The sequence below is a fragment of the Schistocerca nitens genome, chromosome 5, assembly GCF_023898315.1.
Source record: "Schistocerca nitens isolate TAMUIC-IGC-003100 chromosome 5, iqSchNite1.1, whole genome shotgun sequence".
Taxonomy (NCBI): Eukaryota; Metazoa; Arthropoda; class Insecta; order Orthoptera; family Acrididae; genus Schistocerca; species Schistocerca nitens.
The window spans coordinates 440,509,060-441,085,775 of record NC_064618.1 but is presented as its reverse complement, the minus strand read 5'-3'; the positions used below and the strand labels follow the sequence as shown (position 1 = coordinate 441,085,775).

Sequence of the window (576,716 nt, the reverse complement as noted above, 5' to 3'; positions counted from 1 at the left end):
GTGTGGGGAGCGATCTCCTACACTGGCCGTACACCACTGGTGATCATCGAGGGGACACTGAATAGTGCACGGTACATCCAAACCGTCATCGAACCCATCGTTCTACCATTCCTAGACCGGCAAGGGAACTTGCTGTTCCAACAGGACAATGCACGTCCGCATGTATCCCGTGCCACCCAACGTGCTCTAGAAGGTGTAAGTCAACTACCCTGGCCAGCAAGATCTCCGGATCTGTTCCCCATTGAGCATGTTTGGGACTGGATGAAGCGTCGTCTCACGCGGTCTGCACGTCCAGCACGAACGCTGGTCCAACTGAGGCGCCAGGTGGAAATGGCATAGCAAGCCGTTCCACAGGACTACATCCAGCATCTCTACGATCGTCTCCATGGGAGAATAGCAGCCTGCATTGCTGCGAAAGGTGGATATACACTGTACTAGTGCTGACATTGTGCATGCTCTGTTGCCTGTGTCTATGTGCCTGTGGTTCTGTCAGTGTGATCATGTGATGTATCTGACCCCAGGAATGTGTCAATAAAGTTTCCCCTTCCTGGGACAATGAATTCATGGTGTTCTTATTTCAATTTCCAGGAGTGTATGTACTGCATGACCTAGAGAACCATCTGCCTTCCTCTTAATTAAAATATCAAGGAAGGGGAGGCATCCATTTTCCTCCATTTCCATTGTAAATTTGATGTTCGGATGGATGCTGTTGAGGTGTTCCAGAAACTCATGTCCCCACACGACAAAAGTGTCGTCGACATAGCAGAAGAAGTGCTTTGGTTTCCTTCTGGCAGTTTGAAGGGCCATCTCCTCTAAATGTTCCATATAGTGTTTATATCGTCAACTGAAAAATACAACTGAATCAAAATACGATAACTCCCGGGAAGCACTTATTTGAAGCTCAGAAAGCAATGCTTAACTCTGTGGTTGCACAAATGCTGAAAGTGATATAATACCAAAATATAGGAGCAGAAAGTACTATGTAGAACACTATAGTCCCTTCAATAGATGTTTATGCAACACCCAGGGCATTCAGTGAAAACATATGGAGATATCTGGTTTTGATCTGACCACTCCGTATCATCGAACTTTGATCCAACCACCCTGGAGTAGTCCAGCAAGGAATACACTACTGAGACCACAAGGCAGGTTTTATTGGTAACGAACAGGTTTTATAATTACATAATGTAACATAGTTATTATATTATCAATTTCAGTTCATCTTCCAAACAATCAACTGCTCATCTGCGAGTACTGTTTCTTCATCTGCATCTTCTTCATGGATTTCACTGTCATTAAGCAGGTTCTTGTACCACAGGAAATGAGCATCCATTGCCCAGTCCCTTCCAAATTGCTTGACCAGCGAATCTCACACATCATGTTTCTTGGCCACTGTCAGACTATGCTGTACATGTACAGTCTCGAATGTCTATGGATGGTTTCTGCAGCCCTTTAAAATTCAGAACTGCTTCATTTCCACAACACTTTCATGCTTGTAATTCCTGTAGCATATTACTTGGAATAATGTTTTTTCCTGTCTGTTCTGTTCTTTTCCCTGAACGAAGTTGTATTTCTTGAAGTTACATCGTTTTATGTCCCTTAATCCAGGATTCTCCAAGGAATTTAATATTTTGTAAGACATAGTCCTGTCCTATGGTTTGTACAATACCATGCTCCTTGTATATTGTTTGGCATTCGTCAATTTGTGTAATAATCGGCTTTGTCCTAAGGTGCTTCTCAATTCAGCTGAACACACGGTCTGCCGGGAGAAAGCTATGGCCTCTTACTGGAAATGTCAAATTTATTTCCTCTAATTGTGCTGGTGATTTGTTGATAAGCCAAAACATGATGTTGTGTATGATGTGGGAATATTTGTTTTGACCCCCACACCCATCACAGAATTGATAGAACGTTGGGTTCCTCGAGTCCATTTCAATGAAACAAAGAGTATAGAAACTGATTTGTCGTGCATAAAGTGATTCTTTGATAGGTGTTTGTGGCAGGGGTTGGACTTGTTGTAAGTCAAAACACAATGACACAGAATCAGGATCACTGGTTTTACACAAGTTATAAAATGCCTTTGCACGTAAGGTATCTACTTGTTTATCCATCATTAAGGCTCTCTTCCTATGAGGATCAGTTGCATCCTTTATTTTTTGTGCTAGTAAAATGCATGTACTGCAAGTATCAGAGGAAGGTGACCAAAAACCAATATTAAACGAGCGCGTAAATACCTCATGAAACATAGACTTCTTGATCTGCAATTGCGGAGGGACTGAATCATTGTATAGTTTCTGTAATTTCCTTTGACTTAGCTCACAGGACAAATAAATACATTTGGATTTATTTCTGTTATAGTGGCTCTCAGTTGCAGGAAGATTACCTAAAAGTTCTCTCAATTTTGCCTTCTTCTCAGCTGATTTTACAGACTTCAGGTCCCTACCTCGTACTTCTTTAGGAATCCGTTCCTAAAACACTGTCTCAGATATTGCATGCACCCTATCCTTTTTGACAGAAAACACCTTCATAAACAATTCCTTACATACAGGTCTATTTTGTCTTTCATCCATTAGGTAATATCTGGTACTAAATACACGTCCCCTCCTTTCCTTTCCTGGTGATACTCTACTTTCTCTTCACCGTTGTGTGCATGTGCTGTAATTAAACGAGTAAGGGACATGTCCTGTGCCACTTTTGAATTATTCTTATAAAACCTATGCCTGTTTTGAAGAAGATATTTCATCGATATCCTTGAACATTGTAACTTTGCTGAATTATGATTGCAAGGCAATGCAATGTCTAATCCTAGAGGATCAGCATCACGATACCTACAAAAAGCAAGCAACCCTTATAACCTATGAAGGCCACATGCCCCAATAATGTAGTACTACAATACATATACCATACATGCCAGTTTGCTCGTTCCACTGCTGTTTTCCTTTCTCGTCTTCTGGGTCGCCGCACACCTATGTTAATATCTTTCACTATGCGTCCTTCATCCACTTTACACCCCACAATACCACAACCTCAACGTGTTATGTGTATGTATGATGGAGCCTTATTACTGTCTGGATGTTTGCCTCACTTGACTGGTAACAAATCGAAACACTCCTATAAGTCACGGTATGATAGTATCAAATTACACTGCCTACACAAAACCCGTTATATCCAATGCTGTCGGAGCACGATACAACAACTCCAATCAGATATCTCCCTTTTGTTGTGTTTAATATCTGGGATATAAAAAAGGAAATATGGTAATCGATTGGACATTCTGAAAAGTATTTCCTGTTACTGCATCATGGTGTGTTTCTTCTTTTCATAGCTAGTGCAACTACTCAGAGATCACTATTCGATAAGCCTAGTTTACACACTTCCATCTCAGGGACGCCAAGGAATTAGGTCACCTGTTGTTTAAAAAGCCATTACGTGTAGAGCTGCACACAGCTGTCATTTTGGAACATCAAATAAATCCAGATTATTCAATGGAGCTTAATGTATGGGAGTTAAATGTAAAAACCTGGTTCGAATGTGAATAATCGCGAATGCAGTGACAGACTAACCTGGTTGCAGCTGTAGCAAATGCGGAAAAGCAGACCAAATATATGTAAAAGTTACATATATGTTCCTTGCATTTTCTGCAGTTTATGTATGATATTGTTCATAATATGTATCAAAATATTCTTTGAATGCTTATTCATTAACTATATTTTCTGATTTTTACCTTTTTCTTTTAGGTTTTATTGCGAGAAGTGCGATAAATACGGTACCTTCAAATATTACGCAAACGTAAATATTAAGCAATGCCATGTCCGTCTGTCAACACAACAATTATTCCGCACTCAGACTTTACAAGTTCCACAACTAACAAAATTATCACCCTTCAACTAATCTAGGCCTCATTATGCTTCAATTTTGGTCATCGTTGTGTAAACAAAGAACTAACCTATATCTCAATGTTATGCATGAACGGCATCTTCCTACACCTTATCTAGCTTTTCAGAATCCCAGCTATGTTCATATGGCATTGTGATAAAGCTGAATGAGGAATTATTAATAGATTAATAGGTCTAGACAATACTCACATCTCCAAATTGTGAGACTGTTATAGATGTAGGTCACTGGTAATCAGAGTCTATCAGTTACAGTGAAATGTGTAACAAAACATTTGAAATAAATGACATAGTTTCAGAGTGATACCGTATGTTTTAATGTATTAGACATTCACTCATAGTTCTTTTCCATGTTCTGTATTACATAGGGCCTAGTCTGCTAGCTACAATACGGTATGTGGTGATGGGTAACTTGTATGACATTTCTCTAAATTTTCTCAATAGTGTTCCATGTAAAGAACATGTTTCTCCAGGGTTTTCTCACTTGACTTCATGAAGCATCTCCATATAATACTTGCATGTCGATTGAGCCTACCAGAAATCTAGAAGCCCACTTCTGAACTGCTTGGTTTCTTTCTTAAACTGACCTGTTGGGGAAACCAAAAATTCAAGTGGTACTCCAGAATGAATTCCATCAGTGTTCAGTACAGGTGGGTTTCTCTCAACCTGTGGTCGAGTGACACTCCCCTCATTCCCAATCTTCCCAAATGTATTCATCTTCCCAGAGGAAGGAATTACAAGTACAGAAAGCTAGAAATAGTTTTTTTACTCAACTGTTGTTTCCTCTAATAGTTCATACAAACCATTTTATAATTTTTAGAGAGCACCATCAGCTGTTCATATAACTGTAAAGTTAAATATCTGTTTAATATGAACATTACTGTTATCCAGTACATGCATCCTTGAGTCCAAACATGATTAATTATAGCAGAGGAGGCTGATGAGATACTCTTTTACTTTATATTTATTTTGGATAATTTACTTTAAATCATTCTCGATCACAATTTGAATTTATTTGTGATGATTGCTTTTGACCACTTATGTGGCCATCTTCAGACACATTGGCAGTGGCTGTCTGTGGAGCAGAATTCCATATGGCAGTAAATCACTGTTTGAAAAGTAATTACATTTATTTAATATCTGGAGTTTCCAGTTTTCTGTCTGATGCCTGCCAGCAACCTGCTAGACTACAGGGTGTAGAATAAGGGAACAGTCATGGATGTCAGCACCATCCATCATGGATGAAATTCTGATTTTGCACCAGAATGTAAATTTCTATTTTGAACCCCAGGCAGAGAAACAGTCTACACAAGAATAATGCCATTTAATTTCACAAATAATCCTAAATTCACACTTCTTATTAGCAGCAAATAAAATTAGGGGGTTAATATATTGACATTTGTAGAACTCAAAGACAATGAGGAGGCTTCTGTAAGATGTCAAACTATCACTTTTACATGATAATCTTATGTGGATAAAAAATTCTCTCATAAGATTCCACATCAAATCTGAATAGAATCCCATGCTTTTGATTACTGCCTCCATCACCATTGTCAGTGGCCAAGTCCCTGGCTAAAATACATCATGGAGAAAGCATATGCTAAAGCAACACCCTCTGCATCCATTGGTCACATTTTTGCAAGCTGTCCAGCATAGCTTGCAGTGCCATCACTTGTAATAGATGGTGAACTATCTGAAGTGTTTCTCCGTATTTTTCTTTCCGAAGTGCATGCTTCCATGCATTGCTTAATTAAACTAATTAATTTGAAATTGTGTGAAAATATTGCGTTATATTCCTATATACTGCCTCATGTGCAATGTGTGGTCTGTTCTTGAATTAGAAAATAGCAAATAAATAAACTGATAATTACATAACCAGTGCATGTATTTTTGTGATCATACAGTCTACTTTCAGTTGCTTCTGTAATTACAGAGACCCAACTGCTAGTAAAATGGGCCAGATTCTCATCTGCTTAAAAGCTATCTTGCATTTACTCACTAAACAGTTCTCGGAAACTGCTGATTTTAATTTTTCATGCATGAGATGATGATGATCATCAACACAGCAATTAGCAGTAGTTTGTATAGGCTGTCCCATATAACTGATACCATACTCACAAGGAATATTATAAATCCCTGGTACACTGAGCCTGAGAGTATGTTTGTCACATCACAACCTTTCTTTAATTTTCCTTGGTGACACAAAGACTCCTCTGATTCCTTGCTGTTTACACACTTAACTTACACATTGCACCACAGAATCTAAGCCATGCTGTGTCTTTGTCCTCATGACTTGGCTCATGATATCTTCAACAGATTTGACCTAGAATGAGATTTTCACTCTGCAGCGGAGTGTGCACTGGTATGAAACTTTCCTGGCAGATTAAAACTGTGTGCCCGACCGAGACTCGAACTCAGGACCTTTGCCTTTCGCAGGAAAGTGCTCTACCACTGAGCTACCGAAGCACGACTCACGACCGGTACTCACAGCTTTACTTCTGCCAGTACCTCGTCTCCTACCTTCCAAACTTTACAGAAGCTCTCCCGCGAAACCTTGCAGAACTAGCTGCAAGGTTTCGCAGGAGAGCTTCTGTAAAGTTTGGAAGGTAGGAGACGAGGTACTGGCAGAAGTAAAGCTGTGAGTACCAGTCGTGAGTCGTGCTTCGGTAGCTCAGTGGTAGAGCACTTGCCCGCGAAAGGCAAAGGTCCTGAGTTCGAATCTCAGTCGGGCACACAGTTTTAATCTGCCAGGAAAGTTTCAGATTTGACCTAATTTCATATACAGAATGATTGTTTGGAGGGAGGGGAGGGGGATGGATTTTGCAAGAGTAATAGGAAGGTGAGGAGGTATGGTCAAGGGTATAAGTAAGATAAATAGTGACTAAATGGTGGTGGCAGGGGGGCTGGGGGTGGTTTGCAATCATAATAAATACAAAACCAGAAGAGATTATGTCACAGCATTATGACAAGACTACGGACTACATGTCATAAGGCATCATCCCAATTTATACAGCAGTGTTCTATCTGAATTAATAGCAAACTCACTTCCAACTGAGAATTTGCATAGATAGCCAGTACATATATTACATACCAAATACTGCAAAGCATGCAAACATTATAAACAATATCATGCTTTGCTGAATATGGAAACACACATACCAATTCAATAATAATCATGAGGATAAAAAAACATTGTTTGTACTATATATATATACACATCAAAAGAAGTGTAGAAGGAAAAAGGCCTGCACCTGATTCCAAAATCCCAGTGCAAACTAGTATCACAAAGACCATCATACGACACCTAATGACTGCCAATACCAATCATTATAAGATGATATCCAAATTTACTTATTAGTGTTGACATTGATAACCATCAAACCATATAGAGGGTATTTTCTAGAGTTTAGTTCCACAATCAAACAAAGGTATTACTCTCTTCTGCTCTTATTTTGTTCACCTCCATGCCCCAACCGTCCTTCCACCAACCCTTTAATCCGTGTTCTGCTTACATCTTTCCTTGATCATGAATGCTCACTTTACCCCCTCTCAATTACCAGTCTCAATGTTGACCCTTTGCCTCAAGCAATGCAAATGTATTACCGACCGCCACTCACCCTATGGTCAGGACAGACCCACCACATGAGATACACTAGAAGGTGTCTCAGCAGCAGAGCCTGTGGTGAAACAAATGATACCTGAGCTGTTCCAAGCAATGCACCAGTTTCTCCACCACCACTACACCTGAATGCAGCAGCCTCAAGACAGCTGACCATACTTAAGCACCTTCAGCCGATCATGGACTGCAGCCAGCTCCTCTTGTGTCCAACACACACCCTATCCACCCTACCATTTCTAACTTAAGAATTAACAAAAAAAGGTAAATATGTGACGTACTACTGTTTGACAGAGACTGATGGGGTCTCCCCACTTGAATAACATTATATTGAATATATTGTGTGTTCTTACCTAAGTGCTGAAATAATTTAATCACCTGTTTATGCAGTTTAAAGAAGTTTCACCTTATTCACTTATTATGTGTATGCGCAATACCTAATAGACTTACAGTAAGCCTCTATTCCCTATTTTAAGTTTATTAATACTAGAGATTGCTGTTTCTCATTTACTTAAGCTGAGATTAATTTGGAACCCTCTCACCACATCCCCCTTGTCCTTTCCCTTTGTCTCTTGCATGCTCGTATTAATACTGTACTTTTGTTCCAATGTATCTTTGCACTCTCAATTGTGATTAGCCTATTAGTTTTCCTAAAGGAATAAAAAATCATTTTGCATGATGCACTGTTCTTATGGTTTTTCAGTTGATTTTTGTTAATTATCTGTCAAAATATTACAAACGAACTCAGCACTTCTACAACCAAGTCAATTAGTGGTATGTTATAATAGCAAATTATGTGATGGCAGAATGCTGTGAGTTGAGAGCTCCAATGTTATGATAGATAACACTTGGCATGATACTCTGAAGTAAAGTTTTTCTCTCTGGTACGTGAACTTATTTGCCTATGAATCGAAGTACACTTAATGTGTCACACATATTTTGTGATGTTTCTGGACTGATATTCTGATGATGGGCAATGCCTGAAACGCATTACTAATTAGTGGTCAAAAGTGGCTAAAACATATACTGTTGTTTGCTTAACATTTTCTGGTGATTTACCCATAATAATTTAATCCTTGCACGCTATTTCCTTTTGCATTTATTTTAAAACATTAAAGTAACTTCCTATACATATATAATGGTACAGTGTACTTGGAAATTCAATCTTTATTTTTTGTTTCATGGCCCTGCTAGTGTTTCAGTTTGTATTTATTTGTAATTGAACTATTACAATTTTTTTTGCTGTTCTCAGTGTGTTCCCTTAAATTATGAATAAAAGTACATAAAACATGAATCATATAACCTGCTGAAATACTAAGAGGCATTTCCAGAATTACTGTAGAATGAGTTAACATCATTATTCCAATCACTTTACAGAAAACTATCGGAACAATTATTTTAACTGTTTCACTTTACAATTCATTACTGTATTTGGTGGGATGAATTTGTATAAGATACATTACTTCTTGAAAAGCTGCTGGCAACCAAAACATTTTTATTGAAAATAGGCTATATGTACAGTGTTATGCAAGTGTTTATTTAGGCAAATAGTAATATTATTCAAATAAACTGAAAGTAAGTTAATTCTGTACACGCTACAAGATTTTGAAATATATTCCAATTAATTCACAAAATTTACTTCCTTTATGCAATTTTCAAGTGGATCTTTACTTCAATGGTACTTATTCTTTACTTTCACTTGCCTCTTTTTTCCATCACCTCAGTTAACGTCCTTCATTTCATTCTTTTACAAATGTCTGCCACGTGATCAGGCATAGCCTATCTAACCCATAACCAGTGTGGTTGGGTCATATGGATGCCAAGGAATTTGGTTTATGTTTAGATTGAATGCTTGTAAAATTTTAGTGCTGTAGGTCTGCTTACTTTGCAGACTTTCCACTCCAAACTGTAGAACCAAGTGGTTGTGTTTAGAGTAGGTAAGTTTGGGGCCAGACTGACCCCACCATACTGTTTGTGGGATTTCTCTAACAAACTGTTTCCTGTTCCTATAGATTGAAACGATGTTATATTCTCTTGAAGAAATGAAAATAAGTGATCAACTCAATGAATGGCTACAGTCTATCCTTGACTAAGTACAGCTACACACACTGATTAACCAGAACATTTTGACCACCTACCTAATAGCCGGTATGTCAGTCTTCAGCATAGATAACAGTGACATGCATTTTTCCATGGAATCCCCTTGATGGTAGCTGGAGGGAGTTGGCAGCACATCTGCACACACAAGTCACCTAATTCTTGTAAATTATGGGGAGTGAGCTCTGATGCCACATTCAAGTTCAATCACATGCCAGTCTGTGTGATGGGCAAAATCAAGTATGTCTATGATCACCCTGTGTGAACGAGTTCTTAAATGCAAAATTTAGGACTTCTGCCTTCCTTTTGCCCTCTTCTACAGAAAATAACCAGCTACAACCCTGAGTCGGGCCTTTATCCGAATTATATAGCAGCCTTGACCGTAATTCAGAGTTAGGTGAAGAAGAAGAAAATGAAAATGAGGTAGAAATTGAAGAGGTGTTGGGAGAGGTCATATTTTGATCTAGCACTTATCAGGCATTGGTCCTGCATAGGTCTCCAAAATTCTTGTTCTGAATGTGGCATATGGCCATTCCATGTATTGGGTAATATTTTCTAAGAAATTCTTAGGGCAATGAATGATTGATTTTTTTCTTCTTTTTTTGAATCCATCAGAGGTGGGATAAAGGACTGCAGCTGGCTTCAAATTCTTAAGAAAAACCTTGTACCACACATCTGTTTTTCTATTTATAAATCCTTTACTATTTGCAACTAGTTTCAGCATCCCATCAATCTTAAGGCTATACGTAAACACCCGATAAATACGTCACATAGTTGGTCTGCATTGTGCAGGTGCCACCAGTTTTTTTACTAGATTCCATGGACTTCTTCAGTCTGACGTGGACACCTCAGTCATAAGTCAACTAGTTATATTTATACAATTATATGCAAGGTATCCATTCATTCAGACATCTGAAAGAACAGTCACCATGCATACAATTTTATATAAACATAGCCTAGCTTGGCGTTGGGGAACTTTCTTAAATTCAGATGCACTCATATACTCAGAGCCATTTGCAGGAATATCTCATGGATACTGTGAGTGAGATGGACTGCTGTAGTGAGGGTACTACTGCAGTATTAGTGACATGGAATTTTGTGTCGGATGGGAGACTTGCTGAGGTAATCCACATTGTCGTTATGGGCACTGTCTCTGGGTAGTGAAGTAATCAGTGCAACTGCCTTGAGAGCAGACATGGGTTCAAATCCCGATCCAGTAAAAATTTTCTTGTTTCGCCATTGATATAGGTCAACAACACAGCAAGACAGCATTTAATAAATTATCATTATACTTTTATGTCAGAGGCATGCACATGGAACTGAAGGAGACAGTCACAGAAACTAATAACAAAACTCCTGGGACCTCCAAAATGCAGACGGACTATGTAGACATGTTTATCTGGTGGTTTGCATACAGTACAGCCTTAAGATGGCTGCTATTGGGTCACCAAAACTACATGCATGTAATAATGGATTGATCATAGAAAAACAGCTCCTTGAAACAAGGTTTTTCACAGGAACAAATGAAAAAATTCTGAAAAACTAGACTATTTCTCCAACACAAAATACCTGATTGGTGATATATGTCATGCAATTGAAGACACTCTTGAGATTATTATCCTATTCAGCTTTCTTTAAGTAAAAATGTATTTACAATGATCGCTACACAAGTTTATCTTGTTGTCCATCTTTTCTATAGCTTTTGCAAGCTTTATAATAAAATTTATACGAAAAGTTTTCTGTACATGTTTACTCATCCTGTAACTACAGCTAATTGATGCATAACATAGTGCTATTGTGATGGGTTTACTCAAATGTTAATCCAACCGACAGGTTTCGATCTTAAGGTTTCAAGAAAATATAACATTTCCATATATTATGCACATGTCAGAACCATTTCAATGTAAACATTTAAATTATGGTGAGGAGTATGTTATTTTTAACATGCTTCACAAGTTTGATTTTAATTGCTTTAACCAAAGAAAACTAGGTTGAACCTCTTGCACAGCCCACTTTTGTATATTATCCCTTAACTGTCACAAAGTTGCCAGCAGCCATGGCAGATGGCTGTGTTGTGGCTGGTGTTGGCCTCACAGCACTTACCATGTTAAGTAATTAGCAGACATTAACTGAATTATTGGGCAAAAACATTCCATTAAAGGAAAATTCCTTAGGCAGACATTAGAATTTTGGCTGCACTTTTTAAACAAGACTTCTAGATGCATTTACTTCATGCTCAGGGTCCCAAAAAGCTGTTAACACATCAACTGCAGTATTGTCACTGCAAGCTATATGCCTGGTGACAAAACATCCATCACCAAGCATGTTGCAACCAACATGTTAAATATAGAAAATTAGACCAAGAAAGTCAGCAAAATAAATTCTCGGGGACTGTTTAAATACAAAAAATAATAATTGGAACCGAATAAACAATTTTCGGTTTGTCCAAGCAAATTTTGCTTTTTGACTTCATTCAGTTGTCAACTGGAAAACATTTGTACTGGAGGATTCTGGTGAATACTCATACTTTACCTGCAAAAAATAGCAAAACCATTTGAAATGACTATGTACATAGTCCTATTAATGTTATAGTTTAGTAGATATTTCAGTTACATTTTGTTAAGTATATGTAATAGGATAGATGAGTCAAAAGAAACACAAACAGCGACATTTTCTTTATTAAGAACACATGGATTTCCACATCACCCTGCGGTACTGAGCATGATGCATTACTCATTGTTTTACATGTCGAGATTCCCCAGTAGGCCTATAAACCATAATACACAAACATGCACACACAACTGCAAAAATTTAATTCTTAGAGTATGTGTGATCAAAGCCAACATGTACACTCAACACTTCACTGTCAGGTTGCAGCAAAGCACTTGCAACATTCGTCTTTTCACCCAGGGTTGGTTTACCAAAGACACTTTTTGGACTGAAGTTCTGTTTATAAGATGTTCGTTGCACTTGCACCTTCTCATTGCTGGCACAGTGTGGACCTTCTTTCTTGGAGTGAGAGTTAACAAGTGTCAGCAAACGGTCAACTACTTTTTCCACTGTCTCTTCCGTTTCAATATCTAATGAATTGACATGGTTTAGCAGGACTTTTAATTTAGCTTTCAACTGTGTTCCCCATGAAGCAGTTGCCTCATCATTTTGCTTTTTCATTGAGGGCAAAATAGCAGATGCCTGTTCTATCGAAGTGGTTTCTTTATCTTTGACTGTTTTACTGAAATGTAAGTCATATGTAATTGATACATCATGAATGTGTTTACAAATGTTCAAATTTATTAAATTGTCTGGACAACAGCAAGAGAAACTGTGAATGCAGGACATTTTTAGTTCATCCACCATGTAGTAATTAGGTGCTGCTGTGATCTGGTAAGTTTTGCCCACCATCTGTTGTACTCTTCACCTGTTACATTATACACAATTGAATACACGCTGTCTGGTTACCTTACCAATATAATCAGAAGTAAAGATACAGTTTAGATCTGTGAAAGGTGTAATTTCTATATACTTGAGTTGTAATGACTGTTTTTGTGACCGTAACATCATAACTTGCAGCAATGATGATGCATTGTGTTAACTGTTTATTTGCAGCAATGATGATGCACTGTGTTAACTGTTTATTTACTGGCAACCAGTATTTGTCCTGACACAATTGCACAAACATTGAAATATTAGGTATAGGTAGTAGTATTTGTTAAATGTTATGGTTGTAGTTTTATTCATAGTAGAAATGTTGCAGGGAAAATAGCTGAGGGTGTGACGTTCCAGAGGATTTTGGATAATGTGAGAGATTCCATACATTGTGAGGAAGTTGAGAGACTGCACCTCCTTACTCGGAAGGATCTTCACAATATCAAAAGGGAATTTGTTATTGAGCCTCACCAGTACCATTCCAGTGATGAAATTAGTGTGAGTATTTTTTTTTTTTAAGAAGAATGAAAGACTGTGTTCTGATGCACAAACAAGCTGTTCAAAACATGGGAAATTTATCAAGTGAAGACACAATGATAGTGTTAATGACACCATTACAAAGTGAATTGCTTAGAAAATTCGGTTCCAATATTGTTTGTGTAGACTCGGAACATTGCACAAACATGTACAAATTATTAGTGACAACATTGTTGGTTATAGATGAATTTGGGAGTGGTATTCCAGTGGCATTTTGCATTTCTAATAAAGAGAATTGTGTCAGGGAGAAAGCAGGAGTGATCAAATCAACTGTGTTTATGTCGGACGACACAAATGTTTTTCGATGTGCTTGGGCAGGAGTAATGGGTCTGACAGGACACAATTGGCTATGTACATGGCATACTGCCTGCAGCTGGAGAAGCAACTTGAGGAAAGTGCATGGTAACCCAAACAAGCAAATGCAAGTTTACAAATCTTTGCGTATGCTGTTAGAAGAAGCAGATATAGAAAAGTTCAGTGGGTTGCTATAGTTGTTTGAGAGGGAGCTTCAAGAGGATGAAGACACAAGAGAATTTGGAATGTATTTCACAAATCATTATGGATTCAGGCCCCAACATTGGGCGCATTGTTGTCCTCGTAATTTAAACATCAACACAAACATGCATCTGGAAGCCATGCATAGAGTATTAAAGTACTGCTACCTTGATGGCAAGACCAATAATAGACTGGACAAGTTGCTGCTGGTACTAATGAAATTAGTAAGAGACAAATGTTTTGAAAGAATTATTAAGCTTTACAAGGGTGGACATACTCATCAAATAGAGTAATTTCAAGAACAGCATAGAGAATCCAAAAAAATTGACTGAGGCCAAATTAAGGCCGATAGTGATGGCAAACGATTTTATGTGAAATCTCAATCGACAAATGGCATCACAGACACTGATACTTTACAAGTGCTAGAATGTAACCTCAGTTGCAGACTTTAGTGTTGCACTTGTAATATTTGCATTCGCAGTTTCTCTTGCTGTTGTCCGGACAATTTAATGAATTTGAACATTAGTAATCACATTCATGATGTATCAATTACATATGACTTACATTTCAGTAAAACAGTCAAAGATAAAGAAACCACTTCGATAGAACAGGCATCTGCTATTTTGCCCTCAATGAAAAAGCAAAATGATGAGGCAACTGCTTCATGGGGAACACAGTTGAAAGCTAAATTAAAAGTCCTGCTAAACCATGTCGATTCATTAGATATTGAAACGGAAGAGACAGTGGAAAAAGTAGTTGACCGTTTGCTGACACTTGTTAACACTCACTCCAAGAAAGAAGGTCCACACTGTGCCAGCAATGAATAGGTGCAAGTTTTTTCTTTCCTTTATTGATTTTCAATTCGCCCTGAAGGGGGCAGGCTGGCAGCAGCTTAGTACACTGCTCTACAGCCTACAGACTTTCATTTTAAAAATGGAAGAAGAAAAGAAACAAGAAAAACAGGCGATAAAATGGTGACGTCAAGTGTAATATGGCGGAAAGATGCGGAAAGTTAAAACAGAAAGCAAAAGGGGTTGGCAATGTTAATAAAAGACACAGGAATCAGACAAGTAACATAGCACACACACAATTAAAAAACATGGCGACAGTCTGGTTTCTGTTCACAAGAGATAAAAGGCACACCCAGCAACAGTATGATGGCCGTTCGCAACACTTCCCAAAAAACACAACACGGAACACTCACTGTAAAACACACACTGTAGAACACTCACTGTAGTAGAACACTGCACGAAAGTGGCGGCACAAGGATGACACTCCCGAGCCAAAGGCAGATGAGGGGGGGAGGAGCTGGAGGAGAGGGAAGAACAAGGAGGGAGGAAGGAAAAAAAGGAAAAAGGGGGGGGACCTGGAGGAGGGGGAAGAACAAGGAGGGAGGAAGGAAAAAACGAAAAAGGGGGGGGGGGAACCAAGGAGGGAGAGAACAAATAAAGGGGGAGAAGGGCAGACGCGAGAGGGAATGAGAGGAGTCAGAGGAGGAAAATGTAAAAGGACTCGGGGGAGAGAAAGGGACAAAGAGAGGGGCGGTGGGGAGGAAAGAGGATGGAAGGGGGGAGAGGGAGCCCGGGAAAAGGACAGAGGAAAGGAGGGGGAGTGAGGTTCAGAGTTGATAGGAGGGATAAATGGAGGGAGAGAGGGCATCATCCGGGAGGGGGAGTTGATGGAAGCCACCTTGGGAAAGGAGATGTAGGGTGTAGAGATGGAGGGTAGGGGGGACACAACAGTGAAGACGTGGCAGGGGCGGGGATGGGAGAGGAGAGGAGCAACCAGAGGGTGAGGGGGTTCAAGGCAGTGGGAGGTGTAGAGGACACGGATATGTTCGAGGAATAGGAGGAGATGGGGGAAAGGAATGAGATCATAGAGGATCCGCGTGGGGGACGGGAGGCGTATACGGAAGGCGGGGCGGAGTGCATGACGCTCAAGGATCTGGAGGGCCACATAGAATTTGGGGGGGGGGGGGCAGAAATCCAGGCAGGACTGGCATAACAGAGGATGGGACGGATTAAGGATTTGTAGGTGTGGAGGATGGTAGAGGGATGCAACCCCCATGTCCAGCCAGAGAGGAGTTTGAGGAGTCGGAGGCGATTGTGGGCTTTGGATGGAGCGGAGATGAGGGATCCAGGTGAGGTGACGGTCAATGGTGAGGCCAAGGTAGGTGAGGGTGGGGGTGAGGCGGACAGGACGGGTGCAGACAGTAAGGGAGAAATCCAGGAGCCGGAAGGAGCGAGTGGTACGACCTACAATGATTGCCTGGGTCTTGGAAGGATTGATTTTCAGGAGCCACTGGTTACACCATACAGCAAAAAGGTCAAGGTGATTCTGGAGAAGGCGTTGGGACCGTTGGAGGGTAGGAGCGAGGGCGAGGAAAGCGGTGTCATCAGCATATTGCAAGAGGTGTACGGGAGGGGGGGGGGGGTTGGGGCATATCTGCGTGTACAGGAGGTAGAGGAGAGGGGAGAGGACAGAGCCCCGGGGCACACCTGCAGAGGGGTAGAAGGTGTGGGAATTGGCGTTATGGATGGTAACATAGGAGGGGCGGTGGGAGAGGAAGGAGGCCATCAGACGGATGTAGTTGATAGGAAGGGCATAGGTTTGGAGTTTAATCAGGAGACCGGGATGCCAGACGCAGAGGAAATGGGCGGCCGCTGACTGCATCTAACACCCTCTCGTGACTTCCTGGCGAACTGCTTGGGATTTTCTCGGCCTGTTACGCATACAGCGCCTTATTTTACGCATACAGCGAGTGTGCAATGGTTGGCTACATTGTTTTCTGTGACAAATGAAGCGCTAAGAGCGCGGAACATCGTCTCTTTGCTGTTTAGTGTTTACCGTTTCGAATTTGTTCAGTGTTGCGCCTGTTGTTGGTAGTATTATATTTCTTGTGTAAAGCGTTGTTCTGGTTACGATGCCACATTTTAGTAACTGTGTATATAAGAAGAGGAAGAACGTAGGGAAAAGAAAATTAACACTAATACCAAGTTGCGATACTACAATTACTGAAACAGTGCGGTCTTCTGCTAAGCAACACATGGCCGGCCATAGCCCTGTGACATCTAGCAAGAAGCTGACTGGTGGAAGTGACAGATTTCGTGAATATGTTAGTGACAGTGATGATATTAACGAAGTACTGAATATTGGATTATTATCTTCTGTGCTGAAAGAAAATGTTCTGTGCAAAATGTGTTCAAGTGTAGGAGAGGGACTAGAGATAACAAAACACTTTGGTTTAGCTTGTGAGATGATGAAAATCTGTGCATGTTGCAAGTATCAAGTGACTTTCTACAATTCACATGCCAGTCTCTTTGGTGAAAATGGACGATCTAGAGTGTTTGATGTGAATGTTCGACTTGTGTATTAGAGGTGGGCCAAACGGTTATTCTGGAGTAACCGTTATCACAGTTCCAGTTATTCTTTGATAACCGTTATCGTTAACGGTTATTAATAACTGCCAAGTTATTTTTCGCTACCGAATACCGATAACTCCGACAGTTAAATAACGACATAGTTGGAATCCATCAGCATCTAGAGGGTTGGATCCCCTCCTTCGAAAGTGTCAGATTGCAAAGCCTGGGCTACTCTCAGGGTGGAATCTCCGTCTTCGAAGCTTGTGTTTGTCTGTCTGTCTGTCTGCCTGCCCGCCGCTTGCTGCTGTCGCTGTTCGTTCGTCCGTCCGTCCGCCTGCCTGCTTGCTGTCCATCGCCGTCGTCGTAACCGCCGCCGCCGCCGCTGCCGCCGCCGCCTGCTGTTCGTCCGTCTGTTCGCCGCCGACCATCGCCGTCGCCGTCTACTGTTCGTCCGTCTGTTCGCCGCTGCCCATCGCCGACGCCGACGCCGCCTGCTGCACGTCCGTCTGTCCGTCGCCGTTCGTCAGCAATGAGTGCTCCCACCTCCACCGTCATCTACACCTCCCCCTCCCCCTCTCCCACAGTCACTTCCTGGAGTGCCGCCCCTGGCCTCCCTCCTTCCCCCTCCCCTTCCCTTCCCCCACTTACCCGTCCCCCTATCTCCTCCCCTGCTGTATACCCACACCTCTACACCCTTCCTACAGCCTCCACACCCTCAACAGCTCCCACTACTACCCCCGCCCTCACGTACGCCTCTGTTGCCGCCTCTGCTGCCGCCCCTCAGGTGGTTGGCTTCCCCTCTCTCACCGACCCCGTCGCTTCGTCTTCTGCATCTCCCGCACGCATCACGTCGCGCCGAGCCACCATCGCCACCACTGAACCAGCTGCTTCTCCCGGTGCCTCCACTACGCCACAGGGATCTGCCACCCGCCACCTCCCTCTCCTCCCCGTCCCTCTCCCCTCCTCCCAGCCTCCAGTCTCCAAAAAACCCCAAAAGCGCGTCCTTACCGACTCTGCTCCCGCCACTTCCCACAAAAAATCAACACCACCTCCCCCTCCCCCTGCCGTCACCATGGACACCACCCCTCCTCCTGCCACCCCTACCTTGGCCCCCACCCTCCACACCTTTGTCCTGTCAACTCCCGATCCTAAGTTCCTCGACGCTCGTACCCTCACCAAGGAAATACGAAAGTACTTACCTGGTGCTCCCATCTCCCAACTCATTCCCCGCAGGGACTCATTCCTTATCAAGTCCCCGTCCCCATCCTTTCACACAGACCTCCTGCAAAAACTCCCACGAGTTATGTTTGGCCCCCACGCCTCTCTGACACCCTTCCTTTCTGCTTCCACTCCTCGTCAGCCCCAGCCTCCCCGTCGCCCCCCCCCCCCCATCTACACCGCTGTGATCACCAAGCTCAGCCCAGTGATCACAGAGGATGAAGTGTTGGTAGAACTGAACTCCCACCCGGACTTGGAAATCCGCTCTGCCCGCCGTATCCACAATGCCTCTGGTCCCACCTACCTCATGCGGGTATTCTCCGAGTCCGCCCCATCCATAGACCATCTCCTCACCCAGGGTGCCCTGATATACCACCGTCGCCACCCTGTTGAATACTCCAAATCCCCTCCCCAATCCTACCGTTGCCAGTGGTGCCTGATGTACAATGACCACCTGACTCCCAACTGCAAAAACCCCCCCACCTGTCCCCATTGCAAGGCCTCCCACTTTCTCAAGAACTGCCCCAACCTCGCTGCTCCTCCTTCCTGTAATACCTGCAATGGCCCCCATCCCACATACTCCCACAAGTGTAAAGCTAAACCCCCTCCAGCCACCCCTGAACTTACAGTCCCAGTTCGTCCCGTCGATCCTCCTGTCCATCCTAACAATTCCCTCCGTCCACCCCCCACGGCCGAGGACATCATCCGGTTCATTACCATTGTACTCCAAAACATTCACCCTTTTCAGCACCCGCACACCTTCCGACAAATATCCCTTGCTGCTCGCTCTGTTTTCCACCTGAACACCTTCGCCACTTACTCCCACAACCAAGCCCACTTCACCTTCACCCGCCTCGACACCCTAGTTTAAGTCTCTTCCCTTCCCTCTCTTCCCCCCCTCCTTCCCGTCATGGCGCGGCACGAGTCTCGCATCCTCTTCCAGAACATTCGCTCCTTCCGCTCCAACAAATACCTCCTCATGCACACCCTCTCCCACCACCAGGTCGACACCTTCCTCTTGAACGAAACCTTTCTCCAGCCCCACCATTCTATCTGCACCTCCCCCTATATCCTCCACTGCACCGATGCTCCTGGTCCTCGTGCGCAGGGTGGAGTCGCGATTGGCCACCTTAAGCATATCCCCGTCCGGCCACAACCTCTCCTCAATGACCCCACTGAACACCTTATCCTTAGCGTCTTCTTCCCCTCCCTCACCATTACCTGTGCCACCATCTATGTCCGCTCCACTGCTCCTCTTCCTTATGACTTTATCTCACACATTGACCACACCTTCTCCACCTATGTGATTGCCGCCGACCTCAACATCCATAGCCGCACTCCTGCTACCCTTCGGCGGTGGCATCAGTTCCTCTCCACAATCCAACGTGACCTTGTTCCCCTTCCCCAGCACACCCGACCCGAAAGTAACACCACCCCCGATGTCATTGCCTCCGCCAACCTCCTTGGGCGTATCACTGTCGCCGTCCTTGACCCCACAGGTAGCGATCACCTCCCTGTCCTTCTCACCATAACGTCTGCAAACCACCCCCCTCTGGCTCTGCAACCTGCACCCCCTCCCAAGGTCGTCCATGACTATCACTGTGCCAACTAGGATGCCTACCGGGACTCCATCTCCACCCAGGTCGAAAGCCACCCTCTTACCTATCACCATCCTGACGACATCATCCACGCCTCGTCCTTCCTTCAGAAGGTAATTACTGACGCCGTGGAGGCCCATGTTCCTACTAAAACCATCCACCCACACCGTCCCACTCTCCCTCCGTGGGCTGTCCTCCTCCTCCGTGAATCCTGCCGCCTCTATCGCTCCTTCCTGCGCACTCGTGACAGGGATACACTCCAACGCCACCGGCAAATACAGCGACACGTACGGAACCTTCTTACAGCAACGAAACGCCGAGACTGGCGCCAGACCTGCACACGACTCAACGACACCCTCCCTATCAACTCCTCCAAGTACTGGTCCGCCTTCCATCGTCTTACTGGTTCCCTTTCCGCTCCCCACTACCCCCTTCTCCATAACGATCGCCCCCTTCCAGACAACCTCAGTAAGGCCAACCACTTCGCTTCCCACCTTTCCGAGGTCTTCTCCATCCCCGATGATCCCCACTTTGATTATTCTCTTTTCCCCACCGTCATGGAACGTGCTGATACCTCGATCGCTCCACTTGCTCCTAGTCTGCAGTACTTGGGGCAGTTGCCCCCCTCCAACATCAACACTCCCATCACAGCACAAGACATTAAACTTATCCTCCAGTCAAAACGCAACACGGCCCCTGGTCACGACTGTGTCACCTACCGTCACCTTCGAGAAAGCCCCTATAACTTCCTGACTGTCCTCGCCCATCTCTATAACGTCATCCTCTCTACTGGCTTCTACCCTGACCTGTGGAAGACCTTTCGCGTCCTCTTATTCCTCAAACCCAACAAACCCCCTTCTGCCGCCTCTTCCTATCGTCCCATCTGCCTCACCTCTGTCTTCAGTAAGGTCTTTGAATCCATCCTCTCCCACCGTATCCACCAGCACCTTGCTCAACACCACCTCCTCCCCCTTACCCAGTGTGGCTTCTGACCCTCCTTCTCTGCTGAAGACCAACTCCTCAATCTTGTTCACCTTCTGTCCCTCCAGCTCAACTCCCATCGCTCTGCCATTTTTGTTTCCCTTGACCTCCAAAATGCCTATGACCGTGTATGGCATCCCGGTCTCCTCTTTAAACTCCAAACCTACGCCCTGCCTATCAATTTTGTCCGTCTAGTCGCTTCCTTCCTCTCGCACCGTCCTTCCTATGTCACCCTCCACAACACCAACTCCCGTATCTTTTATCCCACGGCTGGCGTCCCCCAGGGTTCTGTCCTCTCCCCTCTCCTTTATCTTTTGTATACAGCTGATATGCCCAAGCCACCCCCACCAGTCCACCTTCTCCAGTATGCTGATGACACCGCCTTCCTGGCTCTCTATCCTACCCTTCAACGGTCTCAACGTACCCTCCAAACCCACCTTAACCAGTTCACCACTTGGTGTAACCAGTGGTTCCTCCGTCTCAACCCCTCCAAAACCCAGGCAATCATCATAGGCCGCACCACTCGCTCCTTTCGCCTCCATGATTTCTACCTCACCCTTCATGGTCGTCCTATCCAGCTCACCCCAACCCTGAAATACCTTGGCCTCACCCTCAACCGACACCTCATCTGGAACCCTCATCTCCAGACCATCCAGCAGAAAGCCCATTCCCGCCTCCGCCTTCTGAAAGTCCTGTCTAGCCGGACATGGGGATTGCATCCTTCTACCATCCTCCACACCTACAAATGCCTCATCCGTCCTATCCTCTGTTATGCCAGCGTTGCCTGGACCTCCGCCCCCACCTGCTTTTACAAGGCCCTCCAAATCCTTGAACGCCATGCGCTCCGCCTTGCCTTCCGTATCCGCCTTCCTTCCCCCACACGGCTCCTGTATGAACTGATCCCCTTCCCCCACCTCCTCCTGTTCCTCCAACATCTCCGCATCCTTCACATTGTTCGCAGGCTTGATCCCCCCCACCCTCTGGTTTCCTCCTTCCTCTCCACCCCCCGCCCGTTGCCGCGCCTCTATCGCTGTATCCCTCCCTCTCTCCACCTCCACACCCTCCATCTCCTTCATCAGGGCAATTTCCAACGCCTCCCCCTCCCGGATGACGAACTTCGCCGTGACATCTACCCTTCCTTCCAACTATAACCTGGCCTTGTTCCCCCCCTCCCCAGTGCCCCCTTTTTCCTCTTCCCTCCTTCTCCCAGAGCGGATTTTCCTCCATCCCCCCCCTCTCCTGAGACCCTGCACCCCATACTTGCCTCTTTCCTTCCCACATCCCTCCCTACCTGGCCTTCTTCAGCGCGCCCCCCGCTCATCTCCCCCATCCCTTCCCCTCCCTCCCTTCTTCAGGTCTCCCTCATCTCCTAGCGCCTGGCAGATCCTCTGTATTGATCATCATCAGTGTGCCACATCAGTGTTGTGTCTAGTGCTGTTTCTCCTGTGCGTCAAGAGGTGTGATTTTAATTGTGTACTGCCTTGAGGTTCGCCGTCAGTGTTACGTTATGTGCTGTGCCTTGTGCTCTTTTAATCGTCGCAATGTGTGGCTTTTTGCGTGTGCTACTTTTAAATCACCCCATTTTTTTGTCTATTGCCTTCCATGTTGTTCCCCCTTTTTATATCTATGTTCCCCTTATTCTCTCCTTTGCTGTTTTTAACTGTCTTCTGTTGTTTTGTTCTATGTCTTTCGGCTGAAGAGCAGCGCATGTGCTGCTGCCAGCCCCCCCCCCCCCGATGGGGAATTTAAAAAAAAAAAAAAAATCCATCTGTTTAGTTATCAGTATAACTGCGAGTTGTGTGAAATAGCAGGAATGTCGTATGAATCGTGTCATAACCTTAGCTTATTAACTCCGGGTACATTTTAGTTGATGTTAGAACAATTATTAGTGTTTCATATTATATGTTTGTAGGTTATCGGTCGCTATTAGAAATATTATCTTCGCAGCTGCGACAGAAAGTACGCGGAACTTCGCCAAAGCACTGTTTAAGTAAAATGTTAACAACGTGCGTTTTTAAGTATGAAGTAATATGTAAACTGAGTACTGTAGGTTAAATTCGAAGCTTAATTTCTTGTGCTGCTCACATAATAGAATAAAGTGTACAGCCTTATAATACAACAAAAAATATACGTAATGTGACAGATTCGTTTACTCCTGTGCTGTAAAAGCTAGTCCTATTGTGGAAAGTGTGAGTACGCTAATCCAAGTTTTATGTCAGATTTGCAAACTGCTCGATTTCTCCAGCGACAGCATGTTTATAACATATGAAGACATGCAGATCGAAAAGGTTGACAGTGTTACATTTCTGGGACTACAACTCGATAATAAATTCAGTTGGGAAGGGCATAACACATTTTTTCATTCTATTATTTCATAAGGGAGCATATTCTGTGGTAACTTATCAAACGTAGCAAAAGTTTTTCGCATGTAAAAGCGTGTAATGAAAATTGTTTGTGGTATCAATTCAAGAACATCATGTAGGAACCTGTTCAAGGAACTTTGTATTCTAACCACTGCTTCCTAGTATATTTATTCCTGTATGAAATTTGTTACAAGTATTTCCAGCCAATAGCTTAATACATAATATCAGTACTAGAAATGGGAACAGCAATCTACATAAAGACCTAAAATTACTTACCTTGGTCCAAAAGGGGTCCAATATTCAGGAACATGCATTTTCAATAAACTGCCAGCAAGTCAGCAACCATTAAAAACTTGGTTTCAGATAAGGCACGGTTTACAGTGTGTTTGAAAGACTATTTGATACAGAAGTGTGTAACGGAACATATTAAAGGCTTTACTTTAATGAAGTATGCGATCCCTTCCAAATTCAACCAGTTTAACGAGTATTTATGATTATAGAAAAGTTATTGTGTATGTTAACAATGATTGCACAACATGTCTCCATAAACAGTCAACCCATTAAATTATACTGAATAACTAACCCACACAAAAGTTTATATCACTTGATCACTGATACAGCAAATGTCATCATGAAAAACACTAAGTTTATCTTAAATAATTAATATGAAGTACGAAAAATAGTGGCCAACTTAGGTATTTTGGATCTCCTTAAATAAAAATCACCCAGTGAAACCTATTTGTTCACTAGGAGCGTTTTCACTCAGTATTCACGTAATCAATCCTATTTTAGACGAAAACCAATGTAATTCTTCATAATTCATGTTACTTACTTATTTATGCAAATTAGAGAAGTCAATTGACAAACTTCTAAAAAACAGCCTTTTTGTAACAGAGAATTATTCTGTCAAGTCAACAAATCTGTCTGTCATTTTCATAACATGTTAAATTATGTCACTCGATGCAAATTAATAACTTTTCTGCACAAATTATGATAACAGATGTACATGTGACTCATAAACTATATCTCTTTTTAGTAGTTCTTTGACAATGTTATAAATACAAGCAGCGAGAAGGGCTGAGAGAGCAGTCGGAGGCAGTAGGGCAGTCGGAATGTCACTTTGGTGAAGTGTGTTTCTGTGTTATTGTTTGGCAAAACAAGTCAAAGAACATGTAAAGGAAGTACTACTTTGTGTTGTGTTATGGTCTTTGGTGGACAGTGGAATCAATATGGCCACCAAAGTAATAAATGTTTGATGTTTACATACGTGTTGGTTTCGCTCGTTCTTTATCATCAAAAGCACATGAAAAACACGGAACCTCATGTGTTTACCCTAGACAACCAGATTTAGAGCCAGCATCAGCAACGAGACACAGCAGCGATCCAGCAAGCAGCAGCGATTACTACAATACAATACATTGTAATGGCGCCAACCTAACATCAAGTGCTAACAAGCTCCGTAAATGGGAGTGAAATAGTGCGTTTACAGCAATTAGCAAAAGATATCTACGACGACTTTTGGCGGTCCATTTACAAAAGTGGGGGCTCGTCCAGGATTTTTAAGTGCATCGATGATAATAGTGCAGCGATAAATTTCGTAAGTGCTTAGCACTCCAAAAAAGTTTATTTGTGCAGTGTGGCAACAGTGAAAATATGTCAAAAATAAATAAATAAAGTGTGTTTGTGCGACTACGAAAAAGTATCATCACACCGCTCGGAAGATTAACGTCTGGATTATGTCAATGGAGTTCATCAATCAAGACTTCAGCTTCGATACAACCGAATAGACGTGAAGAAAGCCAACAAGAACACCGATCACGACATCATAGCATAAAGCAAGGTATTTTGTTGTTGTCATTTAAAATAATAAATAGTGAACATGTCTCTACCTGAGAGTGATGATATCGTAGGAAATGTAAAAATTGAACCAGGGGATGGTGAACAATTAAACTTAACAGAGTGGCTAGCAGAGTTTGCAACTCAAATAAGCTCGCAACTTAAACAATCGAGTGAACAAGTAAGTTTGAAACTTAAGGAAAACACAGATAGACTGGATAAGTTAAGTTTGAATTTTGATCTATTAAATACTCATCTCAATGAGAAGTGTGAGGAAATTAAAACTACCCTCAGTAAGAACACTAGCGAACAGTTGATACACTTCAGAAAAGAATTTCAAGTTAAAGTTGAAAGTTTAAATGAAAACATACAAGCTAACACAGACAGCATTGCTGTCATCTACAACAGAGTAGATGCTGAAGCTAAAAGATTAGATCAAAGAATAGACAAAACATCAGAAGACCTTAAACAAGAATACAACCTGTACACCACTAGTGTAGATACAAAAGTAGAAAATATGCACACTAAATATTCACAATTGGAAGATGCATTGATGTCCAAACAAACGATTTACAATCAAAATACAATGTATGGGCACATCCAAGTGAAATGCTTTCCTGGTGAAAATCTGCACCCTATTGACTTTATTCACCAATGTAAGGATATGTTTGTTGTAGGAATGTCAGATAACCTAAAAATTAAGTTAGTAAAACGGTTTCTAGAAGGGGAGGCCCTATCCTGGGCAAATGAGAATAATGATTCTTGGAATACGTTTGAAGAGTTTGAAGCCAAATTTATTTGTAAATTTTGGTCACAGTCCATACAAGCCAGATTAAAGTCAGAATTTCTAAATGGACCAGTGTATAGAGGGAAAGTAGGGGGAATGCAAAAATTTTGCAGAGATCAATTGAAAAAACTTGCTCACTTAAATAACTCTTTTGATATTATGACACAAATTGATGTTTTAAAAAGAAGATTACCAGAGAGACTGCAGTGGGAATTGGTCCATGGACCAGACGATTCAATGGAAGAGTTCCTGAAATTTGTAGATAGATTAGATAGGGCCTTGGAAAGAGAAAGTAACCAAAGTTTTGGCTCTGGCAACAACCAGTATGGGGGGTGGAACAGGAATGTAAATAGAGATTATTATTGGAGGAGAGACTTTGAAAATTCTGGAAATAATGCTCCAAATAGGGGAGATAGGAGATATGAAAATGATTTCAGAAACAATACACAGGAGGGAGGATGGAGGAGAGATAACAGGAATGATAGAAATAGGTATTGGGGAAGAGAACAAGAGAGAAGGGGGTTTCTTGAAACTAGTGAACAAAATGGTAACTACAAGCAGACAGACCAAGGGAACCAGCCGGGAAACGGTGGACAGTCCCACTAGATGTCCGTAGTTTTGGGGCTAGACAATATTATGACAGGACAACACATAACCGAAACTGGAAAAGGAGAGGATACAATGTAAAGAGTAATTACCATGAAAATACTGAAGTTGTTAGAATGAATAAATTAGAATTTAATAAAAGGTTTTGGGATACTATGAGTAAAAGTGATACAGTTAATAAAAACTGTGTTCAAGCACAGGTAGTTAGTGAAAGTGCAGAAGTTGAAGGTATTGCAGAGTTCCATAGTTGGGCTGAAAAGGATACTGGTGTGATTAACAAGTCAGACACACCACAAGTAGAATCTATTTTGGGGGGTTTATTTGATAAGAAGGGGGATGACGATGTGTTTAATGGAGCCAAAGACTCAATTGCTGAGATTCAGATACATAGGGGGGAAACTGAAGATGGGGTTGTTGTGGAGGAGGAGGAAGAAGTAATAGAGGGACATTTAAATAATGATCCTAAATCAAGTGATGTTATTGATGAGAGTGTGAAGGAAGAAATAAAAGTATTTGTAGAATTGAAAAGTGATGTGGTAAAAGTAAGTGATGTGACAAACATGGGTAATAATGAGGTTAATTTAAGTGAAATGCAGACTAGGGAATGTGTATCTGAGGACAAGCTATTGCCTATTGGGAACTATGAAACACTAATCTATGAGAATGGTAATAATAATAATATTAAAGAAAATATAAACGGATGGAATGTAAATGTGTGTTTTCAAGAAAAAGGGGAAAAGTTTTTAGAAGTTTTGTGGAACAACTATGGAAACTGTATAAACAAAGATGTCTTTTGGAAAGAATTAGCAAAGGTAAGTGCAACCTTGTATCCTATATGGTGGATAAAAATCCGTAGTGGACTTTATAAAAAAGGGGGTGAAAACAGTAGGTTGTTAAGTGACAACACAGTGTTAAAAGGAACAGATGAAAACAAAGGTTTATGTTTAAATGTCAATGCTCTGCAAACAGAGAGGGATGTGTCTAAGCGTAGGAAAAAGACATTAGACTTAGGAACTAAAGGAATTGAAAATGATCTATTGTTTGAAAATACTGAAATAGACAAAGATGTTGAGCTAGGTTGTCCATATGTTAAAGTAAACATTGACATTTGTCCATTTGAAATAAAAGAAAGCCCACATCCTAATGCGTATAGACTTATCTTCCCCAGATCAAGAAGGTTGTTTGGATTAAGAAACATCACTGAATTGAAATCATATAAACATGATTAAGCACATTTCCCTGTTTGAATACAGTTACTTACCCATTTTCCATAAAGCATGTGATCAGCAAAGATTTTTACTGGATGTGTCAAGTAGCAACTACCACTCATACTACAGACCCTGGAAAAGTTCCAGATTTCTGAGAGAATGTTTTTATATTTTTATTGTCACCATTGAATATTAAATTTGGAGACATCTTCTTTACTTGCAAGGGGCAAGTTTAACCATGCACCCAAAGAGGTGACAAACATTTATTACTTTCTTTTTGTATTGTTGAATATGGGACATGATTGCACCAAATAAAAGACAATGTAAAAATTGTGGTGCAAGACCCATCATTGTGTTACTATTGTTTTCTTAGACATAAGATTTGTGGACAATTTTCTACAGCTAATCAGATGTTCACCAAGTTTGATGTTTGTGTTATGTTGTGACCAATTTAAGTGTCCAATTTTAGTATTCATATGTTCTTGTACTGTCTTGACTATGTGTCTCAATGGGAGACAAGTTTTTTTAAATATTTCGTTTCTTTTTTAAATGCATATTATATCCATACATGTGACTTCACTAGTGTGTGTATTTATATATCATGTCCATACCTATAATTATGTTCTTGGTTTTCATTTCTTTTATGTGGCTCAAAAGGAACAGACAGTGGCAATATTTTCTTATGGACATATGACCTGTCCATCTATGTAATATATTTATGTTCCTTCTATTATCTTGACTAATCTGTGACTCAATGAGAGCGGACTTTGAAATAATTTACATATATATTTTTTATATATCTTAAAATCGCATGTGATATATTTGTGTCTGTTTTTGATCATTTTCCATGTGGCTCACTGGGAGCAAAGATTAACATTTTTTTTACTTTCATGTATTACTAAATATTTTTATTATGCTGTCATACTGATTGACATAACACAAAGTGCATTTGAAACAACACAACTAAAATATTTTCAGGAAAAAGTCATTTTGAAACGGTGTAACGGTTGTTGTATACATACACATCATGCATAGTAATTGACACATTTGTCCTAGTCGGCTAATATCATTAACATTCTGTAAATGATATTACCCGAGGGGGGTATTGTAACGGAACATATTAAAGGCTTTACTTTAATGAAGTATGCGATCCCTTCCAAATTCAACCAGTTTAACGAGTATTTATGATTATAGAAAAGTTATTGTGTATGTTAACAATGATTGCACAACATGTCTCCATAAACAGTCAACCCATTAAATTATACTGAATAACTAACCCACACAAAAGTTTATATCACTTGATCACTGATACAGCAAATGTCATCATGAAAAACACTAAGTTTATCTTAAATAATTAATATGAAGTACGAAAAATAGTGGCCAACTTAGGTATTTTGGATCTCCTTAAATAAAAATCACCCAGTGAAACCTATTTGTTCACTAGGAGCGTTTTCACTCAGTATTCACGTAATCAATCCTATTTTAGACGAAAACCAATGTAATTCTTCATAATTCATGTTACTTACTTATTTATGCAAATTAGAGAAGTCAATTGACAAACTTCTAAAAAACAGCCTTTTTGTAACAGAGAATTATTCTGTCAAGTCAACAAATCTGTCTGTCATTTTCATAACATGTTAAATTATGTCACTCGATGCAAATTAATAACTTTTCTGCACAAATTATGATAACAGATGTACATGTGACTCATAAACTATATCTCTTTTTAGTAGTTCTTTGACAATGTTATAAATACAAGCAGCGAGAAGGGTTGAGAGAGCAGTCGGAGGCAGTAGGGCAGTCGGAATGTCACTTTGGTGAAGTGTGTTTCTGTGTTATTGTTTGGCAAAACAAGTCAAAGAACATGTAAAGGAAGTACTACTTTGTGTTGTGTTATGGTCTTTGGTGGACAGTGGAATCAATATGGCCACCAAAGTAATAAATGTTTGATGTTTACATACGTGTTGGTTTCGCTCGTTCTTTATCATCAAAAGCACATGAAAAACACGGAACCTCATGTGTTTACCCTAGACAACCAGATTTAGAGCCAGCATCAGCAACGAGACACAGCAGCGATCCAGCAAGCAGCAGCGATTACTACAATACAATACATTGTAATGGCGCCAACCTAACATCAAGTGCTAACAAGCTCCGTAAATGGGAGTGAAATAGTGCGTTTACAGCAATTAGCAAAAGATATCTACGACGACTTTTGGCGGTCCATTTACAAGTGTCTGATTCCACCCGTCATCAATATGCCGGAAATGGCTATTTTAAGCGTGTCTATGACATCACTACATACACATGGCAACAAACACGAAGATACATATAAATGATACAACAACATTCCCCACCAAAAATACAATCAAACCAATGGGACAACTGTGGGAAGTTGGGGGTTTTAGGGTGAGGACAAGCTAGTAAAAAAAACACAACATGATCCCAAAACACAAAATGAAGAACAAAAAGAAAAAAAAATACAGCATTCTGCTACACCAACAAAAGTCTGCAGGAATCAGACACTTCCCTTGAACAATATAGGTCAACTATAGGTGACCATACCAAAACACCAATACCCACAACTAAAAGTACGAACATTGGAATCAGACATTTCCCTTGACCTACATAGGTCAACCTCAGATGACAATACTAAAACATCAACACACACAACTATGAAAATGGGAATCGGTCATTTCCGGTGACCTATATAGGTCCACCACCACTGATGCCAAAAAACCAACACCTACAACTGCGAAAAATAAAACCACAATCCCAAAAGTCCACAAATCAATCATCCCTACATAAATTAAATCACATTCAATACTTCATAAATACACAAAACATCACAGCTAGAAAAAAAAAAAAGAAAAAAAATTAATTACCACCAGCAAATTCCGGCACTGCAACCTAGATCGACAGCCCTCCCCCCCCCCACCCCCCCCACGCACACACACAAAAACCAACTCATAAACACCGTGCCGTAATGACATTCACACACCACAACACCTTTACGTCGAAGCAGACGGGTGGAATCAGACGCTTCCATTGACCCCTCCTTCTACTCTGTAGATGAATATCGTAACAGAGACTGATAGACCAGCTTAGGTAAAAATTCTGCTATATTTCAGTTTTGACAGCACTTGGTTGCAACAGTCAAGATCGGGTATTCTGTGTACGATAAATTTATTAAAAGTACGTAACTGTGTTTTATTCTGTCAGTGTACCAACTCTGTAAATATTAGCAGTTACTGTGATATATTCACATATTTTGACAATCTCCTGAAATGATGAGGATAATAATTATTATATTCCACTGTATTATGTTATACTTTCTGACATGTTATTTGTCATTCGCGATGGCCAGCGGCTATTTCTGTAGCAGTACGAAAATATTTGTTCGCTCCAGTTACTATCCTCTCTGGAAATATCACCTGGAACTACGACCTTTAACTGGAGTCACCGAGTCAGGAACGTCTACACACACAGTTATTCCGTTACCAGCTTCCAGGTTATCTGTGGTGGTAGCCCGATAACTACCAGAGAACTAGAACTATGAGCCAATAACGATAACTGCCAGAGGAGAATACCGGTGTCTGACAGTTATTTCCATAGTCGCTCGAATTCCTAAGTAACTTTCCTTGTACTACCCGTCCAAGCTAAATTAACACGTAAGGCGGTGGCTTAAGGGAACGACCGTACTTGTTAATGCCTGTACTGCAGCTCCTATCAGCCACGGCTCGGACATTAACTTTATTTAATTGTTTATGCTAAAAGTAACGAAGGCCCACGAAATAGTACACAGTTCTTATCAACAGATGGCGCGCAGTCTCACAGTTATTCCCATGGTCTATAGAACGCCTTCCAAATGCGCAGTACGATCTTCGGTCAACAGATGGCGCGAGGCACTGTTGACACTAAACAGTTATTAAAATAACTGCCAGAATCAGAGGAACGGTTATTGCAGTAACTGTTACTTCTCAGTAACCGGTTATTTCTATCAGTTACGTTATTTTTTGCCACCTCTATTGTGTATGGTCTTCGATCCATTGGAAAAGGGTCTGCTGCTGGTAAACTGTTTTGTGGTATTATGAACTTGCCATCGCCTCCAAGCAAATTTGGTTACTACTGTGAACTGGTAGGATCTTCTGTTGAAGATGTGGCTTTGAAAACCATGAAGGAAGCAGTGGAGGAATCTGTAGAAATGAACGGTGGTTCTAGGTATTTGGTAGTGGCATTAGATGGTTGACGCAGAATCCAAATGAGAGCGTAAACAATTTGATTTGGAAAGTGATTCCTAAAAGGGTGTTTGTAAGCATAAAAACACTGCACTTTGGCATTTATGATGCAATGTATAGATGCAATAGCAACCTACAACCAAGGGAACAGTGTGAAGTTCTGAAGGCATTAGGATTTACAGCTGGGGTGAACACTGTACGAGCACTAAGAAATATTGACAGAGAAAGGATAAGAGGAGCAGAAAGAAGGGAAAGGCATATGAAGTATGATGGAACAACAGGCCAGAAAAGAAAACAGAAGAGGAAGCTTTTGGAGGATGAAGAAGAAGACCCTGATAATCCATCCTACAGTGCAGGAATGTATTGAGAAACTTTGATAGCCATTTCCTATAAATTAGAATTTTTCGAATATAAGGAACATTTTCTCAAAATCCACTCAACCTAGAGAGATGAAATTTTTATACGGCACTCCTAGTGGTCAAACTTACATTGTAACACAGCCATTTGGCAATATGTTCAGTAGTTTCATTTCGGTTTAATTATAAAGCAATAATTTGTAAAAAAAATTGGGTCATTAATAAAAAAAAATAATTGGAAGGAAACTAGCAAAGATATTCCAAAATCCCTCTGTCATAACGGCAGTACTAAACCACTCTATATGTAAAAAAAAAATTCAAATTTTTCTATTTGGTAGTTTATTCATAAATGTTCCTCAAACTTAGTGATTTTAACATGGGCAGCATAGGCACCTCCAGCTCCCCTTAACAAAATGTAACTGAAATATCTACTAAACTATAACATTAATAGGACTATGTGCATAGTCATTTAAAATGGTTTTGCTATTTTTCGGAGGTAAAGTATGAGTATTCACCAGAATCCTCCAGTACAAATGTTTTGCAGTTGACAACTGAATGAAGTCAAAAAGCAAAATTTGCTTGGACAAACCGAAACTTGTTTATTCGGTTCCAATTATTATTTTTTGTATTTAAACAGTCCCCGAGAATTTATTTTGCTGACTTTCTTGGTCTAATTTTCTATATTTAACATGTTGGTTACAACATGCTTGGTGATGGATGTTTTGTCACCAGGCATATGGCTTGCAGTGACAATACTGCAGTTGATGTGTTAACAGCTTTTTGGGACCCTGAGCATGAAGTAAATGCATCTAGAAGTCTTGTTTAAAAAGTGCAGCCAAAATTCTAATGTCTGCCTAAGGAATTTTCCTTTAATGGAATGTTTTTGCCCAATAATTCAGTTAATGTCTGCTAATTACTTAACATGGTAAGTGCTGTGAGGCCAACACCAGCCACAACACAGCCATCTGCCATGGCTGCTGGCAACTTTGTGACAGTTAAGGGATAATATACAAAAGTGGGCTGTGCAAGAGGTTCAACCTAGTTTTCTTTGGTTAAAGCAATTAAAATCAAACTTGTGAAGCATGTTAAAAATAACATACTCCTCACCATAATTTAAATGTTTACATTGAAATGGTTCTGACATGTGCATAATATATGGAAATGTTATATTTTCTTGAAACCTTAAGATCGAAACCTGTCGGTTGGATTAACATTTGAGTAAACCCATCACAATAGCACTATGTTATGCATCAATTAGCTGTAGTTACAGGATGAGTAAACATGTACAGAAAACTTTTCGTATAAATTTTATTATAAAGCTTGCAAAAGCTATAGAAAAGATGGACAACAAGATAAACTTGTGTAGCGATCATTGTAAATACATTTTTACTTTAAGAAAGCTGAATAGGATAATAATCTCAAGAGTGTCTTCAATTGCATGACATATATCACCAATCAGGTATTTTGTGTTGGAGAAATAGTCTAGTTTTTCAGAATTTTTTCATTTGTTCCTGTGAAAAACCTTGTTTCAAGGAGCTGTTTTTCTATGATCAATCCATTATTACATGCATGTAGTTTTGGTGACCCAATAGCAGCCATCTTAAGGCTGTACTATATGCAAACCACCAGATAAACATGTCTACATAGTCCGTCTGCATTTTGGAGGTCCCAGGAGTTTTGTTATTAGTTTCTGTGACTGTCTCCTTCAGTTCCATGTGCATGCCTCTGACATAAAAGTATAATGATAATTTATTAAATGCTGTCTTGCTGTGTTGTTGACCTATATCAATGGCGAAACAAGAAAATTTTTACTAGATCGGGATTTGAACCCATGTCTGCTCTCAAGGCAGTTGCACTGATTACTTCACTACCCAGACACAGTGCCCATAACGACAATGTGGATTACCTCAGCAAGTCTCCCATCCGACACAAAATTCCATGTCACTAATACTGCAGTAGTACCCTCACTACAGCAGTCCATCTCACTCACCATATCAATGAGATATTCCTGCAAATGGCTCTGAGTATATGAGTGCATCTGAACTGAAGAAAGTTCCCCAATGCCAAGCTAGGCTATGTTTATATAAAATTGTATGCATGGTGACTGAAAGAATGGATACCATGCATATAATTGTATAAATATAAGTAGTTGTCTTATGACTGAGTTGTCCACGTCAGACTGAAGAGGTCCATGGAATCTAGTAAAAAAACTGGTGGCACCTGCACAATGCAGACGAACTTTGTGATGTATTTATCGGGTGCTTATGTACAGCCTTAAGAATGATGGAATGCTGAAACTAGTTGCATATAGTAAAGGATTTATAAATAGAAAAACAGATGTGTGGTACAAGGTTTTTCTTAAGAATTTGAAGCCAGCTGCAGTCCTTTATCCCACCTCTGATGGATTCAAAAAAAGAAGAAAAAAATCAATCATTCATTGCCCTAAGAATTTCTTAGAAAATATTACCCAATACATGGAATGGCCATATGCCACATTCAGAGCAAGAATTTTGGAGACCTATGCAGGACCAATGCCTGATAAGTGCTAGATCAAAATATGACCTCTCCCAACACCTCTTCAATTTCTACCTCGTTTTCATTTTCTTCTTCTTCACCTAACTCTGAATTATGGTCAAGGCTGCTATATAATTCGGATAAAGGCCCGACTCAGGGTTGCAGCTGGTTATTTTCTGTAGAAGAGGGCAAAAGGAAGGCAGAAGTCCTAAATTTTGCATTTAAGAACTCGTTCACACAGGGTGATCATAGACATACTTGATTTTGCCCATCACACAGACTGGCATGTGATTGAACTTGAATGTGGCATCAGAGCTCACTCCCCATAATTTACAAGAATTAGGTGACTTGTGTGTGCAGATGTGCTGCCAACTCCCTCCAGCTACCATCAAGGGGATTCCATGGAAAAATGCATGTCACTGTTATCTATACTGAAGACTGACATACCGGCTATTAGGTAGATGGTCAAAATGTTCTGGTTAATCAGTGTGTGTAGCTGTACTTAGTCAAGGATAGACTGTAGCCATTCATTGAGTTGATCACTTATTTTCATTTCTTCACGAGAATATAACATCGTTTCAATCTATAGGAACAGGAAACAGTTTGTTAGAGAAATCCCACAAACAGTATGGTGGGGTCAGTCTGGCCCCAAACTTACCTACTCTAAACACAACCACTTGGTTCTACAGTTTGGAGTGGAAAGTCTGCAAAGTAAGCAGACCTACAGCACTACAATTTTACAAGCATTCAATCTAAACATAAACCAAATTCCTTGGCATCCGTATGACCCAACCACACTGGTTATGGGTTAGATAGGCTATGCCTGATCACGTGGCAGACATTTGTAAAAGAATGAAATGAAAGAAGTTAACTGAGATGATGGAAAAAAGAGGCAAGTGAAAGTAAAGAATAAGTACCATTGAAGTAAAGATCCACTTGAAAATTGCATAAAGGAAGTAAATTTTGTGAATTAATTGGAATATATTTCAAAATCTTGCAGCGTGTACAGAATTAACTTACTTTCAGTTTATTTGAATAATATTACTATTTGCCTAAATAAACACTTGCATAACACTGTACATATAGCCTATTTTCAATAAAAATGTTTTGGTTGCCAGCAGCTTTTCAAGAAGTAATGTATCTTATACAAATTCATCCCACCAAATACAGTAATGAATTGTAAAGTGAAACAGTTAAAATAATTGTTCCGATAGTTTTCTGTAAAGTGATTGGAATAATGATGTTAACTCATTCTACAGTAATTCTGGAAATGCCTCTTAGTATTTCAGCAGGTTATACGATTCATGTTTTATGTACTTTTATTCATAATTTAAGGGAACACACTGAGAACAGCAAAAAAAAATTTGTAATAGTTCAATTACAAATAAATTCAAACTGAAACACTAGCAGGGCCATGAAACAAAAAATAAAGATTGAATTTCCAAGTACACTGTACCATTATATATGTATAGGAAGTTACTTTAATGTTTTTAAATAAATGCAAAAGGAAATAGCGCGCAAGGATTAAATTATTATGGGTAAATCACCAGAAAATGTTAAGCAAACAACAGTATATGTTTTAGCCACTTTTGACCACTAATTAGTAATGCGTTTCAGGCATTGCCCATCATCAGAATATCAGTCCAGATACATCACAAAATATGTATGACACATTAAGTGTACTTCGATTCATAGGCAAATAAGTTCACATACCAGAGAGAAAAACTTTACTTCAGAGTATCATGCCAAGTGTTATCTATCATAACATTGGAGCTCTCAACTCACAGCATTCTGTCATCACATAATTTGCTATTATAACATACCACTAATTGACTTGGTTGTAGAAGTGCTGAGTTCGTTTGTAATATTTTGACAGATAATTAACAAAAATCAACTGAAAAACCATAAGAACAGTACATCATGCAAAATGATTTTTTATTCCTTTAGGAAAACTAATAGGCTAATCACAATTGAGAGTGCAAAGATACATTGGAACAAAAGTACAGTATTAATACGAGCATGCAAGAGACAAAGGGAAAGGACAAGGGGGATGTGGTGAGAGGGTTCCAAATTAATCTCAGCTTAAGTAAATGAGAAACAGCAATCTCTGGTATTAATAAACTTAAAATAGGGAATAGAGGCTTACTGTAAGTCTATTAGGTATTGCGCATACACATAATAAGTGAATAAGGTGAAACTTCTTTAAACTGCATAAACAGGTGATTAAATTATTTCAGCACTTAGGTAAGAACACACAATATATTCAATATAATGTTATTCAAGTGGGGAGACCCCATCAGTCTCTGTCAAACAGTAGTACGTCACATATTTACCTTTTTTTGTTAATTCTTAAGTTAGAAATGGTAGGGTGGATAGGGTGTGTGTTGGACACAAGAGGAGCTGGCTGCAGTCCATGATCGGCTGAAGGTGCTTAAGTATGGTCAGCTGTCTTCAGGCTGCTGCATTCAGGTGTAGTGGTGGTGGAGAAACTGGTGCATTGCTTGGAACAGCTCAGGTATCATTTGTTTCACCACAGGCTCTGCTGCTGAGACACCTTCTAGTGTATCTCATGTGGTGGGTCTGTCCTGACCATAGGGTGAGTGGCGGTCGGTAATACATTTGCATTGCTTGAGGCAAAGGGTCAACGTTGAGACAGGTAACTGAGAGGGGGTAAAGTGAGCATTCATGATCAAGGAAAGATGTAAGCAGAACACGGATTAAAGGGTTGGGGCATGAAGGTGTACAAAATAAGAGCAGAAGAGAGTAATATCTTTGTTTGATTGTGGAACTAAACTCCAGAAAATACCCTCTATATGTTTTGATGGTTATCAATGTCAACACTAATAGGTAAATTTGGATATCATCTTATAATGATTGGTATTGGCAGTCATTAGGTGTCGTATGATGGTCTTTGTGGTACTAGTTTGCACTGGGATTTTGGAATCAGCTGAAAGCATTTTTCCTTCTACACTTCTTTTGATATATACACTCCTGGAAATTGAAATAAGAACACCGTGAAGTCATTGTCCCAGGAAGGGGAAACTTTATTGACACATTCCTGGGGTCAGATACATCACATGATCACACAGACAGAACCACAGGCACATAGACACAGGCAACAGAGCATGCACAATGTCGGCACTAGTACAGTGTATATCCACCTTTCGCAGCAATGCAGGCTGCTATTCTCCCATGGAGACAATCGTAGAGATGCTGGATGTAGTCCTGTGGAACGGCTTGCCATGCCATTTCCACCTGGCGCCTCAGTTCGACCAGCGTTCGTGCTGGACGTGCAGACCGCGTGAGACGACGCTTCATCCAGTCCCAAACATGCTCAATGGGGAACAGATCCGGAGATCTTGCTGGCCAGGGTAGTTGACTTACACCTTCTAGAGCACGTTAGGTGGCACGAGATACATGCGGACATGCATTGTCCTGTTGGAACAGCAAGTTCCCTTGCCGGTCTAGGAATGGTAGAACGATGGGTTCGATGACGGTTTGGATGTACCGTGCACTATTCAGTGTCCCCTCGACGATCACCAGTGGTGTACGGCCAGTGTAGGAGATCGCTCCCCACACCATGATGCCGGGTGTTGGCCCTGTGTGCCTCGGTCGTATGCAGTCCTGATTGTGGCGCTCACCTGCACGGCGCCAAACACGCATACGACCATCATTGGCACCAAGGCAGAAGCGACTCTCATCGCTGAAGACGACACATCTCCATTCGTCCCTCCATTCACGCCTGTCGCGACACCACTGGAGGCGGGCTGCACGATGTTGGGGCGTGAGCGGAAGATGGCCTAACGGCGTGCGGGACCGTAGCCCAGCTTCATGGAGACGGTTGCGAATGGTCCTCGCCAATACCCCAGGAGCAACAGTGTCCCTAATTTGCTGGGAAGTGGCGGTGCGGTCCCCTACGGCACTGCGTAGGATCCTACGGTCTTGGCATGCATCCGTGCGTCGCTGCGGTCCGGTCCCAGGTCGACGGGCACGTGCACCTTCCGCCGACCACTGGCGACAACATCGATGTACTGTGGAGACCTCACGCCCCACGTGTTGAGCAATTCGGCGGTACGTCCACCCGGCCTCCCGCATGCCCACTATATGCCCTCGCTCAAAGTCCGTCAACTGCACATACGGTTCACGTCCACTCTGTCGCGGCATGCTACCAGTGTTAAAGACTGCGATGGAGCTCCGTATGCCACGGCAAACTGGCTGACACTGACGGCGGCGGTGCACAAATGCTGCGCAGCTAGCGCCATTCGACGGCCAACACCGCGGTTCCTGGTGTGTCCGCTGTGCCGTGCGTGTGATCATTGCTTGTACAGCCCTCTCACAGTGTCCGGAGCAAGTATGGTGGGTCTGACACACCGGTGTCAATGTGTTCTTTTTTCCATTTCCAGGAGTGTATATATTCAGCAAAGCATGATATTGTTTATAATGTTTGCAGTATTAGGTATGTGATATATGTATTGGCTATTTATGCAAATTCCCAATTGGATGTGAGTTTGCTATTAATTCAGATATGTTGGTTGGTTGGTTTGGGGGATTAAAGGGACCAGACTGCTACGGTCATTGGTCCCAATTCAGATAGAACACTGTTGTATAAATTACGATCTTGCCTTATGATATGTAGTGCGTCGTCTTGTGATAATGCTGTGACATAATCTCTTCTGGTTTTGTATTTATTATGATTGCAAACCACCCCCAGCCCCCTTGCCACCACCATTTAGTCACTATTTATCTTAATTATAAACTTGACCATACCTCCTCACCTTCCTATTGCTCTTGCAAAATCCATCCCCCTCCCCTCCCTCCAAACAATCATTCTGTATATGAAATTAGGTCAAATCTGTTGAAGATATCATGAGCCAAGTCATGAGGACAAAGACACAGCATGGCTTCGATTCTGTGGTGCAATGTGTAAGTTAAGAGTGTAAACAGCAAGGAATCAGAGGAGTCTTTTTGTCACCAAGGAAAATTAAAGAAAGGTTGTGACATGACAAACATACTCTCAGGCTCAGTGTACCATGATTTATAATATTCCTTGTGAGTATAGTATCAGTTATATGGGGCAGCCTATACAAACTACTGCTAATTGCTGTGTTGATGATCATCATCATCTCAATCATGAAAAAATTAAAACGAGCAGTTTCCGAGAACTGTTTAGTGAGTAAATGCATGATAGCCTTTAAGCAGATGAGAATCTGGCCCGTTTTCTCGCTGTTGGGTCTCTGTAATTACCGAAGCAGCTGAAGGTAGACTGTATGATCACAAAAATACATGCACTGGCTATGTAATTATCAGTTAATTTATTTGCTATTTTCTAATTCAAGAACAGACCACATGTTGCACATGAGGCAGTATGTAGGAATATAACGCAATATTTTCACACAGTTTCAAATTAATTAGTATAATTAAGCAATACATGCTTGCAAGCATGCACTTTGGAAAGAAAAATTACGGAGAAAACCTTCACGTAGTTCACCATCTATTACAAGTGATGGCACTGCAAGCTATGCTGGACAGCTTGCAAAAATGTGACCAATGGATGCAGAATTTCATCCATGATGGATGGTGCTGACATCCATGACTGTTCCCTTATTCTACACCCTGTAGTCTAGCAGGTTGCTGGCAGGCATCAGACAGAAAACTGGAAACTCCAGATATTAAATAAATGTAATTACTTTTCAAACAGTGATTTACTGCCATATGGAGTTCTGCTCCACAGACAGCCACTGCCAATGTGTCTGAAGATGGCCACATAAGTGGTCAAAAGCAATCATCACAAATAAATTCAAATTGTGATCGAGAATGATTTAAAGTAAATTATCCAAAATAAATATAAAGTAAAAGAGTATCTCATCAGCCTCCTCTGCTATAATTAATCATGTTTGGACTCAAGGATGCATGTACTGGATATCAGTAATGTTCATATTAAACAGATATTTAACTTTACAGTTATATGAACAGCTGATGGTGCTCTCCAAAAATTATAAAATGGTTTGTATGAACTATTAGAGGAAAAAACAATTGAGTAAAAAAAGACTATTTCTAGCTTTCTGTACTTGTAGTTCATTCCTCTGGGAAGGTGAATACATTTGGGAAGATTGGGAATGAGGGGAGTGTCACTCGACCACAGGTTGAGAGAAACCCACCTGTACTGAACACTGATGGAATTCATTCTGGAGTACCACTTGAATTTTTGGGATGCCCACCAGATCTGTTTAAGGAAGAAACCAAGCAGTTCAGAAGTGGGCTTCTAGATTTCTGGTAGGCTCAATCATCACGCAAGTATTATGGAGATGCTTCATGAACTCAAGTGAGAAAACCTTGGACAAACATGTTCTTTGCATGGACCATTATTGAGAAAATTTAGAGAAATGTCGGGTCGACAGAAGCGTCCGATCCCATGCATCGGCTTTGACCCGTAGCATAAGGGTGTTGTGTGTGACGTCATGACAGCGCGGAGTTTGGTTTGTGAGTGTGGCGTGTTTTGTCGTCGTGTTGTGGTTTGTTGTGCTCTCTGGTGGTATGTTCAAGGTTTTCGTTTGTGTGGTGTAATGGGCTCAGTTTGCTTTTGCTCATTATCCAGAATTGTTCGAGTGTCGGCTGTATTTGTAGTGGAATTCATTTCAGTGAGTTAACAATTTTGTGCAAAGTTTAATTTTGTGTTGTTCGATGTACATCGTGTGGTAATATTAGTAAACTTAATCTGTTGTTGTTTACGTTCAGGAATGGATATGACGGATAAAATTAACAGTGCGCAGGTCAAGGGAAGTGTTCGATCCCAATGTGTGGCTGTGTAAGTTGATATTGGTATCGAGAGATGTTTTTGAGCCATATAGGCCAAGATTAGTTGAAGGGTGATAATTTCGTTAGTTGTGGAACTCGTAAAGTCTGAATGCGGATAATTGTTGTGGTGACAGACGGACATGGCATTGCCTAATATTTACGTTTGCCTTATATTTGAAGGTACCGTATTTATCGCACTTCTCCAATAAAACCTAAAAGAAAAATGTAAAAATCAGAAAATATAATTAATGAATAAGCATTCAAAGAATATTTTGATACATTTTATGAACAATATTGTACATAAACTGCAGAAAATTCAAGGAATATATATGTAACTTTTACATATATTTGGTCCGCTTTTCCGCATTTGCTACAGCTGCAACCGAGCGATTATTTGCATTCGAACCAGGTTTCTATATTTAACTCCCATAAATTAAGCTCCATTGAATAATCTGAACTTATTTGATGTTCCAAAATGACAGTTGTGTGCAGATCTATATGTAATGACTTTTTAAGCAACAGCTGAGCGACGTCGCTAATGTCAATAGAGCTCATTACAGTTCTCGACTTCTCGTCACCAGCCGGCCCTGCTACACATGTTGTGTCTCCCTGATGACGTCATGAGCCTCAACCTATCAGCAGACCCAATTCCTTCGCGTCCCCTAGACGCAAGTAGTTTACGGTTTCCACAGTGATCTCTATACTAACACTGAGTTTACACGACGACATTAAGCCGGGTTCACACACGCAACGAAAGTATCGCCACAAGTCAAGTCATTCTGGAGTGGCGCTGTGAGCTACCGTTCACACAGGACGCCACAAATTCTTCGTAATTGCGCAGTATGCAAAATGGTGTCACCTGTCTCAGCTGATTAAACGGCTGTACATATTACTAAATAAGATGGAAATGCCGTGTGGCTAGGGCCTCCCGTCGGGTAGACCGTTCGCCTGGTGCAAGTCTTTCGAGTTGACGCAACTTCGGCGACTTGCGTGTCGATGGGGATGAAATGATGATGAAAGACACACAACACCCAGTCATCACGAGGCAGAGAAAATCCCTAGCCCCGCCGGAAATCGAACCCGGGACCCCGTGCGCGGGAAGCGAGAACGCTACCGCAAGACCACGGGCTGTGGACAAATAAGATGTTTTGGAAACATAATAAATGTACAATATTACTTACCAAATTGTTTCTCGTCTCTCTTATCTCGACTACATGTTTTAAGAACCGGTCTCAGCTTCAAACCAAACAAGGCTGGGTTTATAAATACCGTCTGTAGACGCACCACTCTTGAGTGATTTCAGCACTTTTTAATGTTCATTCATGTAAGCATTTCGAATGCTTCGAATTTTTAATTTTGTTATAACTACATCAATTCCAGGTACACATTCACGCATACTGTTTACTATTTCAATTAATGGAGCATCTCTCAAATTTCTGTCTTTGTGTGATGCGCTTTTGTGGTTCCAAAGGCATTCGCGTTCTTGATACACCTCCAAGAATGTCATAATTGTCGCTATTGACCACTTTTTCGTCATATTAATAGCAAACGCACAAACAAAAGCACTAGAAAGGTTTGAATCCAGCCGCGAGGTAGCAATCAAATGACGTTATTCGATTGTGGAGAAGGCAAAATGGCGCAACAAAGTAGAACAAAGTTTAACTTTTTGTGGCGTGACAAAAGTTGCGCTTCTTAAATGGCGCCACCGAAAACTAGTTCACACATGCAACTACAAAGCAACTGCAGTTCGCCATTAGCAGTGGCGATACTTTTGTTGCCTGTGTGGTGAACCCGGCTTTACAGGCAACTGCGCTACAGGCTACTGCGTCTACGCGCCGCGCGTTTGCGCAACTCATTGGTGAAACTAAACGCATCAGTCTTCTGGCGTGTTCCAAACTTTGGCGATAGTAGTTGGATGAGTTTTGAGGTTATGTGGGTTGGTAGAGTGTAGCCAAACTGAAATATGAAGTGGGGAACGAAGAATAATGTTCGCTTTTTAGATATCTATAGCAGAACATATACAACTGAATTAATAAAAATACAACCAAGTGTAATTCTAGCTATGGCAATGCTCTCGTCTACAAGACGGACAAGTTGACCAACTCTCTGTTAAGGAATATTGTTGACAGGAGGGAAGGCTATACCAATTCAAGAAGCTGCATTCTTTATTCAATATTCGTTTATTTAAAATGTTGCTGCAGTGCTCCCCATTCACATATGTTAGAATTTTGAAATATTGTCACTCTACAGATCTATCTTCAAGAGAGTAGTCTGCGAACCATTCTCTCCTTAATGCGGCCTGCTTCGAATAATTATTGTTGCTAATGTTATTAATTATTACTGTTAATGTGATAACAATTGGTGTTAATGAAATAGCGTCATCACCAACAAAAACCGTATCTTGTAGCATGCCTAGTGTTCTCGATTGTAATGCACATAATATGATATGTAATGCCAGTTCTGGCGATAGTGCTTCATGCATGACAGTACCTTTATTCCTTATCGCATAATTAACTTTATTTAGAAGAGACTTGAACAGTTCTCGTTACATTCTAATATAATTAAAAGAACTTCTTGGGTCTTCCTTTATAGATTATTTCAGCAAGGATGCTGAGCAACCGAGCTGACGTCTTCTCTTCGTTCAGTCACGAATCGAAACGTTTCTTATTTTTTTTTATGCAGTGATTCCACGCAACAATCTTTACCTCCATCTTAACTCGTGTGACATGCAGCTGCCAACACTTTCATTTCAGACACGACTCAGGGACCCACAAAACGACGAAACTGAAGTGTACACTGGTGTCACCATGTCAACAGTCATATATGAAACCACTTGCGAGCAACTCATTCCACGCAACGCGTGACGCAACCCAATATCGTCGTGTATACTAGGCTTTACTTTCTGTATGAACAACAAATATGGATTTATCGGTTTTTGTTCTGGCGCTCCTCAAATATCATTGTTGATCGCAGAATCCATCCACGACTTTCTGTCAATGCGTCGTTAGTTGATATTTAATTATAAGAAATCCTACCTAGGATAACACTTTTGTGATGAATCTTCAGTGGGCCAAAAACATCTTCAGTAAAAAAACAAATACATACCTGCACGCGGGTGAAACAATGCGCTTTCCGATTCGTCTTCCTGTTCAGACGTCTCTTTGGTCACTTGGTTAGAACTGGAACGATGTGGTGGGAACAGTGTTGCTAGAAATTGCGACTTTTGCCTTCCTCTTGGCAGCAAAAAAGAACTTTTTAGCGACAAAATTTATTTAGCGACTTATCTGGTGACTTTTGGAGTACTGACGACTTTTGAGGTGCAAATCAAAACTATTTTGGGCCAGCATTTTCATTAACAAAACTAAGATTTTCACTATAGAATGGGTACTACACTGACTTTGTTCTAGATTTACTAAGTTAAATTAAGTTCTCAGCAGATCATGTAGCAGTGTTCAGCATTTAGTAAACCTGAATGTGGGAATTGCCTACAGAGTAAGAAAACCTCGACTATAGAACAATTCATTAAGCTGGGTTCACACAGGCAACAAAAGTATCGCCACTGCTAATGGCGAACTGCAGTTGCTTTGTAGTTGCATGTGTGAACTCTTAGTTTTCGGTGGCGCCATTTAAGAAGCGCAACTTTTGTCACACCATAAAGAGTTGAACTTCGTTCATTATCCACTAGCCTCTTATCATCGATAGCGTATCGATCTATAAGTCTTCAACTTTTGAACTCCCTTTATTTTTCTAATTGACAAAACAAACGTAATATTAAGTATAATAAAATACATTTCTGTCCAGCAACTTCTAATTTTTCGAAATGTTAACTAGCAGTCAAATTATCACCACATGCACAGTGGTAACGCAAGAACAATTCAGTGGGGGTATCTCAGACATTATTAAGTTTTAAACAATGAACAATAGGACTGATATCGAGTTACAGAGTGAGTAGATTGTTTCATGACCTATAGTTCACCTGAGTTTTAACGTATTTTCAGTGATTATAAATTGGTGAAACTTATGTTGTTGTGGCTTACATAAGGGATTTACCGCAGAAGAAGAAGCAGTATGTTCAAAAATATCGTGATGCGTGGGAAGCAGAACCTGAATTCAATGTGTGGCTGAAACCAGTCGTTGGAGACTTATCCAAGGCAAGATGTCAAGTATGTGCAACAGAGTTTTATGCTAAATTGTGTGATATTAAAAAGCATTCGAAAACTATTAAGCATAAACAAAAAATTGATTTAAAAAAAACACAAACCACCTTACCTGTGAAAATTGTTCCGAAAACTACAGTTAGAATAGAAAGCAGAGTGGAAGGTGCCCTTTATTTATTGCTGAACGTTGTTCTATTTTAGCTGTAGATCATTTAGGAATACTGTGCAAGAAGGTGTTTTCTGGTGATGAGGGCGTTCAAAACATGCAATTACATCGTACAAAGTGCACTAACATTATAACTGAAGTTTTGGCTCCATATTTTACACAATCATTGGTTGAAGATATAGGTAACCAAAAATACAGTGTACTAATAGATGAATCCACAGATGTATCAATATCTAAAATGCTAGGTATCGTTATACGGTACTATAGTGTAAACAACCAAACCATTAGATCAGCATTTCTCAAACTCGCTGTAGTATAAACTGCAGATGCAAGAAATCTGGCTGCCTGTTCTTGTGAATTCTTTGAAAGATCACGAACTTCCAATCGTTAATATGGTAGGAATTGGCACAGATAATGCTTCTGCAATGGTTGGAATAAACAATGTGCTTTTCGAGCAACTCAAGAGAGAATATGGTTTGAAGCATTTGGTATTGATTAGTTGCATTTATCACTCTCTTCAGCTTGCAGTTTTGCACGCCTCAGTCAATACCATTCCTAAAAACATAGAGTTTCTTGTATGGGAAACTTACAATTGGTTCCCCATTTCACCCAAAAGACAAGAGGAATATAAAAAGGTTTATGAGACAACAAATTGCGGAAAGCAGCCACTAAAAATTTTGTAGGTCTGTGCAACATGTTGGCTTTCAATTGAACCAGCAATACAAAGAATTCTGGATCAGTGGGAAGCACTAAAGCTACATTTTTCACTTCCCATGGTTCAAGACAATTGTTACACTGCCGATCTTTTGTACAAGATGTATTGTGACGACTCAAATCATCTTTACATGTATTACCTTAAATATTCTTTAAAAGACGTACAAATAGCAATAAAAGCTTTTGAAGGAGAAGACAATGACCCCACTAAATTACTAGATACACTTGTATTTCTCATGCAGTCACTCGGACACAATATAGTTTTTTCAACTGTTGATTTGTTGACAACACAGTTCCAAGCGAATGTATGTACACAAATCCGAACCTTGGCTTTATGTTTGAACAGAAATTGTCTAAGTCAAGTTTGTCTGAAGAAAATAAAGTTTATTTGAAGAAGAGATGCATTCAGTTTAGTCTGAAACTCATAAAAGGAATTGCACAAAGACTGCCAAGTAACGTTATGATCCTGGAAAAAATTTCAATGCTGATTAGATTAGATTAGATTAATACTTGTTCCATAGATCATGAATACGACACTTCATAATGATGTGGAACGTGTCAGGTTAATAAAAGAGGTCTGTACAGGATATTACATTACACAAAATATTGCATGACACTTATGTTTAATTTTTTTCCCCTTAATTTATATCTAAAAATTCAGCCAACGAGTAGAAGGAGTTGTCATCTCGAAATTCTTTTAATTTATTTTTAAATGTTAGTTGGCTATCTGTCAGGCTTTTGATGCTGTTTGGTAGGTGACCAAAGACTTTTGTGGCAGCATAATTTACCCCTTTCTGTGGCAAAGTCAGATTTAACTCTGCATACTGAAGATCATCCTTTCTCCTGGTGTTATAGCTATGCACACTGCTATTACTTTTGAACTGTGTTGGATTATTAACAACAAATTTCATAAGTGAAGATATATACTGTGAGGTTACTGTGAGGATCCCTAGATCTTTAAATAGATGTCTGCAAGATGACTGTGGGTGGGCTCCAGCAATTATTCTGATTACACGTTTTTGAGCAATGAATACTTTTCTACTCAACGATGAATTACCCCAGAATATGATGCCATTTGAAAGCAGTGAATGAAAATAGGCATAGTAAGCTAATTTACTGAAATTCTTATCACCAAAATTTGCAATAACCCTAATAGCATACGTAGCTGAACTCATACGTTCCAGTAGACCATCAATGTGTTGCTTCCAGTTTAACCTCTCATCAATGGACACACCTAAAAATTTTCAAAATTCTACCTTAGCTACAGTCTTCTGTTCAAAGTCTATATTTATTACTGGTGTTGTACCATTTACTGTACGGAACTGTATATACTGTGTTTTATCAAAATTTAAAGAGAGTCCGTTTGCTGAGAACCACTTAATAATTTTGTGAAAAAACATCATTTACAATTACATCACTTAGTTCTTGGTTTTTGGATGTTATTACTATACTTGTATCATCAGCAAAAAGAACTAACTTTGCATCTTCATCAATGTAGAATGGTAAGCCATTAATGAATATCAAGAACAGTAAAGGAGCTAAGACCGAACCCTGTGGGAACCTGTACTTGATAGCCCCCCCCCCCTCCCCGCCGTTTGAGGAATCAGCTGTTGTTTTAACATTACATGAACCACTTATTTCAACTTTCTGCATTCTTCCAGTTAAGTATGAATTAAACCATTTTTGCACTGCCCCACTCAAACCACAATGGTTTAGCTTATCTAAATCATTATGGTTTGTGTGGGACAGTACACAAATGGTTGAAGAAACACTAAAAGTGAATAAAAATAATGCTGTAGCGGATGTAGCCAAATAATTGGGTTTTAGTGGCGATTTCATAGACGGTATGCTGCAAGAATGGCATACTATCAACTTCATTAGGTGGAATAACACTGCTAACACTTCGATTTTGGAGTGAGGTTTTGCAGTATAAAAATGCCGCAGGGGAGAATCCTTTTTCTTTGATTTCACAGCTAGCAATGACTGTTTTATGCCCACCGCATTCAAATGCAGAACTGGAAAGAATATCCAGTTCTATGAACATTATAAAAACTAAACAACGTAACAGGTTATCGTTAGAGACAATTAATGCTTTGATCATATTGAGAGACCAGCTGAAGAAACAAAATAAAGATTGTGCATCTTTTGACATACCGTCAGATGTATTGGAGCTTATTGGAGCGAACAAAGGTTACTCTTTTGCGACAAAACCAGTTGAACTGCAACATCACCTTTTGAGCGACGGTCAACCCTCTACATCAGCTACAGTTGTGTCAGAGCATGAAACAGAAGAGTTATTCGATCTTCTGAGTGACGACGATGAATAGCTCACATACCGGTATGTATATATTTTGTAACCAAATTTGAGTTCTTGCTTTCTTTTATTACAAATATAGTTGTATATTTCTAGTATATTTGACTACTGTGATTGAAATTTAATACAATATGGCGCAGAGTAAAAGTGTAACATATTCAAAGCTCACGGACACTGATATAAATACGAGACTATTATGTGCGAAATGTGTAAAAAATGGTGGCGATAAGGACAATCTGTTGTACTCGTGCGGTGTAAAAGTAAATAACTGTAAAGGTATGTTTACACGATCAAAAACGAAGAACTGTGTTCTGGTGCCACATGGCGATCACAAACTCGTAACGGACTCAGCATCGAAAGACGAAATAATTAACGTGTTGCAAGAGGATAGAAACGTTCTGTTAGCGAGAATCAGCAAGTTAGAACATGAACTAAGCAAATATGTAAGCAGTGAAAAGTGGTGTGCCATAAAAAGTGCGTCGAACACACACAATTTAAAATCGCAACAAAAAATGCACTCGTGTTATGATGTATCTGCAACGCCAACGGTATCCAGAAAAAGTGCGTCTAAACAAGTAAGTGCACCTTCAGATAAAGAAACTGTTCTGATGTCAGCTGGTAATGAGCCAACGCAATGTGTAAGTGTAACTGAAGGCAGTGTTTACACGGCAATCAGCGAAAACGAAACTGTAATGGACGATACCAATAGTGTTCCAGAAGATATAGCACATGAACATATGAAACAAAGTTACGATTTAAGGATTGCATTACAGAATCCGAAAGTTTTAATAGTGAGTGACAGCTAAGGCAGGTACTGCAGAAGCATTCTGGAGACAAAACTAGACACAAAATATGACATTTAAAGTTTTATTAAACCAAATACTCCTCTCCGTGAAGTTTTTAATCGAATTGACTAATTAGCAGAAGACTTGAACGCAAGTGATACTCTTATCTTAGTGGCTGGGTCGAACGATACTGAAGACTCCGACAACAACATTGTGGAAAGCATTGATAACGTGTTACCAAGTGTTCTCCATCTCAGTAACAAGACAAGTATCATTTTGCATCCGATTCCCCAAAGATTCGACAAAGAATATATAAACGAAAAAATTTACATGGTTAATCATCATTTAGTGCAAACAGTGAACTGTTCAAAATCTTGCAACAAAATAGAATATCCATAAACTCTGAAAAGGAAAGACTGTCTCATGATAAATTCACACGTCACGGATTTCACTTGAACATACAGGGGAAGGAGCAAGTATGCAATAGACTGTCTGCATTAATTAAAATTAACAATCGTACAAACCAGATGCATGAATCTCTGAATCGACCAGTCTACCTGAAGAAATCAGTGTTTCATCAAAATAAATACAATGTGAAAACCAGTGCAATACAAGTGCCTAAAATGAAACAAATGCTACTTGACAAGTGGATTACCATTAGAAGCACCAAAGCACAAGAAAAGCAGGGCCCAGAATGCAGGGAACCAGCTAGCAAGAAGACACCACCCACACCTCAAATCAAGGAGGATTTTTTACAGCTAACAATACTAGATGTAAAAAAGAGATAAGTGGTCAAGGACGACACAATATAGCCCCTGCTTCATACTTTAAATTGTTCCATCAGAATGCTCAGTCTCTTTCCAATAAACTGAATGAAATACAAATCTTGTTAAATGATATGAGTGATATTTCTGTTTTATGCTTTACTGAGCACTGGCTAAATAAGGACATGATAGAACTAGCACACCTACTTCAGTTTAAATTAGCTGCCACATTTTGTAGGGAAGTACTCAGGCATGGTGGTAGCTGCATATATGTTCGAGAAGATATAGACTTCACTAACATAACCAAATTTGACAGCTTATCTAAAGAAAGAGACATAGAACTCTCAATAGCAGAACTGCCAACTAGCAGTTCTGTAATCATCTGTGTACATAGATCACCAGATGGCGATAAAAAAGTTTTTTATAATCATATGGAAGAGCTGTTAGAGGACTTCAACACCCTTAAAAAATATTATCATATATGGAGATTTCAATGTTGATTTCTCCAAACCCAGTAACTTTAACGGTGAAATCAAAGACTTACTGAAATCTTGTAACCTAAAACCAACTATAACTAACCCAAGCCATATAACCACTGCTTCCATAACAACCATAGATCAGGTGTTTGTAAATACAGATAAATATATCTGCAACACATACTGCAAACACTGGATTTAATGATTACAATGCCCAAATACTAAGAATCGCTATTCCAGGAAACACAAAAGCCCAGAAAACTAGATCTATTGTGAGGAAATTTAATAATGAAAACATAGATTACTTTTGTTTTCTCTTGAGAAGAGAAATATGCAATGATGTTTACAGTTCAAAGAACACAGATGACAAGTTTGATAAATTTATGGCCACATACAAACATTTTTTTGAAATAAATTTCCTAAACAAACGTCACTTATAAATGGATCACAGCAGGAATAAAAATACCATGCCAGAATAAAAGGAATTTATATGAATACTCAAAGCAAACCACAAATCATGTATTTATCAACTACTTTAAACAATATAAACAAATACCTAGATAAGTTATAACACAAGCAAAGAAAATGGAAAATGACAAACAAACAAAAAATTCCAGTAATAAGACTAAAGCAACCTGGAGTATCATAAAAAGACAAACAGGTACTACATCATTAGCCCACAAAAATATAGAACTTCATGAAAACAACAATAAAATAATCAACCCCACAGTAGTGGCTAGTAAATTTAACAACTACTTTTCCAATGTAGCACACCACCTGATTACCAAACATTACAACTCACAACCAGACAGCAATACACTCCAGTCAGATACAATTCTTACAAGAACCCTATTCATGTCTCCAACAATACCTGAGGAATTATCTGTCATTATAAAAAGGTTACCCAATAAGTATTCAGCAAGTACTGATGAAATACCAGATATTATCATCAAAGCAAGTGTAACATCTATCGTAGAACCATTAACGGATATTTTCAGTTCATCATTCGTGAGTGGTATATTCCCGAAAAATCTGAAAATGGCAAAAGTGACACCACTGTACAAGAAAGGGGACAAACATGAAGCTGCAAACTATAGACCTGTATCAGTATTGTCAGGCTTTGGTAAAATTCTTGAAAAACTATTTCTTAGAAGGCTGACGGCCTTTCTAAATAAAGAAAACATAATAAGTGATGCGCAACACGGATTCAGAACTGGCAGATCAACACAGTCAGCTATCAATACCTTCTTAAATGAAATTCTAACTGCAGTAGATAATAAGCAACATGTGTCTGGCATATTTCTTGACCTTAGTAAAGCCTTCGATGTAATTGATCATAATACTCTGTTGCAGAAGCTAGGTAATTATGGAATACGAGGCCTGCCAAACAAGTGGATACATTCCTACCTTCATGACCGTCAACAGATCACTCAAATAAAATACAAGGACATAAAAACACAAAAAATTTGTAATTTTTACAGTAATGCACAAAACATTACGTATGTTGCTCCTCAAGGGTCAGTCCTTGGGCCAATTCTTTTCATTCTTTATGTTAATGATTTGTCAGAAAAAATAACTAAAGGGACAACAGTACTTTTTGCAGATGACACAAATATTCTAATCAAATCACATGATGAAGAAAGCCTACAAAAAACAGCTACAGGTATAATACAAAATTTGACACAATGGTTCAGAACAAACAAGCTAATAATAAATAATGAAAAAACAGTGACAGTCGATTTCCATAATTCACAGAAACTATATCCTGCAAGACCAATTTTTAAAATTGATGGAAAAACTGTCTCATCTGTGAGCGACACATTTTTAGGTATACATATTCAGCAAAACCTAAAATGGGAGACACATCTTAACCAAGTAAATAAAAAGCTAAACACACTTACATACGCAGTAAGAATCCTCGCACAAAATACAAGCCGTGCGTCTATCATCAGAATGTACCATGGCAGTATTCAGTCACTGCTGATGTACGGTATTATCTTTTGGGGAACTCCGTAGGTACAAACAAAACATTTAGGCTACAGAAAAAGATTGTTAGAATAATAAACCATGCTAAGTACAGAGACTCCTGTAGACCAATATTTAAAAATCTCAGTATACTGCCTCTTCCTTGCTTATATATGTATGAAATATTAAGTTTCACAAAAGGAAGTATTTTAAAAGATGGAAATATCTTCAAATATAACTGTGATTACCACCCTCATGATACTAGGCAGAAGCATTACTTGCATGTCAATACAGTAAGTACAAACATTTGTAAGAGAGGAGTGTATCATACTGGCATAATGCTGTAAAATCACATGCCACCCTATTCGAAACAGATGCAAAGTTTACGAAAGTTTAGAATGAAACTGAAAGAGTACTTGCTTGACCATTGCTTCTATTCTGTTTCTGAGTTTTTAGAGTACCAGAGAAGTGTAGTGTAACTGCTCAAATATTCTTAATAAGTCTATCATTTTATTTCATTATATTAAATTTGTCATCAATATTCAACATGTACTGAATAATTTTTAATTAGTTGTTGTTGTCTTCAGTCCTGAGACTGGTTTGATGCAGCTCTCCATGCTACTCTATCCTGTGCAAGCTTCTTCATCTCCCAGTACTTACTGCAACCTACATCCTTCTGAATCTGCGAAATGTATTCATCTCTTGGTCTCCCTCTACGACTTTTACTCTCCACGCTGCCCTCCAATGCTAAATTTGTGATCCCTTGATGCCCCAGAACATGTCCTACCAACCGGTCCCTTATTCTTGTCAAGTTGTGCCACAAACTCCTCTTCTCCCCAATTATATTCAATACCTCGTATCCTATAATCCTTTCAAAATAACAATGCGTATGATGTTGTATATACTGTACCAACCTGACATGTCCTACATCGTTTGTGCAAAATATGTACCTAAACACGTTTTTACAGGACTAATAAAGAAATACAAATACAAACAACAATTTATGTGTTGCGTCAATTATGATAACATGTTTAATTAAACATTAGCGTATTTTATATGTATGTTTTTGCAAGCGCTGCGTCATTTAATTAAGACAATATAGCCATTACGTATGAGGCAATTTTTATTAACACACACACACACACACGCGCGCGCGCGATGGCTTATTGCACCATTCACAACACGAAATTTTCGGTACACCCATAGTAAAATCAGTTTTAGCGACTTTCTAGCGACTTTTGATATTGAATCTAGCGACTCGGGTTTTTTAGAGTTGGCAACACTGGGTGGGAATAGTGCAAACAAATTGCAAAACCTAGGGAGTTGTGTACTGTGTAGTTTAAGGACCTTGGTAGTGTGTACTGTGTACTGTTTCCGTTCGCTTAAACTTAATTGCAGCATGGAGGTGTTCCAATTTTTAGAGAGAAATCAGACAATGTTGTGGCGCTCGCCAGCGTGTCGACTGTGTACTGTTTTGGAACTGTGAGTTCCATGGTTTGTGACAAGTATTTCGCCATCATTTAATAACTGTTTCAGTGTCCTGAAACAGTAGTAGGCTACTTCATATTATCTTTCTCATTCAAAGTTTCGCCTAAGACTGTATTCGTTTATCTTTTTGAACTTGGATAACCTGCTACCTACAACCCCTGCTTCATCCGTAATATACAGTATGCTTTAAAATTGGTTTTGCTATGGCAGACAAATTGTGCACACTTTATACTCTCAGCAGTTTCGTCATGTGAAGATAATTTTTAATTGTTTGTTATTGATTGTAACCACAGCGTCAAGCTTACCAAGAGAACTATTTCATTATTAAGAGCGTAGTGAATGATCTTACCACAGCAAGTGTTGTAATTTTATTCTCAAGGAAAATTTGTAGATTTTAAATGTAGAGAATGCAATCGATGTACTCGATTTAATTACTTGCCGCGGCCAATAAAATATTCCACACGTTATTAAAGCCGAATCAACCGAGCATGACCTTTCTGTCGATGATCGTATTACAAAATTTTGTTAAGTTGAACTATTAATCTGTTTTTCCGCCGGTCGTTGTGTTGTGCCAGCAGTGAAACTTGCATGACATATTGTATTTATTTGTACGATGTGAAGGATTTGTGCGCATTTTAATAATACAGGGAAATATTTGCGTTCTCTGTGTCTTTTTTTTTTCGTCTCCCACGCGCAAATGATCTGCCAGTTATTTTAAACAGCAGAAGTGTCTACTGTGTTGACCACATTACTATAGCTACGTAAAGTAGAAACTTGTTAGGCCTAGAGCCTGTGAATGCAAGTCTCACCGTCTGCCAGTTATTTTAAACAGCAGAAGTGTCTACTGTGTTGACCACATTACTATAGCTACGTAAAGTAGAAACGGGTCAACAGAAACGTCCGATCTTACTCGTCGGCTTTGACCCGTGACGTAAGCGTGTTGTGGTGTGTGACGTCATTACGGCGCGGAGTTTGGTTTGCGATTGTGGCGTGTTTGTAGATGTCTTGTTTTTATTTGTGGTGCTCTTTGGTGGTGTGTTCGGTGGTTTATTTTGTTGTATAGTGTTTGTGTGTTGTATTTTGGAGTTGTGGGGGAGGGGGTTGACGTTTGGGTGGGTTGGGTTTTTATTTTAGTTTAGTATTTTTTCGTTGGTGTGTGTGTGTGTGTGTGTGTGTGTGTGTGTGTGTGTGTGTGTGTGTGTTGGCCAATCTAGTTTGTGGAGCTGGAACTTTTTTGAGGTAAGTTCCGTTTTTTTTTTTTTTGGTTATTTATGTATGTTTTGTGTATTGGGTATAGGTTGGAAACATCCGATCTCACGCGTCGGCTTTGACCCGTGACGTAAGGGACCTACACATTGATCTGTAGCGTAGCCCTGAATACGAGGTTAGGTTGGGAGTTTTTTTTTGGAATGCGGCCGCGGCAGCGGCCGCCTATGATTCGAAAATATTGATTTGACACTAATGAACATGTATACGTAATATGAAGCAATTTGATGAACATATTGATCTGTAGCGTAGCCCACTTGAGGTTAGGTTGGGAGTCTTTTTTTTGGAATGCGGCCGCGGCAGCGGCCGCCTATGATTCGAAAATATTGATTTGACACTAATGAAGCCTGTGGGGGGATGGGGGGGCACTGCAGACTCCCCCCACCGCATAACGACACATGATGATCAAATTTTGAAAAAAAATGAAAAATTTTTTCCGTACCTGCTACACTGCATAAGTGCCGATGTATGTAGGTGTAAGGGAAGCTTTCGTTTCTTAGTTTTCTATTGGGGGATGTGATCGGTAGGTTCTGTTGAGCTATATAGGTTAAGGGAAGTGTCCGATTATGGATACGAATGTGTTTTTTGGTATTTGGTCAGTTTTGTGATGTTGATTTATTTCGTTGTTTTGCGTGGTTTTGAATGGCGGTCGGTGGCTACATTTCTGTATATTTAGTTTCTCCCCACCCAAAAACCCCTAATTTCCCACGCTTGTCCCGTTACAGTCATTAGGCTTTTTGTGAAACTTGTGTATTTCAGTGTTTACAATACGTATGCGATGTTTTTATATCCGCCATATTGGAACTTGTTAGGCCTACAGCCTGTGAATGCAAGTCTCACCGTTAGGACTACTCTGCAAATGAGCGTAAACCTAATTGAACCGCCAGCTGTATCTTCCATCTGGTAAACAAATTGGCTTGATCCTTTTATGCACTGTATTATGCTCATAAATCCAATATCATTGAGAGATGGTCATTGGACCTGTATCAGCAGTATGAACACGTAAAAATCTGCTAGTGAAAAATTCTAAATAACAGTGCATTAACCTACATCCTCATATAGCTGTTCAACCCTTGGTCTCCCTATACAATATTTCCCTAAATACTTAAATTACCAAGTATTTCCTCATACCTGATGCTGTGTCCTATCAACCTATCCAGTTTTCTGTTTTTTGTACCTCATCATTAGTTATCTGACGTACCCACCTAACAGCATTCTCTGGTGACACCACCGTCCAAAATCTTCTATTCTCATCTTGTGTGTACTTTCGTTGCACATCTGCGCTTCAATATAAGGCTAAACTCCAGGTGGGTAATTTAGTACATTCAAGGAAATTTTATATATTATGGGAACAGTCTTTTCTTGCTATTGCCAGTCCACGTTTTATGTCCTCTTTACTTCTCCATTGTCTAATTTGCTGCCTAAATAGCAAATTTTCAGTGTCTTATTTCCTAATCTTAATACTGCAATGCAATTCACACTCCGTCACCCATTATCCTTGTTTTACGTTGAGTGAAATGGCAAAATGGTTAAAACTTGCATTTGGAATTACAACAGTTCAAACCCGCTTCTGGCCATCCTTGATTACGTTTTCTATGATTTCTGAAAGTTGCTTCAGCCAAATGCTGGGATGGTTCCTTTGAAAGGGCATAGCAGATTTCCTTCACCATCCTTCCCACATCCGATGAGACCGATGACCTTGCTTTTTGGTCACCTCCCTTAAATCAACCTACCTTGTTTTACTTTTTTATATTCCTCTTGTAGCTTCTTTTGAAGAATATACATTCTGTTCAACTGAACTTCCTACTCATTACTCTAACAGCACACCTTGAAGTTTTTATTAGTTCTCCCTGAACATTAATTTCATTTCCAGATTTTAGTAGAATTTTACTTCGGCAGTGGTGGTGTAGTTTGATGATGTTAGCAATGACTGGGCATGAAGTAAATAATTAATGCTGTTCCTGCACTGAACAGATATGTAGGAAATCCATTTGTGATGGAATTATATGGGATCTAACGGCAACAAATAGACATGATGACTTTGGGGTGTCCACATCAAAGCCACTATCAGTGACCATGATATTGTTGTGGCAACGATGATTACCAAAACACAAAGAACAACTAAAACAAGCAGAAAGATAAATATGATTAGTAAAAGAGAGAAAATCAGTAGTGCCATATCCAATGAGGAACTTTATGCTTGCAGCACAGGGCAGGAGCATGTAGAGGAACTCTGGTTCACATTTAAAGGAATAGTTGACTATGCACTGGTTAGAGATGTACCCAGTAGAACAGTTCATAATGGGATGGAACGTCCATGGTATACAGCTACTGCAAAGAAACTTCTAAAGAAATAGACGTTAATTCATAATAGGTGTAAAACAAAGATTAGGTCTATGGATAAACATGTTTGGCTGTGAAGAAAGCAGGGCGGGATGCCTTCAGTTACTACCATGGCAGAATATTGTGAAGTGATCTTTCACAAAACTCAAAGAAATTCTGGTCCCCAAAGTTAGTGTCCAGTCCCTAGCGAATGTGCCATGAACTGAATGAGGGTAGCAAAGCAAAAGCAGAAATGCTCAACTCCATTTTCAAATGTTCCTTTACAAAGCAAAACACAGGGGAACTGCCCCAGTTTAATCTTTGTATCACTGAAAAGATGAATGAAGTAAGTATTAATGTCAGTGGTGTTGAGAAACAGCTGAAATCAATAAAACTGAACAAAGCTTTGGGGCCAGATGGAATCCCTGTCTGATTCTATACTGAATTTGTGACTGAGTTATCTCCTCTTCTAACTATAAACTATTGTAGATCCTTCGACCAGAAAACTGCGCAGTTCTTGGAAAAAGGCATGGGTCACTCCTATCTCCAAGAAGGGTTGTAGAATTGATCCAAGAAACTACTATCCAATATCCTTGACAGTGATTTTTTGTAGAATTTTAGAACATATTCTGAGGTCAAACATAATGAGGTATCTTGAACAGAATTACCTCCTCAATGCCAACCAGTCTGGATCCCGAAAACATTGATCATGTGAAACTCAACTCTCACCTCTTATTGTCAAAAGTACAATCATGTGGAACATCAAGTGAAATTTGTGACTGTATTGAGCACTTTTGGGAGGGAGGACACAGCATATTATCTTGGATGGCGAAGTAACTTCAGGCGTGCCCTAGGGGATGTGTTGGAACCCTTGCTGCTCATGCTGTATGTTAATGACCTTTCAGATAATATTATTAGTAAAATCAGACATTTTTCAAATAATCCAAATATCTATAATAGAGTACTGTCTGAAAGAAGCTGCAAAAATATTAAGCCAGATCTTGATAAAATTTCAAGTGGGTGCAGAGATTGACAACTTGTTTTAAATGTTCAGACACGTAAAATTTGCACTTCACACACACAAAAAAAAGGAAAAACGCAGTATCCTGTGACTATAATATCAATGACTCACTGTTTGAATCATCTAACTCGTGCAAATACCTGGGTACCACTTTGTAGGGATAGGAAATGGAATGATCACATAGGTGCAGTTGTGGGTAAAGCAGGTTGGAGACCTCAGTTTACTGATAGAATACTGGGGAAGCGGAAACAGTCTACAAAGGAGATCGCTTACAAATCACTTGTGCTACCGTTTCTAGAATATTGCTCACGTATGCGAGACCCTTACCAGATAGGACTAACAGGGGACAAAAAAATGTCGTGTGGCTAGGGCCTCCCGTCGGGTAGACCATTCGCCAGGTGCAGGTCTTTTGAGTTGATGCCACTTTGGTGACTTGTGCATCGATTAGGATGAAATGATGATGATTAGGACAACATAACACCTAGTACCTGAGCGGAGAAAATCTCCGACCCAACCGGGAATCAAACCCGGGCCCATAGGATCGACATTGTCGCCCTGACCACTCAGCTACCGGGGGCAGACACAGGGGATACTGAACATATACAGAAAAGGGCAGCACAGTGGTCATGGGTTTGTTTAATCTGTGGGAAAGTGTCTGAGATGCAGAAGGTACTGAACTGGGAAGCTCTTGAAGACAGACACAAACTATCTCGCAAGTCTGTTGAAGTTTCAAGAACCACCTTTAAATGCTTACTCCAGGAATATACTACAATCCCCTACATCTTGACCACATATGGATCAAGAGGATAGGATCAGAATAATTACTGCACGCACAGAGGCATTCAATCAATCTGCACTCCATTTGTGAATGGAACAGGAAGAAAGCCTTATAACGGGTAGAATGGGATGTACCATCTGGCGTACACCTCACGGTGGTTTGCAGAGTATAGATGTAGATGAAGGTGGGAGACAGGTTCTTGGTTGTACCTTTATCTGCTCAATAAATTAGTTATGTTTGTGAAGTGAACATTTCATAACAAAATGTTTGCGTTCATATGAATATAATCTAATTCTCAGCATCAGCACACTACGCTTCTGCTGCCATAAGTAAAACTAATCAAATTTCTCATTGGGATGCTTTACAACTTGGCCGAAGCAGAGATTGAATAGGGTCATTCCATGTCAAGTCACCCAGGCCTTGACACCAACCATGTCAGAGTTTGATGAAACTTGGTACAATTACTTCTTTTATCATCCTGAAAGCACTTGTAAAATTTTTTCGCTCTATCTCTTATAGTTTTTTTTTTTTTATAAATTTTTAAAGTTTTTAGATTTGGCGTTGTTTCAGCAGTCGGAAATCCTAACTTAAGCGTGTCCTCACAACTAAAAAAATTTGTATATTAAAGAATACTCAAGATATCAGTATGAAATTTTGGAATAAGTTTGTGTATTATATCTAAATGTTAAAAAAAAAAAATTACCATAAAGATATATTAAAACCTTCCAAATGAATAAAAATTTACAAGTTTTTTTTTAGCTAACGGATGTTTAGTTTTACAAAAACTGCAACATCTAGAGTCTCAGACCTGATAGAAAGTTCAAATTTGTTTTAAAATACTCTTAATTGTATAGGCTATTAGATAAAAGAAAAATTATGTTGGCTTTTTAACCTGTTTAATAGTTATCTAATTTTTAAAATAATATTAATTATATTTTAAAAATAAAAAGCACCAAGTGACTTGGACACCGAAAATAAGTTTTTGTCTTCTTCGAGTAACAATGTACGCTTGGATTTTGTTTTGTTACTCCTGTGTTTTGAAGTAAAAAATTATTACAGTGTTAAATAGTGCTTGGATAGTATTTTATTAAGTTTATTCGAACTTTCAGTAAATACTGTTACTTAGTTTACAGAGATTCTTTTCCAATATCCTATAAAAGTAACCAGAACAGTAATCAGACCAAAAGTGAAATCAGTATGTCAGATATTCAAACCTGTAGCGTAGGGTTATTTAAAAAATCTGACTGTTTCCAAACAACCTACACACCTTCAAAAAAGTTTCAGCCGGTATCTGAATTGAGTGAGGAAGAAAAAGATTTGATCCACTTACGATCTGGAATTAATCTGTGTGAATTTAAGAACAATGTTCACACCACAGCTGCTACTTTTTAAATGTTTTTGAAAAGTATCAAACAACATGTGTAAACCCACTAAAAAAACACAAAAAGCCCATCAAAAAATCATTGAGAAGTGTAGGCTTGGATCTTTCTAAACAATTACTGACAAAAAATATTAGCATAAAACCTGGACAAAAGCTTTGCTCAACATGCCGTAACTTTTGTGAGGAAAAATTAAGAGTTGAAGTCAATGAAAGTGAAACAGATGATGAAGTCATGGTTGAATTAGAATCATTGGAATCCAGAAATGAATCCCTCGTACAAACAAACATTGCTCTTGATAATTTAGGTTTAACACAGATAAAGCTTCATGGCTTGTCAGAACAAAGTAAAGGGTCTTGTTTTAAAAGGAAGGTTAGCAGTATTGAAAAGACTGCAAAAAAGGCTGTTTCAAAAGCATTAAAATAGGATGCACCAAGTTCTGATAATGACGAAGAAGATACAAATGTGGTTGAGAAAGCAAAGGATTTTGATGTAATGATTTCTCTTATGAAAGAGAAGATTTCATCTGTTGGGAGGTCTAGAAAAATCGAGATTCTGACCTTGGCTCCAGATTCTTGGAGTAAAAATAAAGTGATGAAAGAATTTAATGTACGTGAGTACATGGTGCGACAAGCTAGAAAGCTAAAATCTGAAAATGGTATTTTGGAAACTCCTGGTCCAAAAAAAGGTAAAACTTTCTGAAAATACAGTAAGACTTGTAACAGATTTTTATGAAAAGGATGAAAGTTCCAGAGTGCTACCTGGAACAAAAGACAAAGTAAGTGTTCAAAAAAATGTGTACATGCAAAAAAAAAAACTCATTTTGTGTAACTTGAGAGAACTCTATTATTCTTTCAAATGGGAGAATCCCGAGGTAGAAGTAGGATTTTCAAAATTTTGTTTCTTGAGACCTAAATGGTGTATCCTTGCTGGTGCTGCAGGCACACACACTGTATGTGTATGCAGTATCCACCAGAATGTTAAACTATTACTGTATGCTGTGAAAATTGAAGAATCTTATAGAGACCTAATTAAGATGCTTGTGTGCAACATGGAAAACCAAAACTGCATGCTACGTCATTGCGACAGCTGTACTGCAAATACTGCACTAACTGAGTACTTATCTGAAAAACGAAGTGAAGATTATGATTTAGAAGAAGAAATTGTAATCAGTCAGTGGGTTAACACAGACAGGGCAGAAATGATCAAACAGTCTATCAGTGTTGAAGACTACATTTCTTTATTGGTTAGGTCATTGGAAAAGCTCACCCCGCACTAGTTTATAGCAAAATCCCAATCAGCAGCCTTTAAAAGATTGAAAGAAGACCCACCACCCAAAACAGCAATTATTGTGATGGGTTTCAGTGAAAATTATTCCTTTGTTATACAAAATGAGATCCAAAGTTACCACTGGAATAGAGGTGGTTGTACTCTACACCCAGTTGGAGTTTTTTTTTTTAAGAAATGAGGAAAACATTGTTTTTGTTTCCAACCAATGTTTTATTAGTGATGACCAAGAACGTGATACTGGTTTTGTTAACTTTGTACAAAAAGAAATTACAAAGTGGCTGTCATCACATCATACTGACATTGACTCAGTTCACTACTTTACAGATGGTTGTGCTGGGCAGTACAAAAATGGAAAGTTTTAAAAATTTGACTGAACACTTGAGAGACTTTAATTTGAAGGCCCAACACTCTTTCTTTGCAACAAGTCATGGGAAGTCAGTTTGTGATGGCCTAGGAGGAACTATTAAAAGAGTTTTAAGGAAAGCTAGTCTACAGCTTTCAGACAAAGAACAAATAATGACAGCAATCAATGTGTATTCATTTTCACTTTATTGACAAAAAAAGAAGCTGATTTGCTATGGTTAAAACTAGAAAACCGTTTTTCAGCAACCCGAACCATTCCTGGAACAACAAGTTTTCATAACTTCAAACCACTTCCAACAAACAAACTCGAAATTAGGACTACAGATAGTGTAAAACCCTCCTTAGTCTTTTCTTTCCATTCATCTTCTGATTGGGTTCGTGCTGAACCATCCATAAATAGCTATGTGGCTGTAAATGATGATGGTAACTGGTATTTTGGACTGGTAAAAACAATATTCAATGATGAAGAAGATGCAGAAATTCTATTTCTACATCCTTCAGGACAAGCTGCATCATTTTATTGGCCTGAAAGAGAAGATTCTTGCATAGTGCCTTTGGAGCACATAGTCTCTGTAGTAGATGCACCTCAATCAAGCGGCACTGGAAGAATGTATTACTTCAATAAAGACTGTATAAAAGAACTGAAAGCTCTTGGATGAAGTGGAAAAACAAGTTGAATCAGCATTAATGTTTATTAAAAAGACAAAATTACTCAAAAATTTCGATGTTTCAAATCAGTTGGGTTATACATAAGTGTTGTAAGTACACTATCTTTGTACATAATTCTAATGTAATCTACTATAATTAATAAACATGTTAAAAAGCCATCATTATTTTTGTTTTATCAAGTAGCCTATGTGTTTAAGAGTAAATTAAAACAAATTTGAGCATTCTATCAGGTCTGAGACTCTAGATATTGCAATTCTTATAAAACAAAACATCCGTTAAAAAAAAAAAGAAAAAAAATACATACATATATATATTTTTCATAAAAAATATTAATATATTTTAATAGTATCATTTTTATCTTCAAATATGTATAATAAATAAACTTGCTGCAAAAATTCATGATGTTATCTAGAAGAGTTTTTAAGATAAGCAATTTTAAAGTTTTGAATACAAATTAAATTTACCATTTCCGAAGGTTCGGAAAACGCAAAACATAAAAACTTAAAAAATTTATTAAAAAAAACCTATAAGAGATACAGCAAAAAAAAATTGCAGGTGCTGTCAGGATGGTATTAGAACCATTTGAGCCAAATTTCATGAAAATCTGAGGAGGTGGGTGTAAAATTTATTTTTTATTGGGTGATTTGATACGGAATGACCCAATAACCTGTGGGATAGAGTAAAATCTCGTCTCATCCTCTCTTCAACTACCAACTCCCTTTCATGACTTTTCACTCCTCATTTCTGTAAAAGTTGTAGAGAACTTTACGTGCCTGTATTAACATAAGAAATTTACAGGTATCCTTCTTACCACTGGCGGTGAAAAAAAAATTCTGAGTGATGACAAAGAGCGCACTCGCAGTTAAGAAGCCCTGCTTGGTGTTTAATTTGAAATCCTCTGGCTGGCATAATCTATTGTGAAAACTCACAGCATTGCTGTGGGATAGTTGGCCACAAGCAACCATGCACACAAGAAATGACCCTTGTTCCTCCATTTTAAAATTTAATTGCCAAAGTTTGGTACTTTATGCCATGCAATAATAGCCATCAGTGAGACAAATGGGTTAGTAACAATATATTTTATGGAAGTGATATCTTGAAAAATGTCAGCTCAAAGGAATTGTGCTGCCAAGCATCCAAAGGAAGATGGCTGAAAACATGGAGCAGACAAAGGCTGAATTTACAAGTGTTTTTCTGTTGTACTGTTTCACATGTCCAGGTCTGGAAGTCAGTTCAAGGAACAGTTTCTAATGCATAACTCTGAAAGTACATATCAACAGAAAAATCAAGACTGCAGATTATGTAAGCAAAAATTCTCAGCTTTGCGATAATGATAAGTAACAGATAAAGACTAAAGCTAGTAACACATGCTTGATGCAGAGAAGACAGTACAAATTTATAGAAAAGCAGAAGTTCATGCTGCAGCATCCAATGTGTGCAGTGAAAATCACTGTTTCAAACAGTAGTCAGTGTTTCCTTGTTTACCTGATTTAAGTGGTGTTAGTAAACATTTTCCTTGCACTGCGACTTGAGTTGGGACTGCAGGAAATTTGCTGTGGTCTCCATTCTTTCTCTTGTGTAGTTTGCTGAAGCTATTCCCTGTGCGTAGTGTTCCTTGTTTCCATTTATTTTACTTTCTGTGTTAGTTTCTCTGTTTGTCTTGGCAATCAGTGTACTAAGTTTCAGAAGGCTCTTGTGCTTCCTACATACTGGAGTGTAACACTAAGACTACAATGTAAAAATGTCTTCCACTTTTTTGCCATGTGTTTATATTTTTTGATCAGTTATTCCAAGCAGTTGTGCGGTATTACAATATATAATATCTATGAAAGTGAGTCTTCTGTGTTAGCCAGCCAGTGTGGCCGAGTGGTTCTAGGCGCTTCAGTCTGGAACCGCGCGACCGCTATGGTCACAGGTTCGAATCCTGCCTCGGGCGTGGATGTGTGTGATGTCCTTAGGTTAGGTAGGTTTAAGTAGGTCTAAGTTCTAGTGGACTGATGACCTCAGATGTTAAGTCCCATAGTGCTCAGAGCCATCTGAACCATCTTCTGTGTTACAGTGAAGATTCGCTTCGAAGAAACGGTACATCAACCACAGTGAGCAGTCCTGAAATTGAGAACTATATGTTCCAAAGAGCAAGATCACAGGTAAGCAGTATGTAAGTAGATTTAATGTGTAATGCCATTCATTGTTTCAGTTGAAAAGCTACAAATAATGTCTGTGGTACCATTAATATTTTGTGAAGATAATTTTCCTTGACAATATTGCTCACTAATTTTTAGCAGGCTAAAGATACGCCACAGCATACTGTTATTCCACTGATACACTGTCTGATCGAAAGTATCTGGACAGTCACATGTAATGTGAAATTGATCAGCAGATGTCATGAGAGGCAGACTTGCCATTATAAAGGGAGGCAGGGAGTATTGTATTGGCAGTAGGGAAGCAATAACTGCAGACTAAGTAAGTCAGGAGAACTCAGTAATATCGAATATGGACTAGTCATTGAATGTCACCTGAATACTAAATCCATCAGGGAAATTTACAACACAATTAGACTGTGGGCAATGTGTGACTTTGCGGTGGGGACAGGAATAACAGTTGTGAAGTGGGAACATGAAAACAAACACAGCTAAACCAATACAGGCAGACTTTGTGTACTAATGGGCACGGACTAGCAAACTATGCAGAGTGCATTTGCAAAAAAATGCATGAAATTGGTGTAAGGACTCATTTGTCAGTTCCAAAGTACTAAGAGAAGTCCAGCTAACACAGTGACAACTATGGATGGGGATTTAAAAAGAATTGAGTAGAATGGTTGAGCAGCTCTTCATATGTAACAAATTCGTTACCGCTGCTAAGCAAAGCTTGAGGTGGTGTAAAGAGCCATGTGTACTGCTAACGTGAAATGCAGGATGGGTGATGTAATGGGACAAGTATCTATCTTGTTTTGGGTGTGTTCCTCTTTTTGCGCTAAAGAAAATGTTAATGTGGAAGGATATGAACACATTTTACAGCATCGTGTACTGTGTAAACGATGATTGTATCAGCATGGCAATGCACTCTCTCATAGAGCAGCATATGTGAGGCAATGCTCTGTGGACAACAGCATTTCTGAAATGGACTTGCCTGCCTACAGTCCCAACCTAAAGCGTTTGGAATACCTTTGGGATGTGTTAGAATGTTGACTTTGCTCCAGACCCCAGTGTCCAGTATCACTGTCTTCTCTGTTTCTAGCTTTTGAGGAAGAACAGGTTACCATTACACCAGACATTCTGGTGCTTCATTGGAAATGTCTCCAGCAGATTAGAAACTGTTGCAAAGATGAAGAGTGGACACACCCCATCTTAATTTCCACTAATAGGTAGATGTCTGGATACTTTTGATCTGATTGTGTATTCCTTTGGGATGGATTCAGTTGAATAACAACCTGCCTGTGGACACACATTGAATTAACAGCAGAAAGTCTTTGATATATATAGTAGACAAAAGTTGTGAATTTTTCAATATGTTGGTTATCAGAGCAGAAATTTGTGTTTTATCCACCAGAAGAGGAAAAGAATAACTCAAACAAGCCATGCTTTTCATTGAATGATTTAGCGATTATTATTGTTGTTTTTATTATTTCATTTTTTACCAGTTTTGGAAGGTTGTGGAAAGTTGGATTATGAGGAGAGACTTGCAAGCTAGCAAAGGTAATACAAGGCATGAAAATCTTTTGGAAGTGTAACAGGAGCAGTTACATATATAAATATTGTTACAAAGGAAAAACCCAGAACAATTAAAAATGACAAATGAGAAGGTTGTGTGAGAGTTTCCTGAAGACGGATAAATGAATAAAAAAATGTGAGATGTGGGTGAATGAAAGAAATGATATTTAAAAACAGTGGTATGTAGCCACCAAGAGGGCAAAAATCTGTGTATGTTGCGTATGAAACTGCCACATCTTTCCATTTCTTTTTGTGTACAGAACTGTTCCCGATTTCATATACCTTCAGTATGTGACACTGACTTCCTGCCTTACTTTCCATTTCCTACCCGATTCAGTCAGTCACACTCCCCTTTGCAGATAGTTACCGCTAACCTGAAAACTACGTCAGGCTGCTTATGCAACAGATAGGTGTTGAACTTACTTTTAATTGTGTTCGTAATTCCTTCCAAGTGATACCATACCGCATTTCAGATTTTCAGACACTGCTACCAACTGATAAAGAAAAGGACTTAAGTTATGCAAGTGGTTGCTTAAAAAGCTCATAGATGGTGAACTTAGCCAGACATTGTGTTTCATGAGTGAGTAATAAATCTTGGTTTTACTTTTTGCCCATCTGAAGCAAGAGACTAATCACTACTGGTCCTCTGAGAACCCTCATGTTGAGCATCCAATTCCTTTGTGATAAAAAAAAGTCCGAGTTTGCAGTGTTCCTGGTTATTGAGTTATTGTCTCAATATTTTTTGAAACTACTGGCAATAAAGGCATTTAATTCCAAATTTTCAAAAACTGCTCTCATGTAGAACAACATGGCAGGCAGTACTGGTACTGCTGTTTCCAGAAAGATGGAGATGCATGCTAAGAGTCTCATCAAACACTATCTAGCATTTGTGAAACCTCACAATAAACAAAGGTTTGTCACTCCCTTGTTTGTCAGACTTGTCTGTATGTGTTTTTTACCTGTGGCGATACTTAAAAGGAAATATGTATAAAGTAATGCTATAACTGTAATTCACTGGAGGAAAACATACTGTAGAGTACTGAAAGAACTGATATTACAGTTCTGCATTAAGTGAATTTGTAAAAATACAAAACGTGTAGCGGAGAAGGGTGACCATTTTTAGCATACACTATAATTTTTTGAAGTATTTTTCTGATTTTAAATAATTCAGATTTTGCAGTGCTAAATGCAGTTATTATTTATATAGGACAGTTTCTATCTTGAGTGAGCTGTATTTTTATTGATCAGTAAGCACATCATCTCACAATGAGTGATGGTTTCTTGTCATTGGAGCAAATTATTAGTAGTTGATGGCAGTAGGCCCTTGAAACTAGAAAGCTATGAGGGTTGTAACTTAAATAGTGGCAACTATTTATTCAGAACTGATACAAAAGAGTTACATGTTTGCACCTGTTACTGTCCTTCAAAGTAGTCACCAGCGTTTTGTTGAACCCGTTGCGAGCGATTTGGAAGGCGTAGTATACTGTTAGCAGAGCCTGTTCTGTTGATGGTGCGAATGGAGCGGTCTAAAGTTAGGGTGATTCTCATGTATGACTGTGATGCTATTATCCTGACACATTATGTTCCTCCACGGCAGACCGTTGAAGCACAGTATTACTGTTCATTTTTGGAGCATCACCTGCGACCAGTATTGCGAAAGAAGGGGTGGCACTTTCTGCGTAACCCACCCATCATTTTGCATGACAATGCGCAGGCACATACAGTACAAGCTGTTGTGGCTGCTCTGTTTGGTTGATGGGACTGGGAAGTAGTGTACCATCAGCCATACTCCACGGACTTAAGTCCTTGTGACTTTGATTTTATTCCAAAGATGAAGGAACCACTTTGTGGCATTCGCTTCCGAACTGTTGCAGAGATTCGACAGGCAGTAGACAGTTCCATTTGCACCATCAACAACAGAACATGCTCTCATCTACAACAGTGGTCATCAAACTGTGGGCCGCAGGCCGCGTGTAGCCTGAATCAAATATTTGTGTGACTGCAGTTCTCAGCTGTATTTTATAACAATGTACATGTGGCAACTATCATCCATTCCAGAAACATAAAGAGCTTCATAAGAAATTAGTTTTTCTTCTCAGCAACAAATAAAAATACATGATGTGTAACATTAATTGTTGGCCATCGTAGTTAAGTGGCCATTGTAGATGGCTGCCATGCGAGGGATCCAGGTTCGATTTCCAATACTGCGAAGTAATTTTCTGTAGTGGGGGTACTGGTATGGGGTGCACTGAGTCCCGTGGTGCCATTAGAGGGACGTCTTGAGTGAGAAGTCTAAGATCTAGTAAATCGGCAGAGCAACAGGGAGGTTGGTGCGCTAACCACATGACTCTATACCGCAACTGCAAGGTGAGATATCACTGTAAAGATAGAGGGCCTTCAAATTTTCTACATACTTTTATAACATACTTGTATTATTCCAAAATAGGAGAGAGTGTGCCGCAGGCATGGTACGTCTATTGAGTTGGCAATCGTTAAAATAAAGGTATGTTTTGTTGGGGCAGATTTTCTCATGAAATTTCAGTTACCAACTTTCTCTTCAGATTGCACAAATATTCTATTGGTGATCATCTACATTGGGAGAAATGATCATCATTGTAAAATAAGAGAAATTGGAGCTCGCACAGAGAGATTTAAATGCCGGTGTTCCATAGTGGAAAGATAGAGAAATAGCTTGAAAATGATTCAATGAATCCTCTGCCAGGGACTTAATTGTGAATTACAGCGTAATAACTTAGATGTAGATCTAAATATAGTAAGGAATATGAAATTAAATTAAGGTTGTTGTAATACCGTGTAGTAAGTGGAAGAAAAATGATATTCGTAACATTTGTGATCCTGTCTCATATTGCTTAATGTACTTCAGTAGACACTGATGGAAGAAGAAAACTGCAGTGCCAAAAAATAATTAATATAGAGTAATGGAATTTTGGAAATATTGTCTAGGTAACAATTTAAGTGATTAGCATAAGCAAGGTCATAGTTTAACATAAGCATGAGATAAGCCATTGCAAATGTGAAATACGGGTACATTAATAAGTGGTGCAGCCATCAGAATGTTATATGCAAGCACAGCAAACTGCATCCATTATGTTGTACAGGTGCCGGATGTCAGTTTGTGGAATGGATTTCCATGTCTGTTACACTTGGTCAGTCAATACAGGTAGTGAATGGTGTTTGTGGTTGATGTTCGAGTTTTCATCCGATGATGTCCCACATGTGCTCAATTGGAGACAGCTCTGGTGACTGAGCAGGCCAAGGCAACAAACACTCCGTAGAGCATGTTGGGTTACAACAGTGGTATTTGGGTGTGTTATCCTGTCTGAAAACACCCTCTGGAATGGTATTCATGAATGGCAGCACAGCCGGTCAAATCACCAGATTTATATACAAATTTGCAACAAGAGTGCCTCAACAGTCAAATGAAATCACACCCCAGACCATAACTCCAGGTGTAGATCCAGTGTGTCTAGCATGCAGACAGGTTGGTTGCAGGCCCTCAACTGGCCTTCTTGCATTCAACACACTGCCAACACTGGCACCAAGACAAAAACCAACCTCCACCCTGCCCTCCAATGAGGCCTCACTTGACACCAGTGAAATTGCAAATAGTTGTGGTTTGTGGTCAGTGGAATGCATGCTACAGGGTGTCTGGCTGGGAGCTGTCCTTCAAGTAAATGATTTGAAGCTGTAGACACTGTCACTGTGGTGCCAACTGTTGCCTAAATTGCAGCAACAGATGCAATACAAGAGTATATGCTTGGCTACCACAGGGCACCAGCCTTTGCAGCAGTACTTCCCTTTCTCTGCTATAAATACATGGTCTCCATTGTTAGGTTTGATCTGCCACAACTTTTCCAAATTTTTCAGAAGTGCAGATCATGTGGGGATGTTGCCCAATGTGGAGTCTGTTCCACATTTGTGCCTTTCCATCTTAGTACCCTTCATTTCCAAAAAGGTAGAATGCCCAAAATTCAACACAGTAGCCATCCCATTTGGGGGGGGGGGGGGGGCATGTGTGGTGTCAAGTGCCTGCATGGTAATAGGCTGTAGATCATGCAAGTATCGCACTGTTGGTGCCTGAGCTGATACCTCCCCATGTATGCCAAGGAGTATGTGAAAATGATGAATGGGGCAAGGGGAACTTTGAACAATGGATAACCGGCAAGGTAGACCTTGTTGAGGCATGGTGTGCATGGAGAGAACCCCCATTCAGAGTGGGTGGCATCAAGGTGGATGACTTGCAGATGTAGCTTTCTTCCGCTGGTGGTCACGCAGCCCCATCAATCTCTTGAGAAGGAAAGAGCTTGTTTAATGCAGACAGATACAACGCCAAAATGTTTCCTTCCCTGTCTATTCTGTGGGTGGAACGTCAGGCTAAGTGACAAGCAGAGAAATCCACCCCCCTCCCCCCAATACCTGGTTTGTACAAGGATACATGGGAATTCTTTTTTTGGGCACAAAGCCTTTATTCTCTGTAGAGGACATAGAGGATAAATTTGAGAAAGTTGCAGCCACCTCCAAAATGAAGAGTGGGTTATTTTTGATTAAAACCGCATCGCATGTCCTGCCAGGGTCATTTCTTGCAAGCTGGGTAACATTCCGGTCATTATCACTCCCTGTAATAGTCTAAATATGGTGCAAGACATGATTTTCCATCATGACCTCCTCTTGCAGTCTGATGAGCTATGCATCAGGTTGGTGCAACGGGCTGTAAACATTGTCTGCAGTGTCCATAGGGGCCAAAGGATTGTAGGGTTGCTACTGGGGCTTCATCTTGGCATTTTAGAGTGATTTATTGCCTAAAAGGTCAAGGTGATGATTTACTGATGTGACATGGAACTGTATCCCCCCACCCAATGCAGTGCTCCAAATGTATGAAATGCGGGCATGTGTTGTCTTGTTGGAACACCAGGCCAGTCTATAGAGATTGCGGATGACGGTTGCATCCAAATAGAGATTGCGGATGACAGTTGCATCCAAATGTTCCTTGTGCTCTGCTCCTCCCGCCATCCGTGTCAACTGCGGAGAGCACCATTCTTCCAGCTCACCAGATTGAACTGTCTTTCAGAGAGGGACGAAAAAAAGTTAGAATGTAAGCCTCTGGGGAGACTAACATGAGGCCAAGAAAAAGTATGAGCATCTTCATCCTGCTTGCATGACAGTGTCATACACTACAGCTATGACGACATTGTCCTCTCTGGCTACGATACTCTCCTCCTTTATGCTTTGTACAGCGAGCCCTAAGAGCTGCTCAACCATTCCTGCTCCCACCCCCTCCAATACCCCCCTCCAATCCCCCCTCCCCCCACTGATGGTTGGGGGCTCTCCTCGTGTTGCGTCCCCAACACCCGCTTGGGGAGCAACTCCCGATCAACTGGGGATGCCAATTCCCACCCTCAGCTGGAGCCGCATCGCCCTCATCTGGCTGTTCACGTCAGGAAGTAGTCTCTTGGGACACTCCCCTCCAAGGTTTCTCCTGCCACAACTGGACACCAGCCAGTGACTGAAGGAGCCACAGACTGCTGGTTGTAGGGGTTCACGATATTCTTCAATCCTGGAAACTAATTGAGGGAAGCCCTCCCAGTCATCCCAACTCCCTAAAGGAAAGAAAGACAAAACGCAGTCTTCCAAGATGAAGGAAATTCTAGTGGCCCCAACACCAGTGGATCCCACTTGTTCTGCTCCTGTGGCTGCAGCAGCGATCCTGGTGGCCCCTGAGGTTCCATATTGCACCATACAACCTGTCTCTGAACCTCTGTCTCTTGATTCTGCATCCTCTCAACCAATGGCAGCAGGTGACCCTGGGACATAACCTGCTTCCTTGGTCTCTTCACACCCTCACTGTAAACTGACAGCATGATTCTCCAGTGGAGTTGTAGTTGGATGGGCTACAGCACCTCATAAGCTTCTCCCCTGCTTTCTGCATTGTCCTTCATGGCTACCAGGAATGTTTTAAGAATCATGCCAATTATGATAGGGTGGCAGACGGAGTTAGCAGTATGTTTGAATTCAGTGTATAGCAAACTTGTTCCTCTTAATAAAACTCTGGAGCCTGTGGCTGTTCAGGTAAGGGCATTTCAGGATTTTACCATCTGTAATGTATATCTATGTCCCAATGGTGGAGTGATTCTGTGTATTCCTGCATTGGTTTCTCAGCTCCACCCACCTGTCCTAATGTTGGGCGACTTAAGTGCCCAGAACACTTTGTGCAGTGGAACCATTATCACTGGCGGCGGTAAAGACTTCAAAAACTTAGTGGCAGATCTCGACCTTGTCTCTTGAATATTAGTGTCTCCACATGCTTCAGTGTGGCACATTGATCTTTCTATTTGCAGCCCTGGTCTTCTCCCATCCATCCATTGGAAGGTACATGATGACCTATTTGGTAGTGACCAGTTCCCAGTCTTTGTCACTTCCCAGGATGCCCACCTTGATGTGCTCTCCTCAATGTCAACTCAGATGCTTTCACCTCCAATCTTATTCTGAGCTCCCCATTAAATGGAGGCATTGACAAGGCTGTCAAGAACGCAACAGCAGCCATTCTATCAGCAGCTGACATAGCAGTCCCCATTCTTCAGGACCCCCTTCAGAAGGGGTCCACCAAGGACCCCCTTGGTGGACCTCAGAAATCACTAGGGCCATTGGGGATCATTGGAGGGTTCTCCAATGCCATAAGTCGCATCCATCAATTGAGCACCTCATTGCCTTTAAACAGCTCCGTGCCTGGGTATGTCATTTAATAAAATTACGGAAATAAGAACACTGGGAATGGTACGTTTCAACTATTGCACTCCTTCAGAGGTTTGCAGGTATTTCGTTGAATGGTGCCGTTTTCACTGATCCAGATCCCGTGCTCTGTATTACGCTTCAGCCTCTGCATCTAAGAGGTATCAACTTGTCTTTCATGTTGTTAAACATTGGATTGAGTGATTGCACTTATCTTTCACTACACGCTACCTGGATCCCTATAATGCTCTATTCAGTGAGCGGGAATTCTTCAGTGCCCTAGCCCTTTGTCCTGATACAGCCCCAGGACCAGACTGCTTCCACAGCCAAATGCTTAAACAGCTATCACTGGATTGTTGGCGTGATCTCCTTACCATCTTCGACTGTATTCAGAGCGAGGGTGAACTCCCATCTCAGCTATGGTATAGTATCGTCTTCCCGGTACTGGAACCAGGTAAGCATCCCCTAGAGTTGGACAGGTAACACCCAATTAGTTTCGCCAATCTTTTCTGTAAGTTGCTCCACTGCATGTTGAGCCAGTGGCCATGTTGGCTTCATGAGTCTCATGGCCGTCTGGCTCTGTCCCAGGGTAGTTTTCGGCAAGGCCATACCACTGCTGATAATTTGGGTTTCCTTGTAGTCAGCCATCCAGACAGCTTTAGACTGACATTATCACCTTACTGCTGTCTTCTTCAACCTACAAACAGCTTCTGACATCACACTGTGACACCTCATCCTCACTACCTTATACGAGTGGAATCTGCGAGGCCCCCTTCAGATTCTTGTTCAGAACTTCTTGTCATTCTATACATTCCGGGTTTCAGTTGTTGCTTTCCACAGTACCCCCATGTCCAAGAAAATGAGATCCCACAGGGCACTGCAGTAAGTGTCCCTCTCTTTTTAGCGGCCATCGACAGCTTAGAAGCAGCTGTCGTGGTCTTCACTATCATTCTCCTTGTGTGCTGGTGATTTTTGCTTTTACTATTGCTTCTCTAGTGTGGTTGTTGCTGAGAGCCAATTGCAGGGTACCATTCGAAAGGTGCATTCATGGGGCATCATCCACAGCTTTGTTTTCAACTACCAAGACTCATGTTGCGTGCTTCCGTCACTGTTTTACTGTTCATCCATAACCAGAACTTCCTCAATGACCAAATTACTCAATGTGGTGGAGACTAGTGCCACCCTTATGCATCTGGCATGAAATTTTAATAGACATCATCTTTCAGATGTAGAAATATGCTTACCAAGGTTCATTTGTCACAAAATTCCTTTTTGGTGATTTTTGTTTCCTGGAATTGTAGGTAAGTTACTGTTATTGATCAATTAATCATTTGCTCACACAGACAACACAACACTGTCAGGAGATACATGCCACTACTTTGGGCCCACTGAGGGTGTCAGCAATCTGAAACAGAGAACAGCCAATGTGAAGTACTCTGTATGGTGCCAACTTTCAACAGTCAGTACTTGGGAGCTGGCAATAAACTTATCATGCCCTTGATGTAGCTGGTGTATTGGGGGGGTTATGACGTACTACTTTGTGTCGGTTACCAGTTAGTAATAAGACAGGTACATGTGTGGCCTGCAGTGTCTACACACAGTGCAAGTATTGGCTCTCAAACAAAGAAGTTTGATCACCACTGATCTAAAACAATTGCTGTTACGAGTTTCATCAAGCCGGGTGATTCTCTAGCAGAAGTGAGAAAACATAAACTTGTCATAAGTTGGTAAGTTAAAGAAATGTTTGAGTCACTTGATCTATATTGATATTGTGCTTCTAAACATGCCACATTGCTATGGCCTACCACAATAGTCCCACTTATACCAAGAAATAAGTGCAGCAAATAGCTGGTGTGAGTCAATACCTTAAAACTTAAAAAAGAATATAAACATTGTTGGTCACAGATAACACCTGACTTGTTACTTGCATCACAGTGGTCTGGGAAAACGACTGCTAGCAAACAAGACGCTCAGTGAAACAGAAAATGAGCCTTGGAGGGTAAACTCAAACAATAATGTTAAATGAACATCAATAATTTATTTCCAAGACTTTTTACAGTGTTTTTAAGTGTTAAGACTGACTTTATCCAGGATATTATGACAGTCTTTCTTTGACAAGACCGGATTTGATTACCCAGACTTAGATAATGCTTTCCATCTTAATTATAATTCCAGCAAAAGTAAATGTAATAGATCTATGCATGTCAGTTGGATTAAAGTAGAAATGGTCGCAAGTAGGTAATTTTAAGTTGCATTCACCAGAGCTGCATAATGAATCCATGACATTAATCAACATGAATTTACAATCACTAAGGAACAAACTGCCTGAGTTGGAAATATTTTTAGAAATATTCATTGTGAAATACTGTGTCTGAATGAACATTGGCTTAAGGAAGGGGAATATAACTTCACACTCCAGCTGGTTGTACAAGATTAACTGGTTTCTGTAGACCTCAGATGATGTTGATGTAGCAATATTAAAGAACTGATGATGTCTCTTAAAGCCAAGCTGATAGGCATTACACATCTAACCATAGAAGGAAAATTTGAAGCTTGTGAAGTGATTATAATGTCTGTATATTGTACAACCAAAGTAGACTTACGGAGTGAATGGTAAATCTGTTACTATCCTTACTTAAATATAAGACAGATAGAATATTATTTGTTTTTGACATTAATTTAAGTAACAGTGGAAAATTATAAGGCTAGACCCTGTCTCACAACATTTACTGCATTGACTGCCTAGATATCTACATCTATACTCTGCAAACCACCATGAGGTGCATGGCAGAGGGTTCATCCCTTTGTACCGGTTATTAGGCTTTCTTCCTGTTCTATTCACGTATGGAGCACAGGAAGGTGATTGTTTGAATGCCTCTGTGTGTGCAGTAATTATTCTAATGTTATCCTCATTACCCTTAGGTGAGTGATATGTAGGGGGCTGTAATACAGGGTGTATACGACCCGGAACAACTGGGAAATCCGGGAAAAACCCGGGAAGTTTTTCATCCAGGAGAAAACCGGGAAAAACCCGGGAATTTTTCATTGTTTTAGCTTTCAGTTAAATTTTTGTTATTTTGACTGGTAAGAATTGATTCTCTAGCGAAGAATGTTACTGTATCCTGCTACTGGAGAATGATATTGCAGAATAAATTATAAAAGAGAGGGAAAATAATAAAACTTTAGTGGCAAAGGAAATGCGCAATTTACAGCAACAAAACACAGAGCACTCACAAGCGTCTGCAAATAGCGAAAATATGTCAAAGGCCATTGGGCGAAGACCGTGTAATTCTTCGTAACAATAGACTGCTTGCTATGAACATGACGTCACGATTGTTCACATTAGGTTCGTTTGACCACTTGTCAGCAGGCTGATGCGCATGCTCAGTTGACTCGCATATGAGCAGTACCTACTCCCGCTTTCCGCTACTTGAAGTGTGGCTGTTAGCTGTACCAGCAGTATCCTCTGATGCCCTGTTCCTTTTATTGTGTAATGTAAGCCCTCTTAGTGCTTTATACATACGAACATGCGGGCTTCCTACACAACTGCAGCTACGTATGCACAATAATGCCTGTTTTCTGGCACTCTCTGGCAACTGGTAAATCGAATCTTTTTCTAACAGTCTCCGGATATTATTGTGAAAGGTGGTTCGAAAAGCATTACATTCAAAGTAAATTTCTTTTTACGCAAGATGAATTATGTTGCGTGTGAGAAAGTGGGATGAATTTTTAAATCACAGAGCGTTTAAAACTGAACACTTTGAGGACTAGCCACTTACAAGAATTTAGAGCCCAGGCGTTTATGTTATAATTTTAAATTTACTGGCACATTTGTGTGATGTATCTTAAAATATAACACACACAAAAAAAAGATCAATATTACATGTGAAAGCTTAGCTTCTGTTGTAGCTTGTTAGTCTTAGAAACCAATATTATATGTGAAAGCTTAGCTTTTCTTGTAGCTATACTATGTATATTAATGTAAACCATTAACTTTTCCTCTTTGTGTGTTCGCGCTACGTAACCAGTGATCTTGCTATTGGCTAACGATAACAGGTGTCCTATGCTCTGAATATCTGCTGTCATCGGCTGGCGTGAGATATGATTGACTCACAAAAGGACATCGCAAGCTCCGTTTCAACGCTCCGGAAACTGTGTTTCGTGCAATTCGAATTTATACTTTTGTAATACGAAAATATGCAGCATATATGTTGCTGCAAATCGGAGGTCTATCCCATCACTCACCCCCCCCTTCCCCCCCCCCCTTCCCCCCCCCCCCCCCATTAAAAGTCTTTCCAAAACTTCTCTCCCCCGTCTTTACTTTTCTTCCGGGAAGTTCTACGCGAGTGTATAAAATGTTAACCATTCAAAGGATTTATAAGTTTTACAGTTCCGAGGGAAAATCTATGGAAAACCTACTGTCACTTAGCCTGGGAAAAAGGATATTTTTAAACGGGATATCCGGAAATAATTCGGGAATTATTTTTCCTTGTCCCCGTGTACACCCTGTAATATATTTCTAGATTAATCATTTAAAGCTGGTTCTTGAAACTTTACTAGACTTTTTCAGGATAGTTTGTGTCTGTCTTCAAGAGTCTGGCATTTCAGTTCCTTCAACATCTCAGTGACACACTTCTTCAGGTCAAACAAACCTGTGGCTACATGTGCTGCCTTGAGCAATATTTTAGAACTAGTCACACGAGTGATCTGTAAACAATCTCTCTCGTAGATTGGTTATATTCCCCAGTTTTCTACCAATAATCCAAAGTCTACCACCTGCTTTACCTATGGCCGAACCTATGAGATCTTTCCATTTCATATCCCTACTAATTGGGCAGGTAGGTTAGAAAATTTAAAAAGGGAAATGGATAGGTTAAAATTAGATATAGTGGGAATTACTGAAGTTCGGTGGCAGGAGGAACATGACTTTTGGTCAGGTGAATACAGAGTTATAAATACAAAATCAAATAGGGGTAATGCAGGAGTAGGTTTAATAATGAATAAAAAAAATAGGAGTGTGGGTACGCTACTACAAACAGCATAGTGAATGCATTATTGTGGCCAAGATAGACAGGAAGCCCATGCCTAATACAGTAGTAAAAGTTTATATGCCACCTAGCTCTGCAGATGATGAAGAAATTGAAGAAATGTATGATGAGATACAAGAAGTTATTCAGATAGTGAAGGGAGACGAAAATTTAATAGTCATGGGTGATTGGAATTCGATAGTAGGAAGCCGCCTGGTAGAATTTTGCACAGAGCATAACTTAATCATAGCCAACACTTGGTTCAAGAATCATAAAAGAAGGTTGTATACATGGAAGAAGCCTGGAGATACTGACAGGTTTCAGATAGATTATATAATGGTTAGACAGAGATTTAGGAACCAGGTTTTAAATTGTAAGACATTTCCAGGGGCAGATGTGGACTCTGACCACAACCCATTGGTTATGAACTGTAGATTAAAACTGAAGAAACTGCAAAAAGGTGGAAATTTAAGGAGATGGGACCTGGATAAACTGGCTAAACCAGAGGTTGTACAGAGTTTCAGGGAGAGCATAAGGGAACAATTCACAGGAATGGGGGAAAGAAATACAGTAGAAGAAGAATGGGTAGCTCTGAGGGATGAAGTAGTGAAGGCAGCAGACGATCAAGTAGGTAAAAAGATGAGGGCTAATAGAAATCCTTGGGTAACAGAAGAAATATTGAATTTAATTGATGAAAGGAGAAAATATAAAAATGCAGTAAATGAAGCAGGCAAAAAGGAATACAAACGTCTCAAAAATGAGATCGACAGGAAGTGCAAAATGGCGAAGCAGGGATGGCTAGAGGACAAATGTAAGGATGTAGAGGCTTGTCTCACTAGGGGTAAGATAGATACTGCCTACGGGAAAATTAAAGAGACCTATGGAGAGAAGAGAACCACTTGTATGAATATCAAGAGCTCAGATGGCAACCCAGTTCTAAGCAAAGAAGGGAAGGCAGATAGGTGGAAGGAGTATATAGAGGGTTTATACAAGGGCGATGTACTTGAGGACAATATTATGGAAATGGAAGAGGATGTAGATGAAGACGAAATGGGAGATAAGATACTGCGTGAAGAGTTTGACAGAGCACTGAAAGACCTGAGTCGAAACGAGGCCCCGGGAGTAGACAACATTCCATTAGAACTACTGATGGCCTTGGGAGAGCCAGTCATGACAAAACTCTACCATCTGGCGAGCAAGATGTATGAGACAGGCGAAGTACCCTCAGACTTCAAGAAGAATATAATATTTCCAATCCCAAAGAAAGCAGGTGTTGACAGATGTGAAAATTACCGAACTATCAGTTTAATAAGTCACAGCTGCAAAATACTAACGCGAATTCTTTACAGACGAATGGAAAAACTGGTAGAAGCGGACCTCGGGGAAGATCAGTTTGGATTCCGTAGAAATGTTGGAACACGTGAGGCAATACTAACCTTACGACTTATCTTAGAAGCTAGATTAAAGAAAGGCAAACCTACGTTTCTAGCATTTGTAGACATAGAGAAAGCTTTTGACAATGTTGACTGGAATACTCTCTTTCAAATTCTGAAGGTGGCAGGGGTAAAATACAGGGAGCGAAAGGCTGTTTACAATTTGTACAGCAACCAGATGGCAGTTACAAGAGTCGAGGGACATGAAAGGGAAGCAGTGGTTGGGAAGGGTGTGAGACCGGATTGTAGTCTCTCCCTGATGTTATTCAATCTGTATATTGAGCAAGCAATAAAGGAAACAAAAGAAAAATTCGGGGTAGATATTAAAATCCATGGAGAAGAAATAAAAACCTTAAGGTTCGCTGATGACATTGTAATTCTGTCAGAGACAGAAATGGACTTGGAAGGGCAGTTGAACAGAATGGACAGTGTCTTGAAAGGAGGATATAAGATGAACATCAACAAAAGCGAAACGAGGATAATGGAATGTAGTCAAATTAATTCGGGTGATGCTGAGGGAATTAGATTAGAAAATGAGACACTTAAAGTAGTAAAGGAGTTTTGCTATTTGGGGAGCAAAGTAACTGATGATGGTCAAAGTAGAGAGGATATAAAATGTAGACTGTCAATGGCAAGGGAAGCGTTTCTGAAGAAGAGAAATTTCTTAACATCGATTATAGATTTAAGTGCCAGGAGGTCGTTTCTGAGAGTATTTGTATGGAGTGTAACCATGTATGGAAGTGAAACATGGACGATAAATAGTTTGGACAAGAAGAGAATAGAAGCTTTCGAAATGTGGTGCTACAGAAGAATGCTGAAGATTAGATGGGTAGATCACATAACTAATGAGGAGGTACTGAATAGGATTGGGGAGAAGAGGAGTTTGTGGCACAACTTCACCAGAAGAAGGGATCGGTTGGTAGGACATGTTCTGAGGCATCAAGGGATCACCAATTTAGTATTGGAGGGTAAAAATCGTAGAGGGAGACCAAGAGATGAATACACTAAGCAGATTCAGGATGATGTAGGCTGCAGTACATATTGGGAGATGAAGCAGCTGGCACAGGATAGAGTAGCATAGAGAGCTGCATCAAACCAGTCTCAGGACTGAAGATGATGACAACAACAACATTATTGTTGTACAGGTTATGTTATTAACTATCTTCATTTGCACTTGAATTAGCTCTCCTTTTACCATAATCTTACTTAACATATTATGATACAAAATTCCCCTTTGTCTGCATTCACATTGTCTCAAAACTTTCTCACATTAGTTCATACAGCTTTCCTCAGTAGAACAATGAGCTACATATTTATTTTAGACCTCATTCATGCATCATTCACACATGCTAAAAGCATGTAGAAAACTGTACTAACATAAATAAACAAAAAACCTTCAAGAAGTAAACAGAACAATTCACAAAACATTCTCTTGACCTGTTTCTTGAATGTTTGTGTGCACTACTGGACTCTGCTAATCAAAATTCTTAACTACATTATAGTTATTCCTGTTTAGTCCTGTCCGCTACTGTCGTCTAGAAGATGAAAATTAGAACTAAGTACGCGACTGAACCCACTTCAGACCATCTGTCACTGATACACAGGCTCTAGACAGGAGCGATATAAGGTGCTAAACCTCATGCTCAGAGTTGGAAATGGTCACAAACCCAAGGCTGAACAAAGAACAATAAAATTAATGCATGATAGTCATAACAAATCTCAGATATGATCTGCAGGATATTGATGGAGCTCCATTCCAACAGTTATCAATCCTCTTGTGAAGCGTATGAAAACTTCTTACATATGATAGTACCCGCCTTTAATAAATCACCTGCTACAAGTACCAAGAGGCCATGTTCAAAGAAAAATCGGAAAAGATATACAACTGTTACACTCCTTATCTGTATAAACTAAAAGTACTGTTTAAGTCATGCTGTGAAATGTCATATAACAATAGTATATAAAAGCTTGTCTATCTGAAACTGAAGCTATGTTACAGGTGGGGAATATTTAAAGCTAAATAACTAGCAGATGAGAACTCTGTAGATCCCTCAAGTACCAAATGTGAGGCAGCATGGAAGATACTAAAACTGGCTCTGGGATCTCCATAAGAAAGCTGCCTATTCCTGTTAGCAGCCCAGATCAACTTAGTCTCAGCTTTGTTTGTTCAGAGTAATACATTGTACCCAGTGAGGAGACAGTAGCCAAAAATGCCAGTGAAGTGGCAGTAGTTATGCTACCGACTGCAGCATGTGAAGCCCACCACCACAGTAATAATGATTTGGAAGAATATTAGGGCATTTCCAACTTAATTGTAAAATAAATTATGGAAATAATAAGCCACTCCTCTGTGCTGCATTATAAACTGAGTGTTTAGGGTAAGTGCCTTTCCGTGCTGTTTAAAGTTAACTGTAATTGTACCTCTGTGTTGAAAGGAGATAGGGAATTGCAAGAAAATTATGATATTTTTTTTGTGGTTCCAATAAAATCTAAAATCATTGAGGTGATAATGTAAAAGCAAATAAATGAATGTTTTTAGAACAATCACCTCTTAAATTACGCCCAGTAAGGAGTTTGCAAAGGTCAGTGGTCTATTAAAGCAATTTTTTCTGTCTTAAAGGGATCTGAACACATACATCTGCACTTTTGTTAAATTATGGAAGGCTTTTGACACCCTTTTACACAATATTCTTGTAAATAAGCTTAAACATTATGGAATAACTGAGAACATGCAATTATAAAAATCACATTTGCCCAGTAGAAAGGGGGGGGGAGGGAACATTGCTCCTGAGTGAGGTTCATAAGGAGTGCCTCAGGGATCAGTGCTCGGACTGTTTTTTGTCATAGTTTGTTAATGACCTACATAGCCTGCTACCTTTTCAAAACAGTGATGTATGCAGATGATCCATATTCATCACTTACTACAATGACACAAATGCTATGGGCAATGTGTGTGAACTTCTGATGGAGAAAGCATCTTCCTGATTCGAGGCAAATAAATTAACATTAAATAATAGCAACACTGAGAGTGGAGTACTGTCCCTAGAAGCTGCAAGTTGTCCACCTCAACACCAAACTGAACTGGAACACATACACAGGTAATTTATGCAGCAAACTATCACACACATTGTATCTAATCAGAAAATTAAAAAACTCTGCATTAGTGCAAAACAAGTTCACCTTGTGTACTGTGTTCTTTTCCACATGCTCATAAACTATGGTATAATTATGTGTGTTAACTCTGCTTGAGCCAGAAGACTTTTTACTGGGCAGAAAAAGGTATTCATTGCATGTAGTCTAAGAGGTAACACTCATTGCAAAATGCATCTCATTTGAAAAAAGATGACTGTCCCAAGTCTATACATATTTCACACCCTTGTGCACACAAGTTCAGCTTAGGTTAAATGTGATACTAGATCGAATATTCAATCTCATAGAATTAGGAATAAGAACTCTTTGAATATTTGCTGGACTAGATGGACAGAAAGCATTCTGCACGTGGGAGAATCTCATATTAACAAATTACTCAGTAGGATGAGGCACTTAAAAACTAATTAGTTCAGAAAAGCTGTATACTCCTGGCTGAAAGAAAAAGCTTTGTATGCTGTTGGTGAATTTGTAAATAGTTATCTATTAATTTAATTACAAACTAGAAGCTTCTATCCTAATTATGAGTGTGTGACGGCTGTCTATAGTATAACTAAATTTATTCTATGTGCCATACATTTAATTGAAGTGTAACTATACAATTGCAGACTGGCAGTACAACCTGTATTTCAAGAGGGATAGCATATGAATATAGCTGTGGATGGTGCCAAATGCAGCTTGAAAGCTGAATTGTGGGCTAATACATAAATAAAAAATACTTTCCTCTCCCTTTGTTACTATTTCCAACAGTATAATGTACATGGCAATGATTCTAGTGCACATATCCTAATTTGTGAATAATTTAGCTATATTTTCTTTACCGTACAACGGTAGTTTGATAGTTCCAATCACATGTCTGGTTTTGGGATGAGTTGAAATTTCTCGTTTTAAATTTTGTAGAGAAAATGTGTGTGTTTATTTTTTAAAATTTTAACCACAATCTGACTTGCTAATAAATAAACATCATTCTAAATTTAAAGATTTGGTCAGGTTCTTGGTGCCATGCTCTTTGACCCCAAGGTGATGTGAGTATAACACATAAGGGACGTGCAGGTCTGGTTCCTCTAGGTATTGAATGTGCTGAAGTAATTTAGTCACAAACTTTGGAGGGAAGACTGGCATGCCTGCTCCAGTTTTATGAAGTTCATGTGCTGTATTAGCCAGAAAATGAATGCATGTTGTGTGAATAAACAAGGACTAGGGCAAAAAAGTAAAGCCTTCATCAGCTTGATGATACATAATAATGCTGTGCTGTATTAGTGGTTTGTAAAATTTTGTAAGCTTTGCAAACACATGATTCACTGATGAGTGAAAGACAAGCTATTGTTTGCACTGTGGTTTTCTTGCTGCAAGTCCACGAGATTGTTTCACTAATAGTATTAGTTAAGAGTTATGTGAAATCTTTAGCCCAGTGGAGCAAGTGAGACAAATGTTCGCTGCAAAATACCTTGCCTAACAAACTCCCTGAGTGCTCTAAAATGCTATACAATGCATCTGATAAATAAGTCTTTGCTACTGAGGACTCCAGCTTCTTTCAACAAAGATTCTGCACAGGAAATTTATTTCTGCTGTGTATTGGGGCACATGAGACGCCAGTGAAGCAAATTCGCAAATGTGACAGCCAATGAGATGTCCATGGAAAAATCATGTAGGTCACTGTGCTGTCTCCCTCTGAGCTATTTCCTTGCTGTAGAGGTACAGGGTCATGCAGTTGGTTAATTCGGCTCATTTTGTCAACAACTTTCAGGAAACATTCCTCACACACAAAGAAAGAAAATATGTTATGTGGACATGTGTCCGGAAACGCTTACTTTCCATGTTAGAGCTCATTTCATTACTTCTCTTCAAATCACATTAATCATGGAATGGAAACACACAGCAACAGAACATACCAGCGTGACTTCAAACACTTTGTTACAGGAAATGTTCAAAATGTCCTCCGTTAGCGAGGATACATGCATCCACCCTCCATCGCACGGAATCCCTGATGCGCTGATGCGGCCCTGGATAATGGCGTATTGTATCACAGCCGTCCACAATACGAGCACAAAGAGTATCTGCATGTGGTACCGGGGTTGTGTAGACAAGAGCTTTCAAATGCCCCCATAAATGAAAGTCAAGAGGGTTTAGGTCAGGAGAGCGTGGAGGCCATGGAATTGGTCCGCCTCTACCAATCCATCGGTCACCGAATCTGTTGTTGAGAAGCGTACGAACACTTCGACTGAAATGTGCAGGAGCTCCATCGTGCATGAACCACATGTTGTGTCGTACTTGTAAAGGCACATGTTCTAGCAGCACAGGTAGAGTATCCCGTATGAAATCATGGCGGTGAATCGAGGAAGTACAGTACATACTGACGAAACTAAAATGAGCTCTAACATGTAAATTAAGCGTATCCGGACACATGTCCACATAACATCTTTTCTTTATTTGTGTGTGAGGAATGTTTCCTGAAAGTTTGGCCATACCTTTTTGTAACACCCTGTATACTCTGTAAACCATTGTGAGGTGCATAGTACAGGGTACGTCCCATTGATTGAATGAATGCCTCAGTGAGTGCAGTAGTTATTCTAATCTTGCCCTAACCATTTGTATGTTGTGGGCAACATGCAAGGGGTTATAGTATATTCCTAGAGTAAGCATTTTAAGCTGCTTCTTGAAACTTCAGCAGACTTTCTTGGGATTGTTTGCATCTATCTTCAGGAGTCTCCCAGTTCAGTTCCTTAAGTATCTCTGTGACACTTTCCCGCAGAATGAACAAACCCATGACCATTTGTGCTGCCCTTCCATGTATACATTCAATATTGTATGTTAGTCTTATCTGGTACTGGTCCTACACACGTGAGCAACATTCTAGAACCAATCACACAAGTGATTTGTAAGCAATCTCCTTTGTAGACTGATTACACTTCCCCAGTATTCTACCAGTAAACCCAAATCTCCCACCTGCTTTATCCATGATTGTGAACCTATGTGATCATTCCATTTCATATGCCTACGAAGTGCTCAGCCAGGTATTTGTATGAGTTGGCCGATTCCAACTGTGACTCTTTGATATTATAGTCATAAGACAGTCTTTTTTCGTTTAGTGAAGTGCAGATTTTACATTTCTGAACATTTAAAGAAGGTTGCCAATCTTTGCAACAGTTTGAAATCTTATCAAGAGTTGACGTAATATTTATGCAGCTTCTTTCAGATAGTACTTCATTATAGATAAGTGTCATCTGCAGAGAGCCTGATTTTGCTATTAATATTATCTGCAAGGTTATTAATATACAACACATACAGCAAGTGTCCATACACAATTCCCTGGGGCACACCTGAAGTTACTTCTACATCTGTTGATGACTCTTCATTCAAAATAATTTGCTGCTTCCTCAATCCAGTCATAAATTTCCCTTGATACCCCATATAATCATAGGGTGCTACTGAATCAAATGCTTTTCAGAAATACTGCACCTACCTGGTTGCCTTGATCCAGAGCTTTCAGTAGGTCACATGAGAAAAGTGCAAGTTGAGTTTCACATGATCGATGTTTTCGAAATCCATGCTCGTTGGCATTGAGGAGGACATTCTGTTAAAGACACCTCATTATGTTTGAGCTCAGAACATGTTCTAAGACTCTACAACAAATAGATGTCAAGGATTGTATGCATTGTGCTGGCAGAATGCACTATGATAGGACTGCAGCTCTACAACATGACTGGGATGAGAGGTTGTGTTATGGAGTGGCTGAGGGGATAAGGGGGGACGTTGGGGGAAAGTGGCTGATGGCTGGGAGGGAGGCAAGTGTATGGCATAGAAATATGATAGAAAGGTGAGCAGATTACGAATGAAATATGGGACCAGCACCAGTGAGTTTACACAGCCCAAGGGGACGATTATGTGGTGGAGTTGGATTGAAAGGGGGTGATACATCAGAGAAAGAGAAACTAAAGGGAAGGTGGTGTGGGTGCTGGATGAGTGAATTTAGGGTGCTGGGGCAGTGTGGAGGTGCTCGTGAGATGGGGGGACTAGCAGAGATTGAAGCCAGGAGGATTACATGAATTAAAGATGTGTTGTAAGGACAGCTCCCATCTATGTAGTTCAGAGAGGTTGATGTTGAGGAAAACAAATCAGGTGGCATATATTGTGGAGCAGCTACTGAAATCAAGCATGTTGTGCTCAGTAGCATGTTCTGTAAATGGATGGTCAGCCCTGTCCTTGGCCACAGTTTTGCGGTGGCCATTCATTTGGGTAGACAGCTGGGTCATTGTCATACTCACATAAAATACTGTGCAGAAATTGCTACACAGCTGTTATGACAGGACTGCTTTCACAGATGGTCAAGCCCCCTGATGGGGTAGGATGAGAATAGGATGTGCTGGGTGTGAATGTTTTGGACTGGTCTTTCATCTGGATCATCTTCAGGTATATGACCGATGTGGCAAAGAATTGTGGGTTCCTCACATCTGGGCACAATGATGGCCAAAACCCTGGCGAAGGATATGGTTCAGCTGGTCCAGTGAGAAATGATATTAGTTGATGAGTGGGTGCTGCTATGCAGCTGGTTCTTGGGGCAGCTGATTCTTGAGGTGGTAGAAGGATTAAGCATTTGTCAAAATATGGAGTAGTAATTCTGTCCAGTAGCTTAGTTTTGGTGGTTATTACGTGTCTGAAAAGATTGGCAAGACCTTCAGCATATTGAGCAAGGGAATTTTCAACAGTGCGGAAGAACCACATATGGATGTCCATACTATATGAGAGTGATAATTTAGCATGGAAGGGATGACAGTTTTAAAATCCAGGTACAGTTGATGTTTGGTGAGTGGGATATACACGGAAGTGTATATGGAGCCATTATAGAGGTGCAACTTAACATTCAGGAAGGTGGCACATTGGGTTGATGATCATTAAGTGAAGCAAGTGACAGAGGTGGTGTTGAGATTGTGGAGCAATGAAGATAGGATATGTTGACTGTGGGTCCATGTCTTGAAAATCTCATTACTGGAGCTGAACCAGACAAGGGGATTAGAGTATTGGGCAGCTAGGAAGTTTCCTCTAGATGGCTCACAAGCAGATTGCCATTGGAGGGTGCCTTGCATGACCCATGCCTATCCTGTGAGTTTGTATATCATCCAACAGTTAGTTGCATAAGGGTGAGATTCTGAGTTTGGAAGTTGAGAGCGGTACGTATGTTATATTTCTTTCTGTATTTCTTTTTTAAAGGCAGACTTGTTACATTCTAAACTTGTCTCCTATACAACAAGTAAAATAATTAGAAAATTGTATTTTACATATGACAAATGGATCACATTACACGCAGATGTGGAAAGATATAAATGCAGTAGTGCTAAAAGAAATAATTTGCTACAAAGTATAGGAATATGTTTTGAAATGAAAATAAACTTTAAGCAAAATAATGGCGGAGGTATGACTGCAAGTATCTGTGACAGTTTGCTTGGTACACTGATACAGTGTTTCAATTGACAGCCTCTGCTAACATTTTGTATGACATAGTGTTCCAACCCCGAGAACACTGACTTACTGCACACACATAAAAGACAAGGTACAATACAGTAAGATATGCGCAAGTGGCCCAGTGGAGCCTGGCACTCCGGCCTATATATTCATTAGTTCCAACAGCGGGTGCAGCCAGCAGGCTGCACTAGCACCTGCTGACGAGTTAACAGGCCGAGTGGCTTTCAGTGGCGGAATCGAGCACAGGCTTCACATGGGAACTATGAAGCGACAAAATTGATAGTTACAGCACTCTTCCTTTGTAAAGAAGTGAGTTCTCTACTTACGTCTATTCCTTCCATAGGCTGTTGAGTCATGTGACATGCTGCTACCAGTGCATAGGGTCAAAAGTGGTGCGAGTGCAGACAGGTATATCATCTGCACCTCCTGTGAGAGGCTATATAGTAGGACAGATGATGCTGGTACATGGCACAGCATCCATTTCCACTTCAGAGTCCAACCCCACAGAAGGAGATTGCACTGAAGGCGGTAGAAGAGGCGGAAACTGTGATGGAGGCCTCAACTGCAAAAGTGTGAGAACGGGCTCCTGCCGTGGCCCCCAACTGCTGAAAGGGGCACCCACAGCAGAGGAGACGATTGTGTAAATGTTGGCACTGGCTACGGAGAAGGCAAGAGCATCAGCTGCGCTGTAGGAGGTGGCCGGGCAGATGGAGGACACTGGGGTGGCAGAGCTGCCCACTAAGCGCAGCAATCCATGTGGGGTTGTAGCTGGCCTACGTGTTGTAACACCCACCTATCAGTAGTGTGGACGATGCAGAGGCATCAGTCACGGTTATTGCGAGCACCCATTTTGGCCGGTGACCAAACCCATGAGCCCAAACAAGGCAAGAAGTGTTGCAGCACCAGTGCTGTTGGAGCCTGGCTTCGGCCGAAGCAGATGTAGCAGTCCAGGGCTGATGACTGTGCAGCAATTCATCTGGACCCTTTGCCTCCAGCAGAGGTAAACCTATAAGAACTGAGGAACCAGTCAACAATTGAGGTTGAAAAGGAGGAGCTGTGGTGTGATGAACATCACCTTTTTTTACAAAATCTTCAAATTTCTGAGATATGAACTGGGAGCCATTGTCGCTATCTAATGTATATGAAAGATCCATTATTGCAAAAAATTTTGACAAAGTGGAAATTGCTGCTGCCGCAGAGATAGACAGACAACACACCATTTACAGAAACTTAGAATAAGCATCAGTTGCAACAAGCCAGTAGAAACTTCAAGAAGGTCCTGCAAAATCTACTTTCATTTCCAAAGCTGCTGTGAATCCGGCAATGGCAACAAAGAATAGGGAGCCACCTGATAGGTGGCACACTGTGGGCAAGCTCCAACAACCTGTGTTATTTCCCCATCAAGACCTGGCCAATAAACGTGTCTGTCTGGTAATGCTTTTGTATGCGACACGCCCCAATGGTCGTCACGCTGAAGGGTAAACAGGTGGTAGACCCAGGGAGCAGTGTATTCTGTAGCTAACAGCAGCAATCCGTGCCAAACAGAAAGACGATTTTCTAATGCAGAATAATTTCTCAAAGGATGAGAAGCATGGCCCGGAGGTTCATCTAGCCATCTGTGGTGCACAAAAGAAACAACATTGCGTATAATAAGATCCACATCTGCTGTGGTGTAATTTTAGTGCTAGTAATAGGAAACCCATCAACAACATTTTGAGGATGCACGTCCAAATGAAAACAAATTAATCCTTTTTTATTGGACTCTGGACCCAGACCGTTTGACAAACATGATAAGATGTCAGTATTTGCATGTTATGCCATAGATAAAAATGTATCTCATAACTGTATCGTGACAGGAAAAGAACCCATTGCTGTAAGTGATAAGCAGCTTTGTCTGGCAAGGTCGCCAAAGTGTTAGAGACACCAGTGCTTTGTGTGCTGTGATCAGGTGGAACTTAGACCTGTATAGGAAAACATGAAATTTCTTTAGAGCATACACAATCACCAGAGCCTTTTTCTATATCTGAGAATAATGCTGTTGGGCTAAAGTTAAGGATTAGAGGCATATTCACATCCTTCCAAATACTTAAGAGCAAGGATGTGCTCCATCGCTAACACAAGGTGCTGACCCTGCTGAAAAGTGACCAAACAAGAGGCTGACTGCAGCTTAGATTTTAACAATTTGAAAGCCTGGCCACAAGCCAGTGACCACTGGAAAGGAATATCTTTACATAAAATGCATGGAGTAGTTGTGCAACAATAGCAGCATCGGGTATGAATTTGTGGTACTATACAATTTGCCGAAAAATGCTTGTAATTTCTGATGGATATGGGGGTGTGGCAACAGCGTCAATATGCTGGCACAATGGATTAATGCCAGCTTGTGATGCTTCAAAACCCAAATAAATAATGGATGGTTGGAAAATCTGTTTCTTGCCCAAATTGCACTTTAACCCATGCAGGCTGTAAAACAGAAAATAGAGCATGAAGGTTCTGCTAATGTTTCTTTGTATAGGCACCAGGTAAAGAGTTTATGCAGCCTGGAACTGATGCCATAAGTTGTTCTACAAAGCATTGAAAAATAGCTGGTGCACTTGCCACACCAGAAGGTCACATTAGTATTGATAAAGCCCAAATGAGGCATTGATTATTAGAAGGCATTTAGATTCCTTCTCGAAAAATTGTGTCCCCACTCCCCAGTAATTTTGATAACTCGGTCAATATGTGGCAAAGGATAGGTGTCAATGATTGACTGTGCATTAATAGATGTTTAAAAAATCACTGCAGAGTTGTAATTTTTTGAATATCACCAGTGGTGCTGACCATTCATTGGAAGAAAGAGGTCAAATAATGTCGAGGGATTGAAGACAGTCTAATTCTACTTTTACTTAATCCTGTAATGGTCCCAGCACCAGGTGGGCCCAGAAAAAACGGGGACAGGTAGACTGTTTAATTGTAATATAAGCCTGAAATTTTGTTGCACGACCCAGTCCAGGAGAAAATAGTGAGGAAAATTCGGCTCTTGAACTTCCTTACCAGGACCAAAACGTATGATTGCATCACACACCATTTGATCTACATAGGGTCTCTTATGAACATTTGTCACAAAATTACGAAGAGTAAGTCCATATAGTTCTACTGCTCATGTCCTGTATAACTGTTTTGGCCACTTATGGCAGCAGTAAAACTCCACACGAGCAGCAGTGATGTGAATGCATTTACAGTGACAGGTAGAAAACACACATCTGATCGAAAGAAAGACTTAAATGTTCTTGGAAGGGAGCAAGCTGACACAACTGATACGCGTGAGGTGAAATCCATGACACAAAGAACCTTGCGCATCTGTTACCCCAAATTTCTGGAAATATTGCCACAGATATTTTTTTAAGTTTCTTGGTCTTCTGCTGCCCTGTCATATGCAGGGAATGTCAGCAGATATGTTGTTGGCGTGGCTGCCTTTTGTTTCAGTGTCGTCGTCAAACTGGAAATAGCAACTATCAATGCCTGCTGTTGCTCAAGTAGAGATTTCTGCGCTGCCTCCATGGAAATTAAACTCAAGACTAATGTTTGAAGTGGAACTTGAGGAGTCAAAAACAATACTCTTCGCCAAAAAGTGTTCTGATCCAAGAGTACTGTAATTTATTTGCAAACACATAAGGATAGATACAATACAGTAAGCAATGCATAAGTGGCCTGACGGAGCCTGGTGCTTCAACCTACATATTCACCATGTCCGACAGGGCACTGCTGGGATGCTGCGCACACCACTGCTGTCGTATCATTAGGCCATGCGGCCTGTAGTGGCCAAATTGATCACAAACTTCACATGCGAACTATGTTGTGGTGCACACAAAATATTGGTAATTACAGTGGAAAGAAATTAGTTTAAATGATTGTTTTAGAGGGATGTACAACCAGTATCAAAATCTGTAGCAACAGTGGTGAGGACAGTTGCCACTCCCTTTAATATTATCTTGTAATAACTTGTCATCACACAAGATTTGAACAGGCTCTTGCTTAATCGAGTAAGCGGATGCAAAATGTGAGAAGGGGTCATCAATAATTTAAAAATAAGAAATAAAATACATAATATCAATGAAGATCCAGGATACCAATGAAATATGTCACATGTTTTCTTTCTTGGAAACCAACAGGCACTAGACTGTAGCAACACCATGCTTCAATTGCAAAAATATTACAATACATGTCACACACAGTTCAGTGCTTGTACCATACTATTTGGTACCCAGCAGCTTTCCTTAAAACAGTTTCAGCATATCTTGACAGCTCAACCCATTTTTTTAGAAGCCTACTAAAAATGACTACCAATGCAAAAAAAATTATTGACAGTTAAAATTTTCAACTCTTCTGCAGCTCCCAAAACTAGCAAGAAAAACGTTACATTTTACAAGCCGATAAGTGATTTGATCCAAGTTTCATTTGTCGCCAACACAGTGACCTGAGCCAGTGTTTCTAATTACACCCTCACTGCTGATTGGCTGGACAACAAACACATCGAATAAGCCCTAACTGCCCAAGCCAAGTCGTGTGTTAGGAGCACGCAAAATCACAATTTCCTTGATCAGACCTCTCCACGGGGGAATTCTACAGAAGTAGTAACCCAGGTTAATGTGTTTTTCACCCAACCACCGAGGACATGGACATGTACAAGCATAACTCCTTGTGTACCATATGTCAAGGGATAAACAACCATAAGGCATCAGTAACTGCCACATGAAAAGAGCACAACAGCTCAATAACTTAACAAGAAAGCTCAGTCACAATAACAACCTAACCAATTGACACATTTGTGGACAATTTCCGTCCAAGTCACTGCTTCGGCACAACTGACAAGTATCGTAAAGGCTTTACTACTACTTTCAGTGCAGTGCAAGGTTCCGGTTTTCATGCATGTAAAAGCAGAGGTAGCACCCAAAACCAGCGGCAAGAAAGCCCTACATAAGTTCAGAACATTTGAACTACTGCAGCTGACAAGTTCGTCTCTCAGTTCACAAAACCTTCAGCGCATAGGACAAAATGTTCTGACACAGTGAGAAATTTAATACCCAAGGCAGAGTGTTTGCAGAAGACACACTAATCCCAAGAGAGTAGAACACTGTCTGCTGCAAATGATATTGTGCTCTGCACCTAACTCCGTCATTCTGACCTATTCTCTATGCCGACCATTTGCAATCGCATGCCCATAATGCAGACCACCACAGCCAAGGTCTGCACACATCCTCTGTTTGCCCCATGTCGGTGTTCAGGAACAGTTTATTCCTTCTGGACTGTGACCGAAATCCCAATCAGCTCCTCCTTGCCAAGCGCCAAACTGCCTCGTGTCATCCATCACAGAGCCCTCCTTCGCCACTGGCGGACAATCGCTGCTATCTGCTGTTCTCAGCTGCTGGCTGCAGCAGGAAGTTTAAACACTGGTGCTCGGTGTGATGCTGTATCAGCACACCGTTCTTCCCCCACACCCACTTTAAACTGGAAGTCATGACGGGATCCTAGGCAATGCTTGACCTCAAAGATGCTAAATGTATCTTTATCTATGCAAGACTATATCCAGCATAGATCATAGATTTCTCATTTGTGGTGTGTCTGTCTGTAATCATGCAGTGTCAGAAGTCAGTGCAGTAAGAAATAAGATTGAAACCAATGTGTACTCATTGAAGAAATGAGTCTAATAAGCAAAATAGAGCTGTAAACAGAAACAGCAAGACTGTTGGGTACATTTTGTGTCCTTCATTATTCTGTTTCCAGTTGGGAACTAATTGTGTAAAGAAACACAGTTGCAAGAAACCGCACATTGACAGCTTCTCCAGGGATACTGACAGTAATAAGAAAATAGTATTACAACAAAGTATGTTGCAATGTATGCTAAAGATATGAGACCTTTTAATGCTGTTTGTGGCAAAGGTTTCAATGAAATAGGCCAAGAATTAACAGATAAAGGTGCACGTTACAGGAAGTCAGCATTTTAGTTGTTGTGACATGCTTTTATTGTAAATAGATGTCAGAGAACAGACTGATGCAGTTGGAAACAGTGTAATGCCTGCTGCTTTACTGAAGTTATTAATAAAACATGTAGTGCGAAAATCGAAAGTGTATTAATTCGCACAATCAAGTGCATAATTTGATGCTTAGAGCATATCACATAAATACAGATTGATCTCTCATGAATGTTTCATTAACAGCTAAATTCCTGGACGTTAGGGATACAGGAGTAAATGTTAAAGGAGAAATAGAAGGGAGTATGGCTGATTGAAACATATCACCAGACATCTGGTATAATTCTGTTTTTGTGTCTGAACAGGGTGCCAATATAATAAAAGCTTGGAAAATCATGAAAGACTCCCTTGTGCTACTCATTGTATAAATAGAGCATTTACCTACACTTTTGACTAAGGTTTGATGCTTGTTAATTTGTGTGCCAAACATGGCAGCAACAATAAATACTGCAAAATGCATTGTATGACATGACATGTGAGGAAAAGTGGCCTCTGCACATCTCTAAAATTGCCTTTGAAACAAGGAGTCGGCACCCGCTGGAACAGCTTGCACATTATGCTCAGTACAATGAAGTTGTTGCTTTGGTGACAGAAAAGAATTTGCTGTACACTTTAGAGGCATGTTGATGAGCTTGCAGGAATTATAGTGGATTTCCTGAAACCATTCAAAGAGACCACAGATGATCTAGAAGGTAAAAAAGAACCTGCAATCCAGTTAGTTCTTTGTTTTCATAAACTTCAACAAATCTGCAGCATCAGTGACAATGAGTGTGAAGTGAATTTAATTACTGTAGTTACATTGATTCATTATGATACAAGGAAAGTCTAGAGCTGTAATTAACTTGGGTAACTGATGCTCACTAACAGATTTGAATTTTTAACAGGATGCACAGGGGATTAAAAATTGAGCCCTGCCTTTTCTACTTGAGAAGGTTGTAGTTACTTCCAAATGTAAAATTCGTTCCTTTGGCTGTCTTTCTGTAATCTCAGTGTGCTTGACATAAATGAAAAGCAGGACGTCCTCCGCGCAACTGCTACGGTTGCAGGTTCGAATCCTGCCTTGGGCATGGATGTGTGTGATGTCCTTAGCTTAGCTAGGTTTAAGTAGTTCTAAGTTCTAGGGGACTGATGACCTCACAAGTTAAGTCCCATAGTGCTCAGAGCCATTTGCCAGGAAGTCCTAAGCTGTGAGTGACAGATATTTGTAAGTTATTCAGGTACAACATGCAGTTGTTGTAATCATTTTATATAGTTAGTGCATAGTGTGTTATAGCTATACAGAAGTATTATAAATACTATATTTCCTCACATTAAGCACACATTTTCTGGTACACCTTCATGCTTTCGACATCTGTGCTGTATTACTTCTCTCTCTTGTTACTGTAGAGCCTTAGAGTTAAAATGTAACACACCTATTGTTTTTCAGGTATCATATGGAGCTTGACTATATAAAAGATTTTGTGATCTCGATTACTTACCTGTATAACTGTTTGATTGGACTGTGTAGCTATATCTTGAGGCAGCAGACTCCTTTCTCGAAGGTAGCAAATACAAGTCAGCATATGAGTTTAACCAATGTTACAATACATATTAGTGTTTGATGTTTCGCTCTGTATGTTGTCTCTGTTTCCTGTGACAAGTGACATCATGGCCATTGTCTGGCCCGCCGGGTTTATGTGGTCCACAACGAATCTCTTACGTGGGATAGTGTTTTCATGGAATAACTGCACTTATCAGCAGGTGCCTCCATGAGCAGGAATCCAGGTACCAATTGCCACAGGCTTGCAGATAAACTACATCCACTTTCACTTTCATGACATGTGCAAAAGAAACAAAAATTTCATGCACAATGTGGTCCAAAACACACTGACTTGCTAAAACGACAAAATGCTTGCCCAAGGTCACAACTATCTTTTGTCAATTAGAGAGACAGAGGGTGTAACACAGCACTTTCTCCAAATTTTATCCATGCTACCCCACAAAGCAGTGTCTTTGTCACTCTGAAAGAAAGATCTTTCAGGGGCTGGAAAAATAACAAGTCCTACAGACCAGATAAACTAGATCTCTACATTTTAATGCAATCCGACGATAACGAAGACATCTTAAAGTGGTAGAGCAAACCTCAAATTGATCTACCAGAATGCATGAGCGATCTACTGCTAATCAACAATAACTATTAACTGTTTTCGATGCAAGCAAACAAAAAAGTGAAAAGTTAGTACAGTAAATATATAAAGATCTTAGGATGTTTTTGCTAGTCTTCTGAATTTCAGGGATTTTATCCATGTGTACATTGTTTCTATTAGTGACAGACCGAGTAAGTCATGACCCGGTTATTCCCATGTCCAGACAACAGACGTGGAGTGAGTATCTGACTGAGAAGTCATGTGGACCGGCCACTAACGGCTTGGTCCAACTTGAAACAGGTGAGTTGTAACCCATTAAACGTACAGTGTTACACCACTCTAGTGACCGCTAATCAAAATTATGGATCTGCGGCAAAAATATGGTTGCTTACAACTGAGTATTTCTCACAAATGAGTGAGTGTGCAAAGTAAACCAACACACTCTGTCGCCAATATGAGGGATACTTCTAAGGACAAATTGGAAAGAACTGAACTTCTTTATTATAATTTTTCCTTGTTTAAAATTGCATAATGTGAGTTTTTGTGGGATTAAAGCTTAAACTGTTGCTGTGAACTAGTGACAGGCATACCTGTTCAGATATAATATTTTGATCTGAGTCTGGCAAGATTGTTTCGGCCTCTTCCTTACTCCTACCCAGTTGCCTCTCCCACAATACGCTGCTGCTCGCTGTCTGGCTCCAACTGCCGGAGACTGTGGTCTTGTGTGTGTGTGTGTGTGTGTGTGTGTGTGTGTGTGTGTGTTGGTGTTGGTGTTGGTGTTGGTATTGGTGTTTTGTCTAATTTTGACAAAGAACTTGTTGGCCGAAAGCTAAATTTCTGACACACTTTTTGCTGTGCCTTTCTGCAACTCAGCATCTGCACCTTACGGTGAATAGCAGTTTACCTTTTCATAATATTGTTACATTCCATCCTGGATTTTCCATTGTTTGATTTTGTCTGACGGCTTTTCTTCCATTCTAACCCAGTGCTGTTTTCTTTTGTTACAATTTTCTAATGCATTACTGAACTCGTTGTCTGCCCTTCTTTCTCTCCTTTCCTGTGTTTCTTTTGTCAGCTTACAAACAGCACTGCATGCTCCACTTACAAGCCATACAGTATCAACCATCTCAGCCGTACACAACAGATGGCTAAAAGATCATGCTGATTGTTGGTGCAGTATCTCATGTGCCACATTGTTGTTGTTGTTGTTGTTGTTGTTGTTGTTGTTGTTGTGGACTTCAGTCCTGAGACTGGTTTGATGCAGCTCTCCATGCTACTCTATCCTGTGCAAGCTTTTTCATCTCCCAGTACCTACTGCAACCTACATCCTTCTGAATCTGCTTAGTGTATTCATCTCTTGGTCTCCCCCTACGATTTTTACCCTCCACGCTGCCCTCCAATACTAAATTGGTGATCCCTTGATGCCTCAGAACATGTCCTACCAACCGATCCCTTCTTCTGGTCAAGTTGTGCCACAAACTCCTCTTCTCCCCAATCCTATTCAGTACCTCCTCATTAGTTATGTGATCTACCCATCTAATCTTCAGCATTCTTCTGTAGCACCACATTTCGAAAGCTTCTATTCTCTTCTTGTCCAAACTATTTATCGTCCATGTTGCACTTCCATACATGGCTACACTCCATCAAATACTTTCAGAAATGACTTCCTGACACTTAAATCTATACTCGATGTTAACAAATTTCTCTTCTTCAGAAACGCTTTCCTTGCCATTGACAGTCTACATTTTATATCCTCTCTACTTCGACCATCATCAGTTATTTTGCTCCCCAAATAGCAAAACTCCTTTACTACTTTAAGTGTCTCATTTCCTAATCTAATTCCCTCAGCATCACCCGACTTAATTAGACTACATTCCATTATCCTTGTTTTGCTTTTGTTGATGTTCATCTTATATCCTCCTTTCAAGACACTGTCCATTCCATTCAACTGCTCTTCCAAGTCCTTTGCTGTCTCTGACAGAATTACAATGTCATCGGCGAACCTCAAAGTTTTTATTTCCTCTCCATGAATTTTAATACCTACTCCGAATTTTTCTTTTGTTTCCTTTACTGCTTGCTCAATATACAGATTGAACAACATCGGGGAGAGGCTACAACCCTGTCTCACTCCCTTCCCAACCACTGCTTCCCTTTCATGTCCCTCGACTCTTGTAACTGCCATCTGGTTTCTGTATAAATTGTAAATAGCCTTTCGCTCCCTGTATTTTAGCCCTGCCACCTTTAGAATTTGAAAGAGAGTATTCCAGTCAACATTGTCAAAAGCTTTCTCTAAGTCTACAAATGCTAGAAACGTAGGTTTGCCTTTCCTTAATCTTTCTTCTAAGATAAGTCGTAAGGTCAGTATTGCCTCACATGTTCCAGTATTTCTACGGAATCCAAACTGATCTTCCCCGAGGTCGGCTTCTACTAGTTTTTCCATTCGTCTGTAAAGAATTCGTGTTAGTATTTTGCAGCTGTGGCTTATTAAACTGATAGTTCGGTAATTTTCACATCTGTCAACACCTGCTTTCTTTGGTATTGGAATTATTATATTCTTCTTGAAGTCTGAGGGTATTTCGCCTGTTTCATACATCTTGCTCACCAGATGGTAGAGTTTTGTCAGGACTGGCTCTCCCAAGGCCGTCAGTAGTTCCAATGGAATGTTGTCTACTCCGGGGGCCTTGTTTCGACTCAGGTCTTTCAGTGCTCTGTCAAACTCTTCACGCAGTATCATATCTCCCATTTCATCTTAATCTACATCCTCTTCCATTTCCATAATATTGTCCTCAAGTACATCGCCCTTGTATAGACCCTCTATATACTCCTTCCACCTTTCTGCTTTCCCTTCTTTGCTTAGAACTGGGTTTCCATCTGAGCTCTTGATATTCATACAAGTCGTTCTCTTATCTCCAAAGGTCTCCTTAATTTTCCTGTAGGCAGTATCTATCTTACCCCTAGTGAGATAGGCCTCTACATCCTTACATTTGTCCTCTAGCCATCCCTGCTTAGCCATTTTGCACTTCCTGTCGATCTCATTTTTGAGACGTTTGTATTCCTTTTTGCCTGCTTCATTTACTGCATTTATATATTTTCTCCTTTCATCAATTAAATTCAATATTTCTTATGTTATCCAAGGATTTCTACTAGCCCTCTTCTTTTTACCTACTTGATCGTCTGCTGCCTTCACTACTTCATCCCTCAAAGCTACCCATTCTTCTTCTACTGTATTTCTTTCCCCCATTCCTGTCAATTGTTCCATTATGCTCTCCCTGAAACTCTGTACAACCTCTGGTTCTTTCAGTTTATCCAGGTCCCATCTCCTTAAATTCCCACCTTTTTGCAGTTTCTTCAGTTTTAATCTACAGGTCATAACCAATAGATTGTGGTCAGAGTCCACATCTGCTCCTGGAAATGTCTTACAATTTAAAACCTGGTTCCTAAATCTCTGTCTTACCATTATATAATCTATCTGATACCTTTTAGTATCTCCAGGGTTCTTCCATGTATACAACCTTCTTTCATGATTCTTAAACCAAATGTTAGCTATGATTATGTTGTGCTCTGTGCAAAATTCTACCAGGCGGCTTCCTCTTTCATTTCTTAGCCCCAATCCATATTCACCTACTATGTTTCCTTCTCTCTCTTTTCCTACTGACGAATTCCAGTCACCCATGACTAATAAATTTTCGTCTCCCTTCACAATCTGAATAATTTCTTTTATTTCATCATACATTTCTTCAATTTCTTCGTCATCTGCAGAGCTAGTTGGCATATAAACTTGTACTACTGTAGTAGGTGTGGGCTTCATATCTATCTTGGCCACAATAATGCATTCACTATGCTGTTTGTAGTAGCGTACCCGCATTCCTATTTTCCTATTCATTATTAAACCTACTCCTGCATTACCCCTATTTGATTTTGTGTTTATAACCCTGTAGTCACCTGACCAGAAGTCTTGTTCCTCCTGCCACCGAACTTCACTAATTCCCACTATATCTAACTTCAACCTATCCATTTCCCTTTTTAAATTTTCTAACCTACCTGCCCGATTAAGGGATCTGACATTCCACGCTCCGATCCGTAGAACGCCAGTTTTATTTCTCCTGATAACGACATCCTCTTGAGTAGTCCCCGCCCGGAGATCCGAATGGGGGACTATTTTACCTCCGGACTATTTTACCCAAGAGGACGCCATCCTCATTTGATCATACAGTAAAGCTGCATGCCCTCAGGAAAAATTACGGCTGTAGTTTCCCCTTGCTTTCAGCCATTCGCAGTACCAGCACAGCAAGGCCGTTTTGGTTATTGTTACAAGGCCAGATCAGTCAGTCATCCAGACTGTTGCCCTTGCAACTACTGAAAAGGCTGCTGCCCCTCTTCAGGAACCACACGTTTGTCTGGCCTCTCAACAGATACCCCTCCGTTGTGGTTGCACCTACGGTACGGCTATCTGTATCGCTGAGGCACGCAAGCCTCCCCATCAACGGCAAGGTCCATGGTTCATGAGGGGGGAGTGCCAAATTACTCCCGCCAATATCATTAATCCTATACTTTCACATTAATCACTCTCTCTGTGTCACTTTTGCATTTTTTCACGTGTTATTTCCCGCACCTTTCCTGCGCCACACGAATTTGTATCTCATAACCAACCCCTCCCCACCCCACTCCTTCCCCTCTCTTTTCCAGTTTGCACATACTAATTTAATGTAATGCAGTCACATCTGCCACCCGTTTTTCACACGTATCCACCCTCAGACATGCACCCACATTACAAATATTTTTCTTCTTTCTTTTTCTTTAATCTCGCCTGTGACTTCACTTAGTAGGTTTTCACCTTTCACTTTCAGTCCACTCCCTCATATTTCATCTCGTTTCCCCATACTTCATCTGTTTCCATCCTTCTGGTGATTCATTTTTCCCCAGGTGTTCGAGTGTATTTTTGCGAATTCTTTGGACGTAATTCTACGTTATTTACGTATTTTACCCCCCCCCCCCCCCCACACACACACACCCATGGATCCTTGCTCTTCCATATGCATCAATACAAAAAAGTTGCCCTAGGGAGGACCCCGCCCGAGTACTTTCCCTGCATTTTTGTTTGGCTCATAGAATCCCCCCCCCCCCCCCCCAAGATGGCCTTACCATCAAATTGTCCATCTCCAACTGCCACACTCCCTCCCACAATGACCTTCATCTATTCAGATTCTGCCAATACTTAATCCTCACCAACATAGTCCTGCAAAACCATATTGATCAGGTCCAAACCTCTTTGCAATACCTTCTCCATCTGTAAAATTCCTCTGCTATGTAATCCCAAATTCCTGGATCCCATAACACACATTGAAACTCTTGCCCTCCAGGAACTAGAGCAACATACACAATGCCACTTCAAAAAAAACATTCTCCAACCTGCTCACTTCCTACTCCCGCCCTGGATTATCACTGTCCACCACCTCTACAACCACCTCCAGACCTCCCCCAAATTGCCTCATAGCAGGCAAACCCTGTCTCGCAGATCTAAATTTACCCCACCCTCCCAAACATCCTTCCGTGCACCACCATACAGAATTCATAATGTAAAGAGACCTGAAAAACAATCATGAACCTCTCCTCCAATAGCCTTAGCCCTGCAGAAGTATTAGTCCTTTCCAAAGGCCTTTTGCCCCACTCTCAAAATCAATGTTCTAGGACTAGTTAAAAACCTTCTCTCCTTCTTCTGGTCCCTACAGTGGAAACACTTTTTTGCCAGCAACCCTACCAATCAGACTCAAAGACCAGTGTTGAAACTTGCCTGACTCAGTTCACTCGTCCATCCAACCATGATCCGTCCCCACTGCCCCAAATCACCCCCTGTTAACTTTCCAGAATTTCTTAACCTCAAACCTTGCCTCACCATTGTTCCCAAAGTCCCTCAACAAGCAAACTAACCTTACATCTGCAGAGAAACCTGCAATCCACCACCTAAAAATTGGTCTCAGTCATACAATCATACCTATTGATAAAGGTTCCATCTCTGTTGTTTTGAATTGCAAGGATTACCTGGAAGGAGGACTCTGCCAGCTGTTGGATTCACCCACTTGGAAACTATGCCACAATGACCTAGAAATCCAGCGAGATTTCCAGTTTCTCCTCCAGTCATTAGGCCCATCCCAGAATCTCTTGCCAGAGTCCATCTCTCTCATCACCCCTACCACTCCCCACACTCCTACCTTCTAAAGGCCATAAACCAAACCACCCAGGACACCTCATTGTTGCTGGTTATTATGCCCCATTGAGAAAATATCTGCTCTCGTAGATCAGCACCTTCAGCCTATTACCTGTAACCTACCCACCTGTATAAAAGATACCAACCATTTCCTCCACTGACTCTCCACAGTTCCTGTTCCTTTACCACCCCATGCCCTGCTCGTCACTATTGATGCCACCTCCCTTTACATTAACATCTCTAATGCATGTGGCCTTACCACTATTGAACACTGTTTCCCAACACCTGATGTATTCCAAACCAACAGACTCCTTCCTAGTTGCCATGACTAACTATATCCTCACCCATAATTATTTGTCCTTCGAAGGCATTACCTATGCACAATCCGGGATACAGCTGTGGGCACGTGCTTGGCACTATCCTATGTCAACCCAGTCATGGGCCATCTAGAGGAATCCTTCCTAAACTCCCAGAAGCCCAAACCTCTCACCTGGTTCAGATTCATTGATGACATCTTCATGATCTGGATCGAGGCTGAGGACACCTCATCCACATTCCTCCAGAACCTCAACACCACCTCCCTCATTTGCTTCACCTGGTGATACTCAGCCCATCAAGCCACTTTCCTCGATGTTGACCTCCATCTCAAAGATGCCTACATCAGTACCTCTGCCCATATCAAACGTACCAACCACCAGCAATACCTCCATTTAGACAGCTGCCATCCATTCCATACCAAGAAATCCCTTCCATAGAGCCTAGCCACTCATGGCCCTTGCATCTGTAGTGATGAGTGGTTCCTCTTGAAATATACAGTGTGTCTCAGTGAGGCCTTTACAGATTATAATTACCCTCCCAACCTTGTACAAAACAGATCTCCTGTGCCTTATCTTCCCAGTCACCAACCATCTCCCAAAGTCCCACCATCCAGCCACTGGAGAGCATCCCTCCCGTGGCTCAGTACCAGCCAGGACTGAAGAAACTGAATTACATTCTCTACGGGGGTTTTGACTACCTATCATCATGCCCTGAAATGAGATGGTTGTCCGCAGCCCACCAAACCTACACAATATCCTCGTCCATCCGTACACACCCCATGTGGGTCCAGTGATTGGAATAGGCCTGAGGTATTCCTGCCTGTCGTAAGAGGCGCCTAAAAGTAGTCTGTCATGTTTCGGCCTTTGTGTGATGGTCCCCTGTAGGGTTTGACTTCCAGTTTTCAAAATTTTCCCGAAGAGCAAGCCAATTGGGGAAGGACACCTTACATGGTGCATCGTGTCAATCGGGTGCTGAGACCTATCGCATCCTTCGTCGATGTGGATCTGCACTTCTGCTCGTTCTCCAACTGTTGGGCGAGGTCACCCTCCTGGATGCATATGTTCCCGTCAGCTGTGCAGTATTGTTTTCTACGCTGACGATGATAATAGACTTGTTTCTTTGGTTGCACCTTATATCCAGCATGGTAGCCAGTCCGTTGTGGTGGGGCCGCCAAGTACCCTGTTGGTTGTAGCCCCCTGACCAAACAGGGATTGCTCCGCTGATGCCTTCGCCATTAACTCCCCACATATGCCAAGGAGTCGATGCCAGGTGGCCTTTGCTGCGGCTGGGTGGCGCCCATGGGGAGGGCCCCTGATCAGAGTGGGTGGCATCAGGGCGAATGACACGCGATGAAGTGTAGTACATCATCTCTTGCTGGTGGTCAAACACGAGCAGAGTCTAAGCGTTTAAGGGCTCAGTTCGACACACAGAAGTAAGACCCCAAATTGTTCCCCTCCCTGGCCACATCATGGGAGGAACGTCAGGTTAAGGATGGCAGCAGCTCTTATTCGCCCCAGTACGTTGTATGTTAGAGAGCTGATGGGGAATCTTTCATGACGATGAAGCCTCAGTTTTTTGTTGAACATTAAGAGGACAAGTTTGAGGAGGTGGAGAGCTTGGTCCAAAATGAGATCTGTGTCAGTCTTGATCAAAACAGCATCCTATGCCCAGTCATGGGGGTGACTCGCTTGTGACAAGCTGGGGGATGTTTCTGTAACTATCATGCCCCATAAGAGCTTAAATTTGGTCCAATGGTCCAAGGTATCATATTTCACAGGAACCTTCTTTTGCAGTCTGATGATGAGCTGCACACCAGTTTAGAGCGGCGAGGTGGACATTTCTTTCGGCATGTCCACTGGGGTCCGAGAGATTATCAGGTTGTCACCGGTGCCTTCATCTTGGCTTTCGAAGGTGATACATAACCTGAGGAGATCAAGGTGATGGTCTACTGCAGTGATGTAAAGCCCTATATCCCTCCCCTACTGTGGTGCTTTAAATGCTGGAGGTTCTGCCATGTGTCTTCTCACTGTACTTCCAGCGTTGCATGTCGAGATTGTGGACACCCGTCACATCCCAATACTACATGTACCCTGCTTCCCATTTGTGTCAGTTGTGGAGAGCACCATTTGCATTGCTTGCCCGACTGCAGGATTCTTCAGAAAGAAAGGAAAATCATGGAGTAAAAGACCCTGGACCAACTGACCTACACTGAGGCTAAGAGGAAATTTGAGTGCCTACATCCTGTAGGTATGACATCGCCTTATGCCGCTGCTACAACAGTTCTAGCCCCATCAGCTCTGCCAGCCCCCGTCACCTCTCAGAGCTGGAAAACTACACCTGTCCCCTTGATGGTGGGGGGCACTTCCGCACTTCCATCCCTGTTGCTCCTGCACTACCTACTTTGGGAACTACAACCCCCCCCCCCCCCCCCTCTCAACCATCAGGGATATCAGTCTCCACTTCTGCACCAGAGAAGCGTAAGTCTTCTTCGGCTCCTTTTGCTAGGAAGGGGTCCCTTAGGTCAGTCCCTTCCCAGGTTTCTGCTAGTGGGAAAGATGACACCCGCCAGTGGCTGAAGAGCCCACAAGCAGCTGGTTGTAGGGCTTCACGCTCATCCTCAATCCCGGAGACTGAATCAGTGAAGTCTTCCCAGCCAGGGAAACCCACGGAGCAGTGAGAGAAATCCAAAAAGACCTCTAGACCAAGGGAATTGTGGTGGCACCCACACCACCACTCCCTACAAGCTCTGCATCTGCAGATGAGGTGGAGATTCTGGCATCCGCTGAGGACCTAGATCTCGCCAGACCCTCATACACAATGGATAGAGACTGCTCAGCCAATAAGTCGGTGGCAGCAGGTGACCCTGAGGTGTAAACCTCATTGAATGTTCCATGCCTTCCCAGTCCTTCGATGACGTCACCCTCCAGTGGAATAGCGGCGGTTTTTTCCACCACCTGGCTGAGCTACAGCAACTGTTAAGCTTTACACCTGTTTTTTGCATTGACCTCCAGGAAACCTGGTTCCAGGCAGTGCGGACCCCTGCCCTCCATTGCTATAAAAGATATTACAGGAACCGTAGTGACTATAATCGAGTGTCATGTGGAGTTTGCGTTTATGTCCTAAACTCAGTCTGTAGTCAACATGTGCCCCTTCAAACCCCTCCTGTATCTTCCTCCAGATGGTGCAGTACCCTTGAATGTATTAGCTGCACTGATTGATCAACACCATAAACCTTCCTACTTTTGGGAGATTTTAATGCCCATAACCCCTTGTGGAGTGGCGCTGTGCTTACTGGCCGAGGCAAAGATGTCGAAACTTCACTGTCGCACTTCTGCCTCTTTACCGGGGCCGCCACCCATTTCAGTGTGGCTCATGGTAGTTACTCGGCCATTGATTTCTCAATTTGCAGCCCAGGACTTATCCCATCTATGCACTGGAGAGCACATGATGACCTATGTGGTAGTGACCTCTTCCCCATCTTCCTGTCACTGCCCCAGCATCAGGCATATGGACGCCTGCCCGGATGGGCTTTAAACAAGGCAGTCTGGGAAACTTTCACCTCTGCTGTCACTGTTGAATCTCCCGCACACGGGATCATCGATGTGATGGTTGAGCAGTTGACTACAACAATCGTTTCTGTGGCAAAAAACGCGATCCCTCACTCTTTAGGGTCTCCCCAGCGAAAAGCAGTCCCTTGGTTGTCGCTGAAGCAATGGAGCATCGGTGAGCCTTACAGTGGCAAAAGCGGCACCCTTCCCTATAGCAACTCATAGCCTTTAAACAGCTCTGTGCACACATTTGCCGACTTATCAAATGATGGAAGCAGAAGTGTCGGGAGAGATACATCTTGACCATTGGGCGCCACACGTCACCTTCCCAAGTCTGGGCAAGGATCAAACATGTTTTCGGGTACCAGACCCCAACAGGTGTTCCTGGTGTTAACATAAATGCTGTGTTATCTACCACCGATGCAATCGCGATTGCCAAGCACTTTGCTCGAGCCCTCCAGCCTTTCGCACTCTCAAACAGCAGCTGGAAGGGAAAGTCCTCTTGTTCACTACATGCCACAGTGAATCCTATAATGCCCCATTTACAAAGTGGGAGCTCCTCAGTGCCCTTGACATTGTCCTGACACTGCTGCTGGCCATATCGGATCCACAGTCAGATGATTAAACATCTCTCATCTGACTACAAGAGACATGTCCTCGTCATCTTCAACTGGATCTGGTGCGATGGCGTCATTCCATCGCAATGGCGGAGAGCACCATCATTCCGTCGCTCAAATACGCTAAAAACTCACTTGATGTGGATAGCTATTGGCCCATCAGCCTCACCAACGTTCTTTGTAAGCTGCTAGAACATACTGTATGGTGTGTCAGCGTTTGGGTTGGGTCCTGGAGTCCCGTGGCCTACTGGCTCCACGTCAGGGCGGCTTCAGTCAGGGTCACTCTACCACTGATAACCTTGTGTCCCTTGAGTCTGCTATCTGAGCAGCGTTTCCCAGATGCCTACACCTGGTTGCAGTCTTTTCTGATTTACGAAAAGTGTATGACACGACCTGGCGACATCATATCCTTGCCACATTATACGAGTGGGGTCTCCGAGGCTCGCTCCTGATTTTCTATCCTAAATTTCCCGTCGCTTCATACTTTCTGTGCCCAAGTTGCTGCCTCCCTTAGTCCTCCTCCCTCCCATATCCAGGAGAATGGGATCCCGCAGGGCTCTATATTGAGTGTATCTCTATTTTTAGTGGCCATTAACGGTCTAGCAGCAGCTGTAGGGCTGTCTGTCTCACCTTCTCTGCACGCAGACAACTTCTGCATTTCGTACTGCTCCACCAGTTCTGGTGTTGCTGAGCGGTGCCTACAGGGAGCCGTCCACAAGGTGCAGTCATTGGCTCTAGCCTACAGTTCCCAGTTTTCGGCCGCAAAGTCATGTGTTACCATATTTACTCGAATCTAAGCTGCACTTTTTTTCCGGTTTTTGTAATCCAAAAAACCGCCTGCGGCTTAGAATCGAGTGCAAAGCAAGCGGAAGTTCTGAAAAATGTTGGTAGGTGCCGCCACAACCAATTTCTGCCGTTGAATATATGTAGCGCCACACAGGCATGATTTTTAGGCACAAAGATAAATACTGGAGCCAAAACCTCTGCGTCAGTAAATAAATTTAAAAAAAAAGGTGGAAGACGAGCTTTTTTTTCTCTGCCCCGAGTTTCGACCACTGCATTTTCATACATTATCCAACGAAGTAAATACAAATTCCGTATTGTTCATCTTCAAATGTAGCAGCATTTCAATGTACAACGAAAATCCGACTGGCAAGACTGTTTGGGATGTTTTTCAATATGGCCAACTCTACATTCTGAATTTTTTCCTACCTGTGAGAAGAGATGGTTGTTAATTGGAACTTTTATGAATTGTGAATCACATGCAGTATTCTCTTCATCATAAGAATAATATGGATATAAACATTTTGCCATGTATTGTTTCGTGTTTGCTGCTATCTCATTTACATCCTGCCTGCCTAATAAACTACGAAACCAGAGCGCGACAACAGCAAACGCGGAAGAATATACATATCATGTCATGTTTATATCCCTATTATTCTTATGCCTAACAGTGATACAGTCAGAAATAAATTGACTAGATTTTTAAATTTAAGATGACTCTAATTTCTGTGCAGAATGTAATGTACTAAACAGGCACCTGCAAATATTTTCAAACGGAGAAAAATTTTCACTAAACTCTCGTTCAGAACATCTGTCATTCGCAGTCTATTATTTGGTCCTTGTTGATCATTATCAAAGAAAGCAGCAGTGGAAGTAACAACAAATAGCAGTCTCTTGCCATTGTTTTGCTAATGAGACAATTACTCTCTTTTTTAAAAAAAGAAAAAAAAGAAAAAGAAAATTGTAAGTGGCGGTAGCGCGCACAAAAGCAAGCCATGCCGCGAGCGGCAACAGGCCGTAAACACTCGTTATCAGAATGCGATAAACAATGCATGACACAGTACAGTAATGCATTTTCAGCTTAGAGTGATGCAAACATCTACAGCAAAGAGAACGGCACTTATCAGATCAAAGAAAAATAAGCAATCAATTCAAACCAGACGAAGCATGTGAAAAAGGAAGGGTACCCGTATAAATATGGACGGAGCGCCTGACGCATAGCAATGGCTATCTGGTAAAGCTTAACTGCTAAGCTTACGACTCGAAGCAAACTACTGTAGCTGTATCGTCATTCATTCGACCTAAATTGTGTCTATATTACAATGGACCAACTTTGTTTAGATTTGGAGGTGCGACCTAAAACTTTTCTCTCCCCTTGAATTTCGAGTCTCAAATTTCAGGTGCGGTTTAGATTCGGGAAATTTTTTTTTCTGGATTTCAAGTCTCATTTTTCAGGTGCGGCTTAGATTCGAGTAAATACGGTAAGTACTTCTGTCAGTGACATACCGTTCATCTGGAACCAAAACTTCTCCTTGATGATGATCCACTCACTGTAGTGGAGACATATAGATTCTTAGGTCTGGTTTTTGACACCCGATTGACTTGACTTCCTCACCTTCATTAGCTTAAGTGGAAGTGCTGGCAGCAGCACCTCAGTGCCCTGCGCCGCCTGAGCAACACACCTGGGGTGCAGATAGCTCTACACTGCGGCAGCTCTACAGAGCCCTCGTTCAATCCCACCTTGACTGTGGTAGTCTGGTTTATGGTTCAGCGGCGCTCTCAGCGTCGAATTTACTTGACGCAGTGCACCTTTGTGGTGTTCGCCTAGTGACAGGATCTTTTAGGACGAGTCTGGTGACCAGTGTCCTGGTAGAGGCTGGAGTCCCTCCATTGCAGGTCAGGCGTGCACAACTGCTGGCCAGTTATGCTGCACACGTTCGTAGTTCTCCTGCCTATCTGAATTACCATTTCCTTTTCTCACCCACGGCGGTTCATCTCCCGCATCGGCGGCCCAGGTCAGGGCTTCCAATTGCAGTTTGTGTCCGATCCCTTCTTTCCGAACTGGAGTCCTTGCCTTTACCACCTATACTTGAGGTCCATTCATGTACAGCTTCATGGTGTACACCTAGGCTGCAGCTTTGCCTGGACCTTTCACATGGCCCTAAGGACTCGGTTAACCCCGCGATCTCCACTGCCACTCTCTCTCGATTCTTGACATGTAGCGAGGCCATAAAGTGGTTTACACCAATGGCTTGATGGTTGATGATTACATCAGCTTCGTGTACGTCCATGGAGGACATATTGAACATAATTCCTTGCCCGATGGCTGCAGTATTTTCACTGCTGAGCTGGTGGCCATATCTCGTGCTCTTGAGCACATCCGTTCATGCCCTGGGGAGTCATTTCTTCTGTGTACTGACTCCTTGACCAGCCTACAAGCTATCGACTAGTGCTACCCATCTCATCCTTTGGTAGCGACCATCCAGGAGTCCATCTATGCCCTGGAATGGTCCAGTCATTCAGTGGTGTTTGTGTGGACCCCAGGTCATGTCGGAAGCCCAGGCAACGAACTTGCCGACAGGCTGGCCAAACAGGCTACACAGAACCCTCTTATGGAGATTGGCTTCTCTGCAACTGAGCTGTGTTCAGTACTACGCCGCAAGGTTTTGCGGCTTTGGGAGACGGAATGGCATAACCTCAGTAAGCCCAACAAACTGTGTACTATTAAGAAGACTACGAATGTGTGGAAGACCTCCACATGGGCCTCTCGCAGGGACTCTGTGGTTCTCTGTTGGCTCCGCATTGGCCACGCTTGGCTGACACATGGCTACCTCCTGCGCCGTGATGACCCATGGCTACCTCCTGCGCCGTGATTACCCATAACCCACCTCAGTGTCGGTGCAGCGCCTGACTGACAGTGACCCATATCTTGGTGAGCTGTCCTCCTTTGGCTGCCCTGTGACGGACTCTTCAGGTACTGGACTTGTCGCCATTAATTTTAGCCGGCAACGCCTCATCGGCTAATTTAGTTTTACATTTTATATGTGACAATGGGTTTTATCATTCTATATAAGTTTTTGCGCATGTCCTTTGTCCACTTGTGTTCTCCACTCTAATGCTTTTAGGCTGGATGTTTTAATGTGCCGCGGAGTGGCTGGCTTTTCATTTTTATTCTCAGTCTTGGTCAGCCATGGTCATTTGCTCTCTTGTTTTTATCCCTTCTACCTGTTCCTTGCTTATCTCTGTGGTTTTCGTTTCTTGCTTTGTCCATAGCAGTGTTGGTTGTCCTTCTGTCATTCTTCTGGTTCTTCTGCCACTGTTATTGTGCTGTACGTCTCTTTTCTTTTCTTCTTTCCCGAGTGTAATTATTTTACTGCGCACAAGGGACTGATGACCTCACAGTTTGGTCCCTTCCCCCCTTCCTTTAAGCCAACCAACCAACCATCCGTACACAGCCCCTGCTCCCAACCTCTTGTCTCATGGCTCATATCCCTGAATAGACCTAGATGTAAGACCTGTCCCATACATTCTCCCACCACCACCACCACCACCACCACCACCACCACAGCCAAATCTGTCTGGTCACAAACATCACCTATCCCATCAAAGGCAGGGCTACCTGTGAAAGCTAGTTACGTGATCTACAAGCTAAGCTGCAACCACTGTGCTGCATTCTGTGTGGGCATGACAACCAATAAGCTGTCTGTTGGCATGAATGGCCACCAACAAACTGTGACCAAGAAATAACTGGACCACCCTGTTACTGAGCATGCTGCACAACATGACATTCTTCATTTCAATGCCTGCTTCACAGCCTGTGCCATCTGGATCCTTGCCACTAATACCAGCTTTTCTGAACTGTGCAGGTGGAAACTCTCTATGCAATATATACTATGCCCCCATAATCCTCCTGGCCTCAATCTTCATTAGTCATTGTCCTTACGCACCTAACCCCTTCCCTGTTCTGTTCCAGCACTACACAGTCCTCTACTCCACCAACGCATCCAGTTTTTTTACTTCTCTCCATCCCCCCCCCCCCCACCTCTCCCCTGTCATCTGTGTAACCTCTCAATTGCACTTAGCTGCCCTACTCCCTACCTCATCCCTGCATACTCCTAGCAGCACTTTACTGCCCCTCCCCCAACCCTTACCCTGCTCTATCCCTCCCCGCCCTCGCTGCCTCCTTACCCCCCCCCACCTGGTTGCCTCTCCCTGCTGCTCGCAGTCTGGCTCCAGCTACCAGAGACTGATCGAGTGCGCTTGTGTGCTTTTGTTTGCGTGTGTATGTGTTTGTGTGTGTGTGGGGGGGGGGGGGGGTTCAGCAAAGGCCTTGTTGTCCAAAAGTGAACTTTCTGACATCTTTTTGTTTGCGACTTAGTGTCTGCACCATGTGGGGAGTAACAGCTATCCTTTTCATAATATTGTTACATTCCATCCCGGATTTTCTAGTGTTTAGTTGTATAATGTAACCCACTATCTGTGGTAGACGCAAGACTCCATCCAAACAAGAGAGGTGCCATTGTCTTAAAGTTTTGGTTTCACAAATAAAATGTTTTGGTCCACATAAAGACTTTGGCAGGGTCACAGAATACACCAGACTGGATAATTTTTCTTGTTTAGATCTTCTTGGACTTTATGTATGAGGTCTTGTATCATGTGTAGTACAGAGAAGCTTTTTATGAAAGCCAAAAAGAGGGACAGTTAAAATGTTCTGCTGGGGAAAATGTACCTGTATTTTAACATAGATTACCTCCTAAAAATTTCTGGAAAGAGGAGGAATGGATGGTTCTGTAATTACAGGTGTATCCTTATCTGCAGATTCAGTTTTGGGTAATAATTCAATATATCTTAGCCTGTGAGGAAGTATACCCTGGGTCACTGAGTTGTTGCAAATATGATTTAAGTGTAGTATTGTCAAGTCAGCACCAGAATGTAATACTATGATGGAACACCATATTAACCAACAGAATTATTACCTTTTTAATGATGCGATGACTTTTTTAATCTCCTCGTGAGCTGCATTTTTAAAATAATATTTGTTGTTGGCACATTTAGTGTCTTCCTGGCATATTCTTGCTATAAAAAAAGTTGTGGCTAATAACTCATTTTGTTGGAATAAGGAAAAAATCAGCAGAATATAAACATGCAACATAACCAAATACAAGAAGCAAAGAGACCGCACTGAATATGTATATATATTTTCTGAGCGTATGAAAATAAATTCTGAAGTCTGACGAGTGTTCTTTCTGTGTACCGTTTTTTAATAAACATTTTTTACAAGTCATTTAAGCATCTGTATGCTACCTCTGAAAGTCAGTAATAATATTGAAAATGAGCCCCCCCCCCCCTCCCCCACCACCACCACCACCTTGACTTCTGGCAGTGGCCATCAGACTTCTTTGTTAAAGAGCCAGTACTGACAGTGTAGGGTGGCACTTTGGGCTGCATATGTACCGTTCTTATTACTAGTTGGTAACCTACACAAATCCCTCCCAGGGGACACCGCCTTATAGTAGGCACCTTCAGTGCCGGGCGGGAGGGTTTGCGTGCTTCGGTGAAGTCGAGAGCTATGCCGGCGGTAGCATAGCTACTGGCAGGGTCTCCCAAGCCGGACTGGTCTTGACAGAGGAGCCAGACAAAGTGTGTCTCACAACATAGGGCAGGGAGGGCTCTAGAGGCGTAGTGAAGCCAGCTTCCCTAGAGGAGTAAACCTCATACAAATCCTGGTCCTCCAGGTTGGGGGTTGGGCATGGGGCTAATAACCCCATACTGTAAAAAAAGAGTATTACGGAAATTCAACAGAAGCCTCGGAAACTGGATGGAAAGCATGTATCACGACCCCGGCAAAGGAAACGGATAAAGGATCTAACAGTAGCATCGTGGAATGTGAGGACAATGCTTCAGCCTGGAAAAATGAAAGAAATAGCCAATGAAATTTTAAAATTCAAATATGATATTGTAGGGCTACAGGAAATAAGATGGCAGGGGAATGGGCAGATAGATAAACCTGAGTACTCATTGGTATATAGTGGACCAGAAGAAAGAACAGGCCAGCTTGGAACAGGGTTTATAATAACTAGGGAAGTTAGGAAAAGCCTTCTAGAATTTGAACCTATAAATGAAAGGATGTGCAGACTCAGACTAAAAGGTAAATTTAGGAATATATCAATAGTTAATGCACATGCACCAACAGAGGAAAAAGAGGATATAATTAAAGAACAGTTCTACGAAGGCTTGGAAAAAGTATGCTGTGCAGTACCTAAATATGACCTGATGCTAGTAATAGGAGATTTTAATGCAAAAATAGGGAGGAATGAACATCCGTATGGAGTTTCTGGAAAATATTCACTACATGAAGAAAACAATGAGAATGGAGACTTACTATGCCAATTCGCAGCAAGGAATAATATGATTATTAAAAGTACCTGCTTTCCACATAAAAGGATCCATCTGGGTACTTGGAAGTCTGCAGCCAATGGAGTAGTCAATCAGATTGACCATATTTTAGTGATCGCACGCCACTCCACGTCAGTTACGGATGTACGGAGCTGCAGAGGACCAAACTGTGATTCAGACCACTTTTTGATAAAATCAGCCTTGAGAGAGAAACTGTCACTAACGAAGGGCAACAGAATGGGAAAGATGATGAAATGGAATACAGACAAACTGAACATCCCTGATGAAGTAAAAAAATACCAAGTAACACTAAGCAGAAAGTTGAGCAATGAAGAGACCACAGTAGGAGTAGATGAAAGGTGGAACAGGTTTGAAAAAGCCATTAAGGATGCTGCAGAGGAAATAATAGGCATAAGAAGGAACAGAAGAACCCAGGAGTGGTTTGATGAAGATTGCAGGTCAGCAATAGAGGAAAAGAACAGGGCCAGAACAAAAGTGCTACAGAGAGAAACCAGAAATAATGTGGAACAATATAGAGAATTAAGGAGAAGAACTAACAGACTGTGCAAGAGAAAGAAAAGAGAGTGGAATAAGAAGAAATTTCAAGAACTAGAGGAACTAAAGGAACAGAGTGAAATAAGAAAGTTCTATCATGCCATAGGCAAAATGAAGAATAGATTCCAACCAAAAACAACGGCCTGTTCCAGTAAAGATGGGAAAATGATAAGGGAGGAAGAACAGATAGTGGGAAGATAGGCAGAGTATTTCAAAGACACACTAAGCACCAGCCTAGATGATGATGAGACAGCTGCACAGGAGGGAAGAGTGGAGCTGGAAGTAGACAATGAAACCAATGAGGCAAGAAAGCCAACACTACAAGAGGTCGCTCAGGCTGTGTACAAGTCAAAAAACAATCGAGCCCCTGGGGAAGACAGCATAATTGCTGAATTAATAAAAACTGGTGGTGAGGCTGTAATAAAGGAACTGCACACATTAATATCAGATATATGGGAAACAGAAACTATGCCAGATAATTGGAAAATTGGAATAATAGTCCCCATTTATAAGAAAGGGGACAGAACAGCATGTGAAAACTATAGAGGTGTAACACTCCTAAGTACAGCTTATAAGATCTTCACAAGTATATTAAACGAAAGAATACAAAAGTGTGCAGAAGGCATACTAGGGGAATATCAGTGTGGCTTTCGACCAGGCAGAGGAACAACTGATCAAATATTTGTGATAAGGCAAATGATGGAAAAGTTCTATGAATATGATATAGATCTGCATTTCTTATTCATCGATTTCAAACAAGCCTTTGACAGCATAAATCGGCAAGAACTATACAGAGTACTGAAAGAAGTTGGTATATGTGCTAAATTAATAAGACTAATCAGAATGACAATGACAGAGACAAGAGCAAAAGTAAAGGTCCTTAGCAGAACAAGTGATAGCTTTGACTTTAATAAAGGTGTGAAGCAAGGGGATAGTCTCTCCACTGTCCTATTCAACATAGCCCTGCATAGTGCAGTAAATAAAATCAACAAAAGAGGCACCATATCTATGAAAACTAGCCAGATATGTGCATACGCTGATGACATTGCTATAGTAGGAAGAAATACCAATACACTCCTAGAAACATACCGGGCAATGGAAACAGAAGCCTTAAAAATTGGCCTCATAGTAAATGAAAACAAAACAAAATATATGGTAATGTCACAATCTGAGGCCAGAAGAACCCCTAAAAACCTAAACATCAATGGGAAATGCTTCAAAGGAGTGGCCTCTTTTAACTACTTGGGAGCCCTAATAACAAATGATAACAGTATTGGAAAGGCTATAAGGGAAAGAATACAAGCAGGAAACAGAGCTTACTTTGCAAATATGCAGCTTTTCAAAAATAGCCTTGTTACAAGAAAAACTAAACTGCTAATATATAATTCCCTAGTCCGCCCAGTTATCACATACAGCTCAGAGGTATGGACGTTGACAGAACACGATAAAAATGCTCTAAGAAGCATTGAGCGGAAAATACTACGCAAAATCTATGGGCCAATAAGGGAGGAAGAAGGCTGGAGAATACGCTACAATGCCGAATTTCAAGAGTTAATACAAGGCAGGGACATAGTAAAATTTGTGAAATCACAGCGAATACGATGGCTAGGACACTTGGAGAGAATGACAGAGGATCGAATTCCAAAGAAAATGATGAAAGGTATGATCCATTCAGTTAGGCGAAAAGGGAGACCTAGAAGAAGATGGATCGACGAGGTAATAATGGATCTTACCAGTATGGGAGTCCGGGGGTGGAAAAGAGCAGCAAATAACCGAGAAGTGTGGAGGAAGATTGTTGAAGAAGCCAAGGCTCACCATGGGCTGTAGAGCTACTGAAGAAGAAGAACCTACACAAATTAGTATTTTATCAGTAACCCCCTGATTCTTTAAAGAATCGAACTACTGTTAAAAACAGCTTCAAACTTCTGATTACTTTTCAATGTATTAAATGTATGATGTCAACCATGTGAACTAGAAAAAGTGTGGGAAAGGTTTGGAATTATGTTAAAAGTTTGTTGGAAGCCACAAAAGTTCTCATTTTCGGATATTGCACGAATATCGTCTGGGTATTAATGGGATGTGCATTACTGTTCCTGAAGACATATACAGTTTAAAATTATGGAACCTTTTACATAAGACTATATCTCTTAATGAGTAGATTGTCAGCATTTAAAATTTTTAAATTCTGCCAGTATTTGTATGAAATACTGAAAACAGAATTTTTGTTACCTCTGTGTAGCCACTAGATAGGCAGCCTGGAACTGGGTCCAGGTTTTGCCCCTTGGAATATTCGCTTAGCAAAATGGTTGAGTACCCAACAGAACAGCTATTATAAGAATGTGGTAAGTTGGCCACCAGCCTCCAAGTACTGATATTATGTCATCACCATTAGGAACACTTGGTGTCGATTGTTCCCTGGTCGATTGTTGCTTTGCTCAGCAGCCCCTATGTATCCTTATGAATTGTTATGTTGTTGGTGTGACCAAAAGTGTCTCCTCAACAATTATTCAGTGAACATCGCTACATATGGGCTTCTGCAGCAGGCACCTGGCTCGTGCACCCATGCTGACTGCTATTCATTGGCAATAAAGTCTGGAATTTGTACACCAGTACTGCAGTTGGACATTCACTGAGTGATGAGATACAGTCTTCTCAGCTGAATCACATTTTATACTCCTTTGGACAGATGGCTGTTGACATGTATGGTGTGAAACATTTGAAAGCGAACACCCTACAACATCTGTCAGACAGGCACAACCCAGAGGCATTGTTGGATGATCTTGTCATTCTGGGAGCCACATCGGATCAACAAAAGTGTACATCTACCCTTGGTGAATATGTTCGCCCTGACATAAAGTTTGTTTCTCCTCTGCACAATAACATCTAACAGTAATGCATCACATAGTTCGCAGTGTGTGTGTGTGTGTGTGTGTGTGTGTGTGTGTGTGTGTGTGTGTGTGTGTGTGTGTGTGTGTGTGTGTGGTTTGAAGAGCACCAGGATGACTGCCCATGGCAGTGTAGTAGGCAAGACTCCATATCCCTCTTGGTACCTTCCAGAACCTCATTGGCTCTTTCCCTGTACGTTTCACAGCAGTTCACACTGCTGAATGTGGTTACTCAAGCTTTTGTCAGGTGGTCACATTAATATGACTGGTAAGTGTATTTCATTGCATTACGCAGTTATGAGACATAATTACTAATGTTTACTAAATGTTTTTCTGACATTTTCTTCTACTAATTGTATTGTGTACAACAGCCATAATTTAATTTTATATTCCTTGCTACAAATTTTTACTGCATATGAAGATGACTTCTGTATAATGTGCATTCATGAATCTGCGATACTTCTGTTTGAAATTTATACCATAGAAAGCTGATGGGTAAGAGTTGACTATGTCCATGAGTTGTCAGCACTGAAAGACAAATAAGAAAAAATTCTCCCTCTTACATCTAACCTCTCAGTGATTGGACTACTTACCCCTCCGTCTTAGATAAATTGCCAACTACACTTACTCGTTGCTGAATTCACCAACATTAATTAAAATTAAGCACATCTTAAAATATTACTGTTTCTGTAAACATTTGTTTTTATACTGAACAGGAAAACTATGCTCTTGAGATGTTCTTAATTTTAACTGACACTATCGGATTCAGCTATTTCTCAAGCATTTCAATTTTTATGGTGTTATATCTCCCAAACTGTCATTGAGTGATAAAAGTATGCAGTTACATTCAGTGGTACACATGAATACCATCTGTAAAATGTGCTACATAGTTAGTAGTAAAGAAGTGGTAAATTAAAACATAATGCCTGATGCTGAAGTACAGTGAAAGTGTAGTGAGCAATAAACTGTTTTCCTTTGATTATTTTGTCAGCATTGTCAGTGAGAGAAAGTCTCAGAAAGGTTTGAAATTTTGTGTAAAGTCTTTTGGAAGTAACTGAGTGCTTTCATTCTCAGATACTAGATGGTATAGTCTGTATAATTTGTATGCTTTGAGTTACACTGCCCCAAGACACAGTTTCTAACATTAATATTTGTCTTATTCTGTTAAACCTGTAATTTAATATTATACCCTTTAATGAATAGGTTATGACAGCACTTTAAATTTTTAAATTCAGGTGATAATCATATGAAGTGCTGAAAATAGAAGCCATTAAATATGCAACCTCCAACTGGAATTGTGTATCTTTTCAGACATTCAGTAATATAGATAAGTTTCCCCAACTTTATTTTGTCATTCTGTGCTTTACTATTTAGAGAATGAGAGGGAATCACTGACAAAATATAAATTTTTTTCAACACTCTGTTTCAGATTGAATATATGGAGTTACTTGCAAGATTCGTTTTTCATGTCGGAGAATTTTGTAAGTAAAAATATATATGTTGCTAAAAAAGTGTTGTAGTCTTTTTTAGTGTGATACTGATTTGGTCATTTTTCTTTTTAGCTGAAAAGAAAGGACAGGGGATAGCTGGCTCTGATGGAGGAGCAGCACAAACAATACTGGATCCCATAAAACTAATGTTAGAATGGCCAAGGCGAGATTACACTTATTTAAGGCAAGTTGTAATTAATGCTTCAGCAGTTTCAAAAATATTCAGACTTGCAGTTTGTCATTTGAAATTTCAAAACTGTATTAAGTGGAAGAGAAATACACCCCTAAAAAATTTCAAGAAAAGGACCACTGGAACAATGCATAGAGAAAAGTTGATGCTCTTCGATTTTGTAATTGTAAAAGGCATTTTTTATTCTTTGTAATATTAGTTAAAAACCCTCATGTCAAAATAACCGCAATGGAGTGTTGAATGGATTTTTTACATTGTTCTGGGCAAGATGCGTACTAGTCAGAATCACAGAGCAAAAATGATAGTAAGGATGAAAACTTGGTTCTGGAGGGAAAGGCATCTTTTTTGTCTTATATCTCAAAACTGTAAAACACGTTTTATGGGCTCTTGTTTGTTACACACTGTTTAACTGCTAGTTTCAAAACATTCCATGCAAAGATAATTTTGAGCATTCATACTCATTGTAAATTTGTTGCAAATAAGGTTGATGTGTAATAAAGCACTGATTCTGTCAAATAATTAGAAAACATCCATAAAGCTGATAGGCCTGTTGTACTGCGTGCTTGTGGTGACAACTTATCACCAGTAAAATCATTCAGCATTGAGTTGTGCTTATGCAGTACCATACTAACAATTGCTGCACCAGAAATGTAGCAGTGAGAGGCATGAATGATAAGATCTGAAAACTGCAAATGAGGAATAATGAGTGGGGCAGTTAATATGTTAAAACTAGAATAGAAGTGTATTGGAAACACAGGAGGTCAGGGTTGACAGAAGAAATAGTGGAGAGTAAGGTGAAAGAAGCAAGATACCATAAGAGCCAGAAAAATGGGGACAGTAGGAAGACAATGGAAAAAGTAACTTATGATAGAGTGAGAGGAATGATGTAAAAACGAGAGAGAATGCAGAGAAGCTGAGGAAAGAATGTTAGTTTCTTGTTTCATTATTGTGATGATTGTAGTTGGAATATTATCTCAGATTAGAGAACGATGACACAAGCAGTATGCCGTGCTCTTCTTGAGGGCAACCATCTAAATATTTCTTGAAGTTTTAAAGTTGGCTTTGTTTTTAATTATGTTGTAATTTATTATTCAGTTGCTGTTTAAAGTGCTGTAGTTTTGTAACAATCAATCTCTTGAGGAACAATGTCAGATAGACAATTAAGATAAAATTTCCTTCTTTTATGTCTTATGAAGGTTCTCAGTTGTTTATGAAAGCGTGATTCTGTCTTATTATATTTCAGGCCCAGGAATTACCTCTGATGGGACTGGGTTCACAGACTACAGGCACCATCTCATACTCCTGCCGATAATTGTAAGTTGTTCATGGGAAGGTGTCCAATTAGATGAGAATATTGTGTCTTAAGCTCTTTGCCTTATATCATGTCTCCTTATACTCCTCTTCCTCTGATTCTGTACTTCTGTTGGTGTGTTACAATGATGGAAATCCTCCTGCAGGTTCGGAGGCTGGAATATACCCGATGTATTCCTGCCTGTCATAAAAGGTGATTATAAGAAGTCTCCTACTTTTCGGCCTAATAAGTTCTGGTCCCTTTTTTAGTGTTTGACCTACACCTTTCCAAATTCTACAAAAGTGCTGCATCATGTATCCATTGTGCACCAAGACCTTATGCATGTATTATTGTAATGGAAATGTAATTCCTCTGTAATCCAGCCTTTTAGGCAAGGACGTCTTACAGGGCGCATACATTACATTCATTGTGTGCTGTCATCTCCTGCACCCACAATGATGATGGATCTTTCCACACCCAGTATCCAGCGTAGTAACCAGTCTCTTGCGTGGGGGTGTTGTCGGGTGGGGGGGGGGGTTTGTCGTGTACCCTCTTGTTTGTTGTAGCCCCCTGGCAACACAGGGATCACACTGTTGGTGCCTGAGCTGCGAACTTCCCATGCTTGCTAAGGAATAGATGTTCATCTTCGTGGGGCGTCAGGACTCTTGGTAATGACCATCGCACCAGGTGGTCTTTGTTGTGGCTGGGTGGTGCCCATGGGGAGAGCCCATGATCAGAATGGGTGGCATCAAAATGGGTGGCATCAGGATGGATGACCCGCAATGAAGCAGATTGAGTTCTCCTATGCTGGTGGTTGAACAGCCTCAGCAATCTTTAAGAGAGGTAATATGCAATATAATGCCAAAAGATACGAGCCCAAATCGTTCCCTTTCCTGGCTACACCAGGGGAGGAATGCAGGGCTACAGATTAAGGAGAGACTTATGGCCGAGTGCACCAACCCCGGTCAAAGAGCATGATAACCAAGGTCACACAATCATGGTTGAAAGTAAATCATGTTTAAAATGTTTCTGCAGTGCACCAACGTTAATCGCTGATCAGCAAACCGTCATCAGCCAACTATGCATTTGATCGTGGTAAACTCTGTACATTGCAATGGAACGTGCCCTGCCAACGCAAATATGTTAGTAAACATGAAATTGCACATGTAATTGCTGTTGTCACATTCTTTCTTTGCGGTGTTTTCCGTCGACAAACAGAAGTGTGTGTACGTACCTCGGTACCTATTTCTGATCTGTTCGTTTTTTTTTTTTTTGAGAATAATGGAGAATAAAAGAAGAACACCAAATTTCTCGAAGATGTGATAGATGTACTTCTTGAACTGGTGGGTGCAAATGCATCCGTTCTTGAAAATAAGAAAACTGACGGCTGCAGCTTAAAAGAAAAACAGGCAGTGTGGTCCCACGTGGAGGCGCAGTTTAATTCTACTCTTGGTAAGTTTACTCATAAGTTAATAACTTTCCTAGGTTCATCATAGGTGTAGGATACGGCACACTCTGGCTTGTAGTTTGAAATTTGAAAGTGTTGTTGGCGTACCACTGAAATACGTGATAGGACTATGTACATTTATGGTTGGAATTGTTTTGTTAGTTTTATATTTAAAATCCAATGCCGTGCTACTCTTAACTAAATATTATGTGACTAATGGAAGCTTTCTTGTTGAAAATTGTGAACAAACGTTTCTCAGTTAGCCCTGTGCCGTATTCTTCATATATGCTTGTATACCACTTTCTTTTTAATGAACTGGTATGTAAACAACAGCCATATATAGACCTTAGACTTTTATTGCAGTTATAAGTTAAGAGCCTCAGAATGCAAAATGGACTTATGAATGTAAATAATATAAGAATTAATTTATGGTACTACAAACTACAACATTTATTTAATTTCAGGTGTGATGAAAAGATCCTGTGACAGGCTGAAAACCTGTTATGAAAACATGAAAAGAAGACTTCGAAAATACCTTGCAGAAGAAAAGATGGAAGTGTATAAAACAGGTGGGGGGAAGCCTATCCAAAAAACCAAGATCCATGATCGGGAAAAACTGTTAGAAATTGTTGGTTCCTCAATGAAACCGTTAATAAATGCATATGATTCCAATGTACAGTTTAGTATGATTGTGGATGATGTTAACATGGAGTGCAGTGCAGTGCGATGCAGTGAGAACATGCCACCTACTTCAGTTGTCGAGTTAGCAGAGTGCACACAACCTAGCACTTCCCACACACCTGATATAATACAAAGTAGAGATATCAAAGAATGTTCTGGTGGATGTCATCTAGCTGCAGTCTGTTTCGCAGTCTCCTGATCCACCCGCTTTAAAACCAGGGCCATCAGGTTTGGGAACAGTAATTGAAAATGTGTGCAAGAAGAGAGTTCAAGTACTGGAGGCCCAATTACACATGATGAAGGCAGGACATAAGAAGGAGCTGAGGATTAAACATTTAAAGATTCTGTCCCTAAAAGAAAAACTAAAATACTGGAAGAAGAAACACACCCATAGCATTACGGTTGTGCTTTCATATCTTCTGAAGTAGCACACTCCGTAACTAATTATTGCTGTTGCACTGATCCCCAAAGTATTGGACATCACTGACAAAATTCCATTGCCTTTTGTAGCAGTGAGAACTTGTTTTTGGTGGTAATTTCTAAACACAAATTTGTCTTCAATTTCATGTATTTTTTGATACCATACTATTGTATGTAATATTGTGTAAAGTGCTGCTACAGGCATGACTGGCTAGAATTAACAATGTAATTCAATTCTTTGCACAGTTTGTCATTGCATCAACATTTTTCTAGAAATCTACAACCCCAGATCACGCAAGTGATCCGGGCTACAACCTTATAGCTGCACACACTTATGTTTGAAGCAAATCATATTGTAAACAAAGAATAGTGATTAATGTGTAAACAATTTAGCAAATAAACTATCCCAAACTGACATTTTGTGTTATTACACAAATGATTACATTTGTTTTGTGCCTATGTGTTTATTGCATATTCACAAGTTTAAGCTTATCTAGGTGATAAGACTGCATTAATAGTGTGCAGAAGTGCAGTAAAATAATCTCTAATCTGAAAGGTTCTCATAATAAACAATGTGCTCTTTTAATATTGCAAAACTGTTGGACATTCACATATTTGTTGTTACAGTAGAAAATTTAAGAGATGTTTAGGATCTATAGTGAACATAATACAGAACTATCACATTATATTTTATCCCACTCTCTTTTACTATCACTCTCTCTAAATGTAATGTTGTCATTTGTTCCCAAATTTAAGTACATACACAGTAACTGAACATGTATATAAATAACAGAGAACTGCATTGCTTTCACAACCAATATGATACGAGAAATATATCTTTAATAATGAATTATCAACAGTTCCACACTAAAAAAGTTCCTCAGAAAAGCAGCAGCTGGGTAATTGTCTATAGGCAGCACATCCTGTCCCTGGCAAGCCACAACCTCGAATTTCTCATCACACACCCAGTTCAGTGAGTACTTTTATGTTTCCTAGACAACAGAAAAAGAAATAAATTACGTGCTGAAATAATGAGAAAAAGTAAAAATACGGCGAAATCCCGCCACTGTAATCATAATTTTTCATTCTGAACAATGTCTGAATCTGTTACCTTATCAGAAATGTTCATTAATTTAGCACGGCGAACTGCTCTTCCTGGTAAGGTGTCATCACGATATATTTGCTCTCCAGGTAGCACAAGTTCGTTATCTTCAATGTCGGGGCCTCTCTCATTACGTAACTGATTTAAAAGTCAAGAAATTTCTGGATTTTCTGGTGGTTCTTCACTGCTTGTACTCCTCACAATAGTATGCAAGACAGCCGTACCCACAAGTATTGACATTGCTTTCTGTGGATTACATCTTATTCCTACAGATAATATGGGAAATCTTCTCTTCCCTTCTCTTCCACAGGCCACATTTTCTCTGAACAGTGTTTCTAGTTTTAATATGAGACCTTTTATATCGATGCTCTGCTTCATTTTGCGGATTTAAAAGTGCAAGTTAACAAGTAGGATCTACATGCATAACCACTATCTCCCAATAAGTGACGTTGTGGTATTTCTCCGTTTTCAAATTAAGCTCTGCGAGTACAGCCGAGAAATATGGTACTGTCATGCACAGAGCCCAGCCATCGAGCGACAATATGTCTTATTAACAAATTGTGATCACTAATGGTTTGACAGTTAAAGGAAAAATATGATTTCCTATTGCGGTTAAGTTCCGCATTATGTCCTCCAGGAGACTGAATTCTTATATGGGTACAATCCAAGGTACCAAGAATGCCAGGAAATAGGTCCAACTGACTAAAACCAAACATTGCAGAGCGCACTTCTTCTATTGTAGGAAATTTTATAAAGTGAGGAGAATTGATGCTATGATGTCTGATACATCACTGATGATTCGTTGTGCTGTCGTAGGATGTACATTACTGTTGTTCCCAGTAAGAATGTTGAATGCACCTGTTGCATATGCCTTTAAAGCAATCGAAAGTCTGTTCATCAGTGAAATAGGGTTATTCCAATCAGTAGGAAATTCTAACATATCATTAATTTGGTTGAATAACCACCACACCGTTTCTTTTGACAGACGAAATTTCTCTTCAAACTCCCTGTGACCATAATCTTCAAAAGGGTTTCCCCTTTCCACAATCTCTCCAACACAGTTTCGGTCACGATTTAAATCGTCAAAGTATAACAGTTCTTCCTCAATCCCATCCATTAACATCAAAACGCGCCGCCATCTTAATAGTGTATGCTTCTAAAACCGCGGTTATGTCTAGAAAACCGGGAAAGAGCCCTGGTTAAATATAATGTGGTCAATTCCCTCATTTAACTTAGATTGATGTTGATGCACTAGAATTTTGCATCGAACAGGATTATATATCAACTTGACCACGGTTAACTGTTCATCGAGATTGGTGCACTCGGCCATCATTCTCCTAAATACTTAGTTTGTGCAAGGTGTGATCGGAAATCCTGTGTAACAACAAAGCCTCTGTTTTTCATCGAGAACAAGTTTGGGGAACTGCCAGAAATGGCCAAAATGCGGAATGGGTCAGTCCTGATAAAAACAGCATCCCCTGCCCAGTCATGTGTTTTGCTCACCTGTGCCAAGCTGAGTGATGTACCACCCATAAGAGCTTAAACATGGTCCAGGGGATTATATTCCATCAAGATCTCCTCTTGCAGTCTGATGACGAGTTGTACGCCAACCTACAGTGACAAGGTGTACACTTAATCAGGGATGTGTAGTGGCCTAAGGACAACAGGGTTTCAACCAGTGCCTTCATCTTGGCCTTTGTGGGTGATACATTGCCTGAAAAGGTCAAGGTGATGGTCTACCAGTGTGATGTTAAACCCTACATTCCTCCCCCTATGAAGTACTTCAAATGCTGGAAATTTGGGCACATGTCCTCTTCATGCAGTGCCAGCCCCACGAATGTTCCTTGTGTCCCCCCTCCCATTTGTGCTAATGGTGGAGAGTACCATTCCCCCTGTTTGCCGGACTTAACCATTTATCAGAGAGAGGAAGATAAATGAAATATAAGACCCTGGTTGGGCCGACCTACACGGGGGGGGGGGGGGGGGGGGGGGAAGAGAGAAACAAATTCCTCATACGCTATGGCTGAGACGAGATCACCCTTTACGAAAACGGCATTCCCGTTAGCTGTGCCTCCTAAAGTGGACTCCCAGTGCTGCTGACTACACATGCTCCCTTGATGGTTGTGGGCACACCACCTCCTATAGCTCCTCTAACATCTACTTCGGGAGTAAGGCCCACACCCCAGCCATCGGGGACATTGGTCCCCACCCCTCAGCCATAGAAGCAGCAGCCTCCTCTGGCTCCTCTCACATGGAAGTGGTCTATTGGGACCCTGCCTTCCAAGGCTTTTGTTGCTGTGAAGCCAGATACCAGCCATTGGCTGAAGTAGCCACAAGCTGCTGATCATAGGGCTTAACAATCATCATTGGTTCCAGAGACACTCAGAGAAGCCCTCCCAGCCAGAGAAACCAAGAGAGATGCGAGATGAGAAAAAGAATAAGCCTATAAAGAAAAAAGAGATCCTAGTGACCCCCACACCACCAGTTCTGACAGGCTCCAATTATGAGGATGAGGTGGATATTTTATTATCCACTGAGGACCAAGATTTGGTTGAAGCCTCGGAACCAATGGATGCAGAAACCACAAGCTCTCAATAGGTGGCAGCAGGTGACCCCGAGGCGTGCACTGGCTCCTTAGTCACTTCGTGCCTTCCCAAACTACAGAAAGTGTTGTCCTCCAGCGGAATTGTGGCAGTTTGTCCAACACCTGGCTGAGGTATGACAGCTCTTAAGCAATACACCTGCTTTCTGCATTACCCTTCAGGAAGCTCGGTTTCCAGCAATGCGGATCCCGGTCTTTCGTGGCTATCAGGGGTATTACAGAAATCATAATGACAGTAACAGGGTGTCAGGTGGAGTATGTATATATGTATGTACATATGTCAGTACCTCTGTCTGTAGTGAACTTGTGCCCCTTATATGCCCTTAGAAGCTGTGGACATCAGGGTGAGGGCAACGGAGGTAATTACCATCTGCAACGTCTGCGTTCCTCCAGCTGGTGACATACCAAAAAATGTATTGGCAGCACTAATTTCTCAACTCCCCCCCTCCCCCCCCCCTCCCCTCTCACCTCCTCCCCAATTTTCTTACTTTTGGATGATTTCAATGCCCTTAACCATTTCTGGGGTGGAACTAAGATTACTGACCGTGGTAAAGATGTTGAGAATCTGCTAACTCAAGTCGACCTTTGCCTCCTATATACAGGTGCCCCCACTCATTTCAATGTGGCACATGGCACATACTTGGCCATTGATTCTGTTTGCACTCCTGGCCTACTACCATCTATACACTGGAAAGCTCACGATGACTTATGTGGTAGTGACAAGTTTCCACTCTTTTTGTTCCTCCCCCAGCGTCTCTCATCTGGATGCTTGCCCTGATGGGCTCTTACCGAGGGTGACTAGGATGCTTTTGCCTCTGCTACCACCATTGGATCTCCATTGTGTGGCAATATAGACCATGTCTGCTTGTGTCTGTGTATGTGCGGATGGATGGATATGTGTGTGTGCGAGTGTATACCTGTCCTTTTTTCCCCCTAAGGTAAGTCTTTCCGCTCCCGGGATTGGAATGACTCCTTACCCTCTCCCTTAAAACCCACATCCTTTTGTCTTTCCCTCTCCTTCCCTCTTTCCTGATGAAGCAACCTTGGGTTGCGAAAGCTTGAATTTTGTGTGTATGTTAGTGTGTCTATCGACCTGCAAGCACTTTCGTTTGGTAAGTCACATCATCTGTGTGTGTGTGTGTGTGTGTGTGTGTGTGTGTGTGTGTGTGTGTGTGTGTGTGTGAGAGAGAGAGAGAGAGGGGGGGGGGCATGGCGTAGATCATTTGGTTGTTTGTTGTGCTATTGGGTGTGTGCAGGGAATTGAGTCCTATGAATATCTGTGTTTCTTTATATTTTGGATCAAGAAAAGCAAGAGGGGAACTGACACTCTTAAATTGACACTTTCTTCCTGAAACGATTTTAAAGGTGGATAGAGAACATTCCTGAGAGGGCAGCCTTTTCAGGTGGCCATGCTAGGTAGCTGACAGAGGAAAAGATGTCTTACGACAAGGAGAGGTCAGGGATGTATTGGAAAATAGAAAAGAAGCATGCAGATGACTCCCTGGCTGCAGCAGAAAATTGCAGATAATTTCTCTCAGTCACAAAATGAACATTCACCAGTAAATCTGGTTTGTTTGGTTAAAGATTAATTCTACGGTCTTCAGGTATACTTAATGGGAAAGTGGGCATGATTTTTTTTATGGTTTTACTCATTATGTACCTGTAACTTGCCAATTCACACTGGACATTCACAGAGTCTGCCTTCATGCTTGTTAGCATCACTGTCTTGCAGCTGCAAAAAACAAAGGAAACTTCAACTCAATTTAACTACAAGGATTCATTTGAAATGAATTGCAGCATTTACTCAGTGAAAAATAGATAGGCAAATTATTTGCAGATAAATACCACTTCCTTAACCCACTATATAGAAAGAAGTATACTACTCTGTTGATTACGCATTCAGGGGATTTCAGCAATAACAAAAACTGCGAGTAGCCAAACATGGATTATCAAATCTAAGGTTCACCACACGCCTTATATCTTGCACGAAATTTATTGCAGTTTAGCGTGTCTCATTCTGATATCTTACCTTTTTAAATATTGACATTAACTCGGTTTGTAAAAAGTATTTTAATTGTTGATAATATAGTTCTTGATGTTCATAGCAACTCATTCCAGCAACCAAGGAATTTTGGCTTGCATGGTCCCATCTGTGAAATAAATAAATATCTAATGAATCTCAGTTGTCTTCTGTGTGCTAAGCTACTGAGGTTCCTACCTGAATTAATGAATGCTTTCCTAGGTTCTTCCCAAAAAGCAAGACTAATGGGAAAAGTGAAAGTTCTTGACAGTTCCCCTTATTTACTGTTTCACGTAACGGAGTTAATTCCAGTCGATATGTTGTTATTTTCAGAGAATTAATCGAGATAGATGTACAGGACTTAAAGAAGAGAAGGAAGGTTTGGTGAAGAATTCTTCAGCATATTTTAAATTTGAATATAATAAATTTCCACAAATTGGCACAGATTTGTAAAGTATTACCAATGCATGAGAAACTCTGTTTGCTCTTTTCTTGCAGTATATCCTACAAATTATTGATGGAGGGCAGCAGGCAGATTCTACATTCCTACATTTCCAGAAAGCAATAGACAAGTTTCTTAAGTATTAAACCCAGTACATTGTCTGGCATGGCAAGTATTCATGGAGGTAAGGGTATTATCAGAAGTGCCCAAGGGAGGTGTGATAAGACAGCTCTTGTTCTCTATATACATAAATGATCTGATGGCTACGGTAAGCAGCAGTCTGCTTGCTGATGACACTGTAGAGTACTGGAAAGTGTCATTGTTAAGAGACTGTAGAAGGATACCTGAGGACTTAGACAGAATATCTATTTGATTGATGAATGGCAGCTTGCTCTAAATGTAGAAAAAAAATGATAATGCGGATGAATAGGAGAAACAATCCTGTATTGTTCAGATACACTATTAGTGGTGTGCTGCTTGACACAGTTGTGCTAATCAAATATGGAAGCATAATGTTGCAAAATTATATGAAATAGAATGACTGTGTAAGATTGACAGTAGGAAAGATGAATAATTTACTTTGGGTTTTGGGAGAATTATAGGAAAATGTAGTCCATCTGCCGGCTGAACATTAATGAAGGTGACAAACTGGAAATGGAGAAACAAGGTCCTATGAACAAGTGTCTGGAAATGCATCATTGCCATGGTAGATGGCCCTGACAAATGAAAGTTGCTGTGACCATGTGTCATGTGTTACTCGTGTGTTACATGCTGTGTGGTTGGTGCAGCGTACTGTAATCAGCAGAATGGTCTGGTATTCATGTTGGGAACAATCCTAAATTGTGTTTGTGTGCAGCCAAGCTGGTGGAAACTGTTGAGAGCCAGCGTAGCTATAGCAAAACAAGTTCCCCCACAAGACACCAACCACATTACACAACATTTCAAGCCTTTTTTGAATGGTTGTGTGATCAGGGGTTCATACTAAATTTGGAGGACTGGGTTCTACAGGGTACTGAGAAGAACCCAAGTACAAGCTCCAGGCAAGTGGCCCGCCAACATGATGCGAGCCAAATACGATTGTGTGTATCCTGCATGACAGGTATGTGTGAACATGTGCATTGCATCCCGTGGAGGCCACTTCGAACATATGTTGTGATATGGGTGTGATGCATATCTACTGTGTTCCAGGATGATTTGTTGTTGAATGCACACCGACCATTTCAGGATACATGTTCATAGGATCACTTCTCCTCCATTTCCAGTCAGGAACCAGTCCATGCAGTTTTTGGTTTCTTTCATGTTCACCCTGTATAAAGGAGACAGTGTATAGAGCATTTGTACAACCCACTCTACAGTACTGCTAGACTATTTAGGATCCCCACCACATCCTACCAAAGGATGACATCGAAACAATTCAAAGGAATGCTGCTAGATTTGTTACTGGTAGGTTTGATCAACACATGAATATTACAGAGATGCTTTATGTACTCAAATGGGGAAACTTTGGATGGAAGGTAATGATGTTTTCTCGAATCCTGCCTCGGGCATGGACGTGCGTGATGTTCTTAGGTTAGTTAGGTTTAAGTAGTTCTAAGTTCTAGGGGACTGATGACCACAGATGTTAAGTCCCATAGTGCTCAGAGCCATTTGAAACATTTTGATGTTTTCTCAAAACACTATTGAGCAAATTTACAGAAATGGCATTTGTTGCTGACTGGAGAATGATTCTACTGCCACCAACAGACACTTTAAGTACCACCAACACATGATACAGAAATTAGGGCTCATACAGTGGCACATAGACAGTCATCATCCCACCTCTCCATTTGCGAGTGGAACAGGAATCGGAATGACTAGTAGTGGTACGGGTACAATCTCCCACGCACCATATAGTGGCTTGCAGATTACGAATGTAGGAATGTGATTCAAATGAAAACCTTAAAACTGCTATAGTATCTTTAATTGTGACAATGAACAAAAAACTTACCTCTCATTTTTCAATGTAGTGCCCCTGGTGTTGAATGCATGCATTCCACCACTTTGAAAGTGCATAGATACTAAGATGAAAGAATTGTTTTGGTTGTGTATGTGGCCAGCCGTACACCATGGTTTTCACCTCTTCGTATTTCTGGAGCGCCTGCCTCACGCTTCTTCTTTGAGTGCTCTGAACAGATGAGTCAATAGGAGTGAGGTGTGAGAAATGAGGTGGTTGTACCTGATATGCAAATTTAATTTCCTGAATAGTTTCAACTGTCACACAGGCTGTGTGTGGTCTGGCATTGTCGTGCTGTAGCAGTACCCTGAAGTCAGAAGTCCTCGTCTTTTACTCCTGACTGCGGGACGAAATTGATTTTCCAGCTTGCCTGAATGAGAAGTACTCGTTACTTCCACTTCCCTGTCTATGTAATGCTCCAGAATTACTCCATTTGTACTCCTGAAGGAAATGAGAATGACTTTTCCAACAGATGGTTGAGTGTGGAATTTTTTGGGTTTCATCGATGAGCTGTGGCGTTATTCCTTGCTTGACCTTTCAGTTTCTGGTTGGTGGTAATGGACCCAAGTCTCATCGCATGCAACAGTTTTTCCCAGAAATGCATCACCTTCGAAGTGAAAACAGTGCAAAAGTTCTTCACTGGCATTGGCACAATGATTTTTCAATTCGGCAGTCAGCTGACATGGAACCCATCTTGCAGAAACCTTATTGAAATGCAGTACATCGTGAACAGTATTCTGCACCGAACCAATACTGATCTTCACTCTTGTGGCTGTTTCATTCAGAGTTACATGTCTGTTCATCTTTACAGGCTCCTCCATTAATGCTGTGTTCTCATCCGTCACTACGTGGTGAGGCTGTCCTGGTCTTAGGGCATCCTCTGCAAAAGTTACACTGCTTTTAAATTTCCTTCACCACTTGTACACCTGCCACAACAAAAAACAGGAATCACTGTACTGTGCTCTCATTCTGTGATGAATTTCAATTGGTTTGACACCTTCGCTACACAAAAAACGCATTACAGATTGCTGCTCAATCATAGTGCATGTTGACAGCGGCAAAGCCATCTTATTGTGGATGCTGCTGCTTTTCCTGCTTTGTAACACCTTTCTGCCACCTGTCGGGTCACTTTCTGAATCTTAAGGAACACTACTGCCATCTACCAACTCCATTACACAAATTTTCGATATTTTACGGCACTTTTAAGGTATTCATTTGAATCACCCTCATAGGGGATGGAGTGGAAGACGCAGTACTATTTGGAGTCAGTTGTCCAGTGTTGTGTGAATACATAACAGCACTGTTCATCTGCTCTGTCTGGGACAGGTCTGCCCATGTCGAAAAAGTCAACAAGACAGTAAGTGATATGTGCAGGCTTATTACTGGATGTCTTAGGCTATGCATTACTGTACTTCACAAGATACTTCATTGTGTAAGTTTACTGACATGCTTGAATGATACATTAGAAGTTGTCTTCTCTCGTTGTCCAGTTGATTGTTACTAGGTCTTTGAGTGGACTTCAAATAAATTTACATAAAACCATTACAGTAGATTTTCAATTTTATGCATATTTATTATCACTCTTCCAATTTGATAATGATCACCATTTATTTATTGAAGGTCATACTTCTAATAAGATAGATCAGTAAACCACATAGACTTCAGTGAGTTTAAATAACAAAAATAATTGGTGGTAGTACATGGTCCACATAGAATTAATGTCTGCTAAAAAACTTTAAACAAATGACCATATATAACGCTATTGCAGAACTTTAATAAATGTCTGATGAGATACATTTGACTGTGTTCTGTGGTATCTTGGTATGGACTGACTGTGTGACATTTATATAGCGATTGCTTAACACAGATTGCCCGCGGTATTGTCCACAATGCTTATTGAAACATGTGTAAGAAGGTTGTTGCAAAGTGTTAAAAGTGCATAATTATTACATTTTCAGTAGTAAAATAAAATGTTAGTTTATCATTATTGGCACTTGTTGACAGCCAGAATGACAGTTAATACATACATGCATCAGAGGATAACATTATTCTGTTTAATTACAAGTCGTATATTGTTCAAACCGTGTAAGTGATAGGTTCTGCTGTATGTAGTATCTAACAGAGCAAGATGAGCTTAACATACTTATTCTTATTCTGAACTTGATAACACTATTATTTTTTACTTTTCTCATCTCTTTTTCATTAGTGGTATGTATGCAATAGCTACCCAAAGCAACTAATTTGTTTTCAGCCAGTATTTCACTAAAATTCATTATTCACTTTGTAATTTACTGACTGCTGATGAGTTGTTTGTTTAGTTCTTATGGAAAAATTTTGTTTTAAGAAATGTTCATGATTTACTACTCATGAAAACCTTGCGAATGTCAAAATTCAAGTATATTGAAAATTGTTTCTAGATTGAAACAGCTTATTTGAAAGCCCTTTCAAGTAAGCATCCTGTTTTTCCTGGGCACTTAATGTTTCAAGACATTTGTACTCGGATTTAAATTTGTGTTCGTGAATATCCTACGTTAAAATGATACTTAAAAAATTCAGTGTTACAGTTCTGTAGCCCAAATTTTTCTGTTTTCAGGAATATGTGCTTTTACTTAAATGACTGTGTTTTGTTAACTTTTCCAATTAGAAAACTTCATCTCCTTGAAAATTTCTATCAAACATTGAGAATCCCTGTTGACATTAAAGTGTCACTCTCATAAAGTAGTACCTATTATCTTGACACTTTCTAGTTATGCAGCTTTTAGGGAAACAAACTTACTTCATTGCCATTTTTATCTTTCATTATTTCTATCTTTTATGTTAATAACTAAAATGTAGCTACTAATTCTATATTTCAAAAATTTGTAATTTTAGTAATATGCACCCATAACTGCAGTCAGTCCATGCCTGGTAATTGGAATGCTAATTTCAATGTCAGTAAGTCATAGTTGGACATTCATTCAAAGCGTATAATTCATTTGTCAGTCTGTTGGTGAGTGTCCAGCATGTACACTTATTTTGCCAATTAATGCCACTTGTGAAAAAGACCATTGTCCCCAAAAGTGGAGCATGCAAAACAAAAAGGACTGTAAAATATCTCCAGAAAAATCCTCATTGTCAAAAATGTTAGTGGCAGAGACTCAGAAACTGAGACAAAAAATTAATTTCTCAAGTAGAAAAAAAAACCTTGGCCCTAATGAGTTAATGAAATTAGATCAGTCAACTCTCATGGCAGCAATATTCTTTGTTCAACCTTCCATATTATAGATTATCCTCGTTGTATACCTCTACACCCAGTTCTCCCAAATAAATGACTAAACTCTTGCTCCTGTAGTCTGATCCCTGTATTGTTTCCCCCTCATGGGAGACTTTGTGTTTCGATGTTGATTAGATGACTTTACTAGTAACTTGTAACTAAAAAGTTGTGTGTATTATATTGAGGCTACACAGTGTTCTCTTATAAAAATATGTGAAGTAATGTTGATGACAATATGAAGCTATCACTCACCAGCTTTAACAGAACTATTAATCTTCTTGTATTCATTTGGTTGGCTTCTGTATCACCCTCAAGGAAATTCCGTGCCTCTGTACTTGAAAGCGAAATACACCCTCCAGAAAGCAGACAGAAGCAATACTTTCAGAAATACTTCTTCTCCAATAAGTAAACGAGTAAATAAATATTGTATAATGGCTGTATTAATTCTTTACAATATGAAAGAATATAAGGGCTATATTTTATACAAATAGTCAGTAGCTTTTTCATAATGTACATAAAATTTAAAAAATGCATGTGTAAATGCTTTCCAGCATAGAGATTCTAATAGCTGATGGGAATGTAGTTCAAGGCATGGGAGAATGATAGGAAGGCTGTCTGTCAAAATATCAGCTTTTTTTTTATGATTTTACCTGGCTGCAATCTTAAGAGTTAATTGAAAAAAATACATATATATATATTTTAGCAACAGATTGGCAAATTCAATTGCAACATTAAAATTTTTTATGCATTAAGTCATGTAAAAAGAGAAATTTGTGTTGTGAATTACATATTCTATTTTGGTATCCATGTTTTTCTGGTACAGTAGAGTCCTGTTAATCCAAACTAATTGGGAGCAGACCTTGTTCAGATTATCAATTTGTTCAGACTAGCAGGGATTACGGTGACGAGTTTCTAGAATGAAGTATACCAAGCAGATAAGTAGGTACACCATGGTAACTAATGGGAACAAGTTTGGGAACAATGGCCCACTCTCACTCCCTGCCCTTGTTGTTGTGCATTGTTGAAACCTTTTTAGCGTCCTGGGTCAGTGCACTGTCAGTTGGCTTTCAAAGCGCTTGGTTATGTTAGATATCGATTGCTTGCATGCATAACAGTTGTATTGTATTGTATTCGTTCAGGTGTAGTGGTGAATGTATTTTCGTCATGAGTAAACGGAAACGTACAATGTTATTTCTCAAAGAAAAACTGAATGCTTTTAAGCGGATAGACAGTGGTGCGAATGTATCTAAACTGGCAACAGAACTGGGTATTGGTAAAGCAACCATTTCTAATTGATAGAAGAACTGAGTGAAGCTACTACAAATGATAGACAATCCCTGGGTGTGATGAAGCTAATGAAGATGATGTAGATGAGTGGATGGCAGCGGATGGGGCATGTGTGGAAAACCTGACAGACACTGCTGTGACTAAAGACCAGGAAGAAGGGGACTGCTGTGACAGAAGTGACAATGAACCTGAAAGCGACAAAGGAGAGCTGGTGCCACACAGTGATGCAGCAGAAGCCTTTGACTCCGTGCTACATTATTCGGAGCAACAGCCCACTGCTACACCTGCTGATTTGATATTTATGAGACAATGGCACAACTATACGTCATATAGCACACTGTCTTCATTACACTAAAAAACAATGGCTGAGTTTTTGTCATCTAAAAAGTAGGGATAAAATATCCGCTGTATTTTAGTAAGTTTGACAGCTTTTCTTTCATTGTTGTGAATTGTTAAAAACTGTTTTCTTGCCAATTTGTCTAATACATGTTTACTGTACTGTGTAAATTAAAATAGTGTGTATGTACAGTAGTTTACCACACAGTTTTCTGTACTTAGTTTAGATTTACCGAATGTTCGGGTTAACCGAACATGTGGATTATCGGGGTTCGGGTTAGCGGGACTCTGCTGTATTTTAAGGACAATTTGTAGCATTATAGATGGACATTCATGAAATTCTAATATGGGCATGATTTCCAGTTAATATAAAATTATGTAATGTTGTCCATTGACATTGGTAAACACAGATGTTTTAACACTTACCAAACTACTTGTCTACAGGGTATTAAAAGGGAAGTAATATTTGTTACAAGCTGCACATGTAATCCTGTCATACATATAGCATTTACATCCTGGAGAGATCTCCATGCAACGTCTAGTGGTAATTCTGTATTTTATAAATTTCACCATAAAAATTATCTAAAAAGTCCATCAAATCATTTTCATTCTTCAGGAGTAGCTTTTGGTACAGTGTTACTGTCTATTTTTAGCATGTTAATACTTCATTTCATTTCAGGTGTCAGCTTGGAGGCCGACTGGCTACTGGCAGGTAGCCATGACTTCTATATCTGCCCCAATGCAGGGGCAGCAGCCAAGCAGCTAGAATGCATCCCATCAGGTTTGAAGCACAAGATCCCACAAGTAGCAACACCAGTACATTCACAACTGCTGGGCAGCTCAAATCAGGATACCTGTTATATAGATTATCACAATTAATCATGCTGCTTTATATATTTTAATGTAAAATAAAGAACTGGAGACTGGGGGTTTTTGTATTAAAATTGATATCTTTATACAAAAATAAAAGCTGAGTTATAAATCAGATTATGATTTATTACACATTCTGCCATGTTGCAGCTCATGAACAGTTGGCGATATATTACTTACATTTAACATTAATATTTTAATACGTAAATGTGTTTTTTCTGATTTCTTAGAACTGCCATCTTGGCCTCTGTTACCTTGACAACAGTATTGCTTAGCAGTTGTACAGTGATATCTAAATATTTTATTATTTTCATAATTTAATGTAATTATTTGGTAGTTGCACATCTTGTTATGCCAGCATGTATATGAAAATAATTTTTTTTCTTGTTCTTTTGCTTATTGGCCGGAAAGTACTATGAATGTTTTTGTAACTCATACCAGTGCTGCTAGGTGGCATTTCATCATCTTTTAATCTGTAAGCTCAGTAATTCTAACATAAAAAAGACTACTCGTCTGATCTATAACTATTTACATAGTTATAAATATAATAGAGGGAAACATTCCGCGTGGGAAAAATATATCTAAAAACAAAGATGATGTGACTTACCGAACGAAAGTGCTGGCAGGTCGATAGACACACAAACAAACACAAATATACACACGAAATTCAAGCTTTCGCAACAAACTGTTGCTTCATCAGGAAAGAGGGAAGGAGAGGGAAAGACGAAAGGATGTGGGTTTTAAGGGAGAGGCTAAGGAGTAATTCCAATCCCGGGAGCGGAAAGACTTACCTTGGGGGAAAAAAGGACAGGTATACACTCGCGCGCGCGCACACACACACACACACACACACACACACATCCATCCATCCGCACATACACAGACACAAGCAGACATTTGTAAAGGCAAAGAGTTAAACTCTGGGCTGGATGGGAGAGGACAATGACTAAAAAAGGTTGAGGCCAGGAGTGTTAGGGGAACGTAGGATATAATGCAGGGAAAGTTCCCAGCAGCGCAATTCAGAAAAGCTGGTGTTGGTGGGAAGGATCCATATGGCACAGGCTGTGAAGCAGTCATTGAAATGAAGGATGTCATGTTTGACTGCTTGCTCAGCGACAGGGTGGTCCATTCGTTTCTAGGCCACAGTTTGTCGGCGGCCGTTCATGGGGAAAGACAGCTTGTTGGTTGTCATGCCCGCATAGAATGCAGCACAGTGGTTGCAACTTAGTTTGTAGATTACGTGACTCGTTTTCATAGGTAGCCCCGCATTTGATGGAATAGGTGATGTTAGTGACCGGACTGGAGTAGGTGGTGATGGGAGGCTGTATGGGACAGGTCTTGCGTATAGGTCTATACAGGGATATGAGCCATGAGGTAAAAGACTGGGACCAGGGGTTGTGTAGGGATGGACGAGTATATTGTGCAGTTTCGGTGGACGGCAGAATACCACTGTGAGAGGGGTGCGAAGGATAATGGGCAAGACATTCCTCATTTCAGGGCATGATGAGAGCTAGTCAAAACCCTGACAGCGCATGTAATTTAGCAATATGCTGAGGGTCTCACTGAAGCCTTCACAAACTGTAACTACCCTCCAAACCTTGTACAAAAACAAATCTCCTGTGCCATATCTTTCCAGTGTCCCACCAGCTCCCAAAGTCCCACCATGTGGCCACAGAGGAGCATTCCCCTTGTAACTCAATACCATCCAGGATTGGAGTAACTGAATTATATCCTCCACCATGGTTTTGACTATCTCTTGTCCAGCCCTGAAATGAGAAATGTCCTGCCCACTAACCTTCCCACCCCTCCCACAGTGGCATTCTTCCGTCCACCAAACCTGCACAATATACTCATCCATCCTTAGACAACACCTGCTCCCAACCCCTTACCCAATGGCTCACACCCCTGTAATAGACCTAGATGAAAGATCTGTGCTAAACATCCTCCCACCACCACCTACTAGAGTCCAGTCAGAAACATCTCATATCCCATCAAAGGCAGAGCTTCCTGTGAAACCAGTCATGTGATCTACAAGCCAAGATGCTACCACTGTGCTGCATTCTATGTGGGCATGACAACCAACAAGCTGTCTTTCCCTATGAACGGCCGCCGACAAACTGTGGCCAAGAAACAAGTGGACCACCCTGTTGCTGAGCGCGCTGCCAAACATGACATCCTTCATTTCAGTGACTGCTTCACAGCCTGTGCCATATGGATCTTTCCCACAAACTCCAGCTTCTCTGAATTGCGCAGGTGGGAACTTTCCTGCAATATATCCTATGTCCCCATAACCTTCCTGGCCTCAACCTTGGTTAGTCATTGTCCTCTCCCATCCAGCCCCTTCTGTCACCATTCCAGCTCTACACAGCCCTCATTAATCCATCACACCCAGTCTTCTTATTTCTCTCCTTGCCTATTATCACTCTTCCCCCCCCCCCTCCCCACCTCTCAGTTTTCTCTGTCTAAGTACCCAACTGGACATAGCTGCCCTACCCTCTTTCCACCTCGTCCCTCTGTGCTCCCCAACAGCACATCATTGTCCGCCATGCCTACCCTACTATCACTCACCCTCCATGCCCCAGCCTTCTCCTTACCCCCATCCACTCACAGTTCTCATCATGCTGCTGCTTGTGTAGTGTGACCTCAGTTGCCTGACACTGCAGTCGTGTGTGTGAGTTGTATTTGCGCGAGTGTGTATGTGTGTGTTTGCCGTCTAATTCTGATGAAGGCCTTACTGGCTGAAAGCTATTATTTGTGACAGTCTTTTTGTTGTGCCTATCTGCGACTCAGCATCTCCACTATTTGCTGAGTGGCAACTATCCTCTTCACAATATTGTTACATTCTTTCCTGGGTTTTCCATTGTTTGATTTGTGCAATGATTGCAGCAGAGCTGGTAAATGACATGGCTGCTTTCATACGTGGTATGGCCCCTGATGGGGTAGAATATAAACCTGTGACAGGATTGGAATGGGAAGCACTGGGTGGGTGCATGGGTGGATTGGGCATGCTGTGAATCTGGATCTTCCACATTGGTATGATCCTTTGGGTTAGTGGATGGGATTGGGAGTTGCATAGGGATGGACTAGGCTGTTGTGGAAGTTGGGTGGGTGTGAGAACACCATGTTCGAAGGCATGGGAAGGATCTGTGGTAGGATGTCAGTCATTTTAGGGCCTGATGATAGGTAATCAAAGCACTGGTGAAGGACATGGTTTAGTTGTTCCAGTCCAGGGTGGTATTTGGTGATGAGGAGGAACTCCTGTGTCGCTGGTTCTTCAGGGCGGTGAGAGGATTGGGGGTGTAAGGGGAAATAACACGGGAGAATCGTTTGCGGACTAGGTGCAGGGGATAGTGCCTGTCTCTGAAGGCCTTGGTGAGACCGTCGGCATACTGGGTACGGGAACTCTTGTCACGGCAGATATGCTGCCCCAGGATGTAGAGGAGGGATTTTTTGGTGTGAAAGGGATGACCGCTGTCAAAATGCAGGTAGTGTTGGTGGTTGGTGGGTTTAATGTGGACAGAGGTGTGGATGGAGCCATGAGAGAGGAGATAGTCAATATCTAGGAAGGTGGTATGTTGGTTTGAGGAGGACCTAGTGAAGTGGATGGGAGAGAAGATGTTGAGGTTTAAAGGAATAAAGATAGGGTGTCTTGACCCTGAGTCGAGGTTCATTGTTGATATCTTCATGGTCTGGACTCGGGGTTATTGCGGAAGTGTTCTAATTGTGTCTGTCTGCACCTCAATGTGTTATCTTTATGGTAAGTAACAATTTATCAATTCCTACATTGTTTATATCCCTACATGGCGTTTCCATTGTTTGATTAAGTCTACAAGAAATGAGGCAAGTGTCACAATAGTGCTTAAATTTTGTCATCCTCTGTCAAATTCCCATAGTCTGTGTTGGATACCAGATGCAGATAACAGTCTACGGATCAAGTCTCCTTAAATTTCTGTTCGGATTTCCAATGCAGATGGCTTCATGTAACTCATGAGAAAATTCCACCTTGTACATATCACAGAAAACTATGTACTGCTTCTCAAGGTGGCGCCGCTAACATACATACAGACAAATAAAATCACTTTCCAATCGCAAGCATCACTTTGCAAGATCTTGTACAGGCCGAAATATTAATTGGTTCCTTAACTGAAAATATTCAGTTAGGATCGTCTTACTGTCTATGTGATTTTGACCCCAAAGTTGTGAAACACTGTGTGAGTCACACATCTGCGATTGAAATCTCCTTTCAGCTTGTATGTTACTGTCCAGAGATGGTTCGGTGGAAGCTCTTGATTCAATTTTTAATACATAAATCAAAAAAAGGTTTGCGCCACGTTTGTTCCAAGAGTTCCAGAACCTGTACAGAAAATTGGAATAGAGATGAACATTGTTGTAACGGCAACCGGAACAGTTGCGGGGTTGAAGTGACGGAAAGTGTAGCGGGGCCCGCAGAGCAGCCTGCGAACAACAACACAACGGGAGAGGATGGACACGACCAACGAAGGACAGTTCGAACAACAAGACCGAAACAATGGAGTCACAAGAAAACCTAACAACCACGTCCACTCGTACACAGAACAATAAAGTAAATAAGCTGTCTAAGGCGAGGTGATGTGTCCAGAGACATACGCAAGATTAGACTTGCTGGCTGACCAAGAGGCGGGCGCTTAAATACTCCATTGGGGGAACCGCTATTGGCTGCTGGAACTACGCATTCCATTGTGGCGCTCTCACACTAAATATGGGCCAGGAGGCGCACGCCGCCATAACTTACGGCGCGATGGTGCGGAGACCTCTAGGGGTCTTCGACGTCCACGACATCTGGTGGGGATTCGAATTCCATGGCGTGCAGTACCAGAAACATAAACATCATTTCTGCCCTTTTTATTGCTCATGAAAACCACCCATTGCATGTTGTTCCACCATACAGCGAGACCTTCAGAGGTGGTGGTCCAAATTGCTATACTCGGTAGCACGTCCCCTTGCTTGATGCATGCCTGTATTCATCGTGGCATACTATCCACAAGTTCCTCAAGGCACTGTTGGTCCAGATCGTCCCACTCCTCAACGGTAATTTGGCGTAGATTCCTCAGAGTGATTGGAGGGTCACGTCATCCATAAACGGCCGTTTTCAATCTATCCCTGGCATGTTCGATAGGCTTCATGTCTGGAGAACATGCTGGCCACTGTAGCCGAGCAGTGTCGTTAACCTGAAGGAAGTCATTCACAAGATGTGCATGATGGGGGTGCGAATTGTTGCCCATGAAGGTGAATGCCTCAGTTGTTGCCCATGAAGGTGAATGCCTCGCAAATATGCTGCCGATATGGTTGCTCTATTGGTCAGAGGATGGCATTCACATATCGTACAGCCATTACGACGCCTTCCATGAACACCAGCGGCGTACGTCAGCCCCACATAATGCCACCCCCAAAGCAGCAGGGAACCTCCACCTTGCTGCACTCACTGGACAGTGTGTCTAAGGCATTCAACCTGACCGAGTTACCTCCAAACATGTCTCCGAAGATTGTCTGGTTGAAGGCATATGCGACACTCATTGGTGAAGAGAATGTGATGCCAATCCTGAGCGGTCCATTCAGCATGTTGTTGGGGCCATCTGTACTGGGCTGCATGGTGTTGTGGTTGTGAAGATGGACCTTGCCATAGATGTCGGGAGTGAAGTTGCCCATCATGCAGCCTATCGTGCACAGCCCTTCGACAACCTGAGCGAGGCATGTCATTGACAGTTCTTGTCTCTCAGTATCTCCTCCATGTCTGAACAACATCGCTTTGGTTCACTCAGAGATGCCTGGACACTTCCCTTGTTGAGAGCGCTTCCTGGCACTAAGTAACAATGCGGACACGATCGAACTGCGGTGTTGACCGTCTAGGCGTGGTTGAACTACAGACAATACGAGCAATGTACCTCCTTCCTGGTAGAATGACTGGAACTAATTGGCTGTCGGACCCCCTTGGTCTAATAGGCGCTGCTCATACATGGTTGTTTACATCTCTGGGCAGGTTTAGTGACATCTCTGAACTGTCAGAGACTGCGTCTGTGATACAATGTCCACAGTCAACGTCTATCTTCAGGAGTTCTGGGAACCGGGGTGATGCAGAACTTCTTTTGATGTGTGTATATAGCTGTTCAGTTTCATCATATCTTTTTTTTTCTTCTCAGCATTACAATTGCTAGGACATGAATTCTTCTGCAAACGTAAAGATTTCACAGCTGTCACTTACACTCATTAAAATGTGCAAGTGCAAATAGGTTGTAGGTATGTGTCTTCTCAAGTTTCTTTTGTATACCTATGACATATTTTCTGAAAGGTAGTTTATTTCATAAGCAACTAAGAAGTGGAGCCTGTCGCTTGCAAATATGGAAGCTCATACCCAATGTGAGATGGTCTTACCTTTAATCTAATGAATTTTCTTCCATTCTTGGAAATGTAAATCAACACCACATTGCTATTAAATTTCAAGAAATTAAAGTGTTACATGCCATTTAGGCAAACAATGTTTCACACTTCTTGTGTAGTACAAGGAAAGATGATTCTGATGGAATAATATTAAGGAGGGGTGTTTGTGTTCGTGTCTGCAGACATTAAATGGGAGGTTTGAAATTTTAGAAAAGATGTGATAACAGTTAATGGCTTCACCTGCTGTGGGCAGGACTTTTTACATTTGGGCATTGTGACTTGTCAGTGGTTTCACCGTCAAAGAGCAACCACACTCTCAAAGAATGAAAACTAAAGACAAGATGGCTTTGTGACAAATGAAATATATTGTGATCTTGTCATGTTGAACCTTTGAGGCATATATCATATGTAATGTTGTGTTCTATTCAAATTCTCGAGTCATTCTAATGAACTGTACACCTGTTCAAGAAAATGTATGTTTGTAAAAGGGAAGTAGTGGACATGCGTTTTTGTGGTATGGGTAGAAGTTTTCTTCTTTTGTTCCAGTAAGAGTTGCAGAACATGAAGTCAGACCTTTCCTCTGCTACACACAGGTTTTGGAGATACTGATTAGCATGACCTCTACTTCAAGAGAATCAACTATGGAGACCGGATTAAAAAGAAAAGGTAAAAAAGGCAAATGTTACATTGGGTGACAGATCTCAAGAAGTGTTCTGACTCAGCTTCATCTACGAGGAGGGTGCCAGCAACTACATAAAACCCTAAACTAACAAGAAAAACACTTGAAAATTAGTAAGAAAATTAGGAAAAAATCAGTATTATTCTCACGTGTGTTTCAAAAATTCTTATGTACTATGCAAGGTAGGGGTTTAATGTGCCATCGACCATGATGTCATTAAAGATGAAAATTGTGTAAGGGTGGGAAAAGAAATTGACTGTGCCCTTTCAGTGGAACCATCCCGGCTTTCAACTTAAGGAATTTAGGGAAATAAATGAACAGTTAAATCCTGATGACTTTGTAAGGATTTGAACCTCTGCCCTCCCATGTTTGAGTCCTGTGTCTTATCACTGCTCCACCTCACTCAGTACAAGTACATTTACTGAGGTAGTGACAAACCTCCATGTACTACACTGTTAAGTCTCACACTGTAGAAATTTAGCAGTGACTGTCCTATATGTTCAGAGTCATGTTCAACATATTTAATTTAACTTTCTTTACTTTGATGTGTGGAAACTATATCTGTTGATGCTAATGGTGACGGTGGCATCTCAATGGGGAATATTTCCACATTGCTTCCTCAGACTGCACAGCTCAAACATGACACTATTCCTGTATCCTTAGAAGAATGAAAACTGGGCAGTAGTAAACTGCTGATTATTGCTGACCATGTTAAACTTCTATACTGAATTTTTTTAATGTTTACATTCCTTTCTGTTAGTATGTTGCAAAGCTTTCATGACCTCGCAATGTTATGAGAATTATTCAGTTACATATTTTGTATCTGACAGACCATTTAAAAAATGCATCTTCTTCAAATAGTTCCATCAGACCTACTGCATTTTTTCCAGTGTTTGGCTTATTAACAGAAGTAGTTTTTAACTCGTGTGAAGTTATACTGTGTAGTCCCTACGAAAGTTTTGTTTCCCTTCTTTTTATTATAAAAATGTTTCCCATCTAGGTGTCCTTTCTTTCTAAGGAACAGGGAACAGTTACAAGCAACCAGAGCTAGTGAGCAGGTTGGTGTAAAAGTATTGTTATTCAGTTTTTGATTAAAAACTGTCAGGAATTCAACACTCTGTGATTGGAATCATTGTTGTTGTGGAAGAGCCATCCGTCTGATTGCCTCAATGTAATTTTTTTTTTTTCCTGCAGTGCCTCATGCAATTACTTCAGCTATAGAAGGTAGTAATGGTGGTTAACTGTGGTATTTTACAGAACAAACTGATCATAGGTGATTCTCTTCATGTTGCAAAAACAAATGTAGATTAAGTGGTTTTACATTGGTTCAGTTGTTGCTTGATGTGTGTATCATCACCTGTAATGTTTTTGACATGATCAAAATCAGTTTTGAATGTTCTTGCAATTATTGACCCACATGGAGTACACTCTGTTTATTGGAAAGTATGTGCAGAATCAATTCCGTTGCCTTATGTTTCATTTTCTTTCATCTTGGTACAAAATTGACATGAACTTTAGGATATTCCAGTCAGTTATCAATTGGGTTGTGATTATCAAACATGATTGCTCAATAATTATTCATTATTCTCATCTATTCTGGAAGGCAAGAGATACTCTCATAATCAACAGACATTCAAAATTTGTTAACTGAGACTCATTCATAATCTTGTGCTTAGCTCAATGCTTGCTTCTGACAGTTCTGAGGTAACAGAGGAAGGGTTTCTGCAGAGTCCTCAATATAAAGCAGAGTTTTAAGCTAGTGTTAGCATAACCATGTGTGCAATAATTGTTAGCATGGAAAAACTAAAAAGAGAGTTGCTTGTCAAGTGTGTCATGAGAAAAGACTTCTTTTTGTAATGTATGCCAAAGAGTTGCACAATGTTTGCACTCATGTGCAAACTTTATTGTGCATGAAACATAAGTGGAGCCAGAAGCAACAATAAACCATGAAAATTATTGAAACTGATGACCGTTCATAATTTGGTTCGATTAATTCCACAAAATACAGTACATAAAATTGCTTCAGTGTTGCTACTTAGACAATCAAGACGGGAAAAAAATGCATTTTTTACTTTGAGAGCATGAGGACTTTTTGCCCACTAATTTTTTTTTTGTGCACAAAGTAATCTATAATGCTGAACTTGGATCAGGCGTGACATCACATACAAAGCCCATAAAGATTTTGAGAGGAGGTCATAAGGGCAATCACCAATGTATTGTGTATATTCTTTCAGTTTATGAGTTTGGTATGCCAGCCAGAGGTGCATTGGCCTGCTCAGAAACCAAACATACAAATATTTTGTACGTGTGTACTGCTGTGAGAGTGGTACAGCTATGGGAGCCACCTTGCACCTGCCTTATTAAGTTTTTTTGTAGTCTGGTCTGGCCTGGTTGAATGTATACACTAGATGTGTATGCCAGTTCATGTATTTGTCTTGGTCTGTCACAATTACTGAAGATACTAAAGAGTATCCGAGGGCATGCAGCTTTACTGTATGGTTAAAGGATGATGGCGTCCTCTTGGGTAAAATATTCCAGAGGTAAAATAGTCCGGAGGTAAAATAGTCCCCCATTCGGATCTCCGAGCGGGGACTACTCAGGAGGACGTCGTTATCAGGAGAAAGAAAACTGGTGTTCTACGGATCGGAGTGTGGAATGTCTGATCCCTTAATCGAGTAGGTAAGTCAGAAAATTTAAAAAGGGAAATGGATAGGTTAAAGTTAGATATAGTAGGAATTAGTGAAGTTCGCTGGCAGGAGGAATAAGACTTTTGGTCAGGTGAATACAGGGTTATAAATACAAAATCAAATAGGGGTAATGCAGGAGAAGGTTAATAATGAATAGGAAAATAGGAACGCGGGTAAGCTACTACAAACAGCTTAGTGAACGCATTATTGTGGCCAAGATAGATACGAAGCCCACACCTACTACAGTAGTACAAGTTTATGTCCAACTAGCTCTGCAGATGACGAAGAAATTGAAGAAATGTATGATGAAATAAAAGAAATTATTCAGATAGTGAAGGGAGACAAAAATTTAATAGTCATGGGTGACTGGAATTCGGTAGTAGGAAAAGGGAGAGAAGGAAACATGGTAGGTGAATATGGATTGGGGCTAAAAAATGAAAAAGTAAGCCGCCTGATAGAATTTTGCACAGAGCACAACTTAATCATAGCTAACACTTGGTTCAAGAATCATAAAAGAAGGTTGTATACATGGAAGAAGCCTGGAGATACTAGAAGGTTTCAGATAGATTATATAATGGTAAGACAGAGATTTAGGGACCAGGTTTTAAATTGTAAGACATTTCCAGGGGCAGATGTGGATTCTGACCACAATCTATTGGTTATGACCTGTAAATTAAATCTGAAGAAACTGCAAAAAGGTGGGAATTTAAGGAGATGGGACCTGGACAAACTGATTAAACCAGAGGTTGTACAGAGTTTCAGGGAGAGCATAAGGGAACAATGGGGGAAAGAAGTACAGTAGAAGAAGATAGAGTAGCTTTGAGAGAGGAAGTAGTGAAGGCAGCAGAGGATCAAGTAGGTAAAAAGACAAGGGCTAGTAGAAATCCTTGGGTAACAGAAGAAATATTGAATTTAATTGATGAAAGGAGAAAATATAAAAATGCAGTAAATGAAGCAAGCAAATAGGAATACAAACGTCTCAAAAATGAGATCGACAGGAAGTGCAAAATGGCTAAGCAGGGATGGCTAGAGGACAAACGTAAGGATGTAGAGTATTATCTCACTAGGGGTAAGATAGATACTGCCTACGGGAAAATTAGAGAGACCTTTGGAGAAAAGAGAACCACTTGTATGAATATCAAGAGCTCAGATGGAAACCCAGTTCTAAGCAAAGAAGGGAAAGCAGAAAGGTGGAAGGAATATATAGAGGGTCTATACAAGGGCGATTTACTTGAGGACATTATGCAAATGGAAGAGGATGTAGATGAAGATGAAATGGGAGATATGATACTGCGTGAAGAGCTTGACAGAGAACTGAAAGACCTGAGTCGAAACAAGGCCCCAGGAGTAGACAACATTCCATTAGAACTAGTGACGGCCTTGGGAGAGCCAGCCCTGACAAAACTCTACAATCTGGTGAGCAAGATGTATGAGACAGGCGAAGTACCCTCAGACTTCAAGAAGAATATAATAATTCCAATCCCAAAGAAAGCAGGTGTTGACAGATGTGAAAATTACTGAACAATCAGTTTAATAAGCCACGGCTGCAAAATACTAATGCAAATTCTTTACAGACGAATGGAAAAACTGGTAGAAGCCGACCTCGGGGAAGATCAGTTTGGGTTCCGTAGAAATGTTGGAACACGTGAGGCAATACTTACCCTACGACTTATCTTAGAAGCTAGATTAAGGAAAGGCAAACCTACGATTCTAGCATTTGTAGACTTGGAGGAAGCTTTTGACAATGTTGACTGGAAAACTGTCTTTCAAATTCTGAAGGTGGCAGGGGTAAAATACAGGGAGCGAAAGGCTATTTACAGAAATCAGATGGCAGTTATAAGAGTCGAGGGACATGAAAGGGAAGCAGCAGTGAGGAAGGGAGTGAGACAGGGTTGTAGCCTCTCCCCGATGTTATTCAATCTGTATATTGAGTAAGCAGTGAAGGAAACAAAAGAAAAGTTTGGAGTAGGTATTAAAATCCATGGAGAAGAAATAAAAACTTTGAGGTTCGCCGATGACATTGTAATTCTGTCAGAGACAGCAAAGGACTTGGAAGAGCAGTTGAACGGAATGGATGGTGTCTTGAAGGGAGGATATAAGATGAACATCAACAAAAGCAAAACGAGGATAATGGAATGTAGTCGAATTAAGTCGGGTGATGTTGAGGGAATTAGATTAGGAAATGAGACACTTAAAGTAGTAAAGGAGTTTTGCTATTTGGGGAGCAAAATAACTGATGATGGTCGAAGTAGAGAGGATATAAAATGTAGACTGGCAATGGCAAGGAAAGCATTTCTGAAGAAGAGAAATTTCTTGACATCGAGTATAGATTTAAGTGTCAGGAAGTCGTTTCTGAAAGTATTTGTATGGAGTGTAACCATGTATGGAAGTGAAATGTGGACGATAAATAGTTTAGACAAGAAGAGAGTAGAAGCTTTTGAAATGTGGTACTACAGAAGAATGCTGAAGATTAGATGGGTAGATCACATAACTAATGAGGAGGTATTGAATAGGATTGGGGAGAAGTTTGTGGCACAACTTGACTAGAAGAAGGGATCCGTTGGTAGGACATGTTCTGAGGCATCAAGGGTAGGACATGTTCTGAGGCATCAAGGGATCACCAGTTTAGTATTGGAGGGCAGTGTGGAGGGTAAAAATTGTAGAGGGAGACCAAGAGATGAATACACTAAGCAGATTCAGGATGATGTAGGCTGCAGTACGTACTGGGAGATGAAGAAGCTTGGACAGGATAGAGTAGCATGGAGAGCTGCATCAAACCAGTCTCAGGACTGAAAACAACAACACTAAAGAGTATTACACAGTATATGTGTATTTCTATTTACACTTCATATAACTAATAAAATGTGTTGCACAATACAGTGTCAGTAAAAATATAAACATTGTATAATCATATAATTGCTTAATATTCCATACCTAGCTGACATAAGAATCTTGTTTTTTCTTTGACCTTTATCCCATATCGTCACTGGGTGGCTTGTTTATCTGGATTTGGTATTGTTAGTAGTATAAAGTGGTCAGATGCCCTTCCTTGTCACCCTTTCTCCACCACCCTCCCCTGCAGGATGGAAATTGTGTGCCCCACCTGTTTTCATGTAGTGTTATCCATATGAATGTGTCAGAGCATTTTCAAAAGTTTGTAAATCGTGTAAATGAGGCAGGAAGCAAGTACTAGCCCTGTTTTCATCTGGTTGGATGTGGGAAACCATCCAAAAATCACATCTGGGTGGGTCAGTACGACCTTTGACATTAATTCGCTATGTGGATTTGAATGGGATCCCCCCATGCCCCTGGCCCCAAATCATGAAAGCGGTGCTTACATGTGCAGCTATTTGGAGGGGTTAGCTGACTTAAGAATAATCCACTTTCCGTACCTTAGAATGTTTGCCATCTCAGTGTGACATTCACAGCTTGTTGAAAGTGCACTTTCTGGCTCACATTGTGCCCAGTGGAGAAGTATGAGATGCATCATGGATAGGATAGCTGCCACTAAACAGGATAAAGCTGCTTGTATTGCCAGGATAATGCTCACTACCTGAGAACATAACAATTAAATATCTGCTGAAAAAAGGTGTTTACTTCTGTATTATTGATTACTTTTTAACAGTGACAACATTCAGAACAACATATTTCTATGAATATAGTGGAAATTTAAGAATCACACATATGAATATATCCTCTCTACTTAAACGGGGGAGCATTTGTCTTTGAAAAAGTAACAGTATTTGGTAATTGTAGGAAGAGTAAACAAACAGAACCCTAGACAAACTAGTTCACAAGCTTGGATTATATAGCAGATTTACTAGACATATTGTCCAGTTCACTGTTTATTACATAAACATGGCGTTGTGAAAACTTACAGTTCACTTTCTTTATAAATTTGGAAGAAGGTTTCTGATTTCAGAGAATCAGCTTTAGTCTTCTTCATTGTTCAGTTATAATAATGTGCAAAATAGTTACTGAATCACATATTTTACCTTGGTTTTTTTATTATTTCTATTTTCTGTCATGTCAAAATTGTTATATTTATTGACTCACCCTGAAGAACTTTATACATGAACCTGGAAAATCCCCTGGACATCCTGCAAGGGTAAGTCCACAAAGACCAGAAAGAAATAGCTGTAATACAAAACAAAGTATAATTTAGCATAGCCAGAAAATCATACATGAAGAAAACTGCATTTAAGCTTGATAAGTGATTTAAGCTAACTTTTCAGTGCATGGAATAGAGAGAGTGAAATACAAACTTCCAATATTTATTAAGACCACACTTTTCATTTATCCCGTTTAATTATTCTCAAACTGAAATTTTTCTCTACCCGAAATAGGGTTGCAGCGAAGGCTCAGAAATGGGTGGACGGGGAAAAAATTTTAAAATTAATGTGACCCTTTTCTTCTTCAAATGCAATTATGCACAACGATAATATAAAATCTCTTCGGTGTTTGAGATAAGTCATTTTATAGGCGTCAAGAGATGCTCATTTCCTCAACAAGTAAAAATTCTGCATCTGCTATACCAAAGTTATTGCGTAGGATGATTGCTGACATATTCAGATATTTGCTAAAAGGTAGACGTTAATACCAGTTAAGATAATCTACAAATAGTTGCACTCCTTGGAATTAAAACTGAATATCAATTGAAATGATGATTTACTCTTTTCTCAATGGCATTTAAAAGAGATGGTAAAAAATGAAAACAAAGGTGCTTGTACTTAATTTGTGTATCACATCATGAATTTAGCACCCTGTTGAGCTTGTGGCTGAGGTGGAGGAAGAGAAAGCAAAAAGTTGCCTTTGTTCCCAGCCTCACTGTTGAGTGATATGATAATCAGAATTTAGTTTATAACAGAACCTTGAGAAAGACCATTACACTACCAAAAAAATTGTCATGAGAGAGAGTGAAAAGTATATAGTACACTGAAACAAAAATTAATGCTGATACATAAGGTCAAACCAGTATGTTCAAATGAATAACAATTGCTAAATGATCACATAAAATTTTTTGTATTATTATTTTCTATTTGTACATGTTATTGACCTCACTCATATTACAAGTTCATATTATGCATGTAATACTTATGTTTTTGGATGGGGTCTGCACTTAGCAAAAACACAATTTTATTATTTGTCCTAAACATGTTTCACTGCAGTTGCATCATCATCAGTGGTTTTTTTTTTTATTTTATGGTGTCTTATCATATGGTGTGGTTTTCCTGCTGTATTATGTTTTTAGTGTCTGTTTTTCTGTACAGTTTGTCATGTTTCCTTTTTTCCTCATCTTCTTCGCTGTCAAGTTCTGTGTACTGAGTTGTCACAGTCACTGTTTACCAGCTGGTATGCAAGATGTATGCAAAAATATTTACCCATTTTGAAAACATACTTTGTGCATTTGGCTTCATTTTATGGACTAAAATAACTAATTACAAATGACTATCTCTTCCAATAAATAATAAACTGATCATTCAGTAATCACCATGCAAAATAAAAATAACAGTATTCAATTATATGGTGGAATATAGTGAACCAACCACATCCCGTGTATTCTTGTGCTCACGAGCTGCTGCACACTGCTTCATTGACTTGCTGATATTTTCATAGTGTTGCCCAACAGTTGGCAGCACTTGCGCATGAAAAAGATTGAACATTCACAAATACGTACCTCAGGTTCCCACTGGGAAAAAAATTCTTCTGTTGCAGTTACGACACAGTAAAAGTTAATGTACACAGTTGTAGCCAGAGGGTCTGAAAGGGTTGATGGGAAAGCAACACAAGTTTTTGAGTAATAAGTCTTCCCCCCCTCCCCGTTATGTTAGGCGTTATTTAAAATGTCTTATTAATGTTTAGTGCCAGATTCCAGAGAAAATTATGCAAATGTCCCTAAAGTCTTCCTTGAAGATTTAATAAAATAAAGACTAGAAGAGAGGGTCTGAACTACTAAGAAGATAATTTTTCACCCAGCTGTTATCTTCAGGGCAAGTACGGCGTCTGTTCAAAAATCCCGTAAAATTCATAATTTCGTGCCAATGGTGTGTTGTAGCAAAATGGGGTTGGCATCCCTAAACATGCCTGTCCTTAATATGTAACTGCGAGAAGTTTGTGTTATACATCTGTTAGGTATTGTTCATTGCTGTACTGAGTAGAACACTGTGTTGCACGGTTTGTGAATTTCGAGATAGCAGAGTTAGAGGAGTAATGCATCTGCATTAAATTGTGCGTGAAACTCAAAAAAACCTTCTCAGGGTAAGCCTATGGTGATGAGTGCTTAAGCTATACTTGATGTTACAAATGGTTCACATGATTTAGAATACGGCCAGGTGGAAGTTAAAGGATGACTCTCGTTCAGGACACCGTTAGATGTCTACTGGCAATGCACAGGCCAGGAAAGTCGTAATGAATTCATGCCACAGGGACAAACTGTTAATTGATGGTACTATCGAAATGTGGTGTGCTGCCAGTGAGAAAGAAACAGCCTGAAATGAAGCAAGACAGTTCATGGTTCTTGCATTACAATAACGCATCCGCACATTCATCGCTGTTGGTTCGTGACTATGACAGAAAAAACGAAATCGCTGTGCTGTCTCATCCTCTGTACCCTTCAGACATGGTCTCTGTGGACTTTCTTTATTTCCAAAGTTGAGAACCCTATTGGAAAGACCAAGATTTGCAATGATAGACGAGATAAAAGAAAATTCACAGACGGTGCTTCGCACGATCCAGCAAGAGGCATCCTAAGACTGCTTCCAGTAGCAGAAATGGGTGCATTGTGTCAATTGTGGAGGAGAGCATGAATAATAACTGAAACGTGAGCATAGAAAAATTCTGAGGACAATGTTCCAGAATTTTTTAAATGGATTGGAGTGTGGAGTGTCAGATCCCTTAATTGGACAGCTACATTAGAAAATTTAAAAAGGGAAATGGATAGGTTGCAGTTAGATATAGTGGGAATTAGTGAAGCTCGATGGCAGGAGGAACGCGACTTCTGGTCAGGTGATTACAGGGTTATAAATACAAAATCAAATAGGCATAGTGCAGGAGTAGGTTTAATAATGAATAAATAACAGCACAGATAAGCTACTATGAACAGCATAGTGTACCCATTATTGTAGCCAAGATAGACACGAAGTCCACACCTACCGCAGTAGTCCATATTTTATGCCAACTAGTTGAAGAGATTGAAGAAATGAATGATGCGATAAAAGAAATTATTCAGATAGTTCAGGGAGACGAAAATTTAATAGTATGGGGGACTGGAATTTGACAGTAGGAAGAGAAGGAAAAGTAGTAGGTGAATATGGACTGGGGTTAAGGAATGAAAGAGGTAGCTGCCTGGTAGACTTTTGTACAGAGCATAACTTAGTCACAACTAACACTTGGTTTAAGAATCATGAAAGAAGATTGTGTGTGTGGAAGAGGCCTGGAGACACTGGAAGATTTCAGATAGATTATACAGAGATTTTCTCCACTCAGGGACTGGGTGTTTGTTGTCCTAATCATTGTCATTTCATCCCCATCGAAGCGCAAGTCACCGAAGTGGTGTCAGATCGAAAGACTTGCATCTGGCCGACTGTCTACCCGACTGGAGGCCCTAGTCACAGGACATTTACATTTTAATCCTAAATGCAGGGATTTTTTGTATTAAGTTTTTTTTTGTTGACAAGCTTATGTGTCAAATATGTTAGGGGGGCTAATGGGAAGTGCAGTTTTATTTTTTGACAAATATTTTTATTACCAACCTAAACTTGGACTTTCAGTGAACAAAATAGTACTTTTGAGTACAGTTTGGTGCTGGGTGTATTCAGTAATCAACCTGCTGCTGTTGCTCATGCGTAAGCTGCTCATTACCTTCATAGGCGCCATCATTATGACTGTTTTTCGTTATTGGAGCAACCGGTAATCTTTGTCGTCAAATAATGGACAGAGACCATTCAAGGACTAAATGTCCTCCACAAACAGGAGACCCTTTTCTTGAAACCATTCACCGGTCACCTTGGTGAAGTATTCGTGATATTGCAAGTCAGTTCCTGATATTCCAAAGAACAGTTGTTGAACTGTTGCACAGTGAAGAACTGCATCCCTATCATTACACGTTAAAACAACACCAGCACGAGAAGACTGCATTCGACGAGTACAGTTTTCTGAATGGTTTTGCACCAAGTTGAAAGTCATGAACATTTCAACCTCCATAAAACACAGTTAACATGTCACCCAAAAATTTGTCTTTCAGGTACACTTTGGTATAACCTGAGGGTTCGAATTGTGGGACGAATGCTTTTGGGCCCTGACATATTGCAGGACAGGTTACATGGAACCCTTTATCTTACATTTCTTTGTGATACTTTATCGAATACTATAGAAAACGTTGCATTTGATGTGCAGGAGCGGCTATAGTTTTAGCATAAAAGTGCACCGTCACAGTTTGGAATGAATGTGCGTAACTATTTCAATGAAGTGTTTCCAGGGAAATGCACTGGTCATGGAAATCCAGTGTTGTATCCTTAAAGTTCCCTGGAACTTAATCCATTAGACTTTTGTTTGGGATACTTAAAAGCAACATGTTTATAGTACTCCACCCAGTGGCGGCTAGTATGTATACAGGGTGATTATAATTAAAGTTAAACTTTGAAACTGCTGTAGAAATAACACCACCGGTCAGATTGGCGTCAAATTGCAACGGAATATTATGGGAGAAGGGGGAAAACGCATGGAAAAAATAAATAGTTGCAAAATATAGCAATAGAGGCGCTGTAAGCATCATACTTTAATAGTGGTCGACCAAAAATGACAAATGAATCATAAAACAATGCCTAAGGTGTATGTTTGACGTTAAAAAAAAAACTGTACTGCTCAGTGTGCATGGGTGTACAGGTGTGATACTGTTAGTTACATAAGCCCATCCACCAAGGCAATGTCATACCACATCGGATGGGAAAAATCGGTTTTTGATTGTCCTGAGGCCAAAAACCGCTTTAAAGCATCACTCACATCAGTTTTTAATTATCCTGACGCCAAACACCGCATAAAAAGCATCAATCAAATCATATCGAATTATTAATTTCCGTGTGACTGGCGCAAATCATGTTCAATATGCTGTCCACCGTTTTCTGCAACAAGTGCAAATCGAGAAACAGCATGTTGCACAACTGATCGAAGTGTTTCCGGGGTCATATTCAGAACGTGTTGCCTTCACTGCAGCTAAGTTTGCAATCGGAACACTGAACACAACATCTTTCAGGTAGCCCCACAGCCAGAAGTCACACGGATTAAGATCAGGCGATCGGGACGGCCAGGCTGTAGCGAAATGGCAGCTGATAATTCTAGCGTTTCCGAAATGGCGCTTCAGCAGCTGCTTAACTGGATTTTTAATGTGCGGGGGTGCACCATCTTGCATAAAAATGATCCCATCCACGCTGTTGGAGACCTGGAATGACGTGGCTGCGCAAGAAACACTCTAACCAGTGACGGTACAAGAAACTGGACCGGAAGCACCCGTCTCTTCGAAAAAATATGGCCCTATGATAAATGATGCCGCAAACCCGCACCACACAGTGACCTTTTCAGGATGAAGTGGTACTGACTGATTTGCGTGTGGATTTTCCGTTGTCCATATTCGACAATTCTGTGTATTGACATATTCTGCAAAGAAAGATGTTTCGTAGGATTTTACACACTGTGCTCACGACGGGTATGTCCAATGTTCGGGCATTTCTCTGTGCACTATACGTTTGCACACCACCACTCGTCTCCTGCTGCGTTGCTGTGGCCACTGCTTGCACTGACATCGAATCAATTCGTTTGCTCCCTCTACCAGGTTGTACACCAAAAGAGCCCGTCTTTTCGAATTTCCAAACCATTTTCTCCAGAACCACAGCAGTCATCGGACCCTTCAGTGTCCGGAACTTCTGCTGAGCGACGTGTGCATTGTCATCAATCTTGTGATATAGCTTTACAAACAGAGCGCGATCCTGAATTGAGACAATCGTGGCGAACGTCGCATACGTGAAAGGAGCCGGCATGTTTATAACAACTTCAATGGGTCGTGCGCATGACAGATGTTCTCATTTACGTATTCTGACACATACAGCGCCATCTATTGATCAGTTTTCACACCATTTCTGTTTCTTCTGCCCTACGTTTTCCTTCTTCTCCGATAATATTCCGTTGCATTTTGACTTCCTTCTGATCAGTGGTGTTATTTCTACAGCGTTTCGAAAGTTTAGCTTCAATTATACTCACCGTGTACATTGTGGGTGTTCACAAATTTTTAGATTCAAGTAAATTTGAGAGTGTGGAATTAATAGTATCTGCTGTATAATAGTTATGCTTATCAACTAGTTTAGACAACTAAAGCCACAGCCAACGATAATATCAACAGTACTACTACAAATAATAATAGTAATAATAATAACTTATCTGACAGAAGTAAGAATTGTTTTGTGGGATTTCATTTCTTCGGACAACTGTACAAGATCCCTAACAGATGTATAAGTTCACGAAATTACTTCCGGACTGAAAATCAGATATTCTTACGTTGCACCCACACAACTACTTATGTTAACTGTACACCTCTCTGTTAAATGTTCGCCTATAGTCACACGTATTTGATTTCGTCACTCTCTGTGGCAAAGAACCTGTTCTAGGAGGGCCGGCCGGTGTGGCCGTGTGGTTCTAGGCGCTTCAGTTTGGAACCGCGTGACCACTACGGCCGCAGGTTCGAATCCTGCCGCGGGCATAGATGTGTGTGATGTCCTTAGGTTAGTTAGGTTTAAGTAGTTCTAAGTTCTAGGGGACTGATGACCACAGATGTTAAGTCCCATAGTGCTCAGAGCCATTTGAACCATTTTTGTTCTAGGAGGCCCGAGTTCCTTTGCGGCTAACTTCTCCTGGTAATTTACTTTTCTATTCCCAGAATGAGATTTTCACTCTGCAGCGTAGTGTGCGCCGACATGAGAATTCCTGACAGATTAAAGCTGAGTGCTGGATCGAGACTCAAACTAGGGACCTATGCCTTTTGCCGGCAAGTGTTCTACTGACTAAGCTATCCAAGCACGACCCATCCTCACAGCTTTACTTTTCTGTTAGCATTTACAATAGATTCAACATAGTTCATGTTTACACTGCCACGAAAGCCGGTCCATAAGAGCCTTAAGCACACCACCATCGATCCCATATTTAAGTGAATATCAGAGAAGCCAATGATACAGCTGTTAGTGAATTTTCATATATACACTATGTGATCAAAAGTATCCGGACACCCCAAAAAAACATATGTTTTTCATATTAGGTGCATATTAGGTGCATTGTGCTCCATATCAGCAACCTGAGTAGTCATTAGACATAGTGAGAGAAGAGAATGGAGTGACCTGCAGAACTCATGGACTTCGAACGTGGTCAGATGATTTGTATCACTTGTGTCGTACGTCTGCATGCGAGATTTTCACACTCCTAAACATCTCTAGGTCCACTGTTTCCGATGTGATAGAGAAGTGGAAACGTGAAGGGGCACTTACAGCAAAAAATCGTGCAGGCTGACCTCGTCTGTTGACTGATAGAGACCACTGACAGTTGAAGAGGATCGTGACGTGTAATAGGCAGACATCCTTCCAGACCATCACACAGGAATTAGAAACTCCATCAGGATCCACTGCAAGTACTATGACAGTTAGGCTGAAGGTGAGAAAACTTGGATTTCATGGTCGATCAGCTGCTCATAAACCACACATCACGTCGGTAAATGCCAAACAACGTCTCGCTTGGTGTAAGGAGCGTAAAAATTGGACAATTGAGCAGCGGAAAAACGTTGTGTGGAGTGATGAATCACGGTACACTTTGTGGCGATCCAGTGGCAGGGTGTGGGTATGACGAATGCCTGGTGAACGTAATCTGCCAGCATGTATAGTTCCAACAGTAAAATTTGGAGGTGGTGGTGTTATGGTGTGGTCGTGTTTTTCATGTTTTGGAACGCCGACTTCGTGCCAGGCCTCACCGACTTACAGCGATACCTCTCCTCAGTGCAGCACTCTGTGAAGAATGGGCTGCTGTACTAGTAGTAGTAGTAGTAGTAGTAGCAGTAGCTTTATTCCTCTGTAGATCTATTTTTACAAGGATATGGGACATGTCGAAGTATTTACAAATTTAGATCAATTTAAAATAAGCTAATTCGTATACACATATATTTACAGACTTCTAGTTAGAGACAATCATTAGATTTACTCTTGGTATACAATACTTTTTTTACAAATAACTTATTAAATAATGTAATGACACATTGTTCACTCATATCTCACTATCAGCCACTGCTCATACTATACATACATTGTTTCATAAGAATCCACACACACACACACACACACACACACACACACACACACACACTGGTGATCTCTGGGCCATTTTCTGTACCACAACTTCCCATTTGCTATCCTGAAAAACTGAGTCAGCATCCCTCCATAATGAGTGAGATGTTGAGCTGAGGAAGAGGTGTTAGTATTGTGCTATGCATAGCTTGGGGGTGAGTATTTCTAGAAAGGAAAAAAAAAAACATAAAGTGAAGGTGTTATGTGGAATGTTTTATTATTATTATTATTATTATTATTATTATTTATTTGTATAACATTTTTTATCAAAACCCTACTCTGTTTTAGCTAAGTAATCCTTCAATGTATAAAATGTATTGCATAACAGGTACATTTTAGCTGCCTTTTTAAATAAGTGTATTTTGGCAACTTCTTTAATCTCGTTTGGTAATTTATTGTACAGTTTTATTCCTTGGTAGAAAATGCTGTTTTGATTTTTATGTTTATTTTTTCTTGGTAATTGTAAGTTGAGCCTATCTCTTGTTGCATGGTCATGGACAGAGCTGTTTGTGCAGTAATTACCAATGTTATTTTTGATGTGTACAGCTGACTGGTAAATGTATTCACGTGGAGTAGTTAAAATCCCCAGTATTCTGAACCGATCTTTACAATGAGCTCGACTAGTGTTTTTGGTTATTATTCTTCTGGCTCTTTTCTGGAGTTTGAAAATTGTGTGTTCATATTTTGTGCATTTGTTCCCCAAAAAAGAATTCCATAGCTAAGAATTGAGTGTACATTTGAATAATATGTAACTAAAAGACACTGTATGTTACACACTGATGATAGTATTCTAACGGCATAACATGCTGATGACATTCTGTTTGCAAGTTCCTTTGTGTGTTCACACCACTTCAACTGAGTATCAATATTCATTCCTAGAAATTTTGCATTTGTTACACAGTCTACAGAGGTGCCATCTACATTTAATTTAACATTGTCATTTTTCCTCTTCAAACTGAAATTCATGGCATTAGTTTCCTTTATGTTCAATGTCACTTTACTACTTATTGGCCAACCATAAACTTCCTTGAGAGTTTTTTTACTTTTTGGCAAGCAGTTCTCTTGTTTTCTCAGCGACTATAATATTGCTGTCGTGAGCGAAGAGGATTTTTTCACCATGAGTAACATTACTGGGATAGTCATTGATGTATATCAGGAACAGTAATGGTTCTAATATACTACCTTGCGGAACCCCCATGTTAGTGTATTTTGATTCTGGTAAGTGTTTTACTAAATGTTTAGATCTATTTGAAGTATGTGTTATCTCTACTCTTCGTACACTACCTGTTAGGTATGATCGAAACCAGTCATTAGCTACCCCTCTTATTCCTAATGCTTCTAATTTATTTAATGGAATCTTGTGGTCGACTGTATCAAACGCCTTAGAAAGATCCAAAAATATGCCTGTGACACACTCATCTTTATCAAGAGCATCAAGTACAACTTTTGTGAATTCTACTGTGGCTGACTCCGTATTTTTGCCACTTCGAAAACCAAACCATGATTTACTTAAATGATTATATTTATTTAGGTAATTCATTAATCTGTCTTTCATAATTGCTTCTATTATTTTTGAGAAAGCTGACAGCAGGGGAATGGACCTGTAATTTTCTATGTCTTCTGCATTACCTTTCTTAAGTAAAGGTACAACTCTTGCCTGTTTTAACTGCTCTGAAAATGTCCCTGATGTGAAGGATTCATTTATCATATTTGTTAAGGGGCCTTGTATAATCCCTATGCATTGTTTCAGTACACACATTGGTACTTCATCTAAGCCTACTGATTTTTTATTTTTTAGTTTTTGAATTGTTTTACTGACTTCATTCTCTGTGGTTAGAAGTAACATCGTTGTATTTAATGCAACATTATTTACAGATATTATATTTGTTTTGGGGAATTTTTGCTGTAACTTCTCTGCAATACTTGAAAAATGCTCGTTTACATAGTTTGCTAATTTTTTTTTTTCCTTTATTGAATTTCGATTCCCCTCGAAGGGGGCGGGCTGGCAGCAGCTTAGTACGCTGCTCTACAACCTACAGACTTTTTAAAAACGTAAGAAGAAAAGAAACAATAAAAGCAGGCGATAAAACGGTGACTTAAATTGTAAAACGGCGGAAAATTGTGGAAAGTTAAAACATAAAATAAAGAGGTTGGCAATGCTAATAAAATACACAGGAATCAGACAAGTAACACAGTAGACACACAATTAAAAAAACATGGGGACAGTCTGGTTTCTGTTCACAAGAGATAAAAAATCACCCCCAGTGACAGTATGATGGCCGTTCGCAACACTTCCCAAAAGACACACAACACTGAACACTCACTGTAAAACACTGCATGAAAATGTCGGCACAAAGATGACACTCCCTAGCCAAGGGCAGATGAGGGAGGGGGGGGAGGGAGGGAAGGGACCTGGCCAGATGAGGGGGAAAACAAGGAGGGAGGAGAGGAAAAAACGAAAGGGGGGGGAACCAAAGGAGGGAGAGGACTCATAAGGGGGGAGAGGGGCAGGGCAGACGCGAGAGGGAATGGGAAAAGGCAGAGGAGGGAAATGCAAAAGGACTCGGGGGAGAGAAGGGGGGCAGAGAGAGGGTAGGTGGGGGAAAAAGAGGATAGGAGGGGGGGGAGGGAGCCCGGGAAAAGGACAGAGGAAAGGAGGGGGAGTGAGGATCAGAGTTGATAGGAGGGATAAATGGAGGGAGAGAGGGCATCATCTGGGAGGGGGAGTTGATGGAAGCCACCTTGGGAAAGGAGATGAAGGGTGTAGAGATGGAGGGTAGGGGGGACACAACAGTGAAGACGTGGCAGGGGGCGGGGATGGGAGAGGAAAGGAGCAACCAGGGGGTGAGGGGGATCAAGGCGGCGGGAGGTGTAGAGTATGCGGATATGTTCGAGGAATAGGGGCAGATGGGGGAAAGGAATGAGATCATAGAGGATCCGCGTGGGGGATGGGAGGAGTATACGGAAGGCAAGGCGGAGCACATTACGCTCAAGGATCTGGAGGGACTTACAGAATTTGGGGGGGGGGCATATATCCAGGCAGGACTGGCATAACAGAGGATGGGACGGATTATGAATTTGTAGGTGTGGAGGATGGTAGAGGGGTGCAACCCCCATGTCCGGCCAGAGAGGAGTTTGAGGAGTCCGAGGCGGTTGTGGGCTTTGGATTGGATGGAGCGGAGATGAGGGATCCAGGTGAGGTGACGGTCAATGGTGAGGCCAAGGTAGGTGAGGGTGGGGGTGAGGCGGACAGAACGGGCGCAGACGGTAAGGGAGAAATCCAGGAGCCAGAAAGAGCAAGTGGTACGACCTACGATGATTGCCTGGGTCTTGGAAGGACTGATTTTCAGGAGCCACTGGTTACACCATGTAGCAAAAAGGTCAAGGTGATTCTGGAGAAGGCGTTGGGACCGTTGGAGGGTAGGAGCGAGGGCGAGGAATGCAGTGTCATCGGCATATTGCAAGAGGTGTACTGGTGGGGGTGGGGGTTGGGGCATATCTGCCATGTACAGGAGGCAGAGGAGAGGGGAGAGGACAGAGCCCTGGGGCACACTTGCAGAGGGGTAGAAGGTGTGGGAATTGGCATTATGGATGGTAACATCGGAGGGGCGGCGGGAGAGGAAGGAGGCCATCATACGGATGTATTTGACAGGAAGCGCATAGGTTTGGAGTTTAAACAGGAGACCGGGATGCCAGACACGGTCGTAGGCCTTTTTGAGGTCGATGGAGACAAAAATGGCTGAGCGACGGGAATTAAGCTGGAGGGAGAGGAGATGAGTGAGGCGGAGGAGTTGGTCATCGGCAGAGAAGGGAGGTCGAAAGCCACATTGGGTGTCGGGGAGGAGGTGGTTTTGGTGGAGGTGGTGATGGATGCACCGGGAAAGGATGGATTCCAAGAGCTTGCTGAACACCGATGTAAGACAGATAGGACGATAGGAAGAGGCATCAGATGGAGGCTTGTTGGGTTTGGAGAACATCAGGATACGGGAGGTTTTCCACAGGTCGGGATAGAAGCCAGTGGCAAAGATGACATTGTGGAGGGTGGCAAGGACTGAAAGGAAGGAGGGAGGGCAGTGTTTGAGGTGGCGGTAGGTAATGCAGTCGTGTCCAGGAGCAGTGTTGCGTTTAGTGTGGAGTGATGGGAATTTTAAGTTCAGATGGTGGTGTGTGGCCCAAGTACTGGAAGCTAGGAGCATGGGGAGAGAGCTATTCGTACGGTCCATGACATCAGGGAAGAGGGAATAATCAAAGTGGGGATCATCTGGGATGGAAAAAAACATTGGAGAGGTGAGAGGCAAAGTGGTTGGCCTTACTGAGGTTGTCAGGAAAGGGACGGTCATCTAGGAGGAGAGGGTACTGGGGGGTGGGGCAGTTCCCAGTAAGGCAGTGGAAAGCAGACCAATACTTGGAATAGTTGATGGAGAGCGTGGTGTTGAGTTGTGTACATTTCTGGCGCCAGGCACGGCGTTTCTTCGCAGTAAGCAGGTTGCGGATGTGTCGTCGTAATTGCTGGTGGCGGGTAAGTGTATCCTGGTTACGAGTGCGGAGAAAAGAGCGGTAGAGGCGGCGGGACTCTCGAAGGAGAAGGACGGCCTGTGGAGGCAGGGCGGGGTGGTGAGGGTAGATGGCTTTGGTGGGGATATGGTGACGACGGCGTCAGACAAGGTCTGGTACAGGAAGGAAGCAGTGCGAGAGATGTCATCAGGGGTTTGGAGGGTAAGGTCGTGACCGTCAACTTGGGTATGAATGGAGTCGCGGTAGGCATCCCAGTTGGCATGGGAGTGATCATGGACAAGTTTAGGAGGGATGTCGGGGCGAGGAGCGTTGCGGGGATGGCGACCACTAGAGATAGTGAGGAGAACAGGAGCATGGTCACTGCCAATGAGATCGAGGATATCTGCGGTGATGCGCCCAAGGAATAGTTTGCTAAGTGCTGCGGATCATTTATTTACTTTATCCCCCTCCCTTAGCAGTATGTTATTCTGCGTTTGTTTGCCTCTCCCTGCTTCCTTTTTTATAACATCCCAGACTGCTTTGCTTTTATTCTCTGCAGTATATATTATTTTGTCATTAAATGGCTTTTTTGGAGCAATCAGCACTTTCCTATAGATGTTTTTGTATCTATGATATAAATTTAAGAATTCCCCAAGAAACTTTTCAGCATCTGATTGAACGTATGTCTGCGAGAGTGGAAGCTGTCTTCAAAGCTAAGTGTGGGCCAACACTATATTGAATTGCAGCATTATCGATGGAGGGCGCCACGAACTTGTCATTTTCAGCCACGGGTCCGGATACTTTTAATCACACAGTGCACAATGTGGGCCTACAGCACAGGTAAACCTAACTCACTATATTAATAGATTTCAGAAGCATGAATAAGTGCTTTAGTCTCACAATCGATGGTGATGCGTTTTAGGTCCTTATGATTCTGAGCGCCAAAATGAATTACTGTACGATAAAATTCATAGCTACTATAACTCATTTGGAAACTCACGAAATAGGTTTACTGTCAGTACAACTATAACATATGCTGACATCCTATCTAATTTTTCTGCAGTACATAGTGAGTGAATTAGCATATCTGCTGTCATCTAGCAGGATTTAGGCCGAGCAAATGGGGATAAAAGTCTGCCACACTGTGCTATCACCTGGTGGCTCTGACATAAGCTTCTAGTTGTGCACACCGTGAATCGTTAACATTGTTGATCAAATCAGTACGTGGTAGAGCACATGCCCGCGAAAGGCAAAGTTCCCAAGTTCGAATCTCGGTTCGGCACACAGTTTCAATCTGCCAGGGAGTTTCAAATCAGTACGTATTTGGCTCATAAGTTAATTATGTCACGCAAGTTGCGAATGCGCAAAAGCTGCTTTAAACGTGCACAAATGAAGTGCACGCGACCCTGATCTCAAGTTTCTTAGAGTCTAGAATAGCAGTAGCACGGCAGATTTAAGTGCCGTATCTTTCAGATTGCAGCATCTATGTTATGTTTAACAGCATTCAGAGAAAAATAACCAATAAATCTGTAGGGTGTCGAAAGTTAGGATGTTCACGTGCTTTTGTGCTCTTACTCAGCAGCCGCCACTGACTCCACCCGTAGATGTCTACGACCTAATAGCTCATGAGCATGCCACTTTGGCAATGGTGGATAAAGGTGTGTTGCATAGCATCTACCTATTCTGTTTTTAGTACCTCATTGGATACCGTCAATGTTACTGCATCAACAGTTATTTTCTATTGGCTATATTTGTGTCATGGACAAACAAAATTGTCCTTTACGTCTATAAGAAGCTCGTGTTTAAAAAAAAAAAAATGTTCAAATGGCTCTGAGCACTATGCGACTTAACTTCTGAGGTCATCAGTCGCCTAGAACTTAGAACTAATTAAACCTAACTAACCTAAGGACATCACATACATCCATGCCCGAGGCAGGATTCGAATCTGCGACCGTGGCGGTCGCTCGGTTCCAGACTGTAGCGCCTAGAACCGCACGGCCACTCCTGCCGGCTGCTTGTGTTTCGTCTTAATGTTTAAATAAAGGTAACAGTAACAGAAAAAAATAAATGTACAAGATACCACATTGTGAATGTGTAAATCGGGTACAATTTGATGCTTTAACTGAAAAAAAAGTTAGTCGCGAACTCTACTCAAACCTTGGCGATTCTGGATATCCGTTCCCCACGGCATTCTCGTCTCACTGAGCTAATAGGAAAGGTCTGGTACAGCGCAGAGTTCATGCTAGCTGTTCTTGGTCACGTTGCACGCCGTTACAGCATTGCCAGAGCCTCGTATTTTAAGTTTCTATCAAAGCTGTTGGTGGGACTAGTTTTTGCTAGATACACTCTTGGCTCAAACTGAAATGAGGAATCGCATGGCTAATGCCAAGTGTGGCATTGTTTCTACACTCTGTGTTATAAGAAAGTAATTATACACGGACTGAAAATTTTCGTCTGTGTCCCGACTCTTGTGTCATTGTTCTGCCGAAGTTTTAGACCACTAGCCCATAAGTCCAGATTTTCTGAAAATTGGACGTGGCAACTCTAGTATAGACTGCCAGTTCCGCGAGATGGAGGCAGGACTTGTTCCCCCGCACCGATCCTCTCCCGTCGGGTGGCTTCAGTTCTCGTTTGTTTACGCTCGTGGCCGATAATCACGGTATTGTATCCGTCCCATAATGTTTATGTCTGTTTGTGTGAAATGGAGAGAAGAGATTTTGTGCAGATTGTAGGTGGAGGGGGGAGGGGGGGGGGGAGGGAGAAGGAAAGGAAAGGAAAGAGAAGGAGCTACTGATGTCAGCTGCATGGGGACTTTATGCAGAATCAGCGGTTACGAGCGAAAATCTGTGCTGGACCGGGATTAGAACTTGGGATCTCCTGCTTACTAGGCAGTTGCGTTAACCACTGCACCACCCAGACACAGCGATTACTGCAATTGTGCGGACTATCTCGGCACGCCTCTCGGCATATCTGCAGTCCCCGTCCGTGTTCTCTGTGCTCACTACTTGCGCATCCACTCTGGAGGTTGTGGACTCGTGCAGGCGAATCAGTTATATGAATGCATGGTGTCTGTTCTTTCAGGCATTCTCCATGCATTCATATAATTGACTTTCCTCGATGTGCAATTAATCCACCGCCTTCAGTGCGGATGTACATCTACGTTCGACCTCCTGCGGGAATCTCGGAGTAGCGAGCATGGAAGACACCGACGGGGAGTGTGGATAATAGGTGGCGCTAGGTGGGAATGTGGGTCAGCCGAAAGGCATGCCGACATAGTCCGCGCAATTGCGATAAACACTGTGTCCAGGTGGTGCAGAGGTTAATGTAACGGCTAGTAAGCAGGACATCCCAGGTTCGAATCCCGGTCCAGCACAGATTTTCACTCACCTCCGATGATTCCACATAAAGGCCCGACGCAGCTGACATCAATAGTTCCGTCCCTTTCCTTTCGTTTCTCCTCCCTCCACCTTCAACTTATACAGGGTGTTACAAAAAGGTAAGGCCAAACTTTCGGGAAACATTCCTCACACACAAATAAAGAAAAGCGCTTAATTTCCATGTTCGAGCTCATTTTAGTTTCGTCAGTATGTACTGTACTTCCTCGATTCACCGCCAGTTGGCCCAATTGAAGGAAGGTAATGTTGACTTCGGTGCTTGTGTTGACATGCGACTCATTGCTCTACAGTATTAGCATCAAGCACATCAGTACGTAGCATCAACAGGTTAGTGTTCATCACGAACGTGGTTTTGCAGTCAGTGCAATGTTTACAAATGCGGAGTTGGCGTAGCCGGCCGGAGTGGCCGTGCGGTTAAAGGCGCTACAGTCTGGAACCGAGCGACCGCTACGGTTGCAGGTTCGAATCCTGCCTCGGGCATGGATGTGTGTGATGTCCTTAGGTTAGTTAGGTTTAATTAGTTCTAAGTTCTAGGCGACTGATGACCTCAGCAGTTGAGTCGCATAGTGCTCAGAGCCATTTGAACCATTTTTTTGCGGAGTTGGCAGATGCCCATTTGATGTATAGATTAGCACGGGGCAATAGCCGTGGCGCGGTACGTTTGTATCGAGACAGATTTCCAGAACCAAGGTGTCCCGACAGGAAGACGTTCGAAGCAACTGATCGGCGTCTTAGGGAGCACGGAACATTCCAAGCTATGACTCGTGACTGGGGAAGACCTAGAACGACGAGGACATCTGCAATGGACGAGGCAATTCTTCGTGCAGCTGACTATAACCCTAATGTCAGCGTCAGAGAAATTGCTGCTGTACAAGGTAACGTTGACCACGTCACTGTATGGAGAGTGCTACGGGAGAACCAGTTGTTTCCGTACCGTGTACAGCGTGTGCAGGGACTATCAGCAGCTGATTGGCCTCCACGGGTACACTTCTGCGAATGGTTCATCCAACAATGTGTCAATCCTCATTTCAGTGCAAATGTTCTCTTTAAGGATGAGGCTTCATTCCAACGTGAACACGTTGTAAATTTTCACAATCAACATGTGTGGGCTGACGAGAATCCGCACGCAACTGTGCAATCACGTCATCAACACAGATTTTCTGTGAACGTTTTGGCAGGCATTGTTGGTGATGTCTTGATTGGGCCCCATGCTCTTCCACCTACGCTCAATGGAGCACGTTATCATGATTTCATACGGGATACTCTACCTGTGCTGCTAGAACATGTGTCTTTACAAGTACGACACATGCACGATGGAGCTCCTGCACATTTCAGTCGAAGTGTTCGTACGCTTCTCAACAACAGATTCGGTGACCGATGGATTGGTAGAGGCGGACCAATTCCATGGCCTCCACGCTCTCCTGACCTCAACCCTCTTGACTTTCATTTATGGGGGCGTTTGAAAGCTGTTGTCTACGCAACCCCGGTACCAAATGTAGAGACTCTTCGTGCTCGTATTGTGGACGGCTGTGATACAATACGCCATTCTCCAGGGTTGCATCAGCGCATCAGGGATTCCATGCGACGGAGGGTGGATGCATGTATCCTCGCTAACGGACGACATTTTGAACATTTCATGTAACGAAGTGTTTGAAGTCACTCTGGTACGTTCTGTTGCTGTGTGTTTCCATTCCATGATTAATGTGATTTGAAGAGAAGTAATAAAATGAGCTCTAACATGGAAAGTAAGCGTTTCCGGACACATGTCCACATAAAATATTTTCTTTCTTTGTGTGTGAGGAACGTTTCCTGAAACTTTGGCCGTACCTCTTTGTGATACCCTGTATAATATGTGTCACAGCTGCGGATTCGGCGAGGAGTCTGTTCTTATGGGACACAGACAGTACGCGTTCGTGTAAGAGAGGAGACTCTATGTGCGAGAAGCGCGCTCACCGGCGCGCCGCTCCAGTAGGGCACGTCCCGCGTGCGCATGCGCGGCGCCCACAGCAGCAGCCAGAGGGCGAGCATGCAGACCGACAGCCCCAGCAGCAGCTCCAGGCCGGAGAGCGCGCACGCCAGCCGACGCGACCGGTACGCTCGTGGCCGCTGCGGGTCCAGCTCTGAAATGTGTGTTTACCTGTTAGTCGCCGTTTTCTATGTGGCCCGCGCCCTAAAAGTGGCTGCAGGCCGTGTTTCACAGTTACTGTCATTATCGTTACAGTCAACTGTACACTATTAAAATTGCATTGATTGATTGTTCTGTCGGTTCTTGGTAGAATATTTCAAATATTATGAATCAAACACACACAACACTGGTGCAATAATGTTTATTATTTGTTACACGAACTGGTTTTCGGCTGTTACGCCATTGTCCGGTAAAAGGACAAGTATGTGGTGCAGTGAAATTCTGTTGCATGAAAGATTTTAATCTAGTGCATGTACAGAGTTTCTCCGTTTCCACAGACGAAAAATGTTAGTGTTCGAATTAGGAATAAAACAAGAGGGATTATTTCAGTGTAAATGCGAAGCAAGATTATTTAACTAAAATAAAAAATGTGACACATTAACTAATGAACTATAGACAAATTACAACAGCTGTACGTAGAAGAAATTAAGTGAACAATAAACTTTGACGACATATTCCAAAGGTATGGCCGAACAAAATAATCCTCTCTTTAATAGTTCCTATATTACAAAAAAACACATAAGCTAGCAGGTGAGTGAAGCAGCTGTGATTATACGAAGTAAAATTTTTTATCACAGCGAGAGAAACACTGGAATAAAGGAACTGGGGAATGTGAGTAAGATGGGTAATTTACAACATGGCCTGGATGGGATTGTAAGCAGTATCTGCAGTTAGAAGTGGCGAGTAAGGGAACCGTGTCTGGCCATTCGGTACTAAGTTTGGTTTGATGGGCATGTGTTTATTAATTTACATTATTTCAAGATAGTTCATCGCCTTCCTTTATGGATATGATCTAATGTTTCATATTTCATCTTGTAACTATGACCTTTTTTAAGCAAGTGGTCTGCAGAAGTAGTCTTCTCTTCCAAGTTTCCAACTTCTGTGCTGTCCCTTCAAGAGGGTACTTATTGCCCTGCCAGACTGACCCATACAGAATGTGCTACAATTACACGTAATTTTATATACTCCACTCTTACATAAATATATATAAAATTACAGGGTGAGTAGTCAAAAGTTGCAGTACACCCTGTTACGTCAAAAACCCTGAAGGAATGGCGAAACCTGAGTATTCCAGTAACGTATCTTACCGAACATGGACGCCAACTTGAAATCGGCCTTCTTGAATCAGTCAATTCTTTTACGTGGAAAGGGGGTCGTATGATATATCAAATATCAGCAGTTTCTGACAAGTTCATTACTGTAAACACATTCGAAGTAGCAGTTATGGTTCAAAAGTGAAAACACCTTTTTGTTGCAGGCAACAGAAAATTGCTTTGACCAAGGAGGAGAGAACTGTGGTCATTCTAATGTCTGAAAAACGGAGTTTCCGTATCATAGCGGCAGATTTTACTAGGCGGCACTCAGAAAGACCTCCAATTTCACGCAACACTGTCAGGTGCTTAATTTCGAAATTCCGATAAAATGGGACTGTGGCAGACAAGCCATGGAGTGGCCATCCAAAAAGGCGCTACTAACAAAATAACCTCAACATTTGTTCTGGCGTCCTTCGTGAAGAGCCCACACCACAGCACATGACGTTTGTCAGCAGAATTATGATCGGCCAGTCATCGATCTTCCGAATCCTTGATGCTTATCAGTGGCATCCACTCAAGATTCAACTACTCCAGAACCTAGCAGAGGATGAGCCAGACAGATGTATGCAGTTTTGCACGTGGGCCATAGACCAAGTTCAACAAGATCCTTCTTTTGCCCAAAGTATCTTGCTCAGTGATGAGGCAAACTCTTTGTCAGTGGTGAAGTCAACCATCACAACCGCAGGTACTAGAGCAGGGCTTCACAACATACGTTCTCGCGGAGCAAGCTGTGAGCAGCAAGGCGCGAGCACGGAGCAGCGCGAGCACGCTACCCCCACTACCGGACCAGAGCGGAGAGTGGGGAGGGTCATTTGGGGTACACAACAGCTGCCGCCAGTCAATGTAAATCCGCGGCTACCTGCAGGGATATCACTCACGAATTATTACTGTGACAAATGAAACAAATAAAGGAGAATGTACACGTGCCACATAATTTTATTAGCTTAGTGTATGCCTCTACCATCTGTAGACACTGAAACTAAAGAATTCCACGACAATCCTATATTTTCAACACTTTCTTCAACACTACTTAAAATATCACCTCCGGTTGTAGTGTTCTTCATGGCTACTACATCGAGGAGCTCCTCCCTCATCTGAAGATCTGTATTAACACCTCTAATAAATATGGCAAGCTGCGCTGTTCCAGTGATATCAACACTTTCGTCCAGAGCTAGAGAATACGCCATAAAATCTTTACAGATATTTGCAAGCTGGCTCTGGACATCGTCTGCCATGTCCTGTATGCGACGCATAATGGTCATGTTAGATAATGGCAGAATCCGAAACTGTTCAACTTGAGATGGACACAAATGTTCCGCTGCAACTTCCAAACATTATTTTATTAAATCGCCAACAGTGAAGGGGCGCACGGAGTTTCCTAAAAGCTGCCTCAGTTGATTTTTCTTCGTCGTCCAGATCTTCTTCGGATAGCTTCCTTTTAAGTTTAATAACTTCCTGTGCACGATCTGGTCCATCACATTTTCCACGTCCGTAGTCTTTCGCGTGGTACGACATATAATGTCGCTGCAAATTAAATTTCGTAAAAGAATTCAGCGTTTTGTGACATACTAAACATTTTGCAACACCATCTTTTTCTGTAAACAGATAAAATTCCTCCCAATGGGGGTTGAACTGCGAAAGCATGGTTGGGGTTACACAACGGTGACTTGACATGACTCTTAACCAGCGAAGTGACTGTTAGAGCTGATCGTAGTACTTTAAACGTGCGCGCGCATTTCCCCTCCCTCCCCTCCCTCCCTGCGCCGCGACCATACACCTGCTCGCGAGCACGCGCCTGAGCAGACGCGAGTACTCGCGCTCAAAACCGGCCAGTTGTTAAGCCCTGTACTAGAGTGACCAGAAGCCACACTGGATGGAACCTTTTGGTGTTGTAAAGTTGTGGTCTGGCGCAGAATATGAGGTACCCATGTAATTTAACCCATTCTCGTTGAGCGAAACCTAAATGCTCAACGCTATCTGGAAATGTTGCAAGATGTGGTGTTTCCCTTTGTTCTGAATGAAGATAGCAGCTTTCCCTCTTAATTTCAACAGGATGCAACTCCACCACACTACAGAGCAGTTGTCAGTGGTTAGATGATCAGTGTTCTGGTCACTGGATTGGCTGACATGGTACTGTGGAATGGCCACCCAGATCACCTGATCTCACACCATTTGACCTTTATCTGTAGTGTCATTTAAAGCAATTCGTATATTTAGAGAAAATAAGGAACAGACACCATGTCAAGCAACACACTGAAGAAGCGTGTGTCAGAATTTCTGCGGAAATTCTTCTGCTCGTGCATCACGATTGTCATCCAGACAAATAAGAAATCCAGCTTGGTTCTGATAAGAGGTCATGTAGTGTAGTACTATAGTACTATATAGTAGTGTAGTCCAGAATTATAAATTACAAAATTTGTGATATATCAATGTTGCATAGTGTAACATACAAGTATCGTGTGCCTTCTGAATTCCAGATGAACGGATATCTGTGCGCCAGATGGCCAAATGGTAGTAAGCAGAATTTTGTTTCTACTTTTTTTAGTTGTAAATATTCTATGTAGATTTTTCCTCCTTAAACAGCACAATGCTTGTTTATTACAAACACATTTGATATTATGTTAAAATATTATGTGCTGTCCCTGCCAATTCATGCCGCAAAATTCGGTCCATTCTTTTATACAGGGTCAACATAAATAAAATCGGCAAACTGCAGGGACGGATCCTGACTGGAAATGGAGGAAAACAGGTCCTATGAACAAGTGTTCGGAAATGAACCATTGCCACGGTAGATGGCGCTGATGGGTGAAAGTTCCTCTGACCAGGTGCCGTGCGTTCCTTGTATGTTGCAGACTGTGTGATTGCCACAGTATACTGTAAGCAGTAGAATGGTCAGGTGTTCATGTCGGGAATAAACCGATGGTGTTTGGGTACGGAAACCGTCGAGAGGCGCATGGCTACACTAAAACAAGTACCCTCATAGACGCCAACCACATCACGCAACGTTGCAAGCCCTTTCTGGGCGTTTGTGTGATCGTGGGTCCTTTCAGGCAGGTGAACATGCAGGGAAGCGGCGGACTGTGCGTACGCCAGATATGAACAGGGTTTCACAGGATATTCAGACGAACCCAAGTTCAAGCTCCAGGCAAGTGGCCCACCAAAATGGTAAGCCAAAGTACGAATACGTGTATCCTACATAACAACCGCTACTCTCCCTATCACCTGCAACGAGTGCAAGGTTCATCAGCAGCGGGTTTCTCCTTCGCCGAAGGTTTTTGCACCAAACTATCATGATTATGGGATTTCTGTCATCAATCCTCATTAACGACAAAGCAACCTTTACCAGAACTGGAACAATCAATCTGCGTTATCATCATCTGTGGGCTACAGACACTGCAAGCGGTCAGAGGAACTTTTATTCGTCAACGTCATCTACCATGGCAACAGTGCATTTCTGGACACATGTTCGTAGGATATTTTTTCCTCCATTTCCGGTCAGTAATCTGCCTTGCGGTTTTATTAATGTTCACCCTGTATCGATAATAAAGAAAATAGCAAATAAATAAATAAAAAATGTCTGGGACGTGTCTCGCCTCCTCTGGGTAGAGCGTGGACCTATGTAGCTACCTACGGGAGGACACGGCACAGTACCGAGTGAGCATATGACCGGACGGAAGTAAAATAGTGCCCGCCAGGTAGTGGCGAAGTTGGCACCCCCCAGACGCTGCGGCAGCTGCTGGCGGCTAGACTGTATATTATAACGCCTTGCCGCGTCTATTTACTAACAACCGCGAAGGCGAGACAGGGGCCTTACCTGGGCCGCTAAACATAGACGGAACTGTGGTGGCCGAACTATGCAGGGGGCAGCCCTGCAGACACCACATCTAGCCCTGCTCTAGATCATATGAAGCAACATAAACAATGTACGAAAGCGGAATTAATTATTGTTCGAAACAAATGATTCTTTCGTAAAATGGAGCACAGGAATGAGGAGAGTTGTTATCTTACGTACAGTTTCGTACTTCCTTTCATTTTTTACACTCGTGGCTATTACGTGCAATATACACTGCTCTCCATTGAAACTGCGACGCCATGAGAATGGTACCGGTATGTAACATCTGTCAGACTATCAAAGTGTATTGCATACTTGGATGTTTAAATGATTAGCATTTCAGCGAACGCTGTGAAGTATGCGGGAGTGATGACATGCGCATTCCTTATACAGAACGAATCGCCTAAAGCTTGCACTTCAAATATTTCGGAAAAGGGAAGTGCTATTGGTGGGTGGTTTTCACAGAGTGTGTTGGTAATCAGGGGCTCATATTGTTAACCAATCAACAGATTGTAATAATACTTGGAAAGTGTATTTTTTGTGCAAACGTACACTTTTTAAATGAAACAGTACCTATTGACATTAACAGAATAAAAGTAGGATAAATTGGAAAGTCAGTGGTGTTTGTTGCAGGAGTTTAAAAAAATGGTTCAAATGGCTCTGAGCACTATGGGACTTAACTTCTAAGGTCATCAGTCCCCTAGAACTTAGAACTAATTAAACCTAACTAACCTAAGGACATCACACACATGCATGCCCGAGGCAGGATTCGAACCTGCGACCGTAGCGATCGCGCGGTTCCAGACTGTAGCGCCTAGAACCGCTCGGCCAACCCGGCCGGCGCAGGAGTTTAGTGCGAGTCATTTACGAGATATCGTACTTGGAAAAGTTCACACACCGACAGTTGTTTGTCTCATCCAACCTGTGTACATGCTAGGTGCGATGTTGTTACGTTTGCTTACAGTGTGCTTGTGTGTTCCTTGAGTGCTTTGTGACTTTCTAGTCAATTAGTGTGTGGCAGTCCAAGCAGTAGGTGATGAGGGGAAGATGGAGTTCACCAATGTAGAAAAAGCTGACATGCTCTGGTGTATGGAGAGTGTAGGAAGAATGCAGTTCGTTCTTCTACTGTGCATGTGGCAAGATATCCCGACAGACGTCAACCATCTCGGCAGTTATTTATCAACCTCTTCAGTCAGTTACGTTAAAGTGCTATGTAACACATAGACAACATAACAGAAGGAAACTAGTGATGACAGAAGAGGGGGTATCAATGTTCTTGCTGCTGTTGCAGCTGATCCGCTCCTTAGCTCCAGTGCAATTGCACGAGGAAGTGGCATGAGTCTGGAAAGTGCCCTACACATTCTCCATTGACTTATGTTCCATCCCAATCACATCTCTCTCCATCAGGAGCTGCATGGAAACGATTATGAGAATCGTGTTAACTTCTGTATATGGCCCTTAAGGCAAGATACTCCAGGCGTATTACGTATTTTGTTTAGTGATGAAACAAATCATGGCGACGTAAACAGCAAAACATGCACTATTGGTCTGTTGTCAATCCCTGCTGGCGTTTTCAGGTGGAATGTCAGCGTCCATGAAGTGTAAATGTGTGGTGTGGGATAGTGAACCATCAGCTCATGGCCCATTTTTCATAGATGGAACACTGAATGTGACGAAGTAACACAGCCTCAAAACAGACCACCTTCCATGGATGCTAGAAGGCGTCCTCTGCAGACTAGCAGGAACCTGTCATACCAACATGACGGATGTCCAGCTCATAGTGTATGAGGTATTGCAGCATGTATTCATGAATTGTTTCAATACCGTTGGATGTGATGCAGAGCACCTATACCTTGGCCGGACCATTCCCCGGATTTGACCTCGTAGACTTTTGGTATGAGGAAGCTGAAAGATGCAGTCTACAAGGACATACCAGCTACACCCAAGGATTTGCAATGACTTATTACTGCAGCCTGCTCAGACATCTCTGCTGAAATGCTAGAATGTGTGCAGCAGTCGTTCCATACCAGACTAGAAACGTGTATTGCCACTGCCGGTGGTCATCTGGACACAGCCTGTGACAGTCAATTGTCTCGTTACTGTTCAGAACCTACATAACTAGCGTATGCACATGTGTTGGTCTCTATTGTGCGCTACCACAAGTATTCCGATATCTCGTAAACGACTCGCACTAGAATCCTACAACAAACACCAGTGACAGTCTAATTTATCCTACTTTTAGTTTGGTAATCTCAATATGCATTTTTCCATTTAAGAAAGTGTATGTTTGCACTAAAATACACTTTCTAACTATTATTACAATATGTTGATTGGCTAACAGAACGAGCTCCTGGCTACGCATCCATTCTTTGAAAACCACACACCAGTACTTTCCATTTCCATAATATTTGAGGTGCAAGTTTTAGGTGAATCACCCTGCGTAAGGAAATATTAACCAGCGGATTTTTCATTCAGAGCTCTCATTTGAATGTTTTCTTTTGTGTGTGCGAGGTGACCATGTTATGTCTCACGTCAGAAGGAGAAACGACTACCAGAATATTTCAGGATTCGACATTTCTGTATTCGTAGCCTATCATGTCTGTGGTTTATTGTGCCACGACGTTGATGTGAGCGTTGGTTGGGATCCCATGACCATTATGCGTCTATGGAATCGATAGATTCAAGGCCGGCCGCTTGGTCGAGCGGTTCCAGGCGCTTCAGTCCGTAACCACGCGGCTGCTACGGTCGCAAGTTCGAATCCTGCCTCGGGCATGGGTGTGTGTGATGTCCTTAGGTTATTTCGGTTTAACTAGTTCTAAATCTAGGGGACTGATGACTTCAGATGTTAAGTCCCAGTGATGTTAAGTGCACAGAGCCATTTTGATAGGTTCAGGAGTGTCATTCTCAATGCCGCGTGAGACCTCAACAATTCCAAGTGATTAGTGCCAAAGACATGTGGTGCCACAGAAGAATGCTGAAGGTTAGATGGGTAGATCACATAACTAATGAGGAGGTATTGAATAGAATTGGGGAGAAGAGGAGCTTGTGGCACAACTTGACTAGAAGAAGGGATCGGTTGGTAGGACATGTTCTGAGACATCGAGGGATCACCAATTTAGTATTGGAGGGCAGCGTGGAGGGTAAAAATCGTAGAGGGAGCCCAAGAGATGAATACACTAAGCAGATTCAGAAGGATGTAGGCTGCAGTACGTACTGGGAGATGAAGAAGCTTGCACAGGATAGAGTAGCATGGAGAGCTGCATCAAACCAGTCTCAGGACTGAAGACCACAACAACAACAGTGCCAAAGAAGACAGTTATACTGTTTGCTGGATTTTAGAGCTGTTTCACTGGCCTTGTGTCAACAACTAGGCTGGTTTTCATCAAGATGAGTTTCCATACACACAACATCATGATATCTCGAGCTCCACTGACTGTCAGCATGGTGGTCATTGCTGCGGCTTCTCTTGCCACATCAGCAGAGAGAAGTACGCCAACAGTCATGAGCTCAGTGACAACATTGGATTCTTGAGTGGAACCACAGTGTCTCTTCAGACGAGTTGTGCTTTTGCACACACAATAATGATGGATGTATCCATGTGTGGAGGGCCTGAGGAGAACGAACACCGACAGATTCATTGTAGGGGACAGCACCTGGTGTGATAGTATGGGGGTGCTGCTGGGCACCCAATACGATCACCTGTGGTTCGCATAGCTGGCACTTCCGACAGCATCTGTTTCATTTCTGACTTGTTAATGGAGGTGACTGCGCTCTATCTTTGAGGTCTCCATGAATTGTCCTTCAAGAAGATGATACAAAACAGCTTGTTGTCCATGCCGTCTTGACCTAACTTAATACAGAGGAAGTGAGATTGTTACCCTGGCTAGAATATCACCAGATCTCTAGGATAGTGGAATCATCTGGTCCTAGGTTGCGCGAGAATGGCATGCTACCTTTCGCTAACAGCTACGAATGATAATCTCTGCCATACTGTTGCAGCAGCATTTAATGACGTGTCCGTAACTATCATCCAGTTCGATTGGATACCCAACTGAGTTAAAGCCATTGTTGATGCCGGATTTGCTTTCCTTCCTGATGCTACAAATTGTAATTGGAAGCAGCGTATGATGGAGAAAGAGATAACGGTATATGGGGGATCTGAATGTTGTGAGTAAGGCTGTCTTAGCTGTTTCAGTATCCTCCTCTAGGCGAACGATGATGTATGTGAAGTAGTCCAATTCTCTGCTACATCTTGGATGTAAATCGAGTCTTCAGTTTCATATAGATACGAAGCGACTGTTACTATACTTTTAATGTTCATCCTATCCTAAGTGCATGCAAGTGAATCATCGGCGAGAGGGCAAGTCTTAGGATTTTTTAGTGGATTGGTCTACAAGATGCGCAAACATTCTCATATAAAATCAAATAACACATAGGTGTGTCAGAAATATGATCACATACATATTGAAAACTATGGAAAAGTACAGAAAATGACATAAAATCGGAAAAATTCGAGGAAAACCTGGTATAATCATGAGAAATTGATGTGAGTTACGTAAAAATTGAAGGAAATACCACTAAATATGTAAAATCGCGAAAACCCAGTAAAATTACGGAAATTGAGTGAGTACAGATAAAATTAGAGACAAATACCATGAGAATAGTACCGAGCTAAATCAATAAAATTGTGTTTTCTGGAGGAGGAGAGCAGACTGATGCTACGTATCCACACCTTAATAGTGGAGAGAGTAGGTATTCCAGAGACGTGACGTCAAGGCGGAATGGCAATGTTATTCCACACATGAGCAATACAGCCTAACATCGGGGCTATGACTTCTGTGTGCAATACATGTAGCAGCCCTATAGTGGTCAGGAACTCTACAACCGTGATGGTTTATATTTGAAATTTCAATTATCATTTCATACATCAGTGCTTCCAATCGTGACGCCACATAATAATAGATTTGCATTATTTAATAAAATTTCTCGTAAAAAGCATAACACTGTTTTTATGCACGCGAACTAGTGTACAGTGTCAATCTCATTTTTATGTCGAGTAGGTATAAACTGTGTGAAGCAAATTGTTTAAACGCTATAATTAATTTTTCTCGTGGCACATCTTCTGAAGCACTATTTGTGACACCTCCAATATGTGATATTCCGCACGAGATTTAACTCCTGAAGCAGTTCGTGAAATGCGCCACAAGCAAGTGCGCCAGGAAGGCTGGGGCAGTTTAGAGCCCATGGTAGAATGAAATATCTCAAGCTAGTTCGTATTCCAATTCAGCCGGGTACGAGTTTTATGATATCGTCAATTTCTGTGTGTGTGTGTGTGTGTGTGTGTGTGTGTGAAATAGCTACTGCGTCTGCCTTATATTCCCATCATCACGATCATGTGATCGGAAATTAATCATTTATTAACTTCAGCAGTATTTCAGGATCGATTCCCAGTCAGGTATTTGCTTTGGAAGGAAGGCGTCTCCCACGTGTGCTGGTATCCAACAGATTCGTTCAGGCATACAGACCACTTGAGACGGCAGCCAATAGCCAACAGCGGTGTGGCGAGTCCACCAGCGTTTCCAAAACGCGTCCCAACTCCGGGCAGCCTGCGCGCGAGGCTAGACGCAAGAAAGTTTTTCAGATATGTTTAAGCGGTCTGTGACAGTGTAATTACCTGTTTCCTTACGCGATAGGAATGAAAAAGCATCGCAATTTTTTAAATATTCCATCACCTTATATTCCGTTGTGTTTAAACAAAGAATATTCTACACATTGTCTAAATTGTTTAAACGATATTCCATATACAGCAATCAATTTCTCATCAGATTCTTTGCATAAATAAATAAACTATATTCCATACATCGCCTTGTATTCCATAAATTGTTTAAATAAACAATATTCCACACATTATCTTAATTGTTTATACAACATTCCATTCATTACAATCGGTTTCCCTTCAAATGGCCAATCAATTGAATATTTTTCCCGCCAGTTTCCAGATGGTGGAGGAGGGGGACTCGGGTATTTTCCATAAGGGTGAGGGTTAATTAATTGATCCATTTAATTAATTACTCTATCAAAAAATGGCTCTGAGCGCTATGGGACTTAACTTCTGAGGTCACCAGTCCCCTAGAACTTAGAACTACTTAAACCTAACTAACCTAAGGACATCACACACATCCATGCCCGAGGCAGGATTCGAACTTGCGACCGTCGCGGTCGCTCGGTTCCAGACTGTAGCGCCTAGAACCGCTCGGCCACCCCGGCCGACAATTACTCGATCAAATTGATATCAAATGTGTTCTTGTATCGGCGAGGGGAGTTCCCAGAGGGATGGAGGAATAGGAGGGTGAGGGGGAGGACGAGGGAGATGGGGAAAAGTGGGGTTTCTTGAAAAACTACGTAACCAAGCAACAGGTTGAGAACCTGTCAATAAAAAGGATGTATTATCCCCATGGGATCATAATACTCTTAGCAGAACAATAGATTTGCTCCTGAATGTACGCTTGCCCTTAATGTATGCAACCTGCACTAGCAAATTATCCTGATTCAAGCCTTGTTGCTCTACTGATGCTCTTACACTTTTCATTATTTAGAGTCAATTGCCAATTTTTGCACCAAACAGGTAACTTTTCTAAATCGTTTTGCAATTTGTTTTGATCTTCTGGTGACTTTATTAGACGATAAATGACACTATCATCTGCAAACAGCCTTAGGCGGCTGCTCAAGTTGTCTCCTAAATCAGGAACAGTAGAGGCGCTATATCACTACCTTGGCGAATGCCAGAAATCACCTCTGTCTTACTCCACGACTTTCCGCCAGTTACTACGAACTGTGACCTCTCTGACAGGGAATCAGGAATCCAGTCGCATAACAGACGATGATATTCCATAAGCACGCAATTTCACTACAAGTCACTTGCGTCGCACAGTGTCAAAAGCTTTCTGAAAACCTAGAAATACCAAAGCGATTAATCTTTAGCTGTTCGCTATCAGACTTATCCCCCCCCCCTCCCCCCACGGTGATCTCAGATCACGGTCGGCTTGCCTAACTAGCAGACTATGAGCTCGTGGAGGCGGACGAACTTTCTGGATCCTAATTTGATTAATTCTACAATATCATAGATCAGCTGAAGTATTTCTTCTGCTACCCATGGTTTCTTAACAGTTGCCTTCTTTGTACCTAAGTTTTTCTTCCCAGCTCCTGTGATTGCCCTTTTTAGAGATGTCCATTCCTCTCCAATTTTACTGTCTACTGAGCTGTTCCTTATTGCTATATCTGAAGCCCTAGAGAATTGGCATTTTACAAGTATATCTCCTCCTCTTGTGATTCTTGAACAGAGTATTCGATATTACTAGCTGAAATGTATTATAGAACTCAATTAGTCTTCCTCCTCTCTCAGTCCTTGTCCCAAACTCATATTCTCCTGTAACCTTTTCTTCCACTTCTTCCCCTACAACTGCATTCCAGTCCCCCATGACTAATAGATCTTAATCCCCTTTACGTATTGTATTAGCCTTTAAATAGCCTCAAATACGTTCTGTATCTTTTTATCTTCAGCCTGAAACATCGGTATGTATATCTGAAGTATCGTTGTCGGTGCTGGTTTGCTGTCGATTCTGATAAGAACAAACCTATACTGTTCACCGTGACACACTCTTGTCCTACCTCCCTATTCATGACGAATCCAATTCCCGTTATACCATTTTCTGCTTCTGTTGATATTACACTATACTCATCTGACCAGAAATCGTTGTCTTCTTTCCATTTCACTTCTCTGACCCCTACTATATCTCTACTGGGCCTTTGCCTTTCCCTTTTCAGATTTTCTAGTTTCCCTACACGTTCAAGGTACTGGCATTCCACGCACCGAATCGTAAACGTTATCCTTCCGTTAGGTATTCAGTCTTTTTCTCATGGTCACTTCCCCCTTGGCACGAGATCCGAAAGGGGGACTAATCCGGAATCTTTCGCCAATGGAGCGATCATCATGACACTTTTTCTTTCTATTACAGGCCACATGTCCTGTGGATACGTGTTATGTGTCTTTCTTTAATGCAGTGGTTTCTATTGCCTTCTGCATCTTCGTACCGTTGATCATTGATGATTCTTCGGCCTTTCTCACCCCAAGGAAATCACTCCAGGCAAATGACGGGATGGTTCCTTTGAAAGGGCACGGCCGACTTCCTTCCTCGTCCTTCCCTAAACCGATGAGACCGATGACCTCGCTGTTTGGTCTCTTCCCCCAAACAATCCAATCCAATCACCCCAAGAAAAAGAGATTGCCTTAAACCTCCGTCCGCTCCTCTGCCCTCTTTGACAACGCCGTTGACAGAATGAGGGTAGCTTCTTATGTCGGACGTCTTCGGCCGCCATTGCTGATTATTAATCAAAATTTAAGTGGTGGCAAGTTTCGGACCCCGGACTGAGGACGTTTTTGATTACTGATCAAAGACGTTACCCCATTTTCGTTTTTTTTCTTTTTTTTTGCATTTTGTTCGTTATTGTTCGTTGTATTTCCATTGAAGTTCATTGTTGATCCCTTCACTCCATTTTTTATTACAGAGACCAGCCATCTCTCTGACCGAACACGTTGAGCTACTGTGCCGGCTCCCTTGGCCACGGGTACTACCATAGGCGACTAGACAACCGTCGCCTGGTCAAATGAGTGCCAAATTCAGTTGGTAAGAGCTGATGGTAGGGATGGAGTGTGATGCAGACCCTACGAAGCCATGGACCGAATTTGTCGACAAGGCACAGTGCAAGCTGCTGGCGGCTCCGAAATGGTATGGGCTGGAACAGACTGTGTCTTTTGATCCAATTGAACCGATCGTTGACTGGAAATGGTTATGTTCGGCTCCTTGAAGAGCTTTTGAAGCTATTCATGGACTTCATGTTCCCAGACGAAGATGGAAGTGTTATGGATGGCAATGCGCCACGTCTCCGGCCGACAACTGTTCACGACTGGTTTGAAGAACATTCTGGACAATTCGAACAAATTATTTTGACACCCAGATCGCACGATATGAATTCCCTGGAACATTCATGGGACATAATTGAAAGGTCAGTTCACGCACAAAATCCTGTACCGGCAGCATTTTCGTAATTGCGGACGGCTATTGCGGCAGGATGGCTGTTTTCTGCAAGGGATTCCAACGACTTGTTCAGTTCATGTCACGTCGAGTTGCCGGGAAAAAGGAGGTCTAACACGATATTAGTAGGTATCCCATGACTTTTGGCACCTCAATGTATTGTGTCGAGGATTCCTCGGCTCCAAAAGTGGCCAGAGACGCCATGATCGCCCAGTTGTGACTAACTGTCGAGTTGAACGAAGTGAGCAGTTACGATGGTCCTGAATTACGGATCAGCCGCCATATTAGCGTCGGTGAGCATGCTTTGGGCACTGTTTTCCGATATGGACCATTCCGCTAGCGAAGTTGCAGATATTTAAATTCATTTCTGAGTTCACATTCAACAGAGCTCGTAGTTATGCTGCTAATCATTCAGTACACAGTAAACCGTGAGCTGTTTAAGATGACACCGGAACAGTTCTTTGAATTGCCCTGCCCGGGATTCCGTTACTGCTCATGCTAGTGAATAAAGTTCTCCATATTTTCTCTCCTCGTACTCTCTCCTAGTTCAAGGTCATATCGGTTTAATTTAATGCTTTTCATACGGCTGAATGTTTGCATTTTATATTATTGTCACGCAGGAAGTATAAATAGGACCTGGCTTTCACAAACTTACGGTTATACTCGTGTATCAGGCTACATCGCCAGTTTATTACGTGTTATTGATGGAATGATTCAGTAGATTTTACCAGAGCAGACGCATTTTCTCTTCTTGTAGCTTCTCTCTGTTGTGCTATCTGTTACGTTAACTCACCGTCAGCTGAACCCCTGCTAGAAGATAGTTCGGTGCTAACCACAGTCGATGCAGCAGCCGAGGTGTAGGTGAATGACAGACCTCACTACTTGCAAGAAAACTGAGAAATAGCCTGCACAAGATACTATTTTGCCACTTTTCTTCAAATTAAACTTCCTTAGTACTCACACCACCGTCTACAGCAGCCAACAACCGCTACAAGTTCGTGGTGCTGCAGACATCGTCGCTCTACCCGAGTGGATACTAGTCTTCGTTTAGACAAGCCCATTGCTGACTCGAGGATCCTCATGTTGCTATACGAATCTTCGTACCGAGCGAGGTGGCGCAGTGGTTAGCACACTGGACTCGCATTCGGGAGGACGACGGTTCAATCCCGTCTCCAGCCATCCTGATTTAGGTTTTCCGTGATTCCATAAATCGCTTCAGGCAAATGCCGGGATGGTTCCTTTGAAAGGGCACGGCCGATTTCCTTCCCAATCCTTCCCTAACCCGAGCATGAGCTCCGTCTCTAATGACCTCGTTGTCGACGGGACGTTAAACACTAACCACCGCCACCACCACGAATCTTCGCGGCCGAGCGAACAATATGTTTGTCTTCTCTGGTGCTGGTCGTGTGCGGCCATTGAGTTTCTGGCTGGCACAGAACCATCGATTCCATATTTACGTGACAGTCGAGGGATCCCGCCTAAGCCTTGTGACGTATCTTTTGCATTTCTTGCTTTTATGTTTTTGCACCTACCGTCATCTATTTTTGATTTTCAAATGTTAAAAAACATAAGATGCGCTTTTCCTGTTCCTCGGTAAGAGGAAGGACTCGCTCTCTGTTAATGAACGAAGGTAGACGCACGTTATGTTAGAGCGAAATCGGCGGTAGCCATTTTGGTTGTGAGAATAAGTAAAAAGTCTGTATTTTTGATGTGCGTAGAAGAAAGAATATAGTAGTATTTCACTAGTGAAAAATTGAGTTATTATTCCAAGTAGTACTGTAACATATAAAAATCGAAGAAGCCCACCTGTGTACTTCGGAGTTATTACGAAGATCCGATTGCAAAAGGAATGATGGACACGGTCAAGTTTTGTAGGTGGATACGGCGATCGGAAGTAGTATTATTAATTGGTAAGCAGAAATCTACAACAAGAGAGAGACTTTTTCGTTAATGTGGAACTGATATGAAAAGTTTCTTCACCGATTTACAGGCATAGATCAGCTTGTTCTGCTTGTCCTACACGCCGAAAAATTAATCCCATTATTTCCATATATGTTAACAAAATGGTTCAAATGGCTCTGAGTACTATGGGACTTATCTTCTGAGGTCATCAGTCCCCTAGAACTTAGAACTACTTAAACCTAACTAACCTAAGAACATCACACACATCCATGCCCGAGGCAGGATTCGAACCTGCGACGGTAGCGGTCACACGGTTCCAGACTGAAGCGCCTAGAACCGCTTGGCCACTCCGGCCGGCTATGTTAACATATATTTTTTTTTAAATGGTTCAAATGGCTCTGAGCACTATGGGACTAAACATCTATGGTCATCAGTCCCCTAGAACTTAGAACTACTTAAACCTAACTAACCTAAGGACAGCACACAACACCCAGCCATCATATATATATATATATATATATATATATATATATATATATATATATATATATATATATTATATTATATTATAGCCAGCTGGGAGATGAAGAAGCTTGCACTGGATAGAGTAGCATGGAGAGCTGCATCAAACCAGTTTCAGGACTGAAGACAACAACAACAACAACAATAGCCAGCATTAACATCGCAGAATGATAAACCGCATAGGGCACGATCTCGCTGCTGTCGAATTCATATGCGTGTTGCAAGACGTTTCTCCTTCTTACGCGACGCATAACAGGATCTTTTCACAAACAGCATTCAAATGCTATTTCTAAATGAGAAACGGGCTGTACAGAATATTCGTAGATGGCGTCATGCTCGTATCAGATGGTTATAATTAAATTGCAGCAACTCACAGTGGTCCAGTGTGAGCTGTAATTATCCTATTGCAGCGGAACTTGTTAGATATTCCAATGCGTTAATGCGGAACTGATTTGCTGGAAAAAGCATTAGTTCTCATTTTGGCCATCAGGTGCAAATCTGGCTCTCTGAATGCCAGAAAGACGTATAGAAATGTTTGCTATATAATGGATTGTGCATAGCACGCGGGCAGAAAAGGTCAAAAAAGTGAGAAAGGCAAAATTTTGATTTTGTTATTAACTGCAGCTTACACAATTTGTACAGTATGAGCACCGGAGATGTCAACGAGATGCTACATCTGCAAACCGTTGAGTTGCTCGCAACAATTCTAGTCGAACCTGAGCAACGTGTTCCTGTATACTAGCCTTCATATGAGGGGTACAGAACAAACGTATTCATGGTAAACGTGTTCATTCAGATATCCTAAGAGCCAGAAGTCACATGGGTTCAGATCAGGTGATTTTGCAGGCCATGCACCTGGAGCACCTCTGTAGATAACAATTTCTTGGAAGTGTGCACCGAGCAGATCTTTCACTGGGCGAGCGACAGGATGTGTTGACCCATCTTGCACGAGAAAAATGGTTTCCTGACAGTTGCGCTCGTCCAAAGCAGGAATCACAGGCTGTGGGAGGAGATCTTTCAGATGTGCAGACGTTGTGGTTCAACTGAAACGTCCTCTGGGTATATTCTCTTCAAAGAAGAACCTACCGAGAATAAAGGTGCTTCTGAATCCACATCACACCGATACACACACGACGAGTGCATTGGCTCTTCGCGCGCAACATGCGGTTTAACAGTGCCCCATATTCGGCAGTTGTGTGTGTGCTCACTGCACCCTGTAAAGTGTACATCATTACTCCCAAAATATTGCCCGGCCACATGTCATCAACTTCGATCCGTGCCAAAAACCGAAGAGCAAATTCAGAACGTTGTTGCAGATCATAAGGTGTCAGTTACAGCATCATCTGGATCTTGTACGGGTACCGGTATGATATAGACAGCAAGAGGTTCTGGACTTTTGACCAGTGGTTGGTTCGTCGGTTGATTTGGGGCTGGGGACCAAACAGTGTAGTCATCGGTCCCACCGGGTTAGGAAAGGATGGGGAAGGAAGTTGGCCGCACCCTTTCAAAGGAACCATCCTGACATTTGCCTGAAGCCATTTATGGAAATCACGCAAAACCTGAATCAGGATGGCCGGACCGGGTTTGAATCATCGCTCTCGCGAATGCGAGTTCAGTGTGCTAGGCACTGCGCCACCTCGCTCCGTTACTTACGGTCTTGGGAGGGACAATCCTTGAGACACTACACGAGCACTAGCACTACCTAGCGCACGTAATGCATGGTCAGTTATAGCAACGCAATCTCGTCAATAAATTCCATTGGGATAGAACGCCTTCCTCTTCCAGATGCCATACCAAACTTACCCGTGTTTTGGAATTTTACTATCATCTTTTTTAAACAATTTAATGACCTCACACACCTCTTCCGATCTTCCAGTCGGTGATACTCTCTCAATGCAGCACTGTAATTGCTGCTGTTCGCATAAAACTGTTTTACCAACGGCGCACGGTCTCTCTCTCCTCGATAGCCACTGTTCAGTCGCGTTATGTCTTGTCAACTGACAGCGTGGATATCATACTGTTAAAATGGCTCTGAGCACTACGGGACTTGACATCTTAGGTCATCAGTCTCCTAGAACTTAGAACTACTTAAACCTAACCAACCTAAAGACATCACACACGTCCATGCCCGAGGCAGGATTCGAACCTGCGACCGTAGCAGTCCCGCGGTTCCGGACTGCAGCGCCTAGAACCGCACGGCCACCTCGGCCGGCCGATATCATACTGTCTTATAAACAGTGTATGCTATGTTCGAGAGTAGCCGGGTACCGGTGTACTTGAGAGAAAATCCGGAGAGACACGACAACGACGCAACGCGGGAAAATCGATTTGCAGACGGGACTCAAACCAAACACTGGAGTCGACCAACAGGGCTAACTGAAAGGCGGACTCGACACAACTAGGGCAAGTAAATAGCATCAACGAAGTGCAACGAACTTTCATCACAACGCTGTCAGTCAAGTCAAGCACGAGCCATAATCCAAATCGAGACCAAATAGAAAACCAATACCAAAGTGAAGTTGTCGATGAGTAGTCGGTAGTACGATGGATATACACAATTCAAAACAAGTTTTGCATCACCTCGGTTCCGAGAGTTTCGGAACCTGTACAGAAAATTAGATTAGAGATCAACATAAACTCATTTCCGCCCTTCCTATCGCTCATGAAAACCACACATTGCATATTGTACCACCATACAACGAGACCTTCAGAGGTGCGATCCAGATTGCTCTACACACCGCTACCTCTAATACCTAGTACCACGTCTTCTTGCACTGATGCATGCCTGTATTCGCCATGGCATTCTATCCACAAGTTCATCAAGGTACTGTCGGTCCAGATTGTCCCACTCCTCAACGGTGATTCGGCGTAGATCCCTCAGAGTGGTTGGTGGGTGCTTAGTCCATAAACAGCCCTTTTCAATCCATCCCAGGCATGCCCGTGGGGTTCATGTCTGGAGAATATGCTGGCCACTCTAGTCGAGCGATGTCGTTATCCTGAAGGAAGTTATACACAAGATGTGCACGATTGGGGCGCGAATTGTCGTTCATGAAGACGAATGCCTCGCTAATATGCTGCCGATGTGGTTGCACTAGCGGTCGGAGGATGGCATTCACGTATCGTACAGCCGTTACGGCGCCTTCCATGACCACCAACGGAGTACGTCGCCCCAACATAATGCCACCCCAAAACAGCAGGGAACCTCCACCTTGCTGCACTCGTTGGACAGTGTGTCTAAGGCGTTCAGCGTGACCGAGTTGCCTCCAAACATGTCGCCGACGATTGTCAGGTTGAAGATATATGCGACATTCATCGGTGAAGAGAACGTGATGCCAATACTGAGCGGTCCATTCGGTATTTTGTTGGGCCTAACTGTACCGCGTTGCATGGTGTCGTGGTTGCAAAGATGCACCTCGCCAAGGAAGTCGGGAATGAAGTTGCGCATCCTGCAGCCTATTGCGCACAGTTTGAGTCGTAACACGACGTCCTGTCCGCAGCTCGTGGTCGTGCGGTAGCGTTCTCGCTTCCCGCACCCGGATTCCCGGGTTCGATTCCCGGCGGGGTCAGGGATTTTCTCTGCCTCGTGATGACTAGGTGTTGTGTGATGTCCTTAGGGTAGTTAGGTTTAAGTAGTTCTAAGTTCTAGGGGACTGATGACCATAGATGTTAAGTCCCATAGTGCTCAGAGCCAGCCACGACGTCCCGTGGCTGCACGAAAAGCATTATTCAAATTGGTGGCGTTGCTGTCTGGGTTCCTCCTAGCCATAATCCGTGGATAGCGGTTATCCAATGCAGCAGTAGCCCTTGGGCGGCCTGAGCGGAGCATGTCATCGACAGTTCCTGTCTTTCTGTATCTCCTCCATGTCCGAACAACATCGCTCCGAGACGCCTGGACACTTCCCTTGTTGAGATCTCTTCCTGGTACAAAGTAACAATGCGGATGCGATCGAACCGCGGTATTGATCGTCTAGGCATATTTGAACTACAGACAACACAAACCGTGTACCTCCTTCCTGGTGGAATGACTGGCACTGATCGGCTGTCGGACGCTCTCCGTCTAATAGGCTCTGCTCGTGCATGATTGTTTACATCTTTGGGCGGATTTAGTGACATCTCTGAACAGTGAAAGGGACTGAGTCTGCGATACAATGTCCACAGTCAACGTCTATCTTCAGCAGTTCTGGGAACCGGGGTGACGCAAAACTTTTTTTGATGTGTGTTGTAACGAGCGCTATCAGACGAAGTACACAACTGACTGAGCTGTCAAGGAGTAGCGGTATTCATGCCAGCCGCGAAGGACCCTATTGGCCGGTGTACTCATATGGCGAGACGGTGGCGCACTCATTAACCGAGTGCAGCGCTGCGGCGACACTGCCCTCTATCGTCATCGAGGTCCATTTGCTCCGGCAGGCATTCGACTTTCGCGCAGCCCGATACCAGAATGTACATCGCCGGATTTGCACCTGGTAACCACAATTGGAACTTTTTTTTCCAGCGGAGATCGGTTCAGCGTTAACGCATCAATATACGTACCACGTTTCGTTGATATACGATACTTACAGTCCATACAGGACCTCCGGGATTAGCTACACTTAAGTTATAACCACCAGATAGTTTGTGCTGTTGTACTAAAATGCTAATCATATGGGTATCCAAGCATATAGCACAGTTCATGTAAATTTGACGTTTCCTGCAAGCTACCTTCATTTTTACCGCCAGAAGTGTGGTTGTTTCACATTAAACCGCTCAGTACCGTTGCTGCTCGATACCTGATGGTCGTTACTGATTCCAGTGATTGACTGTGAAGTCAATCTATATCGGGATTGTCGTTTTATCTATCTGTTTACGCACATGAAATTATGTTCTTTGTGTTGAGGGTGATCTGCCGGTCTTTCTTCTGAGCACTGATCGTCTGCAAGTCTCTGAATAGAACTACGTCGTGTGTGCACATCCTCTGAGAACTACAAGCGTTCTCTGGTAGGTGACTACAATAGCTTGATTATGAATTCTTACTTGCTCAAGAAATTTTCAGGATATAAACACTGACTAACACACTCCAGATGTCATTGAACGCCAGCTCAGAGTATAAAGAGCACTTCATGTAATGATGTCGCACTCAACAAAACGTTAAACCCTGATCTTCCATCCTTCTTTAGTGTTCTGTAAGATTCCCGAAACCTGTGGACTAATTCAGTTTGCTTCCAGCAACTTAATAATGGCACGTAGAAACAAATGTGGCGAATTTCAGTGGTATGCCATAATGGTATTAATACCAAGAGCAGATCTTTCCAGCCATGTAGTCTTTTCAGCTAATGGGAAACAGCTGCATTAGAACAAGGCACGGATGAGAAATTCAATAAAGGCCTTGCTGCATAAAGCTAAAACTTGTTAAATATGTCTAAAAGGCTGGCTCTGAGCACTATGGGACTCAACTGCTGAGGTCATTAGTCCCCTAGAACTTAGAACTAGTTAAACCTAACTAACCTAAGGACATCACAAACATCCATGCCCGAGGCAGGATTCGAACCTGCGACCGTAGCGGTCTTGCGGTTCCAGACTGCAGCGCCTTTAACCGCACGGCCACTTCGGCCGGCTATGTCTAAAAGTTAATCCATTAATTGACATGCATTAGTGCCAATGCCCGTTGTGTTTGAAACGTACTTTGGAACTCTTACAGTGCCCGTGGAAGACGCCCATGAATTTTACAAAAGTGAACGTAATTCCATCAACGTTTGTGGAAGATTGTCGAAAGAAAATCGAGACTCATGTACAGTGGTGTGATTGCTCTGCCCTTCGGTCTCTTATAAGCGTTCTTTTGTGCGTTGCTGACTAACTGGTACATAAACCACTCATATTTCAGAATTCAGGGCCTTCCACGAAATCTTCCGCGAATGTTTCATATATTTGTTTTTACTGATTGGTTTTGCCGCTGTCCGCGACCACGTACTCTCCAGTGCTAATCTCTCCAGGTCAGTAAGCAGATACACATATACGAGTAGATAATGGGATGCTAATTGGTAGAACAGTGTACAGCGTTGGAACATTAGTGTGAAGAGTAGACACGTCAGTAGTCGATTTATGACGCCATCCAGCCTGCAATAATTCTTAGAGACGTCTTCAGTTAACTGCAGTTCCTTCATGATTTGCAGTTCTCTTGATCAACATATAGTCAAACTGACTGCAATATCGGGTCTAGTCACAGTTACCATTCATATAACTGCAAGTACAGGCAATTTATCCACGAAGTGATTTCGAATGTTTTCACTTGCCAATTCCCCTTACAATGTGTGTGTATCTGTGTGTGTAAGAGAGGGAGACAGAGAGAAATTTTCTTACCAGACTCGTAATTTTATCTACGTAAGGCTACTTTTGACTTTTCCCCCTGTTTTTGAAATGGTGTGAAGGCTTAGCTAGTTTTGTGCCGTGTATAATTCGGTATACTGGAACAACGTTGGTCGCAGGCAGCTCTTAATGTTGCCGTCTCAGGCATCATGCTCGCCGACGGCTGCGTGTCTGTTTTAAATGCATTCTGAGCTTTGCCCGTCACACCCATCCTAATTTACATTTCTCATTGTGCCGCCCATTGTCCAAACGCTACGCCAACGATCGCTTATGCTATGCTCTGCAAACTCAGTCACAGCTTCACAGGTAAAGATTAATATTAACGACGGATGTCTTTCAGGAACAGTTCAAATTATTACTACACGGCAAAGCGTATACGTTAAGGCCCCACGGAATAACGTTTATACTGGTGAGAAATAATCTGTGGCATGTAAAATCTATAAATCTTCAACTTCTCTAATCACAGTTTACGCCTAAATTTGTAGATCCTTTCAGTAGCTCTACGTAGAAAGGGCAACTACAAAACACACATGGACGAAATGGACACATTAGCAGATTGAGAAAAGAGGAAGCTCTGCCAAAGAACAAAGAATAAGTGACAAAGAATAAACAAACGTGGCCAGACGTATTTCACACGATTCACTACTTCCATTCAGCTTCAGTTAAAACTGACAGTCAAACTAGCAGTTAAAATTTCTTTGCTGCCAGCGATTTGCAGGATGAAAACTTCATCTTTTTACTAGGAAATTACATCGTCCATTGTGAGAGGAACATAGAGAACCAATGCCATTGCTTGTAAGTTCATACAGCACAGACTGAATTAGGTCCAGGGTGGTTTTTGAAAGGGTCGTTTCGTGTGATATAAGAGACGTAATACGTCAGAAGTAGATTCCCAACACTTGAAGTTCATACCGGAGCTACGTTTTTTTTTCATAAAATACTCACGAGACTAATTACTTCAAGGTATCTTTTTCTTGTTTATTTGATGACTGAAAGGTCAATGCCCGATTAGTGCCTTATGTAGGCCGATTTCAAATAGATCTTCCTACTTCTTAGGATCCCTTTTCGTCAGTCGGTATAAACAAACCTTATTGGATAACTGTTTTGTCTGTCTGTTGTCGATCTGTTAAACCCCCTTTTCTCGGGAAAGGGTAGATGTATCAAGTCGAAACTTACATAAAATAGTTATCAGTGTAAAAAATTTAAGCTTCTAAGTCAATGCAATCAAAAGATGTCATATTTTTGATACTCGCAAGCTCGTTCATCAAAACGTGTAGGATACTTCGACCTAGAATCACGAAATTTAGCAAGAAGCAAGATTCCGGAATATAAGTAAAAAAATACGAAAATTGTTAATTTATAACTATATCACATAAAAAATATTTTTCCCATTTGTTGCCCCTCTGTTAAGACCTCTTTTTTCAGGAACGGGAGGAGGTATCAAGTTGAAAATTTTGCCATATACTAAGATCTCCGGTCCCTTGGCGGTGGCCGGCCGCGGCGGTCTCGCGGTTCTAGGCGCGCAGTCCGGAACCGTGCGACTGCTACGGTCGCAGGTTCGAATCCTGCCTCGGGCATGGATGTGTGTGATGTCCTTAGATTAGTTAGGTTTAAGTAGTTAAGTTAAGTAGTTAAGTTAAGTTAAGTTCTAGGGGACTGATGACCACAGCAGTTGAGTCCCATAGTGCTCAGAGCCAACCAACCAACCTTGGCGGTGTAAGAAATATAAACTTTTAAGTTAATGCAGTCAAAAGGTACGGCCATTATATCGGACATTTTGATACTCGCAAACTCATTCATTAAAACCTAAAGAAGAATTGTAAACATAATTAAGTTGGTCCTGCTCGCTATTATTCATTTTTCTTTTTTTTCCACTTTACAGTCAGTTATTACCAGTTCCTTTATTTTAACGTCTAAGTAAATAAAAACGTCAATGTTCGTTTGTTGAAAATCGTGTATGTCCGAAGGCTTCACCGACTGCTTTGAAATTTTGACAACGTTGCATTCAAATACACGCGTGTTTTTATATACCTACTGGAGTGCCATATTATTTTTAATACGATACTATGAAAAGGGATAGGTTGCTACTCATCATATAGTGGAAATGTTGAGTGGCAAACAGGCACACCAAAAAAACTGCTAAACAAGTAGGCTTTCGGCCAAAAAGCTTTCTTCTGAATTAGACAACACTGACACACACACACACACACACACACACACACACACACACACACACACACGTGTGTGTGTGTGTGTGTGTGTGTGTGTGTGTGTGTGTGTATGTGTGTGCGCGTGTGTGCGCGTGCGTGCGTACCCGCATGCGTGTGTGTGTGTGTGTGTGTGTGTGTGTGTGTGTGTGTGTGTTATATATATATATATATATATATATATATATATACCTGTCTCGCCTCGGCAACCAGAGACAGGGGTCATGTCTGAGAGTTGCGTTTGAGTGAATGTCATATATAAAAAGAAAAAAAATTATTACCAAAAATCTCGAAAAGTTCTTGGCCGATATAATCTAAATCTTTACACAATGCTATGATGAGAATTCGGACGGACATACGATATATATTTTAATACATGTAGTATATAAATCTATACGTAATATATAAAGGGGAAATAATGTTGCCAAAAATTTCACAAGTACTCGACCGATACTTAGACTTTTACACGTTACAATGTGGACACACATAGCATTCATACATTAAAAATGCAGATTTTCCAGTAGTATTCTAATCGCAAGCCGACGAGCCTTAAATAAAAGTTTCCTGTCATATATACCACTACAAGATCTGCATTTGCAGTAATAAAGAGCAAGGCTCAAGGTGAGGGAGGGGGGAGATAGGAGAGGGACAGTGGGGTGGGAGGAAATGGGCACAGAAAGCGAAAAAGATGAGAGGGACAGAGAAAGGGGGCAGGAGGGGATGGATAGAGAGGGGGAAGAGAAAATGGACACATAAAGGCGGGAAAAGGTGGTGGACAGAGAGAGGGGTCAGGAGGATATGGAGAGAAATGGGGGGAGAAGAAGATGGGCGGAGAAGGTTGGAGGAGGTGATGGACAGAGAGAGGGGGCAGGAGGAGATGGAGAGAGGGGGGGGGGGAGTAGAAGACAGCTCAAATGGTTCAAATGGCTCTGAGCACTATGGGACTTAACTTCTGAGGTCATCAGTCCCCTAGAACTTAGAACTACTTAAACCTAACTCACCTAAGGACATCACACACATCCATGCCCGAGGCAGGATTCGAACCTGCGACCGTAGCGGTCGTGCGGTTCCAGAATGTAGCGCCTAGAACCGCTCGGCCACTCTGCCCGACGCAGTAGAAGATGGATAGAGAGAGGGGGGGAGGAGCTGATGCACAGTGTAGAAGGTGCGTTTACACCTGTGCGTCTTGTGCCTAGTCGCCTTGCGACTGTGTTTGCCCCACACATAAGTATAGGCACGCGTTTAAGTATGTGCCTCTCCCATTCATACTTGTTTTCGCTCTAGGCGCCTCAGCTTCTGTGTGGGCAAGCTACAGATGCACGGCGACTATATGCAAGGCGCACGGGTGTAAACGCACTTTAAGGGGGAAGGAGGTGGATATGGGCAAAGAGAGGTGGAGGAGGAGGAGATGGACAGAGACAGGGGGAGAACGGGATCAGGGCGAGTATCTAATTCCCATATATTTTACATAAATGTGCTTTCTTTCCTTTCCATTAAACCAGAGTGAGCCACAACAAAGTGTGGCTGTGAGCAGCTAGTTATGAAATACACTGAAGGGCCAAAAAAACTTATAGGCACGCATATTAAAATACAGAGTTATGTAAACAGGCAGAATACGGCGGCGCTGCGATCGGCAACGCCTATATAAGGAAACAAGTGTCTGGGGCAGTTGTTAGATCAGTTATTGTTCCTACAATGGCAGGTTATCAACATTTACGTGAGTTGAACGTGGTGTTATAGCTGGTGCACGAGCGATGGGACACACCATCTCCGAGGTAGCGATGAATGGGGTTTTCCTCGTACGACTGTGTCACGAATGTACCAAATGGTTCAAATGGCTCTGATCACTATGGGACTTAACATCCGAGGACATCATTCCCCTAGAACTTAGAATTACTTAAACCTAACTAACCTAAGGACATCACACATATCCATGCCCGAGGCAGACTGAAGCGCCTAGAACCGCTCGACCACACCGGCCGGCACGAATGTACCGTGAATGTCAGGAATCCGGTAAAACATCAAATCTCCGACATCTCCGATGAACTTAGGCAATTCCAGCAAGACAGTGTGACACCACACACGTTCAGAATTGCTACAGAGAAGCTCCAGGAACACTCTTATGAGTTTGAACATTTCCGCTGACCACCAAACTCCCCAGACATGAACATTACTGAGCATATCTGGGTTTCCTTGCAACGTGCTGTTCAGAAGAGATTTCCAACCCCTCATTTTGTTGCGAATTATGGACGGACTTACAGGATTCATGGTGTCAGTTCCCCAGACATTAGTCGAGTATGCCACGTCGTGTTCCGGCACTTCTGCATGCTCGCGGGGGCCCTACACGATATTAGGCAGGTGTACCAGTATTTTGGCTCGTCACTGTAAAACCTCAATAAACACGGTTTTATAAAAATTGCTGCTTCATAGATAGATTTGGACAGCTAGACCAATCTTCGCAAATTGAAACTGATGCCTCTTACACAATGCATGATGTTAGCAACATCTCGCCTGTTACAGTGCTGTGTGGGCGGCAACTGATGACATTTCACAAACCCCAGCAGTATATTATGTTATGGTGCTGTGTGAGCAGCAACAAATGACGGTTCACAAACCCCAGCAGTCTGTTAAAAACATCATGAATTCATTTGAAGATTGCGGTAGCTGTCCGAAACTAGTTATGGCCTGAATTTAGGAGAAATGTTTATAAAATAGCGGCTGTTGGCATTTTCGTCATCATTATAGATAATGAGTGCAGTCTCAGAGTTCGATACCAATAATGTGCTTAATTTCTATTATGTGATGTGAGTTCATAGACTGCAAGTAGTGCAGAAAAAAGAAATATTAGGGTTTAATGGCCGATCTGCATAGGGATTAGAGACGACACAGACACTCGGATTAGAGAAAGATGCGGAAGGCAATAAGTTGTGCACATTTCAAAGGAACCACCTTGGCATTTGCCTTATCAATTTATGGAAATCACGAAAACCTTAAACTGGGATGGCGGATAGGCTTTGAACCCCACTCCTGCTGGATATGACTACTATGTCTCAAGCACTACTCTGTAAGAGATAACGTAGACTTGTGTCATGAATAGTAGTACGTGCATTCGACGACCAGGTATCAGTCAATATATCATAGTAAAGTCAGCTTGTTTCGAAACAGATAATGAAGAACACACCATTCTGTGTTTTTTGGAACACACATGATGTTTTGTTTCAATGGTTCTATCACTATCTGGACAGGTAATCAGGACTACGATACCTTCGAGAGGTTTCAGTCATGACACTGTAGTTGGACAAGGCCTGACCCAACTGTAGCTGCGCTCCCCTGTAATAATTTTGACAGTGTCACGATATTCGTACAGACATGCAAAATATATATTAGTGGCCAGACGCCAGTAAATAACTTCAGAGACATGCGAGAGAAATTTTCCAATTTTGTCCAGGTGACCTCATTCCTTTTTGCGCCACGAATACACAACCTGTCCGTATATTACAACTGCTGTTTGGGTATACTCAGCCCAATATTACAGCGATATTCATGGCCTGACAGTTGCTATGAAATAGCGAGAGTTTATCGTCTGTAGCAGTGCCACATCGTATAATGTAGCTAACGTTATTGTGACAATTTTTATCAGATCTCAATAATCAGGGAACGTCTAACGAAATACACGCTCTCACACATCACACCGTACCCAACTCCCTGCCCAACCCTCTCCACTTCATATCACATTCACAATAGGCTATTAAGATTCACTTCATTTGTTTTCGAAAACTTAAAATAAGGATAATATCGCTGTATGAGATATCCAAATGTATAAATTATGTACTTATCAACAAAAGTAGCAAAACTGTGACGAGTAATTTAAGTCACACAGTACACCTCCATCTAAGATGTTCTGAGACAGATTTTGTTCCTGGACTATAAGTGACGTAAGCGCTGTAACTACGGTGGCAGCTCGAACTACCAACGGTAAACAATTGATGTGCAACCGATCAGTCAGCTGTTAGCAGGCAGTGTTAAGCAGTGGACTTGCAACCGTAGTGCGGAAATCGCAGAGGAACAACGAACTGGACGTCTCCAAATCAAGGGTCAAAAACATTTTCTAGAACGTTTTTGAGAAGAGACAAGTGCTCAAACTTTATCCGCATACCTTGACTCCCGAACAATTGTCTCATCCAATGTTTGATTCGAATTACGTAATCGCGCTCGCTACAGATTTATACTGTCGCGGTATCTCCGTCTAGCCTACACTAGTATCATTCGTGAGCAGCTTCGTGGGGCTTAATCCGCTAGGTCATTTACATTAGGTTGGTGCATAGGTTCGTAGCGTTTTTGTTTTGCCTGTTGGTATTCCGATTGCTATGGGTTTATTTACCGATTCTCACTTTTTATTTGTAGTTCATTGTTGCTATTTGAATTTAACTGTTGCCATACTGTCATTTGGAGATAGTGAGTGGAGCTGTGAACAGCAGAAAATGGGGTGGCAACTGAAGAAATCGGAAAGTTTCGGACGTATTCTGCTGTTCGAGTTCATAGAGAAGTAACAGCTGCGGATGCAGCCAGAATCATTTGTGGCGTGTATGGAGATAATGCCACTGAAGAGAGCACGGCAAGAAAGTGGTTTTCTCGTTTTAAGGAGGATAGTTTTGACATTAGTGACTCTCCACGTTCAGGAAGGCTTTCGGGGTTCGATGAAGAATATTTAAACGAATTAATTCACTATGATCCACGTCAGTATATTCGAGAAATGGTTCAAACGGCCCTGAGCACTATGGGATTTAACTTCTGAGGTCATCAGTCCCCTAGAATTTTGAACTACTTAAAGCTAACTAACCTAAGGACATCACACACATCCATGCCCGAGACAGGATTCGAACCTGCGACCGTAGCAGTCGCGCGGTTCCAGACTGTAGCGCCTAGAACCGCTCGGCCACTTCGGCCGGCTTATATTAGAGAACTGGCAAATTTGATGAACTGCGATCATTCTACCGTCGTGCGACATTTGAATGCAATGGGCAAGGTACAATAATCGGGTGTATGGTTATCGCATGCTCTAAGCCAAAATCACATAAAATCAGCTGGTGGCCATATGTGCATCTGCTTGCTCGGTATCAATTTGATCGTGAACGACACCCACCATTTCTATCCTGTATCGTTACTGGTGACGAGAAATGGTGTATTTATGCTAACATAAGGAAAAGAAAGGAATGGTTAAGCGCAGACAAGGCAGCAAGTCCCCGTACAGAGACCTACGTGAATCCAGAATAGATAACGTTATGTACCTGATGGAACAGCGACTTGCTTTCCCGTGGGGTAAACATCAGTGCCGAAGTTTTCTGCCAACAACTGAGACGTCTTGTGGACCCGATCCGAGAACAACGACCAGTGAGACTGCGAGAAGCGGCCGTTCACATTCTGCTATACTGTCAAAAAACGCTATAAACGAGTTGCGTTAAGAAATCATTCCGCACCCACCTTATTCACCTAATTTTGCACTCTCAGATTTTCACCATTTCCGCTCTCTATTGAACAATGTTCAAGGAACTTCCTTTCCGGACGAAAATGCTCTCCGAACATGTCTCGACGAGTTCCTCGCCTCAAAACCAAATGATTTCTACGCTCGCGGAATCGAAAAGTAACCCAAGCGTTGACAGACTTGTAAATAGTGAGCGATAACATATTATTATTGACTAATGCCTCTGGTAGGTGTATGTGTTGCGTTTGTTAAACTTATGGAAAAACGCTACGAACATGAATAGTAGTTGTCCAATAACACTCCCTTGGTATATGCCCCAATTTACTTTTACGTCAGAAGATTTCTCTCTGTTAAGTTGTATTCCATTTGCTAGAACAGGAATTTCTCAGTCCATGATTGTGCGCATTATTTTCGGCAACGTCGTCCTGATACATCAACAATGCTTGCCAGTCCAGTACGACGATCAGAACAACAGATCACTTCCATTTCTAGTAAAATACATTTTTTTTAATGAGTTCAGCGCTTTCTTGTGAAGCACTACGTTCCAACATCACCTACGACCAAGAGTTTTACATAGTTACCATTACTGCTTTCTACCTAAACTCCATTCGAATGTTGTTGTTTCTGTTGTTGTTGTTAGTGGAGGACTGGTTTGATACTGTTCTCCACGTTAATCTAAGAACTACGGTACTCTACGCACATTTGAAACAGCTTACTATATTCCAGCTTTTGTGGCCCTCTATAATTTTTACCCCGCCCTCCTCCACACTTCCCTCTGTTCTCAAATATGGGGAGAAAAAGTCGTACAATATAGTTGGCAAGCTAAAAAAAAGAAAAAAAAACTTCTTGCAGGCTGAAAAATTTCTGCCGGCCGGAGTGGCCGAGCGGTTCTAGGCGCTACAGTCTGGAACCGCGCGACCGCTACGGTCGCAGGTTCGAATCCTGCATCGGGCATGGGCGTGCGTGATGTCCTTAGGTTATTTAGGTTTAAGTAGTTCTAAGTTCTAGGGGATTGATGACCTATATATATAGAGTTGTGGTCGCGCGGTTCCAGACTGTAGCGCCTAGAACCGCTCGGCCACCTCGGCCGGCTCTTGAAACTAAACACCTACTTTGTGTCCCATCGTGCTCAGAGCCATTTCTGAAAAATTTCTGTCAGTGCGAAACAACTTCTTGCTGTTCTGTAAGAACTTGCAACAACACAAAATTCTGCTCCTAGCTAACAAAAAATTCTGTTTGTAAACTAAAACAATTCTTGAAATTTAAAATCTTTCTAGCAACTGAAAACATTCGCGAAACCTGAAAGCTTTCTTGAAAACTAAAATTGTTTTTAAACGCTAAGAATAATTTCAAAACCTAAAAGTAGTCTGAAAACTAAAAATCCTTTGGAAAACTAATAAACCTCTCAATAACCCCATAATCCACTCCAAAATTAAGAATATTCTTCGAAAATCAAATTTTCTTCACAAAATAAAAATCATCCAGAAAATAAAAACTTTTAAAAAAATTAAAATCCTTCTTCTAAGAATTAGGTCCTGAAATTAAGTATTCTTGACAATAAAAATGTTGTTCAACAAAAAGCCCGCTTTCATTGCGCTAAAAAACTGCTTACGTCATGTATGTAGTCTTCTTGATACCGGAAGTTCTATTGAAACTAAAAGTGTTCTTGAAACTAAAAAATGGTTCAAATGGCTCTGAGCACTATGGGACTTAACTTCCGAGGTCAACAGTTCCCTAGAACTTAGAACTACTTAAACCTAACTAACCTAAGGACATCACACACATCCATGCCGAGGCAGGATTCGAACCTGCGACCGTAGCGGTCGCGCGGTTCCAGACTGTAGCGCCTAGAACCGCTCGGCCACCTCGGCCGGCTCTTGAAACTAAACACCTACTTTGTGTCACGTGTGCAGATGAGGCCTAAGTGTGGTGCAGACATTGCAGTCCTCCGGAAATACTTGAATGTTTCCCACTTTTTTGGCCGAGATGCTCTTTCGATTGTTATTGAAGCAGATAGTAGAGCCACTCCTCAGAGGTGTTCTTGTGTAACGACTTTACAGGTGTCAGTTTTTAATTTTCCAGTAGTAAGCTGCTCCTATAGATGATTTTTTTTCAATTGCAGACATACTGTAAAAACACAATACGTTATACATATTGTACGAAAAATATGTACTTTAGATACAGGAGCAGCAGTAAATGTCGTTTCTGAGAAGTTATTTCAAAGAATACTTCAGAAAGCAAATCCACCGATTTTTCCTGTTCAATGTTGTAGAATTGTAGGTCCTACTGGTCATAAGTCTTCTCAGGTTAAAGTGCAGACTCAACTCCAGTTAGATATAGGAAATGTAGCTATAAATTGCACGTTCCTTGTAATAGAAAAATTGGTTGAGGACTGTATCCTGGGTATAGATGAATTTAGAGAGAGAAATTGGCATATCGATTTTTTCTCTAGGCCGTGCCAGTTTTACAATAATGGATCAGAAACATCAACTGAATCTTCTCAGGGAATATAGTACCCATGGAAAGTATTGTCAGGGACGAAAGCTGCAAATAAAGTGGATACATAGCAAACCTGTACGGTATTACCAAATTAATTACTTGCAACCAGTTTTAAACCCTGAAGATATGGTATATGAAAAGGTGCAAGAACCTGAATTTTTGGAACAACACCAAAGAAAGCAATTATATGAACTTCTACAGGAATATCATGAAGTCTTTCAAGAAAGACCTGGTGTAATCAAGGGATACACATGCCATTTAGATGTGATACCACACCAAGTTTTCTGCCGTATTTTTTATCCAGTACCGTGGCATCAACGAAAGGCAGTTGATAAGGGAAATCCACCAGATGCTTGAATGGGATCTGATCGAACCTTCGACGAGTCCATACTGTAGCCCGCTTCATGTTGTCTCGAAAAAGGGAGGAAAAGTTCGTCTCGTGCTAGACGCACGGCAGATAAATAAGATTATCGTGCCCGTGCGAACTCATCCGGAAAATATCGATGAGCTAATTCAAAAGTTCGAGGGGATGAAATACTTAACAAATATTGATTTGAGAAGTTCATTTTGGCAGGTGGCTCTAGACGAACCATCAAAAAAGTACACCGCATTTGTACATGCGGGTAGAAGCTATCAATTTAAGGTTTTACCTTTCGGGCTAAACGTGAGCTCAGGAGTTTTTATAAGTGCTCTAGATCATGCATTGGGACCTGCACTTCGAAGCAATTTAACTTTATTTGTGGACGACATGCTCATAGCTACGAGCACATGGAAGGAGCACGTTGATTTATTGAGAAGAGTGTTAGAACGTTTCAAGGAAGCAGGCATAACCGCAAATCTGCAAAAGTCCCATTTTGCTCGGGATAAAATCAAATTTTTGGGTCATCTTATAAATGGAAAAGGCTTCTTAACGGACTCCGAGAAACTAATGGCAATCAAAAACTTTGCAGTTCCAACAACAAAAAGGCAGTTAAAGGGCTTCCTCGGAGTTGTCTCTTTTTTCAGGCGTTTCATTCACGACCACTCTATTAATGCAGAACCGTTGTACAGCTTGTTGCGCAAAAATACTCCGTGGGTGTGGACGCAACAATGTCAGAATGCATTTGAAGCAATAAAACATGCCTTAGTCAATTCACAAATATTATATCATCCAGATATGAGCCAAGAATTCGGTTTAATGGCAGATGCTACGGAAATTGGAATAGGTTCATGCCTCTTCCAAGTAAAGATGATAGATAGGAAATCAACTTTCTGTCCAATAGCTTTTGCTAGCCGACTCTTAACTGCTTGTGAGAGAACATATACGACTACCGAAAGGGAAGCATTGGCCGTAGTCTGGTCATTTAAGAAATTTTACTATTACTTATATGGAGCGAAGACAACAGTATACTGTGACCACAAAGCGTTAAGTTTTTTGCAAACATGTAAATTATTACATCCAAGATTAGCAAGATGGATGCTCTCACTCCAAGAGTTTCAATTTGAAATTAAATACCTAAGCGGAGAGGATAATTTCATCGCTGATGCACTGTCTAGAATGCCAGATGGAGATTTGTCAACTATCAACATCACGGGCAATCCGTCCGAATTTAATGTTCTTATACTGACTGATAGAATATATAGGAAACATTTTCTTGACATGTGTAAGAACATGGAAAAACTACAGAATGAAGATCCTCGTTGGCATTCAATAAAGGAAACTTTAGCAAAGCCTGGAACGATGATCTGAAGAGACTGTACAAAGTTGAGGACAACGTCTTATTTTTCAAAGGGCATCTTGATTCAGATAATTGGAAGGTGTGTATTCCCGAGAAGAATGAGAATGACTTAATTTTGCACACGCACATCACTTGGGGACATTTTGGAGTATTAAAGTGTGCTCGGAAGATTCAAGCGTATTGCTATTTCCCAAACATTCGCAGGTAAGTGCACAGACAGTTAAGGAAATGTAAAATTTGTCAGCTAGCCAAACCAGGAAATTTTTGCGTGAAAGATTTCCTACATCCTATTATACCCACTAAACCGCTGTCAATCATTTCGGTCGACGTCTGTGGTCCTCTACCATCATCAAGGGAGGATGCAAATATATTGTAGCTTTTCTTCATATATTCACTAAGTATGTCAAACTTTATCCATTAAAATCAGCTACTGCTGCATCCATAGCCAAGATGCTGGTCAAGGATTATATAGTCAGGGTAGGCAAACCAGAGGCTATTCTTTTTGACAATGGGTCAATGTTCACTGGATTTCGTTGGAGGCGAACATTAGCCAGTTGTGGTATAAAACAAATTCTAACATCAGTGTACCACCCTTCGGCGAATCCCGTGGAACGAATTTTTCGTGAATTAAACCGGTTCATGAGAACATATTGCCACAACCAGCAACCCAAATGGATCGATTATCTTCACGATTTTCAGGAAATTGTAAACAATATGCCACATACTACGACAGAATACACCCCATACGAACTGATGTTTGGAAAATGGGAACAGAATGACTGGATTCGACCAATTCCTAAAGTAGCTATTAACAAAATAGACCTACAAAATAAAGTATGACAATCCTTACTCAATATAATGGACAAGGCAAGAAAAAGGAAAATATATTTTGACAATCGACTTGGAAAAATAAAAACATATAAAGTGAAAGACCAAGTTTTAGTAAAAACTCATCCTAAGGCTTCACTTATACAGAGGAAGAACACAAAATGGCAATTATTGTATCAAGGACCATTTGTGATTACCAAAATACCCCATCCAGGAACTTATGTTTTGAAGGATGTGAAGAATGGAAAGGTGAAAGGAATGTATCCTCATCACTTGTTAAAGCAATTTCATGATGACTGAAGAATCTGAAGATTGAAAATACTATTCTTATCAAATAATATTGATTAGAGAATTTTCATTAAACCTATGAATCATACTTAGGATAGTTTCTTTCTTTTTGCAATTTAGTAGTTAGTTTTTTCTTTTCAGGCATAATGTACGAGAGATATGCAGACATTATGTATTGGTTTTCCACTGTAAAGATAAGTTTTCTTTTCAGTATGCAGAGAATTTAGCTATAGTATGAATGATTTCTTTTAAAAAATTTTTATTTAGTAGATAGTAATTTCAATCAGGTTTCACAATGCATAATGACCATGGGTTAGTGACTCAAATGAATCTGGTCTATGGCAAGATATTTTTCCTTATGTCAATTTAACAATGTCAGTGTATGTTTGTATTTGCTTTTTTTACTTGCTGAGCTGAAGTCATGCTGTTCGGAAGGGGTAACCCGTTCTCAGTTTTAAAAGGACGCCTATTACTTGGTTTCAATCTCTTGTGATGAACATTGTCTTTATAATTGTACTATTGTTGTAACATACCTGTGTATGTAAATTATGTTATGTCAATTGTTGCTCGCGAAGTTACCAACTGAGCGAATGCCTTTCAGTTATAAGCACATCAACAAGTGTTAAAGTCCATCTGAAAGATGACGAGCATAAGTTGACACGGCAGTACCAGTTGAATTTGTGTATAGTGCATTATAGGGTTGTTGATAGAAATGAAGAACACCTTACGACTTCCGAATATTTCGAATTCAGGACAGACAATTAGAAAGAACTTTAGATTAGATTCTATTTCAGCTCAGCATAGATCAAATACCTTTTCCACGGAACTTACACTGACTCTTATTTTCATGTTAACCATATGCGGAAAACCATAATACCCACGAGGAGACGGTGAAATGGGAATAGAATTCCATCAGTTACCCGGAGATGACAGATAGAAGGGAATCGTAGATGGACGTAAACCAACGCGTCGACGGTTCACCTCAAGACACAGAAGATTAACACTGTTGTGTTTCTTTTGTGAACAGTGTTTAAATTCATTTAAAAAAAATCCATATTGTAAATATTTTTTTATTTTCCATTGTAATTCAATTAATTTTCTTTGCAAATGAGAAATACGAGGATGGTAAATCTACCCCGAGATTTTCCTTGGTTTTCCTTTGTGGGGCTTGGCCGAATGGCTAGATTATCAGTTTGAGACATCCCAAGGCGAGTGACAGAAGCTTTGAGTGATGATGAAAAAGGTTTCTGATCACATCTCATGCCATCCTCGACAAATGAATGAAAGCAAGCATGTAAGCTATGCATATATGCTGCATCAGGAATTCAGCACAGGCTTTGTCAGCAGTATATGCACCCAAATCTATAATTTACATTTAGATAGTCATTCACTAATACCAAAATATCATAAGAAATACAGTGGACATTAATACTCCAGTGGACATTAATACAGCGTCATAAACAATCACCGATATAGTGTTGTGTGAACGTTCGTGTTTGTTTTTGCCCAAAAACGTTCGTCCACAAGAGGGGCATATATGATGTATCATGCAGCGTAACTTGCTGTGACAGTGCGAGAGAGAGACAAAGATATTGTTTATTACTCTGTGGCGGTCAGCGCTCACATAATTATTCTTAGGATATAGAGTTCTTTTGTTCTTGTTAAGAGTAATTTTTTGAGGGGGAAGAGAGCCATTCTTGTGATGTAAAAAATCGACGCCATTGCGAGTTTTTTTGATTCACATTGTAAAATATAAGTGCATATGGAAGGAAATCAGTTAATAGAACAATAAAATATTGTTCATTTCAAGAAGGTACGTCTTATTATACACCCAGCGATGTACTGCTATTGTGATTTACTAGTAAACACCAGCGTTCAGTTCTAGTGAAATAGTTCGATGTTTTCTTCGGAAAAGAAGTCACTTCATGGATCATTCAAATCCACAATAGTAACTGGACATTTCTCAGAACTGAAAGCAATCTGATTGTTATGCAACAGAGCCCCGAAGAATATTTCTCCGTACTTTGGTTACCACTTTCAGCTCAACACGGTATCTGCAGCATCTGGAGCAGATTTCTACAACAGCGGAAGCGTGTAATCGCCATCAGTTTCACACACCACCCTGTGTACGCTGTATGTATTTACCCACAACAGTGAACATACAGTTACTCACACACATAGAAAGACAATACTAGGTGGTGTGGGGAAACATTTCAGTATAAAGGCCCTGTAGAGCTAAACAGTAATTAGCCAAGTAAGAAAGGAGTCTTTATATTGCACAGAGGGTTCTTGTCACGTTTCGAATAAAACTGCTGTGCACTGATCAGCCAGAACATTATGACCACTGACCTTTACCAATATAAACCTGCCCAGGCAATAACAACGTCGCCTGGCAAAGAACGATTGCTGTCCACATTACTGTGCTGTCCGTGTGTAGAATGGGGAAGAAGCGTGATCTATCTGAATTTGACCTATGACAATTGTGGTGGCCTGGAGGCTCAGCAGGAGCATTTCGGAAACTGCACGGCTTGTCAGGTGTTTGAGGAGTGCTGTGGTGAGTGTCTTCAACACGTGGCGAAACCAAGGTGAAAACTCATTCAGACGTCGTGTGGTTGGACAGCCACGCCTCTTTACAGATGTTGGACATCAAAGGCTGGGCAGATTGGTAAAAGAAGACATGCGTCAAACTGTGGTGGAACTAACACCAGACTTTAATGCACTGAACACACAGTGCACTGAACACTCTTTACAATGGGGCCCAGCAGCTGATGACCCATGCATGTGCCAATGTTACCTCCATGACTCTGGCAACTACGACTGAAATGGATATGTGGTCATTGGTACTGGACGTTGGCGCAGTGGCAGAGCGTTGCATGGTCCAATGAATCTTGACACCTTCTTCATCATGCCGAAGGGAGGGCGCAAATCCGTCGTCTTCCAGGGGAGCAGCTCCTTGATAACTGTGCTGTGGGATAGAGACAAGCTGGCAGCGGCTCCATTATACTCTGGGGCATCCATTTGTGCAGTGAAGCTCATGCAAGGCATCATGACAGCCAAGGAGTATTGTACACTGGCTGCAGACGACATACTCTCCTTCATTATGGCCATGTTTTCCGACAGCAGTGGCACTTTTCAACAAAATAATGCGCCATGTCACAAGATCAAGAGTGTGATTGATAGGTTGAGGAAGACAGTGGCGAGTTCCAGTTGATGTGCTGACCCCCCAACTCGCCAGATCTGAACCTGATCGACCACATCTTGGATGTGACTGAATCTGGCTTCAGAGTTCATCACCCCCCTACGTGGAATTTACACGAATTAGGTGACTTGTGTGTGCAGATGTGGTGCCAGCTCCCTCCAGGGACCTGCCAAAGCCTCATTGCTTCCATGCCACAACGCCTCGCCGATGTTATCCCTGCCGGAGGATAACGACTGAAATGGGTATGTGACCATTGGGAATGGACGTTGGCGCAGTGGCACAGCATTGCATGACCTGATGAATCCTGACGCCTTCTTCATCATGCCGATAGGAGTGTGCGAATGCGCCGTCTTCCAGGGGAACAGCTCCTTGACACCTATGCTGCAGGATGGAGATAAGCTGGCAGCGGGTTTTAGGCTACTAGGTAGGTGGTTACAATGTTCTGGCTGATCAGCGTACGTGCGTCTGCTCGAAAGCAGCTGCAGCAGTGGAGGCTTACCTTGCTGGTAGGCCTTGGAGACGAGCCGCGAGTGGCGCAAGGAGGACCTAGTGGGCGCGTGCCGCTGTGCCAGGTCGGCGGGCCGCGCCGCCACGTTGACCGGCACCGTCGTGTTGAGCGCCGGCAGCAGCGACGGCGTCTCCGGCGCCGCCGCCAGCAGCGAGCGCGACGCGCGGCTGGCGGGCGTCGACGAGGCCAGCGGCGGAGGCGGCGGGGGCGGCGGCAGGGGGGGCAGCGGCGCCGCGGCGCTCGACGAGTCGCCGTCGGAGGAGGCGTCGGCGGCCGGCAGCGGCGGCGGGGGCGGCGCCGGCAGGTTGTCGTACAGGCTGCTGGGCCGCTCGCGGCTTCTGCCGCCGCCGGCACGGCGGGTCCTGCCGCCTCCGACGCCGCCGCCGGGCGCATGCGCGCGCGGCAGCGTCGACATGCGGGCTCAGCGCGGCCTCGCCGACCGCCGCCTCATCCTGCACGCCACAGCGATCTGGAACACGCGAGGAAAGCCGGTGTAGCGCTCTACCTGCTAGTGTCGGCAGACTTCCTCCTCGGCACTGATACAGATCGATGAAGATGACCGATGTGAGATGCTTTACTACTGGCAACAGGGTGCGATACCTAATTTCCTCGCGGAAGTTCGAGGTTTCCTCGATAATCGCTTCCCACGTCGGTGAATTGGTCGCGAAGGGCCAATCGCATGGCCACGTCGCTCCTCAAACTTGACACCTCTGGATTTTTTTCTCCAGTGTTTCAATAAAGACTGTGCGTGTGTTCCTCCCCTACCAAACAATTTAGCTGACCTGAAAAATCGAATTTACGTTGCCGTTGTCGAGCATGTGCAACGAGGGTGGGGAGAAATTGATAACCGGTGGAATGTTTGCCATATCACAGATGGTGGTCACATCGCACCAAAATGACACTTGACATTTTTATATCATTCCAACGTTGTAAAGTCCTTTTTGGCTCACCCTGTATAATTTGCTATCACTCCCACTTTTAACGTACAATAGTTGCCTAGGATAAAATAATACTAATAATAACATAGAAAAATTTTCTAATATAAGAATAATAATTTGGTTATAACTTGATACATTGTTTTAGGTTAAGGTACACTATCTGATCAAAAGTATCTGGCCACCTGTCAGTGAACATCCTATCTGTCGTGTGGCGGCATGCCGCCTGATGCAAATCATTTTATGTCATTTAGGCGCGTTGCGTGTTGCTCATTATGGAATGATGATGAGAGCCGCACAATAAGTCGTCGAATGGAGAAAATCTCCGACCCTGCCAGAAATCGAATCTGGGCCCCTTCGGTTTGTATTCAGTCGTGCAGATCCCCAAAAGTAGTTCAAATGGTTCAAATGGCTCTGAGCTGTATGGGACTTAACATCTGAGGCCATCAGTCCCCTAGAACTCAGAACTAATTAAACCTAACTAACCTAAGGACATCACACACATCCATGCCCGATGCAGGATTCGAACCTGCGACCGTACCAATCGGGCGGTTTCGGACTGAAGCGCCTAAAACCGCTCGGCCACCGCCGGCGGCCCCAAAAGTAGTTATATTTAACTCGATATCAGAGATAGTATTATTGTTCTCAATGTTTTTGTTCCGCTATGCTACTAAAACATTGCTTCATTTTTACGTAAATCAATCCAAATGCATCTGTATATGACTCAAGAGCACACAGAAATACGACTACGTGCGTAATCAAATAAAATTTGTGACTGCGCTGAAAATTTGATCGTAGGGCGGACGCAGCATTTAAGGAAGTAAAAGTACTTTCAGTCGTGTCCGGGTACGTCAGTTTGGACCTACTTTGTTGATATCCTATATTAATGACCTGATGACGATATATAAATAGTAGCCTTAGACTTTTCGCAGGCGATGCAGGTATTTATGATGAAGTACTATCAGAAAAAAGCTCCACAAATATCTGTTCAAATCTCGCAAAGATTTCAAGGTGTTGCAAATTTTGTAACTCGTTTTAAACGTTCGAAATGTAAAATTGTGTAAATTACAAAAAGCAGAATTGTAGTATTCTGTGACTACAACATTCATGAGTCGCAACTGGAATCATTCGACTTTTACAAATAACATGAAATGGTAAGATCACATATTTTCAGGCGTAAGTAACGCAGATGATAAATTTCGGTTCAATGGCTCAATAACACGAAAATACAGTTTACAAAGGAAACAGCTTACAAATGAAGGAGGTGGTCGAAAATATAGAAAATCCAAAAAAACATTACGATGCTTAATACGGTTTAGGGAAGTCGTTGGCACTCAAATCAGTTTCCAGTCGTCTCGGAATTCGTAAACACTGGTCCTGTATGGTTCTCAAGGGAATCTTTTGGCGATGATGGAGGTGCACAGCGATCACGCACCCCTCTCTCCAAAGAAGACCACGAAGACTCAGTAATTTTGAGATCCGGTGACTGGTGGCCAGGGGAAGATGCGACAATTCATGCTCATGCTCAGGAATCCAGTCGTGGATGATGTAAGCTGTGTGAACAAGGGGCCTGTCGTCTTGGAACAGAGCATTAACATTGGGGAACATGGAACTAATCAGCCAAAATGGACACAGAAACTTACCAGTAAGGTGGCTTTGCACAGTGTTCATGCGGCTCATGACATACTACGATATGGCTGTCCAAATCATCACCAACATGTTTTACGCTTTGGACATAAATTCCGCCAGAAGCTGGAAAGGCTGCGCGGAGTGGCAGCGCGGTTTGAGGTGCCATGTCAAGGACTGCGCGGCCCACTCCCGCCGGAGATTCGAGTCCTCCCTCGGCCATGGGTGCGAGTATAAGTCAGTTTAAGTTAAGTCTTGGGACCGATGACCTCACCAGTTTGGTCTCTTAGGAATTCACAAAAAAAGTTGGAAAGAGTGTGCAACAAGACTCATCCGACCAAATGTTCTTCCCCTGTTGCTCCATGGTCCAGATTTTATGGCTTTAACGCCACATTTTCCGGCTATGGACATTTCCATCACTGATAAATCGTTTTGGGATGCCAGCTCACACTGTAGTTCCTTGCTTATGGAGCTCCCTTCGTATTGTTTCGCTTCTGACGTGGTTCACGAGTACGACACTTAATTCTGCAGTGACATTTGCAGTTGTCGGCCTCTTACTTTTCGTCAAAATCCTCTTCAATGACCGTCTGTCACGAGCGCTCAACACACCCTTATGTCGGCGTTGTGACTTAGTGAACGATGTTTTTTCCGCTTTCCCTGTATGAGGTATAAATCTCCGACATGGTGTCTCTTGAAACACCAAACACTTCGGCTTCCTTGTTACTCAAGCACCAACCACACGAGCACCAACAATTTGCCCACATTTGATTTCCCTTAGCGCTGACACAATGCACTGACAACTGCACACAACACGGTTCTGACCACGACTGACACAACATATGAGGACACTGCACAGATGCCGTTCGTGGTCAAACACAACAGCGCAACCTGCAGGCTTGACAAGCACCTGCATTTATGTTCAAGTATGCATTTCTCGCAGTGTTTCCATGTTTTTGGCCGACTTGTGCGTCCCATCATAGAACATAATATAGCACCCATGCCAAATAGGACCGACAGGGGACATCTAACGTATACAAAGCAGGGCGGCAGCAATGTTCACAGGTTTCTCTGATAAACATGAGAGCGCGAGCTACATGCTCTTGTATCTGAACTGGTAAACTCTTGGAGACAGATATCAGTTAGGCTTAGGAGGCCTACTTACAAAGTTTCAGAATGAGTATTAGGTGAAGAATCTAGAGACATGACTGATGGCTTCTTCACTTGACAAACTTTCAACAAACTTGAAAAGAATCAAATGACAAACATTAGTCTTTTTTTCTCATTCAGTGTAGTGATCAGAAAAAGTGTCCATCAATATGACAACATGGGTTCTTGGGAGTGGTTTGGAGAGAGAGAACTACCAGCAAAAGAAGAATTGTATAATAAACTGAATGACTGTGGAATAAGTGATGAAGGTTATAAAAATGCAAACTTAATTTAGGAAAAATTTAATACCAAAAACCTTGGTGAATATCATGATCTGTATCTTATAACTGGTGTATTGTTACTGGCTGAGGTGTTTGAAAATTTTATGAAAAATTGCACTACTGGCCGTTAAAACTGCTACACCAAGAAGAAATGCAGATGATAAACGGGTATTCATTCGACAAATATATTATACTAGAACTCACATGTAATTACATTTTCACGCAATTTGGGTGCGTAGATCCTGAGAAATCAGTACCCAGAACAACCACCTCTGACTGTAATAACGGCCTTGATACACCTGCGCATTGAGTCAAACAGAACTTGGATGGCGTGTACAGGTACAGCTGCCCATGCAGCTTCAACACGATACCACAGTTCATCAAGAGTAGTGACTGGCGTATTGTGACGAGCCAGTTGCTCGGCCACCATTGGCCAGACGTTTTCAGTTGGTGAGAGATCTGGAGAATGTGCTGGCCAGGGCAGCAGTCGAACATTTTCTGTATCCAGGAAGGTCCGTACAGGACCTGCAACATGCGGTCGTGCATTATCCTGCTGAAATGTAGGGTTTCGCAGGGATCGAATGAAGGGTACAGCCACGGGTCGTAACATATCTGAAATGTAACGTCCACTGTTCAAAGAGCCGTCAATGCGAACAAGAGGTGACCGAGACGTGTAACCGATGGCACCCCATACCATCACGCCGGGTGATAGGCCAGTATGGCGATGACGAATACACGCTTCCAATCTGCGTTCACAGCGATGTCGCCAAACACGGCTGCGACCATCATGATGCTGTAAACAGAACCTGGATTCATCCAAAAAAATGACGTTTTGCCATTCGTGCACCCAGGTTCGTCGTTGAGTACACCATCGCAGGCGCTCCTGTCTGGGATGCAGCGTCAAGGGTAACCGCAGCCATGGTCTCCGAGCTGATAGTCCATGCTGCTGCAAACGTCATCGAACTGTTCGTGCAGACGGTTGTTGTCTTGCAAACGTCCCCATCTGTTGACTCAGGGATCGAGAGGTGGGTGCACGATCCGTTACAGCCATGCGGATAAGATGCCTGTCATCTCAACTGCTAGTGATACGAGGCCGTTGGGAACCAGCACGGCGTTCCGTATTAACCTCCTGAACCCACCGATTCCATATTCTGCTAACAGTCATTGGATCTCGACCAACGCGAGCAGCCATGTCGCGATACGATAAACCGCAATCGCGATAGGCTACAATCCGACCTTTATCAAAGTTGGAAACTTGATGGTACGCATTTCTCCTCCTTACACGAGGCATCACAACAACGTTTCACCAGGCAACGCCAGTCAACTGCTGTTTGTGTATGAGAAATCGATTGGAAACCTTCCTCATATCAGCACGTTGTAGGTGTCGCCACCGGCGCCAACCTTGTGTGAATGCTCTGAAAAGCTAATCATTTGTATATCACAGCATCTTCTTCCTGTCGGTTAAATTTCGCGTCTTTAGCACGTCATCTTCGTTGTGCAGGAATTTTAATGGCCAGTAGTGTATATAAAACCTTATAATTTAGATCCATCTTGGTTAATTAGTGCACCAGTGTTATCTTGGAATGTGATGTTGAAAATCACTAGACAACCACTAGAGTTATTGCATAATTATGATATGATTCTCGTAGTTGAAATAGGAATAAGAGGTGGTACATCACAGTGTTGTAAAAGATATGTAAAAGCAAATAATAAATACATGAAAGACTATTATGTCAAAAAGATATCAAATTATTTACCATATTTAGATGCAAACAGTCTGTATGGTTCGCTATGAGTCAATATTTTCCATATGGTGGATTTGAATGGGATGATTCAGATTATTTTGATCGCACAAAAATAAGTGAAATTGATGATAAATCTGCACATGTGTATACGTTTGAAGTAGATCTAAAAAAGCCAAAAAAGGCATGATTTGCATAAATATTTAGCACTTGCACCAGGGAATAAGTTTGTACCTAATACTAAAGAAGCAAATTGTTGACTACTCTGCCTGAAAAAAATAATTATATTGTTGACTACAAAAATCTAAAACAAAAGTTGTATCCAAGAAAGAAGATAGCAAAAATAAATAGTCTTAAAATGTAACCATTGTGACTGGTTGAAAAAGTACATAGATTTAATACAGAAAAGACGACTACCCAAGAACGATTTTGAAAAAGATTTCTATGAATTGATGAATAATTCAGTATTTGGAAAAACGATAGAAAACATATGAGACAGAGTGGATATAAAATTAGCGGCAGATAAAGAAAAGCATGATAAACTTGTGTCAAAGCCAAGCTTTAAATGGATAACAATATTTAATGAAAATTCTATTGCTATCCTTATGAATAAGGCAAAAATCAAATTTAATAAACCCATTTACATGGGCATGAGTATACTTGATTTATCTAAAGAACTGATGTATGATTTTCACTATAGAATTATGAAACCAAAAAATGGAGAAAATATTGAGTTATGTTATCAAGATATAGATATCTGTGGTTTGATAGCAAAAATGTATGGTTATGAAGTTGGTAACAAGGAGGAGAAAAAATCAAAAGGAGTGAACAAATGTGTTGTTCAAAACGAAACAACCTTAGAAGATTATGAACATTGTTTGTTCAACAATAAAGAGCATTAATATGCTCCGAAGTGAAAAACATGAAACCTGCCCACTGAGATAAACAAGAAAGCACAGAGTCCTCATGATGATGAAAGATATATTTTGGAAAATAAAATATAAACATGAACATTTCTCATTATTGTAATCTTCTTCATAAACAACATTTAAAATTCTAATAAAAAAAATTCCTATGTAAATGGAAGCTCTACTGAAGAATTTCAACAATACTAATTTGGTTAAAAAGATTAGTAAGTTACAAGTAAATGCTTTATATAGTTTTACTCGTAGTGAATATTTACATACCAGATAAGAAGAAAAAATATGTTTGGAACTCAAAAATGAACTTAAAAGTATTTTACCTGATATATATTTAAAAATAATTAGTAATTGCTATCTTCAGTTTTTTGAAGAACAGAATATTAAATTGAGATATAATGGAATGAAGAAACTTAAAAATAATGATAATAATGAATTTCACGATTTGGAACTTAGTTTCTGAATTCGTTAAGTATTTCATGTGAAATACAAATTAGAGTTCACGCCGTGAATTTTTTTGTAAATTTACGTTTTTCCTACTGCAATTTATAATCTTTAAATGGACAACAATCTTCAGCTAAAGTAATGTAGTCCGTGTATGGATAAAAGTTTCACTGTTCCATAAAGATAGGTATCAAAAAAATTCGTATCATAATATATGTAAAGAATGTGCTAAGAGATACCAGAAAATTAAATGTACATTCAAATGTGTTAAAACTGTAGTAAAAACTTATCTAAAAGAAATGAAAAATCAACAGTTCATATCAATCTCTTGAGTGCTAAAGAAGAAATAATTACAAAAATTTTGGGTAAATAGGAGCTGCACATAATAAGAGGGTTTGTTTCCCTTATTTTCTTAAATTCGAATTTTCTTCTTACATTCGCTTTTTTGAGAAAAAAATTAAGATTTTTTTCTTACATTAACAGTTTCAGAAAAAATTGAATTTTTATAAGAAAATAGTGAGCCACAGCTGAAATAATGGATGAAGTATATCCGTTCAGTATGTTCTTCGTAAAATTTTATAATAAAGTGAGTGAGCGAATTTTCTTATAAAAAGGTGAGCCAGAACGTACTGAATGGATCTACTCATTTCACAGTAGCTTACAGGGTATGTTTGTAGATGTAGATGTATGAGCCTTATGGAAGTGAAATTTAAACCGCTGTGCTCACTTAGCGAAAATCGTAAGCAGATGTGGTCTTACTCGACCATGGAGTAAGAGTGTTTTTTTAATCGGGTAAATTTCCGCATTATTGTGAAAATGAGTTAAAGATGTGTGTTATTCATTTAGTCTTATTTGTGTGATATCTAATGTACATTTGTATAATGCACCTTGTTTCTGAGCCTTTGACAGCTGTTGCTAACAGGCCGCGCGGGATTAGCCGAGCGGTCTACCGGCACGGTAGCTCAGCGTGTTCGGTCAGAGGGTTAGCTGCCCTCTGTAATAAAAAAAAACTGAGTTAATCGATCAACAACGAACTTAAACGGATGTCTTACAACGTCCGCCCCGATCAGATGCAACGAACAGAAGCGAACCAAATGAGATTTAGGGAAAAAAAGCGGTCTAAGGCGCTGCAGTCATGGGCTGTGCGGCTGGTCCCGGTGGAGGTTCGAGTCCTCCCTCGGGCATGGGTGTGTGTGTTTGTCCTTAGGATAATTTAGATTAAGTAGCGTGTAAGCTTAGGGACTGATGACCTTAGCAGTTAAGTCCCATAAGATTTCACACACATTTGAACATTTTTGTTGCTAACACAATTTGATTTAAGAAACTCTACTTTAAGGCCTGTGAACAATACAGAATAAAAAACAAAACCACAGCAAAATTTTTCATTCGGAGAAAATAATGTAGCTACATCTTCATAAGAAGAGCATGATTTACACCAGCGCTCCTCGCATTGTCCATCTACCTGTACGTCTGGTAAGAGCCCTTTCTAGCAGGAACGGGTGTATGTATCCAGTGGAATTTTACGTCAAATATTGAGGTCTACGGTCCCTTGGCAGTGTAAACAATTTAAGCATCTAAGTAAAAAAAAAGTTAAAATGTGTGTGAATTCCTAAGGGACCAAACTGCTGAGGTCATCGGTCCCTAGACTTAAACTAACTTAAAGTAAGTTATGTTAAGAACAACACATACACCTATGTCCGAGGGAAAACTCGAACCCTCGGCGGGAGGGGCCGCGCAGTCCGTGACTCAGCGCCTCAAACCTATCACTTATACCTTCTTCACTTTCCTCCGTCTTTAGTCCATCTTTCCTTCTTGCGCCTTTAAGCTTCTAATCGATTTATAACATTCACTTGTAACATTCACAACATTTCCAGCTTCTATCAATGAATAAATTTACAACATTACGCACTATGTTGTTTTACACCGTTTTTGATGCGTAATTTTTCCACGTATTACCCGAGTATAGATTTTGTAAGTGGAAACACTTTATAGAAATGTCGATTAGTTAGTAGTTCACAGGAATGGTGATATACAGGGTGAAGAGAAAAAAAAAAAAAACGTTTACAAGCTGACATGATACATGGGGTACACAAGGCTCAGTAACAAAGTAGGAACCCTGGGGCCGGAAACGCCACTATAGAGCGCTACGGCATGCAGGTTGGCACCATCCGAGACTGTTTAATTGGGCCGTACATTCTCCGGGCTCACTTCATGGTCCCATGTATCTCGTATCCCTGCTATATGTTCTGCTAGACATGCCGAGTGATGTTCCCACGCCTATTCGTCGCCGCATTTGATTTCAGCGTGACGGAGACCCCATGCGTTTCAGCAGACAAGTGAGGGTATATCCACAGGCAACCTTTTCCGGCTGCTGAATTGGTTGCGGTGCGCCAGTTGCGTGGGCACCACGAACAACCGATATTTCCCCAATCGGTTTTTACTGTTGGGGTATCTGAAAGCACTGCATATGAAATACCTGTTACATCACCGGAGGACCTAGTGGGCAGGATTGTTGCGGCAGCAGGGTATGCTAGAGATTACACCAGATATCTTTGAGAAGGTGCGTTGTTCAATGTGGTGCCAATGTCAGGCGTGTCTCGATCCACCTGGACAAAACTTTGAGCATCTCCTGTAGTGAGCGTCCATTTGTTGCACGTGAATAAATAACTGCAACGCCATCTAGTAGCCCCGGATGGCCTTTGCGACCCCCAGATCCCCTTTGATTACTAATCCTTGTTGTACACCCGATATGCCATGTTCACCCCGCATACTATTGCGGCACGGTATAAACTCCGCAAGCTTATTATTGCCTGAGACATAGCTTATGTTCTCGGCATATAGTTTTATATGAAAATATCGTGAAACAGTTCTTCCCTTAGTGAGCAGCATTTGTTACAAGGACAACAACCAAATTATGACAACAAAGTGTCAACCGCAGGAGCTGTACTGTGCCCAGTAGAGTATGATGCTCGTGTAGCCGTTTTTCGGAAACGCCATTTCCAGGTTGTTAGCGTCAGTTCGAACCTCTGTGTATTACAAATATGTTGGCGACATAGGGAAACTGCGGAATCAACACGCTGCAGCTTGTGTTTTCTTTGAAGCTGGAAAATTAGTTTTTTCATAATTATGTGCATAGGAGTTGGCCGTCATAGGAATAAGTGACCTCTTGTTACCATCAGTCTGTTTATGGTACTTCCAGCTACATTGTCATGGAGTGTTGTAAGAGGTCCAGCTGAGGTATACATGTACGTTTTTCAATCATAGCTATTGCAAAAGCACTCGATGTAGCAGTAGAAGAACGTCGCCTCTTTCATTCTGAACTAGCTGGTGTTGTTAAGAATTTATGTTTGTATAGATACCTTTACGGCCACCGACCTCGGCACACTAAGGTAACCGCACGTTCACTGCCTCTTGTTAACACCGCTCATATTAGCATAACGGCGTGTTCTTTACCACCTTTTAAGAAGTTGACCGATAATCCAGTTTGCTGGTTCTAGTATTCTTACATTTCTTGTTACAAAAAGCTATATGCTGTCTACATTAGTTTCCAGACTCTACGTAAGGTCTTTCCCGATTTATAGATTTAGGCACAACAGTTTAACCTTGTACGGAACCTCGTCTCTTTCATATTTTATGCATGGACCATCTTTCCTTTATTTTTATTAATGCGATAAGGCACTGACCGTCCCATAAATTGTTCAAACTGGACTCAATGGTGATGTTTTGCTGGAGTATCGCAGCTATCTTATTTTTCTTTTCCAATGAAAATATTGCCAATTTTGAATGATAACAAGCGTTCACCTACGAGAGGCAAATCGTCTGTCTTTTTTTTCTAGTAACTGTAAAAAGTTTGTTTATATCATTTGAGAGTCTGCTTCGTGTAACCAAGTGCGGGAGAAATGTCTGAAGGAGCAATTGAGGCAAGCTGTGTACAAGTGTTCACAAGGCAAGAAAATAATTCGGACAAGGGGTGTTTGATTTCGAAACCCTATCTGCTTACACTACTGAAAATCATTTGAACAACATATTCTTTTAAAAAAGTACAACGATGACTAGATTTTTTAAAATTGGACTAAGTTTTTCTCCATATAAGCAGATCTGTGTGACACAAATTCAGTGGTATAATTCTTATGTAGGCCTAACAAATAATTATGGTGTAGAGTTACACGGAATATGGGAATTTTCGGGCTGCTATTTCGAGCATGTGAAAGTTGCGCCGTCCGAGAGTTTATGTCGGTCTTCTCTGGAGTAAACTATCGGACGGTGCGCCATTCTAACAGTCGCAAGAAGTAGCAGAAAATCCGCGTACGCAATGTAATTTCACTCTATAAATACCTGTTGAATTTTTTGAAAGGATAGAGCATATACGAACGACAGATGACATTCAAATATCTTGATCTTGTACAACTTAAATGACGTGCATGAACCAAAAGTCCTGGACATTCACAGTTCTAGAGATATTCTGTCGTTCATAAGTGATCGTGTGCCCTTTGTCAAAGGCACTTGTATTCTTTTTGATGATGGGCGATGGCACATACTGTTAGTCACTACCTGAACAACCTGAAATATATTAAATGAATTATTTGTATTGAAAATGGAACTAGAACCGTCGTGCAAAATGAATACATTTCGCACCTGAATGGTAATTCTTTTCCCCGTGTACAATGATTATAACAATTTCACTGGCTTTCTGAGACTCATTACCAAGCTCTGTCATTCTTTATCTTTGTGTATCGTTTCGTGATGATTCTGTTAACCTTAAAGAAAGACAATATAGCGGTGGGCATTGTTGCTGGGAGACACAGAATATAATTTCTGTTTACCCTCTAGTGTTTAAAATGCTTCTTCTTTTTGTTCATTCAAAGCCACTCAACCTACCTCAATTTTTTTTTCCGACGGAAGCAACTGTTAATTACAATCATATAGGGTGTTAGCGGTATAAATGCAGGTATTGCGATCATTGGTACCTTAATGTGTATCCACTTCAGTGTGTTAATTGTTTTTTCTTTGCGTCTAACGGTCTTCCTGCAGGCACGCCACGTTATTATCTGATGTTTTCTGCACAGACGTAAGTGCACCACTAACTGGACTACGGCTTTCAGTATAGACTAAACGTTTCACATCCACGTGTCCGCACTTCAACACTTGAGGGAAAAGTAAGCATTAATGGCTTGATCTTGCCACATGTACTTGAAGGTACTAACCAACCTAAAAACATACTACTCCTAATAGCTATAATAATTAGTCTACAAATGAAGTAAATGCTGATGTAATGTTGTTCAGTACACTGTCCTCAGACACCAATAAAAATATCTGCCCGTATACCCCTAACACATGGCATATCGCTTCCGTGATAAAAAGTGTGATGAGTCTGTATACTGGTATTTTTCTTTCAGGTTTTTGTATAATTTTCTTGTTCGAACAACCTGCATTGTGTTGTAAATGTGACAATAGGAGTAGTGTTTGTACACTTTCGTTTAATAATATCTGACGTTTTTAACCGATAGATTTTAATATACGACTGGAGAACAAGCCACATTATTTGCCATGCAGTCTGTATCTGTGTGTGTATGTGTGTATGTGTGTGTGCGTGCGTGTGCGTAAACGGAACACAGACTTCCTTTTTTTATATTAAGCGTTTAAGAGATGGAGCACTACAGGGATTTTGAATAGTTAAGGGTACATAATACCTCGTACCCTTTTCAAAATACCCCCAGAATTCACTAATAGTTTTTGCTAGGCTACATCACTACAGATAAAATACTATCTCAACTGGAGGAATATGAGAAGCAGGAATTGATTGTAGCCTTTTTAAGTCCTTTCTCCTGGGACTTAGCGGAGACGACTGCTTCATAGAACATCTCGAGAAAGGACTACAGCACTGCCTGCCCAGCCGTGTACTGTACATATCTTCCACCTCTCCTCTCAAGTGATCACAGTAATGTAGTTGGATGCAGTTAGGATGTGGTAGTGCCATATAACTAGAGACAAAGCTGTGTGTTGTAGAACATCAAATATGTCACACCGTCAAGTGGATTAGCTCGACATGATGCGTGAGCGTGATGTCCTCGGATGTTGTACAGATGATCTGAATGATAGCCTCATAAAGAATAGTTAAAACAAGAAATATAACAATTTTAATAAGGATCAGATCGTCAAAGCCATTCGCATAACAAAATACGTTTCCAAAGTTGTGCAGACACTGGATATTTACAGTGTCTAACTTGAGTTTCTTTGTTTTGGGCAGAAACGCAGCCATCAGTGCCACACTGTCTTCTTGCAAGGAGTGCTATTTTCGTCTGGAACTGTAACAGCGGAGAGATGAGCCATAGTGCAGCAGATTTCCTGCCAGTTCAGAGTTGACCTGCTATACGATTCAGAATTATCATCTGTGATCTGTGAGTTCCCACACCAAAGATGTGCACACACAATAACATTGGCCACTAGAAGCATTGTAAACATTCGCCTAGACTGATAAAATCACAGTATATTTTGGCAGATTGCGTGTACAATGATCCTCTTTTCCAGCTGTATGTGGAGAGCTAGCAGCGCTACAATTCCTAACAGACGTACAGTATATACCGGGTGATCAAAAAGTCAGTATAAATTTGAAAACTGAATAAATCACGGAATAATGTAGATAGAGAGGTGCAAATTGACACACATGCTTCGAATGACATGGGGTTTTATTAGAACCAAAAAAATACAAAAGTTCAAAAAATGTCCGACAGATGGCGCTTCATCTGATCAGAATAGCAATAATTAGCATAACAAAGAAAGACAAAGCAAAGATGATTTTCTTTACAGGAAATGCTCAATATGTCCACTATCATTCCTCAACAATAGCTGTAGTCGAGGAATAATGTTGTGAGCAGCACTGTAAAGCATGTCCGGAGTTATGGTGAGGCATTGGCGTCGGATGTTGTCTTTCAGCATCCCTAGAGATGTCGGTCGATCACGATACACTTGCGACTTCAGGTAACCCCAAAGCCAATAATCGCACGGACTGAGGTCTGGGGACCTGGGAGGCCAAGCATGATGAAAGTGGCGGCTGAGCACACGATCATCACCAAACGACGCGCGCAAGAGATCCTTCACGCGTCTAGCAATATGGGGTGGAGCGCCATCCTGCATAAACATCGTACGTTCCAGCAGGTGTTTATCAGCCAGGCTGGGGATGATGCGATTCTGTAACATATCGGCGTACCTCTCACCCGTCACGGTAGCAGTTACAAAACCAGAATCACGCATTTCCTCGAAGAAAAAAGGCCCGATAACGGTAGATGTGGTAAATCCAACCCATACCGTGACTTTCTCGTCGTGCAAAGGAGTTTCCACGACAGTTCTAGGGTTTTCGGTAGCCCAAATTCTGCAGTTGTGGGCGTTGACAGACCCTCGGAGCGTGAAATGAGCTTCGTCGGTCCACAACACGTTACTCAACCAATCGTCATCTTCCGCCATCTTCTGAAACGCCCACACCGCAAATGCCCTCCGCTTCACTAAATCTCCAGGTAACAGTTGATGATGCCGATGGATTTTGCACGGATAGCACCTGAAGGTACGCCTAAGTGCCAACCAAACAGTAGTGGATGGAATGCCGGTGCGACGTGCGACTGCACGAGCGCTGATTCCCCGTGCATAGGCGAACCTGCTAGAGTCTCCAGTTCTTCGTGAACCGTCTCAGCAGCATTACGCCTTGTGCTCGGTCGGCCACTACGGGGTCTATCGTCTAAACAACCCGTGGCTTCCAACTTCGAAATCATTCTCGCCACAGCTGCATTTGTCAACGGACCTTTACCCGTTCGAATCCCCTTCCTATGGCGATAGGATCGTAACGCTGAACTAGCACATTCCACATTCTGATAATACAGCTTCACTAAAAGCGCCTTTTCAGGTAACGTTAACATGCTGCGACTGCTGGCGCATCTGATTCTCATTACAGCTCCTTTTATACACGATTGTCACGCGCAGTCACTAACGTTTTGCTGTCCAGTGCCATCTGTCGGACATTTTGTGAACTTTTTTTTTGTTCTAATAAAACCCCATGTCATTCCAAGCATGTGTGTCAATTTTTATCTCTCTATCTACATTATTCCGTGGTTTATTAAGTTTTCAAATTTATACTGACTTTTTGATCACCCGGTATATGTGGTGTAAAGGATAGCATCTGAAGCTCCGTTAGGCGGTTTTCGGACGGAGATGTTCTCTGTAGGAAAGTTGTAACGTTATTACTATTCGATTGTGCTTTTCGTGATATGCCATTGGGAACAGTAACAACCCTACAAATATCTAGGGGTAACCGTCCACGGGGACCTTGACTGGAATGATCATATGAAAAATGTCTTAGGATAAGCAACTTCCAGGCTGAGATTCTTGGGAAGAGACTTAAGGAAACGTAATTCATTCAGGAAAGAAGTGGATTGCAAAACATTCGTTCGACCGCTTCTTGAATATTGCTTATCAATCTGGGATCCATGCCGGGTTGAATTTACAGAATGGATGAAAGATTGAAGATGTGATGACATTGCTAAGCTACTATCGCGCTCCAGAAAGAATCTTTCGGAATGCAGCAGAATGTGCTGTTAAACTTCTTGACAGGTTAAAACATTTTGGAAATTGAGGAAAGCTTCTAAGCCAGACCCTTTTCATTTGCGGGAAATTCTCTTACCAGCATAGCTTTCAAGGCAGGCCTCACTGCCGGTAGTAGCCTCCATCTACCAGTTTCCATCTCTGGTACACACATTAAATCTTTCGGGACGTTTCTATTACATTGCCCAAACCATTCGTTAGGTGGAATACATTATAGTCGACATACACCAGCGTGATTCTATTATAGTGGTCTTGGGGTTTTAACACGCCTAAGACGATTTTATCCCAGGGATAGAAAAACAAAAGCAATAACTGGGGCTGTATACAAATTTTCGTGAAGCAGAGACACAGCCAAACACTGAGCTATAGAACAAGCACGTGCCTAGAGCGCACAGGATGAAGACTTCTCGGGCGAGACCGGATAACAGCTCGTGAGAATATAGTCCGGTTCCCTTCTTTCCGGTTGATGTTATGATAGCGCACTACTTGGGAAAGTCTAAGTTTCCGGTAATTAAACACTAATTACATCGCGCTCTTGAAGTTACACCAGTGGAAAAGTAACTATGCCCCAGCAGTCAGAACTAAAGGGAGGAACATTATTTCTGCACACCAACTCAGAGTAATCAGACCCACCTCTGATATACACACCCTTTCGTGACACACTCTAATGCTTTGCACGTGTGTAATGTTTCTTACTTCGGTGTACCGACTGAGGATTAATCCACTAGCTGAACGGTGCAGAATAAATACAGTGTGGCCCAGCAGGAACGGTCAGATTTCAGGGATATGCCAGGAACGATCATTCGAAGCATTGTAAACATGGTCTCTAAAATGCAAACCTTCGGAGTTATGAGCACCTCTTCATCTTCGATACTTTGAAGCAGATCTCTTCTACCGCATGTTCTTTGCTTTCCATATTTTGAGAGATGGTAGTACGAATCAAAACAAGAAAAAATTGTCAAGTAAAGGTGGGTTCTAAAATGCACACCACAAAAACTATGACCACTTGTTCAGCGTATGTGGATAAGTACTCGTAGCTCTTGAGGTATTCACTATCGACCCCAAGTTTACTTCACATTTTATTCTTGTTTTGGTCCACACTACCACATCTAGAAGTATGGAAAGCAAGAAGCTTGCAGTAGAAGAGATTTCTTTCAATGTGTTGTAGATGAAGAAGTGCTCATAGCTCTTAAGATGTGCATTTTAGATCTCATTGTTACAAGACTTTTTTGCTTCGAATAATTGTTCCTGTCATAATCCTGAATATTGACCATTGCTCCTGGGACACCCTGTATACTCGTGTGAAAACAAATATTGTACGTATCCATAAAAAGAAAAGTGGAGCGATACAACGACAACATAATAATCGTCAGTATCATTCAGACCAGGTAAGTAACAACCGAATCCTAGATTTACGCCTGTAAAGGCTGTGTCTTCTTGGGAGATGTCACTTTTCAGTACACCTTTAATGCAGGACTGCAGAATCATACAATTTCCTACGGCTTTTAGCCATGCTTTAACTATCAGTCAGAGTCTAGTCTGACTAACTGAACTTCTTAAGTATTTTCTCATTACTTAGCATAACCACAATGTAAGAAAAAGGGAGGTTAGAGTGTTAGGATCCGTCGGCGACGCTTTGAAGATCGAAATCGGAAAGAATATCTGCCATGTTTGTTTCAACGGCATTGTGCTGTTATTTGCCTTCAATGATTTAGTGAAATCACGGAAAATTTAAACAATGAAGAAATTTTATTACAATAGATCGCTTTGGTAGTTATTTATTGCAATACATACATTCGTTTTTTGTCCATCGTCACTTAATGTCTCGTTTCCTGTCACGAATGTAGATACGAATCGTGGTTGGTATCGGCATTTTTTCCATTAGTTTGTATCTGTAATGATTGTTCAAATTTACTATAAAATTTCGAATGAGTTGTTTCTTTCTGTTTGGAATGTATATGGCGTCCAAGCTTCCGAGATTTAAAATCACTTACATGCTTATATTTTTTGTTGCAGTTTGTGGTGATTGTATCCTAAAACAGTATTATTACGCTTTGTACAGAGAGCAGATGTGTTGTTCACTTGGTTCTCAGCAGAGAAATTACTTTTCCTTAGATGTCTATTACTATAAACGAAAAAAATCTAAGTGGTCAAACTGACTTTATGATCACTGTTAATATTCAGCTACAGTAAAGAAAAACGCCAGCACCAAACAAATCCGACGTCCATATGCAAAGAGAATTTGGAACTAAGAAATAAAATATCCCACGGATTATTGTACAATAGTAAACGAAGCATATCAGTTGCAACGAAGATGGAAACTAAAATCACAACATTTATAAGCAGCAGATATTGGTTACGTGAATTTAGTGAGTTTATTTGTTTCTTATTGAATATAAAACTGTGGTTTCGAAAAGTATTATAATAGCTATGTGATTACGTAAGAGGTATGTATTCAGTATAATCATCTATTAATTTTGCGAATATTTCAACATAGTGAAATCCATGTTAACACACAAAAGATAAGCCCACAGATAAATATCAGAGCACAGCTATGTCAGCAACTAGGTAGCGTGTCTGTAAATACACTCTCCCACATATAAAAATGGCGCATCACGAAGGAATTATCTGTATGGGACGGGAATCGGTAGATGTGATGTAAATGTACACAAATAGTGATTTATTAAAGAGAAAGAGCTTCACAAATTGATCGAGTCAATAATGCGTTGGTCCACCTCTGGTCCTTACGCAAGCAGTAATTCGGCTTGGCATTCAATGACAGAGTTTTTGGATGTCGTGCAGAGGAATGTTGTGCAAATTCTGTCAAATTGGCGAGTTAGATCGTCAAAATCCCGAGCTGGTTGGAGGATCCTGTCCTTAATGCTCCAAATGTTCTCAATTGTGGAGAGATCCGGCGACCTTGCTGGCCAAGGCAGAGTTCGAAAAGCACGAAGACAAGCAATGCGGGCGGGTATTATCTTGCTGAAATGTAAGCCCAGGAGGCTTGCCAGAAAGGGCAAGAAAAAGGGGCGTAGAATATCGTCGACGCACCGCTGTGCCGTAAGGTTGCCACGAATGACAACCAAAGGGGTCCTACTATGGCACCCCAGACGGTCACTAATCGTTGTTGGGCAGCATGAGGAGCGAGATTCAACTTGGTACCCCACCGCTGTTGGAGGTGTTTCCAGACTCATCTTCGGTGGTCGTAGGAGCTCAGTTCGAAGTGGGACTCATCACTGGAGGCAATTCTGCTCCAGTAAACGGGATTCAAGGCGGAAGACGTGTCTGAAGACGCCCCAGACAGCGGTAGGATACCAACCTGAATGTCGCTCGCCAGACGGTTCGACAACCAAGAGTGATGGTCTGGGATGCCATTTCTTTTTATAGCAGGATCTCTTTGACTATCATCCGGGCACACTTGCAGCACAGTGGCACGCCAACGATATTCTGCGCCTCGTTTTGTTGCCCTTCATTGTTAGCCATCCGTTGCTTACATTTCAGCACGATAATGTCCGCCCACACACTGTGAGAGTTTCTATTGTTGCCAAGCCGAATAACTACTTGCATAAGAGCCAGAGGTGGACCAACGCGCTATTGACTTGCTCAATTTGTGGAGCCCTCTCTTGTACAACTCATTCAATTTTTGCGAAATTGTTATAATTTTGTTTGTCTGTAGATGTAGATCACATCAACCGATTTCCGTTCCATTCGGACAATCCCTTCGTGATGCGTCGTTGTTTTGTTTAGAATGTTGTGATAACATTATGGTATTCAAAGATTACACAGCTAATGTATCAACATATAGGTTTAATACAACTGCAACTATTGCATACGTCATTGTATCACAGTGGTTAATCTTAAAACTAATATTTGACAAGAGAGTATGACGTCGTGAATTAAGAATTTAATTTTTCCATCTGGCTTCTGTTAAACTATAATCATCATGAATTTATCCTATAACGATTTAGAGGTGTGTCGCGTACGCATATTTTAGCATATAAAATACTTTGTCCAGTGTAGCAAGTCTGATAGAACCGTTACAGTAACCGAACCGTCCAAAGAGTAAAGTGCAGGGAAAGTAGATTTTTAATAAACCTGTGCAGTGATAATGCGATGAGTGGAAAGCAAAGAGTTTTATGGCATTTGAAAATGTTTCCGAATGCATTATTTACGCGCTGAATCAATCGGGACACTGTCTGCCTGTTACAGAGAGACGCGCACGACATAGATTGCAGACTAGTGTCAGGAAAATACAGAGACCGACGTCACCCCACTAGAATAGTTTTGCGTTGCATCATAGTAGCGCCTGACTGCTGCAGTCAACCAGAAGACTCCCTAGAGGTAAACAAATACGTTACTCATTAATCCAGTGCCAAGCGCTGACATTGCACCGTAAATGTACTGAATTAATCGTTGGCTTATTTCTATCTGTTGTACGGCGCTAATGAGGACTACAGTCCACAAATACAAAACATGTATTTATGATAATGCTACCCGATGACTCAATTTCGTTTATCGTAATTAGTCTGAAGTGCCTTTGCAACAGATTTTCTAGTGTTGTCTGACACATTTCTCCTTCGGAGATGAGCGCGTAATCGCAAGTAGGTTCATTAGAGACGGTACTTGATACTGCTACGAAGAGGAGAGACGTCCTTGGCTCGCTAGTTGACGCGTCTGATGTTTTTCAGATCTGAGAAAGTGATGTAACGGCTGTTATGGTTTTAACGAAGGCTGTTTGTCGTTAATGTTAACGAAGTGACTATAAATGTTTCATGTTACATTTCATAATATGAAATCCACATGTGTCAGATTTTACTGTCGTTTTGTTTGGATGTCTTCCAAAAGTTTACGGAGCGCCCCTTATTTCGTCAAAAAACAGCAACAGATCATTTTTGATTAATACATGTTTTGCATCAGTTTTAATACGGAAAGTGGAAACATAAGTTTTGTTTTATCATGGTTTAGCGAACATGGAGAAAGAAATAATTAGAAATGAAACATTAACTAAGTCCAAGTTAATCTCTAACTTGCACTTACTAACTGATTTCAGTCGTCCGACTTACTTACCCTGAAAACAACACATAACCGCTGTCACATGTTCACTGAGGTGACATAAGTCGTGGAATAGCGATAAGCACATATACAGATGACTGTAGTATCGCGTACACAAGGTATAAGAGGGCAGTGCATTGGTGGAGCTGTCATTTGTACCCACGTGATCCGTGTGGAAAGTTTTCCGACGTGATTATGGCTGCACGACGGGAATTAACACCGGATGGCAGTTGAAGCTAGACGCATGGGACATTCCATTTCGGTAATCAAATGGTTCAAATGGCTCTGAGCACTATGCGACTTAACTTCTGAGGACATCAGTCGCCTAGAACTTAGAACTAATTAAACCTAACTAACCTAAGGACATCACACACAGCCATGCCCGACGCAGGATTCGAACCTGCGACTGCAGCGGTCGCTCGGCTCCAGACTGTAGCGCCCAGAACCGCCATGCCACTCCGGCCGGCATTTCGCTAATCGTTAGGGAATTCCGTATTCCTAGATGCACAGTGTAAAGAGCGTGCTGAAAACACCAAATTTCAACCACAACCTCTGACCACGGACAACGCAGTCTTCACTTAACGACCTAGAGCAACGACGTTTTCGTAGAACTGTCAGTGCTACCAGAAAAGCAACACTGCGTGAAATAACCGCAGAAGTTAATGTGGGACGTACAACGAAGTATCCATTAGGATAGTGCGGCTAAATTTGGCGTTAATGGGCAATGGAAGGAGACGACCTCCGCGAGAGCCTTTGCTAACAGCACGACATCGCCTGCAGCACCTCTCCTGATCCAGTGATCATGTCGGATGGACGCTGGCAAACCGTGGCCCAGTCATATGAGTCCCGATTTAAGTTGGTAAGAGCTGATGTTAGGATTCGAGTGTGGCGCAGAATCCCATGAAGCCATGGACCCTAGTTGTCAACTCAGAACTCTTCAAGCTGGTGGTAGTTACATAATAGTGTGCGCTGTGTCTACATGGAATGAGCTGGGTCTTTAGCTCCCACTGAACCGATGAGTGAATGGAAATGGTTATGTTCGGCCGCCTGAAGACCATTTGCAGCCATTCATGGACTTCATATTCCCAGCCAAAGATGGAAATGTTCCGGACGGCAATGCGCCATGTCACCGGGCCACAATTGTTCACGACCGGTTTGGAGAACATTCTGGACAATTCGAGCAATTGATTTGGCCACCGCCCGACTTGTATCCCATCGAACATTTATGGCACGTAATCGAGAGGTCACTTCGTGCAATAAACCCCTCACCGGCAACAATGAGTCCATGTCAGGTCGAGTTGCTGCGCTACGCCGGGCAAAAGCAGGTCCGACACGATATTATGGGGAAACTCATGACATTTGTCACCTCAGTGTATGCTGATACAACAGCAGGTTGTGTTCGCATTTTGTGTTCTGCCCTAGTGTACCTACACCTACACACAGTAGTGTCAGTGTCGTCCTAACCGCCGTCTGCTTCACGTCTGCTGTGCAGCGAGCTACCTTAATTTAAGTATTAACTGTATTTTTCTTACTTGTCACTTCTTCTTCCGTGAGTTTTTGCTTTTAGGAAGCTTTAATTGTCGATTGCTATTAATAGTGTTCCATAGATTTCGTGTTTGTTTTGGATACAGTCAGAGAGAGTCCCTTTAGTCAACCATAGTGCCGGTAGTGCTAGTGTTTGTTTTCAATACAGTCCAGAGACAGGTAGTGCTATTTTCATTGTTTTCTACAAGAAGTGTCTAGTAACCACAGTTTAGTCAACCATCAGCCGCCTTAAGTGAATTAGCAGTCTAGTTAAAAGTTGTTTAACTCTCTTCAGTAAATTGATTCCTTAGGATGGATAGGATGTGTGACTGCTATGTACAGACGCAGGAGGAGCTGGCCACTGTTCGCGAACAGCTGAGCGTGTTGATGGCCGCGGTCAGCCGTCTTCAGGCTGCTGCCTCGGAGTGTAGCGGCAGTGGGGAGTCTTGTCTGGTGCGTCGCAAGGTACACCCCAGGTGTTACATGCTTCACCCACAGTCCCTGCTGTCGAGACATCTTCGCGGGTACCGGGCGCGGTTGGGCCACCCTCTCCCCAAGGGGAGTGGCGGGTTCAGAGGCGTTCGCGGCGCACGAGGCGGAGGGTAAATGTGGAGGCTGGCCGTGTGGCATCGCCCGCTCTGCCTGTGAGTGGACATGTGGCTGCTCCTTCAGCAAGGTCCGAGCAGGCACACGGGGGGAGGGGTTTATTAGTTATTGGGAGCTCCAACGTTAGGCGGGTGATGGAGCACCTTAGAGAAATAGCGGAAAGGTCGGGGAAGAAGGCCAGTGTTCACTCTGTCTGCTTGCCGGGGGGGTCTCATCCGAGACGTGGAGGAGGCCCTACCGGCGGCGATAGAGAGCACTGGGTGCACCCGACTGCAAATTGTTGCTCATGTCGGCACCAATGACTCCTGCCGTCTGGGTTCAGAGGTCATCCTCAGTTCGTACAGGCGGTTGGCGGAATTGGTGAAGGCGGAAAACCTCGCTCGCGGGGTGGAATCAGAGCTAACTATTTGTAGTATCGTTCCCAGAACCGATCGCGGTCCTCTGGTTTGGAGCCGAGTGGAAGGCTTAAACCAGAGGCTCAGACGATTCTGCGGAGATCTGGGGTGCAAATTTCTCGACCTCCGCTATCGGGTGGAGAAATGTAGGGTCCCCCTGAATAGGTCAGGCGTGCACTACACGCCGGAAGCGGCTACAAGGGTAGCGAAGTACGTGTGGAGTGCACATGGGGTTTTTTAGGTTAGAGAATTCCCTCCCTAGGCCCGACAAGACGCTTCCTGAGACGCTGCAAGGTAGGAGTAGGCAAAATGCAACAGGGAATAACAGTATCAATGTGCTAATAGTAAACTGCAGGAGCGTCTATAGAAAGGTCCCAGAACTGCTCTCATTAATAAACGGTCACAACGCCCATATAGTACTAGGGACAGAAAGTTGGCTGAAACCAGACGTAAACAGTAATGAAATCCTAAACTCAGATTGGAATGTATACCGCAGAGACAGGCTGGACAGTGAAGGGGGAGGCGTGTTTATAGCGATAAGAAGTACAATAGTATCGAAGGAAATTGACGGAGATCCGAAATGTGAAATGATTTGGGTGAAGGTCACGGTTAAGGCAGGCTCAGACATGGTAATTGGATGTCTCTATAGGCCCCCTGACTCAGCAGCTGTTGTGGCTGAGCACCTGAAGGATAATTTGGAAAATATTTCGAGTAGATTTCTCCACCATGTTATAGTTCTGGGTGGAGACTTTAATTTGCCGAATATAGACTGGGAGACTCAGACGTTCATAACGGGTGGCAGAGACAAAGAATCCAGTGAATTTTTTTTAAGTGCTTTATCTGAAAACTACCTTGAGCAGTTAAACACAGAACCGACTCGTGGTGATAACATATTAGACCTTCTGGTGACAAACAGAACCGAACTATTTGAAACAGTTAACGCAGAACAGGGAATCAGCGATCATAAAGCGGTTACGGCATCGATGATTTCAGCCGTAAATAGAAATATTAAAAAAGGTAGGAAGATTTTTCTGTTTAGCAAAAGTGACAAAAAGCAGATTACAGAGTACCTGACGGCTCAACACAAAAGTTTTGTCTCAAGTACAAATAGTGTTGAGGATCAGTGGACAAAGTTCAAAACCATCGTACAATATGCGTTAGATGAGTATGTGCCAAGCAAGATCGTAAGAGATGGAAAAGAGCCACCGTGGTACAACAACCGAGTTAGAAAACGGCTGCGGAAGTAAAGGGAACTTCACAGCAAACATAAACATAGCCAAAGCCTTGCAGACAAACAAAAATTACGCGAAGCGAAATGTAGTGTGAGGAGGGCTATGCGAGATGCGTTCAATGAATTCGAAAGTAAAGTTCTATGTACTGACTTGGCAGAAAATCCTAAGAAATTTTGGTCTTATGTCAAAGCGGTGGGTGGATCAAAACAAAATGTCCAGACACTCTGTGACCAAAATGGTACTGAAACAGAGGATGACAGACTAAAGGCCGAAATACTAAATGTCTTTTTCCAAAGCTGTTTCACAGAGGAAGACTGCACTGTAGTTCCTTCTCTAGATTGTCGCTCAGATGACAAAATGGTAGATATCGGAATAGACGACAGAGGGATAGAGAAACAACTAAAATCGCTCAAAAGAGGAAAGGCCGTTGGACCTGATGGGATACCAGTTCGATTTTACACAGAGTACGCGAAGGAGCTTGCCCCCCTTCTTGCAGCGGTGTACCGTAGGTCTCTAGAAGAGCGTAGCGTTCCAAAGGATTGGAAAAGTGCTCAGGTCATCCCCGTTTTCAAGAAGGGACGTCGAACAGATGTGCAGAACTGTAGACCTATATCTCTAACGTCGATCAATTGTAGAATGTTGGAACACGTATTATGTTCGAGTATAATGACTTTTCTGGAGACTAGAAATCTACTCTGTAGGAATCAGCATGGGTTTCGAAAAAGACGGTCGTGTGAAACCCAGCTCGCGCTATTCGTCCACGAGACTCAGAGGGCCATAGACACGGGTTCACAGGTAGATGCGGTGTTTCTTGACTTCCGCAAGGCGTTCGATATAGTTCCCCACAGTCGTTTAATGAACAAAGTAAGAGCATATGGACTATCAGACCAATTGTGTGATTGGATTGAGGAGTTCCTATGTAACAGAACGCAGCATGTCATTCTCAATGGAGAGAAGTCTTCCGAAGTAAGAGTGATTTCAGGTGTGCCACAGGGGAGTGTCATAGGACCGTTGCTATTCACAATATACATAAATGACCTGGTGGATGACATCGGAAGTTCACTGAGGCTTTTTGCAGATGATGCTGTGGTGCATCGAGAGGTTGTAACAATGGAAAATTGTACTGAAATGCAGGAGGATCTGCGGCGAACTGACGCATGGTGCAGGGAATGGCAATTGAGTCTCAATGTAGACAAGTGTAATGTGCTGCGAATACATAGAAAGAAAGATCCCTTATCATTTAGCTACAAAATAGCAAGTCAGCAACTGGAAGCAGTTAATTCCATAAATTATCTGGGAGTACGCATTAGGAGTGATTTAAAATGGAATGATCATATGAAGTTGATCGTCGGTAAAGCAGATGCCAGACTGAGATTAATTGGAAGAATCCTAAGGAAATGCAATCCGAAAACAAAGGAAGTAGGTTACAGTACGCTTGTTCGCCCACTGCTTGAATACTGCTCAGCAGTGTGGGATCCGTACCAGATACGGTTGATAGAAGAGATAGAGAAGATCCAACGGAGAGCAGCGCGCTTCGTTACAGGATCGTATAGTAATCGCGAAAGCGTTACGGAGATGATAGATAAACTCCAGTGGAAGACTCTGCAGGAGAGACGCTCAGTAGCTCGGTACGGGCTTTTGTTAAAGTTTCGAGAACATAAAAATGGTTCAAATGGCTCTGAGCACTATGGGACTCAACTGCTGTGGTCATCAGTCCCCTAGAACTTAGAACTACTTAAACCTAACTAACCTAAGGACATCACACACACCCATGCCCGAGGCAGGATTCGAACCTGCGACCGTAGCAGCAGCACGGCTCCGGACTGGAGCGCCTAGAACCGCACGGCCACCACGGCCGGCTTCGAGAACATACCTTCACCGAAGAGTCAAGCAGTATATTGCTCCCTCCTACGTATATCTGGCGAAGAGACCATGAGGATAAAATCAGAGAGATTAGAGCCCACACAGAAGCATACCGACAATCCTTCTTTCCACGAACAATACGAGACTGGAATAGAAGGGAGAACCGATAGAGGCACTCGGGGTACCCTCCGCCACACACCGTCAGGTGGCTTGCGGAGTATGGATGTACAGGGTGTTTCAAAAATGACGGGTATATTTGAAACGGCAATAAAAACTAAACGAGCAGCGATAGAAATACACCGTTTGTTGCAACATGCTTGGGACAACAGTACATTTTCAGGCGGACAAACTTTCGAAATTACAGTAGTTACAATTTTCAACAACAGATGGCGCTGCAAGTGATGTGAAAGATATAGAAGACAACGCAGTCTGTGGGTGCGCCATTCTGTACGTCGTCTTTCTGCTGTAAGCGTGTGCTGTTCACAATGTGCAAGTGTGCTGTAGACAACATGGTTTATTCCTTAGAACAGAGGATTTTTCTGGTGTTGGAATTCCACCGCCTAGAACACAGTGTTGTTGCAACAAGACGAAGTTTTCAACGGAGGTTTAATGTAACCAAAGGACCGAAAAGCGATACAATAAAGGATCTGTTTGAAAAATTTCAACGGACTGGGAACGTGACGGATGAACGTGCTGGAAAGGTAGGGCGACCGCGTATGGCAACCACAGAGGGCAACGCGCAGCTAGTGCAGCAGGTGATCCAACAGCGGCCTCGGGTTTCCGTTCGCCGTGTTGCAGCTGCGGTCCAAATGACGCCAACGTCCACGTATCGTCTCATGCGCCAGAGTTTACACCTCTATCCATACAAAATTCAAACGCGGCAACCCCTCAGCGCCGCTACCATTGCTGCACGAGAGACATTCGCTAACGATATAGTGCACAGGATTGATGACGGCGATATGCATGTGGGCAGCATTTGGTTTACTGACGAAGCTTATTTTTACCTGGACGGCTTCGTCAATAAACAGAACTGGCGCATATGGGGAACCGAAAAGCCCCATGTTGCAGTCCCATTGTCTCTGCATCCTCAAAAAGTACTGGTCTGGGCCGCCATTTCTTCCAAAGGAATCATTGGCCCATCTTTCAGATCCGAAACGATTACTGCATCACGCTATCTGGACATTCTTCGTGAATTTGTGGCGGTACAAACTGCCTTAGACGACACTGCGAACACCTCGTGGTTTATGCAAGATGGTGCCCGGCCACATCGCACGGCCGACGTCTTTAATTTCCTGAATGAATATTTCGATGATCGTGTGATTGCTTTCGGCTATCCGAAACATACAGGAGGCGGCGTGGATTGGCCTCCCTATTCGCCAGACATGAACCCCTGTGACTTCTTTCTGTGGGGACACTTGAAAGACCAGGTGTACCGCCAGAATCCAGAAACAATTGAACAGCTGAAGCAGTACATCTCATCTGCATGTGAAGCCATTCCGCCAGACACGTTGTCAAAGGTTTCGGGTAATTTCATTCAGAGACTACGCCATATTATTGCTACGCATGGTGGATATGTGGAAAATATCGTACTATAGAGTTTCCCAGACCGCAGCGCCATCTGTTGTTGAAAATTGTAACTACTGTAATTTCGAAAATTTGTCTGCCTGAAAATGTACTGTTGTCCCAAGCATATTGCAACAAACGGTGTATTTCTATCGCTGCTCGTTTAGTTTTTATTGCCGTTTCAAATATACCGGTCATTTTTGAAACACCCTGTAGATGTAGATGTAGATGTAGAATTACGCAATTATGGACGGCTATAGAGGCAGTATGGCTCAGTATTCCTGCGGGGACTTCCAACGACTTGTTGAGTCCATGTCAGGTCGAGTTGCTGCACTACGCCGGGCAAAAGCAGGTCCGACACGACATTACGGGGAATCTCATGACATTTGTCACTTCAGTGTATGCTGATACAACAGCAGGTTGTGCTCGGATTTTGTGTTCTGCCCTAGTGTACGTACACCTTATTTCTCGAAGAAATTGCCCAACAAACACTTCAGAGCTGGTTTCACAGATGTTCTGTTGGGAACAGATCTGGGGATCTTGCGGACCGCAGGAGATCCCGATAATCACGGAGACTGTTCATAGAGGACCGAGTCACATGTGGACGAGCATTGACATGTTGGAAAATGATACCACGGTACTGTAATACGTCAATGTGCCCGATATCCGTGGCGTCAGAGCTCCCTCGATGCCTATGGCTCGCTACAGTACGACGCCAGGAATAACACCGCTGTGCGTCACCAAAACACTGGAAGAGTATCACCTCTTCCCGGGTCGCTGTCATACTCGCTGGCGAAGGTGTTCGGGGGTGGTGCAGAACCGCAATTCATCGCTGGACACAGTGCGACACCATTCACCAGTAGTCCATACTTCTCAGTCTTGGCACCTCTTCAAACGCAGTCGTTCGTGTTGTGTTAACGGCACCCTACGCATGGCACGGTAATTTCCTAGTCCGACATTTGCTAGTCCTAGACCATTGGTGCGGATTGACACAGAATGTTGCAGGAGTTCATCGCTTGTTCTCCGGCAGATGTGAAGGAGATACAGTGTGTTTGGTGCACAGTACAGCAATTCTGCTATTTGTTGGTCAGACATGGTCGACCGGAACCTTGACAACCCGTATGCCTGCTCTCTCGTTCCCACGCAGTACATTAGGTAATTTTCACATCCGTATGCTCCACAAATCTGGATATCATTCGACTAGCCGGCCAAACAGAGACCCATAATGAGGCCCCTTTCAAATTCTGTCAGGTGCTGATAAGACTGCCTCAAATGAGTACGAGACATCTCCGAGTCTTTCACAGTGATTGCTCAACATCTGGCGCTGTACACATCCCTTACGTACCCTACGAGACGTGGTAACAACACTAATTACGAACAGCACTAATTAACTCTGGGGGCCCTTCTACCTGTCACAGAAAACTGCAGTTTTAGTTATTTACATAGCCGCCGGTCGTATGCACGCGAACGATGTTGCGCTGACATCCAGTCATGTCTTCTGGTTGCTTCGCTTTTTTCTCTTTTTGCCAGGCAGTGCATTATGGGAGGGGACTTCCAGTTCGAGCTGTTGCCTAGTAACCAAGGGAAACATCCTGGAATCCTGGTCGGAACAGGAAGATTCGGAAGGTTTTTAAATTATTTCTGGGACAATTTTATCATGTGTCCTGGACAAAAGTTAAAATTTAGTGTGTGTGCACGCACGTGCGGGCCCGCTCGTGTGTGGCAGTGTGAATGTGCTGCCTTCAGCTATAGGTTAGAGTTGTACTTACGTCTCCCAGTCCGCAACGCAGCTGGGTGAAAGACTAAATAATGAAAATAAAGTGATGATCGAAGGGATTGCTGTATCAAAAATCTAGGGATACCAGTTAGTGAATGCTGGCCGCTGTTTTGACTGGACAAGAGGTGGGAGTGTTCCTACATGTCAGTCAGGTGGCTTGTATACGGCGTAGTGTATCACGGAAACAGTTTGCTCAAATAAAATAACAACTTGAAATTTAGACGCCTGAAGGTGTTCTGATTCGACATTATATACTGAAGCGCCAAAGAAACTCGTAAAGGCATGCGTATTCAAAAACAGTGATACGTAAACGGGCCGAAGACAGCACTGCGGTCGGTGACACCGATATAAAACAACAAGTGTCTGGCGCACTTGTTAGATCGGTTACTGCTGCTACAATGACAGGTTATCAAGATTTAAGTGAGTTTGAACGTGGTTCTGTAGTCGGCGCATGAGCGATGGGACACAGTATCTCCGAGGCAGTGATCAAGTGGGGATTTTCCAGTATGACCATTTCACGAGTGTACCGTGAATATCAGAAATCCGGTAAAACATCAAATCTCCGACATCAATGCAGCCGTAAAAATATCCTGCAAGAATGTGACCAATGACGACTGAAAATCGTTCGACGTGACGCAAGTGCTACTCTTCCGCAAATTGCTGCAGATTTCAAAGATGGGCCATCAACAAGTGTCAGCGCGCCAAGCATTCAACGAAACATCATCGATATGGGCTTTCGTAGCCGAAGGCCCACTCGTGTATCCTTGATGACTGTACGACACAAAGCTTTACGTGTCGCTTGGGCCCATCAACAACGACAGTGGTCTGTTGATGACTGGAAACATGTCTGGTTGGACGAGTCTCGTTTCAAACTATATCGAGCGGATGGACGTTTACGGTCATGGAGACAGCGTCAGCCGGCCGGAATGACCGAGCGGTTCTAGGCGCTACAGTCTGCCTCGGGCATGGATGTGTGTGCTGCCCTTAGGTTAGTTAGGTTTAAGTAGTTCTAAGTTCTAGGGGACTGATGACCTCAGAAGTTAAGTCCCATAGTGCTCAGAGCCATTTGAACCATTTAGACAGGCTCATGAATTCATGGGCCCTGCATGTCAGCAGGGGACTGTTCAAGCTGGTGGAGGCTCTGTACATGAACGTTATTGAGCATATCTGGGCTGCCTTGCAACGTGCTTTTCAGAAGAAATCTCCATTCCATCGTACTCTAATGGATTTATGGACAGCCCCACAGGATTCATGGTGTCAGTTCCCTCCAGTACTACTTCAGGCATTAGTCGAGTCCATGCCACGTCGTTTTGAGGCATTTCTGCGAGCTCGCGTGGGACCTACACGATATTAGGCAGGTGTACCTTTTTCTTTGGCTCTTCAATGTATACAGAACATCCAAGATCCGGCAGTCATTTGTATAAAGATGGACTTACAGAGACGAAATAAGAGCCAACGAAGTCAGTAACCATCTCCTTAAAGTCTTTGGCAACTATCTGTAGACGTGGGAGGTTTCTGGGCTATTGAAGGCGGCGTATTTTGTGAGCTGTCGGCTAGGAGCAAAAGACCGCCCGGCTGGGTCACGCAGCAGCTTGTTGTGTGGCGCCCAGGTGCTGTTGTACAGACGGCTTTTGATTGCCGCCTCGACCTCGACGCCCACGCCGCGGGACACCGGTGGCCAGCTCTTACGAAAGCTACAAGCCTGGTGGTACGCCCTCACTCTCAGCCGTTCCACATTCGTCGTTTCCGCTTCTCGCAGGATTCCACATGTTAAGGGGGGTAGGACGTCAAACGGGCCGACTTGGAGCAGGAAAGACATCACAGGACATTTTAATTTCCACTGACTATACTTTTACAAATAAATTCATAAAACTTTGTCAGCATGACCAGGAAAGATTCAGAATTTACACTCACAGCAGTGGAAGTTCGAAAACATAACAAAATAAATGTTTTTTACATGTGAAATTTCATCATGTTTTTCACATACTAATGGCAGCATTTGTTGCTATAGGTACGGTTTTCTTCATAAGTAGGAGAGATTCTTCGATGAATTTTGCACAGCAATACAAACTATACTCAAAGGTGTATGAAACTCTAGAATTTTACAAATCTATTTAAAACTGTGGTAAAAATTGAGGTAATTAACTAGAAAATTTGTGTTTTTTCTAAACATGAAGTTTAAAATATAACAGCTCATTCGTTTTTTCATAAATTAAATAAATTCTAGAGTTTCATACACCTGTAAGTATGGTTTGTATGCTGTGCAAAATTCATCGAAGAAGAATCTCTCTAACTTCTGAAGAAAAGTTTACCTATAGCAACAAATGCAGCCATTAGTAAGTGAAAGAATGATGAAATTTCACAAGTAAAAAAAAATTATTTTGTTATGTTTTCGATCTTCCACTGCAATGAGTGTGAATCCTGAATCCTTCCTGGTGATGCTGACAAAGTTTTGTGAATTTATTTGTAAAAGTATAGACAGTGGAAATTAAAATGTCCTGTGATGCCTCTCCTGCTCCAAGTAGGCCCGTCTGACGTCCTACCCCCCCTTAATTGTCGTATCCCTCTACGCCATCTAGGGCCGAGTGGTTAAGCACGCCGAAATAAGGGCCGCAGTCGGAAGCAAGTGTACGGTTCGCCTTATTGCGAAACGCTGCGGGAGAGAGTAGCCGGCTGGGAACGGTGCTCGGCGGTCAGGGCTTTTAACGCTGTTATCGGCGGCGCGTTAACTTGGGTTAATGAGGTCAGCCGCCGGTGGGAGACTCAATGAGGCGGGACCAGACTGGTGAAACCAGCCAGCCGGCAGGTCACCAGGTCCGGGGCGCCGCTGTCGGAGCTCCATCGCTCCCAACACGCCAAAAATAAACGAATTCATGACCAGGCCTCTACGCACCGCTAAGTCTTTAGGGACAAAAGACGGTAACATCACAGCGGAACCATGCGAAATCCTTAAATACATACGACCCGAAACCAAAAACTAGATTAGTGCGTTCCCACACAAACACACACACACACACACACACACACACACACACACACACACACACACACACACACTAATATATATACAGAGTGCCGGCCGGGATGGCCAAGCGGTTCTAGGCGCTACAGTCCGGAACCGCGCGACCGCTACGGTCGAAGGTTCGGATCCTGCCTCGGGCATGGATGTGTGTGATGTCCTTAGGTTAGTTAGGTTTAAGTAGTTCTAACTTCTAGTGGACCGATGACCTCAGCAGTTAAGTCCCATAGTGCTCAGAGCCATTTGAACCATATATACAGAGTGAAGAAAAATTCGCGCACTTGGACTTCGCAGCGCGATTCCTCACATGCCACCAACACAAAAATGTGAGTCACAAAATTTCGTCCTGTGCATGTACGGCAGCAAATGGACGTTAAAGATTGGTAATCTGCCAACACTGTAATGACATATACGGTAACTACCTCTGTCAGCGTATAGTAGAAGTGCTGTGCAGCTTCCGGCCGCTGTGACCGAGCGGTTGTAGGCCCTTCAGTCCGGAACCGCACTGCTGCTACGGTCGCAGGTTAGAATCCTGCCTCGGGCATGGATGTGTGTGATGTCCTTAGGTTAGTTAGGTTTAAGTAGTTCTAGGTCTAGGGGACTGATGACATCAGATGTTAAGTCCCATAGTGCTTAGAGCCATTTGAACCATTGCTGTGCAGCTGGTGCAGTGGACCGCGTTTTGGGTTCGATTCTGGATCGAGGCGTATTTGTTTTTATTTGCCAATTTCAAAAAAATGGTTCAAATAGCTCTGAGCACTATGGGACTCAACTGCTGAGGTCGTAAGTCCCCTAGAACTTAGAACTACTTAAACCTAACTAACCTAAGGACAACACACACATCCATGCCCGAGGCTGGATTCGAACCTGCGACCGTAGCGGTCGCGCGGTTCCAGACTGTAGCGCCAGAACCGCTCGGCCACCAGCGGCCGGCGCCAATTTCATTCAGCCATATAACACTGTAGTATACACCGTTTCCTTAAGCCACGTGTGTGCGACATTTTCATAGTACACGCCTGGAAGTTACGTGCAAAGCACGTTGCTAGCTCTACTGCTGACGTAAGGCCATAACGAAACGTAATGGACCTGAGCGTGGCAAGAATCATAGTTGATATTAATCGATGGGACTACTGGGGGAGGGTACACAGAAAACAGGTTTGAGATCTAATAGATGCAGTGGTATGAAACAATTCCCGTCCACGACGTACAAAAGGCTTCTTTGAGAGCTGACCAGTACAAACGATTGTAATTCCATTTCTACTTTCGTAGTATGTAACTGCAAATGCTTTGTAGAAGACTCACTGTAAGCACTGTTTGACGCTTAAGACTGCAGATACCCTACCACGCAGATTACATTTAGGAAATGAAACAAATATGTATCGACCCAGAATGGAACCCTTGACCTTCTGCACGCTGACCCAAAACGCAATCCACTGTGCCAACTGCACAGCACTAGAGCTCTCACCTGGGAGACGTAGTTACCCAACATATGATACAGTGTTGCCAGATTGCCAATCTGTAAGTGGTTGAGTACACGTTTGCAGAATACACTGACATTATCCTTCTGGATGGCGAAGCTTACGGTAATGGAGAACTTGCTCGTCGCCTGTATCGAAATCGTTATCCACAACATCCGACTCCATTGCATACCCTTTTCGAGAAATGGGTAACTTCACCTTCAGCACGTGTGCCTCTGGTACCCAAGGAGACGCGGTACACCCGAACTGGAAGAGGCTGTACTGTAAACAACAGTGTTTGTGAGAAGTGATTACGTTTCATTTTTGTTTCTTTCGTTATTAATGAGTCGAACTGTAGAACAAGCGATGTACTCGGTCACGCCTAATACACTACTGGCCATTAAAATTGCTACACCACGATGATGACGTGCTACAGACGCGAAATTTAATCGACAGGAAGAAGATGCTGTGATATGCAAATGATTAGCTTTTCAGAGCATTCACACAAGGTTGGCGCCGGTGGCGACACATACAACGTGCTGTCATGAGGAAAGTTTCCAACAGATTTCTCATACACAAACAGCAGTTGACCGGCATTGCCTGGTGAAACCTTGTTGTGATGCCTCGTGTAAGGAGGAGAAATGCGTACCATCACGTTTCCGACATTGACAAAGATCGGATTGTAGCTTATCGCGATTGCAGTTCATCGTATCGCGACATTGCTGCTCGCGTTGGTCGAGATCCCATGACTGTTAGCAGAATATGGAATCGGTGGGTTCAGGAGGGTATTACGGAACGCCGTGCTGGATCCCAACGGCCTCGTGTCACTAGCAGTTGAGATGACAGGCATCTTATCCGCATGGCTGTAACGTATCGTGCAGCCACGTCTCGATCCCCGAGTCAACAGATGGGGACGTTTGCAAGACAACCATCTGCACGAACAGTTCGACGACGTTTACAGCAGCATGGACAATTAGTTCGGAGACTATGGCTGCGGTTACCCTTGACGCTGCATCACAGACAGGAGCACCTGCGATGGTGTACTCAACGACGAACCTGGGTGCACGAATGGCAACGCGTCATTTTTTTGGATGATTCCAAGTTCTGTTTGCAGCATCATGATGGTCGCATCCGTGTTTGGCGACATCGCGGTGAACACACATTGGAATCGTGTATTCCTCATCGCCATACTGGCGTATCACCAGGCGTGATGGTATGGGGTTACACGTCTCGGTCACATCTTGTTCGCATTGACGGCACTTGGAAGAGTTGACGTTACATTTCAGATGTGTTACGACCCGTGGCTCTACCCTTCATTCGATCCCTGCGAAACCCTACATTTCAGCAGGATAATGCACGACCGCATGTTGCAGGTTCTGTACGGGCCTTTGTGGATATAGAAAATGTTCGACTACTGCCCTGACGAGCACATTCTCCAGATCTCTCACCAATTGAAAACGTCTGGTCAATGGTGGCCGGGCAATTGGCTCGTCACAATACGCCAGTCACTACTCTTGATCAACTGCGGTATTGTGTTAAAGCTGCGTGGGCAGCTGTACCTGTACACGCCATCCAAGCTCTGTTTGACTCAATGCCCAGGCGTATCAAGGCCGTTATTACGGCCAGAAGTGGTTGTTCTGGGTACTGATTTCTCAGGATCTATGAACCCAAATTGCGTGTCAGTTCTAGTATAATATATTTGTCCAATGAATACCCGTTTATCATCTGCTATTTTTCTTGGTGTAGCAATTTTAATGGCCAGTAGTGTAAATTACCAGTAAAAGTGGTCGCGTTACCAACATGATTTCAAGTGGTTGTAGCACGCAAGCGGTACGTATCCGGACATGAGTTCCAGTTCAAAAATTATCTACCTAGCCCTCTCTACAAGTCTTAGTACTCGTAATGGGAATTTACGAACACCCTATATATATGTGACTCGTAGCTCGGTGGAAGTCTTTTTAGATGACATCACTTGGATAGGTTATTGGTCACGCTCTACCTGGATTTCATACATACAAAATCCAATAAAATGAATGTAAAATGTCTGCTGCTTGTTGTGTTATCAATAAATCTGCGAAAATCAACATTATAAAAGAATTACATCTTCAGTGACAAATCAATAGTTAGGTACTACAATTACGAATAACTTAAACGGGAACGGTTACATACATCATTTTATACGGAAAGCAAACGAAAGACTGCGATTTATTGCAAGAAGATTTGAAAAATGCAACAGCTCTACTCAAGAGACTCCTTTCACTAGGCTTGTCCACTCTCTGCTGGAGTATTGCTGTGCGGTGTGGGATTCGCATCATGTAGCAGTGCCGGAGAACATCGAAGAAATTCAAAAAAGGGCAGCTCATTTTGTGTTCTCGCGAAATAGGGGAAAGAGTGCCACGGATCTGATACACGACTTGGGGTGGCAATTATTAAAACAAAGGCTTTTTCCGCTGCGGCAGGATCTTCTCACTAAATTTCAATCCCTATCTCTCTCCTCAAATTGTGAAAATATTTTGGTGCCGTCCACCTATATAGGGAGAAATGATCATCATAATAAAATAAGAGAAATCAGAGATCGCACGGAAGCATGTAAGTGTTCGCTTTTTTTTTCGCGCTGTTCGAGAATGGAAAAAATGCTCAAATCTGTGTGAATTCCTAAGGGACCAAACTGCTGAGGTCATCGGTCCTTAGACTTACACACTACTTAAACTAACGCCAAAGACAACACAGTCACCCATGCCCGAGGGAGGACTCGAACCTCCGGCCGGAGGCGGCCGCGCGATTCATGACATGGCGCCTCGTAATGCGCGGCCACTGTGCGCGGCTAGGGAGTGGAACTTCAGGTGATTTGATGAACTATCTCCTAGGATCTTAACTGTGAGCTGCAGAATTATCATGTAGATGTAACTGTCGATGTAACAAATTTTTAAACTAATTATATATTTGCGTGTAGTTTTCTAGTCGCCTACATGCCTATTTCTTCAGTTAAGAAACTCAGTAGAACTATCTTTCGCGTTATATGAGGGAAAAATGGCAATACGACAGGTAGTTATAAAGTTTTAATCATCACCTCGAAAAAATGGAACTGCAGACATGAGGTTTGGCTGTGGTGTTAATTCTTCTCTACAAATTTGTCCTTCAGTGCGACTCGTTTTACGCAACGTTAGATGAGATGGCGGACACATGGGTTGTACATGCCTGCACTGTGGTTGTTCGTAAAAGTTTCACCCTCGAAAATACCCTCGTCGTCATATTGATACTCGCGGTCATGCAATGGTTTCTTCATAGATGGAAGGAGGAAGAAGTGGGTGCCACGTCAGAAGAGGCAAAACTTGGTAGTGCAAAAAGTTTTCCTGGACCAGAAACAGCCCGTTGGACAGCTTTCCGGGACATCTTTTCTTGACGGCCCCTCGGAACCTCCTCACCAAATGTACGCTCATATAGCCCAGTAGAGATAACTCTAAAAAAAAAAAAAAGGTTTTCATGCAAAAGGTGAACTAATTCAGATTTCCAAGTATACTGTACATATTACCCCGTCCGTGAAAAATCCAACTTTTGGACGTTCTTCCCATTGTGCGTTATTCGTATGTTGAAAAAACAGCTAGGCAATGGCACTTTTCTCAGGTTTTCCTCAGTAGCTCGGTTCCAGTGCATTTTAGGCAAAAATATGACATTATTAATATTAAAGGACATTAAATTTCCTGGAAGGAAAATGAAATGATAGTGCATCCAGGGATGTGCGACCGCCGGAGTCTTATTTCAGGTGACGCCACACTGGGCGACTTGCGCGTCGGTGGTGACGAGATGGTGTTGAGGAACAGCGCAACACCCAGTCCACGAGCGGAGAAAATCTCCAATGCAGCCAGGAACCGAACCCGGTCCCGATGCATGGTAAGCAAACACGTTACCACTCAGCTAAGCAGACAGACATTTCGTCAAGAAATCGCAAAACGTTAGATATGTCAGCGGTTTCGCTTTAGTAACATTTTTAGTGCAGTTTTACACACAATGCATAATAACGAACGATGTATAGGATTTAATTTCTTTGAAGATTCAACCAAAATATTTGTAATAACTCCCCTACACCCGAGAAATGTTGCATTAACAAACCTAGTGAAAGTGTTTTTCTCTCGTACGTTACTGTACAGTAACAGCCACTTTGAAGACGTTGCAGTTGTTGAGATCACTCACAATTTCTAAAAGTCCATACTACCACTGATACCACACACGTCGATATGACACAGTGCCACCTACAGAAGTAAACGACGTAGCCACATCACTTCTTTGTCCATACAGATTAAAATATGCAGTTGTTAAATCTCTTTAAGAGAAAGGTGACAAGAAAGTCTTAAATAATTATCGTCTAATTTTTTCCGAAATATTCGAAAACGCAATGTACTCAAGTTAGTCCCACATTTAAGCAGAAATAATTGGTGCATCAGAGTTTGCCGGCCGGTGTGGCCGAGCGGTTCTTGGCGCTTCAGTCTGGAACCAGGCGACCGCTACGATCGCAGATTCGAATCCTGCCTCGGGCATGGATGTATATGATGTCCTTAGGTTAGTTAGCTTTAAGTAGTTCTAAGTTCTAGGGGACTGATGACCTCAGATGTTAAGTCCCATAGTGCTCAGAGCCACTTGAACCATTTTGCATCAGAGTTTTGGCGTCCGGAAGTGTTGCTGAACTAGCAATGATATTTATACATTCACTCACCAAATATTACAAGCCTTAAATAATAAAATATCGCTAGTTGGTATTTTTTGCAATCTTTCTAAGGCGTATGACTACATAGACCATATTAGAAAAACTTAAGTTTCGTACACTCGCTAGTTTTACAAACAAATGGTTCGAATCGTGCCGGCCGCGGTGGACGAGCGGTTCTAGGCGCGTCAGTCCGGAACCGCGCTGCTGCTACGGTCGCAGGTTCGAATCGTGCCTCGGGCATGGATGTGTGTGATGTCCTTAGGTTAGTTAGGTTTAAGTAGCTGTAAGTCTAGGGGACATGACCTCAGATTTTAAGTCCCGTAGTGCACAGAGCCATTTGAACAATTATTGGTTCGAATCGTACTTAACAAACAGAATGCAAAAAGTTGGGTGAATAATTCTAGCAATGTTGGAAGGAGAGAAAATTTTACTGACTGCCGAGAAATCTCAAAGAGAGTCCCACACCATTCGATTTCAGGTCCACTTTTATTCCTTACATATGTAAATGACCTTCCACTTAACATTCATCAACTAGAATTGGTACTTTTTGCGGACGATAGTAGTGATATAATAAAACCCATCAGAGAGAAACTAACAGAAGAGGTTGTTAATGATCTTTTCCAAAGAATTATTAAGTGGTGCTCTGAGAACGGCGTCTCTCTGAATTTTGGGAAAACACTATATATTCCGTTATGTACAACAGATAGAGTCGTACTAACAGTTGATGTAACACATGAACAGGAGTCAGTAAACAGGACAGAGTGCTCCAAATTTATGGCAGTACATACTGATGACTTAAACTGAAAGAAGCACACTCCTAACCTGCTCAGACTGTTAAGTTTAGCTATTTTTGTTGTTCGTATAATTTGTAGTCTTGAAAGCGAACAGAACAACATATTTTTCGTATTTCTACTCACTAACGCCTTATGTAATAGTTTTCTGGCGTAACTCAATACTTAGAATGAAATTAGTGATTGCATAAAAGCGAGCAGCAAAATTAATATGTAGTTTTCACACGCGGTCCTCAAGGAGGCAACTTAACAGGAACGTCAGGCGTTTTAATTGCGCCTTGACAATACATAAATACTACTGTATTTCGTCATAAATAATCTGTCACAATTTGAGAAGAACAGTGATGTCCATACCTACAACACCAGAACAAACAGTGACATTTATTAGAAATTATTAAAGCCGTTAATGGCTCTGAAAGGAGTTCACCATACAGCAACAAAAAGTTTTGATCATTTGCCCAGTAACATAAAATGTCTGACAGGTAGCAAAGCAAATTTTTAAGTTAACCTACAATCATTTCTTATGAATCACTCTTTCTGTTCTATGGCCGAATTTTTATTGAAAAGTCGATAGCTTGTAAAAAAAAAAATGAGCCTGTTGTTTAAGTGCAGCAGCATGAGCAGTACTAAAAAATATAATATGTTCATTAATGTAAACTCTATCAAGTATCTACAGGGTGTTACAAAAAGGTACGGCCAAACTTTCAGGAAGCACTTCTCACACACAAAGAAAGAAAATATGTTATGTGGACATGTGTCCGGAAACGCTTACTTTCCATGTTAGAGCTCATTTTATTACTTCTCTTCACATTAATCATGGAATGGAAACATACAGCAACAGAACGTACCAACGTGACTTCAAACACTTTGTTACAGGAAATGTTCAAAATGTGCTCCGTTAGCGAGGATACATGTATCCACCCTCCGTCGCATGGAATCCCTGATGCGCTGATGCAGCCCTGGAGAATGGCGTATTGAATCAATACGAGCACGAAGAGTCTCTACATTTGGTACCGCGGTTGCGTAGACAAGAGCTTTCAAATGCCCCCATAAATGAAAGTCAAGAGGGTTGAGGTCAGGAGAGTGTGGAGGCCATGGAATTGGTCCGCCTCCACCAATCCATCGGTCACCGAATCTGCTGTTGAGAAGCGTACGAACACTTCGACTGAAATGTGCAGGAGCTCCATCGTGCATGAACCACATGTTGTGTCGTACTTGTAAAGGCACATGTTCTAGCAGCACAGGTAGAGTATCCCGTATGAAATCATGATAACGTGCTCCATTGAGCGTAGGTGGAAGAACATGGGGCCCAATCAAGACATCACCAACAATGCCTGTCCAAACGTTCACAGAAAGTATGTGTTGATGACGTGATTGCACAATTGCGTGCGGACTCTCGTCAGCCCACACATGTTGATTGTGAAAATTTACAATTTGATCACGTTGAATCGAGGAAGTACAGTACATACTGACGAAACTAAAATGAGCTCTAACATGTAAATTAAGCGTTTCCGGACACACGTCCACATAACATCTTTTCTTTATTTGTGTGTGAGGAATGTTTCCTGAAAGTTTGGCCGTACCTTTTTGTAACACCCTGTATACCCTGTAAGCTGACTCATACCACAGAATCGTTCAGATTATCCATCGAATATGCAAATAACTAAATAGCTGTATGTTTACTTCACAACCTACTCTGCCACTCGCTACAGTCTCGCGCCCTCGACAACAGCGGCAATGCTATCGGTCGCCGCAAGTCAGCGCACTTACAGTACGTTCACAGCCAGTCATTCGCCGAAGAAGACACGCACATTCCGCGGCTCATAATTACGTATAACCGTGCTTTGTCCCGCTGAAATATGGTACTTGGAGGGATCTCAAAAAGGGCAGAACATCGGGCTCTGAAATTTAATTGATGCATTGGTCGTTAGTCAGGTAGTACTCAATACATAGGAGACGAAATCGGGTACAACGGCATCCAGTGGCAGGCAAAAACGTATGTTAGCTATGTCAGTGAACAAGACTGCTTTCACACAAGTGGTTTGGCCATGTAGTTTAGTATCGTTCTTCGTTACAGAACCAGTTCCTATTAAGGCCTTACACACAGCTGCGCACCCGCTAGTGTTCACTGCTAGTAGCGGAGGTGCGGCTGCTTTTGATCTTTACTCGGTGGTTCAGCCGCTCTGACGTCAGGCTAGGGTTAAGCAGCTAATGCCCTCCTAGGCTCCTTAGCAAATGTTCTTGTATGTTCGGTTGTTGATCTCGTGCATTTCCTAAGTCGTTATAATGTGAGGTTTGTTCATTCATGCGGCCGAGTTACATTTGATGTTGAACTTTTTATTACTGGAATAGAAGGTCATCTTGCAATTTTGGATTCTGGTAATACTTTAAAAATGCATGTGCAAATGAAATAAACCCTTTATTCGTCTTTGATTAATCTCTGAGAAGGTAGTGAGACAAAGTTGTAACCAGTTCCCCGTGTTACTCAGTCTGTACATGGAAAAAGCAATGAAGGAAACCAAGGGGAAATTTAGAAAGCGAAATAAAGTTCAGGGAGAAGAAACAAAAACTTCAAGGGTTGTTGGTGACATTGTAATTCTGTTATAAACTGCAAAAGACTTGCAATAACAGTTGCATGGAATGGTTAACGTCTTGAAGAAATGTTACTAGATGAACTTCAACAAAAGTGACAAAAGGGTAATGGAATGTCGTCGAGTTAAATCAGGTGATGCTGGTGATGTTAGGTACGGAAATACATGATGCACGTTTGCGAGACCACTGTTTCGCACATATGCAGCCTTCACTACTGGACAGGTTGGAGTTGGACTCGTCCAAAAACATAGTATTTCTTTTCTCAGCATTTTTATATAGGATTGCTACTCGTATGCGTTTGTGAAGGTCCGATCGGTTCGAAGTGGAAACCAAAGTGAAAATCCGATGAAGCTTTGCACAGATGTGTTGGGCAGTATCTTTGTTTGTGCTGCCGATCGCACCGCGTAGCTCTTTTCAGTTCTGAGTGCACAGTGACCAGTAAAGATACCAAGAAAATAGGGTTGCCCTCGAAGTATGACTGCGTGCTCAGAGATTTCGGCTGATTTCATGCAACACCACACAACGCAGCCGCCGTGCACTTCGTTCTTCATGATAATTCTCGGCCACTCACTGCAGGGGAAATGAACACGCTCCTGCAACGTTTTCGACGGGAAGTGTCTGATCACCCACCATACTTCCCGGACTCGGCTCCCTCTGGATTTCATCTCTGTTCACACGAACTGGTGGCCATGACGACAAAATTTCCACAGACAACAAGCTGCGGACTAGCGTGGAGAATTGGCGAATAGCACAGGTGGCTGCCATCTATGACGAGGGTAATGGAAGGTTGTTACAACTCTACGACAAATGTCTAAGGCGGAGCGGCGACTACGTAGAGAAGTAGCTGGGAGAAGTAGCTCACCGTTGCAAATAAAACATTTTCGATTTTCGCTGTGGCTTCCATTTCGCGACCGATCGGACCTTAACAGCGAACAGCCCTCGTACCTTCACTCAGCACGCCAGTGGCTTGCCAAGACGTTTGCGAGTTCTGGCCAGTGGAAGTCAACGTAATTACATACATGCCTCCACCTGATTGCGTAAGCGTCAGACCGACAAAGTAATAAATTTACAGCGTTGACCCAACACTGCAGACGAAGCTGTTCGGTCCATTGTGGAAATGCGGACAATCTACCTTTCACTGAATTGAAGAGTTCCTACCAAATAGAGCACACTTTGTCGATCTTGAATGAGAAATAATAATTACTCAGACGTAAAAGCAACCCCGGGTGTACCCCAAGGAAGTGTTACAGGGCCATTACTTTTCACAATAAATGAAATGACGTAGCGGATATGGTCGGAATTTCCATAAGGCCTTCGGCGGGTGATGCTGTTGTACACGGCGAAGTCGCAACGCTAGACATTTTCAGCGAAATGCAGAAAGACCTGCAAAGGAGGGTCGCCTGGAGCAGGCATTGTCAGTTGACCCTCAACATACACAAATGTAACGTATTGTTCGTAAATAATAGAAAACACCGGTTGTTGTTTGATTACACTATTGGCGATAATTTACTGGAAACAGCGATTTAAAGGAGAACGACCCCATAAAACTTACCGTAGTAAAGGCAGATACCGGACTGAGGAACAGAACGAATCCTTAGGAAGTGCAGTCCACCCACAAAGAATGTTGTTTGCGAAATCGCCATTCGATCGATACTGGACTATTGATAGTCTGAGTTCCTTGCATAGTAGGATTGATGAAGGCAACGGAGAAAAGCGTCATGAGTTGGTTTAATAAGCGCAAAAGCGTCACGGAGGCGCCATCCAGTTCCAGTGGAAGACATTAGAGGAGAGATGTTGTGCATCCCGGTGTGATTTGCTGCTAAAATTCCGACAGCGTACGTCTTTAGAAGAGTCAACCAGCATATTGCTTCCTCCTGCATGTACCTTGCGAAAAGACCAGAAAGTAAGACCTGAGAGATTCGAGCTCATTCTGTGGCTTACTAAGAATCGCTCTCTGTGTGCGCCATTCGCGACTGGAACGGCAAAGTGGGAAAGTGGCACTGGTACGCAAAGTATCCTCCGCCACACACCGTAAGGTAGCTAGCGGAGTGTAGATCCCATGACGCGGCCACACTGCGCGGTCCTGTACCCGCTCGACGCAGCGTACAACACTCCCTCACTATCCACTGCTTCCACGCATGGAGCGCCGCTGCAGTAGGGTGGCCAATACGAGCATGACTTGCTGTAAATATTTATCGGAGGGTATGAAATCCTGTCTTGTCTCCAGAGCTTTAAATCGAAAACCTATCACGGTAAGAGAAAGACGAATTCTGCGCATGATCTGGTTTTAATAAAATAAATAACGTTCATAAGTAATTAAGTTCTAAGAAGCGGTTCATAAAACTTCAGATAATTACTTTTTAGCACTTCGAAAGCAGCGTAAAAGTTCAACCGACAATCAAAATTCCTGCTTTGGGGAAAATTATAGATTCGCAACTAAAGTTTTCGTTAATGCTCCCGAACACAAGATTTTTCTTACAAGCAGGCATCTTTGATGTGCATACAATATACACATATAAAAAGAAGTTTTGCGTCACCTCGGTTCCAAGAGTTCCCGAACATGTACAGAAAATTGGAATAGAGATCAACATAAACATCATTTCTGCCCTTTTTATTGCTGATGAAAACCACACATTGCATGTTGTACCACCATACAGCGTGTGGAGGTACACACCGGTACCTCTAATACCCAGTAGCACGTCCTTTTGCTTTGATGCGTGCCTGTATTCGTCGTGGCATACTATCCACAGGTTAATCAAGACACTGTTGGTCCAGATTGTCCCACTCCTCAACGGCGATTCGGCGTAGATCCCTCAGAGTGGTTGGTGGGTCACGTCGTCCATAAACAGCCCTATTCAATCTATCCCTGGCAAGCTCGATAGGGTTCACGTCTGGAGAACATGCTTGCTACTCTAGTCGAGCAACGTCGTTATCCTGAAGGAAGTCATTCACAAGATGTGCATAATGGGGGCGCAAATTGTCGTCCATGAAGACGAATGCTTCGCCAATATGCTGCCGATATGGTTGCACTATCGTTCGGACGATGGCATTCACGTATCGTACAGCCGTTACGGCGCCTTCCATGATCACCAGCGGCGTACATTGGCCCCACATAATGCTACGCCGAAACAGCAGGGAACCTCCACCTTGCTGGACTCGCGGGACAGTGTGTATAAGGCTTTCAGCCTTACCGGGTTGTCTCCAAACACGTCTCTGACGATTGTCTGGTTGAAGGCATATGCGACACTCATCGGTGAAGAGAACGTGATGCCAACCCTGAGCGGTCGATTCGGCATGTTGGTGGGCCCATCTGTACTGCGCTGCATGGTGTCGCGGTTAAAAAGATGGACCTCGCCGTGGACGTCGGGAGTGAAGTTGCGTATCATGCAGCCTATTGCGCACAGTTTGAGTCGTAACACGACGTCCTGTGGCTGCACGAAAAGCATTATTCAACATGGTGGCGTTGCTGTCAGGGTTCCTCCGAGCCATAATCCGTAGGTAGCGGTCATCCACTGCAGTAGTAGCCCTTGGGCAGCCTGAGAGAGGCATTTCATCGACAGTTCCTGTCCCTCTGTATCTCCCCCTTGTCCGAACAACATCGCTTTGGTTTACTCCGAGACGCCTGGACACTTCCCTTGTTGAGAGCCCTTCCTGGCACAAAGTAACAATGCGGTCGCGATCGAACCGCGGTACTGACCATCTAGGCATGGTTGAAACACAGACAAAACGAGCCGTATACCTCCTTCCTGGTGCAATGACTGGAACTGATCGGCTGTCGGACCACCTCGTCTAATAGGCGCTGCTCATGCGTGGTTGTTTTCAGGTTTGGTTGGGTTTAGTGACATCTCTGAACAATCAAAGGGACTGTGCCTGTGATACAATATCCACAGTCAAAGTCTATCTTCAGGAGTTCTGGAAACCAGGGTGATGCAGAACTTTTTAGACGTGTGTATTTATTCTTCTACAGTTGTTTGTTACACAGCCTGTCATAAGGAAACTTACAATGCCACATCCAAGTAGGCAATATCTAAACTGCTTAGTGACGTTAATAAGCAGTGCACATATTGCTCATTTGGATGTGATTAATGCTTCTTGGCGAGGGATGTACTGAAAACAGCCGTCGAAGAATAAATAAACTGAGTAGCCAAAAGTCAGAGAGAAGGCTGTGCTATTTGAAGATTCGCCATGTACGAGGCCCGAACGTTGTTTCTCGATGCGCCGTATGGCGCGAGTGTAGGCACGCTATTTGAGTAGTCTCACAGACAAGAGTAGAGTGTACACGGCAGCAAGTCGCGAGTTTACCTCCTTTGAACGTGTGATGGTAATGGGTGCAAAAGCATTGATCACAGCATATAGGAGATTACACGAGAACTCGGGTTTCTGTGGGCAACTGTGTCTCACTTCATCTGCACTGCCCTTGCTTGGCTTCCAACGGTCTCCTTCGAGTCGGCTCGCCACCGATTTGAAAGTGTGGCATCAGCAAACCATTTGAACCAGAAGTGGACGAAGACACCGCGTAGGCTACAACAGCCGACAATCGACTCATGTCGCTTTGACCCAACATTACTTTGGCCACTCAACGTTAACTTAAAAGTGTCTGCTTGTTAAAAATTTCACTTACACTGCCCGACCACAAAAGGGAAGTACTCAGATGACGTGGTCAAATGTCAGTGTAACTTTGTGTGAGACGGTGCGTAAGTTCGTATACCGTTTTTTTGTTCTGTATGTTAGTTTTCCGGTTGCTGTCAGTTTATTTATCGGTTGTCATTTTTTATTTGTAATTCACTATTGCTACTTGACTTTATATATTATCATTTGTCGCTTCGAGATATAGAGTGGAGATGTGGCCGTTAGAAAATGAAGAGATATCGGAACATTCCCGACATGTTCTTCTGTTTGAGTTCAGTAGAGGATTTATAGCAGCGGAGGCAGCCACAAACATTTTCGCCATGTATGAGAATAATGCCATTGGACAACGGACGGCGAGGAAAAGGTTTTCTTGTTTCAAGTAGGATTGTTTTGACATCAGTGACTCGGCACGTTCAGACCTTCGGGATTTGATGAAAATAGTTTGTATGCATTAATCCACAACGATCCACGTCATTGCTCTCGAGAACTGGCAGATCTGAATTGTGATCATTCGACCATCGTGGGACTTTTGCATGCAGTGGGGAAGGTTCAAAAATCGGCCGTATGGATACCGAATGATCTCAGCCAAAATCACAAAAATCCGTGGGTGACCATATATGCATGTCTGCTTGCTTGTTATCAATTGGCTCGTGAACAACGTCGACCTCCGGCCGCTGTGGCCGAGCGGTTCTAGGAGATACAGTCCGGAACCGCGCTACCACTACGGTCGCAGGTTCGAATCCTGCCTCGGGCAGGATGTGTGTGATGTCCTTAGGTTGGTTAGGTTTAAGTAAAGTTCTAGGGGACTGATGACCTCAGATGTTAAGTCCCATAGTTCTCAGAGACATTTGAACCAACGTCGACCATTCCCATCCCATATCGTTTCTGTGGCTTTATGCTAACAGAAGGAAAAGAAAGGAGTGGTTGAGTCCAAACAAAATAGCAGCTCCCTGTACGACCTGCTCGCTCCCACGAAAGATAACGTTATGTACTGTATCTAGTGGAACGGCGGCGGTGTTGTGTATTACGGATTGCTTCCCTGAAGTGTAACCATCACGCGCACACTTATTGAAAACAATCAAGGAGCAACAATCCAGGAGTAACAACCAGGAAGACTGCGTGAAGTGATGTGACTGCACGATAACGGCCGCCAGCCTGCATTCAGCTAGACTGGCAAAAAACACTACATAGGGGTTGGGAAGTCAGTCCGCACCCACCTTATTCACCTGATCTTGCGCACTCAGATTTTTTCCTTTCCCGCTCTCTGGCGTACAGCCTTCAAGGAATTCCCCAGTCGGATGAAAACGCGCCCCAAACATCGCACGACGAGTTCGTCGCCTCAAAACTACGAAATCTCTACACTCGCGGAATCGCGAAGTTAACCCAACGTTGGCAGACTGCTGGAAACAGTGAAGTAGAATATGTTATTTATGACTTAAATCCCTGTTACGTGTATCTATTGTGATTTTTTTTAATTTATGGGAAAACGCTAAGAACTTATGCACCAACCTAACATATTAAACCATGGGCGGCTATGGAAATGATCAGAGTTGCAATTACGTAAGTATGAAGGCGTTCGTGGCCGTTGCCACTGAACTTAAAATCTTCTCGGTTATTAGGCCGCCTCATATTTCCTCCACAATAATCGACGTTTCGACCCCTCTGCTGGGATCTTCCTCAGGATCTTCTCTTCGAGTGTTCTAGCAGTAGTGGACGCCGGAAGATCCTGAGGAAGGTTCCAGCAGAAGGATCGAAATGTCGATTATTTTAGAGGAAATACGATGCGGCCTAATACCCCAGAAGATTTTAACTTCAGAGTTGCAGTTCTCTGTGGCAGGTAGAATGGCTACCAGGATGCATTAATGCCGTTCATGTTCAGTGCTCCTACCACCCCTGGAAGGGTATGTAGGGGGCGTGGACAGCGACAGATGCTGAGTGATCATCGTGAAGGACACAGAGCTGCTGCTTATCATGTGAAATAGCGTTGTCAGCACCTAATACTCTTCGAAACGTGCCTCATTGTTCATCTCCATTTGGCCTACTGGTCGAGGCGTGCAATATCCAGATTTGTGGGCCACTCAGATGTGACAATCACCCAATGTTAGGCTGCATGGGAACGTCACCAAAGGTCAAGGCGACCACGTCTGACCACTACAGGGGAGGATCGCCGTATTGTGCACCAGGTACGTCACATTTTCTTCAAATCTGCTTCTGCCATCCGAGAACAAGTAATGAACCGCCTGCAATGGTCTGTCATTCTACAACCACTGATGGGAGAGTGGCAGCAGTTGGACTAGGGTCTTATCATCCCGTGAGTAGGCTGCTATTAACGGCACTACACGCCAGCTGCATTTGGAGTGGTGCTGTGACCAGGAGCATGAACCGGTGGTGAATGGCCTCAGATTGTGATCAGTTATAAATCGCGGGTCTGCACTACCGCGGATGACCATCGTCATCGGGTATGCAGGCAACCTGGGGAGGGATCTCATTCTTCCAGTGTTTTGAATAGGCACAGTGGTTTTGCTCCTGACGGCAAGGTGTGGAGAGCCATCGTGCATGACTTTAGGTTACAGCTGATAGTCACTGAGGAAACTCTGACACATCTGCACGTACTGGACAACCTGCGTCTTCACCTGTTACTTGTCATGTGACAGTTTTGTGGTGCCATTTTCGAACAGGATAACGCTCGTTTACACATGGCGCGTGTCTCTACTAACAGTCTGCGAGATGTTGAAGTACTCCCTGGGCGGCAGGACCCGCCGATCTGCCCCGACATAACTTGTGTGGGACCAGCTCTGAGGTCAACTCTGTCCCACTGCCAGTATCCGGCATAACAAGGGCAAGCTAAAACAGTTCAAATGGTTCAAATGGCTCTGTGCACTATGGGACTTAACATCTTAGGTCATCAGTCTCCTAGAACTTAGAACTACTTAAACCTAACTAACCTAAGGGCATCACACACATCCATGCCCGAGGCAGGATTCGAACCTGCGACCGTAGCAGTCCTGCGGTTCCGGACTGCAGCGTCTAGAACCGCACGGCCACAGCGGCCGGCTAAAACAGTTATGGAGCATAAAACTTCCTGGCAGATTAAAACTGTGTGCCAGGCCGAGATCGACCTCAGAACCTTTGCCTTTCGCGGGCAAGTGCTCTACCATCTGAGCTACAGAAGCACGACTCACGTCCAGTCCTCACAGCTTTACTTCTGCCAGTACCTCGTCTCCTACCTTCCAAACTTTACAGAAGCTCTCCTGCGAACCCGCAGAACTAGCACTTCTAAAAGAAAGGATATAGCGGAGACATGGCTTAGCCACACCCTGGAGGATGTTTCCAGAATGAGATTTTCACTCTGCAGGGGAGTGTGCGCTGATATGAAATTTCCTGGCAGATTAAAACTGTGTGCCACGCCGACACTTCCTGGCAGATAGAGCTGTGAGGACGGGGCGTGAGTCGTGCTTGGGTAGCTCAGATGGTAGAGCACTAGCCCGCGTAAGGCAAAGGTCCCGAGTTCGCGTCTCGGCCTGGCACACAGTTTTAATATGCCAGGAAGTTTCATATCATCGCACACTCCGCTGCAGAGTGCAAAATCTCATTCTGGAAACATCCTCCAGGGTGTGGCTAAGCCATGTCTCCGCTATATCCTTTCTTTTAGAAGTGCTGGTTCTGCGGGTTCGCAGGAGAGCTTCTGTAAAGTTTGGAAGGTAGGAGACGAGGTACTGGCAGAAGTAAAGCTGTGAGGACGGGGCGTGAGTCGTGCTTCTGTAGCTCAGATGGTAGAGCACTTGCGCGCGAAAGGCAAAGGTCCCGCCCGAGTTCGAGTCTCGGCCTGGCACACAGTTTTAATGTGCCAGGAAGTTTCATATCAGCGCACACTCCGCTGCAGAGTGAAAATCTCATTCTAGTTATGGGGCACCTTAGCTCAGGCGAAGATACAAGAGCTTTATGACACAGTTTCCAACCGAAGCAGAGCATGCATCCTGGCCACAGGGGGTCAACGACATACTCGTAACTCGGCTCATATTGCCAACCCCTTTGTAAATTTGACACGAATTTGTAATCACTGCAGTAGCATCACATACCCTCTCAGCCACTTAAGTTTCTTTTTGTTTCCTGCTCGCTTTCTGGATGCTTCACTATTTTTACTAGACAGTGTATGGTATTACGTTATGAGCCCCACGTGTAGCCCACCTTTGGTATCGTTTGGATAATCATCATTTTTTAGAGAAACAGCTTCTGTTCTTAAAAATCGAAGTGGCCGCGTTTGTCGGGTAGCGCGGCGTCCGCCAGACCACAAATGGATTTCGCGAATGAAGAGCGCGCGGTGGGTCAGACGATCGGCGCCTGCATGCCGTGAAAACGTGGTAGAACTGTGTGTGTGTGTGTTCCTCCCTTTGTCGCCCGGCCGGAACACGGAATGTGGGCAGACTGCCAGCATGCAGCAGCGCAGAGCCGGCCACGCGGCGGGCGGCGGGCATTCAGGCCGTTGTCCCTGGCTCTGCCCCGCTGACGGAACGTCGACACTGCCTTAGGAGGCGGGGGCGGAGAGGGGGCGGCGGCGGGGGCGGCGGCGGGCGTGACTTCCGGCGCTGGCAGCGGCGTGACGGCTTCCGGGGGGCGGCCGGCCGCCAGGTGAGCCGCCGCTCGGAAGTCGGGCCACTGGCCTGCTCTCTGCGTGCATCTACGTCTCTGCTCCGGCGCGTGTTATTGCCGCGTCAGGCGGAGAGTGGCTCTCTCTACCACTATAATTTCTTCTTTATCTACATATATTTCCTGTTCCATTTGCGCAGCGTGCCTCGGGAGAAAGAATGGTGGTCGAATCTCTGTATGAGCTCTAATTTCTCCTCGTCGTGGTCACCGGGCGAGGCAGCGCAGTGGTTATCAGACTGGACTCACATTTGGGAGGACGACGGTTCAGATCCGTGTCCGGTTGTCCAGGTTTGGGCTCTCCATGATTTCCCTAAATAGTTGCAGGCAAATGTCGGGATAATTTCTCTGAGCCGGCCGCGGTGGTCTCGCGGTTCTAGGCGCGCAGTCCGGAACCGTGCGACTGCTACGGTCGCAGGTTCGAATCCTGCCTCGGGCATGGATGTGTGTGATGTCCTTAGGTTAGTTAGGTTTAAGTAGTTCTAAGTTCTAGGGGACTGATGACCACAGCAGTTGAGTCCCATAGTGCTCAGAGCCATTTGAACCATTTGATAATTTCTCTGAAACGGCGCGGCCGTTTCCGTTTCCCATTCATGAAACAATCCGAGCTTATGCTCCGTCTCTAATGACCTCGGTGTTGACGGAATGACCTAATCTTTTTCTTCCTTCCTTTTCGTGATTGTCATCTAGCGAGATTTGTACGGATGGAACTGTAACGCTATCTGCCTCTTGTCGAAAGTATGCTCTCGGAATATGAACAGTATACTCTTCGTCATCCACAACGCCTCTCTTTTAACGTCTGCTACTGGTCTTTGATGAGCGTCTCCGAAACATTCGTACTCAGTAAAGGAACCCGTAACGAAACGCACTGCTCTTTGCTGGAAATTCTTATGTATTGTATTAATCCTGCTCCATACTGCTCCATAAGACCACCAGTCCGAATAGCAATACCACTCAACGGTCAGTCGAACGAGGTTTTGTAAGCTTTGCATTCGTGTGTGTGGCGCGGGGGAAGGGTGGGGGGGGGGGGGGGTGGCTGAATGGGTAGGTCGACGAGGTTATTAGCGCCCGTACGAAAGTTACTGGAAACTTACGTGGTTAAAACGTAGAAAATGCGATAAAATATATCAAAACCAGTCCTAGTCTCACCCATGGTTATTGCACAATCATATTACCTCAGGTTATGTAAGACAGCATTAAAATGTTCGGGTTTCTAAAACTGTCAACTGAAACACAAATAAGACAAGAGGAAAATTAAATTAGATTCAAAGTAAATGGGGCTGGCTTGTCACTTACAGAAACCGCGATAATACATTAAAACCTTTGTCCTAAAATTTTAGGGAACAAGTCGAACATTCCAAAAAAATTAAAAAACGTACCACATTCGTGTCATTGTCATTTAATTAGAAATTAGTTGCTGCCCTCTTTTCTGAATACAAAATACAGCCTACTAAAATGCGATCCACCGTTACCTGCACGCCACAAGCAACACGCATGGGAGCGTCCTCCTGCCATGGCAAGAAGCGATACGTCATAGGGCACTGTCATGTGCGAAAACGAATGAAACGATACGCCACGGCTGCGAGTGTGCTCTATACTCTGAAGGGCCAAAGAAACTAGTATTGGCATCCATTTTCAAATACAGAGACATGCAAACAGGCAGAATACGGCACTGCGGTCGGCAACGCCTATATAAGACAAGTATCTGGCGCACTTGTTAGATCGGTTAATGCTGCTACAATGGCAGGTTATCAGGATTTAAGTGAGTTTGAACGAGGTGTTATTGTCGGCGCACGAGCGTTGGGACATACCATCTCCGAGGTAGCGGTGAAATAAGGATTTTCCCATACGACCATTTCACGAGTGTACCGTGAATATCAGCAATCCGGTAAAACATCAAATCTCCAACGTCGCTGCGGCCGGAGAAAGATCATGCAAGAACGGTTCCAACGACGACTGAAGAGAATCGTTCAACGGAAGAGAAGTGCAACCCTCCCGCAAATTGCTGCAGATTTCAATGCTGAGCCTTCAACAAGTGTCAGTGTGAGAAGCATTCAACGACACATAATCGATTAGGGCTTTCGGAGCCGAAGGCCCACTCGTGTACCCTTGATGACTGCATGATACAAAGCTTTACGCCTAGCCTGGGCATGTCAACACTTGACTGTTGATGACTGAAAACGTGTTGACTGGACGGACGAGTCTTGTTTCGCATTATATCGAGCGGATGGACGTATGTGGGTATGGAGACAACGTTACGAATTCATGGACCCTGCATGTCGGCAAGGGAGTGCTCAAGCTGGTGGAGGCTCTGTAATGGTGTGGGGCGTGTGCAATTGGAGTGATATGGGACCCCTGATACCTCTAGATACGACTCTAACAGGTGGCACGACGTAAACATTCTGTCTGATCGCCTGCATCCATTCATGTCCATTGTGCATTCCGACGGACTTGGGCAATTCCAGCAGGACAATGCGACACCCCAAACGTCCAGAGTGGCTCCAGGAACACTATTCTGAGTTTAAACACTTCCGCTGGCCACCAGGCTCCGCAGACATGAACATTATTGAGCATATCTGGGATGCCTTGCAACGTGCTGTTCAGATCTTAAAAATTTATGACAACCCTGCAGGATTTGTGGTGTCAATTCCGTCCAGCTCTACTTCAGACATTAGTCGAGTCCACCTCACGCTCACGTGGTGTTGCGGCACTTCTGCGTCTCGCGGAAAGGGGGAGGGGGCCTACACGATATTAGGCAGGTGTACCAGTTTCTTTGGCTCTTCAGTGTTTTGTTTATACCTACAAGTGCGCGAGAAAAATGATTGTCGGTACGCCTCCGTATAATCTCTAATTCCTCCCATTTTCTTTTCGTGATCATTTCTCGAGACGTATGCGTTTGTAGCAGGAAGTAATATCTTGTCTGGCTCTTCTTGGAACATACGTTCTCGGGATTTCAATAGTACACTTCTCCTTTATATACAACGCCTCTCTTCTCGAATCCGCCACCGTAGTCCGCTGAGCTTCTCCCTAATGATCTCGCGCTAATTATAAATGACCCCATGGCGAAATATGCCGTTCTTTGTTTGATATTTTTAACAGTTTCTATTGATTGATTTACCATATGGAATGTTTGGCTGGCACACCACGGTGGGTAGATTCAGCCGTCTAATTGGAGAGGTATTTCTTTCCTTCGTGCACAATGGCATCTTTCCTTCGCGAAAGGTGAGCGTTGAATGTTAAGTGCACTTATTGAATGGAGGTGCCTGTAATGCGTTTCGTGTTGGATGATGGTCAAAGAAGGGGAAGGGTGAAACCCAGTGCCGATATATATCCTAGCCAGGTTTAACGTATCTCTTCTATGAACGGAACTCGATCATCAGTGTCACATGGCTTCACTTCGTGGGACATTGCAAGGAGGTGTGGAATTTAATCCAGTGTGGTGATCGGGGATTTTATGCCACCACCTATCCTCTCCTTGACGGCCGAATAGTTGTGGCGAAAATTTCTCCCCCCACCAGAGTACGAACCAGCTTGCCTCCGAATCGAGCGCCATCGGTCAGATAACGAAGTCCTACCTGGAAAGTGTCCCAGAGTGATGCGTAATGCTAAGGAATCGGTCTTGCAAGTGTCTCAACATATTTCGTGGATGAATATCATTCCCTTAATATCCTTGCACTAAATCTCGGCTAGGCTTCTGCTTCTACAAATGGTGTTACGTGGTTATTTCACTTAAGTTCTCTCCGGACAGTCACTCCTATCCATCGTACGATTGTTACTATCCAGTGGTCCATCGTCAATAGCGTGATGTAATAGTATTAGGTCTCTTCGCCTGTTTATGTGCAAAGCGTTGCATTTATTTAGGGTCAACCGCCAGTCCATGCACAAATTATCTATCCCCTGCAGGTCGTCCTATATTTCGCTATAGTGTTCTGGCGTTTCAACTATCATGTAGACAACAGCATCGTGCGAACAGCCTCGTGGAGCTTCCGACTTTAACCAGCAGACCATCAATATTTATCATACACATTTTGGGAATACGCCAACTCCCTTGGCGTACTCCCAAAATTACCTTCGCATCTGTCGATTTCGTCCCGTTAACGACACCGTCTTGAGTCCTATCTTCAAGGGAGTTCTGAATCCAACACCGTCTTGAGTCCTGTCTTCAAGGAAGTTCTGAATCCAGTCAAAAATTTGGTCCTGTGGTTGGTAAACTAGTATCTTCCTGGGGATTTTACAATGAATCTCACTCTGCAATCGCTACTTCGTAAGACTGTTTTGACGTGGACGTACCTTCTTTAGTCACAATATGTTTGTCATGAAGGCCTTCATTAGCTTAAAACCGCTATATAGATCTCTTTATTTTGTGCCAGCTTTCTAAAAAAAGGCTGTTGAATAACTGCGGGTCTTTCCCATCCTTCGCAACTTTGGTCTGAACATAAACATCTATGGCGTATTGAACAATGTTTTTCAATTTTCCTCGTTTATGTTCCACATCCCCTTCACCAGGGCTCAATATTTCATGTTGACTGCTCAGATACTATGCAGTTTGTTTCGTGTCACTCTTGCTAAGCAAAACTATTTTTCTAACTTCTTTAAAATTCCTTTTGTAGACTAATGTAGAATTGTATTGTTAGTCCTCTTATCAAATATGTGAATCTTTTAATTATATTGCTACTTAGCGTGTAACTGATGTTTCGTTTCTTATCTCTCTCTCACGATGCCTGTGTTTCAGGTGAAAATTTTTATGTAACCTGACCATATGATGTGTAATGCTGATACTTCGTTCTAGTTCGTTACTTCTTTCCACTTAGTGAAACAAAGGTATTGTATCCGACTTGTTTAAACGACACAATAAATCTGTTAAGAAATTTTAGGAATTAAGAACCAAGGACCAGAAATTCAATGTAGACGTCCGTATGGGTAAGTATCTGCAAAGCCTAACAAGGAAATTTTAAAAAAAATTCTTTTAACACATATAGTCATTATTGCTATAACAGCCTTACAGTCAATGGTTCTCAGCCTTATGGTCACTGATTCCTTACGCTGCGTTAACTAATTCGAAAACTTCAGATCTCTTAGTTACTAGGAGATCTAAGACACTACCCTCACAAGTCAGTTTTCTCATTAACTGCCCGAGGTAATTTTCACAAAACCAACATTATTACGTAAAAGGTTCAAAATGGCTCTGAGCACTATGGGACTTAACTTCTAAGGTCATGAGTCCCCTAGAACTTAGAACTACTTAAACCTAACTAACCTAAAGACATCACACACATCCATGCCCGAGGCAGGATTCGAACCTGCGACCGTAGCGGTCGCTCGGCTCCAGACTGAAGCGCCTAGAACCGCACGGCCACTCCGGCCGGCGTAAGGCTTTCTCTAAAAACATATTATTCCTTACGTTTTGGTACCACTTTTAATTCCTTATGAACTTCGTGTTGTCACATTTTTATATTTTTATTCCTTTTTAGCCCTCGTTCTTTTCTATTTCTGTGTGTGTCTAAATTTTGTTCTATATTCGTATGTACTGATTCATACAACACAAATGCATATGAAAATGACTCATTTCCGTTACTATTTGCTTACTTCTTCGTTCAAAACAATGATTGACTATGACGAAAGGCAAATATCAGATGCTTTATGTGACGGCACTTACTAAATGACTATCATGTGTGGCAGTTATTGTTATTATTGTTACAGAAATAATTGATACAGAGATCAATTAATAACGACATTTTGTTGTATTCCTGTTACTTTCTACGGTGTGTGTCAGTTATTATTATTATTACTATTATTATAATTACAGAATTAATTGATACAGAGATCAATTAATGTGTTTCATTCGAGCTCTCACGTCGTTTTTAGGTGTCTTTTCGATTGTCGATATTCTGGCACTCCTTTGTAAATAATCAGTTTCCACAGCTGTTAATCTTTTTTTCAGGTCAGCATGTAAAATCCTTAGTTCCGACCCATAGCGTAACAGATTCGACCATTAGTCTACCCACTGTTTTCTTATTGTTATATTCGATTACTAGTTGAAATACAATTTTATCTATATTTTTTGTGTTGTGATACAGCTCTGAAGAGTAGAATACAAGCGTACTGAAGCTCCAACAGTACTTTGGATGGGCGCAGTTCACGTGTTCATATTTCATAAATATTTTATTTATTGTATTGGAGCCTCAAGCTACATATGCTACCTAAATTTCCTAACAGTTTATATCAATATAAACTGATACATACAGCACTCAACGCATATGAAACTTTCTTTTTTCAGTTACTGTCTTGTCTACGCCGTAGTGCAGGATATTGTTTAGCTGTCTGCAGTGTACGCCAAGTTTCAGATGCTTCTGTATGATGCCTCTTTGTAATACATTTTACCCAGGTTATATACGTACCGAAGCTCCAACATAACCTTGCAGAGGCGCAGTACACACACACACTCATATTTTATAGCCGTTTTATTTATTTTATCGTAGCTTCAACCTACATATGATGAATTTAACTGATAAATAAATAAATAAAATGTCGCGTGACTAGGGCCTCCCGTCGGGTTGACCGTTTGCCTGGTGCAAGTCTTTCGATTTGACGCCACTATGGCAACTTGCGCGTCGATGGGGATGAAATGATGATTAGGACAACACAACACGCAGTCCCTGAGCGGAGAAAATCTCCGACCCAGCCGGGAATCGAACCCGGGCCCTTAGGATTGACATTCCGTCGCGCTGACCACTTTTTTTTTTTTTTTTTTTTTATCGTTGTGTTTGGTCGTTGCGGACGTCGCAAGACATCCTGTTCAAGTTCGGTGGTTGATCCTTCCACACAGTTTTTAGTTTTGTTATTACAGAGGCCAACCGGCTCTCTGACCGAACACGCTGAGCTACCGTGTCGGCGTGGCTGTTGCATTTTGTTTTGTACTGGCACATTTTCCTCGTGACACGAAATATATCTGAAGTATGTTCCAAAATGTAGAGAAAGTTCTCGTATCGCAGGCTTGTAGGGGCAGGATGTTCGCTTTGTGCATGTACGTGTGCCGGCGGTGTATTAGGATTTATTCTTCAGACTGGTTTTAGTTCAGTTGCTATTTAAATTGCGCAGCTTTATTTTAAAATCTGTTTTACTACATTTATTAATTATGTTAACTAAAGCCTCCCTTATATTTGTATCTATACTGTAATACGCTATTACATTATTATTACCTCCCACTGAAACGATGTTGTGCATTCGTTTGTTAAATAAACAGCTAATACACAAGTAATGTGAAGTGATGTGGAACAGCGGCACCAAGCGAGCCATACGACAAGCATGTCAGCCGTCGCCGCATAGCGGTCTTATAAGTTTCTTCGTAGAAGGCTGCAGCACGCCTTATCCTGGCCGCTGATATGTGTGTTAGCCCTCTATCGTTTTGTAGTCGCTCTGGCCAGTTTCCGCTCGAAAAGGAAAGAGAGTTTTTGTTTGATTGAAGATAATGGGCCCGGCTTTTCTTAATCCTTCTAAATGATGGTGGTCGAAGCCAACTAGGCTCATCTTAGGGGCGAGTAATTCTCGTGAGAGCCTGTGTTATTCAGTACTCGGAGGGAAATTTCTGAAAGTCCTCGTAGGAAGCAGAGAGGCAGCACCGTACAAAAGCGCTATTAGCGCTAACGGGTAGTGATCAATGCAGTTGCCTGTACACGGCTCGGACAGTGAGTCTGACTGGCCGAAGGGCCTGAATATTAAATAATTTCGTGGAGCGGTTTTGGAGCTGGCGAAAATGGGTTCGGTTGTTAGCACTAGTGGGGTTGACATGGTATTGTATGGTATTGTACGGAACTGGAGACCTAGAAACGACGTCCCCGCCGTAGCCCACAGTGGTACACAACCCCACAACAGGCTACAGCAGTCCACCTACCCCACCGCTGCCCCACACCGAACCCAGGGTTATTGTGCGGTTCGGCCCCCATTGGAGCCCCCCTCCCCCCGGGAACGTCTCACACCAGACGAGTGTAACCCCAATGTTTGCGTGGTACAGAAATTATGGTGTACTCGTACGCGGAGAAAGTGTTTGCGGAACAATCGCCGACATAGTGTAACTGTAGCGAAATAAGGGGAACCAGCCCGCATTCGCCGAGGCAGATGGAAAACCGCCTAAAAGCCATCTACAGACTGGCCAGCTCACCGGACCTCGACACTAATCCGCTGGGCAGACCCCTGCCGGGCACCTGCACGCCTTCTCGCCCGCAAAGCAGTGCGTTAGACCGATCGGCTAACCGGGCTGGCCCTGACATGGTAAGTCGTAGCCCTCTCAAGTGGACTTTGGGTTTTATACGTACTCGTCGAAGTTTGTTTGGTTCATTATGTGACAGTACCATGTTTGCATATGCCGATTCGATACACCTAGTAAGTAAACTGCGTGTATCCAGGAACGTGACTGCTTCGTTTCTGTTTAAATTGATTTCTGACGCCTTGTTTTGTAATGTTCGTATGCTTTGTATATGATAATATGCCTCTGTATCTTGTGGGTCTGCAGATGGTTATTAGGGACCGAAATTAGTAACATCAGTCGCAAAAATATTTTGTGTCTGTAACTGCAACAAAAAAATTATAAATATCTTCTTCGATCACGGGAAAATTTTTTGATGTGACTACTTCGATGCTAGTGTTTCAGCATTCAGTCATTCTAACAAATGAACCTATGTAACAGAATACAGGAACTTTCATTGGTCATTTTCTGCTTTCGTTAGTAACAGTCTTCTGCAATTTTTGTATCCAGTCAAAACTTTTCAAAAGTTTATTTTAGACAGTTTCTGGAAAAACGTCTACCATAATAAAGAGGAAATCACTAGCCTTAACCCAATATGATAGGCTTCCGACCACAGCCAATTTGTAAAGATTACGGTAACACCTAGCCATCATCGTCAGTCTGGACACTGGAAATTGGCTCTTGTGTCCACAATAAAAAATTAAAAGCCCGAACAATACCGCCGGCCGCTGTGGCCAAGCGGTTCTAGGCACTTCAGTCCGGAACCGCGCTGCTGCTGTGGTAGCAGGTTCGAATCCTGCCGCGGGCATGGATGTGTATGATGTCCTTAGGTTAGTTAGGTTTAAGTAGTTCTAAGTGTAGGGGACTGATGAGCTCCGATGTTAAGTCCCATTTTAACCATTTGAACCGAACGGTACCGATCGACCACCGTGTCATCCTCAGTCTATAGGTATCACTGAATGTGGATATGGAGGGGCATGCCGCTCTCCCGGCTGTTGGCAGTTTTCGTGACTGGCACCGCTGCTTCTCAATTAAGTAGCTCCTCAGCTGGCCTCACAAGGGCTGAGTGCACCCCACTTGCCAAGAGCACTCGACAGACTCGGACAGTCATCTAGCCAAGCGGTAGCCAATCCCGACAGCGCTCAACTTCGCTGATCTGACGAGAACCGGTGTTAGCGTTCCAGAAAGACCGTTGGCTCTATCCATAATAGGCAAGAGGAAAATCCACGAACGCAGCCAGGAATTATGTGTTACATAGTGATACGGCTCTAACAACAACGCCATAATTCTTGTATAGTTGTGATAGTATCTGATTATAATCAGACCGGAGGAAGTCTAGAGCTCCCTAGGGTGACACATTAGCATTGTAGGCCACGGATGACGAAAGAAAGCAAGGTTTTATTGAAGAAGCCACCCTGGTATTCAACTTAATTAAGGAAATCAAGGAACAACACGAATCACGAAGGTGAGTCGCGTTTTTGAACTCAACTTCATACGGATACAGAGGCTTAATTACAGTTTTATCTCATTCAGTAGTTACGTCGGTGTCGATGTCCTGGAACAATCTGCTTCTGAATTTGATTTTTAGTGCCGTAGACGAACATCCATTAACGGAACGCAGTTTGGCCGTAGAAATAGAAATATTGTAGTGTCATCGTTGCTCCTTCCTGTTGTATTATATTAAAAGTCCTATGAAATAACAAGCGTTCGTTGTTTTATCGCTAACTAGCAGCTAGTTCTGCAACACGCGCACAAACAATAACTTGCGCGCGACGTTTAAGATACCTGCTTACTACAGAAGTGATAACTCTGCCTCTCTCTCTGCAGCGGCTTTACAAAGCAGTTGTCAATGTCGCTAGCCGCGCAAGGTGTTTCCTTGCCTTGAACCAGAGGATGACGCTGCCAGCACTTCTGTGTATTTAAATGACGCAGGAAGAGAACTGAGGCTGGCATTTTAAAAGCCTGTTACGTGCTACGCGGCGCAGAGGAATCCAGGGCAAGGACACCGAGCCGAGGCTAGTACGCGCAAGTCAGCTGGCGGCGCTGGTGTGTGTGTGTGTGTGTGTGTGTGTGTGTGTGTGTGTGTGTAAGGGGGGGGTGACGACAGCAGCACCGCACAAGGAACCTGTCCACAGCGGGCACACGGCGAGAGTTCGCTGCCCGGCGGCCGGTAAAGCGTGGGAAAGCGCAGCCCGTCTCCGCGGCTGACCAGTGAAGCTGCGATGACGTCAAAAAGTGGACGCCGCGGACGAACGCTATAAAGTTTGAAGAAGCTGTGTCTGTGGCACTCTTTGCGTAACTTTGAACCACGACTCGAGAGGAACCAGCGAGTGAGGTGCAACAAAAGTATCAATCGCATTCCGTGTTTTTGTTTCTTAAATTATTATTACTCATATTTGGGTCTATGTCGATCACGGGATATACAACAAAGAGCATTCAGAACGTACGTGAATCTGCAGGCTTTCGTGGCCGTTGTCACTGAATTTAAGATCTTGCGGGTTATTAGGCCGTGTCATATTTCTTCTAAACGATCGATATTTCGACCCCTCATCTACGATCTTCTTTAGGACCTTGTGGTGTCCATTGCAAAAAATGGTTCAAATGGCTCTGAGCACTATGGGACTTAACATATATGGTCATCAGTCCCCTAGAACTTAGAACTACTTAAACCTAACTAACCTAAGGACAGCACACAACACCCAGCCATCACGAGGCAGAGAAAATCCCTGACCCCGCCGGGAATCGAACCCGGGAACCCGGGCGTGGGAAGCAAGAACGCTACCGCACGACCACGAGATGCGAGCAAGGAAATAACAGGCAAACACTCATAATTGTCTAGTAACACGATTCGGCTTACGAGGAAATTTATCGTATAACGGGTGCAGTCTACTCTCCTTTTAATAGTGAAGTCTGCATTGTTTTGCTCAAGCTGGGAGATAGCAGGCAGGCGCAGCTAGATGGTCGCTGGTTTTGATAGCTTGACACGGCGCGAGCCCTGACAAAGGTGAGCACAGCTCGCGAAGAGGTAGCGTGCAGAGCTTTCTGTCTAATCAGTAGGCGACACATCTTCATTTGCTATTGGAGGCATACAGTATGAGGACCACGAAGTAACCTAGCCGTCATCAGGGCCGTATTAACTGTACAATACCACTGACGAAGCTCTTTTAACAACCCCCTTTGGTCAAATCTTTGACACTGTACGAGGGAAGCTTTTATCAAAGATGTCTTTTATCAGAGGTATTTGAAAAAACGTAGAGCGAGCCCCTAGCTTTGATTTAAGTTTGCCATTGTATACTTGCTTCGTTTGCTTTAGTGTCTTTAACATATAAAATGATGTCGAATTATACACTGAGGTGACTAAAGTGATTGGATACTTCCTAATACCGTGTCGGGCCTCATTTCACCCGGCGCAGTACAGCAACTCGAAGTAGCATCGACTCAACAAGGCGTTGGAAGTCTCCTGCTGAAATATTGGACCATCCTGCCCCCATAGCCTTCCATAATTACGAAAGTGTTGCCGGTGCAGGAGTTTGTGCACGAACTCACAATTGTCTCGTAACAAGATTCGTCTTACTAGAAAATTTATCGTATAACTGATGCAGTCTACTCTTCTTTCGCCCGTGTAGTCTGCGTCGGTTTGCACAAGCTAGGAGATAGCAGGCAGGTGCGGCTACACGGTCGCTGGTTTTGATATTTTATGTCCCATAAATCTTCGATGGGATTCATGTGATCTGGGTGGCCAAATCATTGGAATTGTCCAGAATGTTTTTCAAACCAATCGCGAACATTTGTGAGCTGGTGACATGGTGCGTTGTCACTCATGTAAATCCCACCGATGTCTGGGAAGATGAAATCCACGAATGGCTCCAAATAGTCTCCAAGTAGTTGAACATAACCATTTCCAGTCAGTCATCGGTTCAGTTGGACCGCAGGACCCAGTCCGTTCCATGTAAATACAGCTCACACCGTTACGGAGCCACCACCAGCTTGCACAGTGCCTTGTTGACATCTTGGGTCAGTGGCCTCGTGGGGAGTGGGCCACACTCGAACCGCACCATGAACGCTTACCAACTGAAATTGGGAAATCGTCTAGGACACAGGCGATGTGGTCATGAGCCCAGGAGAGGCGCTGCAGGTGATGTAGTGCTGTTACCAAAGGCACTGGCGTCTGTCGTCTGCTGCCATAGCCCATTAATGCCAAATTTCACCGCACTGTCCTAACGGATATATACACTCCTGGAAATGGAAAAAAGAACACATTGACACCGGTGTGTCAGACCCACCATACTTGCTCCGAACACTGCGAGAGGGCTGTACAACCAATGATCACACGCACGGCACAGCGGACACACCAGGAACCGCGGTGTTGGCCGTCGAATGGCGCTAGCTGCGCAACATTTGTGCACCGCCGCCGTCAGTGTCAGCCAGTTTGCCGTGGCATACGGAGCTCCATCGCAGTCTTTAACACTGGTAGCATGCCGCGACAGCGTGGACGTGAACCGTATGTGCAGTTGACGGACTTTGAGCGAGGGCGTATAGTGGGCATGCGGGAGGCCGGGTGGACGTACCGCCGAATTGCTCAACACGTGGGGCGTGAGGTCTCCACAGTACATCGATGTTGTCGACAGTGGTCGGCGGAAGGTGCACGTGCCCGTCGACCTGGGACCGGACCGCAGCGACGCACGGATGCACGCCAAGACCGTAGGATCCTACGCAGTGCCGTAGGAGACCGCACCGCCACTTCCCAGCAAATTAGGGACACTGTTGCTCCTGGGGTATCGGCGAGGACCATTCGCAACCGTCTCCATGAAGCTGGGCTACGGTCCCGCACACCGTTAGGCCGTCTTCCGCTCACGCCCCAACATCGTGCAGCCCACCTCCAGTGGTGTCGCGACAGGCGTGAATGGAGGGACGAATGGAGACGTGTCGTCTTCAGCGATGAGAGTCGCTTCTGCCTTGGTGCCAATGATGGTCGTATGCGTGTTTGGCGCCGTGCAGGTGAGCGCCACAATCAGGACTGCATACGACCGAGGCACACAGGGCCAACACCCGGCATCATGGTGTGGGGAGCGATCTCCTACACTGGCCGTACACCACTGGTGATCGTCGAGGGGACACTGAATAGTGCACGGTACATCCAAACCGTCATCGAACCCATCGTTCTACCATTCCTAGACCGGCAAGGGAACGTGCTGTTCCAACAGGACAATGCACGTCCGCATGTATCCCGTGCCACCCAACGTGCTCTAGAAGGTGTAAGTCAACTACCCTGGCCAGCAAGATCTCCGGATCTGTCCCCCATTGAGCATGTTTGGGACTGGATGAAGCGTCGTCTCACGCGGTCTGCACGTCCAGCACGAACGCTGGTCCAACTGAGGCGCCAGGTGGAAATGGCATGGCAAGCCGTTCCACAGGACTACATCCAGCATCTCTACGATCGTCTCCATGGGAGAATAGCAGCCTGCATTGCTGCGAAAGGTGGATATACACTGTACTAGTGCCGACATTGTGCATGCTCTGTTGCCTGTGTCTATGTGCCTGTGGTTCTGTCAGTGTGATCATGTGATGTATCTGACCCCAGGAATGTGTCAATAAAGTTTCCCCTTCCTGGGACAATGAATTCACGGTGTTCTTATTTCAATTTCCAGGAGTGTATGTCGTTCGCCCCATGGCGATTTCTGTGGCTGTTTCAATCAGTGCTGCTTGTCAGTTAGCACTGACAACTCTATGCGAACGCGACTGCTCTCGGTCGTTAAGTGATGACCGACGGCCATTGCGTTGTCCGTGGTAAAAGGTTCAAATGGTTCAAATGGCTCTGAGCACTATGGGACTTAACATCTGAGGTAATCAGTCCCCTAGAACTAAGAACTACTTAAACCTAACTAACCTAAGGACATCATACACATCCATGCCCGAGGCTGGAATCGAACCTGCGATTGTAGCGTAGTAAGAGGTAATGCCCGAAATCTGGTACTTTCGGCACACTCTTTACACTGTGAATCTCGCAATATTGAACTCCCTAACGATTTCCGAAGAGGAGTGTCCCATCCGCCTAGCTTTATCACCAATTCGTGTTCGAAGTCTGCTAATTCCATCGTGCGGCCGTAATTTCGTTGGAATCCTTTTCACACGAATTACGTGAGAACAAATGACGGCTTCCCCACCGCACTGCCCTTTTGTTCCTTATGTACGCGATACTACCGCCATCTGTATGTGTGCTATCCCATAACTTTTGTTGCCTCGGTGTGTTTTCTGCTTCGTTACCACCACAATGACTAATGCAAAATTCAGTCTGGAACCGGGCGACCGCAGGTTCGAATCCTGGCTCTGGCATGGATGTGTGTGATGTCCTTAGGTTAGTTAGGTTTAAGTAGTTCTAAGTTCTAGGGGACAGATGACCTCAGATGTTAAGTCCCATAGTGCTCAGAGCCATTTGAACTAATGCAAAATACGCGAAATTCTTCACAACATAGGGTAGGCTGACTACAAAATCCGTAGAATCGATTGGTATAGAAACAGCTGTAACAATCAGTTGCATTGGAAGTAGCTGATCTTTGGATGACGGTAAACTTACATACAGAAAGAGAGAATGTGGAAGAAGCTGGAGACGTCAAAAGTCAAGTGTTCTCAAAGTGTACAAGTGAAGTAAATATATTTATTTGTACCGTAAATAACACATGTATTGGTTCACATGTTTCTGGCAAATGATAACTATGAGATCCGAGTAGCGTATTGCAAACTGCAGTAGCTTTCGCTAAAACATAACCGTGAGACGATCTTAAGCAGAAGCGGCATTCATTACTTAAATAATCAAACACTGCACTAGTAACATAATTTTTGACGTTTAGCACTATGCTTTGCGAGAATTTATAATAAGTGCAAATTTTTACATACGTATTTTATGTGATGTTTCGGAAAATCAAATAAAAGAAAAGAAAAGAAATATGTCCGAACGCAGTTACAGCACAAGAGGCAGAACAACACACACATAAACACCACATAAAATACATCTGTAAATGTTTGCTGATGATAACGAAAATAAATTATCGAAACTCGTCATATTAAGCATCAGAAAACACGTAACTGGTGCAGTGTTTCTTTATTTAATTCACGAATGACACAGTTTAGGGTTTCCAAAAAAGGCGTTTATGAAGAACGAAATTTTAAGAAAAGGACCTTCTTAAATGAGGATCATTTATACTAATATGAGAGGCTACTTTCATAATGGCAGATCAAATGTTTGTTCGCCCATTCTCAAGTAGGCCTAACTTTCGTTGTTCTTTATGTACTCGCACTGAGGTTCAAGAAGCATATTCTGGTGAAGACTTCGAGCTTCTCTTTCGCAATCCACGGTTTCACGTATAATCGTTTCCATCTCTCTTTCCTATTTAGCAATGCGATCGCCACCGACATATGCTGTTGTACAGACGATTATCTGTTCGGAATCATTCCCAAACAATGAAAACTTTTACGGTAGTGTAATAGCACCAGTGAAATAGTTTGGTCAAAGAAGTTTGACAAAATGTCTGATAAAGATCTTTATCAAAGATCTTTTACAGAGTAATACGGGCCTAAGGGCAACAGATAGCCCAAGGGGTTACTGCGGGTGCTTTCCCTTTGATTACTGACTGTTGCTGCGCCGCGCCATTGCGCAAACTCAGAAGGCGCAGATTATTTTACGTCCACCGCGAAATTGAAATCCATAGTAATAGAAATATACACTGAAGCGCCAAAGAAACTGGTATAGGTATGCGTATTCAAATACAGAGATATGTAGACAGGCAGTATACGGCTCTGCAGTCAGCAACGTCTAAATAAGACAAGTGTCTGGCGCAGTTGTTGGATCGGTTACTGCTGCTACAATGGCAAGTTATCAAGACCTAAGTGAGTTTGAACGTGGTGTTATAGTCGACGAACAAGCGATGGGATACAGCACCTCCCAGGTAATGATGAAATGGGGATTTTCCCGTACGACCATTTCACGAATGTACCGTGAGTATCAGGAATCCGGTAAAACATCAAATCTCCGACATCGCTGTGGCCGGAAAAAGATTCTGCAAGAACGGGACCAACGACGACTGAAGAGGATCGCTCAACGTAACACAAGTGCAACCCTTCTGCAAATTGCAGTGCTGGGCCATTAACAAGTGTCAGCGTGTAAACCATTCAACGAAACATCATCGATATGTACCCTTGATGAGTGTACGACACAAGGCTTTACGTCTTGCCTGGGCCCGTCAGCAGCAACATGAGACTGTTGACGACGAGAAATATGTTGCCTGAGTCTTGTTTCAAATTGTGTCGAGCGAATGGACGTGTACGGCTATGGAGACAGTCTCATGAATCCATGGCCCATGCATATCAGCAGGAAGGCTCTGTAATGGTGTGGGGCGTGTCCAGTTGGAGTGTTATTGGACCCCTGATACGTCTAGATACGACTCTGACAGGTGACACGTACGTAAGAATACTGCCTGATCGCCTGCATCCATTCATGTCTATTGTCTATTCCGACGGTGTTGGGCAATTCCAGCAGGACACTGCGACACCACATTGGTCCAGTATCGCTACAGAGTTTCTCTAGGAACACTCTTCCGAGTTTAAACACTTCCGCTGGCAACCAAACTCCCCAGACATGAACGTTATTGAACATATCTGGGTGCCTTGCAACGTGCTGCTCAGAAGAGATCTCAACAGCATCGTACTCTTACGGATTTACGGACAGCCCTGCAGAATTCATGGTGTCAGTTCCCTCCAGGACAATCTCAGACATTAGTCGAGTCCACGCGACTTCGTGCTCCGACAGTTCTGCGTGCTGGCGGGGGTCCTACGCGATATTAGGCAGGTGTAACAGTATCTTTGACTCTTCAGTGTAGAATAGCCAATAGCACCACATTAAAGAGAAAAACGAGACGAGAAAGCACGTCTAAACAGCCTCTTTTAGATACAGTGAAGGAAAACCGTCGGCATTTAAAACAACTTCCATTCATGTCTGAATGCATAAATGCAGTTTCTGCATCGTTTTCAAGAGAATCTTATACAATTCTTCCTGCAAAATAGTGTCAACTTCAGGTATTGACGATGAAAGTGGTTAGCCATCATGCACCCTTCTCTCCTAAGTAGACTACACAGTGTCCGCAATATTTGGATCTGGTGACCGTAGTGGCAAGGAGAGATGCGACGATTCATCCTCGTCCTCAAAGAACTAGTGCTAGACAATGCGAGCTGCGTGAACAGGGGCGCTGTCTTCTTGGAACACAGTATCACCATTGGAGAATAAACAATGTACAGTAGGATGGACTTGAGCGAAACCCGCCAGGTTAGCCGAGAGCGCTAATGCGCTGTTTCCTGGACTCGGGTAGACGCGCCGGCCCCGGATCGAACTCGCCCGGCAGCTTAACGACGGAGGCCGGTGTGCCGGCCAGCCTGGATGTTGTTTTTAGGCGGTTTTCCACATCCCACTAGGTGAATACCGGGCTGGTCCTCAAGTCCCGTCTCAGTTGCTTAGCTCGGAGACATCTGAACACATTCGTACTATTCCATGGATTACACTAGACACAGACAGTTGGGGTACACTACTTCCGTCCCGGGGGGTATGGGGTGGCGGTACGAAGGGCATCTGGCCACCCCTTCAATTAACCTTTCCAAATCTGATTAACCATGCCGACCCTGCGTCATTGCGGGAAAAAGGCACAAGCAAAAGGAAGAAAGAAAGAATGAAAGTGGGATGGACTTAAGCAATGGTCACACAATCGTTGGCAGTAATGCTAGCAGAGTAACCATGAGGCCCATGGGCTGCCACGATATGGCTGCCCAATTCCTCACCGAACGCCTACAGTGTTTCACTCTTGGGACTTAAACCCTGCCAGAAGTTGGAAACAGCGTGAACCAAGACTCATTCGACCAAATGGCAGTCTTCCATTGCTCCAATGTCCAGGTTCTATGGCTTCGCCACCACGTTTTCCTGTTACGGGCGTTTGTATTACTGATGAATGGTTCTGTAATTCTAGCTCTCTCTCAAACTCTCTGTTACGGAACTCCCTTCGTGTTGTTTTGGTGCTGACGGGGTCCGCGAGTACGACATTCAGCTCTGCAGTGACTTTAGCAGCTTTCGTCCTCTTATTTTTCGTCACAATGCTCTTCACTGACAGCCCAGGAGGATCACTAACACGTACTTTCTTCCGCGTTTTGGCTCTGCGAATGATGTATGCGGTATAAATCTCCGATATGGTGTCTCTTGAAACACCAAACACTTCGGCTACCTTGTTTACTTAAGCACCAACCACAAGACCACCAACAAGTTGTCTAGCGGTTCTAGGCGCTCAGTCCGGAACCGCGCGACTGCTACGGTCGCAGGTTCGAATCCTGCCTCGGGCATGGATGTGTGTGATGTCCTTAGGTTAGTTAGGTTTAAGTAGTTCTAAGTTCTAGGAGACTGATGACCACAGATGTTAAGTCCCATAGTGCTCAGAGCCATTTTTTGAACCAACAAGTTGCCCACATTCGGTTTCATTCAGCTCCGACACAACGCACTCACAACTGCACAGAACACTGTTCTGACCACGACTGACACTTGAAACATATTGAGGACACTGCACAGGTTCCCTTTGTGGTCAAAAACAACAGCACAACCTGAAGGCGTGGCTAGCACCTGCATTTATTTTCACGCATGCGTCTCTCGCGGTGCCTCCTCATTTTTATTCAACCCATTCATAACAGTATTATAGATATTGACCATGAAAGATACAAATGTACTGTGGTGTCACCGCAAGCCACCACACTTGCTAGGTTGTAGGCTTCAAATCGCCCGCGGTCCGTCAGTACACATCGGACCAGCGAGTCGCCACTGTCGACACTAGCAGACCGAGCGCCGCCACTCGGCTGGTCTTACGAGACAAGCTAGCGTACGGCCCAGTTCTACATCCGACTTCAATAGGAATGGTACACTTGTTATAGCTTCAGAGATTTCATTTGCAGAGACGCTAATTAGCATAGCCTTCAGCTAAGTCAGTAGCTACGACCTAGCCAGGCGCCACATACAGTTATTGCATTGACAATTGATCTCTATGTGTGAAGCAATCACAATTGTAAAGAAATATTCGCAGTTCAGTCTATAACTGCACTTGTAAATATTATTGTATAAAGTCAAGATCGACGTACACCGCTGATGCTGAATTAAAGCTAATTATTTAATTGTATTCCTGTCTACTAACTTTGTAATCACCTTTGATGTTCCAGATACATATAGTCAAGTACAGTTCATTGATCCTCACGTCAGCCTACGTGATCAACGCGTGCATTTAATGGCCACACTTCGTGATCAGACTAAGAGTCAAATTGCGTGACTCAGCCGGGTCACCCTTTTTCCATGAGGCCCATAGTTCCGCCTCATACATAACATGTGCTTATTACCCTTAAAAATTAATATCTTCTAAATATCTTAAGCGATCTTAAAGAACAAGATTTCAACAGAAAGTGCTTGAACAGCGCTATCGAGAAACAGTTTCATATTTTCGATTAAAGCAGCATAATTTAAGTCATGACGGGGCTGTTGATCCGAGCGTTAAAAAACTCATTTTTGTGCAAAATAAAGTGCAAAACAATAAATGTAGCAACACTATTAGATAACAGACAACAATAACTATCTGTACACGTTCGATACACACTATGTTTAATATAGATGCTAGAAAATAATGCTAACATTGACCACTACCCTTAATAATATTCAAATAACGCAAAAGGCAAGGACCGCAGCACAAAACTAATGTCACCGCGAGAAAGCTTGTGAAAGTCTAGCCCTAATTCATGTGTAAGGCTTATGGCGCGATAAGTTTAATGTAATGTTTATTTATTTATTTTTATTTATTTATGCATTTATTTTACCTGTTTATTTGTTGTGCAACCAACGAAAGACAATGAACCGTGTATTTTTAACAGCTCAAAGGAACAGACGCGCAAGTGCGAATCATGTAAATGATTTATATGTATATCTTTTGTAGTAGTATGTACAGTATGTGTAATTTTGTGAATTCTGCAACGACAAATGAGCCTATATAAGGGTAGCAGCTACGTTTATCTGAGAGCTTTACGAGTTCGGACGTGTGCTGAGCCTACATAAGGGTAGCAGCTACGTTTATCTGAGACCTTCACGAATTCGGACGTGTGCTGATTACCAGCGTTTTAGTTTCGATTGAAGAGTTTAAAAATGTTCGGGCAAAAAAGTCTAGGAACTTGTATAAATTCCGTAAGTGTTCATGAACTTAGTGTTTTCGACAGTTGCGCCGGTGGACTTCGCACAGAATTCTGCGTAGCTTCATGGACTTTACGTCCGAACTACAGCGTCGTCTTTAAAAACTGCCGATTTCTCGAACTTAAACTCTGAACAGCAACGTGGAATTGTATTTTGAATCAAGTTGGTGATTCATTCTGTCGTTTTTCTCACGGTATTAAGCAATGGTACCAAGCGAAATAAATTAATTTCACCAACCGTAATCATGCCTGCAAGGTAATCAAGATATAGGAACTTAGCAGCACAACAGTACAACGTGATAAGTACGTGGCCACCCCCTAGGCACATACGAAGCCAACGAACTTTAGAAATCGGCCACGCATTTAGTTAACCTCTTTGTCACACAGAGACCGTTTGAGGAAAGGCATCAGTCTGCGGCAAAGTTAGGGTCTCTTTCTCATTTTGGTGTTTTTTTCGTTCTCTGATCGATTTAGAAAAAAGGTGAGTGATAAAAGAGCAATTATGACTTGCTATGATATTTTAAGTTATAAGCTGCGTAGTGTTGAGAGAGCAATGTTGAAGCTGTAAGATAAGATTGCTCTAACCCAGAGCGTTATTTTGAACATACTCTGCTTTATTAGGAGTGATTCTTTTGGAGGTGGTATGCTCTTGCCTACCTACTACATATTAACTAATGTCTAGAACAATCGAGAGTATAAAGTGTTTTCTTACGTTAAATGGAAACTTACTATAGACAAAAAGAACAGAAGCACGGATCTGAAGGCTTTGGCTGCGTCGTGAAACATGTAGGGGTAAAAGCCAGCTGCGCGGAGTGTCCGCGCGGTTTGAGGCGTTATGTGACGGACTGCGCCGTCCCTCCCGGCGGAGGTTCGAGTCCTCCTACGGCCATGGGTGTGTCTTGTTCTTAGCATAAGTTAGTTTAAGTAGTGTGTAATTCTAGGGACCGATGACCTATGCAGTTTGGTCCCTTAGGAATTCACACACACATTTGAACATTTGGTAAAAGCCAAAAGCTTCACCTCCTGGTCAGTACAGCGATAATTCGCGTATGAAGGCAGTAGCTTCTTCATCGAACCAAACTCAGCATGCAAAGAGTCAGAACCATATTTCAATCCCATTGCTCTTATCTATACGGCCATGAGCGTACTAGCAGCTCTTATCTATACAGCTGTGTGATGCTGAACGAGTAACTGCGAGTAGTACCTCATACGAGAGAACAATGTAAAAACTGCGACCGCAGCCAAGTACGTTCTGCTTTTGCGTTTCAGAACCAAGGTCAGTAGAAACATACAACCTCAAGTAAGCATTGGAAAAAAAGAAGCACTTAAAGACAGTAGTCTCTGCTTGTGTATTTTCAGTCCATACTCTACACGATGGTCTCGACGACGTGTGAAGGTCGTCTTCAAGCACGCAATGGGTATGAAACGTCTTTTTCTTTCTCCGTCATTCAAGAATATTGCGGCAAAGGTCTTGAAAGTTCACGAATCATTTTGAGTCGACGTTTCGCTCCATATCACAAACATACGTACCGAATCTGGCCTTCATAGTAGCTCTCCTTAAAGTACACACTGCCATTATACAGGGAACCTTCGCCTCCTAATGAGGAGCACTCGTGAAGAAGTGTTGCCAGCTATAATGGTAAAAAGATGAGCCAATTACGTAATACACGATATAGAACTGAGAGAAAACTCCAACTGTTGTTTCAGATCGATGTGACTGTTGGTCTGACAGACGCGCAAGAGCGAATCATGTAAATGATTTATATGTATATCTTTGGTAGTAATATGTACAGTATGCGTAATTTTGTGAATTTTGCAACGACAGATGAGCCTATATAAGGGTAGCAGCTACGTTTATCTGAAAGCTTCACGAATTCGGACGTGTGCTGATTACCAGCGTTTTAGTTTCGATTGAAGAATTACACTCAAGAACTTTTCTTTTGTGTGAGGAATGGAAAGGGGTGCGCTCGCTCGAGGAGAGGCTTGAGGAAGTAGCTGTTCCGGTTTAGGGAATCAGACATTGACGGTCGGGAGAGTGGAGTGCAAATCATCTTTCCTTTCATAATGACGGCACAAATCGCACCAACGTTCAGTTGAAGGCTAACTGGCTCGTATTATGCTCATGTAAATGATTTTACGTTATTAGTACGCTAATCTGGCATAACATTAGTCTGCTGGCACCAATGGAGGTGACGCAGTGGTTTGCACATTGGACACGCTTTCGGCAGGACGACGGTTCAAACCAGCGTCGGGCCATCCTGTTTTAGGTTTTCTGCGATTTCCCTAAATTGCTTCAGGCAAATGCCGGGATGGTTTCTTTGAACGGGCACGACCGACTTCCTTCCCTAAACTGATGGGACCGATGACCTCGCTGTTTGGTCCCCTCCCCCTAACCAAGTCTCCTGGCATTTCGAAGCTATAGTTACTCCAAGCGCTTACAAGTAGCAAGAGAGGAGATGGATCGAGAAACGGTGTCCAGAGTTCAAATTTTCGATGGACGAGGTACGAAGAAGCATCTGCGTTAACACGAAACGAAATGTTGATGCGAACAAGTCTAAAAATAGAGAGACTGATAAGTCCGAACCTAAGGCCATCATGTGGGAATGACGGAAATGGCAGATTTAACCTTTGTACAGAAGCATACTGCCGTCATGTTTAGAACCAATTACAGACAGCTCGGTCCATCACGAATACATACCAGCAGAACGCAGACATACGCACAAGATCGTGACTATAAGTTGCTTCACTACGAATTAGGTTTTGCTGTAGGACCTCAATGCTAGTACTTCAGAAACCAATTTACGAAGAAAAAAGGTTATCTTCATTTCATCGACATCTGGAGCTGATTTGCAAGCAAGATAAGGGAGGGAAATTGCAGTATTACTTCGTTAGAGATGGAGCTCGTATAAATTAAGGATGGGAAAGGAAATCTACCGTATCGGTTTGCGGAAAAACCATCCTAGCACTCGTCTTAATCGATTTGGGTAAATTCAGAAAAAACTGAACCGCCGAACGGAGATTAAGGGCTCCGTTACTCGCAGCACACAAAATGTCGTTGATCACAGTTTTTTAAAAAATTATCTTGTTGCTGGGGGTGAAGTGACACCAAAAGCTGACAGCGAACTGCTGTAAATGTGTTAACTGGTGAACAGAATCAGGTTTATGACAAAATGTGAACGACGTGCAGCGTCGTGTTGTCAATTGCAGGCGTACAGAAGCCTTCGAGGAGGATTGTGTTCCAGGAGTGGGGAAAGCTGGGGGTAGCTTTGTGATGATTTAGGGATATGTCAGGTGGGTCATTTGGTTAACTAAGGCCAGGTCCACACATTGGGGTCAAGGTTGGCATCAACGATGTTCGTCCATTGTGTGGTTCGATGAAATAGTACCGGAACCAACACTGGCCCCTATGTTGGTACGACTTCATTGTTTGACGATATTTCGACCGGACATCAAAGGGCGTTGGGCCCAACATCGGTCCTTCTTCCACACATTGGCGCCAACGTTGTTTGATTTGGCTGTCGTTTTGAAACTCGAGGTTGTTTGTTTGTTTTTCGCTTGTATTCCGGGTTGAATTTTTTGAAATGACAGTGTCTCAGGAACAGTGGAGTAACACGCAGTTTCATCAGCTTTTGGAACTTCAGCAGCGAGACTTAAATTTGTGGAAACCTGCTACGAGGAACTAAGAAAATCGGAATGCCACTGCGGATGCATGACAATGTATCCAGCAAAAATTCAGTATGTATTGCTCTATACCCGAATTAAACTTATCGCATTTATCAGTTCATATGCATCATCTAATGAAGTATATTGAAGAATATGGTTTCCTACGACCTTATGGGTAATTTTATTGGACAAGTATTCAGCAAAGAGGATACACGGACAGTAAATAGAGAGGTAAGTGATACAAAGCTGTGTTCACAAAACAGGTCGATTAAATATTAATTGTGGTAACTGATAAATTAAATCTCATTTTAAATTTACAGATTTCAAAGTGTGTGAGGTGTTATAGACTACGATCTCCTTTTACATGTTCCCCTTTTTTTCGTTTTGCAATTACAAAATATAATTATTCACGCTAAAACCGCAAATGCGCCACCGCGATCTGCGCGTCAGACATGCTCTATATGAATTCAGCTGGATGTTGGCTCGAATGTGTAAGCGCTGTCGCACAAATATTGGCCAATATTGTTGCCGTGACATCAACGTTTGCACCAAGAATAATGGCTACATCAAGCTGGTGGGAAACGAGATTTTGCCATGTGACTATCGTTTTAACGAGGACCGAAACGTTATCACTCCTGTATGCCAGGCTAAAACTATGATTGATTAGCATCAGACATATTCAGGAGCAATCACAAAGGTGAAATGATCAGTGCAATATGTAGTCTTAAATCTAACTGAAATTCTCTGGGAACGCGTAGAAGAATGCTCTATACTTCTACATTTGCATCCGATCAGCATTTCGCGCAACTGCAGAAACTGCGTAGGAATGGGGCCACCTACATGCTGTAGATAAGGAAAGATTTCGTGGCGCGTTTCTCATTCAGACAACGCATTTGAACGGAAGTTGTTTGTGAGAAGATAGTGTTACGCCTCTTGCAAGAAGGAAAACGTCTATCAAAATGCGTCGGAATAACACAGCGGCAGAATCGCGACCTATCGAAAATGCGGTTTATGGTTCCGCGATATGACTGGACGCGTTAGTCGGGATCCGACGACTGCAACGCGAATATGGAATCGATGGATTCAGGAGGGCCATACTCAAAGCCAAGCTCAACTCTTTTTAATTTTATTGTCTTTCAGGTCATGCCCATGCAGCCATCTCAATAATGGCATGTCAGTGATAACGATACGAACGTAATGGCAACACAATACGCAGTCCGCGAACGGAGAAAATCTCCGACCCGGCCGGATATCGAGCCCAGGCCCCCACGCTTAGCAATTCGCCACGCTGACCGCACATCTATCGAGGCAAACTATACTGGACTTAAAAGGTCACACGCGACTATCGTCTCAGAGGACGATAAAGATAAAATGATCCTATGACGTCGATGTCCAGGAGGCCTCACCTGGGAAAGTTCGGCCGCCGAGTTGCAAGTCTTTTTAGTTGACACCCCATTGGGCGACTCGGTCGGGAATCGAACCCACAACAGCTGACTACTCAGTTAAGGGGCGGACTCTTAAAGGACGGCTGTATTGTTTGTTCGGCCGTTCAGGATCATATAACCAAGTCGTGTAACTGTAATCAGAAAGTGGGCTTGTTTGCAGCAAGTACAAGAATCCACACAGACAGCATGTCGACATATGGAGCACCAAGCACTGTCACCATGGCGGCCATTTTTGGAGCTTCCCTTGACACAGCAGCTGATAGAGGCGCTCCGACAGTGGCGCAGGCCAGCCGAAGTGCACGTGCGGTTCTAGGCGCTACAGTCTGGAACCGCGAGACCGCTACGGTCGCAGGTTCGAATCCTGCCTTGGGCACGGATGTGTGTAATGTCCATAGGTTAGTTAGGTTTAACTAGTTCTAGGGGACTAATGACCTCAGAAGTTGAGTCCCATAGTGCTCAGAGCCATTTGAAGCATTTGAACAGTGGTGCATCTGATGACGACAGTGGACACAGGAGAGCACCACCTCGTGCTTTTAGACGAGTTTAAGTTCTGTGTACACCATCACGATCGGCTTATCTCTATGTGGAGGCTCTGAGAAGAACGAACGCTGACTGATTACATTCGTAATTGTCGTACGCGCCCATCACTTGACATGATTTTATGGGGAGACAAATTGTATTTGTTTTGTAGGTAATTTGGAGAGCTATCGTTGCTTTTCTGAAATAATGCTGCTAGCTGCGTCATATCTTCGTGGTCTCTACACGTTATCCTTCAATAAGGAAAGGCAAGACCCCCTTGTTGCCTGTCATTACCTGCTTGAACACAAGAGGGTGCTGGAATGTTGGCCTGGCCAACAAGTTCTCCAGATCTTTCACCCATTGAAGAAAACAATAGGTGATAGGTTACCGAGAGACTAGCACGCCATCACTGGCCAGCTACTGCAACTGATCAACTCCGGCACACACCATAGCTGAAGCAGCAAGGAATGACGTACCCCTATCTGTTATCCAAGCTGAGTTCTACTTTATGTCCAGCGTAGTTGGAGCCATTGTTGATGCTGGAGGTGACAAATCTGTGTGCTATATTAAACACCACGATAGCCCAATACCATCCACACATATAATCGTGTATTCTTCGCACAACACCATATACACAGAATAAGTAATTTTTTTTATTTGCTGTTCTTTTGCAGCAGCAATTTTAATGGCTAGAAGACCACACGAGTACTATGAGGATCAATGTGAACTAGGGCCATACTTTTTTTTCCTCCATGTACGAGGGCACATCAGAAAGTCTTTGTCCCTTTTTTTCTTTGAACCAAATTATGACTGTAAATGCGAAGTCAGCTTATCCATTCCCAGCATTCGGCCTTTCTTGATTCGTGCCTGCCTTATCTGTCGGTAGCTCCGTCACGCGGCGCTGCTGTCAGTTGCTAAAGATGGCGGCTGTGCTTCACATGTCCACGGCGTTAGAGCAACGAAGTGTGATTCGTTTTCTATGGAGCAAGGGACGAACGTCCATCGAGACTTCAGGGAAATGCAGCCTACATATGCGGAAAACTGTCTCGCTTTGAGAACTGTGCGATGGTGGTGTTGTGAAGTGAAGTCTTACGTGACAATGATCGGTTGGGGAGGCCGGGTTCGTCGCTGCCTGACGACAAAATTTCCTGCATGGATGCAACGGTGAACGCAGATCGGCGTGTGCACATCACAATCATTTCGCAAGAGCTTGGCATATCGTATGGGAATGCTTACAACATCGTTCATGGGTCTTAGGGTACTGCAAGATTTCATGTCAGTGGGTGGCTAAGGAGTTGGATGACAAGATGAAAGGCAAACGAATTATGTCTTCACTGAATCACCTGGAACGATACTCCAAGGAGGTTGAAGGTTTCCTGGATCACATTGTTACTAGCGAGGAAACGTGTATACTGTATTTCACACTGTAATCCAAGTAGCAGAGCATGGTGTACAAACATCTGGGTTCAAATGGCTCTGAGCACTATGCGACTTAACTTCTGAGGTCATCAGTCGCCTAGAACTTAGAACTAATTAAACCTAACTAACCTAAGGACATCACACACATCCATGCCCGAGGCAGGATTCGAACCTGCGACCGTAGCGGTCGCTCGGCTCCAGACTGTAGCGCCTAGAACCGCACGGCCACTTCAGCCGGCGTCATCCGGGTTCACGTGTGATAAAAAAAAATCCCGTTCAGCGCTCTCTGTTGGGAAAGTGATTTTGCGTCGCAAGTGTGAAACATGGTGGAGGTTCGGTGGTGATTTTGGCAGCCATATAGAGGTATTTCATGGGCCCCGTGGTCACTTTGAAAGGTCGTATTATCACCAAGGATTATTTACCCATTTTGCTTGATCAAGTCCACTCCATGCTACAATGTTTGTTCCCCCATAGTGGTGATGGTGTATTCCAAGACGACAGAACCCCTGCCCAAACAGCTCGCGACGTTCAGGACTGGTTTTGTGGGCACGAGGATGAATTTTCGCATCTCTCTCGGCCACCATACCTACTAGAATTCAATATTATTGAGCGTTTGTGTATACTGTGGAGGGAAGGATACATGGTTGCTATCCATTTCCATCGTCGCAGGAAGTATGGTACAAAATCCCTTGGAAAGCAAACAGAACCTGTGTTCATAGATTCCGCGATGGCTTCCCTATGCCGTATTAGGCACGGTAATGTGTTATGTTTTAGAAGTTTTTGTTGTTTTGCTCATCCCTATATGTAGGGGCGTGAAGAACAGCTTTCCAACTTCATGTTTTTAACATGGCTGTCAATCAGCGACTGTTGTATAATAAAATTTTTGAAAAACACAGCCCTCAGTCGCGAACACAATTAATTTGTAACCTAGGTTTCGGTGTCACAAGGGACACCTTCTTCAGACAAAATTAAAGCTAAATGTAACAGCATAACGTACCAAAAAATACGAAAGGTACGGTCATACCTGACAGCGTCAGATAGTCCGAATTAAAATAAAATGCAACAGAGGTGCAAGCCACTAGGGGCTGCCATGTGACCTCTGCTGCAGTCAACACAAACTGAAACATCATGTGGCTTGTCCGCCACGGCAACTTCAAGACAATACCGCCATCTGGTGGCTAATTGGTAAAACAAGCTATTTTGTGAACATATACGTCATAAAAACCAAAAAACGTATCTATTATAGCAAGCAGTAATGTCATTTAATGGATTATTTCGTATTGTCTTCTTTATGCATTTATTCTGGAATTTTTGTACTACAGCCAGTCATTCATTACTTGTATTTTATATCATGCAGTATCCCGCTATTCTAATTACTTCATGTACACCATTCATGTGTTTGTTATTTCCCTCTCTGCAGTTACGAGAGATGTTCACAAAATAGCTTGTTTTACCAATTAGCCACTAGATGGCGGTATTGTCTTGAAGTAGCCGTGGCGCACAAGTCACATGATGTTTCAGTTTGTGTTGACTGCAGCAGAGGACACGTGGCAGCCCCTAGTGGCTTGAACCTCTGTTGCATTTTCTTTTGATTCTGACTATCTGACGCTGTCCGTATTTTTTGGTACGTTATGCTGTAACATTTAGTTTTAATTTTGTCCGAAGAAGGTGTCCCTTGTGACACCGAAACCTAGGTTACAAATTAATTGTGTTCGCGACTGAGGGCTGTGTTCTTCAAAAGTTTGTATTTCCAGCTTCAAATATTGTTCTCCAGTTAACAACGACAAAAGCTTTTTTTTTTTTTTTTTTTTTTCTAAATCTAGAAACGCTCCGAAAATTACGTCTCCGCATCGCGTGGAACTAGGTGAGCTCCCTCGACGAAAGCAGGGAACAGTGAGGCGGTGGGCAGCCTTTGTGAGAGGCCGCTATCTGAGGTACCGCTGAAAGCGGGCACTCACTTAATTTGTCCCCTGAGAGAGCAGGGAGGCGCCTCCATTAGCGCTCCGGTGCGCCCCCACCTCCTCGAACGTCGCTCCCCGAGGTGCACGCAGACTACGGAGCGAGTACTCGCCGGAGAGCGCAGGAGCGGCCGCTACTGAGAGTGTCGTGGGACACAGAAGATACCACCCGGCGCCGGGCCACGCCTAGCATTCGTAAATGGTGAAGCGGCATTCCTCCGCCCGAAATAGAGCGGCCACGACCGCATGCCCCAACCGGCGTTACTCTCGCCACACTCCACTTCGCCGTTTCCAGCGTAGCAGCCTCGAGTAATCACATTCTTAGCCTCTTACGGAGCATCACGGTGTCCGAGACAGCTTTCCGTTTCCAATAACAGAATTACCGGAGTGGAAGTATGCGTTGGTTTGCATTCCTGTGTATTGCGAGAATAAGGAGTAGTTGTCTAAATTGCAATTTATTTTCTTTCTATTGTTAGCAATCGGTTTCATACGAGGGTCGTTCCGAAAGTAATGCCTGCTACTTTTTTATTCATGGAAGCTACAGGAGATACATAAATCACAACAGCACAGCTAAAAGGAGCAATATTTCAGCTACAGACAGTCATTTTTCCACATATTCACCACCATTCGTTATGTGCTTTTGCTAACGATGAACCAGAGCCAGTATGTCGCGCTTATAAAAAGCGGAACCAGCTGAGGCTAACCACTTCCTTACAGCTTTGACAACAGCATCCGAGTACTGAGAATGTTCGCCACGTTATCCATCTTTCGGAGGCCCAAAGAGATGGAATTCCGAAACGCTAAATCGGGACTGTACAGTGCATGTGTTAAGACACTCCAGCCGAATTTTGCAGTGAGATGCTTGGTCGCAAAACTGATGTGGGGCCTGGAGTTATCATGTTGCAGGTGAAAGCTGGTCTTCTTCATGGAAATTCGGGCTTTCATCTTAGTCTTGTTGCGCGCTGAACTGACAGTGTTTGCAGAATCCAGAACATCCAAAAGAACCACTCCCTAGCTATCCCAGAAGACTGTGCACATCACTTTGACTGCAGACGACTGTGTCTTGAATTTCTTCTTTGAAGGAGAATTCGCATGTCGCCATTCCATGGACTGTCTTTTGGATTCCGGCTACTATAATCCGTTCATCGTAAGAATTAACCTTATGTAAACACACACAAACGCGATGATTGGTCAGAAGCCGTAGCACACGTACACTGGTATTGTTACGCTCTTCGAAGTAGGTCCTACTTATGTATGAGATATCTTATTACTAAGTTACGTTAAATGAATCTTTATGATATTCAAATGTACACTCCTGGAAATGGAAAAAAGAACACATTGACACCGGTGTGTCAGACCCACCATACTTGCTCCGGACACTGCGAGAGGGCTGTACAAGCAATGATCACACGCACGGCACAGCGGACACACCAGGAACCGCGGTGTTGGCCGTCGAATGGCGCTAGCTGCGCAACATTTGTGCACCGCCGCCGTCAGTGTCAGCCAGTTTGCCGTGGCATACGGAGCTCCATCGCAGTCTTTAACACTGGTAGCATGCCGCGACAGCGTGGACGTGAACCGTATGTGCAGTTGACGGACTTTGAGCGAGGGCGTATAGTGGGCATGCGGGAGGCCGGGTGGACGTACCGCCGAATTGCTCAACACGTGGGGCGTGAGGTCTCCACAGTACATCGATGTTGTCGCCAGTGGTCGGCGGAAGGTGCACGTGCCCGTCGACCTGGGACCGGACCGCAGCGACGCACGGATGCACGCCAAGACCGTAGGATCCTACGCAGTGCCGTAGGGGACCGCACCGCCACTTCCCAGCAAATTAGGGACACTGTTGCTCCTGGGGTATCGGCGAGGACCATTCGCAACCGTCTCCATGAAGCTGGGCTACGGTCCCGCACACCGTTAGGCCGTCTTCCGCTCACGCCCCAACATCGTGCAGCCCGCCTCCAGTGGTGTCGCGACAGGCGTGAATGGAGGGACGAATGGAGACGTGTCGTCTTCAGCGATGAGAGTCGCTTCTGCCTTGGTGCCAATGATGGTCGTATGCGTGTTTGGCGCCGTGCAGGTGAGCGCCACAATCAGGACTGCATACGACCGAGGCACACAGGGCCAACACCCGGCATCATGGGGTGGGGAGCGATCTCCTACACTGGCCGTACACCACTGGTGATCGTCGAGGGGACACTGAATAGTGCACGGTACATCCAAACCGTCATCGAACCCATCGTTCTACCATTCCTAGACCGGCAAGGGAACTTGCTGTTCCAACAGGACAATGCACGTCCGCATGTATCCCGTGCCACCCAACGTGCTCTAGAAGGTGTAAGTCAACTACCCTGGCCAGCAAGATCTCCGGATCTGTCCCCCATTGAGCATGTTTGGGACTGGATGAAGCGTCGTCTCACGCGGTCTGCACGTCCGGCACGAACGCTGGTCCAACTGAGGCGCCAGGTGGAAATGGCATGGCAAGCCGTTCCACAAGACTACATCCAGCATCTCTACGATCGTCTCCATGGGAGAATAGCAGCCTGCATTGCTGCGAAAGGTGGATATACACTGTACTAGTGCCGACATTGTGCATGCTCTGTTGCCTGTGTCTATGTGCCTGTGGTTCTGTCAGTGTGATCATGTGATGTATCTGACCCCAGGAATGTGTCAATAAAGTTTCCCCTTCCTGGGACAATGAATTCACGGTGTTCTTATTTCAATTTCCAGGAGTGTATTAACAGCCATAAAAGTTTTTCTAAATCACTCTGTAGTTACGTAGTTTTTATATCAAAAACCGTGTACAGTCACAGCCTCTGCAGCGTTGTTCTCTGATTGTCGCGCTGTTAATGCGCAGTATGAAAATGGCTGAGGCTGCTTTGTGTTACGTAGTGAAACACGCACGTGGAACACGGTTCAAAAGTGCCGAGAAATAGACTGTTGTTAGTATTTTTTCATAAATTTACGGAAATAACCGGCTTTGAAGTTTCCACAGCGTTGTATATAACGCAGTTGATATATGAACCCTGTAGCGTAGTCGGTGGCGTGATGGAATCTGAACTAAATACGGTTGTGTGCTGTCAAATGGTTCAAATGGCTCTGAGCACTATGCGACTTAACTTCTGAGGTCATCAGTCGACTAGAACTTAGAACTAATTAAACCTAACTAACCTAAGGACATCACACACATCCATGCCCGAGGCTGGATTCGAACCTGCGGCCGTAGCGGTCGCTCGGCTCCAGACTGTAGCGACCAGAACCGCACGGCCACTCCGGCCGGCTGTGTGCTGTCCTTAGGTTAGTTAGGTTTAAGTAGTTCTAAGTTCTAGGGGACTGATGACCATAGATGTTAAGTCCCATAGTGCTCAGAGCCATTTGAACCATTTGAACTAAATACTGTTATTCGTGCGTTGATCAAATCTGTGCAGTATAACTATTCTTTCTCGGTAGCTCAGATGGTAGAGCACTTGCCCGCGAAAGGCAAAGGTCCCGAGTTCGAGTCTCGGTCGGGCACACAGTTTTAATCTGTCAGGAAGTTTCATATCAGCGCACACTCCGCTGCAGAGTGAAAATCTCATTCTGGAAACATCCCCCAGGCTGTGGCTAAGCCATGTCTCCGCAGTATCCTTTCTTTCAGGAGTGCTAGTTCTACAAGGTTCGCAGGAGAGCTTCTGCAAAGTTTGGAAGGTAGGAGACGAGATACTGGCAGAAGTAAAGCTGTGAGGAACGGGTGTGAGTCGTGCTTCGGTAGCTCAGATGGTAGAGCACTTGCTCGCGAAAGGCAAAGGTCCCGAGTTCGAGTCTCGGTCGGGCACACAGTTTTAATCTGTCAGGAAGTTTCATATCAGCGCACACTCCGCTGCAGAGTGAAAATCTCATTCTGAAATATCTACATCTCGTAATTATGAAACTCATCATCATTTATATGAATAATGCACGTCTTCTTGTTTCTAATTGCATATTGGACGCGAAATTATTGTTTCCATTTAAAAAAACAAATCGATGTTTTATGAAAGAGTGTTCATAAAGTTGATTAAATTAAGAAAGCATAACAATTTAATTTTTAAGGCAAAAATGAAAAACGAAATCCTCTTTATTTGGACTGTGTCCATCGTTTTATAGCACAGAGGTAGGTAAGTATCGTAGAAACATGAAAAATAATCATTTCCATAGCATCGAGCCCATCATACAAATTTTTACATTTGCTACTGTACCATTACATTATGAACCCAACAGAACTGATCTGGAGCCAAGCTGCGGGATTTGGCACGAGAAGTAACAAGACTGTTAAGCTGCCAGATGTGCTGGAACTATGGCACGCAACTTTTTCACACGTCACTGCCGAACGCTGACGGTATATAGAACGGCTCGTCATAAAAGAAAAAGAGAAAATGCTGCGCACGGTTGGCTTCGCAGGTTCTGTTATTGATAGGCTCGTTATCAACGAAGCAGGTGACACTTCCAGAACTGAGATGTATTTCTCGGATTCGGATATGGAAGGAGCTAAGAGATTACCAGACGACTGACTGTACGTAATACCTCCGGTGGCTTCAATATTTAACTACACAGTGAAATCTTTCAATACTCTCTTACGTTACACACAGAAAAATTACCCTGTGGTTAAGTCTGGAATTTTCATCATTCTTGTTTTTATTTACAAAAGTACGTTAGCTAAAAACGACAACGTGTTGCGGTTTTCGTCTAGTCGTCTAAGGAGCGTATTGTAGGAGATTTGCTGTGTATTATTTCATTCTGCTTGAAAATAAATGACATTCAAAGCTGTATTGCTCCTCTGCTCATCTCTTTTTACGTGTGAACTTCAGCTGGCCACTTCAGTGCGGGCCAGCTGTACCAGCTGACCGGCCAGTGCTGTCCAAGTTAAATGCGCCGGTATAGCTGTTTTCCCGTATTATCGCTAAGTCGATGTGTGCATAACGCACAGCTCGAAACGTACCCTTATAATTGTACTTGACAGTACTCGAGGCAGCTTGGCTGCAGTCCCACGTGAAACGGAAATCCAATGAGATTCCAGCAAACACGGAAGAATACATAGTTTATTCTTATGATGAACGGATTATAGTGATGACACCACGTCTCATCTTGGGTGACAATGCTATTTAGAAAACTGTCTCCTTCAGCTTCATATTGATCCAGCAGTTCCCGATAGATTTCCATTCGATGAGTTTTTTGTTTTTCTGCAACCATCTGCGGGACCCATTTGCCACTGACTTGGCGATAACCAAAATATTCCAACATTGTTTAGAAGACCTTACAGCCGACATTCACCTTTGCACATAATTCTCTGGTCGTTATCCGCCGATCAGTATGGATGAGTTGATCAAGACGCTCCTCATTGCGAGGGATGAGAGTTGCGCAGGGTCGACCCGGCATGCACACTCTTTTCAAATGGTTCAAATAGCTCTAAGCACAATGGGACTTAACATCTGAGGTCATCAGTCCCGGGCGAGCGGTTCTAGGCGCCTCAGTACGGAACCATGCGACTGCTACGGTCGCAGGTTCGAATCCTGCCTCGGGCATGGATGTGTGTGATGACCTTATGTTAACTGGGTTTAAGTGGGTGGGGAGGCTTGCGTGCCTCAGCGATACAGATACCCCATACCGTAGGTGCAACCACAACGGAGGGGTATCTGTTGAGAGGCCAGACAAACGTGTGGTTCCTGAAGAGGGGCAGCAGCCTTTTCAGTAGTTGCAAGGCCAACAGTCTGGATGATTGACTGATCTGGCCTTGTAACACTAACCAAAACGGCCTTGCTGTGCTGGTACTGCGAACGGCTGAAAGCAAGGGGAAACTACGGCCGTAATTTTTCCTGAGGGCATGCAGCTTTACTGTATGGTTAAATGATGATGGCGTCCTCTTGGGTAAAATATTCCGGAGGTAAAATAGTCCCCCATTCGGATCTCCGGGCGGGGACTACTCAAGAGGATGTCGTTATCAGGAGAAAGAAAACTGGCGTTCTACGGATCGGAGCGTGGAATGTCAGATCCCTTAATCGGGCAGGTGGGTTAGAAAATTTAAAAAGGGAAATGGATAGGTTAAAGTTAGATATAGTGGGAATTATTGAAGGTCGGTGGAAGGAGGAACAAGACTTCTGGTCAGGTGACTACAGGATTATAAACACAAAATCAAATAGGGGTAATGCAGGAGTAGGTTTAATAATGAATAGGAAAATAGGAATGCGGGTAAGCTACTACAAACAGCATAGTGAACGCATCATTGTGGCCAAGATAGATACGAAGCCCACGCCTACTACAGTAGTACAAGTTTATATGCCAACTAGCTCTGCAGATGACGAAGAAATTGAAGAAATGTATGATGAAATAAAAGAAATTATTCAGATAGTGAAGAGAGACGAAAATTTATTAGTCATGGGTGACTGGAATTCGGCAGTAGGAAAAGGGAGACAAGGAAACGTAGTAGGTGAATATGGATTGGGGGTAAGAAATGAAAGAGGAAGCCGCCTGGTAGAATTTTGCACAGAGCACAACTTAATCATAGCTAACACTTGGTTCAAGAATCATGAAAGAAGGTTGTATACATGGACGAAGCCTGGAGACACTGACAGGTTTCAGATAGATTATATAATGGTAAGACAGAGATTTAGGAACCAGGTTTTAAATTGTAAGACATCTCCACGGGCAGATGTGGATTCTGACCACAATCTATTGGTTATGACCTGTAGATTAAAACTGAAGAAACTGCAAAAAGGTGGGAATTTAAGGAGATGGGACCCGGATAAACTGAAAGAACCAGAGGTTGTACAGAGTTTCAGGGAGTGCATAAGGGAACAATTGACAGGAATGGGGGAATGAAATACAGTAGAAGAAGAACGGGTAGCTTTGAGGGATGAAGTAGTGATCAAGTAGATAAAAAGACGAGGGCTAGTAGAAATCCTTGGGTGACAGAAGAAATACTGAATTTAATTGATGAAAGGAGAAAATATAAAAATGCAGTAAATGAAGCAGGCAAAAAGGAATACAAACGTCTCAAAAATGAGATCGACAGGAAGTGCAAAATGGCTAAGCAGGCATGGCTAGAGGATAAATGTAAGGATGTAGAGGCTTATCTCACTAGGGGTAAGATAGATACAGCCTACAGAAAAATTAAAGAGACCTTCAGAGAAAAGAGAACCACTTGTATGAATATCAAAAGCTCAGATGGAAACCCAGTTCTAAGCAAAGAAGGGAAAGCAGAAAGTTGGAAGGAGTATATAGAGGGTCTAAACAAGGGCGATGTACTTGAGGACAATATTATGGAAATGGAAGAGGATGTAGATGAAGATGAAATGGGAGATATGATACTGCGTGAAGAATTTGACAGAGCACTGAAAGACCTGAGTCGAAGCAAGGCTACAGGAGTAGACAACATTCCATTAGAACTACTGACAGCCTTGGGAGAGTCAGTCCTGACGAAACTCTACCATCTGGTGAGCAAGATGTATGAAACAGGCGAAATACCCTCAGACTTCAAGAAGAATATAATTCCAATCCCAAAGAAAGCAGGTGTTGACAGATGTGAAAATTACCGAACTATCAGTTTAATAAGTCACGGCTGCAAAATACTAATGCGGATTTTTTACAGACGAATGGAAAAACTAGTAGAAGCCGACCTCGGGGAAGATCAGTTTGGATTCCGTAGAAATGTTGGGACACGTGAGGCAATACTGACCCTACGGCTTATCTTACAAGCTAGATTAAGGAAAGGCAAACCTACGTTTCTAGCATTTGTAGACCTAGAGAAAGCTTTTGACAATGTTGAATACGCTTTTTCAAATTCTGAAGGTGGCGGGGGTAAAATACAGGGAGCGAAAGGCTATTTACAATTTGTACAGAAACCAGATGGCAGTTATAAGAGTCGAGGGTCATGAAAGGGAAGCAGAGGTTGGGAAGGGAGAGAGACAGGGTTGTAGTGTCTCCCCGATGTTATTCAATCTGTATATTGAGCAAGCAGTGAAGGAAACAAAAGAAAAATTCGGAGTAGGTATTAAAATCCATGGAGAAGAAATAAAAACATTGAGGTTCGCCGATGACATTGTAATTCTGTCAGAGACAGCAAAGGACTTGGAAGAGCAGTTGAACGGAATGGACAGTGTCTTGAAAGGAGTGTATAAGATGAACATCAACAAAAGCAAAACGAGGATAATGGAATGTAGTCATATTAAATCGGGTGATGCTGAGGGAATTAGATTAGGAAATGAGACACTTAAAGTAGTAAAGGAGTTTTGCTATTTAGGGAGTAAAATAACTGATGATGGTCAAAGTAGAGAGGATATAAAATTTAGATTGGCAATGGCAAGGAAATCGTTTCTGAAGAAGAGAAATTTGTTAACATCAAGTATAGATTTAAGTGACAGGAAGTCGTTTCTGAAAGTATTTGTATGGAGTGTAGCCATGTATGGAAGTTAAACATGGACGATAACTAGTATGGACAAGAAGAGAATAGAAGCTTTCGAAATGTGATGCTACAGAAGAATGCTGAAGATAAGGTGGGTAGATCACATATCTAATGAGGAGGTATTGAATAGGATTGGGGAGAAGAGAAGTTTGTGGCACAACTTGACTAGAAGAAGGGATCGGTTGGTAGGACATGTGTTGAGGCATCAAGGGATCACCAATTTAGTATTGGAGGGCAGCGTGGAGGGTAAAAATCGTAGAGGGAGACCAAGAGATGAATACACTAAGCAGATTCAGAAGGATGTAGGTTGCAGTAAGTACTGGGAGATGAAGAAGCTTGCACAGGATAGAGTAGCATGGAGAGCTTCATCAAACCAGTCTCAGGACTGAAGACCACAGCAACAACAACAGTTGTAAGTTCTAGGGGACTGATGATCTCAGAAGTCCCATATTGCTCAGAGCCATTTGAACCATTTTGTCATCAGTCCCCTAGACTTAGAACTACTTAATCCTAACTAACCTAAGGACATCACACACATCCATGCCCGAGGCAGGATTCGAACCTGCGACCGTAGCAGTCGCGTGGTTCCGGACTGAAGCGCCTAGAACCGCTCTGCCACAGCATCCGGCTCACTCTTTTCATCACCTTGAAGTCCGCCCCCGGTAGCTGAGTGGTCAGCGCGACAGAATGTCAATCCTAAGGGCCCTGGTTCGATTCCCTTCTGGGTCAGAGATTGCAGTCATGCACTGTGCGGCTGGTCCCGGCGGAGGTTCGAGTCCTCCCTCGGGCATGGTTGTGTGTGTTTGTCCTTAGGATAATTTAGGTTAAGTAATGTGTAAGCTTAGGGACGGAAGACCTTAGCAGTTAAGTCCCATAAGATTTCACACACATTTGAACATTTTTATGCAGTTCCTTTTTTCGTCCAGGGGACGAAATTTGGAACCGTTATTAAAAATTTATTTTATTTGCTGTTCAGAGAGATTATTTTACTTTTCCCTACTGAAAACGGCGGAGAGAAAAGGAATCGTTGTACAAAATGCTTGTTTTTTTTTTTTTTTTTTTTTTTTTATCTCGAAACATGTTCTTCATCCACCCAGAGACACAAATTCATGTGTGTGACATGTTTAGAGGGCTGAAAATAAATTGAAAACATTATTCATTTATGGCCATCAAGTGATTTGTAATCGTGAAAGTGTTTGGCAATGTTGTAATGGAAAAATAGATTTAAATTAATTGTATTTTGGATAATTTTCTGGGGACTAAACTGCGAAAACTTAGTCCGTGTTTCCATTTCTGCAGCGTCAACGTTTATGTCAAATACTGGCTTTAGCTGTTACATCAATTTAATTGTAAGTTACTTGCAAGTGGAGAATAAATTCAGGAATATACATGTGCCAATGTGTAGCCTTTTCTATAACATTTCAGGGCTTACCCGTCAGCAACTGCAATTTACAAAGAAACATGATTAGTTACAGTTCTCTGAGTGTTTCGTGGAAGATTAGAAGAAAAAAGATGAGATTCGAACAAAGCACGAGGAGACTTCAAGTCTGCCTAGCCAGTTGCGCTAACACGGCTCATCGGCTGCAGACCCTATCGTGAAACAAGCTCGATTTCTTGAAAATACTTAGGAAGCACTTCGTAGAAGAGAGCAGTTGTTACACCTATGCATTACAATCACGCAAAAGAAGAGCACATCAGCGATCCGTTGGGTGTAACCTTCCCTCGTAAATACTAGGAAGCTGCTGGAGATATTCTTTTTCTGTTCTTCATTCGCTCTCACTGATGGTTTCCAAGGTGCTTATGGGATTACTAGGATTGGTCTCTACTAAAAACTTTTCTTAAGACGAATGATTTCTACTTATGGCTATTTTCTGATTACATCTCGAATGGATTTGGACGGTTATTTGAAACGATTGGCGTTTAGTTTAAGATGTTCTGTCATCGCTAGGATATTTGTTCCATTAACTGTGCCTCTGTATTACATGTGAACTGAAATGTCTATAGGATATATCTCAGGGTGGGACCGAACAAGAGTGCATTCATTCTCGAAGCGTATTGACGCAACGCCAAGGCGTTCTGCATCAAGCACACCTCAACCTTTTCTTGAATGTAAGTAAGACTGAACGGCTGTTAAGTTGTTAACTTTACGGATGACCCCCGTGCGAGTAGTAAAACCATCCGTACGGCTCTTGGTTGCCGCGCGCGGATGTTATGTCGTCACGTCGGCCTTGCCAATTTAGTGCCTGTCTGGGCCAGCAGGATACTATGCTACCGCCGCCGAGAAGCGCGGCAAACGCGGAATACCGTTTATCAATTTTGTCATAATCGCCCAAGTCCTAATCCAAGGCCTTTAGCGTTCTGCAACCTTACGTTGCATCACTTAACGTGAACTAACATGGACTTCCATGTTAGCACAAAATCTATTCATTCTGCAAAAATAGCAAAATAAGAAGCTCGCGTCTATAAATTTTATCTCTGTATCCGAAAAGATCCCTATATCTCTTTGTCATTAACGGTATTTGCTTGCTAGTTTCTGCTACTGAAAACAATTACGTTCCGTGGTCTTCTAGCGTTTCCAGTTCCATGCAAACTCATGAGGCAGTTCATTTTGTAGATCGGGCGATTTCTCCTTCCTCTTCACGATCGCTTCCGAAGCTAATCGCACAGCACGTTCTCCTCGCTCAAGTTGAGGCTCTTTGTTTTTTGACTATATATTGCAGCCAATACTACCTCATACGATTTCATTCCTGATATATCTGTACGAGAAAACTAAAACACGCCCATCTCAATTGATTGCTGTGCTATCTTTTTATTCTTGTTTCTTTAATCTCAGCACCAAATCCAAAACTATAGTAACGTTAGCGTTAAAACGAGTAAGAATTTTTATTTTCTTTTATTTGGTGCCAGGCAAAGCGTTGGCACTGTAAGCATCTTGACGTAAATGGGGTTGGCTACAAACGACACATGAATCCTAATACGACGGCTATGGTTTGAGTTGCTCATTACGTCGTCCGTACTATTCAATGAGCATGACTGCACAAGTTCAGCAGTCAACAGTTGTGGCTCAGTTAGTTAGGTAAGCCCATCCAACAAGGCAAAGCCTTACTACATCGGACGGTAAAAGCGGTTCCTAATTGCACTGAAGCCAAAAACCGGATAAAAAGCAAAATTACATATGATTTTAATTGTTCTGGGGCCGAAAAGTGCATGAAGGGCAAAATGACATCGCTTTGCATTTGCCGTGAAACTGGCGCTAGACATGCTCAGTATGATGGCCACCGTTTTCTGCCACAGGCTGTAATCGAGGAACAGCATGTTAGACAATAGGTGGGAGTGTCTCGGAGGTCACTCAGAAGTGTTGCGCAGTGTGTACCTTCAATTCAACAACGTTCGTAATTCGAGCACTGAAAACATCTTCCAGATAACTCCACAGCTAGAAATCCATTGATTAAGATCAGGTGACCTTGAAGGCCACGCTGTAGGGAAATGACGGTTGATAATTCTAAAACTTCCGAAATTCCACTGCAGCAGTCGCTTCACTGCCTGTGCAATGTACGGAGGAGCGCCATCTTGCATAAAAATGATCCCACCCACACATCCATTCTGTTGAAGAGTTGGGACGACGTTGGTGCGCAAAGGACTCTCATAGCGTTACCAGTGACGATTCTGGAAACAGCACCCGCTGGACTCATGTCCTCGAAAAAAAAATACGACCCTACGATAAACGATGCAGTCAAACATCACGACACAGTCACCTTTGCAGAATGAAGTGGTACCGGTTGATGTGCGTGCGGGTTTTCCGTTACCGTGTTCTGCAGTTCTTCGTATTGACATGTCCTTGGAGATAGAAATGGACTTTGTCTTTCCACAGAACGTTCCATGGTCACTCATTGTCCACTTCCTTGCGAGCAAGAAATTCCAGAGCGAACGTTTGTCTTGCTAGCACGTCAGCAGGAAGCAACTATTGCGCATGGATGATTTTATACGGTTAACAATGCGGGATGTATGCACCGTGCGCTCAGGCATGTGCAATGTTCGGGCAATTCCCCGTGCACTACATGTTTGCACACCTGCACTCGAACTCTCCAGCAGTGCTATGGCCACATCTGCGACAGATGTTGGATTAACTGCTTTCCTCCCTCTGCCACATTGCACTTCAGAAGAACCTGTCTTTTCGAATTTTGCAATCATTTTCCCTAGACCCTCAGCAGGCATTAGACTAATAATTTTTTTTTTTCATACCATTGTATGTCCAGAACTTGTACAGGTTTTTCAGGGCACAGTCACATTCTTAGAAAATAACTTTACCAGTAGCACGCGATCCTTCATGCAGACAGTCATACTGGGCGTCTCAGATGCAAACTGAGGATCTTATACGATCATGTTAACGATATATTACTTTCCCATGTAGATAAATTTCACCGTGAAAGTAAAATCTCTTTCTGCCCTTTGAGGATATGGTACTGGGCGACTACCTAGTCTTCTCGATAGTGTGTTAAGTGGGAGCAGTGCTAACTTTCAATGCTTGTAACAAGCAACTATTGTAATGCTCAGAATCGACGTGTCATTCAGAATTTACACTGAGCAGCCAGAAGATTACGACCACCGGCCTACTATCGATATAACCCGTCCACGCGACAGCAGCGTCATCTGGCGAGGAATTACTGCCAGTCAGACACACGCACGGTGCATGTAGAATTAGTGAGCGTGCTGTCCGTGTATGGAATGGGGCTGGCGCGCAATCTGAAATTGACCGAGGGCAGATTGTAATGGCCCAGAGGCTCGACACGAGCATATCGGAAATTGCACGACTTGTCGGGTGTTCGAGGAGTACTGTGGTGAGTGTCTTCTACACATGGCGAAACCAAGGTGAAACCACCTGCAGATGTAGTGGGGTTGGGCGGCCATACTTCATTACACGTGTTGGACATCGTAGACATTGTAGCCCAGTAAGACAGGACAGGCGGCGAGCTGTAAACTTTAATGCTGGGCTGAGTACAAGCGTGTCCAAACACATAGTGCACCGAACACTCCTAAAGATGGGACTCCATAGCCGACGACCTATGCATGTGCCAAAGTTAACACCTCGATGTCGGCAGCTACGACTGAAATGGGCACGTGACCATCGGCACTGGACTTTGGCACAGAGGCAAAGGCATTACAACGAAAAAGCACTCCAAAGCCACTAATTTTACTTTTTTTATTCAGTCAGTGACTAGTTTCGGGCCGAGACTCATTTTCAAATCATCATAAAATAGTGTAAAATGGTATTTCCGAAGATTTAAAGGCCGTGTCAAAAATGTGCAACGAACTGTTACAACGCTTACAGATAATTCATCTCTATGTGCTGTAACTGTTTGTAGGACATTTTTGATATGGTTTTTGCATCTTCGCAAATACCATTTTTTCTTACTATGTTACGATTATTTGAAAATGGGTCTCGGCCCGAAACTAGTCATCGAGTGAATAAAAATTTACAACTTTTGACAGATTTTTCGTTGTACTGATTAACAGAAGTTGCTCATCCACAGCTATTCCAGTATGCTGTAAGTTCGTATATACGTATATACAGCGTCACAGTGTTGCATGGTCTGATGAACCCCGATGCCTTCTCGATCATGCCGATGACAGGGCGCGACTCCGTCTTCTTCCAGGGAAACAACCCATTGATACCTGTGGTGCGGGACGGAGACGAGATGGCTGCGGCTCCATTATGCTCTGGGGAGCGTTCACGTGGGCATCCAGGGTCCAGAGGAGAACGTGCGAGGCACCAAAGAGTGTAGTACACTAGTTGCAGACCACATACACCCCTTCATGATGATTATGTTTCCCAACGGCAGTGGTATTTTTCAACAAGATAATGCTCCATGTCACAAGGCGAGGAGTGTGATGGAGTGGTTCGAGAAACACAGCGGCGAGTTCTAGTTGATGTGCTGGCCCTCCAATTTGCCAGATACGAACACAATCGAACACATCTGAGATGTGATTGGCGTGGCGTCAGAGATCATCGGCCCCCTCCTCTGAATTTACGGAAATTGGGTGACTTGTGTGTGTGAAGATGTGGTACCAATTCCCTGCAGCGACTTACCAAGGCCTCACTGCTTCCACGCCACGACGCGTCGCCGCTTTTATCCGTGACACTGGTGAACGTGCCGGCTGTTGGGTAGGTGGTCATAGTGTCCTGGCTGATCGGTGTATGCTCGTCTTGTGCAGAATGGGAAATTTAACGAAGTGATTGATGGGAAAGTTCCACCATGTTTCAATAGGCCGGCCGGTGTGGCCGTGCGGTTAAAGACGCTTCAGTTTGGAACCGCGTGACCGCTACGGTCGCAGGTTCGGATCCTGCCTCGGTCATGGATGTGTGTGATGTCCTTAGGTTAGTTAGGTTTAATTAGTTCTAAGTTCTAGGCGACTGATGACCTCAGAAATTAAGTCGCATAGTGCTCAGAGCCATTTGAACCATTTTTGTTTCAATAGCCGTGTTAGAAAGTTTTTGCGAAAGCAGAGAGCTTCATCTCCTGTTTAAGCGAAATCAAAGTCTGGTAGACAAACAGGAGTTGAATGAAGCCAAAATGAGCGGGAGGAGGGAGATGCGACAACCATTCAGTGAATTTCGTAGCAAAATTTTCTCAAACGACCTGACTAAACATTGTAAGAAGTGTTGGTCCTATATAAAGTCAGCAAGCGGATCGAAATCGTCTGTTCAGAAGCTGAGTCACCATACTGGCACTGAAACACAAGATGACAGAGAGAAGGCCGAACTACTGAATTCGTTCATCCGAAATTATAATACCGCGGAAGACCGCAATGTGATTCCTCCTTTCAGTAATCGCACGTAGGGGCAAATGTCAAATACTGAGGTAAACGTTCGAGGAAGAGAAAGTAAACTAAAACTGCAGCCGTCGAAAGGCAACTGGACCTCGTGAGATACCTGTGAGGTTCTACAGAGACTACGAGAAAGAACCTGCTCCCCTTCCAGCAGATGTTTATCCTTGGTCGTAGGAGCAACGAAGGGAACCTAGGAATTATAAAAAAGCTCAGGATATTCACGTTTTCAAAAAATGCTATCGGGCAGACGAGCATACTTGTGAGCCTGTATCGCTGACGTCAGTGAGTTGTAGAATTATGAAACATGTTTTACGCTCACGCATTACCACGTTCCCTGGCCAAGTCAGTCACCTGTCTTAAATCCCATCAAACTCTTGTGGCATTAACTAGACAGGGAGGTCATAAAATTAAAGTTGTCTGATATTAAAGATCTATGGAATAATTTACAGACGCATTGAACTGCAACATCCGCAAAAACACTACAAAGAGTTTGTGCAGCTGCTCTGAGGACAAAGTGTGGATACTTTGAAGAGGCTAAAATCTAAACTGCATTGTACTGCACTTAGTGATACAGAAAGAAATTTTTTTGGCTTGTTTGTACGATGTGTTTGTACATTGACATGAACTATAGAGCTTTTTCCTTGGGTGATCGAAAACTTTTGATCGGTAGCGTATGTTACGGGAAATGACCACGATGAGAAAGTTAGAGAAATTAGCCGTCATAGGGAACTTCACCGAAAATCATTCATCCCACGCACCATTCGTGAATGGAACAGGAAACGGGGAATGGTCGCGGGAGGGGGAATTAGTGGTACCAGGAGTATACTCCGCCATACACCTGAAGGTGCCTTGCGAGTGTACACGTAGCTGTAGACTAAAAGGAGGCCCTACCACCAAGACGGAATGGAGTCACCCTTACAGAGTCACCTACGTCATCTTTTTGCCGGTATATTTAGAACGAAACATTTCTTTCACAATCAACCCTAACTGTTATTTGCGTCCATGGAATGAACTTCACCGAGAAAGTCAACAGACTCTTTCTGTTTTCTCTACTTCATCTTCCAGTCTAATTGGATCGCAAGGTATGAACGTGCTATTTGCAACAAATACTCCTGTTCTCATTTAAAAGAAAAACTGCTTTCTACATGTGTTGCCATTAGAAGGAGGCTTTGACCTCGCCAGGATACTGCAAGTGAGCAAGTGACAATTCTCATAATTCTTGCCTGTCCTCCTTGCCATTTAACACTTTTAGCGTGATTGGTGAGTTACCGGTCTTCATACCGTCAGTGTGTAAAGTTGACGTGGTGCACCGTCGCCTTCTGAGCTAATCTTGCCTACACGTGCCGACAGTACATATCCAATAGACACCACCGCGAGTTAGTGTTTCTGGAATTAGCCTTGTAATTCGTGCGAAACAAAGCTCACGCATGGAATGTCTCGTGTGCTGTGCTGAGGGGTCATATCGTAATAGACAAACCGAATTCAAACTATTGTAACAGCAGTTTAGATTTTACCATCATTTCGACCCCCTTGGTTCGCTTTTCTTGCTGGAATTACTTCAGGAGTAAAGAAGCTTTAAGGAAATTACATGTCTCCGGGAGTAGAACCCTCTTTCACCCCAATGTACCCAGTACACAGCGTCGCTTCCTCATTCTTAGAACACGCTGCTCCAACATGAATCATATAGTTCGTAACATTGTGAAGAAGCTAAGAGATACAATTTAGAGCATAAAACAACAAGTTCATAGAACCACATCATTAGCTCTGTGCTACTCTGCCGCAGAACATGCATCCCCTGTGTGGCACAGGTCAACCCATTCCAAAACTGTGCACCATGCCTTGAGCGAAGCTTGCAGATTAGTCACTGGATGCCTAAAACCCATCCCTGTTGAGAATATATACTGTATCGCTGGCATTTTACCTCCAAGTATTCTCTGAGAAGTCACTACTGATAAAGAACGACAGAAGGTTGAGAAAGTCGAAGTTAACCCTCCATTTGGCCAATAAAAGTCTCAACCTAAGTTGAAATCAAGGAAAAGTTTCCTCCAGACGTCAAAGCCTCTGGAAGCACATCCAATAAGGCAAGACATTGAGTGAGGAAAACTAAGAACCAAAACTGGACAGAGTCGCATGGACATCTTCCAGCCGTTTACAACGAGGACCAAGGTGTTTGGAGGTCTCTTAGCCAAGTAAGAACTGTGATCAGCAGGGCTAAGTCATCGCTTGAGTTACGGGGCTTTATGTCAGAGGACAAGAAGTAGGAACATGTGAGCCGAGCCGACACGGACTGCGAATGCGAAAATCAATTGAGATAAGCGACTTTGACAAAGGGCAGATTATTATTATGCAGAGCCTATGAACGAGTATCTCAAAAACGGCGAAGCGGTTCGAATGCTCACGTGCTACTATCGTGACCATCTACGGAAAGAGATGAAAGGACAGTGAAACTACCACTAGGTGCTAAATGGTCGAACGTCCACGACTCTTCACAGAACATGGGGTCCGGAGGCTTGTCTGATATGTAAAGCAGGATAGATGGTGATCTGTAATATCTCTGCCGAAAGAGCACAATGCTGGTCCCTCAAAGTGTGCACCGTTCATCACACATTGTTGAACAAAGACATCTACAACAAACCTCCCCGACGTGTTCACATGTTGATCCGACGGTATCGTCAAACACGACTGCACTGGGCACGGGTCCACGCCAGGATTTTCCCCTTAAACATCTGAAACACGATTTTCATATTGAACTTCGCATCAAGGTAATTTTTTATCTGGGAGCGATACTGAGTCAGTTTTCTTGAAATAGACTCAATATATTGATGAATGAGCATCTTAATTTCGGCAGGATTTGAATTTGCTGTGGGCTGTTTTCCTCTTAAATGAACTGGACACTAATCGGCTGTCAACAACTCTCTTAGACGACGGAGTCTACTATCATCATTAAACCGTGGAAAGCTATATATGCTTTCTGGCAGACCTCCTTCATTTCATGGTTGAGTATGATGAAGTACTTAAAGCTGTGACTACGCTCCTTGTAGACGGACGAGGTCTTTGTACATTGTTACAGGTGATGAGACCTCATAAGGATATATCCTGTTTGTCTTTGCTCTTGAAATTATTAAATCCATCTAACAAAGATGTCTGATGAAATACACTCCTGGAAATGGAAAAAAGAACACATTGACACCGGTGTGTCAGACCCACCATACTTGCTCCGGACACTGCGAGAGGGCTGTACAAGCAATGATCACACGCACGGCACAGCGGACACACCAGGAACCGCGGTGTTGGCCGTCGAATGGCGCTAGCTGCGCAGCATTTGTGCACCGCCGCCGTCAGTGTCAGCCAGTTTGCCGTGGCATACGGAGCTCCATCGCAGTCTTTAACACTGGTAGCATGCCGCGACAGCGTGATCGTGAACCGTATGTGCAGTTGACGGACTTTGAGCGAGGGCGTATAGTGGGCATGCGGGAGGCCGGGTGGACGTACCGCCGAATTGCTCAACACGTGGGGCGTGAGGTCTCCACAGTACATCGATGTTGTCGCCAGTGGTCGGCGGAAGGTGCACGTGCCCGTCGACCTGGGACCGGACCGCAGCGACGCACGGATGTACGCCAAGACCGTAGGATCCTACGCAGTGCCGTAGGGGACCGCACCGCCACTTCCCAGCAAATTAGGGACACTGTTGCTCCTGGGGTATCGGCGAGGACCATTCGCAACCGTCTCCATGGAGCTGGGCTATGGTCCCGCACACCGTTAGGCCGTCTTCCGCTCACGCCCCAACATCGTGCAGCCCGCCTCCAGTGGTGTCGCGACAGGCGTGAATGGAGGGACGAATGGAGGCGTGTCGTCTTCAGCGATGAGAGTCGCTTCTGCCTTGGTGCCAATGATGGTCGTATGCGTGTTTGGCGCCGTGCAGGTGAGCGCCACAATCAGGACTGCATACGACCGAGGCACACAGGGCCAACACCCGGCATCATGGTGTGGGGAGCGATCTCCTACACTGGCCGTACACCACTGGTGATCGTCGAGGGGACACTGAATAGTGCACGGTACATCCAAACCGTCATCGAACCCATCGTTCTACCATTCCTAGACCGGCAAGGGAACTTGCTGTTCCAACAGGACAATGCACGTCCGCATGTATCCCGTGCCACCCAACGAGCTCTAGAAGGTGTAAGTCAACTACCCTGGCCAGCAAGATCTCCGGATCTGTCCCCCATTGAGCATGTTTGGGACTGGATGAAGCGTCGTCTCACGCGGTCTGCACGTCCAGCACGAACGCTGGTCCAACTGAGGCGCCAGGTGGAAATGGCATGGCAAGCCGTTCCACAGCACTACATCCAGCATCTCTACGATCGTCTCCATGGGAGAATAGCAGCCTGCATTGCTGCGAAAGGTGGATATACACTGTACTAGTGCCGACATTGTGCATGCTCTGTTGCCTGTGTCTATGTGCCTGTGGTTCTGTCAGTGTGATCATGTGATGTATCTGACCCCAGGAATGTGTCAATAAAGTTTCCCCTTCCTGGGACAATGAATTCACGGTGTTCTTATTTCAATTTCCAGGAGTGTATATTAACATTAGCTAAACATGCTTTCTTAAAATGGCATTGCTCATCTGTTTTTCTTTCCGGAATTGTTTTACCTGCGTAGTGTATGTATTCACTACCGTGAACACGTGCTCTTTTAATCACCTCGCTCTTATATTCAGCTTCATTCCTCACACTCCTCTTTCGTTTTGTGGAGTTTTTCATCATTATAGAATTTTAAGACAAAATTGCTATCGACCTGCACCTTGTAATCACATAAGATAACCAAGACCGTTCTGTCTAAGGAACCACCAACTATTCAACAATGACAAATCTTGTTACTAGGATAAACAGATCACACAGCACTGCCAACACAATAAAAAGCTGTGTCACGTTAAGAATAGAAACACCAGAACTCCAGGAGTTACACTACGTGATCAAAAGGATCCGGACATCCCCAAAAGCCAGCCGGGGTGGCCGAGCGGTTCTAGGCGCTGCAGTCTGGAACGGCGCGACCGCTACGGTCGCACGTTCGAATCCTGCCTCGGGCATGGATGTGTGTGATGTCCTTAGGTTAGTTAGGTTTAAGTAGTTCTAAATTCTAGGGGATTGATGACCTCAGAAGTTAAGTCCCATAGTGCTCAGAGCCATTTGAACCATTTTGAACATCCCCAAAAACATACGTTCTTCATGTTAGATGCATTGTGCAGCCACCTACTGCCAGGCACTCTACATAAGTGATCTCACTAGTCGTTAGACATCGTAAGAGAGCAGAATGTGGCGCTTCGCGGAACTCACGGACTTCGAACGTGGTCAGGTGATTTGTAGTCACTTGTGTCATACCTCTGTACGCGAGATTTCCACACTCTTAAACATCCTCAGGTCTACTGTTTGCGATGTGATAGTGAAGTGGAAACGTGAAGGGACACGTACAGCACAAAAGTGTACAGGCTGACCTCGTCTGTTGACTGACAGAGACCGCCGACAGTCGAGGAGGGTCGTAATGTATGGGCAGACATCTATCCAGACCATCACACAGGAATTCCAAAATGCATCGGATCCTCTGCAAATACTATGACAGTTAGGCAAGAGGTGAGAAAACTTGGATTTCATGGTCGAGTGGCTGCTCATAAGCCACACACCACGGCGGTAAATGACAAACGACGCCTCGCTTGGTGTAAGGAGCGTAAACATTGGACGATTGAACAGTGGAAAAATGTTGTGTGGAGTGACGAATCACGGTACACAACGTGGCGATCCGATGGCAGGGTGTGGGTATGGCGAACGCCCGATGGACGTCATCTGTCAGCGTGTGTAGTGCCAACAGTAAATTTCGCAGGCGGTGTGGTCGTGTTTCTAATGGAAGGGGCTTACACCCCTTGTTGTTTTTCATGGCACTATCACAACACAGACCTACATTGATGTTATAAGCATTTGTTGCTTCCCACTGTTGAAGAGCAATTCAGGGATGACGACTGCATCTTTCAACACGATCGAGCACCTGTTCAAAATGCACGACCGGTGGCGGAGTGGTTACAGGACAATAACATCCCCGCAACGTACTGGCCTGCACAGAATCCTCACCTGAATCATCCGTTAGAACACCTTTTGGATGTTTTGGAACGCCGACTTCGTGCCAGGCCTCACCAACCGACATCGATACCTCTCTTCAGTGCAGTACTCCATGAAGAATGGGCTGCCATTCCCCAAGAAACATTCCAGCACCTGATTCAACGTATGCTTGCTGGAGTGGACGCTGTCTTCAAGGCTGAGGGTGGACCAACACCATATTGAACTCCAGCATTACTGGTGGAGGGCGCCACGAACTTGTAAGTCATTTTCAGCCAGCTGTCCAGATACGTTTTATCACGTAGTGTATGTTGTTTCTAAAACTAACACGAACGTACCAGACTGAAAAAGCATACATAGGTAGATGGAAATTACGTCATTTCTATACACAATACCGAGATTACCCTTAAAGAAGGCCAGCACATAAATAACTCTTTTGCAAAAAATGTGGATTTACATTGTTCCTAAAATGACCAATTCATTGTGAAGTGTGTCATTCATGGCTATTATACTATACGTCACTTACAGAAAGTTTTAAACATGCTGAAGATTTTATCTCATTCATTATCAAAGACCTTGTTCGACATTACTGAACAATTTACGCTGTTGTTACTTCTTCCTTCACTTATTAAAACTGTCATTTTATTTTATTAAAACTGTCATTTTATTGCCGTACAGTCTGCGTAAGCAAAAGAAAAATTCGTTGTTAGTACCTCTCCACAAATACTGTATTGTAAAATATACTGCAGGTGTACTGTATTACTGCCACTTTTAGAAGGGTTAACTCTATCAGAAAACAAAGCAAAAGCTCAGTTCGTGCAAGTATCAGCTATAACAAGCGTAAACTGGCGGTGCTTTCAATACCGTTATAACTGTTTTTGACTGTATTTATAAGGCTAAGCAAATGTATGTATGCCTAAAAACTCCTCCCAGGCCTGTGGACCAAAATGGAGCAAATCTGACACATAATCTCGTTGCCCCAAGAGGACGAACATTAGGGTTCTACACTCCTGGAAATGGAAAAAAGAACACATTGACACCGGTGTGTCAGACCCACCATACTTGCTCCGGACACTGCGAGAGGGCTGTACAAGCAATGATCACACGCACGGCACAGCGGACACACCAGGAACCGCGGTGTTGGCCGTCGAATGGCGCTAGCTGCGCAGCATTTGTGCACCGCCGCCGTCAGTGTCAGCCAGTTTGCCGTGGCATACGGAGCTCCATCGCAGTCTTTAACACTGGTAGCATGCCGCGACAGCGTGGACGTGAACCGTATGTGCAGTTGACGGACTTTGAGCGAGGGCGTATAGTGGGCATGCGGGAGGCCGGGTGGACGTACCGCCGAATTGCTCAACACGTGGGGCGTGAGGTCTCCACAGTACATCGATGTTGTCGCCAGTGGTCGGCGGAAGGTGCACGTGCCCGTCGACCTGGGACCGGACCGCAGCGACGCACGGATGTACGCCAAGACCGTAGGATCCTACGCAGTGCCGTAGGGGACCGCACCGCCACTTCCCAGCAAATTAGGGACACTGTTGCTCCTGGGGTATCGGCGAGGACCATTCGCAACCGTCTCCATGGAGCTGGGCTACGGTCCCGCACACCGTTAGGCCGTCTTCCGCTCACGCCCCAACATCGTGCAGCCCGCCTCCAGTGGTGTCGCGACAGGCGTGAATGGAGGGACGAATGGAGGCGTGTCGTCTTCAGCGATGAGAGTCGCTTCTGCCTTGGTGCCAATGATGGTCGTATGCGTGTTTGGCGCCGTGCAGGTGAGCGCCACAATCAGGACTGCATACGACCGAGGCACACAGGGCCAACACCCGGCATCATGGTGTGGGGAGCGATCTCCTACACTGGCCGTACACCACTGGTGATCGTCGAGGGGACACTGAATAGTGCACGGTACATCCAAACCGTCATCGAACCCATCGTTCTACCATTCCTAGACCGGCAATGGAACTTGCTGTTCCAACAGGACAATGCACGTCCGCATGTATCCCGTGCCACCCAACGTGCTCTAGAAGGTGTAAGTCAACTACCCTGGCCAGCAAGATCTCCGGATCTGTCCCCCATTGAGCATGTTTGGGACTGGATGAAGCGTCGTCTCACGCGGTCTGCACGTCCAGCACGAACGCTGGTCCAACTGAGGCGCCAGGTGGAAATGGCATGGCAAGCCGTTCCACAGCACTACATCCAGCATCTCTACGATCGTCTCCATGGGAGAATAGCAGCCTGCATTGCTGCGAAAGGTGGATATACACTGTACTAGTGCCGACATTGTGCATGCTCTGTTGCCTGTATCTATGTGCCTGTGGTTCTGTCAGTGTGATCATGTGATGTATCTGACCCCAGGAATGTGTCAATAAAGTTTCCCCTTCCTGGGACAATGAATTCACGGTGTTCTTATTTCAATTTCCAGGAGTGTATATTAACATTAGCTAAACATGCTTTCTTAAAATGGCATTGCTCATCTGTTTTTCTTTCCGGAATTGTTTTACCTGCGTAGTGTATGTATTCACTACCGTGAACACGTGCTCTTTTAATCACCTCGCTCTTATATTCAGCTTCATTCCTCACACTCCTCTTTCGTTTTGTGGAGTTTTTCATCATTATAGAATTTTAAGACAAAATTGCTATCGACCTGCACCTTGTAATCACATAAGATAACCAAGACCGTTCTGTCTAAGGAACCACCAACTATTCAACAATGACAAATCTTGTTACTAGGATAAACAGATCACACAGCACTGCCAACACAATAAAAAGCTGTGTCACGTTAAGAATAGAAACACCAGAACTCCAGGAGTTACACTACGTGATCAAAAGGATCCGGACATCCCCAAAAGCCAGCCGGGGTGGCCGAGCGGTTCTAGGCGCTGCAGTCTGGAACGGCGCGACCGCTACGGTCGCACGTTCGAATCCTGCCTCGGGCATGGATGTGTGTGATGTCCTTAGGTTAGTTAGGTTTAAGTAGTTCTAAATTCTAGGGGATTGATGACCTCAGAAGTTAAGTCCCATAGTGCTCAGAGCCATTTGAACCACTTTGAACATCCCCAAAAACATACGTTCTTCATGTTAGATGCATTGTGCAGCCACCTACTACCAGGCACTCTACATAAGTGATCTCACTAGTCGTTAGACATCGTAAGAGAGCAGAATGTGGCGCTTCGCGGAACTCACGGACTTCGAACGTGGTCAGGTGATTTGTAGTCACTTGTGTCATACCTCTGTACGCGAGATTTCCACACTCTTAAACATCCTCAGGTCTACTGTTTGCGATGTGATAGTGAAGTGGAAACGTGAAGGGACACGTACAGCACAAAAGTGTACGGGCTGACCTCGTCTGTTGACTGACAGAGACCGCCGACAGTTGAGGAGGGTCGTAATGTATGGGCAGACATCTATCCAGACCATCACACAGGAATTCCAAAATGCATCGGATCCTCTGCAAATACTATGACAGTTAGGCGAGAGATGAGAAAACTTGGATTTCATGGTCGAGTGGCTGCTCATAAGCCACACACCACGGCGGTAAATGACAAACGACGCCTCGCTTGGTGTAAGGAGCGTAAACATTGGACGACTGAACAGTGGAAAAATGTTGTGTGGAGTGACGAATCACGGTACACAACGTGGCGATCCGATGGCAGGGTGTGGGTATGGCGAACGCCCGATGGACGTCATCTGTCAGCGTGTGTAGTGCCAACAGTAAATTTCGCAGGCGGTGTGGTCGTGTTTCTAATGGAAGGGGCTTACACCCCGTGTTGTTTTTCATGGCACTATCACAACACAGACCTACATTGATGTTATAAGCATTTGTTGCTTCCCACTGTTGAAGAGCAATTCAGGGATGACGACTGCATCTTTCAACACGATCGAGCACCTGTTCAAAATGCACGACCGGTGGCGGAGTGGTTACAGGACAATAACATCCCCGCAACGTACTGGCCTGCACAGAATCCTCACCTGAATCATCCGTTAGAACACCTTTTGGATGTTTTGGAACGCCGACTTCGTGCCAGGCCTCACCAACCGACATCGATACCTCTCTTCAGTGCAGTACTCCATGAAGAATGGGCTGCCATTCCCCAAGAAACATTCCAGCACCTGATTCAACGTATGCTTGCTGGAGTGGACGCTGTCTTCAAGGCTGAGGGTGGACCAACACCATATTGAACTCCAGCATTACTGGTGGAGGGCGCCACGAACTTGTAAGTCATTTTCAGCCAGCTGTCCAGATACGTTTTATCACGTAGTGTATGTTGTTTCTAAAACTAACACGAACGTACCAGACTGAAAAAGCATACATAGGTAGATGGAAATTACGTCATTTCTATACACAATACCGAGATTACCCTTAAAGAAGGCCAGCACATAAATAACTCTTTTGCAAAAAATGTGGATTTACATTGTTCCTAAAATGACCAATTCATTGTGAAGTGTGTCATTCATGGCTATTATACTATACGTCACTTACAGAAAGTTTTAAACATGCTGAAGATTTTATCTCATTCATTATCAAAGACCTTGTTCGACATTACTGAACAATTTACGCTGTTGTTACTTCTTCCTTCACTTATTAAAACTGTCATTTTATTTTATTAAAACTGTCATTTTATTGCCGTACAGTCTGCGTAAGCAAAAGAAAAATTCGTTGTTAGTACCTCTCCACAAATACTGTATTGTAAAATATACTGCAGGTGTACTGTATTACTGCCACTTTTAGAAGGGTTAACTCTATCAGAAAACAAAGCAAAAGCTCAGTTCGTGCAAGTATCAGCTATAACAAGCGTAAACTGGCGGTGCTTTCAATACCGTTATAACTGTTTTTGACTGTATTTATAAGGCTAAGCAAATGTATGTATGCCTAAAAACTCCTCCCAGGCCTGTGGACCAAAATGGAGCAAATCTGACACATAATCTCGTTGCCCCAAGAGGACGAACATTAGGGTTCTACACTCCTGGAAATGGAAAAAAGAACACATTGACACCGGTGTGTCAGACCCACCATACTTGCTCCGGACACTGCGAGAGGGCTGTACAAGCAATGATCACACGCACGGCACAGCGGACACACCAGGAACCGCGGTGTTGGCCGTCGAATGGCGCTAGCTGCGCAGCATTTGTGCACCGCCGCCGTCAGTGTCAGCCAGTTTGCCGTGGCATACGGAGCTCCATCGCAGTCTTTAACACTGGTAGCATGCCGCGACAGCGTGGACGTGAACCGTATGTGCAGTTGACGGACTTTGAGCGAGGGCGTATAGTGGGCATGCGGGAGGCCGGGTGGACGTACCGCCGAATTGCTCAACACGTGGGGCGTGAGGTCTCCACAGTACATCGATGTTGTCGCCAGTGGTCGGCGGAAGGTGCACGTGCCCGTCGACCTGGGACCGGACCGCAGCGACGCACGGATGCACGCCAAGACCGTAGGATCCTACGCAGTGCCGTAGGGGACCGCACCGCCACTTCCCAGCAAATTAGGGACACTGTTGCTCCTGGGGTATCGGCGAGGACCATTCGCAACCGTCTCCATGAAGCTGGGCTACGGTCCCGCACACCGTTAGGCCGTCTTCCGCTCACGCCCCAACATCGTGCAGCCCGCCTCCAGTGGTGTCGCGACAGGCGTGAATGGAGGGACGAATGGAGACGTGTCGTCTTCAGCGATGAGAGTCGCTTCTGCCTTGGTGCCAATGATGGTCGTATGCGTGTTTGGCGCCGTGCAGGTGAGCGCCACAATCAGGACTGCATACGACCGAGGCACACAGGGCCAACACCCGGCATCATGGTGTGGGGAGCGATCTCCTACACTGGCCGTACACCACTGGTGATCGTCGAGGGGACACTGAATAGTGCACGGTACATCCAAACCGTCATCGAACCCATCGTTCTACCATTCCTAGACCGGCAAGGGAACTTGCTGTTCCAACAGGACAATGCACGTCCGCATGTATCCCGTGCCACCCAACGTGCTCTAGAAGGTGTAAGTCAACTACCCTGGCCAGCAAGATCTCCGGATCTGTCCCCCATTGAGCATGTTTGGGACTGGATGAAGCGTCGTCTCACGCGGTCTGCACGTCCAGCACGAACGCTGGTCCAACTGAGGCGCCAGGTGGAAATGGCATGGCAAGCCGTTCCACAGCACTACATCCAGCATCTCTACGATCGTCTCCATGGGAGAATAGCAGCCTGCATTGCTGCGAAAGGTGGATATACACTGTACTAGTGCCGACATTGTGCATGCTCTGTTGCCTGTATCTATGTGCCTGTGGTTCTGTCAGTGTGATCATGTGATGTATCTGACCCCAGGAATGTGTCAATAAAGTTTCCCCTTCCTGGGACAATGAATTCACGGTGTTCTTATTTCAATTTCCAGGAGTGTATAATGCTCAAGCTCTAATATTTATGGAGATACATACATGCCTGTTTAAGGCCTTGCCATATGAACTGCCCAGCAAAACACTTGTGTTTTAGGGAGTTGTATCAACATGCCTTATCGACTTGCTTTGCAGGGCAGCCTAAACATCAGGGGCAAAAAAAACAGTTTCCCAGCCCCCAACACGTAGGCTGCTGAGTGCAACTGGTTTGATGTGTTGGAGTAATATCAGCCATCTTATGGGCCTGCTTTGCATGACAGCCTACACATTATGAGGGAAAAAAGGGTTTCCATGTCCTAACATATAGTCTGTGTTGCACTAGAGGCATGTTGTGGGAATAGTACCAGCTCACTTTAACAACTTCTTTTTCAGGGGCTACACATGCAGACGGACATGCCTGAAGGAAGTTGAGATGGATAGAGAAGGGGTTGGAGAGAGAGGGGACAGAAGAGATTCGATAGGGAGAGAAGGGCAGGAGGAGATGTAAAGACAGAGACAGGGAGGAAGGGGAGGGGAGGATGTGATGGAGAGAGAGAAAAGGTGGAGGATGAGGTGGACAGAGAGAGGGGAGGATGAGATGAACAGAACAGCAGAGGGGATAGACAGAGACAAGACAAATGGACAGACAGAAAGGCAAAGAGGTGACGGTCATTGAGAGAGGAGAGGAGGAGATAGGCAAAAATATTATATGTGACATACATGTACGCAGGCAAATACACACGTAATGAGAACTTCATGAGTATCAACACTGTGTGGTTTACAGCCTCCTTGCTCCAATGAGAATGGAGATATAGGGAAAAACGTATTTTTACTGTCATTGCCATACAGGATGCCCTGCATGGTAGTTATGTTGTACCAGAATAGTATCAGCATGCCTTATCGACCTGTGTTGCAGGGCAGCCTACACGTCAGAGGTATGAAACAGTTTTCCAGCTCCCTACATGTAGGCTACCCTACATGGCAGATGTGTTATATTCGAGTAGTACCGGCCTGCTTTATTGCCCAGTTTTGCACGGGCTACAAGTGCAGGTGGCCATGGCTTGTGGAATGTTGGATAGAGGAGGAGGTGGACAGTGAGACAGGACAGGAGGAGATGGTTAGAGCGGGGGGGGGGGGGGGGGGGGAGTTGATAGACAGAGAGAGGGGGCGCGAGAGGAGGGATAGAGAGAGGACAGAGGAGATGGACAGACGAGCAAGGCAGGGATGGAGGATGGACAGAGACAGAAGAGGAGGATATGGACAGAGGAAGGGGGACGAAGATATTGTCAGAGACAACTGGTGATGAAGATGGAGAAAAACAGGGGGAGGAGGAGATGAAAGAGAGATTAGGGAGGAAGAGATAGATGGAGATAAGGTGGACACAGATACAGAAGGATAAAGAGGCGGACACAGAGAGGGGGAAGGAAGAGATGAGTGCAGTACATGTTGAAACGCATATGTCGACGAAGTCGCGAGGAAAAGGCTTGCCATGAATATATATAATGTATATATTTAGCTTGCTTCCTGATATGACGGAAAAATTGCTAAAATCAGTCAGAATCTAATGTCCCCTACATTCTTTTGCCTTATTTCACAAGGAACGAGGCTAGGTTTACATATGGAGATCCTTATTTCTCAATAAGTCGCATCTCAGACGACTGCCTGTCAACCTGCACAGTACTGTCTGATGTTGACTGTGTCGTGTGTGCCTTACTCCCAGCATTGTACCATATTTGCGACAGTTCAGAAAAGAGAACAGACTTGTCCATGCATTACAGTCTTGAAAATTTGCACAGCCAACTGGTAGTGTTCTCTCTCTCTCGCCCTCTCTCCCTCTCTTTCTCTCTGTCTTCCTAAAGTTTATCTTTCCATTGCTCGCTGAGCGCATCCTAGTGTTTGATTAGTTTATCGTTAGAAATTTATGTCTCACGTTGCTTTTCAGAAACTGAGGAAAGTTAGTTTTGAAACCCCTAGGTAGTTTAGGAAAAAAGCTCGAGGCAGTTTTACTCGTCGGTTTATTTGTTTTCCAGTTAATTCAGTCATCGTCTTCAAAGCCCTAGGTACAAAATCGTACAAACTGAGTTTATGACTCCGTTTCGCCGGCCGGAGTGGCCGAACGGTTCTAGGCGCTACAGTCTGGAACCGCGCGACCGCTACGGTCGCAGGTTCGAATCCTGCCTCGGGCATGGGTGTGTGTGATGTCCTTAGGTTAGGTTTAAGTAGTTCTAAGTTCTAGGGGACTGATGACCTCAGAAGTTAAGTCCCATAGTTTTCAGAGACATTTTTTGACCCCGTTTCCACAATTTTCTTCAATGTCTATATTACACATTATTTTATTTATAACTTACTTTCAGGCATATTTTTTTATCTTGCTGTATCAAGTTCTCCCATTCGTTGTTGAAGCAAATACGCACTGCAGGCAAACCGTAGAATCTCATTAGTAAAACAAAGGTAGTTCATCTATACATATTCCTTTCCCCAATGGAAGGATCTGAAAATTTCCCCTAGGACTGCTAAGAATAGAGGGAGGGGGGGGGGGGGAGGGGAAGACGGATGAGACGGCGGGAGGGGGGAGGTTAAAGTGTCCGCTCAAAGAGAAATAGCATTTTTCACGAAACCATGGCTGTTGGTAGCAACTTCCCCACTTAAGCGTTTTGGATCTACATATTTATAAGTTATCAAACCGAATATTTAAAAGTGAAGGCTTACATAGTGACCAGTTCTCCGTACCTAAGCGGATAATTCAGTACGTAACGGGAGATGAAAACCTAATAGTCAAGGGGTCTGCAATGCGGTTGTAGGCGAAAGAGTAGAAGAAACTGCTGAGGGAGAAGTGGGCGTGGTAGTAGGAATGAGAGAAGAGAAAGACTAACTGAGTTCTGCAATAAATTTCAGGTGATTTTAGCGAAAATCCTGTTCAAGAATCTCATTAGGAGGGCGTGTACTCGGAAAAGGAGGAGGATTTCAGTTAGATTACATTATGCTCAGGCAGAGAATCCGAAATCAGATATTTGATTCTAAGGATTACCCAGGGACACATATAGACTCAAATCATAGTTTGATAATCAGCTGAAGTTTAAGAGACTGGTCAGGAAGAAACAATCTTCAATGAAGTGGAATACGGAAATACCAAGGAATGAAGAGATACTCTTTAAGTTCTCTGAGGCTATAGGTATTGCGAAAATGAACAGCACAGTAGGCAGTTCAGTTAAACAGGAACGGTTATCTCTAAAAAGGGCAGTCACAGAAGTTGGAATGAAAGATGTAGGTACAAGGGAGGTAACTACGAGGAAACCATGAGTAACAGAAGAAGCAATTCAGCTGATCGAGAAGTACTAGAATGTTCAGGTTACTCAGGAATGCAAAGCCATTTAGGAATGAAATAAAGAGGAAGTGCAGGGAAGCTATGGTAAAATGGCTGCGTGAAAGATATGAAAAAATCGAAAAAGAACTGATTGTCGGAAGGACTGACTCGGCATATAGGAAAATCAAAACAAACTTCGGCGAAATTAAAAACAAGGGCGGTAACATTAAGATGCAACGGGAATTCCACTATTAAATGCAGAGAAGGGAGCGGATAGAATACACTGGCTGCCTCCATGAGGGGAAGACTTTTCTGAGGACATGATAGAAGAAGAATCAGGTGTCATTGGTAAGAGATAGGGGATCCAGTATTAGAGTCAGAATTTAAAATATCTTTGGAGGATTTAAGATCAAATCAGGCAGGGGGATAGATAACATTCCATCGGAATTTCTAAAGTAACTGGGGGAAGAGGTAACAAAAAGACTATTCACGTTGGTACGTAGAATGTATGAGACTGGTGGTATATCATTGGACTCCCGGAAGAACATCATACACACAATCCCAAAGATAGGAAGATCCGTGAAGTACGAGAATTAATGCACAACAACTTAATAGCTCTTAAATCCAAGTTGATGACAAGAATAATATACAGACGAGGGAAAAAGAAAATTGAGGATATGTTTGACGACGATCAGTTTGGCCTTAGGGAAGTTAGAGGCACCAGAGAGGCGATTTTGACGTTGCGGTCGATAATGGAAGTAACACAGAAGAAAAACTAAGAGACGTTCATAGGCTTGTCGACCTGGAAAAAGCGGTCGATGACGTAAAATGATGCAAGATGTTTGAAATTCTGATGAAAGCTATAGGGAAAGATGGGTGATATGTAATACGTACAAGAACCAAGAGGGAATAATAAGAGTGGTAGACCAAGAAGGAACTGCTCGGATTAAAAAATAAGGTGTAAGACAGAGTTGTAGTCTTTCGTCCCTGCTGTTTAATTTACACATCGAAGAAGTAATGACGGAAATAAAAAAAAGATTCGAGTACGGGATTAAAATTCAGGGGGAAAGGATATGAGTGATAATATTCACTGATGACATTGCTTTCTTCAGTGAAAATGAAGAACAGTTACAGAATCTGGTGAATGGATTGGACAGTGTAACGGGGAAAGTGTGTGGATTGAGATTAAAGCGAAGAAAGACGAAAGTAATGAGAACAGCGAGAAACTTCACATCAAAATTGTGGATCACGAAGCAGATGAAGTCAAGAGTTTCTGACATCTAGGCAGCAAAATAAACCATGACGGACGGAACAAGGCCATAAAAAACAGACAATCTTTGGTAAAAAAGGTATTCCTGTCCTTGAGAGGTTTACTAGCATCAAACATTGGCCTTAATTTGAAGAAGAAATTTCTGTGAATGTACGTTTGGAGCACAGCATTGTATGGTAGTGAAACATGGACTGTAGGAAAATCGGAACAGAAAAGAATCGAAGCATTTAATACGTGGTGCTACGGAAGACTGTTGAAAATTAGGTGGACGATAAGGTAAGGGGCGAGGATGTTCTCCGTCGACTGTTCTCCTGAAGTTTGGTTCGCGTTTCTTCTTTCCGAAGTCGGGTGGCTTGGGTGCCTCAACGATACAGAGAGCTGAGCAGTAGATGCAACCACGATGGTGGGTTGTCTTTGGAGAGACAACTTCTGGTTGCTGAAGTGGGGCAGCAGCTTTTTCAGTAGGTCAACGGTGAACAGTCTAGATGATTCAGTGATCTGACCTTGTAGCACAAGCCAACACCACCTTGCCATGCTAGTACTGCCAGCAGCTGAAAGCAAGGGGAACAACAAGGAGTAACGAAGTAATAACTGGAAGTTCTCGTTTGCAACCAAAATCTTATCTTGAAACATCGTCCAGAAATTCATTTCAGTGGTGTCGTGCGAACGGAATTTCAGGGATAGCGAAGCATTAGGAATTGCAAAACATTTATTTTTAGTCGTGTGTTCCTCAACTTTATGTTGTAACTCCTCTGCGAAATTACTCGCATCCATAGTGGCACCCACTCGACAGAGTGACATATCGCATTTACGCTGCCTGAATTTGTGAGCGCTCTAAACAACACTCTTAGGCAGTGGGTGAGGGTGAGTGCTTCCATCTTCATCTGAATTTGTTTTTCTTCTCCGGGACATTTCAGGTAATACTGATCATATCATTATCTTTTACACATGGACACTTCGTGAAATTCTGTGAAACTGCTTGGAAATTTCTTTCGTTCAAAAACGAGCTATTGAATTTCATTACTTTTATACTTACTTCTATAATACAGTGCACGCTTTAAAATAACAAGCTAGTTAATCACGATCTGCGTGTATGTAAATGATTTGAGCTGCAAATATTTGCAACGGGTAGAACAGCAACCACAGTGAGTTAGGGTTGCTGCTAGTCCTGATGGGATATATGCTGAGTGATCACTGTCCGGGAACCAGAGATGCCGTTTACCTGCGTGAGACAGCTTAATCAGCACCTAACACGATTCAGAGACCCTCAAGGTGGATCTCCATTTTTTGGCTGGCCGAATCGTGCAATCTCAAAATGTGTGGAGCGTTCGGATGTGATAGTGGCCCGCTGTGGGACTTCATAGGAACATTAGGGCAACCGTAACCGTTGTCAAGCTTCGGTTCGACCACGTCTGATCACCGTAAGGGAGGATATCTGTACTGTGCACAAACAAAGGAAACTCCTCATCGCAACTCCCTCATGGCCCAGTGGATTGCCCGTCAAACACTGAACACAGATCAAGCATGAAAACAGGAAGCAGGCGTACTGCACTACGAAAAAACAGCGAAATGGGAACAGTGAACGGTCCAATCTTAACAAGTGCAGTATTGAGAGGAGACGAACAGTGGCGGCGTCGCAGCTAAATGATCACGGCGTTGAACTGTAAAGCGGACGAGCCGTGTCAGAAACTCCCTCGTGCCATTTATTATTATTTTTTTATTTTTCACAACGTTTTGAACTGTCCGTCCGGTCACTGAAATATTTGTTGTCTTTCTGTAGTCTTGGCAGTTGTCATACTATTCACAGGTTATTAACAATACATTACCGTCGCAAGTAAACGTGATGAATCGTGAGAGCAGGCAAGATACCACATAAATGACACATTGAAATGAAAACAACAAGTAAAAGTGTGTGAATCATGTTACAACAAAGGGATTCAAGAGTCAAAACGGAACGCAACTTCAAAAAGGTTAAGAACATATGCTTTAATAGAGCATAGAGAAAACTGTGTGACTGTGAAAGTGTTGCGTGCATTTGTGGCAGCTTATGTGACAAACTGTTATGTTTTTATCGTTTTCTTGGGAGTGGTTACATTCTCATTCATGCGAACACCTAAATCGGGCAAGGAGGCGTATCTCACTCACTTCCCAGGCGTACAAATTAGGTGCGTCGGTAAGAGATTCCTATCATAAGACACACATACTGTCACTAATGCCGTGTATGACCCACGAGACGTGTTTTCCCGTGGAGGATTCGGTCGATTTGTCGCCTTGCCATCAAACGTTTACGGTTCCTATTCGAAAGCCAATTCCCTTCAGCTGCTAATGGAGTAGTTGTGGAGAATCAACTATCATTATAGGTCCTTTCCTTACACCTCGTCGTTGGAAACGGACGTCACACAACAACAAAGACACAAATTCGAATAAAGCGAATAGCGGAAGAAAAAAATTGGCACGAAGGAGGTATGTACACGGCACGCCCACTTGGCAGTCCAACACCGTGGCCAGTTAACCGCGACGCCGTTGCAGTTCTACATCTACATGGATGCTCTGCAAATCACATTTAAGTGCCTGGCAAGGGTTCATCGAACCATCTTCACAATTCTCTATTATTCCAATCTCGAACAGCGCGCGGAAAGAACCAACACTCGTGTCTTTCCGTACGAGCTCCGATTTCCCTTATTTTATCAAACGGTTCAAACGGCTCTGAGCGCTATGGGACTTAACATCTGAGGTCATCAGTCCCCTAGAACTCACAACTACTTAAACCTAACTAACCTAAAGGACATCTCACACATCCATTCCCAAGGCAGGATTCGAACCTGCGACCATAGCGGTCGCGCGGTTCCGGACTGCAGCGCCTAGAACCGCCCGGCCACTCTGGCCGGCCCTTGTTTTATCGTGGTGATCGTTTCTTCCTATGTAGGATCGTGTCAACAAAATATTTTCGCAGTCAGAGGAGAAAGTTGGTGATTGCATTTCGTGAGAAGATTCCGCCGGTCGCGGTGGCCGAGCGGTTCTGGGCGCTTCAGTCCGGAACCGCCCGACTGCTACGGTCGCAGATTCGAATCCTCCCTTGGGCATGGATGTATGTGTGATGTCCTTAGGTTAGTTAGACTTAAGTTGTTGTAAGTCCTAGGGGACTGATGACCTCAGATGTTAAGTCCCGTAGTGCTCAGAGCCATTTGAACCATTTTTGATAAGATTCCGTCGCAACGAAAAGGCCTCTCTTTTAATGATATCCAGCCCAAATACTGTATCATTTCTGTGACACACTCTCCCATATTTCGCGATAATACACAACGGTCTGCACTTCTTTGAACTTTTTCGATGTACTCCGACAGTCCTATCTGGTAAGGATCCCACACGGCGCAGCAGTATTCTAAAAGAGAACCGACAAGCGTAGTGTAGGCAGTTTCCTTAGTAGGTCTGTTACATTTTCTAAGTGTCCTGCCAATAAAACGCAGTCTTTGGTTAGCCTTCCCCACAACATTTTCTATATGCTCCTTCCAACTTAAGTTGTTCGTAACTATAACACCTACGTATTTAGTTGAATTTACGGCTTTCAGATTAGACTGATTTATCGTGTAACCGAAGTTTAACGAGTTCGTTTTAGCACTCATGTGGATGACCTCACATTTTTAGTTATTTATGGTCAACTGCCAACTTTCGCACCATTCAGATACCTTTTCTAAATCGTTTTGCAATTTTTTTTTGATCTTCTGATGACTTTATTAGTCGATAAACTACAGCGTCATCTCCAAACAACCTAAGACGGCTGCTCAGATTGTCTCCCAAGGGCCTATAACACCGCCTTGGGGAACGACAGAAAACACTCCTGTTTTACTCGATGACATTCCGTCAGTTACCACGAACTGTGACCTCTCTGACAGGAAATCACAAATCCAGCCACATATATGAGACGACATTCCGTAAGCACGCAATTTCACTACAAGCCACTTGTGTGGTACAGTGTCAAAAGCCTTCCGGAAATCCAGAAATACGGAATCGATCTGAAATACTTTGTCAGTAGCACTCATCACTTCATGTGAATAAAGAACTAGTTGTGTTTCATAGGAATGATGCTTTCTAAACCGATGTTGACTGTGTGTCAATAGACAGTTTTCTTCGCGGTAATTCATAATGTTTAAATACAATATATGTTCCAAAATCCTGCTGCATATCGACGTTAATAGTCCTTGGACTATTCACTGCTATTATTTTGGTTTTCTTTTCACAGTTCAGTACACCTTCCTCCTGTTTTAACGCTCGATCTGTTTTTGACGGGCTGTCCAATGGGTCCTCTTACCACTAATTCTGAGGGAACAGGCAACAGACTCTCTGCAACGCTCTGTGCCATCGCGCACCATGGCTTGAAGGTTAGCAGCACGGGTAGGCTGCCGTTAACACCACAACACAAGCAGCTGCGGTTAGAGTAGTGCCGAGATCGGAAAACGTGGACTGCTGGTGAATGACATCAGATTGTCTTCAGTGACACATCGCGCTTCTTCGCTACACCGGATGACCATCATCGGCAAGTATGGCGGCGATTTGAGGAGAGGTTCCACTCTTCCAATGTTTTGGAGAAGCACAGCGGTGTTATTCCTGGTGTTATGGGTATGACTTCAGATAGCAGTTGGTAGTTTTCAGGAAACTCTGAAGGGAGAACGATACGTCATGGGCACCCTGAGTCCTCGTGTGTTATCCTTCAAGCCGAGGTATCGCGGTGCCATTTTTTAACAGGGCAATGCTCGTACACACGTGGCACGTGATTCTACGGTCTGTGTGTGTCGTGTTGAGGTTGTTCAGTGGCCAGCAACAGTCCCAGATCTGTCCCCGATGGAGCGCATGTGGGACCCGTTCGGACGTCAGTTCTGTCCCAGCACCAACGTCCAGAATATAAAGAACCATTTACAATATTTATGTGCCAGCATACCTCAGGAGAGGATACAATGCATCCAGACATCCAGACCAGAGTAGGAGCAACGCCATACTGATAAGGGGACACATACTGTCAAGTTCTTTGTAAATTTGATTCTGTATTTTAATCACTGAAATAAAAACCTCTCAGTCCATGAAATGCCATTCTGTTTCCTCTCCCCCCCCCCTCTCCTCTCTCCCCCCTTCTGAGTGTTTCACTTTATTTTTGTCAGGTAGTGCATTATAACGCAGATTGTCGATGTTTGGAGGAGGCAACAGTTATGCTGGCAAGCGACAGGGGTGGGAAGGCACATCACATGAACCTTAAGTTTGATGATCGAACAACAAGTGTTTATTACGCTAAAAACATGAAATTCTCTGCTGGCAGGCCTTCAATAGCGCAAAATATTTGACTGAAAAGATGGAAATGAATACCACGAATTTTTTATGCACATGATGAGCATTAATTATAATTTTGTTACAGTATTCAGAGAAGAGAATAAATGAATTTTCTACGAGATACAACTGTCTATATTACACGATATGATGCTGTTGCAAAGTTTTCAGTTCGAACATAAGCATACTGTAAAAAGTCAAGAACTCTTTGTCATCGATGAATGACCGTTAACATAGACAAATGTAATGTAGTGCGCATACATAGAAAGAAGGATCCTTTATTGTATGATTATATGATAGCGGGACAAACACTGGTAGCAGTTACTTCTCTACAATATCTGGGAGTATGTGTACGGAACGATTTGAAGTGGAATGATCATATAAAATTAATTGTTGGTAAGGCGGGTACGAGGTTGACATTCATTGGGAGAGTCCTTAGAAAATGTAGTCTATCAACAAAGGAGGTGGCTTACAAAACACTCGTTCGACCTATACTTGAGTATTGCTCATCAGTGTGGCATCCGTACCAGGTCGGGTTGACAGAGTGGATAAGATCCAAAGAAGAGCGGCGCGTTTCGTCACAGGGTTATTTGGTAACCGTGATAGCGTTACGGAGATGTTTAACAAACTCAAGTGGTAGACTCTGCAAGAGAGGCGCTCTGCATCGCGGTGTAGTTTGCTGTTCAGGTTTCGAGAGGGTGCGTTTCTGGGTGAGGTATCGAATACATTGCTTCCCCATACTTATACCTCCCGAGGAGACCATGAATGTAAAATTAGACAGATTCGAGCGCGCACGGAGGCTTTCCGGCAGTCGTTCTTCCCGCGAATCATACACGATTGGAACAGGAAAGGGAGGTAATGACAGTGGCACGTAAAGTGCCCTCCGCCACACACTGTTGGGTGGCTTGCGGAGTATAAATGTAGATGTAGATGTAGACGCTTGGTAATATACTTAATAGCAAATCCTGCGACTATCCCAGAGCCGGGAAACCAATAGAACTTGCACATTGTCTATCTAACGGATTCCAAGCGCAACAAAAGTAAGATTATCAATATTACGCGTAATTACTGAGTTTAACATGATGCCATAATCTACTCATTAAGAGTAATAATCTCATCTTAAAAGTTTAGATACAGTGTGTGTGTCTTGAGGCAGTGCAACTAACGGCGCGCAAATACATAGACTTTATTCATTCAGTACTTGTGAATGAGACCACTTGGCGACTTCCAACAAGCTTTACACATGATTTCGAACCTTTAGAGAACTGTTCTCCCTGACTCCCTGCCCATACTCACACCCTCACTGCCACACATAGAATTATGAAAAAGTGTCTCGCTTACTTATTTTCACTGATGATGCTGTAAAACTCCAGCACCAGACAAGACGTTTGGGTTTGTTACTTCTGTACTACCTACTCTATTCGCAACACAGCCTACAGACAGTATTCACATACAGGGCGTGGCGCTTAAATCCGGACAAATTTCAATCTGAATTTTCCGCCATATCGTAGTTCCACAGGAAGGCGCGATTGGCGTTCTAGAAAGCCCTAGGGATACAGTCAACGGTCAGAACCTCAAAATGGCCGAGTTGCTACGGACAAGAGCGGAATACAACCGAGGAGCAAAAATGGTTCAAATGGCTCTGAGCACTATGGGACTCAACTGCTGTGGTCATAAGTCCCCTAGAACTTAGAACTACTTAAACCTAACTAACCTAAGGACAGCACACAACACCCAGCCATCACGAGGCAGAGAAAATCCCTGACCCCGCCGGGAATCGAACCCGGGAACCCGGGCGTGGGAAGCGAGAACGCTACCGCACGACCACGAGATGCGGGCAACAACCGAGGAGCAGCGATTATCGAGTTCTTGTCACGGGCATTCGCCCAGTGCAATAGTTCGACTCTTTGGGTACCACAGATCAACTGTTTACGATATTGTGGTCAAGTATAATGCTTCGGAGAAGTCTGGGGTTCACGTCCTAGGTGTTGTGTCCAGTGAGTGACGTATCATGCCGCCACATCTCCGTGAAAAGGAGCAAATGGTCAGAAAAGAAGTTTATCTGCAAGTTTTGATGAATGTCGTGAAACCGCGAATGGTAACTGTGGCCACAGGGAGACAATATGTCTTTCAACAGAACAGTGCACCAGCTCATATGAACCATTCAGTCCAAAGCTGGCTCTTGGATAACATTGACATGCTCTGGAAAAGGTAGTTGTGGCCCCCGAATAGCCCGGATTTGAGCCCCCTCGACTACTATGTTTGGTGCGTAGTCGAAAGAGTTACCCTGGCGTCACATCTCTACGCACCGCTACCGAAGCAGCATTCGCGAATATGGACAGCGCTGCTTTAAAGAGCGCGGGCGATCGCTTCAGGACAAAACTGGAGTCGGTCCTTGCGGCTGAAGGGGGGTTACATCGAGTAATGTCACTCTTGGAACATACCAGTACTTGCATGTAAAATGATTTTCATTTTCATTTGTCTTTTGTTTTAACAAATTTGCTTTTAAAAAAAAGGTGTTATTTGTCCGGATTTAAGCGCCGCACCCTGTACATAATTGAATGCACCTGCAAAATTATATCATTGTACGACTCACAGTGCAGGATGTATGACGTCATAAACATTGAAATGCATGTAAAGCTTGATTTTGCTTAAAATGGAGTGAAATTATCCGAACTAGATTCATCCAGTGTTTCATCCTGAGAGCACTTAGCGACTACCAACGAACTCTACACATGATTTCATATATTTCTTAATTTTTTCTCACTGAAACCCACCATGAAATAGCGAAACGAAAAAAGTTTATCGCTTACTACTTTTCCGCTACTCATGCAGTAAAACATCAATATCTGACTTGATGTTTTACTTTATTACTTCTTTACTACCAATTCTATGCTCTGTACATTTTGCATACAGTATACACATTAGCACTGAATGTACCTGGATAATTACACCATCATACGTCACATAGTTCGCGAGATACGGAGGAATATGACGTCACAGACACTGAGATGTATGAAAACTTGCTTTTCTTAAAACGGAGCACGAATAACCCAGATTATACTTAGCTAGTGTTTGATAATGAGAGCACTTAAAAACTTCCAACAAATTTTAAATGTAATTTCAAACCTTTTCTCACTTACGTGCTTAGCGTCAAATATTTGACACAGTAACTGATTTGTAATGTAAACAGACATTAGAAACTGTTTTATACATGGAAGTTCAACTCTTTAAAGAATGTGGGTTTTCTGGTAAAGAGCTCGTATTTTGCATTTACGTCATAAAATAGACTTTTTATTATCGTAACACACTTCCGACACGATCCGAAAAAAATTATGCTATCTATAACAGTTACGTGTGTACAAAAGCCATCTGCCGGCAGTGTCTCGCAGAAGTAGGGCACAAGGCGGTGTTGATATGATTCGTTCACCAGCAGGAGACAAGCTCGAAGACTCATTCGCGCTATTCGGGAGAAGTGGACTGTATCTTTTTCCTATTTCGTCAAAGACAACACAAACAATACTACTCTCTGCTCGCACTCAACCCAGCGTCCTACGTGAAGCAGACACAGTATTCACACTCTGTAAAATGAGGTGCCAATGTTCGCGGAAGAAAAAACGTATTCCAGTTACTTGGCTGAAACTTCCACTTGCGGTCTCCTATCTAACAATCAGCAGTCTGATGAAAATTAAATGAAACGTAGGCGTACGAAAGGCAAATGTTCACCAGCTTCAAAATTCTATCAAATGTCAAATACCTTTCCTTTGATTAACACGTGAAGAATCTGAGGTCGCCTTTAGCAATGTCTGTTATGTGAAACTTGTCAAGTAGAGTGGGACAGTAGTTAAGTTTCTAAGCAGGTACTGTACGTTGTACCACTCCTGATTAGGTACGGTATGCTACACGCGGTCAGAACGACTGCTGCTTCATTTACCAGACGTTCCTGCCATCTGCTACTTTTTTCTGGTTGCGGATGTATGATACGAACGAAGAAGAACTCATGATATCCTGTATTACTTCAGGGTCAGACATAATGCTCTATACAAATGGTGAAAGAGGCGACTAATTTGTGCCGGCCGAAGTGGCCGAACGGTTCTAGGCGCTACAGTCTGGAGCCGCGGGACTGCTACGGTCGCAGGTTCGAATCCTGCCTCGGGCATGGATGTGTGTGATGTCCATAGGTTAGTTAGGTTTAAGTAGTTCTAAGTTCTAGGGGACTGATGACGTCAGCAGTTAAGTCCCATAGTGCTCAGAGCCATCTGAACCATTTGACTAATTTGTTTTTAGTTTTCAGGAAGGGGACTACTAATGGAGGAGGAACGGATTGACATTAATCTGTTGGCTGGGAGTTTTACCACCCGCCATGTAGCGCACACAACGTAGATAACCGACGACACTGAGGAAAAACTTACCAACAAATTCAAAAGGACGGTTCCCTTGCTACTGCAAGCAGATATGTAAGACCAAAGACGGCAAGAGATGAGGGTACGTCGACACAGGCGCTAACTGCGATGGACGTGAGTTCGACAAAGGGGATCCGACGTGTCTCTGCGCGAATGAGAATCAGCCGAAGCAATGTCATGCATATTCTGCTGGCTTAACAGGCGACATCCACACCAACTGCAGATGTTGCAACGTCTGACAGAGGACGATCCTGAACGTAGTGTAGGGTTCTGTGAGTATGAACGTTCTCGGGAAGCTCCCCCTTTTCTTATTTCCATCCTTTTTTTTTCAGATTAAGCAAATTCTTATGTCAGTGGTGCAGTGAACGAACAAAATTTCTGGCACAGGATAAACAGTAATTGACAATGGGTGTCGGCCTGTAAAAGCCAGTTTGCGGAGAAACTCATGGTGTGATTTGAAATTTGTGGTGACAGGATTGTTGGTCCTTTTTTTTTCAATGAAGGGAACCTCAGAGCGACGATGTATCTTGACAAGTTCAAAAATAACGTCTTCATGTCAATCCTGACGAAAATGGAGGCTTCCCTGAGTCCTTCCAACTGGATGGATTATGGTACTGAAGTGCGCCAATGTTTCGGCGAGAAGTTTCCTCGACTTTGGATCGTGAGGTCAGTTAAAATCGACTGTATGACAGCACAAAAACCGAAATGTGGATCGTCTTGTCAACAAATAACGGGAGAAAAATTGTCAAGTATTCGCTAAAATTGATTAGAGCGTTGGTCATTGAGTGACGACATTAAAGGGAAGGAAACATGTGGAATATATCCTGCAACTGCAGCATCATACAATACCATTTGTACAAATAAAGTAGATATTACTCATCGGTTTCACCGTTTGTCTGACTCACCCTTTAATGATGTCCACAGTATCTGCATCTACATCTACAACTACGACAATACTCCGCAAGCCACCTGACCGTGTATGCCGGACGTTAACATGTTGAAACTGAAATTATCATTTGTTTGAGCTGAAATTATATTTACAGAGAAGAAAGGTTTAACAATAAATAATGGTTCATTTGTAGCCAGCCATGGTAAGCAACTCGCAAGTACATATGTCTGTAATTGGCGCAGTGCCGCGCGGAGCTTCATAGGCCATGAAACAGCTATCATCACGGCCGAAATGTTGACACGCGACGAGTAACTCACTTTATGGAGAGAGAAAACGGCCCTGGTGGTCTACGCACATAAACAGGTGAACAATAGAATCACGCAGATATGTTGCATTAGGTAGAAGCACTCCTGTCTCCAGGCGAATGAGAAATTCAGTGTTTCACATGACTGGGATTCGAAACCTTGTACGTAACGGCGGCGAGACACTGAAGTGCAGGGTGGGCAAGGCGCGCTACATCAGCACATTTGATTGCGGCCATGTACCTTGCGTGAAAGATCCTCCGTGCTTCTCTCACATACTACAGGTGTCTAGGATGTAGGATCGTAACTGCCTCGATGTGAGGACTCATACTGCGTCAGAGCAAAGTATGACGGTGGATAGATGGGCTACAGTGCAGCAAATCACTCGCCAATTGAGTGTTGGAATACAACAACCAGTGGGCAGCCATACCACCCAGAACCTTCTTCTCGCTGTAAGGTACAGGAGCCACAACCCCGCATATGTACCTCCGCTCACCGCGCTGCACAGGTCACACAAAGTAGCATGGACAAGAGAACACCGCCATTGAGTGCTCGAAGCACAGAAAAAAACTGTTTGGGCTGATGAACCACCGTTGGCGTTGGTAAACGTCGAAATCAGGATAGGAGTACGCGGTGAACCAGATGATGCGATGTATTCCTCTCGGCAAAACGACATCAGCTACGCAGCTTGACATTTAGCTTGAAGGTACCTAGAATGTTCCTCTGTAACAGTGCTAAAGCGTGGCGTTCTGCCACGCCATCATCGGGCTCTGCGACGCTTCAAACAGCAATATGGCGACACAGGCGAAAAAAATTTCACAGTCAGAAGTTCACGTGAGATGTAAGGCGGGTTAATTATGTCGTATTGGCCCGAAATTTCACCACAGTTTTGCCGAACGTCACCATGGACGTGTCACACGAAGGAAAGGTCGTCGCACCCTCTCTTATCCACATTCCATCCCTTCTTTTGACGCCTCTACTATGGAGGCCAGAACCACGGCGCCAAACGTTGAAGTCAAGCGGTTTTCTTTTGGGTGGCGGAGGAAAACATTTCAGACACACCGTCGCTCGGTATGGACACGAAAAGGTTTTAGGTTGTGACATAAAGGGTGTCAATGGAACCACCACTTTCTTTGGGAAGTGGATTATCACACATTTCGCGGTCGGAAACGACGCTTCGCAGAGCGATGAGCAACAGGACGACGTCCTTGACACCTTCTGGACGCTTCAACCCTTCTCTACGGACATTGTCAGCCAGAAACCTCAGTGAACGTGATCGCACCCCTTTGGAATGCAGTGCCGCCGCAATTTTTCCTTTGGTGTACAGGGTGGAACCACTAGGGACTGATCAAAACGCATGGATGAAATCTGATCGTGACTCGAAGCAGTAAAGAGTCTTTATGCTTTTTCAGCCCTCCTGTTTGGTCCCCTCTTGTAGCGTGATCGCGTTGGGGTGCGACACTGAGGCACGGGCCAATAAAACGTAAAGGCTCTCTCTAAGATGTGTGGCAACACCCTCGGTGTCACCTGCATAACGTCATTGAACCCCTTAACAATGTTCACGTATGGGCAGAACCCGTGAGCATCGTAGGTGCCTGAAGGCAGGCTACGCTGCTTATATTGCACCTGCTAGTAGGCAATCAAGAATCAGAGGAGTGTCGAAGTGGTTGCCTGTGTGCAAGGCTCTACGACATAGTCACAGGTTGTCTCAGATCAGGAACACATTTGAAGTGCTCAACAAAGGTGGGGGATGGCACCGAGGATGTTACTGAACTGAGGCGGACGGGTCTTAAAAGAACTCTTTGCCGTTTTATTCACAAATGTGTTCATGTCGTACCATCCGTGAACATGCCATAGGAGGGTGAGAAACAGAAGGGCTGAAAAAGCATAAGTACCCTTTATTGCTTCGAATCACGATCAAGTTTCGTCGGTGTATTTTGAATGCTCCCTAACGGTTCCACCCAGTACACCAGAGCAAATATTGCGGTCGCACTGGACTCCAAAGGGGTGTGATCTTGTTCTGTGGAATTGCTGGATCACGATGCCTTTAGAGAAATGTTGCAGCGCCGGCCGCTGTGACCGAGCGGTTCTCGGCGCTTCAGTCCGGAACTGCGCGACTAATACGGTCGCAGGATCGAATCCTGCCTCGGACATGGACGTGTGTGATGTCCTTAGGTTAGTTAGGTTTAAGTAGTTCAAAGTTCTAGGGGACTGATGACCTCAGATGTTAAGTCCCATAGTGCTCAGAGCCATTTGAACCAAATGTTGCAGCGTCCGGGAGATGTCAGCGGTGTCAAAGGTTATGAAGCACATCGTCCTATTGGTCATCACACTGCGGAGCGTGATTTTCGACCTCGAAGTGTGTGGGAATCAACGACCCAACAGAAGCGGTGGTTCATTGACGCCCTTTATGCCAGCCCAAGGCCTTCTCGCGTCGATTCTGAGCGGCGGAGTGTATGAAATGTTTTCCTGAGCCACCCATAAGAAAACCGCTTGATTTCAACGCTAGCCGTCCGGCTCTGGACCCCGTCGCAGAGGCGTCAAAAGAAAGGGTGAAATGTGCATAAGAGAGGCTGCGACGACTTTCCCATCCTGTGACACGTCCGTGGTGGCTCTGAACTGAATTGTGGTCAGATTTGGGGCCAATGTGACTTCCTTAACCCACCTTACACCTCACGTGAACGAGCGAGCTGTGGCCTTTTTTTCGCTTAAGTCGACAGCTTGCTGTTTGAAGCATAGCCGAGACCGAAGGATGCTTAGCAGGGTGGCACGCATGTGCACAGTTACAGGTGAAGATGGTAGGCATCTTTGAGCCAAATCTCAATGAATGACAATTACGGCGTTTCAAAAAAGGGGTCCTTTAATTTTGTTGCGCAATTTCCCAAATTCACCAGATTTCACGAGAGGCGCACCTACGAGAATAAAAGAAGGCCGAAAGTACCGTGTTATCAGCAGATAGGCAGTAACGGTAGAATGAGTCAGTAAGAAGAGCTTAGTGACTTCGATGTCACCAGAGTAACAAATGCCCCAGGACAGTTCAACTCTTCTAAACGTGCCCAAGTCGACTATTGGTGATACGATTGTGAGCTGTAAATGCGAAGGAATAACCGCAGACAAACCGTGACAAGGTAGCCCTCATGAACCGAACGGGCAGGGACAGTCGGCCGATGCGGAGGGTGGTTATAAAAAAATCGCACGAAAACAGCAGAAGCAATTAGTCTTGAGTTTCAGAGTGGTTGCAGCAGTCCAGCTAGCACAATGACTGTGCGTAAGGAGTTAAAAAAATGGATAGAATCGTCAGGCAGCTCTTCATGAGCCGCGCATTTCTTTACTCAGTACTACTCGACGCTTGAGGTGGGATAAAGAGCAACGCCATTGAGTAATGGATGACTAGAAACGAGTGATTCGGAGTGATGAACCACGCTATACCTTATGGTAATCCGTGGCTGGGGTTAGTCCCCTTACTGCCATCAAGAAAGCAAGAAGAATATAGACCACTGGTACCTCGGACACTGCCGCATCCAGGGGCGAGATGCCAGCGCGCTGATGCAACGGGTGGTCAGCGGTCGGCGCAGGAGTGTTCGCACCTGGAATACAAAAGTGGAAATAACACAACGTGTAAAGAACATAGGCATCTATACGAAAGCAGCGTAGACTACATTCTCATAACAAGAAAGCCCCGTTGTTCATTCGGAAAGTAGGATATGGACGTTCACTTTGATGTGAGCGAAAATATCTGAGCTCTACAATGGAGCGATATCTTACCTTCCGACAAGGAACGAAACCTAGAAAATAAATAAATAAATCATTTTCAGATTCCACAAGGCGGTTAAACACAGTTACAGTGCTATACATGTAGAGCAATTTATCGATTTTTCTCCGTCACATACCCTAAGATTGACATACAAGTAATAAGAAATCACATTTTGTGTGCGACACATCAATATAAACTCTGGCGCAGATTAGTAGGTAACGTTTAAGGCTGTTCGGAGATATCATCCTACTTGTATTTAATATTCGCGGTCTCGTTTAATGCGGTTGAAGCGGTTCACTGACATTTTTAGCAAACATAGGACGCCCACATTAAATATTAGTAAATTCACAAATAAATACAGATACATAAGAGCAACAGTTGCAGTTTTATACACTGACACGCCAAAGAAGCTGGTATAGACATGCCTATTCAAATACAGAGATATGTGAACAGGCAAAAGACGGCGCTGCGGTCGGCAACGGCTATATAAGACAAAAAATGGCTGGTGCAGTTGTTACATCGGTTACTGCTGCTATAATGACAGGTTATCAAGATTTAAGTGAGTTTGAACGTCATGTTATATTCAGTTCACGAGCGATGGGACCCAGCATCTCCGTGGTAGCGATGAAGTGAAGATTTTCCCGTACGACCATTTCACGAGTGTACCGTGAATATCAGGAACCCGGAAAAACATCAAACCTCCGACATCGCTGCGGCGGGAAAAAGATCCTGCAAGAATGCGACCAACGACGACTGAAGATAATCGTTCAATGTGACAGAAGTGAAACCCTTCCGCAAATTGCTGCAGATTTCAATGCTGGGCCATCAAAAAAGTGTCAGCGCGCGAACCATTCAACGAATCGTCATCGGATGGGCTTTCGGAGTCGAAGGCCAACTCATCTATTCTTGATGATGCACGACACAAAGCTTAACACCTCGCCTGGACCCGTCAACACCGACATTGGACTGTTGACTATTGGAAACTTGTTGCCTGGTCGGACGTGTCTCGTTTCAAAGTCTATCGAGCAGATGAACGTGTACGGGTATGGAGACATTCTCATGAATCCATGGAACCTGCATGTCAACAGGGGGCTGTTCAAGTTGGTGGAGGCTCTAATTGTGTGAGATGTGTGCAGTTGGAGTGATATGGGACCCTGATCATCTAGATACGACTCTGACCGGTGACACGTACGTAAGCACCCTGTCTGATCACCTGCATCCATTCACGACCATTGTGCATTCCGACGGACTTGGCCAATCCCAGCAGGACAATGCGACATCTGACACGTCCAGAATTGCTACAGAGTGGCTCCAAGAACACTCTTCTGAGCTTAAACACTTCCTCTGGCCACCAGCCTCCCCAGACATGAACATTATAGAGCATATCTTGGATGTCTTGCAACATGCTATTCAGAAGAGATCTCCCCCTGGTACTCTTACGGATTTATGGGTAGCCCTGCATCATTCATGGTGCCAATTCACTCCAGTACTACTTCAGACATTAGTCGAGTCCATGCCAGGTCGTGTTGCGGCACTTCTTCGTGCTCGCGTGGGCCCTACACGATATTAGGCAGGTGTACCAGTTCGTTTGGCTCTTCAGTGTATAATGACGTGTTGTATAATTGTAAGAATCGAATACGAATACATTACGATTATTTTTATTTCTTTGAGTCAAGCTAAATGTTAATGTGTCAGAACACCACATTTCTAGAGATTCTAGTTTTACAATATTTAAAAAACTTTGAACTTTCTGATAATAAATCTGTATTATATTAAATATTTATTGTTTCTGCTTATAATCTGTTGGTTGCTTCGCCTGGTTGTTAAATCTTTACAGTTTTCAGACGAAATCGAATTAGCAGCCGACTTATACTGAGGTGAACAATGTATTTTGTTATTGGGTGATCACAGGAAGATCACGTAGTTGGATTAATTTTACGAAATATTGGAAGATTTGTTAACCATCAGCGCTTGGTGCAAACGCTGGCTTCTGATTGTCAGCATACTCGTAACTGGATGAAAACATTCGATATCCTTTCAGTATTACGATCGGAGTCTAGTCACCAGAATCATTCACAACCGTTAAGTATCTGGGAGTATTTGGCTGGGGTAATTTATATTTTATTTCTGTCATCCTTCTAATAAAATGGTTTGAAGAGAGTACCAGAGCTATACTAATGACTTATTTCCGTATGCTCTACCTAATAGACAAAGGAATACAAGTCCTAACTTTCTTTGTTTTATTTCGTACACTCAGAAATATCGGATATGTGTGGCCCCCAGATGGCTAGCGGAGGCTGTTTTCGAGCTTTTGTAACATAAGAGTATTTATAAATGATAATTGTATCCAGCTTTGCTTATACGCCAGAGGCATTGTGTCCAACCCACAACAGTAGTCATATGAGACGTTAAGTCGTAGAAATTTGTAGACAATGGCGGCAAAAAGATGGGATTCTAAAGGGGTTATATCAAGAATGCCATTGCATTAGTGTGTTCTTTTCTTGTTCTTTGCGTTCTACCCATATATTTGTAGCAAATTGAGTTGATGGCCGTCCGTGGTGGCCGAGCGGTTCTAGGCGCTACAGTCTTGAACCGCGCGACCGCTACGGTCGCAGGTTCGAATCCTGACTCGGTCATGAGTGTGTGTGATGTCCTTAGGTTAGTTAGGTTTAAGTAGTTCTAAGTTCTAGGGGGCTGATGACCTTAGAAGTTAAGTACCATAGTGCTCAGAGCCATTTGAACCATTTTTTTGAGGTTGATGTGCCCTTCCACATACGAGAATTTGTGCTAGTAAACCAGAAATCACAGTTATTTGAAGAAGTGGCGTTACTGGCCTCATTCATCTGTGACAGCCAACACATCCAACTAAACAACGCAATCTGATCTTGGCATGAAAAATGGCCGCTAGTACTTCTCTTTGGAAATGGCGCGGGAGACAGTAATCTCTGGCAATTTTCGTATATTTCTTTATTATTTCTCGTACGCGAGAGGTATACATCGATCGAACCATCTGCCTAGACAGTAGCAACAGCATTACAATTTTCCACACTATGGTCCTCTGCAGTTTCATTATCAACTTCTCTGTGACACTCTTTAGCTGTTTTGCTTCGCTTCTCAATGCGACCTCACCGTGTGTGGTTGGGTATTATAAGACTTGATGAGGATACAGTTTTTTTTTTTCAGGTGGGTCTTTATGACTGACCTCTTTCGGGAAAACTCAGCCTCTATACAGGGTGGTCCATTGATAGTGACCGGGCCAAATATCTCACGAAATAAGCATCAAATGAAAAAACTACAAAGAACGAAACTTGTCTACCTTGGTTGGGCCGCTAGATGGCGCTGCCATAGGTCAAACGGATATCAACTGCATTTTTTAAAATAGGAACCCCCATTTTTTATTATATATTCGTGTAGTACGTAAAGAAATATGAATGTTTTAGTTGGACCACTTTTTTCGCTTTGTGATAGATGGCGCTGTAACAGTCACAAACATACGGCTCACAATTTTAGACGAACAGTTAGTAACAGGTAGGTTTTTTAAATTAAAATACAGAACGTAGGTACGTTTGAACATTTTATTTCGGTTGTTCCAATGTGATACATGTACCGTTGTGAACTTATCATTTCTGACCCGCATGCTGTTACAGCGTGATTACCTGTAAATACCACATTAATGCAATAAATGCTCAAAATGATGTCCGTCAACCTCAATGCATTTGGCAATACGTGTAACGACATTCCTCTCAACAGCGAGTAGTTCGCCTTGCGTAATGTTCGCACATGCATTGACAATGCGCTGACACATGTTGTCAGGCGTTGTCGGTGGATCACGATAGCAAATATCCTTCAACTTTCCCCACAGAAAGAAATCCGGGGACGTCAGATCCGGTGAACGTGCGGGTCATGGTATGGTGCTTTGACGACCAATCCACCTGTCATGAAATATGCTATTCAATACCGCCTCAACCGCACGCGAGCTACGTGCCAGACATCCATCATGTTGGAAGTACATCGCCATTCTGTCATGCAGTGAAACATTTTGTAGTAACATCGTTAGAACTTTACGTAGAAAATCAGCATACATTGCACCATTTAGATTGCCATCGATAAAATGGGGGCCAATTATCCTTCCTCCCACAATGCCGCACCATACATTAACCACCCATGGTCGCTGATGTTCCACTTGTCGCAGCCATCGTGGATTTTCCGTTGCCCAATTGTGCATATTATGCCGGTTTACGTTACCGCTGTTGGTGAATGACACTTCGTCGCTAAATAGAACGCTTGCAAAAAATCTGTCATCGTCCGGTAATTTCTTTTGTGCCTAGTGGCAGAGCTGTACATGACGTTCAAAGTCGTCGCCATGCAATTCCTGGTGCATAGAAGTATGGTACGGGTGCAATCGATGTTGATGTATCATTCTCAACACCGACGTTTTTGTGATTCCCGATTCTCGCGCAATTTGTCTGCTACTGATGTGCGGATTAGCCGCGACAGCAGCTAAAACACCTACTTGGGCATCATCATTTGCTGCAGGTCGTGGCTGACGTTTCAAATGTGGCTGAACACTTCCTGTTTCCTTAAATAACGTAACTATCCGGCGAACGGTCCGGACACTTGGATGATGTCGTCCAGGATACCGAGCAGCATACATAGCACACGCCCGTTGGGCACTTTGATCACAATAGCCATACATCAACACGATATCGACCTTTTCCGCAAATGGTAAATGGTCCATTTTAACACGGGTAATGTATCACGAAGCAAATACCGTCCGCACTGGCGGAATGTTACGTGATACTACGTACTTATAAGTTTTTGACTATTACAGCGCCATCTATCACAAAGCGAAAAAAGTGGTCCAACTAAAACATTCATATTTCTTTACGTACTACACGAATATGTAATAAAAATTGGGGTTCCTATTTAAAAAAAAAGGCAGTTGATATCCGTTTGACCTATGGCAGCGCCATCTAGCGGGCCAACCATAGCGCCATCTGTTTTCCCCCTTAAAGCTAGACGAGTTTCGTCCTTAGTAGTTTTTTCGTTTGATGTTAATTTTGTGAGATATTTGGCCCGGTCACTGTCAATGGACCAACCTGTATATTTAAAGAGCCTGATGATGAACAAGTGTATCGTCGAAACCGGTTGCAAATTAATTGATATGAAAATTACAGCTGACAGCTGTGTTGAAAATTGTAATACGTATTATTGTCGACTGTAGTTCGTCCATCCTGCTTAACAAGGATGAACATGCCGAAATTAGTAGAACAGTGCTTCATTATTAAAGATACTCCTCTCAGAGAACGTTAATTTCAGACTTCCCTTCGAGCAATTGAGACGCACGTCTGTTGACAGAGTTTGATGCAGCTCACATCTGTAAGCCTTACATTTAACTCTTCAACAGACGCCATAGGATTGGCTGAGAGACTCTAGGCTTCAAAGTTACCCATGTTGTAAACTTACGAAGACTACACCAATGGAAATGGAAATCATGAAGCATCACTCAGATGTTTTCAAACTTTGTGGATATTACCATCATATAATGTGTATTAAATGATTAAACTTTCACTCGATTTGTAATTTATGTCTGTCATCAACATGAGGAGGAGGAGGAGGAGGAGATTAGTGTTTAACGTCCCGTCGACAACGAGGTCATTAGAGACGGAGCGCAAGCTCGGGTTAGGGAAGGATGGGGAAGGAAATCGGCCGTGCCCTTTCAAAGGAACCATCCCGGCATTTGCCTGAAGCGATTTAGGGAAATCACGGAAAACCTAAATCAGGATGGCCGGAGACGGGATTGAACCGTCGTCCTCCCGAATGCGAATCCAGTGTGCTAACCACTGCGCCACCTCGCTCGGTATCAACATGAACATGAGGTGCGAAATCCACGCGCACAAAAACAATCATATTCGTTGTGGCATAAAGGCAAACAACATCCGAATGCCATCTTGAGGAATTTCTTGCCATTTCTGAAACAAATGGTGTGTCGTTTCTTTTTTGCTGGCTGGAATCTGGTAACACACACATGTTCTTGTGGATGACAACTCAGGGCCATGGGCAGACCGCTGAAGAATCCATACATTCCTCAAAGTGTATGTGATGTGGACTGCAGTGTGGGGTCTTTTGTTCTACTCTGTGCCATTTGACACTCTGGTCATGAAGGTAGGAGAAGATCCCTACTTAGAATCGCTGCTCCCTGTGACCTTCCCCTAAGTCATCTACGGACATGTTGAGGTTGATCTGACCGCCGCAAATATAAGCGAGAATCACTGATGAACATAACAGACTGCCACTGAACGTCCCACTTGACCTTGGCTGTACTCTATACAAGTCTCTGTTGCCTATACTATGTGCACGAAGGGTATACGAGTGCAGCGTCGTCTGATCTGTCTACCTCAGGCACAACAATACTGCAGGGCCAACCATCCAGGCTGCGCTCGTATTCTCAGCCAATAGAACAGCCCTATCGGCCACAGGGGTTGGGGAGAGGGGAAGGGAAGGGTACAGATTATAAAATTTACATCATGGAGACTGCTCGCTTGTCCTTCGGTACAGTTGCCTCTGAGGTAGGCAAACCTCAAAACGCTGCGCTCGTGTGCGCTTTGCCCACCTACCAACGACACATGACAACTCGAGATTGTAAGCCAGCTTCCTGTAATCTCTTCCTGACGGTTCGTGGTGACACTCTGCCAGTAATCTCTGCCCGTATTTCAGCTGTTTCCATCCGTCCTTTGGTCTGAGTCATCTTCTCGTGGTGTAGTCCTGGAAGCACCTGCGCCTGTTCTTCTTGGCGCACTGTTGTCCTGAGACCACCTCCTCACCAGTCGTTCCGCACTCACTGCATGTACATCTACATCTATATCTACATCTCTGCACTACAGAAAACTGTCTGTGTAGTGTGTGTGTGATGCCCCTTTCTCAGAATACAAAATATGGCTATCAGCTACAGTGCACGTCCTATGGGCATGCTGTGTTCCGACCTGCTCTTAAACTGTTCCAGTAACGTTTGACACGCCCAACAGCCGTGATGTACTAACAACAGTCTTTGTATGTAGGAATGGCCTTTTTCTGTACTGCAGATAAGCTTGCAGTGCTTAGTCAAGGTGTTCAAAAAATGGTTCAAATGGCTCTGAGCACTATGGGACTCAACTGCTGAGGTCATAAGTCCCCTAGAACTTAGAACTAATTAAACCTAACTAACCTAAGGACAACACACACATCCATGCCCGAGGCAGGATTCGAACCTGCGACCGTAGCGGTCGCGCGGTTCCAGACTGTAGCGCCAGAACCGCTCGGCCACCAGCGGCCGGCAGGGTGTTCATCATTAACACTTTCCGTTCCGTCGGTATATGTGCGAGTATGAAGAACCGTTGTCATGATATTGTTACATATCACTTCTAGATATTTGTGACGTCGGTGAGCTGCGTTCTGGAAATCTGCCTTGAAATCGTCTCTGCATGGTGACAAGGAACGGATTCTTGTGTATTCGAGAACACAAACTCACCTTTACTCGTGACGTATTTGTTATTGCTGCTTCCTGGCGCGAAGTGTGACAGCCCAGCGCGTCGCCATTGGCTTTATAAAAGTTTGAAAGATTGTTCTCTCCGTCGAGTTGAGATTCAGTATGACCTAATGCATAGTTTAAGGCGCGTACACACTAAGCCAACGAAAGCCAACGAACGACAGCCAGTTGCTTCGTTGACCAAGGAAGCCCGTACACACTAAGCAAATCTCGGCCGACGAAGCGGTTAGTCTTTGTTGCGGTTCGATATCCTGGCGGTAACATCAAATCGTTGGCGGTTGGTTGGCGTTGGGAACCCTCTCCTAGTGTCTACGCCGTGTCTAATGTTCGTTTGTTCAGTAGCGATTTGTTGTGTCTCTAGAACCCGTGTTTTTTTAAGTTTTTCGGGACAGCCACAAGTCGCACTAAGTACTGTGCGTTTTATTGACCGGTTTCGCTCTTTAGTTTAACAAGAGCATCATTAGCAACGCTGGAATTCACAGTTTAAAGTACAGTAACTGGTTGTTACATGAAAGAGTGAAACCAGTCAGTCCAACTTGTGGCTGTCCTGAAAAACTTGATTTCAGCAGTGCCACTTTCCCCTGCAGGCAATGCCTGCTCTCGATAAGGGCGTGTATTTATTGTGTTTAAAAATACTGGAGTATAGAATGGAATATGGAGAGAGCACTGGAAATGAAATGAGCGTTTGGCGTCATTGGCCGGGAGGCCCCTTAAGGCGCAGGTCCGGCCGTCTTGGTGCAGGTCTTATTACATTCAACGCCACATTGGGTGACGTGCGCCGGATGGGGATCAAATGATGACGAAGACAACACAACACCCAATCCCTGAGCAGAGAAAATCTCCGACCCAGCCGGGAATCTAACCCGGGCCCGCAGGACGGCAATCCGTTACGCTGATCGCTCAGCTGTCGGGGCGGACGAGAGAGCATTAAAGCTGATAGTTTTATTGTAAACGGGAATGTTTATGGGATATTACGGACTGCGATTATACAAACAAACTGAAAAGACTAGGCGCTTGGAGGGAAGTAACTCATCTACTAGACAGTGATATGCGCGATGTGGAAAAGAAAATGGTGTCTCTATTGACATCTTTGCGACCGTGAACGATAATGAGAAACAAGCAAAACTGGAAGTGACTTAAACTCTCTGCTGCAGGTGCAGCTCTCTTATAGGAGATGTCATCTTTGGAAATTTTAGGACCTACACAATTCAATAACAATCCGATATCCGTAGCTTTGATTGGGATAAAAATTATGAAATAGCCCATATTCGAGTTCAGCTTCAAGTTCAGACATTAATTTTGTTCCACCACACTGCTCCCTACTTTCTAAAAGAGAGGTCTCCCACCAGCGTCGTTTCTTCTTCTTTTTCTGATGACGAGCTTTTTGCAGTGAAATAATATTTCATGTACGACGCCTACTAATTCCTCTTCCCCTCTCACAACATCGGCCGGTGAAGTCGTAATTAAAACGCTGCTTTATAACTATAACAAAACTGGGGCAACGTCGCAAAGTTTTCAGAGCCAACTGCTATTCCATGAGGCCGAATCCCTTGGTCCCAAGCTCTTCGTTTGGTTGTTGTTGTTGTTGTTGTTGTCTTCAGTCCTGAGACTGATTTGATGCAGCTCTCCATGCTACTCTACCCTGTGCAAGCTTCTTCATCTCCCAGTACCTACTGCAACCTACATCCTTCTGAATCTGCTTGGTGTATTCAAATGGTCCAAATGGCTCTGAGCACTATGGGACTTAACTTCTGAGGTCATCAGTCCCCTAGAACTTAGAACTACTTAAACCTAACTAACCTAAGGACAACACACACATCCATGCCCTAGGCAGGATTCGAACCTGCGACCGTAGCGGGCTTGATGTATTCATCTCTTCGTCTCCCTCTACGATTTTTACCCTCCACGCTGCCCTCCAATACTAAATTGGTGATCCCTTGATGCCTCAGAACATGTCCTACCAACCGATCCCTTCTTGTAGTCAAGTTGTGCCACAAACTTCTCTTCTCCCCAATCCTATTGAATACCTCCTCATTAGTTATGTGATCTACCCATCTCATCTTCAGCATTCTTCTGTATCACCACATTTAGAAAGCTTCTATTCTCTCCTTGTCCAACTATATATCGTCCATGTTTCACTTCCATACATGGCTACACTCCATACAAATACTTTCAGAAACGACTTCCTGACACTTAAATCTATACTCGATGTTAACAAATTTCTCTTCTTCAGAAACCGCTTTCCTTGCCATTGCCAGTCTACATTTTATATCCTCTCTACTTCGGCCATCATCAGTTATTTTGCTCCCAAATAGCAAAACTCACCTACTACTTTAAGTGTCTCATTTCCTAATCTAATTCCCTCAGCATCACCCAACTTAATTCGACTACATTCCATTATCCTCGTTCTACTTTTGTTGATGTTCATCTTATATCCTCCTTTCAAGACACTGTCCAATCCGTTAAGCAGTTCTTCCGGGTCCTTTGCTGTATCTGACAGAATTACATTGTCATCGGCGAACCTCAAAGTTTTCATTTCTTCTCCATGGATTTTAATACCTACTCCGAATTTTTCTTTTGTTTCCTTCACTGCTTGCTCAATATACAGATTGAATAACATCGGGGAGAGGCTACAACCCTGTCTCACTCCGTTCCCAACCACTGCTTCCCTTTCATGTCCCTCGACTCTTATAACTGCCATCTGGTTTCTGTACAAATTGTAAATAGCCTTTCGCTCCCTGTATTTTACCCCTGCCACCTTCAGAATTTGAAAGAGAGTATACCAGTCAACATTGTCAAAAGCTTTCTCTAAGTCTACAAAAGGTAGAAACGTAGGTTTGCCTTTCCTTAATCTAGCTTCTAAGATAAGTCGTAGGGTCAGTATTGCCTCACGTGTTCCAATATTTCTACGGAATCCAAACTGATCTTCCCCGATGTCGGCTTCTACTAGTTTTTCCATTCGTCTGTGAAGAACTCGCGTTAGTATTTTGCAGCCGTGACTTATTAAACTGATAGTTCGGTAATTTTCACATCTGTCAACACCTGCTTTCTTTGGGATTGGAATTATTATGTGTGGTTGAAAATCTGAATGCAATTACATTGGCGACTGATGTTCGGCCGAATCCAGTCTCTGTCGTCTGTTGGCCTAGAGTGTACGCGCGTTTACGTTCAGAAAACTTCGTCATGTTTCACGGGCCTATGAATAACCCCGTATTCTCGGGCAGGGCAGGGATAGAGCAGGCGGTCAAGCTGTGGGAGTCGCGCGCATGCGCACACTGCAGTCAGGGGCAGTTGACGGCGACTGCGATGAGACGGGCGGCAGACGCCCTGGCGCCTTCGACACTTCCCGGAAGTCTACGCAGACGCGGCCGCAGCAGCTTCCGCCGCCCATTTGGGGAGCTGCGCGTGGCCACGTCTGGTCTGTCTGTAAACCGAAGAGCCAGCAAGCGAGTACGTCACAAGCAGCAACTACAGGCCGATTCTCAATGTGATAAGACCCTTCTCCAGTGGACTTTTCAAATGAGTGGCAAGCGCTGCTCAGACTCGCCTGGGAGTGTTTGTCTTTCAGTAAATGTATTACCAATATGCGGAATACAGAAATTAGCAACTAATGTAACTAACGCAAAAAACCGCACATCGGCAGAATCTACGTAAATTGTTGCACGCTGTATAAAACTGGTACTTGGACATTCTGTACGGCATGTAAAATGTTCTTCCGGGAAAAGCCACTTCCACCAACGAAAATGCTGCTCTTCAGTTTGAAACGGTCCTTTGTTGCGCGCTTCGAACTCTCGTGGAGTCCGGCGAAGTCACACTCGCCGCCTCGACCTGAGTCCATGCACTCTTGGCAGTTGCAACGCGCAAGAATATTACACGATGTATGGCTACGCGGATTTAAATCTGCGGAAACGTTTTACTCCCGGACTCGGATGAATCGTCTCCACTACTACATTGCGCAATCAATATAAATAAAGCTCGTCAACCTCACTTTAACCCGCGAGACAAGGTTAAACTTCACACCTCAAAGGTCAACAATGAAATCCCTGTAACTATATGCACTGATCAGGCAGAACATTGTGACCGCCTACGTAATAGCTTGTAAATCCACCTTTGCCACTGATAACAGCATGGAAGCACTGAGGCCTTAGAAGGTCGCTGGAGCGATTTGGCACCACATCTGCATACACAAGTCACACATTTCCCGTAAGTTCCAAGGAACACAGTTCCCGTAAATTCCAATGACGGGGGTGATGAACTCTGAAACCACGTTCAATCATATCCCACATGTTTTCGATCAGGTTCATATCTGGCGAGTTGGGGGGCCAGCACGTCTATTGGAACTTTCCATTGTCTTTCTCGAACCACTCCACCACACTCCTGGACTTGTGACATGGCGCATTATCTTGTTGAAAAATGCTACTGCTGACAGGAAACATGATCGTCATCAAGGAGTGTGTGTGTGGTCTGCAACTAGTGTACAATACACCTTGGCCATCAAGGTGCCTTGCATGAGCTCCACTGGACCAATGGCTGCCCGTGTGATTGTTCCTTAGAGCATAACGGAGCCGCCGCCAGCTTCTCTCCGTCCCGCAGTACAGGTGTCAAGAAGCTGGTCCCCTGGAAAACGATGGATTGCCGCCGTCCCATCGGCATGATGAAGAAGATATCGGGGATTCATCAGACCATGCAATGCTCTGCCACAGTGCCAACTTCCAGTGCTTACGGCCAGGTGCCCATTTTCAGGCGTAGTTGCCGGTGTGGTGGTGTTAACATTGGCACATGCATGGGTCGTCGGCTGCGGAGGCCCGTCGTCAGGAGTGTTCGGAGCGATGTGTGTTCAGACACACCTATACTCTGCCCAGCATTAAAGTCTGATGTTAACACCGCTACAATTCGCCACTTGTCCTGTTTTGCCAGTCTGCGATTTGGAATCGTGAGCAGAATTAAAGTCGTATCATCGGCCATTGGGTGCTCCTGATTACCGCTCTTTTGCAAGGTGCTGCGAGCTGGCAAAACATTAAGCATGTTTTCTGCAACGACCGTTCTCGGGAAATTGCTCTCCCTTTGAGCCAACCCATTCGCCTCCTACAGGCATCCATTTAGGAGGATTAGTGGAAAACCCGGCCCACAGCTTCAGGCTGGAACAAGCCTCCTTTCCCCAGACACGACCCTGTCGTAGACAATGGCCAAGTGAAGGAAACACAAGAACAGTCAGGAAATGAGATGTTACAAGTTTACAGACAGACTACTGAAGAGAGTTTGTCTTCCGCTACAGCTGATTCCGCTGGTCTGACAGTATAAAATAAAAACGTCAAACATCGTGCCACCTACTCCGGGATACTTTTTCTTTGCCCCACCCTGCCACCCAGTGATATATACAGACTCATACTCAGAAAAAAAAAACAGAAAACCTTGAACGACTAGCGATAGAACGTTCATATTCACAGGACATGTACATTCGTATGTTTTGCAAAGATAATTAGCATTTGAATCATGTCGGCAAGCAGGTTCGAGGTCGGTATAAACTGAACGTAAATGGACCATTGCGACTTGAGGAGACACCTCAACAGAATGGCATTGCGGGACAGATGTGCGTCCTCCTCGGCTCTATCGCAAAAGTGGAACAGTGTAATACATCGCACATTATCAAGGGCTGTGGTGAGTTCGCTGTGTGGTAGCTTAATTAAAACAGCTGCGAGAAGAGCTACCAGAACTCATACCATATTGTTCTGATCACATTGATTTAAATTTGTAGCGCATCTTGTTTCTGCCGAATTTTGGGATCTAATAGCTAAGCTCAAATAGTAATAGTAATTTTATCTTTATTCTTGGAGTGTATTATTATTATTATTATTATTATTTGTATATCATACGCTTTGATTTTTGATAACTAACATATTATTTTAGAATATGTACGAAGGTGAAGTTTTAACTCTGCTAACAATTTATCCACTGAATTACGTAAATGTTTCTCCTCCTAGAGAAAGATACTTACGGAACATGTTCCATAAAAGAGTATTTCAGCAACACTGTCTGATTTGATATTTAAATCTCTTCTCAGTGTTCTTCCCTTAATTTTTCTCTAAACTCCGTCGCCGTGTCATTTAGTTAGGTCTAAGGACACGCCGCCTATAGCTGTTGGACTAGCACGCTTAGATTTTGCTGGGAATTTTACGGTGGAAAACACGCAGAGGTGACAAAAGTCGAGGGACAGCGATACGCACATATACAGGCGGTAGTATCGCGTATGCAAGGTATAAAAGGGCTGTGCGTTGGCGGAGCCGTCATTTGTGCTCGGGTGGTTCACGTGAAAAGGTTTCTAAGCGGTTATGGCTGCACGACGGAAATTAACAGCCTTTGAAAGCGTAATGGTAACTGGACCTAGGTGTGTGGAACATTACATTTCGGAAATCGTTAGGGAATTCAATATTCCGAGATCCACAGAGTCAAGAGTATACCAAGAACACCAAATTTCAAGTATTACCTCTCACCACGGACAACGCAGCGGCCGACGGCCTTCACTTTAACGACCGAGAGCAGCGGCGTTTGTGTAGAGTTGTCAGTGCTAACACACAAGCACCACTGCTTGAAATAACGGCAGAAATCAATGTGCAACGTACGACGAACGTATCCATCAAGACAGTGTGGTGAAATGTGGCGTTAATAGGCTATGGCAGCAGACGACCGACGCGAGTGCCTTTGTTAACAAAACGACATCGCCTGCAGATCCCCCCCTCCCCCCTGGGTCATGAGCATATCGATTGGACCCTAGACGACTGGAAAACCGTGGCCTGGTCAGATGAGTCCCGAGTTCAGTTGGTAAGAGCTGATGATAGAGATCGAGTGTGGCGCAGACACCTCGAAGCTATGGACCCGAGTTGCCACCAAGGCATTGTGCAAGCTAGTCGTGGGTCGATAATGGAGTGAGCTGTGTTTACATGGAATGGGCTGTATTCTCTTCTCCAACTGAACCGATCGTTGACTGGAAACGGTTATATCCGGATACTTGGAGACCATCTGCAGCTGTTCATGGACTTCACGTACCCAGTCGACGATGGAATTTTTTATGGGTGACAATGCGCCATGTCACCGCTCCGTAATTATTAGTGATTGGTTTGAAGAAAATTCTCGCCAAATTTAGCGAATGGTTGGGCTCTCAGACCACCTGACATGAATCCCATCGAAAATTTGTGGCCGGCCGCTGTGGCCGAGCTGTTCTAGGCGCTTCAGTCCGGAACCGCCCTGCTGCTACGGTCACAGGTTCGAATCCTGCCTTGGGCATGGATGTGTGTGATGTCCTTAGGTTAGTAGGTTCGAATCCTGCCTTGGGCATGGATGTGTGTGATGTCCTTAGGTTAGTTAGGTTTAAGTAGTTCTAAGTCTAGGGGACTGATGACCTCAGATGTTAAGCCCCATAGTGCTTAGAGCCATTTGAATTTTTTTGAAAATTTATGGGACAATACCGAGAGGTCACTTCGTGCACAAAATCCTGCATCGGCAACATTTTCGTAGTTATGGACAGCTACAGTGGTAGCAAGGCTCAGTATTTCTGCAGGGGACTTCAGACGACTTATTCAGTCCATAGCACATCGAGTTGCTGCACTACGCCAGGCAAAAGAAGATCCGACACGATATTAAGGTTTATAACATGACTTTTGTCACCCAGTGTAATCCGAAGTCAGAGAGCAGAAACACTGGGAGAAAAGGATCAGTTCTGTCAGCGACAAAATCTAAATTAACGCACCTAACTTGCAGAAATAAGATGACAATCCTTTTTTTGTAAAAAAATGTTGATGGTGTTAGGACAGCAACCAGCCACAAATTTACTTCAGTTCCTTTATTCAAAGGGTACCGTTACCGGTTTCGAATCGTGATTCATCCTCAGACGGTTTACACGCTTTCTTTATGACATGTGGTGTGTTTTTTACAGATTAATTGTTCTAAAATATAAATAATACATAATTATACACATGCCACACACAGATGGTTGCGTTAAAGATTTTCGTTGCATGTGACTTACGTGAAACGTCGGTTTGGAGTGTTTGTTTTCATAACATTCGTCGAACAGATATAAATGCATTCCCACTGCATTCTTATTGTTGCACACGTAAGTTGTTCTCACTGAACACTTTAGATTTGTCACTGAGAAGATATCTACCACGCACCACATGATTTGATACATATAAAGAGCTTACAAACATATGAGTGTCACAGATGCTATAACATATCGTAACATTTGAAGATGATGTCCTATGTTTGGAGAGGATTATGTATTCATTTACGTAACTGTAATGCCTTTTACACTAGTACAAAGAAATTGAATTTTTGAGTTGATATTGTTAAATATATATAGAACTGTATAGGTAAAATAGTATATTATTTGATTTCATTTAGCATCATGAGAATTATAGTAACATATAAATTTGCTACTTAATCTGCACATAGGTGTACTGATATTACTGGGAAGTAATTTTTGGAAATTTTTCAGGAAAGAGGTGTTAGCTAACTCTGTTTGTTCGTTACGGATATAGTCTGGGGTGCTGTTTGTGTGTGTGTGTGTGTGTATTACTAATTCTTCTAATATATTCATAGTGGCTCCTTTTTCTGCTAGATGCAAATTTTTTTTAAGATGTCCTCAGTGTTTCCTACTGAATGGTTTTCTTCAGCAATATGGGCTGCAAATGCTGATTTGTTCAAGTTATTAACAAGGGAACCTCCCCATCGCACCCCCCTCTGATTTAGTTATAAGTTGGCACAGTGGACAGGCCTTGAAAAACTGAACACAGATCAATCGAGAAAACAGGAAGACGTTGTGTGGAACTATGAAAAAAATAAGCAAAATATACAAACTGAGTAGTCCGTGCGGATGATAGGCAACATCAATGACAGTCTGAGCTTAGGAGCGCCGTGGTCCTGTGGTTAGCGTGACCAGCTGCGGAATGAGAGGTTCATGGTTCAAGGCTTCCCTCGAGTGAAAAGTTTACTTTTTTTTATTTCGCAAAGTAATGATCTGTCCGTTCGTTCATTGACGTCTCTGTTCACTGTAATAAGTTTAGTGTCTGTGTTTTGCGACCGAACCGCAAAACCGTGCGACTAGTAGACGAAAGGACGTGCCTCTCCAATGGGAACCGAAAACACTTGATCGCAAGGTCATAGGTCAACCGATTCCGCCACAGGAAAACACGTCTGATATATTCTATACGACACTGGTGACGGCATGTGCGTCACATGACAGGAATATGTTGTCGACCCACCTAACTTGTACATTTGGCGAATGGGTAAAAAGATTCTTCTACCTTGCCCGATTTAGGTTTTCTTGTGGATGTGATAATCACTCCCAAAAAAAGTGATGAAAACATAAGAGTTTGTCACATAAACTGCAACAAATGAATCCAACAGTTTCACAGTCGCACAGTTTTCCCTGTGCTCTGTTAAAACATGTTTTTAACGTTTTCAAATTTGTCCGTGGGTACACCGTCAAATCCTGCATATGTCCAAGCAAATCAGGTCAAGCCCTGGAATTTTGGAGATCAATGTTGATTATGTGTGAGTGCCTGAACTTTGATAGTTGTCTGAAAATAAAAAACTTTTCACTCGAGGGAAGACTTGAACCAAGGCCCTCTCGTTCTACAGCTGCTCACGCTAACCACAGGACCACGGCGCTCATGAACTCAGTCTAGCCTTGATGTTGCTTATCTTCCGCACGGACTACTCAGTTTGTATATTTTGCTTATTTTTTTCATAGTTCCACACAACTTCTTCCTGTTTTCTCGATTGATCTGTTTTCAGTTTTTCAAGGCCTATCCACTGTGCCAACTTATAACTAAATCTGAGGGGGGTGCGATGGGGAGGTTTCCTTGTAAGTCTTAAAGCATCAATATGTTCTTTGTATCTAATTTCAACACTTCTGCCTGTCTGTCCGATGTAGAATTTTGGGCATGTATCACATTTGAGTTTGTATATTCCTGATTTACGGTAGGGACTCTTGGAGGTATTTACATCACGGATTACTTTTTGTTGTAATTTATTATTTGTGGAAAAGCTGATTGTGATATTTTTCTTCTTTTTAAATAAGTTTGCTATTTGGTATGAAATTGGGCCTATGTATGGGAGAGTAGCATATTTAGGTTTGGCTTCAGTGGCACACTGATTTGGCTTGAAGTGACTGCTGTGAAGTGGATCTGTGGTTTTTGTCTGCATTTTGGTGTGGAGTTTTTCTATTTTTTGTAACACTTAACGTACCTATACTGAAGATCACATGTATCTTCACAGATGCGGCGTCACCGTTGTTTGATGAATGTAACGCATCAGCGCAAATACGTAGTTCAACAATTTTATTCGACAGTCCTCAAATATTCTAGAGCGAAGGGAACAGCGGGGATGACGTCAAGGCAGTAGAAAGACTGGAGAATAGAATTATTCTTTAACGGATCTGGGACTGACTGAGCAATAAGAGAAGATAAATCGGACAGAGTCTGGACAGGGCCACCCACTCCGCGCAGATATGGCAGACATTCCTGCTGCTGGAAGCGGAGACGGTGGCTAGTGAGTGAGAGAGGGGACAGGGGCGGGGGGGGGGCGAGAGAGGGGGAGTGGGGGAGGGCTGTCAAGTGGACGCAGCGCCACGCCGCGCCGCGCCTCGTGGCTGCCGGCTCGCTCGCCCACGCACTGCCCAGCTTGTGGGAGCGCCGCCACACGCCCGCTGGCCCACTGCCCGGTGTTCGGCGTGCGACGCGCACACCTCTTGTCAGCCCGAAAGCGGACACGATAGTCACGCTCACATCACACTACAACACACTACCGCCTGTGAAAACTGACAACGGAAAACGTGAATCAAATAAACTTTATGCTGCATATAAGAAACATGGCGTGTCCCAAAATTCACTGAATGAAACGGAACAGAAGCACCAACCCGATCCCTATTGTACTTTGTGGAGATGAAACTTTCATTCCATTCGGAACCACAGCCAACATCGGTATGACGCGTGACCCCAACGACCACGAATGCACACATGTATTCGTTGCGACGCGGAAGCAAACAGCCTCCGAGTATCATCTTCCGGAATTTCTTACCATTTGTGAGTCCACATGCTGTGTTAATTTATGAAAAATATGGGTGTCCGCAGAATTTTTGCAAAGAGAGGACTAGAATCTAAATTGTTAGTTTGGATTTGGTGAGTTTGAAATCGTATTGCCCCCAAGAGTTAAATTTTACGAGAAGTACACAAAACTTTTAATACCTCAATCGAGTCACAGTTAACCTCTTTGTACACGGCAGGAAAAAATTAGTACGTCTGTAAAGACGACGGCCGGCCGGTGTGGCCGTGCGGTTCTAGGCGCTTCAGTCTGGAACCGCGTGACCGCTACGGTCGTAGGTTCGAATCCTGCCTTGGGCATGGATGTGTGTGATGTCCTTAGGTTAGTTAGGTTTAAGTAGTTATAAGTTCTAGGGGACTGATGACCACAGATGTTAACCCTTCATTACATACTTTTTTTTTTAGAAGTTAAAATAGTTTTTTTGTATTTCAAATTGTTCAACGATTTCAGGAAAAACGTTGAAAAAAAGAAGATGTTTTTAATTCACAAAAAAATTTTATTTTTATTCAGTTTGCATCTATGCAAAACTGTGGAAAACTATCGCTATCACTATGTGCAGATTCCAGATCATTTACGTTTATGGTCGGCTCTTTATCTGAATCGTCAAAATCAAACTCATCTTCACTGCCAGAAGGGCATTCTAGGGCCATGAATTCTTCATACGTCATCACTTTACGTCGTCCATTGTCGAAATACGAGAATAACTCCATTACAGCATTCGAACTATCACGATAAACTAGAAAAAAGCAGAAAGAAGGAAACACTATTTTCTCATTGTTCGATTGTGGATAGAAGTATTATTACGCACTACCGCACATATGCAAACGAAATTGACTTGTATACTACTCACATATTTATTAGCAGAAATACAAGATGAACGGAGCAGAATACTCTCCAAAGGTTCTAGAAGCACTATATATTTTTTTTTTTGCATTCACGTGTTCTTCCATTCAACTACTAACAGTCACCGCCGAAAGAGAGCAATGTCAGCCTGACTTACAATGCTACTCACAGCAACACACATTGTCGCGTCATACACTCAGTAGCGCATTCTAGTGGCAGGATATTATCAGTTACCGTCGTAATACAACATAGCGGTTCAGCAAAGCAGTTTCAAGCTTAAACTTCAAGAGCAACGGCGAAAAGAGAGTTGAAACTTTGCTTTGCACATCTGCAAAGCAACGCAGTCGAGGGTTAAGTCCCATAGTGCTCAGAGCCATTTGTAAAGACGACGTCGAGTTTGATCCGATGACGGCATATGCCACCTGGGGTATAGTAGATGCACTGATAATGGGTTCAACGTCGTCCGCCAGCAGATAGCGTTGTGGCATAGCTACCAGAGAGCCACCTACGTCCACCCTTTAATAGAGAATGCTCTAGGTCAGAAGACTCGGTGTGGTGCATACGTCGGAAGCAAGCGGGCAACCATGCCACGGAGACGCACTCGTGCTTCCTACAGCCAACTGAACGACTTTGAAAGGAGTCAAATTGTAGTCTTCCAAGTGGGAGGATGGTCCTTTCGGAGAATTGCCACACAAGCTGGACGTACTGCGTCAGTTGTGCGACGATGCTCTTATCAGTGGTCACGTGAATATTGTCGCACCAGTACACGAGGCCATGTTCGTCCATGCAGTGCAATCCCCCGCCAGGATCGTCGTATTGTAAGGGCAGCAGTGGCAGATCGTACAGCTACCACAGCACAGGTAGGAGGGCTAGTGACCCCAGACGTCTCATAGTCTGGGATGCGACAAGCTACAAACCTTCATTCACCTATTGTGTTTCTAGAGGGAACGCAAACCAACGCTCGGTACGGGCACAATGTTGTTACATCCGTTCTTTTGCCGCTCTTGCAACAGGAAGGTGGTGTGTTGTTCCAACATGATAGTGCTCGTCCACACACTGCCCGTGAAACGCAACGTGCTCTGCAAGACGTGCAGCAATATCCCTGGCCAGTACAGTCTCCGGACTTGTCTCCAATCGAGCACTTGTGGTATCTGATGGGAAAAGAAGTGAATACTAGTAGCTAGCCATTCTCAATGCACTATTTTCTATTCTCAATGCGTGTAAGTCCCTGTCGTTCTGGCCGTTCTTTGGATACCGAAGAACGGTGACTGAGGACCCAACAACAGGGACTTACATGCATTGAGAACAGAAAATAGTGCGTTGAGAATGGCTAGCTACTAGCCGAAATCTGGATTTGAATAATAAAATCTAAAAAAGGACGCCTGATTGCTGCACTCTATAATTTATAAAAAACTTTTAGGTTTGCCGATGACATCGTAATTCTGTCAGAGGCAGCAAAAGACTTGGAAGGACAGTTGAAAGGAATTCTCAGGGTCTTGAAACGAAGATATAAGATGAACATCAACAAAATCAAAACAGGGACAATGCAAAAAAAAAAAAAAAAAAGTCTCTGAGCACTATGCGACTTAACTTCTGAGGTCATCAGTCGCCTAGAACTTAGAACTAATTAAACCTAACTAACCTAAGGACAGCACACACATCCATGACCGAGGCAGGATTCGAACCTGCGACCGTAGCAGTCGCGCGGTTCCAGACTGAAGCTCCTAGAACCGCTCGGCCAGACAATGTAAATGTAGACGAAATTAAATCAAGCGATGCTAAGGGAATTAGATCAGGAAACAAGATACTTGAAGTAGTAAATGAGTTTTGCTATTTGGGTAGCAAAAAAACTGATGATAGCAGGAGTAAAGACAATATAAAATGTAGGTTGGAAGTGGAAAGAAAAAGCATTTCTGCGGGAGAGAAATTTGTCAACATCGAATATGGATTGTTAGGAACTCTTTTTTTGAAAGTGTTCGTCTGGAATCCAGCCATGTATGGAAGTGAAATATGGGTGGTAAACGGTTTAGACAAAAAGAGAATAGAAGGCTTCGAAATGTGGTGCTACAGAATAATGTTGAAGATTAGATGAGTAGATCACGTAACTAATGAGAAGGTACTAAATAGAGTTGGGAAAGACAAGAAATTTGTGTCACAATTTGACCAAATGAAGGGATCGGTTGATAGGACACATTCTGAGACATCAAGGCATCACCAGTTTCGTATTGGAGGGGAAATGTGGGGGATAAAAATCGTGTAGGGAGACCAAGAGACGAATACAGTAGCATATTCACAGGGATAGTTATTTGCAGATGAGAAGGTTCGCACAGGATACAGTAGCATGGAGAGCTGCATCAAACCAGTCTTCGAGCTGAAGACCACAACACTACGAGGTGTGACCCCCACGGGCACGAGCACAAACTTGTATTCTTTGTGGCAAGGAAACAAATATCCAACGATATTGGTGAACTTACTATGCGAGATTTCACATGCCGAGTTAGTTCATGAAGATTTGCTGGCTGAAGCACGGGTGTCCGCAAAATTTTTCCTAAGAGGGGACTTGAATCTAAAATTGCTAGTTTCGATACAACTGATTTGATGAGTTTGAACTCGTGTTGTGCCCCAAGAGTTAAATGTGACGAGAAGTACACAAAACTTTTAATATCTCGAACGACTGGTAGTTTTCCACTTAGTATTTTTTAGGTGGATAACTTAGGTATCTAAGTGCTAAGCATATTTCAGTAGTACCAGGTGGTTATAATTAAAGTACAGCTACTCACAGAAGTCCAGTATGGGCTGTAATTATCATAAGGCAGCGGAACTTTAAAGATATTCATATGCGGTTAATGTGGAACCGATTTATGCTGAAAAAAATAGTTCCAATTTTTGCCACCAGGTTCAAGTTTGGTGCTGTAAATGCAAGAAAGATTAACAGGAATGTTATCGTATATAATGGATTATGAACGGACGTGGGCTGTAAAGATCAAACAAGTGAGAAAGGCATAATACTGACTTTGTTATTAAACTCCTCTTACACAGATCGTTCAAAATGAGCGCTGGAGACGCCGACGAGAGGCTGTATTCGTAAACCGGCGCAATCAGCAGTTGCTCGTAGCGGTTATGGTGGAATCTAAACAAAGTATTCCTGCTTACTAGCCTTCAGATCAGGTAGAGAGCGAACGTGTCGCTGGTAAACACTTTCTTTTAGATATCTCCCCAGGTGCCAAAAGTCACATGGATTCAGATGAGGTGACTTTGCAGGCCATGCATCAGGAAAACCTCTGGAAATAGCACATTCGTGGAAGATTGCATTAAGCAGATCTTTAACTTGGTGTGCGACGTGAGGAGTTGCCCCATCTTGCATAAAGACAGTTGTTTCCGCTTAGTTGTGCTCTTCCAAAGTACACTCATGCTCATAAATTAAGGATAGTGCTGATACATGGTTAAACAACGCTCTGGTGGGCGGTTTGCGGGTATACCTCGAGGTATGACCATGCGGTGCATTTGACCTGCAGTCGTCGCACAGTGGCGCTGGCAGCAGTCCACATACACAGAGGTATGTTGGTGCATGTCAGAGTAAGGCGCAGCGAGTAAGTGTGCAGACGTTTTCAGACGTGCTAATGGTGACTGTGTGTTAAAAATTACTCAAAGAACACATATTGATGACATTATGAGGGGTAGAATACTAGGGCGACTGGAGGCTGGTCAAACACAGCAGGTCACAAAGTGTGATCTCAAGATTATGGCAACGATTCCAGCAGACAGGAAACGTGTCCAGGTGCTACAGTACGGGACGTCCACAGCGTACAACACCACAAGAAGACCGATATCTCACCATCAGTGCCCGCAGACGACCACAAAGTACTGCAGGTAGCCTTGCGCGGGAACTTACTGCAGCCACTGGAACAATTGTCTCCAGACACACAGTCTGCAGACGACTGAACAGACATGGTTTATTCGCCCGGAGACCTGCAAGGTGCATTCCACTGACCGCTGGTCACAGGAGAGCCCGTAAAGCCTGGTGTCAAGAACACAGTACATGGTCATTGGAACAATGGTCCCAGGTTATGTTCACGGACGAGTCCAGGTATAGTCTTAACAGTGATTCATGCCGGGTTTTCATCTGGCGTGAACCAGGAACCAGATACCAACCCCTTAACGTCCTTGAAAGGGACCTGTATGGAGGTCGTGGTTTGATGGTGTGGGGTGGGATTATGATTGGTGTAAGTACACCTCTGCATGTTTTTGACAGAGGAACTGTAACAGATCAGGTGTATCGGGACGTCAATTTGCACCAGGGGTGCAGTGGATCCCACCCTCCTCCTGATGGATGATAACGCACGGCCGCACCGAGCTGCAATCGTGGAGGAGTACCTTGAAACATAAGATATCAGGCGAATGGAGTGGCCTGCCTGTTCTCCAGAACTAAACCCCATCGAGCACGTCTGGGATGCTCTCGGTCGACGTATTGCTGCACATCTTCAAACCCCTACGACATTTCAGGAGCTCCGGCAGGCACTGGTGCAAGGATGGGAGGCTATACCCCAGCAGCTGCTCGACCACCCGATCCAGAGTATGCCAACCCGTTGTGCGGCCTGTGTACGTGTGCATGGTGATCATATCCCATATTGATGTTGGGGTACATGCGCAGGAAACAGTGGCGTTTTGTAGCACAATTGTTTCGGGACGGTTTTCTCAACGTATCACCAATACCGTGGACTTACAGATCTGTGTCATGTGTGTTCCCCATGTGCCTATACTATTAGCGCCAGTTTTGTGTAGTGCCACGTTCTGTGGCACCACATTCTGCAGTTATCCTTAATTTATGAACGTGAGTGTAGAAATGTCCGGCTCCGGTAGCTGAGGGGTCAGCGCGACAGAATGTCAATCCTAAGGGCCCGGGTTCGATTCCCGGCTGGGTCGGAGATTTTCTTCGCTCAGGGTCTGGGTGTTGTGTTGTCCTAACCATCATCATTTCATCCCCATCGACGCGCAAGTCGCCGAAGTGGCGCCAAATCGGAAGACTTGCACCAGGCGAACGGTCTACCCGACGGGATGCCCTCGTCACACGACATTTACATAGTGTAGAAATCGCATGCAGTAGAAGGAGGTCTCCAAAGCGTGCAGACGGCGCAGTACACCTGACAAGTCGTCTGGGTGTATTCTGTTCAGAAAAGCACGGACCGAGAATAAAGGTGCTTGTCAATCCACACCAAACAGTCACATAAGGCAAGTGCAATGGCTCTTTGTGCACAATACGCGGTTTGACGGCGCACCAAACTCGGTAATTCTGTAATTTCACTGGAACCTGTAAAGTAAAATGTACCTCATCACCCCACAGAGTATGGCCCGGTCACATGTCATCATCTCCCATCCGTGCCAGAAACCGAAGAGCAAATTCAGAATGTTGCTGAAGACCATGAAGTTTCAGTTGCTGCACCGTCTGGATCTTGTACGGGTATCAATGTAATAAAGACAGCAAAAATTTCCGCTCAGTTGACTTTGGGACATCCAACTCTCGTGACACTACAACAGCGCTAGCACTACCTGGGGTACGTGCTGCATTGTCTGTTCCAGCAACAGCTGCTTCATCAATAACTTCCATCGTAATAGGGCGCCTTCCTCTTTCAGGTGCCACACCAAGCTCACCGATGATTTATAATTTCATTATCATCTTCTTTAAAACATTTAATGACGTCAGGTTTCTCCCAGATCTTTCAGTCGGCGATACTACCTCAGTGCAGCACTCTAATTGCTACCGCTCACATGAAACAGTTTCACTAACAGCGCAAGGTCTGTCTTCTCGATAGCCATACTAATCACACACGTTATGACTTATCAAATGACAGCCACGTGTCATACCATCATACAAAGACTTTACAGCCCCGGATTTGCACCTGGAGGCCACACCTGGGACTAATTTTTTGGAGCGTAAATCGGTTCCGCATCATTAAGTTCTGCTGCCTTACGAAAATTACATCCTGCACTGGAGCTCCGTGAGTAGCTGCACATTGATTACAACCGCCCGGTGTAAGCAAAATATATCTTTTTATGTTATTAATACGAATATGGATACACGCCTCTGATTCAACGATCTGAAATTATATCCTCATATGGCTAAATCCAGGGTGAAATAAAACTAGAAAATATTCCCACCAAACGTATTCAAGTTCCTATAATGTTAGGTTGCACTTGAAAATTAGAGATCTGAAATAGAAAAACGTCAAAACGGCTGAGAATATATTTTTGGATATCAACAAAAAGAGCCACTAAAAATATAACTTAGCTTATTCAACTTTGATGTCATCCACAACACTTTGTTTACAAAATTTCATATCCTAACGGATTTTTTCATTGTTTTCATGCTTTCTACTTTTTAATGTTCACTAGCAAAACTAAAATTGAACAAAATGTCTTCTGAAAGCTAAATTTTTTGGGATGGTTGGGTAAAATATAGTTCGAGTATACGACTAGACGAACGTGGGGAAACCTTCCAAAACCAGCCTCAAATTGGCCAGCGGAGTCGATCGAGTCAGTCCTCATCTTTCAAGATTGTCATATCACATACTGTGCAGCGATATCAACTAGACTGCAGAATTCGTAGCTCTATAGCTGCGTGTTGTGATGTGTTTACAACACACAGAGTTTTGAAGAGTTCCCAGTTCCAGAATGATCATCTTTTTGACCCTAAAATTTTACTCAATTTTCCTGTCTTCTAGTGCAGAAAATATTATTTTCGTTTTTTGCCTGATCCATTGAGATCCATAGATTAAAACAGATGTTCTCACCTGCAGTGTAACATGTCAAGACTCTACTGCACTAGCTCTGTCGTGCAAAACTGAATGTAGACTCAGCAATCACGGGTCTTTATTGCTCACACACAAATGGTGAACTACTACAGTGCCTATGTTATGCCTTGACAAGACGGGAGGGGGGGGGGGGGGGGGGCACATCCTTGGTGGATGACGGGCACGTATTAACTCTTTTGCTGCCGTGTATATGTTGTGCTGCGAAGTACCAGTGTAATGGATTGATGTCTTTCTGCAGCTTGATAAGTGCTTTATGAGAAAGGGATTCACAAAAAAATGGACGACACTATTTCAACACTTTTCACACAAGTCGATCTTGACCGCAGAACAATGCCGAAAATGCCGCCGAACTAAGGAATGAGTATAATTCCCCATGAGCAGTGTAACAACCAAAAAATTACCAGTTTTGTAGTAGTTGAGTGAGTCCTAGTAAATCTCACCGCGCTCATCAACATTAAATCTGCTGTCTAGTGCGATGTCAGACATTCTTTTGCAGGAATGCATGAGAATTCTGAAATTAATGGAAAGTTTATGTCTCAGATTCCAGAAGGGAACATGTGCGGATGCCTATGGCTTGTATACGTCTTCCCATTGCATCACAGGCGTTCTCTATGGGTGGGTGAAAGACCATGGGGGCAGGCAGGGCAGTCAAGCATCCGTACATTCAACAAGGCGTTTGGAGTGTAAAGCATAAATAGGGTCTTGTATTATCCTGCTGAAATGTGCCTTTAGTATCCCGCTTATGAAGGCTACAACAACAAGGTTTACCATATTTCCACATACTAGCGAGCATACAGCTTCTCTTCAACAATTACCAACTCAGTTCTGTAGTCATATCCTACAGCTCCACGCAGTGGTACCAGAGACAGGAGGAATATAGGTCTCGAGAAGCGCTGCTTCCTGCGACCTTCCACCAGGTCGTCTACGGACAAGTTGGCGTCGATCTGACCTTAAGAAATACACTCTAAGACAAAAAAGAGAAAAAAGTAATGGACCACGAAGAAATTATCCAAATGGGGCGGAAATCGCTAGATGTGATGTACGTGACCAGATAAATAAACGATTACAATCTCAGAAAAATGGAATGACTTATTCAAGAGAAACAGCTTCACAAACTGAGCAAGTCAACACGCGTTGGTGCCCCTCTGGCCCTTATGCAAACAGTTATTCGGCTTGACACTGAATGATAGAGTTGTCGGATGATCTCCTGAGGGATATCGTAGCAGATTTTGTCCAATAGGCGCATTAGATCGTCAAAATCCCGAGCCGGTTAGAAGCCCTGCCCATATTACTCCAAATATTTTCAGCTGGGGAGAGATCCGGTGACCTCGCTCGTCAAGGTAAGTTTGGCAAGCACGAAGACGAGCAGTAGAAACTCTCGCCGTGTATGGATGGGCATGATCTTGTGTAATGTAGGCCCAGGATGGCTAGCCGGTTGAAGTGGCCGTGCGGTCTAGGCGCTGCAATCTGGAACCGCGAGACCGCTACGGTCGCAGGTTCGAATCCTGCCTCGGGCATGGATGTGTGTGATGTCCTTAGGTTAGTTAGGTTTAACTAGTTCTAAGTTCTTGGGGACTAATGACCTCAGAAGTTGAGTCCCATAGTGCTCAGAGCCATTTGAACCAACCCAGGATGGCATGCCACGAAGGGCACCAAAACGGAGGTAGAATATCGTCGACATACTGCTGTGTCGGAAGGATGCCGCGAATGACAACCAAAGGGGTCCTGCCTGAAGAGAAATTTCACCCCAGATGATCACTCCTGGCTGTCCGGTTGTCAGGCCGTTTAGCGGAAGACAGTCAAGTTGATATTCCAGTGCCGTCTGGGGCGTCTGCAGACGCGTCTTCGCCAGTCATCGGGACTCAGTTCGTATTTGGACTCATCACTGAAGACAGTTTTGCTCCAGTCAATGAGTTCCCAGGCCGAAGAAGTATCTGAAGACGCCCTGGACAGCGGTGAAGCACTACCCTGAGTGTCACGTGCCATACTGCCTGACGAACTGGAGTGATGGTCTGTTGATGACTGGAAACATGTTGCCTGGTCGGACAAGTCTCGTTTCAAATTGTATCGATTGGATTGACGTGTACGGGTATGGAGGCAGCCTCATGAATCCACGAACTCTGCATGTCAAGCTGGTGGAGTGTCCCTAATAGTGTGGGGCGTGTGCAGTTGGAGTGATATGGAAGCCCTGATACATCTATATACGACTCTGACAGGTGACACGTAAGTAAGCATCCTGTCTGATCACCTGCTTCCATTCATTTCCATTACGCATTCAGACGGACCTGGGCAATTCCAGCAGGACAATGCGACACCCCACGCATCCAGAATTGCTACAGAGTGGCTGCAGGAACACTCTTCTGAGTTTAAACACTTCCTCTGGCCACCAAACTCCCCAGACGTGAACATATTGAGCATAGCAACGTGCTGTTCAGAAGTGATCTCGACCCCTGTCGTACTCTTACGGATTTATGGACAGCCCTGCAGGATTCATGGTTTTGGTTCTCTCGAGCACTACTTCAGACATAAGTCGAGACCATGCCATGTCGTGTTGCGGCACTTCAGTGTGCTCGCGGGGACCCTAAACGGTATTAGGCAGGTGTACCAGTTTCTTTGGCTCTTCAGAGTGTATGCATCTACTGCTTTCATAGTAAGCTTGATACATGTTTGTTTCAGACATTGCACTATTACTTTCATGGGTACCCTGCCTTTATGCTGATTTCCACTACCGCAGCCACTGCAGCATTCGTTTCATGTTACAAATAATCTTGCACTGCTCCGAGTCGCAGTTACTCTGAAAGCGCACGCAGCCATTCGGGTCGCTGACTCCCAGTCCGGAAACAGGTCCCCGCCGTGCGCGCAGTCATCACACATGTGTACCGAGCGCCTCGGGTGTGGGACGTATAAGGAAACTAACTGTCCCAGCACGACTCGCCCCGCCAGGCCACCAACGTACGTTCAGGCGTAGCTGAGTTACTTATTCGTCTGATGGGAAATTTTTGATCAGTAGTCCAAACGATACCAGGAAAGTTGATGGCACTTGATTTTCGATCCACTCTTCCTTCCAGTACTGGAGAAAGAATGATGGTTAAGGGGCAGTTGTAATGTGCGCTTGTCGGCAGTTGCTGAGGAGTAATTGCCTCTTTTAGTTTCTGCTAGCATGAACATTGGAGCATCATAAAGTTTTATGAAGATCTGGAGAATGTGGCGAATAATTTACACAGTACTACAGTAGCCCTCTTTGACACACGGACACAGGACACTAAAACAAAAATCTGCTATCTTTGAAATACAATGCGAGACAAGACTTTTCAGTGTTCGATGCATTACATGAAACTGGTGAATAACATACCCACCGTGAGCGGCATTGCGCCATTTCTGTCTGTTTAGGTTACTCTCCTCCAACCTGTTCAGAGATCTCACTCATTCCTTTATCCATTCCTCCTTCAATGCGATTTTAAAGGCCAGCAGTGTTTTAAATACAACGGCATCCTCTGCAAAACATGTCTTGCGAGAGTCTCTCATGCCATCCACGTGGGTTTCACGCTCCTTTCGAACGGCGTTCTGGTGAGCAAACTTCTGTGTAGATGCGTAGTCATGGAAATGACATAAAGCGGTCCATATACAGTTAATATTATTGTCCAGTTATATTTTAAAATATTATTATTCAGTTATATTGCGTAATATTATTCATGTTCTCCTTACGTGCTCAATAAAAATGTGCGGTTGTGTTATGCAGTGTTTAGTCTGTATCGAAATGTTGGACGATAATGACGCTGCTAGTGTGATATCTGCTCTATCTTCTTGCAAGCAAAAGAGAAAAAGGTGCACGAAATATTAAACGTCTCAAATTCCTGTATTTTGTCGTTAAATAATTTTTTTAAAGAAAAATATCGTTTGTATTAACTGTAGGGTACTGCTCACTGTTATTAGTGGTCACGAAATCATGAAATGTTCTTTAACTTTCCGGTCCTTATATGTCCTTCTTGTTTTGAACCCATTTTAACAGATAAATACAACAGTGACCACAAAGAAACCCTAGACACGCAGCCGACTGGCAAGGGGACTTAACATCTGAGGTCATCAGTCCCCTAGAACTTAGAACTACTTAAACCTAACTAACGTAAGGACATCACACACATCCATGCCCGAGGCAGGATTCGAAACTGCGACCGTAGCGGTCGCGCAGTTCCAGACTGAAGCGGATATTTTCAACACAGCTCTTAGATGGCACAGTATTTCTCAGGTAGTGCAATATATTTCAAAGGATTTTATCAGCTCAATATTTTTGCAAAACATCTCAACCTAGTACACACACTTTCAACATTATTACAAATCCGAAAATATTGAGCAATAGTATTCACCGTCTACAGGCAGTTTAACTAACCATTTCATTACCACTACGGGAACGCAGAATGTACTCCTCCCTTATGTGTAATGTGTCCACAACATGACTCTTGGTCCACTGTAATTGTCAATTGTTAGTAAGAAATATTTTCATAACATTGTTTGGATCCTTTGCTGAAATCGGACCATCATTGAGCGCAAGCCAGGGTAGACTACCCTCTCTATGAAACTTCCTGGCAGATTAAAACTGCGTGCCCGACCGAGACTCGAACTCGGGACCTTTGCCTTTCGCGGGCAAGTGCTCTACCATCTGAGCTACCGAAGCACGACTCACGCCCGGTACTCACAGCTTTACTTCTGCCAGTATCGAGTCTCGGTCGGGCACACAGTTTTAATCTGCCAGGAAGTTTCATATCAGCGCACACTCCGCTGCAGAGTGAAAATCTCATTCTGGAAATACCCTCTCTATATAACATCATTGTGTTCCTTACCAACAGTATCGTATTTCAAGGATGACAACCATGTCGTTAGGATAAGGTGTTCTGCATTTGTATAAAGAGAATACAAAACAGTACGGATGAATTGTTTAGCCCCTGCAGATTACCATCTGTTAAGACATCAGGGAATAACTTTCATAGCACTAGAGGGAGCTGTACAGGGTACAAACTGTAGAGGGAGACAGAGATCGGAATACATCCAGCAAATAATTGAGGACGTGGGTGCAAGTGCTCCTATGAGATGAAAAGGTTCGCTCAGGAGAGCAATTCGAAGCATCGAACCTTTCAAAAGACTAGTGACACAAAAAAGAGATATGGATCCCGTGGAATAGCTTTGGAGAAAGGTAGGACGATCCTTTAGCGACCAGAAATCTCTTGCTCTATTAAGACACAAAGAATGAACGAAATCTCTTAAGGTAACTACCGATTTGTTGAGTACGTAACATGTATATGAGTAATAGAGGTTCTGCACTTTATTAAATTGCTTCTCTTTCAAGTTTGATATTTTAGCGTATAGTGCAGCAAAATTGTTTTAGTGTGACTGTAATAGCGGCCCTCGATGTTCTGTCGACGATATTTGCTAATCGTTTCTTTAATCGCGCTTCTTGTGATACACTTAAAGATCTGTAATACCTAGCTCACTCGTATGCATATAACAACGAATTTTTGAATTCCTTCAGTATGTCAATGCAGTCAGACTTCACAGGCATTCTGTGGGGCGGAGCAGGTTACACGAAAGCTGTGGAACTTATTTCCTTGTCATAGTATCTATACTCTCTATCAAGTTCTCATTTGAACTGCAGTTTGTTATTCAGTTTCCCAAGAAACAACCACAAAAAATTAGTCATGGCTACCTGCCAGGATGGACCGGATCACTAAATCGCTGAACGTAATAAAAATACATATATGCTAACAAAAATACATATATGCTCACAGTCGTACACGTATGTTCATCTTCAGTTAGTATCAACAGATACAGGACCTTGAAATACATACGTAGCGGCGACGAGAAAGGCCCCAAAAAGAAGCTGTCGGTACCTGTCCAGAATAACTACAGTTGGAGCCACGAACGATGGCGGTCGAGCCTAGACTTGTTCTGCGCACCTACGTCACACATGCTCCGACTGCTAATGATCCTTTAGTGGTGTTCTGCGGGCTCTGCTGTGAATGCCGTAGCTAATGCGAGCATTAAACGCGATCGTAGCGAGTTCTTTAGTGAGTTGCGATTCCATTTGTTGCGAGCTGTCATCGCTGATTGTGGTGGTAAGTGACAAATTCTGCATAACCAAGCGGGAGACATAATTTGCAGGCTATACGCTTTCTTCAGCGCGTACCGCAACTGTCACTTGGAATCGTCAACAATGTTATCCCCGTGCGTGTCACTACATGCGCTAATCGCCATCGTTCGTGGCTCGGACTATAGTGGACGAGGACCACTCGAGTCTCGTACTGTTATGCGAAGTTCCACGGCCTCGCCTCCACCTGTCGTAATGAACGGAGTGACGATGAGCTGAAAACGCAGTGTGCAACAGAAAAACTACGGAATTTGCAAGACTGTACCAAGACTATTTCAATAATTATTGTGTGTTTTTCTATAAAATGCTACTGATTTTCTAACGCAAATGTAGTTACCAGCATAAATACGAGTAATTTAGTTATACAAGCTCCATTATTTAACTGCTGCACTTCTTGGCAATCTGCTTCTTCTTAATTTGGCACTAGTTTCTAGTACATCTAGAATGTATTGCTGGTAGGAACTAAGTACAAACCTAGAACGTATAAGACAATAAGTGTCCTGAACAAGATTTTATCTCGTATGTACCTCGAAACACAAGTGTTACTGCAATTCTACAACGCAGGCCATGACACGAATTCTTCTAATTTCACTCTAAAAGCTTATTCGTTCATTTGTTGCAGTCGTCAAGACGTATTCCTGAACCATTGACGTTGCTCGAAAAGTAATATACAGGGTGGTTAAAAAAACATGATAGAAAGTATGTCAAGTTTCTGATTTCACATGTATTGATATAAGTATAATTATTCCCTATTGTAATAGCACATGTATTGACAGTTCAGGTGATTGCCTGATTACCGGAAATAAAGAAGAAGCAACATGGAATCACTGACCTTGGAAGAACGATTATTTATCGTAAGAAAATTTTACGAGAATAACCGCAATAATGTCAGCATTCAATGGGCACGTCTGTCAGACTTCGGAAAGGAAAGGAAACATAGTGAAGTGGTTATTACGCGGTAAGTTGCAGCACTCTAAAGCCGCAGTGATTTTGAAGCCATCGGATGGTCGATGTTCTAGTCCTCATCTCACACTCACCTGTCATTGCTGACGGGTTGATGGCCAGATGTGAATATTCCGGGAGTGTTTGGGATGCATGAAGCAAGGCGTCGGAGCAAAAATCTGCAGTCGTTACCGATGACAACAGGAAGCGTGTCCGCGCATTCTTCGAGGATCAGCCATCCACTCGACAGGCGTCCCAACAATTAAGCATGTCCAAAACATCATTACAAAGGCTTACAGAGGCAATGATGATGCGTCCCTACAAGATCCCAATGTGCCAGCTACTCAAAGACAGGGACATCTCGCCAACCACATGATCGAGAAAATTGAAAATGATGCCGAGAGTGAACACAAGTGATGAGGCCCATTTTCGGTTGAATGGTTAAGTGAACAAACAAAACTGACGCCATTGGGGTACGGAAAATCCTCATCTCAGTGTCATCTCGCCACTGCATCCACGAATGGTCACAGTATGATGTGCCATATTATTGAAGTGGACCATTGGTTCGATATTCATTGATGGGATGGTCACAGGAGAGAAGTATCGAGAGTTGCTGTAGCGCCACTTTGTCCCAGAAGCGGGCCGTCTCAACATTACTCGCCAGTTCTACTTCGTGCAGGATGGAGCTCGACCCCATAGAACTGCTGACGTCTTCACATGGCTTGAATCGACGTTTGGTGAGCGTTTGATTGCATTGGATGCAGAGAAATTCAAGGAGCACGGGATAGAGTGGCCCCCATACAGTCTGGACCTCAATACGTGCGACGTCTTCTTACGGTGTTATATCAAGGACAGAATCTATAGGAACCCCACTATGTCGCCGGAGGATCTGAAATAGACCATAAGAAGTGAGATTGATACACTTGAGTCCGCCACACTTCAGCACGTTACGGCAGAGTTTCGGAACTGGCTGTATACGACTTTAGCCGGGGATGATAGACATTTCGAGCATCTTTTACATTAAATGTCATTCATATCCCCATTCAGTAAATCAGGATTCATGTCCTTGCATGTTGTCTTTTTCCACAACTATCGCTTACTTTCCATTATGTTTTTTGGACCTGCCAGTAAGTTCATTCTCTCCATTGGCATATCCTCCTAGTCAGCTGTTATGTTCAAAGTTATCCTCCAGTCTGAATTACAATGAATACACATCTTATATCAATATAACGTTCGTTTCGTATATCAATATAACGTTCCTTTTAGCACCCTGCACTGAAAACTTGAAGTGAGACACAAAATATACGAGTAGAGTAGTTGAAAATGAGAAATAACTTGGTGTGTGTAGTGAGACACGATTATATCACTGTGTGAGCAACGGTTCAATAGATCAACCACGTTAATCACAATGACGAACATTCGTTCTTTAACGTTGGATGCTAAGGTCGCAGGTTCGAATCCTGCCTCGGGCATGGATGTGTGTGATGTCCTTAGGTTAGTTAGGTTTAACTAGTTCTAAGTTCTAGGGGACTAATGACCTCAGCAGTTGAGTCCCATAGTGCTCAGAGCCATTTGAACCATTTTTTGAACGTTGGAAAGAGAAAAATTAAATGTGGTATTTGTTAATTGTAGGAGTATTTATGGAAATTCTACAGATTAGTCTCACTTATTGACAGTAATAATGCCCACATGGTAATATGCCAGACCAGGTCTCTAACTGTCTGAAATAGTAACTGACTTGCAACGAAATCTTAAATCAAATTGAAAAATACATGATGCAAGGATAGCATAGATGCCAATGATTGGGAGATATTTATTTCCTTAGAAAACTCGATAATATCAAGTGATATTATTAAAGATTCCGAATACGAAATAACTGGGATGTAAATAACAATGAAAGTTGCATCAAACATGATAATTAGATACTTTAAAAAAACCACCAGCCTCAAGAGCTGTAGTAGTAGAAACCTCCTAGCTTCAGTGGGAGTGAAGATAGTGTCAGAAAGGTATTTCTCTTCTGCCCCTGGGATAGAGGCTGCTCTGAATGACATATATGTTGCTTAGGGCAGCCTGTATGTCAGGGACAAGAAATGGTTTCTGGGCTCCAGCATGTAGGCTGCCCTGTATGACAGGTGTGTTGAACTGTATAGTATCGGTCTGCTTTACTGAATTGTACTGCAGGAGCTACATGTGTCAGTGAGCATATCGGGAGACAGATTCAGATGGACAGAGGAGGGGTTGGACAGATCGAGGGGGAGTAGGAAATGGACAGAGAGAGAGGATGAGGGGGAGATGCACGAGGCAGGTAGGAAGTGCAGAGGGTTAGTGGGCAGATGGAAAAAGAAAGAGGCAGAGGTGGAAATGGAAAGAGAGAAGGGGGAGGATATGTCATATGGAGGGCAGTGTGAGAAAGATATAGTCACAGAGAGAGGGCAAACGAAATTAAAATAAAACAGGGGGAGGAGGAGATGAAGAGGCAGAGTGAGTGGGGAGAAGAGAGAGGTAGAAATGGGAGGATGATGTGGAGAGGCAGAGGAAGGAAGATGAGGAAACAGAAGGGGTGAGGGGGAGGAAGTGTGTTCATTATATGTGTCGAACACAGTATGGAGAAAAGACTAGTTTTCTTATTATATGAGGAGACTTCAATTTGTATGCTATAAAATGGCAATGTCACCAATTAAAGCTCGTATCAGTGATAGTTCATGTGAGGTAGTTCTAAACGTCCTTTCTCAAAATTGCATCCAGCAGTTAGAAAACCGACTCGTGGGGACAACTTCTTAGATATCCTACTATAATTAACAGAACCTATACTTCTCAAATCATTTAACCCAGCGAAAGAAACCAATGACTGTGAACGCTGTTATAGCGCCAATGACTATATGTTTTCAAAGGAGTATTGAGGAAGGAAGGAAAATAATTTTGCTTAGCAAGTGTGGCAAGAAACACGTTGCACATTATCTGAATAGTGTACATGAAACTTTCATCTCTGGGGCCAAAGATACGCAGCACAAACGGATAAAATTTAAAAGCATTGTACAATACGCTTTAGGATTGTGAAGGACGTGCAAAAATCCCTCTTTGTTCAATAGTCACTTGCGAAAGATGCTACTAAAGCAGAGATATTTCCACCGCAGATTTAATTGGAGTCAAAGCCTTGATGACAAATTAAAGCTGAAGGAACATAAAATTGCTGGAGGAGTGCAATGCAATAAGCATTTAATTAACCTGAGAGCAAAATTATTGTCGACGGGTCGTCGAAAACTTCTAAGAAATTCCAATCTTATGGAAAGTCAGTAGAACTGAATAATCTCTTCTGTTACTCAGTAACCATACTGTCGCGAAATCTGACAGAAAGGCAAAATATGGAAAGGAAAAGTAGATTCCAGGTTGAGATTGTATTGTGCTCAACCCAAAGATACAGTAGGAATCCTACGTTACCAGCGGATGTCAATATCTTTCAAAAATAAATATTCATATAAAAAACTGCATCTACCAAAATCAATTATTTCAGGTCTTTTCTTCCTTTTTTGTGACTATTTCCCGCACCGGCAAAGTGTCTGTATGGTTATTTACGGTTTGGTATAGGTAGTTTAAGAAGTAGCCGGATGCCTTTCCTGTCGCCACCCCGTTACACCCTGAGATGGAATATGTGTAACCCCAACTGTCCACATATAGTGCTATTCACGTGAAAGTGAGCGGAAGTTTTCTAAATGTTTGCTAAACGCGTGTCAGGTGCAATTTCGGTACCTGACCGGTATTCACCTACCTGGTAACCGCCTAAAAATCACATCCAGACTGGCCGACACACCGAACCTCCTCATTATTCCACCGAGTGGATTCGATCTGGGTCCGTCCAACTTCCCCATCCTAAAAGGGTCGCTTTAACACGTACGACTATACGATAGAATTAATTATTTCACCCCTAAATATTTATATTCCACTTATTTAATGTTGAAGTTTTACCCTAAAATTTTTAAGTTCATTTCTGTTAATTCTGCTACTTACGTACCAACACAATCTGAAGTACTGTGATATCAGCGATTCTCTGTGACAAAGATATGTGCTATTTACTTTGTACCTGTATAGTACCTCTGTCCTGCTCAAAATGTAGAGACCTAGCGGTAAGTGGTTGCAAATGGAAGTCAAGTCGTTTTGTGAGGCTGCGGAAAGCAGATATATTGTGAATTTTAATTTTTATAGAGGATTTCGAGGAGAAACCGCCTTAATCATTGCCCTTAAACTAGCTGTATTGGACGATACGTTCATAGTGTGCCCTCATGAAGAAGATAAATTGATGGAGTTTCTTCATTACCTCAACTCCGTTCATAAAAACATTCGGTTCACTATGGAAATAGAGAAAGATGGTTATCTGCCTTTCTTGTGCATCTTGGTTAGACGAAAAAATGATGCCACCCCGATGCAATCAGTTTATCGCAAGCCCATTCATACTGATTTGTATTTGCAAGCGCCAAGTTGTCTTCGCCCGTCGGAAACCGTGAGCGTGGTTAAAACACTCGTACACAGAACTCACACCGTCTCAGATCAAGATAGTTTGCCTAAAGAACCCGCCCATCTAAAGACAGTGTTCAGAAGAAATGGATATTCCACCCAGCATACTAGTAGGGCACCGCCAGTTAATACGAAGAGTCAGGAAGTGGATAAAGAGGAAATGCCAGCGAAATCTTTTAGCTTTTCTTCTTTTTGTGGGCAAAATTTCAATTAAAATAAGTGAAAATGGTTTTCCGTTCGCCCTCTAATATTGAAAATCTTTTGGGATCGGTGAAGGACGACCTTTTATTGCGGAGGGCTGGACTTTACAAGTATCTTGTCAGTGTGGTATGGTTAGGACAGACCACACACACTGTGAAAGAACGCTGCACTGAGAATCAACGCTGCACTCGCCTTTTGCAACCAAGCAAGTCGACTATTGCTGAACACCCTGTTTCCACTCGACATTCAGTTGAGTATCACAGAATAATGATTCTGACCACAGCAACATCTTTTGGGACTCCATTATTAATGAATCCGAGGAAATACGTCTAGCGGAAAATCTGATGAACCGTGAAAGCGTCTGCCAGTTGGACAGTGCATACAACCCCACCATCTCCACAGTTTGCTAGCTAATCGAAGACGACAGAGGGCGCCAACGGCCGCAGCGAGCGGAAAACACACAGGACAGCTGAGTTCCGTAATTCCACCAGTAAGGGTGTTGTCGCTGGGAAATGTGGTCCCAGTGTCAATCTAAATTTTGACGCATGCGCAGAATACTCGCAGCGCACAGTATATGACGGAACGGAGCAAGTCTTCGTCAGTCTTCGATGGTTCAGCTGAAAATGAATAGCAGGTGCCCATTCGAGTTATCGAGTGATGATTTGAACGACGACCGGCTGCAAACTCGAAATTTGTTTGAACAGCAGATACATCTTTTGTTTTGTTTGTTGCGCCGTCATAATATGTGAAATGTTACAGAATCCAGGTGTTTAAAAGTTTGGATATTTTATTTCATTTAGAATTTCTAGAACTAACCGAACTTCACAATTCTTTCTTTAGTTAATTCTCTCCGTACTAGAAAAGAACCTGGGAACGTTGTCATGTCTCTAACGAAGACAACGAAGCCATCACCAAGATAATCAGCGACATAAAACTTCATATTTTTATATGTGGATACCCCCTTCGATGCAACTCATTTCAAAATAATGACTAACATCCGGTCTGAAGACAAGTCATTAACTATGCAGCGTTAAAGAGGCACGTTTTAAGATTCGTTGCAGAAAGTAGATGTCGACGTAAAATTTCAACATAGGCACGAGTATCAACAGATGTTCTTTTAGCAGATAGCTGATGTTCCACGCTGTTTGCAGTAACAGCAGCGGTAGCTAACAAACCTGACCTGTTGCTGCTGCAATAGGAAAATCCAAGAAGCCATTACGGAATCAGCATCACCAACAGCACATGGATGAGTCGCTACAGCACCAGCATTGGCTTGAGTATGTGTCTGAGACATATATAGATGCAGGTAATGACATTAAATCAGAGAATCAGCAATGGTAGTAGATGCGCTCTAGGGCGCCGTTGATAGGGAATTATACTGACGGTAGGACCTGTATTGGAGAAGATAAATAAACGCACGTATTTAAACAATCACAGCAGCTGGAGTATTGCAACACGAGTGAAAGTTTCTACGGCAGCTATGCTACAGGTTCAGATGTCAATATTGGTGTGTCTGCACCAAGTGGATGTGTCACACAGAGAGTAGTTACGCAAGTCACTCTAGCGTGACACAGAGCTACGCAAGGAACTAACGACGCAACCATCAAATGTAAAATCATGTGATCGCAATAGGTGCGATCCCCTGCAAGCTAACAGTCACAATGCGAAAGGATCAAGTCATCATTATTCAGCTTTTGACGAAGACCGCTATCTTGTAAAAAAAGAAGGAGTACAGTAACTCAATGGCCAGTCGACGTCGAGGTCACTGGAGACGGAGCACAAACTCAGTTTAGGGTACACAGGAAAGATAGGCCGCCCCGTTTCAGAGGAACCATTCCGGCACTGACTATAAGCGATTTATGAAAGCAGGGAAGGGTAAATCTGGATGGCTGGCGGGGTTATTAACCGCAGTCTCCCAGAATACGGGTCCAATGTCGCAACACCGAACCACCCCGCTCAGTGATATCTGGTGAGTATTGAGAGCAGAAACCCACAAAGAAGGGAAAGTTAAAGGCAGAAGGAGTGTACAGAGAGCCTATACAAGGGAGATGAAATTGAAAGCAATATTACAGAAATGGAAGAGGACATAGATGAACATGCGATGGAAGACATTATACTACGAGAAGAATTTGACAGAACACTGAAAGATCTAAGCGAAACAAGGCACCAGGAGTAGGTGACATTCCGTCAGAACTAGAGATAAAATAATGGTTCAAATGGCTCTAAGCACTATGCGACTTAACATCTGAGGTCATCAGTCGCATAGAATTAGAACTACTTAAACCTAACTAACCTAAGGACATCACACACTTCCATGCCCGAGGCAGGATTCGAACCTGCGACCGTAGCAGCAGCGCGGTTCCGGACTGAAGCGCCTAGAACCGCCCGGCCACAGCGGCCGGCAACTAGCGATAGACTTGGGAGAGCCAGCCGTGACAAAACTCTCCCATCTGGTGAACAAGATGTATGGGACAAGCAAATACTCTCAGACGTCAAGAAGAATATAATAATTCTAATTCCAAAGAAAGCTAGTGCTGACAGGTGTGAATATTTCCGAACTATAATTTTAATAAGTCATGGTTCCAATATTATAACACGAATTATTTTCAAAAGAATATAAAAACTAGTGGAACTGGACCTTAGGGAAGATCACTTTGGATTCCGGAGAAATGTAGGAACACGCGAGGCAATACCGACCCTAAGACTGAGCTTAGAAGATAGGTTAAGGAAAGATAAACCTACTTTTATAACATTTATAGACTTGACGAAAGATTTTGACAATGTTGACTGGAATATACTCTCTGAAATTGTGAAGGGAGCAGAGATAAAATACAAGGAGCGAAAGGCTACTTAAAACCTGTACAAGAATCACATAGCAGTTATAAGAGTCCAAGGGCATTAAAGGAAAGCAATGGTTGAGAAGAAAGTGAAATAAAATTTTAGCTTGTCCCCGATGTTATTCAGCCTGTACATTGAGCAAGCAGTAAAGGAAACTAAAGAAAAAACTGGAGTTGAAATTAACTTTTACATTTACTGCTGATATTGCAATTCTGTCAGTAACAGAAAAGGACTTTGAAGAGTGGAATGGACAGTGTCTTGAAAGGAGGCTATAACATGAACATCACCAAAATCAAAACAAGATAATGGAACGTACTCGCATTAAATCAGGCGATGCTGAGGGAATTAGGTCAGACAAGGGAATCTGAAAGTAGTAGATTAGTTTTACTGTTTGGGCAGCAAAATAACTGACGATGGAGGAAGTAGAGAGGACATGAAACACAGACAGGCAATGGCAAGGAAAGCGTTTCGGATGAAGAGAAATTTTTTGATGCTGAATATTGATTTAAGTGTTAGGAAATTTTTTCGGAAAGAATTTGTATGGAGTGTAGCCATGTATGGAAGTGAAACATGGACGATAAACGGTTCAGACAAGAATACACTAGAAGTTTTCGAATTGTGTTGCTAGTGAAGAATGCTGAAGATCTGATGGGTAGATCACATAACTAATGAGGAGGTACTGAATAGAACTGGGGCACAACCTAACTAGAAGAAGGGATCAGTAGATAGGGCACATTTGAGATACCAACGGATCACCAATTTAGTACTGGAGGGAAGTGTGGGTGTGTGTGTGTGTGTCTGTCAAGAGGGAGGAGGGGGTTTAAGAATCGTAGAGGGAGACCAAGAGATGAATACAGTAACCAGATTCAGAAGAATGTAAGTGTAATAGTTATTCAGAGATGAAGAGGCTTCCACAGAAGAGAGTAGGATGTTGTTGTGAAGACCACAACAACAACAGAAACAAATCTGTTCTCAAACCGAAAGTTGGCTTGGACACAGCAGTGCTTTACTGGACGTGGAAGTGTACCCATGCCATCATTGAGCCTTTAATCTGGCTTTCCCGGATAGTTGTAGGGGGACCTACAGTTTACCTCATTGACACCTACTTTCCAACCGTGCCGCAATAACCCTTCACTGCCACTGACGAAATATTTCTGTCAAACCATAAACTTAGACATTTCCACAATATTTGAAATTCCTTTCGTGTCAATAAACTGTATTCAAAATGAAGTTTACAATGAATATATGCGTGGTTTTGTGTGAATTTTTGTGTAGTTTGGAAAAGTCTTCTACCAGTACTATAGCTGTACTTCAGCAAAGTAGAATTCTGAAAAACGATTATCTCTAATTGTGGCTCAAAAAGTACAACATTATGAGCAATTGAAAACAGATTGTTAAATAATTTCATTTACTGTGGTATGTGGGTTTTAAGACTTGGTCTTCATACTCTATCAAAGTTGCTCACTTCCCCCGCTTTCCCCCTTTTTTTTTAATTCGTAAAAAGTTAGATTTTCTGTGCCAGGCTAGCTTTCAAACTACGGAATTTATCCAGGAACATATTGTATCTATGACATATGTCAATGACTGGTTGATCACTCCTTGTAATGGCATATTTAATTTATTTAAATGGCTTGTTACATCACCTAGAAGGGCTAGTTTTGCTACCCCTTTGCGTCACTCAGCGATGGAGGTACTTGTATTTTTATTACTACTAACATGGCGACTGCCTCCTGTACTAGGTGGTCTGTCCGTGCGGTGGTAACCTGTCGGTGAGTGGCACAACGGCGCAGCATGAAGATTCAACAGGTTCATCACGATCCCCCTGACACGGGCAAGCACGCAGTCGGCCAGCCTGTCACACGCACCAAGCTGGCACTGAGTCGCGACGCCAGGCATGTGTCCATGACCCATGGAACACAGTTGGAAGTATCTGGGCTAGGCAGTGTAATAATTCAGAAACATATTTTTTTTCTCTTTGCGGAGTACACCATGATTTCCATTTTTACTTGACATGAACTTCGTGTCGGACTGGGACATAAAAGTGAATTTCCCGCCCTTGGTGGAGTTTGAAATGTAAGAAGGAAAACAAGTGAGAAATTGGTACCGCACTACCTGCAAAATGGATGGCTTCTGGATTTGAGCCCCAGTTCAATACGTAGTTCTAACTTGTCACAAAAGTGTTAACGTTATAATCATTTACTTTCAATCATGTACTTGCGATGGATCACAGTCAGCATCATTTGCTAAATGTTCCGGTAAATATTTTTTTTAATTTTTTAAATGCTCTTCGCCAGAAGCACATACTTGTATTTAACGCTTAGGCAGGCATCTATCTACCAGGACTGTTAATTCATTACTGGCCATTAAAATTGCTACACCAAGAAGAAATGCAGATAATAAACGGGTATTCATTGGACAAATATATTATACTAGAACTGACATGTGATTACATTTTCACGCAATTTGGGTGCATAGATCCTGAGACGTCAGTACCCAGAACAACCATCTCTGGCCGTAATAACGGCCTTGATATGCCTGGGCATTGAGTCAAACAGAGCTTGGATGGCGTGTCAGGTACAGCTGCCCATGCAGCTTCAACACGATACCACAGGTCATCAAGAGTAGTGACTGGTGTATTGTGACGAGCCAGTTGCTCGGCCACCATTGACCAGACGTTTTTAATTAGTGGGAGATCTGGAGAATGTGCTGACCAGGGCAGCAGTCGAACAGTCTCTGTATCCAGAAAGGCCCGTACTGGACCTGCAACATGCGGTCGTGCATTATCCTGCTGAAGTGTAGGGTTTCGCAGGGATCGAATGAAGGATAGAGCCACGAGTCGTAACAATTCTGAAATGTAACGTCCACTGTTCAAAGTACCGTCAATGCGAACAAGAGGTGACCGAGACGTGACGCCGGATGATACGCCAGTATGGCGATGACGTATACACGCTTCCAATGTGCGTTCACCGCGATGTCGCCAAACACGGATGCGACCATCCTGATGCTGTAAACAGAACCTGGATTCATCCGAAAAAATGACGTTTTGCCATTCGTGCACCCAGGTTCGTCGTTGAATACACCATCGCAGGCGCTCCTGTCTGTGATGCAGCGTCAAGGGTAACCACAGCCATGACCTCCGAGCTGATAGTCAATGCTGCTGCAAACGTCCCCATCTGTTGACTCAGGTATCCAGACGTGGCTGCACGATCCGTTACAGCCATGCGGATAAGATGCCTATCATCTCGACTGCTAGTGATACGAGGCCGTTGGGATCCAGCATGGCGTTCCGTATTACCCTTCTGAACCCACCGATTCCATATTCTGCTAACAGTCATTTGATCTCGACCAACGCGAGCAGCAATGTCGCGATACGATAAACCGCATTCACGATGAGCTAAAATCCGACCTTTATCGAAGTCGGAAACGTGATGGTACGCATTTATCCTCTTTACACGAGGCATCGCAACAACGTTTCACCAGGCAACGCCGGTCAGCTGCTGTTTGTGTATGAGAAATCGTTTGGAAACTTTCCTCGTGTCAGCACGTTGCAGGTGTCGCCACCGGCGCCAGCCTTGTGTGAATGCTTTGAAAAGCTAATCATTTGCATATCACAGCATCTTCTTCCTGTCGGTTAAATTTCGCGTCTGTAGCACGTCATCTTCGCGGTGTAGCAATTTTAATGGCCAGTAGTGTATTTTTAAGAAATAACGGGATTCCGATATAACTATATTTAAAAGAATTTCATTTTCGGCCCACGATATATAGATGAAAGTTGTTGATATATCGGTGGAAGAAATCTCGACGTACGGGTCAAAGAAATTATGGGCTGCACACTGTAAATATACTGCCTATTTTAGAGCTGTATATTTAGGTAATGATTTATAATTAGATATTCTGTACAGCAACAACCTTCTAGCCTGCCTATCCCCCTTATAGCAATAATTCAAAGATAAAGATGCATGTTCACGCTTGGCGATAAAGACTTTGCTAACAATGGTAATTTCAGGTAAGTGCCACAATATAAATTATCAGATAGGTTTGTCGTTCGGTTTCGTCACGTATCGGATTTGTCTGGAGCAGTTCATGTAAACTTTACTGTTTTTTTTTTCTGTAAACGCGAGTGACAAAGCAGTTGTTGTGTCAAAATTGAGTGGTGAAGTTAAACTTTGCAATTTCTGTTGGTGGCACCGAGCGCTGATTACGTCAGCATTTCCCTCACACGTCTCCGCTTACCTCAAAGATCAATCATGTCTTTTAGACTTCTGTTCATCAGTTTCAGTAACTGTTTTCGAAGAATCCCTCCCCCACAGTTTAATCGGACTTCTTTGTGTATGGAAAATTGCTTCACACAGTGAAAGAGAAAGACTGGACGTGGTGAAGAAAGCTCAAAAAGTAGTGAGACTCATCCACATGGTGATAATAAAAGTATGATCTATTACAATATCAAAAGAACAACTTCCAATATTTATCGAAAATTGCGAAAAAAAAATATAAAATAAAAATATCGGCACTCGATATTACCATCTCGATGTCGATATATCGATATATAGGTGTTAATATTTCGCCGAAATATATAGACATTTTTTGATTTTTTGCAAAAAGTGGCGATACATCGATATTTTATCAACAGCCCTACCATCTACAGAGCTCTCATATTCATGGTGCCAAAATTACGGCAACGCTCAATCCATGTGTTGCAGAGTGGGTCAAGAACTAAACGACAATCCACTACTTTGTATTCTGAGGTGCTGGCCTACAAATCTCCATCGAACAACGCATTTCCGCGCAGGGATCAACACGGAGCTATTAGTGCGACTCCCAGTGGTGATTCTCATTTAACGACGTCTTGTGTGCCTAAACATTTCGTAGTGAGCGCACCAAGCGCCTGAAGTTTCCCCAAACAAAGCAACGCTCAGGTTTTACGTTCCCCTCCCTCCCGCGACTGCTGCAAGGGCAATAATCAGTGACGAACGTTAAAGTCTAAAGATAAAAGATGAAAGTAATTCGGCGCTTAAACCAACAACTGGCTAAGTCATTTTCTCAGTCGGATATATGACTATTAACAGAAGGCTGAGCAGGGACAGAACGTGTCTCATAAAATAATAAATACAAAATAAAACGCCGTCTTCGAGAAGAAATTTCATTTTCATTACTGAGAGCGAACTCCCTACGAATCACAGCGTGTAGTAAAGTGGCTATATTTTGTGTGGGAGGAGGAGCCATTTTTGATAATTAATTATTTAGAAGGAAGATGAAGACATAATATTATGTCGACTACGAGACCATTAGAGATGAAGAGCAAGCTCGAATAGGACAAGACTAGGGAAGTAAACTGGTAGTTCAAATGGTTCAAATGGCTCTGAGCACTAGGGGCTTAACATCTATGGTCATCAGTCCCCTAGAACTTAGAACTACTTAAACCTAACTAACCTAAGGACAGCACACAACACCCAGTCATCACGAGGCAGAGAAACTGGTATTGTCCTTTACAGAAGAACCATATCAATCTTTATTTATTTCAAGTTTCTGGTACCAGTCGCTTTTTATTTTATTCTTAATTTAACATAATGCAACGCGTTTCGAACATATTCTGTTCATCTTCAGGCGTTTGTACATACATACATACATATAGAGAAATGTTACTTAAACATAAACAGTCCTAAACTACATGGCTAGGAATCGAAATTTAGCCATACACTGCCCTCCCCTCCTTCCCCCCAAATGCCACACCAGCAAGTACAGTAAAAAACAATGGGCAAAGAGTTCTAGATTAATCTAGTTTAAGACTGTTTATGTTTAAATAGCATTTCTATATATATATGTGTATGTATGTATGTATAAACGCCTGAAGGTGAACAGAACATGTTCGAAACGCGTTGCATTGTGTTAGATTAAGCATAAAATAAAAAGTGACTGGTAGCAGAAACTTGAAATAAATACTTATCCCACACAGTCACGGTGCACAAACACAGCCATTTTGGCTGAAAATGAACATATCGATCTAAATCGATACAGGGGAACTGTGGCAAAAATTGACGCGGATGGCCGTGTGGGGATCTGAATCCGGTTCCTCCAAAATGCGGGTTTAATGCTGAAAATACTGCCTCATCTGTAAATGTAAAATTCGATGTCCTTCATGAACGGAAATAGCACCGTAGGAAATAGAAAAATTCAGTTGTATTAGTGAGAGCACTGAATAAGAAGGTAAAGAAACAAAGTCTAATAAAGTTCTAAAGAACAATGCCAGTACCATACATACCATATGGCAGCGAGCCATGAACAATAACATCTAGATATGAACGGAGACTACAAGAAGAGCAAATGACTATCACTATAAGTCAAAATAAAGAAGTCAACCATCAGTAAGGGATTGGGAGTGAAAAGTAGTTATCAGCAAATTAAGAAATATGGAAGTAAATGGAGTTATCATGTCACAAGAATTAGTGAAAATAGGATTCCCAAAATAGAGTAATAGTGGACAGTGGGCAAATACGGAAAAGTTCGCTGGCTAAACCAAGGAGGAGGTGGAGAGACTAAAAAATGCAATTAACCTTGTGTAGTCAACAAGTGTGACAAGTGGACGAATGAGGCAAAAGCCAAACATCTTAAGAAGAAGCACTTCTCTACCGATCGGTAGAAGAACGAAGACTTCAGCTGTTAGTCTTTTGTCTCTCCGCTCTGCCAACCTTAGTGATCAAACAATATTTTGTGCGGTACCAATAAAGTACGCGTTGATGTCTGATTTCGTTGTACGGAGCTTCACAGGCAATCGTTCTACCCAAGAATTACTCGCGAATGGAACAGGAAACGGGGACAGTGACAGTCGTACAAAAGATACCCTCCGGCACGCACTGCAGGGTGGCTACCGGAGTGTAGAGTAGATGTGAATGTACTGTGTTCGGCGACCTGGGGGTATAATGAGCGATTAAGCACTTCCTAGCCCAATACATAAATTGTCGATACGGTGGCTGCGTTGCGTGAGGCAAGTGCAGCTCCCTACACACCTTCCTCAATAGTCGTCCCTCTTTTATTAGACTTCACGAAAACGATAAAGCTTTCCATCTGGTTACTTCTGAAAAATATTGCCACAGTATTAAGGTATTTTATTTCATTCTACGATGTTAATCAAGGAATTAGAAGCTTAGTGCGTTTTCCCATTATGTAAATTTCTATCAGGCTTCCATACAGGATAGAATGGTTCCCTTTCATCTTGTCTCAGTGTTGTGTGCCAGTCGAAACAAATGGAATTCTGTGATTGTTTAAAGTGATGCGATGTCTCGCAGACTGTGAGGTCAGGAGTGTTACTGGTTTTTTGTATACACGGAAGCTGAAACCAGTAGAAATTTACTGTCATCTAAACGGATTGTATGGGGATACAGTAATAAACGCTAGATACGCAAGAAAACGGTGTAAAATGTTCAAAATAGACGAATAAATGTGAATGACGAAAGTCGGCCCAGTCGTCCCCAATCATCACAAATGATTTCAAGAATCAAAAAATATTTTAGTCATACACCTTCTCACGAGGCTCAGAACAGTTACTGAGTGGTGAGTGTTTTGGAATTGATGACGAAATGAAGTGTGCAATGAACAATTGGCGTAATGGACTGGCGGCAGCCCTACGCCGACAGGGAAAATCTTATGTCCGTCGGCAGATATAAAAATGGTTTACTCCGTCTGTCCAAAAAGTTTCGAGACTAGATTAGTAAAAAATAGCGAAAAGTTAAGATGATGGTTTTAAGCTTCAGGTGTTCTATTAGTCTCCCCCATTTGAGTACAACGCAGAGAACGTTCATACAATCATTTGAAATGTCACAAAAGTCCTTGCTTTGGATGTTGTTCAACTCGCCCGTCACAGTGGCTTGAACGCCTGCTTCGTCGCCAGACCATTGACCCTACATGTTATTTAATGCACTTTGTCGTATTGTGCTAGGCTCGTACTGATAACAACAAGTCTCGTCACCCATGATAATTTCTCCCAGGAAATAACTGCCCGCCTTCATGCATTCCAGCCGAGTCGCCGCAGGTGTCCACAGGTCGTTGTTTTTGTTCGGAGGACAAGGTGTGCGGGACAAACTTTGCACATTTTTCAAAACATCCTGGAGAAAGATTTTATTTTAAGATGGTGTTCCGTTGCGGTTTGTGACACAACAACGCTGGCATACTACGACCACACGTAGACTACTGAATAGTGCATGATCACAACTGATTGATCGAATGCACATGCGTTGTTTACACTTATTAGTTCAAGCTGACGTCGCTTATAAGCTAGGAATAAAATCAGTCTTGGAGCATTTTGAACGGAAGGACGGACGGACGGTGTACAAGATTTTGGTCCACTTGTTGCAGGATTTCACGGGTCTGGATATTAGGCCTACCACTCCGCTCTTCATCAGGCACATTTGCACGGACACTTTAACAGCCTCAGCACCATTTTCTAACCTTTAATTTTCTCATTCCTTCAGGCTCACGAATTAGGCACAACTCGTTATGAACAGGAGCAGCTGTAGATTCTTTTGTATATAAAAAACTAATAACAACGCGCACTGCGCGACTGGCAGGAGCAACGATTTTTGTAGCCATTGTTGATTGCTTTCATCCACAGTCTGTGGTGGTGCACCTCGTCACTTCTCTCCCCCCCCCCCCCCCGCCGTCCCCCCCCCCCCTTCTTCTAACAAGTGGAACCCAAAGAAGATGTTGCCATACCTTGTGATCTTCGATGCATCTGGATCGATCCTGCTTACAGACATGAATCAAGCGTCCATTTGAACATCGGTTACTCAAAGCTTATCAAGAGGATGTAGGTGAAGAGGAAGAGAAGCACAACAATCATAACAATGGAAGGAGTCAAAATCTGACTCATTAATTGAAATGTACTCTGCAGTTAAGATTTACAAACAAAGAGGCAAAGGAATTTTAACCACTAACTCGAGACCAGAGCGCGCACTAGTATTCACTATCAGTTTTTACATATGATGAAGCACCAATTACAATATCAGTTGCAAAATGATACCAAGAAAGCCTTTACAGGATTGTGACGAGAGAAAGAGAGAGAGAGATTACCAGTGAGGAGCAACAGTGGAGAAGAATGGCGTTTTGCTTAGCCTTTTGGCCGTAGCTTCTCGCCTTGTTATGCAGACGGCGACTGGCAGTTGTCTTTGGATCGCGTGACTCACGTGGATCACGTACGTCTCGCGAATAGTAAACATATTACTTTATTTTCAAAAGTTCTCACTACTCTTTTAAGCCTTAGAGCCGGACTTCCGCAAACTTGGCGCTTTTCATGAGGTTCTCTATGATGGACTCTGACTACGCGGACGCTACGCGTTAACTACCGCAGGGCGCTGACAAAAATGAGGGTGAGTGATCCTGGTGGATGCTATTTAAATACTCTTATTTATAAATCATATTAAAAGAAAACGAAATTTTATTGTTTTTCGGCTGTTCGTCGCTTTTACATTTTCACATAAATAGCATTATCTCATCATTACCTCCACTGGCCGGCCGGAGTGGCCGAGCGGTTGAAGGCGCTACAGTCTGGAACCGCACGACCGCTACGGTCGCAGGTTCGAATCCTGCCTCGGGCATGGACGTGTGTGATGTCCTTAGGTTAGTTAGGTTTAAGTAGTTCTAAGTTCTAGGGGACTTATGACCACAGCAGTTGAGTCCCATAGTGCTCAGAGCCATTTGAACCATTTGAACCTCCACTGGGAGCATAAGGCCTTTGTTTGTTATACCTGTTATGGTCCCATCACTTGCTCGGTCTTCCTTAATTTCTTCTCCCAACTGCATTAAATCTTCTTATCTGTAGAGGTAATCTTTCTCCACTCATTCATTGGAGATGTCCGTTTCAGTTTGTCCTTTTCCCCCCCTATCTCTGTCCGTCATCTCTTCCCCTCTACCGAGCGAGGTGGCGCAGTGGTTAGCACACTGGACTCGCATTCGGGAGGACGACGGTTCAATCCCGTCTCCGGCCATCCTGATTTAGGTTTTCCGTGATTTCCCTAAATAGTTTCAGACAAATGCCGGGATGGTTCCTTTGAAAGGGCACGGCCGATTTCCTTCCCAATCCTTCCCTAACCCGAGCTTGCGCTCCGTCTCTAATGACCTCGTTGTTGACGGGACGTTAAACGCTAACCACCACCACCACCATCTTCCCCTCTCTCCCTGTCCATCACCTCCTCCCCATTCTCTCACCATAATCTCCTCACCCCTTTCTCTGTCCACCTCCTTCTTTCCCCTGTCTATGTCAATTCCTCTCACCCTCGCCGTCCGTTTCGTCTCCTCCCTCTCTCTGACCTTGAGTCTTGTTAATTATTATTATTATTATTATTATTATTATTAATACTGCAAACGCAATTTCTACTGGGAATTAATGAGAATTAAAGTCGCTTAAAGTGAATAGCTAAACTGATTGAGATTGTTGGCGTACGGGGTATGATCAAAAGTATCCGGACACCCCCAAAAAACATACGTTTTTCATATTAGATGCATTGTGCTGCCACCAACTGCCAGGTACTCCTTATCAGCGATCTCAGTAGTCATTAGACATCGTGAGAGAACAGAATGAGGTGCTCTGCGGAAATCACGCTCTTCGAACGTGGTCACATGATTGGGTGTCACATGTGTCATACGTCTGTACGCGAGATCCGCACTCCTAAACATCCCTAGATCCACTGTTTTCGATTTGATAGTAAAGTGGAAACGTGAAGGGACACAAACAGCACAAAATCGTACAGGTCGATCTCGTCTGTTGATTGACAGAGACCGCCGACAGTTGAAGAGGTCGTAATGTGTAATAGCCAGACATCTGTCCAGACCATCACATAGGAATCCAAACTGCATCAGGATCCACTGCAAATACGATTACAGTTAGGCGGGAGGTGATAAAACTTGGATTTCATGGTCGAGCGGCTGCTTAAAAGACTTTCATCAAGCCGGTAAATGACAAACGACGCCTCACTTGGTGTAAGGAGCGTAAACACTGGACGACTGAACAGCGGAAAAATGTTGTGTGGAGTGACGAATCACGGTACACAATGTGGCGATCCGATGGCAGGGTGTGGGTATGGTGAATGTCCGGTAAACGTCATCTTCCAGCGTGTGTAGCGCCAACAGTAAAATTCGGAGACAATAATGTTATGGTGTGGTCGTGTTTCTCATGGAGGGGGCTTGCACCCCTTGTTTCGCGTGGCACTAACATAGCACAGGCCTACAATGATGTTTGAAACACATTCTTGCTTCCCACTGCTGAAGAGCAATTCGGGGATGGCAATTGTATCTTTCAGCACGATCGAGCACCTGTTCATAATACACGACCTATTGCGGAGTGGTTACACGACAATAACATCCTCGTAATGGACTGCCCTGCACAGAGTCCTGACCTGAATCCTATAGAACACATTTGAGATGTTTTGTAACGCCGACTTCGTGCCAGGCCTCACCGACCGACATCAATACCTCTTCTCGGCGCAGCACTCCGTGAAGAATGGGCTGCCATACCCCAAGAAACCTTCCCGCACCTGATTGAACGTATGACTGCGAGGGTGGAAGCTGGCATAAAGGCTAAGAGTGGGCCAACACCATATTGAATTCCAGCATTTCCGATGGAGAGAGCCACGAACTTGTAAGTCATTTTCAGCCAGCTGTCCGGATACTTTTGATCACACAGTTTATCTCTGCTGCTGCTGGATCTGTGAGGATGGTAGCTTCAGGGGCAGTATTTCGTATAGTTTTAACGTGCGAATGCATGTAGGCTTATAAAGGTAGCCATAGAGACAACTTTTCTTGTTTCTGTTACAACCGTCTTAGTTGAAGAAATCAAAGTAGCACATTGTTGTGTATACAGTTTTTGTGTAAAATTACATATAAGGAGAAAGAATATATATGGGAGAAGCGATTTGTCTAATGGTTTAAATGTCCTTCCATCGTAGTCAAAACTGATTTCGAGAAAGAAAACGACAGCGTATATTTCGCAGCACAGCATACATTTTCTTTTTCACAGTCGGTTTTAACAGAAAAACTGAACATTGTTATTTAAATACAATAGTCTATGTTCATCTCAATTTTTATTACAGTATCGCGTAAAATTTTTTTTAAAAAACAGGTAGTCTATGTCCTCCTGAATGTTTGTTAGAGTATCGTCTAAAAATTTGAAATCCGTTAAGAACTTTTCAAGATTTTTGCGAACAACATTTCTTATTATATATATATATATATATATATATATATATATATATATATATACCAGATATATTAAAAGTATGTAGCTTATGCCCGCCCAAACATTTATTATTCTGTTATGTAAAAATCTGAGGTACCTCGGTCAAGAATTTGTCGAGATTTTTTGTAACAATTTTTCGCTACTTTTAATATATATATATATATATATATATATATATATATATATATATATATATATATATATATATATATATATATATTGTGGTGTGCGTAGGCGAGTAGGCGAATGTCAGCAATATGTCTCGTGGTCTTATCGTGGCGTGTTTATCTTCTGCCGTTAGGTCAGACGATAGAAATGCCACTTGCACGCTTAGAATAGCAGATTGACGGTGACGAACTTTAAACAGAACTTGATTAATTTTCACACACATTTATTAAAATAATAACAAGCATAAAAATTACTTAACTTGGTTCTGTATGCTATTTACAATTGACAATCTGAAGTTCCTTTGGTACTGGTACGTTAATCTTATTCTCACATATATCTCATACTTGACAAACGTGTCTATACATTTATCTTCATGGCTATGTACAGGAATATGGTAATCTTATTAGGAGCAGACTGAAACTTGATCATAGTCTGGTACAGACAAATGTAGACTGGTACAGACTGATGCAGACTAATGCCGACAGATGCAGACAAATGTAGACTGACTAATCGGAGGTCTGTACACTCTTTATAATACCTCGCGCGTTCATGAATCACTGCGCGAGTGTAATCCGCGAGGAGAAAAGGTTCTACGTTAGCAGCAATCTCATTGGCTGTGTTACATATTAATACGCGGATCGGCGGAAGCAGAATTTGGTCCGTCTTTATGGCAGCGCCATCTCGTAGTGCGGAGACGGACGAGTGCTGCGCCTGCGCTGTTGTGCTTAGCGGGGCGCGCTCTAGTGGGAAAGTTGTGTACGCGCTGACTACGCGGAACTATGTACACAACATATATATATTTTCTATATATTAAAAAATATACGCCTACCACCATAAGAACTTTTTGAGCGTTTTGGTAACAGCATTAAGCAACGACCCTATGTCCATCCGAACATTTATTAGTGTATAGTGTAAGAATTTGAAGTAAAATGGTGAAAAACCTTTCGTAATTTTTGATAACAACGTTAAACAACAATTTGTTTTTATACGGTAGTATAAAAAATGGTTCAAATGACTCCAAGCACTATGGGACTTACGTCTAAGGTCATGAGTCCCCAAGACTTAGAACTACTTAAACCTAACTAACCTAAGGACATCACACACATCCATGCCCGAGGCAGGATTCGAACCTGCGACCGTAACAGCTGCGCGGTACCGGACTGAAGCGCTTAGAACCGCTCGGCCCCAGCGGCCGGCTACAGTAGTATAGATAGGAAAAATATTCAGGTGTTCCCTGACTTCTGAGTTTTGAAATCTGTTAGCTCTTGTGCATCCATTTACCGCTCTTGGAAATCTCATTATTTGCTGCTTGTAGCCGGCCGCTTTGGCCGAGAATGCCGGCACGGTAGCTCAGCGTGTTCGGCCAGAGAAGCAGGTACCCTCTGTAATAAAACAACTGAGTGAACAGATCAACGAAGTGCCTGAACGAGAGTTATGGGACGTCCGCCTCGAAGAAATACAACGAGCAAAATGGAATAAAATGAGATCAACAAAGAAATAAAAATAAAAAAAGAAGCAGGGGATCGTGGGTTCGAATCCTGGCGTGGCACACATTTCGCCGGCACGGTAGCTCAGCGTGTTCGATCAGAGGGCTGCTCGCCCTCTCTCATAAAAAACTGAGTAAAGTAATCAAAGAAGCCGGCCGTTGTGAGCAAGCGGTTCTAGGCACTTCAGTCTGGAACCGCGCGAACGCTACGGTCGCAGGTTCGAGTCCTGCCTCGGGCATGGATGTGTGTGATGTCTTTAGGTTAGTTGGGTTTAAGTAGTTCTAAGTTCCAGGGGACTGATGACCTCAGATGTTAAGTCCCATAGTGCTTAGAGCCATTTGAACCATTTTGCTGTTTATAGTCGTTTTGCTGGCGTTTACTTATAACCCACAGTTCACTTCCGTAAGCAAGCGTCGAGACTTCATTCCTCGTTTTGCTAATTTCTTCTTTGTGCCTTCGTCATATTCGTACGTGACGCTGACGTCGCAACCTATGTTGCTAAAATGTTTGACCTCCTTTAATAGTCAATCACAAATTTTGTCCATAAGAGTATTTTCCAGTAAAGACCATTGATTTTGTCAAATTGTATTCTTCTCAATATTATCTAACTAATGTAGCCCCCTTTATAGGTCATCTTCATTCTCCAGCAGCAGTGTGCTGTCGTCTGCACATAAAAGACAATTCCCCTTTTAAAAATCTCCTTCGATTTCCTGATTGCGTCATCTAAATAAATGTTAAAAAGAGTGGATGAAATGTTGCATTCTTGTCTAACTCCTTTGTGGTTGCTGGCTGCGTTAGAGTACCATTTAAATCTAAAATTACAGTCGTGTGTTTGTACAGACCCTTTAAAAAATTTATTAGAGGTCGTGGCTGTCCTCTTTTCCTCATAATTCCCCACTGTTCTATCACAGTTGTCGAATGCCTTAACAAAAAGAATAAATGCTAAATGGGTTTCCCTATTAGAACACAGCTGTCCGACTTGAGGTTTTATTAAAGGCCAGTTACAGCGGTACACGCCAGTAAGCCGCAGAATGCGGTTTACGTTCTGCAGGAGGCAGAATCCATAGACGTAACAGTGAACGAAGCGGAATGTACAGTCGCACCTCGACAGCTGTGTTAAGCTGACGATGAACGGAGTTACATACCGTTTCTGACATACGCAACCTTATATCAGGAAGCAGACGCATTCCTATCTGCTGAGGGCACTCGAATAGCGTGGCTTCTCATTTCACGCCTTATGCTGCCGCTTCCAGGCGCACGATTCCGAGGCGGCAGCCTTGAGCAGCTCCGCGACGTCGCGCTTCGTAAGCCCCTTACTCCAGACTCGCTAATTGGCCGCCGCAGTAGCAGCGGCAGCAGCAGCTCGTTCCGGCCGCGGTGAGCCGTCTTCCTGGAACGGGTGACGCGAGTGACTCCAGCGGCTGACTCAGGGAGGGCGGGCGGTGAATGGGGAACGGGCAGCCTTTCGCTTCCTCCGCGCCGCGTTTACAAACAGTGCCGCTTCTGGAAACTCGGCGACGCGCCGTAGCTTGCTTGGAGAGCCGCGACGGGAACACAGTGCCAAGTGCCGCGGCAAACAGCGCTCGGTGTGTGCTCACCGCCTTGACCCGCTTCAGCCATTATCTCTCTCTGCGTAGCTGTCCGGATGCAGGTGCTTGCGGCTGCGTAAAACATTCTTGTAACCTAACCCCGAGCTTTTTCACAAACAACTTATATCTTACCAAGTAGGTATGTGAGGGTATTGTTTAACTTCAAGATAGGTAGATTACCATATAGAGCAGCTGCATTCAAACTTTCCCGGCCACGCAGCTCTTAAATAAATCTCTTCAGTTGGTGGAATCCCAAAAAGTATTTAACAAGAAAATTAATTTGTTGACATGCAAACTCTATATTACACGGAGTCTTTCATTGTTATAATTTTTATGAAGTACGAGAAGTAGTCGTAAAGTTTCAACTATTATCTCGAAAAAACTGAGTTGCGTAATTAATTTATGCTTGTTTGCAACTCTGTTTTCATACCTGGGCCGGTCTATGTGGCCGAGCGGCTCTAGGCGCTTCAAAAAAATGGTTCAAAAGGCTCTGAGCACTATGCGACTTAACTTCTGAAGTCATCAGTCGCCTAGAACTTAGAACTAATTAAACCTAACTAACCTAAGGACATCACACACTTCCATGCCCGAGGCAGGATTCGAACCTGCGACCGTAGCGGTCACACAGTTCCAGACTGAAGCGCCTAGAACTGCACGACCACACCGGCCGGCTCTAGGCGCTTCAGTCTGGAACCGCGCGACTTCTACGGCCGCATGTTCGAATCCTGCCTCGGACATGGATGGGTGTGATGTCATTAGGTTAGTAAGGTTTAAGTAGTTCTAAGTTCTAGGGGACTGATGACCACAGATGTTGAGTCCCATAGTACTCACAGCCATTATTTTTTCATACCTGGTACACACGGAGTCCCTCAGCGTTCGGTAGTAGATCCTATACCATTTCCACTGAACGTGAAAGACGTGTCATCTGTTTCGTCCTACTGAAAATACCACATGTAAGCTGATGAACTCCAGTTGTATGGAAGTAAAAAATCAGTAAACTTGAAGACAACAATCGAGACTCTCAATACCGACTTGTGTGCACTATCAAAATTGGCGCAGGATATGGGGCTCAAGCTCAACTCACCCAAAAAACCCACGGGGTACTAGTTGGCCATTCTAGGCTCATTATCCCGAAATATGGGCAAACCCTACTATCTTTAAACCCTAAATGGGACAAAATGGTTCAAATGGCTCTGAGCACTATGGGACTTAACTTCTGAGGTCATCAGTCCCCTAGAACTTAGAACTACTTAAACCTAACTAACATAAGGACATCACACACATCCTTGCCCGAGGCAGGATTCGAACCTGCGACCGTAGCGGTCGCGCGGCTCCAGACTGTAGCGCCTAGAAACGCTCGGCCACTGCGGCCGATTAAATAGGACAATTAATATCAACTTCACTTCCACAGAAAACAGTCTGAGAGTAATAATAACCAAAAATCTAAATTGAACTGAGCAAGTAACTACACTGTGCAATAAGATACCAGCATGTCTCCGTGTCCTACAGAAATACAAGAAGTTCTTCCCTCTTGAGCTGAAAAATAAACTTGTACCAACATTTATACTTCCAACTATTGACGACAGCGTTGCTATTCTGCAAGCCCTTTCTCAGGATAGCTCACGATGCTTCGACCTGGTTATGAATGCTTGTGTTCGTTACATTTGTGATGTTCTACTCTTTGATCATATATCACCATCATAAACACACCTATCTTGGCTGCATGCTGACAAGCGCAGAGACTTCTATACCCTCTGCTTCTCTGCTGTACAGATTTTTAGAAAAATTCGCCCTCTGTTAACTACTTGTGTTTTGTGTCCGATAACTAGAGCAAATAAAAATCTTTTATACTCAGACTTGATTTACATTACGAGATCCTTCAAAATTTCCTCCAACTTTACCATGATTAGGCGAACCACTAGTAATAAATAGAACCTGCTGCACACCTGAACTTGTTGTTTCAAATGGCTCTGAGCACTATGGGACTTAACATCTCAGGTCATCAGTCCCCTAGAACTTAGAACTACTTAAACCTAACTAACCTAAGGACATCACACACATCCTTGCCCGAGGCAGGATTCGAACCTGCGACCGTAGCGGTCGCGCGGTTCCAGACTGAAGCGCCTAGAACCGCTCGGCCACCAGCGGCCCTGAACTTGTTGTTCTCACTATGATGGTATCATCGTCGCGTACAGTGGCCAGATTCAACGATCATTCTCTTATTATTCAGTGAAGGTAACGCACACTGCACTCGCCCGTCTTGTTTGATTATAAGTCTGTTCATCGACTAGGGAGAGCTGTGTCGATTTTTCCTAGTATTATTAGTTTGTTGCGTGTTGTTTCATTACTATTTGGCTAACGACCTTGCAACAACATGATACAGCCGCGTCATAGCATAATACTGGTGAAGGGTCATTGCCCACAAACAAATTATAAATTTTCAGCATTTAAAATAAATGACTTAGACTCATTTATCAAGACATTTACATTAAAGTATTTTAGTTATGGATAATAAAATCAAACGTGTAAAGCTTCCATGTTTTCCAGTCCAAATCCCGGCTTGATACATCTCTTGCCACTAGCCTCTCCGTGCAAGTCTGTGTCTCGTTTCCCAATCTAATTCCTTCCGTATCACCTGAATTAATTCGAATACGTTCCTCAACCCTTATTTTACGTTTATTTATATTCATCTCAGCACCTATTTTCAAGACACTATCCATTCCATTCACCTTATCTACCATCTCCTTTGCCGTATTTTAACAGAAATCCAATTTCATTGGCAAAAGTTAAAATTTTTATTTCTTCTCCCTGAACTTTGTTTACCTTTACAGTTTTCCCGATGGTTTCTTTCAACAACGAACGAAAAGATCTAGGATTGTTTCATGCCGGACAACGCAAGCCAACACACACTGTAAATGGCATATGACAGTATTACTAGGTGTTTCTGATGGCAGTTCTCTGAGAAAAAGATTGCAATATATTGTCGATATACCTCTCAGAAATTAGTATTACTTGGTCTTTCTGATGGTAGTTCCCTGAGAAAAAGATTGCAACATATTGTCGATGTGCCTTTCAGACGCTATAGTTTGACGGAAAAAGATTGGTTCAGTAAAATAACTGCTCGCCACACTCGTCCTTCCACATCATGCAGAAGCTCTGGAGGTAACTGCTGAGGATTGTCGGATTGTTCAGCGAGTTTTTACCCTGGTAAGTGCAGCTATGCTTTATCAAGTAAAAGAGAGGAGCTCTGTATCAGCTTCTCCATACTGCACGTGACTGCATTAGCGAGTTGCAATACGGGCCCACCTGAATTGGTCAGTTATTGCCCTACCATTACTTTGTAACGTTTCAATCTACACTACTGGCCATTCAACTTGCTACACCAGGAAGAAATGCAGATGATAAATGGGTATTCATTGGACAAATATATTATACTAGAATTCACAAATGGTTCAAATGGCTCTGAGCACTATGGGACTTAACTTCTAAGGTCATCAGTCCCCTAGAACTTAGAACTACTTAAACCTAACTAACCTAAGTACATCACACATATCCATGCCCGAGGCAGGATTCGAACCTGCGACCGTAGCGGTCGCGCGGTTCCAGACTGTAGCGCCTTTAACCGCTTGGCCACCCCGGCCGGCCTAGAACTGACATGTGATTACATTTTCACGTAGTTTGGGTGCATAGATCCTGAGAAATCAGTACCCAGAACAACCATCTCTGGCCGTAATAACGGCCTTGATACGCCTGAGCATTGAGTCAAACAGAGCTTGGATGGCGTGTACAGGTACAGCTGCCCATGCAGCTTCAACACGATACCACAGGTCATCAAGAGTAGTGACTGGCGTATTGTGACGAGCCAGTTGCTCAGCCACCATTGACCAGACGTTTTTAATTGGTGAGAGATCTGGAGAATGTGCTGGCCAGGGCAGCAGTCGAACATTTTCTGTACCCAGAAAGGCCCGTACAGGACCTGGAACACGCGGTCGTGCATTATCCTGCTGAAATGCAGGGTTGCACAGGGATCGAATGAAGGGTAGAGCCACGGGTCGTAACACATCTGAAATGTAACGTCCACTGTTCAGAGCGCCGTCAATGCGAACCAGAGGTGACCGAGACGTGTAACCAAGGGCACCCCATACCATCACGCCGGGTGATACGCCAGTATAGCGATAACGAATACACGCTTCCAATGTGCGTTCACTGCGATGTCGCCAAACACGGATGCGACCGTCATGATGCTGTAAACAGAACCTGGATTCATCCGAAAAAACGACGTTTTGCCATTCGTGCGCCCCGGTTCGTGGTTGAGTACACCATCGCAGGCGCTCCTGTCTGTGATGCAGCGTGAAGGGTAACCGCAGCCATGATCTCCCGAGCTGATAGTCCATGCTGCTCCAAACTTCGTCGAACTGTTCGTGCAGATGGTTGTTGTCTTGAAAACGTCCCCATCTGTTGACTTAGGAATCGAGACGTGGCTGCACGATCCATTACAGCCATGCTGATAAGATGCCTGTCATCTCGACTGCTAGTGATACGAGGCCGTTGGGATCCAGCACGGCGTTCCGTATTACCCTCCTGAACCCACCTATTCCATATTCTGCTAACAGTCATTGGATCTCGGCCAACGCGAGCAGTAGTGTCGCGATACGATAAACCGCAATCACGATAGGCTACAATCCGACCTTTATCGAAGTCGGAAACGTGATGGTACGCATTTCTCCTCCTTACACGAGGCATCACAAAAACGTCTCACTAGGCAATGCGGTCAACTGCTGTTTGTGTATGAGAAATCGGTTGGAAAATTTGCTCATGTCAGCACGTTGTAGGTGTCGCCACCGGCGCCAGCCTTGTGTGAATGCTCTGAAAAGCTAATCATTTGCATATCACAGCATCTTCTTACTGTCGGATACATTTGGAGTGTGCAGCACGTCATCTTTGTGGTGTAGCAATTTTAATGGCCAGTAGTGTATGATCAGATGCTACTGACACACCAGTCTAAAGTACTAAATGGTGTGACTGTTTACTTGGACTTTGTTACTAGACGGTTCCTAACACGTCTGATTCAGCTTAAACTGATACGCCATCCAGCAAAGCCAAAGGGACGAGCCATGGTGTGTGCAGCAATTTGAGCGTGACTTCTGTCTCACCGGTACTGGTGTCTGCGCAACTCCGGACACGGTTCTTGAATCATACGTGGATGACCCCGTACCTAAGCGTTACACAAATAATAGGAAAATTGGCTAAGGTCTAGATCGAGGGCAGCGCCAATCATAGCGGCACGTCTTTAATGCTCAAACGTTGGCAACGCGTCAGTTCCAAGCAGGCAACTGAATAATACTTTCGTCTAATCAATGACAGGCAAAAAAAGAGACAATGTATTTCTACAAGCAGGAATGAAATATATAATCTTGATTGTCACAAATTTTTGGCTTTTTTAAATACACTTTAAGACAAAAAACTCACCACCAAGGTATTGTCCGAACGGGACAGAAATCGGTAGATGTGATGTACGTGTACAGACAAACAAATGATAAGAATTTCAGAAAAATTGGGTGATTTATTCAAGAGAACGCGTTGGTCGACAGCTGGCCCTTATACAAGGAGTTATTCCGCTTGGCATTGATTGACAGAGATGTTGGCTGTCCTCCTGAGGGATATCGTGCCCAAATCTCTCCAACAGGCGCGCTACATCGCCAAAATACCTAGCTGCCAGGAGGGCCCTGCCCATAATGCTCCGAACGTTCTCAGTGGATAGATCCGGCACCTCGCTGGCCAATGTAGGGTTCAGCAAGCATGCAGACGAGCTTAGAAACTATCGCCGTGTGCGGGCGGGCTGTACCTTGCTGCAATGTGAGCCCAGGATGGCTTGCCATGAAGGGCAACAAAATGGAGCGTAGAATATAGTCGGCGTATCGCTGTGCTGTGGCAACGGCCTTGCCGCAGTGGATACACCGGTTCCCGTCAGATCACCGAAGTTAAGCGCTATCGGGCGTGGCCGGCATTTGGATGGGTGACCATCTGGGCCGCCATGCGCTGTTGCCATTTTTCGGGGTGCACTCAGCCTCGTGATGCCAATTGAGGAGCTCCTCGACCGAATATTAGCGGCTCCGGTCAAAGAAAACCGTCATAACGACCAGGAGAGCGGTGTGCTGACAACATGCCCCTCCTATCCGCATCCTCAACTGAGGATGATACGGCGGTCGGATGGTCCCGATGGGCCACTTGTGGCCTGAAGACGGAGTGCTGTTGTGCTGTAATGGTGCCGTGGGTGACAACCAAAAGGTCCTTCTATGAAAAGAGATAGCATCCCTGAACATCAGTCCTGGTTGTTGGGCCAAATGATGGCTGACAGTCAGGGTGGTAACCAACCACTGTCCAGGGCTTCTCCATATAAGTCTTCACTGTTCATTGGGGCACAATTGGATGTGGGACTCATCACTGAAGACAATTCTACTCCAGGCCCAAGACGTGTTCGGAGATGCCCCAGACAGCAGTGTGATACCAACTTGACTGTTGCCCGCCATACAGCCTGACGACTAGGAGTAATGGTCTGGGGTACCACTTCTTTTCACAGCAGGCCCCGTTTGGTTGTCATCAGCGGCACCTTTACAGTACATCGGTACGTCGACGATGTTCTACCCTCCATTTCGTTGGGCTTCATGGCAAGCCATCCTAGGCTTACATTTCAGTAAGATAATGCTCACCTACACACCGCGAGAGTTTGTATTGCTTGTCTTTGTGATTGCCAAACCCTACCTTGGCCAGCAATGTCGCCGGTTTTCTCCCCAACTGAGAACTTTCGGAGCAGTATAGGCAGGGCCCTCCAACCAGCTCGGGATTTTGACGATCTAACACGCCAATGGACAGAATCTGACATGATACCTGCGGAGGACGTCCAACAACTGTCACTCAATGTCAAGTCGAATAACCGCTCGAATAAGGACTACAGGTGGACCAGAGCGTTAATGAATTGCTCAATTTGTGAAGCTCTTTCTCTGGAATAAAATTGGATGAATAAATCATCCAGTTTTTCTGAAATCGTAATCATTTGTTTGTCTGTACACGCACATCACATCTACCGATTTACCTCCTGTGGTATCAACGTTCGATACCACACTTGTTAGGGGTTGCAATTATCGACCGCGGTTCGTATTAGTTTCGTTGGACCCGCGAGTCGCGACCAGCGCCGCTAGCACCGCTCCGCGGCTTATCAAGTTTCTAGCGAGCTCTCGTCCACTCTTGCTCCTCGGGGCGTCAAGTAGTAAAGTAGCATAGCCTTCAGCTGATAGGAAGCAGCCTCTAACAAGGCGCTTAGTAACGTATGGCCTAAGTGAGGCCTCTATAACTATCTGTTTATAATTATATGTATGCAACCAAGAAGAACCCTGTACAACCAGTTAAGTACAATACATATTATATTTTTTACCATCGACTTCTAATTATTTTAGTCGTTGCAGATCCAACCATGCAGCCAGCACCTTATCGACGGTACTGACAAACCTGCTGTGATTTATGTTTCTATTTAGCATTGGCCACCAGTCAACACTGGCGACGACTGGTTCGTCATCAACATAACACCTCATATTCGGATAACTCCTTCATGATGACTTTTTTTATTTTTATTAGCGTGTATGTCGCGATTTCCGAGGTGGAGCTTACGGTGGGGCCTAAAAGGACAGCTTAAATCTGCGAGTGAAATGGGCATCAATAAATTTTATAATCTTAAATGGCACAAATATTTGGCTGTTTTCTCCGAATATGTTGCGATTTCCAAGGCGGTGGTTAGGGTGGGACCTGAGAACACTGTTTTATTTCCGAATACATAACGGATTTCCCATCTCTATTGACGTAAGATTGTGGCAATATTTCTTCGCCTCCTGCTCCCAAACAAGTCCTCTACCTGCTATTCTCTTATTAGGTGTTGGATGTAAAATATAAGTTTACTTACGAACGGAAGTTCGTTTCACAGTCAGGAAGGATCAGCGTGCTGCTGAAGGACCAAGAAATACTGAGACATTTAAAGGTAAAATTTACGTGAGGGCAGCTAATTTAAATCATTCAGGTTCTCCCTCTTTGAAGCTGCCGCTTTCCAAAGTCTCACAGTTCTCACTAAGTGGTCCCTTGGTCAGTCGGAGAAAGACAAGGGCGTAGTATCTCTAAACAATACCTGCCTAGCAATATCGTAAGTAATTATGACTGTAGACCAGTTCACATATAAAAAAAGATCTAGGGCGTTAGAACCAAATTTCGATTAATAAATGCAAGCACTCCGTCTTCAGGCCACAAGTGGCCATCGGGACCATCCGACCGCCGTGTCATCCTCAGATGAGAATGCGGATAGGAGGGGCCTGTGGTCAGCACACCGCTCTCCCGGTCGTTACGATGGTTTTCTGTGGCCGGAGCCTCTACCATTCGGTCGAGTAGCTCCTCAAGTGGCATCACGAGGCTGCGTGCACCCCGAAAAACGGCAACAGCGCATGGCGGCCCGGATGTCACCAATCCAAGTGCCGGCCACACCCGGCAGAGCTGAACTTCGGTGATCTGACGGGAACAGATGTAGCCACTGCGGCAAGGCCGTTGCCCTCGATTAATAAATAGCCCTCGTATATTAGCAGGAGATCCGAGTTCACATCCCGGTCCAGCACAAATTTTTATTTGCCATGATAAATGAAAAATATCGTGTTTAGGATATTGTTTCATTTATTTACTTAATTTCAAAGTTTCTACGGATATTCCTAGGCCTACAGTACACCCACGCCTCGCCAGTCAACCAGTTCCTCACGTGGCGATATAACCATACACCATTCTTTGGATATAGTACTAAGAAGAAAGAGAAGAAAATATGACTGACAATAAAAATTTCAATAGGGCCAAGAGGCGAGATACAGTGATCTAAATGGTGTCGATGATATAAACATCAATCTTGAGTATGTCAAGAGATTTTATTGGGAATACAGTTGTGTCCAACATAATCTGTTTTCTTACTGGACACCAAATCTTTATTTTTAAAACGTTCAAATGTATGTGAATTCTTAAGGGAGCAAACTGCTGAGGTCATCGGTCCCTAGACTTACACACTACTTATACTAACTTATGCTACGAACAACACATACACACACCCATGCCTGAGGGAGGACTCGAACCTCCGGAGATAGCGGCCGCGCAATCAGTGACATGGCGCCTCTAACCGCGCGGCCACTCCGTGCGGCTCTTTATTTTTAAGCAACACAAAGTTTACCAGGAAATCCAACAGAAACTACAAATACGTTCAGAAATTGGAAAAAAATATACAAAAGCCGCTCCTCAACACACTGATCAGATCCACCTGGTATGACATAATTAATGGGAAAATTCCAACCGTAGAGAAGCTTCACGAAAGTGGCTTACATTCCTTCATGTACATCTATACTCCGCAAACCATCTTACGGTGCCTGCCAGAGGATACTTCGGGTACCACTGTCACTTCCCCCATCTTTCCCGTTCCAGTCGCGAGGAATTCGCAGGCATTGTTGGTAAGCTTCAGTGTGAGTTCAAACCTCTCTGATTTTACCGTCAATTTTTTCCGCATAACTTTTTTAGCATCTTACGCTCTCAGAATTTTGGCTGTTATCCGTAGCAGAACGCCTCTCTTGTAGCGTCTGCTACTGTAGTTGGCTGAGCATCACTGCGACGCTTTCGCCTTTACTAAATGAACCTGTGACCACATAGTGTTCTCTGGATCTTCTCTATTTCCTCTGTCAATCCCGCGTGGTACGAACACCAGATGACGAGCAATATTCATGCTTTGCTCCAACGAGACTTTTGTAGCTTTCTGGCAGATTAAAGCTGTGTGCCGGACCGAACCTCGAACTGAGATACTGGCAGAAGTAAAGCTGTGAGGAGGGGGCGTGAGTCGTGCTTCCGTAGCTCAGGTGGTAGACCACTTGCCGCGAAAGGCAAACGTCCCGAGTTCGAGTCTCGGTCCGGCACATAGTATTAACCTGCTAGGAAGTTTCATATAAGCGCACACTCCGCTGCAGAGTGAAAATCTCATTCTGGAGAATTTTGTAAGCTGACTCAGTCAGCGGACTACACTTCTGTATCATTCTTCCAATGAATCTCACTCTTGCACCTATCTTACCTACTATTTGTTCCATTTCAGATCGCTCCTCGGTCACAGTATTAGATATTTCAAGGATGTAACTGCTTCCAGTTATTGCTCTGCAACCATTTAATCATGCGATAATAGGTGCTTCTGCATATTTATTTATTTTGAGGATCAACTGTCAGATCCAGCACTAAACGTCGATCCTCTGCCGGTCTTCCTGCATTTTAGTACAAATTTCAAGCGTTGTGACATCTCTGAATAGAACAGCATCAACCGTGAAAAGCCTCATGGAACTTCGACGTCATCCACTAGGTCATTTATGGTCCTATAACACTCCCTTGGTGTACGCCAGACGTTACTTGTACGGCAGAAGAGTCCTCGCCGTTGAGAATGACATGCCTTGTTTTGGTAGCTAGAAATTCTTCAGTCCAATAACGCTGCTGGTCTGATATTCCGTACGCTCTTATTCTGTTCATTAGGCGACAATGCAGAACTGTATTTAACGCCTTCCAGAAGTCAAGTAACGCAACATTCTACCTTAGCGCCGGTATTTCAATAAAGCTAATTAAAGAACATATTAAGCTATCTGTGTAACCAGTCGTTTATCAGTGGAATATTTCCTGAATGGTTAAAATATGCTGAAGCTAAGCCACTGTTTAAGAAGGGAGATAAAGAAATAGCATCAAATTTCCGTCCAATTTCACTTTTTCCAGCATTCTCAAAAATTTTAGAAAAAGTAATGTGCAATCGGCTTTATAACCATCTTATCTCAAATAACATACTGTCAAAGTCACAGTTCGGATTTCTAAAGGGTTCTGATATTGAGAAGGCTATCTACACTTACAGTGAAAAATGTGCTTAATTCATTAGATAAATTGCAGGCAACTGGTATATTTTGTGATCTGTCAAAGTCATTTGACTGTATAAATCACAATATCCTTTTAAGTAAATTAGAATATTATAGTGTAACAGGAAATGGGCTCCAGCGTCGTGTGCACACGCCGCTGGAGCGCATTATGCTTACTACCTGAGCCCCTATCTTACTGTTACTCACTCCTGTGAACGGGAATGCGTTATGCAGATCTTTGTGCCTCTCGCGTCCATCTAGAAAAGGTAACATGAAGATGCCTAAATGCGAAACGGGTCGTTGAAAAATAAAAAAAAAAATAAAATTGCAACCAAGACTATTTTTAACCAATACTCTAAATATGATGTTAGGTTTGTAGTTTGCTTGTTTATTTCGTAGGTGGAGAGTTGATACAAATGTCTTTTGAAGATTTGGTCGGAGAGAGTTATGTTTAAATATTGATCCATCGTCTTCAGGTCCGATGTTAGTGTCGCTCCAGCTTTCCTAAATCTGAGCCATCAGAGAAATATCATCAGCGAAAATAAATTTCCTGGACTTTGTTTCCAGAAGGCCATGTCTATACAAATCAAAAAGGAGTGGGGCCGAAACAGAACCTTGTGGGATAGCATCATTTATTTTGTGAACTCTGCTTTTGTATTTCTCTGAGAACACTTGGAACTATGTATTGTTTAGGACGTTTCCAAGTATAGTTGTTAGTTTTCGTCACCGAATGACACTGACGAATTTGAGAAGGAGTTTCTCGCGCCAGACTGCAGCTAAATTAAAGAAGACCCCATGTTTATCATTTCCTTCTCAAAGCTGTTTTCGATATGCTTCTACTAGCAGAAGTTCCTCACATCTTCTTCCTGGTCTAAGCCCAGCTTGCGTTTGTTGTTGGCTGAACAGATTCCCACCAGGAGCTTTGGACGTGACGCTAAGGAGAGCAATGGGGCGATAGATTCCAACGTTGAGTAGATCTTTGTTTGTCTTTAGTGCAGCTATGATCGTAGTTTTCTCGAACAGAGGTGGGAAGTTATTCAGCCTTTTAGTAGTAGTACGACCACAGTGCAACAGAAACTCAGACATCGAAGTCAGAGCTTCTCTTTGTTTAGTTGGTTGGTTGGTTGTTTTGGGGGAAGAGACCAAACTGCGAGGTCATCGGTCTCATCGGTTTAGAGAAGGACGGGGAAGGAAATCGGCCGTGCCCTTTCGAAGGAACCATCCCGGCATTTGCCTGGAGCGATTTAGGGATATCACGGAAAACCTAAATCAGGATGGCCGGACGCGGGATTGAAACGTCGTCCTCCCGAATGCGAGTCCAGTGTGCTAACCACTGCGCCACCTCGCTCGGTCTCTTTGTTTAGTACTCGCTGTATCCGGCCGCTCGTTGCTGTGGCTCAGTTTGGTTACATGGAAAAGAAAGAAAAGGTAAAGCACGCGTTGCTAATATGTATGGTAACTGGATATACATCCTAATCTCCTTCTCCCCCTTGCCTCTGTCCATCTCCTCCTCCACCTCTCTTTGTTCATCTCCTCCTCCTTTCGCTTCTCTCTGTCCATCATCTTCTCTCCCCTCTCTTTGTTCATTTTCTGCCTCCCCCCCTCTCTCACTCTCTCTCTCTCTCTCTCCCTCTCTCTCTCTCCATCTCCTCCTGCCCCCTCCCCCTGCCCCACTCTCTATATCGATTTCCTTCCACCCCTCTGTCCATCTCCTCTTCCCCCTCCCCCTCTCTGATCTTGAGGCTTGGTTATTGTTACTGCAAATTCAGATTCTATAATAATATTCCAATCAAAAGGCGATAAGCCAGAAACATAGCTAGTTTTCGTAGACCCATCATACAGATGTGATGCGAGACTGCAGCTGATCGATAACTCGTAGAAAAAGGATACGAACACCCGCAATTCTTCCTAAAAATATTATTTAAGCAGCCAGTTTCGACGCTTCATTAGTGTCATCTTCAGGCTCCTATACGAAAAATGAATGAGACATCTAAAGACTGGCGCACACAGAATAGGTACCAAATATACTGAAGTAACAAAAGTCATAGGACACCTTCTAATATCGTATCGGCGTGGTGCAGCAACTCGACGTGGAATAGACTCAGATAGTCGTTGGAAGCCCCCTGAAGAAATACTGAGTCATGCTGCCTCTTCGTGATGCTAGGGCAGGATTTTGTGCACGAACTGACCTCTCTAATGGTTCAAATGGCTCTGAGCACTACGGGACTTAACACATGAGGTCATCAGTCCCCTAGAACGTAGAACTACTTAAACCTAACTAACCTAAGGACATCACACACATCCATGCCCGAGACAGGATTCGAACCTGCGACCGTAGCGGTTGCGCGGTTCCAGACTGAAGCGCCTAGAACCGCTCGGCCACAACGGCCGGCGAACTGACCTCTCGATTATGTCGCGCGACTTGCGTGGCCAAATGATTCGCTCGAACTGTCGTGAATGTTCTTCAAATCAGTCGAGAAAAATTGTGGCCCGGTGACATGGCAAATTTTCAGCCATAAAAATCCCGCCGTTGTTTTGTCAATGATCGGTTCAGTTGGACCAAAGGACCCAGTCATTCCATGTAAACGCAGCTCTCACCATTAAGGAGAATTACAGGGAATAACAACATTAATGTGCTAATAGTAAACTGCAGGAGCGTCTATAGAAAGGTCCCAGAACTGCTCTCATTAATAAACGGTCACAACGCCCATATTGTACTAGGGACAGAAAGTTGACTGAAACCAGACGTAAGCAGTAATGAAATCCTAAACTCAGATTGGAATGTATACCGCAGAGACAGGCTGGACAGTGAAGGGGGAGGCGTGTTTACAGCGATAAGAAGTGCAATAGTATCGAAGGAAATTGACGGAGATCCGAAATGTGAAATGATTTGGGTGAAGGTCACGGTTAAAGCAGGCTCAGACATGGTAATTGGATGTCTCTATAGGCCCCCTGGCTCAGCAGCTGTTGTGGCTGAGCACCTGAAGGATACTTTGGAAAATATTTCGACTAGATTTCCCCACCATGTTATAGTTCTGGGTGGAGATTTTAATTTGCCAAATATTGACTGGGAGACTCAAACGTTCATAACGGGTGGCAGGGACAAAGAATCCAGTGAAATTTTTTTAAGTGCTTTATCTGAAAACTACCTTGAGCAGTTAAACAGAGAACCGACTCGTGGCGATAACATATTAGACCTTCTGGTGACAAACAGTCCCGAACTATTTGAAACAGTTAACGCAGAACAGGGAATCAGCGATCATAAAGCGGTTACGGCATCGTTGATTTCAGCCGTAAATAGAAATATTAAAAAAGGTAGGAAGATTTTTCTGTTTAGCAAAAGTGACAAAAAGCAGATTACAGAGTACCTGACGGCTCAACACAAAAGTTTTTTCTCAAGTACAAATAGTGTTGAGGATCAGTGGACAAAGTTCAAAACCATCGTACAATATGCGTTAGATGAGTATGTGCCAAGCAAGATCGTAAGAGATGGAAAAGAGCCACCGTGGTACAACAACCGAGTTAGAAAACTGCTGCGGAAGCAAAGGGAACTTCACAGCAAACATAAACATAGCCAAAGCCTTGCAGACAAACAAAAATTACGCGAAGCGAAATTAAGCGTGAGGAGGGCTATGCGAGAGGCGTTCAATGAATTCGAAAGTAAAGTTCTATGTACTGACTTGGCAGAAAATCCTAAGAAATTTTGGTCTTATGTCAAAGCGGTAGGTGGATCAAAACAAATGTCCAGACACTCTGTGACCAAAATGGTACTGAAACAGAGGATGACAGACTAAAGGCCGAAATACTAAATGTCCTTTTCCAAAGCTGTTTCACAGAGGAAGACTGCACTGTAGTTCCTTCTCTAGATTGTCGCACAGATGACAAAATGGTAGATATCGAAATAGACGACAGAGGGATAGAGAAACAATTAAAATCGCTCAAAAGAGGAAAGGCCGCTGGACCTGATGGGATACCAGTTCGATTTTACACAGAGTACGCGAAGGAACGTGCCCCCCTTCTTGCAGCGGTGTACCGTAGGTCTCTAGAAGAGCGTAACGTTCCAAAGGATTGGAAAAGGGCACAGGTCATCCCCGTTTTCAAGAAGGGACGTCGAACAGATGTGCAGAACTATAGACCTATATCTCTAACGTCGATCAATTGTAGAATCTTGGAACACGTATTATGTTCGAGTATAATGACTTTTCTGGAGACTAGACATCTACTCCGTAGGAATCAGCATGGGTTTCGAAAAAGACGGTCGTGTGAAACCCAGCTCGCGCTATTCGTCCACGAGACTCAGAGGGCCATAGACACCGGTTCACAGGTAGATGCCGTGTTTCTTGACTTCCGCAAGGCGTTCGATACAGTTCCCCACAGTCGTTTAATGAACAAAGTAAGAGCATATGGACTATCAGACCAATTGTGTGATTGGATTGAGCAGTTCCTAGATAACAGAACGCAGCATGTCATTCTCAATGGAGAGAAGTCTTCCGAAGTAAGAGTCATTTCAGGTGTGCCGCAGGGGAGTGTCATAGGACCGTTGCTATTCACAATATACATAAATGACCTGGTGGATGACATCGGAAGTTCACTGAGGCTTTTTGCAGATGATGCTGTGGTGTATCGAGAGGTTGTAACAATGGAAAATTGTACTGAAATGCAGGAGGATCTGCAGCGAATTGACGCATGGTGCAGGGAATGGCAATTGAATCTCAATGTAGACAAGTGTAATGTGCTGCGAATACATAGAAAGATAGATCCCTTATCATTTAGCTACAAAATAGCAGGCCAGCAACTGGAAGCAGTTAATTCCATAAATTATCTGGGAGTACGCATTAGGAGTGATTTAAAATGGAGTGATCATATAAAGTTGATCGTCGGTAAAGCAGATGCCAGACTGAGATTAATTGGAAGAATCCTAAGGAAGTGCAATCCGAAAACAAAGGAAGTAGATTACAGTACGCTTGTTCGCCCACTGCTTGAATACTGCTCAGCAATGTGGGATCCGTACCAGATAGGGTTGATAGAAGAGATAGAGAAGATCCAACGGAGAGCAGCGCGCTTCGTTACAGGATCATTTTGTAATCGCGAAAGCGTTACGGAGATGATAGATAAACTCCAGTGGAAGGCTCTGCAGGAGAGACTCTCAGTAGCTCGGTACGGGCTTTTGTTAAAGTTTCGAGAACATACCTTCACCGAAGAGTCAAGTAATATATTGCTCCCTCCTACGTATATCTCGCGAAGAGACCATGAGGATAAAATCAGAGAGATTAGAGCCCACACAGATGCATACCGACAATCCTTCTTTCCACGAACAATACGAGACTGGAATAGAAGGGAGAACCGATAGAGGTACTCACACACACCGTCAGGTGGCTTGCGAAGTATGGATGTAGATGTAGTAGATGTAGAAGGAGCCACCATCAGCTTGCGCAGTTCCTCGTTGACAGCTTGTGTCCATGGCTTCGTGGAGTCTGCCCCACACTCGAACCATACCATCAGCTCGTATCAACTGAAATCGGCAGTCATCTGACGAGGTCACGGTTTTCCAGTAGTCTAGGGTCCGACTGATAAGGTCACGAACCCAGGAGAGGCGCTGCAGGCGATGTCGTGCTGTTAGCAAAGCCACTCGCGTCGGTCGTCTGCTGCCATAGCCCATTAATGCCAGATTTCGCCGCACTGTCCTAACGGATACGTGCGTCATACAGGGTGGTCCATCGATAGTGACCGGGCTAAATATCTGAGGAAATAAGCATCAAACGAAAAATCTTCAAAGAACGCAACTAGTCTAGATTGAAGGGGGAAACCAGATGGCGCTATGGTTGAAATTTCGTGAAAGCAATTATGTCAGATGAACAGTGATATTTTATGGTTGCATCTGCTTGTTGACAATTCTGTCAACTATGCTGTTGGGTTACGTTGAGTGGACATAATTCAATACATATATAATACAAACAGAGAAAAAATTTAAGTAACTCCACACCGCAGATATCCATCCAATACAACCCAATAACATCGCTGACAAAACTTTCAACAAGCGGATGTAACCATACAATATCGCTGATCATCTACATAATTGCTGTTATGAAATATCAGGTGGAAATTAAGTTTATTTCTTACCATTATTAATTAATTTATAAGATGTGCTATAACAGATAACCTGATGACGGCTATATAACTGAAACCAGCCTACAGTTCAATTAAAAACAATATTCATAGCAGCGTGGCTGGTTATACAAAATTTATTATGTCCATGTACATAGTTGTTTAAAATAATTAATGTCCGTCTCAATGTTTAATAAGGTCTAGCTTAAAATTTTAGGTAAATCGGTCAAGTAATTTTTTAAGAGTTTGGTAACAATGTTTCTCTTTTATATATAACATACACATTTACATATTATGTATGTATATTAAAAAATATACAGATATTCGTCCGAATGTTCATTAGAGCTTCGTGTAAAAATTGGAAGTAAAACGGTGAAGAATTTTGAGAAATTTGGTAGCAACATTTCCCTTTATATATTGCCTGTTTGTGTATAAATTATACATATTATAAATAGGTATATAAAGACAAGCACGTATTCGAATACAACGTTGAGGCAAAATTTAAATCAATAGACCGATTACTTTTATAGTTTTGCGATCACAACCATAGGTAGGATGACTCTTTAGACATAAAGAAGATGTGTTTTTGTATGAATGGCTAGCATCGAGGTACCACTCGGCCTTTCAAGCGTGCAAGAGACCCAGTAGGATCTGTGCATGGCCAGTGGCCTGTAAACTGCGCTTTTTCTACCGACAGCCGGCCGGAACCGCTATGACACCTGCCCCGAAAACCAGTGATCGTTGTCGATGGGCAAACGTCACGGTATCGCGAAGTCTTTGGGAACGACGTTGTATTTCGAAACAAACGTCGATCTCTTGTTTATTTAATTTCTTGTCCAATGATACGCCATTGGCGTTATTTATTTCAGCTTTTCGGAATATGTTTCATGCGTGTCTCAGCCTGTTGTAAGAAAATTTACACCATCAAAATTGCAAATCCCTTTTCCACTTCCGTTTATGTTAGACAAGTACAAAATGTCACAACATACTTCTTCGGCTGAACATTGTGAAAGTTAACTCTTTGCTAAGCTTTCCTCAGAGGCATCGTTTGAGTGATTTAACACTTAGTTTCTTCGTTTCCTGCTCCTTATTAAGAATTAGATACTGCGGCACTTGAATGGTAATTGATAGGTTTACGAAGAACAAAGTTATTTTCTCTTGTTAATATCTTCCGATATAACTTTCTGGGGTAACGCATTACTTAGAAAGACCGCAGGCCTGTTGATAGCGCAAAAGCTAGCAGTGAGAACACAGGTCTGTCATAGGCGCCACGTGAAATAGTGAAGCTATCTAACTGCAGCTCCACAATACATGTTACTGTACTATTGGGGAAAATACTGTCTTCATTACTCAGCGTTTAAACTGTCAGCGCCTGTAAAGGTGTTCAGTGTACGGCCACAAAAATCTTTGATCTTTGATCTTTGCAATATCAACCACTCTCGGAAGACGAGACAAAGTAACGTTTCACCAAGCCTGGAATGAAAGTCATACTAATCGCCACGACTAAACCCGGTATAACAGATTCTTTAGAGTAACCATTCACAACGTTGACAATCGGGATCGTGACTAATTGTAATTATATATGAAGGCGTCATAAATTGCCATCCGTACTCGAGCACCACGATAGATCAGCGCAGGCCGTATACTTCTGTGGGATATACAACAACGACTGTATGAGTGAATCGATTTATGTCTGGTAACATAAGCTTCCCACACAATCCCTTCATGAAACAACGGTCAGTGTCACATCAAAGGAATGAGCTGCTCAGCAAGTGGGACCATCTCGACTACGTACCTTCTATTTGGCCAGACCCTATATTAAACCCATTCTATATCGTAGATTGACAAAGTGGTCTCCCATCTGTTGAAGCCATACTGCACACCGAATTACCAACAGCGCATCTCTGAAAAATGAAATACACTGTGTACAAGCACGCAAAAATATACCTAAATAAGAAAGAGAAGAAGCACGCATTAACGAGCAACATATAACCATTTCTTCCATCAAGGAAACACTTACCCAACGTTCTACAGGGTGAAAAGTATTTAAACCGATAAACTCTGGGAGGTTGTAGGGGACACCAAAACAAATATTTTTCCCTGATGTCATTTTTTCTTCTGAGGATTATTTAAACCGGTGGAGGCCGTATTACGCTCTTCAGTTGTTAGAGGCCATATTACGATCTTCAGTTGTTAGAAGGCGTATCACGCTCTTCAGTTATAGGCAACTGCTGTCCACCAGTGTAGTAGTGCATTGTCTCTGTTTACTAATGGAGCGATACACCTGGAGTGGTACACTGATATGAGTGCGAATCACGTAGCGCAGCACAATGGACGAGCTGCACAGCGGGTTTATCAACAACAATATCCTAATCTCCGTATCCAGCATCATACAACTTTTGCTGCTGTGTACCACCGTCTGCGTGAGACCGGGTGATTTAGCAGATCACCTGGACAGGGACGCCGTCGCACGGTAAGAACGCTGAAGCTGTCTTGCAGCATGTCGAGCGGGATCCTTCAATCAGCACTCGTTGAATTGCACGTAAGATGGGGACGAATCAGACGAATGTAAGAACAGTCCTTCGAGAGCAATTGTTACGTCCATTTCACTTGCATAGTGTCCACAACCTGTAACCAGTTGATTATCCACCCAGAGCACAGTTTTCGCAGTGGTACCTGGAACAGTGTGAAATGCATCCTACATTTCCATCCTCTGTGTTGTTTGCCGATGAAGCAACGTTCGGGCGTGATGGAGTCTTCAATATGCACAATTCGCATGTTTGGAGTGAGGATAACCCACATGCCACAGTTACTAGCGCTCATCATGTGCGGCTCTTCGTTAATGTGTGGGTCGGTGTTGTTGGGGATTGTTTAATTGGGCCGTATCTGATACTTAGGCCATTAAATGGCAGGCACTATTACAATTTTCTCGCCAGAGCATTGCCAGGTTTACTGGAACACGTCCCGCTCCCTACAAGACTACGCATGTGGTTCCAACATGACGGGGCGCCGGCACATTTCAGTCGTCGTGTGGGTCGATTCCTGGACCGATGGCTCCCAGAAACGGGGATTGGCAGAGGTGGTCCTGTACCATGGCCTGCTCGATCCCCAGATATGTCCACTCTGGACTTTTTTGTGTGGGGAGAGATGCGCAACCTTGTTTACGCAACTCCTGTTGCATCAGAAGAGGATGTGGTTGCCCGGATAGTAGCAGCAGCAGGAACAGTTCAGCCTACTCCTGGGGTAGCGTCTTTGATTCATAATCAAAAACGTCTTCGGTCCCGGGTTCGATCCCCGCCACTGCCTAAATTTTGATAAATAATCAGCATTGGCGGCCGAAGACTTCCGGTATAAGAAGTCAACCTCATTCTGCCAACGGCCGTGTCAAAGAGGGCGGAGGAGCGGATAGAGGTTCAGGGCACTCTCTTGTCCTAGGGGTGGGAAATTGCACCTAAAAGGCGGAAGAATCAGCAATGATCAACGACATGAGGATGCAGAAGGCAATGGAAACCACTGCATTAAAGACACGTAACGTGTATCCACAGGACATGTGGCCTGTAATTGAAGAAGTGTCATGATGATCTCTCCATTGGCAAAAAAACTCCGGAATAGTCCCCCATTCGGATCTCCGGGAGGGGACTGCCAAGGGGGAGGTTACCATGAGAAAAAGATTGAATAATCAACAGAAGGATAACGTTCTATGAGTCGGGGCGTGGAATGTCAGAAGCTTGAACGTGGTAGGGAAACTAGAAAATCTGAAAAGGGAAATGCAAAGGTTCAATCTAGATATAGTAGGGGTCAGTGAAGTGAAGTGGAAAGAAGACAAGGATTTCTGGTCAGATGAGTATCGGGTAATATCAACAGCAGCAGGAAATGGTATAACAGGTGTAGGATTCATTATGAATAGGAAGGTAGGGCAGAGGGTGTGTTACTGTGAACAGTTCAGTGACCGGGTTGTTCTAATCAGAATCGACAGCAGACCAACACCGACAACGATAGTTCAGGTATACATGCCGACGTCGCAAGCTGAAGATGAACAGATAGAGAAAGTGTATGAGGATATTGAAAGGGTAATGCAGTATGTAAAGGGGGACGAAAATCTAATAGTCATGGGCGACTGGAATGCAGTTGTAGGGGAAGGAGTAGAAGAAAAGGTTACAGGAGAATATGGGCTTGGGACAAGGATTGAAAGAGGAGAAAGACTAATTGAGTTCTGTAACAAGTTTCAGCTAGTAATAGCGAATACCCTGTTCAAGAATCACAAGAGGAGGAGGTATACTTGGAAAAGGCCGGGAGATACGGGAAGATTTCAATTAGATTACATCATGGTCAGACAGAGATTCCGAAATCAGATACTGGATTGTAAGGCGTACCCAGGAGCAGATATAGACTCAGATCACAATATAGTAGTGATGAAGAGTAGGCTGAAGTTCAAGACATTAGTCAGGAAGAATCAATACGCAAAGAAGTGAGATACGGAAGTACTAAGGAATGATAAGATACGTTTGAAGTTCTCTAACGCTATAGATACAGCAATAAGGAATAGCGCAGTAGGCAGTACAGTTGAAGAGTAATGGACATCTCTAAAAAGGGCCATCACGGAAGTTGGGAAGGAAAACATAGGTACAAGGAAGGTAGCTGCGAAGAAACCATGGGTAACAGAAGAAATACTTCAGTTGATTGATGAAAGGAGGAAGTACAAACATGTTCCGGGAAAATCAGGAATACAGAAATACAAGTCGCTGAGGAATGAAATAAATAGGAAGTGCAGGGAAGCCAAGACGAAATGGCTGCAGGAAAAATGTGAAGACATCGAAAAAGATATGATTGTCGGAAGGACAGACTCAGCATACAGGAAAGTCAAAACAACCTTTGGTGACATTAAAAGCAACGGTGGTAACATTAAAAGTGCAACGGGAATTCCACTGTTAAATGCAGAGGAGAGAGCAGATAGGTGGAAAGAATACATTGAAAGCCTCTATGAGGGTAAAGATTTGTCTGATGTGATAGAAGAAGAAACAGGAGTCGATTTAAAAGAGATAGGGCATCCAGTATTAGAATCGGAATTTAAAAGAGCTTTGGAGGACTTACGGTCAAATAAGGCAGAAGGGATAGATAACATTCCATCAGAATTTCTAAAATCATTGGGGAAGTGGCAACAAAACGACTATTCACGTTGGTGTGTAGAATATATGAGTCTGGCGACATACCATCTGACTTTCGGAAAAGCATCATCCACACAATTCCGAAGACGGCAAGAGCTGACAAGTGCGAGAATTATCCCACAATCAGCGTAACAGCTCATGCATCGAAGCTGCTTACAAGAATAATATACAGAAGAATGGAAAAGAAAATTGAGAATGCGCTAGGTGACGATCAGTTTGGCTTTAGGAAAAGTCAAGGGACGAGAGAGGCAATTCTGACGTTACGGCTAATAATGGAAGCAAGGCTAAAGAAAAATCAAGACACTTTCATAGAATTTGTCGACCTGGAAAAAGCGTTCGACAATATAAAATGGTGCAAGTTGTTCGAGATTCTGAAAAAAGTAGGGGTAAGCTATATGGAGAAACGGGTCATATACAATATGTACAACAACCAAGAACGAAGTGCTCATATTAAGAAGGGTGTAAGACAAGGCTGTAGCCTTTCGCCCCTACTCTTCAATCTGTACATCGAGGAAGCAATGATGGAAATAAAAGAAAGGTTCAGGAGTGGAATTAAAATACAAGGTGAAAGGATATCAATGATACGATTCGCTCATGACATTGCTATCCTGAGTGAAAGTGAAGAAGAATTAAATGATCTGCTGAACGGAATGAACAGTCTAATGAGTACACAGTATGGTTTGAGAGTAAATCGGAGAAAGACGAAGGTAATGAGAAGTAGTAGAAATGAGAACAGCGAGAAACTTAACATCAGGATTGATGGTCACGAAGTCAATGAAGTTAAGGAATTCTGCTACCTAGGCAGTAAAATAACCAATGACGGACGGAGCAAGAAGGACATCAAAAGCAGACTCGCTGTGGCAAAAAAAGGCATTTCTGGCCAAGAGAAGTCTACTAATATCAAATACCGGCCTTAATTTGAGGAAGAAATTTCTGAGGATGTACGTCTGGAGTACAGCATTGTATGGTAGTGAAACATTGACTGTGGGAAAACCGGAAGAGAAGAGAATCGAAGCATTTGAGATGTGGTGCTATAGACGAATGTTGAAAATTAGGTGGACTGATAAGGTAAGGAATGAGGAGGTTCTACGCAGAATCGGAGAGGAAAGAAATATGTGGAAAACACTGATAAGGAGAAGGGACAGGATGGTAGGACATCTGCTAAGACATGAGGGAATGACTTCCATGGTACTAGAGGGAGCTGTAGAGGGCAGGAACTGTAGAGGAAGACAGAGATTGGAATACGTCAAGCAAATAATTGAGGACGTAGGTTGCAAGTGCTACTCTGAGATGAAGAGGTTAGCACAGGAAAGGAATTCGTGGCGGGCCGCATCAAACCAGTCAGTAGACTGATCACCCAAAAAAAAAAATAAATAAATAAAAAAAAAAATAAATCGACAAAATCATGTTTACAAAAGACAACAAATCTGTTATGCAACATCATTTGCCATTATTTAAAATAAATTAACCATACATATGCATTAGTAAAAAAATGTAAGAAGAGAGGTCAAAGATATCGAGACTACTATGCGTGACATACAAACATTGGTCAAAGGACAGTCATCTACCCACTAACTGTATTAATGAAAACCGCTTACAATACAATGCTAATACAATATTACGAAATCAAGTTAAAGTTCTCATATTTTAGTAATTAGAAAAGCCTTCATTCAAAAAATACTCTGAGTCATGTCGTACAAGCATTAGTATCGCATACAGTGGTCGTACTGTTACGAAAAGTCTGAAGACAGAGAGACTGTCTCAGTATACAAAAAATTATGAAAAATATGGAATCGAAACAATGAATGCATCAACACGATAAAAGAATAAAGCAATCTAACCTCATCAGCGTAACGGGACTGAGAATGTAATAACCGTCAAAGAGACTAGAAAACCAAAAATGAACCCTGCATTTAGATCAAAATAAGAGCCTAAGATCGAAAAAGTAATTTTTGTGGTATTAGCTGTGATACACATGTCTTACTACACGTGCGTCACATCTATCAAGAAACCAAATTGTAAAAATAACAAAAGGTGTAAAACACAAGAAAATATAAACCAGAAGTCATCAACAAAGTAAACTTTCAAGCTGTATAGACAAGATGGAACTACAGAATCTTTCTCAGTACTTTTACCTGCAATGAATCACTATGTGTAAATCTGTATTCTCAATGCCTTTCAGAACAATGCAATTTGTTTTCAATCATGAACGGCACAGTGCCACTTGTGTACAGTGCTGAATCTTTTAATGTGCCTCCAATGGTCATTTCGAGCTTAAGCGCATTGAAACCTTGCTACAAGAAGCGTTTTCAGGACGGAAAGCTGCAAGCCAAATTGCCGTGCACCACAGCGATGTCATTCGAATATTCAAAAGCTTTTGTGAGACACAGCTATTGTTACCTGCTTCGTAGAGTTCGCCCGCCCTCAACACCACCAACTGATAATCACTTCCTACAAATTTTGGCTCCGAGGTACCTAAGGAGAATATAATAGAACTACGCGCTGGGATTTTAATGGCAACTGCGAGCGCTGTCGACGCGGACAGCACACAAAAGTGTCCACACGATCAATCTGACTTGAAGGTGTCCATTACCGACAAAGGTAGAAGACCTTCAGTACCATGTTGTACGGTGAAAGTAAGTTAGGGAACCGCTCGAATGGAACCTGGATGAATGGTGCCGGGTTCTCTTCACGACGAGTGCAGAATTTGTCTGGCGTCAGATGACTGTCGCACAAGAGTGAAAGGCAGCCAGATACCAATACATGTCGCAGGGTTGCAGTACCACGAGTTCAGCACGGAGGTGGGTTCAAATGGCTCTGAGCACTATGGGACTTAACTGGTGAGGTCATCAGTCCCCTAGAACTTAGAACTACTTAAACCTAAATAACCTAAGAACATCACACGCATCCATGCCCGAGGCAGGATTCGAACATGCGACCGTAGCGGTCGCGCTGCTCCAGACTGAAGCGCCTAGAACCGCTCGGCCACAGACGCCGGCCACGGAGGTGGGCCAGTGATGCTTAGGGCCGGTACCATATACGATTGCCAGAAACGTCTCAGCGGAATTGAGGAAAATTTGAGGGCTCTGTAGTATCAGTACAGGATCCTCCAAAGTGCTGTCCAGCTCAACAGTCAAACTTTTATCGATGGGTTCATATTTCAAGAGGATAACGCACGATTACATCGTGCCCACATCGTGCCCACATCGACAACATCTTCTTTCAGTAGACATGAATCAATCGGATAGAATATCATGCCTGTCTGCTGACATGAACATAAATCACCATCTTTTGTATCTGTTGAAAATTGCAGTACATTGTCGCAGAAAGTCACTTCACGCACCGGATGACCCCAGTTGGGTCATTGTTGAGGAATGACACCGTCTTGAGCAGCAGCGCCTCTACCACAGTGTCGACGGCACGCCAAGAAGGATCCACGCACATTACAATGGGGCTGGAGCAACACGATAGTGACTTTTACCTGGCAGCAGATTTTGGTTTCACATATGTACAAAGATGGGCACTTTCCAACAGACTAGCTATATTTTGAGTCATGTTATTTTATTTCAGAGTATTTTCAGAGGAGTTATTCTTACAATACGTGCTCCTTTTGAATCTAACTGCAACCGTTCTCAGATACCGAATTGGCGCAAGACTTTTTTTTTCCGCAGTTCACATACAGTATCTAATCAAAAGCATCGAGACATCCCTATGTAATGGGAAATTGGCAACTGGATATCACGAAGGGTGGATAAAAGGAGGCGGGGAGTATTGTGTTACCACTAGAGAAGCAATAACGGCAGAAGGGGTGCTGCTCAGGAGATCTCAGTGACTTAGAACGTGGACTAGTCACCGGATGATACTTGAGTAACAGATCCATCAGTAAAAATTCCAAGATAGTATGTGACCAACAAAACTGTCCCTTAAAGATTTAATATCTAAATGTTTGTCAAACATTTTCATTGATTTCCATCACCTCAGTACATTTTAATGAAAGTGGTGTAATTACCCTGTGTGCTAAGTTTCATTGACATAGATGTGTTAGTTTCAGAGAAAATCGTACCCGAAGCTAAAAATTCCATACTTTCGGGAAAATGCGTTTAAAGATTTTAATACGACCTAAATTCAAAGTTAAAACTCGCCAGGTCCATAGTTGTCCGGATTTTTGTATCCTACAGCTTACTCTGGAGGCCCGCTGTTGAATTCTGGCCTCTTTTGTCATTTGTAGGCCACTTTTCTCAACCTCCCGCATCCTCAGCTAGTCAATTGAGAGAAGCGCATTTTTCATGTGCACCCCGGGTTCTATGCCCATATCACTGTAAAACTTTCAGCCTGCTGGCTGATCCATCACTGAAACACAACACTGCAACCAAGACACCAGTTTTTAGGAATTTGAGACCCACAAATACTGTTCCAGGCAAGCGTTCCCGCACACAGTTATTGAAATTTTCGTAGGGGTTTTGAGTTCTCCCATGCATGCATTTAGTAAGCAAACTTTTGCTAGCTGAGTCTCTATAGGCAGGTTTTATAATATCTGCTATTGGCTTTCGTAGCGGATGGTTATGTCTATATTCATCACCAGTTACACTGGCTCTCTGATACTTACACCATGACTTCGGGCCTTTTGGACAGAGGGAATGATAGATGGTCCTCTATTATCTTACTGTAGAACTTGCTAGTTCAGGCCATATTTACTATCTGCACTGACAAAATATAACTAAAACTCAAGTTTGCTTCCTAAATCAAATCACTAAGACGCGTAAAACGAAGCAGAATGCTGAATAGATGTTCAGCTGTTACCCACGCTCGGCGGAAAAAAAAAAAAAAACTGTTCAAATGTGTGTGAAATCTTATGGGACTTGACTGCTAAGGTTATCAGTCCTTAAGCTTACACACTACTTAACCTAAATTATCCTAAGGACAAACACACACACCCATGACCGAGGGAGGACTCGAACCTCCGCCGAGACCAGCCGCACAGTCCATGACTGTAGCGCCCAAGACCGCTCGGCTAATCCCGCGAGGCACACTCGGCGGAGGTTCGAGTCCTCCCTCGGGCATGGGTGTGTGTGTTTGTCCTTAGGATAATTTAGGTTAAGTAGTGTGTAAGCTTAGGGACTGATGACCTTAGCAGTTAAGTCCCATGTGGTGTCACCGCTAGACACCACACTTGCTAGGTGGTAGCTTAAATCGGCCGCGGTCCATAGTACATGTCGGACCCGCGTGTCGCCACTGTCAGGATCGCAAACCGAGCGCCACCACAAGGCAGGTCTTGAGAGACGGACTAGCACTCGCCCCAGTTGTACGACGACATTGCTAGCGACTACACTGATCGAAGCCTTTCTCTCATTTGCCGAGAGACAGTTAGAATAGCCTTCAGCTAAGTCCATGGCTACGACCTAGCAAGGCGCCATTTGTAACATTGCATGTATCTCAAGATAGTCTCACTTGTATCATCAAGAATGCTGTATACCAAAGGACGATATAAAAGTTAAGTGTTCTAGTAGCTACGTTCTTTTCTTTATCACATTCATTACGAATCCTGTTCCAGACTTCGCGCCAGTCGGCGTGTGTGTACGTGTGCCCTCTCGGCTACCCGTCTCTGTGGACTGGCTGCCTTGTCAGTCCACTACATCCCATAAGATTTCACACACATTTGAACGTTTGAACCTACACTCGCTTAGCATCAGGACGGCCAACTTGCAAAGCAATTATCATAGAATAAATAGAGCACAGACTAAGAAAGTCTGCTGCAGCCAGGAGAAACACGCCTCAATTGACAGCAGAGAGAAGGGGGCGTGTCATTATTAGAAAATGTTATTTCTTTCCTATTAATACACACCAAACATACAAAAACCATACATGTTCTGGTTCGAGAAGGACTGGGATGTGAGTTAACACAACAAGAAAAATTCGTTATTGCGACGGATTTTCACTTCCTTAAGCTAACAGTCGACCTAGAACTGCGAAATCTGGATCGCAAGTCTTCTTGTCAGTCTGTCAATGCATCCATTATCATATCTACTAGCAGCATACTTCCTCCCATAGCCTTAAACGACGGAGTTCCTCGTCAGCTGCACAGAGAGCCACTTAACAAAACGCGGCTCGCCAGAGCTTCAAGCTGGCCTGTGGCGGGTCCAGCGCACAGGCTGGGCTCCCAGGGGCCGCGAGCCACGCCGACGTGCCTGCTTTGCAAAGTAGACCGCCCAACCTCGCAGCCGATAACCAGGTACCGTTCCACTCAGACCGGCGGCGGCCAAGTGCGCCGCTCATTCGCCTTACCCTTCGTCCACACATAGGTGCCAACTCTGGCCAATAGTTGCGGAACAGCGCCCACACATTGGAGCCAACTTTCGGTTGAATTCTTACGGAGCCAACGTAAGCATGTCTGACGGACAGAGTGAGGCCCGGCATTTGCGGTTTTAAACGTAAACAATCATATTTTGTATTTGCAAGACAAAAAACGAAAGCATGTGAAATAAGAAGGCGGGTACCAACTAATACATACATACAAACAGTCCAGTATCAGACGATCTATTGCGTGACATTCAGAATCAGAAGACACGGTATGGAAAATTCAGTTTAGGATGAGTCTTCGTATGGTTTAATGCGCCCTTTACTATACACAAGATACATTCAATCCAGAAAAATTCCAAAGTCAGGTAAGTGTAGCTCACGAGTTTCTAAGAACAAAGTTGCGAGGTAAATTTTCTAAAAACGTTTATATAAATAGTATCTAGAATATGGTTAAATCTGGATTGAAATAATCTGTGTGTTACGTGGAACAAATACAGAAACTCTGACTCACTGTTCAGATACAATACGATCCAAACTATCCAGCCAGTGCAATATACAAGATAGTTGTTGGGTGATCGTACGTTCATGAAATTCATTCTTAAGACACACCCTACCTAAACCAGTTTCCTCCTGAATTACTTTATCATATGTTCATAATATCGATAGCAATTTTGCAAAATGATGACCCATTTACAAAAGGATACGAGGATCGTGTTTTACAGAGTAATTTGCCCATTTTTGCTTTGCATACAAAGGGCTCCTATTATAATTTGAAGTTATAATCTGAAACAAGTAATTATTTGCCTCTCTGCCTGCAATTCATATTTTCTAATGTAAAAACGTACGTAATTCAAATTTCCACAAACGAACAAAAATAATTATTGGCGTAATACCTACTGCAGCTTTTAAAAAACCAAATCACCTACACTATAATACTCATAGAAAAAAGACGTAACTCCACATACCTTCCGTTCAGCAACTAAGCTATCAGCCACAACAAAAACTTATGATCTTATGCTCCTGATATATCGAAAAATGTTACAGTATAATGCAAACCTTCGTCAGAATTCTTCATCGTCATAGATTTCTCGGAATATCATGTGGCTTAAGGTATGTGGGACGAACTCGCATTAAACAAGCTTTATTTCACAAGTAAATAAATACACAAAACACAGCACAGATACAGAACATATATAAAAACATATACACTAAAATTCAATATTTTTTGAGATGTAATTCAGCAATTTAGTAGCTGCCGTGCATCCACAATAGCATTGCGATTTTTGTGGTTCCTCATAGAAAGTTTCCACAAATGTATTTCTTGCTGGTAAAGTTCCAAAAACTCGAGAACTTGCTTGCTTCTACACTGTTCCTGAGACAATGTGTTTTCAAATGCCCACCCTGGGAGGACAAGAGACAAACGAAACTCCGGTTTCGAAACGACAACGAAAATAAACAACGTTGGAGCCAAGATGTGTGATTGACGTGTCGGTATTGGCACCAACGCCATTTGATGTTTCGTCGAAGTACGGACAAACAACGGAGTCGTACCAGCATTGGGGCCAATGTTCATTTCAACGCTATTTCATCGATCCACACACTGGACTAACGTTGGCCCCAATGTGTGGATCCAGCCTTACGAACAGAGGTTCCTGCCGAGGACCACCCTCAATTGATGTACCACGGAGGTGCAGACCAGTATCTTGTCATTATCTGTGTCACTGAATATAGTGACAGGGCCAAATTTACGGACAACGGCGCCCTACAAAGAAGACTCTTCGCCTCTCTCTTCTCACCTCTCGTTCGTTTCCGACTTCCACAGCATTCTTCGCGACTTTTCTTGTCACTGGCTCCGTACTCCACTACTTGTTCGTTTCCAAATGTTGCAAGCTCCATGCTATCATCACAAGGTTCCGTCTTCAACGATTCTTCAGCATCAGCACCAACAACGATCACATATTCGCGACAAATTGTCGGTGGAACAGTGCCCAATACAGTACTGAAAAAGTTTGTTTTAATCTATAGTCGTAGTTTATTTACTTTGTCTACTGACTTCCGGTTTCGGTACACAGTACCATCCTCAGGCTATCCCCTGGCATACAGGCGTCATGCTCGCTTCCCAAGTATCTGACACACCTACAAGGGAAGCGAATGTGACGACTGTGTGCCACGGGATGGCCTGAGGATTGTACTGTGTACTGAAAACGGTAGTCAGTAAACACAATAAACGAACTGCGACTATAGACTAAAGCAAACTTTTCACCAACAACAATGTCGCCTCACTCCTAACTCGACCACTGCTGTGGCCACACATTTACCGCCTTCAGCGCTTTCATTAGACTCACTTTCTTGTATTCACCAAATATACGTGGCCTCAAAGATAAATATATGGCAAGAAAATAACCCTCTACCACTGAAAGTAGTTGCTTTTATTGAGGAGGCTTGCTTACATGCAGCCTTGTCGCAAGGCCAAATAGACAAAATAAGGGTAACACTGACTAGCAACCATTTAGAGCAGATGGTCCAAATACCGACTACCACTTTCATTAAAGGGTATATTACCAAGGTGGTTGAACATTTCAAATACAATAAACTGCAAGAGGAAAAGTTCAGAAAACGGACCCTGTTTAAAGGATGCACCAAATCCACAATTTTTAAGATACGACTCGGAAATTGTATACCACGCTTTACATGAATTATCGTATTCACTGTTAAGTTCCTTGGATTACATATATTTAACTTGTTTTCATGGCACTTGAAAATTTTATTTTTAATAAATGATATTTTCTGTGTTTTAATCTCTTTGCATATAGTAGGCTTCTCCCACGAGGTTTTTCGAATATATCGAATAGGAGAATTTTAATACTTTTTTGATTATAATTCTGTAAGTATAATATAAATTCCTGCAAAATTCCAAGCACTTTCTCCCATATCTCAGCTTCCACTCATAATTTCAAGATTTATTCTTGAGACAACATTTATTAGGTTTAGAAACAAATGTACACAATTTTATAATTCCATCTTCATAGATTCTGAGAAAAAGGTAAACTTTAAAAAATATAATTTTCAAGAAATGCTATTTAAAGTTCCATCTAACGTTTTTTCTTACGTCACCTTTCGGTGGCCCCATATTTGTAGACCCTACTCAGAGTGCTCTTTCGCTTCAGGGCTTCTCTTCTCGTTTCTTGTTTTCTGCCTTTTTTCCTTTACTAGGTCTTCAACCGCCTTTTCTGCTGCAGAAAGACGCTGTAAATCAATTTTTCTCAACTTGTCTTGAGTGAAACTTGCTACGTTAAAGCCTAGTCTCTCTAATGCCTTCATTCTGCCTACGTTCCCATAATTAATTGCAATAACTGTAGCATAAGTTGCAATTCTGACAGTTGTAGCGGATGAAAATGTGGTTTTCGGGGATCCTTTCCGTATGAATGAATTTGGAGACTGATTTGGATCCTGGGTTTTGCCATGAAACACACTCTTTTAGAATTTCAGGACCGGTCAGAAACCTTAAGTGGGCTTGCAACATTTAGGATACACTTTGGAAGCGTCTCCTTGTGAATTTAATCCACGGAATTGTTGTTCACCGAGCTAGTACCGAAGTGTCGCTTCAAAAAGTGGGCGCAGCAGGAAGGTCACATCACATATTTAACAATTTTTCAAGCACTTCGAATGCGATTTCATCATTGAAACTTATTGTCCATGCATTCTACCAATAAATAAAAAATAATTCGAAGATTGACATTTTCGGCCGATTTCATGAACCCCCTTGCTCCTCCTCCCCCCCCCCCCAATGCAATTTAAAAATATGTTGGCTTTCTAACACTGAGGTTACAATAAACTAGGTAGAAGAAAATGTTATAGAAAATAGCTTAACAAACAAGGACAGCAAATTTGTTTTGGTAGGGTCCAAATATGGGATACTTCCAAAACGCTATAAAAGAGCTATAAAAAGAACATCAACATTTCAGGAATCGACGTTATTTTTTAGAAAGTCTTGCCAGTACGGGGAAAGCTAAACATACGCACATAGGATGACATCATTTCAGAACAAAGTACGTATTTATGGTTAAAAATACACAAAAACACATGACAATATTTTATGAAAGAAATTTGCAACAGTCGCAAATTTACAGCTCTGTTTCAGCACCAGCACATTCACTGTGTGCCCACATATTGCACTCACAACACTTGACCCAAGGTTTTCCACTTGAATCCTCAGAAAAGAGACCCTTGCAAAAAATGAAGCTCGCATCCTCAACATCTGGATATTCTCCTAGAGTTATTTCCAGGTTACTGGCGTCATGCACAACTCGTTCCAGAGCAGTACAATCGTCCTCTAAATCTGGGAATTGTTGTATCACTTTTGAAGGCCTTCCCGTTGTGCTGGCTATTAGAGTGATGGTTTTCCCTTTGCAACCCCCATTGTCACCGGAAGGTTACTTCGTCTTACCCTTCTTGACAGCATATTGTTTAAAGGATCAGGCAATTTGTGGCGGTATGATGTTCCAGTAACGAACAGGAACGTGAAGGCTTACGACCACGATTTGTTGCTAATTTCCTGATAACGGGAAGTGGAGCAAGCTCGAAAAGGCTCACTTGCTTTGACGTTCCTGGAAGAGGCTTCGGAGTACCGGGAGTTGAAGTCGAACATGATGGGAAGGCAATAACGTTAGGAGTGATGTCGCGGGTCTTTGATGTCGTAGTACTGCATGTCGTCTCTACTTCAAATGCGGAAGCTTGAAAATCATAATAGGAAAAGACGTTTATTCAAGGAAATATTGCAGTTGCTTCGAATGCGTTTACTGCAATCTTCCCTGTATGGACTTTAACATGTACATTTCCAAACAGCTCCATTAAGTCACATAGTATAAAAGAACGATGGAAGGATCGAATCCGCAGTCTAACTTCCCCATTACAATAAGTTTTCAGTGGCTCATGAATGTCTTGTCCAGAGGCTGCAGCTTACGGATGGAATGAGCAGGAAGAGAGATGGCTGTCACATGGTTTGCTCTAGCCATGTCAATGTTATCAAAGTTCCGACGTAAGTAGAATGTCCATCTAATATCAGTACACTGATGACTCTTCTTTAGGGCTGACTTTTACAACGAAATGAGCAAGCCACTCCGTAAACAGACTATTTTGCACCCATTCAGATGGGTGAGCCCTGCCTGTCGAACCCGGAGGAGATCCTTTCATTAGAAGGTCGGTTATGTTCGTTCGTGGAAAAATGACCATAGGAGGAACAAACTGGCCAGCTGTTCTTATGCAAGCAATAACTGTCACTGCAGAACCTCTCTGCAGAAGTCAAAGCTGCTGTTTGGTTCTTGACCTTTCTCTCTACATATGGGATATTGCTCTGCAAAACTGAAAGACCTGTTTCTTCCACACTGAATGTCCTTTCTGCTGTAAATTTATGCTTTTGGTACGCGTCTTCCAAAAGGTTATAGAAGGCTTGGACATTTGCTTTGTTGAAGCCTAGTGCCCTTGCAAACATTGATCCACAAGGTTTGAGAAATGATAAACAATTTTTGTGTCGACCCAGAAAAAGATCTAGACAGGCTCTACCAGCGCCATTTGACTTGATAAAAGTTTGCAGACCATTTCTAATTGCAAGTTGAAATGCCGTTCGTCTCAAATCTGCTCTAGTATAGCCGTGGAATTTTTGTTCCATGATAAGTAGGTATTCAACCAGCTGTTCCTCCAACTCTGCACCCAAATAGGGTTTACTACTGCAGATGGAGTCATGTCATGTTTTTTACTTAAGGTTTTGAGTGGCGCACGAAGTTCATTAAACATCCTTTTTGCTTTCAGGGTCCCCATTCGCTTTTCGCGGACAGTTATATTTCTCCATGTCCTCTCATTCCAGCACTTTTTCTTATTCAGGTGTACCATAATAAGGTGTAAATGTGAGCTAACCAATATTTAGACCCTTTTCTGTAACCCATATTTAGACCAAATGGAGAATAACGCTTAGAATGGTAGAAACTCATTGACAAAATACCTATCCAATACATAATGATGTGCCAAAGAACTGCGAAATATTAGCAATAAGATGCTGTTAACAAAAATGGCTTGTTTTAACAACTAATGGTAAATAAAATAAAATAAACACGTGTACAAAATGTGTCAAAGTACTCGAAGCGGCGAAATGACGCGCTCTGTACCACCGCACGTAAATACTTACGCTGCAAGCGATGAACTGCTCACATTCGGTTGTTGTCTCCCTTTACAACAGTTTAACTTTTTAACACTGCCGCCACTAGGCTGCAGCACCTGTATGCCTTTGGGCAACAACTAGCTCATATTTAGACCCTACTCAGTATTTGGAGGATTTTTGCTACAATATTTTATTAAATGAAAGTATACGGTATGTAACTGGAATGTAGAGAGGACTGTTGACAATGTAGTACAATTTTCACTTGCACTGATCTCTATCTGTGAATAACGGTCAAGTCTTGAAACCAGTGAACGATGACGTGTCATTACTGTAGAAAAAATTGCTGTTAGGTTGTCTGAGTGGAGTCGTGCGTCCCTTTATATCTGCTTTAGGCGGATGGAGTACACTACTGGCCATTAAAATTGCTACATCACGAAGTTGACGTGCTACAGACGCGAAATTTAACCGACAGGAAGAAGATGCTGTGATATACAAATGATTAGCTTTTCAGCGCATTCGCACAAGCTTGGCGTCGGTGGCGACACCTACAACGTGCTGACATGAGGAGAGTTTCCAATCGATTTCTCATACACAAACAGCAGTTGACCGGCGTTGCCTGGTGAAACGTTGTTGTGATGCCTCGTGTAACGAGGAGAAATGCGTACCATCACGTTTCCGACTTTGATAAAGGTCGGATTGTAGCCTATCGCGATTGTGGTTTATCATATCGCGACATTGCTGCTCGCGTTGGTCGAGATCCAATGACTGTTAGCAGAATATGGAATCGGTGGGTTCAGGAGAGTAATACGGAACGCCGTGCTGGATCCCAACGGCCTCGTATCACTAGCAGTCGAGATGACAGGCATCTTATCCGCATGGCTGTAACGGATCGTGCAGCCACGTCTCGATCCCTGAGTCAACAGATGGAGAGGTTTGCAAGACAACAACCATCTGCACGAACAGTTCGACGACGTTTGCAGCAGCTCGGAGACCATGGCTGCGGTTTTGCTTGACGCTTCATCACAGACAGGAGCGCCTGCGACGAACCTGGCTGCACGAAAGGCAAAAAGTCATTTTTTCGGATAAACCCAGGTTCTGTTTACAGCATCATGATGGTCGCATCCGTGTTTGGCGAGATCGCGGTGAACGCATATTGGAAGCGTGTATTCGTCATCGCCATACTGGCGTATCACCCGGCGTCATGGTATGGGGTGCCATTGGTTACGGGTCTCGGTCACCTCTTGTTCGCATTGACGGCACTTTGAACAGTGGGTGTTACATTTCAGATGTGTTACGACCTGTGGCTCTACCCTTCATTCGACCCCTGCGAAACCCTACATTTCAGCAGGATAATGCACGACCGCATGTTGCAGGTCCTGTACGGGCCTTTCTGGATACAGAAAATGTTCGACTGCTGCCCTGGCCAGCATATTCTCTAAATCGCTCACCAACTGAAAACGTCTGGTCAATGGTGGCCGAGCAGCTGGCTCGTCACAATACGCCAGTCACTACTCTTGATGAACTGTGGTATCGTGTTGAAGCTGCATGGACAGCTGTACCTGTACACGCCATCGAAGCTCTGTTTGACTCAATGCCCAGGCGTATCAAGGCCGTTATTACGGCCAGAGGTGGTTGTTCTGGGTACTGATTTCTCAGGATCTATTCACCCAAATTGTGTGAAAATGTAATCATATGTCAGTTTTAGTATAATATATTTGTCCAACGAATACCGGTTTATCATCTGCATTTCTTCTTGGTGTAGCAATTTTAATGGCCAGTAGTGTATATATAGGAACTTTCTGAGTGGCGCTTGGTGTAAGCATAACTTGTCCGTCTTTTCTGCGCGCTCTACGGCGTCTGACCGCAACTACGTCGCGTCTCCCTGGAGGCTGGCGCTGCCGCGTGGCGCCTCGTCTGTGTATGGCTCCGTCCTTTGTCTTCCGGCGGACACAGCACACTCTGACTGATAATTTTATACTACCGATCGGGTGGATAAAATTCGCCACATCTTTAAGACTGAACGGCATCTTCCCTTTTATGTTCAAAAGTTCGTTCGTATTCTGTGCACCACTTAGCTTCTACACCTCGGTCATCATGTTCGATGGATTACTTTATAAAAAAAGAAAGAGTAATAGCTATTATGTGTAATGATGATAACTAACAAGCAAAGCAATATTAACTTGTACACGGATCGATTCGAAACACAGTTATACAGCAATTGCGATCAGCGATTTCATCTATTTTTCTGCAACTGAATTCAGCAATGAACCAAAAGCTAGGCAATCGGCACTGCCACTGGATGTTGCCTTGCCTTCCGAATCTTGAAATTAGACGCAGCCTTTTCTATGTGTGTCTACGGAAAATATCAAAAAGTGGTTCAAATGGCTCTGAGCACTATGGGACTTAACAGCTCAGGTCTTCAGTCCCCTAGAACTTAGAACTACTTAAGCCTCAGTAACCTAAGGACATCACACACATCCATGCCCGAGGTAGGATTCGAATCTGCGACCGTAGCGGTCGCGCGGTTCCAGATTGAAGCGCCTAGAACCGCTCGGCCACTCCGGCCGGCCGGAAAATATCAGCGACGATCGAAGTCTCTCTGCGCCCTAGGTGGGGCCTACCCAGTCTATGTATAAATGTGGACCTGTGTACTGTTCGTTGGGAGATAGTGATATGTAGCCACCCTTCTGTTATGTTGAATGCTAAAGATCTGGCAGACAATATTAATTTCAGACTTTTTGTACATGATGCAGTTATTAGTAATGAAGTATAATGAGGTGCTATGTGACAAATTCTGCAAAAACATCCAGTCAAATTTAAAGTGGTGCAAAGTTAGGTAACTTGCTTTCAAAGTTCAGAAATGTAAAATGGGGCACATCACATAACACAGAAAAGTAATATCCTAATATTACCATATCATTAGTCACATTTGAAATCAGTGAAGTCATAAAAATACTTGGATGTAACAATTTATAAGGATACGAAATGGAATGATCACACAGGCTTACTCGTAACTAAGGAAAGTGGCAGACTTAGGTTCATTCGTAGGATACTGGCAAAATGGAGTCGGTCTACACAGCAGACTGCTTACAAAACACATGTGCGTCCCATCTTAACAAATTGCTCAAGCGTGATATTGCAGCCGGCCGATGTGACCGAGCGGTTCTAGCCGCTTCAGTCCGGAACCGCGCTGCTGCTACGGTCGCAGGTTCGAATCCTGCCTAGGGCATGGATGTGTGTGATGTCCTTAGGTTAGTTAGGTTTAAGTAGTTCTAAGTCTAGGGGACTGATGACCTCAGATGTTAAGTCCCGTAGTCCGTAATAGCCATTTGAACCATTCTGTGATATTGCGATGCATACATGTCGGAAGAAACTGGTACTGTGGTGGTTACATCTTTTATGAAATACATGAAATGTGCGAATGTGGACAACATTCAGCTATATAGCGGAATGAAGACACTGAAAATTTGTGCCGGACCGGTACTCGAACCTGGATTTCACACTTGATGCGAGCGGTCACCTTAACACTTCAGCTATCCGAGCGCGCATCATGACCAGACCCAAATTACCACATGTCGTCGTTCATGTTTCTACAACCTGCACTCTTACATTCATTATGTATATTCCCATACAGCGGAGACATTTTATTTGAAAGTCAATTGTCCGGTATCAGTGGATAAATATGAAATTCGAGTGCATACACGTCCGAAGGAACAGGCACACAGACAATGACATATGGGCGTTTGGGTTTGGCCGTGAAGTGTGCTGCGATAGCCAAAGTTGTTAAGGCGACCTCTCGCAAGAAATGGGAAATCAGGGTTCGAGTCCCGGTCCAGCAACAAATTTACAGTGTCGTCATTCCTTTATACAGCTGAAGGCTGTTCATATTTGTATCTGCGAATACATTTCACACGCTACTCAAGTGTGTGGGACCCGTAATAAAAGCACTAGCGCGGGATATTCAATGCATACAAACGTGGGCAGCACGAATAATCACAGGTTTATTTGACTCATTGGATAGCGTCACTGTAATGCTGAGAAACCTGAACTTGTAGACAGTTGAAAACAGGCGTTAAACATTTCGCGGAAGTTTACCAACAAAGTTTCGAGAATCAGTAGTAAGTCAAACATCCAGAAAAATACAACAAACCACTTTGTCCCTCTCCCGTAGGGACTGTGATGATATGATTCGGCTAATTACAACTTTTTTCTTTTTTTTCTTTATTGTTATTTCATCCCCCCTCACCCCATATAGACGGCGGGGGCGGGAGGGGAGGGGGTGGATGGGGCTGGGCTGTTTGCCGTACAGTCAACCCGCTCTTCAGCCAATTGACACAAATATCTAAATGAGATGAAGGAATAACAAAAGGGAAGGTGAGATATTTACAATTAATTTAAAACTTTTTAAAGGTGAAAATAAAATGGTTTTTATATATGAGAGATGTGATTTGCCTCCTTTTTCTTAAAACAGTAGTAAAAAAATCTGAAAACGGGAACATAATAAGATTACATTTAAAAACTTTCTAAAAAGTCTTGATGCGTAACACTGATATTAAAAAGAAGCCCTTCACTGGCATTAAAGCTGGAAGGACCTGCTCTGGGATAGGTATTCTCTTGTCGAATAGGAACGGTTTGAGGGTTGAATGGAAGTAGCATATTGATGCAGGACTGGTCTGGTGGGGAGGGGGATAGAGGTGGCTGATAGGATACAGAGGAGTTGGAGTAGAGGGTCATTAGTGGAGCTAAAATATGATGAGGGAAAAGGGCAGGGGAAAGAAGAGTGGAAGGGAAAAAGGGGGTAGGGGAATATGGGGAAGGAAGGGAGAGGGAGTCCTGACGACGTGGAAGAGGTGGGGTGATTTTTAAGTTGGTAGGATTGGTGTGTGTCGGGACTGAGTTCATGATCTGGGAAGGGGAGACGATTCAAGTTCCTTTAGGAGAGTATGTGGAGGGTATGTAGATGTGGGGTGGCTGGGTTGTGTCGATAGAGGCGCGGCAGCGTACTAGGGTTGGAAAGTAGAGGTGAAACTTTAGGATTACTGGGGAAGGCGAGTTGCGGATGGTGCAGTTTATTTGAACGTGTTCAGTGCGATAGAGGTGGGAATTTGGTCCATGTGAAGAAAGATGCGGAAGGTGAGGCGGAGTGCATGGCGTTCAAGGATCTAGAGGGACTTATAGAACTTGTGGGGTGGGAGGGGGGGATATCCACGCAACATTTTCATAGCAAAGGATTGGTTAGTAGATGTGGTTTCACAATGGTTGGTTAGTCTGGGGGAGGGGACCAAACAGCGAGATCATCGGTCCCGTCGGATTAGGGAAGGGTGGGAAAGGAAATCGGGCGTGCCTTTTCAAAGGAACCATCCCAGCATTTACTTGGAGTAATTTAGGGAAATCACGGAAAACCTAAAGCAGGATGGCTGGACGCCGGTTTGAATTGTTGTCATCCCGAATTGCCAGCCTTGTGGCCGAGCGGTTCTAGGCGCTTTAGTCCGGAACCGCGCTGCTGCTACGGTCGCAGGTTGGAATCCTGCCTCGGGCATGGATGTATGTGATGTCCTTATGTTAGTTTGGTTTAATTAGTTCTAAGTCTAGGGGACTGATGACCTCAGATGTTAAGTCCCATAGTGTTTAGAGCCATTTTCATCCCGAATGAGAGTCCAGTGCGCTAACCACAGCGCCACCTCGCTCGGTGTTTCACAGTGGTTGACAGGCTAATTACAGCATGCAAAGAGCTATTCAAACAGTCATTCTTAGGCGTTTCGTACGAGAATGGAACTGGAAGAAATATTAATATGTGGTAAGACGCATAGTTCCTCTGTCATGCACTTCACGAAGGTTCGAAAATGTGGATACAGATGTAGATTTTGATCTTGCAGAACGTGGTACGAAATATAATTGGTGAGGCTTTCGCAGCGACTTTTTAAAGTGCTACCTGTTGGCCATCTTTTCGAGATGGCGCCACCAGCAATAGAGGATGAATCTCTGACAATACTAGCTGCTAGTGCTGGTGAAACGCCAGAAAAACCACTGAACGACCGTTCGCCAACAATTCCGAGAAAAGCTCCAACAGGCAACACGTCGTAGTACACGATGCTCGTGGTAGTTAGTGGTTGGTGATGAAAAATAATATAAAAATAATGCACAGTATTTTGATCAAGCAGGACATTAGAAATCGATACAACACAATCGACCATTTGAAAGGCGAACATTAAGTTATATAACAGATCAAAGAAACTCAATTACTACTTTGAATGGCATTCGAGAGTCTTGAGAACGCTTTTGATTCAATTTACGCGAAATTTGCAGTAACAGCTATTATAAAACAAGGTATTCATTCAACTTACGTTATTACACTGAAGAATACATGCGTCAGTGCTATACCTTTCATCATACTTCATCTAGACTGTAAGAAATTCACAAGTTAAAGGTCATGTGAGCAAGGAGATTCCATAACAGCAGCCGAATATGAAGTTTTTTAAAAAAAGTCTCTAAGCTGACAGGAAAACATTAACTATTAAAATCATCTAGAAAGCTATTAGTGGACATTAATATGGGACGTGTCCATCCTTCGCCTTCATATCAACTTGAACTCTGCTGGAGATACTTTCTGTTAGGTGGCTGAGTGTCAGGAGAGGAACGCCAGCCCACCCTTCCTCAAGAGCCGACACCAGAGAAGGGGATCTGGAGCGAAGCCACGTCCAGACTCATCACAGAGGTGTTTCATTGGTTTCATGTCGGGACTCCGGAAAGGTCAGTTCATTTCAGAGACGTTATTCTCAACAATGCCTCACAGATGCTACTACATAACGGGGTGCGCTGTCATGCTGATACAAACAATGGTCATCTCCCAACTGTCCCTCTATTGTATACAATACACAATGCTATCAAACGTATTCATATCCTTCCGCATTTAGTATATCCTTAAACACAATAGGGTGGGGGGGGGGGGACATCCTAACCACGAAAACACCACACACACCTTAACACCAGCTCCTCTGTACTTCAAAATGGTTCAACGGGTTCTAAGCACTATGGGACTAAACATCTAACCGAACGAGGTGCCGCAGTGGTTAGCACACTGGACTCGCGTTCGGGAGGACGACGGTTCAATCCCTCGTCCGGCTATCCTGATTTAGGTTTTCCGTGATTTCCCTAAATCGCTCCAGGCAAATGCCGGGATGGTTCCTTTGAAAGGGCACGGCCGACTTCCTTCCTCTTCCTTCCCTAATCCTATGAGACCGATGACACCGCTGTCTGGTCTCCTCCCCCAAAAACAACACAACACACACACACACACACACACACACACACACACACACACACACACACACTAAACATCTGAGGTCATCAGTCCCCTAGACTTAGAACTACTTAAACCTAACTAACCTAAGGACATCACACACATCCATCCCCGAGGCAGGATTCGAACCTGCGACCGTAGCAGCAGCGCAGTTCCAGACTGAAGCACCTAGAGCCGCTCGGCCACAGCGGCTGGCCTCTGTATTTCATTTTCGGTACTACACATCATGGCAGGTCATGTCCTCCACGCATTTAGTTGACCCAAACGCTTCCACTGGACTTCCACAGCGTATAGCGCGATTCATCACTCCAAATCATTCGTTTCCAGTCATCCACTGTCCAGTGGCGTCGCCCTTCACGCGACCTCAACCGTCGCTTAGCACTGACTACCGAAATGCGTAGCTTATAGGGAGCTGGTCGACCACTGTACCCCGTTCTTTCCAAACCCCTATATAGTCATTGTGCTACTTGGACTGCTCACAGCAATTTGGAGCTCACAAGTGATTCCTTCCGCTGATTTCATGCAATTTTTTTACAACCACCCTTCACAGCGCTCGACGGTCGCTGTACGTCAGTAAATGAGGTCTGCCTGGTCTTCTTGGTTTAGGTGTGGTTGTTCCTTTGCGTTTCCACTTCACAGTCACGTCACCAACAGTCCGACTTGGGCAGCTTTAGAAGGCTGAAATGTCCCAGATGCATTTGTTACTCAGGCGTCAGGCGACATCCATGTCCATGTTTGAAGTCAGTGAGACGATGTTACCGACACATTTTGCTGTTACTGCTTCTCCCTGACAACACACTGTACTCTCCGCCTCCCTTCATATTGGTGGCCCGCCTCTCGTGACAACTAGCGGTCAGTTCCACATTATACAGGGTGTCCTGATACTATTTATCAGATAGTGTACATGCTAATGGGATGTACACTACTGGCCTTTAAAATTGCTACACCACGAAGATGACGTGCTACAGACGCGAAATTTAACCGACAGGAAGAAGATGCTGTGATATGCAAATGATTAGCTTTTCAAAGCATTCACACAAGGCTGGCGCCGGTGGCGACACCTGCAACGTGCTGACATGAGGAAAGTTTCCAACCGATTTCTCATACACAAACAGCAGTTGGCCGGCGTTGCCTGGTGAAACGAGGTTGTGATGCCTCGTGTAAGGAGGAGAAATGCGTATCATCACGTTTCCGACTTTGATAAAGGTCGCATTGTAGCCTATCGCGATTGCGGTTTATCGTATCGCGACATTGCTGCTCGCGTTGGTCGAGATCCAATGACTGTTAGCAGAATATGGAATCGGTGGGTTCACGAGGGGAACACGGAACGCCGTGCTGGATCCTAACGGCCTCGTATCACTAGCAGTTGAGATGACAGGCATCTTATCCGCATGGCTGTAACGGACCGTGCAGCCTCGTCTCGTACCCTGAGTCAACAGATGGGGACGTTTGCAAGACAGCAACCATATGCACGAACAGTTCGATGACGTTTGCAGTAGCATGGACTATCAGCTCGGAGACCCTGGCTGCGGTTACCCTTGACGCTGCATCACAGGCAGGAGCAACTGCGATGGTGTACTCAACGACGAACCTGGGTGCACGAATGGCAAAACTTCATTTTTTCAGATGAATCCAGGTTCTGTTTACAGCATCAGGATGGTCGCATCCGTGTTTGGCGACATAGCAGTGAACGCACATTGGAGGCGTGTATTCGTCTTAGCCATACTGGCGTATCACCCGGCGTGATGGTATGGGATGCCATTGGTTACACGTCTCGGTCACCTCCTGTTCGCACTGACGGCACTTTGAACAGTGGACGTTACATATCAGATGTTTTACGATCCGTGGCTCTCGCCTTCATTCGATCCCTGCGAAACCCTACAATACAGCAGGATAATGCACGACCGCATGTTGCAGGTCCTGTACGGGCCTTTCTGGATACAGAAAATGTTCGACTGCTGCCCTGGCCAGCACATTCTCCAGATCTCTCACCAATTGAGACCGTCTGATCAATGGTGGCCGAGCAAATGGCTCGTCACAATACGCCAGTCACTCCTCTTGATGAACTGTGGTATCATGTTGAAGCTGCATGGGCAGCTGCAGCTGTACACGCCATCGAAGCTCTGTTTGACTCTATGCCCAGGCGTATCAAGGCCGTTATTACGGCCAGAGGTGGTTGTTCTGGGTACTGATTTCTCAAAATCTATGCACCCAAATTGCGTGAAAATATAATCATACGTCAGTTCTAGTATAATATATTTGTCCAATGAATATCCGTTTATCATCTGCATTTCTTCTTGGTTTAGCAGTTTTAATGGCCAGTAGTGTACATGATCCCAATAGTTTTACTGGTGACGACAGCATATTTTACTCAAGGTCATAGTCAATGAGCATGAACAATGAATACACGACCAAGGTTGAAATTAGGCTTCATAATCAATTGTTGTAAGATCCAGTTATTGTACAGGGTGTTTATAAATGAATATAGGGGTTTTAACGCTTTATAATATTTATTATATTAAACTTACAACTATATACACTCCTGGAAATTGAAATAAGAACACCGTGAATTCATTGTCCCAGGAAGGGGAAACTTTATTGACACATTCCTGGGGTCAGATACATCACATGATCACACTGACAGAACCACAGGCACATAGACACAGGCAACAGAGCATGCACAATGTCGGCACTAGTACAGTGTATATCCACCTTTCGCAGCAATGCAGGCTGCTATTCTCCCATGGAGACGATCGTAGAGATGCTGGATGTAGTCCTGTGGAACGGCTTGCCATGCCATTTCCACCTGACGCCTCAGTTGGACCAGCGTTCGTGCTGGACGTGCAGACCGCGTGAGACGACGCTTCATCCAGTCCCAAACATGCTCAATGGGGGACAGATCCGGAGATCTTGCTGGCCAGGGTAGTTGACTTACACCTTCTAGAGCACGTTGGGTGGCACGGGATACATGCGGACGTACATTGTCCTGTTGGAACAGCAAGTTCCCTTGCCGGTCTAGGAATGGTAGAACGATGGGTTCGATGACAGTTTGGATGTACCGTGCACTATTCAGTGTCCCCTCGACGATCACCAGTGGTGTACGGCCAGTGTAGGAGATCGCTCCCCACACCATGATGCCCTGTGTGCCTCGGTCGTATGCAGTCCTGGTTGTGGCGCTCACCTGCACGGCGCCAAACACGCATACGACCATCATTGGCACCAAGGCAGAAGCGACTCTCATCGCTGAAGACGACACGTCTCCATTCGTCCCTCCATTCACGCCTGTCGCGACACCACTGGAGGCGGGCTGCACGATGTTGGGGCGTGAGCGGAAGACGGCCTAACGGTGTGCGGGACCGTAGCCCAGCTTCATGGAGACGGTTGCGAATGGTCCTCGCCGATACCCCAGGAGCAACAGTGTCCCTAATTTGCTGGGAAGTGGCGGTGCGGTCCCCTACGGCACTGCGTAGGATCCTACGGTCTTGGCGTGCATCCGTGCGTCGCTGCGGTCCGATCCCAGGTCGACGGGCACGTGCACCTTCCGCCGACCACTGGCGACAACATCGATGTACTGTGGAGACCTCACGCCCCACGTGTTGAGCAATTCGGCGGTACGTCCACCCGGCCTCCCGCATGCCCACTATACGCCCTCGCTCAAAGTCCGTCAACTGCACATACGGTTCACGTCCACGCTGTCGCGGCATGCTACCAGTGTTAAAGACTGCGATGGAGCTCCGTATGCCACGGCAAACTGGCTGACACTGACGGCGGCGGTGCACAAATGCTGCGCAGCTAGCGCCATTCGACGGCCAACACCGCGGTTCCTGGTGTGTCCGCTGTGCCGTGCGTGTGATCATTGCTTATACAGCCCTCTCGCAGTGTCCGGAGCAAGTATGGTGGGTCTGACACACCGGTGTCAATATGTTCTTTTTTCCATTTCCAGGAGTGTATTATACGTCAAATGAAAGAGCAACTCAAACAGTTTTACCAAGAACCTTATAAATGTTAAATAATAGCGAAGTACGTGACTGATTGAACTTCACTGTACCCAAGCGCTGGATAGGCCGCAAGGGGCCCAATGATAGGGCTTGCTTTGCATGGCCTCCACGTTCACCCAACCCAACGCCATGTGATTTTTTCAAGGATCGTGTGTACGTGCTTCCGCTACCACCAGACCCCCCTGAATTAAGAAACCGGATTGAAGCAACTGTTACTACAATCACTGAAGACACACTTATCAACATTTGGGAAGAACTCGGCTATAGACATGACGTGTGCCGTTTGACAAATGGTGCTCACATTGAACATTTATAAGGTTCTTGGTAAAGCGGTTTGAGTTGCTCTTTCATTTGACATATTATGTATAACTGTAAGTTTAATGTAATAAACATTATAAAGCGTTAAAACCCCAGTAGTCATTTTTAAACACCCTGTAGAATCAACCCATTACAACAATACAAATAATCAACAAAGTCATAGAATCAACTGACGATTCCTTCAGTCAAAAATTCTTGGAGCCAACCATATATTAGTGATGGTATTAACATGTGGTATCACATTCCACTAAAATAGGTCCAGAAAAAAAGCCCACATTGTTCTTGCTTCCAAGAGCCACTTGCCAATACGAACATGGAACACTGCGGCCAAATTTCGGCCAGAGCTAAAGAAGAAAAACATATGTGTTCCTCATATGTTCCTCGAAGCAGTCTTTCAAGTGTTTGCATTTCAAATCAAACACAATGTTTCGAAGAAAATCGTATTTTCAGAAAGCTGAAGTAACTGACTACAGATTTTTCGCCTTAAAGATCCACAAAAAACCGATTAAATGGTATAACTAGGATAAAAACAACAGTATCCTTCGTAGTGTAGAATTCCAAAACCGCAGTCACTTTCAGTGCTACAAGTTTACGCTTCAGAATTAGTAACGTGTTATGCACCGTTCCTGAGTGGGAGTACAGAACGTGGTTACTCACTTAACGAGGAAAAATGAATCTGATAGTATCCTATCGTATTAGGACACGCAACCTGGCCGGTCTTTTATATGGCTTAATTACACTTGCTAAGTACGTAAGTAGCTTACACTCAGTTTGTACTTACGGTATAGCTAACCGTACAGGGTGTACCAGGAAGAATGGTCTATATTCAGGGATTTGACAGGAACGAACATTCGAGCAAAACGTCTAGTAAATGTGGGCTCTAAAACGCGTACTTTAAGAGCTATGAGCACTTGTTCAAAAGAAGAGATGTGTTTCGGAGCAGAGAAGATGAACAGTTGCTCAAAGTTCTTAAGGCACGCATTTTAGAGCCCACGTTTACAAGATTTTTTTGCTTTGAATGATCGTTCCTCTCATATCCTGAATATTGACCATTCCCTCTTGGACACCCTGTATGAGCTTCAAACTCAGGACACGTCGTACCTTTTATTCTCATCGTCAAAATAAATGACAGTCCTGCTTATTATACAGTTTGTACGAGAAGCAACGCAGACTGTACTGTACGTCCAAATATTTTATCAGCGCTCACAAGTTTTTCAGAGGGTAATACTGTGTGAAATCTTAAAGGCTACTGTATACGTGCTACCTTACTCTACGCAGGTATTAAGTCAGCTAAATAACCCCGAAATACTTCGGAAAGAAAAATACACGCACTCAAAAAATAGAGGTGGGGCCGTGAGTACCTGCGAGGCAGTACTTTCATTACACACGCTGACTTGCTGCGAAAAGATTTAGAGTCGCTAAACCATGCATTTCACGATGCGTAAAACTGTAACAGTCTTTGGCCGCTGGATTCGGAGATTCACAACTGTAGTCCGCCGCTTTATACGCACAAATCCGTGTGTAACAACGAGCTGCGATTTGGCGTGCAACGATCCCATGGATTCAGACGGGTGCAGAAAAGTACAAATTGTAGAAAATCAGAAAACTGCTGTTTGTCTTCGTTCGCTCATTCGTTTGTTGTGTTCCGAAAGTTCCTACCGAGAAAAAGTGTGTAATGAGTCACAATGTACATTAACAGAACACAAGCAGATCGTAGAAATTTAACCTGCAGGCTCCATTAATAACAATCTACTGCTCTACTGGTTGATACTACTCGTGATTACGCCAGCTAAATATAGCCAAGAATGGTTCAAATGGCTCTGAGCACTATGGGACTTAACATCTGAGGTCATCAGTCCCCTAGACTTAGAACTACTTAAACCTAACTAACCTAAGGACATCACACACATCCATGCCCGAGGCAGGATTCGAACCTGCGACCGTAGCAGCAGCGCGATTCCAGCCTGAAGCGCCTAGAACAGCTCGGCCACAGCGGCCGGATCTAAATATAACCTAGTAAGTTAGAATGAAAAGTTGATTCTGAAAAGAGGTGTGGCTCCCACAGCTACATTAAATACACATCTCCGATTGGTGGCTTAATATTTATAAAAGAAAATATCTATTTTACACTGGTAAGAACAAAGGCCTGTTTATAGTACACTATTATTTGTCACACAGCTTAATAATAAACTCTGCCACTTGCCAAATAAGCAAATGAGTGCTTCAATCCTTGAATCTAGTCACTCAAACAGTTTGCAGGAGAAGTGGCTAGTGATGTATGTTTCCAGTTTTCTTTTGGATCGATTGCTTTATTTTAGATGGGAGATTGCTGAATGCCGGTAACCTTATACAGCAACAAAAATCATTACAAAACAAATGTACTTCAACTTGTAGTGAAATACATGTCAGGTTGAAAAAACAGAGGAACTGAAGAATATGCGACGAGGTATAGCGTGGGTGGTCACTGACTTCCTTGGTAGGTGTTACGTCAGAGAAGCTCTGAAAATGATACCCAAAATGCCTATTCAAATGGCTCTGAGCACTATGCGACTTAACTTAGAACTAATTAAACCTAACTAACCTAAGGACATCACACACATCCATGCCCGAGGCAGGATTCAAACCTGCGAGCGTAGCGGTCGCTCGGCTCCAGACTGCAGCGCCTAGAACCGCACGGCCACTTCGGCCGAAATGCCTATTACTCGCGTAAATCTACTGATGTTATTTCATAAATTGTCTGTTCCTTCCACAGCGATTTCTTAGTGATTATAAAGATCTCTACATCTGCATCTACATTTATACTCCGCAAGCCACCCAAAGGTGTGTGGCGGAGGGCACTTAACGTGCCACTGTCATTACCTCCCTTTCCTGTTCCAGTCGCGTATGCTTCGCGGGAAGAACGACTGCCGGAAAGCCTCCGTGCGCGCTCCAATCTCTCTGATTTTACATTTGTTATCTCCTCGGGAGGTATAAGTAGGGGGAAGCAATATATTCGATACCTCATCCAGAAACGCACCCTCTCGAAACCTGGACAGCAAGTTACACCGCGATGCAGAGCGCCTCTCATGCAGAGTCTGCCACTTGAGTTTGCTAAACATCTCCGTAACGCTATCACGCTTACCAAATAACCCTGTGACGAAACGCGCCGCTCTTCTTTGGATCTTCTCTATCTCCTCTGTCAACGCAAGCTGGTACGGATCCCACACTGATGAGCAATACTCAAGTATAGGTCGAACGAGTGTTTTGTAAGCCACCTCCTTTGTTTATGGACTACATTTTCTAAGCACTCTCCCAATGAATCTCAACCTGGTACCCCCCTTACCATACCCCCTTACCAACAATTAATTTTATATGATCATTCCACTTCAAATCGTTCCGTATGCATACTCCCAGATATTTTACAGAAGTAACTGCTACCAGTGTTTGTTCCGCAATCATATAATCATACAATAAAGGATCCTTCTTTCTATGTATTCACAAAACATTGCATTTGTCTATGTTAAGGGTCAGTTGCCACTCCCTGCACCAAGTGCCTATCAGCTGCAGATCTTCCTGAATTTCGCTGCAATTTTCTAATGCTGCAACTTATCTGTATACTACAGCATCATCCGCGAAAAGCCGCATGGAACGGGAGGACGACTGTTCAGTCCCGCGTCCGGCCATCCTGATTTAGGTTTTCCGTGATTTCCCTAAATCGCTCCAGGCAAATGCCGGGATGGTTCCTTTGAAAGGGCTCGGCCGACTTCCTTCCCCGTCCTTCCCTAATCCAATGAGACCGATGACCTCGCTGTCTGGTCTCCTTACCCAAACAATCCAATATGAAAAGCAATGGTCCCATAACATTCCCCTGTGGCACGCCGGAGGTTACTTTAACCTCTCTAGACGTCTCTCCATTGAGAACAACATGCTGTGTTCTGTTTGCTAAAAACTCTTCAATCCAGACACACAGCTGGTCTGATATTCCGTAGGCTCTTACTTTGTTTATCAGGCGACAGTGCGGAACTGTATCGAACGCCTTCCGGAAGTCAAGCAAAATGGCATCTACCTGGGAGCCTGTATCTAATATTTTCTGGGTCTCATGAACAAATAAATCAGTAAATAATATCAGTAAAAGTTTCCACAGAGGCATATAAACAGTCATTTTTCGCACGCTCTACTCAATATTGGAGTAGGAAGGAATCTTGATATACTAAAAATTTCACTCTTCCACTTACCTTTCGGTAACTTTTAGAAGACAGAAGTAAAAATCTTGGAAGTGTTTACCAAAGCACTTTCAAAACAAGTAGATACGCCGAAAGCTTCAAAATGAGACCTAATGTGCACTTCTGTTGACACGAGTTCGCTTAAGGAACATTTAAGCTGATCTGATGTCAAAATGCTCTCTGATATCCACCTAGTTATTTCAAAACACTTCCCGAGCGATCACTGAGATTTTAGTGCGTGCCTGCAGTCATCTTGTGCTATAAATTCTGTACGTGACTTTTTCATCCCCCCAGGCGTCGGAAGCAATGCAAGTATAAACCCAATCTCATTTGAAGAGTGTCAGGACAAATGCTGTAGTCTACGACCATCCGGACGAGAAGCGCGCGTTAGCGGAGAGTTTGAACGCCGCACTGGGTGCGTCGGCCAGGCCGCGCCGCCGCCTACCTGTTGAAGACGTCGCCTCCGCGAGCTGACTGGGGACTGCGCTGCGTCGACTGCTGCGCGTGCGCCGTGTGTCGGAGTTCTGCCAGCCGCTCCGCTCGAAACTCCACACAGACGCGTACTCCCGCGCAGCCCGGCCCGCGGCGCCAATGGGCACCCACCTGGCCGCGTGACGTCACGCAGCTTTCTACCGCCAGTGGCGCAACGCCCGCTCGGGGTGCGGCGTCACGCTGTCCGCGGGTCACTGCGAGCTTTGGCGCATGCGGGTTTGCGCAGAGAGCAGCTGACCAGCGCTTCACAGGGAGCGCGACGTACGCTGGAGCGCTCCTCATTTCGGAATCGAGCTTTCATTCTTAACTTACTAGGTTCTTAACTGAAGCGCCAAAGAAACTGGTATAGTTTGCTTGTGTTGCGTTATTGTATACTTCGAATCGTGTTCCTGGGACAACTCTGTAATAATTTTGGACAATTGGAGTGTCGCATTGTCCTGCTGGAATTGTCCAAGTCTGTCGGGATGCACAATGGACACGAATGGCTGCAGGTGATCAGACAGAACGCTTACGTACGTACCCTTGATAACAGAGATATCTAAAGAAGCAGAATACGGCGCTGCGGTCGCTAACGCCTATACAGGGTGTTACAACAAGGTACGGCCAAACTTTCAGGAAACATTCCTCACACACAAAGAAAGAAAATATGTTACGTGGACATGTGTCCGGAAACGCTTACTTTCCATGTTACAGCTCATTTTATTACTTCTCTTCAAATCACATTAATCATGGAATGTAAACACACAACAACAGAACGTACCAGCGTGACGTCAAACACTTTGTTACAGGAAATGTTCAAAATGTCCTCCGTTAGCGAGGATACATGCATCCACCCTCCGTCGCATGGAATCCCTGATGCGCTGATGCAGCCCTGGAGAAAGGCGTATTGTATCACAGCCGCCCACAATACGAGCACGACGAGTCTCTACATTTGGTACCGGGGTTGCGTAGACAAGAGCTTTCAAATGCCCCCATAAATGAAAGTCAAGAGGGTTGAGGTCAGGAGAGCGTGGAGGCCGTGGAATTGGTCCGCCTCTACCAATCCATCGGTCACCGAATCTGTTGTTGAGAAGCGTACGAACACTTCGACTGAAATGTGCAGGAGCTCCATCGTGCATGAACCAGATGTTGTGTGGTACTTGTAAAGGCACATGTTCTAGCAACACAGGTAGAGTATCCCGTATGAAATCATGATAATGTGCTCCATTGAACGTAGGTGGAAGAACATGGGGCCCAATCAAGACATCACCAACAATGCCTGCCCAAACGTTCATAGAAAATCTGGACGTGATTGCACAATTGCGTGCGGATTGTCGTCAGCCCACACATCTTGATTGTGAAAATTTACAATTTTATCACGTTGGAATGAAGCTTCATCCGTAAAGAGAATATTTGCACTGAAATGAGGATTGACACATTGTTGGATGAACCATTCGCAGAAGTGTACCCGTGGAGGCCAATCAGCTGCTGATAGTGCCTGCACACGCTGTACATGGTACGGAAACAACTGGTTCTCCCGTAGCACTCTCCATATAGTGACGTGGTCAACGTTACCTTGTACAGCAGAAACTTCTCAGACGCTGACATTAGGGTTATCGTCAACTGCACGAAGAACTGCGTCGTCCATTGCAGGTGTGTTCGTCGTTCTAGGTCTTCCCCAGTCGCGGGTCATAGGCTGGAATGTTCCGTGCTCCCTAAGACGCCGATCAATTGCTTCCAACGTCTTCCTGTCGGGACACCTTCGTTCTGGAAATCTGTCTCGATACAAACGTACCGCGCCCCGTGCTAATCCATACATCAAATGGGCATCTGCCAACTCCGCATTTGTAAACATTGCACTGACTGCATAACCACGTTCGTGATGAACACTAACCTGTTGATGCTGCATACTGATGTGCTTGATGCTAGTACTGTAGAGCAATGAGTCGCATGTCAACAAAAGCACCGAAGTCAACATTACCTTCCTTCAATTGGGCCAACTGGCGGTGAATCGAGGAAGTACAGTACATACTGAAGAAACTAAAATGAGCTCTAACATGGAAATTTAGAGTTTCCCGACACATGTCCACATAACATCTTTTCTTTATTTGTGTGTGAGGAATGTTTCCTGAAAGTTTGGCCGTACGTTTTTGTAACACCCTGTATAAGACAAGATTAGATTAGATTAGATTTACTTTCATTCCAATTGATCCATAGTGAGGAGGTCCTCCAGGATGTAGAACATGTCAGAAAAACAACAATACATGACAAATATTTACAGCTCAAACAAATAAGCCATTCCACAGGTCCCAAGTGGAATGATCGTAATTTTTAATGAATGCTATATGAAAGAATCATTTTATAAATACTAATGCACTGAATTTAAAATAAAAAAGTTTATTTATTTATTTATAAGGTAATAAATGTGTAATACAAGTACTATAATACTTATTTACAATGAACACATTACTGCACTGAAATGGTGCAGAAGTTAGATTGTACTTACACACACACAAACACACATACACACACACACTTATATACAATGAACACATTACTGCACTGAAATTGTGCAGAAGTTATATTGTACTTATATATATATATACTGGCTTGAATTTTGTGTGTATGTTTGTGTTTGTTTGTGTGTCTGTCGACCTGCCAGCACTTTCATTTGGTAAGTCACATCATCTTTGTTTTTAGATATATTTTTCCTACGTGGAATGTTTCCCTCTATATATATATCAGTTGGTTCTACTGAGAAATTCATCAATGGAGTAGAAGGAGTTGGCCACCAATAAATCCTTTAGGCTTCTCTTAAACTGAATTTCATTGGTTGTTAAGCTTTTTATGGCTGCTGGCAAGTTATTGAAAATGTGTGTTCCTGAATAATGCACACCTTTTTGTACAAGACTAAGTGACTTTAAATCGTTGTGAAGATTATTCTTATTTCTTGTATTGACTCCATGAATTGAGCTGTCGGTTTGAAAAAGCGATATATTTTTAATGACAAATTTCATTAAAGAATAAATACATTGGGAAGCAGTAGTTAGTATCCCTAGTTCCCTAAACAGGCTTCTGTAGGATGTTCTTGAGTTCACACCACATATAACTCTTACTGCACGTTTTTCTGCCCGGAAAACTTTAGGTTGGCTTGATGAATTACCCCAAAAAATAATCCCATATGACATTATGGAATGAAAATAAGCATAGTATACCAGCTTTTTCATTTTTATATCCCCTATGTCTGACACAATTCGCATTGCAAATAGAGATTTGTTAAGACGCTTCAGCAGTTCTGTGGTGTGCTTTTCCTAGTTGAATTTATTATCGAGCTGTAATCCCAAGAATTTAACACTGTCCACTTCGTCTATCTGCTTGTCATCATATTTTAGGCATATACTCATGGGACACCCCTTACAAGTTCTGAACTGCATGTAGTGTGTTTTTTCAAAATTTAGTGACAAGGAATTGCCTAGGAACCACTGATTAATGTCCACAAATATTTTATTAGCTAATCTTTCTAAGATTACACTTTATTTGCTATTTATTGCAATGTTTGTATCATCGGCAAACAAAACGAACTTGGCATCTGGTAATGTTACTGATGAAAGGTCGTTGATATACACAAATGCCTGCCGCAGTTGTTAGATCGGTTACTGCTGCTACAATGGCAGGTTATCAGATTTAAGTGACTTTAAACGTCGGCGCAGGAGCGATGGGACACAGCATCTCAGAGGTAGCGATGAAGTGGGGATTTTCCCGTACGGCCAATTCATGAGCGTATCGTGAATATCAGGAATCCGGTAAAACATCAAATCTCCGGCATCGCTGCGGCCGGGAACGGATGCTGCATGAAGGGGAGCAACGACGACTGAAGAGAATCGTGACAGAAGTGCAACTCTTCGGCAAATTGCTGCAGATTTCAGTGCTGGGCCATCAACAAGTGGCAGCGTGTAAACCATTCAATGAAACATCATGAATATGGACTTTCTGAGCCGAAGGCCCACCCGTGTACTCTTGATGACTGCATGACACAAAGTTTTACACATCGCATGGGCCCATCAACACCGACATTGAACTGTTGATGACTGGAAACATGTTGCCTGCTCGGACTAGTCTCGTTTCAAATTGTATCTAGCGGATGGACGTGTACGGGTATTGAGACACCTTCATGAATCCATGGACCGTGCATGTCAACAGAGGACTGTTCATGCTGTTGAGCCGGCCGAAGTGACAGAGCGGTTCTAGGCGCTTCAGTCTGGAACCGCGCGACCGCTACAATCGCAGGTTCGAATCCTGCCTCGGGCATGGATGTGTGTGGTGTCCTTAGGTTAGTTAAGTTTAAGTAGTTCTAAGTTCTAGGGGGCTGATGACCTCAGAAGTTAAGTTCCATAGTGCTCAGAGCCATTTGAACCATTTACTTGTTCAAGCTGTTGGAGGCTCTTAACGATGTAGTGCGTGTGCAGTTGCAGCGACATGGGACCCCTGATACATCTAGATAAGACTCTGACAGGTGACACGTACGCAAGCATCGTGTCTGATCACCTGCAGCCATTCATGTCCGTTGTACATTCCGACGGACTTGGAAAATTCTAGCAGAACAATGCGACACTCCACATGTCCAGAACTTCTACAGAGTGGTCCCAGGAACACTCTTCTGAGTTTAAACACTTCCGCTGGCCATCAAACTCCGCAGATATGAACATTATTGAGCATATCTGGGATGCCTTGCAACGTGCTGTACATAAGAGATCTCCAGTCCCTCGTACTGTCACGGATTTATGAACAACCCTGCAGGAGTCATGGTGTCAGTTCCCTCCAGCACTACTCCAGACGTTAGTCGAGTCCATTCCATGTCGTGTTGTGGCCCTTCTGCGTGCTCACGGGGGCCCTACACGATATTAGGTAGATGTACCAGTTTCTTTGGCCTCTCAGTGTATTTAATTAGTGTAATCACAAGTAAAGTGGTAGTTTATTGTTAATGCAGCACACAGGTTAAATTTTTACAGTTTGCATGTGTTGCGTTAATGTATACTTCGAATCGTTCCACATCTTTTTTCGAAGGAAACTTTGGAACTCGATGAATAAACGAGTGAACGAAGACAAACTGCAGTTTTCCGGTTTCCTACCACTGGCCTTCTCCCAACTGAATCCACGCGATCGTTCCTAATCAAAACGCCGTGCATTATTACACTCATATTTATTTGTATAAAGCGGCTACAACTCTGAATCTCTTAACCCAATGGCCAAAGACTATTACAGTTTTACGCTTCATAAGATGCAGAGTTAGTGACTTGAAAACTTTTCGCAGCAAGTCAGTACGTATAATGAACGTACTGCCTCGCAGGCACTCACGACCCTCCTCTATTTTTTGAATGAGTATATTTTTCTTTTCAATGTGTTTCGGGGCTATTTTGCTGACGTACTTTTAGTTCCCGGGCAGAATAATGTAGCAAGTATGCTGTAGTCTTTAAGACTTTACACGGTTTCATACTCAGAAACTCGTGAGCGCTGATAAAATATTTGGACATACAATACCATCAGCATTGCTTCTTGAACAAGATTCTGTGTAATAACTAGTTAACTAGTTTTCTCATTTATTTTCACGATCAGAATAAAAGCTACGTCGTGTACTGATCTTGAAACACATGCAGAACGTCCCAGAAGGAATTGTCAATAATCGAGGATATGACAGGGCCTATCGTTTGAAGCAAAAAAATCCAGTAAACATGGGGTCTAAAATTTGTACCTTACGAGTTGTGAGCATTTTTTCACCTTCGACAATGTCAAATAAGTCTCTTCTACTGCAAGCTCTTTGCTTTCCGTATTTGGAGAGGTAGTAGTATGGACCAAAACAAGAAAAATATGTCCAGTAAACATGTGCTCCTTTAGTGCATATCTTAAGAGCTATGAGCACCCACTCACTTTCACAGCTGTTCAACAGGCGACAGGAGCACTGGGCAAAGTGCTGTGAGCAGAATTTACTTTCCATTTTGCGTTATTATTTAAGCCTGCTTGCATGCTCTTCAAACTATCGACTTATTTCGTGTGTAAGAAGCCTTAGCCACTCACAGTTTTAGACGTATGAAATTTATTTAACCCAAGCAACACCTTCTGGTCTACCTGGTTATCATATGTATGAAGGTCCTCCAGATATTAAGTTCTCCAATTTTTTAAAAGGAAAACATTTGTTACACACCAAGACAGTACAGAAATGCATTGCTTCAGTGCAGGAATGTGTCAACACAAGTCAGCCGCAAGGCACAAACATTTCGACGTGGCTAATCAGTCGTCAACAGTGTGACATTGACACTTCTGTGTGAGAGTGCAAGCAAGCTTATCAAAAAAGTATAAGACGAACACACACCAAACTGCCTTCATTGTCCTTATAATATTAAGCAAGATACACTAGATGGGACACAACAACGCCTATCGGGGATGTGACAGAGCAGTTATAGTACTGAAACAAACTGTTAAGCAAATGTAGTGGGACTGCAGAAGACTGACCACTCTTAATAAACTGGATCAATTTGGTCATTATGAATGATGTTTCACAGCAAAGACTCTCCTTAGTTCAATATAAATATCTTCAGGTGCTTTGACAGACTAAATCATTTGTTTTTTTATTTATTTTTTTTTCAGTTTAAGGATAAGCTCGCAGGACTTGAAATGCATTGTACTTCGAAATAAAATCACAAATGTGACTGGAGGTGCTTGTTCTTCATTTTATGAAAGAAACACAGTCATGGAAGAAACAATGACAACTACGGATAAAATCAAGTCAGTATAAATATCCCAACCACCCAGTTTAGAAGCAGACGATCAGTAGGATCGATGACATCCATGTTGTTTGCTATAGATTCTCTGATTGTTGTATTGCAGCATCTTGTGTATGATCGTTCCAGCATTTTCACTCTGTGCCAGTCATACTCTCGCTGTCTGGCTTAATGATAGCAGTTCCGTAACTACAGATAACTGACACCAGAGTCCAAGGTGGAAGCTGCCACTAACTGGAAGTCCACAGATCCATCAACACCATTCCAGATTGGAGCCCAAGCTGCTCTAATACTTCAGCATCATATGGACCAGAAGGGCCAGGATCAGCATACATCGTGACATCAGACCTTGAGGCACCTGACCCTGCGGTCCATATGATGGTACCACATGAACAGTGACCAGAGAGGGACAGAACACTCTCAGAGTGGCATTTAAATCAATCGCACACACACACACACACACACACACACACACACACACACACACGCACGCACACACACGCACACACACCACAGTCATGCCTCTTTTGCAGTGGATCTGCCACATGGGAAGTACCTAAAGATTGGTGTTCAGGCGACACTCCTGACCACGAGTTGCCAGCCCATGCTGCCACTGAGGACAGTAGAGTCCGCTACAGCCTACGTCAAAACCAGCCATCACTGACGCCACAACTAGTATTCTGAACAATAAATTGAGTAATAACTAAGCTTGTTTTATTAGCATCCAACAATGCCTCACAGGTCCTCAGGCCACATATCCTAGCAAAACTGTAGGAGTTTCCAGCCCAGAAGTGGAAATTCCTACAGTTACATGAAAAATATTAATGTTTACAGATACAGCTATGTTTGAGCTAATTTTCAGCACAATCACTTTCAGAATTGAGACACGTCATATCATTGGATCAAGAAGCAAATACACTATTCAGAGATAAGAGATTAAATGTGAAAGGCAAAAGAGCAGTTTTGATAATCTTCAGTCATTTAACAAACTAGAAACCACATTGACAGCAGAAATTCGGTAGTGCAATAGGCCAGTAGGGGCAGTTTGAGAAATTTTTTCTACCCAAGTGACTTATCATTGGACCCCCCCCCCCCCCCCCAAATCCATCCCCATATCCCTTTTTCATCATACACTTTCACCTGTGTCAGTTTTCACTGCTAATACACACTATTAATATAGACTGCTGATACACAAACTGCATACAAATCTTGCACTTAATTGACCCTGGTGTCCCACTCAGCTTGGTTCTCCAAGTGGGCAACACTAATTGTGGTATGACTACATCTTGCATAGAACTCTTACAGTTTTGGTGCCTCTGGTGGCCCTCTCAGCTTAGCACCCCAAGTGGTAGCTTGTGTCACTTGGACCTTAAAACAACCCTGATGGCTAGATTAACATCTAAAGGTGGGAAAAACAAACAGAATAATGTTCTTAGAATGCTTAAAAATTCCTGTAGTATTGAGATGGTGGTACGGTATTAATTTGCACTCGTGCATAGCATGTTAAGATACGGCACCATGTTTTGGGGGAATACAAGTCTGGCTAAACACTCATTTATGCTTCAAAACAGAGCAATAAGAGTAATCAATGCATGAATTTATTTAAGAGTAATCAATGTATGAATTTATTCAAGGAACTAAAAATCATGACCCTACCATATATCGATATTTACAATAGAATATGTTTTCCGAAGACACTTTCAGCTAGCTACAAAACAAGAAATACAGATGATTTTCATAGAGAAATACGCACAAAAGCAATGTAACAAAAGTATGTTCTTTACCAGCCAAAAGTTCTGTTTAGCAAACTAACAGAGAAAATAAAAAGAATATTGTAATTCTAAATACTTAAAAACTCAAGAAAATGCTAATTAGCATGAGTTTTTATAGATCCAAACAATACTTGAATCATCGACATTCACAGTACAGCAACTTTTTCCTTCATTATAGTGAAAAATGAGGCGCTTATTTGAAAAAAAAAATACTTTATTCATGCAGATATAATAAATTTTTTTTTGTTATTCTAGTTTGGCATATTTTGACTGTTTTTAGGTGTATGGTTTCATGTCACACAAGAGTAGTCTGAAAAGTTTTTGACCTAACTAAAAAATGAGACTTTTTTCTTCAAATTTATTTTTGTATTTCAATACAATGTCCTTGTAAGTCTATAGACTTCTCCCAGTGATGCTTCCATCTCTCTAACCGATCCAAATAATAGTGTCTTTCTCTGCAGTAGCAATGGCCTCTTCATTCACTGCGTTTCTCTCCTCTAGACTCCACTTTCAGCCAGGGGAAGGTCATTTGGGACTGAATTTGGTGAGTGAGGAGGGTTATCAAGCAGGTGAGACCACAGTTCATGGATTTTCTCAATGGCAACCACTAAGGTGAGAGACAACGTAGAGTGAGCAATCGCAGCATCCAGTGTGTGGTCACTTTTCTCATCCCTAAGTTTTAAATCGATATGTAACAAACATGTTCTTTAGCTACTGACTGCTCAATACTCAATTTTGCCAACTTTCACAAAAACACTATATTGTGTTGATAAGTACTGCTGTATTCAAGTTGAGGTCAGAAACTTTTCAGACTACCCTTGTGTATAAGAAGATTGTATTAGCCAATATGTAATTGTAAAACTTTTCCATGTATGATTATCTACATAATGTTATGTATGACAAATCCCATATCACTGTATAAGATGATATACGAGGATGCATTGCACATTATATTGAACTGACATGAACTGACTCAATTTTTCTTTTGCAGTATCATAGAAGTCTACCACCTGTAAATGGACAGTTGTCTTCAGCTCTTTGTTATTGTGAAAATGCTGTCCTGAGGACAGGAATTTTTTAAGGTCCAAGAAAACATGGAAATTACTGGGAGCAAGGTCATGATTGTATGGTGGATGATCAAATGGCACCCAGCTGAACTCTTTCTGACAATTGTTGTGCACTGAGCCATTTGTGGGTGAACATTATCATGACTCATCACAATACCTAACTGAGAATTACACCCCTCTTGTTTTGAATAGCGTATCACAATTTCTGTGGTTTCCAGTGATGGTCTGCATCTGCTGTTTCACCTTTGGGTAGGAGGCCAATGAGTTGAATACCCTTCCTGTCCCAGAGCACAGATGGCAGCAGATGGTAGCCTTCTATGCTGCAAGAATACAAAAGCTGATCCCACAATATGCCAGTTGAAAGGTATCTCAGTTTTAATGGTGATTATATCAAAATATAGCTCTATCATTGCTGTATCTGCTGCCAACACAGTTTTTCGTGTAACTACACTATGTGATCAAAAGTATCTGGGCACCCCCAGAAACATATGTTTCTCAAAAAAATGGTTCAAATGGCTCTGAGCACTATGGGACTCAACTGCTGTGGTCATAAGTCCCCTAGAACTTAGAACTACTTAAACCTAACTAACCTAAGGACAGCACACAACACCCAGCCATCACGAGGCAGAGAAAATCCCTGACCCCGCCGGGAATCGAACCCGGGAACCCGGGCGTGGGAAGCGAGAACGCTACCGCACAACCACGAGATGCGGGCCATATGTTTCTCATATTAGGTGCATTGTGCTGCCACCTACTGCCAGGTCCTCCATATCAAGAGGCTGATGTGTATGGTTAACAAACTGCAACATGAATTTCTCTCATACAGAGGCTCTGTAGCAGTTGTTGAATGTGAGACCACACCCAATGTAAGTGAACCCGTTCAAGAATGAATAGTTTGTAGTGTACCCTTGGAACTCTTAACAAACTTGCTGATATTGTGGAAAGGGATAGATATGGCAGTGACAGTGACTGAATCTGGGGTGGCATAATTGTGTTCCTTGGGGTTATTGTGATGGCCACAATCTATGACGTTTTGGAACAATATGTGTATCTTTTATGCAGTGCATATAGACCTTGAGCCAATCTGATGGATGGTAATATGGAAGTTATAATGTCAGCCTAGTAGATGGCTACTTGCAACATGTAGCTGTCACGATTATAGCGTGTCCAGTTCACTTCCTGGACTTACATGTCATTTAACAAGCATGCAGAATTGGTATGAGAGAGCATCACAACCTGTGTTGACATTCTGTATGACACTGACAAAGAGACACTACATACAACTACCACCTGTGGTCCATGATCAGCTTTCCAGTATATCTTGTATCAGCATCACTGTGTCACATGTCACAGTGCCAACAAATTATCACAATGCCTTGTAGCATTATGATGAATATGAAGTCCCCTTAATTTATGGGCATCAGTTTAATTGTATAAAAGTGAACTGTTCCAATGGAATATAGAATGTCTGAAGGTTATGTCTTTCTGAGAGAGTCTCCATTACTCATTACAGCATAACTGTAGGTATCTTCAAGGACTTTTCTTTATTTTCAATGCTGTTATAGGTGACATTGATTAACTGCTCCTTTTTCTTTGCTGCTGTACGTAGTGTATAAGGGGGGGAAAAAAAACACAGAAAACAAATGGATGTTAGTGCAGCAATCTCTTCCTTCCTCTCCTGTGACATTGCCTCACAGTAGGTGTGTTAAGTGTGCGCACACATCCACACACACACACTAAAAAGCACAAAAATTTGACATTGGAAAATTCTGTCAGAGATGAAGTCCTGCACAGCACTGATGAAAATGAAATGCATGTCATTGTTTCAGTTTACGCAAAGGGCAGCTGGCAGTACGACTTCACTATTATGTGAAAATGTTGCTACCAATATTGTGCATCTGTTCCTACAACACACCAAAAATAAATGTAAATCAGTTATATGACCATTACCTATAACAATACGTGGTAAGTGAATACAGAGCAATAGGCATTTTCACTGCTTACCTCTATTAAGTGACTGTACGATGTCTGTACTTGATGTGTAGACGGTCTTGATTTGAAATGGTTCAAATGGCTCTGAGCACTATGGGACTCAACATCTTAGGTCATAAGTCCCCTAGAACTTAGAACTACTTAAACTTAACTAACCTAAGGACATCACACACACCCATGCCCGAGGCAGGATTCGAACCTGCGACCGTAGCAGTCCCGCGGTTCCGGACTGCAGCGCCAGAACCGCTAGACCACCGCGGCCGGCTCTTGATTTGACTCGAAGTTAGATTGCTTATTTCTGTGCCCAAGGCTTCCCCTCCATTCCCTTTCAACAACTGGGTGATGCAGCTCTCTTTGTGTATGTTTACACATCATTTCACACATACCTCTATTACTATTAAGTGCAGCTGTTTCTGTGCTAGGTATAAAATTTTAGCCACAAATTTGAAAAAAAGTCATTTATGGTGGTAGCTGTGGTAAAACTGATGATGCCTAGAGACTCATTAGTACCTACTTCTGCCCATGTCAGATGAATCAATTTGGTGGATTCTGGTTACAGCAAAACATGAGTGATTATTGATCATATGGGCACTCCTCATAGTAGTTCCAGTAACAATTATTATTATTATAATTATTATTCAGAGCTAATACTACAGAAAAGTGTTGAAATTGGAATAAATGTCCATTAACATTCTGAGAAAACTGTTCATTCTACTCTCACATTCTGTTTCCACATGTAGAGAGGAGGTCAGTTCGTCACTGTAACGCAAGAACTGAACATACAACTTGTTGTATTGGTAGTGAGGTGCCAGTATATACCAGGAGACATATATATATATATATATATATATATATATATATATATATATATATATATATATATATATATATATATACTCTGCAAATCACTGTGAAGTGCATGGTATCAATTATTAGGGTTTCTTCTCATTCCAGTCACACATGGAGCACAGGAACAGTGATTGTTTAAATGCCACCATACATGCTATAATTAATCTAATCTTGTCATCACAATCCCAGGGGGAGTGTTGCATAAAGGGTTGTAGGGCATTCTCAAAGTCTTCATTTAAAGCTGGTTCTTGAAATTTTTTAAGAAGGCTTCCTCTGTATAGTTTATGTCTTTCTTTAAGTGTCTGCTAGTTCAGTTTCTTTGGCTTCTCTGTAACATTCTCCCATGGGTTAAACAAACCTGTGACCACTCTTGCTGCTGTCTCTATACACATTTGATATCCCCTGTTAGTCCTACTTGGTACAGGTCTCAAATATTTTGCAATATTCTAGGAGGGTTTGTATGAGTGATTTGTAAGCAATGTCTTTTGCAGAGATTACATCTCCCTAGTATCCAATCAATAAACTGAATTCTGCCTCCTGCTTAACCCACAACTAAGCCTCTGTGATCACTCCATTTTATATCCCTAGAAGCAGTTACACCCACATATTTGTATGAACTGACTGATTCCAGCTCTGACTCATAGCCATAAGATACAACAATTTTCATTTTTTGAAGTGTACAATTTTACATTTATGACATTTAAAACAAGTTGCCAGTCTTTGCACCACTTTAAAATCTTATCAAGATCTGGCTGAATATTTATGCAGCTTCTTTCATAAAGTATTTAATCACAGATAAGTGCATCATCTGTAAAGAGGCTGAGGTTATTATTAATATTATCTGCAAGGGCATTATTATACAATATAAACAGCAAGGACCACAACACGCTTCCCTGAAGCATACCCAGTGTTACTTCTAGATCTGCTGGTGACTTTCCATCCAAGACAACTTGCTGCATCCCCCTTATCAAAAAACCTTCAGTCCAGTCACAAATTTCACTTGATACCCCACATGATTGTACTTTTGATAATAAGCAGAGATGTGGTACTGAGCCAAATGCGTTTCAGAAATCAAGAAATACTGCATCTACTCGACTGCCTTAATCCGAGGCTTTCAATAATCATGTGAGAAAAGTTCAAGCTGGGTTTCACATAGTCGAAGTTTCTGGAATCTGTGTTGGTTGGCATGGAGAAGGTCATTCTTTCATTATGTTTGAGCTCAGAATATGAGTATGTTCTTAGATTCTACAACAAATCACTTTTAAGGATGCTGGATGGTAGTTTTGTGGATCACTTTTACCACCCTTCTTATAAGTGGCTGTGACTTGTGCTTTCTTCCTTGCTATGGGGCACAGTTCTTTATCTGAGGGACCTACAATAGATTATAGTTAAAAGAGGGACTAACTCATAACAGTATCTGATAGAGATTCTATTGGGCCCTGGTGCTTTGTTCAATTTCAGCTTTAATGATTTCATCTGTTCCTCAAAACCTTTGACACTGGAACTTGATGCATCCAGCTTTTCTGGGGAACAAAGATTAAACTGGGACAGTTCTCCTGGGTTTCCTTTGTAAAGGGTCATTTGAGAATGGAGTTAAGCATTTCTGTTTTCACTTTGATACCCTCAATTTCAGTTCTCATCTCATTTATGAGTTACTGGACACTAACTTTGGCACCATTAACATCACACCTATGGCCAGAATATCTCTGGGTTTGAGAAATATCATTTGAGAAAATAGTGCTACAGTACTCATTGAAGGCTTCACATACAGCTCTCTTGACAGCCAAATGTATTTCATTCAACATCTCTCAGTCTATAGCCCAAAGCTTTGTTTTACACCTATATGCAATAGTCTGTTTCTTAAGAAGTTTTTTTTTAATGGCGACTGTATACCATGGAGGTTCCCTCCCTTCATGAATTGCGTGCTAAAAGTTTCAAGTTCATATTTGCTTTTTTATATCTAGTTTACTGAACTAACATATCCTTCTACCTGTTTTGCTTGGTAATCATTGTTGCCATAACTGTGTCATGGTCACTGATACTAGTTTCCATGTGAACAAATTCATAAAGGCCAGGTCTATTTGTTGTCATTATATCTAATACATTTCCATTATAAGTGGGTTCCAAACCATCTGTGCTAAGTAGTTTTCAGAGAAGGTATTTAGTAAAGTATTTAGTAATGTATCAAAGGATATCGTCACATCCACCACCACTAATAAAACATAATTTTTTCCAGTTGTTTGTTGGACAGTTAAAATGTTTGCCAATGATTACAAAACTTAAGTACAAGCAACCTGAGGTTTTCCATAATGTTTTCACTTACATCATGAAGTGACATTGGTGGTCAATACAAGGGTCCAATTACAATTTTATGGTAATCCCTGAAAATGAGTCTTGCCCTAATAGGCTGGCATACAGTTCCAATTTCTATCTCAGTGGATTAGAGTGTCTTGTCTGTGCTGACAAACACACCACCTCCATTTTCCATTAGCCTACCCTTTCAATATACACTTAAATTTTCCCCAAAAATCCCACTGCTGTCAACTTTAGGTTTCAACCAGGTTTCTGTACCTGGTATTATGTGAGCTTCACTGCTTTTCAGGAGTGCTTCCAACTATAGCACTTTGCGGTGAATATTTCAGCAGTTAACTGCTAGGATTTGAATACTCTCACCTGTGGGGGCATTCCTTTGGATCGTACATTAATACTTCCAAGTCTCCTACAACTGTCATTATCTGGACTGGATTGAGAGTTCCCTAATCTAGAAAATCTTTTAACTCCAGTGAACATTCCCCTGCCTGTCAGCCCCCATAGCATCCAGACCATACCTAGCTGACTTTTTTCAGCTACCACTTTCCCCAAAACTCCCTTACAACAGCCCAAAAATCTGAAATCCAAACAACCACAAAACACTGTTGTCAACCATCTGCCAGAAAACTATCTCACAGAAGTTTCAGTCCTAGCCAAAGGCCTCATTTTCTGCCCTGCACCAAAATTCAATCATGCTGTACTTCTCACAATCCTTATACTGGAAATGTTGTGCCTTGCACTCATACAGCACAATCACCACATGTAAGACACAGTCACCACCTTCTTGAGCCCTGTGTGCCAACACTCCTATGGCAGCAGCATGGCATACTTCAAAGTGCTCACAGTAAGGGTGCCACATGAGATGCAGCAGTCATACTACTGGAGTCGATGCAGCCCCACGTGATTAAGTCGCGTTGTCGTGGCCTGGGAGGGGAGTCATCTGGTGGGTCTCCTGGAGTATACAGCAGGTCTCCTCTCAGTTGCGAGCTGTTACTGTGATAGTGTTTAAGGGAGATTAACTTTAGCTATGGACCTGGACACAAGTGATTGTGCTCAGTTATGTTTCACCTTGTTTTCAGAATAAATCTTCTAAGTTGTAATTAATTCTGACTTTCCATTCGGTAGTTTGTACCTGGGGCACAACAGGAAACACTTAAAAGTCAATATCAGACCTTGCCTCCACTGTTTCATCCCTCTGGCCAACCATGAACCTTCCTCATTCTCACTTATTTGCCCTCCTGTTATCTTCCATAAATTCTTTGTCTCCAACCTGGCATAAACCTCCTTTACGAGGTCCCTTTCACAATAATGCAGACTCCTTGGCAAAGGAAAGAGAGGCCCTAAAACAGACCCCAAGCTAACCATTGTGCCTGTGGACAAAGGAGACACTCCTGCCCTGATTAACTGCTATAACAATCTGCCAGAAAGTATCTGCCGAATGCTGAAGTCTTCCACCTACAAGCTTTGCCACAGTGATGCCACCCCAGAAGCCCAGCATAGCCTTCAATTCATATTCAAATCCTTGGGTGTATCTCAGAACTTGTCCCTTGAAACCCTCTCCATCCTCTCACCTTCACTCTATGTGCTTCTTAAAATGCATAAATCAAACTGACCTGGATGTCTCATTGTAGCTGTCACAGTTCTCCCATGGAAATAATCTCAGCACCTGTTGACCACCACCTCCAACCCATTGCCGACAACCCAAGTTTTCACATCTAATAAACAAAACACTTCCATTATTGCCTCAGAACCATCCCACCCCATTTCCATCTGGAACCATATGCATATCTGTTGCTGCCACCTTCTTGCACATCAATATCGCCATGCTCACAGCCTTGATGCTCTTGATCACTATCTCTCCCAACGTTCTATTAACTCCAGATTTACCACTTATACATGAGATAAACAACATCTTATACGAAACTTCCTGGCAGATTAAAACTGTGTGCCCGACCGAGACTCGAACTCGGGATCTTGCCTTTCGCAGGCAAGTGCTCTACCAACTGAGCTACCGAAGCATGACTCACGCCCGGTACTCACAGCTTTACTTCTGCCAGTATCTCGTCTCCCACCTTCCAAACTTTACAGAAGCTCTCCTGCGAACCTTGCAGAACTAGCACTCCTGAAAGAAAGGATATTGCAGAGACATGGCTTAGCCACAGCCTGGGGGATGTTTCCAGAATGAGATTTTCACTCTGCAGCGGAGTGTGCGCTGATATGAAACTTCCTGGCAGATTAAAACTGTGTGCCCGACCGAGACTAAAGTTTGGAAGGTGGGAGACGAGATACTGGCAGAAGTAAAGCTGTGAGTACCGGGCGTGAGTCGTGCTTCGGTAGCTCAGTTGGTAGAGCACTTGCCTGCGAAAGGCAAAGATCCCGAGTTCGAGTCTCGGTCGGGCACACAGTTTTAATCTGCCAGGAAGTTTCATATCAGCGCACACTCCACTGCAAAGTGAAAATCTCATTCTGGAAACATCTTATACCTTTATCTATAACTACTTTCTCTTTGAGGGGAAGCTATACAAAAACATCTGCAGTATAACCACGGGCATCCAAATGGCACCCACCTATGGGTAATTAGGAGAAACCTACCTAGCTACACAAGATCAAGAATCCTTTTTCTGGTTAGGGTTAATTGGTGATACCTCCATGATCTATTACTAGTGCCAAAAAACTCTATTCTCATTCCTCCACAGCCTCAATGCCTTCTCTTTAGAATGACTGTTCAGCTTCCTCATTATGCAGCAACTTGTCCTCAACCCATAATGCTCCCTTCCTGAATGCTGACATCCACCTCTCCAATGTCTCCATCCAAACATTTGTTCATGTCAACATCATTAACCTCTGCTGGGGCCAGAGACAGTGGTCATGTGTGTGTAAGGTGCATTTGCATGTATGTATGTATGTTGTCTATTTCAGAAGAAGGTCTTCTGGTCGGAAGCTTATGTATTTAGTAGTATTTTTGTAGTGCCCGTCAGTGACTCAATATGTCTGCTGTAAGGTGAGTAGCAATCTGTCCTTTTCATGATATTCTCATTATACTATCCTGGATTTTCTGTTGTAAGTAAAAAAAGAAATTTTAGTTATTTCAAGTAAAATGCAGAGGTGTATACTTGGAAGAAAGCAGATGAGGAAGCTCAGCAATCAGATATGGACTCCAAATACAAGAGGAATGACTCCTTCAAAATATACAAGAAAAGGGAAGAGTAGAGTGATATGTACAGGATACGGTATCCTTAGGTATCAACTTGTATAATTATTAGGCCACGTTGTAATCTTACCCTCCCACACATCACCATTAAAGTTCTCATTCACTGCACAAATTTTTGAAAATTACAAGAAGAGCAAGATTACAAAAGAAGGAATTTTTACTTATCTTGATTATCTCATTGTTGTTGTAGATGGCTCAAAGCCTTATCTAGGAGTACTTTCTTGCAGCTGAAAATTTCAATTTCTTAGGTTATATTGTTGTTGGCTAGTTTAGCTTACATTTTGCCATACTCACAATACTCCAAAGATTTTACAAAGCAAAAGAGTTTACAAAACAAATGATGAATCATTGCTAAAATATATCATTATTTCATAAATTAAACCAGAAATGAATTTAATATTTAGTGTTAGATCATGCAATTAATAACGTGAATTTTAAGTATATCACAAATGTTGTAATTTCAAATCTTTTTAAAAGAATGCGAGATTCGAGATTATAGGTAGTATCGGTTATCTTTCTATATAAAAAAAAGGTAATGTTAGATGAGAATGGTTCATTACAGGGTGTAGCAATGACAGGATGAGTGAAAACAATGCAGGGCAAGTAAGAGGTGTCCCACAAGCCATAGTTTCCTTAGAAGTTTAGTTGGTTAACCAATTGGAAGTTACTATTTCCATTGCTATTCTCTCACTAGGCTGTCAATAGTAGGGTATTAGAACCAGTTTTTGGATCCTGAGGAGGTGAAAATGGTGAAAATTGGGTAGGATTGGAGAACATCTTCATTCTGTGGCATGCCAGTGAAGTATCTCTCAGGGCAGGGATCCTTGGGGTGGTGGGGAGTGCAACGGGCATCTGACTTCTTTTCTTCTTCAGTTCTAAAATTCCAAGTCTTTCTTTTCCTTCCTTTCTTCTCCACCATTACCATATCTGCTCTGCCTCTTTCCATATTCAATATTCTCCATCTTGGAAACCCTTTTCTAATGTATATTTTAAACCTCTTTTCACAGGATTTAAAGATACGTAGCGTACATACCAGTGACTTTCTGATGAAATAAAAAACAATGTCAAATAAGTAACACAAATTCATAATTACTGTATGTCCAATGAGCACAGTGAAGTGGTGAATATTTGTTCTGGGAAATGGAAAAGTTGTTACTCAAAATGGGATTGCAACTGGATTACCAGTCCTCTTGGTGCTAATCCACAACTGTTGAGTAATAATGATAGTGTAAGGATGAATTTATGTTCAGAACATTTGATAACTCTAACTTACTTCATGAACTTCAGCTCATGTTGAAGATGTGACAGCTGATCAGAAAACGTTGAATATAGTGGTTTGAGGTCAGAACTGTGATAAAAGTTTCATAACAATTATATAACAACAACAGTGGTGTAAAGCTTATCTGGACACAATTCTCGATTATATGAATAACAAAGTATATTCAACACTATCAGTATTGTATATTTGTTTTATGTTCAATAATTGTGATTTCATCATTCAGAGGGACATATGGTGTAGCCAATCACAACAATAAAGTAATGCACTGTACAATGTCCGCAGTAACAATGAATGATGATCACAACCATGAAAATATTTTTTAGTTTGAATAGTGATTTTAGATTTGTATAGTGTTTGGGAGTTTTATCTTGTCTGTACATGAAATCTGGTATGGATGGATACAGCACTTCTGCAAGGTAGGATGTGATAAATGCTGTATCATACTTTGCAGTACCTGCTGGTTTGGTGGTTTATTCCATGCAGTCTCATCCTGGCTCAGTGATACACTGTGCACCAGAGAACAATGAATAATGTGACAACTGATACAATACCCTGAGAAGAATAGAGGAAGCTGAAGAGTCATTCCAACGAGAACTGTCATTTGAGCTGTAATGATCACATGTAGTAACATCATAACTTGTACTGTATACACACATTCTATGTGGTGTTTAAGTACCGTAATCACATCTGAGAAGAAGTGCTTTCTATTAATTTAGTACCATGTCAAAAATTAGATAAGCTCTTTCACATTTTCTGCAGGAATATAGTTGCAGCAAAAAGAAGCCATCCATCAGAAGAACTTCACAGCTTTGCTGGACAATAATTCATGAAATATTAGTCTAGAATTTAAGGGTATCAGAAAAAGTAACTCGAACTCATAAACAATTTTCACATACAAAAATATCTCACTATTTTCCAATGCTCTCCAACTATTTTCTCCTATCACCCATTCCAAAAAGCCAAATTCTCTTTACTAACTAAGTACTCTTACATCATCTATTAAATGCTATAAGACATGATGCAAAAGTATTTTCTCTGCTCGAGCTTTTCAAATACACCCTACCTGCAATCATTTTCTTTCACTCTTTTACACACGCACTTCCACAAAAATGAGTTGTATGATCAGTGCTCTTCTCGTGTAATAAAAGAATTACATATGTATGTTACTAGTCGTTTATCCCCTTGTGACCAAAATAGGTATTTGTATGTCTGTCAAAAACAAAATACCAGTATGAATCTTTCATTGTGCAGCAGTGTGATCACTTCTACAAAACTTCCTTAAAGGTCAAAACTGTGTGCCAGTCTCTGAATAAAAATCTAATCCTTGCCTTTAGTGGGTAATTCTCTTAGTTATCAAGCTATCTATTCACAATTCATGACCTACCTTCACTGCTTCAGTTTATCCTTAACTCTCTCTTACCTTTCAAACTTCTCAGAATTTCTCTCACTTGGCACAAAGGAGAGGGATAATACTTGCCTTGAGTTGTGATGCAGTTCAAGAGTTGTGTGTGGGTAGCTCAGTCACAGAATATAATCCAAGACAGCAGGAATTCTTCAAGTGACAAACTGACACATAGTTTTAATATATCATGAATTGTTTAAAATGGAATATTTTATTAATGACACAGATTACTGGAAGTATTCACAGTGCACTTCTTCGCAATTAGGAGACATTCTAATGTAGTTTAAATCTTTTAATCATAAGAGATATTTTATTTTGATTTGTTCAGAACCATTCACATTAAATATATTCTCAACTTTATTTCAAACATTTTGAAATATATGCTCACGATGAGTAATCAATTGAAATGATTTTTGGATTTCGGTTTCACTTTTTGCCTTTTGTCTCAGTACTGATTATAATTAACCAATGACATAATATTTAAATAGTGTACTGGTTACTATGAAATCAGATTTAATATATATCAGTTGGCATGGTTGTCTTATGTACCAGGTAGTACAATTGTTGGGTATGGTAGATCTCTAAACAGTCTTCTGAATGTAACACCACACTTTTCACACTGTCATCCACTTCCACTTCCTTTTCTTCTCTGACTACAGCTTGTCATTTGCTCTGATTGGATTAATATATATGTTCACTTTTCCTGAATGTGCTATCAGTTGTAAAGTAAGGAGCATGTGTCAGTTTGCACAAATGAAGCTCAGTGAACAAATTTTCTGCAGCATTTTCTGGACAACTTTGTTGATGACAAAAAAATTTTTTTGAGTTACCTCTTAAGTATGACCATGAATTTTTTATGGTAATTTTGAGCTTGACAGGGCTTTCTATTTTCAGAAATTTTTAATATGACATAGATAAAAAATTAAGGACGGCTCTTCTTAACACAATATCATGTATACTCTATGCAAAATTTTTACCAGTTTATGATAAAGGATGATATGCACTCTGAATAGCACACTGAAGTGCCATATGTGTCCACAGTAATTAATGTGGATAGCCCCATGTTACACTTGGGTTGTCACCAATGCCATCATCTTTCTCATTTTGTAGAGAAAATTATTGTGGATCTGTAAATGATGAGAAGATCCCAGGAAATAAATATTCCACTGTTACAGATAATTATAGTGAAAGAATATTTATTCCCTGAAATATTTCTTACCAACAGTTGAAACAACATCTGTATTAATAAACTTTATTAGTTCGAGATGAATATTATTACAAGATATTTTCTAGATATAGTCAAGGTTGTCAGTTAAGAGATTAATATTTGAACATACCCATGCCCATGGGCAGGTCAGTATGAGCAGTTCTGCTTGTAAGGGCAGAGGGGAGGGGAGGGGGGCACTCCTCCCACAGCTGATCCATTACAGTCAAAGTGCTTAAGAGGAGAATACCACCCACTATTCACCGGAGAGTTAGCCCTAAGTTGGAAAATAGGGTGTAGCAGAAAAAAGGGGCAGAAGAAATTAAAAGAAAGTAAAGAGGGATGATCAAGGCAAATGGTGAGGGTCTCTCAGACACAGCATGCAAGGGGAGATTCTCCAGTCCTCAATAACCATTCCCCATCTCAAAAGTAGTTTAAAATGTTATATCTGAGGATAAAAGCCATTTTCATGGAGAAAACAGAACCATTTCAACTGTCTTTGAGTCATACATCAATATTAGAGGCAAAGAATCCAGAAGACTATGCTAAGCATGGAGAGCTAGAGGAAGGAGACATACAACTAGGATGTGAGCTACAATCTTCAAGAAATCGCAACCATAATTTGGGGGGTGGCTCATAAAAAAACTGTAGGTTAATCTCCTATGACCAATGATGAAATGACATAGGAAACTGAATTCCTTCTGGGAGGAATGGAAGGATGAGCGTCATTCAGCAGTAGTCTTCTTGATAGTTCAGAGTTTATTAGAGGGGGCAGTAGTCCACTAGATGTTGTTCCACCTCTAAGTGAGGAAACACCTTATTTGCATCCATAAATTTCCAGCTAGGAACATCAGGGCAAATGTCGTGAGAGTAATCACTTCTATAGCCAAATGGTCAGTCAGGCTCCAAGTGGAGACCCTTCGGATGGCACCTTGGAACAAGAGTTCAGCCAAGGCTACAGACTGGGGGCCATACAAAACGCAAAAGTTGTTGACATACAATGCAAGAGTGACCATTGTTCCAATGGAGGTCCCTCAGTCATTGAGTTGTGAATGCACTGACGTGTGACCAGCACATGGCATGCAGCTCGCTCAAAAAATTTGCTCACATTGTATACGATTCCTGTGAGGTCAGTCTTGGATTGTGGATGCATTTTCCCATGAAGAAGCTACAAATTCAATATCTAAACTGGATAGTCTTCGGTGTCACTATATTCAAAGATATGCTGACCATTGCTAGCCACAACTATGAATGATGCCTTTGTTGACGTGGGGGAACCAACATTGAGCATTCAGCTACCTAACGAAAATGTGCTAATCTTTGATAATATTGTACAATATAAAAAGAGTCTACAAACCTGAAGGTTGAAATCAATATTTAGCTCAATAATATCTTCCTGAATTTTCCAAAGATTTATACAGGTGGATCGAAGGCCAGTGATAGCAACAAACTAAGATGCACATCCTTCATAGACAGTTTCATGATATGAGCAATGAGCTTAAGTGAAATCCTAAATGATAAACTTCCTTACCAAGGCATGCTGAGCTTAATCTATGTGTCAAATGCACATGTAGAAATGGAAGAAAATCAGTCAGCCTTGAGACCCACAGCCAGTGACTCCTCCAGCAAATGGCTGGTGTAGGGTTGCTGATCTGTGGATTTCTAGGGAGAGGGTTCCTGAAACAGAGGATGCTGCTCCTTCAGAAGGCTGCAGATGGTGGTTCCTGAAGACAGTGCCACAGGAACCATGAAAGAGAAAGGCCTGTCATCCCCCACCCCTGTCCCCCATGATCAAGTTTATTTTTCATCACATCTACAGACTAAATCTCAACGGTTCTTCTACTACACACTTTGGTATTTGTTATTTACAGAAAGATAGCATACAAATAAACTATTAATACATGGTACCACTAGGATGGAAGGGAGGAAAGAAGATTAGGTTTACTGTCCCGTCAACATCTAGGTTGTCAGAGATGGAGCACAACTCTGATTGTTTCAAGGATGGGTAGCAAAATTGGCCATGCCCTTTCAAAGGAACCATCCCGGTATTTTCCTACATCGATTTAGAGATATCACAGAAAACCTGAATCAGAATGGCTGAGTGTTTATTTGAATTGTCATCCACTTGAATCCAAGTCCAGTGTGTTAATCACCACTAGAAATTGCTCAAAATGTAATTATACCATAATAATAATAATAATAATAATAAAATGCATAGCATTGTACAAAACTTCCACACATCATGTACACAGTATATCTAGACAGATCATGTACACTTAATTGGTTGAACATACCATTTAATTACAGAGTACTCTTTTTGGCTGACAGCAACACAGCAGTTGAAGTTGGAAGGGGAATCTTTTCATTAACCAAAGCTCAGACAAAAAATTTTGTTATGTCTTGTATTTGGCTCACAGGAGTAGTATATGGTTCATGTCTCCTCCTTCACTGTATAATCACATAATGGAGCTACTTCAATTCTAATCAGAACAGGTGAGTTAGAAATTTGTGACAATTTAAATGCAAATGTGTAAGCACTGTTGAATTGTCTCCTTGTATTAGTGAACCAAGGAGAGAATGCTGTTTTAGGTTGTACCCATCCATAATACACATCTTTTGAAATTATGGTCGAATCTCATTATGTCTATGAGTTGGTTCTTGTTTTTTCACAGATTGAGCTCAGCATTTCTTGGCAAGGAAGTCTATCACTTAGGATTTCACTTAAGCTCATTGCTCATAAAACTGTTTATGAAAGATGTGCATCGTATTGAGCTAAATGTTGATTTAAACCTTGAAGTTTGGAGACTCTTTCATTATTATTATTATTATTATTATTATTAACTTGATTGGCCACATTGGACCACTTGAGTCATTCCATGTTCACTTTCTCTTTGAAGATTGGACTATTTACTTCTTGCACTCAGCTCAGTACTTTTTCATTTGTTCCAAACACAATTTTCATAACTCATCTGAAATCTCTACTGGTCTTCTGTGCATCATTTCTGCCGAAAATTTATGATTCATAAGGAGAGTGTTAATTTTGTATTTGTTCTCTGCATCAGTAATTCTAAGTCTGACTGCTTCAAGATCTTGCTGAATTTCTTTGACCCACTGTCTTCCTGTCTTCTTTCTGAGACTTCTCATCACTAGTTGTTTAAACTCCTGTTGTCAGGCCATTGTAAGACGTGAAAGAAATATGAGATTCTTTTCTTCTTCATTGTGCTGGTGACTGGGTCAATCTCACAATAGACAGTTTCATTAGGGAGGATTCTCCAGACTCCATCAACCTGGTATTTTTTATTGATGCATGTTCTGATAATCCTTCGGTCAGTCTTGAGGAGTTGACCGGTTCTTTTTTCATTTTTAATTTGGAACAGTTTCACAAGCATAAGTTGCTTCCAAGAGTTACATTTTTGTAATGTTGGATCTTAGTGTCTATTTACAGGCATTTCTCATTATATGTTGACCAGGTTAGAAAGTTTCTTCATATTGTTGGTTCTATGTATGCATTTTGCTTTCTCACCCAAGTTGTGCAAAATAATTTCTCCAAGGTATTTAAATTGTAGAACTATGTTAATTGCTTGATTGTTTATGAAGATTTTATCTATGCATAGAGGTTTCATGGACATGATTTCAGTTTTCTCAAAGGATATTTCTAATCCTATTGGAGGCTCTTTTATATTGTACAGTATTATCGAAGATCAGCACATTTTCATTAGATAGCTGAATTGGACTAGAAATTCTGACAAACTTTGTGTCTTATTTTCATAGAAGATCCATCATTCAAGAGATTTAACAATCAGAAGCTTTCTTCTCTTTCCAGTGACATAGTTGCATTTTTCAGTGTCTTATCATTTCTTTAATCAGTTGATTGAAGGGTATCCTGTCTGTGAGATTTCCTACAGTGTGAATTTAATCTTAAGTTTTTCCCTTCTGATAATGTTGGTTCCCCCATCTCAACAAAGGAATCATCCATAGTTGTGGCTAGCAAGTTTCAGTATCTTTGAATATAGTGGTACTGAAGTCTATACTGTTTAGATATTGAATTTGTAGTCCTTTCATGGGAAAATGCATCTATAATCCAAGACTGACCTCACAATAATTGTATACAAAGTGAGCAGAGTTTTTGAGTGAGCTGCACACCATGTGCTGGTCACACGCCAGTGCATTCATCTTTGCTCTGGCTTAGAAGATGTATCATTTATGTGAGATTTCCACATTGAGCTTCAGCTAGTTCTCATGCCCATAAACTTAGCTTGACTCCTAAATGGGACACTTATTCCACCAAGACACCAAATATCTAGGCAATGCAGAACTCTACTTCGCTTAAAAATAGCTGCAAGTGATTTTTCTGGAGTTATCCTCAGACTAGGCTCCTTCAGCAAATTCTACAGGTTGATACAGCATGGTCTTTTGTTGTTTCATTGGAATAAGCTGTTGAATACAGGCATGCGCCATCAGCGAATTGTAAGGTAGATACTCTTAGTGAGAAACATTTCTCAAGGTGTTTCTTATACACTAAGTATGTGAGGGGACTTAGCTTGGCTTCTTGTAGAAGACCACTGTACTTAACACAGTGTATTCTTTCTGAAAGCACAGATTAATTCCACAGACAAGTAGGTGGTAATTTGTATGAAGCAAGCTTTCTTCCAGATACTGTGATTTTCACATTGTCATAAGTTCTGTGTATATCACAGAATGTCGAAAACAAGAAACATTTATTAATGAAGGTCCACTGAACATCAGTTGTCAAAATCCCTATGTTATCAAGAGCACTCTTTTTTTATGAAATATTAACTGAGTCTTGAAGAGAACATGACTTCTCTCCATCCACTGTTCTAATATGTTTTTAACCATTCTTTCAAGCATCTTAGATGGAGATCAGTCTGTAGGACAAAGGGTTAAGAGGAGCTTTGTTTGCTTTTTTTTAAAAAAAAAAAAAAAAAAAAGGGGGGGGGGGGAATTACAATATGTGTTGTCCAATTTTTCTGCATTGGGTCACTCACATTTTACAACCTACATAGTGTACAAAGTGTCTCAGATGGCAAGTTTTGGATCATGCTATAATGCATTCGATTGATATCTGGTGCTGTGTTGGGTGAATTTACGAAAGTATCAATTATTATTCTGTAAAAGGGGTACAAAATTCATGTTCTCTTTTGCTACCTTGAAAGTAAACATCTTCATTACAAATTGAAGCTGACAATTCTACCCACAAACAGTTCTAACCAAGGCATTTGTCTCTTACTGAATTCTCTTTTTGATTTCCCACACCTAAAGCGTCTATCTTCTGTAAGACCTTTGTCATGCTGGTATCTTTCATAACAACTCACAGTACTGAATTGAGTTTTTCAACCCATGTGTCTCAAAACATTTTTATTTTATTTTTTGCATTCATTCACTTGTAATGTGAGAACTTTTCTACCGTTGGTGTCTTTCTTTATTGCTTTCCTACCATTCCATTTAGCTGTGGGGTTTGTTTACTGATAGCACTATAGTTACATCCGACTTTCATAGATATAGAATAATTATCTGAGTGTGTACTTGCCACATAAACATTATACTGTTCTGTAAGGAGAGCATAGTATTAGGTCTAATGTAGGTTTTCCTTCACCAGGAGCCACAACCATTGTTGGAAACCATTATTCATAACTGTTAGCAATTTATTACCCAAGAACACAAGGACAGTGTCGCCCATTCTGCCATTATACGTACAGCCCCAGCTGATGGTGTCAGTGTTATAATCTCCACATAACATACATGTTGGTTCTATTTCTTTAAACAAATCCTCCCAATGATCCACGTTTACCACAATTCTTAGTTGAATGCACAATGATAAAAAAGATATTAGCAGACTGTCTAATTAAAACCCAAAAGCCACAGCTTGGAATAGCAGATTAAGCAAATATAAGGCTATTCTGTGATGGATTATACAGCTACTCATCCTCCTCCTCTTCCATTGTCTTTGTCAACTCTAATGTAGAGTAGGCTTTGCATAAAAATTAATTGGTTGGAACCATATTTCTGATACTCCTGCAGCTGCCAGGCAGCTTTGCGGCAACTGTCTCATTAAAAAAAATTTTGTAGACAGGGTCCACTGTTCCACTGTAAAATGTTAAATAAGCAGATTATGAATCATTAATTTTATAAATGAGGGCTGTATGTCTCCTTCAATTTGTATTTGTTCTGTCCAATAAAGTACTAAATCGCGTACTTTTTCAGCCAGCGTATCAATGAAACCCTGAATAGATTCACTCCGTCATTCTAATCTGGAGATCGTGTTTTATCTGGGAGTGCATTTCCGAAACTGCCTCTTGGGTCAGTTAACAACTGATGTGGATAGATATAGCCTCATTGATCCCTTCTTTTGCTGGGCGTACATGTGTTTCCTGTTCATAATTCAGCACTATCAGTTTGGGGCAGGGGGAGGGGGATCATCAGTTTGTTGACATGTCATATATATAATGCTGACTGATTCTGGGAGCCTCTACAGTCTTTTTTGTTTCCAGTGCAGTTCTTGATACAGGGAAAGGGGGAGGTGATTCTCTTACATTTTCATTTCTGTATGTCCATTTTGTTGAATTTGAGGTACATTAATATTTGCAGATGCAGGGAAAGAATGAACAACCTAAGATTATGTTGAATTGCATATATCATTCTCAGCTCTTTTAAAGCTCCAGTTGTTTTGTGGCGCTGTTTCATTAGCTCGTTTCCTAAACTGAAAGACTTCCTTTTTTTGTGTGTTAGTTCACATCCCTTATCACAACGTATACAGTCATCGTGGCACTGCTCCACAGTACGTTGACAACCACATCGACAGAAATGATACTGACTGTGGCACTGTCAAGTTATATGCCCATAAGCCATAACACAAACACTAAAAACATTGTTTCACTCTTGGAACATATGGAGTAAGTCCACAGTGCACGCTATGAATGTAAACAATCTGCAGAAGGATTTGAGTGTCAAAAGACAGGAAACAGGTCTACAAATTTATAACATGACATGCATTGTACTGGGGACATGTTTCGTCTTTCGTATCACTTTGATGATAAAACACAGGATGGCATTATTATTATTTATTTCTAATTTCTGTTACCAGTCACTTTTTTATTTTGTGTTTAATCTAATATGTTAGATTAAACACATAGATTAATCTAACATGTTAGATTAAACATAAAATAAAAAAATGACTGGTTGCAGAAATTAGAAATAAATAATTATCCCACACAGTCATGATTCACAAACATAGCCATTATGGCCGAGAATAATTAGGATGGCATTGCTTCCATAATTACTGCTTTGGAAAGTTCTGTATAGACCCCTCAAATTACTCCTTGTTTCAACACCCTGTGATTTGTGATATAAGTCTCAAAATTCTGCTCAGATAGCACTTTTGACTGTACTAAATAATTTGCAGTTGCTGGAAAGCTGGCTTGGTCAAGTTATTTGCGTGACTACCAGAGGTTGATGTCGAGGTACTAACTATGCGAGGTATTGCCAATGACCTGGCCACAGTAACATAAAAAGTTGATATCACTCAGACTGGATACAAACAGGGGCACTGACTTATAAAAAATATTGGAGGCTCCATATTGGGGCTTTTGCCCCGGGAAATTTTCTGAATTTTAGATGAAAAATAGTGAGTTTTAAAGGTTTTTAAGCCTTTTAGAGTCATATGATCAACATGAGAAACCCAAAAACTGGACTCTCGATAACTCAACACTCCAGGAAACTCGACAAGCCTGACAAATTTTTTGGCTTTGAAAAAAGAAACAAAACATAAACATGCATGGTATTTTCATAAAAAGCTAATTTAATTTACAGTAATAGTCATGCTTATAGACTATTACCAGAGCAGTAAATATATAGCTCTGAAAAGACTGAAATTATATTTAAGTAAATTCTAAACTATCATTAAAAGAATAAAACATAAAATATTGCTGTCGCACAGTAATAGCACTTCGATTAATAAGTGAAATAGCTAATTTAAGCTTACTTTGAATAAGGCTCAGGGTTCATTAAATAAAAACACTATCTCAAAGTGAATGCTTTAATACAGGTAATAATGTTAATACAGTATGCCTAATACTTTCAGTCAAAAAGTTTGTAAATGGCGGGTTTTAATTGGGTCTTACATCCAAAAAATATTTAAGTATTTGAAAATAACTAATACAGTACTACAGTAATATACTAATACAGTACTAAACTAGTACTAATATTTCGAAACTTAAAATTTAACATTATGTATATATTTGATTCTCTATTTTATAAAGATTTTTAATATTGCTCTAAATGCCATTATTAGGGCTAGTGTGCCTTTAGAAAGGTGCAAATATCGACCGTCTGACTGGATTACTGAATATGAAGTCGTTGGTGACTGGTCGGATATCCAATTCATCCAAAACATCTTGGTAGGCATGAAGAACAGCCAAGTTGTTGAATCACTTCTGTCCCATTGTTGATCAGAGATATGACTTCAAACGGTTTTTAAGACCAGTTGTTTTTTATTAGTGATATCGGCTAACATATTCAAGTGTAAGCGCAGTCTCTCAATGCCTAGGTCATTTTTGAAAAACTCAGTTGATTTTTCGAAATTTCTTTCACCTCTGTTTACTAAAACCAAACACTTTTGTTAAACTACAATGACCTGTGTCACTCCAGTTGAAGCAAACCGCTCAGTAATCCAAGACTGCACCGTTTCACAAACTTCAATGTAAATAGCTTTGTAGTGTTCCTTTGAGCTTTTGAAAGTGCATTGTGAGCTGGCTTAGTTGTTTTCATACTTCTTTGGTACACTTCGATTCCAAGGAAGCGAAGGATCATCAACTTGTGAAGGTTTCTCTTTTAAACACAATTCCCAAAGGTGTTCAAAATTATCACACCTTCCATTCAATATGCAAATCAAGCCCTCATATATTTTTTCCAGATCAGCAACACTGAGATCACGGCATTGAATTTTTTCAATGACATCTTCTACTGGCTTCATTGCATGACAATAAAGACGTAAAAAGAAATAAGTCTTCAATTGTAACATTGATTTAAGGTAGCCTGCACGTTTGTAACCTGCTTCTGTTTTGTCCTCTGCAGAAAATGTTTCAAAAACTCCAGAAGTTCTTCAAAGTTTTTCAATATTCTCAAGATAGTAGAAGCTCGCATAGTCCATCGAGTAGGGAAAAGGGGTAGTAGGCTCCCATCCTTTTGTTGAATTCCCTTAAGGTGTTTATTAAGTCCTTGGCTATAATATCCCATAGATGTAAGATGGCAGAGACTGTCTACAACTGCCAAGTCTCAACTTTAAGCAGTGCAGTGCACATAACTTGCTTTTGGTTGTATGTCAAAAACTAGCTTTTTTAGGCCTTTGAACTTACCTCTCATATTCGAAGCACCACCATAGCACTATCCTCTTAAGTTATACATTGACAAGTCAAGATGAGCAAAGACATCTTGTAAAATACGAAACAGAGTTTGTGATTTAGTTTTGGGGGTCTCCTATAAGACAATAAAGTCTTTGTTGATGATTAAGGAAATGCAAAATGACACTTGTTCATGAATCCAAGAATCACTTGTTCCGTCAACCATAATAGAGAAATGTTCAATCTTCTTTACTGAAGCCAATACCTTCCTCAACACAGACTTTCCTAGTAGATCAATGATCCCATTTTGAATATCGTGGGACGTCCACTTATACCCCGAACGCGCTAACCAATCTTTAAACTCAGGTATGTCATTCTTTCAGAGTTCCAACAACTGAAAAAAATTTGAGTTTACATCTTCATACCCTCTAATTGCTTGTCGGTATAGAAATTGCACGGTAGTAAAAATTGTCTCAAGAGCTAAACGGCCTTTCTTCATATCACTAACTAACTGTTCGTTCAATTGGGAGGCCACACTTCGGTTAGTCATAGAATTTAGTTTCAGAACACCTTCTTTACGCGTAAACGTATTTTCATGAAGACGGAATTTTTCCAAAGCCTTTCTCCTGTTAGAAAACCCTACAGAAGTAAATGCATCTTTTTTTGAAGAAAATTGAGATTTTTAGCACCTGTCTCTTTGTAGGTTTTGCAAAAAACTTTTCCGGTAGATGCTTCATATTCTAGCCATGTATATTTGATCAACCAATACTTCTGAAATGATCTTCCCTTACCGGACTGTCCAGATTTCGGCTGTGAATGGTTCTTGCCTGAAGACAACGAAGCAATGGACGACACAATAATTGTTGAAGGTTGACTTTCAGTATCATCAACTTCCAAGTGTGTCTTTTTGGTAACAAATTTATCCATTTCAAGCTTAATTCACAATACACTAAGAGACTAAAGTAAACGATTAAAATGTAGTCATATTAAATAGTCCACTAGACTCTAGTCGGAAAACTAAACACCTCTGCAGCATGCACTGAACGAAACTGTCCACACTGAATAACTGTGACAGCAGACTGGGCTTTATATAGCCGCAGCGTTGTTATGTTTCGAAGCGTCAAGGCAACGCGAGGCGGAGGGTTCCAGGCGCTTCTACACTGCAGACACTCCAACGGCCCCCCTGGTGCACACTGCACAGTACGCAGACGACACAGCCTTCTACACGAGAAATGCGAACAAGGACCTGGTCATCCGTAGGCTACAAAGGGCTTTAGATGACACAGAAACTTGGGCCCGTCACTGGCGTATCACCATCAACTCTGAAAAGACACAGGCTATGCTGATTACCCGCAGGCTCGGAAGGCGCGAACCTCCTCAACGTCCCCCCCTCCATCTTCACCTTGGCGTAACCTTGGACTCTCATCTTACGTGGAAACCCCACATAGACGAGGTCCACAGGTAGGTCTGCGCCAGAATGTCCATCCTGTACCCTATCCTGAACTCAACCAGCTCCCTTCCCTGCCCAGTAGCAGTAAATGTATACCAGACCCTGATCCAGCCAGTAATGGAATATGCGTGCCCTGTCTGGGGATACGCGGCAAAACAGCACCTGGACAAACTCCAGAGGCTGCAGAACCGCACCCTCAGGAGGGCACTGCATTTACCCCTTGGATTCCCCATAGACGATCTGCACGCCGCAGCTGAAATCCCACTCCTGAGAGAGCATTTCCAAGACCTGGCAAGGGCCTGCTATGAAGGTTCTTCAAGATCAGGAAACACCCTCATTCACTCCCTAGGTCGGTATGACATGTCCCGCGACAAGCACAAGTGCCCCCTGACGATCTTCTACGATTAAGTCAAAGAGAAAATCCCAATACCCAATTCCTTAATCCTGTTCCCTCCTATATAACACCAATCATCTCGCCTACCTCAGGCAAGTACCAGACACGAACAGAACAATCATCACATATCACAGACACCAAAAGAATACAGAAATAATCACACACACACGTACACAGGGGAGTGAAAGCCAAAAGGCTACAAACTCCCCCTCACACTTCTCCAAAGAGGGGAAAGTAAAAGATGAGAGCAGCAGGCACTTCTGCTCCAGTTCTTTTGACGTTGCCAAGGCTGCAGCGCAGGCCCGTCGGCACCAGACTTTACCCTAAGGTTCATGCACCGTGACAGATACTAAGTGTGCCCGCAGCACTGTAACATTGTCATGATTCATACCACTCGTTTTCAGTTAACCAGCTTACTACCTTAAAAATTATTTGTTTTAACACATTACTGAATGTATTTCAAAAGGTAACTATCGTCAAACAAGGAAAATAAAATATTCCAATATAATTTTGTGATTTTACAAAGCATAGTATAACTAATAATTTTCTTAAAACGAATCTAAGCTTTCACATATAATGCTGATCTTTTTTGCACGTGTTGCACTTTGAGACATATCACACAAATGTGCCAGTAAAATTTTTGATAACGGCATAAGTGTCTGATCTCCTGGGTTCGAAATTCTTCTAAATGGTTCATCATCAAAAGAGTACGCTTTTAGATGAGAGTCAAACACTCTGTGATTAAGAAATACATCGTACAGTCTCAAACATAGTTCATCTTGCGTAAAAGGAAATTTACTTTGAAAGTGACGCTTTCCAAACCTCCATTTCAAATATTTTCCTGCTACATGTTAGGAATAGGTTCGTTTCAGCTTACAGGCGTCACCGCACTTGCGCAGCTGCGGTGAAGAAGGAAGCCCATATGTTCGTATGTGTAAAACTTATATCTTACACTATGTCATAAAAGAAACAAGACATCAGACAATACTCCATGGGCATCGGAATTTCGTAAACCGTTCTAAAATGCATAATTCGGCTTAAAGTGTACATTCGTATGTCCAGATTCCCAATGAACTAGGCCTCGACCTGATATTAAGCTTTTCAGTGTGGTTTTCGGGATGTAAATGCTCTTGGAGTACCAATACTGTATTATCTCATGTTTGCTTTTTTATTACGGCATTATGCCATACGTGATAGAAGATGAAAACGAGCACCTGAAATGCAGCGAACAGTTGAAACTAGTCAGTAGTGTGGATTTAATCACTTCGTTTCAAATAAATTGACTGCCTCAGCAGGAAAGATTAATAAAAGCTATATTTCTTTAGCAAACCGACAGAAATAACTTTATTGTTCTGTTTGACTATCAGTAAGATGGAAATAAAATGAAATCTGAAACTAATAACATATTTTAGCCTTCCGTAATTATATGAATGTATTTTAATTCACTTGATAGCTCCTGGCCACAGAAATCCGTTTCGTTTCATTTGACGTGAGAGCAGTAAACGAAGAGGAAACAGCCAAATCACTAATTGCAAACATGGGTCATGTGGAGATACCCACCTCCTCACTATAACTCAGATCCTGAATCTATGGATTTCATTATTAATCATAGCAACGGTGATCATTCACAAACCCAGTCAACCACATTGACAAACAGCGATTGGCATTCATCCATTCGGCTTTATTCCTCTCAGCTTCTATAGCCCCATCCCCTTTTGTCTACAGGAAAGTTTATTTCTAGATGCAATGAGTATTCCCCTGGCAGACACATCAAATACACTGCACGCATTCAAAAGTCAACTTAGATTCATTCAGAAATACTAGATTGTGGTGCCTCTCCTGCTCCCAGTCGGCTGGTTTGACACCCTGCCCTCGCAATTAATACTGGGTGGTATTGTTTGTAATCGGGAGAACAAGTACACTTCAGAAAATTTGAACTCTTTATTTACTATTACCCAGTAACTTGTTGTTTTGTGCGACATAAAATTAAATATTGGATACACAGAACCGGTAAAGACAAGAGATAAGCAAGACAGTACACATTTCTTCAATTCTTAGGTCCTAGCATTTTTCTCTCTCCAATCTTGCTAAAACTTTACCTGGTGTGCTTTCCTTTCCGTGAAAGAATCTACTATCTCATCAAAGTTCGTCAAACGTTTTGCCACGTGAAAAATCGAAATGTCGTCGTGTAACACTGAAACAGCTGTTAGTACACATATTACCCAAGACTGGTGTGGTTTCTCAATCTGATTTCTATTTTGTCTTCTAGGTACAACAAAATAGGCCTTTCTAATATTGCAGCAATTGTAACAAACACCAAATAAATGAGACTGTTTTGGTATAAAAGGTCATTTTTATAACAGGACAGAACATAATTCACGGAGTACCACTATCAAATGCCGGTTACGCCAACTACAAGCAAAATGCTCTCTGTTAGGAAACAGTTTCACATTTCAATCATATGCCTGAGTTTCTCAAGCATGAGATCTAAAAGTAGTAGTACGAAACTTTTATATAAATTTGAATCGTCATATTCCTCCATAATTTGTGTGATGTCTCCGTTTCATTCCTTCCTCATTCTAACAAACAATCTTGTAACCACTAATTCTGTAACTATTCCAGCCATTATAAAAACTTATTCTCCAGTTAATGTCACTAACCCTGATAGCATCAGCAGTTTACTTATCCTGTGATTATTCTGTTGTTAGGAGTTTATATGGGTTCGTACAACACGTTTTCCGCACTACTCCCAGTTGTTTGTTTTTTGTTCACATTCTTCTGCAAAGAAGTGAACTGTATGTGTGTATTTTACTGTGTAGACTAGTGGTTAGAAAATGAATCTTAGTTTTTGTTTCTGCGTAAGTCTTGTTAATATCCGTGTGTAGGGCGGCTTCCTAGTATAAATTATCTGCAGAGAATTGATGAATGGTACTGACTCTGACAGTTTACCCTGAATGTAAATACATGTAACATATTGCGCATGCATAGGAAAAAGTGGAATGACCATATAAAACAGATAGAGGGAAAAGCAGACACCAGACTCAGATTTATCGGAAGAATCTTAAGGAAATGTAACTCATCCACGAAAGAAGTGACTTATAAGGCACTTGTTCGCCCGACTCTTGAGTATTGTTCATCTATCTGGCATCCCTATCAGGTAGAACTGCTAGAGAAGATCCAACAAAGAGCAGCGCATTTCGTCACGGAATTGTTTAGCTGGCGAGAGAGTGTTATGGAGATGCTAAAAAACTCCACTGGCAGACATGACAAAAGAGATGTTGTGCATCACGGAGATTTACTATTGAAATTTTGGAACAGCACTTTTCAGGAGGAGTCAGATAACATATTACTTTCCCCCACATACATCTCGCATATTGACCACAAGGAGAAAATTAGAGCCAATACAGAGCATTATCGACAATCATTCTTCCCACGCACTATTCACGAGTGGAAGGGTTGGAGGGATCAGATAATGGTGCCGAAAGTACCCTCCACCACACACCATTAGGTGGGTTGCAGAGTATGATGTGGATGTACACAGAACTTAAGCGGTTGCTAGCCTGGGGCTGTACAACTGGCCCTTACTAGTGTAGTGATCTGGCCAAAAATTTTCTGTCAAAATTTCTTTTTCTTGGATACACCAAGAAGATAATGCATAATCTTTCTTACCTGTAATTTCTGTTAGTCATTTATTTCCACTCTGGTAGCCTGAATCTATGGATTTCATTATTAATCATAGCAACGGTGATCATTCACAAACCCAGTCAACCACATTGACAAACAGCGATTGGCATTCATCCATTCGGCTTTATTCCTCTCAGCTTCTATAGCCCCATCCCCTTTTGCCTACAGGAAAGTTTATTTCTAGATGCAATGAGTATTCCCCTGGCAGACACATCAAATACACCACACGCACTCAAAAGTCAACTTAGATTCATTCAGAAATCAATTTAGAATGTGTTCAAAAGCCAACAGATATGTGTTTAAAATCATACGAGTAATATGGATAGATCAGCTTGCATTGGATGCTAGGCACTTTGTGAAACAATTTTTTATTCCTCAAGAATATGAATTTGGCAAACCCCCGCCCCACACCACAAGATCTGGGCAGCTGCGCATGCGTGAATCTGGCATCTTGAGCGCGTTGGTAAAATTTTTCCAGGTAGCATCTGGCTGCTACTGCTTACACAGCCAGTGGCCACATTTCTTTGCAATTTTAGTTTTATTTTCGTTGTTCATGATTTATTGCTGCAGTATTATTCCAGAATAGCAGGATACAGTAATATTCTTCGTATCAGTTCTTACCAGCCAAAATTACAAAAATTTAACTCAAAACTAAAACAATGAAAGATTCCTAGAATTCTAAAAAATTGCTAGGTTTTTCCCGGTTTTCTCACAGGTGAAAAAAATTCCCAGGTTTTTTCCGGATCGAATACACCCTGTGCTGGCATTTAAAGCACCGCATTGGGAGTGAAAAATACGGTTCACACCACAGTGGTAAACCATGATTTCGACCTTCTCTGGAAGCAAGCCCCCTCCAAAGTCAGGACGAATGTGCTGACATCAAATCTGTTGACTGGTGGGTCTTGACATACGAAGTGGATCCCTCACCTTTCCATGAGTTCATGATGATCTTCATCCATCTACAGTGTTAGGTCCTTGTGAAAAATTAATCCCTGTACCATGTTCATGTTCTTATGGAATATTGTAACAGGCACATCATCAGTAGTTTACAATATAGTAATGCCAGGGAGATTTTCTGCCTTAATGAAGATGAAACCGCTTTGTAATTTACTAAGAGAAGAGAGCTCACCAAACATGTTTTCAACATTCTTCACATAGAACTTTGGCTTAGCAAAGAGTTACCTGGTTTTGTTTTCATTACATGGTGTGGCCAAGGAGGAAAAGTTCCTCTAGGTGTAATGGTCTGCACTGAATTGTGATCTTGCTGAAGACATTGTGGGTGCTTCAAGGCCATCAGCTGATAGCTTTGGTCATTTCATGACACCAAATTTCCACACTGATGCCACCTACTTCAAGCGAGGGCTCCACCCAGCTAGAGCAAAGGCCACCTGCTCTATAGCCAGTGCCCGGAGCCCTCAAATGGACAGGTACTCACAGCATGCAAGGTGATGTGATAGCTTGGGCATCAATAGTGCAATCGCTGCATGGTCAGGGGACAACCACCATATGGGTACCCAATGACTCCCCATCCCAGATGGACTGGCTACCATGCTGGGTATTGGGCAATCTTCCCCGCATAACCCAAACAATCTGTAAACAACTTTTGGAAAGGCAGAGGTCAGTGCCAGATGAGCAGACCAAACATAAGTTAACTGAAATATGTGGTGTAAAATAATGGGAAGAAAGTTGGAAAAGACATAATCAATGTCCTATGAAGGAGCTAGGCTGTCAGTCAGAAATCTGTTCTAACAAATAAGTCTGCAGAAAGATACAGAATGTAAAATTGCAGCACAGGAAAGGAAATAGTACTGCAATGCTTTGGGGCCCCATGCTCACCATGTACATATCTAAGTGTGAGCCCCACTGGGAGGTTTCCTTTAAGTTACAAATTATTTATATAATAGAGGGAAACATTCCACGTGGGAAAAATATATCTAAAAACACAGATGATGTGACTTACCGAACGAAAGTGCTGGCAGGTCGATAGACACACAAACAAACACAAACATACACACGAAATTCAAGCTTTCGCAACAAACTGTTGACTCATCAGGAAAGAGGGAAGGAGATGGAAAGACGAAAGGATGTGGGTTTTAAGGGAGAGGGTAAGGAGTCATTCCAATCCCGGGAACGGAAAGACTTACCTTAGGGGGAAAAAAGGACAGGTATATACTCGCACACACACACATATCCATCCCAAACTCTTTGCCTTTACAAATGTCTGCTTGTGTCTGTGTATGTGCAGATGGATGTGTGTGTGTGTGTGTGTGTGTGTGTGTGTGTGTGTGTGTGTGTGTGTGTGTGCGAGTATATACCTGTCCTTTTCTCCCCCTAAGGTAAGTCTTTCCGTTCCCGGGATAGGAATGACAGGTATATACTCGCACACACACACATATCCATCCCAAACTCTTTGCCTTTACAAATGTCTGCTTGTGTCTGTGTATGTGCGGATGGATATGTGTGTGTGTGTGCGAGTATATACCTGTCCTTTTTTCCCCCTAAGGTAAGTCTTTCCGTTCCCGGGATTGGAATGACAGGTATATACTCGCACACACACACACATATCCATCCCAAACTCTTTGCCTTTACAAATGTCTGCTTGTGTCTGTGTATGTGCGGATGGATATGTGTGTGTGTGTGCGCGAGTATATACCTGTCCTTTTTCCCCCCTAAGGTAAGTCTTTCCGTTCCCAGGATTGGAATGACTCCTTACCCTCTCCCTTAAAACCCACATCCTTTCGTCTTTCCCTCTCCATCCCTCTTTCCTGATGAGGCAACAGTTTGTTGTGAAAGCTTGAATTTCGTGTGTATGTTTGTGTGCCTATTGACCTGCCAGCACTTTCGTTCGGTAAGTCACATCATCTGTGTTTTTATATATTTTTAAAAATTATTTAAGTACACCAAAAATCCTCAAACAATGGTAAACCAAATGTTTCTCAGAATGATCACAATACTTTGCTTTGTTGGTGCATTTTATTTGTGATTTATGAAAAAGAACATTACAGATAGTCACAAACATGTACAAAATAGTTTCAGTGAAATCTACATATAATAAAAAAAGTAGAATACTGTAAAAAGGCTCATGTGGTAATAAGTTAACAGCCATTTTATATAAATAATGTGCAGCCTTTTTCAGTCTGCATTTATGTAAGACACTTTATGGTACAGAATAAGCTACAGGCAAAACTGCAGAAATAAATAGTATATTCACAACACTGCAACAATCTGACAACAAGAGTTACATTTCTACAGTAAATACCTGAGTTGATTATTGCAAGGCAATAACATGTCTCCTGAGATTGATAACCAAACAAATGTCACATACTCACTACAAAGTTTATCTACTTCCTTTCAACTGGATTAAGTTTCACCCTAAATGTGTACAAACTAGCAAAATAATTTGCCTATAAAACTACTTGCAAACAGGAGTGTTTGATTTTGTAATCACAATATTTTTAGCAGCAACTGTATAAACTGTGTTAAATAGTTGTATCAGGGATCTCCTAGAAGTCTACTAATCACTTTGAGACTGCATATATTAAATTGTCCAAATAAAGAGGAACTAAATAAAAAATTATTGCAGTGAACTACGAAAACTCTTTTGCAAACACACACTAATGTGTATGGAGGTGCATATATTTCCGACACTTTAATGCATTCGCTATTCCCTAAAGTGTAAAAAATTAGTCCAAGACTGGCAACAACAAGATCAAGCTAAAAAGAAACAAGATGAATGTCTAAAAGTATGGAGTTAAATATTCCTTTTCTTCACAGTTGCAATAAGAAAAGGTGTGTGTGTGTGTGTGTGTGAGGGAGAGAGAGAGAGAGAGAGAGAGAGAGAGAGAGAGAGAGAGAGAGGTGGGATGGGAAGGAGGGGGTGGGGGGAGAGTACAGGACAAGACTGGATGGGAAAAGGCATGTATTAAGATATAAATAGGTGAGTAAGAGCATAAATACATACACCTTTTGCTTTCAGTTAGAGAAAATTATGAAGCATTTCATTTTTGCCTTTCACATCCAGTTAAAGAAAGAAAATCTTATGGGATTACATATTTTTATCATTTAATTGGGTACATGCTGTGATGAACATTGTGTGCCAGACCAGGACTCAAATTCTGAAAGATGTCTTCCATTATCAGAGTGAATTGCCTACAAAAGGGAGATAATTGTGTTCAGAAAGATTTCTGCTTAAAAAGTACAAGTTCTGTACTGACTACCTCGCCTTGCTGTCCACTCAATGATAACTTGCATTTACAATGAATAACAATATTTTGTTCACTAAATTGTGTGATACAACAAATACGTGAAACACATGTAACGTTACAGCAATAAGTAAACATACAATTAAAATAAACAGCAAATCAACTAAGGAACATCTTATTGTCGAGCAAATGTTTAAAAATAAAGTTACTAAGAAGAAATAATTGCAGAAAGCATTTTTATAACAACCATTACATATGCATGAAATCGCTTTATATTCTTACTTGTCTTTGTAATATTTTAATAGAAACATAAAAAAGCATCAAATTCACTGCAAACATTTTTACAGGCACAATATTTAGCATTTCCGAAGAACGAGAGATGTGATCAGGCTGCCAGTTTTCCCACCAAATTGAAATGTTGGTGTTGGGATGATATCAAGGAGTTCAAATTCTGAAAATAAGATTATCAAGTCATGAAATTTTAGCATTCACTACTCTTCACAGAATTGAAGAATGCATATCTTCATGAAGCTACTTACTTGCTTTGAAATGAGAAATTAGTTCATCTTGTGTCCAATTACAGGATGTTATAACAAACATTCCAGTTTGAGACAGTATCCTGTGGATGTTTTCAATGTATTTTTCTCTCTTTTTCTTAGCATCTACTGGATGTAGACTAACTGCATCATATGTACCTTTGTCTAAAACAATGTCATACTCTTTCAGCAATGTGCCACCCTCAATTAGCTCGTCATAATTTGCCAACATGTCACAGACATAGTATTTAATATCAATATTCTGCTTTCTTGCAACAGCATTGGCTAGTTCAATGGCATTCTGGGAGTAATCAATGCCTGTCAGGTCACAGAACTTTTCACGAGCCTGAAAAAATAATGTTCAGTTTAGTTAACATACTCCGTTCATTCCACAGATTCATGGCAATGCAATCCTTACAGATGTGAAATATACCGGAAGAACAAAATATAGAATAGATATTTTACACAAGAACTGATGAAATGAAATTATTATATGGCATTATTGGCCAGGAGATACACTGTCTGGGGTTGTTCGGGCTCCTGGTGCCAGTCTTTCTATTTGACGCCACTTTGGTGAGATGCGAGTCACTGAAGATGACATAAAATGATTGGGACAACACAAAAAGCTAGTCCCTGAGAAAAAAATATCTGACCTGGCCAGGAATTGAACCCAGGATCCCATGACCTGGAGGCAGCAACACAAACCACTAGACCATGGGCTGCAGAAAAAAGAACTCATATACGCTACTTAGCGTTTATATAGGCTACTTAGAGTTAATACTTAATTCACATTATGTGATATTTGCTATGCATTTCAGTCACCAAACAAAAACATACAAAAAGGTAACATACAGGCACATATAAAACATCAGAAAAATGACGCTACTTTTCAAGCTGCTACTCTTCTTCTAGTGTATGTATAGTCTGTCCATGATAATAACTTGCCATGCTGGCACTGCCAGCAGCAGAAAAAAAATAGCAACAATTAGACGATATTGGCCAATATTGATTTGTTTGCAACTGCTGCCAATGTTAGATAGCGAGCACGCTGCTTATGGTAGAACTGTAGTAGCCATGTGTCTTTACTGTGTACTGGACTGTGCTGTGTTTTACTGGTTTAATTTTTACCAGATGTAGATGCCGTCAATGGTCTGGGTACTCCACAGACTTATCCTTTTCAAGCGTTCTGTGCCTGAGAAAACTATGGTGCTGATTTGGTGTTGACTGTATGTCATTCCAAATAACTGGCAGCATAGTTCACAGATAAGAAGACAAAGGCTCATAGAAACACGCTGGTAGAGTATAGAGTATCAGTTGAAGTGTTCATACTGAAATTTTGTATTGACAATTGCAACACTTTCGCAGGGAGCAAATAAGGCAATATGAAATTCACTAACAGTAGCAAAGGTACAGATCTTTGGTGGTAATAATTAACTGCTGGTGATGTGTTATGAATTCAGTGGAAGAAGGAGGTGGTGTGTGTGTGTGTGTGTGTGTGTGTGTGTGTGTGTGTGTGTGTGTGTGTGTGTGTGAGGGGGGTGTCTGCTGAAGTTCTGATGAGGAGAAAAGAAAAGATAATAGAATATCAGGAAAGCAAGAACACAACAGACTTGCACAAAAGAGATTCACTTTAAGTCTGGGAGAACTTACAGAGTGTCTTGGAGGAATACAAACAGCACAAAGAGAAGAAATAAAAAAGTGTTATGAAATGTGAGAGTAAAGAAGGCATAAAATGAGAGTATGATATGATTACAACAAAGGAATTTTAAAACACTATACTTTACAACAAAAAGAGAAATAGAGGGCAGTAGTGGAGAAAGAAATGAGGCCAATGAGAAACTGAATAGAAAAAATCTATGGTGATTCAAGGAGTAACAAGTACTGCAGCAGAAAATTATCCGCACGGAAAGCCATATCAGAAAATAAGAGATTTAAAAAAAAAATAAAAAGAGAGAGAGAGAGAGAAATAAACAAATGAAGCTTTGGCTACTGAGTTCTCATGCAGATTTATTTTGAAGAATTCAGAATGACAGGGCTCAGCAAAAAATACTACTATTCTAACGGGCTTGAGATTTCCCAATAAGCTGAAGCATTTAATATAGTATCAACGTTATTCGAACAATCACATTAATTGATTCGCATGACACTAGAGCAAGAGATATGCAAGAAACTATGAATTAGCCACTACAGTCTATGGCTCTGGTTAAAACTCGACAATTTTGTGAAACATAGGGGAAAATAGTATTAAATTCTATCATCTTGCAAACTTATGTTTTATCTGAACAGGTTTGCAATAAATGTCCTCATACATGTATGGGTACCGTCTGCAAATATTAATGCTGCTTTTTAAGAAAAGGTAACATTCAGAAATGGAAATATTGTCCTTCAAAAAACATTTCTTGATTCAGAACACAGACTAATATTTTATTTGGTTATAAGAGACTGTAGTTATTTACTAAGTGGATTGCAAATGAGAAATTCGGTCACCGTTCCCATATTAGAATACCAAATATAATTGTCAGCAGCTTTTAATCAGCTTTACAACATAATGGTGATATTCAGTGGAAACAAGAAGAAAAATTAATCAGAATGAAATGCATAACATAGGAAATACATAATAATAAACTGACTGAATTGTTATCACAAGAATAAAATACAGCAGCGAGACTGACCGTGGAGACAGTACCAATAGACAACACTAGATCGTGGGACAAGAGAGAGTTCGAGAATGGGTCTGAATCGTACTTGCAATCTTTTATTTATGTGTTAATCAGTGTTGTTACATATCACTTGCACCCTAGAAGATACTGTAGATTTCCCCGTTGCTCAAGCTCAGCACTACAGAAGGGGAGCAGCTTGGCTGACAGCTAAGATGACTGTGGGAAGGGGGTTGTACTGGCAACCATAGGAATTTGTACTGTGTACTTCGGCTTTTCATGAACATCTGCCGTGTTTAAACTGTAGTCTGCCTGAATCTATTTGTAGCCTGAATTGAAATGACTTTAAAATTGGACAAATACTCAACGCAGGGGACGGTGAAAGCCTAGACTGGCACACTTATATGCTTCTTGCTGCAATGCTGTCAACAATCACAGTGACGTATGACAGGAATGAAAGGGGGTGTGTCAGCTAATCGTTTTGCGTAGCCAATGAGAGAGTGGTGAGCAGACGACATGTTTGGAAGCAAGAGACATTATAACATTCTCATGTCAGTACAGAAGCAAAATCTGATATGTATCCAGCTAAAAACAGCTGTGTTCTCAGGTCCCACCATAACCACAACCTCATAAATCTCAACATACTTGGAAGAACCAACCAAACATTTGTGACAATGAAGAATGACGACGATTAAATAATACTGATATCACGGACAACAGGGCCAGAAAGCAAAAAAAAGTAGAAAAGAAAACAGCCTGAAAATTAATGTAAACTACTACTTTTTGTTTATTTCTCTTTGTAATATCAAAATTTAGACAATCAATAAATGGCTTTAAGCTTAGAATAGGTATAATGTTAACTTTTTGGTAGGTTCTTTATTTCAATAAAACATATTTTAATTTTGATTAGTCAAAACATGTCCAAAAGAAATTTTCTCCAGGAGCATCTTAAAAAAATGGGGGGGGGGGTCATCTTATACTTGGGCAAATATGGCAATAATAATCCAGAATGGACTTAAAAGTGGAGGCTCTCCTTTACAGAGAAAACAGTACTACATGGTACTCATCAATTAAAAGAAAAGAAAAAAAATATGGATTGGCATTTTTGAAGAAAAAAAAGAATAATTTCTTTAAATTACAAAAAAAAAAAAAATCAATAGGTGACAGTAAAAAAATGACAGATGTGTACAAACTGAGAATACCTTTGTAATCATAAAGTAGTTATCTTTCAAATAAAAAAATCTCTAATAAAATATCTACAACTGTTACAGAGATACAGCATTTTAAAAATGTTTCCGAAATTCGCATCTTCAAAATGGTGTTCGCAGTGTCATCATTGGAGGCCTGTATCTCAGGGCAGGAATTTTTTCGAGAAAAGAAAAAAACTACGTGTTTCTTACTTACTCCTGAATTTTAACATATGCTAAATTTAATAACATCCGAGGCTATGAAGGTAACTGCCCTGCCTGAACTGATTATGCCAATCACGAACCAATGTGGATACAATGTCAAATATTAAAAGGAGTAAAATACAATCTTGCTTGAAACTGCGCTACTCACTTTCTCCCAGTCTCTCTCATGTTGACCTGCACATTCACATTATTGTGCAAGCAGTAGGATTGAAGCTGGTCCAATGTTATAAAACATTTTTAGTATAAAATGTGGATCACATCATCAAGGGGTCAAGGCATGACATCTAGTGTCAGGTGAATCGACTGATAGCAAATCAGGAAGGAGTAGAGTCCCCCTCCGCTTCTTCCTGGGCATGGGCTGTGGGTGTGTTGATAGTGGTGACAGGAGCTGTATGGAAACTGTCAGTAAAACAAGCCTGGTTATAATAGTTCTTTATTCATGTCAGCTACAAGGTTGGGAGCAAAGATGGAGAGAAGGCTGTTGGTCCCGGTGTGTGGCGTGTCGATGTCAGTATTTCACCTGCCTGGCAGGCAACACATGCAGGAAGTTGTAGCTGCTGACATACGAATGTTTGGAGAAGCCAGATGCATGTGTCGCACTGCTCATGAGGGATGTCTGTAGCAGCTCCTCATGGCTCAGCCGATCTGTGACCACAGCCTGGGATAGATAGTGTTTAAACTTTGGTGCACAGCATGATGGCTCGAGCCCACCAGAGCAATAAAAACTAAAACTTCACCCGAACAGGCCACGAAGGCCCAACAGCCTGAGAAACAGTCAGAAACCGTGTATGCCTGCAACAAAGGCCTGATGCCAGCAAGCTGGCACAGAATCGAACTCATGGCCCACTAAGGAGCAGGTAGTCACATAGCAGGTGACCCATTGGAGCAAAAGCACCAAGCCAGCTCAGTTTGGAGCCTACTGGTATTGGTGACAAAGTAAGTGGATGGCGGGTGGCTGCATAACCTGGTGCTTGTGATTGGTCTGCACTATAGAATTTGTTTACTACCCCTCCAATGGCCTTGAAACGTTCATTGTAAAACAACACAGCTTCGACCCATGTACCCCAACGACACATGCATCTGGCTTCTCCAACCATTCGTATGTCAGCAGCTACAGCTTCCTGCATGTGTTGCCTGCCAGGCAGGTGAAATACTGACATCGACACGCCACACACTGGGACCAACAGCCTTCTCTCCATCTTTTTTTTTTTGCACCAAACTTTTTTCTCATATACTTGACAATATAAAACAATTCTGTCAAGTGTAAATGTTCCAGGATGGTCAGTTACCCATGAAACAAAGTTTCTTTTTTCAGGAGACATGGTGCACGACATGTTACACACTATACATCATAAACATGTTCAAATGTGTGCAAGTAAATAGAAAGCTAAACTGAAAAAATGGATGAGCGACGAAAAGCTTGCGTAGTTTAATTGAATCGTTGCCGACGCATATGGTATGACAGTGGAGGGGATTAACGGGGGGCGAAAGCGAAGGAGCATTGACTCTATCTGTCTGGTCCTGTTCCTCTTCTGTAATGATTTCGCTAGCCAGTGGCCCCTCAGTTAGCGAACTGCATGTTCTAGGTAATGGTCAGTCTGTAAGACATCAAAACTAGATCAAGCTAGAGACCGTCTGTCTAAATTTTTAAAATATTGTAAACAAAGAGTGAAAATATACATCGTCACTAGTTTTTAGTTAAAATACGCAATAACTGGGAAAAGGAGCCAAGTATGCAACACGTAAATGCATATAATCTGGTCACTAGTGATTATTATTACTAGTTTGCAATGGGAGTAGGAGTGAGGAAATTAGTTTACCTAATGAATGGCTCTACACAGGCCAAGTCTAAATCATGTTATTTATTTCTTAAAAATAATTGTTACTGTACCAGATAATATGTTCCAATGAAACTGGTATTGGAAGTACAAGAGAGACCCACAAGTTGTTCTTCCAGTATGCACAAAATGATCAATTTGTTCACTTCATGAAGCACATCAAGCAAGCAATCAAACTTATTTCAAAGCCTTTGTATCGTTTCTTGATAAAACAGTGCAAAGGCTGTAGAAATGCATGCCTGAATGTTAACTAGCATTGTTGCAAATTCTGGTACAAACGTCTAATCCATACTGTTAAACATCCACACCACACACTTTATTATAAATACTGTGTACTTTCCAATTTTGTACAAATTTGGATTATTAAAATTACTAAAAGGGGCAAGCTTTATGGTTGCGAAGCGTGACTCCATACTACAAGCACTACATTTTTTGAGGCGACTCAGGGGGAGGGAGGGGCGGAACCTAAGATAAATGAAGTATTAATTGATGTGATCTCTCACAGTTTCTCAGCAGCCAAGTTGTTGTTTTCATGTTATGCACAATATTTTGATGACCAACCCAGTAATCATCTTCAGGTGCTGTGAATTGTGCTGTCATGTGTACCCACTGCCTGGAATGCAACCAGAATGCGAACTGTTGTTGGTTTCATACCACTATCTATATTACTAAACAGCTAACCTAGTTCACGCTTCATGGTATGCAGCCCCAGTTGCAGGTTGGGTATCTTTGGATTCCAGGGACAAGGAAAAATTGATTTTCAGTATTTCATATGATGACTGACCAAAATTAAAATTCACCACACTGTCATAATTTATCCATTAAGAGATATCATCTTATGTTAAAGGCTTAACACAGTAAGACAGGTATTACTGTTAGTTACTGTGTTTATGTCTTGAGGTGGCGTAGCTCACAGTGTGCAAATTACTCTGACTGTATTTATCCAATATCTGAGAATGGGAGCACTTAGCAGCTCCCAACAAAATTTATGCATAATTTTGAAACCTTCACAAAACGTTTACACCCCGACTCCCCTGCAAATGTGAAAAAAGTTTACCGCTTCCTACATTTTTGCTGTTCACACAGAAAACTTCAGCATAAGGCATGAGGTTTTTAATTTATTACTTCTTTACTACTAACTCTATTTGCAGTAGATTTTGCAGATGGTATGAACATATACCACTGAATATAGGCTACCTGCAAAATTATATGATTATATTACATATGGTTCAGGAGATATGATGTCTTAAACATTGAAAAGTGTGAAGAACTAGCCTTTCCTTAAAATGAGTGCAAATTACCTGCACTGTATTCATTCTGTATTTGATAATGGGAGCACTTAACAATTTCTGATGAACTTTAAACACAATTGCAAACCTTTTCCTAAACTTTTTCATGCTTAAAATGCTTGACTTCGAATACTTAACATGTTTATTGATTTGTAAAATAATAAATTGTTTGAAGCTGTTACATATATGGCAATTTTATTCTTTAAAGAACTGGGAGTAGGGCTTTACTGGTTGACAGATGATTGTGAGTCAACTCCTGAGGCCCAATACACCATTTGATGCCGTATTGTTTTCAGACTCTTAAGTGATAGTCCATAAAAAGTAAATTCTCTCAGTGATTCTCAGCTGAGAAGAATGTGATGGCCAGTGACAGACCTCACACCTTGTTCATGCCAAAACCACCATCCCTATTTATTTGGTTTTCTAACATTTTTATTTAGACAGACTCCGTAATCATGCTGTCCCAGAAACTTCTGCCTCATCATATTTCATTTGTGGTTGGAGTCCCGGCAGAGAGTACACAAAACAGCACAACTCACAGCACATGAAGGAGATGACTGGGCCAAGCATTGAAATACTGTACAGTCAGAAGTACACCATTAAGTTTTATTCAGTAGAACTGAGCAATAAGGAATTTGTGTAAAACATGTAATTGCCCTCTTTGCATAGGTCTCTTTAAGAAATCTTTAAATTCTTACACAGCATACGTGCCTAATGTGGTCGGAAACACTGCGCCAGAAAACGGGATTTTCCGGTGCTCATACCTTAGGTTCCACTTGCAATAAAAAGGCAGGGTCAAGTGCTATTGGTAGCCCTTGATCTGGGGGACCATTTGTATACCCAAGAGAAGGATCATCATAATGCCACTATTCTACAGTACAGGATCAAAAGTATGAATATTATCTACTTCCTCTGGCTTAAGCAAATAGAGCAAATGGGTTGGTTCTTTTTGTATTTTATGTGGTCTATGGTGGGCTTGATGGTACTTACAGAGGCATCATTAATTCGTGGGCAGTGCTCAGAAAACCCCACAAAAAAGGCTTTTTTTTTTTTTTTTTTTTTTTTTTTTTTTTTTTTTTTTTTTACCGCCTCCAGCAGACCAAAACTCAGCTGATGGTTCCAAGATGGCTACGCACAGCAAGTGGCTGAAATTTTTTTGATATATTCATAATATTTTTATCTCATACAACCTTGAAACATTTCTTGATACCTTTATCTGTTTCCAAGATACAGAGGTTCAACATTACTACACTTGTACATGTAAAATATGCACATAAAATTCGATGCGAGGCAAAAACGTAGCCTAATTTATAATGTGATGCAGCATGGAGAAATATGCTGTACTGTGTCTCTGTTATCATCTGAGAACCTCAGGTTGTAGTACTGAAGCACATGAAAAACTTTTTTGTGAGTAAAATCTGGTCTGAGGTGAAAATTAGTTCTGCGTTATTTCAATTTCAGGTAAGTAAATTATCTAAATGTTACTTACTAATACATTTGTTTTCATGTGAACATATTCATGCTTTTTTATGCTGACAGAGAAGAAGACAGCGACAGTGGTAAACTGATGGAAAACTAATAAATACTGGAAGGTAGTAGACAGTGGTCATGTTATAGAAATCGCAAAGTAGACAACAGCAGCATGAGAGAAAGAGAAGTGCAGTGGACCACAGCTGACAGTGGCAGAAAAGTGCTAGCAAAAGAGTGATGAAGACAGTGCCATGGGGGAAGGAATAAAGAGAAAGAGAAGTGGGAGTAGGTGAGGGCCAGTGATAGACAGATTATCTGACAATGACAAAGAGGAATGATGATGATGATGATGATGATGATGATGATGATTGGTCTGCGGGGCACTCAACTGCGCTGTCATCAGCACCCGTACAAAGCTTCAATTTTTACACAGTCCAATTTGTACACAATCCAATCTAGCCACTGTCACTAATGATGATGATGATGATGAAATGATGAGGACAACATAAACACCCAGTCCCTGGGCAGAGAAATCCCCAACCAAGCTGGGAATCAAACCCGGGACCCTGTGAAAACAAAAGAAAATATGCAAGCAGCAATGAGACACATTAATAACTTTTTACATATATAGTGGTATATACAGACATAAAAATTCTGCAAAGAACAGTTTCATAAACAATTTAAATGCAAAGCTGGAAATCTTATTTTTAAACTTCTTCCACCTTGCATATGACTATTTTCCTTGACATCGTGATCCAAAAACAAAATGAGTTCACTTAAAGGTGACAGATATAATTTTTTCATAGCAGTTATTGTCATGTTTATATAAAAGTGCACAGTGACTTTTTAATGCTGTCACGTTCACATTAATATAACTTTGGAGAAGGGGGGCTAAACAGCATCTTTCCTACTGGCCCACAAAAGGAATTCTGATTCATCAGGAGACATGCAGTTATTCTCAACTTCTTTAAATTCGTGTGATAACTGGGAACCGTGCCCCATGTACCAGTTTTCATTGCATTTGAAAGCCACATACTTCCTGACTTGTAGTTGTTCCCACAAAGCATTTTCATGAGCTTCCATAGGAACAGTGCTGTTCCCATTTGTATCTTTTGTTCTCTCCATTAGTATGGTGTTAGTAGCAATGACTAGAAACACATGGAGTGATCGTGTTCCAGGAACTGGCCTCACTGTACTGCTCATGTGATCCACGGACCTTTTATACAATTTGATCTCCTGCAAAGAAACAAAGAACATATTAATGCCTTGTACTCAGTGGAGTGCCCACATCAACAGCGCAACCATTTTTCTGATGTAATCGAACTCCTCACTCAGAAACGTAGAATTCAACTTTCAGTGAACAGATTCAGGTTTTATCACTGGTCCCACCTTCATAGATCACTGTCAGAGTATGATCTACTGCTGATCTCTCAGAGCACATGGTACATGTAACAAGAAAATCTAAAGGCAGTAGTAGTGTAACTGTCTCTCCAGAACACAGGAGTGGTTAAAAGAAGTCACCTGAAATTGTGAAACAAGATGTAGTGAGGTTTTATGAAAATGATGATTTTTCAAGTCTGTGCAAGGAAGGAAATATTACATTTCCATCTTGGTAAATAACATGAAGGTTTACTTGCATGAAAGACTTATTTTAGTTAATCTTGTTTCTTTGCAAGAGACTGAATTATTGTATGTAGATTTCTTGGAACACAGTTACAGTACAATGGGCACAGTTCCACAAATACCATCACCCCATGCATTTCTAGTCAATGCTCTAGTGAAGAGACTCAAAAGATGCAAATGAGAGCACTGTTGCTACAGAAGCTAATGAAAGTGCTTTGTGGGAACAACTGCATGTCGAACAGTATGTGGCTTTCAAATGCAACAAAAAGTGGTGTATTGGGTATATTTCCCAGGTATCACATGAATTTCAAGAAGTTGAGATTAACTGCATGTCTCTTGCTGAATCACAATTCCTTTCATGGCTGAGTAGCAAAGATGCTGTTTGGATTCCCCTCTCCAATGTTATGAGAGCAATGGATGTCAGACCATTATAAAGTCACAGTGCATGATTGTAAAAACTTGACAATAACTGCTGTGAAAATATCTTATCTGTCACCTTTAAAAGAACTCATTCTGTTTTTGGATTAAGATGTCAAGGCAAATAAATTTATATCCAAGATGGAAGAGTTTTAAAAATACAATTATCTTCTTCATATTTGGATTTGTTTATGAAATAATTCTTTGCAGAATTTTTATATCTTTAAATACCAGTATATATGTAAAAGGTTATTAATGCATGCCTCATTACTGCTTGCATCTTTTCTTTTGTTTCAGTGAAGTTTACAATAACGGAATAACGATATTTTAGCACATTTGTGCACCAAAGTTGCCTCTTGTAATTTTTTACATTAAACAGTCATTTAACTGTGAAATACATCACATACATCAAGGAAAATGATTGACAACTGTTTTCAGCTCTCACCTGTTTACAGCTCTGCAGATCAACTACAACTATTTGAGGAACAATACACATGGTTTTTATTTACCAATGCACTGTAGTGGTGAATGTGAAAGGTGTGTGTAAGTGATGGCTACCACATATGTAAACACTTCAGAAAAAATCAAGTTAAGATTCAACTCTTTATGTATTACCCAAGGACTTCGAAGTTCGTCAAATCTGGACTTTTTTTTTTCTTTTTTCTTTTTTTGCAATGGAACTGTATGTAAGTGAAAGTAACAAATTCTAATTACAATGCCAAATAATTTTCATTATTCTTTATACTTAATACTACAACTAAACTGTCACAATGCATGATTTGAGGTCTGTACTGTTTCCCTGTACAAAGTCATAAAGTTTCAAAAAAATTGCTGATTAAAAGCACAGCAAAGAAAGAGTGTCCTTTTCAACATTTTTCAGAAAATATCTGTATGATGTATCCCACTTTTTATACAGTATATCGACTTAGTGGTCTACATACTGGCTGCTTAAAAACCGAGATCTGTAGGTCAAGTAATTAGTCTCTGAACATAGCGAAATTGGTGCACGACTAATGACTGGGTACAGACCTTTCAGCCAGGAAACCTGAATTTATCAAAAATGGTTACAGTTAGGACAGTGCTACTTGGCAGTTTTACTATTAAGATATACAGGTATCCACGTACCAAATATGATAAAATTCTGAACTGGTCACCTAAGGATCCACCAAACTATCTGAGAGTTTACACGGAATGTCCCAGTAATACCGGGTACATAAGGTATAAAATGACAGTATATTGGTAGAGCTGTCATCTGCACTCAGGTGATTCAAATGAAAAGGTGTCTGAAGCAATTATGCTTGCACGATGGCAATTAACAGACTTTGAATGTAGAATGGTAGTTGGAGCTAGTTGCATGGGACATTCCATTTCAAAAATTGTTAGGAAATTCAATATTCCTAGACCCACAGTGCCAAAAGTTTGCTGAGAATACCAAATTTCAGGCACCACCTCTTGCCACAGTCAATACAGTGGCTGACGGTCTTTACTCAACGAATGAGAGCAGCAGTGTTTGCATATAGTTGTTGATGCTAACAGACACGCAACACTGCATGAAATAATAGCAGAAACCAATGTGGAAAGTATGACGAACATATCCATTAGGACAGTGTGGCAAAATTTGGCATTAATGGACTATGGCAGTAGACAACTGATGCGAGTGCCTTTGCCAACAGCACATCGCCTGCGGCACCTCTCTTGGGCTTGTGACCATATTGGTTGGACCCAGACAACTGGAAAATTGTGGCCGGATCAGATGAGGCCTGGTTTCAGTTGGTAAGAGCTTATAATAGGGTTCCCAGTTCAAATGTTGCACACTCCCCATGAAGCCACGGACCCAAGTTGTCAACAAGGCACTGTGCTAACTTGTGGTGGCTTCATAATGGTGTGGGCTGTGTTTGTATGGAATGGACTGGGTCTTCAAGTTCAAATGAACCAATCATTGACTGGAACTGGTTATGTTCGGCTACTTGGAATCTTTGGAAATCATTTTCAGCCAATCACAGACTTCACGTTCCCAAACGACGATGGAGTTTTTGTGAATGACAATGTGCCACGATATTGAGCCATAGTTGTTCACGATTGGTTTGAAGAACATTTGAGACAGTCTGAATGAAATATTTGGCCACCCATATTGCCCGACATGGGACATAAGCGAGAGGTCAGTTCTTGCACAAAATACTGGACCAGCAACACTTTCACAACTATGGAAGGCTGTAGAGGCAGCATGGCTCAATATTACTGCAGGGGACTTTCAACGACTTGTTGAGTCCATGCTATGTTGAGCTGCTTCACTACAATGGGCAAAAGAAGGTCAAACACAATATTAGGTAATATCCTATGACTTTTTGTCACCTCAGAGTAAAAACTTAACTGCTAAAACATATGATTAACTCATATGTCAGTGACATGAAGAGGTATACAATTAACAGCTGCACACTGGGTACCACATACTGTCAATCCATTGGCTACCTCCAACTTGACTCACAAACATCCCTTCGTAAAGTTTTCAGTCCTTGCTGCTTATTGCCATTGTTTTTCGAGACACACGGCTACTGTTAATTGTACTGTAGATGAATCAATATTCACAGTGATGGATAAGATGTCCCATTTGCAAATGAAAAAGCAACAATCATATTGGTAGTTCACATGTTGAATATATGGGATAGGGTGTTTCCTTTTTTTTATCAATATCATTTCTGCTGTAAAGTGTGACCTTATACAAAACTATTAAGGCTTTCATGGCCAGTTGTTGACAAACTGCCTGTTGGCTTCTGTCTTGGGTTCTTCGACCAACATTTGTTTGATGATTTTTCTGATGTTTTGCCAGCGTGAGTGGCTGTTGTTGCCAAAGCTTCACTTTCCACTGCTGGTGGTGGACTGGAATCGACCACACGGCTGCAGATTATACACACCTGGCATATCAGTGTTCAAGGGCTCTTTTCGTGTTCATTCCCGCTGTAGTTCTCCCCTTAGTACTTTCAACTGTCATTGCTGCAGCATAGGAATCCAGGATATGTTCACCTCGGGGCTTTCTTCCTTCTTGCTGAAGCTATTGTCATGTTTGTGTATTTCTATGGCTTCTCTGCACCACTAGCTCTTCTCTACAGCAAGAACTTCCATATGGTAGGTCTCTCACAATGCATACTCCGCCACAGCTTATTTCTCCAACTACCCCACCCAGCACTGCTGCTTATGTTTGGTGATCCTGATGTTGGTTGATCTACCTGTCATTCCAACATAGACTTTTCTGCATGTACTTGGTGTGCAGTATATTCTCAACATTGTAAATGGGTCCCTTTTCTCTCCTTTGCTGATCTGAGGCACTCTTTGATCTTCTTTGTTGTTTATAAATAGTCTTTATGCCATATTTGCACAACAAGTGGCCGATTCTGTCCATCATTCTGGAAATGTGGATCAGAATGATCATATCTAACATTTCTTTTTCCAATGTGTCACTTCACTGAGTGTTTGGTTTTGTGACACTTCTTATGTAACTGGTGGAGTACCCATTGTTCCTCTATACACTTCCCATGTGTTGGATTCTGCAACTGCGGGTGCATCTCACATATTCATCTTGCTCGGAAAATATTCTGAGGAGCAATGGGTACTCTACCAGTTACATAAGAAGTGCCACAGAACCAGACACTTAGTGAAGTGACACATTGGACAAAGAAATGTTGGGTATGGCCATTCCGATATACATTCCCAAAGTGATGGACATAATCGGCTATATATTATCCAAAAATGGCATAAGGAATATTTATAAACGAACAAAGAAGATCAAAGAGTCTCAGATAAGCAAAGAAGAGAAAAGGAGTCCACCTGCAATGTTGGGAATATACCGCATACTATGTACATGCAAAAAAGTCTATGTCAGAATGACAGGCAGATCAATCAGCACAAGGACCACCAAACATAAGTGGCAATGCAGGTTGGGGTAATTGGAGAAATCAGCCTTGGCGAAGTATACATTGTGCGGGACCGACCACATCGTATAAAATTTGCTGACATGGAGGTTCTTGCTGTAGAGAAGAACTACCACACCCACTTGTTCATAGAAGCTATAGAAAACATGACGACAGCTTTGACAAAATAGAAGAAAGCCCAAGGTGAACGAGTTCTGAATTCCCATGCTGCAGTGACTGACTGTTGCAAGTAGCAGGGGATAATGGCACTGGAAACGAGCATGGAAAAGTCCTCAGACATTGACATACCAGGTATACATAATCTGTGCCCATGAGATTGACTTCATCCCACCACGAGCATGGGAATGTGAAGCTTTGACAATGCCAGCCACTTGGCAAAATGCCAAAATCATCAAACAAATGTCGGCCGAAGAACCTGAGTCAGGAGCCAACAGGCAGTCTGTGGCCTTATTAGTAATTTTGGGAATTGTGGACTTATCTTGTCCTGAATAACTTATCAGTGGCAATATGTAACAGACGTATGTAGCAAGTGAACTGTTACAGCATTTTCCTTCCTTTTTTACTTGTTACAATTGTGACTTTGCTGCAATAAATTTGTCATGCATCCTTCTTCATGCTGGTTTAATGCAATTTTAGTGACGAAGTTTTTAAAAAAAATATATTTAACACATACCAGCTCTATGAGCAACATTCCATTGCCACAGCCAACATCCAAAATCCTGTCATCTCTTTTCACTGCTGGATTATCACATAACCACCTGTTCAAATAATTACCAAGAACAAAAAATAAGTGACAAGAGTTACACAATACAGAAAATAGACAAAATGTTAAACAGAAACAAAGTACAAAGAAGGCCAACAATGATATCTGGATTCTTATACAAGGCAAATCCTTTGTTAGCCTATGTTTTGTTAAACTTAGCTTGAGCAGTCCTAAGCTTAACTTACTTATAGTGGCTTAACAGTAGTTAATTAGTAATGCAGTTTGTAACTACCTCTTGGTGCTACATTTCAATATATAATGTTACTCGATTTAACATCACTGTAGTTTCCCCAACATGTAGGGACCATGGAACATGATGAATGAATGAGAACATTCTCTTTATAAATGATACAATATGACACTAACAGTGCACCATTAGCTTGTCCAAGACGAGTGAATTCAGCAGCAATGTTTACCTACTGCAACAGTCACGATGGGCATTTCCATCACAGACAAAAGAAGCACACAATGTGTCAATCATCCCATCTTTATGGTTCTGAAAATTTTTTAAATACCATAGTCACCTATGACAGTTAAGTGTTGATAAATGAGAAATACTAGGCATCACAAAAGACCACTATTGCCCGATAAATTGAAAATTATAGCACAGGAGCACTTGATGACCTTCAATAAAGAATAAAATTGAAGGCAGCAAGTTTTGTTTCAAATAACTGTTATATATTTTTAACTCGCATCTGGAAAGTGTGCCATTAATGATGTTCGTACTTCTTACTCCGGCAATTAAGTCATTTATGATTGTGGCCCACCCTTATTCTCTCCACTTAAAAATCTGCTAACCTGTCTTGACTCTTTCCAACAGCGGCTGCAGGGACAGCTTCAGCATGAACTGTTGCTGTTCCTGGAGTGTCCAGGTCATTCCTGATGATAAACCTCACATTCCTGGACAGGCTGTTACATGCTACATCATCCACAAGCAGGGTCTACATGATCACCCTCATTCATATCATAAGTTAATGTTTGATGTTTTCTATAAACTGACCAAGGCTTGAACTTGCTTTCATAATACTTATGATCTGCATCTATTATTCCAACTTTAACTGCATGAAACTGTTGGCCTGTGCCCCTCCCATTATTCTTAACTGGCAGCAAGTGTTTTCTATTCCTGTCTTATTTTATTTACAATTCTCTAGTGATTTCGCCAGCAATGAGTTGTTAAAACTCAAAGCTTCCTTCCTTCTTCCTAGGAATGCAATGGTTGTGACAGTAGCTAAGGCCTATTACTTTCAGGTTAGCTAGTACCCACTGTATGTCCAAAGGTTACATGATCAGTTCCAATGACGTATAATGTTACTAACTTCCATAGCTTACCAAATATGTCGGGAACTTGAGAACAATAAAATCATCACTATGCTTGCTGCTGTTCTACAGTAGGGATTTAAAATTCACTTTTTCCTACAAAAACCAACTGCACTTCACTACCTTTCGGATTACTTTAAATATACACGACGCTTAAGATTTTGCTGCCCATTCACGGAGTATTGTTGTAACATATTTACACAACTACGGGTTTCATCTAAGAGCATTTTTTAACATTAATTACTACCTGACAACCCTCAATGCACTGTCTTCTCCGAACCAGACTTCTCCTATGTCACCATGGTCTTCAAAATTCTGAATCTCTGTTGAATACGTTTTGTCCCAGCTATTCAAAAACGAGAAAGAATAGTTAATAACAGAGTAATGTGATTTCTTACTACATGATATTATCAATGACGTTTACTCACTATTCAATCGTTCCAAGCTCCGAGGAAGCCAATTCTTCATTGTCGTCTTCGCCAGACATATTACTAATTCCAATTCTTAATATTTCTTGCCAGGCAACTCATAAGTCTTTCGAAATATAATCGTCACTTTCTTTTCGTTAATGCGACGGTATGTTTCGATGTGATAATTTTGAAACTACGCGGTACAGCATTTCGTCGCTATTAACATCTCACTATCCAAACACATCCCACGTTTGTAGTTTCCAGTGACCTCACGCGACACACGTGGTGTATGTTTGCGACCTGTCATCTGTTTACTATCGATTCGTCTTTGTTTCGCAAAGCCGGCAATGACAGTATTGTTGTTTAATTACTTGGGGCGCGTGTATCAAACAGGTGCCTGTAGCAATGTTGTGAAGAATTATATTCATCACATATCACGCATATCAGATGTCTTAACATCAAAACCCATTGATTCTAGTGTGACAGTCCAGGTAACATCTAAACTTATAACCTATAAACTAAATAAAAATATAAAAAATAGCTATTTGATGGTAATTGAGATGCTTGTGTAATTTTGTGATATGATTTTAGGGATGGGTAAAGGGCCTGAGGAAGATGAAGGACTTGACATTTGTCGATATTAATGATGGCTCTTGTGTAAAAAGATTGCAGATTTTGATTCCAACCCGCGACAAACCCAATCAACTGGCATTTGGAGCGTCAGTGAGAGCATCTGGATTACTTAAAACAAATAGTAAAGGTGATTTGGAACTGTCGGCGAGTCACATTCAAGTAATCGGGCCTTGTGTTTTCACAGATGGTTATCCATTCGCAGCCAGGAAATCATATCCACCAGATTATGTGCGTCAGTTTTTGCATTTAAGGTCAAGAACAACTACTTTTGGTGCTCTTCTGCGGATGCGAGGAGCTGTGTCACATACTGTACACAAATATTTCAATAAACTTGGTTTTCTTTATATTCACACTCCAATATTAACAGCTAATGACTGTGAAGGTGCAGGAGAAGTCTTTCTTGTAATGCCTGAAAGCAAAACGTTACGTGAAGAAATGTCAAAGTCAGGATGCAGTGAAGAAGAAGCATATTTCGATTCTAAAGTCTTTCTCACAGTTTCAGGACAGCTACATTTGGAAGCTGTACTAAGGTAAGCACAATTGCATTAGTTATACACATGTATATATTTCTGATTTGACTTGCTTATGTTCAGAACAAAATGTCTATTCTTATTCATTTCACAATAGAGTTCATTGGTATTGTATTTGCTTAGCACATATTTTGGGAAGATACGATCTTGTCTTTGTTATGACTTCATATAGAAAACACTAACTTACATGCAGTTACTAAGCATAACAACATTCATGTACAGATACTGTACACAGAAAATGTAAGCAACACAGAGAATATAATAAAATTTTGTTTACATCTACATTTATATCCTGCAAATCACCTTGAGATGCTTGGCAGAGGGTATGTCTTCATTGTTCAGACATCACTCCACCTTGTCACTGGCTCCATAAAGTGCATGCACATTACCCACTGTGCTTTGTTTCTGCTGTTTGAAATGAATCAGCATTCCAACATTACATAGTCAGTACCGTATTAGGATATTAAAATTAGAGAAATGGGAAATCCAGTATAATCTTATTAATTGTATCATCACAGAACAAAAATTACCCCCTCCCCCTGATCTGTTAGTGAAATATTTTGATGTTGGCAGTTACGGACAATAGACTCGCTTTTGGGTTTGGAATTATTAGTGCAGTTTGTTGTTTGTGTTAGAGATGTGATGGATCAAGAGAAATACTGTGCTACGAATTGTCAGCTTTGATCAGTGACTATATGTTAATGGCTGCCGCTATGTCATATTTTATATATTCACAGTTTTGGGATAAATAGGAATGTACAATATGAGTCAAAGGCTTTGGCCTGTGGCATAGGAGATCTGCAGTAAATGCCGTAAACAATGTGGCAACTATAATGTGATGTCAGTAGCACTTTTTTCAAGTGGTCGAAGCTACACAACAGTCTTTCACTGCAACTAGATTTTTTAACCCTCACATTCGTTGGATTCGCCAACTCACAACCAAACTGCCACCTCCAACATAATCTAGACATCATCAGGCTAAGCTACAGATCAGTCTCACCACACCCACTTTTATTTGCTTGCACATTCGTTGGTGTCGTCAACTGATAACAAAATTGTGAATATACACACCAAACGGTGACAGCACAGCAACCATTAACTTTGTCAGTGTTCAAAGCCGACAGCTCATATTAAATATTCCTCTTTGCCCAAGTTTTGCTGTTGGTTGGTGAAGGCAATGAATGTGTGTGTGTGGGGAGGGGGGGGGGGGGAGAGGAGGAGTAACACCCTTATTATGGTGACAGACTGATCTGTAGCGTAGTCCGAGGTATAGGTTACATTGAATGGTGACAGTTTGGTTCCGAGCTGTCAAATCCAAGGACTATACAACTGAAAAGAACTAGTTTTGGTGACAGGCTATCTGTACCTTATTCCATTTGAAAATTTTGCTACTGATATCATGTTGTAGTTGCCATTTGTCGATGGTATTTTTTCCATGTTTCCTATGTCACGGGTCAGGGCCAACAGTCTGTATTGAATAATCATCTGATTTAGTTTTATATTTTTTGTTAGTGGTGGATATTATTACATATTTTTGTTAATTACGGATATTACAACATAGTTCATGAGTAGCTCCCTGGATGTCACAGTGGTGGATGACATGCTAATCATGAGTACATTCCCACTGTTATTCGATGTAATTGCTAAATGTGTGAAAAGTTGTGTTGTGGAAAAGGTGTGGGAACGACTAAAGTTATCGTAGCTCAGACCAGGGACTAGCATATGTGGAATTGTCGGCAGTACAACATATGGTATTCTGTCAGGAAGTTGGTTGTGGTTGTTGTTTTTTTTTTTTTTTAAAAAAAAAAAGTCTTCAGATTTGTTTGATGCAGTTCACCACGAATTCCTCTCCTGTGCTAACCTCTTCATCCTCGAAGTAGCACTTGCACCCTGTGCGCTCAATTATTCATTTAATGTATTCAGATCTCTCATAATTCGTACCCTCTAGTACCTAGTGCCTTAACACATGCCCTATCATCCTAGCCCTTCTTCTTGTCAGTATGTTCCTCCTTTGCTGATTCTGTGGGTGAATCTCATTTCCTATCATTTCATCTGATTTTCAATATTCTTCAATAACACCACATCTCAAATGCTTTGATTGTGTTGTGTACCAGTTTTCACACTATCTGTGATTCATTACCATACAGTGCTGTGCTCCAAATGTATATTCTCAGAAGTTTCTTCCTCAGATTAGGGCCCTTGTTTGATACAAGTAGACTTCTTATGGTCAAGAATGGCTTCTTTGCCTGTGCTAATCTGCTTTTTATGTCATCCTTGATTCATCCAAGATAGCACAATTCCTTAAATTTTTGATCCCCAATTTTGATGTTGAATTTCTCACTATTGTCATTTCTGAAACATCTTGTAACCTTTGTCTTTTACCTGTTTACTCTAAATCCACATTTTGTAGTCATTAGACTGTTTGCTCTATCCAGCAGATCCTGTAATGTCATCAGTGAATCGTATCATTGATATCCTTTCATCCTGAATTATAATTCCACTCTTGAACCTTTCTTTTAGCTCTGTCATTGCTTCTTTGATGCAGGCCTATGTATTGAACAGTAAGGGCAAAAGACTAATCCCTTTTTAAACCAAGCACTGTATTCTTTACCTTCCAGTCTTTTGTTCCCTATTGGTTCTAGTACATATTGTGTATTACTGATCTTTCTCTGTAGCTTACTCCTGTTTTTCTCAGAAAATTTTGAACATTTGCACCATTTTATGTTGATGAATGCTTTGTCTGGGTTGACAATCCCATTGTGTCTCAGTGCTATAAGATTGTCTTGGTTTTTCTTTAAGCTAGCTTCCATTATCAGGTGCAAAGTGAGAACTGCCACTCTGACGACAGACAAACATAAGTGTAAGGAAGGAAACTGGGTAACAAACTGATAATCATCTAACAAATCCTCAATTTTCTCTACTGTTCTTCTGTATATTATTCTTGTCAGCAACTTGGCTGCATGAGCTATTAAGCTGATTGTGTGATAGTTTTTGCACATATTTGCCCTTACTATCCTCAGAACTGTGTGGGTAATATTTTCTGAAAGTCTGATGGTAAGTTGCCTGTCTCATAGATTCTACTCACCAACTTGAATAGTCATATGTTTGCCACATCCCCCAATGATTTTTGAAATTCTGATGGAATGTTATCTATCCATTCTTCCTTATTTGATCTCAAGTCTTCCAGAACTGTTTTAAATTCTGACTCTAATACAGGATACCCTATATCACTCATATTGACTCAAATTTCTTCTTCTCACATGTCATCAGGCAAGTACTTCCCTCACCTATCTACTCTCTCTCCTGCATTTTAAAGTGAAATTCTCATTGCACTCTTAGTGTTACCACCCTAGCTTTTAATTTCCCTGAAGGTTGCTTTGAATTTTCTATATGCTGAATCAGTCCTCCAAAAGATCATCCATTTTTTCGATTTCTTCACATCTTTCCTGCAGCCATTTCACCTCAACTGCCCTGCCTTTGTTATTTACTTCACTCCTAAAGGATTTATATTACTTTATTCCTGCCTTTCCCTCTACGTTTTTGCACTGCATTCTGTCACTGATCAATTGAAGTATTTCACCTGTTACCCAGTTTCCTTCCTTACACTTATGTTTGTCTGTCCAACATCCGTGATTGCCATTTTTATAGATCCCCACTCCTTATTACAGTACCCATGTCCTTAGCAAACTTCAAACATGCCTCATCATTCCTCAGTAGTCCAATATCCCACTTCCCTTCACACTGATTCTTTTGGACAATTCTCTTGAATTTCAGTCTACACTTCATCATTACTAAATTGTGACCTTAGAGTACATCTTATGATCCATTATCTTATTTTGGAATCTCTGTCTAACATGTTGCAATCCACCTGGAAGTTTCCAATGTCTCCCGATCTTTCCAATATACCTCCTCCTCTTGTGATTTTTGGACAGAGTAGCAACTTGCTTTTACCATCTGAAATTTATTCCAGCACTCGGTTAGTCTTTCTCCTCTCTCATTCCTACTGCAAAGGCAATTTTCTCCCATAATACTTTCTCCTATTCCTTCCCCTACAACCACATTCCGCATTCCAATCCCCAATGATGACAAAGTGCTCCTGAAGTGAGCAGGGTAGCTGGAAAGCAACAATAATGGAGAATAGCAACAAAGAAACCTTAGAGTTGATGACCAAAACAGCAAAGTTAAAAAATGAGTAACAATAAAGAATATAATTAAATAAGTAATAATAAATAAAGATATGAAGAAATTAATAATAATAATAATAATAATAATAATGAAAAAATCCAGATAAGTGATAATAGGACTCGCGAAGGTTCCATACAAATTTAGTGATGTATATAGATAGTTCACTCATCAAGGGAATAAAAAATCTCACTGATTTTTGCCTGTTACTGATATGATACAGGCAAGATTATGTCTACCCATTCCTGAGGAAAAGGGGTCATAACAGAAGGGCAGACAGACAGTCTGATAATGAATGACAATTTTTTTATGTATAGTTACAAATTAACAGTTCTTGGAATTTTTCATTTGCTTGTACTGTGAAACCTTGCTTCTTGCTGGATATAATGATTCTAGGTCAATGGTAGTACCCTATAGGTTTCAGTGAATGAGTTCATGAATATCAAATTATGTGACATAAATGGCCATACCTTTTGACTGCATTGACTTATAAACGTACATTTTCTACTCCGCCAAGGGGCTACAGACCTTCATATGTGACATAAATTTCAGCTGGAGAAGTCTACCCATTCCTGAGAGAGAAACAGTTTTGAATAGTGAGACAGACACTTGAACAGACAAGCAGACAGATGGACAACAGAGTAATCCTATAGGGGTTCCGTTTTGTTTGACTGAGGTACAGAACCCAAAAAGACAAAGAAGAAAAGAGAAGGGAAAATGGAATTTGTATGATAATAGAAGTTATGTCCATGAGATTGTCAAGTTGCTAGAATACGTTGGAGGGCTAGATAATTGGAGCAGACAGCTCTTTTCTGTGCTTATCTCCAACCCTGACGTTGTTCTTGTTATAAAACCTACTCCTTTGCACTCACCCTCTGCCTATTTCAGTCCCACCACTGCTAAAACATATCATGTCAAATGCAGAGCAACTTCCAAAGCCATGCATGTTATTAACCAATTAGCGTGTGTCTCCTGTGCAGCAGTGTATGTAGCAGTGACCGTCAGTATACTGATTGAGTCCATGAATGGCCATACAAGATAATAATTGTTGTTGTTGTTGTATTTTGTCTTATTTAATTATTTTCTTATTGCCCTTCCTTTTTAATTTTCCATGGTCTATACCTTTATCTTCCTCTAAGAAAGAACTAACAGTTCTGAGAGCTAGGATAGTTTATGTTCAGTAAACTAGATAAAAAATCAGTACAGTAGTGTCATATCTCAGTGAGGAACTTGAAACTTTCAGCACAGGGCAGGGGCATGTAGAGGAACTATGGCTCAAGTTTAAGAGAGTAATTGACCGTGTACCAGATAGATATGTACCCAGTAGAACAGTTCATAATGGGACGGAACGTCCGTGGTATACAACCACTGCATAATAGATGTAAAACAAAGTGTAGGGCTGTAGATAGAGAGATCCTGACTGAAGCATGTTTGACTGTTGATGCCTTCAATGACTACCTTAGTAGAATATTGTCAAATGATCTTTCACAAAACCCAAAGAAATTCTGGTCATATGTAAAGGCTGTTAGTGGCACAAAAGTTAATGTCCAGTCCCTAGTGAATGAGACAGCAACTCAAATCAAGAGCAAAAGTTGAAATGCTTAACACTGTTTTCAAATGTTCCTTTACAAAGAAAAATCCAGGGAAACTGCCCCAGTTTAATCCTCATACCACAAAAAAGATGAATGAAATAAGTATTAGCTTCCGTGATGTTGAGAAATAGCTGAAATCACTGAAACTGTACAAAGCTCCAGGGGCCGATTGAATCCCTGTTAGAGTCTATACTGAATTTGTTGGTGAGTTAGTCCCTCTTGTAACTATAATCTATCATAGAGTCCTCAAACTAAAAACCATGCCCAGTTCTTGGAAAAAAAGCACAGGTCACACCCGTCCACAAGAGGGTAGTAGAGGTGATCCACAAAACTACTGTCCATTATCCTTGAGGTCGATTTGTTGAAGAATCTTAGAACATATTCTGAGAGCAAACATAATGAGGTATCTTGAACAGAATGACCTCCTCAGTGCCAACCAGCATAGATTCTAAAAACATTGATCATGTGAAATCCAACTTGCAATTTTCTCACATGACGTACTGAAAGCTTTGGATCAAGGCAGTCAGGTAGATGCAGTATTTCTTGATTCCTGAAAAGCATTTGACATAATGCTACACTTATGCTTCTTGTCAAAGGTATGATCATATGGGGTATCAAGTGAAATTTGTATCTGGATTGAGGATATTTTGGTAGGGAGGAATCAGCATATTATCTTGGATGGAGAGTCATCGTCAGATGTAGAAGTAATTTCTGGTGTGCCCCCGGGAAGTGTGTTAGGGCCCTTGCTGTTCATGTTGTGTACTACTGACTTTGCAGGCAGTATTAATAATAACCTCAGACTTTTTTTTCCAATGATGCAGTTTCTGTAATGAAGTGCTATCTAAAAGAAGCTGCATAAATATTCAGTCAGATCTTGATAAGGTTTTAAAATGGTGCAAAGATCAGCAACTTGCTTTAAATGTTCAGAAATGTAAAACTGTGCAGTTCACAAAACGAAAAAACATAGTATCCTATGACTGTAATATCAGTGAGTTACTGTTGGAATCAGCCAATTCATACAAATACCTGGGTGTAACACTGTCATGGATAAAGCAGATGGTAGACTGGTTTATTGGTGGAAGACTGGGGAAGTGCACTCAGTCTACAAAGGAGATTGCTTATAAATCACTTGTGTGACTGGTTTTAGAATATTGCTCAAGTATGTAGAACCCGTGCCAAATACGACTAACAGGGGATATTGAATGTATACAGAGAAGGGCAGCACGAGTGGTCATAGGTTTGTTTAATCTGTGGGGGTGTGTCGCAGAGATACTGAAGTGACTGAACTGGAAGACTCTTGAAGATAGATGTAAACTTCCACAAGAAAGTGTAATAATAAAATTTCAAGAACCAGCTTTAACTGTTGACTCGAGGAATATACTACAATCTCCTATGTATTGCTCACATAGGGGTAGTGAGGGTAAGATTAGAATAATTACAGCATGCACAAAGGCATTCAAACAATCATTCTTTTCATGCTGCATATGTGAATGGAACAGGAAGAAACTCTATTAACTGGTGCAGTGGGACATACCTTCTGCCATGCACTTCACAGCAGTTTGCAGAATATAGGTGTTGATGTACATGTACTACAAATTTTCTCCTGAAAGTAAATATTGCCCCCCAGTCATGTTGCATACTTTGTTGGTAGGTTCAGTTGACCCCTGTTTTAAATCAACTGATTAACTGCCACCTACATGGAAGATTCAGTTAAGTTGGAATTCTTGTAGTTGTAATGATATTTTTTGTATATGTTTGGCATTTTTTCCCCGTCTCTCCTCTGTTCTGGAAATTCGTCTTGTCTACATCCATTTTCGGTAAAGGGAAGATGAAAAAGTCGCAGGAGATCATCTCCAGTGACTAGGATGGTGCGAAACAATTGTCATTTTGTTTATGGCCGAAAACTGCTTAGCGCTAACTGCTGCGTGACTGGGAGGATTGTCATGATGGGGTATACTATCATCTGTCCACCTCAGTGCAGTTTTTTTTTCATTCCTCCTATGTGATACTTTGAGGAATGTATTCATGGTAGTCCATCCCATTCTTGCTGGGAAAGGCAGAAAAGCAAAAAGAAAGACGAAACCAGTATTATGTATGAGTGTCTACTTTCCTGATGTACACAAATGACAAAAAGTTCTGGGGATTGAAAACTTGCAGTAGAGTTAAAATACTGTGAATTTTCAGTGAGTGTCATTCCCTCAGTTTGTAGCAAAGAAGTGCAATTGTGCCAGTTGTGGAAAGGCCAACAATTCTTCATTTTTAAATTTTTCCCATACAGATTTATATAAATTGTAGGATGTTTACAACCTGTTTATTTGTATTATTTTATTTATTTATTCATTCAGATAGCATCCCGTAATGATTTAGGATTTGTCTTCACAATACAATGAAGTAAATAGTCCAAAATGTCAAGGGGGACCTTTCCAGCATTTGCCTGAAATGATTCAGAAACACCTAAATCTTTTACCAGTATCTTTCTGTGTTCATCTACATTAATTGACAATCAGTAATAAACCTCAAAAAATTTGTGTTTGTTACTCAGTGCAATAGAGTTGTTTTCCCTCTTTGTGCTGAAGTGCGTGCTGTTAATTTTATTTATGTTCGAGGTCAATTTATTACATACTGCCCAATTTTAAACATTCTTCAGTGTTCCATTTGCTTTCTCTACAAGGAGTTCTTGTGTTTTATCAGTCACTATAATGTTGCTGTTATCAGCAAAGAGAACTTTTATTCCAAATGTTATATGTCTGGAAAACACTGACACATATTAAGAGCGGAGTTGGACCCAGTACTCTACCTTGAGGCACACTAATGTTTGTATGTTTCTTGCGTGATAATTGTTTTACTAAAAATTTATCATCAGCAGATGTGTAAACTATCTCTATCTTTTGCACTCTGTTTTCCTGGTAAGACTGTAACCACTTGTTTGATATTCCTGTTACACCTAGTGCTTCTAGCTAGTTTAGTAGTATTGTGTGGTCCACAGGCCAAAACCCGTGCACAAATCTAAGAATACTGTTCTGTAGTCAGCTTCAAATGCTGGTTATCTAAATTTCCTCAATAGTGTTTTGGGAAAAGAATGTCGTCTTCCCTCAAGGAATTCCTGTTTGTGTTCACGAACCATCTCTGTAGTACTTGCATGTTGATTGAACCTACCAGTAACAAATCTAGCAGCACACCTCTGAATTGTTTCGATGTCATCCTCTAATCTGAGCCAATGGGGATCCCAAACACTCTAGCAGTACTCAAGAATTAGTATTCTGTATGCAGTTACCTTTACAGATGAGGTACGTTTCTCTAAAATTCTCTCAATAAACTGAAGTCGACCATTTGCCTTCCCTGTTATTGTCCTTTGTGTTCGTTCCATTCATATCACTTTGCAACATTACACAAAGATAATTAACCAGTGTGACTGTGTCAAGCAGCACACTACTAGTGCTATGTTCAAACATTGTGGGATTGTTTTTCCCACTCATCTGCATTACCGTACAGTTTTCTACATTTAGAGCAAGCTGCCATTCATCAAATCAATAGAAATTTTGTCTAAGTCATCTTGTATTCTTCTACAGTCACACAACAATGACACCTTCTAGTACACTGCAGCATTGTCAGCAAACAGCTGCAGATTGCTCCTCTCCCTGTCTTTCAGGTCATTTATGTATATAGAGAATAAGAGCAGTACTGTCACACTCCCCTGGGGCACTCCTGACAATACCCTTGTCTCTAATGAACATTCACCATTGAAGACAGCATACTCATTTCTGTTACTGAAGAAGACTTCGAGCCACTCGCATATGTGAGAACCTATTCTGTATGCTTGTACGTTTGTTAACAGTCTGCAGTGGGGTACTATGTCAGACACTGTCTGGAAAGCTAAGAATATGGATTCTGCCTGTTGCCATTCATCCATGGTGTGCAGGATATCATGTGAGAAAAGGGCAAGAATTCTACAGCAAACCAGTGTTAAGGATATTAGTTTGTAATTTTGCAGGTCATTTCTTTTATCCTTCTTATGTACAGGAGTGACTCACACTTTTTTCAGTCAATTGGGACTTTGTGCTCGGTGAGACATTCAGTAAGGGGCCGATGCATGTAACTCGTCCTTGTCAAGAGTTTCAAGTACCACTTTTGTGAACTCTATTACTCTATTATAGCCAATATTGTACTTCTCCCACTTCTGAAACAAAACTCAACTTCGTTAAAATTATTCTGTATACTTATGTAACTCATTAGTCTATCTGCCATGATTGATTCAATTCTTTTTGAGAAAGCAGACAGTAGTGAAACTGACCTGTAATTTTCTACATTGCAAACCTTGTTTCTGGGCTCATTTGTTATGTTTGTTAATGGAGCTTGTTTGCTGTCTATGCACACCTTCAGAATAGAGACTGGAGCCTCATCTGTATCTACTGACTTCTTATTTTTAAACTTATATGTTGGCCTCCTGACTTCAAGTTTCATTGTGGGAAAGAAAGCCATTGTGCTTGCTGTGCAAGTCATTGTGGGTTCTACATGTGTTTTAGGCAATTTTGTTGCAATTTCTCTGCCATACCAGAAACATAGCCATTCATAAAATTTGCCAATTCCTGAGGATTTTCTGTTAGTCTACCCTCATCTTTGATTTGTATGTTATTATACTTGTGTCTGACTTTTCCAGTTAATAATGTCCCATACTACTTTGCTTTAATTTTCTTTGTTCTGTATTATTTTGTTATTGATTTTTTTTTGCAGCTAGTTATAGCCTCCGTTATTATACTTGTGTCTGACTTTTCCAGTTAATAATGTCCCATACTACTTTGCTTTAATTTTCTTTGTTCTGTATTATTTTGTTATTGATTTTTTTTTGCAGCTAGTTATAGCCTCCTGTATATTTTTATTATACCTGTGATAACAATCTTGTAACTGTGGATTAGTTTAGTGCTTTTCTAGAGAACTGAGAAATTTAAATGTTTGGGAGGACTCAGAAATACCTGCAGTTATCCATCTGTTTTCTTTAGCTACTGATGTTGAAGTGACTATTTTTGGAAATATCTCATCAAAAATGAATTTAAACAACATGCAAAATTTAGAGATCTAGCATCACTTCATCCCAGGCTTGATTTGCCAGTAAAAGTGCACTTACAGTGTCAGTGGCTGTTCCATTGTGAGCCAATTTTTGTTACATCTTGCTTGTTGGATGATGGGTACTGAACATGATAAAGCATGAGATTTTTTTTTGTAATGAACCAGAATGCTCATTCGTAATTTTCTATAATTTGTAAACAAAGTTAGCTGTCACATTGTTATGTTAGGTTAGAATTTAACCTCGTAGTTGCAGTTTTTGGCAATATTGGAATTATGATATACAAGTAGGTTATTGCAATGACTACACACCAGTCTATCAAGGGCAACTGTAATTTCATGTTGAGATTCATTGGCGTTGCCAACTCACTAGCAGATTGTCCCATTCCAACCGCACCTAAGTCTTGAGTTACACTACTGGTCAGTCTGTCAGCACATCTAGTTTTTTTTCCACTCACGAAATAAATACAAAAAGCAGTGACATCACTTAAAAATCAAGATATAATACGATTTAAAAGTTATTCAGGCACTCTTCGTATTGAAAAGAAAATATAGTAAATTTGTATCTTCTGCTGAAAGAAAACATTAGGTTCAGCAATTCTCATTTGCTACCATATATTGTCACCCAGTTGGCTATGACAAAAGTCAATGAATTGTCAACATCAGCATGCTGCATAAAAGCTGCTGACACTGTAAGTGCACTGTAACCAATTTGCCAGTGCCCTAACAAAGTATGGATTGTCCATTTCAAGTAGATCCTTTTGTAGACCTGCAATGGTATGGATTTTGTCAAACCTGTCTTTAGCTTTATTGTTTGACAGTAATGATTAAAACACCAAGATCTCTTATAAATACTTCTCTTTTTACCATGTTGTTATCTGTACTTACATGGTCTAAGACAGATGTTGAACTTCTTGATACCCCAGTACCAGCATTTATCATTTTTACCATGCCAAAAGTGTTCAGAGCATTCAGGAAGTTATTAATTATTTACCCTCAACACCTGTGTTAATATTCATGAATCCACATATTATTATGTTAGTTTTGGGGGCTGAGACTTTTTCCTGGACTTCAACTAATTTGTTGAAAAAGATCTCCACATTACCACTGGATGACTGGCACATACAGAGAATAATTAACATTTTATGAATGTCTAGTTTTGTTAGTTCAGTAGCTTCCAACTCAAAATGTTTATCTATGTTAATAGTGATCTGATTTATTCTAGCTTTAACATATGTGCCACCTGTGATATAAATACATGGTCCTCCACCCTTTAAGGTAGTTCTGAAGTAGCAACTTGCAAATTCACTGATGATCGCATTGTATGCTGTATTTGACTGTCTCTACACTAGTGCTCTGTATTGCATGCTATCATGCTGTTCAGTCTGTAATTCAATTCGGATAAAATAATTTTGGGTGTCGGGCTGCATCATTGTAACTACTAAAACAGCTAAATTGCCAATGTTTCGACCAATGTGCTATGGTCCTCATCAGGGCGGTTTATGTGGCCCAATACCCAAAATTATTTTATCCATATGACACCAGCCATGGAAGCCAACAAATTTATTTCCGTAATCCAACTTTAAGCTGGTGCAAATTATTTTAAGACTGCACATTTTGATGATCAATAGATAATTCTGAGAGAATTTCTGTAATGTGTGTGCTCTCTGGAGTTGTACATTCTATCTTTCAAGTACTAACTGGTGAAGTCTCTAAACTGATTGAGACACTTCAAGGCAGGGGATTTCTTTGTCACGATTTATCTTAAAAAAGATCTAGTTGTGTACCCATGGTAACAGGTATTTGACCATGCAGAGCCCCACACCTACCTTTCATGCTCTTACTAACTGACTACACCAATCTTCTTTTTCCAGTCCTGTTGATGTGCAGACCATGCCTAGTGTACCTTCATCTCCCAATAGCCCCCACCAGCACCAGTGAAATGTTTGCCCATGCAGCAGTCATCAGTGCCATCTCAAGCTTTGCACTGACTCACTGTACAGCATTGCCAAGATGAGGCCAACTTGCTGCCAGAAGAGCTCAACTGAGCTCACCTTGGTGTTAGCAGTTAGAGAAACTGCCTTACTCAGGTCACCACCTATTTGTACCCCATGTCTCTATCTAAGCTGTTCCATGGCCTGCCCACTGTCACTGTCTGATCATCCTTCATGAAACCTCACAGAGGTCATGAAACCTCAACCACCTGATCAAGACCAGCAGTCAGCTTGAAAATGCTACCAATTGGGGGTCTACACCACTTCTGTGACTGCTATCTAGCATCTGTACTCTCTTCTTCCTAACATTTGTGTCATTCCTAGCCGTCCTACTCACAGGCAGAGTCTACTGCCTATTTCCTACTACTACACCATCTTGAGGCTCACCTCCCCCCAATTCTAGCAGCTGCAATCTGCTCCTGGTAGACACAACATAAGTATCAGACGGTGACCTCCACCTTCTAGCCTTCTTACCAACTGCCAGTTCATGAAAAGCTCCCTCACCATCGCCTTTCTTCATCCTCACTAGCTCTCTCCTAGGTTCACTGAAGTGTACCTGATGGACAGAAATCTTCCTCTCCTGCTCCTCTATTGCTCTGTTCACGCTGCGTTTTTTGCAGGATCTTATTGACCTGCCAAGAGCTCTTCTCACATTGTCAGAAGGATGTTAAACCCTAGTCTTCCGTTCTTCACACAGCTTTCTCCCTAGTAACACCATTTGCTACAGCTCTCACAATGCACCCCACAACTTATTTTCTTATGGCAACTCTCGCAATTTCTGCGTGTGATCAAATAAAATATCTATAGCAAAGGAAAACAATCTGTAAATACATGAAACTAAAAAAATTCTGATATCTGTTATCCTTATTGTTGTGTTGGCAGAAGAGCCAACACGGTGTTACTAGTGGAGGCCGAAATGCACGCCTTTTAGCTCACGCAGGCTGGCGTGAGGAGGAAAGAACTATACTGAGGTGAGGTCTGAAACATGACAAGGAATTAGAATTCAGAAAGCGGATGTAATTAGTTTGATACTTAACTTTAATCCATTACTGATGAACGTCGCTCTTGACGGTACATGATTCACAATATTATCTGTTCAGAATACATTCATAGTAACTGAATATGGCGCCTTGCTAGGTCGTGGCAAATGACGTAGCAGAGGGCTATGCTAAACTGTCATCTCTGCAAATGAGAGCGTATGTAGGCAGTGTACCATCGCTAGCAAAGTCGGCTGTACAACTGGGGCGAGTGCTTGGAAGTCTCTCTAGACTAGATCTGCCGTGTGGCGGTGCTCGGTCTGCAGTCACTGTTAGTGGCGACACGCGGGTCCGATGTATACTAACGGACCGCGGCCGATTTAAAGGCTACCACCTAGCAAGTGTGGTGTCTGGCGGTGACACCACATTCCTCCCCCGCAAATCGGCGTACGGTTGTGGTATAAGGTCTCCGCCCGCCGTGGGGAGGACCACATGTTGACGTATGCGACGAGGTGGGGAGCCATTCGGACCGCGGGGAGCTAGGGAACGCCTGAAAACCTACTCCAGGGTGCATGCCAACATGCGGTGTATGCCCCGTAGAGAGACAGGAGGGGCCGAAGGGTCGACCTCCATCGGGCCGGGGCACCCGACAGGCGAAGACGACATATGGTCCGGAGTGGGCAAGAGTTCCATGTCGGAGGACAACTGGTCACGGGAAGCGATCGGCGGCGCGTGACCCAGGGATGTGCCCGACGGCTGCAGCGACGCATCCACTGCGGGCGTCGCCGGCGGGAGAACAGGCGGTGGCGCGGCGCCATGAGGCAAAATGGAAGGCAGCGTCGGTAACAACTGGGGCTGAGGCGAGCCAGTAGATGGGTCCCCGGGGCGCTGACTGGACGGCACCGTCGCTGAAAGCAGACGGCGAGTGGCAGATCCCGTGCGACAACAGAGGCGCAGCTGATTGAGATGGCGGCGCACCTCACCAGAGGCAGCGAAGAATGCGCCCTTCGAGCCAATGCCGTGAACCTCGATAGTGGCGGTAGTAGACAATGTCGCTTGGGGCAAAAGCAGGTGTCTGCCACTGCACAGGAACCTGATGCGGCGGATGTAGCAAAGACGTCAAGGTTCGATGATGGCGACCGTGGAGTAACTCAGCCGGCGAGCGACCATCTTGGGGCTGAGAGCGATACGAGGACAAAAAGAGCAATAACGTGTCCTCCCGAGAATGCGACTCTTTCAACTTCAACATCTGTGACTTGAAAGTCCTGACCAGTCGTTCAGCGGCACCGTTTGACTGTGGCGAAAACGGCGCGGACGTCAGATGTTGAATACCATTGGCCTTGCAGAATGACTGAAATTCTATGGACATGAATTGTGGGCCATTGTCGGAAACAATTGTATGTGAAGACCTTCAATGCAAAAGATAGCAGATAATGCTTGGATGGTGGCAGATGATGTCGTGGAAGACATCCGGACAACAAAAGGAAAGTTACTGAATGAATCTATCACAACCAACCATCGAGCATTCCAGAATGGACCAGCAAAATCAATGTGTAAGCGTTGGCAAGGGAAAGTGGCTTTTGGCCATGCAAAGAATTTCCGTGGTGGTGCTGATTGTTGTTCGGCACACACCATGCAAGAAGAGCACATATTCGTAATTGCAGCATCGCTTCCGAACCAAGTACAGTGCTGACGAGAAAGTTGTTTCGTTCTCACTATACCCTAATGTCCTTGGTGGAAAAGCTTTAAGACAGAGGACTGTAACAAACGTGGTACCACGACCCTGGACTGATCATTATCAGAACGCAACAGCAAAACACCACGTCGAACAAAAAGTCTCTCCTTGTGAGCAAAAAATCGGCGAAGCAATGGGTCCCCAATCCGTGAGGGCCATTACGTAGCAACAAAACGCAGAACGGTAGCAAGGACAAGGTCGGCAGTTGTGGCTGTAGCTACACGACGAAAATCAATCGGAAACGATTCGACCACGTCATCAGTTTCCGAATCAATGAACATGCAAGCAAGTTCGTAGGAATCGAATGCAACAGGCAAATGGGACAACGCATCGGCGTATGTAGGCAGTGAACCATCGCTAGCAAAGTCGGCTGTACAACTGGGGCGCTTGGTCTGCAATCACTGTTAGTGGCGACACGCGGGTCCGACGTATACTAACGGACCGCGGCCAATTTAAAGGCTACCACCTAGCAAGTGTGGTGTCTGCCCGTGACACCACACTTATTTCACTATAAAAGGATGTAACATCCTATAAGAATCATGCTACCTATGACTGTATGTCTTGCGGAGTTTGCACATATGTTATGGGCACTATAGCAAACTGGTTCCTCTTAATACACCTTTGGAGGCTGTCGCTGTTCGGGTAAGGGCATTTCAGGATATTACCATCTGCAATGTGTACCTCTCTCCTGATAGTGAAGTGTCTCAGAACATATTGTCTGCATTGGATTCTCACCTCTGCCACCTTTCCTAATCTCAGATGATTTCAGTGCCCATGATCCTTTGTGGGGTGAAACCATGATCACTGGCTGCAGTAAAGACCTCAAAAACTTCCTGGCACAACTTGACCTTTGTCTCTTGACTTTTTGTACCCCCACACACACTTCAGTGTGGTGCTTGGAACTTTCTCAACCATTAACCTTTCCATTTGCAGTCCTTGTCATCTCCCATCTGTCCATTGGAGAGTCCATGATGGCCTGTGTGGTAGTGACCGCTTCCTGTCTCTCCCTCAGTGTCGCTCCCATGGATGCCTACCCAGATGGGCTCTGAACACTGTTGACTGGGGTGCTTTCACCTCTGCTGTCACCCTTGGCTCCCCATTATGTGGAGATATCAAAGAGACAGTCCAGAATACAACTACAGCCATTCTTTCGGCAGCTGGGTTGGCGTCTCCTGTTCCTCGGGCCTGTCTGATGTAAGACAGAACCTTGATGGTCACGAGAAATCACAAAGGCCATTAGAGATAGTAAGTGGGCTCTCTAGTTCCATAAGTGGCACTCATTGATGGAGCACCTCATTGCCTATAAACGACTCCATGCCCAGGTTCACCACATAATAAAATTACAGAAATGAGAATGCTGGGAGTGGTACATTTCAACTATTCGACCAATTATCTCCCCTTTGTCGGTTTGGGCAAAGATCAGACTTCTCTATGGATACCAGACACCTGCTGGTGTACCTGGAATTATCTTGAATGGCAGTCTACACTGACACACAAGCCATTGCCAAACATTTTGTCTGCATTATGCTTGGGCGTCTGTGTCTGAGAATTATCAACCTGCCTTTTGTGTCATAAAACAATGGGTGAAGCAAAAACAATTATCTTTTACTACATGCCACCTGGAACCATATAATGCTCCATTCAGTGAGTGGGAATTTGCCAGTGTCCTAGCCCACTGCCCTGATTCAGCTCCAGCACTGGAACACATCCAAAACCAAATGATCAAGCACCTATCAGCAGATTGGCAACATCATATTCTTGTCGTCTTTAACCATGTCTGGAGCGAGGGCGAGTTACCATTACAATGGCGAGAAAACATCATAGTCCCAGTGCTGAGTACGGGTAAGCACTCTCTAGAGATGGACAGTTATCACCCAGCTAGTCTCACCAGTGTTCTCTGTAAGTTGTTCGAATGCATGGTGAGCTGGAAGCTGTGTTGGCTCCTTGAGTCTCCGCGTCTTCTGGCTCAATCCCAGGCTGGTTTTCACCAAGCCATTCCACTACTGATAATCTGGTTTACCTGGAGTCTGCCATCTGAACAACTTTTGCCCAATATCAACACCTTATAGCCATTTTCTCTGACCTGTAAAAGGTGACACCACATCCTTGCTACCTTACATGAATGGGATCTACAGGGTCTGCCCCTGATTCTTATCCAGCACTCACTATCACACCAGGCTTTCTGGGTTTGAGCTGGTGCTTCCCTTAGTATCTCCCATATCAAAGAGAATGGAGTCCTGTGGTGTTCTGTACTAAGTGTCCCTCTTTTTCTAGTAGCCATAAGTGGTCTAAAAGTAGTTGTGAGGTCCTGAATATCATCTTCCTTGTATGCTGCCAACTTTTGCCCCTACTGTTGCTCCTCTAGTGTGGGTCTCATTAAACATAGACTGCAAGGCACCATACAAAAGGTGCAGACATGGACTGTAACCCATGGCTTTCAGTTTTCAGCTGCCAAGACTCACGTATGCACTTCTGTCATCGTTGCACCATTAACCGCAAACCAGAACTTTACCTCGATGACCAAGTATTCCGTGTGGTGGAAACTTATCCCTTGTTAGAACTCGTTTTCTATTCTCAGTTGATGTGGGTTCCCCACACTCTTCAGCCTAAGCGAATGTGCTGTCTGCACTTTAATACATTTTGCTGCCCGAGTAACACCAGCTGGGGTGCAGATCACACTACCCTTCTGTAGCTTTACAAATCCTGATACACTCCTGTCTTGAAAATGAGAGTCTGGCATATGGTTTGACACCTCCCGCAGAATTGCGGATACCATATCCAATACACCATTGCAGGGTTTGACTTGCGACGGGAGTGTTTCGAGCTAGCCTTGTGAACAGCTTACTCATGGAGGCTGGGCTCCCTCCATTGCGGATCAGGTGCCAACAACAGCTTGTCAATAATGCTATCCACATTCACAACTTCTCTAAGCATCCGAAGTACTATCTGCTCTTTACAGACATGGAAATCCATCTCTCACAATGGCGAGTCAGATCAGGGATTATAATTGAAATCTGCATCTGGCCCCTCCTCTCTGAACTCCAGTTATTTCCTCTTCCACCTCTCCTCTGAGCCCACTCACATACACCTTAGTGACCCATCCCTTGGCCACAGCTTTGTCTTGACCTATCACAAGGTCTGAAAGACTCAGTTCCTTCTGAAACCCTCTACCACCAATATTTCTCCATTCTTGGTGTATTCAAGGGTACAGTTGGTTGCTGGTTACATAGGTTTGCTTATACTCGTGCAGGACATACTGAATGGGTTCCCTGCCAGATGGCTGTCCTGTTGTCACTGTGGAATTGGTAGCCATATCTCATGCTCCCAAGCATATCTGTTGCTTTCTCATCTGCAGCAACTCCCTGAGCACTTTACAAGCTTTTGACCAACATTACCCTCGCCATCCCTCGGCCATTGTTATCCAGGATTCCCTGTATGCCCTTGAACAATATGGATGTTCAGTGACCTTTGTATCGACCCTGGGCCACATGGGGGTTCCATGGAATGAACTCGCTGATACCCTGACCAAACTGCCTACCAGTAAACAGATTCTTGAGATCGGTATTCTGAAAGAGACTTTCTATTGGTATTATGCCATCAGGTTTTAGGAATCTGGAATATGGAATGGCTCACTCTGACTTCACCAAACAAACTACCAGTGATAAAGGAGACTAAGAATCTGTGGAGGTTCTCTATGCAGGCCTCTTGCAAGAACTCTGCTTTACTTTGCCGGCTTTATGTTTGCCATACTGGGTTGACTCATGGTCATCTCTTCTGTCACGAGGACCTGTCGTTAGACCGATGACCTCGCTGTCTGGTCTCCTTCCCCAAACCAACCAACCCACTGTCGTTGTGGTTCCCATTCGATGGTAGTCCACATTTTGCTGGACTGCCCCGACCTAGCCACCCTGCGGTGGACTCTTATTAATCTCCCTGACTAGCTACTCCTAGTGTTAGGAGAGGATGCTTCAGTGACTGACTTAGTTTCATGTTTTATTCAAGAAGAGGACTTTTACTACTTTCTTTAAGGAAGGACCATGTAACCTTATCAGCCCATTGAGGGGTTAGCAGAACTCACTGTTGCCTCCTCTGCCCAGAGCGGGATGCGGCTGCCTGGGCTCAATGGTCCAGTCCAGTCCTCACTCTACCTGCTCTTTTATTCTTCTTCCTCCATTTCACGTTGTCTGTTAGACTTTTTCGTCTTTTGTCTATCTGTGTGTTCTTGCCCTGTCCGTGTTCGTAGTCTTACCTAGACAACATATGAGTAGGGTACCTCTGGTAAGTGGCAGGGTTGGGGGATGTAAGTCCCCTCATTGTACTCTGATTACAGGGGCTTCCGGCTGCTCCCGAAGTGGGGCACCTCGTCTACGTTCCTTCCTCTGTCTCCCTTTCTTCTCCTCGTCCTGTATGTCACCTTTGTTGATCTTTTGTAGACCTTGGAGTTTTTCTTTCCCTGGGTTTACATGGTAGACTATCTCTGACCTACAGTCATGTAGACCTGTCTGTTTGAGAAAAGTGGGGCTGATGACACAGTAGTTTGGGCCCTTTAATCATCCAACCAATCAGCCAATGTAACATACATTGTTTTGTTGAGTTTGATACTAGCATGAGTTCAGTAATTTCAGATGTACATACATAACGTAAAATGTTAACATGGAAATTGCTCATAAGAGAAGTTCAAAACAGCACAAGATATTTCTAAACTGCAGTCTTCATTTGTGTGACAGGAAAAAAGATTGTAGTGCAGCTATTCACAGCAAAAGGTATGTATAAAATACATACAGATGCTCATGGTTTATTACATGTGTGAGTTTGGCATGTAAACAAAGGTCAGACCTAGACGATGACTATCGGAAATTCAGTGTACAGATGAAATTTCAATATAATAATCACTAAATATGTATATACTGAAGAGATATTCAAAATGAGAAACTCACAAAAAATATACAATCAAAGCTTATGCTTTGACAAGCACAAAAGTCACATGTCAAGTGGCTATCATCGTGCTAAAGGTTTTGTAGATTTTATGTGGATGGGATGTTGTATATTATTTGACACTGAAATTTATAGCATAGTCTAAAAGAAAAATTAGACTTTGTTGTGAAAAGTTAAAATGATTTAAAATTACCTGAACAAATAAAAATGTTGTATATATAATATTTTAATGTAAGTGATATTTTCTGTTGGATACATTATTAATTTTATCATTTCAGTAACTGCAACTGTTGTTATTTCACAGGGGAATTGGTAATGTTTACTGTTTCGGCCCAACATTTCGCGCGGAGAATTCACGCTCCGGTAGACATCTTTCTGAATTCTACATGATTGAGGCAGAACTGGCATTTTCTGATAATCTAGATGATGTGTCTGCTGTGGCAGAAGGTCTAGTCCGTGCATCAGCAGAATGTTTGTTGGCAGAGCATTCTGATGATATAGAGCTCTTGGCAGGAAAAGAAAGATGCAGAGTTCTTGAGGTGAGCATGACATCTTAATATTTTACTCGTCAAGATCTTTATAACATCCAGCAATAGTAGTTGTCAGAAGTATAAGCTACCAGAACTAAGGATTTCAATAATTAAGTCAGAGAGACAAATAAGACTTGGAAGTGTAGGGGGCTAGTTCTATTGAGGACAAATTGACAAATCAGAGATAAAGGCATGAATCACTGGGAACAGACATTTTGACTAGGCGAAGGAAACAAACAGCAAGTAGAGGAGGAGGAGAAGACCAAAGACAGAAAATGCAAAAAAGCACCATAAAAAGAAAGAAAAATATGAATGTGAAGTGTGAGGAATATAGTGGTATGAGTGATGATAAGTGCAGGGGAATAAAGTGAAATGGCTATCAATAACTGGAGATTTTAGTGTAAACTAAGGCCATTCTAGTGAGAGAAACCAAGTTCACCATATGGAGTAAATGCTGTAAGTGCTGCTAGTATTGAGGAAAAGAATTTGGACCATATGGCTGATGAAACAGGGCACAAGGTTACATGACGTGTATTGCAGGCTATGCAGTATTAGAAGGTATTGCTATACATCAGTATTAATACTATGCCTATAACACTTCATGTCCAAGAAATATTTCTTGCTAGCAGAAGTGAATCAAGGAAATTGGCATAGGAAAAAAGTATACATTTGGAATTAAATTGACTTCAACTGTTGCTTTCTCAATTACCCTTTCTTCTTACTCATAATATTCTAGTCAACAATGTGATTTGTTTAATGTTTTTCACACGTTTTCTTTATGTTTCATTAAAAAGGTGAGGCTAATCCTACTAATATCTTACCTATCATGTTATGGATGTAAACTGTATTACTTTTGGTGTGGGATTAATTTGTTCTTGACTTTTGTTTAAAAAAGGCAGTAATTAGTGAAAGTGCACATACTGTGTACCCAGACTTTGTCGTCTGCTGCAGTTGGTAACTGCTTGCACAATGAATTATGGAAAGCAAATATGACCAATTGTGAGTTTGATGTTGGTAGCCAATGACATTGCTTGTTCGCAATATCCTTCGCCTCGTATATGAAATTAGCTAGTAATTGGTCCAAAGTGAGCTATTAGGTTCCACACTAAGCACTACCTCGGAAATCATGGCTTCCGAAAAAGCAGCCAGATATTTGTGACAAGCAAGATTATTTATGAAATCTTTACGGGTTATCAGCCGAGTGGCATTGTCTTCTAGTCGCAATGTTTCAATGGATTGCATCTTCACCTGAAGATTATGGATACATAATCCATTGAAGCGTTGTGACTAGAAGACGACACCACTCGGCTGATAACCCATGAAGATTTCATAGCTGAAATATGCTGAGAAAGCCTGCAATTGCATAAAAGCAAGATTATAAGTTTCATTGTTGCTCTTTTCACTCACAGTGATTTAATCTGTGCTATTTCATCCCAACCTAACCACAATCTTGAAAATTGTTACATATTTAGAAAAATGGCCAAATATTTGTGACTCTTATCTCTTTGGTGACAAATGAGATTGTAAGACTGAATGATTCTTATTGGCTACTGTGTACTATCACACAACTGGCTACAACGAACAATAACAAATTGCCAACAGTAGCATACATTGGAAGAGCTGGTTCTGCCATAAGTACTACTCTTTAGCCAGTTTAGTTTATTAATCAGTTTATAGACTTTTCAATAGTCATGGGTGACTGGAATTCGAGTGTAGGAAAAGGGAGAGAAGGAAACGTAGTAGGTGAATATAGATTGGGGCTAAGAAACGAAAGAGGAAGCCGCCTGGTAGAATTTTGCACAGAGCACAACTTAATCATAGCTAACACTTGGTTTAAGAATCATGATAGAAGGTTCTATACATGGAAGAACCCTGGAGATACTAAAAGATGTCAGATAGATTATATAATGATAAGACAGAGATTTAGGAACCAGGTTTTAAATTGTAAGACATTTCCAGGGGCAGATGTGGACTCTGACCACAATCTATTGGTTATGACCTGTAAATTAAAACTGAAGAAACTGCAAAAAGGTGGGAATTTAAGGAGATGGGACCTGGATAAACTGAAAGAACCAAAGGTTGTACAGAGTTTCAGGGAGAGCATAAGGGAACAATTGACAGGAATGGGGGAAAGAAATACAGTAGAAGAAGAATGGGTAGCTTTGAGGGATAAAGTAGTGAAGGCAGCAGAGGATCAAGTAGGTAAAAAGACGAGGGCTAGTAGAAATCCTTGGGTAACAGAAGAAATATTGAATTTAATTGATGAAAGGAGAAAATATAAAAATGCAGTAAATGAAGCAGGCAAAAAGGAATACAAACGTCTCAAAAATGAGATCGACAGGAAGTGCAAAATGGCTAAGCAGGGATGGCTAGAGGACAAATGTAAGGATGTAGAGGCTTATCTCACTAGGGGTAAGATAGATACTGCCTACAGGAAAATTAAAGAGACCTTCGGAGATAAGAGAACCACTTGTATGAACATCAAGAGCTCAGATGGAAACCCAGTTCTAAGCAAAGAAGGGAAAGCAGAAAGGTGGAAGGAGTATATAGAGGGTCTATACAAGGGCGATGTACTTGAGGACAATATTATGGAAATGGAAGAGGATGTAGATGAAGATGAAATGGGAGATACGATACTGCGTGAAGAGTTTGACAGAGCACTGAAAGACCTGAGTCGAAACAAGGCCCTGGGAGTAGACAACATTCCATTGGAACTACTGACGGCCTTGGGAGAGCCAGTCCTGACAAAACTCTACCATCTGGTGAGCAAGATGTATGAAACAGGCGAAATACCCTCAGACTTCAAGAAGAATATAATAATTCCAATCCCAAAGAAAGCAGGTGTTGACAGATGTGAGAATTACCGAACAATCAGTTTAATAAGCCACAGCTGCAAAATACTAACACGAATTCTTTACAGACGAATGGAAAAACTAGTAGAAGCCGACCTCGGGGAAGATCAGTTTGGATTCCGTAGAAATACTGGAACACGTGAGGCAATACTGACCTTACGACTTATCTTAGAAGAAAGATTAAGGAAAGGCAAACCTACGTTTCTAGCATTTGTAGACTTAGAGAAAGCTTTTGACAATGTTGACTGGAATACTCTCTTTCAAATTCTAAAGGTGGCAGGGGTAAAATACAGGGAGCGAAAGGCTATTTACAATTTGTACAGAAACCAGATGGCAGTTATAAGAGTCGAGGGACATGAAAGGGAAGCAGTGGTTGGGAAGGGAGTAAGACAGGGTTGTAGCCTCTCCCCGAAGTTATTCAATCTGTATATTGAGCAAGCAGTAAAGGAAACTAAAGAAAAATTTGGAGTAGGTATTAAAATCCATGGAGAAGAAATAAAAACTTTGAGGTTCGCCGATGACATTGTAATTCTGTCAGAGACAGCAAAGGACTTGGAAGAGCAGTTGAACGGAATGGATGGTGTCTTGAAGGGAGGATATAAGATGAACATCAACAAAAGCAAAACAAGGATAATGGAATGTAGTCGAATTAAGTCGGGTGATGTTGAGGGTATTAGATTAGGAAATGAGACACTTAAAGTAGTAAAGGAGTTTTGCTATTTGGGGAGCAAAATAACTGATGATGGTCGAAGTAGAGAGGATATAAAATGTAGACTGGCAATGGCAAGGAAAGCGTTTCTGAAGAAGAGAAATTTGTTAACATTGAGTATAGATTTAAGTGTCAGGAAGTCTTTTCTGAAAGTATTTGTATGGAGTGTAGCCATGTATGGAAGTGAAACATGGACGATAAATAGTTTGGACAAGAAGAGAATAGAAGCTTTCGAAATGTGGTGCTACAGAAGAATGCTTAAGATTAGATGGGTAGATCACATAACTAATGAGGAGGTACTGAATAGGATTGGGGAGAAGAGGAGTTTGTGGCACAACTTGACCAGAAGAAGGGATCGGTTGGTAGGACATGTTTTGAGGCATCAAGGGATCACCAATTTAGTATTGGAGGGCAGCGTGGAGGGTAAAAATCGTAGGGGGAGACCAAGAGATGCATACACTAAGCAGATTCAGAAGGATGTAGGTTGCAGTAGGTACTGGGAGATGAAGAAGCTTGCACAGGATAGAGTAGCATGGAGAGCTGCATCAAACCAGTCTCAGGACTGAAGACCACAACAACAACAACAGACTTTTCAACCATTTAAGATTGTAAGCTTACCTAAGAAATGCCCAACAATTTTGGCACTGTAGCTGTTCTTCTGTTGTATGGCCCATGATCCAATGTGTCACGGAATATATGCCACCATTGTCATATTTCTTGTTGTCTTATATCTCCTCTGGCCGTCATGAAATAATCAGCATAGCCAGTTAAAATACGTTACTGAGCAGCAAAAAATGTTGTGTTTCAGCAAAGCATAATTACTTTTTTAAGTTATCACTTCTTGCTTATATTTCTTAGTCCACCTACAAATGCATACTTTAATTGAATCTTTTTGTGGTAACTCACACAAATATTCAAATTCATTACCAGACTTTGCAAATCACATTCTTTTTGTGGAATTTTGGTATTTTAAATGACAAAATATTTCTGGGTGTTATACCATATCACCATATAAAATACTTTAAATATCAACTGCAAGACTGAGGTTTCGGCCTTATTACAATGGCCTTCCTCAGGGCAAGACTGGTTTTGCAGGAGGAAAGATTCCACTATCTGCACACAGTTGGTGTCAATGTCACATCTGTGAAATTTTATTGTCCAACGAATATAATAGGCTAGCCATGACAAAAGGGAGAGGGCAAAAAGGAAACTATTCATGGACTATCCAGTTTGTCAGTAATTGGCGACAGTTTGCAAATTATTTCTTCGCTTCTGCTTCTGGTGGGTATGTTTTCTTCTCAGCATGCATGGAAAACCTCCGACAGTGCGCCTGTAGCTGTTTGTTTAGGCTTTCAGATCCATACTCGTTGAGATTTCTGCCACACGACTGCTCACAGCCTGTCCTGAGATAGCCAGTAGCCAGGACACCAGAAGTTTGTAGTCATCGTTTTGAATTCAATCAGTGAGCTCCACCACTGGATCTGATGGCATTTCTGTTTGTCCAGCAAACCTTGACCTGTGGTAGTAGTCTGCTGCTCCACAGTGTGCATAGTAGATTGTCAGGAATGGTAACTGCTTTTACCTACCTTGCTCCACAGGTGATGCAGATATTGCGATTGTCTGTGTCTTACCAGATTTGCTCCTCATGCAACATTGTGACACTCTGGATTAATTCTGATGTAAGCCTTTCATATGAATTCTCTTGAGGGGGTGCAGTAGTCACATTTTGTACTTGTGCGGGGTAGAGGTTGTCAAGTTTACTCAGTATGAGGGTGAATTATAGAGGGTAATTACTAAGTAGCAAAAGTTGGCTTCTACTTGCACAAACCATGGTATTGGATTATTTGGCTGGAACAGAGGCAAATTGACCGCTAACTTGGACATTGCCGGCATGTCGGTGATCTTGAATAATAATTAAATGCAGTGGTGGTGGTTCTGTCTTCTTCAGCTCAAATCACATTAGTGTCATGTCTTGTCGGGTGCAGCTTAATTTGGACTGTCCAACCTTTGAGATAACATATTCAGTCTGAGATTATAAGTTGAGGTGGATTAAAATTCTTTATTGGCGAATAACTGGGTCCATTTTCTAGCTCATAAAACAAATTTTTACAGGAGATGAGTAGGAGATCAGAAACAATTAACTGAAAGCAAAGTCATTCCTGAATGTAAGAATATTTCATGAACAGCAGGATACTCATTACTATTGTAACTGGAAGCAATAGTAAGTACAGAGCAGCTAAACATGAAACAAAAAAACCATATCAAAATTCACACGTCAAGGAATATTAGAAATTGTAAGATTTCACATCCTATCATATTAACTGACGTGTGTCTCTATAATAAAGATACATAATGTAAGTAGACTTATATTTCAGCTACTATATATACATTCAGCATTTTGTAGAAGTCCATGTGCATACAGTTGTTTGTTCCTCTGTATGCCACTAATGGTGGATTGTAAACCTGAAAATCAGTTTCGGCACATAAACATTTCTAGTGCAGTTCTTGGCATATAGAAGATGCCCTTTAATAAATATCTGAAAGCTGTAGAGCACCAAGCATTCAATTATATTTAAATGATGTAGTGCCACACCCCTCCCCCAACAGAGACCATATTTAGTCTGTTTGTTTTATTTGTCCACTGGGACAAAATCAGTGAAAAACATTTGCATTATGTACTGGAATGGCAAAAAAGTGCTCTCACAAATTTCAGCAGTTCTGGAAGATGACCTTCATGCTTTTTGTAGCCAAAATAGCAAACACATTCATCACAGGCATTTAAATTTTGAAAAGGTAGTCAATTTTACACCAAAAATTGACTTGAATCACATAATTGGTTGTACCTTGTGTGGCATCACCAATCGTGATAACTTTTTCATTCATATGCTGAATGCAGATTTCGTTTTATGTATTTTTGAATTTGATTTCATCCAATCAGAACATTTTAAACCTGTAAATGATACACTCCAGGACTCTAAATATCCCACACATTTGTCAAATACAAGTCACCATATAGTTGAAGCACAGTGACAGGACAGTGTAGTGTGCTGGAACCATGTGTGTTTTGTGTTTTCTCCAAAGACATTGTCTGAAATCTCATCACCATTTCTCTGTCTTGATGATATGCCTGTCAGCCGCACAGTGCGGTTCACACTTAGGAGTAGAGGTTCTCTCACTTTCTAGTTGTTCTAAGTAGTCATAAATTATTAAACTCAAATGATGTACAAGAAATAAATATACTTTATTTTTCGTAAAATTTATATGCTTTTAGTTGTTTGTGCATGGAAAAGAAAAAGCTTGTAAAGCGTCGTAATTGTAGATTTCTTCCGTCAGTTTCTTGAAACACTTGAACATGTAGTTTTACTATAACTGAAAAGTTTCTTATTGGTGATATCTTCAAAATTCCAGTATTGTGTGAGTTGTTCTGTCCTTATTGTGTGCTGTAGAATGAGAAGTCCCACTCTATGAGCAACACCCTGCAAATGTACTATCATTGGACATCTGCTGTATGTAAAATCATTGTAATTGGTTATTTTATCCAAATTAATTTTGTCAGGGACACTAAAGGACCAGGAAGGACGGTTAAACCTTATGGATAATGTCTTGAAAAGAGGTTACAAGATGAACAACAAAAGGCAAGGGTAATTGAATCTAGTTGAATTAAATCAGAAAATGCAGAAGGGACTAGATTAGGAAAACAGACGTTAAAATTGGTAGACAGCTTAAAAAACTGATGGTGCAAGTAGAGAGAATATAAAATACAGACTGGCAATAGCAAGAAAAGCATTTCTGAAAAAGAGACATTTATTAATATTGAATATGAATTTAAGTCTTAGGAAGTGTTTTTGATCTGGAGATCTTATATGGAAATAAAATGTGCATAATAAACAGTTCAAACAAAAAGAAAATAGAATCTTCTGAAATGTGGTACTGCAGACGAATGTTGAAAATTACCTAGGTAGACCAAATAACTGATGAGGAAGTACTGAATTGAATTTGGGAAATAAGAAATTTGCGGAATAACTTGGCTAAAAGAAAGATCACTTAATAGTACATGTCCTGAGGCCTCAAGGAATCCTCAACTTTGTAATGGAGGGAAGTGTGGATGCTAAAATTGTTAGAGGCTTGAATGCAGTAAGCAGCTTCAAAAGGATATAGGTTGTAGCAGAAATGCAGTGATGAAGACTCTTGCACACAGGGTAGACAAGTGTGGAGAGCTGTACCGTACCTGTTGGATCGAAGACAAAGCAAAAACAACAAAAGATCCAAATTCTCTTCCTTAGTTCCAGTAATACTAACATCGATATTAATGGGAGTAATAATCCAGAATGAAATTTTTACTCTGCAGCAGTGTGTGCGCTAATTTGAAACTTCCTGGCAGATTAAAACTGTGTGCCGGACCAAGATTCGAACTTGGGACCTTTTCCTTTCATGGGCAAGGGTTCTACCGACTGAGCTACCCAATCACAACTCACATCCTCAGAGCTTTACTTCCTCCAGTACCTTATCTCCTACCCTCCAAACATCACAGAAGCTCTCCTGTGAACCTTGCAGAACTAGCACTCCTGAAAGGAAGGATACTGTGGAGCCTGGGGGATGTTTCCAGAATGGCAGAAATAAAGCTGTGAGGACGGGTCGTGAGTTGTGCTTGAGTAGCTCAGTCAGTAGAGCACTTGCCTGCAAAAGGCAAAGGACCCAAGTTCGAGTCTCAGTCCAGCACACAGTTTTAATCTGCCAGGAAGTTTCATATTGGCGCACATTCCAACGCAGAGTGAAAATTTCATTCTGGAAACTTCCCCCAGGCTGTGGCTAAGCCATGTCTCTGCAGTATCCTTTCTTCCAGGAGCTCTAGTTCTGCAAGGTACACAGGAGAGCTTCTATGAAGTTTGGAGGGTAGAAGATGAGTTATGGCGAAAATAAAGCTGTGAGAAAGGGCCCAGAGTTGTATGGGGCAACTCAATCAGTAGAGCACTTGCCTGCGAGAGGCAGAAGTCCTGAGTTTGAGTCTCAGTCCGGCACACAGTTTTAAGCTGCCAGGAAGTTTCAGGAGTAATAATAATAATAGTAATAATATAATAACAATAATAATAATAAACCTCGTGGAGGCCCGGGAAAAGAATAGGCCTCTGGTATCTTCTGCCAGTCGTAAAAGGCGACGAAAAGAACAAACCACTAATAGGGCTAACCCCCCTTTTAGTGTGATTAGTTGGTTCAGGACAGAACTAATGAAGCCTCGGACAAGCGCTGTCATGGTCGGGGACGGCGCTTGAACCCTATGCCCGTCCACAATGGTAACGACACTGCTAGCCACATGGAAAATGATTTAAATCCAAATAGAGGTGTTTTGCAGGATATGCTTCCTGCAACCACTCTAGAAGGAAAACAAAGACAGAGGATGAGATGGTCAGATGAAGTTAACCGACACCTCATGTTCTGTTATTACCAAGCAACAAACTTAGGAACCAACACAACTGGATACAGATCACAAGTATACACAACATTTATTACCAGATACCCAGAATTAAAATTTTTAGCAGCACAATGACTAGTTGATCAGATCCGTGAAATAATAAAAAATAACAGGATACCCCAGTCAGAATTAGAAAACATCAAACAACAAGTACAACAAATACTGGAACAAAATAATGTGCAATCAGAAGAAGAAGAAAATACAGTAATGGACTCAAACATCCCAGAGCAAACAAACAAAGAACAACACGCATCAATTAAACAATCAGAGGAAAACGAAATCTTAAGACAGCCACCAGAACAAGCACAAATAGAACACGAAGTGACACACATGTTAGATATAGAAGAAAAATTTCAGCTGACATATATGTAATAGAAAGACACAAATACAGACATTAGACCATTCTTGCGTAGACCACCAAATAACCCACAAGTCGAAACAACAATAACAACTATCAACACAATCATACACAACAAAATAAATGAAAATACAACTATGGAAGAGTAACAACTACTGGTTTATATAGGAGCACCCACTACTCTAAATATACACACTAGGCAGAGATCAGAACCAACCAACACACAGAAGAAACCCCAAAACCAGCATGGCAACACAGGATACAGATCAGAATTGAAAAACTGAGAAAAGACATCGAACAGCTAACACAATTTATAAGAAATGAAATATCAGACAAAAAAACGAAAAAGGTTAGGTAAAAATCTCACAAGAAGCAATAGAGGAATTAGATGAAAAGAAACAGAAATTACAAGCATTGGCCAAACGACTTAGAAGGTACAAAAAACTGAAAATAGAAGGAAACAAAACCAAACATTCAACACAAACCAAAAGAAATTTTACCAGACAATAGATAACACACACATTAAAATAGACAATCCACCAAACATAACAGACATGGAACACTTCTGGAGCAGCATATGGTCAAACCTGGTACATCATAACAGACATGCACGGCGGATACAAGCAGAAACAGACACATACAAGATGATACCACAAATGCCTGAAGTGATAATTTTGCAACATGAAGTCACCCGAGCAATTAATTCTACGCACAATTGGAAAGCCCCTGGAAAAGATAAAATAGCTAATTTCTGGCTAAAGAAGTAAAGGCCTTTACAAATGTCTGCTTGTCTGTGTATGTGCGGTTGGATATGGGTGTGTGTGCCAATGTATACCTGTCCTTTTTCCCCCTAAGGTAAGTCTTTCCACTCCCGGGATTGGAATGACTCCTTACCCTCTCCCTTAAAACCCACATCCTTTCGTCTTTCCCTCTCCTTCCCCCTTTCCTGATGAAGCAACCGTTGGTTGCGAAAGCTTGAATTTTGTGTGTATGTTTGTGTTTGTTTGTGTGTCTATCGACCTGCCAGCGCTTTCGTTTGGTAAGTCACATCATCTTTGTTTTTAGATAAATTTTTTAACAGTTACATTACAGACCCATACACATTCCTTGATGCACTTACACAAGGAATAACTTATCTGAAACCTAAAGATCAAGCAGATACAGCAAACCCAGCAAAATATTGCTGCATAACATGCCTACCAACAATATACAAAATATTAACTTCAGTCATTACACAGAAATTAATGACACATACAACACTGAACAAAATTATAAATGAAGAACAAAAAGGCTGTTGCAAAGGAGCACAAGGACGTAAAGAGCAACTGATAATAGATGCAGAGGTGACATATCAAGCTAAAACTAAACATAGGTCGCTACACTACGCATACATTGATTACCAAAAAGCTTTTGATAGTTTACCCCACTCATGGTTACTACAGATATTGGAAATATACAAAGTAGATCCTAAATTGATACAGTTCCGAAACATAGTAATAAAAAATTGGAAAACCACACTTAATATCCAAGCAAATTCAAATAATATCACATCACAGCCAATACAGATTAAGCGTGGAATATACCAAGGAGACTCATTAAGTCCTTTCTGGTTCTGCCTTGCTCTGAACCCACTATCCAACATGCTAAATAACACAAATTATGGATATAATATGACTTCTGCATTTCATACTGCTCCTCCAGTACTGATGTTGCTGAGCGGCACCTACAGGGAGCCATCCGCAAGGCGCAATCGTGGGCTCTAGCCTACGGCTTCCAGTTTTCAGCCGTGAAGTCATGTGTCGGTGTCGTACCATTAATCCAGAACCAGAAATTTACATTAATGACTATCCACTCACTGTAGTGGAGACATATCGATTCTTAGGATTGGTTTTCGATTCCTGATTGACGTGGCTTCTTCATCTTCATCAGCTGAAGCGAAAGTGCTGGCAGCACCTCAGTGCCCTCCGCTGCCTGAGCACCACCACTGGGGTGCAGATCACTTTATGCTGCTGCAGCTCTACAGAGCCCATTTTCAATCGTGCCTTGATTACGGGAGTCTGGTTTATGGTTTGGTGGCGCCCTCAGCGTTGCGTTCACTTGACCCAGTGCACCACTGTGGCATTCATCTGGCAACAGGAGCTTTTAGGACGAGTCCTGCGATGAGCCTCCTGGTGGGGGCCGGAGTCCCTCCATTGAAGGTGAGGTGTGCACAACTGCTCGCCAGTTACATTGCACACATTCTTAGTTCTCCTGAGCATCCGAATTACCGTCTCCTTTTCCCATCCACGGCAGTTCATCTCTCGCATCAGAGGCCCAGGTCAGGGCTTACGATTGCAGTTCACGTCCGATCTCGTGTCTGAAGTAGAGTCCTTGCCTTTACCACCTATACTCTAGGTCCATTCATGTACATCACCATGGTGTACACCTAAGCTGAAGCTTCGCCTGGACCTTTCACATGGACCTAAGGACTCAGTTAACACCGCTGCTCTCTGCTGTCACTTTGTCTTGATTCTTCACATGTACCGGGACCATGAAGTGGTTTACACTGACGGCTTGATGGCTGATGATCACATTGGCTTTGCGTATGTTCATGGAGGATGTATTGAACTGCACTCCTTGCCAGATGGCTGCAGTGTTTTCACTGCAGAGCTGGCGACCAATCCTCATGCTCTTGAGCACATCCGCTCATGCCCTGGCGAGTCATTTCTTCTCTGTACTGACTCCTTGAGCAGTCTACAAGCTATTGACCAGTGCTACCCCCGCCACCCTTTGGTAGCGACCATCCAGGAGTCCACCTATGTCCTGGAACGTTCCAGTCGTTTCGTGGTGTTTTTATGGACCCCAGGCCACGTCCTTCGAATCCCAGGAAATGAACTTGCCAACAGGCTGGCCAAACAGGCTACACGGAAACTGCTTCTGGAGATCGGCATCTCCGTAACTGACCTGCGATCATTAATATGCCGCAAGGTTTTTCAGCTTTGGGAGACAGAATGAGGTACTCTCAGTATGCACAACAAACTTTGTGCCCTTAAGGAGACTGTAAATGTGTGGAAGACCTCCATGCAGGCCTCTCACAGGGACTCTGTGGTTCTCTGCTGGCTCCGCATTGGCCATACGTGGTTAATGCATGGCTACCTCCTCCGTCGCGAGGATACACCTCAGTTTCACTGTGGCTCACATCTGACTGTTGTCCACATCTTTCTGGACTGCCCACTTTTAGCTGCTCTGTGGTGGACTATTAACCTTCCTAGCACCCTACCTTCGATGTTGGGCGGCAATGCCTCAACAGCAGATTTAGTTTTACGTTTTATTCGTGAGGGGCGTTTTTCTCGTATCATCTAAGGGTGGGCATTTAGCCTTCTCTCTGAGGTCGCCACCCTCCCTCCATTTTAACTCTGTCACACTTTCTTTGCATTTGTTTGTCTTGGTGGTCATCTTTTCCGTACATGTGTTCATCTTGCCTTGTCTTTTTGGGGTGGACATTTTAGTGTGTTGCAGAGTGGTTGGCTCATCCCCTTTTGTTATTGTGATCAGCCAGCCCAGACCAAATGCTCTATGGTTTTAATACCTTCTTCTACTTTTCCATGTGGTGTATGTTTTCCCCATTTTTTGTTCTTTCCATTCATTTTCCTTTTAGATGTGGTGTTGGGTGTTTTTGTACTTTGAGCCTTGCTTGCATCAGGAAAAAGGGACTGATGACCCTGGAGTTTGGTATACCCCAAACCAACCAACCAATCCATATGTGCAATCCCAGAACTTTCTTTCTCAAATTGAGGCCCATGATTGAAACTTACAGAGTTGTTTTGGCAAGGAATGCTCTTTCTACCTGTGATAGTCTCTTATATACTCCATCCTTTGTCCATCTTTGAACTTTTTCAATGTTCTCCTTCAGTCCTATCTGGTAAGGATCCCATACCACATGCATGACTCCAAAAGAGGATATGGACAAGTTGTGTAGATAGTCTCTGTAGTAAATATGTTGCATCTTACCTCTAAGGTAGTAGAATTCCTTCATCTTGTACACTGTGTGGTACATTCTGCATTCATATATTGTACTCACTCCATTCAATAGTTCTTGTAGCTCTTCCACCTTTTATAGGGTGTAGGAATATCATCAGTGAGATGTTAACACCAATGCCCTTTTGTTGTAAATTCCAGTCCCACATCTGAGCCTTTCTTTTAGTTCTTCATTGCTTCTAAATGTAAATCCCCACGACTACTCTGTAATTCAAATTTAAGTGCTTGGCAGATGGTTCATCGAACCACTTTCAGACTATTTCTCTTCCACTCCACTCACTAACAATGTGTAGGAAAAACAAATACTTACATCTTTCTGTATGAGCTCTTATTTGTCTCATTGTATTACGATGATCATTTCTCCCTGTGTAGGTGGGTATCAATAAAATATTTTCACATTTGGAGAAGAAAGTCGGTGATTGAAATTTCATGAAAAGATCTCACTGCAACAAAAAGTGCATTTGTTTTAATGATTACTAGCCCAACTCATGTATCACATCTGTGACATTCTCTCACCTATTTCATGATGGTTCAAAATGAGCTGCCCTTCTTTTTCCATAATGAGAGCCCATGCAGCATCTAATGGGGAAATACTGTCACAGTTTATAAGGACCTCAGGCAGTCATACTTCCGGTGATTCATTGATTGTGGGGTTCCAAAAGTTTGATGTATGGACCACCATTTTTCTTCCATGATATTTTGCAAATTTTCAGTAGAAAAACAGTGATCAGTGATAGTGGACTTGGTGGCTTGCAGAAGGCAAGTATGGCACTCATATTCCAAGATGTGCTCCTGAATAGTGTGCGCTGTTTGCCCTTGTAAGATTTTCCACACTTGCACAGAACCCTATAAACACAAGCCTTGCACAGCTCAAAGTCATCTTTGACAGAGCACAGCAGTGCCAAGATTTCTGGTGGAGAACAAAAAATCACATTAACCGTATGTTTTCTAAATACTCTGTGCCTATTCTCATTGAAATATTTCCAATATATGGTAGGTAAGCTGTCATTCTGAAGGCCTAATCCTTCTTCTTGTTCTGCCATTTGTACATCTTTTATGCTGTCTGTACCTTCTGAGACAATATTCATTGCTCATGACCACAGTTGTTCCAATTCTACTTGCAGGTTATCGGCATCTGATATGAAATGGACTCAGTGAATTAAGGTCTTCAGAATGCCCATTGTTTGTACTGGGTGGTGGCTACTACCAGCCTGTAAGGACAAGCCTGTATGTGTGGGCTTTTGAAATACCAAATGTCAAAGTGTGCCATTGCTCGTATGTTGCACCGAGACTTCTGAACAAGGCAGACAACCTCCTTTGCCCACCTCCATTGTAAATGGTACGTTTACATGTATGGAGTTAAGATGTTGAAAGGATTGTCATTGTCAGAGACTGTCTTAACCGTGAGACCATGTAGTATCAACATAGGTCTATCACCAAAATACTGCTAGTCTTACAGGTGCTGAGCTGAGTGCTAGCTCCTCCCATTCTGCTATAAAAATGCTCACCACCAGGAGAGACAAAGGGCTTTCCACAGCGACACCATCAGATTGTTCAACAAACTCATTGTTAAATAAAAAGTACGTCAAAGAGAGAGTGTACACAAACAACGCTTTTATATCAAATCCAAACTTGTTGTTGATGAGGTGTAGCAAGTCCACTAGGGACACTTTTGTAAAAAAGGGAACAGACACACATTTGGCAGTTTGTAGCAACATTCAGTAGTTGCCAGCAGTATTCAAAACAGTACATGAAGAAAACATGTGTGTGTGTGCTGTGCTCTTTACTTTCAGTGCTGTGCTACTGAAATTTGATAGACTGGAAGCAGAGAAACAGCTTTAGAACAAGAAAAGCAAGTACACTTGAAGATCAGCTTCTAAAAAATTCCCAAGGAAAAATTTGGGCCTTTATTATGCTATACTAAGTCAGAAGGTGTTTCTGATCTGAAGAAAAGCAGTGTATAAATTGAAAAGCAAAATAATATATACATAAGTATTTATATATTTAAGGCCTCTACTGATACCTTTTACAAATTAAAGGCAAATTACATATGGCAATATAAAATTTATTTTATTTAGTTACACAGACAGATTTAAGTTGAAAAGTACCAATATAAAGTCAGATGAATGGAAAAACTGGTAGAAGCCGACCTCGGGAAGATCAGTTTGGATTCCGTAGAAATATTGGAACACGTGAGGCAATACTGACTCTACGACTTATCTTAGAAGAAAGATTAAGGAAAGGCAAACCTACATTTCTAGCATTTGTAGACCTAGAGAAAGCTTTGGACAATGTTGACTGGAATACTCTCTTTCAAATTCTAAAGGTGGCAGGGGTAAAATATAGGGAGCGAAAGGCTATTTACAATTATAAGAGTCGAGGGGCATGAAAGGGAAGCAGTGGTTGGGAAGGGAGTGAGACAGGGTTGTAGCCTCTCCCCGATGTTATTCAATATGTACACTCCTGGAAATTGAAATAAGAACACCGTGAATTCATTGTCCCAGGAAGGGGAAACTTTATTGACACATTCCTGGGGTCAGATACATCACATGATCACACTGACAGAACCACAGGCACATAGACACAGGCAACAGAGCATGCACAATGTCGGCACTAGTACAGTGTATATCCACCTTTCGCAGCAATGCAGGCTGCTATTCTCCCATGGAGACGATCGTAGAGATGCTGGATGTAGTCCTGTGGAACGGCTTGCCATGCCATTTCCACCTGGCGCCTCAGTTGGACCAGTGTTCGTGCTGGACGTGCAGACCGCGTGAGACGACGCTTCATCCAGTCCCAAACATGCTCAATGGGGGACAGATCCGGAGATCTTGCTGGCCAGGGTAGTTGACTTACACCTTCTAGAGCACGTTGGGTGGCACGGGATACATGCGGACGTGCATTGTTCTGTTGGAACAGCAAGTTCCCTTGCCGGTCTAGGAATGGTAGAACGATGGGTTCGATGACGGTTTGGATGTACCGTGCACTATTCAGTGTCCCCTCGACGATCACCAGTGGTGTACGGCCAGTGTAGGAGACCGCTCCCCACACCATGATGCCGGGTGTTGGCCCTGTGTGCCTCGGTCGTATGCAGTCCTGATTTTGGCGCTCACCTGCACGGCGCCAAACACGCATACGACCATCATTGGCACCAAGGCAGAAGCGACTCTCATCGCTGAAGACGACACGTCTCCATTCGTCCCTCCATTCACGCCTGTCGCGACACCACTGGAGGCGGGCTGCACGATGTTGGGGCGTGAGCGGAAGACGGCCTAACGGTGTGCGGGACCGTAGCCCAGCTTCATGGAGACGGTTGCGAATGGTCCTCGCTGATACCCCAGGAGCAACGGTGTCCCTAATTTGCTGGGAAGTGGCGGTGCGGTCCCCTACGGCACTGCGTAGGATCCTACGGTCTTGGCGTGCATCCGTGCGTCGCTGCGGTCCGGTCCCAGGTCGACGGGCACGTGCACCTTCCGCCGACCACTGGCGACAACATCGATGTACTGTGGAGACCTCACGCCCCACGTGTTGAGCAATTCGGCGGTACGTCCACCCGGCCTCCCGCGTGCCCACTATACGCCCTCGCTCAAAGTCCGTCAGCTGCACATACGGTTCACGTCGACGCTGTCGCGGCATGCTACCAGTGTTAAAGACTGCGATGGAGCTCCGTATTCCACGGCAAACTGGCTGACACTGACGGCGGCGGTGCACAAATGCTGCGCAGCTAGCGCCATTCGACGGCCAACACCGCGGTTCCTGGTGTGTCCGCTGTGCCGTGCGTGTGATCATTGCTTGTACAGCCCTCTCGCAGTGTCTGGAGCAAGTATGGTGGGTCTGACACACCGGTGTCAATGTGTTCTTTTTTCCATTTCCAGGAGTGTATATTGAGCAAGCAATAAGGGAAACAAAAGAAAAATTCGGAGTAGGTATTAAAATCCATGGGGAAGAAATAAAAACTTTAAGGTTTGCCGATGACATTGTAATTCTGTCAGAGACAGCAAAGGACTTGGAAGAGCAGTTGAATGGAATGGACAGTGTCTTGAAAGGAGGATATAAGATGAACATCAACAAAAGCAAAACGAGGATAATGAAATGTAGTGGAATTAAGTCGGGTGATGCTGAGGGAATTAGATTAGGAAATGAGACACTTAAAGTAGTAAAGGAGTTTTGCCACTTGGTGAGCAAAATAACTGATGATGGTCGAAGTAGAGAGGATATAAAATGTAGACTGTCAATGACAAGGAGAGCATTTCTAAAGAAGAGAAATTTGTTAACATCGAGTATAGATTTAAATGTCAGGAGGTTGTTTCTGAAAGTATTTGTGTGGAGTGTTGCCATGTATGGAAGTGAGACATGGACATAAATAGTTTGAAGAAGAAGGAAATAGGAGCTTTCAAAATGTGGTGCTACAGAAGAATGCTGAAGATTAGATGGGTAGATCACATAACTAATGAGGAGGTATTGAGTAGAATTGGGGAGAAGAGGAGTTTGTGGCACAACTTGACAAGAAGAAGGGACTGGTTGGTAGGACATGTTCTGAGGCATCAAGGGATCACAAATTTAGTATTGGAGGGCAGCGTGGAGGGTAAAAATCGTAGAGGGAGACCAAGAGATGAATACACTAAGCAGATTCAGAAGGATGTAGGTTCTTGTAAGTACTGGGAGATGAAGAAGCTTGCACAGGATAGAGTAGCATGGAGAGCTGCATCAAACCAGTCTCAGGACTGAAGACCACCACCACCACCACCACCACAACAACAACAACAAAGTCAAAATATTTTTTCTGTGTTGTCCACTGTTTTTTTGCTATTATCATTATGATACCAATGCTTTTCTATCCAGCTTCTGTGATTACATTTTATATAGGTATACATCTTTTCCTCCTCAACTGAACTACCTAGTGCAGTGGTATTATGTATCAGAGTGTGTACCGCCTCAGAGAACTTCAAACAGTCATTGTCATTCCTTAATAATTCAGTAACCCGTTTCTTTGTGTGGTACATCTTCCTGAAGATTCTGTTAAACTATAACCTAATCTTCATCATTACTAATTTATGGCCAGGGTCTATTTCTGCTGTTCATTAGATCCTACAACCCAGTATGAAAATAATTTAGGAATGAAGGAGACAATTAACCAAATAACAGAAGCATTGAGTCATCAAGAGGGACACACAAAAGAGAATGAAAACCTTTTAAGGAAAAGATGATTGCTACTTACTTTAAAGATGACAAGTGACAGACAGAACATTAGCTTTCAGCCAAAGCCCTCATCAGAAACGGAAACACGCACACATTCATTCTGACAAGCAAGCATGCATCACGCGCACATGACTACCATCTCTAGCAGCTCCAACCGTGATTACATTGCCAGAACTGGCATTCTGGTCCGAGCTGCCAGAGATGGTGGTCGTGTGTGAGTAGGTATGCTTGCATATGTGAATGAATATGTGTGTGTTTCATTTTCTGATGAAGGCTTTGGCCAAAAGCTATGTGTAAGTGTCTTTTCATTGTACCTGTTTGCAACTTAATGTGTTATCTTTACAGTAAGTATCAATTTGTCTTTTCCTTATATTGTTGATATTCCATCCTAAGTATGAGACAGAATTGTTAGCCATTACTAACCTCCGGGGGGCGAAATGTGTAGTACTGCCAACAACACGTATAAAAGTAAAAGAGATACACTTACTAGCTTTTTGAACTCTTAGTTCTGAAAGTTAGGAAGTGTATCACTTATACATTGTGTGTCAGTAATACTACACGTATTACCTTCTGATAGCAAATTTGTTATCAGCCATTCAGTTCTGTTCAACTTGTAGTGACATTATGAATGATGTCCTTCCATGCACCCCTAGACATTGTTTTGGTCCTTGGTTCTTCCAGTGTCTTTCCAATGCCTTCTTTGATGGCCCCTATCAGTCTTCTCCTTGATTTTCCTCTATTTCTTTGACCTTCGTTTCTTTGAACATTACAGATTTTTGTATGGAGGTTTTTGCTCTCATGAGAGGCCCAAAGTACTTCAGTTTCCCAGAGTACTTCAATTTTATTTGGGGTATTTTGGCCTCCAAAGACAGTTTAAGGTTAATTTTTTTCTAGAACAGTTTTTTTTTTTATTCTTTTGATCCATGAAGTTGTCACCATCCCTTCTATCAACAGCCCGCCCCTCAAAATATATGTTTTTAAAAAATCAATTTTCTTGTGATTTGCTGTTTTCATTGTGCATGACTCACATCCATATAAAACTATGGAAAAAATTCAAAGTTTCAGGCATTTTTATTTCAAATCTCCTCCAGTACATTTCCCAACATTCAGCCGTTCCTTCTCATTCCATCAAGTCAGTCTCTCCTGACCTGAGGTTGTGGGTGACTTTTTCGAACTCTATCCCTTTTCCTATACTTCATCAGTCATTTTCCTTCACCCCCCTTTCTTTCCCTTCAACCCTTCTGCCAGAAGAAAAAGCCACTGGCTCCGGAAGCTTGGAAATGTTAATACTGTTATAAAGGTGCCACCTCTTGATGAGTGGATTTTTTATCTATCCTGTTACATTATATTTTCAGTAATAACTGTGATCTTTAAAGCTTTATATTTGATACTGATGAAAGAGCTGAATATACAATGATGAAATATTATTCATTTTTTGGTGTGAAGAGAGGAAAAACTTGTGATAAAAGTAAAGAGCAAATGATATACTGATCAGCAGATATCATATTATTACTATACAGCACTACCCAGAATTTTAAAAAAGAGCAATTCTGTAGTTATTGGCCAGTAGTTACCACAGACCAAATAAACCACAACAAAGCAGCTGACTATGTAAGTCACTCAAAAATGTGGGAAATACTGGGTTTTATGGCAATAACTTTTTATAAAGTCCTCTGGAAAAGCAACTCACTCACCCTCCCTTCACAACCTTTCCAATGAACCTCGACCTCCTCTCATTGCACACAGACCCAGTCTCTCCCATCCACTCAATCTCCCACTTCCAGCTCCACTCCCCCCAAAACCTCAAAATTCTAATCAACACAATCTGGAACCACAACACCCCAATTCAGTAGTTAACCTTTCCTCCAAACCTCTCTCCCAATCCGAAACATCTGTCCTATCCAAAGGCCTCACCTTCAGCCCTACTCCCAGATTCAACCAAACAGCCTTGCCAAAGATTTGCTGTCCTACACTCATAGTCTCTGCTGGAAATATCACTTTGCGACGAAGAAAAATAATCCTAATCCTACTCCTAATTATCCAACTCCCCAAGACACTATCCAAATTGAACCCTGCCTGGAACAGTTCTGTCCTCCGTCACAGCGGGACCCACCTTCTCTTCCTCAAAATCACCCTCTCCAAACCTTCCAGGAATTTCTCACTTCCAGCCTTGCCTCTCAATCTTTCTTGAAAAACCTTAATCCTACTCCCAACATCACCACACCTGAAGCCCAGGCTATCCGTGATCTGAAGGCTGATCGATCCATCGTCATTCTTCTGGCTGACAAGGATTCCACGACCATGGTACTTGATCGTCGTGAGTATGTCACTGAGGGATTGCGTCAGCTTTCAGACAACACTACATATAAAGTTTGCCAAGGTAATCCCATTCCTGATGTCCAGGCGGAGCTTCAAGGAATCCTCAGAACCTTAGGCCCCCTACAAAACCTTTCACCTGACTCCACCAACCTCCTGACCGACACCCCGCATCCCTACCTTCTACCTACTTCCTAAAATTCACAAACCCAAACATCCCAGCCGTCCCATTGTAGCTGGTTACCAAGCCCCCACAGAACGTATCTCTGCCTACGTAGATCAACACCTTCAACCCATTACATTCAGTCTCCCATCCTTCATCAAAGACACCAACCACTTTCTCGAATGCCTGGAATCTTTACCCAATCTGTTACCCCCGGAAACCATCCTTGTAACCATTGATGCCACTTCCTTATACACAAATATCTCGCACGTCCAAGGCCTCGCTGCGATAGAGCACTTCCTTTCACGCCGATCACCTGCCGCCCTACATAAAACCTCTTTCCTTATTACCTTAGCCAGCTTCATCCTAACCCACAACTTCTTCACTTTTGAACGCCAGACATACCAACAATTAAAGGGAACAGCCATGGGTACCAGGATGGCCCCCTTGTACGCCAACCTATCTATGGGTCGCTTAGAGGAAGCCTTGGTTACCCAGGCCTGCCAACCCAAAATTTGGTACAGATTTATTGATGACATCTTCATGATCTGGACTCACAGTGAAGAAGAACTCCAGAATTTCCTCTCCAACCTCAACTCCTTTGGTTCCATCAGATTCACCTGGTCCTACTCCAAATCCCATGCCACTTTCCTCGATGTTGACCACCATCTGTCCAATGGCCAGCTTCACACATCCGTGCACATCAAACCCACTAACAAGCAACAGTACCTCCATTATGAGAGCTGCCACCCATTCCATATCAAACGGTCCCTTCCCTACAGCTTAGGTCTTCGTGGCAAATGAATCTGCTCCAGTCCTGAATCCCTGAACCATTACACCAATAACCTGAAAACAGCTTTCGCATCCTGCAACTACCTTCCCGATCTGGTACAAAAGCAAATAGCTAGAGCCACTTCCTCATCCCCTCAAACCCAGAACCTCCCACAGAAGAACCCCAAAAGTGCCCAACTTGTGATAGGATACATTCCAGGACTGGATCAGACTCTGAATGTGGCTCTCCAGCAGGGATACGACTTCCTCAAATCCTGCCCTGCAATGAGATCCATCCTTCATGAAATCCTCCCCACTCCACCAAGAGTGTCTTTCCGTCGTCCACCTAACCTTCGTAACCTCTTTGTTCATCCCTATGAAATCCCCAAACCACCTTCCCTACCCTCTGGCTCCTACCCTCGTAACTGTAAAACCTGTCCCACGCACCCTCCCACCACCACCTACTCCAGTCCTGTAACCCGGAAGGTGTACACGGTCAAAGGCAGACCCACGTGTGAAAGCACCCTCATGATTCACCAACTGACATGCCTACAATGTGAAGCCTTCTATGTGGGAATGACCAGCAACAAACTGTCCATTCGCATGAATGGACACAGGCAGACAGTGTTTGTTGGTAATGAGGATGACCCTGTGACTTAACATGCCTTGGTGCATGGCCAGCACATCTTGGCACAGTGTTACACCATCCGGGTGATCTGAATACTTCCCACTGACACCAACCTATCAGGACTCCGGAGATGGGAACTTGCCCTTCAATATATTCTCTCTTCCCGTTACCCACCAGGCCTCAACCTCCGCTACTTTCAAGTTGCCGCCCCTCGTACCTCACCTGTCATTCAACATCATCTTTGCCTCTGCACTTCCGCCTCGACTGACATCTCTGCCCAACCTCTTTGCATTTACATATGTCTGCCTGTGTCTGTATATATGCGGATGGATACGTGTGTGTGTGCCAGTGTATACCTGTCCTTTTTTCCCCCTAAGGTAAGTGTTTTCGCTCCCGGGATTGGAATGACTCCTTACCCTCTCCTTAAAACCCACATCCTTTTGTCTTTTCCTCTCCTTCCCGCTTTCCTGATGAAGCAACCTTGGGTTGCGAAAGCTTGAATATTTGTGTGTGTGTTTGTGTGTTTTTTATTGTGTCTATCAACATACCATCACTTTCTCGTTTGGTAAGTTACAGCATCTTTGTTTTTTATATGTATTTATAAAAAGTTATTAGAAATCTGTGCAGAAACCAACAACAGTATAAACACAGCTAGAATAAAGAGAAACTTTCAAGACAGGGGATGGAGCCAGTCAGGAATATATACTATCTTTCTTTCTTTTCCCGTCTGTATGGTGATGAAATAATGAGTACTGCATGTGTAACAGATATGGAAAGTGGAATTAAAATTGGGGGGGGGGTGGGGGGATTATTTTTCATTTATAACTGCTTAATTTAATTGTAGCAGAATTTCCAAGCGGTACCCTTCTTCTTACTTCCTCTGGTGAGGAGCTGCATTTTGGTATTGTAGATCCTAAAAATATATATTTATTGACTTCCTCGGAGATTTCTCCATATCTCACTACATTAGTCTTCATTCTTGTTGTCATAATTCATGTTTACTTCAAATTTACTCTTAGACCAACTTTTCCGCTTTCTTTCCATATCTTTTCCAGCACACATTTAATGTCTTCTTCACTGCTAGGAGTGTTGTGTCATCTGCATATTGTTAAGTTGTTGATTAAATACCCCCTCCCCCCCAGTTTTAATTCCACTTTCCATATCTGTTACACATGCAGTACTCATTATTTGCTTACCATGCAGACGGAGAAAGAAAGAAAGATAGTACACATCCCTGACTGACTCCTTCCCCATCTTGAAAGTTTTTGTTTCTTATAGCTGTGTTTATAATGTTGTTGGTTTTTGTACAGATTTATGATTTACTGCAAGAAGTTATTCCCATGAAACCCAGTATTTCCCACATTTTTGAGTGACTTACACAGTCAGATGCTTTGCTATGGTTAATTTGGTCTGTGGTAACTACTGGCCAGTAACTACAGCATTGATCTGTTTTAAAATTCTGGGTAGAGCTGTATGGTAATAATGTGATTTCTGCTGATCAGTATATCATTTGCTCTTTACTTTTATCAAGTTTTTCCTCTCTTCACACCATAAAGCGAATAATATTTCATCATTGTATATTCAGCTCTTTCATCAGTATCGAATATAAAGCTTTAAAGATCACAGTTATTACTGAAAATGTAATGTAACAGGATAGATAAAAAATTCACTCTTCAAGAGGTGGCACCTTTATAAAAGTATTAACATTTCCAAGCTTCCGGAGCCAGTGGCTTTTTCTTCTGGCAAAAGGGTTGGCGGGAAAGGAAGAGGGGTGAAGGAAAATGACTGATGAAGTATAGGAAAAGGGATAGAGTTCGAGAAAGTCACCCAGAATCCCAGATCAGGGGAGACTTACCTGACAGGATGAGAAGGAATGGCTGATTGTTGGGGATTGTACCAGAGGAGATTTGAAAACCCGAGAGCTTAAAGGTTATTACTGAGAGTGGCTTGTGCCACTGTTGCTTTGAATGTTCCAAATATGTTTTATGCCTTCCTTGCTCTTTTCCTAACTGGTGAGTGCTCTTTCAAGCAGTCATAATTATGACTGTTTTAGCCAGTCATGAAAAAATATTAGTTCTTTATTTTCTATATTTTTATTGTTTATACATAAAATAAGTATATGACTAGATTATTTTAACAGATCTAAGCAAAATTGTCTGAATTCACGTCACACTTCCTCTTAATATGGAGGGTTTCTTTCCATCAATATTTACTTTAGTTTGGAGAAGTGAGCTTCAAAGCTCCATACAGCTATCCTGTTTTAGGTTTGTATGTTTTACCATAAACTATTTCAAGTGAATGCCTGGATGGTGCCGTCGTTAAAGACAGGGACAATTCCCTTCCTATCCTTGTCCAGCTGACCTAGTGCTCCACCTCAAATATTCTGTATTAATGGTATGTTAAATTCCAACTTTCTATTTATCATGATTTTCCTGTAGTGATTTGGATTGGTTGATACAATTTTAGAATTTTGCATGTCTTTTTTTTTTTTTTTTTTCAAAATTGTTCCAGTCAGTGCTGAATCCAGACCCTTTCCCTAAAGTAATGCGCAGTGAAGCTGCTGAGGCCCTTGGCATTGACCCTGATGCTCCATTGTCACGAGAACATGAACTAGAGATAGTGAACCGGTTTGGTGGAGGAAGGCCTGTTTTTGTTTATGGAGCACCAGCATCTACAGCCCCTTTCTACGCTAAGCAGTCTAGTAAACCAGGAGAGGTAACATTTTATAATTTTGTGTTTATATTGTACTTGCATAACTTCTTCATATGGAGGAATGATTGTTTTTTGTAGCACAGTTGAAAATGATTGAATGAAAATTTTAGATGTTTTGCAGCATAGTTACAACAAGACAAAAAAATTGTACTTACCACTCTATAAAACAACAATAGAATATAAATTTTAAAGTGCAGCTGGAAATATTCTTCACAAATGTTGTGAGAAATCTAACCAGAGGTCATAGAATGAAGGATAAATTAATTGTGAATCCTACTGTGAGATGATTTACCACATGAAGCAAATATAAGACAGTCTTGGAAGGCATGGTGTAGATAAAAGATCACAAAACATTTCCTGACATATTGATTATTGAAAAGCTCATAGGAGTTTGCCAATGAAGATTCATCAGAAACGGTTGTCTTTTGTTGAGAAAACCCTCACCATCCTCAAGGTACAAACAACAAATAAGAATGATCATGCTACATAGTTTAAACCCACAACGAGTAGTGCTGTGCCAGTTGAGAAGGTAGAAGAGTGAAAACATGAAGACAAACACAGTTAGTAAGCACAATACCCACCTGCTGATGACCAAATTCAGAGAATAACACACCCTGAGGTTACCTATAGATAGTTGTGATGGTGTTCATAGGACTTTGTGGTGCACATCTGACCTCACCATTGTTTTAACCTCTCAGACCTTTTTTTTTTTTTTTTTTTTTTTTTTTTTTCTCTGGAGGAAGGGTAATGTGGTAACGCTATTATGTGATATTTTTATGATTTTAAATGTGAGAGTTATACAAAAATATGTACCCATTTTCAAAAGATAATTTGTACACTTTGCTTCATTTTATGGCCTAATATAAATAATCATGAAATATTCTCTATTGTAATAAGTAATAAAATGATCATTCAATAGTTTCCATGCAGAATAACAATAACAATATTCAGTTATGCAGTGGAATATAGCGAACCAACCACATCCATGTATTCTGATGGTCATGATCTGCTGCTCACTGCTACAGGGACTTGCTTATATTTTCATTGTGATTTCCAACAATTGGCAGCACCTGCACATGATGAAAAAGTTGAGCATTTACAAATGTGTATCTCAGGTTTCCATTGGGAAAAAATTCTTCTGTGTCAGCTAACGCATAGTAAAAGTTAATATACATGATTGTAACGAGAGGTTCTGAAAGGGTTAATGAGGATGAAGTGGGTCCCACACAGAATTTAAATGAAAACCTTTTTGTCTGTTTATGAGATCATGGACTTGAAGCTTACTCATTTCTCTCTAAACTCCGTCCCAATAGTTTTAAGTGAGGGCTATAAACTTACATTGGAATAATCTATGGGATGGCTTTTAGCGAGGTTTCATAGTCTCAGATTTACTCATTTATTAACACTTTATTGCATACACAAAACACATAATAAATGACTCATGGTGTCTAAGAATTACTGATCCTGTGAATTTTCCAGAACTAAAAATGAAAATAATTGGAATTAACACAACTCAAATTATGGTAAAGGAAACCAGGAGGCAATTCCGACAAAATCACTTGCTTTTGTCTGGAGCCTCCTGACATCACAATGAGGCTGCATAGTGTGATTGTATTGTAAATGTGTCACACAAAAGATGCTGTGGTGTGTTACTTTTTCTTTTTATTTTCCATTTTTGTTCAGTACACAGTTGGACAAATCAAATCAAGTGGCATGACAGATATATTACACATTAGGAGTAAATAAATTATAATTAAGACAAAAAATAATTCACACATTTGATGAAAAAGTGGATGTTAATGTAACCTGTTCCTGATTTCTATCGCTGTTAATCAGATGAAGATGCAGTCCATAGCTGCTTCCTCTTTGTGGCACATTTCATCAAGGCATCCAACTTTGCTTCTTGATTCAGATACCTAATCCTTATAAATGTTGTTGTTCTTACATAAAGAGCAGTAACTGCGTCATGAGATGTGGGAAACTTTGTTTCAAAATAGGGCTTAGAGACGTAATGACATTTTTTTTTGTTTGCACACTCCATTTCCATGAAAAGCAGCAAATTATTTTTCAAACTCCAACAATTTGTTTGTTTATGTTGGTATTGGAGGGTAAAGACCACCTCAAGATATAATCAGAAATCCAGTGTGCATTAGGTTCTCCTATTTCACTTTTTGCTGCTGGAAAACCTAATGATTTATCAATGTTTTGGCACATAAATATGATATTGTCTGCAATGTATTTCACTGGATCTGGAAGAACATAAGAGATAACAGTCGTCACACAATATTATCACATCTGTTAATAAATTTTCTTCAACATTCACAGCTCCTGGGATACCTCACACTGGCGATTCATCAAACATAAATTGAATTTGGCATCATCATCATTTTCTGTGTGTACTTCATTCCAATCTACCTGTTCTAGGCTGCTCTTAAAACTCTGTACCCTGTTCGCATCAATAAGCCTCCCTGCCTTGTATGAACCTGCCTGTAAGGTGCTACATGTGTTATTTCCATTCACTGTGCATCAAGATCAGATAGTCCATTAACAGCTGGGTACACATTAATTGTCTGCCTGAGCACTGTCTATTGGGGTTATCGATAAGTGACCTACTATCCTGCTGCACACGAGTTGGAAAATTTACAACAGATACTAGATTGAAACAAGCAAACAAAGATTCTAGCTCATCTTTTCTATCCCTATCTTTTAAGAAATCTACATTAAAATCACCACAAACTGCTAACTGCTTCTTTTTGTCTAACAGGTAGCTCAATAATGCCTGTAGATTTTAATATTTTTGACTTTGTGTCTAGTTTTTATATAGGTAGCAACTCCTCCTTTTTCCATGTTGACTCTACATGAATATGATGCTAATCTGCAATCCCTTAAATTTAACTTCTCCATCCGTGGGGTTATATGGGGTTCAGAGAAACACAAAACATCTATACCTTCAGAATTTACCCTATTTTCTAGGCATACAAGAAACTCATCTATCTTATTTTTCAATCTTCTAATGTTCTGATTTTATTTCTTTGGATACTGCTACAGACATTATGGCACTGTTCTGTTTTAATCTCTTCCAATACTCTCTGTCTGTAACCTGACAGTAATGTAAAAAATGTGTCCCTTTGACTCCAGTTATCACAGGTATTTTGTCTTGTGTGCGTGTGGCCCCCTTTACATTTTCTGCAAGAACAACAACTAATCTATCCTTCCCCCGCCTATTCAGGTGCAGGCCATGACTAGTGCAACCCCACCTCCCAATTGTATCAACAGGCACAGCACAGATATGAGATTAAGTTACTGCCAACAGTAACCCCACCCCTCCAGCTCTCTGTTAACACAGTTGACAGCCGTATTAACCCAGGGCTGGTCATGGTGCTGCAAAACATCCACAAACCCCACATGAGGTGTGAGCTGTTGCTGCTCCTATTACATCCAGGACATACCTAATACTATAGTCCGAAATGCTGGCCAAGCTGTTTCCTGCTCCTACTATAAGAACATGGTCCTCACCATCAAAATCGTTGCACAAGGCCCCTAGGTTTTCTGTAACCTGGCTAAGCTTAGTACTAGGTTTCACAATGCTTGTGACCTGGTACTCGACTCCTAGCCTATCCTGTAGCAACTGGCCTACACCTCTTCCATGACTGCTACCTAACAGCAGGACTCTTTTCTTTCTGCTTGACTTTACTTCCGACCTAGCATTACAATTGTTACTACTTCAGGTAACAAATCAAACTGATTGCTCACTGGAATCTGAAACTGGTGAGTCTGGAGTTGGTGGCATCGTATGAAAAAACAGTAGAGACCCAGCAGTGGTGTGCTGAAAATTTGATGGACTGTCATACTCGGACATTTTGGAAAACGTGCTGTAATAGAAGATCCCGCTGGAATGCTGCTGCAATATCTCTCGAATTTATTGGGGAGACCCCATAGACTATAATGTGGGAGCAGTCTGAAAACAGGCAGTTTCTTGTCTGTCAGATTTCCCGTAGGGAGTCTGGAGAGGGCATCTGCATTAGAATGTTGATGGGAGGGGCAATAATGTATGGAGTACCAGTAACTGGATAAGTACAAAGCCAAACGATGGAGCCAGTTATCCATTCATTCGGACAGTTTAGTCTTGGGCCCAAACAAAGACAGCAAAGGTTTGCGATCTGTACTAAATGAAACCTATTTCCTCAAGAGACAGTGTGGAATTTGTGCACTTAAGTGGCTGCAGGAAAATGCGGTTTTATTTCCAAAACGAGTATTTTTGTGCTTGCTGTGGAGGATGGCCACACTAACAAACTTGTCCTGACAATTGTTTATACTTCACAGAGAGCATTGTTTGGCCCAACAGTGGATTTCCATGATGCCTGTAATCCCCCAGTTTGGAATGCATACTGTCCAAAGATGGAGTGCCAAGTCCAAAGATGGAGTGCTAATACTAAAGTACATTAATTCATTGATCAAAGAGGCAGATACACTTCCATCAAATAAGAATGTAACAGATGCATTTCAAATTTCCACACATAATAGTATTTCTTACATAGTATTTCCCCTGCACAGTCACATCCTGTAATGCTGTTTATCTAAATAATAGACACTCGCAGGTAGCTATCTTTCAGATTCTGACATATTTAAGCTGTTTGCCTTTTATGAAAACCCTGTAGGGGCTCAACCTCATAATAAAGAGAGTCCTGATGATGTAGATCTTAAGTGAAACAGTCAGATATTTCCAAGCAGATATTTGTTTGTAAGACTTTTTTATTGCAATATCACTTGTGAGGAAAGGCTGCGCCTTTCGCTAAATGTATTTATTCGTGTTTAACAATAGTATTATGGAAAAGAAAGATTGCTAGTTACCACATAAAGGCGGCATTGAGTTGCAGACAGGCAAAGTGAAAAAGACTGTTAAAATATTTACTTGTAAGCTTTAGGGCAAAGTCCTTCTTGTGACGTTGGACCCTAGTGCCTGAGTGTGTGTGTGTGTGAGAGAGAGAGAGAGAGAGAGAGAGAGAGAGAGAGAGAGAGAGTTGTGCTTGTGTGAATGTGTGTATGTTCTGTTTCAGGACTTTGTCCAAAAAGCTTACAAGTAAATATTTTGGAGTCTTTTTGATTGTGTCTGTCTGTGACTCAGTGTCTCTTCTGTGTGGTGGCTATACTCTATCCTTTCCACAATTGTTTTTATTATTTCATCTTTTAGTTTCCATTGTTTTATTCATGTTTAGTGAGAACAGTGATAACCATAGTGATGAGAACTCTACACCCAACAACCACCACCACCACCACCACCACCACCACCACCACCACCACCACAGCCACTGCCACCACCACTACTACCATTATCTTTGTCTAAAGAAGCAATGTCTTGTAAACCTCCAGATTATTTTAATGGGCAAGAGATATCTGGCTCCAGAAGTATTTTTTCTGTTTAGTCCAAGAAGAGTCTGAATCTGTTATATTCTGTGATTTATTTCCACTTATTTGGGATTAAATAAAATCTGTGTTGCTGTTGTTGAAGCTTGCATACAATACAGTGTGTGTCTGTCACAGACTTCATCCAATCAAAAAGATGGCCATAGATAATACAATGTTTCATTGATCAACACTCCAGTGTGTGTGTGTGAAATGTAAATAATCTTTATCATTTCTCATAGAAGAAGTAGTACACATCTATTTTGATCTCATTGCATAAAAATTTGAATTATATTAATCAGTTAGGTAATATCCTGTGTAAGTGACTAATGTTTACACAACCCTCCCGAGAATGTCATTAACATCTCTTATAAGATGAAAATGGGAAAAAGTGTGTATAAAAGGTAAACTTGGAGTTTTTATTTTTATTTTCAGTTGAGTTGTATTCCACAGTTCATCTTGACTTCCTCATATCTTGTGATTTTTTTTTTTTTTTTATTTCTGTCTTACACAATAACACCCTGGCTCATTTGACAGCAGTGGTGCAACAGTAGTTTACTAAAAAGTAAGTCTCGTTGTTTCCCAAACTGTATTTTTATTTACCGGATTTATCAGCTTCAGGCCATATCCTCTTCCCAAAACATAAAATGTTCAAGATTTGATTCAGTTGAGGGGATGCAGAAGACTTAACCTTCAACGCAAAAATTCTGAAGAATGATTTCTCTGAGACCACTAAGAGGTTGAAAACTCGTACTGAGCAATGTACCCTGTCAAATTGACCCTATTATGGGTAATTAAACAACCATTATGACTATGACTTTGTAGGTTCTTATGGCCTACTCTATATATAAACTGTGCACATTTCACCAAAAATCTCATTGTCATTCTTGATAGCAGTTGACAAAAAATTTCTTGCAATAATAATTGAATAAGCGTCAGATTGTTGAGATACTTACTGTGTAGCAGGTAAGTCTGTTGCCTGTGTTTTATTGAACACAAAATGAAAGATGTCTTCTACTGTAACAGGTTGACTCCTTGGAGTTGCTGGCACCCGTTGTTGGTGAATTAGTTGGTGGAAGTATTCGTGAAGACAACCCAGATGTCTTACAAGAAAAGCTATTGAATCTTGGTTTACAAGAATCACTTGCCTGGTATCTGGACATACGTCGCTTTGGAAGCATACCTTCTGGAGGATTTGGACTTGGTTTTGAAAGACTGCTTCAAACATTGTTGGACGTACATAACATACGGGACACAGTTCCATTCCCTCGGTGGCCTCATAATTGTAAAGCCTGAGCAATGTTTTGGTGAGTTTTTATTTTTGTTAATTATTTGTTTGGTTGTTTATGGATAATGAAAGAAAAAGTCAAATGACATTTGTTACATACTTCAGAATGAAATGCACGCAACTCTGAAGGAGCTCTGCTATTATTTATAAAATCTTATGGTGTGAACTGTGTAATATAAGTAAAAATGCATCTAATTTGATTTAAAAAAAGTAAACAGTTAAATAGTTCCTTTCAGGTCATAACATACAGTGATACCAGCATTTAGTATTGTTTACTGATTTTTTTTTTATTTGCACATATTTCATTCAATGAAATTTTTTTCCTGCTAGTGTCCCCTTTAGTGCTTATTGCAATGTCAGATTTTGTGGTTAGTAGTCACAATGGCTTTCAGAGGATAACAAAACTCCTCACGCATATTTATGTGTAGTGTTTAGCCTGGTTCGTTGTCGATCATTCGTCAGCAGTCTCCTGAAGGTAGCAGCAAATTTCATTGCAAAAAATTCTTGCAGTATCAATGACCACACGTCTAGATCTGTTCATCTACATGCACATACATATTCTGCAAACCACTGTGAAGTGAATGGCTCAGGGTACTTAGTATAGTACTACATGTTAGAGTTTCTTCCCATTCCATCTGCATGTAGAGTATAGTCAGAATTACTGTTTAAAATACCCAGCGGAATGTCTGAAAACAGTTTAAGTCACATATTTGACAGGAAAGTCGTTTTATTTTCTCTACAGACCCATTTGTGTATTATTAACTTCTTGTTTGCACTCTTCACACGAAAGCCCCAGCATACAGCTAAACGTTTTTCAATATTCCAAGACACTTTGCATCTTTCCATAAAATAACTGTTCCACATGATACATACTTTTAATGAACACTTACATTTTATATCCACACCTGCACTCTGGCATGTGGAAGATATTACTGTCACTTTCCCCTTTCCTGTTTCAGCCACAAATGTTTCACAAGAAGAATGAATGCCAGTAATCATCCAATGGGCTCGAGTCTCTCTAATTACATCTTCTCAGTCTTTTCACAAGATATAAATTGGAGGAATCAATATATTGGTTGACTTTCAGGAACAAATGCTCTCAGAATTCAACAGTAAACCACTCTGTGAAACAGAATGCCTCTTCTGCAACATCTATCACTAGATTTGGTGGAACATTTCTGTGATGCTTTTGTGCTCATCAAATGAACCTGTAATGAAACACACTGCCCTTCTTTGGATCTTCTGTATTTTTTGTGTCAATCCTATCTGGTAAGGATCCCATACTAAAGAGCGGTATTCAATTATTGCTCGAACAACGTTTTTGTAAGCTACTTCCTTTAATGATGGTCTACATTTCCTGAGGATTCTTCCAGTGAAGCTCTGTCTGGCATCCATTTTTCCTGTGATTTTTATATGTGGTCATTCCACTTTATACTGCTCCATACACATACTCCTAGGTATTGTAAGGAAGTAACATCTTCCAGTGATTGTTCAGAAATTGTGTAATCATCCAATAACGGATCTTTATGTCCACTTATAAGCAGTATGTTAACATTTGCTCACATTGATGGTCAAATGCCATTCCCTGCACCAAATGTCAATCATCTGCAATCTTCCTCCATTTTGTTACAATTTTCTAGCATTGCAACTACTGTATATAAAACAGCACATTCTGGGAGGGGATCATGGACAAAGAGAGCAAACTGGGTTTCACAAGATCTTTATTTTCGGAACCTGTGTTGACTCCTGCAGAGGAAATTTTTGGTCCCCAGAAATGTCATAATAAGCAAGCCTATAACATTGGCCACTGTACTCCCATGGCCACAGTGATGCTTTCACTGTGTGATAAAGTGACAAAGTGAACAAGTAAAATTTGAGAACATGGGGTGCACAAAACCCACATGCCTCTCTGGAACATGAACCTGAGTTTCTGAAACTTTGTTTTGTGTGCCATAACCAACTACAGAGCCTTTGGTGCTTTCTTCTTCATAGAATCTACCATTACAGCCATAACCTATCTTGATATACTTTCTCTCTCCTTGTTGCCTCGGTTGACAGAAGAGATACTCGACTTCATTTGGCAGCAGGATGGAGCCCCACCACATTGGTATAACCTCATACATAGTCACCTTAATGAACATCTTCCACAGTGCTGGTTGGTAGTCTTGGTCGAATGATGTGCCATTCATGTTGTGGTGCCCCAGGTCACCAACTGTAAACCAATGTGTGAAGAATATGGTTTGTGTACCCTAGTTTTTGCTGGTCTTAAAGTGGCTAAGACATTGGATAGTCAGTTTAGTTAATTCCATTAATCGGGTTACATCAAATGGGTCTGGCAAGAAAAGCAGTACTTGATAGACATCTGCCATGTCACAAATGGAGCCCACATCGAACATCTGTGAATGTCCATAGGAACTGTGAGAGATAACATTTCAGTCTATATGTGTATTTTTGAAATGGCGTCGTTACTGTTGTCATAAGGATAATTTCTTTTTGTCCCGTTCATTCTGAATCATCTTGTAAATGGAACGTTGTATAAGAGAAACTGATCCAATAGGGGGAAAAAAAAATGGTTGCTTTTCATTCCTGCTCGTCTACAGCCAGCTATATTGAAGTATTTCCTTGACACTCCAACAGTGATCACCTGGGTCTCATGAAGACTCTAGACAGAATCAGACACACGTATTACTGGCCAGGTCTCTACTGATCTGTTTGACCCTATGAGCAATGGATGCCTGTGCCATAATTACCTCCAGGGCATCTGATACTAATTATTCCTGCTGCAGCAACAGTCTATCAGATTGGAATTGACCTCTTGAGGAGATTCCCAAAGGGAGCAAACAGGAATAGATGGATAATAGTCTTCAATGACTGACTCACCTACTATTGTCACCGGAGTTGTGCTGACTGCGGAAACTCCAGAAATTGCAAAATTCTTTGTAGAAGACCTCCGTTTGAAGCACAGAGCACCCCATGGGATAATCTCTGATTGTGGAAAAGTTTTCCAATCAAAAGTAGTGTCAGAGGTAATTTCCCATTCAGTATCACCCACAGTGACGATTGCCTACCACCCTCAGAAGAATGGCCTCATAGTATGCTTTATTAAGATGTTTGCAGATATGCCTTTGATTTACATTGATACTGAATAGAGAGATTGGGAAGATTTATTATGTCTTTTTACACCTGTGCAGACAGTGAGACTATAAGAAAAGTTATGTAAGCACTACTTTGGGCCATATCATATCTATTACCATGTGTTGGGCATCACATATGAAACTGAGATTATGAACATTCATCTAGAAGACAAAAGTGCCTACTCCAGTCCTGAGGTGCAGATTGATCATAGTAGCTTGTCATTCAAGGAAACTAAAGACCTGCCCAACAGTTGTGAAACTTCAATAAGAGGGACTGTCTCTGACGATCATCGTAGTGAACAGGACATGACAACACAACCACAACATGAGACTCCAATAGTGCTGCCATATGGAGGACCATTGACAAGATGTAGATCTAGGGTGCTGTAATCAGTTCCAATGAGAACTTCTGAAACAGTAGGTCACTGTTTTTTCAGAAGAAGTAACAATCCCGAGAGCTGTGGTGCATGCAGTGTGATGTAGCGTTCAGCAGTACGTGATGTGGTTTGTCAGTGCAGACCCAACCACAACCAATTATTTGTTATGTAGTATTTATCATTTCTGGAAGGTTTTCAAAATTCATGATGTTTTTCATGTTATATTAATTTTTGGAATATTCAGTGTTCGTATAACTAGCAATGCTCTCCATCCAAGAGTGCTGTTCTGTTCTGGTTGTATTTTGATATTCATAATAAATGTGCTTTCAACACGAAGTTTTGTATTTCATCATGACCCGCTTTCAGGTTTGGACTTGAGTGTGGTTATGGTGTAAGAGTATTACGAACATCAAATAAATTATAACAAATGGTCGTATTGCATATTTATCTCATGATGTCCATGTTGATAGAGTAACTATAATTATTCACAGTAGAACCTGGATATTTATTTATGTTGGATTTTATTCATGCACTCCACCAAATAATAATAAGAAGGGTTTTACATGCATTTTGATAATATATTGTCTCTCTTTCAAAGCAACTTTTCACAATATATGTGCATCATCTGAAGTTTGCAATCACTAATATGGACTCTACACATTTTCAACACTTTCCCAACACTCTTGAAACTAAAATTGATTCCAAAAATGAACTGTAACTCTGACTGTGGGCACTGATGCCCCTGTGTAAATATAATTATAAAAATTACAATGTTACATGTAATTGTTTAAGTATCTACAAAGCTAAATTTATAACTGAAATATATAAAAATTGATTAAAAAGTAATTAACATTATAAAAATTTTGAGAAATATTGGTATTTTATACAAATTTTAACAAATATAAAATTATAAGCAATTACCAGAATGAGATTTTCACTCTGCAGCGGAGTGTGCGCTGATATGAAACTTCCTGGCAGATTAAAACTGTGTGCCCGACCGAGACTCGAACTCGGGACCTTTGCCTTTCGCGGGCAAGTGCTCTACCAACTGAGCTACCGAAGCACGACTCACGCCCGGTACTCACAGCTTTACTTCTGCCAGTACCTCGTCTCCTACCTTCCAAACTTTACAGAAGCTCTCCTGCAAACCATGCAGAACTAGCACTCCTGAAAGAAAGGATATTGCGGAGACATGGCTTAGCCACAGCCTGGGGGATGTTTCCAGAATGAGATTTTCACTCTGCAGCGGAGTGTGCGCTGATATGAAACTTCCTGGCAGATTAAAACTGTGTGCCCGACCGAGACTCGAACTCGGGACCTTTGCCTTTCGCGGGCAAGTGCTCTACCAACTGAGCTACCGAAGCACGACTCACGCCCGGTACTCACAGCTTTACTTCTGCCAGTACCTCGTCTCCTACCTTCCAAACTTTACAGAAGCTCTCCTGGAAACCATGCAGAACTAGCACTCCTGAAAGAAAGGATATTGCGGAGACATGGCTTAGCCACAGCCTGGGGGATGTTTCCAGAATGAGATTTTCACTCTGCAGCGGAGTGTGCGCTGATATGAAACTTCCTGGCAGATTAAAACTGTGTGCCCGACCGAGACTCGAACTCGGGACCTTTGCCTTTCGCGGGCAAGTGCTCTACCAACTGAGCTACCGAAGCACGACTCACGCCCGGTACTCACAGCTTTACTTCTGCCAGTACCTCGTCTCCTACCTTCCAAACTTTACAGAAGCTCTCCTGCAAACCATGCAGAACTAGCACTCCTGAAAGAAAGGATATTGCGGAGACATGGCTTAGCCACAGCCTGGGGGATGTTTCCAGAATGAGATTTTCACTCTGCAGCGGAGTGTGCGCTGATATGAAACTTCCTGGCAGATTAAAACTGTGTGCCCGACCGAGACTCGAACTCGGGACCTTTGCCTTTCGCGGGCAAGTGCGAGTCTCGGTCGGGCACACAGTTTTAATCTGCCAGGAAGTTTCATATCAGCGCACACTCCGCTGCAGAGTGAAAATCTCATTCTGGAAACATCCCCCAGGCTGTGGCTAAGCCATGTCTCCGCAATATCCTTTCTTTCAGGAGTGCTAGTTCTGCATGGTTTGCAGGAGAGCTTCTGTAAAGTTTGGAAGGTAGGAGACGAGGTACTGGCAGAAGTAAAGCTGTGAGTACCGGGCGTGAGTCGTGCTTCGGTAGCTCAGTTGGTAGAGCACTTGCCCGCGAAAGGCAAAGGTCCCGAGTTCGAGTCTCGGTCGGGCACACAGTTTTAATCTGCCAGGAAGTTTTATAAGCAATTAATTTTACACAGAATTGAATTTTGTGCTAATTGTGTAATTACAAATACTGCCTTCATATTTCTTTGATCTTGAATAGGAGTTATACATTTCAGATCAATTAACTTTTTCTTAGATAATTGAAATATACTGTAAAACAAACTGCATTGTGTTGTTTTTGGAACATTGGTTCTACATGACATTAGTTCTGCTGAAACATTGAGGAAACATCCTTTTTTACACTATATTTGTGAAACATATTGATACACACACTCTACTATTGATTGCATCACTGTTGAAATGGAGTGGATAGTGTAGTAGTAGCAGCAGCTTTATTCATCCATAGATCTCTTTTTACAAGGATATAGGAAATGTCAAAGTATTTATCAGTTTAGACCAATTTAAAATGAGCTAATCAGTATACACATACATTTATGGACTTCTAGTTAGAGACAATCATTAGATTTACTCCTGGTATGCAATACTTCTTTTACAAATAACTTATTAAATAATGTAATGCCACTAAGTTCACTCATATCTCACTATCAGTCAATGCACACACTGTACACACATCGTTTCATAACACTTCAACACTAAACACACACACACACACACACACACACACACACACACACACACAATGCTGATCTCTGGGCCATTTTCTGCACCGCAACTTCCCATTTGCTATCGTGAAAAACTGAGTCAGCATCCCTCTATAATGAGTGAAAGGAAGGGGTGTTAGTATTGTGCTATGCGTAGCTTGAGGGTAAGTTTTTCTGGAAAAGGAAAAAAGAAGGGAAAAAAATCATAGTGTGAGGGTCTTGTATGGAATGTTGGATGTTTTATAAACATTGTTATTATTATTATTATTTATTTGTATAACTTTTTTTTTACCAAACCCCCTACTCTGTTTTATCTAAGTAATCCGTCAGTGTATAAAATGTATTGCATAACAGGTACTTTTCAGCTGCCTTTTTAAGTAAGTGTATTTTTTGCAAATTCTTTAATCTATTTTGGTAATTTATTGTACATTTTTATTTCTTGGTAGAAAATACTGTTTTGAGTTTTATGTTTATTTTTTTCTGGGTAAACGTAAGTTGAGGCTAGCTCCTTTTTCCATGGTCATGGACAGAGCTGTTTGTGCAGTAATTACCAATTGTATTTTTGATGTGTACAACTGACTGCCAAATGTATTCACATGAAGCAGCTAAAATCCCCAGTGTTTTGAACATATCTTTACAGTGAACTTGACTACTATTTTTGGTTATTATTCTTATGGCTCTTTTCTGGAGTTTGAAAATTGTGTTCGTATTTTGTGCATTTGCTCCCCAAAAAAGAATGCCATAACTAAGAACTGAGTGTACATGTAAATAGTATGTAACTAAAAGACACTGCATGTTACGCATTGTGATAGGATTCTTAGGGCATAACATGCTCATGACATTCTGTTTGCAAGTACCTTTGTGTGTTCACACCACTTCAACTGATAATCATTATTCATTCCTAGAAATTTTGCATTTGTTACACAGTCTATGGAGGTGCTATCTACATTTAATTTAACATTGTCATTTTCTGTCTTCAAACTGTAATTCATGGCATTAGTTTTCTTTATGTTCACTGTCACTTTATTGCTTATTGACTAATTGTAAACTTCCTTGAGAGTTTCATTTGCTTTCTCTGGAAGGAGTGCTCATGTTTCCTTGGTGACTATAATATTGCTGTTATCAGCGAAGAGAATTTTTTCACCATGAGTAACACTACTGGGAAAATCATTGATGTATATCAGGAATAGTATTGGTCCTGATACGCTGCTCTGCAGAACCCCTATATTAATGTATTTTGGTTTTGATAAGTGTTTTACTAAATGTTTAGATCTATTTGAAGTATGTGTTACCTCTACTCTTTGTACCCTGTCTATTACGTATGATCGAAACCGGTCATTAGCTACCCCTCTTATTCCTAATGCTCCTAATTTATTCAATAGAATCTTGTGATCGACTGTATCAAAGCCTTGGAGAACTCCAAAAATATGCCTGTGTACACTCATCTTTGTCAAGAGCATCAAGAACAACTTTTTTAAATTCTATTATAGCTGACTCCGTAATTTTTCCACTTCGGAAATTAAACTGTGATTTGCTTAAAAGACTGTATTTATTCAGGTAATTCATTAATCTGTCTTTCATGATTGCTTCTATTGTTTTTGAGAATGGTGGCAGCAGGGAAATGGGCTGGTAACTATCTATGTCTTCTGCATTACCTTTCTTAAGTAGGATACAACTCTGGCCTGTTTTAACTGCTCTGGAAATGTCCCTGATGTGAAGGATTCATTTATTATATTTGTTAAAGGGCCTTGTATAATCTCTAAGCATTGTTTTAGTACACACAATGGTGCTTCACCTAAGCCTACTGACTTTTTATTTTTTAGTTTTTGAACAGTTTTATTTACTTCATTCTCTGTGGTTGGAAGGAACATCATTGTATTTAGTCCAACATTATTTACAGGTGCTATTATTTGTTGCTATATTTGTTTTGGGGAATTTTTGCTGTAACTTCTCTGCAATATTTGAAAAATGCTTGTTTACATAGTATGCTAAGTGTTGTGGATCATATTTTACCGTATCCCCCTCCCTTAGCAGTATGTTATTCTGCGTTCGTTTGCCTGTCCCCATTTCCTTTTTTGTAACATCCCAACTGCTTTGCTTTTATTCTCTGCATTATATATTATTTTCTCATTAAATGACTTTTTTTGCAGCAATCAGCACCTTCCTATAGATCTTTTTCTATCTATGATAGAAATTTAAGAATTCTGGATCATTGCGACACTTTTTCTTGGAACTGTGGTATTTAAGTGTTTGGGAGGACTTCTTAATACCTGCTGTTATTCATCTGTTTTTGTGATATGTTGATACGGACATTCATACTTTTGGAAATGCCTTTTCAAAGTTCAGTGTAAATAATGTGGAGAATTTAGAGAATTTCATTTTCACATTGGTTTCCTTATACACTTCATCCCAGCTTTGTTTTGCTAGTTCTTTTGGAAAATGTTTTATTTTGATTTCTGATAGATAATGTTTGTAGGCTTGTAGTTTGGGGAATGATTTGATACCTGATTTTACTGTTGTTATTTGACAGAGATGGTCTGATAGTCCGAGATCTTTTACAGCTACATTACATTTTTTCCCTATCCATATTTGTGGCCACATAGTCAATTACTGATGTAGTCATTGTAGTAACCCATGTTGCCATATTGACGAATAGGGACATACCAAAACTTTGAGGGATATTTATGAGGGTGCTGCTGGATTCACTTATGATATTAGTGTTGATGTTAATGTCTCCACACAGAGTTATGTTGACCTTTGTACTTGACACTTTATCTAGAACTTCTGTTAATTTATTGAAAAAAGTGTCCACACTACCATTGGAAGATCTATATACACACAAAATGACTAATTTCTTGGATATGTCAAGCCCTGTTTATTCAATAGCTGATATTTCAAAGTGTTTGTCTTCACTTACTGTACTGAGGTCATGTCTTGATTTGAACTGTGTTCCTTTTCTGATATAAATGCATGATCCTCCACCCCTTGAAGCAGTTCTGCAGTAAGAGTTTGCCTTTTCATACAATGATAATACTACATGTTCGATTTCTGTGTCTCTACACCAATGCTGAGTAACACAAACTAGTGTGCAGTTCAAAGACTGGAGCTCAACTTCTAATAGTTGTATTTTATTTTTTATTGATTGCATGTTTTGATGGAGGATTGTTAAGTCTGTGAAATGCCCCATGTTACTCTTTTTCTTTGTGACATCTGTGTGTGTGATATTTGTAGTGTTAAAATCTTTCTTGTGAGTGATTGTTTCAGTATTTTTTAATCTGCTGGAGATACTCTTTAGGCAGGGGAACCTGTTGTCTGGATTTATCCTAAAAACAACTTACTTTTCCTACCCATGACACCAGATATTGGCATAGTCCATTTCAGTCCAGGCAGGCTAGGAAAAGCTCTTACCTTCATAGTCTCAGATGTTATTGAATTGAGCATATGTTAAAATGTAGGACTAAGTAAGGAACACTCATTTTTTTTGTTTTCTCCAAAGAAATTTCTGCTCCGAGATACAACCCTCCAAAGATTATACTGCCCATGCCATTTTGCAGATGCGAATTTTGGAAAAAATTTTGAAATGCTATGTCTCTGGAACAATTCTAGATATTTTGTTGGCTTTTTTTTAAATTTTTTTTAAGATAATTCCTTTATGATTACAAAGAAATCCTCCATTTGGACTTATCTGTCAAAGTTCTTTTACTATACCATTATGAAATTTTTTTATGGTTTATGGAATTTTTTTTTTTTTTCAAAAATGCCAATCCATAAAAATTTTATATTTTTCTGTTGATTAGTACCATGTAGTTCTACATTCCCTGAAAAGGAGAGCTTCCACTTTTAGGTTGATCGGGTTTTATAAACAACTGAAATTTTTGCCATACGTAAAACCTGTTTTACTACCACATATCACATAACAGGTTCATAAAAATCAAAACCTAGCCTTATGTAACATAATTTTAGTTTTGCAAGATGAGTAAGAGACTCATTTTTCAAGCATTTTAAATGGTTCCAAAATGTATGTGGAAGGTCCAAAGTCGTAAAAAGGTTTCAATTTATAGAACTTTTGTGTACTCTGTTTTGTACTGAAATTAGCCAGTCAATGAAATAAAAATGTGTTCCACTGCTTCAGTATCTTCCTTTGATATAGAGTGATGCATTTCTGCTGAACCAATAGGAACTGGAGCACTTACAGTCTTCAAAACATTGTGAACAGGAAGTGAGCACTGATGGCGTTGTTGCTCTCCTTCGGCTGGAAACTTATATCCAGCAGCTGGTCCATCTCATAGCATAAAGTTCACTACAGTTTTGTTTAACTCATAACAGGTGTCTACAATCTCTGAAACCCACCAGTCACAGTCATACACATGCCACAAACATCCCGCTTCTCAGGCTGTGAATCTGAATATTATCCTGCTGTTTCTGAGGTGTTGGCCGAACGAACAAAATTTCTTCTTTCTTGATCTTTAAAGTGCGTGCAGTATGAGTTTGCCCATCACTTTGAGTCCAAAAATGTGTCTTCTGAATTCCTTTCACAGGAGTAGTTTGTTTGGACAATTCTTCTTATTTCTTCTCACGGAATTCTTCAATTTCCTCTTTGGACGAAAGAATGAGGGCTGTGGATGTGTGAGATTTCATGACTCTCATAAAATCCTCAGCATTCTGAATCACAGCTGTATTTGGTCTGGAAAGATTATGTTTTGTAGCATGGTGCTTCAGCAGGCCTCCTACACCATCACAAGGCCCCTTCCTGTGACCAGTAGCACTGTATACCCAGTCAGTTGGCAAAAACAACTAGCTACTCAACAATTTTTAAAATGAGTAGGAGCACCATCAGAAATAATGATGATCATCTCTGCCCAGTTGCAGTTGAAGAATTTTGCGCATTGCTAGCAAAGCATGCACTGAATCATGCCCCTTGTCATCACTTATAACTGCAACACTTGTGGTCTTGTTTTCAAAATACGTCACTCTTGTAAAAATTGAAACCTGGTCATTACTCCAATGATACCCTTGTTCTTCTTTTGGGAGAATTACAGACCAGTTCTCAGCAAAATCACAGTGAAATATTAAACATAGTTATTCAGCCTGTACACACCCTTTCACTTCTGCAATGTGTTTTTGTTGCAATTTATTCAGATGCTGGTGTGTTACTACTTTCACTGACTATTTACCAAGTTCATCAATGAAACTGTCACAGGCAACAGTTTTCTTAATTAGCTTATTTTCCTCCCATGTCGCATATAATTTCTGCAGAGTTATCTGCTACGTCTTCCAGGCAAAGTGTCTGTAAAGACAATCCTCCCTTTCCAGGGCAGTCAACACATTCTTGAAACAAACAAGTCTCTCGCTTTACGTCATAGACTAATAATGACTTCACATGCCCAACCAAATTGTTGTATGTCATGTGCTCCAGTAAGTTCTTCAAAGTTACCACACAAAGTTCAATATTTGTGCAATACACATATAAACAGACATCTTGAGGTGCATGTGGAACTACCCACTTAGGTCTTCCAGTATGTGAAGTTGTATAGTTGTTCTTATAAACTGCAAAAGTTTCTTTAATACTGCAAGTTGTGTACCTCTTCACTTTCACAATTTTTTGGCCTTCCAACTGTTACAGTTGTAGTGTCTTTTTTGTTGGCACTCTGGCGAGAACAATCCCATTTATCTTCCAGATAAAGTGACTGCACTATTTGAACTTGAGCTGCTTCTACAGGATGGTCTTCCAAAGACTCCTTTTACAGACCTCACATTTCTTGATTTGTATACCATTTTCTTTGGTACTGATGGAACATGATTCACAATTGTTTACTTTCAAAAAGTCTTTGAAATAATAGTTAAAACTGATGCACAATATTCAACAACTGAATTGATATTTGTGAAAAATTCCTGGCAAGAGGTGCAAGAGTGCTTCTGTTCATTTTCTTCTGAAGATGGAATTTGTACTTTGAAGAGTGTGGTCAGTTTTGCTGTAGTGTATTCATCCATAGCTTTAATAATTTCTCGGCACTTTCTTGTTGCATAGAGCTTATGACTCAACTTCACTGACCAAAGTTTCTTAACAGGACTAACACCTACCTCTGTAGTTGACTGATTCAGGGTATTAAATCCTTCCTCTTTTGATGGAAAATGTGCATCGTCTACGCCATGGGAGGCTTCACCTTTGTTCAGATACTATCATTGTTGTTGTTCTGTCAAAACATTTAGAACATAAAAAGTCGTCACTGTTCACTTTGAAACAGAGTCTTCAGATGGAGAACACTTATTCCCAGCCTGAACAAAGTCTGTTTTTTGTTTGTCAGTCTTTTAGGGATTTGCAAATGGTTCAGCACACTTCACTCTCCTGTGGTCCCAGTCGGAAGACATTTCAAACAGTCCTTTTCACAAAAACACACTGCAATTGTGTCAACTGGAAAATTCCTCATGAAAACACAGAACTCACTGGATGGTCTCAAATTTCATAGAAGCCTCTTCAGTAAACAAATTAGTGCTGAACAATTACAATACAGAAACATGCAATGAACAACCACAACAAAGCAACTGACAAGAAACTACAACAAAGTGATAAATAACTGCAACAAAGACAATAGAAATAAACATTGTAACAAAGAAATTAATAAGAAATAACTTCAGTGAGAACATATATTACCATTGAAAGTTAAAAAAAATGATTTTTTAAAAATAAAATCTGTCCAACTTAAAAGTGGAAGCTCTCCATTACAGAGAATGTACAAGGTATTAATCAACAGAAAAAAAAAATCTAACATTTCTGAATATGCGTTTCTGAAAAAAAAAATTTCTATAAATTACAAAAAAATTCAAAAGGCGACAGTAAAAGAACTTCGACAGATGTGTCCAAACGGGGATGCCATTGCAATCACAAAGCAATTATCTTTCAAATAAAAAAACACTCTAACAAAATATCTAGAACTGTTACAGAGATACAGAATTTATAATTTTTTTCGAAATTTGCATCTTCAAAATGGTGTTTGCGGTGTCATCTTTGGAGGCCTGTATCTCGGGGCAGGAATTTCTTTGGAGAAAACAAAATAATATGTGTTTCTTACTTACTCCTGAATTTTAACATATGCTAAATTCAATAACATTCGAGACTATGAAGGTAACATTCCTGCCTGAAGTGATACGGATTAAGCCTATTTGACCATGTGTGGCCCAAGATCCACCCCCTATACTTTCATGAATCAGCTGTACCAATCTTCCCTTCCCAGTCCTGCTTAGGTGTAGGCCATGCCTAGTGAAACCCCATCTGTTGAATAGTCCCAACGGGCACCAGAGAAACATGAGCAAATTGGCTGCCCCCAGAGCCATCCCTAACCCCACAATGATTCACCTCACAGCTCCATCAAGGTGTGGTCAATCATGATGCTGGAACAGCTCAACAAAGTGTATGTTGGTGCCATGAGTCAGGGAAGCTATCGTGTCTGGGTCACCACTTATGTCATATGCTCCATCCTTGTCCAAACTGTTTCCCGCCCTACCCACTATCACTACATGGTCGTCTTTTTAAAGTCCTTACATAAAGACCCTAAGTTCTCTATCACATGACTTAGCCCTGAATTTGGCTTCAAGATACTGGTGGTCTGGTATGCTGCCCCTGAACTTTGCTGTAACTGAGGGTCTACACCTCGCCCATGGCTACTGCCTAGCAGCAGCACCTTCTTCTTCCTAACACTTTGTACACTCCTAGGCTTGTTGGTCTCAGTAACAGTGTGCTGCACATTTCCTGCTCCTTGCTCTACCTGAGGCTCTTCTGCACTTAACTCTGGCTGTGGTAGATGCCTGTTTTTCATGTTGATGATAAAACTGCCAAATTGCGTTCTCTTTCTTCCTACTCTGCTACCAGCTGCCAATTGCCAAACACCCCCCTCCTCCTCCTCCTCCCTATCTCCTTTGATCCTTATCAGTTCCTTCCGTTCTCCATCCAACTGTGCCTGAAGGGCACAGATTTTCCTTTCCGGTCAACCCCCCCTTCCCCCCCCCCCTCCCTCCCTGCACCCATACACTCCCCCAGCCACCAGTAGGCTCACGGTTCTTTCGTGAGTTCGTGCATGGCGCACATGGGGCCCCGAGCTATTGCGGCCTATTCCTCATTCCCTGGCTGCATTTCTTTCACCCTGCCCCCACCCTCCATATCCTCGCTTCTTCCCTGTTGCCACCTCCCTCCCCCCTCTCAGTGCTCTGATTTATGTCACCCTGGCTATCCACCTGGTTTCCTGTATTGGTTGCAATTTTGTTCCTTTTGCCTGTTCTTTTATCCTTTTTGGCATTAGGTCCCAACTTGTGGTTTGACCCGCACTTCCAAATTTACAGTTTTAATGGGAGCTATATGGGGAAGAACTCCCTCCCTGGCATCTACAGTGTGGATTCCTCTCCCTCCTTCCTTCTCCTCTCCCATCCACACTATAGCCCCCTTACACCCTGCTAGGTCATCAGTATGTGTAGCCAGTCCATGTGGTGGGGTTGTTATGTACCCATATGGCTGAGCCCCCTGACAACACAGGGATCACACTACTGATACCTGAGCTGTTCCCTCCCCATGTATGCCAAGGAGTGTTTGCTTATCTTCTTGGAGCATCGGAACTCCCAGAAATGGCTGCCATGCTAGACGGCCCTTGCCATGGCTGGGTGGCACCCATAGGGAAAGCCCCTGCTTGGAGTGGGTGGTATCAGGACAGATGCTTGGCACATGAAGCATATCAAGCTGCAAAAATCTCGCCCTTCTCAAACGGCCGTCTCTTCGAATGGTGAAAGATCTTCAAATGCTGCTTTGTATGACCCGACTACCTTCCCTTACCTGGCCACACCATGTGAGGAGGGCCAGGCTCGCCATCTTGGGATGAAACCCTCTCCCCATTACCTCATCTGTACTAAGATGGATGGGAACATATTCACTGCCACAATGGAAAATATCGAGGACAAGTTTGGTGAAGCGAGTCTCTTAGTAAGATGCAGTTGGGCTCCCTGTTGATCAAAGCTTCTTCTGCCACCAAATCTGCAGCTCTTCGTGCCTGTGATCATCCTGGCAATGTCCCAGTGTCTATCACTCTGCACCAATCTCTGAATATGGTCCAGGGAGTAATTTTTCATAGGGACCTCATCCTGAAAACTGATGAGGAACTCCGGGCTAATCTGGAGCGGCGTGGCATTCATTTTGTTCGTCGTGTGCAGAAGGGTCACAAAGACAACCGCAGCGAAACTGGTCCCATCATTCTGCCTTTCTAGGGGATGCCCTCCCAGAGAAGGTCAAGGTTATGTGCTACAGATGTGACATGAAACTGTACATCCCTCCACCTATGCAGTGTGTTTGGTGCTTGCATTTTGGGCATATGTCTTGTGATCAAAGTTGATAGAAAATTCTACAGTTTCAAACAGTAATATTGCTGTACCATTCATTGCGACCATGTGACACTTCATCAAAAAATGTATGTATTGAGAGACCACCAAAAATGCCTTGCAATTTAATTCTATGTCATAGACAGATTCTTAACTAAAAACACACAGACTTTATATTTCAGATCTTTAAACGATGGACAGAATGAAGGTAGTCAATCTATGTCATACTATCTCTATCAAAACAAATGAAAGTTAAGGAAATGACACCAACTTGAAATAACTTTGTATTGATTGATTTGAACTTCATGAAAAGTATTAAATGCCAGATAGAGACTCTTACTTAAAGTTCTTTGCATAGATGTGAAAAGTCTCAGAAAATTCTGATTTCTTCTAGGTAGGTAGCAAAGTAATTTTTTCAACTTGAGAGTAGTATACTTATCAGCATAAAATTCTCTGCTATACTTTGAATAAGGCAGTGGTTATGCAGCTTCCTGGGGAATCTGTTTGGTTGCTCCTTGACAAATCAAAGCTGTAACTTCTTGGCGAAAGGTGAAACCTCATGGTAAGTCATTACTCTCTCGTTACAGATCAACCGGAACCTGTCAGTGTGCTGTGACAGCATAATTACTGAAAACTGGATGACAGATCTTCAAATAGATATCATTAATCCACTGAGAAAAGAACAATAGACTTCTTCCAAATAAAATTGACTGTGCCTGCAAGTTTTTGCTAAAAGTTCAGTTTGCATTATTATGGATCTATAGAATGCCTTAGTACTTCGTAATAAGGAATCCAAGTCTCAATGAAAATAATCACCAACACATACCCTTTTGCATATAAATCTACTTGTATTCTTCAGACAACACTTTCCCTACATAAATTCAAAGAAATTCTAGTAATGATTCTTTAATATTACTGACATAGTGTTTCTTGAGATCATGATTTCCACAGTGATGGCCCACAAGAATGCCTTGATTATTTTACAACTTCTCTTCTCTAACAAATAGACTGAATTCTCTGAAGAAAAATAAAAGTTCTTTGTGCTTACATAATGACACAAAAATCTGTTGAAAACAAAGATGTCAAAGTCTTTCATTACAATTAAACGTCATTCATGAAGACTTATTAAAAGCCATAAGATTGTTTCCCGATTTGGTGAAGACTTAGCAGACTTATACCGTGTTTTGTTACTCACAGAGCAGAGCAGTAATTCTGCAACAGACTGTTTGCCTTTTATTGCTATGTCCTAATGAAATAACAACCATGTAGAACTCTGGTGCCAATTTTTGGAGAAAAATACTGTTTTACTAAATTTATTGGTGTATGTTTTCCAGATATATTCTTGTTCTTTTTTTTCCATTATAAATTGTATGTCATTTTAATAAATATTATGTAGGTGTAAATCTTTTTTAGACCTATGTTCTGTTTTAGGAATTGAAGCAAGAACCAGAAAGGAATGTCTGCAGTGTACTGTGTCCTGTCTTCCATGAAGTGATGATAGAAATACTGAGCCAAAGTTTGGATAGTGAGTAGCCAAACAAATATGGCCTCTGAGGATGACTTGAACCCCTGAAACTGTCTCAAAAAAATGGAAAGAAGAGTTCTTTTACTGCATAAAATGCTGTTTGCATTAAACCCTCTTGTTGAACATTTTTTTGTGTAAATAAATAAGCTGTTATATTTATATTAAAAAATATCTTCATAATGGGCTGTATTATGAGCATGGATCCAAAGCAGAGCGAAGTAAGTCGTCCAAGATGTCAACAATGTAAGCCATGAGATTAGAAATTATAGAAAAGTTAAGAAATATCCTCTACCATTTAGTACGTACAGAGTGTATATGAACCGAGACAACTGGGAGATCCGGGAAAAACCCGGGAATTTTTTCATCCGGGAGAAAACTGGGAAAAACCTGGGAATTTTTTACAATTTTGGGAATTTTTCATTGTTTTAGTTTTCTGTTAAATTTTTTTTAATTTTGAACAGGTAAGAACTGATACTCTAACAAAGGATATTACTGTATCCGGCTGCTGCAGAATAATAATTCAACAATAAAACATAAACGAGAGAAAAAATGAAAATAACTTAAATTGCAATGGAAATGCACCATATACGATGACACACACTGCTCATGCAAGCGTCTGCCAACAGCAAAAGGCTTTAGGAAGACTACACTATGCTTCATAACAAAATTGCCGCCGATGAGTGTCAAGTCACAACTGTTTACATTAAGCCTAGTTTACATGACGACATTGGGTTGTGCCACTCGTTGCGTGGAATGAGTTTCCTGCATGACTGTAGACACGGCGACACCAGTATACAATTCAGTTTCATCGTTTTGTGGGTACCTGAATCGTGTCTGAAATGGAAGTTTTGACAGCTGCACGTCGCATGAGTTGTGATAGAGTTAAAGATTGTTGCGTGGAATTGCTGCATAAGAAGAAAATAAGAAACGCGTTTCGATTCTTGACTGGATGAAGAAAAGATGTCAGCTCGGTTGCTCAGCATCCTTGCTGAAATAATTTATAATGGCAGATCCAAGAAGTTCTTTTAATTATCTTAGAATGTCACCAGAACTTTTCACATTTCTTCTAAACAGAGTTAATTATGCGATAAGGAATAAAGGTACTGTAATGCATGAAGCACTGTCACCAGAACTAAAATTTCATATCATATTGCATGCATTACAATTGAGAACACTCTGCATGCTATAAGATACGGTTTTAGTTGCTCATGATGCTATTTCTTTAACATCAATAATGATTAACATTAACAGTAATAACACTGGTCAACACTCATTTTCTTGCCAAGGATATTTGAGTGGCTTTAGGATGGGTTAGTGGTGCTGAGGACGAATATAGCAACCATTTATGCAGTTTGGCTCTAGTTTTTGAGATAATGCATGATTTATTCAAAAAATTAGAAAAAATTGCTAATACTGAACTCGAGCGCTACAAACTACAATGAAAAAAGAAAATAATCTTTATAAATAGCTTCTATGAAAACCTGATAGGCATTTGTCCACGTATAAAACATAATTGAAAAGTTTCTCTATAAGTAT

General features: G+C 42.3%; 4 protein-coding genes and 1 pseudogene across 4 annotated transcripts; 2 read left to right on the top strand and 3 right to left on the bottom strand.

Moving 5' to 3' along the window:
• Positions 1-134,119: 134,119 nt before the first annotated feature.
• Positions 134,120-210,388, bottom strand: LOC126260513 (uncharacterized). The gene is made up of 6 exons (XM_049957846.1): positions 210,272-210,388; positions 209,965-210,103; positions 170,229-170,395; positions 152,072-152,152; positions 151,408-151,568; positions 134,120-138,219 (listed from the first exon to the last, which is right to left on the bottom strand). The coding sequence occupies exons 1-6, from the start codon at positions 210,386-210,388 to the stop codon at positions 138,048-138,050; spliced, it is 837 nt and encodes a 278-aa protein (XP_049813803.1). The 3' UTR covers positions 134,120-138,047.
• Positions 210,332-445,553, bottom strand: LOC126260512 (uncharacterized). The gene is made up of 4 exons (XM_049957845.1): positions 445,510-445,553; positions 445,225-445,382; positions 337,681-337,763; positions 210,332-210,442 (listed from the first exon to the last, which is right to left on the bottom strand). Exons 1-4 carry the CDS (start codon positions 445,551-445,553, stop codon positions 210,395-210,397), a joined length of 333 nt encoding a protein of 110 aa, XP_049813802.1. The 3' UTR covers positions 210,332-210,394.
• On the top strand, positions 400,231-400,348 carry LOC126261089 (5S ribosomal RNA; annotated as a pseudogene).
• Positions 445,554-485,825: 40,272 nt separating the features above from the next.
• LOC126259632 (EEF1A lysine methyltransferase 2) lies at positions 485,826-504,156 on the bottom strand. The gene is made up of 5 exons (XM_049956555.1): positions 503,875-504,156; positions 503,694-503,792; positions 502,040-502,124; positions 486,738-487,080; positions 485,826-486,649 (listed from the first exon to the last, which is right to left on the bottom strand). The coding sequence occupies exons 1-5, from the start codon at positions 503,931-503,933 to the stop codon at positions 486,555-486,557; spliced, it is 681 nt and encodes a 226-aa protein (XP_049812512.1). The 5' UTR covers positions 503,934-504,156; the 3' UTR covers positions 485,826-486,554.
• LOC126259631 (probable asparagine--tRNA ligase, mitochondrial) lies at positions 504,149-575,454 on the top strand. The gene is made up of 6 exons (XM_049956553.1): positions 504,149-504,347; positions 504,448-505,019; positions 525,800-526,034; positions 551,020-551,223; positions 557,650-557,930; positions 575,087-575,454. The coding sequence occupies exons 1-5, from the start codon at positions 504,204-504,206 to the stop codon at positions 557,917-557,919; spliced, it is 1,425 nt and encodes a 474-aa protein (XP_049812510.1). The 5' UTR covers positions 504,149-504,203; the 3' UTR covers positions 557,920-557,930; positions 575,087-575,454.
• The last annotated feature ends 1,262 nt before the right edge of the window (positions 575,455-576,716 follow it).

What these genes read in the sequence shown, in the direction of transcription:
- LOC126260513 (XM_049957846.1), bottom strand. Translation starts at nt 210,388, where the DNA reads ATGTCGACGCTGCCGCGCGCGCATGCGCCCGGCGGCGGCGTCGGAGGC. An exon ending in GCCTGTACGACAACCTGCCG is followed by an intron (nt 210,104 to 210,271) that starts GCGCCGCCCCCG and finishes GCGGCGCCGGAG; the next exon opens with ACGCCGTCGCTGCTGCCGGC. An exon ending in GAGATGGCAAACATTCTAAG is followed by an intron (nt 138,220 to 151,407) that starts GTACGGAAAGTG and finishes TCTATATAACAG; the next exon opens with GTATCCTGATTTGAGCTGCC.
- LOC126260512 (XM_049957845.1), bottom strand. Translation starts at nt 445,553, where the DNA reads ATGAGGAGCGCTCCAGCGTACGTCGCGCTCCCTGTGAAGCGCTG. An exon ending in GCGCTCCCTGTGAAGCGCTG is followed by an intron (nt 445,383 to 445,509) that starts GTCAGCTGCTCT and finishes TCACGCGGCCAG; the next exon opens with GTGGGTGCCCATTGGCGCCG. An exon ending in TGGATGCGGCAGTGTCCGAG is followed by an intron (nt 210,443 to 337,680) that starts GTACCAGTGGTC and finishes CGCGTGTTCCAG; the next exon opens with ATCGCTGTGGCGTGCAGGAT.
- LOC126259632 (XM_049956555.1), bottom strand. Translation starts at nt 503,933, where the DNA reads ATGTCTGGCGAAGACGACAATGAAGAATTGGCTTCCTCGGAGCTTGGA. An exon ending in AGTGCATTGAGGGTTGTCAG is followed by an intron (nt 502,125 to 503,693) that starts GTAGTAATTAAT and finishes TTATTTGAACAG; the next exon opens with GTGGTTATGTGATAATCCAG. An exon ending in AATTTCTCATTTCAAAGCAA is followed by an intron (nt 486,650 to 486,737) that starts GTAAGTAGCTTC and finishes TCTTATTTTCAG; the next exon opens with AATTTGAACTCCTTGATATC.
- LOC126259631 (XM_049956553.1), top strand. Translation starts at nt 504,204, where the DNA reads ATGACAGTATTGTTGTTTAATTACTTGGGGCGCGTGTATCAAACAGGT. An exon ending in ATTCTAGTGTGACAGTCCAG is followed by an intron (nt 504,348 to 504,447) that starts GTAACATCTAAA and finishes ATATGATTTTAG; the next exon opens with GGATGGGTAAAGGGCCTGAG. An exon ending in AAAGATGCAGAGTTCTTGAG is followed by an intron (nt 526,035 to 551,019) that starts GTGAGCATGACA and finishes AAATTGTTCCAG; the next exon opens with TCAGTGCTGAATCCAGACCC.